At 45.0% G+C, this 460283-nt stretch overlaps 4 protein-coding genes across 21 annotated transcripts; all 4 read right to left on the bottom strand.

Moving 5' to 3' along the window:
* Window positions 1-10565: 10565 nt before the first annotated feature.
* ARTN (artemin) lies at window positions 10566-14347 on the bottom strand. 4 transcript variants are annotated; one of them, XM_049875955.1, is made up of 3 exons: window positions 12166-14347; window positions 11688-11850; window positions 10566-11617 (listed from the first exon to the last, which is right to left on the bottom strand). In XM_049875955.1, the coding sequence occupies exons 1-3, from the start codon at window positions 12235-12237 to the stop codon at window positions 11166-11168; spliced, it is 687 nt and encodes a 228-aa protein (XP_049731912.1). In that variant the 5' UTR covers window positions 12238-14347; the 3' UTR covers window positions 10566-11165. The 4 variants fall into 4 exon arrangements, 1 of the variants encoding a protein (XP_049731912.1); XR_007516373.1 differs by having other exon boundaries at window positions 11564-11826; window positions 12166-12227; window positions 12557-14347; XR_007516372.1 differs by having other exon boundaries at window positions 11564-11826; window positions 12166-13671; window positions 13902-14347.
* A 1778-nt stretch (window positions 14348-16125) lies between these two features.
* On the bottom strand, window positions 16126-299223 carry ST3GAL3 (ST3 beta-galactoside alpha-2,3-sialyltransferase 3). 9 transcript variants are annotated; one of them, XM_049879044.1, is made up of 13 exons: window positions 274406-274424; window positions 206477-206524; window positions 202055-202104; window positions 185766-185902; window positions 177064-177106; window positions 135139-135231; window positions 60708-60802; window positions 56288-56351; window positions 55320-55415; window positions 54827-55013; window positions 28094-28240; window positions 27708-27854; window positions 16135-17754 (listed from the first exon to the last, which is right to left on the bottom strand). In XM_049879044.1, the coding sequence occupies exons 4-13, from the start codon at window positions 185884-185886 to the stop codon at window positions 17665-17667; spliced, it is 1083 nt and encodes a 360-aa protein (XP_049735001.1). In that variant the 5' UTR covers window positions 185887-185902; window positions 202055-202104; window positions 206477-206524; window positions 274406-274424; the 3' UTR covers window positions 16135-17664. The 9 variants fall into 9 exon arrangements, with proteins under 9 accessions (XP_049735008.1, XP_049735004.1, XP_049735007.1 ...); XM_049879042.1 differs by lacking the exons at window positions 185766-185902; window positions 202055-202104 and adding exons at window positions 298048-298152; window positions 299134-299223 and having other exon boundaries at window positions 16141-17754; window positions 274406-274550; XM_049879047.1 differs by lacking the exon at window positions 135139-135231 and having other exon boundaries at window positions 16130-17754; window positions 274406-274430.
* A 2318-nt stretch (window positions 299224-301541) lies between these two features.
* Window positions 301542-346976, bottom strand: KDM4A (lysine demethylase 4A). Of its 3 annotated transcripts, none has more exons than XM_049879040.1 (22): window positions 346797-346973; window positions 344328-344503; window positions 342516-342691; window positions 339889-340003; window positions 338478-338671; window positions 335625-335674; window positions 334097-334200; window positions 333518-333655; window positions 331779-332026; window positions 330816-331015; window positions 329256-329626; window positions 320747-320867; window positions 316076-316257; window positions 314306-314510; window positions 313756-313832; window positions 313035-313090; window positions 311238-311346; window positions 310708-310893; window positions 305779-305949; window positions 303052-303171; window positions 302689-302781; window positions 301542-302563 (listed from the first exon to the last, which is right to left on the bottom strand). In XM_049879040.1, exons 2-22 carry the CDS (start codon window positions 344463-344465, stop codon window positions 302423-302425), a joined length of 3195 nt encoding a protein of 1064 aa, XP_049734997.1. In that variant the 5' UTR covers window positions 344466-344503; window positions 346797-346973; the 3' UTR covers window positions 301542-302422. The 3 variants fall into 3 exon arrangements, 2 of the variants coding, with proteins under 2 accessions (XP_049734997.1, XP_049734998.1); XM_049879041.1 differs by lacking the exon at window positions 346797-346973 and adding an exon at window positions 346506-346602; XR_007516639.1 differs by lacking the exons at window positions 301542-302563; window positions 302689-302781; window positions 303052-303171; ... (8 more) ...; window positions 329256-329626; window positions 330816-331015 and adding an exon at window positions 333970-334003 and having other exon boundaries at window positions 331938-332026; window positions 346797-346976.
* Window positions 346977-364940: 17964 nt separating this feature from the next.
* Window positions 364941-459681, bottom strand: PTPRF (protein tyrosine phosphatase receptor type F). Of its 5 annotated transcripts, none has more exons than XM_049879034.1 (34): window positions 459481-459681; window positions 451342-451421; window positions 443181-443316; window positions 432993-433138; window positions 432685-432826; window positions 419238-419426; window positions 410071-410181; window positions 400119-400388; window positions 397428-398009; window positions 397042-397178; window positions 396413-396557; window positions 391998-392303; window positions 391161-391354; window positions 387967-387993; window positions 386478-386595; window positions 385820-386398; window positions 385032-385129; window positions 384598-384851; window positions 384429-384522; window positions 383251-383466; window positions 382700-382854; window positions 379955-380070; window positions 375182-375279; window positions 371897-372020; window positions 371568-371743; window positions 370197-370316; window positions 369749-369903; window positions 369387-369672; window positions 369106-369284; window positions 368783-368909; window positions 368422-368547; window positions 368004-368158; window positions 367764-367899; window positions 364942-367317 (listed from the first exon to the last, which is right to left on the bottom strand). In XM_049879034.1, the coding sequence occupies exons 3-34, from the start codon at window positions 443269-443271 to the stop codon at window positions 367249-367251; spliced, it is 5721 nt and encodes a 1906-aa protein (XP_049734991.1). In that variant the 5' UTR covers window positions 443272-443316; window positions 451342-451421; window positions 459481-459681; the 3' UTR covers window positions 364942-367248. The 5 variants fall into 5 exon arrangements, with proteins under 5 accessions (XP_049734994.1, XP_049734991.1, XP_049734992.1 ...); XM_049879035.1 differs by lacking the exon at window positions 459481-459681 and adding an exon at window positions 458882-458961; XM_049879037.1 differs by lacking the exon at window positions 385820-386398 and having other exon boundaries at window positions 364941-367317.
* Window positions 459682-460283: the final 602 nt, after the last annotated feature.

The raw sequence follows: 460283 nt of genomic DNA, 5'->3' as shown, positions 1-460283 counted from the left end.
TTTTTGACCACTCTTTTGTGGTTTCCTTCAGGGACTTGTCCCCCTTTCTCTTCCTAGCCCTTAAATGTTGATTCTTCAGGGCCTTAGCCTGTGGTTCTCTTCCTATTCCTCCATATCTCACCACTCCTGGGCTTCGAGCTGTGCCTTTCAGATCTCTCTAAACCAGACTGTCCTGAGTTCCAGACTCTTACATCCAGCTGCCTCCTTGCCTCCCTGCCTTCTTGAACATGTATAAAACTGAACTCAGGACCTTCTTACACGTTATCTCAATCACATGCTAAAGATACTACTTCCCCTGTGTTCTTCGCCAGTCACCAAGCCAGACACCTGGAAACCCTCCCTTTCCTCAAGCCCCTACCACCAGCTGGTCACAGGTCCTGCTTACTGTGCCTCACCTCTTGCCTGTCCTTCCATACTGCTCTATCCTAGATCAAGACACCAGCATGTCTTGCCTGAATTATTGCAAAAGCTCTAACTGGCCTCTCTTGCCGCCTGTCTTGGCCCTTCCACTCCATACTAGGCACAACAGCCAGAGTGATCCATCTAAAACACATTTCTAATCAATCATATTACTCCCACCACTTAAAATCTTTCAACGGCTCCCCTCAGGACAAAGTCCAAGCTCCTTGGTATGGCATTCAAGGCCCTTTAGGATCTCTCCAACCTTCTCCCAATTCTACATGGAATTGTGACAATCCTGGAAACACACCAAGCTGTTTCACACCTCCCTGGCCTTGTTCATGCTACTGCCTCTGCCTAGAAGGCTCTGTGTCAGTCTGGATCCAATTAGGAGAGAAAATCACATAGTGAGCACACAAGGCAAGTTTAATATAAGAATTATTACCTGTAACAGAGGATTGAAATAATGAGGGATTCGCTAGTTAGAAGTAAAGAGAACTCTAACATATATAGGAATAGCAGATTCCTAGGGTTGAGACACTATATCAGACAATGTTCTGTGCTATTCATAAGGTTTTCACTGGCTAATGCTTTTCAGAAGTAGACTGCCGAGTCCTTCTTCCTAGTCTGTCTTAGCCTGGAAGCTTAGCTGAAACCTGTCCTCCATGGGTGACCCTGCTAGTATCTGAATACCAGTGGCATAGCTTCCAGCATCACAGCAACATGCAAGCCTCCACAGTACGACAAACTGACAGACATGTGACAGAACATTGTCTGATATAGTGCTGGAAGATGAGCCCCCCCAGGTTGGAAGGCACTCAAAAGATGACTGGGAAAGAGCTGCCTCCTCAAAGTCGAGGGGACCTTACTGACGTGGATGGAGTAAAGCTTTTAGGACCTTCATTCGCTGATGTGGCATGACTCAAAATGAGAAACAGCTGCAAATATCCATTAATAATCAGAACCTGGAATGTACGAAGTATGAATCTAGGAAAATTGGAAATAGTCAAAGATGAAATGGAACGCATAAACATTGATATCCTAGGCATTAGTGAGTTGAAATGGACTGGTACTGGCCATTCTGAATAGAACAATCATGTAGTCTACTATGCTGGGAATGACAACTTGAAGAGGAATGGTGTTGCATTCATCGTCAAAAAGAACATTTCAAGATCTATCCTGAAGTACAATGCTGTCAGTGATAGGATAATATCCATAACACCTACAAGGAAGACCGGTTAATACAACTATTACTCAAATTTATGCACCAACCACTAGGGCCAGAGATGAAGAAATAGAAGATTTTTATCATCTGCTGCAGTCTGAAATTGATCGAGCGTGCAATCAAGATGCATTGATAATTACTGGCGATTAGAATGTGAAGGTTGGAAACAAAGAAGGATCAGTAGTTGGAAATATAGCCTTGATAGAAACAATGCCCGAGATCGAATGATAGAATTTTGCAAGACCAAGGACTTCTTCATTGCAAATACCTTCTTTCACCGACATAAGGGCGACTATACACATGGACCTCGCTAGATGGAACGCACAGAAGTCAAATTGACTACATCTGTGGAAAGAGATGATGGAAAAGCTCAATATCATCAGTCAGAACAAGGCCAGGGGCCGACTATGGAACAGACCATCAATTGCTAATATGCAAGTTCAAGCTGGAACTGAAGAAAATCAGAGCAAGTCCACAAGAGCCAAAATATGACCTTGAGTACATTCCACCTGAATTTAGAGACCATCTGAAGAATAGATTTGATGCACTGAACACTAGTGACCGAAGACCAGATGAGTTGTGGAATGATATCAAGGACATCATACATGAAGAAAGCAAGAGGTCATTGAAAAGACAAGAAAGAAAGAAAAGACCAAGATGGATGTCAGAGGAGACTCTGAAACTTGCTTTCAAACATCAAGCAGCTAAAGCAAAAGGAAGAATCGATGAAGTAAAAGAACTGAACAGAATATTTCAAAGGGCGTCTCGAGAAGACAAAGTAAAGTATTATAATGACATGTGCAAAGAGCTGGAGATGGAAAACCAAAAGGGAAGAACACGCTTGGTGTTTTTCCAGCTGAAAGAACTGAAAAAAAAAATCCAAGCCTTGAGTTGCAATAGTGAAGGATTCCATGGGGAAAATATTAAATGATGCAGGAAACATCAAAAGAAGATGGAAGGAATACACAGAGTCGTTATACCAAAAAGAATTAGTCAATGTTCAGCCATTTCAAGAGGTGGTACATGATCAGGAACCGATGGAACTGAAGGAAGAAGTCCAAGCTGCTCTGAAGGCATTGGTGAAAAACAAGGCTCCAGGAATTGATGGGATATCAACTGAGATGTTTCAACAAACAGATGCAGCACTGGAGGTGCTCACTCATCTATTCCAAGAAATGTGGAAGGCAGCTTCCTGGAAGAGATCCATATTTATGCCTATTCCCAAGAAAGGTGATCCAACTGAATGTGGAAATTATAGAACAATATCATTAACATCACACGCAAGCAAAATTTTGCTGAAGATCATTCAAAAACGGCTGCACCAGTGCATCGACAGGGAACTGCCAGAAATTCAGGCCAGTTTTAGAAGAGGACATGGAACCAGGGATATCATTGCTGATGTCAGATGGATCCTGGCTGAAAGCAGAGAATACCAGAAGGATATTTACCTGTGTTTTATTGACTATGCAAAGGCATTCGACTGTGTGGATCATAACAAATTATGGATAACATTGCAAAGAATGGGAATTCCAGAACACTTAATCGTGCTCACGAGGAACCTTTACATAGATCACGAAGCAGTTGTTCGGACAGAACAGGGGATACTGATTGGTTTAAAGTCAGGAAAGGTGTACATCAAGGTTGTATTCTTTCACCATACCTATTCAATCTGTATGCTGAGCAAATAATACGAGAAGCTGGACTATGTGAAGAAGAACGGGGCATGAGGATTGGAGGAAGACTCATTAACAACCTGCGTTATGCAGATGACACAACCTTGCTTGCTGAAAGTGAAGAGGACTTGAAGCACTTACTAATGAAGATCAAAGACCACAGCCTTCAGTATGGATTGCACCTCAACATAAAAAAACAAAAATCCTCACAACTGGACCAATGAGCAAAATCATGATAAACGGAGAAAAGACTGACGTTTCAAGGATTTCATTTTACTTGGATCCACAATCAATAGCCATGGAAGCAGCAGTCAAGAAACCAAAAGACACATTGCATTGGGTAAATCTGCTGCAAAGAACCTCTTGAAAGTGTTGAAGAGCAAAGATGTCACCTTGAAGACTAAGGTGCGCCTGACCCAAGCCATGGTATTTTCAATCCCTTCATATGCATGTGAAAGCTATATAATGAATAAGGAAGACCGAAGAAGAATTGACACCTTTGAATTGTGGTGTTGGCAAAGAATATTGAATATACTGTGGACTGCCAAAAGAACGAACAAATCTGTCCTGGAAGAAGTACAACCAGAATGCTCCTTAGAAGCAAGGATGGAGAGACTGTGTCTTATATACTTCGGACATGTTGTCAGGAGGGATCAGTCCCTGGAGAGGGACATCATGCTTTGCAAAGTACAGGGTCAGCAGAAAAGAAGAAGACCCTCAACGAGGCGGACTGTCACAGTGGCTGCAAGAATGAGCTCAAGCATAACAACGATTGTGGGGATGGCTCAGGACCCGTCATTGTTTCATTCTGTTGTGCATAGGGTCATTATGAGTTGGAACCGACTCAACGGCACCTAACAACAACAACAGCAACAACAAAGGGTTGAGGCAGAGGGCCCAAGAAAAAGCCCCTTTTCCCCACCCCTCCCCCAAGGCTAAGATCCCGACCTTGTTAGAGAGGGCATGACCATGGCGAAAAGGGTGAATTTAGAGCTGAGAGGCAATAAAGGCTATAAATTGATAACCTGTACAGACCCAATGCCCATTGTGTAAACTTATTTATCTTTCAAGACTTAGTTCAAGTGTCACCACCTCTGTGAAGACTTTCCTAACCCCTCTTCTTCTTCCTGCCGGGTAGAAATGATTCCTCTTCCTTTGTGATTGTAGGATCTTCCTCAGCCCCCACAACATATACGCCTATACCCCAATCATCAGGGGGCTTCTTTCAGGGGACTTGTGATGGTTGATTGCATTCTTTTGCTTAGTTGTTTACTGCCACCTAGAGTTGGCAGCTTTACAAATAAAATTTCAGAATACCCAGTTAAATTTGAATATCACATAAAGGACAAATATGTTTAGTGTAAATATATCCCAAGTATTGCATAAGATATACTTACCCTAGGAGCCCTTGTGGTGTAGTGTTTAAGAGCTACAACTGCTAACCAAAAAGGTTGGCAGTTGGAATACACCAGCTGCGTCTTGGAAACCCAATGGGGCAGTTTTACCCTGTCCTATAGGGTCGCTATGAGCCGTAATTGACTTGATGGCAACGGGTTTGTTTTTATACTTATACTAAAAAATTATTTATTGTTGACCTGAAATTCAAACTTAACTGTCTTGTATTTTTATTGCTAAATCTGGCAACCCTACACCCACATCCTTCTCCATTCTCCAACTGGTCTTCATGAAGGCAGAACGTGTTTCTAATTGATCTCTGAATCCCCAGTAACTAGCCCAATGTAAGGTACTTAGTGTTCAATTAATGTTAAGAGAATGATGACTTCACTGGCTGCAGGGCTGAGAATGATTGGAGGGCGTTGAGACTGGAGACAGAGACCTCTTAGGAGGATGAGCAATAAACCATTCAAAAAATTATGAAGGCTTCAACAGAACAGCATTAGGAATACAGAAAAGGGGATGGACTCACGAGATCTAAGGATCTGATGATCAGTGGATAATGGAAGTGAAGGAGCTGAAGAGTCTAGGATGTTGCCTGAGTCTTTGGCTTGTGTCGCTGGATAGATTTTGGTGCCATTCATTGAGGAGGGAAAACTGGAGGAGGATGAGGAAACGGGGAGGAAGTTTGGAAGCTGGAGAGCAGGGAGCTTGTTGATGTGAGGTACAGAGCAGGGTAGAGAAGGATGGAGAGTGGATCTGAAGGGGCAAACAGAAGATATCCAGGACAGAATATGTTAAGTTTGAGGTCTCTGAGAATATGCAAGTGGAAGTATTGAAAATACAGACTTGGAACTCAGGAGAAAGGTCTAGGCTAGAGATAAAATGTGAGCATTCTCAGCACGGGGGTGGTAACTGAGACCATGAGAGTAGGTAATGTTCAGGGAGAGAGTAGAATGAGCAGAGAAGAGGATCCATGTCAGAGCTCTCAGGAACACATAAGAGGCAAAGAGAGGAAGAGGAGGCGCAAAGTAGTCTGTGAATGAGCAGCTGGAAGGATGGAAGGAAAACCAGAAGAGTATGGATCAAGAGTCAAAGGAAGAAGGTCTTCAAGGAGAGTTGACAAAGTTGAATGCTTTTGAGAGTTCAAAGGACTAAAGGCTCAGAAGTTATCTTTGGGTTTAGTAATGTCAAAGTCACTGGTGACCTCAGCAAGAGCACTTTTAGTGAAGGAGAGGTAGAAGGGGATTAATTTATTTTTTTCCCAAAGATGGGATATATTTGAACAAGTTTAAATGCAAACGGAAAGGAGCTATTAGAAAAAGGTTGAAGAATGGGGAGGGTTATTAATAACTGAGGATCCCCGATATGGGATCCTGAGTTCAAATGGAGGAGTTTATCTAGGAGGACATTAATAATATTATCTAGAACAGATCATCAAACCTTGGATGCCATGGGCTCCTCAGGCATCTCCAAAAGAGTTTTAGAAGGTCTGTACCACCACCAGTTACTGTCCGTCCAGTTCATTCTGATTCATGGAGACCCCTTGTGTGTCAGAGTAGAACTGTGCTCCACAGGGTTTTCAATGGCTGATATTTTGAAAGCAGATCACCAGGCCTTTCTTCCAAGGTACCTCTAGGTGGACTTGAACACCACCAACCTTTCAGTTAGCAGCCCAGCATGTTAATCACTGCAGGAAGTGCATGGACCCCCTAAGGTTGCTTACCAAATCTACGTATCAGTGAAGTTTTCAGCATTTTTTTGCTCTGGAGAGGGTCCATGGCTTTGTAGAGTTTCAAAGAGCTCTGCTGTTAGTTGCTGTTGAGTCAGTTCTGACTCATGGCATCCACATGTGTGCAGAGTAGAACTGCTCCATAGGGTTTGTGTGTGTGTGTGTGTGTGTGTGTGTGTGTGTGTGTGTGTGTGCATGCTAGATGAAGGTTTACAAAGCAAATTCGTTTCTCATTAAACAATACACATTGTTTTGTAACATTGGTTGCCAGCCCCACAATGTGTCAACATTCTCCCCTCCTCGACCTTGGGTACCCCATTTCTATTCATCCAGCGTTCCTGTCTCTTCCTACCTTCTTGTCCTTGCCCCTGGGCTAGTGTGCCCATTTAGTCATATATATACATGGCTGAGCTATTATTGTTTGTTTTATGGGCCTATCTAACCTCTGCCTGAAGGGTGAACCTGAGGAGTGACTTCAGTATTGACTTAAAAGGGTGTCCAAGGGCCATACCCTCGGGGTTTCTCTGGTCTCTGTCAGACTAGTAAGTCTGGTCTTTTTTGTGTGTGTGAGTTTGAATTTTGTTCTACATTTTTCTCCAGCTCTGTCCTGGAGCTTCTATCGTGATCCCTGTCAGAGCAGTCAGTGATGGTAGCTGGGCACCATCTAGTTATACTGGACTGAGTCTGGTGGAGGCTGTGGTAGTTGTGGTCTATTAGTCCTTTGTACTAATCTTTCCCTTGTGTCTTTGGTTTTCTTTATTATCCCTTGCTCCAGATTGAGTGGAATTGGTGGAGTATCTTAGTTGGCCTCGCACAAGCTTTTAAGTCCCTAGACACTACTCACTAAAGTAGGATGTAAACATTTTCTTTATAAACTATGTTATGCCAATAGAGCTAGATGTCCCATGGGACCATGGCCCCCAGCTCTCAGACCAGTAATTCGGTCTGTCTTCTGAGGTACCTCTGGGTGAGTTTGAACCTCCCACCTTCCAGCTAGTAGTTGAGCACTTAACTGTTGCACCAGCCAGGGACTCCTCAAAGGACTCTGTAACTCCACAACAGATTAAGAAACACTCCTCTTGAACAAGAAGGGTGATACCAAGTGCCACAAATTCTCCTAGATCTTTTCTCTGATCTCTTGGCTTTCTACCTACCCAAGCTGTCCTTTTCAAGATGAGGCCTCAGTCAGCCAGTCCATTGTGTTGCATGGATCTCTCGCCAGGGAAAAGATGGTGATCCCTGGACAAGAAAAGGGGAAGCTGTTGGCAAGGCCATCTGTTGGCCCAGGCTGCTGTGGGCAAGGGGAGCACATGGGACCTGGAACCATGGTTCCTGGCTGAAATGAATCTAGAGAGAAGTCTTTGGGCACTCCCTGAAGCTGGAAAAACTGTCATTTTAAAGTTGCCTGTAGCTTTCTGTCTTGTAAGAGGTGGCGATGTGATATCCCTTGGAGGAGACCACATCTTAGTTCTGGAAGATCACTCAGATGGGCAGTGTAGTTTTGCAAACGTGAAAACAGAGACCACAGTCAGAAATGGAGATGCCAGAGCCACCTGTGGTTCCCAGGAACTAAACTGCTCTGCCTGGTGTGATCATGTGACAGGCTGCCTCTGCTGTATTGTAGGCCGAGGTGCGGCTCTGTAGCCTACTTCCTGGAGGGGTGGGGCGGGGGGGGGACTGTTATTTTTTTTAAAGAGGGATTTGGGTTGTTCTGAGCTACAAATGTGTTGCTTGTGGGAATGTGTTCTCCAAAAACTTGCTATTTCGTATGGAACTTTTTTGAGATGTTGGGCACAAACTCTTGAGGTCTGGGGTCAGAATGCACCTCAAGTTTGGGGCAGATCTACTCCCCCAGGGACTAGCAACTTGGGGAGTGTTGAGAGCTGGGGGTACCCGGACTCTGACCTCGTGTTCTCACTGTGAGCATTATCAAAGATGGCTGGTGGTTCAGTGGTCTCCCTGAAGTAGCTTTGAGAGCAACAAAGTCCACTGCTTTGCAGGGCCTGGAGGGTTTGGGGAGTAGGCCAGGCTTCCAAGTCTCTCCAGCGTGGGGTCCCTGTCACCAATAACCCTGGAATTGATAGCATGACATCTTGCACCCCTAACCAGGCCAGGGCCCCCTTTGTGAACCCTCTGCAAGCTGAATGGCATGAGTCGTGGGGGTGGCAGGGGTGGAAACTGAGGATCTTGAATCAGTTTGCCGGTTCAATCAGTTCGAAGGCAGAAAGAGGGGACCAAGGGGCGCTTGAGGACAGCATGAAGGCACCACAGTTTTTTGGAGCACCCAGAACACAGGAGAGTGGGAGCACAGACACGTGTCTCCTCCTTGACCCAGAGTGGCCCTTGGAGCTCCTGCCAGCTCCTCACTCTAGCCTGCATGAAGGGAGCACCTGTGCCAAAGCAAGCAGGCACTTAGCAGTTTGGAAGGAATTTCTGTTAACATTGTCCAGTGCCCAAGGGGCTGTACCTGCAACCCTGTTCTCACTCAACATCTCTCCCTGGATGCTCTCATCCATCCCTGGGTGCAGCTACTGCCCCTGTGCTAACAGCTCCCAAATCTACCTCCAGACCAGCATGTCCCACTACCTGCTGACAGCCCCCTGGATGTCCACAGTTCTTCCAAAAACCTGTGCCCATTTTATTCCCAAAGGAGAAAATCACATAGGCCTGCCCAGTACAAATCCATAGGACCCAGGAGATAAGTTTTCACAGGCCATGCAGAAAAGCTCAGGGGACTGCAGTGACCTTTTTTTTTTTTTTGCATTGACTTTTTGGAGATGGTTCAGGGACAGCATGAGAGGCCAGGGTCAGCACTGACCTTTCCTTTCTACCAGACACAGTTGTTTCCTCTCATCTTCCCATCCTGTTTCATACCACTTGTCAAATTGAATTTAAATAATTATTTATGTAATTGCTTATTTATTGTCTGTCTCTCCTACTATGCTTTAAGCTTCTTAAGGGCAGGGGTCATGTTTCTTCTGTATCTCTACTGTCTATCCATTATCTGTTACATCTGACATATCCAAACCAAAAAAACCAAACCCGTTGCTGCCGAGTCAATTCCAGCTCATGGCGACCCCCTGTGTTACAGAGTACAACTGCTCTATAGGGTTTTCTTGGCTGTTATCTTTATGGAAGCAGATCGCCAGGCCTTTCTTCTATGGCACCACTGGGTGGGTTTGAACTGTCAATGTTTCAGTGAGTAGTCCAGCACAGACTGTGACACCCAGGGACCTATTTGACATGTAGAAAACGAAAAAAACAAACCCATTGCCTTTAAGTTGATTCCGACTTAGCGGCCCTACAGGGCAGAGTAGAACTGCCCATAGAGTTTGAACTGCTGATCTTTTGGTTAGCAGCCAAGGTCTTAACTCCTGTGCCACAAGGGCTCCTCTGACACGTAATAGGTGCTTAGTAAATATCTATTGAATGTATACATGAATATCCTTGGTCATCTCCCAAGATTCAGGTCTTTCTGAAGGCCCTCAGTCCTTTCCTGTGCATCATCACCCTAAACCAGCCTCTCACTGCACTCTCCTTCCATGCCCTCAGCCTTTTCACAGGCACTTTCTTACCCTGGGCTGCCTCATGGGATATGGGTAGTGAACTCCCTATACTGACCCATCTGCAAGCAGAGGCAGCATGTGCACCTATCAGGATGCTTTCAAGACAGTTTCCTCAATGGTAGGACACTGCTCAATGACAGTGGGGTGTGGCAATGTGAGGTCCTCTGGGTCTTCACCCACAGAGCAGGAACTCAGGGATACCTGAGGTCACAGGGGTATAACTGTCACCACAGACGTCTCTTTCTCCGTTGTTAACCCAAGTGCTGGGGACTCTGCAGGGGCTGTGAGCTGGCTTGTATGCACTCTGCCACCAGACTCTGCCAGTGTTCTATGCCCCTCATCCCAGAGCTGCTGGGAGGGACAAGCAGTGGGAGGGCCAGGCCTGGAATGCAGGCCTGTGATTGCTGAGTGGGGCTGAAATGCAGGGGCGGAGTAACCAGTAAGCAAGGGACGCACGGGATTAACTGTTTATTTACTAATCTGTAGTGCACAATTTCACATGGGTTACTGTTTCACATCTTTGATGTGGTGAAAAACAGGTGAAATTGTGCACTACAGATTAGTAAGAAAGCACAAGTAAGCCCCTATGTCCCTTTCTCACTGGTGAATCCACCACTGCTGAAAGGTGTGAGTGGGACCGCCAGGGCATGATCTCCATCCAGCCTTCTGCCCATCCAGCCCCCACTGCCCAGGAAAGGATTTGACAGACCACAGAAGTAAATAAATAACTTAGAAATAATAAATAGGGGTCCAGCTCCCACAAATGAGTACAAGGCCAGCTCCACCATCGGCACTTTCAGCCATGCAGCTGCAACGTCTCCTTCAAACTCCGCCCCACCAGTCAGGCTGAGGCCTCAGACGCTGCTGGCTTCTCCGGAGTAGAGGTCCTAGGTCCGTGGCCTGATTAGTGCCAAAGTCTGAGTGGGTCCTAACGGGTCTCTGTAGCTGAGGCCTCTGGTGTCTGTGGTGCTAGGACCTGCAGGGAGAGGACCCTGGGGCCGCTGGTCCTGTCTTAGGTCCATCTCTCCATGGCTGCTGTCCATCACCTGGCTGGAGCCTCACCTCTGAGGCCTCCATCTCTGGTTGAGGCCCCTGGCTAGTGGGTCCCTACGGGAGTACTCCAAGCAGGAAGAGCCCTGGGTACCGGTTCAGTCCGAAAACCCTTTGGCGAGTCCTCAACCCAGGCAGCCGCAGGCAGTAGCTGAAAGGCTGTCCACGGTCCTCCAGGTACTGTTGACGTCCATGAAGGAGACTGCCTCGTAGCTCGTGGGTCGGCAGCAGGGCTGGCTGACCGGCCGGGAGCCCGGGGGCAGCCGCAGGACCCCGGCGCGCAGCAGGCTGGCCAAGCTGAGGTCGTGAGGGGAGCGCGCGCGGCGGCAGGAGCCGCTGCAGAAGCGGAAACGCACCAGCTCGTCGGAGCTGTAGCCCAGGCCAAGCGCGCGCACCGGCACTAGCTGCGCGCGCAGACGGCAGCCCCGCGCCCCCGCGGCCCGCGCGCGGCTCCTCCGGCCCCCGGTACGCGCCGCGCGGCTTCCGCGGGCGGGCGCGGGAAGGGAGGGCGCGGGCCGGGGAGGTGGGGGCGGCGGCCGCCGGGGTCTTCCGCCGCACAAACGGGCCGTGCGTCCCCCTGGAATGAGACGGAGTCATGCGCGGTTTCCCAGGCAGCCCCGCCCCCGCCCCCTCGTCCTCTCACATACCCTGCAGGTGGCCGGCGGGGGAAGCCAGGACGGGCGCGGGTCCTTCGCGGGTGGCGGGGCTGCGGGACGCGGGGTCTAGGGAGGTCTCGGCGACGCTGCTCAACAGGGCCAGGGCGGCCAGGGTCGGCCAGACCGGGGACTGCGCAGAGGGCCAAAGCAGAGCCTCAGTGAGGAAGAGATTTGGGGCGGGGGAGCTCAGGGAAGGGCTGGAGCAGCAGAAATCAGAGAGGGAATGGGCTTCCAGTTGGGGATTTAAGTTCAAGGATAAGGTGTCAACCGACTGGGGAGCCCAAAGGAGGGATCACCTGAGGGCGTTGACATCCAGAGAATTCAGGCTACTTCTCCCACACTGTCAGTTCCTCCCTGGCCATTTCCCCTCCCACCTCTGACCCCTGCCCAGACCAAGCCCTGCTCTTCCTCCCAAGGTAAGCCCACCTCTCCCCAATACCAGTTGGGAGTCCCTGGGAAAACTACTCACCTGCTGCCTAGTCTTGGGGCAATGGGGTAGCACAGTAGGGGCTCCAAGTCCAGGCTCCATATCTATCAACATCAGGGGCTCTTGTCAGCCCTTGTTGACCTGTTCTCCCACCCTCCTCCTGAGGCAGCTTGGACCGTTGAGAGATGAGTTATCTCTTGAACAGGACATCCCTCCATCTCAGTTTCTACCTGAACTCCACCCAGGAGAAGGATAAGTTGCGGCACTGAGAACTTTACTGTGTGTGAAGTACTTTGTAGCTGTTCCCTCTTTCACAAACCATGATGGTATAATCCCCATTTCCCAAAAGAGCAAACAAGGCTCAGAGAAGCTCAGTAATTTCTAAGGTCGCAAGGCTGGAACTGCACAACTGGGAGGTTTCTTTTCCCAGCACCTTTCTGCTCTGTGCTGCAGGGCTGGAGCTGCCAGGGCTGTCTGGAGAAGGGAGTAGCTGGACACCCGTGGTCTCTATAGAGAGCCTTCACCCCATGCCACAGAGGAGGAAGCTGAGACCTGGAGAAAAATGATAGTGCTTGCTGGTCACCATGAGAGTTATTCGCTGACAGTGAGGCCCAGGCCTCAGCCTATGCTGCTGCACCTTACTTATCTGTGACCTCTGTTCTGGACCCAAAGCCCCAAGTTCACTCTTCTGAGCACAGATGTCCGCCCACGAACCAGCAGATGGCGGGATTGATGGGCCCTCGAACACCATGGCCACCAGGGGGCAGCATATGCCAAGCCTGCAGACTCAAAGGGGGGTGGGCTTTTCCATAACCTCAGCTCCACTCAGGCTTGAGCCACTCCCAGGAAGGCCAGAGAGGCCGCTTAGCCTGGTCATCAGAACTGAGCCACCCTGAGAACTGGTTCAGGTCACTCCCTCTTCCAACCTCCCGTGTATCTGGCAGCCTAGCCCTGCTCTAGAAGTTTCCCCCATGAGCCAGCCTTCCTGAGCCCCACTAGCCTTCATGAACTTCCACTGGCAGACACTCCCAAACACCCCTCTAGAGCCCTCACTGGCTGGCCTGCTCTTGAGTCCCAGCTACTCCCCAACCCCCTACACCAGCACACAAAATGCCTGCACACCTGTGGGCCAGGCCTCCCTCATCTGGTCCTTCATGGCACCTCTCAGTTAACTGGATGGAGAGTCCCGTGAGTCAGGCCAGTCAGTGACCCTTCTCACTGATGGAGAGAAGACCAGGTGAAAGGTCCGATCAAGGAAGACTTTAGAGCCCTCTGCACAAGGGGGAGCCCTGGAGCTGGTCCCTGGAGGGCAGGCAGCTCAGGCCCTCTCTCTCCCTCCTGGCCCTCTGGAACCCCTTGGTCCTCCAGCCCTTGCCTTCCCCGCCCACCAGCCCACTACTCACCATGGGACCCTGCTTGTGTTCTAGGCAATTTCCTCAGAGCCAGTGCTGGGCTTTCCCCCGCAGCTCAGATGGCTCATGCCCAGGGCTGTGCACCTGGCAGGGCCTCTTTTAGCCAAAAGCGCTGCATTTGCAGCCAGTCTGCGCCCTGTAGCGGCAGCGGGAGCCTCACATTACAGAGGGGACAAGGCTAGGGGGTCTGACAAGCGATAAGCGGGGGGACTGAAGGGGTTGGGAGGGGCGGAGAGTAATGCGGCGGGCCCAGGAAAGGGAGGATGCGAGAAAGGGAATGGAGGGGGTCCATCCTGCCCGCTCCCCCGAGCCGCAGACGCATCCAACCAGCCTGGGACGAGGGGATGGGCAAGCGGGCCGGCTTACCGTGGATGCGGGACTCTGGGCCTGGGTCGCAGCAAGGGCTGGGACCCGAAGGACCTGTTGCTGGCGGAGCCCGTGGGCCGAGTCTGGGGGCCGGGCCCAACTCCATCCCTCAGCAGCCTTCTGCCCGCCGCCGTCCGGTGTCAAATTCCAGCCCCGGCGTCACCGGATCCCGGGGAGGGGCCCCGAGCGCCCCCGCCCCGCCCCACCTTTCAGGGCTCACCTGGCCACTCCGCCCGCCGGATCCCGTCCCCTTCTGGCCCGGTTAGGACACCGAGGGGGGGTACGCTGGGAGGGTACCTGGGACACAGAGTGAAGAACACGGGCGGCGAAGAGGCGCGGAAACTGGGAGTACAGAGTTTGTAGACGGGCAAAGTTGGGAGTTGGGCCGGGCCGAGGGCGGGGAGGGAGAACGAGGGCGGGGAGAAAGGCGGACAAGCTGGTCCCCGCCTTGGGCTGCCGCCCCTGTGTGCGTCGCCAGGGGGTCCGGCCCGGCCGCCCCGCAGCTACTGAGCCGCGCTCTCTGATGACCGCTAGTTTATTCTCTCAGCAGAAGCCTCTTCGGGTCGACGATGCCCCAGGCTGGGCCCATCCAAGGTCTGACCCTGCTGCAGTCGCCCCACCGCCCATCTCGGGCGCTGCCTGGGGCTTGCGGGTAGAGAAGGGCGTGCAAACCCTGCCGCCCACAGTGGGTGTCCAGGACTGAAAGGGGGGGGGCACAGAGGAAGAGCATTTGAGCTGGGGTTTGAAGTAGGAGCTGCAGGGTAGCATTTCAGAAGCCCAGAAGTAGCAATTTGGCAGGTGGGGGTAACATGTAAAAGCAGCAGGGAAAGGCCACATCCCGAGTGTCTGGACTTTCTCCTGAGGACACTGGTGACCACTGTAGGGTTTTAAGTAGAAGGGAGTGATCAGACATGGATTTTAGCGGGGTGACAGCTGTAGTGGGAGGATGGTTTGGAGACAGGCAAGACAGATGAGAGGTGGAGAGACAGAATGCTACTGCTGGAGAGCATGGGGTCAGAAGCAGGTTGTGGGAGAATGTGGGGCTGCATGGGCCCTCTCAGGAGTTCACCCTTTTGAAAAAATCAATTGGTGCATGATTAGGTGGGGAAGGGAGGCTGGAAGGACTACTCAAGCCTTTGGCTGGGGTGACCAGGTGGACAGGGATGCACTCCAAGAGCTGGGACTCCCTGGAGGAGGGGCAGGCAGGGGGCAGGAGCTTATGAGTGCAGGGTTGGACATGTTGAATTGGGCCTGTGGATTATTCTAGCGGAAATGTTCAGGAAGAGGCTGGATTTGCAGGCCTGGGGTAAAGTGGAGAGAGCTGGGCTGGAGATGGCAATTTGGGAATTGTGGACTGACACTTGGAAGCCGTGGGTGGGGATGAGTGCTCAGAGAATGTGTGTGGACCAGCTGTACCCTGGCTATGCATCAGAACCACCTGTGGACCTTTTAAAACTACCCACATCTGGGCCCCACTCCAGACCTGAATGAATCAGAATGTTGGGGGAGAATATGCAGTTTTCCAAATCTGCAAAGGTGATTCTGGTGAACAGTAAAGCCAAGAACCACAGCTTCTGTGAAAGTACTGTTTGTGCAGCGGTGGGGGCTAGAGCCACGCTGCAGAGGACTGACTGCAGAGATCTGGTGATGGTGGTGTTGGCTGTCCCCAGGCCTGACAGAACCCCTGCAGGACAGGAGGTCAGGGGGTGAGCAGCTCCACTATCTGCTGCCTCCCACAACTGGCTGCTCAGTTGAGGGAACTTCCCTGAGACTTTTTCAGCCAGAGCTGCTGCTTACAGGCATGCAGCCTGTGCCCCGTACAACTCCAGGGGGTGCTGTTCACATAGAATATGATATGTATTGGAGCTGGAAACAGCAGGGAGTTTCTGGGTTTCCCTGTCCCTTAGTCAAGGCCTAGAGGAGGTAGGGCCTTGCTTTTCCCCTGAGCTGAGGAGGTTCCTGCCTGAGGGAAGGCTGCAGCAGTAAGAGGTGGCAGGGCTCCTTCAGATGGCCGGGACTCTCTGACCTTGGGGCCCACCCATGGAAGGGCCTGGGGTTGCATGACCTCTTGGATTGGGCAGGGCAGGAAAGAGGTGAAGGGCTTACCCACCCAGCCCCACTTACTGCCACATTAGTCATGTCTGACATGAAGCTCTCTCTATGGCCTAGAGTTCAGGCATGTGTTTGCCCCATTCTCAGGTCTGCCTGGGGGTGCTGGGGAAGGAAGGGATCATATTCTGCAGCTCTAAGGGAGTGAGGTGTGGGTGGGGGTGTGCAATTCCTAAAGCTCACCAGAGGATGCCTGGAGCTGGGCTATGTGCCTTCCTATTCGGTGCTGGGAGGGGCGCTGCGGGGAGAGGACACAGGGCATGTCTTTCCCAAAGCTGAGCCAGAGGTGCTGGTGGGGAAGGTCTGTGGGCTTCTCCTGTGCTATGTCGAGTTGTGGCTACGGTGACCCAGAGCACTGTCCTAGAGCTGTAAGCTCCAATCCTTGTCTTTTGGTTCTTCTACGAGGCACGTGAGTGGGCTCTGGGGCATGCTCTGATACCTCTGGCTTGTCTGTCTTAAAGAGAAGAGGATAAAGGATTGCCTGGGACAAGAGATGCTCCAGAGACTCCTAGGTGGATACCCAGGTCCTACAGTTGATATGAGAAGTAAAAGGGACCCAGAAATCTGTGAGCGGGAGAGATGGCCCTTGGGTTCAGCACAGGTGCTGAGGCCTCGGGTTCCTATTTCTTCTAGGAAAGCCAGAGAAAGCAAGAGGCAACCAGGATCAGGGAAGAGCTTTATTGCTTCCATGATGGCTGCCTAGAATGGCTGTCACAGCCTGGGTAAGGTTTGTGGGCCTCACTTCCTTCTGGTCCAGTCTAAAGGCAGGGCCCAAGGACCTAGCAGTCTCATTGCTGAAACCCAGAGCAGCTGACAAGTTGGTCAGTCCAGACCTGGGCACCATCCCATACATCAGCTGCAGCTAAGGAGAAGGCCTTTCCCACTGGGCTGGGCCAGGCCTCCCCTCCTGAGCTCTAAAGTTCTCTCTGCTCTAGCCCAGCTCTAGCCCAGGCGCTGTCTTGTTGGCTCAGAAGGGATGACTCCAGGGTTTCCCTGTGGAGCATACAGGGGCTGGTGAATGGGAATACCCCATTTTCTCCCCAAGGCCAAATAGTGTCATAAGCTGGAGGGGGCTGGCATGAGATCCTGCCCACCTCCCTGGAGTGCTGAAGAAGGGTACAGGCCAGTCACGGCACTCCCACCCTACAGGGAGCCCACTGTTGAGTACCACTGCCTGATGGGCCCTCTAGTGGTCCTCTTCCCGCAAGGCAAGTGGACCAAATTAGACATCTCCAACCTTATTTAAAAATAAATTATCCCTGCCCTCCCCCTACCCAAATTCACAAAATGATAATACACCAAACACTGATTGGAGAAATGATTCCGGCGGCAGTCTTGCTGCCTCGTGTCCCACCTCCTGCATGCTGGGTCTGCTGGGCACAGCCAGCTACTTCCTGGCCCTCTGGCTTCAAGAAGCCAGGCTGAGAGTGACGTTGAGTGCTGGTCTCTGAGGCTGGCCTTGAGCAGGTACTCTGGCTGCCCTGCCAAGGCCATGCCGCCCCTGGGGCCACTTGGCACTGTCCTTCTCTGGATCTGAAGGCTATTGCGCCTCTCTGGCAGAGCCAGACCAAGGCCAATGAAGTGGGCAGGTGGCGGTGGCTGCTGCTTGTTCCTGGTGGTGCCTGGGCCTCTGTGGCCATGTCCTGGGCCCACCTCAGATGCCACTAGTTAGGTCCGTGATGACATGTGCTTTCACCAGCTTCCGCAGAAACTCTTTCTCTCGCTGAATGTTGTGTGTCCAGGACTGCAAGGAAAGACATGGAGATGTGACTGGTTGGGCAGCCCAGGTGGTTGCTGTGGCTGCTAGGACAGGGCCCTGTTCAAACATTTACTGCACCCTCTTCCAATCACTGCGCTCTGAAGCTCTGCGACTGGAAGGTCTGAGGACGTACACTTGTAATCAGATGTGCAACAAGATAATGATGACCCTGCCCTAGAAACACCGCAGCTCATCCTCCTGTCTTACCAAGACCTGGAGAAAATAACCTTCCAATGCTTTTCCTCATCCCAGAAGAACTGTACCTCTAGACTTCTTGTAAGTCTTAGGGGATGTAAGTTTACCAACCCCCCTCCCCTAGTGCTGAGGAAAGAACCTTGTTCCCACAGCCATCGATCCCCTCCTAGTCCCACAACACATAGGTCCTAGGCACCCTGAGGGCAGGCAATATGCATCACCTAAATCAGGCCCAGGCCTGGGGGTGGGCCCAACATTGGAAAGAGAATAACTAGGGATGGCTTAGTCATTCTTTGGCCTGATGCAATCCACTTTCACGGCCTGGGGACAGCTGATGAAATCCTGCTGCTAAAATCAGAGGAGCCTGAGGAGAAGAGGCTAATCTCATTGTTAACGCTAGGAAGATACTGCCTTCCAGGACTTTCCTGGGGAAAACCTCACCCAGGATCAGGTTCTTTCCTATCCCCATTACTCTTCCCCGGAAGCTTTGACGACTAAGTCTCTGAATGAATGAGAAAAGGATTGAGTGAATGAAAGCCAATATGCTCATCATAGCTCATACCCAACTGATCTCTGGCATTTGTCAGCATTGAGTCTCACCATAATGCTCTTAACAGCCACTATTTACTGATGTCAAACATTTACACTTGAAGATCGAAATCCTAGGCACTGTAGAGCTGAAATGGACTGGTATTACCATTTTGAATCAGACAATCATACAGTCTACTATGCTGGGAATGACAAATTGTAGAAGAAATGTGTCACATTCATTGTCAAAAAGAACATTTCAAGCCCTATCCTGAAATCCAACCCTGTCAGTGACAGGATAATATCCATATGCCTACAAGGAAGACCAGTTAATACAACTATTATTCAAATTTATGCACCAACCACTAATGCTAAAGATGAGGAAATTGAAGATTTTTACCAACTTCTGCAGCTGAAATTGATCAAACATGCCATTAAGATGCATTGATAATTACTGGCTATTGGAATGCAAAAGTTAGAAACAAAGAAGGATCAGTAGATGGAAAATATGGCCTTGGTGATAGAAATGATGCGGGAGATCACATGATGAAATTTTGAAAGACCAACGAATTATTCATTGGAAATACCTTTTTTCAACAACATAAACGGCTGCTGACCTCGCCGGATGGAATATACAGGAATCAAATTGACTACATCTGTGGAAAGAGATGATGGAGAAGCTCAGTATCATTAGAACAAGGCCAAGGGTCACCTGTGGAACAGACCATCAATTGCTCATACGCAAGTTCAAGTTGAAGCTGAAGAAATTTAGAACAAGTGCACAAGAGCCAAAGGTAGACCTTGAGTATATCTTACCTGAATTTAGAGACCATCTCAAGAACAGACTTGATGCACTGTACGCTAATGACTAAAGACCAGATAGATGTCAAGGATATATATATGAATAAAACAAAAGGCCATTAAAAAGACAGAAAAAAAAAAAAAAGACCAAAATGGATGTCATAAGAGACTCTAAAACTTGCTCTTGAATGTCGAATAGCTAAAGCAAACAGAAGAAATGATGAAGTAAAAAAGCTGAAGAGGAGATTTCAAAGGGCAGCTCAAGAAGACAAAGTAAAGTATTATAATGACATGTGCAAAGACCTGGAGTTAGAAAACAAAAAAGGAAGAACATGCTCAGCATTTCTCAAGCTGAAAGAACTGGAGAAAAAATTCAGTCTTCGAGTTGCAATGGTGAAGGATTCTATGGGCAAAAAATTGAAATGACACAGGAAGCATCAGAAGAAGATGGAAGGAATACACAGAGTCACTGTACCAAAAAGAATGGGTCAACATTCAGTCATTTCAGGAGGCAGCATATGATCAAGAATCAATGGTACTGAAGAAAGAAGTCCAAGCTGCACTGAAGGCATTGGCGAAAAACAAGGCCCCAGGAATTGTCAGAATGCCAATTGAGATGTTTCAACAAAAAGGATGCAACACTGGAAGTGCTCACTCATCCATGCCAAGAAATTTGGAGGACAGCTACTTCGTCAACCAAGTGGAAGAGATCCATATTCATGCCCGTTCCAAAGAAAGGTGATCCAATGGAATGTGGAAATTTTTGAACAACATTATTAATATCACATGCAAGTAAAATTATGCTGCAGCAGTACATTGACAGGAAACTGTCAGAAGTTCAAGCTGGATTCTGAAGAGGACATGGAACAAGGGATATCATTGCTGATGTCAGATGGATCCTGGCTGAAAGCAGAGAATATCAGAAAGATGATTTACCTGTGTTTTATTGACTATGCAAAGGCATTTGACAGTGTGGATCATAACAAATTATGGATAACACTGCAAAGAATGGAAATTCCAGAACACTCAGTTGTGCTCGTAGGAACTTGTACATAGACCAAGAGGTAGTTGTTTGAACAAAACAAGGGATACTGCGTGGTTTAAAATCAGGAGAGGTGTGCATCAGGGTGATATCCTTTCACCGAACTTATTCAATCTGTATGCTGACCAAATAATTCAAGAAGCTGGAGTATGTGAAGAAGAACACAGCATCAGGATTGAAGGAAGACTCATTAACAACCTGCCATATGCAGATGATACAACCTTGCTTGCTGAAAGTGAAGAGGACTTGAAGCACTTACTGATGAAGATCAAAGACCACAGCCTTTAGTATGGATCACACCTTAACATAAAGAAAACAAAAATCCTCACAACTGGACCAATAAGCAACATCATGATAAATGGAGAAAAGACTGAAGTTGTCAAGGATTTCATTTTACTTGAATCCACAATCAATATCCACGGAAGCAGCAGTCAAGAAATCAAATGACGTATTGCACTGGGCAAATATATTGCAAAAGACTTCTTTAAAGTGTTAAAAAGCAAAGATGTCACCTTGAGGACTAAGGTGCGCACCTGACCCAAGCCATGGTATTTTCAATTGCCTAATATGAATGGGAAAGCTAGACAATGACTTTATGCATTTGAATTATGGTCTTGGTGAAGAATATTGAATATACTGTGGACTGCCAGAAAAACAAACAAATCTATCTTGGAAGCACGGCCAGAATGCTCCTTAGAAGTGGGAATGGTGAGACTTTGGACATGTTATCAAGAGGGACCAATCCCTGGAGAAGGACATCATGCTTGGTAGAGGATCAGCAAAAAAGAGGAAGACCCTCAATGAGATAGACTGACACAGTGGCAGAAACAACGTACTCAAACATAGCAATGATTGTGAGGATGGCACAGGGCCAGGCAGTGTTTATTCTTTTTTTTTTTTTTTGTAGGGTCACTATGAGTAGAAACCAACTGGACATCACCTAACAACAACAAAGACTTATGTAATCCCTATATAGCTCTGTCGCGCCCTTATTCTAATCCAGTCAGCCCTCTATAAACTTCCAGATCTTTTCAAGCTGAAATTTAGGTAGTTATCATCAAAATTCCTTATATTCCTTCTTCTCTGGACATTTCCCTTCAACTTTTTGTGCTAATCACAAACCTGGCTGTCCGCTAAGGACAAGGACCAAGCACACTCAAGTGGGGACCGTTTTCTCCCTCATTCTCCACATTGCAGAGACTGAAGGTGGAGAGGGTCTTCCTCATTCTTTATTGCCACTTCTTCAAGGCTGTCCCTCCAAACTCCCTAAAACCCCCTGGCTCCTTTGAAGCTCACGTCTATATTCTGCCACCCGCAAATCACCTCTCCTGGTTGCAGATCCCTGGCAACTTGCCCTCAGTCCTTGGATTCTAGCATCTGCCTGACAGTCTCTTTGAGGGCAGGGACTTTCTTTTGTTTACTGCTGTATCTTCAATACCTAAAACAGTGTCTGGCATAGAGTAGGCACTCAATAAATATTTGTTGAATAAAATTGGATTTTATAAATAAGAAAACTGGCGCTCAGAGGGTAGGGTCAGGATTCAAGCAAATGCAAAAACTCGTAAAATGATTTACTTAAAGTCTCCTAGGGAGAAGTAACCAATCTGATGGGCCAGTTTCAAGAATACTAACTGGGAGTCACTGAGGGTTAAAAGGATAACACAGGACTGTCTATGTGATATCAGGGAATTATTAAAATTTTTTAGGTGTGATAATATTAAAAATAAAAAGTCCTTATCTTTTGGAGAAACTTACTGAAGTATTTATTGGATGGGCTGATATGATCTCTGAGACGTGCTTCCAAATAATCAGTGGAGCAGTGAGAAGTGAGAGGCAGCATTAATGAAACATTGGTCTTGATAGTTGGGAAAGGTGGGTGATAGGTATGTGGGGTTCATTATACCATTCTCTATACAGGTAGTCCCCGACTTATGACGTATTCGAGGTACAATGAATTGCACTTACAACTGTGTTTTTTTGTACATCATATTGTTAGTAATATGTACTACATACAATGTTGCAGTGTGTAAAAGGACCATACGAACAACTTTCACTAATTTTCTGACTAGAAATGACATCCCCATTCCCAGGGATAATCCAGATGATCTAGAACCTTGCTGAAGTGGAGTTATTACTGAACTGACAAAATGCCAATATCATCCATTTTTTTATGGACATTGTATTTTTATGTATGTATGTGTTATGGAATGAATTATGTCTCCCCAAAATATGTGTTGTAAATCCTAACCTCTGTGCCTGTGATTATAATCCCATTTGGGAATGGGTTGTTTTGTTACGTTAATGAGGCAGGATTAGTGTAGGATATCTTGAGTCAGTCTCTTTTGAGATATAAAAGAAATTAAACAAGGGAACAGAGCAGATATGGGGGGAGACTGATGCCAACCCACATGGAGATCTCCAAGGAACCAGGAAACAGAAACTGAAGAGACAAGGACCTTCCCCCAAGGCTGTCAGAGAGAGGAAGACTTCCTCTAGAGTTGGTGTCCTGAACTTGGACTGCTAGCCTCCTAAACTGTGAAAAAAGAAATTTCTGTTTGTAAAGCAATCCAGTTGTGGTATTTCTGTTACAGCAGCTCTAGATAACTAAGTCAGTATGTATACATTAAAATATATCTGTAAGTTTACATGTAATGTTTCCAACCCCAAAAAAGAAATGCAGATTGGATTTATAAAGATACTGATAAAAGACAATAACAATGAAAACTAAAAAAAAAAAGAAAAAACATGAGGCATTTGACATATGTCAGAAACAACCCACAACGGAGTCGTTGGAATGGAACCCCATTGTAAGTTAGGGACTACATGTACTTGTAAATATGTTTTACAGCTTTTATAATAAAAAACTAAACGAAAAAGTATGCCCTGGGGTGTAGCTCTCTGTATCAGACGATTCTCTCTGTTATTCTCTTTCCTAATTTCTCTTTCCGTGCAGACAAAAAGCTTACCTAAGGTCCCTGTATTGGGGGTTGATGCCTAAGCCTGCCTCACAGCAAAGTCGTACTTGCCTTTCATTCTCCTTGTTCACATGAGTGAGTTGTCTCTTGCCCGAACTGCTGCAATGACCTTCCAACAACTTTCTACTCCTGTCTTGTCCCCTCTATTTCATACTGCAGTTATAGTGACCTTACTACCCGCTAATCTGCAGCCTCAAACTCTTCCACGGTTCCCTACTGCCTTCGATTAAAGTTCTAACTCCTTTCTACGGTATACAAAGCCCTTCATGATCTGCTGCTGCCTATGTCTATGGTCCCTCCCCCATTGCCTGAAACTTTTACATAAAGTTTATGTAAAAGGAATATGTCACTGTTGTTAGGTGCCGTCGAGTTGGTTCCAACTGATAGTGACCCTATGTACAACACAAAGAAACACTGCCCGGACCTGTGCCATCCTCATGATCATTGTTATGCTTGAGCTCATTATTGCAGCCACTGTGTCAACCCATCTCGTTGAGGGTCTTCCTCTTTTTTGCTGGTTCACTACCAAGCATGATGTCCTTCTCCAGGGACTGGTCCCTCTTGATAACATGTCCAAAGTATGCGAGACGAAGTCTCATCATCCTCACTTCTAATGAGAATTCTGGCTGTACTTCTTCCAAGGCAGATTTGTTCGTTCTTTTGACAGTCAGTGGTATATTCAATTTTCTTCGCCGATACCGTAATTCAAAGCCGTCAGCTCTTCTTTGGTCTTCCTTATTCATTGTCCAGCTTTCACATGCCTACGAGGCGATTGAAAAACACCACGGCTTGGGTCAGGCGCACCTTAGTCTTCAAGGTGACATCTTTGCTTTTTAACACTTTAAAGAGGTCTTTTGCAGCAGATTTGCCAATGTAATGTGTTGCTTGATTTTTTGACTGCTGCTTCCATGGGTGTTGATTGTGGATCCAAGTAAAATAAAATCTTTGACAACCTCAGTCTTTTCTGTTTATCATGATGTTGCTTACTGGTCTAGTTGTGAGGATTTTTGTTTTCTTTATGTTGAGGTGTAATCTATACCTACTTGATCCTCATCAGTAAGTGCTTCAAGTCCTCTTCACTTTCAGCAAGCAAGGCTGTATCATCTGCATATGGCAGGTTGTTAATGATTCTTCCTCTAATCCTGATGCCATGTTCTTCTTCACATAGTCCAGCTTCTTAGGTTACTTACTGAGCTTACAGATTGAGTAAGTATGGTGAAAGGATGCAACCCTGACACACAATTTTCCTGACTTTAAACCCCTCAATATCCCTTTGTTCTGTTGGAAGGACTCTCTCTTGATCTATGTAAAGGTTCCTCATGAGCACAATTAAGTGTTCTGGAGTTTCCATTCTTCGCAGTGTTATCTATAATTTGTTATGACTCACAGTCAAATGCCTTTGCATAGCCAATAAAACACAGGTAAACACTTTTCTGGTATTCTCCGCTTTTAGCCAGGATCCATCTGACATCAGCAGTGATATCCCTGGTTCCACATCCTCTTCTGAATCTGGCCTGATTTTCTGGCAGTTCCCTGTGATGTACTGCTGCAGCTGCTTTTGAATGATCTTCAGCAAAATTTTACTTGTGTGTGATATTAATGATATTGTTCAATAATTTCCATATTCTGTTGGATCACTTTCTTTGGAATGGGCATAAATATGGATCTCTTCAAGTTGGTTGGCCAGGTAGCTGTCTTCCAAATTTTTTGGCAGAGAGAAGTGAGTACTTCCAGCGCTGCATCTGTTTGTTGAAACATCTCAATTGATATTCCGTCAATTCCTGGAGCCTTGTTTTTTTGCCAATGCCTTCAGTTTAGCTTGGACTTCTTCCTTCAGTACCATCGGTTCTTGATCATATGCTTCCTCCTGAAATGACTGAACGTTGACCCATTCTTTTTGGTACAGTGACTATGTATTCCTTCCATCTTCTTTTGATGCTTCCCGCATTGTTCAGTATTTTGCCCATAGCATCCTTCACCATTACAACTTGAGGCTTGAATTTTTTCTCCAGTTCTTTCAGCTTGAGAAATGCTGAGTGTGTCCTTCCCTTTTGGTTCTCTAACTCCAGATTTTTGCACATGTCCTTACAATACTTTACTTTGTCTTCTGGAGCTGCCCTTTGAAATCTTTTTACTTTGTCATTTTTTCTGTTTGCTTTAGCTATTAGATGATCAAGAGCAAGTTTCAGAGTCTCTTACGACATCCATTTTGGTCTTTTCTTTCTTGTCTTTTTAATGACCTCTTGCTTTCTTCATGTATCTTGCCCTTAATGTCATTCTACAACTTATCTGGTCTTCAGTCATTAGTGTTCAGTGTGTCAAATCTATTCTTAAGATGGTCTTTAAATTCAGGTGGGATATGCTTTAGGTGGTACTTTGGCTCTTGTGGACTTGTTCTAATTTTCTTCAGCTTTAACTTGAACTTGCATATGAGCAATTGGTCATCTGCTCCGCAGTCGGCCCCGGCCTTGTTCTGACTGATATTGCGTTTTTCCATTGTCTTTTTCCACAGATGTAGTCAATTTGATTCCTGTGTATTCTATCTGGCAAGGTCCATGTGTATTGTTACCATTCATATTGCTGAAAGGAATATGCAATGGACCAAAGATAAATGTGAACGGAAGCCATCAGGCAGATAAAAGCTGTGAGAACAGTTTGGGATGAGCAGCTGGTAGGGGACAAAGAGGCAAGAAGAGAAATGAAGAGAGGCAGAGATGGAAAGACCAATAGAGTCATGGTAACAATGAGGCTGGAGCCACTGCTGAAGGGGACAAGACAGTCCTAGAGCTGTCCTGGACACAGAGTGAGCTTCCAACTCCAGAATCCAATTCTAAGCAATAGCATGCCCAGCTGTCAGGCTGTTTCTGGTTTCCTATGAGATTTTCAACTCCTTTATCTATTCTTAAAATAACTCCCAATTACTTGAGGCAGCCTGAATGAACCAAATAGCCTAATACAATACAGATGGTAATTGAGACCATGGATCTGGATGGAAATCTCGTGGAGAACATGTGAGTGAGAACAGGAGATTGTCTAGGATGCTGATTTTTAAGGTGTGGATGGAAAAAGAGAACACTGAAAAAGAGATTGAAAGAGAATGGCAAGTGAAGTAGGAGGAAAACTAGAAATCGGTGACTCAAAGTCTAACCAGGGAAGAGTTTCAAAGAGGAAGAGTGGTCAGCATAAAAAGTTTCTGAGAGATCAAGAAAGATGAGACTGAATGTGTCCACTGGATTTGGCAGCCATGAGCTAAGTCACTGATGACCTTGGTGGGAGTTGTATCAGGAGAGTGGAGATGGGGGGAGCCAGGCAGCAAGAGGCACAGGGCTAAGTGGGAGTGAAGAGTGTCAAGAGGATAATCCAGCAGGAGGTGGACAGTTCCCACCGATGGTATCAGTCTTCTCACTGGAGAGGTGGAAGACAGGTTGGGAGCTTGAGCAGAGTGTAAAGCTCTGGAACAATGGTACTGGGGGGAGAGGAGAAGGGCATGGAAAAAGATGGATGAGCAGGAAGGAGGACTCAGCTGAGTAAGAACTCCTGAATTTTTAGAAATATGAACCTGCACAGATGTGAGATTTCCTATAACAACCCTCAGCCACCCAGATGCAGGAGTAGAGAAGCCACTCAAAGTACTGGTCCAAAGTTTCCAGTTTTCAGGCTGGGCTCCATGGAAGGAGAGTAGTAGAAGCTAAGGTATGGCAAGAGAGGTTCAGATTTTCAATGTGGGATCTTGGAAAAATGCCAGGAGAGGCTGACAGACAGGCTGGGAGAACTCTAATGCTTCTCACATTTTAATGTACCTATACATCTGAAATAACCGGGAAGCAATGCTGAGTGATAAAGAGCTTCAGTGCATGGCCCTGGGGAAAGGTGCTAGAGGTACAGGGAGGGGGGCTGTTCTAGGACCGAGAGGCAAGGAAGGAGTAAGGAAGGGACAAAGGGGGCAAGGAAGTCCTCTGGGGGAAGGCAGGGATTGCAGGGGAGAGGATGACTTTGAGCTGGTGCCAAAGATCAGAGTATGGTGTCTAGGGAATGCAGCATGAAGGAGGGGGGGTGCAGGAACACGGGCAGGCAGGGTCCCATGAAGGGAGAGTTCAGAGAGAAGGCCGAGGATGAGGGCATTAAGTTCAATGGGAGGCTGGGGATAGAGAGGCACTGAGGATGGATGTCTTTGCCTCTGCTTGGTGGTCAGAGGCTTAAATGGACGTCCAGTGTCTCAACTGAGTCGTGGGGTGGGGGTGGGTGAGGCAGGGCCTTCCTGGGCACTCTGGGCAGCCACAACAGCCCTGGGTCATCCCTTTATCATTCATTTGTGCACATGCAGTCAGGGCCCGTCCTCTGTGTGGGAAGTGCCACCCCTAGACCCAGCCCAGAGAGTGACCCCGCCGGCCCGGTACCTCTTTGATGGCTGCCATGCGCACGGTCTCATAGTAGTGTAGGGGTGCATTGGGCGTGCTCATGTCGTAGCCAAAGCCCGCAACTGCCACTTCATCACAGCCGTGTAGTGCCATGGTCACTGCCACACTGCCAAGTGTTGGGATGTTCTGGAGGAGGGCAGCAGGGGTGGGGGCGTAGGGTTCAGCTGAAGGGTTGGGTCAGGCCAAGACCCTCAGCTAAGGTCTCCAGAGCTGAGCTCTGTTCCTATCCTAAGGACTGAACTCCATTCCTCAAAAACCACCTCCCTGAAGCACTGTCACTGCTCCCCCACCACCCTCCCTTTCTTCCCAAGGCACCTCTGCTCCAGTTTCCCTCCTTTTCTCTCCCAGGGGCCCAACTATCTCACCCCCCGGCCCATGAGGCCGTTGTTGAAGGGCAGTCCGATGAGGGTGAAGGCTGCCTCTTGGATGAAATAGGGGTTGAGGATGCGAATCTCAGGGGGTTCCTTGGGCACTCGAGTGGCCACAGATTTCCAGAAGCCATCTGATGCACTCTGTGGACATAGCATAAGTAGGCATGAGCTGGGCACACAGCTTGTCAAGTGACTGGATGAGTGGTAGGGACTCAGAGCATGTACAGGTATATGGGAAATGGGGGGTATGAGGTATAAACATAATCACTGTAGGGAGGACTTGGGTGTGTGGTGGGGACATGGCATGTGTGACAGAGACAAGGACATGTGATGGGGAATAGTGAGCATGTGGTGGGGCCACTGTGCATACTGGGGAATACAAAGTGAACTGCAGGGCCTGGGCACAGGGTATGGAATATTGTGGGTGTGCTGCTCTGGCCTGAGAGGGTTCGTGGCCAACAGGAAGACCCAATGCTCAATGTCCCACCTCCCCATTCCCAGCAGCTAAGGCGCCCACGAGGAGCCTGCCCTCTCTCTCCTATCTGCTCTGCTGTGTTCTTCTTTCCTTTATACTGTCTTTCCTGGCTCTCTCAGTCTACTGTTTTAAAGTCAACCTGAAAAATAAAGACAGAATATAAGCTAGGATAGTACAGCAGGACAATACTCAAATCCCAGTTCTGCCATGAACTGGAGTTGGGTGACTCTGGTAAGTGACAAGCTGTCTGAGACTCAGGTTCTCTAATTTTAAAATAAAATCATTCTTCCCTTACTGATCTCAGCCAGTGTGCTGGGAAGGCATCACCTCTGAAACCTGACATCTCAGGGGTCACAGCTTCCTCTCCTTCCACCTCTCTCTCTCTTGCGCAACCACACAGAGACCTCTAGTCCCCCAGCCCTGCCTCTCCATTCAGTATATGATCCCTTCCTAGTCTAGCCCCTGTGGTACATCACGTCAGTCAACTACTCTCTTGTGAGCTTCCTCAACATTCTGCTCCTGACCTTCTATTGCCCTAGCCCAGAAAAACTTTAAAAATTCCCCCCTCTCTTTTTTTTTTAAAGAAAAAGTGCACTTTAGATGAAGGTTTACAGAACAAACTAGTTTCTCATTAAACAGTTAGTACACATACTGTTTTATGACATTGGTTTATAACCCCATGACATGTCAACACTCTCCCTTCTCGACCTCGGGTTCCCTATTACCAGCTTTCCTATCCCCTCCTGCCTTCTAGTCCTTGTCCTAGGGCTGGTGTGCCCCGTAAGTCTTGTTTTCTTTTATGAACCTGTCTAATCTTTGGATGAAGGGTGAACCTCGGAAGTGACTTCATTACTGAGTTAAAAGGGCGTCCAGAGGCCATACGCTCGGGGTTTCTCCAGGTTCTGTCAGGCCAGTAAGTCTGGTATTTTTATGGTGAGTTAGAATTTTGTTCTACATTTTTCTCCAGAAACCCTAAACTTTAGATGAACCCATCTATCCACATTTTTCACCCTTAAAACTGGGTTCTGGGCACTGCTGAAGAAAGTCACAAACTAATTCTGCAGACTGGAAGCATCACCGAACCATGGGTGCCAACCTAATTATTATTTTCAGTGAGTTTGTTATTTGTCTAGAAAACCTAAAAGAATCGAAACTTAGAGTAGGTAAAATAGTTTAGTAACAGCACCTGTACACCAAAAGGAAACAATCACCAGATATAATACAAAAGAAACCCCATCTGTAATCCTAACAAAAAACATCAAACACTGAGCAATAAACTTAAATATGTGAAACCTATAGGAAGAAAAGGAGCCCTGGTGGTGCTGTGGTTAAGTGCTTGGCTGCTAACTGGAAGGTAGGCGATTTGAACCCGCTAGCAGCTCCGTGGGAGAAAAATGTGGCAATCTGCTTCCACAAAGATTTACAGCCTAGGAAACCCTGTGGGCAGTTCTACTCTATCCTTTAGGGTTGGATTCGACTTGATGGCAATGGGTTTGGTTTTTTGGTTTTTGATAGTAAGAAAATGACAATCTTTTATTGAGAGGTAAAAAGACAACTTCAAAATAAAATGGAGAGACAAAAAATTCCTGGATGGGAAGTCTGAATATTAAAACAATGCCAATTCCTTTCAGATTAATTTATAAGATTAACATAATTCTTTAGAAAAATCCCAGTAGAATTTTTAAAACTTATCAGAAGGATTCTCAAAACTCATCCAAAAGACTTTACAGGTAAAAATAGTCCCCCAAATTTAAAAGTTAGTTATTAAAATATACTTTGAAGGTACAGTTATTAAAAGAGCAATACATGTATATGAATAAACATAAAGATCAATGACACAGGATAGCCCAGAAGCAGGTTATGATAAAGAAAGTCTCATGAAACAGTGGGAACAAGATACATTCCTCAGTAAGTGATATCTGAAAACTTGCCACTTGGAAAAAAGATTCATTATTTCCTCTATGCTGTTGAATACACCACGGTATCTCATTGTAGTTTTTGATTTGCATTTCCCTAATGACAAGTGTTAAAAAGCAAAGATGTCGCTTTGAGGACTTTGGTGTGCCTGACCCAAGCCATGGTATTTTCAATTGCCACATATGCATGCGAGCTGGATAATGAATATTGAATATACCACGGATTGCCAAAAGAACAAACAAATCTGTCTTGAAAGAAGTACAGCTAGAATGCTCCTCAGAGGTGAGGATGGCAAGACTTTGTCTCATGTACTTTGGACATGTTATCAGGAGGGACCAGTCCCTGGAGAAGGACATCATGCCTGGTAAAGTAGTTGTTTGTTGTTGTTAGGTGCCATCAAGTCAGTTCTGACTCATAGCGACCCTATGTACCACAGAATCAAACACTACCTGGTCCTGCACCATGCTCACAATCATTGTTATGCTTGAGCCCATTGTTGGAGCCACTGTGTCAATCCATCTCATTGAGAGTTTTTCTGTTTTCCGCTGACCCTGTACTTTACCAAGCATGATGTCCTTCTCCAGGGGCTGATTCCTCCTGACAACATGTCCAAAGTATGTAAGATGCAGTCTCGCCATCCTTGCTTCTAAGGAGCATTCTGGTTGTACTTCTTCCAAGACAGATTTGTTCATTCTTTTGGCAGTCCATGATATATTCAGTATTCTTCACCAATACCACAATTCAAAGGCATCAATTCTTCTTTGGTCTTCCTAATTCACTGTCCAGCTTTCACGTGCATATGATGAGACTGAAAATACTACAGCTTGGGTCAGGCGCACCTTAGTCTTCAAGGTGACATCTTTGCTTTTCAACACTTTAAAGACGTCCTTTGCAGCAGATTTGCCCAATGCAGTGCATCTTTTGATTTCTTGCCTGCTACTTCCATGGGTGTTGATTGCGGATCCAAGCAAAATGAAATCCTTGACAACTTCAGTCTTTTCTCCATTTATCATGATGTTGCTTATTGGTCCAGTCATAAGGATTTTTGTTTTCTTTATGTTGAAGTGTAATCCATACTGAAGGCTATGCTCTTTGATCTTCATCAGTAAGTGCTTCAAGTCCTCCTCACTTTCAGCAAGCAAGGTTGTCAATCCTGATGCCACATTCTTCTTCATATAGTCCAGCTTCTCAGATTATTTGCTCAGCATACAGATTGAATAGGTATGGTAAAAGGATACAACCCTGACGCACACCTTTCCTGACTTTAAACCAATCAGTATCCCCTTGTTCTGTCCAAACAACTGCCTCTTGATCTATGTACAGGTTCCTCATGAGCACAATTAAGTGTTCTGGAATTCCCATTCTTTGCAATATTATCCATAATTTGTTATGATCCACACAGTCAAATGCCTTTGCATAGTCAATAAAACACAGGTAAACATCCAGCTGGTATTCTCTGATTTCAGCCAGGATCCATCTGACATCAGCAATGATATCCCTGGTTACACGTCCTCTTCTGAATCTGGCCTGAATTTCTGGCAGTCCCTTGTTGATATACTGCTGCAGCTGCTTTTGAATGATCTTCAGCAAAACTTTACTTGCATGTGATATTCATGGTATTGTTCTATAATTTCTGCATTTGGTTGGATCACCTTTCTTGGAAATAGGCATAAATATGGATCTCTTCCAGTTGGTTGGCCAGGTAGCTGTCTTCCAAATTTCTTGGCATAGACGAGTGAGCACTTGCAACACTGCATCCGTTTGTTGAAACATCTCAGTTGATATTCTGTTAATTCCTGGAGCCTGGCTTTTTGCCAATGACCTCAGCACAAATTGGACTTCTTCCTTCAGTACCATCAGTTCCTGATCATATGCTACCTCTTGAAATAGTTGAACGTCGACTAATTTTTTTTGGTATAATGACTCTGTGTATTCCCTCCATCTTCTTTTGATGGTTCCTGCGTCATTTAATATTTTCCTCATAGAATCCTTCACTATTGCAACTCAAGATTTGTTCTTCCCTTTTGGTTTTCTATCTCTAGCTATCTGCGCATGTCATTATAATACTTTGTCTTCTCAAGCCTCCCTTTGAAATCTTCTGTTCAGTTCTTTCACTTCATCGTTTCTTCCTTTTGCTTTAGCTGCTCGACGTTTGAGAGCAACTTTCAGAGTCTCCTCCGACATCCATCTTGGCCTTTTCTTTCTTTCCTGTCTTTTCAATGACCTCTTGCTTTCTTCATGGATGATGTCCTTGATGTCATTCCACAACTTGTCTGGTCTTCAGTCATTAGTTTTCAGCTGGTCGAATCTATTCTTGAGATGGTCTCCAAATTCAGGTGGGATATACTCAAGGTCATATTTTGGCTCTCATGGACTTGCTCTGATTTTCTTCAGTTTCAGCTTGAACTTGCATATGAGCAATTGATGATCTGTTTCACAGCTGGCCCCTGGCCTTGTTCTGACTGATGATATTGAGCTTTTCCATTGTCCCTTTCCACAGATGTAGTCGATTTGATTCCTGTGTATTCTATCTGGCGAGGTCCATGTGTATAAAAAAAAAGTGTATAGTCACCATTTATGTTGGTGAAAAAATGTTTTTGCAATGAAGAAGTTGTTGGTCTTACTAAATTCTATCAGTCGATCTCTGGCATTGTTTCTATCACCAAGGCCATATTTTCCAACTACCGATCCTTCTCCTTTGTTTCCAACTTTTGCATTCCAATTGCCAGTAATTATCAATGCATCCTGATTGCATGTTCGATCAATTTCAGGCTGCAGAAGCTGATAAAAATCTTCAATTTCTTCATCTTTGGCCCCAGTGGCTGGTGCGTAAATTTGAATAACAGTCGTATTAACTGGTCTTCCTTGTAGGCATATGAATATTATCCTATCACTGATAGCATTGTACTTCAAGATAGATCTTGAAATGTTCTTTTTGATGATGAATGCAACACCATTCCTCTTCAAGTTGTCATTGCCAACATTGTAGTCTATACGATTATCTCATTCAAAATGGCCAATACCAGTCCATTTCAGCTCACTAATCCCTAGGATATCAATGTTTATGCGTTCCATTTCACTTTCGACAATTCCCAATTTTCCTAGATTCATACTTTGTATATTCCAGGTTCCAATTATCAATGGATGTTTTCAGCTGTTTCTTCTCATTTTGAGTCATGCCACATCAGCAAATGAAGGTCCTGAAGGATTGACTCCATCCACGTCATTAAGGTTGACTCTACTTTGAGGAGGCAGCTCTTCCCCAGTTGTCTTTTGAGGGCCTTCCAACCTGGGGGGCTCATCTTCTGGTACTATATCAGACAATGTTCCATAGCTATTGATAACATGTTCACTGGCTGATTCCTTTCAGAAGTAGACTGCAGGGTCCATCTTCCTAGTCTGTCTTAGTCTGGAAGCTCAGCTGAAACCTGTCTTTCATGGATGACCCTGCTGGTATCTGAATACTGGTGGTATAGCTTCCAGCATCACAGCAACATGCAAGCCCCCACAGTACGACAAGCTAACAGACACATGGGGGTGGTAAAGTAGAGGGTCAGAGAAAAAGCGGAAGACCCTCAATGAGATGGATTGACACAATGGCTGGAACAATGGGCTCAAACATAGCAAGGATTGTGAGGATGGCACAGGACTGGGCAGGGTTTAGTTCTGTTGTATATAGGGTTGCTATGAGTTGGACCTGACTCAACGGCACCTAACAATGACATTTCCTCTCCTCACACCATACCCCAAATAACTAAGTGTTAAAAAAAGAAAAAAAGATATATATTTATTATTGAATGTTCTAAACATTAATGCAGTGGAAGAAATAAAAAGATAAGTAGATTTTGAGTTAGTAAGATATTTTAAATTGCTTTGGGACATCAAAAATATAATAAGCAAAATTAAGAGCAAAACAAAAAATGTGGAAAATTTTGTCACAAATAATAAGAAATGTATATTTATAAAAACTCAAGAAAAATCAGCATAAAACTGCATAAAATGGGTAAAAACATAAAAAAGCTTATTAAGCATGAAAAATGTCCAGTCCCAATAGTGACAAAGAAATGCAAATTAAAACAACAATGAAATAATATTTTTATCTACTAAAACATACATGTGTATATGTGCATGTGTGTGTATCTCAATGTGGTAGTATGCTGGTGGTATGTTGTTATGGGAGTAAAAGACAATTTACATTGGGAAAACATTTTTAGGAACCATCTATCTGATACAGTCTAATATCCAAAATATATTAAAAAAAACTTATACAACTTAACAACAAAAAGAAAGTCCAACCAAAAAATGGGCAAAGGACTTGAACAGGCATTTCCACCAAAGAGAATCTTCAAAATGGCCAACAAGCATATGAAAAGATGCTCAATGTCATTAGTCATTGGAAAGGTGCAAATCAAAACCACAATAAGGTACCACCTTACCCGTATTAGAATAGCAATGATCAAAAAACAAAACAAAAAAACGGAATACAACAGGTGTTGTGCAGGTTGTGGAGAAACTACTGGGACCCTCAAAAAGTTGAATGTGTAATTACTATATGACCCAGCAATTCCAATCCTAAAATAAATACCCAGAAGAAGTGAAGGTAGGAATGCAAACAAAAGCCTGTACATCAATGTTCACTGCAGTACTTTTAACAATAGCCAAAAGGTGGTAACGAACCAAATACCCATCAACAGATGGATAAACAAAATGTGGTATATACATACAAAGGAATATTACTCAGTCATAAAGAGAAATGAAGTCCTGATAGATGCTACAACATGAATGAACCTTGAAAACATTATGCTGAGTGAAATAAGTCAGTCACAAAATGCCAAATACTGTATGATCTCACATATATGAAAGAAGCAAATATATAGAAACCAAAGACTATTAGTAGTTACCATGGGTGGGAGTGAGGGGAAAAGAGAGAGTTTTTGCTTAGGGGGCACTGAGTTTTATGTTAATGGTGGTAGAATTATTTGGAAAAGGATAGCAGTAATCGTTGTACAACATGAAGAATATAGCTAATATCATGAATTACACATGTAGAAATTGTTGAATTGGTGAATGTTTTGTTGTGTATGCTTTCACCAAACACACACACACAAAGCCTCAAAGCCGTTTATACCTTATGACCCCAAAATTTCTCTTCTAAAAGTAATCAGAATGGTGAAGACCTTTGTAAAAAGCTGTTTATTGCAGCGTTATTTAAAAGAATGAAAAACCAGGGGAAAAAATACAAGTTTACAATAGAGGTTTGGTTAAATGATACATGCATATAACAGAATGTCATGAAGACCTCAAAATTATGTTTTTGAAGCCTTTTGTCACATGGATGTACCATAACTTAACCAATCCCTGTGTTGCTGGACATCTACGTTGTTTCTAGTTTCCCCAGTCCTACTGCTCCTCCAGTGTCCCCTTGTCCGTCACTGTCCATCCAACACTCCAAACCGGAAACTTGGGACTTGACTTTGTATTCGTCTCCATCTCTTCAGCCCTTCCCGTCCTACTGGTCATCTAGTTCTTCTGGTTCCATCTTCTTAGTATCCCACAGATCCATCTCTTCCTCCCAAACTCACTGCTACCACCTCAAGCTCAGGTCTCACCTTTCATAGGGGTATCATAATGACTGGCCATCTGCGCCATCTGTCTTATTGATGGCTAAACCCTCTGAAGTCCCGTTCAGTGACTATAACATGATACACGGTACCTGTTGAATTCCATTTATCCAACAAACATGTAATGAATGCCTAGAATGGGCTGCCTCTCCTCCCAAACCATTTTCCTCCCAATGCCAGAATGATCTTTCTATAAACAAATCAGATCACGTTACCACAGACTACAGAATATCCAAGCTTTTTAGCCAGTATGTAAGGCTTGTCTGCCTTTCCAGTTTCAATTTCAGCTCCATCTGAAGATCCCCACTTGCTCATTCCTCGGTGCTTTTGCTAATGCTGCTCCTTCTGTCTTAAACATCTTTCCCACCTCTATCCACCTGATAAACACCTATTCATTTTTTAAGACTCAACATCTCCTCCTCCCTCGTGACTTCCCTGGCCTCCTTCATCCCAAGGTAGAACTGACCTCTAGCTTTTGGAAGGTGATAAAATATAGAGTTAGGATCCTGGGCCTGGGATTCAACCTCAGCTTTGGTCACTTGCTGTGGTATCCCTGGGCAAGTAACTTAGTTTCCTTACAGGTAAAACAGGGATAGTAATAGTATTTATCTTATGGGCTGTTGTGAGAACTAAATGAGAACTTGTTGACCATTCTTAGTATTCCATAAATGTCAGCCATTATTATTATGACATTAGCAGTGTGTTGTGATGCTTCGTCCCATAGTGCAGGGGTTCATATCTGATTCATCTCTGTAGCCCAGGGCCCAGCACAACACTGGGCAGCGAGTGGGCACCAGTGAGTGTTGACCACAGGAGACATGAAACCTGCCCAAGCCTCCTGCATTGCCCTCAGCAGCAGCAGACAGCTCCCCACGGCCAGCCAGTACCTTCAGCTCCCCCTTCAATGGACTGTCTCTGCTTCAGCCACTTCCTCCCTGTGTCTACCCACCTCTTTGGTAACATCTTTTCCTCTTGCAAATTCTATCTGTCCTTCAAGGCTCAGCTCAAAGGCTAGCCCTTGGGGTCAACTTCTCTGAGTCTTAGCCTCGGATAGGCTAAAGAGCAGAGCCTAGTTTTTCTTCTTCCTGCTGAATCTCTCTCTCTAGGAGAGGGAAGTATATGCATGTAAGGCAGGTAAGTGTAGGGATAGTAGGACTCAGCAGGACAGGTAAGGGTGGAGAAATGGCCAAGACCTTACACAGAACTGGGGTGGGCAGATGTAGCCTGAAAGGAGTGGTGGGTGTCAACTTGTGCCAAGCACAGCATACCCCCTGTCCCTTCTCCAGAGCCCAGCAGGCCCCAACCGCTCCTGCCCATGCCTGCCCCACGCACACCTAAAAAGGAGGGAGAAGGCACAGCAGCTGATCAGGAGGGGCTGGGAGAACCAGGAATGGGCATAGCTGGGGGTGTGTGCTAGGCTCCAGGCTAGTTTTCATGAAATTACTTTATTTACATCTCTTCAATTCTCGCCCACTTCACAGGTACGGGATCCAAGATGAAGTAACACGCTCTAGGTCATATAGCCTGCAGTGGCTGTGCCAAGATTCAAACTCAAGTGTTCTGATTCCAAGACGGGTGTTCTTTCTGCCACACTGGTTATCACCATCACTGCTATTCCCACTTCAGGAAGCCCGTGGGGCTTGGATAGGCAAATCAGCAATAACAGAGATTCCAGTGCCCTGACTGGCTGGTAGCCTGGGGTCAAAGATGAATGAGACCTCTCTTCTGCCCTTTAGAGCTCTAAGCTGACTTAGGGCTACTTTGGTACCTTGCCTCCCATTTCTCAGAGGGACCTGAGGCTTAGAGAGGTGAGGGACTGCACATGCAGCTGGGGAGTATCTGAGCTAGGATTCAACTTCAGAGCCTGGTTCTTGCCATGACATGAGCCACTCTCCCTGAAACATTAGCTCTTGGTCTTTTCCAAGTTCTAAAAGTCCTATATTTAACCACTGCGTTAAACTGTCGGAAACTAGCTTATTATCTCAAACCCTTTTGAAAGTCTGATAAAAGCTTCAGGTGAGGGAAGGGGAAGCTTCTGCCTCTTTCCACATTTACTCCTTCCCAGGAGGTGAAACTACTAATCTGATTGCTTAGATTTGAGGACATTTAGTGTGTCATGCTTCTGGTATGAGGTGAAAAGTCTGTCTCTCTCACACACACATGCACACGCAGCTCTTTCTCTTTGACTTTCTGCTTCTATGCAGCTGTGGGTAAGTTGAGGCAGGGTCTGCCTCCTTAGAGCAGGCTTAGCATCCATCTCTCTCAGCCTCTGCTGTGTGTGCTGAGGGCACTGAAGTCCTTATTGCCTTGTGCCTGCAGCATAATGAGAGTAGTAATGTTGGACATCTGGGGGAAAGGAGTCCTGTGCTTGGGTCTCAGGCCCTAGAGATCCCTTAGAGAGAACAGGGAGCCCGCAGGGCTGCATTTATTTCCCATCTGCCCTTGTCTTGACGTAGAGCTTCCTCAGGGGCTTCAGAGGAAGGAGGAACTTAAGACCAAGAAATAATTTGGACATTTATGAGTTCCCCAACCATAAAAATATCAAGTACCAACAAAACCTCAGCCTGCATAAAAAATCTATGGCTCCTCTTCTCAGAAAAAAAGTACACAGGTACATAAACACACCACATTTTTCGTATCATTTCAGAGGGTCACAGAATCCCTGAAGTCAAGAGATTGGGCAACTTCAGATTAAGCACCTCTTGTATAGGGTGAGAAGAGATGAGAACCCCGAACAGAATCTTGAAAACACCACCACGTAAGGGGTAGATGGCACCAGAGGAGCCCATGGAGGAGACTGAGAACAAACAGTAAACAAGATAAGAGCTCCGAAAATGTGATGCAGTGAAAGATCGTAGGCTTTGGAGTCTGGAAAACCGAGGTTCGCATGCTGATGCCACCACACCTGTGTGCCCTGGGGCGTGCCACTTAATCTCTTTAAGCCTCAAATTCCTCATGCATAAAACAGCGATGACAAGACCTACCTCCCAGAGAGTTGTGAGGATGAAATGAGACGCTGTGCGTTTTATAGCATCTAGCTCAGTGTTTGGCATATAGCAAGAGCTCAATAAATCTTACCTATTATTATTATTAGTGGTGTCACAGAGGCCAAGAAAGTGAAGTGGAGGGTGTGGTCAGCAGTGTCAGATGGCACAGATAGGCCAGTACAAATAGAGAATACATCCAAAGAAAGACATTGAAATGGGGGAGCCAGCTTTCCCTCTGGTTCCATGCAGGGAGGCAGTGGGTACTGGAGGCCCTCCTGCTGCTGGGTGACACTGCTAGGCCTGGCACCAGAACCCAGCCCTATCACAGAAGGCCTCTATCTGGCATCTGGGAAGAAAGTGCCTTCCCAGCCACGCCCCCGCAATAATGTGTCCCTGCACTCTTGCAGGATTCTTTTCTGGCAGGCTCTTCCTCTGCTCTGTTGGAGAGAAGCAGTCTGCACACCAGGATGAGGGGTCTGGAGTAATTACCCATAGATCACTTTCTGCAGCTAAAAGTGAGGCAGATGTGTCCACTCCTTATGATCCGTGCTCCCAGTGTCTTAGGACAGGCCATCAATGCTCACCCGGGTCATTTTACCAGCTACCAGGTCTCCCTGCCTCCATCTTACCTTCCTTCAATTCATACACTTCCCTGAACAAACCAGATCTGGGAACTCTCAGGTTTAAAATCTGCAGAGGCTTTCCACTGTTCACTGAGACAGCCTGTCATGATAGTCAAGAGTGTAGGTCTACTGTTGAATCGTGACACCCCAACTACTAACTCTGTGCTTCCAGGCAAGTTACCCTTTTTAAATTCTCATTATCCTCATCTACACAATGGAGATAATAATACTAGTACCTACTGCATACTCTTTTGCATTACAATTAAAAGTCGGGTATATAACACATTTGGCATAAGGTCAGGTCTTATTAGTTTCTGTTATTAGTCCTCAGGATAAAGTCCAAGCTCCTTGACTTGACTTTGGCTTACAAGACCCCTCGCCATCTGTCCCCTGCCTACCTAGCTTCATTTCCAGCCCATTCCCACCACATCAATGCAGGCCCACCCCTAACATTTGTGGGCCCAAGTACAAATTTAGATTCTAAATATTTAAAGTTATAAATCAAACTATCAAACTGTTAATTAAAATGTGCTCTACTGTCCTTCCTTGTAAAATAACCTGGAAGGCCAGGCTTGAAGTCAGAATTCTCAGACTTCTGGAGATCTGTGCTGGACTGTGGTGGTGTATGGAGAGCTAGCCCCAGCCTGCCTCTCTCCTCTTCCCACCCTGGCTTCACCCTTACGGCACAAGTGTGTGGATTCCCAGCCTCACCTCCAAGCTCTGCTCAGGGTTTAGGGGTGTGCACATGGCAGATGCATTCTGCCCTCAGAAGGACAGATGTGGACTTGGAGCTGCTATGACAGGAAATTCTAGGGTCCCCAGTGCCTGGTAATGGTCTAGCAAGGAGTATGGGCCCAGGGTGGGGATATTCCCCTTGGCCCTGCAGATGGCCCATCATTCCATGTTCCCCATGGGTCTGGCTGGAAGAGGACCTGAGTGGGGCTCAGATCTAAGGACAGTACTGTACCCATGCCATGCTCCAGTTACATGGAATTTTATTTAATTATTTACTAAGTATACCTTGCTCTTTGCCAGTGCTGTGCTCTGTGCTTGAAACACTTGTCTTCCTTCTCTTCATGTGGCCAACTTCTACAAGAAGAGGCTGGAGCAGGCAGCTTGGTTAGGGTCCAGGGCTTATACAAGTGTCCTGGAGGCCCAGAAATGGGGTGGCTGGGTCTTCACGACCAGGGCAGCAAGTGTTCCCTTGTGCTCAGGCCCTGTTGCCCTCCCTAGCATATTTATTCCTGGGTCCTATGGCCGGGCATTCTGCTCTTGGCCAGCCCATGCACAGTGCGCAGGCAACGGTGGCCTTGCTGTAGCTCAGTTCTACAGGTGACCGTGATCCTCAGTGAGCACATTGTGCCAAGTGTCATCATGCACACTGCCTTGTAACAGCGTAATAGGTAGCCATGCGGGTAAGTCTTTGTTATCCCCATTTCACAGAAGAGGAAAGTGAAACTCAAAGATGTGGGCCGTGGCAGAGGAAGGGGCTGATTTCAGTTCCTGATACTGAATCTAGTGCTATTTCCATGGGACCTTACCCACACCAAAGGAACAAGGGAGAGAGCAGTTGTGGTGGCTGATCCACATGCCCGTAACCTCTGCAGGACCATCGTACTGTGGCTTCACAGTCTGTCAAGCAGGTGAACCATAACTGACATACTAAACATCTTAGATCATATTTGGGTTCGGCCATTATAAGTGACACTATAATGAAAATCCTTATGTGTGCAGAATTATGGCTTTCCCTACTTTGGGTGATGGCTCTTGGTAACAAGTGCCATTTCCTTTTCAAAAAGCTTGTCTCCATTTACACTCCGACCAGTAGCCTGCGAGAGCACCTATGTCCCTACACTCCCGCCAGCATCGTGCATAATACTGTAAACACATTCTTTGAAAATCTGAGAGGTGAGAAATGGTACCTTTCCCTTCACATGAACTTCTCTGATGCTAGGAAGCATCATATTTCTGTTGCTTATTAGTTACATTTCTTTCTGTGTAAACTATCTGTTCCGTCTATGCACATTATCTGCTGGGTCCTAATGGTTTTCTTCTCAGCTTTCATGAAGGTAACCCTTGGTGTGACATAAAAAAAAAAAAAAAATTTTTTTTTTTTTTTATACTTGCTAAATATAACTTTCAAAGTTTTGTGGAATCCAGTTTTTTTTTTTTTTGTCCCAAATTGGTTTAAAATTTCTTATATTATCAAATCTGATTTCTCCTAGTAGCTCTGTGTCTTGAAAGTTTTTTTCCTTTCAGGGATTTGATTTCTACTCTACTGTCTGCAAATTTTCCTTTGGTTGTATTTTTACATTTCATTTTATAGTGCATTTGGAACTTATTTTGCTATATGCTACAAGGAGGAGGTCAAAAACCTTTTTGAAGGGTATATTTGGAAAAAGTAATGAACAAAAAGAGGAGTTGGCTTGGGGCCAACCGTGTTATGCTGACACATGACTGAAAAGAGGCAGGCCCACCTGAGACGGCTTGGTTTTCATTTCTTTATCAAGGAGAATGATTTTGGAGCTGTGGAGGGAAGATCAAACATGGTTAAGAGGAGAGAGATGCCCTGAAGAGGCAAGAAGAGAGTGAAGGATGCAAGGGTCTGGATCTAAACGAATGATCTCCCAGGGTGGTGAAAGAGGGAGGCAGCCTCCTTGAGTGGAAAAACTCCGAATGAGAGTTAGAAGATCTGGGCTGGAATCCTGACTCTGCCAGAAGTTACTGTCTTACCAGGGCCTCAGTTTCCACATTTATTTATTTGTTTATATATGCCAGTTACGTTTCAAACACTGCTGGTGGTGATGGATTCATAGAAATAAACAAGACAGATTCTGCCCTCCAGGAGCTTATAGCAGTTGACAGATAAGCAAACCCTCAGTATGACAGACTGATGACTATTACGGAGGGACTCAGATGAGGAGTGTCTCAGGCAGCCTTGGGCAGGGAAGCCAGGTGAGATCTGGAATTGTGAAATAGGACACATATTACAGCACAGCCAGAACACCTTCGGGGTGAGAAAGACTGGCAAGGACAAGGGAGGGTACCCGAAGGCCACAGCATGGAACACTATGCTTGGGAGTTTGAATTTTATCCTGCAGGCCAGTGGTTCTCAGCGAAAAGAAAAATGCTTCACTGCCCAGTGGAACTGGGCTTTTCTAACAGCAACACCACCATCAATAATAATAATACAATACTAAATAACATTAATAATTGCCACACAGTAAGAACTTACTAAGTGCCAAGCACTGTACTAGATACATCCATATTTTACCTTGTTTAATTTTTAAAAACAACTTTGATAGGTGATAGTACTCCTGTTTTTTTTTTTTTTGTGCTTTAAGTGAAAGTTTACAAAACGAGTCAGTCTCTCATACAAGAATTTATACACACCTTGCTACATACTCCTAATTGCCCTAATTGCTCTCCCTCTAATAAGACAGCACACTCCTTCCCTCCACTGTCTATTTTTGTATCCATTCGGCCAGCTTCTAACCCCCTCTGCCCTCTCATCTCCCCTCCAGACAGGAGCTGCTCACATAGTCTCATGTGTCTACTTGACCCAAGAAGCTCACTCTTCACCAGTACCATTTTCTATCCCATAGTCCAGTCCAATACCTGTCTGAAGAGTTGGCTTCGAGAATGTTTCCTGTCTTGGGCTAGTCTCAGTCAGACCATTAAGTCTGGTCTTTTTTTGAAAATTTGCTGTCTGCATCCCACTGCTCTCCTGCCCCCTCAAGGGTTCTCTGTTGTGTTCCCTGTAAAGGCAGTCATTGGTTGTAGCCAGGCACCATCTAGTTCTTCCGGTCTCAGGCGAATGTAGTCTCTGATTTATATGGTCCTTTCTGTCTCCTGGGCTCATAACTACCTTGTGTCTTTGGTGTTCTTCATTCTCCTTTGCTCCAGGGGGGTTGAGACCCATTGATACATCTTAGATGACCGCTTGCTAGCGTTTAAGACCTCAGAAGCCAGTCTCCAAAGTGGGATGCAGCATGTTTTATGAATAGATTTTATTATGCCAATTCACTTAGATGTCCCCTGAAACCATGGTCCCCAAACCCCTGTTCCTGCTACGCTGGCCTTCAAAGTGTTCAGTTTATTCAGGAAACTTCTTTGCTTTTAGTTTAGTCCAGTTGTGCTGACCTTGCCTGTACTGTGTTGTCTTTCCCTTCACCTAAGATAATTCTTATCTACTATCTAATTAGTGAAAAGCCCTCTCCCTCCCTCCCTCCCTCCCCCCTCTTGTAACCATCAAATATTTTCTTCTCCAGTTATTGTAATAGTGGTCTTATACAATATTCATCCTTTTGCAACTAATTTCACTCAGCATAATGCCTTCCAGATTCCTCCATGGTATGAAATGTTTCACGTATTCATCATTGCTCTTTATCGATGTGTAGTATTCCACTGTGTGAATAAACCATCATTCATTTCTCCATTCTTCCGTTGATGGGCACCTTGGTTGCGTCCATCTCTTTGCTATTGTAAACAGTGCTGCAATGAACATGGGTGTGCATCTATCTGTTTGTGTAAAGGCTCTTATTTCTCTAGGATATATTCCAAGGGTGGGTATTCCAAGGACCGGGATTGCTGGATTGTACGGTAATTCTATTTCTAGTTTTTTAAGGAAGTGCCAAATCAATTTCCAAAGTGATTGTACCATTTTACATTTCCACCAGCAGTGTATAAGTCTCTCTACAACCTCTCCAACATTTATCACTTTGTGTTTTTTTGATTAACGGCAGCCTTGTTGGAGTAAGATGGAATCTCATTGTAGTTTTGATTTGCATTTCTCTAATGGCTAATGATTGTGAGCCTTTCCTCATGTATCTGTTAGCCACCTGAATGTCTTTTTTAGTGAAGCATCTGTCATATCTTTTGCCCATTTTTAAATTGGGTTGTCTTTTTGTAGTTGAGTTTTTGCAGTATCATGTAGGTTTTAGAGATTAGGCGCTGATCAGAAATGTCATAGCTAAAAACTTTTCCCAGTCTGTAGGTAATCTTTTGACTCTTTCGGCAAAGTCTTTGGATGAGCATAGGTGTTTGATTTTTAGGAGCTCCCAGTTATCTAGTTATTCTTCTGCATTGTTGGTAATCTTTTGTATACTGTGTATGCCATGCAGTAGGGCTCCTAACGTTGTCCCTAGTTTTTCTTCCATAATCTTTATTGTTTTAGATTTTTATATTTAGGTCTTTGATCCATTTTGAGCTCGTTTTTGTGCATGGAGTGAGGTATGGGTCTTGTTTCATTTTTTTGCAGATGGATATCCAGTTATGCCCACATCATTTGTTAAAAAGACCGTCTTTTCCCCATTTAACTATTTTGGGGTGTTTGTCAAATATCAGCTGCTCATATGTGGATGGATTTATGTCTGGACTCTCAATTCTCTTCCACTGGTCTATGTATCTGTTGTTGTACCAGTACCAGGCTGTTTTGACTACTGTGGTGGTATAATAGGTTCTGAAATCAGGTAGAGTAAGGCCTCCCACTTTGTTCTTCTTTTTCAGTAATGCTTTACTTAGCCGGGGTGTCTTGCCTTTCCATATGAAGTTGGTGATTTGTTTCTCCATCTCATTAAAGAATGTCGTTGGAATTTGGATTGGAATTGCATTAAATCTATAGATCATTTTTGGTAGAATAGACATTTTTATAATGTTAAGTCTTCCCATCCATGAGCAAGATATGTTTTTCCATTTAGGTAGGTCTCTTTTGGTTTCTTGCAGAAGTGTTTTGTAGTTTTCTTTGTCTAAGTCTTTTATATCTCTGGTAAGATTTATTCCTAAGTATTTCATCTTCTTGGGGGCTACGGTAAATGGTATTGATTTAGTGATTTCCTCTTCGATGTTCTTTTTGTTGTAGAGGAATCCAACTGATTTTTGTATGTTTATCTTGTATCCCGGTACTCTGCTGAACTCTTGTATTAGTTTCAGTAGTTTTCTGGAGGATTCCTTAGGGTTTTCTGTGTATAAGATCATGTCATCTGCAAATAGAGATACTTTTACTTCTTCCTTGCCAATCTGGATGCCCTTTTTTTCTTTATCTAGCCTAATTGCTCTGGCTAGGACCTCCAGCACAATGTTGAATAAGAGTGGTGATAAAGGACATCCTTAGCTGGTTCCCGATCTCAAGGGGAATGCTTTCAGACTCTCTCCATTTAGGATGATGTTGGCTATTGGCTTTGTATAAATGCCCTTTATTATGTCGAGGAATTTTCCTTCTATTCCTATTTTGCTGAGAGTTTTTATCATGAATGGGTGTTGAACTTTGTCAAATGCCCTTTCTGCATCAATGATAAAATCATGTGATTCTTGTCTTCTGTTTTATTTATATGATGGATTACATTAATTGTTTTTCTAATGTTAAACCATTTCCGCATACCTGGTATGAACCCCAATTGGTCATGGTGAATTATTTTTTTGGTATGTTGTTGAATTCTGTTGGTTAGAATTTTGTTGAGGATTTTTGCAACTAAGCTCATGAGGGATATAGGTCTGTAATTTTCTTTTTTTTTGGTGTCTTTACTTGGTTTTGATATCAAGGTTATGCTGGCTTCATAGAATGAGTTTGGGAGTATTCCGTCCTTTTCTATGCTCTGAAATACCTTTAATAGTAGTGGTGTTAACTCTCCTCTGAAAGTTTGGTAGAACTCTGCAGTGAAGCCGTCCGGGCCAGGGCTTTTTTTTTGTTGGGAGTTTTTTGGTTACCTTTTCAAACTCTTCTTTTGTTATGGGTCTATTTCTTCTGTTTGTGTTAGTTTAGGTAGGTAGTGTGTTTCTAGGAATTCATCCATTTCTTCTAGGTTTTCAAATTTATTAGAGTACTATTTTTCATAGTAATCTGACATGACTTTCCTAGTTTCAGTTGGGTCTGTTGTAATATTGCCCATCTCATTTCTCATTCAGGTTATTTGCTTCCTCTGTTTTTCTTTTGTCAGTTTGGCCAATGGTTTATCAATTTTGTTAATTTTTTCAAACGATCAACTTTTGGTCTTGTTAACTCTTCAATTATTTTTCTGTTTTCTATTTAATTCTGCTCTAATTTTTATTTTTTGCTTTCTTGTGGTGCCAGGGTTTTATTTTTTGCTCTCTTTCTATTTGTTCAAGTTGTAGGGATAATTCTTTGATTTTGGCCCTTTCTTCTTTTTGTAAGTGTGCATTTATTGATGTAAATTGACCTCTGAGCACTGCTTTCTCTGTGTCCCAAACGTTCTGATAGGAAGTGTTTTAATTCTCATTGGATTCTCTGAATTTTTTCATTCCATCCTTGAGGTCTTCTATACCCCAGTCGTTTCTGAGCAGGGTAGTGTTCAGTTTCCAAGTGCTTGATTTCTTTTCACTGCTTTTTCTGTTATTGATTTCTACTTTTATGTCCAGAGAAGATGCTTTGGATTCTGCTAAGGCTTCCTTTATGACCTAATATGTGGCCTATTCTAGACAATGTTCCATGTGCACTAGAAAGTATACTCGGCTGCTTTTGGGTGGAGTGTTCTGTATATGTCTATGAGGTCATGTTGGTTGACTGTGGCACTTAGATCTTCCGTGTCTTTATTGAGCTTTTTCTGGATGTCCTGTCCTTCACCAAAAGTGGTGCGTTAAAGTCTCCTACTAAAATTGGGGAGCTGTCTATCTCACTTTTCAATGCTGTTAGAGTTTGTTTTATGTATCTTGCAGCCATGTCACTGGGTTCACAAATATTTAATATGGTTATATCCTCCTGGTATAAAAAAAAAAAACTGTCCCTTTAATCATTATATAGTGTCCTTCCCTATCCTTTCTGACGGATTTAACTTTAAAGTCTATTTTGTCAGAAATTAATATTGCCACTCCTGCTCTTTTTTTTATTGTTGTTTGCTTTGAGTTTTAGTTTGTGTTTCCAAGTCTAAGGTGTGTCTCTTGTAGGCAGCATATAGACGGATGATGTTTTTCATACTTTCTGCCACCCTCTTTCTCTTTATTGGTGCATTTAGTGTATTTGCATTCAGTGTAATTATAGACAGGTATGAGTTTAGTGCTGTCGTTTTGATGTCTTTTTTTGTGTGCTGTTGAGTTTCTTTTTCCCACTTAATTTTTTGTGCTGAGTACTTTATATATTGTCATTTCCTCCTATTCGTTGTTGATTTTGTTTCTGCTGAGTCTCAATTTTTTTACTGTATTTTATTTTGATGAGTAGGATAGTTTGTCTCCTTTGTGGTTACCTTAATATTTACCCCATTTTTCTATGTTTAAACCTAACTTTCATTTCTTTATATCACCTTGTCTTCCTCTCCATATGAAAGATCTGTGACTACATTTCTTAGCCCCTCTTTATTGCTTTAATGTCTTCTTTTACATAATAACATCGCTGTTTCCGTGTTGTGAGTGTTTTTTTACCTTGATTTATTTTTGTGATTTCCCTCTCTGGGTTGACATCTGATTGTTCTGTCCAGTGTTCTAGTCTTGGGCTGATACCTGATATTATTGATCTTCTAACCAAAGAACTCCCTAGTATTTCTTGTGGTTTTGGTTTGGTTTTTACGAATTCCCCAAACTTCTGTTTATCTGGAAATGTCTTAATTTCATCTTCATATTCCAGAGACAGTTTTTCTGGATATACGATTCTTGGCTGGCAATTTTTTTCCTTCAACGCTTTATATAAGTCATCCCATTGCCTTTTTGCCTGTGTGGTTTCTGCCGAGTAGACTGAGCTAATTCTTATTGACTCTCCTTTGTAGGTGACTTTTCATTTAACCCTAGCTGCTCTTAAAATTCTCTGTCTTTGGTTTGGCAAATTTGGTTATGTCTTGGTGACTTTCTTTTAGAATCTACATTATGTGGAGTTCGATGAGCATCTTGGATAGATATCTTCTCATCTTTCATGTTATCAGGAAAGTTTTCTGCCAACAAATCTTCAACAATTCTCTCTGTATTTTCTGTTGTCCCTCCCTTTTCTGGTACTCCAATCACTTGTAGGTTATTTCTCTTGCTGGAGTCCCACATGATTCTTATGGTTTCTTCATTTTTTAAAATTCTTTTATCTGATTTTTCTTCAAATATATTGGTGCCAAGTGCTTTACCTTCAAGCTCACCAAGTCTGCCTTGCACTTGCTCAATTCTGCTCCTCTTTCTATTGAGTTGTCTAATTCTGTAATTTTATTGTTAATCTTCTGAATTTCTGATTGCTGTCTCTCTATGGATTCTTGCATCTTATTAAATTTTTCATTATGTTCTTGAATAACCTTTTTAATGTCTTCAAATACTTTTTAATGTCTTCAAATACTTCATCTGTGTGTTCCTTGGCTTGTTCTGCGAATTGCCTGATCTCCTTCCTAATTTCCTTCCAGCTGTCTTCAAGAGTTCTGTTATTAATCTTTTGAATTCTGCATCTGGTAATTCCAGGAAGGCACCTTCATCCAGAAGATCCATTGATTCTTTGTTTTGAGAGCTTGTTGAGATGATTGTGGTCTGTTTCTTTATGTGATTTGATATTGACTGTTGTCTCCAAGCCATCTATAAGTTATTGCATTAGTTTATTTTGTTTTACTGTATCCTAGCTTCTTGCTTTGTTTTGTTTCGACATGCCCAAATGGGTTGCTTGAGTGAGCTAGCTTATTTTCGCCTTTGAAGCTCTGACGTCCTGTCACCAGGTGGCTAGAGCTGTTATCAGGTATATCAATCTAGGAGTCCATTCACTTTTCTTGTATGAATTCAGCTCAGGTGTCCAGGTAGCTGTTCATCAAGTGTGTGGTACAGGCTCTGTCCTAAGTCTTAGAGGGGCTGGGGTGATTGGTATAGGTACCAGTATCTGGTTGCAGCAGGGGGTTATGCTCTGAACAAGGCAGGGGGCTGAGAACCATCCCCTGAATGTCTGTGAGGAAAGCACGTCCCTGTTCCCTAGAGCGTACAGGTGGGTGGGTTCTGCAGACTGACCATGGGTACCCAATGCTTCTGTTTTAAGTACTGGGAGGTACCAGTTATCTTGGACCCCTGTCATGGGTGGCTAGGTGATCTGAGTGGAGCCACCAGTCCTTATGCCCCTGATGTGGGTAGGTGAGGATCCTATTTAATAGGCAAAGTGGTGTCAAACATCCACCTCTTCACTGCACAGCTGAAATGGCTGCAATCTGCCAAAAAGGGTCTATTCTTATCAAATAGGCCCACACAGGTCCATGCAGAGGGGAAAGATATTCAAAGTCCATGGACCGTTTATGCCTGGAGAGCAGCTGCTTCTGTCCTGAGCTCCCCCAGTTAGTGGAGGTGGCAAATTATCTTTTCCCCCAGTTGTGAGTTTATTCCTACACCAAGGCCAGAGGGATGGCTCTGGACAGTCAACACAGCCTATCTCAGACCAAAGGAAAATCAACAGCCCCTGAAGCCGGCTTGGGGGCCGGGGCACAGTAAAATATACGCAAGTACTTAGCTTTTGCCGAGAGCACCATTCTTCTCTGGTTCTGGAGGTGTGAGCAGGCTATGCGGCTGGCTGCTTCTCTCTGAGTAAGCTGCAGCCGAATGCTACCACCAGCCTGCTGCAGCTGCTCCGGGGAATGGTGTCTGAGGGATTCTGGCAATTCAGGTCTGCTAACTCCTCTCTGCTTCTGAACCATCCCTCCCTTCTTCTACCACTCAGTCCATTTTCTAACTTTGCCTTTGATGTTCCAGGCTCCTAGCTTGTCATAAATATAATCGTTTAACTTGTTTTTTTGGGTCTTCGTTGTAAGAGGGATCGCAGGAAGCGTCTGGCTATTCCACCATCTTGGCCCTGTCTCACTACTCCTGTTTTATATTGTTGTTAGCTGCTGTACAATCAGCTACATACTCATGGTGACCTCATGCATAATGGAACAAATGCTGCCCAGTCCTGCACCATCCCCATGATCAGTTGCAGATCAGACCATTGCGGCTATACAGTTTTCATCAACTGATTTTTTGGAAGTAGATCACCAGTCTGTCTTAGTTTGCAAGCTTCACTGAAACCTATTCAGCATCATAGCAACATGCAAGCCTCCACTGACAGATAGGTGCTGGCTATGCATGTATGAGGTGAATTAGCTGAGAATTGAACCTGGGTCTCCTGCATGGAAGGCAAGAATTTTACCACTAGGTAGTTTCCCTTAAATAAGCCAGCTATTAAAGAACAGTCTAAATTTAAATGCATGTCTGTATGACTCCAAGGCCTAAGCTGCTTTTCCCTCTTTAACCATGTTGTCTCTCCCATGTGTTGAGATTGTCCAGGGGTCATGCCCAGCCCTTGCCTGCTTCCCCTCCCAGTGCTGGGCTGGGGCCACACCCACGCCAACAGAGCCCAAGCCTCAAGGCCTCACTGAATTGATGACCAGAGTTAGAGGCTGCTTAGCAGTGAGCCCAGCTGTCCAGTTTCAGGAGTAAGGATGAGGGAGGAGGAGAGAGAAGAGGGAATAGAGGGGACTGGGAAGACAGCTCCCTGAGATTCTGCAGCCCTGACTTAACCAGACACCCTGGGGCTTGGTGGAGTGCTGGCAGAGGCAGGAGGAATGGGACCTGAGTGACTGGATGGGAAGCTCTGCCCTTCACTTGTCTCACCCTCTCCAGGCCCCAGGGATCCTTCCTTAGGACAGTGGTCAGGGTGTCTCTAGCCTTCATTGACCACCAGGAGGACGACACACAGGGCCCTGCATCTGGGACATCAGCAGGCTTCTGACACACCATACCACCTGCACTGTACTGTGTTCTATCCACATGGTGTTATTCACACTTTACTGAACAGAGCACAGTCGCTCCAGGCCTCTGCACATGCTGTCCCTTTGCTTGTAACACCTTCCACCCTTCTGACTCCTAACTCCTCCTGCAGAGGCCAGCTCAGGAATGACTTCTTCCAGGAGGTAGGTTTAGGTGTCTCCCCATCACCGCATTATAACTCTAGTTTCAGGAAATCTCTCCCACCAGACTGTGAGTGACTTCTAGTTGGCAAGAGTGCTTAGTTCATCTTTGTATTCCCAGGGACCAGCACACTGCCTGGATGGAGAACACCTCAACAGATGTCTGCTGAATGAGTAAGTGCACAGAGGGACTGATGCCAGATGTGCCTCTGCAGAGAACTGCTTCCTCTCACCAGGGCTTTCTATGCAGCTGCACCCCCATGTCCTGGTTCCACTTTCTCTCCTAATCTCCACTCCCCTACTCACCCAGTCCACTGGTGCTCTTCTGAGCCACCTCAAGCATACTTAGCCTGCTGAGAACTCCCTACCCCTACTTTCTGGCTTGTTCAGAGCTCCTGGGACCAGGAAACATTCACCTGGGAGACAAAGGCCTTTCTGTAACTTGTCTGGAGTTATCTGGGCTACTACCCAGTGGCCATGTATAGTGAAGAGGAGTGCTCCCAGATGGATGAAGAAAGCAGGGCCACTCTTGGCACAGGTTGTTTTCTGGGTTGTTCAGTCTTTCTTGCCCACATCTTTCCCCTTCCCATATCTGCAGGACTCCTGGGTACCAGAAAGTTACATGCAATTAGTGGCTACTCACAAAGCCAGCAGTAGGCAGCAGCCATGACTGAGGTCTAATGCCTATTCCAGCCCTGCCCAGCCAGGCCTTGGCTCCAGAATACAGAGCTACCTCCTGCCAGAGTTCTGCAGGCGAGGCTCCAGACTGGCGCAGGGAGCTTTTCAGCAGCCCAGAGGCTGCACGGTTAGAATCATCACTGCAGGCGCAGGACAAGCCCATGGCTGGGTCTGCGCATTAGGGCAGTAGACAGGAGGGGGCCTGGAGAAGCAACCTCTCCACATTTACCTGGCTCTCAGATGCCACAGGAGGGAAGGAGAGCATGGAAGGGGTCCCAGGAATGCACTAGCCCTGTGCTGGCAGTGGAGAAGAGCCCGAGGTAGCTGAAAGAGCCTGGGCAGACCCACTCTGGGTGCTTTGAGAGGGGAGGCCATGGGCATCACTGGCATCCCTCTGGCAGCTCACTCTAAAGGCCCAAATTGTCGTTGACTATGGAGCCAGGCAATTTCAGAGGATTCCTCCCCGACTCCCTTCTCCCCTCCTGACTCACTCCCAACCAGCCCCTGGGAAGGAGTTCTCACCAACACAAGGCTGGTCCAAGGTCCCTGTGCCTGGCCAAGATAGGACACAAACGTCAGCAAAGGTGAGCTCATGCCTGAGCATACCCCACTTTTCCTCCTCCCAAGTGCTCTAGTACCTTGGATCTGTCTGCCACCCAGGCCAGACCAGGCGGAGAGCTCCTCAGAGTCTTTGGGGAAAAGCTGAGGCCCTGTGTCTGTTCCTGAGTGGCCTGAATATATTGAATTTTCTGACTCTAGTTGGCTTCCTTTCTTCTTTCTTTCCTTATTCCTTTGGATTAATTGTAAGAGCCCTAAATTAACGTGGAAGGTGGGCCCTGACCCACCCCTTTGGCCTGGCCTTCTTACTTGGGCTGTCTGTTCTAGGCCAATCTGCCTAGCAGGAAGCAGAATCTGATATTTGAGTCAATTCCAGACCATTCCCAAACCTTTATGGTGACTGGGCACTGAGGGGTAAAAGAAAGGGAATGGGATCAGGGCCTTGCCCTCCAGAAGCACCTGTCCTAAAGGGAGGCTTTGACAGATGTCCATGGGCAGAGAAAAGGATGTGCCAGGAGGGGGTGGGCAGATGGGTAGAAGGCCAGCGGGAGAAAGCAGCCCCCAGGCTCCATGGAGTTCACCAGGGCAGACCCCATTTCCTACCATTTCTCTCTTACAGTGGCCTACCTGCAATCACAATTCTATTGTCCTCAAGACAAAGAGGAAGGCTCTGAGGATGCTACTGTCTCAGGCCATAGAGTTCAGAAAACATTGGGTTACCCGTCCACCCCCATTCTCTGCTGGTTTGTATGGGCCTGCTTGCAGCTAGGGCTGGCCAAAGCCAGATCACTCTGTTGCCCGGCCCTTTTGTTTCTTCAGGGAACTGGCCTGGACCCAGTGGAGCCTGGCTGCTTCATTCAGCCTGGTTCTGAGGTGGGCTCCCCTTGCCCACTGTCCCACCTACCTGAATTTCTCGACCTGACTTCTGTCTTCTCTCTTGCTTGCTACCTACTTGTCACTGCCTGCACTTCGCCTTGCTTGGTAAAGGCTGTGGAGTTAAACCAAATTATACTGAGACCCCCGCATGCAGGTTAAGCTGTTCCCACCCCCAACTCTCCTCTAAACCTCCAGAAAAAACAACCAGCTTCTTGCTGTAGGCAGAGGGCCATCTGTCATCATCCTCCTCTGTTAAGAGGCTTGGGTATTGGAAGATGAATGACCTGAACTTTGCAGTACCCCTACCCGGGACGGGGGCAGCTGCTGACAGCTGGTTGTGGGGGTGCAACCGGACAAGTTGGCAGGTGTCCCTGTAGGCCTGGAGCTGAGAAATAGAGGTCTCAAGAGGAAGCTCAGTGGGTGGTCTACTAAGGAGCAGTCTGACCCTACTCTGTCATACAAGTTCCCAAAAGAAATGGGCCTAGACCTTTGCCTGCCTGGAACAATGAGTACAGAATCTGATCATCCCTGAAGGGTAGACTCAGGCTGAGTGGCAGGTAGGGGACCCTGCTACAGGGCAGTAGTAAAAGTACAAAGTGGAGAGAGGCCAGAACTTAAAGAGTTTGGGAGTTGGCACCCTCTGATTGAAGGGTCTGCTATCCCTGTAGAATGGCCCCAGGGCCCAAGTAGGCCTTCCTTCCCTGGCTGAGAATGAGGGTAAGAGCTATAAGACTGGAGTCAGAGAGGCCTCACAGAGGGTAAGAGGGTGCTAGGGAGGCAACTACAAGGTCAAGGCAGGAGAGTGTGAAGATTTAGAGTACTGCTGGGCTGAGCCAGGTAAAAGCTTTTCTCACCCTGGGGATCTAAGGCCAGGGAAGGGCCCCCAGGATCAGGGTCTAGCTAGAGAAGGCCAGCCAAGAAAGGACCTGGAGCCTGGGTATCTGGGGGTAGGTAGCAGATATCAGGCATAGCAAGTCCAGGGCCTCTGTCCCTTGGTTGTGTTTGGATATCTTTCAGCTTTGGGTTATTAATGCTTCTTTGAAAGGTTCCTTCTTGTCCTTTGCTGGGTTCCAGGGAAAGGGGCTGACTTGGAAGCTGGGGAAAGCCAGAGAAAGGCCCAGGTCAAGAAGGGGAAGTAGGTGGTGCACACAGGGAGCTCACCACTCTCTCCTTGTAGACGATGTACTTCAACCACTTGAAGTCCTGCCACTTGAAGCCAGCGAGGACAAAGAGAGAATCACGTTCATATTGCTCAGGCCGCTGCATGGCGCCCTCAGGGTAGGTGATGCGCAGGGTTGTTTTGCTGCCCACATCCTTCTCAAAGCCTTTCACTGGTGCTGAGTTCAGTCTACAGAGAGCAGGCCCAATGAGAGCCTACCTTGAGCTCCATGCATGTGGCAGGGGGGCACCAAGGAGCTCTAAGACTTCCATTAACATGGGCTTGTGTTTGAGGAGGCATCATGACCCCAGAATGCCCCAGTGCTCCAGGTACAGAGAACGAAGAGCACAGGTTGCCTGGTTTTTCTTAAGCCTTCTGTTGACCCCAGCCCAACTGGCCAGATGGACAGACAGATGGACAATTTTCAATGGGCTCAGGGCTTAGGGTTTGGGCCAGGACACTCAGGTGCCCAAGGCACTGATTTGGGGAGCTTACCTGACCACGATGTCATAGTCATCAATTCGTGATCCCAGAGACTTGTTGGCAAGGACACCTCCATTGCCCACGATGATGCAGCGGCGGCAGCTGAGGCTGAGGGGGAGGCAGAGGCTTCTGTGGAGAGCTGTCCACCAGGTCTCTCTTCCCCCTGCCCCTTTGGCTCTTGACCTTATGTCCCTAGACAGGACCAGGCTAGGACAGAGGAAGAAGACCACTGGGCTTCTGGTAGCATTTCTGAGAGGGAGCCAGGAACCAAACTGTGGTCGCCAGGCTGCTTGGGGCGCTCTAGTCCTCCCTAGTTCCTGACACTCCCCAAGAAAAACAAGGGCATGGGAAGGGCTTGTGTATTAGCCTTGGCTATGGTGAGGAAGGCGGTTCTGGTGAGATGACATTCTGGGGTGAAGGTTCCCCAAGGGTCAGTGAGGTTTAGGAAGCTTTCAGGAGAGAAGGGAAAGTAGGCTGAGCTGAGGGCTAGGCCAGACAAGCAAGGAGAACGGGATGGGACTGGACGTTCCAGAACTTAAGATTGCTTCTTTTCAACTCAAAAGTCCCTAGACTCCCAGCAGCCACACAGGGAGGCCTACTAATTTTGCTTCTCCTACTACTGACCTTGGGGCTTTGCCCATCCAGGATCTGTCAGCTTCAGAGCTGACTTAAGCCCTGTCCCGTTCAGCTGTCACCACCCAGGTTCTCAGTCCAAATGCTGGGCTGAGTGTCTTCAGTTCTTACCCTCAAACCTCTGAAGTCTGAGGACTGGATACCCTTGCTAAGTGCTTACAGACTCAGGGTGCAAGCCCAGTGGACTAGTCCACCTTGTCTGCTCCACCTGTGCCAGTGTGCGTACTGTATGTGCATGTGTAGATATGCTGGAGAACCTGACCATGTCCAGGAAAGGCCTCTGGGCCTGAACTTCTCTGCACATACCAGGCAGATCGAGGCAGGAGGGTGGTTTGCGAGTGGCTCACCTGTCCAAGGCAGGGGTCAGGCGGTACTCTTTGGTGACTGACAAGATGGCTTTGATCAGATTATCTGTGGAGAGGAGAAGGAGGTTACTGATAGAGAGTCACTTAAACTCCCATATGTTTGCTGATAATCCAATTTCAATGCAAACCCAGTCTCAGCACAGGTTCCTGAAGCTAGGGAGGAGGTGGCAGAGGGGAGAAGGAGATCTGGAAACAAGGCTGGACTGGGCTACTGCACTGTCTTTCTCTCTGAGAAGGGGGCTGAGAGGCAGGAGAACAGGCAGGCATGCAAATCTCTGCCAGCTTCCAAGCCCTGGTGTGCAGTTTCTCTCCCTGCTTCCCCATCCTCTCCTTGGAAATCTCACCTGGTTTTCTGGAGGCTCTGGAGTCCCCAGGACATGCATTCCCAGGCCCCAGGATCTTGCCTGGAAGCTGGGACATCTCGGTCTCCCCCAGAATGGGAGTCCCTACTCAGAGATAAAGATCATGTTCTGCTTACCTATGTGCCTCCAGGGCTACACATCCAGCAAACACCAAGAAACAAATGAGGAGACAACCAATGACTGAAGAGCTAGAGTGATGCCAGCCAGCTCACCCAGTCAGACCACTTTGACTTATCTTCTGATACCACCGTCCCCTCACTTCCCCATCTAACACTGCCAATCTCTTACCCCTGTTCTTTGCCAGGCTGTCTACCTCTTCAACTCTTCAACCCCCTGCAGCCTGGTGTCTGCCCATCTGCACTCAGCAAGGACACCTATGAGCTCTGTGCTCTTAAATCTAGTAACTGCTATTCAGACCTCATCCTTCTTGGCCTCTCTCTGGCTTTAGCATTATGAATGATGACTGCTCCCCTTATAAACTCTGGTGTAAGGAGAGGAGAGAACATTGGGTTTGGAGTCCAATCCTGGCTTTGCTACTTAGGAGCTCTGTGACCTTAGATAAATGACCTACTGTACTTTCTCTGAGCTTTAATTTTTCTCATCTTTAAAATGAAGATGGTAATTTCTATTTTGCAGGGTTTTAATGAAGATAAAAGATAATGTACATAAAGACCTACAATTAAAGTAAGTATATTGGAACAACCACAATGGAGAGTAACTTAATAATATTAAATAAAGATGGAGATATACATATGCTAAGATCCTGCAGCTCTACTCCTAGGTATACAGAATTGAAAAACTCACACAAGTGCTCAAGGAGACTTGTAGAACAATGTTCATTGCAGAACTGTTGTAATAGCAAAACACTGGGAGCAGCCAAAGGAAATTAGATCAAATGTGGTACATGGAATACTATACAGCAGTTAAAAATCAATGACCTAAAGCTACGGGTATCAATATAGGAATATCTAAAAAACGTAAGGTTTAGCAAAAAGTCAACTTGCAGAAGATTTAATATATGTGTGTATATACATATACACATACACATATATGTGACCAAAGAAGAATTGACACCTTTGCATTATAGTGTTGGCAAAGAATATTGAATATACCATGGACTGCCAAAAGAACAAACAAACCTGTCTTGGAAGAAGTACAGCTAGAAAGCTCCATAGGAGCAAGGATGGCAAGACTGCCTCTCACATACTTTGGACATGTTATCAGGAGGGACCAGTCTCTGGAGAAGGGCACCATGCTTGGTAAAGTAGAGGGTCAGCAAAAAAGAGGAAGACACTCAACGATATGGACTGACACAGCGGCTGCAACAATGGGCTCAAGCAAAACAATGACTGTGAGGATGGCACAGGACCAGGCAGTATTTTGTTCTGCTGTACAAAGGGTTGTTATGAGTCGGAACCAACTTGATGGCACCTAACAACAACTATATACATATATAAACCAAACTCGTTGCCATCAAGTCAATTCTGACTTACAGCAACCCTGTAGGACAGAGTAGAACTGCTCCATAGAGTTTCAAAGGAGTGCCTGGTGGATTTGAGCTGCTGGCCTTTTGTTTAGCAGCTGTAGCTCTTAACCACTATGCCACCAGGGTTTTATATATATATAGAGAGAGAGAGTTTGGTTTTATATTTATGTAGATATATATGTGTGCATGTATATACACAAACAGCACACGTCTTCTATGTTTGTTTGCCAGCTGTGCCCTCCCCTTGTGCTGCTACACACATATATCAATATACATAAAACCAAACTACTTGCCATGGAGTCAGTTCCAACTCATGTGTATCAGATCAGAGCAGAACTGTGCTCCATAGGGTTTTCAATGGCTGTGATATTTTGGAAGTAGCTTGCCAGGCCTTTCTTTTGAGGTTCTGCTGTGTGGATTTGAATAGCCAACCTTTTGGTTAGCAGCCAAACACTTAACCATTTGTGCCACCCAGGATTCATATATATATAAGGTCAGTACAAGGTGGGATTGAGTTGAAGGCAATTTTTTTTTTTGGAGGGATATTGTTGATTCCAACTCATAGCGACCCTATAAGACAGAGTAGAACTGCCCCATAGGGTTTCCAAGGAGTGGCTGTGGATTTGAACTACTGACCTTTTGGTTAGCAGCTTAATGTTTAACGCATCTCCAGGGCTCCTATATGTCTGTGTGTGCGTGTGTATATATACGTATATATAACATGCAAAAACAATACCATGTTTTTTAATGGATATGTAAATATGCAGTAAAAATACATGAAGGCATAGGAATAATAATACCAAAACCAGGATAATGGCCACCTGGAGGGGACGGAGGGGAATGAGTTGGGAAGCACTACACAGAAGTTTTAATTGTATCTCATGTTTTATTTCTTAAGCTGGGTAGGCATACATGGGTGTTCACTATATTACTCTCTATACTTTTTTGGTATGCCTGAACTATTTCATGTAAAGAAAAGATGCCACCAGAATTAAAAAAAACTTTAAATTATAAAGTTCTAAAAGGGGGTGGGAGATACTGCCACATGTAGCAGAAAGGTCAAGTTAAGGACTGAGAATATCCTTTGGGTTTCACAGGGCAGTAAGCAGTTTCACTGGAACAGCAGGGAGAAGATATTCTTCAGAAGTAAATGGTAAGAAAGAGGAGGCAGTAGGCACAGCTAATCCTTCTAGGAGTTGAATGAGAACAAGGTAAGGAAACAAACTTTAATGAATGTTCTACACTAAGGTGCCTTCAGATATACCTAATGGTGGGCTTCAGAGAAAGTCAGAGATCCCCCTTCTTTTCCCACCTCCAATTTCACCTCTGAGGTGAGTATACTGCAACTAGTTGGACAAGGTCAAGGACATGGATTGAGTTTTACTTTCTAGGAAGAGAATCTTAGCAGAAAGGGTATAAACTAGCAGGTGCTCCCTTCATGCTGGCCGATGGGCTCTGTATTGGCGTTTCCTGGACTTCGCAGTTATAGATAGGATCAGAGCCAGGAGCATGGATTTAGGAGGAAAGACTAGGCTGCTTGGTAACCTACACCCACAATAAAGGAGTTCTTCCTATGTTCCAGCCCAATCCATTAGGATGTATCCCTGGAGGTTTGAGGTCAAAGCCCCAGTTCAAGAGTGTCCTTTTGCTATCCATTGTTTTCTTTTTATGGAGGGGTAGGCCAGCAGAGTAGAAGTTTCAGGGATTCTTGAGTCCTCTGGCCAAATAACATCACCCTTTTAACAGTTACTAATTGTGATCACAACCTTATACGATGGTATTATTCCTTCCAGCTAACTGATGAAGAAACTAAAGCACAGAGAGGCTAAGTAACTTGTCCAAGGTCACAGACAGTAAAAAGGCAGTACAGGAATCTGATCCCTCTATGTCTGACCCTAAAGCCCAAACTCTTTTCCACCATGCCACAAAACAGTGCAGAAACTTGACAAGAAGATGGAACTGTTAAATTGTTAGCTATCGGAAAGTCTTGAGTTAGGAGAGAACTCTATGGGTGAGGTCCTTAAGGCAATGGAAGCGGACAATTTTTGAGAGCACAGGTGGAAAGATGAGCCTTGGATAGGATGAGAAAAGACTGGAAGAGCAATTAGATTAAGATGATAAGCAGCAGGAGGGATGATGGAGGAGTTTCACGGCATTCCTGTGGCTGTTTCTTGGGAACTTTCCCCCTCAGGCCCAGTGTTCTAGTCCTAATGTCTCTGGTACACCTTTCCTGGGGTCTCAGAGCACCTGTACTTCTCTCATCAGAGTTCTCCTTGTTGTCCTGAGTATCCTCCACTAAACTGGAGTTTTTTGAGGAGAGGGACCATATCTGTCTACCTCACTGTTGTATATACCTAGCCTCTGGCAAAACAGTGGGATCTGATCAACAATTCTGTTAAAGAAATACAAAAGGAAGGAAGGGAAAGAGGGAGAGAAGGTAAAGGCACTGTTGAGAGTGGGGAGTTGGGGATGGGTACAGCCTTGTCCCAAAGTATAGGGAGATAATTTGGGGAATGAGATGTTAATATAGAGTGGGACAGCATCCCCAACATACCTTGACCTTTGATACCAAAAGGTGGCACAAATTCCCGGATCCTAGCCCACTTGCGGAAGGAGTCATCCAGGAACATGGGTGCTGGCTTGGAGAACCTGGAATACAACAGGGCTGTTAAGAATACTAAAAATGCAATAGGCTAGAGTACTGGTTGGGTCTTCTGTGCATCTATCTTGGCTGTGGATCTGCTGGAAGCCAGCCCTTACATCCTTACATTCTGGCACACGCTCCCTCCCCAGCCTGGTCACTGGGTAGCTGCTGTGGGGGTCTGACAGATCTTGCTCAGAGGAGCCTGAGCTGAGGAGGCAAGCCTGGCTAGCCCTTGTGTGGTCAGCTGTAGGAGCAGACAGACAAGATTTGTTCAACAAGAATCCACATCTCAGACCGGGAAGCTCTCCAGAAGGTTATCCATGTATTCATCAAAGTCACTGCTGCCTAAACTGTTTCTGCAATCTGGGAGCATGGAGATGAGGCACTGTGCAGTTAAGGGGAAAATATCCAAAAATACAGTTAGTGTAGGCAGACACAATTTTGGGGGAGAATTCTGGGAGGTAGACCACCCAGGATGAGGAGGAAGGAGGATTCATCATGAGAAGGAAAGCAGGTTAAAAGCCATGGGAGACAGTAGTTTGATAGAGAGGAGAAAGAAAAAGCAGTGTGTCGTATGCCTGGGAGGCAGAGTTGAGAGGAGAGGTTTAAGACAAGTAGGAACTTGAGCACATTTGTTGGTGGAGAGAAGGAAAGAGGGAAGATAAGTTCCTCAGGAGGTGGGGGAGGGATCCAGAGCTTAAGGGGAGAAGTTAACTTTGGCCAGGTGGGAAAAGGGGAGGAAAGAAAGGGTGAAGCTATGCTGAGCTGGGGAGAAAAGAAAAGGCAAGGTTTACTCTTCTTGGGAAAGTAGAGCAGTGGGTAGGGCAGGGTGTAGGTTTGGGGAGGACAGAGGAAAGGCAGAGGCTTGCGGAGGGGAGTCAAGTGGAGAGAGTGAAAAAGTACAGGAAGAATCAAGCTCTTCAGTGATGTTTGGAGAACACGACTTCACGTGGTGCCTGACACTCCGGTTTGAGGCTGTTTCAGGGCACCTCTCAGCCCAGAAGATGGCCAGCACCTAGCTGGTTACTGTGTGCTGAGAATCTTGCAGTAGCCCTCGTGGCAGTGGTTAAAAGTTTGGCTGCTAACCAAACGGTCAGCAGTTCCAATCCACCAGCTACTTCTTGGAAACCCTATTGGGCAGTTCTGCTGTGAGGCCTGTTTAGGGCCTTCCCAGCCCAGACTGAGTGTGTGGAAGCCCATGCTTGGGCTAAGAGAAATTATTTGCCTCAGTGGTTCTGTCTCTTTATTCCAAACTCAACCCGAATCACTCCACTGCCTAACTGAAGGCTGGAGGAGAGAGCCTTCCTAGCACAAAAGCTAGGAATTACCCCTCGGAATAGACTCAACAGCAATCAACAACAAAATGTACTATTATCACAGGCATCCATTTTTCATCACCAACACCATTAAAATCAATCACCATTACCCAGAAGAAATGGTATCTGTAATCACTTGGAGGTCTAATATTATTAGAGATTTTGAAGTGAACTTGAAAGAGGCAAAACACTTTTAATCCTGCTCCCTCTCCCGTCATTCATTGCTAAAAAAAAAAAAAAAGATGCCAACACTTGATAGGGTTGAAAGTCATTTCTGCATAATGGCTTTCCCTTGGACTTCTTAATCCCAATCAGTTAGCTAGCACACTTCCTCCTGCGTATAAAGGTAATGCTATTTCTTGTACTTAGTATATAAAACTCAAACAAATGAATATATTTGATGTTTCACCAGGGGCCCTGATGATCCTAGTTATGGCTTTTGTGTAATATCAAAGGAAACAAAGCCCCTGGATAAGCCTGCATCAAGAATCTCTCTTTCTGGGTCAGAACTGAGCTTACAAAATTTTTTTCAAATTTCTCAGATCAGGCTGGATGTCATATGTTAATAAAATCTCGTAAGAACTGGACAAATGATCTCAACATATTTTTTTCCTTTTCCTCTTCCTCTTTTTTTCAGCTGATTAGAAAGTTCATTTTATTAATTTTTACTTGAAAAAACTTTATTTTTTGTGACAACTATGTTGTTGTTAGATGCTATTGAGTTGGTTCCAACTTACAGCGACCCTGTGTACCACAGATCGAAACAGTGCCTGGTCCTGTGCCAACCTCACAATTGTTGTCATGCTTGAAGCCATTACTGTGGCCACTGTGTCAACCCATCTTGTTAAGAGTCTTCCCCTTTTTCGCTGACCCTCTACTTTACCAAGCATGACATCCTTCTCCAGGGACTGATCCCTCCTGATAACATGTCCAAAGTATGTGAGACAAACTCTTGTCATCTTTGCTTCTAAGGAGCATTTTGGCTGTACTTCTCCCAAGACAGATTTGTTTGTTCTTTTGGCAGTCCATACCCATTAAACCCATTGCCATTGAGTCAATTCTGACTCATAGACAGAGTAGAACTGCTCCATAGAGTTTCCAAGGAGTGCCTGGTGGATTCGAACTGCTGGCCTTTTGGTTAGCAGGCGCAGCTCTTAACCACTACATCACCAGGGTTTCCTGGCAGTCCATGGCATATTAAATATTTTTTGCCAATACCACAATTCAAAGGCATCAATTCTTCAGTCTTCCTTATTCATCGTCCAGCTTTCGCATACATATGAGGCAACTGAAAACGCCATGGCTTGGGTCAGGTGCACCTTAATGACAAGGTGACAACTATAATACATGTTAATTTAGGAAAAAATACAGATAAGCAAAAATAAAATAAAATATACCCACAACAACATAATTAACCTTTTACTATATATCTGTACTGATGTTCTTTTTCCTATATTATTTTTTAGGCTTCTTTATAGATGATTTTTTTACTTTATAATATGAAAACTTTTTTATGCAAATGAACATAATTTTCTCCTCTAACACAGAGACCGAGTCAAAAAACAAAAATCATAAGCTGCTGGTTACATAATACAAATTGACCCAAAAAAGTGAAATGTAATAAGATAAGCAAATGAAACTATGACCAAAAAAGGAACTGCCATATTAGTAATAGAAAGTAAGAGTTCCCGGGAAAAGCATTAAATGAAAAGGGGTTCTTTTTTTTTTTTTTAAAAAAAAAACCTTTCCCTCTAGTGTATAAGCTATTTATTTCTTGTTCTTATTTTCTATTTTCAAAAAGTTCTACTTCATCTCCTTCTTTCATCATCCCTTTATGTTTTAAATGCTTATTTTGTATATTCTGTTTATATTCTTTGAAAGATTGAGCCATCTCACCTCTAACATTTTTTTCTGCTAGTTGGGGTGCACTTTGTTGCAAAGGGCACTCTTTTTTCCTCCTCTGTATACATATATTTTAAAACTTTTTTTATTACAGAAAATTTCAAACATATACAAAAGTGGAGAAAACAGTACAGGTAGTCCCGATTTATGACACACTCAAGTTATGATGAACCGGTCCCGAACTTAGGACCGTCAGTGTATCTGGAACATTGCATCTTCTTGGGAGAAAGCTACTGGAAAATGCATGCAGGGGATATGGAAAAAATTGCTGAGTTATGTGAACACGCTCCAAGGATTTGATCAGGATAACAGGATGGAAGAGATCAGTAGAAAAATCATCCATATGGCAACAATGCTGAATTTAGAAGTTGGTATCACCAGTGTGGAACAGCTCATAGATCATGAAGAAGGGTAATTGACAGATCAGGACTGAAGGGATTTTGAAATGTAAAGAAATGCTGAACAAGAAAGAAATAATGAGGAAGAGGATGAGAGAAGTTGCTAAAATATTTTTTTACAGTGAAAGGAATGGCTGGAGTTTTCTCTAAACTAAATCAAGGACTTCAGTTGCCTGAAAACACTGACCCAAACACTCTGCTTTGCTAAAGTCAATAGGCAGATTCAGGAAGCAGTGAGATGTTGCCATGAAACTTAGGAAGGAAAAAAAGAAAGGGAACACACAGAAACTCTCATTAATTTTCTGACTAGAAACACCATTCCCATTCCCAGGGATAATCCAGATGATCTAGAACCATCCACAAGCGGAGTTATTACTGCAACTGACAAAATGCCAATGTTGTCCAGCTCTTCTTCATTGTTAGGGTAAATTTTTTATGATTTGTGTATTTTTTATGTATGTATGTATTAAAATATCTCTTCAAGTTTATATGTAATGTTTATAACTTCCTAAGACAAAGATTGGATTTATGAATGTACTGATAATAAAAGGCAATAATAACGAAAACTTAAAAACAAAATTAGGTATTTGACTTAAGCCAGAACTGATTTACCACGGAATCATCAGAATGGAACCCCGTTGTAAGTCGAGGACTACGTGTATAGTGAGCCCCTGTGGACCCACCACCCAGATTAAACAATGACCAATCACAGGTCATTTTGTTTCTTTTATGCCCCATACACTTTCTTTCTGGATTATTTCAAAAAATCTCAGAAATCATTTCATCCATAGAGTATTTCAGTGTTTATCTCTAAAAAGTAAGGACACTTAGAAACACACAACACACACCCCCCTAAAAAACTCTTCTTAAAAACAGTATCAAAGGCTGCGGAGAGATTGGAACTCTCATACACTGCTGGTGGGAATGTAAAATACACTTTGGAAATCTATCTGGTGTTATCTTAAACAGTTAGAAATAGAACTACCATACAACCCAGAAATCCCACTCCTCGGAATATACCCTAGAGATACAAGAGCCTTCATACAAACAGATATATGCACACCCATGTTTATTGCAGCTCTGTTTACAATAGCAAAAAGTTGGAAGCAACCAAGGTGTCCATCAACGGATGAATGGGTAAATAAATTGTGGTATATTCACACAATGGAATACTACGCATCGATAAAGAACAGTGACGAATCTCTGAAACATTTCACAACATGGAGAAACCTGGAAGGCATTATGCTGAGCGAAATGAGTCAGAGGCAAAAGGACAAATATTGTATAAGACCACTATTATAAGATCTTGAGAAATAGTAAACCTGAGAACACATACTTTTGTGGTTACGAGGGGGGGAGGGAGGGAGGGTGGGAGAGGGTTTTTTATTGATCAGTAGATAAGAACTGCTTTAGGTGAAGGGAAAGACAACACTCAATACATGGAAGGTCAGCTCAATTGGATTGGACCAAAAGCAAAGAAGTTTCCGGGATAAAATGAATGCTTCAAAGCTCAGCGGAGCAAGCGCGGGGGTCTGGGGAACATGGTTTGCAGGGACTTCTAAGTCAATTGGCAAAATAATTCTACTATGAAATCATTCTGCATCCCACTTTGAAATGTGGCGTCTGGGGTCTTAAATGCTAACAAGCAGCCATCTAAGATGCAGCAATTGGTCTCAACCCACCTGGAGCAAAGGAAAATGAAGAACACCAAGCCCACATGACAACTAAGAGCCCAAGAGACAGAAAGGGCCACATGAACCAGAGACCTACATCATCCTGAGACCAGAAGAACTAGTTGGTGCCCGGCCACAATCGATGACTGCCCTGACAGGGAGCTCAGCAGAGGACCCCTGAGGGAGCAGGAGAGCAGTGGGATGCAGACCCCAAATTCTCATAAAAAGACCAAACTTAATGGTCTGACTGAGACTGGAGGAATCCCGGCGGTCATGCTCTCCAGACCTTCTGTTGACACAGGACAGGAACCATCCCTGAAGACAACTCATCAGACATGAAAGGGACTGGTCAGCGGGTTGGAGAGAGACGCTGATGAAGAGTGAGCTAATTATATCAGGTGTACACTTGAGACTGTGTTGGCAACTCTTGTCTGGAGGGGGGTGGGAGGATAGAGAGAGAGGGAAGCCGGCAAAATTGTCAAGAAAGGAGAGACTGAAAGGGCTGACTCAAGACGGGGAGAGTAAGTGGGAGTAGAGAGTGAGATGTATGTAAACTTATATGTGACAGACTGATTGGATTTGTAAACGTTCACTTGAAGCTTAATAAAAATTATTATAAAAAAAAAAAAAACAGTATCAAACCTAAAAAAATTAACTATAATTTCTTAATAGCAAAAATAACCAGTTTTCAAATTTCTCCTATTGTCTCACTAATATTTTTTTGTTTGTTTTTATCCAGTAGTTGGTTTATTTAGCTCAGAATTGAAGCATGATCCACACATTGTATTTGGCTGCTCTCTTATACCTCTTTTTCCTTTAAAATTTCTTTGCTGAAGAAAATGGGTTGTTTGACCCATAGAGGTTCTCACATTCCATATTTTTCTGCTTGCATTCAGAGATTGTTTTAACATGTTCCTCTGTTTCACTCTGCATCATCTGCAAACTGATGGTTAGATGTGGAGGTTTGATCAAATTCAGGTACAATTTTTTGGCATGAATACTTAACATACTTCCATCAGGAGGCACATATGAGATATGGTTGTCTCTCTGTGATGTTAAGATTGACTGGTGGGTTCAAGTGTCCAGGCTGGAACTTACAGTGTTTCTAGCAGCTTCTCACTTAATGGCTATAGCAGCCATTGATAATGCCCAGACCCATTATTTCTTTAGGAGATGCTGGAATACTATAAATTCTCATCAAACATTTGGTTACCCTAAAGTACTGGTCAGACAGGAAAGAGGAGATAAATGTTTGATTCTCTCTCTTTATTTACCAACTTTCAGGATAAGGAGTTGATTGATTTCTTAGCATTTTTCAAAGGTGATTAATGAGGCTTTAAAAAAAATCATGATAAACACATACATTTCACCATATTTGACATATGTCAATCCGTTGCAACTATTACTCATTTGGTACTCAGATTATCCCATCTTTGGCCAGTGGAGCTTTTTCAGCTCAGATCCGGAATCCTTTTGGCACACCCCAGTAATCTTTGATAACATCCTTGCTTTCTAGTATGAAAAGATGTTTCAGGTTCATCTTGTACATTTCTTGCCCCACCTGGATCAGCCATTTTCCCAAGGAACCCCCATTCCTCTTAAATGGAAGTGGTATTTAGAGACCACCATCTGGGTGGCTGCGGAGCCTTGGTGGTGCAAATGGTTAAGTGCTCGACTGCTAACTAGTAGGTGGGCAGTTAGAACCCAACCAGCTGCTCCACTTCCATAAAGATTACAGCCAAGAAAAGTCTATGGGGCAGTTCTACTCTACACCTGGTCACTATGGGTTGGATCTGACTCAACGACAAAAACAACATCTGAATGGCTAGGGGTGTTCACGTTGCCATGGGTTAGTTATTGTTTCCAGGCCTTCTCAGTGACAAAGGTAGAAAATGTTTTTTAAAGAAAAAATACATCACGCATTCATATTGACATTCCCAATTCCAATTTAGGATTATAAAATTTGTACTTACCTTCTTTTTAACAGTTTGAGATATAATTCACATACCATAAAATTCACCCATTTACTAACCTTCTTTGATTTTAAATTAGCATCTTCTCTTAAACTGACATACTTGTTCCTAGTGATATCAACATAATTCCTTATTTGCTTTATCCTAATATACACATGTTGTTGTTGTGTGCCATTGAGTCAATTCCAGCCAATAGCTACCCTATATGGTTCCTTGGCTGAAATCTTCCTGGGAGCAGATCTCCAGGTCTTTCCTCCCAAGGAGCGGCTGGTGGGGTTGAATTATTGACCTTTCCGTTAGCAGCTGAGCACTTAACCATTGTGATACCAGGGCTCCTAAATATATATATATATACATGTTTAAAACACATTTTAATAGTTTCAGAATAACAATACCAATATGATTAGAAACAATGTAATTACTAAAAACAATTTATAGGTTTCTTTGCAGTTCTTTTTGCCTTAGAGTATATCCTACCAGAGAAATACAAAATATTTTGCTTTTGCCACTTGAAATAATTATGCTGAGTTTAATTCATCAGCGAAACACAGTTAGGTTCATTTTGTTTTTGATTTTTTAGGGATTGCTTTTTGCCCCATTTTAATTTAATTTTGTTTTATAATGACATAAAACTTTACATAGCTCCATGATTAAATTAATAAAAAAAGATATATTCAGAGAAGTCTAGCTTCCATCCCTGTATCGGCCTCTTGTTACTTCTATTGCCACATAGTATTTGTTTTTATTAGTTTCTATATTTCCTTTTTTTTGATATAAGTAAATACATACATACATACATATATGTATGTGTGTAATACTCCTATTTGATAAAAAAAGTAATATGCTATTATATACACCATTTGCCCCTTGATTTTCTTCACTAAACAACATAAAAAACCAAACACATTGCCGTCAAGTCGATTCTGACTCACAGCAACCCTAAAGGTCAGAGTAGAACTGCCCCATAGGGTTTCCAAGGAGCAGCTCGTGGGTTTGACCTGACAAGCTTTTGGTTAGCAGCCGAGGTCTCAACCACTGTGCCACCTGAGTTCTTCACTAAACCATAGTGACACTAAAGAATAGTTTATTAAACACTACTGACTATCACTCCATAGGTGTATACAGAGTTATATACTACATAATTCTCCATTAAAGTTATGAACCATATTTTTTTATTCAATCAGTCCCCAGGGCTGTTTGAATGGCCGTCTTTTGTAAAGTAGGTCCCAGCACTAGTGGTTACAATGAATAACCTCACGCATTTGTCTTTTCTATTTGCTGATGTGTCTTTAGAATAGATTCCTAGAAGTGGGTTTGCTGGATCAAAGGGAAAACGCATATATGTAATTTTCCTTGGTATTGCCAAATTCCTTTCCATAGGGATTATACCATTTTGCAACACCCACCGGCAATGTATTAAAAGGCCTTTTCTCCCACAGCCTCACCAATGGAGTACATTGTCAAACATTTCAATTTTGCCAGTCTGATAGGAAAGGAAAAGTATCTCAGTATTGTTTTAATTTGCATTAAAAAAAATAATATTTTATTACATTTTTGATGAAAGCATACACAGCAAAACAGGTTCCCAATCAAAAATTTCTGCACATATTGTTCAGTGACATTGGTTACATTCCTTTTTTTTTTTTTGCACAGGGTTTGTTTTTACAAAAATAGAATAACTATAACAACAACAATAACATGGCTAATGTAGTCAGTCCCTGTTCATATTTCCTAGTATCTTGGAATCTCTTTTTTTTTTTTGGTGGTTGTTGTTGAGAATATATATAACAAAACAGACCAATTCAACCTTTTCTACATGTACAATTCAGTGACACTGATGACCTTCTTTGAGTTGTGTAACCATTCTCACCCTCTGTTTCTGAGCTCTTCTTCTTCCGTTAACATAAACTGACTCCCCCCTAAAGTTCCCATCTAATCATTTGAGTTGCTGTTGTCACTTTGATCTATACAGATAGTTCTTAAAAGAGCACAATGCTCAAGGCAGACATTTTTTATTAGTTAAGCTGAACTACTGTTCAGTTCAAAAAAAACTTCAGGGGATATTTTTGGTTTAAGTTTTAAAGATTATCTCAGGGCAATAGTTTCAAGGCTTCGTCTAGCCCCCATGGCTCCAGAAAGTCTGGAGTCCATAAGAATTTTAAATGCTGTTCTGCATTTTCCCCCCATTGACCAGGATTCTCCTATAAAATCTTCGATCAAAAAATTCAATAGTGGTAACTGGGCACCATTCAGTTCTTCTGGTCTCATGGCAAAGGAGGCCAATTACTCATGGAAGCAATTAGCCACACATTTCATATCCTCTTCCTATTTCTGACTCTCCTTCCTTTGTTGCTCCAGGCGAATACAGACCAATTGTTTGCCTCGGATGGCCGTTTGCAAGTTTTTAAGACTCCAGACACTATGCAATAAACCAGTAGGTAGAAGAGAAGCACTAAACACGTTATTAGGCCAATTAACTGGCATGTCCCAATGAAACCATGACCCTAAACCTCCAAACCATGCAACCAAATTCCATGAAGTTTTCGGTTGCAGCCTCAGCAACTACTCTTTTTTTGGTTGTTCCTGTTGTTTTAAATGTATCTATCACACAACCTATACCAATTCAACTTTCTACAGGTATACAACTTATTGACAGCAATTACAATAATTGGTTGTGTAACCCTACCCTTAATCAATGTGATTTTTCTATCACTGTTAACTTCCCTTTCCCCCTCCCTCTCACCCCTGGTAAAAAAAAAAAAAAAAAATTTTTATTTTACACCCCTGGTAACTTCAGTCTCTATACACTTGCCTTTTCTTGCCTTTTTGTGTGAGTGAAGTCATATAATATTTGTCCTCTTGTGAATGATTTATTTTACTCAGCATAATGTCTTCAATCTCCATCCATATTGTAGCATGTATCAAGACTTTGTTTCTTCTACTGGTTGAGTGGTATTCCATTGTATTTATGTACCACTTTCGTTTATCCACTCATCTGCTGATGGGCATTTAGGTGCTGCAATGAACATCGGTGTACAAGTCTCTTTTTGTGTGTCTCTGCTTTCAAGTCTTTTGGGTATATACCTAGGAGTGGAATTGCTGGGTTATACGGAAGTTCTACTTTTAGTTTTTCGAGCAACTGTCACACTGTTTTCCACAACAGCTGTACCATTTTGCATTCCCACCAGCAATGGGTAAAGGTTCCAATTTCCCCACATTCTCATCAACATTTGCTACTTTCACTTTTTTTTTTTAAATTTTTATCTTACCCATCCTAGTGGGAGTGAAATGGTATCTGATTGTGGTTTGGATTTGCATCTCTCTGATGGCTAATGACGTTAAATATCTTTTCACGTGTTTGGTGGCCATCTGAATGCCCTCTTTGGTGAAATATCTATTCAAGTCCTTTGCCCATCTTATGGGTTATTTGCCTTTTTGTTAAATTGTTGAAGTTTTATATATATTTTGGTTATTAGATTCTTGTCAGATATATGGTTTCCAAAGATATTATCCAAGTCGGTAGCTTGTCTTTTCACTTTTTTGGGATAGTCTTTTAATGAACAAAAGTTTTTAATTTTTATGAGGTCCCATTTATTTATTTTGTCTTTTGCTGTTTATGCTTTTTTTTTTTATTATATTAGAGGACCCATTGTTAAAAGCTAAGCCCAACGGCATTCCCCTGTATTTCCTTCTAAGAATTTTATGGGCTTAGTTTGCACATTTAGGTCCTCAATCCATTCTGAATTTGTTTTTTATGTATGGCGTGAGGCATGGATCCTGTTCCATTTTTCTGCATGTGGAAATCCAGTTTTCCCAATACCATTTATTGAAAAGACTCTTCTTTCCCCCTTGAGTGGACTCAGCACTCCTGTCAAAAATCAGATGACTATAGATTTGTAGGTTAATTTTTGGACTCTCAATTCCATACCGTTGGTCTATGTGTTTGTTGTTATATCAATATCAGGCTGTTTTGATCCCTTAGCTGTATAACATGTTTTAAAATCAGGAAGTATGAGTCTTCCTACTTTGTCCTTTAGCTATTTGGGGCCCCTTGCCGTTCCACATAAAATTGGGGGTTGGTTTTTCCATTTCTGTAAAGAAAGCTGTTGCAATTTTGATGGAAACTGGGTTGTCTTCCAACCCTAGAACATGGAACATCTTTTGATTTATTTAAGTCTTCTTTAAAGTCTTTCAGCAGTGTTTTATAATTTCCATTGTGTAAGTCTTTCATGTCCCTGGTTAGGTATATTCCAGGGTATTTTATTCTCTTAAACAAAACCCAGTGCGTCGAGTCGATTCCGACTCATAGCGACCCTACAGGACAGAGTGGAACTGCCCCGCAGAGTTATTCTCTTAGATGCTATTATAAACTGAATTGTTTCCCTAATTTCCCTTTCAGATTTCTCATTGCTGGTGTATAGAAATCCAACTGATTTTTGTTTGTTGATCTTGTACCTTGCAATTGTGCTAAATTCCTCTATTAGCTCTAGAAGTTTTCTTGTGGACTCTGGGATTTTCCAAATATAGCATCATATCATCCACGAATAGAGATAATTTTACTTCTTCTTTTCCAATCTGGATATCTTTTATTTCTTTTTATTATTACTGCTCTGGCTAGGACTTCTAATACAATATTGAATAGTATTAGTGGGAGTGGGCACCCTTGTCTTGTTTCTGATTTCATGGGGAAAGCTCTCAGTCTTTCTCCGTTAAGTATAATGGTGGCTGTTGGCATTTCATATATCCCATGAGTCATATTGAGGGATTTCCCCTGTATTCCAATCTTCTTTAGGGTTTTCATCAAGAAAGGGTGTTGGATTTTATCAAATGTTTTTTCTGCATCTATAGAGATGATCATGTGGCTCTCTTCCTTTGTTCTATTGATGTGGTATATATCATTGATTGATTTGCTAATGTTGAGCCACTTCTGCATTCCTGGAATAAATCCCACGTGGTCATAATGTATAATTCTTCTAATATGCTGTTGGATTCTGTTTGCTAGTATTTTGTTGAGGATTTTTGCATCTATATTCATAAGAGATATTAGCTTGTAGTTTTCTCTTCTTGTGGTGTCTTTGCCTGGTTTTGGTATCAGAGTTATGCTTGCTTTATAGAATGAATTAGGGAGTAGTCTTTCCTTCTCTATATTTTGGAAGAGTTTAAACAGTATTGGTGTCAATGCTTCTCTGTATGTCTGCTGGAGTTCTCTAGCGAAGCCATCTGGTCCAGGATGTCTTTTTTGCTGGGAGGTTTTTGATCACTGATTCAATTTCTTTACTTTTTTTTAATATATATATATTTTATTGTGTTTTAAGTGAAAGTTTACAGAACAAATCAGTTTTCCACTCAACAAACTGTACACAAAGTGTTCCATGACATTGGTTGCAATCCCCACACTGTGTCAACACTCTTCCCATTTCTGCCGAGTTCCCTGTTTCTTTTCATCTGGTTTTCCTATCATTTCCTGCTTTCTCATCTTTACTTTTCAGCAAATGTGGCACTTTTCATCTCGTATAATTGTTTGTTCTATGGAGCACATTCTTTTCGGGTGTTTATTATTTTATAGGCCTGTCTATTGCTTGGTTGGAAGGTTGTTTCTGGGAATGGCTGCAGTTCCAAGTCAGAGGGGTGTTTCAGGGCCACAGTCTCAGGGATTCCTCCAGTCTCTATAAGGCTACTGAGTGTGGTCTTTTTTTATGATATGAATTTGATTTTTTGTTCTACATTTCTCTCCTGCTCTGTCTGGGACCCTTTATTGTGATTTCGGTCAGAGTGGCTGTTAGTGGTAACTGGGCACCATCTAGTGCTTCTAGTCTCGGGATTGTGTAGGCTGGGGTGCCTATGGTCCGTTAGTCCTTTGGACTAATTGCTCCCTTGAGTCTTTGGTTTTCTTAACTCTCCTTTACTCCAGATGGGAAGAGACCACTAGCTGTGTCTTAGATGGCTGCTCACAAGCTTTTAAGACCCCAGATGCTACTCACTGAAGTAGGATGTAGAACATTGTTTTTATGCACTATATTATGCCAACTGATGCAGATGTCTCCCAAGTCTATGGTCTTTAACCTTTAAGCCTAGTACCTTCATCCCAGGAAGTGTTTGGTTGTGCATAAGAAGTTTCCATGCTGTGCCCCTTGTGTGTTCTATTGTCTATATTGGTATACATGCAACATCTACAAATACGTATTTAGAGATATCCACAGTCTAACCTATACCTGCAGGTGGGTATGCTCTCTTACACTCTTCCATGCCTCTTTTTCATACCTATCTACCTGTGTATCTCTTTGTAAATTAATGTTTGTTAATACTGTTGTTGAAGGATTACCTGTATTATAGTAATTGCTGTAATTGTCCTTTGTTCTTGTGTTCTTTTCAGTGTCTTCCTTTGCTTTTGTCATGTTGTGCTGACTTCTCCCATATAGTGTATTGCCTTTCCCTTCACCAATATTACCAACTATCTTCTATTAAGTAATTTACCTTCCCTGGTAACCATCAAAGATTTTTTTTTCCTATGTGTAAACCTTTTCTCTTTCTTTTTTATTATAATGGTCTCATACAGTATTTGTCCTTTTATAATTGGATTATTTCACTTGGTATAATGTCCACCAAATTTATCCATGTTGTGAGATGTTTCATGGACTCATTGTTATTCTTTATCGTTGCATAGCATTCCATTGTGTGTATATCCCACAGTGCGTTTATCCATTCTTGTATTGATGGGCACTCTGATTGTTTCCATTTTTTGCTATTGTGAATAACGGTACAGTGAACATGGGTGTGCATATGTCTATTAATTTCATGGCTCTTATTTCTCTAGGATACCTATGAGTGGGATTGCTTGATCATATGGTGTCATGGATTGAATTGTGTCTCCCCATAATATCTGTCAACTTGGCTAGGTCATGATTCCCAGTATTGTATGATTGTCTACCATTTTGTCATCTGATGTGATTTCCACATGTGTTATAAATTCTATCACTATGATGTTAACGATCTGGATTAGAGGCAATTATATTGATGAGATCTATTAGAAGTGTCTTAGGCCAATCTCTTTAGAGATACAAAAGAGAGGGGTGAGCAGAGAGACAGGGGGGCCTCATATCATCAAGAAAGCAGCACTGGGAGCAGACTGAGTCCTTTGAACCTGAAGTTCCTGTGCAGAGAAGCTCCTAGACCACAGGAAGATTGATGACAAGGATCTTCCTCCAGAGTCGACAGAAAGAAGAAAGCCTTCTCCTGGAGCTGGCACCCTGAATTCAGACTTTTAGCCTACTGGACTGTGAGGGAATAAATGTCTGTTTGTTAAGGCCATTCACTTGTGGTCCTTCTGTTATAGCAGCACTAGATAAGTAACACATAATGGTATTTCTATTTCTAGCTTTTTAATGACACACCATTATTTTTTTTTCCATAGTGGTTATATGTAGTGTGTAGAGTTCTCGTCTCCCTACAACCTTGCTAGCATTTGTTTTCTGTTTTTATTGACTTGTGCCACTGATGTCAAGGTGAGATGGTATCTCACTGCAGTTTCAATTCGTACCTCTCTAATCGTTAATGATCGCAAGCATTTCTTCATTTGTTTTGCTAGCTGCCTGTATGTCTTCTTTGGAGAGGTGTCTGTTCATGTACTTTGCTTACTTTTCAATTGGACTGTTTGTCTTTTTGTTGCTGAGGTGTTAAAGTTTCCTATATAGCTTAGAGACTAACCCCTTGTTGGATATATCGTAGCTGAAAATTTTTTCCTAGCCTACAGATTCTCTTTCTACTTTTTTGGAGAAACTCTTTTGATGAGCCTAAATGTTTAATTTTCAAGAGGTCCCATTCATCTAGTTTATCTTCTGCTGTTTCTGCATTTTTAGTTATAGCTGGTATACTATTTCTGTCTATTCCTCCTGAGTCAGTTTGGGTAGGTTGTATGCTTCTAAGAATTTGTACATTTCATTTAGGTTATTCAGCTTGTTGCTGTACAGTTGTTCATAACATTCTGTCATAACTCTCTTTATTTCCACTGGGTCAGTTGTAACGCTCCCTCTTTCATTTCTTATTTTGGTTATCTGCATCTTCTCTGTTCTCTTCTTTGTCGGTATAGCGAAAGGTTTGTCAATTTTATCGACCTATTTAAAGAACCACCTTCTGGTTTTATTGATGCTTCTGTTTGCCTGTTTTCAATTTTATTCATTTATGCTCTGATCTTTGTTATTTCCTTCCTTCTAGTAAGTTTTAGTGAGTTTAGGCTTAGTTCACTCTTCTCTTTCTAGTTCCTGGAATTGTCAAGTTAGACTTTTGATATCTTCCTTCTTTTTTCATGCAGGCATTTATTTCTTAAAGTTATCCTCTGAGTACTGTCTTCATTGCATCCCATAAATTTTGGTATGCTGTGTTATCATTTTCATTTGATTTTAGGAGATTCATGATTTTTCTTTTGATTTCTTCCTTGATCCATTGCTAGTTTAATAGTATGTTGTTTAATTTCCTTAAGTTTGTATATTTTCCATTTTTTTTTCCCTGTTATTGCTTTCTAGCTTCACTCCATTGTAGACAGAGAAAATACTGTCTATGATTTTAATCTTTTTAAATTTATCAAGGCTTGCTTTGTAACCTAACATGTATGTGATCAATCCTGGAGAATAATCCATGTGCACTAATTTGCATTTCTTTATTATGAGAGGAATTCAGCATTGTTTCATATGTTTAAGGGCCATTTGCTGTTCTTGTTCATATCTCCCACCCATTTTTCTGTAATGTTATTGGTCTTTTTCTTCTCTGTTTTTTGAAGCTCTTTAGATATGAAATATACAAACCCTCTAACATACAAATTGCAAATTTTCTCCAGGTTATTTATTTGGCTTACTATATTTTCTTTTTTAAATTATTTTAATATAGTCAAATTTCCCTTATTGCTTCTGGATTTTGAGTCTTAAGACCCATGCTTTTTTTCTAGTCCTTTAAAAAATCGTAGTAAAATATATATAACAAAAAATCCCTTCCCTTGTAACCATCAAAGATTGTTTCTATTTGTATGTGAAACTTTTCATGAGTTTTTACAGTAGAGGTCTCATACAATATTTGTCCTTTCAATTGACTTATTTCACTCAGCATAATGCCCTCCAGATTTATCCATGTTATGAGATGCTTCACAGATTCATTTTTGTTCTTTATCATTGCATAATACTCCATTGTATGTACCACGGTTTGTTTATCCATTCATCTGTTGATAAGCACCTGGTTCATGTCTATCTTTTTGCTATTGTGAACGATGCTCCAATGAACATGGGTGTGCATACGCCTATTTCTGTGATGACTCTTATTCCTAGGAGTGGGATTGCTGGATCATATGGTATTCCTATTTCAAGCTTTCTAAGGAGGCGCCATATTGTTTTCCAAAATGGTTGTATCATTTTGCATTCTGACCAGCAGTGCATAAGAGTACGATCTCCCTGCAGCCTCTCCAACATTTGTTATTTCCTATTTTTTTGATCTGTGCCAGTAATGCCGGGGTGAGATGGTATCTCATCATAGTTTTGATTTGCATTTCTCTAATGGCTAGTGATCACGAGCATTTCCTCATGAGTCTGTTGGCCGCTTGAATGTCTTCTTTGGTGAAGTGTCTGCTCATTTCCTTGGCCTATTTGTTGATTGGATTATTTGTCTTTTTGTTGTAGAGGTGTTGGATGTTCTTGTAGATTTTAGAGATCAGACCTTGTCTGATTTGTAATACCAAATTTTTTTTTCCCAGTCTGTAGGTTCTCTTTTTATTCTTTTGTTAAAGTCGTTTGATGAGCATAAAGTGTTTAATTTTTAGAAGATCCCAGTTTTCTAGCTTATCTTCTGGGGTTGTTGGTTGTGGTTTGTATCCTGTTAATGCTGTGTATTAGGGCCTCTAGCGTTGACCGTATTTTCTTCTTCTATGAACTTCATAGTTTTTGGCTTTATATTTAGGTCTTTGATATATTTTGAATTAGTTTCTGTATATGGTGGGAGGTATGGGTCCTGTTTCATTTTTTTTTTTTTTTTGCAGATGGACATCCAGTTCTGCCAGCAATGTTTGTTAAAAAGACTGCTGTTACCCCATTTGATGGACTTTGGGCCCTTGTCAAAGATCAGGTGACCGCAGGTGGATGGATTTACATCTGGGTTCTCAATTCTGTTCCACTGGTCAATCTACCTATCCTTGTACCAGTACCAGGCTGTTTTAACTACTGTAGCTGTAAAGAAGGTTCTGAGGTCAGGTAGTGTGAGTCCTTGTACTGTATTCTTTTTCTTCAATAGTGCTTTACTTATCTGGGGCTTCTTCCCTTTCCATACAAAGTTAGTGATAATTTTTTCCATCTCTTTAAAGAAGAATATTGCTGTTAGTATTTCGATTGGGACTGCACTGTATTTGTAAATTGCTTTGGGTAGAACTGTCATTTTCACAATGTTGAGTCTACCTATCCATGAGTATGGTATGTTTTTCCATTTATGTAAATCTCTTTTGGTTTCTTGCAGCAGTGTTTCGTAGTTTTCTTCGTATAGGTCCTTTACATTCCTGATCAGATTTGTTCCCAAGTATTTTATTTTTTTAGGGGCTATTATAAATGGTATTGTTTTCTTGATTTCCTTTTGTCTTTCTCTTTACTGGTGTATATGAATCCAACTGATTTCTTATAAATAGCAGTGGAACATTTTCTGATATAGTGTCAGAAGATGAGCCCCCCAGGTTGGAAGGCACTCAAAAGACGACTGCAGAAGAGCTGCCTCCTCAAGCTAGAGTCCAACTTAATGACGTGGATGGAGTCAAGCTTTCGGGATCTTCACTTGCTGATGTGGCACGACTTGAAATGAGGAGAAACAGCTGAAAACATCCATTAATAATTGGAACCTGTTATGTATGAAGTATGAATCTAGGAAAATTGGAAATTGTCAAAAATGAAATGGAACGCATAAACATTGATATCCTAGGCATTAGTAAGCTGAAACGGACTGGTATTGGCCATTTTGAATCGGACAATCATATAGCTACTACGTCAGCAATGACAACTTGAAGAGGAATGGAGTTGCATTCATCGTCAAAAAGAACATTCCAAGATCTATTCTGAAGTACAACGCTGTCAGTGACAGGATAATATCCATACGCCTACAAGGAAGACCGGTTAATGTGAATATTATTCAAATTTACGCACCAACCACTAGGGCCAAGATGAAGAAATTGAAGATTTTTATCAGCTCCTGCAGCCTGAAATTGATCAAACATGCAATCAGGATGTATTGAAAATTACTGGCAATTGAAATGTGAAAGTTGGAAACAAAGAAGAAGGATCGGTAGTTGGAAAATATGGCCTTGGTGACAGAAACAATGCCGGAGATCGAATGATAGAATTTTGCAAGACCAATGACTTCTTCATTGTAAATACATTTTTTCAGCAACATAAACGGCCACTATACACATGGACCTCACCAGAGAGAATACACGGGAATCAAATCGACTACATTTGTGGAAGAGAAGATGGAAAAGCTCAATATCATCAGTCAGAACAAGGCCAGGGGCTGACTGTGGAACAGACCATCAATTGTTCATATGCAAGTTCAAGCTGAAACTGAATCAGAGCAAGTCCGCGGGAGCCAAAATATGACCTTGAGTATATCTCACCTGAATTTAGAGACCATCTGAAGAACAGATTTGACACGTTGGACACTAATGACTGATGACCAGATAAGTTGTAGAATGACATCAAGGACATACATGAAGAAAGCAAGAGATCACTGAAAAGACAGGAAAAAAAGAAAAGACCAAGATGGATGTCAGAGGAGACTGAAACTTGCTCTCGCATGCTGAGCAGCTAAGGCAAAAGGAAGAAATGATGAAGTAAAAGAAATGAACAGAAGATTTCAAAGGGTGGATCGAGAAGACAAAGTATTATAATGACATGTGCAAAGAGCTGGAGACAGAAAACCAAAAGGGAAGAACATGCTCGGTGTTTCTCAAGCTGAAAGAACTGAAGAAAAAATTCAAACCTTGAGTTGCAATAGTGGAAGATTCTACGGGGAAAATATTAAAATGATGCAAGAAGCATCAAAAGAAGATGGAAGGAATACACAGTCATTATACCAAAAATAATTAGTCGACATTCAACCATTTCAAGAGGTAGCGTATGTTCAGGAACCAATGGTACTGAAGGAGGAAGTCCAAGCTGCACTGAGGTCATTGGTGAAAAACAAGGTTCCAGGAATTAACGCAATATCAATTGAGATATTTCAACAAACAGATGCAGTGCTGGAAGTGCTCACTTGTCTATGCCAAGAAATATAGAAGACAGCTTCCTGACCAACTGACTGGAAGAGATCCATATTTATGTCTATTCCCAAGAAAGGTGATCCAACCGAGTGTGGAAATTATAGAACAATATCATTAATATCACAAGCAAACAAAATTTTGCTGAAAATCATTCAAAAATGGCTGCAGCAGTATATCAACAGTGAACTGACAGAAATTCAGGCTGGATCCAGAAGAAGATGTGGAACCAGGGACATAATTGCTGACGTCATATGGATCCTGGCTGAAGACGGAGAATACCAGAAGGATGTTTTTACCTGTGTTTTATTGACTATGCAAAGGCATTCGACTGTGTGGATCATAACAAATTATGGACAACACTGCAAGGAATGGGAATTCCAGAACACTTAATTGTGCTCATGAGGAACCTGTACATAGATCAAGAGGCAGTTGTTCGGGCAGAACAAGGGGATACCGAGTGGTTTAAAGTCAGGAAAGGTGTGTGTCAGCATTGTATGCTTTCACCATACCCATTCAATCTGTATGCTGAGCAAATAACACAAGAAGCTGGACTACATGAAGAAGAACGAGACATCAGGATTGGAGGAAGACTCATTAACAACCTGTGTTATGCAGATGACACAACCTTGCTTGCTGAAAGTGAAGAGGACTTGAAGCACTAATGAAGATCAATGACCACAGCCTTCAGTATGTATTACACCTCAACATAAAGAAAACAAAAATCCTCACAACTGGACCAATAAGCAACATCATGATAAATGGAGGAAAGACTGAAGTTGTCAAGGATTTCATTTTACTTGGATTCGAAATTGACACTCATGGAAGCAGCAGTCAAGAAATCAAAAGATGCACTGCATTGGGCAAATCTGCTGCAAAGGACGTCTTTAAAGTGTTGAAAAGCAAAGATCACCTTGAAGACTAAGGTGTGCCTGACCCAAGCCATGGTATTTTCAGTCACATCATATGCATCTGAAAGCTGGAGAATGAATAAAGAAGACCGAGGAAGAACTGATGTCTTTGAATTGTGGTACTGGCGAAGAATATTGAATATACCATGGACTGCCAAAGGAACGAACAAATCTGTCTTGAAAGAAGTACAACCAGAATGCTCCTTAGAAGCAAGGATGGTGAGACTGTGTCTTACATACTTCGAACATGTTGTTCGAATTGATGCCTTTGAATTGTGGTATTGGCGAAGAATACTGAATATATCATAGACTGTCAAGAGAACAACCAAATCCATCCTGGAGGAAATACAGGAAGAAGTACAGCCAGAATGCTCCTTAGCAAGGATGGCACAACTTTGTCTCACATACTTTGGAGACATATGTTATCAGGAGGGATCAGTCCGTGGAGAAGGACATTATGCTTGGTAAAGTACAGGGTCAGTGAAAGAGGAAGACCCTCAAAGAGGTGGACTGACACGGTGGCTGCAACAATGGGCTCAAGCATAACGATTGTAAGGATGGCACAGGACCGGGCAGTGCTTTGTTCTGTTGTGTATAGGGACGGCACCTAAAGACAACAACAACGATGTATCATATCATCTGCAAATAGGGACAGTTTTACTTCTTCATTACCAATTTGGATGCCCTTTATTTCTTTTTCTTGCCTTTTTGCTGTAGCTAGGACTTCCAGCACAATGTTAAATAGGAGTGGTGATAAAAGGTATCCTTGCTTTGTTCCTGTTCTCAAGGGGAATGTTTTCAGCCTCTCTCCATTAAGAATGATGTTGTCTGTTGGTTCTGCATAGATGTCCTTTATTATGTTGAGAAATTTCCATTCTATACCTATTTTATTGAGAATTTTTATCAGGAATGGGAGTTGGACTTTGTCAAATGCCTTTTTTTCATCGAATGAGATGATCATGTGATTCTTCTATTTATGTGGTGGATTACATTGATTGATTTTCTACGTTGAACCATCTTTACATATCTGGTATGAATCCTACGTGGTCACAGTGTATTATTTTTTTGACATGATGCTGAATTCTATTGGCCAGAATTTTTTGAGAATTTTTGCATCTAAATCCATGAGGGAAACCCTGGTAGCATAGTGGTTAAGAGCTACGGCTGCTAACCAAAAGGTCAGCACTTCGAATCCACCAGGCGCTCCTTGGAAACCATATGGAGCATTTCTACTCTGTCCTGTAGGGTCGCTATGAGTTGGAATCGACTCGACGGCAATGGGTTTGGTTTTTGGTTTTATATTCATGGAGATACTGGTCTGTAATTTTCTTTTTTTTGGTGTCTTTGCCTGGTTTTGGTATCAGGGTTATCCTGGCTTCAGAGAATGAATTCACAAGTATCGCTTCTTTTTCTATGTTCTGAAATAGTTTGAGTATTACTGGTGTAAGCTCTTCTCTGAATGTTTAGTAAAATTTTCCAGTGAAGCCGTTTGGGCCAGGGCTTTTTTTGTTGTTGAGAGTTTTCTTATTACCTTTTCAATCTCTTCTCTTGTTATGGGTCTGTTCAGGTTTTCAACAACATTTTGTGTTAATCTGGGTAGGTAATGTGTTTCTAGAAATCTGTCCATTTCCTCCAGGTTTTCAAATTTGTTGGAGTACAGTTTTTCGTAATACTCTGTCATGATCCTTTTTATTTCAGTTGAGTCTGTTGTAATGTCTCCCATTTCATTTCTTATTTGGGTTATTTGCGTTCTCTCATGTTTTTTTTTTTTGTCAATTTGGTGTTTGGTTTGTTGATTTTGTTGATCATTTCAAAGAACCAACGTTTGGTTTTGTTGATTCTATTGTCTTTCTATTCTCTGTTTCATTTATTTCTGCTCTCATCTTTATTATTTTCTTTTTTCTGGTGGCTGTGGGCTTCTTTTGCTGTTCTTTCCCTATTTGTTCAAGTTGTGTAGCTAATGTCTTGATTTTGTCCCTTTCTTCTTCTTTGATGTGTCTATCTATTGCTATAAATTGACCTCTGAGGACTGCCTTTGCTGTGTCCCAAAGTTTTGGTATGATGTGTTTTCATTCTCGTTTGATTCTAGGATTTTTTTTTTATTGCATCTCTGATTTCTTCTATTACCACGTGGTTTTCAGCAGGGTGTTATTCAGTTTCCATGTAACTGATTTTTTTCTTGCTCTTCCTGTTGTTAATTTCTACTTTCACGGTGTTGTGGTCAGAGAAGATACTTTGTATTATCTCATTGTTTTGGATTTTGTTGAGGGTTGCTCTGTGGCCTAAGATGTGGTCTATTCTGGAAAACATTCCATGTGCATTGGAAAAGAATGTGTACTTTGCCACTGTTGGGCAAAGTGTTCTATATATGTCTATGAGGTCCAGTTGTCTGACTGTGCCCTTTAGCTCTTCTGTACCTTTGTTGAGTTTCTTTCTAAATGTCCTGCATTTTACTGAGAGTGGTGAAAACACAATTGATTTTTGTGTGTTGATCCCATACTCTGCCACTTTGCCCGATAACATAAACAACATCAATTAATATTCTATGCATTTGTCTTTTAAATCATATGGCACATAAAAATTAGAATAACAACAAAAAATACTATAAAACTGAATTTTATATTTACTCACAAAATTACCTCTTACTGGAGATATTTTCTTCATATGACTTTGAATTACAGTCTAGTGTCTTTTCTTTTAAACCTGAAGGTCTCCCTTTAGCATTTTTTGTAAGGCAGGTCTTGTGTTAACAAACTCCCTCAGCTTTTTTTTTTTTTTAATCTGGGAGTGTCTTAATTTCACCCCTATTTTTTAAGGACAGTTTTGGTCAGATATAGAACTCTTGGCTGACAATATTTTTCTTTCAGCACTTTAAATATGTCACCCCACTCCTTTCTAGCCTCCATGGTTTCTGGGGAGAAATTGACAATCGCACTGAGGATCCCCTTGTAAGTGATAATTCTCTCTTGCTTTCAAGATTCTCTCTTTATCTTTTGTTTTTGAGAGTTTGATTATTATGTTTTCCATGTGGATATCTTTGGGTTTATCCTACTTAGAGTCTGTTGATTTATTGGATATGTAGATTAATGTCTTTCATCAAATTTGGGACGATTCTTGTCATTATTTCTTCAAATATTCTTTCTGGCCCTTTCTCTTCTTCTGTGACTCCCATAATGCATATGTTGGTTCACTTGATGGTGTTCCACTAAGTTCTTTAGGGTCTGTCTGCTTTCCTTTACTCTTTTATCTTTTTCTCCTCAAACTCAGTAATTTCAATTGTCCTATTTCAAGTTCACTGATTCTTTTGTCAGTCAAATCTGCTGTTGAAACTCTTCAGTGAATTCTTCATTTCAGCTATTGTACTTTTCAACTCTAGCATTTCTGTTTGGTTCTTTTTAAACATTTCTATCTATTTATATTCTCACTTTATTTCTGTATTATTTTCCTTTAGTTCTTTGTGTTTTCCTTTAGCTCTTGGAGCATATTTAATACTGTTGTTTTAAAGTCTTTATCTAGTAAGTCTATTATCTGTGTTTCCTCAGGGATGTTTTCTATCACCTTGTTTTGTCCTTTTGAATGAACCAGACTTTCTCATTTCTTCATATACCTTGTTATTTTTTGCTGAAACAGGACATTTGACTGCTAAAATATGGTGGCTCTGGAAATCAGATTCTTCCCCTTCCCTAGGATTTTCTTTTCTTGTTTGAAAAATTGTTGAAGGCTGTAGTTGTCCACTTGCTAGTGACTTCTAACTATTTTTGTAAATGCTGACTTCCTGGGTGTGCGTAGACACTGAAGACTTTGTTTCATAGCTTGTATTCAGCTAGTGTTTTGACAGAGATTTCCTTGAACACCAGAGGGTGGAAAAACAAAACAAACTTCTTCTCCTTGTCTTTGCAAACTGGCTCTGTGCTGGGGTGCTCCTTCAGCACATACCCAGGCTTGCACTGAACCTAGGGTCAGTCTGAGGTGAAAGTGTATTTTCTCAGGTATTTTCTGAGCATGTATCTTGACCTGAGCATTTGTATATCTTTCTCAATTCCCCTGGGTACTCAGCACTTTGAAAACCTTACTTTCCAAAAGAACCTTTCTCCCGACCTCTCCTTCCAGTCTATTGTATTCCTCAGTGGCACTCTTTAGCCCCAGATGGCTACAGGTAGTCACAGCTCTAGATTGTTGCCCACTGTCCCTCATCCCTGAGGGAGCTCCAAGATAGTCCAAACCAAGACAAGCACCTTGTTTCAGTCCTTCAGGTAGCCCCTAGACAGGTCAGAAGAGACAACAGGCAGTAATTTGCTTATATAGTCTGCTCTGCTCTGTTTAGAGCCAGAGACCATGGCCTCTCTGAATGCAGGCCTCAGTTGCTGCTTTAAGATGGTAAGGCTGAGGTGGGGATGGGGTAACATGCAGGGGGATAGAAAACCAAAGCTTTCCTACAGTTTCTATGTTGCCTTTTTCTTGATTCAGCATTTGTTTAGCTGCTGTAACCCTTGACTGGTTTCCAGAGTTGTGATATCATTTATTCTGCCAATTTCTGCTTGTTATTCATTTATTTATTCTTGTGGAGGAATGGCAGTGTGTATTTGTTTACTCTGCCATCTTGCTCCAGTCTCTTTTTTTTCAAGTACTTTTATGTCTTCATTTTCTTTTTTATTGTGCTTTAGATGAAGGTTTATAGAGCAAATTAGTTTCTCATTAAACAGTTAATACACATATTTTGTGATACTGATTGCCAACCTCATAATGTGTCAACATTCTTCCGTTCTTGACCTTGGGTTCCTTATTTCCATTTGTCCAGGTTTTCTGTCTCCTCCTGTCTTCTCATCCTTGCCCCTGGGCTGATGTTTTAGTCATCTAGTGCTGCTATAACAGAAATACCACAAGTGGATGGCTTTAACAAAGAGAAGTTTATTTTCTCACAGTAAAGTAGGCTGAAAGTCCAAATTCAGAGTGTCAGCTCCAGGGGAAGGTTTTCTCTCTCTGTCGGCCTTCTCAACAATCTTCCCCCAGACTAGGAGTTTCTTTGCGCAGGGACCCCGGGTCCAAAGGATGGGCTCTGCTCCTGGCACTGCTTTCTTGGTGATATGAGGTCCCTAACTCCCTGCAGGCCATTCCCCAGGGAAACTCCCTTTACACTGGATCAGGGAGGGGACCTGAGTAAGGGTGGCGTTACAATACCACCCTAATCCTCTTAACATTAATTTACAATCACAAAATGGAGGACAACCACACAATACTGGGAATCATGGCCTAACCAAGTGGATACACACATTTTTGGGGGGACATAATTCAATCCATGACAGCTGGTGTGCCCCTTTAGTCTTGTATACATGGTTGAGCTATGTGTATTATTATTATTTGTTTTATTGGCTTGTCTAACCTTTGACTGAATGGTGAACCTCAGGAGTGACTTCAGTATGAGTTAAAAGTGTCCAGGGGCCATACTCTGTCAGACCAGTATGTCTGGTTTTTTGTGAGTTAGAATTTTGTTTTACATTTTTCTCCAGCTCTGTCCAGGACTCTCTCTTGGATTCCTGTCAGAACAGTTGGTGGTGGTAGCTGGGCACCATCTAGTTGTGCTGGACTCAGTCTGGTGGAGGCTGTGGTAGTTGCAGTCCATTAATCCAAGGGACTAGTAACAGTGGTCTCATAAAGTATTTGTCCTTTTGTGATTGACTTATTTTACTGAACATAATATCCCTCCAGATTCATCCATGTTGTGAGATGTTTCACAGATTTATCATTGTTCTTTATTGTTGTATAGTATTTCACTGGGCGTACGTACCATAGTTTATCCATTCATCTGTTGATGGATACTTAGCTTGTTTCCACCTTTTTGCTATTGTGGATAATGTTGCAATGAACATGTATGTGCATATATGTCTTCATTTTTAATGTTTAAATCTGTGGTCCATTTTGGTTGGTATGAAGATTGGATCTAATTTTATTTTTTTTCCATATGACTATCAAAGAACTCTTTCTGTCCATCTTAGGTATATTCTGTGGTTTTTCTTCATCCTTTCTTAGTTATACATTTTTATTTTTATCCTGGCTTTTTGCCTTTTATCATTAATTGTAATTGCACAAATCCAAATAAGTTTACTTACCATTCTCTCACTTCAAATTGTGTTGTGCTCTATAATCCTAAGAACCTACAAGAATCAGGGGTAGTTTCCTCCTCTTCTTTTTCTTGACTACATGCACAGGTTTGTGGCAATGGAAATCAGTTTACAGAAGGAAACAAGACCCAGGGTACCCCCTATTGCTACCCTAGGGCACGAGAAAAGGGCAGTGGTAGATCTTAGAAATTATAATAATCACAGCCAGTACCAAAGCTTTCCCCAACATCGTCGTCACCTCTATCACCACCATTACTTTTATTAGTTACCTTCACCAAGTTTTCAACAAGGTATCTACCAACTTCTGTCACATTCACTGAAGATTTCTGCATCTCTCTTTTCTTCCATTCAAACTCAATTCTTTCTCATTAAAAAAAAAAACTTCAATGTCCTAAAACTCTGGCCTCACATATGACTTCCTTTACCCCAGTGATCCTCACCTCCTCTCCACTTCAGCAACTTGCTTCAACAGCCACATTTTGGAACTTTTTACTTTAAAAATATTAATCTCCAATTCTCTCTGAATACAACTTCCTAACATTGCATGTTTTCTTTCCTTACTACCTTTACTCTTTGACTTCATACACATTTCTAGTCTCTTTCCTGACCAGGTCACATCCATGGTATATCACTTCAATCTCTCTTTTGCCAGGATCCTCTACCCCCTTGTTCCACTGTCTTTTTGTTCCACCCATTAAGCAAAGCCAAACCAGAGGTTAATCTAATTCCATACTTTTGTACCTTTTATAATCTAGAACACATACACACATCAGTCACTCCATCCCCCTGCACCCACTCATGTGGACTGATACAACTACAAATTCATGGACTTGAACCTTAGTTAGGTTCCCAACTTTGCTCAGCAGCTACTCCAAACCTTCTTTACCCCCCATAAACTCTCTCCTCTTTTCCTCCTTTCTGTAAGCAGGATGATCTCATCTCTCACTTCACAAAGAAAACCAAGACCATCAGATAGGATTTTCCTCAGCTTCTTGCCTCCTTACCCACAAATCTATCAGCTCCTTTACCTATCCTTAAGTTTGCCTTCCTCACACCATTCTTAACCCCTAAGGCTAATCTCTACATCATGCTGTGGACCCCAATGTGTTTCTCTGGGGGCCATAATCCATCAGTTACAGCTCTCCTATATCTTCATCCTCTCTGTTGGGTTTTTCCCCTAAGCATACAATCAAGCTCAAGTCTCTGCCATGTGAAAACAAACTTAACAAATTATTGATCATGTTCTCCCTCTAGCTACTAACCTCTCTCTCTACCTAACCCTTCTGGGCGAAACTTCTAGAAAGCAGTTGATATTGTCTCCACTTCATCTGCCATTCACTCCTTAATCTAATGCAATCTAGGTTTTACTCCTGATACTGTTATGTTGTACCAATTGTACGCTATTCATAGCTCCCTGAATGTGCCAGTCTTTATGCCTTTACACATGCAAGCTCTCTGCCTGAAATGTACACCTCTGCTCTGTTCTCCAACTCACTCTCCCCTATTTGCCTATAAGATCTCTTCTTATTCTTCAAGTTCAAATGCTACTTCCTCTGGACTCCCCCCCCCAGCCCCCCCCCCCCGGTAGATTCAGTGTTAGATCTTGTGTTCCCACTGTACTGTGTTCAGCCCCGGTGAGGTGGTTCAATGCCTGCAGAGGCCTTTGAAGCTGAGCCGGGGGCCAAAAACAACAGGAAATGTGGGGGTGGGGTGACAGTAAAGGTGCTATGTATGTATGTGCTAATTTTGCAGGTGGCCTGGGCAGAGTCTTACATCACAGCTGGAATAGGATCCAGGGTCTTCTGTCCAGAGACTAGTGTGCCAGTTTGAGGCCTGGCCAGGGTGGAGGTGGCTTGTGGGGTATGGAATGACTGGTCAGACTAGCTGGGGTGTGGGACATCTGACCTGCATGCTCTGGCCTAGGGGACAGCAGGCAGGGTGGAGCAGACTACAGCAGACAGGCCCCAGCCTGCCAGCCCTGCCAGCACGCGAGGCAGCCTCAGGATCCGGTTTCAGTAGGGTGTGTGTGAGTGCGTGAGAAGGAACAGGAGAAGGAGGAGATGAAAGTTGCACTGAGACCTGCCCATCTTTTCTCTTTAGATTCTGAAACCTAGTAATTTGAGGACTTGGGACCCTAGAAGAGCACATGCTCAGGGTGATCCAACCCCTGAGCCTTTCATAGCAAGGCTGGGGTCCCAGAAAACACAGAGATGCCCTGCCGATAGACCGAAAGATTGAGAGAAGACTATAATTAGGCATGATGGTCAGTCTGATCAGCTAGGACGGACAACCTAGGCCCCTCCTAAAGAATCCTCTAGCTCATCTAATGCTCAACAGTGTGATTAAGGTGCAGTGTAGAAGGTGAATGTCCCCAGTCCTGGCTCACTGACCTAATTCCTAAGGCCCAGAACAAGCTTCTGTCCAGAGACTGGCAGGAAAGTTGACTGGGTCTTACTAGGACATGGGGAGTGGTTGTATGTGGGTTTCAGCAGGTGCAGAGTAGGGTCCTCCTCCTAGTTCTCACTGACCCAATGAAAAAGGCACCTCTAGATGTGGGTTTGCTGGATTAGGGTGACAGACAGCTTCGGTTTACATCTGTGCCTGTTTGGTTGGATGACCAGCCTTCTAACCACTTTTCCCAATAAGTGTGAGAAGCCCAAGTAGCCCAAGAGATAAAGGAAAAGCAGAGCCCAGCAGTGGATTCTTAGACCAGGGACCACAGCACACTAGTCACAGGCCTTGGCCTCTCCAAAATGAGACTGTTATCCAATGGGGTGAAAACCAAACCCCATAGGCACACCTTCCTAGAACTCACCCTTGGAAGCGGCAGGGTAGGTAAAGCATACAGGGATATAGGTTTTCTAGAATCTACCTGGTCTTGCTTGGGATCTAGCTGCTGAAGCCCCAGCACAACCTGGGTATATGTCAAGCAAGCAAGATGAACACTTTTGAAATTCCTTGTCTAGCTTATGTCTTACTGCCATTTCCCTGGTGGACCACCTGAACAAATCCTATGGAAGAGCAATAGTATGGGCAGAAAGGATGGCAATTCTAACGGGCACGAGGGTACATATTCTGCGAAGAGCAGCCCAGAGACAGAGATGACAAACAGCAGGTGTTAACCAAGCATGTGCATGAAGCTCCTGCCTCTACAACTTACTTGGTGTAAATGGAGCTAGAAAATCCACCTCTGTTACACAAATATTTGCCTACTCAATGCCGGGTCATATGCCAAATGCTAGCTAGGGATCTAAAGGTAAATCAGCTCTGGCCCTTCCCTCAAGGAGCTAGCTTGAAGGCTAATGATATAGACAAGTCAATAAATAATCATAAAAAGACACGTCTGCACATTCTGTATTTTGGACTAGGGAGGGGTGCAAAGGTTTTAGGCCAACCTCGGGGTACAAGAAAAACTACCTGGAGGAGATGACAACAAACTGAGCTGAGCTTTGAAATACAAACAAATGTTAGCATGGCGAAGAATGCTGGGAAGGGTATTCAAAGGAGAAGGCTATTATAAGCAAAGGCAGAGAAGAAGAGAACCATAAGCAACTTCCTTTCAAGATGAGCAGAGATACTGCTAAGGCTGCACAGAATGAAGCAGAGCCCACCAAGGATAGAGGAGCTTCACCCTGGCACCCCTACCCAGTGGCTTTGCCTTGTAGCGCCACCCAGGCAGGTGGAGCCACACATAAGGGAAGACTGCGTGGGCGCTCAGTGAATTCTGACTGAGTCTTAATGAAGCAGCGGTGGTGCAAACACAGTGCATAGGAAAGGCCAGGGCAGGGCAGGCGTCAGCACTACCAGGGTTGGCCTATGCCCTGCGGCTGTGTCAGGACCAGTTTCAGGCTGGATCATCACTAGTAACTTCAGGTGCTCAGATCATGCTCTTTCTTGTTGGCATTTTGCAGTGGATGTCTGCATCCCTTCCCACTTCATCCGGTAACAGCATCCCATTTTCCATCCCATATGTCCTAGTTAAGCGGACCCCTACCATTGCCACTGGGATGAGCATGTGTCACGGGCTGGCTAATCAACACACTGAACCCCTCAGGACCACAGTAATTGGCTCAGGAATGGACACCTGAACTATGTGAATCAAAATCTTCTCTGAGATTTAGTATTTAGACACCAGAAAATGTGGCAGTCACTCTTTTTCTCATACATAGTAAGCTGTTAAGACTACGTAAGCCTAGAATTGTTGTTGGTAGGTGCCATCGAATTAATTCTGACTCATAGCAACCCTATGTATGACAGAATGAAACACTGCCCAGCCCTGTGCCACTCTCACAATCGTTGTTATGGTTAAGCCCACTGTGTCAATCCATCTTTTTGAGGGTCTTCCTCTTTTTTGCTGACCCTCTACTTTACCAAGAATGATGTCCTTCTCCAGGTATTGATCTCTCCTGACAACATGTCCAAGGTACGTGAGCTTCTTGGTTCCAAGGAGCATTCTGATCACACATCTTCCAAGACAGATTTGTTTGTTCTTTCGGCAGTCCATGATCAGTAAACTACAGCCCATAGGCTGGCTGCCTATTTCTATAAATAAAATTTTATTGGAACACAGCCATGTCCACTCATTTACATAAAGTCTATGGCTGCTTTCATGCTACAACAGCAGAGTTGGGTAGTTGTAACAGAGACCATATGGCCCACAAAGTCAAAAATATTTACTGCCTGACTGTTCAAGAAACAATTTGCTGACCCCTGACCAAGAATTGCTGGAGCCACCTTCTGTGGTTACATGGAAGAAACTGCAGAATAGAGTCACAGCAAGAGGAAAGCAGAACCAAGAGATGGGGAGAAAGATACTGAGTCCTGGATTCAGGTGGACCTGAGACAGTTCATCCCTGAAATTAATAATTATGTAAACCAATAAATTTCCTTTTTGCCTGTATTAGTTTGATATGGGTTTCTACCAACTGAAACTACTGCCTAGAGGATCAAGTTTAAACTCTTTAGTCTGGTTTACAAGGCCTGTTGTGATCTAGCTCCTCTCTACCTCTTCCAACTCAGAGACTTCCTCTCTTTTCCTTCATTTTGCTACTCATATGCAACTACTTATAGTTTCTGAAATCTGCCAGACCCTTTAACACCTCCATGCCTTTACACCTTCTGTTTCCTTTGCCTGGGATTCTCTTCCTGTTCTTGTTAACATGCTGAACTTCTGCTCATTCTTCAAGACCTGACTCCAGCAACTCTACCTCTATGAAGTCTTCTCTGAGCCACACAGATTTGACTAAGCCCTAGTCTGGGTCTCCACTGTTCTTTGTATACATCTTTCTCATAGCACTCACCACATGCTAATGTAACTGCCTGTTTCCCCATTAGACAATGCGGCACCCCTAGCACACAGCCAAGCACACAGTAGGTGCTTAACCAGTAAATGCTTGCTGGCTGGAGGAGGGAGAAGCAGCTTGGGCTGACACCTTCCATAGTGTGGATCTTCCAGGGCCAACCCAGGCAAAATTCTTGTTCACTTGCAGAGGTTTGGGAGCTGCCTTTGCATGACTTCCTCGAGGACATGCTGGCCTCCCCCCGTCCAAAGGGCCAGACTTCCAGTAATAAAAAAGTATGTCTCCCTGGCTTCACAGCAAAATTCTCCTGGGTCTGAAATACTGCCAGCTACTGCCTCTCCGCCTGCTTAAGGGTTGTGGCCACATCTGTGTCCAGACAGGCTGGAGCCACATACATGACATGCATGACAGTCTGGGAGGCCTGTGCTGAAGGAAGAGAGGAGAGGCTGAGCTGAAGGCCTTCAAGGGGGCAGTGCCTGGGCTCCTGCTGACAGGGCTCCATTGACTCTGCTGACAGCCTGTACCTAGTACGGAGGAGGGAGGGAGGGACCCAACTTCCTAGTAAGGGGAGGGAAGTGTAGAGAGGTGGAGGAGAGAACTGTGAGCTAGGAAGCTATGAGAGGTGGCTGACCCCCCTCCCCGCCACCCAGGGAGAGCCTGGGTAATGGCCAGACTGTCTACAGAGGCTACATAACCCAAGGACATGGTCCCATCTGTCCCCAGTGCCCACCATCCTCCTCTCCAATGTGTGCTAAGCCCCAGCTTATCCCAGGCACTGTGCTAGGCAATGGGAATATAATAAACACTCTGAGTTCCCACCCTCCTAGGTAATAGGTGGGGCAGCCATGTAGAGGGGCAGTTGTGAAATATATGATAAAAAAAAAAAAAACAAAACTTGTTGCCGTAGAGTCGACTCTGAATCATAGCAGCCCTACAGGACAGAGTAGAACTGCCCCACAGGGTTTCCAAGAAGTGGCTGTTGGATTCAAACTGCAGACCTTTTGGTTAGCAGGTGAGCTCTTAACGACTGCACCACCAGGACTCCACATATATATGATAAACCAAACCAAACCTGTAGCCATCAAGTCCATTCTGACTTATAGCAATACTATAGGACGGAGTAGAGCTGCCCCATAGGGTTCCAAGGAGCAGCTGGTGGATTCGAGCCGCTGACCTTTTTTTTTTTTTATTGAGCTTTACGCTAAAGTTTACAAACCAAGTCAGTCTCTCATACAAAAAGTTATACACACCTTGTAATGAGATAGCACATTCCTCCTCTCTACCCCGTAGTCCCTGTGTCCATTCAACCAGCTCCTGTCCCCCTCTTCCTTCTCATCTCGCCTCCAGACGGGAGTTGCCCACATGCCCACTTGAGCCAAGACACTCACTCCTCATCAGTATCATTGTCTATCTTATAGTCCAGGACAAGCCCTGTCTGTAGAGTTGGCTTCGGGAATGGTTCCAGTCTTGGGGGCTAACAAAGAATCCAGGGACTATGACCATCAGGGTCCCTCTGGTCTCAGTCAGACCATTAAGTCTGGTCTTTTAATGAGAATTTGAGATCTGCATTCCACTGTTCTTCTGTTCTATCAGGGATTCTGTTGTGTTCCCTGTCAGGGTAGCGATCGGTGGTCAAACTGCTGACCTTTTGGTTAACAGCTGTAGCACTTAATCACCGTGCCCCCAGGGCTCATACATATATATATGATAGACACCACAATGATAACCACAGTCGTAGTAACAACGAACAACGATTGGACTCTTCCAGTGTTTCACTGCTTACTATGCTCTAAGTGGTTTATGTGCATTATCTTATTTAATTCTCACAATGACCTCATGGATCAATACTAGTGATATGCCCATTTTTATTTATCATATTGCCTTTTAAAATACATGGTCACTGGCCCCTTAGGGAAGCTCACTGGCAGGGATGTGGAGAGGACAGAACCCAGACTGCAGCAGGTTGAGGAGGTAGATAAGTGAGAAAGTGTTAAAGAGGGATCAATTTCTAAGAAACCTGGTTGTGAAAGAGAGGACAGAAATGGAATGGTAGCTGGGATGTGAAGTGGGTTTGTATTCAGATGGGATGGAGACAAACAGAGAAAAGCGAGGGGTGTATGAGACACAAGGAGTGACAGTGGAATAAGGACCCTGAGGAGGGGCAGGAAGGGGATGGGATCAAGAATACAAGGGGAGGAACACAGATGGCAGGACACCTTTTCCCTGGAAAAGGAAAGGATGTGAAGATGGCTACTTTAATTGGTGAGTTTTGAGGTAGAGGAACCTGAGAGAGTATTCACAAGATAGGCTTTTTCTCTAGGAAATCTCTGGCGTTGGGAATTTGGTGGTGGGGTTGTGGGTATGGGGTACACAGTGTAGTAATTGTGAAGATGGTAAAGGTCTGGAATTGTTACTACAGCCAGTCAGCTAGGGACATGAATGCTGAGCAGTGGGGGCACTCAGCAGAGTTTGAAGACCATAGTCACAGGGGTGCTGGTGTGTCTCTGTTAACAGTGCAACTGCCCAGAAGCAGAAGCGATTGGATGGATTCAACTGAGTTTAGGAATTGCTGTGGCTGGCTGGTTGAGAAGACAGGAGTGTGATGGAACCCAAAGAAACGGTGAGAGTAACAATGGTGGGTAGGACTGTTATGGGAGGGGTGGAGATTCTGGCTTTGAAGGTAAGGACATTAAGGCCAGGCTAATGCAGTTGATCAAGCCAAAACCTAGGAGTCATCCTTTTTTCTTTTTCAGTCTCGTTTGCCCTGGATCCTTACATTCTACAAAGAAGGACATCTATTTTACAAACAAACCTCTCTCCTGCCAACTGGATGGTACCCCTAGGAGTCACTCTTGACTCATCTCTTTTTCTTGGCTGCCTCTCATCCAATTCATCAGCAAGTTCTGCTAATACAACTTCTAAGCATATTCTAAATCTATCCATTTATCTCCATCTCCACTGATACTACCCAGGTCCAAATTATCACCTCTTGACTGGACTAGTGCAATGGTTGCTTGGCCAGCTTCCACTCTTGCCCCCTCAGTCCATTCTCTCAGAGAGGCCAGAATGATCCTCCATAGCACCCTGTCAGGGATTGAACTGTGTCCCCCCAAAATATGTGTATCATTTGACTAGACCATGATTCTCAGTACAGTGTGATTGTCTACCATTTTGTCATCTGATATGATTTTCCTATGTGCTGTAAATCCTACCTCTATGATGGTAATGAGGTAGGATAGATGGCAGTTACATTAATGAGGCAGGACTAAATACTGGTTTTAGCTGGTTTCTTTTGGAATATAAAAGAGAGACGCGAGCATACAGACAGAGGGACCTCATACCACCAAGAGAGCAGCTCCGGGAGCAGAGCACGTCCTTTGGACCCAAGGCTCCTGCGTGGAGAAGCTCCTAGTTCAGGGGAAGATTGATGACAAGGACCTTCCTCCAGAGCTGACAGAGAAAGCCTTCCCCTGGAGCTGACGCCCTGAATTTGGACTTCTTGCCTACTAGACTGTGAGAGAATAAACTTCTGTTTGTTAAAGCCATTCACTTTTGATTATTTTTGTTACAGCAGCACTAGGTGACTAAGACACATGCCATTCCTCTGCTTAAAATCTTCCCACTGCCCTCTGAATAAAACCAAACCATGAGCCACAAGGCCTAATTCTCATCTACCTCTCACTTCATCTCATACCCTCTTCCTTACTCATCCTGCTACAGATACACTGACCATCTGTCTAATCCTTGAATACAACAAACTTTTTTCTGCATCTGGACCTTTCCAGAACACCTCGGATCTTCCCAAGGCTGGCTCTTCACCTTCATTTAGTTCTCCGTTCAAATGTCACATCCTCAGAGAGATCTTCTCTGACTACTCGGATTAAAGTTAGTTCCCTCCTCCGGTCACTCTCTATCACATTATCTACTTTTATTTTCTTTATAAGCATTTTATCACCATTTAAACTTACCTTGTTCATTTGCTCATTTTCTCTCAGTATACTAGCTTATTATACATGAAGAATGTAAGCTCTATTAGAGTAAGGATCTCCCTATTTTGTTCACTGCTGTATCTCCCAGTACCTAGAATTGTGCTTGGCATAGTAGGTGCTGAATAAATATTTGCTAAGTGAGATGAAACTAGAGGGTCAGCGAAAAAGAGGAAGACCCTCAATGAGATGGATTGACACAGTGGCTGCAACAATGGGCTCAAGCATAACAGCAATCACGAGAATGGCACAGGATCAGGCAGTGTTTCGTTGTGTTGTGCATCGGGTCACTATGAGTCGGAACTGACTCAACGGCACCTAACAACACAACAAAGTGAGATGAGAGTTCTGCCTCCCATCAAAGCTACAAAACTACCTGCATCTGCTCTAAGTCCTCTTCCTTCCCTCTTGATATAAAAGAGGAAGTGTTCTTCCTTCTATTAAAGATCAATCTCTCCATATGTGCAATGCCTTTCCATCTCACTCAGAGTAAAGGTGGAAGTCCTTACCATGGCCTACAAGGACTACCATGATCTCCAATTACTTCTATTTCCTCTCTGATCTCATTTCCTACTACTCTCCCCAGGCTCCCTGTACTACTGCTGTACTCCTTGCTGCCTTAGGGCCTTTACTTGAGCTGTTTCTTCTGCCTGTAGTTTTGCTCACTCCCTTACCTCTTTCTGGTCTGTTTTAAAATCTCACCCTTCCAATGAGGCCAACCCCGACTACCCTACTTAATACTGCAACCTGCTCCTGTCACCTTGCCACTCCAGATCCCCTTGCCATGCTCCTTTTTTTTCCCTGTGATATCTTGTTCTAACATACTAGATAATTTACGTATTAATTGTCTACTGTTTGTGTTTCCCTGCTAGAATATCAGCTTCTTAGAGGTAGGAATCCTTGCTTTGTTCAGATATATACCTGAAGTGTCTGAATCAGTGCCTGGTACCTAGTAGGTAGGTGCCTAATAGACCCTTGTTAAATGAATAAATGAATGTGCTCCGGATCCCTTCCCTTCTCGTTTTCTCAAGGACTACCACCTTTCTCCCCTGCATCTTCAGCCTGCCTCTCTTTAATGCATTATTTCTAACAGTTTTGTAAGTGTGCTCTAGTATTTTCCATCTTAAAAAGAACACAGCTCCATGATTCCTCATTCCCGTTCCATCTATTACCCAATTTTGCTCCTCCCCAATCACAGTCAAAATCCTTAAATATTAGTTACTTCTTTACTGTGTGTCCCCTGCCACACCCACTAGACTGTGAATTACATGAGGACACCAATCATGCCTATGCTTTTCAATACTTAAATCAAGTGCCTGGCACAGAGGGACACTCAATAACTATATATTTTTTTATTGTGGTAAAATGCATATCACAAAAAATTTGCTGTTTCAATTAGTCTTAAGTGTACAATTCAGTGACATTAATCACCTTCACCATGCTGTACAATTGTCACCACCATCCTTTTCCAAAAAAAATTTTATCACCCCAAAGGAAATCCAGTACCCCTTAAGCAATAACTTCCCATTCAAGGTTCATCCATATCATAGCATATATTGGAACTTTATTTCTCTTTATGTCTGAACAACATTCCATTGTATGTATATATCACATGTTGTTTATCCATCCATCTGTTGATGGGCACTTAGCAGTGTAACCTAGTGACACCAGAAGTCCTCTAACTTCAGGAGAGGGGAAGTGAATTAGCATAATCACAAAGCTGTTCTTATGAGGTGGAGGTCAGACATACCTCCACTCTCCAACCTTTTTACCAATTATGATACCAGCCATCCTCCCCACAGCAACCTCTACTTCCCTGATGGGTTTGATAATTCATTGCAACAGCCACAGAGAACTCACAGACCATACTCACGATTACATGGTTTATTAGGGATGTAACAGGCTGCAACTCAGGATCGGGAACAACTTGGAAGTAATAGGATACAACTCAGGATAGGATCAACTTCATCAATTGGGTCAGCATCAAACCAGGACAGCTCTCAGCTCCTTCTTGGCTGTGTTAGCCAGTGGCTCTTTTCTTGGTTTTTCTCTTGGCTGTGGCCACAGGCTGGGCCCTGCTTGAGCCTCTGCCTCCAGACCCTGGTCAGCCTGGCCTTTGCCCTGCTTGGGCAAGTGTTACAGCTCTTTTGGTTCCTCTGACAAGTGCCCGGAGGCATGCCACTCTGTCAGCAAGCCTCCTGCTCAAAGGTGCTCAGCTCTCTCTTGCTCCGTGGGTGGGTTGGCAAGCCCTGTTGCAAGCCTACCACAGTTGCCTTGGGCCAGTCTCTTGGTTCCCGCTCGTCCCCTGGTTCCCACTGTTCACACTACTGCCACTCAGTGCCACTGTGCCATCTTGTGCCATCTTCAATGTTACAGCTCCTTCTTTCTCTCTCTGTGTCTCATGTGGGTGTGGCTGCTTATATAAGCAAGCCACTCAACCTCTACAGGGTGGTTTATGCATCCTATTTGCATACTAGGCTGACCAATCCCCTCAGTGGGCCACAGTCACTTTATTTACATAATATACTGACCAATCCCTGAAAGGGTCTTACATCTTATCTGCACAGTAAACTGTCCAACTCCTTTGCAAGACTGTGGCCTAGCAAATTACCTTGGCAGAACTACGAACCCAGGGCCAGACAGGTTATATGTATGAGAAACCCACTGTACGGCAGGTTGTTTCCACTTTTTGGCTATTGTGAATAATGCTGCAATGAACACTGGTGTACAAGTACCTGTTTGAGTCCTTGCTTTTGATTCTTTTGGATATATACCTAGGAGTGGAATTACTGGTTCATATGGTAATTCTAAGGGGTCCTAGTGGTACAGTGGCAAAGTACTCGGCTGCTAACCAAAAGGTTGATGGTTTAAACTCACCAGCTGCTCTGCGGGAGAAAAATGTGGCAGTCTGCTTCCGTAAAGATTACAGTCTTAGAAACCCTATGGGGCAGTTCTACTCTGTACTATAGGGTTGCTATGAGTCAGAATCGACTCAGTGGCAATGGGTATGCTAATTTTATGTTTAATTTTTTGAAGCATCATCAAAGTGTTTTCCACAGTGGCTGCACTGTTTTATATTACCACCAGCAATGGATGAGGGCTTCAATTTCCCCACATCCTTGTCAACATTTGTTTGCCATTTTTCTGATACTAGCCATCCTGGTGGATGTAAAGTGGTATCTCATTGTGGTTTTGACTCGCATTTCCCTAAGGACTAATGATGTTGAGTTTTTTTTTTTTTTAACTTTTAATGACTTTATTGAAGATTCAACAATAACACAAAGAAAAATTTAAATTGCTCTATGTGTCTAGACCCACCCTCACCTCTGCTATATGGCCAGCATCTGCCTGGTACTTGGAGAGTCTCCAATGAACAAGGGCAGGCTGCCCAGTACCACTATAGGCCCAGGTCTACCACGTCTATGTTGAGCATCTTTTCGTGTGTTTGTTGGCCATTCATATATCTTCATTAGAGAAATATCTACTCAAATCATTTGCCCATTTTTTAATTGGGTTATTTGTCTTTTTGTTGTTAAGTTGTAAGAGTTCTTCATATATTCTGGGTATTAAACCCTTATCTGATATATAAAAAAATATATAGTCCCCCCCAAATTTTCTCTCAATCTGTAGCTTTACTTTCTTGGTAAAGTCCTTTGATGCACAAAAGTTCTTAATTTTGAAGTCTGTTTTATCTATTTTTTCTCTTGATGCTTGTGCTTTTGGTGTCATATCTAAGAATCCATTGCCAAGAACTAGGTCCCAAAGCATTACCCCTATGTTTTTTCCAAAAGCTTTATGATTTTAGTTCTTAAATTTAGGTCATGTGAGGTATGGGTCTAACTTTCTTCTTTTGCATGTAGAGATCCAATCGTCCCAGCACTATTTATTGAAAAGACTTTTTTTCCCCATTGAAAGGACCTGGTACCCTTGGGGAAAATCAGTTGACCACAGATGTATAGGTTTCTTTATGGACTCTCAATTCTATTCCATTGGTCTATGTTTCTCTTCTTGTTCCATTACCACATTGTTTTGATTACTATAGCTTTACAGAATGTTTTGAAACCAGGAAGTGTGAGTCCTCCTATTTTGTTCTTATTTTTCAAGACTGTGATATCTTTTGGCAATTTGGGGTCCCCTGCAATTTCCTATGAATTTGAAGATTGGCTTTTCCATTTCTGCAAAAAAGGCAGTTGGAATTTTGACAGGGGTTGTGTTGACTCTGTAGATTGATTTGGGTGGTATTGAACAATAGACATTTTTGAATAAATGAAAATATACTCTCAAAGTATATTACCTACTACCCTTTTATCATTAATAATGAGAAAATGAATATTTACACAGTACTTTGTGGTTTATAAAATATTTTACTTCCATAATCTCATCCATGCCACACAGTAACCTAAGCCTTCCTTTCAGCATCCTGGTTTCCTGGGAATCAAGCAGCACCAAGGTTGTTCAGTGAGTCCCTAGACCTCATCTGTGGGCCCAGAGCCAGAGAGTAGAGATGGCAAGGGGGCTTCTCAGAATACTGGACTCTAGTCCTCAACAGGAAGGAAGCAGGCAGGAACAAGTCCCTGTGCTCTGTGAGACTGTTTTTGCTTTAAATAGTAACAGAATATGCAAAAGGACTCAGAATAAGTACGAAATGACACAAAATCACACCTGGAAAGCTGCTCCTCTCCAGCCCTACTGGTACTGCTCTTGCCTGGCTATTCCAACACTGATCTGCCACCAATCCATTTTCCAAACTATAGAAAGAGCTTTCCACAAATCTTAAACCCTCCAAGTGCTCCCCATTGTCCTCAAGATAAAGCCTAAACTCCTGATTATGGCACATACGGTCCTATGGGGTCTGGCTCCTACTTCCACCGTTTATCCCCATGCCCCTTCTCTGGCCACCAGGAAGACTTTCCTCACCAACTTCTTTGTAAAGCGAGCTAAGTGCTCAAGCCTGGGGTTCCCTCAGGCTTGATGCTTCCTATACTATCACTCTCACTATACTGTGACCGCTTGTTGGCTTATCTTCCTCACTAAAGTGTGAGCTGGGAAAGAAGGTATTTGTATCCATCATCCACTCCTCTAGTGATCTTATTCTCTGTACTAGCCCAGCTATTTACGCCTAAATTATACCCCATATTGGATCATTATTAATAACTAAAACCTCAATGGCATTGGGTTTTGGTTTTAAAACTCTCTCTAGTCTCAAGTTCAGGCATCTCACTCTCAGCTCACTTGCTAAACTCCACTGGGATCTTTAAGCCATTGATTCTAATAGTTTTTCACTGTCCTTCACCTCCTTATGTTCTTACTGAAATTCTCACCCAGCTTAAATTCCATATTAATCATTCTAATCACTCCTTTGCCTTCATCCTCAGCGTCCTTGGTCCTGTTTCCTTTGGCTAATACAAAACTTCAGTTGAATTCAACTTTTTACTTACTCTGGGCATGTACCTGCACAGCTGAATGTGGCTGGAGACAAACACAATCATGTTGACTGGTCTCACTTTCAATTCATGATCATTAATTTCAAGCGAGGCCCTGATGCTGCCAGGCAATCGTACTACATGTTATTAGCCTAGTCACTCTCCCATTCTTCTAGACAGCTATTCATGCTTTCTCCTTTCTCTTCACACTTCCAATACCCCTTCCTTCATTCTCATTCTAAACAGATGACCTTGCTTCCAACTGCACTGAGAAATCTGAAACAACCAGAAAAGAACTTTTACAAGCTCTGTACCACCACTTTTACCACTGGCCTGCATTTGTGCCTACATTCTCTAATTTCTTTCCTCTTTGAACACTTCATACTCCTGACTAAGAGCAACTTGTGCCCTAGGTCTATCCCTTCCCATTTACTAAAAGACATTGCTTCAACAAGTCTTCATTCTTGCATCATCTCCTTTCTGGATTGTTCCTATCAGCATACAAATACATTATGTCTCCCGTATTTGCCCCCCTCTTCTTTTTTAAAGCTTTAAGACTTTTATTTTTCTAATTTTATATTATGAAAAAATTCAAACATATGGAAAAGCTGAAAGAATAGTACAATGATCATCCATATACCTAGATTCAGCTACTACCCATTTATCTCCTTCCCTTTATAGAAACACTCCTTCAGTTAACTATACTTGCCACCTCTAATCTCTCTCCTCCCATTTCTGATTAGCACTCATTCTAATCACTCCTTTAAACTGATCCTTCAAGGCCACCAATAATTTTCATGTGGCTAAATCCAATGATCAATTCTTGACCTATCAGTAGGGTGATCATACATCCTGATTTGCCTGGGACAATCTTGAAAATATCATAGTTTGTACAATAACTTAAGGGGTCACCTTACCTACCAGCAACATTTTACACACTTAATCACTCCTCTTAAAATGCTTTCTTTACTTGGTTTCTATAATACCACATTCTGGTTTTAACTCTTCATTCTAAAGAGACTGGAGCCCTCCATCCACCAGAGATTGCTGTTGCCCCCACATGTAGGGAGGGTCCTGATTGTACTTCCTAAGGATTTCATGTGTAGGAAGCAGCCTCTCATTCTCTTTTGCTGTTTCCTCTTCACCTTCTGGATCACTAAAAGTTGGTATGGCCTAGGGCTGTCCTTGCTTCTCTTCTCCATCTATAGTCACTTATTTGGTGATCTCATGTATTTCATAACTGTAAATTTTCATCTCCAGCCTGGATCTCTCTCCTGAACTTCAGACTTGTATATTCCCCTGCATTCTTGATATTTCCACTTTGATGTCTAACTTTATATGTTCAAAACAGAATTCATGATACTCCCTCCTAAAACTCGCTCTTCTTGCAGTCATTTCTCCATATTGATAAATGGCACCTTTATTCTTTTAGTTGCTCAGGCTAAACACTAAGTAATCCTAGACTCCTTTCTCTTCTATTCACATCTGAGCTATTAGCGAGCCTGTCAGTTCTACCTTCAGAATATATCCAGAATGAAATGATTTCTTACCACCTCTACTGCTTCTATCCTGGTCCCAGTCACCAGCATCTCTCCAGTGAATTATTACAACAGCTTCCTAATTGGATTCCGTCGCTCTCAACAAACTATTCTCATCTACGCAGCCAGAGTGATCCTTTAAAACATTAAGTTATTCCTCTGTTCAAAATCCTCCATCCTTATAGTAACCTACAATGTCCCCATAACTCAGATTTCTCTTACCTCTCTGCTTTCATCTCTTATTATCTCCCACTCTAGCAACATGGGGCCTCTTTCCTGGTTTTGGATCCCATCTCAGAACGTTGCACTGGCTATTTCCTTTGCCTGGAAGGCTCATGCTCCCTAACTTCCTTCAAGTTTTTGCTTAAATGTCACCTTCTTAGGGAAGCCTTTTCAAGTCACCTAGGCAACCCATCTCCCGCTTCCTATTCCCCATTCCTCCTTTAGTTTTCTCTAGCACTTCCCACTACCTAATATGCTACAGGCTTTATTTTTATATCTTGTATCTCCGCTACAACATGAACTTCATGAAGGCAGGAATGTTTGTCTGTTTTTGCTCACTGCTGTATCTCCAGCACCTAGACACATAGCAGGCACTCAACAAGCATTTGTTGAATGAACGAATGTAAAATTGGGCCAATAATACCTACTACCTCATGGATTATTGTGAAGATGAAATGAGATAAGGCATGCAAAGTTTGTGGCACACCATATTGCTCAATAACTATCAGTTTCCTTCACCTCTCTCCCTCTCTTCCCAATTTCGGTATCAGTCATGCCTTGCTTCTCCTTCAGGGAGTGCCAGGTCAGAAGCAAAGCTGATGATAGTAACTGCCTTACTAGTCACCACCAGCAGCCCCAACAGGGTCCCTCAACCATGAGCCAGGTTCTGTTCTGCTCCTAGATATAGATCCTCTGGCTAGACGTGAGTCACTCTGCTCTAACTTGGGAATCTGAAGAAGTCAGAATGACTGAGTGAAGCTTTCAGAAGTTCTGTCCTCAGACCAGAACTCCCTGTTAAGGGCCTAGGAACTGTTGTGCCTTGAACACCAGCCTCTCCCACACATCCCATCAACACAGCTCCAGCAGCTATCCCCGATGGGCTAAAGTCTCAGTCTCAAGGGTCTACATAGTAACATTACCTAGCTGTCTCCACAGCCTCTGTGATGGTTAAAGTTGTCTGTCAACTTGGCTGGGCCATGATTCTCAGTGGTTTGGCAGTTATGATGTAGTTTGGCAGTTGTATGATATGCCGTGATCACTTCCATGATGAGACTTGGTATAATATGATCACCTCCATGATGGGATCTGTTGTAAGTAGCCAATCTGCTGAAAGGGAGTTTCCTTGGGCGTGTGGCCTACATTGAATATAAGTGGACATTCTGGCAAGGCTCAGGGCTTTTGCTTGCTCTGGGTCCTGCAGCTGGCTCCTGTTTGTCTGACTTCCAATTCTTGGGACTTGAGCTAGCAGCTTACCTGTGATCTTGTCTGCCAATCTTGGGATTCGTTGATCTTTGCAGCCTGTGAGAAAGAGCCCTGCTCTCCAACCTGCTGATCTTGGGTTTGCCAGCTCCTGCACCTATGTGAATCAGAAGAAGCCTCTATTCTGACCCACGGACTTGGGACCTTTCAGTCTCTACAACAATGTGAGCCATTTCCTTGATATAAATATCTCTCTATATATATTTATAGGTTTTACTGGTTTTGCTTCTCTAGAAAGCCCAGCCAAAGACAGCCCCCTTCTCCAGAATTCCCTACAGAGTTTCTTTTAGGCCTCAGTACTTTGACCTCCTCATTCTAAAAATGCTGGAGTTACTCCATCCACCAGAGACTACTCCTGTCCCCACATGTAAGGAGGGTCCTGGGAACTCAGGATCATCAGCTAGCTTCTCATCTGGCTGTTCCCTCTGAAGTGGCCTGAGTTCTACCCTTACCCCTAGTACATTTCTCCTCACTTTAGGAACAGGGGCTGTTTTCTACACATGAATTCCCTAGGAAGTGCAATCAGGAATTCCCAAGATCCCTGGTCTGGGATTACTTCTTCTAGAATCCTGAGCTCTACACTTAGACTACTAAGCCGGATGGAGAAAAACCACATAGCCACATAGATGGTGCCACTGCCAATTCTCTTGTTTGGCCTGCTTTGCTGCTTGACAGACTTTAATTGCCTTCATAAGTAGTCTCTTCCATTCTCCACAGAGGCTCTGTGGTGCAACAGATCACTTTTATATGGCCTTTCTCACCATGGTCTTGTAACTCCCACCCAAATGATTGGGTGGGACTACGCAAACAAGGTTATTGTGGACTACCAAGGGGATCTTTCAGTTTTGCCATTCTGCTAGGCTCAAAACCAGCCATCCCACAGGTGGAAAGAGAGAATCTCACCACCACCAAGAAAGAAGAGCCAGGAGTGGTGTGCATCCTTTGGACCTGGGATCCCTGTGCTGAGAAGCTCCTAGAACCAGGAGACTGAGAAAGAGGGAGAGTTGTAACACTGAAGACAGTGAGAAGTGGTGGCAGAGAAATGGCAGCAGCAGAGGAAGGGGACAAGCAGGAGATGGCAGGAGATGGTGTGAGATGGCACAGTGGGCTTCCTGGCTCATGGATTGAGAAAGCTGAGCTCTTTCAGGTAGAAGGATTTCTGGCAGAGGAGGGTGCCTCTGGGCACTTGGTGGATCTAGGTTTGCTGACCCACAAAGCTAGAACTGAGCACCCTCGGCCAAGGCTTACTGGCAGAGTGCAGTGCCTTGGGGCACTGATCAGCAGAGCTAAAAGAGCTTCATAACACTTCCCTGAGCAGGGCGGGGGCCAAGGGGCCAGAAAGAGGCATACCTGTGGGCATGGCGGAGAAGCTGTCCTGATCAAGGAACTAGATCTTGAGCATCTGAATCTGAATTGTAACCTTTTACGTCCCTAATAAACCCCATAACCACTGAGTATTGTCTTTGAGTTCTGTGTGGCTACTGCAGTGAATAATCCAACTCAGCAGAGAAGTAGACAGTGCCACGGAGGGACAAATGGTATCAGAATTAGTAAAGATGGTGAAGACAGAAGGAGGTATGTCTCTCTTCTGACTCAAAGCAATCAGTCTTGGGCTGATGACCTTGATTCTCCTTCCTCCTTGTGAAGTAAGAAGAGGTCAGACATCCCATCATGCCATTTTTTCAGTTGATGTCAAAAGTAGGATTTGTTGCAATGGCTCCGGACTCATGGAAGCATGGGACTTTTTAAGAGAAAGAACAAAGGGGTGTGGAAAGTGAAACTTTTGGTTTTTATATGGTAACTTTGGTTGTTGTTACCTACAATGGCTGAAAGGAAAGTAAGAGATGATATGCTGCAGCTGAGGGGAGAAAAACTCCATCTGGAGTGGCCTGGGGCAAGGATCAGGCCAGTTAAATGGGATGATTGATCGGGGGCCAGGGTATTCTGGTTCCACCCAGCCAGAGGCCCAATTCCACATGCATATGAATGGGAAAACCGTCAAGGGGTGGAGAAGATGAAACTGGAACATTCTAAAAAGGGTTAACATGTGTTTCTCTGAATGTACAATGGATATTGAATGTTTCTCCTACCTAGTGCTGTAAAGCAGACCTAAATGAATGATAGAAATGAATATTGGGTATCATAGATTACAGTGTGTAACTCCACCTTCAACCAATACTTGATTGGATATGCTAAAAGGGGAACTAGATTTTTCCTGAAAAAAACACAGGATTTTGGTTTGAATGCGGTAGCCCTGTGCATAGAGTACTGGGACCTTAACTTGAAAACCTGAGCCCCATCCAGGAACTTTGCATTTGAAAAGACATGTGGATCTACCCAGAACTGGTGAGAAAACAGAAGATTTGCATTTGAAGGAAGTACCTGCAGGGAAAGGCTGTTTTGCTTTCTGAATTTTGAACAAGCAAGCAGTTTGCCTTTGGGTGCACTGAGGCAGGAAGTCAGTACTCATCAGAAGGAACCCCCTTCCAGGACTGGAAGTTAAAGGGAGCCGGTGAGTAGACAGCCTGGTATACCTGCCTGTGGTGACCACCTGGGTCCACTCAGTGAGTACAAGTGGGAGAAATGCAGCAATGAAGAGACAGGCTGAGTTTGAACATGTTGCATTGGCACCCACTGACCCAGCCCATGTGGGCTAGGGATGAGAGAGAGAGAGAGAGAGAGAAATGGCTGGCTGGTCAGAAGTGCAGGCAAGTGTGTAGGAACTCCTAAGCCTACAGGGCTGGTTTCCATTGTGCCCTGATCTGGATGGCTAGGGATCCAGAACCTGACCAAATGAAGAGAAAGAAAGATGTCTGACACTGTGAGCTGGTGTAGATTGCTGCAATTTGATGGCTTGCTCTGCAATGGACTTTGCTTATGGATGCAGATGCTCAAAGTTCGAACTGAAACAGAAGATTCTTCAGATAAAGAAACATGCTTGTCTCTTCAGAGTACTGGTTTGATAGGGATGGCTGGCTTACACAATTTCATGAGAATGCTTACAAAATGAGGGGACAAGGGAGGATCCCCACTGAAACAGTTTCCTCTTTTCCTGATGGGTTTGGGGAAGAGAGGGTAGGGGAAGATGCTGATAGGATTGTATCATTCAGTTGTGAGCGTTGATTGTTAATAGGGTTAACTGTGATTGTAAAAGCTGTAAGTGTAAGAGAGTAGACTAAGGCGGAGGCACTGCTGGACTGGAGTACAGTGGCCAAAACTAAACCCTTAAAGGTTTTGCTATGCGGTTACCTCGTAAGGCTCAGAGTAAGGGAATAATCTTTTCTCAGTTAAATTTTATCAGACACCAGAAAGGGTGAAGCTGAGATGACTTTTGGAGAATCTGACCAGATCAGATGGATACCTGCAGCAGACCTGAATGGCAAGTACCTGCGTAACCTCACCCTGAGGACTCTGCCCTATTGAAGAACTAATTGTTTTGGACTGGCAAAATGATTAGGAGGGGGAGTTATCTTCCAAGTACGAAAGAACCACGGCTAGAAAAAGCAAGGGGGTAGCCTGTGGTGCGGTGGATCGCTTTTATATGGCCTTTCTTGCCATGGTCTTGTAACTCCCACTCAAGTGATTAGGTGGTACTATGCAAATAAGGTTATTGTGGACTACCAAGGGAATTGGTCAGTTTTGCCATTCTGCTAGACTTAAGATGAGCCATCCCAGAGGCGGAAAGAAATCTCACTACCACCAAGAAAGAAGAGCTGGGAGTGGAGTACATCTTTTGGGCCTGGGATCCCCATGCAAAAAGCTTTTGGAACCAGGAGACGGAGAGAGAGAGAGAGCTATAACACTGAACATGAAGAGAAATGGCGACAGAGGAATGGCAGTAGCAGAGACAGGATGCCAGCAGGAGGTGGTACAAGATGGCACAGTGGAGTTCCTGGCCCATGGAGTAAGAAAGCTGAGAATCTCAGGAGGCTTGCTGGCAGACTAGGGTGTCTCCAGGCACTTGGTAGAACTAGGTTTGCAGACCCACGGAGCTGGAGCTGAGTGTCTTTGGGCTGAGGCATACTGGCAGAGTGGGGTGCCTTGGGGCACTGATCGGCAGAGCTAAAAGAGCTTTATAACACTTTCCTGAGCAATGCAGAGGCCAAGGGGCCAGAGAGAGGCATGCCTGTGGGCATGGAGGAGAAGCTATATCCTAAGCATTCCTGAACCTGAATTATAACCTGTTACTTCCCTATTAAACCCCATAATGGTCCTTGAGTTCCATGTGGCCACTGCAGCGAATTATCGAACACAGCACAGAAGGAGAGAGTGCCATGGGTGGGACACATAGTGGCAGAATTGATAACGATGGTAGAGAGAGGAAGTATGTCTGACCTCTGCCTCAAAGAAATCAGCCTTGGGCTGTGGATCTTGATTCTCCTTCCTCGTGAAGTTAGAGGAGGCCAGACATCTCCATCATGCCATTTTTACAGGCCCTCACATGCTCTATTCTTCTCACACTTCTAATCCTATCACCCTGTCCTTTGTATTCAACACTTTGTCCTACCTCCTGCTTCCCAAGAAAGTAAAAGCCATCAGAAGGGAATCCCTTTACCTTCTTTATTCTGCCCTTATAAACTTACCTGTACTTCCATCACCCTCTCAGCCTGTGAAATACAAGAAGCATCCCTCTTGAGGTCAAAGGCCAATTCTTTCCCTCATTGTCCTTAGGAATCTTATTCTATCAATTATTTTGTCATTCTCTTCTGTACTTTCAACCCTCTCTGTTACAGGGTTCTTTCCACTGGTAGCCAAAATATTTCTCTTTACCCTTACATCCCCACCCTCCCAGCTTCAACCCCACCTTTCTCCTCCCTTCAGAGGCAAGCTCTCTCAGGAATAGTCCACAGGCACTAACTACATGCCCTCACCTCACAATTCAGCTTGCTGCCAACTAGCTTCTATTCCTACCACTCTGGAGACACTAGTGCTTTCGAACCGATTTGAACCAGTTCAGTCACGGCTGATGAAACGAAGCAGGAATGGACCTGAGTTTTTAAAATTTGGGTGATCTGGAACCATGAGCCCTGGTGGCGCGGTGGTTAACAGCTCGGCTGCTAACCAAAAGGCTGGCAGTTTGAACCCACCAACTGCTCCTTGGAAACCCTGGGGCAGTTCTACTCTGTTCTACAGGGTCTCTAAGAGTTGCAATCAGCTTGACGGCAACAGGTTTGGGCTTTTTTGGAACTGAATCAGAATGGGAAATTACAGGTCGAAGCCGTGGAATGCATTGCTCAGAAGAGGTGTAGTGAGTCCTTTGAAGAGCCTGACACATGAGAATGGATTACTGCCAGGACTGAGGGGAGTGACACACACTCAAGATGGCACAGTTGACCACCATCGCTGAGCGGGGCACCACTGTTTCCAACTCTGTGCAAAATCCGATGGGCAAGATATTTGGTTGCTATGCAATGCATGTGCTGCCCTTGTTTTTTAAGAGGGAGAATAAGTTTCTAGCAGGGCTTTGACCCATAATTTTTCCTGTTCTGGTTATGGTTCCGGTTCACCCAAATTTTAAAACTTTGAGTCTGTTCTGGTATTGCTTCTTCAGCCATGATTGAACAAGGAAGAGCTAGTTCAAATCCCTGAGGAGACACATTTCTCACTGAGGACTCCACTGTCACTAGTTCCGGTCTCTGAGGTCCCATTTCTGCCTTGCTTCCCTAAGGTCTTGTTCTCAACTGTGGAGTTCCTGGGTGGTGCAAACAGGAAGGTTTGTGGTTTGGCTACAAACAGAAAAGTTGGCAGTTCAAATCCATCCAGAGGTACCTCAGAAGAAAGGCTTGGTGATCTATTTCTGAAATGTCATGGCCATTGAAAATCCTATGGGATGCAGTTCTAGTCTAACACATGTGGGGTCGCCATGAGTTGGAATCTACTCAACAGAAACTGGTTTGATATTTTTATTTTTGTTGTTCCCAACCAGACCAGCTAAGGCAGACTGTTCTCAGCCCTCATTCTGCTTTTCCCCCAGCCCCTGAAAACTAATTTCTCGTCCTTCTAGGTGCGGGCTCCCTTGTCCCCTGCACAGGCTGACTGCTGTGGTCTGGCGGCACATCCAAGCCTCCTGTTGAATCAAAATGCAACATGGCTCTTGTGATTCTTCTCTGTATCGCTCACTATGCTTACATATTGGCAGGTTTTCAATAAATGTGTATGAAATAATCATCATCACTTATATTTATCTGCTGTTTTTCATTACACCACCTCGTTTTTTCTTAAAAAAAACCTTTTAAAGTAAGCAGAGTAGGTATTTTCTCTAATTTACAAATAAAGAAACTGGGTTTCAAAGCGTTTATGTGATTTGTCCAGGGTGAGAAGGTGCTGAGCCAGGTCTGAAACACAGGATTTCTCATTCCAAAGTCAGTGCTGCTTATAAAACTCTGCAGTGCTTATTTAATGGCTGGCTCCTGTGCATGGGGCTCTCAAATACCACATGTGGATTGTGACAAGGTCCCAGAAGATCATGTGGAAAACGCCCTTCAAGTAGATTCAGCAATGTGTAAGAGATGGATAGCCACGTGGGCTAGACGGCAGAATAATTTCAGAGTTTGGTTACTGGCAGAGTCCTGCTCAATGCCTGCTGGGTCAGTTGATTCTGTTCTAGGCTTATCTTGGTCACTGTTTTTATGTATACTATGTTTTATATGGACAAGGATACAATGGCTTAATCATCAAATTTATGGAAGACAAAGAGAAAGGACAAGAGCAGCTTATGTTAGAGGCCTAAGACAGGATCCAAAAAGCTCCAGACAGGCAGCTACATGGCCTGGTTTGAGCCCACAAATCCCATCTTACATGCTGCGAAGGAAAAAGATCATGACTTGGCAGCAGTATGCCAAGAACTGGCTTGGGGTCAGGGTGGCATGACCACTGAAAGAGTCATATCTCTTGGGTGTCAGTCACTCACTACAAGGAACATCAAACATAGGGAGATGCTTACCCTGCTATACTCTGCTTGGCAGGCCATCTCTGTAGCAAGCACCAGCTCCATACTGGGTGCCTTCTAAAGGGAACAGTAATAAAGCAGAACTGACCCAGAAAACAGAACTGGTATGATAGGGAGAGAGCCCTGGTTGGTGGTACAATAGTTAAGTGTCTGGCTGCTAACCAATAGGTCCACAGTTCGAATCTACCAGCTGCTCCTTGGAAACCCTATGGGGCAGTTCTACTCTGTCCTATAGGGTCACTGTGAGTCAGAATCAACTGGACAGCAATGGGTTTGGGTTTTTTGTTTTGTTTTATGATAGCGAGGGACCCTATATGATACTTCATAAGAGCAGAGCTGTCTGGCTTGGGAAGACTTGAGGGCATATGATCACCAGCTTCAAATCTCTGTATAACTGACAGAAGAGGGATTAGAATTGTTCTGTGTGGCTCTAACAGAAAGAACTAAGAATCACAGGTGGAAGTTACAGAAAGACAGATTTTGGCTCTTCTTACTTAAAACTCTCCAGTTTTTGAGTATCTTAAAATGGATGGGCTGCTTCTATAGGTCAAGAGCCTTTGGCTATTGGGAATGGAGGAGGGACTAGGTAATCTCCAGGATTCTGAGACACAGGGGTTCTAGACTCACCAAGACTAGAGGAGTGGCAGGATCATCCTCCCCCTGGACTAAAGATAAGCCTGAAGCAGCAGCAGGTCTAGCCACCAGTCCAACCTCCATGGCTGAGGCTGTGAGTTCAGTCACTCAGTGGTAGTGGCTGGGAACTTTCTCGGTAGGGCTGTCTACAGTTTGGATAACTTGTTTTCTCTCTTTAAAAGGAAAAGCTTTGGAAAAGGGGGAGGTTGTGGGAGACTATTTCCACCACGGGTGTCTATTCCAAAGTTCTGGTGTTTTGCCAGGATTTAAGCATGGTATACACGATACTGTTAAAAATAACCCCTTGACTGAACAGAAGGCGTGGGAGAGAGGGGATAGCCAGGCAACTTGGATACATGGTGGGGGAGGTGGGTAAGGAGAAGAAACTTATGTTCAGAGACCCTGAGAAGGGCCTTATTCCAGAAGAGTTGTGTAGACTCAAAGGCACTGAGGGCCAGGGAAATATTGTCTTTAACTGCACCCTTCCAGGAAGAATTTCCCAGTAAGTGCCCTGCTCTGACTGTGCCTGGGATGTAAACAAGCTGCCAGCTTTGAAAGGTTCTCCCAGGACTGAGTCTACCATTTTTCAGTCCTGATTGCCAGCCTATGGGACAAAGGTCAGGGAAAGAAGACAAGGAGCAGAAAGCCAAGAAAGGTTAATAATGTCAAAAGCCATGAGAGGTCAAAGACACAGAGGCCAGAGAGTGGTCTACTAGAATTAGCTATTGGGAGGTTCTTATGATTTGTGTGTGAAGGCTTCCAGACTTTTCCATCCATAAATAGATATTTAACATAAATGGAATTACCTTATATGTATTGTTCCATAACCTGCCTTTAAAAATTTAACAATAAATTCTGTGATGATATCAATAAATATAGTTTGACATCTTTATTTTTCATAACTGTATACTATTTCATCATAGGGATGTACTATATTTATTTAATCATTCTCAACTAAGAGATATTTAGGTTGTTCCCCCTCCCATTTTTTTTCCTTGCTATTATAAACATGCTGCCACAAGTATCTTATTCAATAACTTGTATACAAAGATATGATTATTTCCTTATGTTAAACATTTAGAAATGGAATTGCTGGGTCAAATGAAATACGCATTTTATATTTTACTGTACATTACCTCACTTATAATTCTGGAGGAAACAAAATACTGTTCTCTCATGATTTCCTCCAATCTCTCTGGCTATTCGTTCTCATTGTCCTTCATTATTTCTTCCTCCTATTCATTTATGTGTTGGTATTCCCCAAAGTTCTGTCCTGTTTTCTTCTTCTTCCTCCAAAAATTACAGGCTCAGTTGCCTACAAAAGTCAAGGAGGTACTGTGAATATGTGAATTGGGCCAGATGTAACATATGAAGTTGACAGGATGACAGCAAGTTAGGGTGTATACACTACCAAAAGGTATTCACATTATTTTAAAAAATTGTGCCAGCCACAAGAAGGATGCCTAAAGGCAGATTTTATTTGTAAACTGCCAGTTTTGGACCCAATCTATATACTTGCTCTGTACTACCTCACCCACTGCCACAGCTTCATGTATACACTGGTGACTCCCATTTCATCATCTCTAGCTCTGACCTCTTGCCCTAATTCCAGACCCACATGTGCAAATGACTGCTCTGCATTTCCCTTTAAGTGCTCAGAGGCATCTCATACTCATTATGTCTATAACCAAATTCACAATCTCTGCCCTTTCCTCCTGCCAAAAACCAGCAACAACAACCCTTCTTCTTGGGTTCCCTGTCCTAATAATAGGCATTACAATTTTCCCTACTTTTGAAGCCAGAAACCTGGGAGTCATTCCAGATTCTTCCCTCTCCCTAGCTTGCCGTATTCACTTAGTGATCATCAAGTCAGTTCAGTAGGCGCATAAGCACTTCTCGTTGGTGTTATTGTTAGTTGCTGTCGAGTTGATTCATACTCATGGCGACCCCACCTGTGCAGAGTAGAACTAATCCACAGAGTTTTCAAAGCTGTGACCTTTCAGAAGCAGGCTGGCAGGCCTGTTTTCTAAGGCACCTTTGGGTGAGTTCAAACCACTAACCTTTGAGCTAGTAGTCAAGTACTTAACTGTGCCACCCATGGATTCCTGAGCACTTACTGAGTATCTAATCAGTGCCAGGTACTGTTAGGTGCTAGGATTGGCCATAAACAGGAATAATGCGCAGTCTTTGTCATAGAGGGCGAGACAGATATAAATGCCATGATGACATGTGGTGGCAGTGTAGGTATGGGGAAAGAAGGCTGCACAATATGTTATGGGAGGGGTGGAGTAATGCTTTGATTCTATTCCCTAAGTGTTCCTCAGTCTCTGATTCTCCATCCCCAAGTGACTGCATTCACCTGTTACTGCAACAGTCTCCTAACCAGTCTTTATGCTTCCAATTATCCTCTTCCCATTCACTTTCCATACTGGATCAGAGCTATCTTTCTAAAATAGCAAACCTGATCATATCATTTTCTTGTTTAAAATCTGTCAGTAATTCCTCATGTCCTCCAGAAAAGAGTCTAAAATCCTTTTAGAGTGACGCATGAGGTCTCCCAAGATCTGGCCCTGGATGGCTTCTTCAGCCTTGTCTTCCAGCACTCTAGGATGTATACACTATGCTCCAAACATGCCAGACCACTTGCAGTTCTATGAATGTCCCTGTGTGCCTCACGTTCTTGGCTCATGCATTCCCTGTGCCTAGAACACCTGCCCTATCCTTTTTCAACTGCCTAATTCATATCCGATTTTTAAGACTTAGATAAAATATCAACACCTTCAAAAATCCTTCTCTGAAAGATGAATTTTTCCAGGTCCTTTCTGGTCCACACCCTCCCAGTGCTGCAGGCTTATAGAGGAGGAGGAAAAGAAACCTTCCAAAGCAATTTACCCAGGATGTTAAAGGGGGCCATGACATGTCCTTACCTGGATGTCTTTAGGAACAGGCAGTGTCAAGAAAATATGGGGGTGGGAGAAAGACAGTAATTCCAGAGGCAGGCAGGAGACTAGAAATGGATACAGCTCATTGGCTCCGGCCAGGTGCGGGCTTGAGAGGCCTGTGAGCATTTTAGGTTCACAGACCACATATTTTGAGGAGCTACTGACATGATCTATCCTACCCACTGACATTTGTAGCACCCAGCCTCTGCCAATAAAATACACAAAAAGAAAAGTTTTTAACTGAATGATGGTGAGATACTACTGACCAATGAGCTAATGAGTCTTCTCTGGTTTTTAAATGCTAGAAGCAACTTATCAGAACAAAGGTCAAGAGGTACTGTAAATGGTAGAAGAGGAGTGAGCCTAGAAATCACCTTAGAGAAAAAAGCCTTCTCTGGCCCCCTTAATTTAATTAGGTGGCTCTTTCCTGTGCATTCTATACTTTCGTCTACCATAGTGCCAACACTCTGCATTGCCTTTTTGTTTTCATGTCTGATGCCCCCTTAGACTGAACTTCTGGAGGGTAGGGATTATGTAGTACTCTGCATCCTTAGTACCCAGGAGGTGCCCAACATATGGAAATGCTTGTAAGATAGATAACGGGAGACTGGGTGGAAAGGAAGTATAGTAAACAGTTTCAAGTTGAGAAATTTGGTGATTAAAAAAAAGAGATAAAGGCAACAAATCAGTGCAATGTCAAAAAAAAAGGATTCTTTCACATACTATGTGGGAGATACAAGGAAATACATGAAAACCTATTTATAAGGGTATTGCTCATAGCAATGATGTTTATAATAGGAAGAAATTGGAAAAAATCTAAAAGCACAGCGGTGCGCCACATCTCCACCTGGAGGCTCCACAGGCACTTCAAGCTCAGCATCTCCCCAAATGAACTCAGCTACTGCCCCTAAAATCTGCTCTTCCCCGTGTTCTCTATGCAAACAAACGGCACTGCCATCTTGCCAGCTGCCCACGACAGAAAGTGTGGATCAAGTTTTACTCCTCTCAGTCATCCCTACACCAGCCACCTAGTGTTGTCATTTCTCCTCCCTGACATCTCACTGCCTCCCAGGATCTCCCTCCTCAGTCTCACCTCCTCTAATCCTTTCTCCCTGTTTCTGGCAATGACCTTCCTAAAGCACAAACTTGATGCTGTCATTCCCTCCCTGCCTTGAAACCTTTGCTGACCTTATAATAAGGTGTAACTCCTCAGCCTGGCATTCAAGGCTTCCGGCTCTCCAGAGCTTGTGCTCCAGACAGGCCAGGTTACCAGCAGGTGTGTCTCCTCCCTTCAGTGCATGCCTTTTAAAAATTCTTTGCCTTACCAGTTTCTAATGGTCCTTCAACATTCAGCACAGGTGTCCTTCCAAAAGGGAGCCTTTTCTGACCCCACAGGTCAATGAGGTATCACCTGTACATGCTTGCAAGGTTCTTTGTGCTTGCTCTATCCCTGCACTCACCACAAACAACCACACTGTTCTGTGTGTCTTTCTCCCATTCACTGTCAGCTCCTTGGAGGCAGCAACTGCTTCTCGTTTGTCACTGTACCCCAGAGCTCTGCACAAGGCTTGGTAGACAGTGGGTGCTTTGGGGCTGGGAAAGGGGCAAAATCTACTGGGGGGGTCTCTGGGGCTCAGGAGTGGGCAAGTGGCCACCTCAGACAGCGTCCAGATGGGGATCTGCAAGGTGCCAACCTGGCTGAAGGCCTGGTCCCAGCCCCTACAGATGTGGAGAGGACTTTCTCCTGCCTAAGGGTATTCTCTGCCAGACTGGAGCCTCTGTAGGGGGCTCCTGGGATTAATACCACATGCTGTGCAGACATGCCCAGTCCTAGAGGGTGGAACCTGGCTTGGTGATGGAGCCATGCTTTCCCCAAGCCATTCTTCATTCTTTATGGTCTCTGAATCGCAGAAGCAGAAATTGCTCAGAGTGAGTCTGAGGCTTTCCGTGACTTATGCAGAAGAAATGTCATCAACAGCCTTTTGTTTGGGCTTGACTTGGGTGAGCAGGCCAAGAAGACTTGCTCAGAAGAGTCTTTTCATTTTGTCTGTTTGTAACCCTGGTTCATGCAAAGCCATCCCAAACCAGTTTTTCTGAGGTTCGAAAGCCGTCATCCTCTCAGTTCTGCCATAGCCTGCAGAGCTACTGTGTGACAACCTCCAGACTGGGGCAGGCTGCTCCCTCAAATCCTCTGGCCAGAGCTGGAGGCTGCAGGCTCCCATAGCCCCACACCCACATCAGTGGCACCAGGTGAGGTGCTGGGGATGCAGTGACAAGGGAGGTCTCAGCCCACTCTCCCACTTTTCAACCTGGCCTGAGTGTCACTACAACTCTTGAGGGCCAGCTTCAGCATACGTCCCCCAACAGTAAGCTGGATTGTGACTATATTTTTAAATCCCTTTCCCCAGTGTCCAACACAGTACCCAGCACAGAGAAGGTACTCAATAAAAATGCATTAAATGAGAGGACAAGCAGATATGTAATTCCCAGTTATTTGAACTGAGAAGGAAGAATTATCTAGCATTTAACATATTCTTAGAATGACTTTAGACTCTTCCCACTGTTGATACTGCTGGGATGGAAGTCCTACATGCCAGGTCCCGCAGCACAGGTAAGGTCGCAGCAGGATTCCCCTCCCCCACCCCTTACATCTCCCGCCCTAAGTCAAAACCAGCAGTGACAATTGCGATGATAGGACAGATAAAGGGGAGGGAAGTGGGAGCTGTTCCCAATTCAGTCAGTCAGTAAGTGGTGACACAGGGTAAATTAAAGGTGGAATCAGACAACGACTGGTGGAGGACCACAGGGCAGGGAAGGAGGGCGGGGAGGGGACTACAACACAGTGTGTGTTACAGATGGGGGCGCACAAATTGCTGTGGGAGCCAAAAGCCTGACTCTGCCTGGGGACCCAGGGAAAAACTTCCCGGAAGAGGGAACATCTGAGTTGGAGTCCTGAAGGTGGATAATATGAGGAGGGACACTCCAGACCGACGTGCAGCATCTGTGTGTGGACAGCCCACCAAGCTGCGTGCTTGCCTTGTTCACGGTCCCTTCTGAGGGAGAAGCCTGCCACAAGCGGTTCTTTCAGCGGAGATTGCTGTGCTTTGTGCCAGGTGACACTTGAGCTGCTTCTTTAAGTGAAAGCAGTGGTTCTAAAGGCAGAGAATTCAGGGCAGATCATTCCAGGTTAGGGGAGGAGCATGTGCACCGTATAAAGCTGTAAAGACTATGGTTCTATAGGGAAATGCCATCTGGGGGTTATCGCACCAGAAGGCATCATCTCCTTGGTGTTCGGACAGATCTGACAGGTGATCAGAAGTCTTTTTAATAAATTACAAGTTATCAGTTCCATCCTGTGTGGCTGGAGTTGCCAAAAGCCACACTTCCTGATATGTGGAGGCATTCCTGTATCAACGAACGACAATCACCTGGGTTTGTATGCATGGCCTACACAGGTCCTGACAGCTCCCAGGCATGAGACATTACGGGAAGTTCTCTATGAGAGCTGAGGCAGTAAGGGCATGAAGACAGAACAGCAATGACAATAACCATGACTGACAAAGGGCTTCTGCAGGCCAGGCACCCAGCCAGGGCCTTGTGCACGTTATCTCACATAGCCCTCATAACTTCCCTTGTTCCCATCTTCCAGATGAGCACGCTGAAGCTCAAAATGACTAAGGAACTTGTCAAATCCAAGCTCTTTTCACTTGTCCAGACCAAGGAAGGGGAGCTTCCAGCAGCATTCATCTTTGCTAAGACAGCAGGAATTCGAGGCTGTGACCCTGGCATGGGCACAGGCAAGGCCCCAACCACAAGGGATCACTAACCCAATGGTGAAATTAGGTGACAAAGATGTCCTCTCCCCACTTCCCCAGCCAGTCTTACTCCAAAGGCATGAGATGACAATCTGACTGTGGCCAGACCACTTCTGCCCCAGCTACAAAAAAAAATTCTCTACTTCCTGAAATCTAGGCCAACCCTCAGAAAAGGTCTGAAATGTAGTCAGGGAACTACAGTGCAATTAGGCCCACTCATGGTCTGAGAAGGAAGTGAGCAACCCCCAGCTGGAGGGAACATGGGGGCTGTAGAACATGTCTTTACCCTGTTCTCTCTCTGAGTCCAGCTATTGAACCTTGCCCTGAAAGGGGCTCATGGCTGGACAAGGAAGAGCCCTGCTGCTCACAGGGGTTGGCTCGGGAGACCTGGAAGTGGGGCAGAGAATGGCTGGTCCTTCCTCTCTCCCTTTAGCAAATATTCCTCTGTGGAGTCCCTGAGTGGGTACTGGACACAAAGGGGGTGGGCCCAGTCTTGCCCCTTCCTCCTGAACTTGAACTGGTGCTCATCTTGCTTAACAGATCATCTGTAGTGAACAGTTTCACATTTTTTCACCACATCAAAGACTTTGCTTCTAGGTATGGCTAGCATCTGTGTCTCTCCCAACCTCAGCGCCTTCCTACGGAATCAAAGCCTCTATTCAAATATACAATCCCTGACAAAGGCAGATGACCCAGTAAGCAAGGTAAGCACGGGCTTACTTGTGCTTACTTACTAGTCTCTAGTGAACAATTTCACATGGGTTTCACCATATCGAAGATGTTCACTGCAGATGATCTGGTAAGCAAGGTACTTACCTTGCCTATTGGACAACTGGCCCCTATCTAAACCCTTTGTTTCCTCTCAGTAAATCTGAGTGGCAGCAAAGGGAACATGTCTGTATGAGGGCAGGAGACTTTGTTGGACCGTGCCAGAGACAGGGCTGGGTCCAGAGGCCACATCTCCTGGATGTGCACTCTTCCTTCACAGTCTTGAGTGCTGGGCCTGGTTGGCTGGGCTGCCCTGATGCCTCTTGCACTGTTCTTCAATCTACCCCAGGAAGACAAAGCTCCAAGGAGAGCTGGCTACATCAGCAGCAGCTGTTGCCCATGCTAAAATAATAATAAAAAAAAAAAGATTGTTGCTTTAGGAAGAATTCTTTCCATCAGGGGAACTACAGGGGCTCATGGAACCTAATCAAACCACTGGTCATCCTCATTGCACCCTCCCTAAGGGTAGGTGAAGAGTGGAGACAAGTCTGTTGTGGGGGAGGGGGCCTGGATATCAGGGGCAGCTGCACATGCAGCAACCTCTGGGCAGGAAGAGAAAAGCACAGGAGTAGAGCCAAAGGGTTAGAGGGCAAATAGGAAGCTGAGAGAAGTCCTGCCCTTAATCCCTTTTGCTGGACCTAGGGGTATGCATGATGGTGGAGATAGGGAATGAAGAGGAGACAGCCCATTACTCTGATCACAGTCACCCTTGGATGCATGGGAGCAGGGCCAATGCTGCCGGCAGGCACGGAACCATCCCTAATCAGGCCCAGAGTTCATTTCTGAATCTGGACCCCCGGTACATCCTTTGCCCCATTTGGGGGTCCTGCTCCTTTTGGAGGTATGCTTCCTGGGGCAAGCTGGCACCTGGCCTCTGACCCAGACACTTGAGGAGCTAAGCAGCAGAGTGAAAGGTCTCCTCTTATTTTTACCAACCGTCTGTTTTCAAACTCTTCTCTGGTTGTCCTGCTGTAGGAAACTTCCCCATACCAAGCATGTGGTACACAGGGAGGGAAGGCTGTGTGTGTCTCAACACAGAGGCACAAAGATGTCCCAGGGCCAACTGTCACCAGAACCTGCTTTTGTGATGCTGTCACCAGTCACATTTGGATTTCCCCCATAACGGGCTCCCAAGAGCAGAGGCCACGTTGCCCAAACCTCTCCACATCATCCCCAGACAATCCTGTCCACCTTCTGGGTTTTACATATTGGTTATTTCCAATTTACTTTCCTGCAGCCCAGATCTTCTTGAATTTTAATGAATCAGACCTCAGGCTCTCTCGGCAGGGCTTCCCTTGGGCTACTTCATTGGCCTGGGCCTGGACTCTGCATGGCGTACAGGCAGAGACTAGAAAGCTCTTGTGACTGGAGGCAGGCATGGACCGGTGCCTTACCTCCATGAAGGTGAGGTGAGGCTTCAGCCTGCTTCCCCCTCTAAAAAAAAATAGCTCTGGTTATTTATTTGGGGGTGGGGAGGGGCACACAGTGATCTCTGGGGTGTAGACAAAGTGAAGAGAGCAAGATAATGTCCTGACAATGCCAGCATCTTCCTCTCTGCAGACTTTCTGCCTCAGCCCCTGGGTCTTGTGTGGGTGGAGCCGAGACCTGGGCCCTCCCTTCCAGCCAGGAGCCAGCTCGGGGCTGTTCCTGGCCTGGAGCCTTGCTCGGTTTAGGAGAAGAGCCAGGATCACGTTCTGTGCTCTCACCAGCTTTTGCTCTTCACAGGAAGCAGAGCTCCCCACGTGGGGATCCTGTATCTGAACCAAGAAAAGCAAAGCTGGCTAATCCGACAAGATCAATCCTCAAATACCACAGGAATGCAGCCTACCTGTCTGCTCTCAGCAGGGACTGTGCTTCTAAGCACCTCTAGGGTTCCTACTCTGGGCCTGAGCCTGGGCTGCTCCCCACCCATGTGTCTGACCTTGCTACCGCAGCCCCATCCTCCCAGGCACAGCTCAGGCATCACCTGCACCAGAAGTCACCCCCATCAATCTCTCATCACTTCTCCTGGCTTAAGGGCCTTCTCTGTGCCCCCACAATCCTTTGTCCTCACCTCTCCTGAAAACTTATTACACTCTGGATATTTTGCTATCTCCCTTAACCCTCAGGTAAGAAGGTCCAGATGAGGAAAGGAAGGTTCAGAGAGTTTACGCCCAACCCAGTCCTATTCATTCCCAAAGCCTATGATCTTACCACTCCAAATCCGCACTTCTCAAACCATCTGTGGAGAAGGACCAGTTTGTTTTGCATTTTAAATTTCAATTCTGTCACAGAGTGATAGCTTCATAAAATGTAATTAAAATGAATCACTAGAAAAATTGAATAAAACATATATACAAAAGATAAATCTCATCTTTTAAAATTAGATTTAACAGACATAAACTTACCATACTCTCTCAAACTGCTATAAATGTTTCCAAAGCCTTACTCTAGATTTCTATACTTATCTTGCAGCAAACTGGTTCACGTTGTCGGTTTTGAGTCCCTAGCACATATGTACTCCAAACTGACTGGTGCCCTTGTCTGGGCATTCTACCAAGGATTCTGCCTGGCACCCACCTTCAGGGAGAAGGATGAGACATAGCTCTGCTGGTCCTGACCCAGGGCAGGAGAAAATATATACTCTGATACTATCAAGAGCAGTTAGCAGGCTGAAACTTAGCCCTTTACCTGCAGCAATGAATTTATAACCAGGGAAAGTTCAACAGGTGGGTCTGCAACATTCGCCTTTGCAAAGAAGTGTGGGTCTCTGGCCATCTGGGCAAGGAGACTTTTCCAAAGAAAACACAACCTCCGGCCATCAACTGCAGACCCACCCATGGGGGCTGGAAGACAAGAGCAAAGAAGGAGAGGTGGGATGTGTAGCTATAGGGTACTGGGGGGAGGGGGTTTCTTGAATGGTGGAGGAGAGAGAAGGGGCAACCTAAGACAAGAAGTGGAGCTAATTTAAAAGCAGAACATGGATTATTTCCCAGAGGAGGCTGGGACAGCTGACACTGAGGGGAATAAATGATGACAGAGAAACCAAGAGGACACAGATGGCAATTCCTCCAGCTTCCAGCTGAAGTCTAGGTCGAGGGCAGGCATTTAGTCTGCCTAAGCCCATGCAGGCTATCAATCTGTGTGCACTCTGGAGGCAAGTTTTAGTTTGGACATTTGGGTGAGAGAGGAAAAGAAGAATGACTCCCAGATTTCTGGCTTGAATGATGGAGTGGTAATGGTGTCATTCACTGAGATAGGCTGTGGAGGCTGACCAGATTTAGGGGAAATTCAGTGAGTTGAATATGTTAAAGTTTGCGAATACGCTGAGTTTGAGGAGCTTGAGAGTTATTCAAGTGGAGCTGTCCAGCAGGAAGGTAGGCACTTGGGTCTAGAGATCAGGAGGGATTTGGGATACAAAGAGATAATGGGAGTCATCAGCATATTTGAATTAGCTGAAGCAGTGGAGTGAAAAGAGAAGAGGCCACAAGTGAAGCCTGGGAGCATCAACATTTAAGGATGGGCATAGGAAAAGGAGATTGGTTGCAAAAGGGACTGAGAAGGAAAAGTCAGAGAGGTAGGAGATGAACTAGGAGGGAGTTGGGATACAAAATTAATAAGAGAGAGTTTCAAAACGGAGGAAGCGGTCAATACTGCTAAACTCTTCAGAGAGGTCGAAGGAGAGAAGGTGTATCTATCAGTTAGCACTTCTGTGATCTGGATAACAGCATTTCAGGGAGGCGGAGAGTCGAAGTGGAAGGCAGACTAAGAAGACTGAGTTAGAAAGACATGAGGAAGCAGAGAAGGCAACTGCAGCAAGTCTACTGTACATTCCTGGGATAGGACCCAACTTGCTCCCAGTCTGAAAGGACAATGATATTGTGGAAGCAGACTTTTGTAATTTGTGGTATGAGACAAAATTTAGCAAGGATGCCTTTCAATCTTACCACTTGCCCTGGTGTTAATGATAAAAGTTCCAGGATCCTTCTCTGGAAGGACAGAGAGGGAGGAGCCACAGCCACCCAGCTAGCCTGACCAGGAGCCCACAAGCTTTCAAAGCCCCCAGGGCAGTGCACTAGGACTCCTGTGCCTTCTCATGCAACGGACCTAAACAGGCAACAGGGACTCTGTGCCAATGCTACAGACTTCCTGCCTCAGTGAGCTCAGCAAGGGTTCAAAGGCCAGCCTTGAACTCTGGGCAACTCAGCTTGGACCACAGCAATGATTCCTTAGCAGTGTGGAAATCACAGACACACACAGTCACAGGTACACGCCATGCATCCTGGCCCTCACAAAGCAAAGTGCTTCTCAAGTGAAGTGTGGTTTTCCTCTGTAGACAAAGAGATAATTTCTACACCAGGGTCTCAAAAGCCACCACCAGGCATCTAGGAAGCCTCTGTACTTTGGCCACCAGCCAGCCTGTCTATGAAACACTAGTTGTGAAAGGAAGTAGAATACAATAGTTAGGCATGTGGGCTTTGTGGTCAGAGTGCTCAGGTTCAAAACCCAGCTTCAACACTTCTTATTTGTGCAATCTCAGGCAAATTGCTTGACTTCTCCACACCTCCATTTCCTCACATTTAAAAGTGAGGTAATAATAATACCTACCTCATAGGATTGGTGGGAGGATTAAAATACAAAAAAAGACAGCAAACAGTCTTAGCAAAGTGCCTGATACACAGTAAATGCTCTACAAATGCTCACTATTGTTGCTGCTGTTATTACCCTGCACCATGGCCACAGCCTGAATCAGGGCTCTGCTTCCTCTCTGGGGAAACTGTATACCACAGGCTCAGCCTGTGTATGCCAAACTCACCCCCACGGCTGAGCGGCTCCGCTGGCTCCATTTGAGACATGATACTCAATCTTTTCATCAAAAGAACAAAACCCATTCAAACATAATAGCAAAGTATTGCCAGGAAAATGGGGTATGTCGAGTAAGGTTTTATGAATTATGTTTTTCTTTAAACTTACATTTTGAATGTTTACTGTAACCTATTCTGGGATCTTTATTTCTCCCTGAAAAAACTCATCTGATTATAAGAAAAGTCATTGAGAAAACAGAATTCACTTAATAATTATCTAACATTAAATTTTGCCAACAATTACAGTTTCAAGACACAACATCTCATTTGATTCGTTTGACTGATGAGTTAAGTAATGCTCAGACTTTTCCAAGCTCACATAGGCTGTTAACTGAGAAAGCTATGAGAGCTTTCTGTCTCCAAATCTCATACTCTTTCCAAACTATCATGTATTGGTATATGTCATAATAATTACTTTTCTTCAGTAACTCTCTCTATTGAAAGAGTGTTGTAGCACCATTTCTCATAAGGATAGACATTAATACCCATATATAAAATATTCATTCAATATTAAGTGTCTACTATGTGCAAAAGGAAACCCTGGTGGCATAGTGTTTAGGAGCTAGGGCTGCTAACCAAAAGGTCGGCAGTTTGAATCCTGCTGCTAATCAGGCGCTCCTTGGAAACTGTATGGGTCAGTTCTACTCTGTCCTATAGGGTCGCTATGGGTCAGAATTGACTCCCCGGCAATGGGTTTGGTTTCTGGTTTTTATGTGCAAGAGGCTCTGCTAGGTGTTGCCAACCATGAACAAGACCATGTCTCTACGTTAAGAGGTTCACAGTACACTGAGAAAAAAAAAATTAGTAAATAATTATAAGTACAGTAACAGAGCTATGTGTGAGGCAACGTGATGCACAGGTTGAGAAAAGAGTAACTGGGTGTATGGAGGAGTGGCAGTCAGGGAACACTTTCCTTTCACGAGACCAAATACACAAAAGGCCTTGATCCAATGTTTAGAGCAGGGCAGGTGCTCAATACATTTGAGTTGTTTTGAATCTGATGCCACCCTTTCCCCATTTCACTCATTAGACAAAGATGTATCCAGGAAGACAAGGCTTGAGAAAGAAAAGAAGGATCTTCCAGCAGACAGCACAAAGGTGTGAGAGGGAGGACTGAGGCAGATTGGGAAGCAGGACTCTGCAGCCTGGACAGGCTAACATATTGGCACCCCTTCCTCTACCACTGCCTGTTTCCCAATCTGCATCCCAGGGGTGGGAGTGAATGACTAGAAGGGCTCAGGGAGGAGTGGGGTTTAGGAATAGAGTGAGAATGTATGCTTCACATAGCACTTGGTAGTAAAAAAATAAAGATAAAGATTTAATGGTTTGCGTTTTTTAGACTGTGTTAAAACCAGCACATCGAAAGAGTTGCATCAGGACTTTTGGTATCAGGATATTAATGCTATAAAAATCAACATCCTGGAATTACACAGTATTTTTTTGGTCAAGATGTCAAGAAAAATGAGGAAAATATTTCATGAGGAAACAAATCTGTATCCCAACCTCACAACACACACACACACACACACACACACACACATACAGATAGAGTAATAATAAAATGTAAATAATATAATGTAACAGTACTAGAAGAAAACTGAGAAAGATATGTTCATAAACTATGTATATATAAAAATTTAAAAATTGCTATGGAGGGGAATTTTCCACTATTGAAATTACACACACCTATAACTTTTTTTTTTTTTTAATTTTTATTGAGCTTCAAGTGAACATTTACAAATCAAGTCAGTCTGTCACATATAAGTTTATATACACCTTACTCCATACTCCCACTTGCTCTCCCCCTAATGAATCAGCCCTTCCAGTCTCTCCTTTCGTGACAATTTTGCCAGCTTCCAACTCTCTCTACCCTCCCATCCCCCCTCCAGACAGGAGATGCCAACACAGTCTCAAGTGTCCACCTGATACAAATACCTCACTCTTCATCAGCATGTCTCTCCTACCCACTGTCCAGCCCCTTCCATGTCTGATGAGTTGTCTTCAGGGATGGTTCCTGTCCTGAGCCAACAGAAGGTTTGGGGACCATGACAGCCGGGATTCCTCTAGTCTCAGTCAGACCATCAAGTATGGTCTTTTTGTGAGAATTTGGGGTCTGCATCCCATTGATCTCCTGCACCCTCAGGGGTTCTCTGTTGTGCTCCCTGTCAAGGCAGTCATCGGTTGTGGCCAGGCACCAACTAGTTCTTCTGGTCTCAGGATGATGTAAGTCTCTGGTTCATGTGGCCCTTTCTGTCTCTTGGGCTCATAGGTCTCGTGTGACTTTGGTGTTCTTCATTCTCCTTTGATCCAGGTGGGTTGAGACCAATTGATGCATCTTAGATGGCCGCTTGTTAGCATTTAAGACCCCAGATGCCACATTTCAAAGTGGGATGCAGAATGTTTTCATAATAGAATTATTTTGCCAATTGACTTAGAAGTCCCCTTAAGTCATGGTTCCCAAACCCCCGCCCTTGCTCCGCTGACCTTTGAAGCATTCAGTTTATCCCGGAAACTTCTTTGCTTTTGGTCCAGTCCAGTTGAGCTGGCCTTCCGTGTACTGAGTATTGTCCTTCCCTTCACCTAAAGCAATTCTTGTCTACTAATTAATCAGTAAAAAACCCTCTCCCACCCTCCCTCCCTCCCTCCCCACCTCGTAACCACAAAAGTATGTGTTCTTCTCAGTTTATACTATTTCTCAAGATCTTATAATAGTGGTCTTATACAATATTTGTCCTTTTGCCTCTGACTAATTTCACTCAGCATAATGCCTTCCAGGTTCCTCCATGTTATGAAATGTTTCACAGATGCGTCACTGTTCTTTATCGATGCGTAGTATTCCATTGTACACACCTATAACTTTTGATCCAGAAATATATATTTTAGGTAAATTCACATATGTGGGAAATTATGTACAAAAAAGGTTATTCACTGAAGTAATATTTGTAATAGGAAAGATTAGAAATTGCCTAAATGTCCATCAACAGGGAACTGATTACTAAACTTTTGTACATCTATACAATGGACTGCTATGTAAAAATGAATGAGGGGACTTCCGCTTCCAGCCATGAGGAATAATAGGGGTGGGATTTAACTTCCATCTTAAACAATTAGAAAACCAGTCAAAATTCATGAAACAATGGTTGTCAGACTTTGGCCTGATCCTACAAAAAGGAAACAAATGAGGTGAGCCCGATAACAGTTTCCAGGTCACAATACAGGGATGGGGAATCCAAACAGAGCCCAGTGGTCTTCTGAAATGAAGAGAGAGATTAAAGTTCAGGGAGACCAAAAAGGCTGGACTCTATGGGGAAGACTACTGTAGAGGAGGGAGCTACACAGTGAACTCTGGAGATGTGCAAAGGGGACCCTTCAAATCATTGGCTAAGTACTAATCTATACATGCATGAAAAGAAACTGATGCTGAGGAAAGAACCATCACACAGGACTAGAAATTGCTTGTGTTCAAACAAACCAGACTGGAAATGCGCCAGCCAGAGTGTAAAGGCCTTATAATACATGGGGTACTGGGCAGAGTCCTCAGAAGGATGTCATTTACAGTGGGGATAAATTAGCCCTAGACAAAAGGTTAAGACCTGGTCTAACAAGGTTAAAAACAAGCCTCAAAGGGATACAACTGATTCCAAGTAGTTTAACTACATGTCAGAACAAAATCTAGCACTATTTAAAGGAATACAACAAAATCTATCAACAGAACAACATAAAATTCACATTGTCTGGAATCCAATAAAAAATTACATGGAATGCAAAGAATCAGGAAAATATGAACCAAAACTAGGAAAAAAACAAAACGAATCAAAAGGAACAGCATCAGAAATGATGACAAAATTAGCAGGCAAGGATGTTAAAACAGCTATTATAAAATGTTCTATATGTTGAAGAAGGTAGAAGAAAACGTGAACATAATTAGGAATGAAATGGAAGATAACAAAAGACCCAAATGGAACTTATAGAGTTAAAAACACAATATCTCATATGGAAATACACTAGATGGGATTAACAGCTGATTAGATACCACAAAAGATCAGTGAACATGAAGACACAACAATATCAACTACCCAAAATGAGGCACAGAGAGAAATAAGATTGAAAAAAGAAAACAAAACTCCCCAGAGCATCAGTGAACTGTAGGGCAAGTGGCATGACATACAGGTAATTGGAATTTTGGGAGGGGGTTGGATAGAAAAAGATTTGAAGAAATAAGGACAAAAAAGTTGAAAATTTGATAAAAACTATGAACCCATAGGTGGCCCAATGAGCACAATTAACCCCAAGCTAAATAAATATAAAGAAAACTGCAATAAGGTGCATCATGACCAAATTGCTCAAAATCTGTGATAAAGAGAAAACCTCAAAAAGCAGTCAGAGGAAAATAGAAACATTACATACAAAGGAACAAAGAATGACAGAAAACTTTTCATCAGAAACTATGCGAGCTGTCATGGATTGAATTGTATCCCCAAAAATATACGTCAATTTGGCTAGGGCATGGTTCTTGGTCTTGTGTGACTGTCTACCATTTTGTCATCTGATGTAATTTTCCTGTGTTATAAATCTCTATGATGTTAATACGATAGGATTAGTGGCAGTTATGTTAATGAGGTGGACTCCATCTATAAGATCAGATTGTGTCTTAAGCCAATCTCTTTTGAGACATAAAAGAGAGAAGCAAGCAGAGAGACATGGGGACCTCATACCACCAAGACAGCAGCATCAGGAGCAGAGTGTGTCCTCTGGACCCAGGGTCCCTGCATCTGAGAAGCTCCTAGACCAGGGGAAGCTTGATGAGAAAGACATTCCTCCAGAGCCAACACAGAGAAAAAGCCTTCTCCTGGAGCTAGCACCCTGAATTCAGACTTCTAGCCAACTAGACTGTGAGACAATAAACTTGTGTTTGTTAGAGCCATCCATATGTGGTATTTCTGTTATAGCAGCATTAGATAACTAAGACACAAGCCAAAAAACAAAAAAAAGGAGCTACATCTTTAAAGCCCTGAGGGAGAGGTGACCTGTCAATCTAGAATTGCATACTCACAAAAAAAACATACAAAACTGAAGGAAAAATAAAGATTTTTTTTCTGATAAACCAAAGCTGAGGAACTTCATTGCCAGCATAAGTAATGTTAAAATAAATTTCTTCTGACAAAAACAAAACAAACAAAAACAGACCAAAATTTATTTATCTACACAAAAAAGAGGAACCATAAAGATAAATTTGTGGATACATATAAAAGACCTTTCCCCTCCCTTTTAACTCATTTTAAATAATACTTCACTGTTTAAAAACAAATAAGATCAATGTTGTGTGTGTTTATAAAACATGTAGATGTAAAATGTATGTCAACAATAGTACAAAGAATGGAAGAGGGAAATGGAAGTATACTGTAGTAAAGTTCTTATACTCCAGATGACATGGTATGATATTATTTGGAAAAGACAGTCAAAAGTTAAAGATGTATATTGTAAACCTGGGAACGATTACAGTAAATATAAAACAAAGAGTTACAGTTATTAACCCAATACCCAACCCAAAAAACCAAATCCATTGCTGTCAAGTCAATTCCCACTCATAATGGCCCTATGGGACAGAGTAGAACTGCCCCATAGGGTTTCCAAGGCTGCAAGTCTTTACAGAAGCAGACTGCCACATCTTTCTCACTCAGAGTGGCTGCTGTCTTCAAACCACCGATCTTCTGGTTAGCAGCTGAATATTTTAACCACTGTGCCAGCAGGGCTTCTATATTATGTCAACAGTGGAGGTAAAATGAAATCATAAAACATACTCAGTCCAAAAGGAGTCAGGAAAAGGGAGGGGGGGAACAAATAGAAAACTAATAGCAATGTAGTAGATTTAAACGCAACCAAGTGATGATCATATTAATGGCATAAACATTCCAACTAAAAGGCACTCATTGTCAGACTGGATAAACAGGAAAGATTCAACTATGTGCTGTCTATAAGAAACCCACTTAAAAGATGTAAATAGGTTAAAGTTAAAAGGATAGAAAAACATGTATCATGATGAAGCTAATCAAAAGAAAGTTGGAGTGGTTATATGAATGGCAGACAAGAACAAATTCACAACAAGGATTACTATCGGGGGAAGAAGGACATTTCACAAAAATGAATGAATCTAATCAGCAAGGGAATATAACAATTCTAAATATACATGCACCAAATAACAGCTTCAAAATACATAAAACAAAAACTGATAAATGGAGATTTCAAAACCCCTCTCTCAGTAATTGATAGAACAAGTGGACACAAATCAGTAAGGGTAGAGAAGACTTCACAAACACTATCAGCCAACCTAATGTCCATTAGGATATTTATAGAATACCTAGTAATAGCAGAAATACTATCTTTTAAAGTGCACTCAGACCATTCACCAAGATAGACCATATTCTGTTCCACAATATGTCAGACACTATTGAAATGAATATGATAACAACAAAAAAAGCAAGGTACAGACAATAAATACAGTATGTTCCCACTTAACGGTAAATTGGCTATCTCTAGAGAAGGGGTCTGGAGTGGGAATATATGCCCTTTGTATTGTTTGGGAAACTCTGGTGGCATAGCAGTTAAGTGCTACTGCCTGCTAACCAAAAGGCTGGCAGTTTGAATCCACCAGGCACTCCTTGGAAACCCTATGGGGCAGTTCTACTCTGCTATGAGTCAGAATCGACTCGACGGTAGTGGGTTTTGGTACTGTTGGAGTTTTCTTTTCTTTTCTTTTTTTAAACCACATGCTTATATTACTTTGAATTAGAAAAAATAAAAGAAACCTATATACAGGAAAATTCACAGGTGTCTGATGCACGGAACTGAGTTGTATTTTTCTTGTTAGGTGCAGTCGAGTCAGTTTCGACTCATAGTGATCCTATGTACGACAGAAGGAAACACTGCATGGCCCTGTGCCATCCTTCGCTGTGTTTGAGCCCACTGTTGAAGCCACTGTGTCAATCCGCCTTGTTGAGGGTCTTCCTCTTTTTTGTTGACCCTCTACTTTACCAAGCATGATGTCATTCTTCAGGGACCGATCCCTCCTGACATGAGACGTAGTCTTGCCATGCTTGCTTCTAAGAAGCATTCTGGCTGTACTTCTTCCAAGACATTTGTTTGTTCTTCTGGCAGTCCACAAAATATTTAGAGGACTTCGCCAACACCATAATTCAAAGGTGTCAATTCCTCTTCAGTCTTCCTTATTCATTGTCCAGCTTTCACATGCATGTGAGGCGATTGGAAATACCATGGCTTGGGTTAGGCACACATTAATCTTCAAGGTGACATCTTTGTTTTTTCATACTTTAAAGAGGTTTTTTGCAGCAGATTTGCCCAATGTAAGATGTTGTTTGATTTCCTGACTGCGCTTCCATGGGAATTGATTGTAAGGAAAATGAAATCTTTGACAACTTCAATATTTTCTTTGTTTATCATGATGTTGCTTATGGGTCCAGTTGTGAGAATTTTTGTTTTATGCTGAGGTGATATCCATACTGAAGGCTGTGGTCATTGATCTTCATCAGTAAGCATGTCAAGACCTCTTCACTTTCATCAAGCAAGGCTGTGTCACCTGCATATCGCAGGTTGTTAATGAGTCTTCCTCCAATCCTGATCCTGCATTCTTCTTCATACAGTCCAGCTCCTTGGATTATTTGCTCAGCATACAGTCTGAATAAGTATGGTGAAGGGATACAACCCTGACACACACTCTTCCTGGTTTTAAACCACGCAGTATCCTTGTGTTCTGTTCCAACAGCTGCCTCTTGGTCTATGTACAGGTTTCTCATGAGCACAACTGTGTTCTGGAATTACCATTCTTCACAATGTTACCCATAATTTCTTTTGATCCACACAGTCAAATGCCTTTGCATAGTCAATAAAACACAGGTAAACTTCTTCCTGGTACTCCCTGCTTTCAGCCATGATCCATCTGCCTACAGCAACGATATTTCTAGTTCCATGTCCTCTTCTGAATGCAGCTTGAATTTCTGGCAGTTCCCTGTCAATGTACTGCTGCAACTGTTTTTGAATTATCTTCAGCAAAATTTTACTTGCATGTGATATTAATGATATTGTTTGATAACATCTGCATTTTGTTGGATGAACTTTCTTTGGAATGGGCACAAATATGGATCTCTTCCAGTCAGTTGATCTGGTAGCTGTCTTCCAAATTTCTCAGTATAAACGAGCAAGCACCTCCAGCACTGCATCTGTTCGGTGAAACATCTCAATTGGTATTCCGTCAATTCCTGAAGGCTCGTTTTTCGCCAATGTCTTCAGTGCAGCTTGGAGTTCTTCCTTCAATACCATTGGTTCTGGATCATATGCTACCTCCTGAAATGGCTGAATGTCAATCAAGTCTTTTTGATACAGTGATTCTGTGTATTCCTTCCATCTTTTATGATGATTTTGATGTCATTCAATATTTTACCCACAGAATCCTTCAATATTGCAACTCGATGCTTCAATTTTTTTTTTTTTTTTTTTCGGTTCTTTCAGCTTGAGAAATGCTGACTGTATTCCTCCCTTTTGGTTTTTTAACTCCAGGTCTTTGCATATTTCATTATAATACTTTGTCTTTTTGAGCCACCTTTTGAAATTTTCTGTTCAGCTCTTTTACTTCATCATTTCTTTCTTTCGCTTTAGCTACTCTACATTCAAGAGCAAGTTTGAGAGTCTCTTCTGACACCCTCTTTGGTATTTACTTTCTTTGCTTTTTTTTTTAATGGCTTTTTGCTTTCTTCATGCATGATGCCCTTGATGTCATTCCACAGCTTGTCTGGTCTTCAGTCATTAGCGTTCAATGTGTCAAATCTATTCTTGAGATGGTCTCTAAATTCGAGTGGGATATACTCAAGGTCATACTTTGGTTCTCATGTACTTGTTTTAATTTTCTTCAGAAAATACTTATTACAATATAGAACACGGTGCAAGACACTTTAGAGGCGCTCAATAAATAGCCAGAGGAAGCAAAATATTTGGAGTCAATTCAGAAGGCAGACCCTACACAAAAAGGTCACTGTTTGAACATCAGATACTCAACTAACATAGTCCCTGCTTTTACATGAGGAGCTAAGTTTGGATTGATCAAGTGAGAAAAAGAAAAGGAGTGTAAAAATCAAATACCCTGGATTTACTTTCAGGCAAGCTGTTTCTCAGCATTCCCTTGCAAGTACATTTTGTGCCCTTCATGTAAGCCTTCCATCCAGTGAGCAGAGCTCAACCCTAGAGGCCACCCATGGGAGTTCATGGCTTATCTGGTGGTCCAAGTGCTACATCCCAACGCACAGAGGGTCCTGTGCAGCCTTTCCTCCAGCCATTCCACATCAGAAGTTCCTGCAACTTTCTAAAGGAACAAAATGACACTGACAGTCTTATTGCACTCCAGACTGCAGACAAGACAATCTCAGCGCATCAGGCCCTTTTTCATACCGAGACTTCAGGAAAATAAAACCCTAAAGGAAAAGGTAGATAAAGGGCCTCCGAGGCCCTTCAGCAGAATTTGGTAAAAGGAACTCCCTGGGTTTGGCATAGATCCTCTGCAGTAAGCCTGATATCAAAAAAATCGGGAACTCCAGGATGCCAAATGGGTAAGAGGAAAGGTGCTAAAACTCAGACAGCCTCGGAATGTCCTCTTTGTCCCTTGCTTTATTTGGATATGCCTCCCTGAAGTCTGCTAGTCGGTCCTCAGCTTCCAAAAAAAGTTTGTTTGTCCACTGATACTATGACTTGGAACTTCTGTACTGGACAGCCTTATCTGGCTGCCTCTAGATACCTGGCTTCCATGTGGCAACCACCTAGGTTCTACCTCCTCCCTCTCCTCCACAGAAGCAAGGTGTGTTGGCAGGTTCAAGCTCCAAGAGGCAGGACCTAGGGGTAGGTGTGGCAGAGGCAGAGACTGGAATTGGGATAGGAACCTATAGGTGTTTCCAGGCACCCACAGGCTCTAGGACACAGGAAGGAAGTCACACAGAATCTGTTTTCTCAGGAGACTATTGCTTGCAATGGGGAGCAGATGACCCTCATTTGGCCGTGGGCCAGGATGTCTAGGCAGTAGAAGGCAACAGTAGCACTTACCGGGGGAAGATGGCGGTCATCAAGGCTGAAGCATAGCCAGGCTTACAAGCTCCCTCTGAAAAGTTTGCATACTTGGTGGCTAACTCAGCAGGCCTATGGGAAGAGAAGGAAAGTCACACCTTGCAAGGCACTGAACATTCAGTGGGTTATTAATTCATGAAGAGTTGTAGTTGTTTAAACCTTAAATAAAGCTTCATTCCCTATTATCAGCACTTTAGGCCTTTTTCCACACTAAGGTTTGAAAAAGAAAACCCTGAAACAATAGGTAGATAAATAAGCAAAGCTCCTCAGCAGAACATGGTAAAAGGAACTCACTAGGTTTCAAATAGACTATTTGCAGCAAGCCTGATACCAAGGAAATCAGTAACTCTACCCAGGCTCGTAGATGTGGAGGTAGAGTTTGGAGACCTACAGAAAAGAGCTACTTAGGCTTTGGTAAAGTCCTGGGTACTGTCCTTTCACCCTTTCTAGTACTGTCCTACACGTCCAGCCTCATCAGCTTCTATTCTCTCCCGGCACACTATGATCCAACCAGTTGGACCCATTCACAGTGCCCTGAATATAGGTACAAGGTACACGTATTACTAGGGCTGTTAATGCAACTATTAGACATTTAACTGAGGATGTTCTCCTGCTCTACTGTTTCTCTGTCTGAATGTTCTTCCTTGTCCTCCACCTGGCTAATGCCTACTGGTCCTTCACAACTAAGCTCAGATGTGAACTTCACTGGCATTTCTTCCCTGACCCTCAGACTGGGCGAAGTACCTCCTCTCTGCTTCCACAGTCCCTCCCCACCCCCACCCCCATTGGCACTCACCATACTGTACTGTAATTGCTGGTAGTATGTCTACTATTATACTGTCAGTTTCTGAGGTCAAAGTCAGTCTGATTTAACTGTACACCCCAGTACCTTGTCAGAGGTGGGCACTCAGAAGACCCTTACCATTTTCTGAAGGAACTATGCGGCCCTGACAGTCTCACTACACTCTGACCTGCAAACAGGACAATCTCAGGAACCTACAGGCCAGAAGCTGCTGAATATTGTTCAAGAGACTTATGTTCTAGCCCCTGCTTTGCTGCTGTGTGACTAGTCACGTCATCTCACATCTCGGGGTTTCAATGTCTTGTGTGTTCAATGTGAGGCTGAGGTCACTGCCCTTCTACCAAAGTCTCCGCCCTATGTAGCCTACAGAAAACCACAAGTGAAGCTCAGGATACAGTCAGTGACTGGGCTCAGTGACTGCCAGGCTGGGGGCCCTGCATTCTGGGGCACCTGAGTGAGCCATGGCTGGCTGCCAGTTCTGAGCCCCAACTTCCCCACCTCCACCCTTGGGCCTGCTGCCAATGCTTGGATACCCAGCTGCTCCACTGTGCTGGGGCCCTCTGGCAAGTCTTCTCTCAGGGTTGCCTTCTGCAAGCGCTGGGTGGGGGGGGTGTGACGCCTATACCAGACAGCCAGAAACGACAATGCCACTGTCACTGCCTATTCACTGTCTAATTCACCATGTGCCCCTGTGGGTCTAGCCCAGGGCCTTGTACAGAGTAATGGCTCATTGAATTCAGACAAACTCATTTTTTTTTTTTACTTATGTGCAATTCTTCCAGAAATCTGCATTTTAAGGTTTGCTACCAATAAAATTAAAAGCCTGAAATGCAAATACAAATGCAAATGCTGAGTGACAAGTCAGGTTGCTGGGACTTCATTTGGTAGGCAAAAGAAAGTCAAAGGTTTTAACAAGAGAGTAACAAGTATTTTCTTAGGTAAACAATTGTATTTAGAAATGAAATATAAACTTCAGTGCAATTACTAGCTGCTTTTGGACTAGGTACAGAGATGAAAAGATTATAGATCTTTCAGTTACTCCTTAAGAGCACTGCAAGTACTATTGTTAATTTACACATGAGGCTCAGAACAATGCAGAGACTTATCCAGGGTTACACAGCTAATAAGTGGTAGATACTGTATTTGAACACATTTCTCTCTACACCAGAGAGTTAAGATGACACTACCACCAGCGTGGTTCACAGTAAGTGCTATCACCAAACTACGCAGAGTCCAAGTGATAGCATAAGAGCGGTCAATGCGTTCACAGATGGTCCAGAGAGGTCAAGATGGCTTCACCAAGCTTTTTGGAAGTATATACACAAATAGTGAGGCACTGTGAGTCTCCTCATATGTTTGTAAGGGGCCCCGATAGCACAGTAGTTAAGAGCTAGGCTGCTAACTGAAAGGTTGGTGATTCCAACCCACCAGCAACTCCTCGAGAGAAAAGACCTGGCTATCTGCTCCAGTAAAGATTACAGCTTAGGAAACCCTATGGGGCAGTTCCACTCTGTTCTATACAGTCACTATGTGTCGGAATCGACTCAACGGCACACAACAACAGAAACGTATCTTTGTCTCCCAGTCCCCCACCATTTACTTGCCCACCTTGTCCTATGAGTTCCTGTGGTCTTTCTGGATTCCAGGAAGTTTCACAAAAAAGTTGAAGAACAGATGACAGCCATCTTTCTTAACACAGTGAATTACAGAAAGTAAATGTACAACAGCAGGCAAACCTGTGGCCACATCTTTCCTTTCTTTAGTTTGCACCATCAACTTTTGGCAAGATGCTTCGAGAACAAGGGCAGCGGGACAGTCCAGGGTCCAAGGGGAAAGCTGGGGAACAGGGAAGCCAGAACCCAGCAGGAAACGCAAAGGCAAGAGAAGTCATTACCAAATTAAAATGCCTTAGAAATGGCCTCTTGACTATCCCAAGTGAGAGATGAATAGGGGGAGTGTTAGGGATTCTGAGTCATACAGCAGCCTGGGACCTCTGGGGCAGTTAGTGGTCAAAACCACTAGGATTAACAGCAGCCAATTCCCTCAGGCCAGAATAGTTAGTTTCTCTAAGGCACTCACACTCTAAATGCCAGGAGGCCTCCACAGATGTCTGATCAAATCATTCAGCCCTTGTTCTTCTCCCACACTGCAGCTGGTCTTTCATTTTGGGAGATTTAGCTTTTGAACCAGTAAGAGCGCCTATTGTCCTGCAAACGTGACTACCAAGGCTCTGGGGTGAAGAGTGTAAACCATTGCACTCTCAAGAGGAAATCCAGATGGACAGACAGATGGACAGACTGGACAAAAGAAGGAACCAGACATTCATCCCCTGCTTCACTCAGGGGCACTGAGTTTAAGGAGCCAGGTCAGGCAATGGATTGGAAATTGAAAGAGCAGAGGCTCTGGAATCAGAAACAATCACGGAGGACACTGACAAGCTATGTAACCTCAGGCAAGTAATAGAAAATCTGATTCTCAGCTTCCTCATCTGTAAATGGAAACCACTTAATTCCTAGAGATCCTGTGAGGATTTGATGCGAAAACACCGTTGGAGGGGCTGCTGTCCTCTAAAGCACCATACACATTATGTACAAGATCAGGTGGCAGAGGCAGGCAGGCAGCCAGATCCTGGAGGCTATGGTCTCTTGGTGAAAGTTGGAACTCTGTCATAAAGGAGAGCTACCAAAGACTTTCAGTGGGAAAGGTCCCAATGTGTGCTTTAGGAGGATCAGCACCTGGCACAAGAGGAGCAGCACTGCAGGAGGCTGAAAGGAGCAGTCAGTGAGACAGAAAAATAATCAGGAGAGAGTGTGATGTCCCAGCTGCCAAGGGAAGAAAGTGTCTCAAGAAAGCTGCAGTGACCATCTTCAACAAACATGGCAGGCAGCTCCGGTACGGTGTGCTGCGACTGGAGAACTGACAGCTGGATTGGGCAATGTGGAGATCACTGCTGCCCTTGATGCCAGCGGCTTCACTGGACTATGGGGTGAAACCCTAAGAGAAAATAGGAGGAGAGGGGTTGGAATTACGGCATTATACTATTTTTTTTGAGGAGTTTTACTATAAAGGGAGACAGAAATGGGGGAATATCTGGAGGGGGGAAGGAGGAAAAAGGTAGTGTTTTTTTTTAACTGGCTTCAGGTGAAAGTTTACAGCTCAAATTAATTTCTCATACAAAAATTTATACACATACTGTTATGTAACCCTAGCTGCAATCCCTACAATGTGACAGCACACTCCCCCATTCAAATAGCTCCTGTCCCCTTCTGCCTTCTCACCCCACCTCCTGACAGGAGCTGCCCATTTAATCTCCTGTATCAAAAAAAAATTTTTTTTTCTATCTATTTGAACTAAGAAGCACATTCTTCACAAGTATTATTTTATGTTTTACAGTCCAGTCTAATCTTTGTCTGAAGAGTTGGCTTCGGGAATGGTTTTAGTTCTGGGTTAACAGAGAGTCCAGGGGCCATATCTTCTGGGGTTCCTCTAGTCTCAGTCAAACCATTAAGTCTGACCTTTTTACTAGAATTTGAGTTCTGCACCAAACTTTCCTCCTGCTTCATCAGAGACTCTGTTGTGTTTCCTGTCAGGCCAGTCATTGGTGGTAGCCGGGCACCATCTACTTCTTCTGGTCTCAGGCTGATGGAGTTTCTGGTTTATGTTTTTTTGGTCTCTTGGGCTAATACTTTTCTTCTGTTGTTGGGGTTCTTCATTCTTCTTTGCTCCAGGTGAGTTGGGACCAACTGATGCATTTTAGATGGCCGCTCGGCAGCTTTTAAGACCCCAGATGCCACTCACCAAAGTGGGATGCAGAACATTTTCCTAATAAATTTTGTTATGCCAACTGACCTAGATTTCCCCAAAAACCAGGGTCCCCAGACCCCCGCCCCTGCTACCCTGACCCTAGAAGTGTTTGGTTGTGTTCAGGAAACTTCTTAGCTTTTGGTTTAGTCCAGTTGTGCTGACTTCCCTGAATTGTGTGTTGTCCCTCCCTTACCTAAGACAATTCTTGTCTACTATCTAGTCAGTGAATTCCCCTCTCCCTCCCTCCATACCCTCATACCATCAAAGAATGTTTTCTTTTGTGATTTAACCTTTTCTTGAGTAATTACAATAGTGGTCTCATGCAATACTCGTCCTTTTGCAACTAACTAATTTCATTCAGCATAATGTCTTCCAGATTCATCCATGTTGTGAGATGTTTCACAGATTCATCATTGTTCTTTATCGTTGCATAGTGTTCCTTTGCATGAATATATCATAATTTGTTTATCCATTCATCTGTTGATGGGCACCTTGGTTGTTTCCATTTTTTTGCTATTGTGAACAGTGCTGGAATGAACATGGGTGTGCAAGTATCTACACATGTGATGGCTATTTTTCTCTAGGATATATTTCAAGAAATGGGATTGCTGCATCATAAGTTTTTTCTATTTCTAGCTTTTTAAGGAAGTGATAAATCGATTTCTGAAGTGGCTGTACCATTTTACACTGCCACCAGCAGTGTATAAATGTTCCAGTCTCTCCACAACCTCTTCAACATTTATTACCTTGTGTTTTTTGGATTAATGCTACCCTTGTTGGGGTTTTTTTTGTTGTTGTTGTTGGGGTTGGATGGTATCTCATTGTAGTTTTGATTTGCATTTCTCTAATGGCTAATCATCATGAGTATTTACACATGTATTTGTTAGCCACCTGAATGTCTTCTTTGGTGAAGTGCCTGTTCATATCCTTTGCCCATTTTATAACTGGGTTATTTAATCTTTTTGTTGTTAAGGTTCCACAGTATCTTGTAGATTTTAGAGATTAGACCCTGATTGGATGTGTCATAGCCAAAAATTTTCTTCTCAGTGTATAGGTTATCTTTTTACTCTTTTAGTGAAGTCTTTTGATGAGTATAAGTGTTTGATTTTTAGGAGCTCCCAGTTACCTAGTGTCTCTTCTTGTGTTTGTGCATTGTTAGTTATGTTTTGTATTCTGTTTATGCCATGGCGTTGTCTCTCTTTTTAATTCCATAATCTTTATTGTTTTATGCTTTATATTTAGGCCTTTGATCCATTTTGAGTTAGTTCTTGTACATGGTGTGAGGTATCAGTCTTGTTTCATTTTTCTTGCAGATGGATATCCAGTTATGCCAGCACCAGTTGTTAAAGAGACTGTCTTTTTCCTATTTAATGGACTTTGGGTCTTTGTCAAATATTAGCTGTTCATAGGTGGATGAATTTACATCTGGATACTCAATTCTGTTCCAATGGTCTATGCATCTGTTGTTGTACCAGTACCAGGCTGTTTTGACTACCATGGTGGTATAACAGGTTCTAAAATCAGGTAGTGTGAGGCCTCCTACTTTGTTCTTCTTCTTTGGTAATGCTTTATTTATCTGGGGCCTCTTCCTTTTCCATATGACATTGATGATTTGTTTCTCTATCTCATTAAAAACTGTCATTGGAATTCGGATCTGTAGATTGCTTTGGGTAGAACTGACATTTTCACAATGCTGAGTCTATCCATGAGCAAAGAATGTTTTTCCAAGTATCTAGGTCTCTTTTGGTTTCTTGCAGTAGTATCTGGTAGTTTTCTTTGTATAGGTCTTTTACATCTCTGGTTCGATTTATGCCTAAGTATTTATCTTCTTGGGAGCTAATGTAAATGCTATTGATCTGGTGATTTCCTCTTCGACCTTCTCTTTGTTGGTGTAGAGGAATCCAACTGATTTTTGTATTTTTATCTTGTATCCTGATACTTTGCCGAACTCTTCTATTAATTCCAGTAGTTTTCTTATGGATTCTTTGGGGTTTTCTGTGTATAAGATCATATCATCTGCAAATCGGGATATTTATACTTCTTCCTTACCAATTTGGATGACCTTTATTTCTTTTTCTTGCCTTACTGCTCTGGCTAGGACCTCCAGAACAATGTTGAATAAGAGTAGTGATAAAGGGCATCATTGTCTGGTTCCCGTTCTCAAGAGGGGTGCTTTCAGACTTTCCATTTAGGATGATGTTGGCTGTTGGCTTTGTATAAATACCCTTTATTATGTTGAGGAATTTCCCTTCTATTACTATTTTGCTGAGAGTTTTTACCACGAATGGGTGTGGGCCTTGTTAAATGCCTTTTCTGCATCAATTGATAAGGTCATGTCATTCTTGTCTTTTATTTATGTGGTGGATTATATTGATTGTTTTTCTAATGTTGAACCATCCCTGCACACCTGGTATGAATCTCACCTGGTCACGGTGAATTATTTTTTTGATATGTTGTTGAATTCTATTGGGTAGAATTTTGTTGAGGATTTTTTAATCTAAATTCATTAGGGATATTGGTCTGTAATTGTCTTTTTTTGTGGTGTCTTTACTTGGTTTTGGTATCAGGGTTATGCTGGCTTCATAGAATGAGTTTGGAGTATTCCATTCTTTTCTATGCTCTGAAATACCTTTAGTAGTGGTGGTGTTAACTCTTCTCTGAAAGTGGGATAGAATTCTCCAGTGAAGATGTCAGGGCCAGGGCTTTTTTTTGTTGGCAGTTTTTTAATTAACCCTTTATCTCTTCTTTTGTTATACGTTTATTTAGTTGTTCTACCTCTGTGTTAGTTTAGGTAGGTAATATGTTTCTAGAAATGTATCCATTTCCTCTAGGTTATTAAATTTGTTGGAGTACAATTTTTCATAGTAAGCTGATATGATTCTTTTAATTTCAGTTGGGTCTGTTGTGATATCATCCACCTCATTTCTCATTCAGCTTATCTGCTTCCTCTCTTGTTTTTCTTTTTTGTCAGCTTGGCCAATGGTTTATGAATTTTGTTGATCTTTTCAAAGAACCAGCTCTTGGTCTCGTTAACTCTTTCAATTGTTTTTCTATTCTCTATTTCATTTAAATTTTGCTCTAACTTTTATTATTTCCTTTCTTCTGGTGCCCAAGGGCTTCTTTCTACTTGTTTGAATTGTAGGATTAATGTTTTGATTTCAGTCCTTTCTTCTTTTTGGATGTGTGCATTTTTTGCTATAATTTGACCTTTGAGCCCTACTTTTTGCTGTGTCCCAAAGGTTCTGGTAGGATGTGTTTTCATTCTTATATATTCTGTGAATTTCTTTATTCTGTCCTCGATTTCTTCTATAACCCAGTAGTTTTTGAGCAAGGTGTTGTTCAGTTTCCACATATTTCATTTTTTTTTTCCTTGCTTTTTCTGTTATTGGTTTCTATTTTTATGGCTTTATGGTCAGAAAAGATGCTTTGTAATATTTTGTTGTTTTGGATTCTGTTACAGCTTGCTTTGTGGCCTAATGTGTGGTCTATTTTGGCGAATGTTCCATGTGCATTGGAAAAGAAAGTATACTTGGCTACTGATGGGTGATGTCTATGAGATCAAGTTGGTTGATTGTGGCATTTAGATCTTCTGTGTCTGGGTGGAAGGCATGTCCCTGTTCCCTAGAGCATGCAGGTAGGTGGGTTTTGCAGCTAGACTTTGGGCACCCAATGCTGTTGGCTGTAAGAACTCAGAGGCACCAGTTATTCTCAGACCCCTGTTGTGAGCAGCAAGGTGGAATGGGTGGGGCCACCAGTCCTCAGGCCACTGATGTGGGTAGGTGAGGACCCTGCTTAATGGACAGGGAGATGTCAAATATCACAAATCTGCCACTCTCCCTTATAGCTGATACAGACGAAAATAAGTTTCAGGTAAATACCCTGTTGTACAGTGCTAATGAGGGTCTACGCTGTTGAAATGGGCCCACACAGTTCTACGCAGGGGTGAAAAGCATTCAAAGTCTGTGGATCCCTTATGCCTACGCCTAGGCAAAGGGCTGGGCCTGCCCTGAGTTCCTGGCTTAGGGAAGCTGGCAGATTATTTTTTCCTGTTTGTTAATTTGTTTCCTCTCCAAAGCCTGGAGAATGGCTCAGGGCAGGTCCCACTTCCGGCCCAGGGGGCCTTGGCAATTGCTGAAGCAGAATGGGAAGGGGGCAGGTAAATGGGAGAGGGGTAATTCCCAGAGAAGGGAAGGGTTTTTTTGATCCTGCACAGCAGGTTAGATATATGTATTTGACTTTTGCAGATTCAGCGTGGCTTTCCCCTGGTTCACACTCTCTGCTGCTCGGTTCCTCCCATTGTGGAAAATGGGTCCCAAGCACTACTGTTTGCCTCAGCCTGTGTGTGCTGGCCAATCTAGCCTACAGGGTGCCAGCCAGGTCAGGTCTGGCAAATCCTCACTTCTTCTGAACTGTCTCTCCCTTCCCCTACTGTTCAGTCCAACTCCTCAACTTTATCTTTGATGTTCAGGGCTCTTAGATTGTCATATATAATCGATTCACTTGTTTTTTCAGGTCTTTGCTGTAAGAGAGACCACAGAAAGCATCTGACTACTCCACCATCTTGGCCCCACCTCCTTCGGTAGTGTTTTTAAGCTTAGGAAATACTTCAGCATGTTTATAAGCTGGTTATTGGGGCAGTGGTGGTTCAGAGGTAGAATTCTTCTCTTTCATGCGGGAGACCAGGGTTCGATTCCCAGCCAATGTACCTCATGTGCAGCTATAGCCATCCTCCTTTGATCAGTGGAGGCTTGCATGTTGCTATGTGCTGAATAAGTTTCAGTGAAGCTTCCAGACTAAGACGGACTAGAAAAAAAGGTCTGGTGATCTACTTCTGGAAATCAGCCAATGAAAACCCTATAGATCCAATGGTCTAATCTACAGCTGATCACGGGCAAGGTGCAGGACTGGGCAGCATTTCGTTGTGCATGGGGTAGTCATGAGTCAGGGGCCGACTTGATGGCGGCTAACAACATAAGCTGGTTAGAATAAGAGAAAAACTTACAATGCAGCAGAGAAATGGGACAGTTGCAGAAAGAATGTTCTTGAGTAGGTGAGAGGAGGAAAGGGTCTAGTACAAAAATTGAAGGATTGGCCTTAGCTCTTCTTCACGGCTTCTATTCCCTTACTCTGTCCTGGTCAGTGAACATCTACCCATTTTTCAACATTCAGTTGAAGCACCACTTTCTTTATGAAGGTTTTTCTAATTGCTTCTCCTCCCAAGTAAAGCCAACCTATCCCTCCTATGGACCACTTTACCTACAGAAGACTTTTAGTTTGCTCACTTATTCACATACTCTCTTTCTCGCCCACCTTTTTTCCTTCCTTCCTTTCATTCATTCAACAATATTTAGTGGTGATGGAGTCACCACTTGGATTTATATCCTGGCTCTATCTCTTATTAGCTATGTGGCTTTGGACACATTACCTAATTGCTTTGTGCCTCACTTCCCGTGCTTTTAAAATATGGATTATACTAGTACTTCAGGAAATTGTTGTGAGGATTATGTTGAGAATAAAGTACTTAGCACAATGCCTGGCACACAGTTATCACTCAATTCATACTAACAGCAACACTCATGTCGTTAAGTTCCAGGTACTGGCCAAGGACTAGGGATACAACGATGATTAGGACATAGTTATGGTCTAACACTCCTTAAACTGAAGAGTGGCTGTCCATTTAAATAGCTCTCTCTCTAGTGCTGCACTGGAAACACTGGTGGCATAGTGGTTATATGCTATGGCTGCCTAACCAAAGGGTCAGCAGTTCGAATCCACCAGGTGCTCCTTGGAAACTCTATGGGGCAGTTCTACTCTGTCCTATAGGGTTGCTATGTATTGGAATCGACTCAATGGCAGTGTTTTTTTTTTTTTCTTTTTGGTTCTCACTGGGACCATAAAAATTTGGCATAATGAAAGGCACAGAGTAAGGTAAATACCCCCCCAAAAAAGTCTGTCATACTGAACTCAAGATTGGTTACCTTGACTTGAAAGGTTACTTGACAGGAAGTGTGTGGAGAGAGGTGGTGATGGTTAGGGAATATGGAGAAGGGGTTTTGAGGGTTTTTCCTGAGGACTCTGTAGATCAGTGATGGGTGTTTTGTGACCAGTGTTCTAATTTCTAGAACCCTCTCAGAATTCAGCTCAGCTCCCTACCACTCCCTCTTCCTCATCCCATGTGCTAATTGAGTAATGTGGCGTTCAAGGAGCTTGTTGTGAGAATAAAACAAAACCATGTACATAAACACCTAGTACATTGTCTGACAAATAATAGTTAATAAACATTAGTTTCCATTCAAGCAAACATAGCAATTTAACCAAAGCTAGCAAATACCATGGTGCTGAGAAGACTTGCGTAGACATGGATAAGAACTGGGGCACAGAGCTCACCCTCACACTGCTTCTTTAATTCTATCCTCTCTAACCTTTCTGATGAAGATGCATTTCTCAAATTACTAGAGATTCATTTCTGGAACAATGACATGACTTGGCAGAAGCAGCTTAGCTTAGCTCTAATAACACTATTCTGTCATTAAATATTTTCATTTTAGTTTTTTTGTGAAATGGCTTTCATGTAAGCAAGGTTATTTAATGCAGCCATACAGCCTCTCAGGCTCCAAGATGGAAGCTTTTCTCCCTTAAGGATAATTTCTATTTCCTCTGACTGCCCCCCTTTACATCCCTATTAGTACAAACCTGCTGGCTCTTCTTGCATTATCATTAGTTGGTCTCTTCATTCACATTTGGCGTGTACTTAACCATTCCATCTGAGCATCACTGACCCTTTGCTCTTCATGGCCTCCATTGTAGACTTCGCCTTCCCTACAGCTTTTGCCCCATGTACAACCATCTATGATAAACTCTGCAACACTGTATTCTAATATTTTCTTCCATTATTTTAAGGAGACGAGGGACTGCTTGACCTGACCCATCTAGAAATGTGTGCTATATTCATATCTGCCTTGCGGCAATACGTTTTCATCAAACCAGGCCACTTTCCTGTTTGATGAGTGATTCTGGAGCTGACATTACTGCAGTTTATCTTTGTCTCCAGGGCCTGGTAATTTTTTTTGTCATTTTGGCTGGGAGGGTGCTGTTCACTAAGTTCCTGCAAACACTTCAGCCTACTCTGTATAGGCAATCCTCACAGAGGCACTCTACCAGGGATCATTTGCAACTGCTCCAATTCAATTTTGTTTCTACATTTCATTTCTTTAAGAACACATTCCCTTTCTGGATAGTAGTGAAAAGAACAAGGGAACTAACATTTATTGAGCATAAACTATGTGCCAAGTAGTTAGCCTAATCATCTAATTTAGCCTTTGATTGGGGTATATGGGGCTGAAAGAGTCCAAGAGACGACATGGTTGGAAGACGTGCTGCTTTACATTTAACTACAAAATTTCAAACAATAAATTTAACATGACCAGAAAACCAATTACAATTTACATCTTCCTGCACACTTGGATAAGAATTGATTTGTAGTCATCATCAATGAACCTCAGTCACAACTTTGAGAGTAACTTGAAAGCTTGTATTCATGGACAACAGGAAGGATAATGCAGTGTCGTGAGTAATGACGTAACCAGCATAAATAAATGGTATTGGAGAACTGAAGAAATAAGAAGATCTATATTGTTCCTATACAAAAAAGTTCCTAAGAAACATTACATTGTGAATAATAACAGTGTTGCTACCTATTTCTTGTGGTGAGGGCTTTTAAATTAGCCAGGAGTCATGCAGTTGACAATAAAAGACACAAAGAGATGGGTCCTGGGCCTGAACAGAAAGAGATGGTACCTGGATACCAGGAAGAATCTTCACATGCACAAACTGGATGATAAACAAATACGTAAGTATTTCTTCTGTACCTACGGCTATAAATCCTCATCAATAAATCACTATGTCTCATATGTTGTTGTTGTTGTTAAGTGCTGTAGAATCAGCTCCAACTCATAATGACCCCATGTACAACAGAACAAAACATTGCCTGGTCCTGCACCATCCTATGATCATTACTGTTCTGAGCCCACTGTTGTAGCCACTGTGTCAATCAATCCATCTCATTGAGGGTCTGCCTCTTTCAAGGATCCTCTACCAAGCATGATGCCTTTCTCCAGGGACTGATCCCTCCTGATAACACATCCAAAATACAGGTAAGGGGAACAAAGTCTCCCATCCTCGCTTCTAAGGAACATTCTGGCTGTACTTCTTCCAAGACAGATCTGTTCATTCTTTTGGCAGTCCATGGTATATTCAATATTCTTCCCCAGCACCACAATTCAAAGGCATCAATTCTTCTTCAGTCTTCCTTATTCGCTGCCCAGCTTTCGCATGCATATGAGGTGACTGAAAACACCTTGGCTTGGGTCAGGCACTCCTTAGTCTTCAAGGTGAAATCTTTGCTTTTTTTTTTTTTTTTTTAATACTTTAAAGAGGTCCTTTGCAGCAGATTTGCCTAATACAGTGCATCATTTGATTTCCTGACTGCTGCTTCCATGGGTGTTAATTGTGGATCCAAGTAAAACGAAATCCTTGATAACTTCAATCTTTTCTCTGTTTATTATGATGTTGTTTATTGGTCCAGTTGTAAGGATTTTTGTTTTCTTTATGTTGAGGTGTAATCCATACTGAAGGCTGTAGTCTTTGATCTTCATCAGTAAGTGCTTCGATTTCTCTTCACTTTCAGCAAGCAAGGTTGTGTCATCTGCATATCACAGGATGTTAATGAGTCTTCCTCCAATACGGCTTCTCGGATTCTTTGCTCAGTATACAAATTAAGTATGGTTAAAGGATGCAACCCTGATACACACCTTTCTCAACTTCAAACCATGCAATATCTCCTTGTTCTGTTTGAATGACTGCCTCTTGATCTATGTACAGGTTCCTCATGAACATAGTTAAGTTCTAGAATTCCCATTCCTCCCAATGTTATCTATAATTTGTGTTTCATGATCCACACAGTTGAATGCCTTTGTATAGTCAATAAAACACAGGTAAATATCTTTCTGCTATCCTCTGCTTTCAGCCACGGTCCATCTGACATCAGCAATGATATCCCTCATTCCATGTCCTCGTCTGAATTCGGCTTGAATTTCTGGCAGTTCCCTGTTGATATATTGCTGCAGCCGCTTTTGAATGATTTCCAGAAAAATTTCATTTGTGGGTGATATTAATGACGTTGTTTGATAATTTCCGCATTCTGTTGGATCACCTTTCTTTGGAACGGGCATAAATATGGATCTCTTTCAGTCAGTTGGCCAGGTAGCTATCTGCCAAATTTCTTGGCACAGAAGAGTGAGCACTTCCAGTGCTGCATCTGATTAGTGAAACATCTCAATCGGTATTCTTTCAATTCCTGGAGCCTTGTTTTTCATCAACGCCTTCAGTGTAGCTTGGACTTCTTCCTTCAGTACCATCAGTTCTTGATCATACGCTACCTCCTGAAATGGCTGAAAGTCAATCAAGTCTTTTTGGTACAGTGATTCTGTGTATTCCTTCCATCTTCTTTTGATGTCGTTCATTATTTTACTCATAAAATCCTTCGAAACTGCAATGCGAAGCTTCAATTTTTTCTTCAGTTCCTTAGGCTTGAGAAATGCTGAGCATGTTCTTGCCTTTTGGTTTTCAATCTCCAGGTCTTTGCACATGTCATTATAATACTTTGTCTTCTCTAGCCACCCTTTGAAATCTTTTGTTCAGCTCTTTTACTTCATTTCTTCCTTTCACTTTAGCTATTCGATGTTCAAGAGTAAATTTCAGAATCTCTTCTAACATCCATTTTGGCCTTTTCTTTCTTTCCTGTCTTTTTAATGACCTTTTGCTTTCTTTATGTATGATGTCCTTGATGCCATTCCACAACTTGTCTGGTCTTCAGTCATTAGTGTCCACTGTGTCAAATCTATTCTTGAGATGGTCTCTAAATTCAAGTGAGATATACACAAGGTCATACTTTGGCTCTTGTAGACTTGTTCTAATTTTCTTCAGTTTCAACTATGGGGCAGTTCTACTCTGCCCTATACGGTTGCTCTGAGTTGCAATCAACTCAACGGCAACGGGTTTTGGTTTTTGGCCTGGAGTGCAAAAGTTGGAAACGACCTTGCATATGAGCAACTGATGGTCTATTCCACAGTCAGCCCCTGGCCTCGTTCTCACTGATAATATTGAGCTTTTCCATCACCTTTTTCCATAGATGTAGCTGATTTGATTCCTGTGTTTTCCGTTCGGTGAGGCCCACGTGTATAGTCACCTTCTTGTTGTTGAAAAGAGGTATTTGCAATGAAGAAGCAATTGGTCTCGCAAAATTCTATCATGTTATCTACACCATGGAAACCCTGGTGGCATAGTGGTTAAGTGCTACGGCTGCTAACCAAAGGGTGGGCAGTTCAAATCCGCCAGGCGCTCCTTGGAAACTCTATGGGGCAGTTCTACTCTGTGCTATAGGGTCGCTATGAGTCGGAATCGACTTGACGGCACTGGGTTTTGTTTTTCGGTTTTTATCTCCAGCATTGTTTCTATCACCGAAGTCATATTTTCCAACTACTGATCCTTCTTCGTTTCCAACTTTTGCACTCCAAACCAAAAACCAAAACCTGTTGCAGTTGAGTCAGTTCCGAGTCATAGTAACCCTATAGGACAGAGTAGAACTGCCCCATAGGGTTTCCAAGGAGCACCTGGTGGATCTGAACCACTGACCTTTTGGTTAGCAGCCATAGCTCTTAACCACTACGCCACCAGGATTTTCTTTGCACTCCAATCACCAGTAATTATCAATGCATCCTGATTGCATTTTCGATCAATTTCAGACTGCAGAGGTTAGTAAAAATCTTCAGTTTCTTAATCTTGGCCTCAGTGGTTGGTGTGTAAATTTGAATAATAGTCATATTAACTGGTCTTCCTTGTAGGAGTATGGATATTATCCTACCACTGACAGCACTGTACTTCAGGATAGATCTTGAAATGTTCTTTTTGACAATGAACGTGATGCCATTCCTCTTCAGTTTGCCATTCTTGGCATAGTAGACCATAGGATTATCTGATTCAAAATGGCCAATACCCACCCACTTTAGCTCACTAATGGCTGTGATATTGATGTTTATGTACGTGTTCCATTTCATTTTTATGACTTCTAATTTTCCTAGATTCATACTTCATACATTCCACGTTCCAATTATTAATGGAGGTTTTGGGGTGTTTTTTCTCATTTTGAGTCATACCACATTATCAAATGAAGGTCCCAAAAGCTTAACTCCATCCGCATCATTAAGGTCAACTCTACTTTGAGGAGGCAGCCCTTCCTCAGTTGTTTTTTGAGTACCCTCCAACCTGAGGCACTCATCTTCTGGTACTATATCAGACAATGTTCTGCTGCTATTCATAAGGTTTTCACTGGCTAATTTTTTCAGAAGAAGATCACTAGGTCCTTCTTCCTAGTCTGTCTAAGTCTGGAAGCTCAGCTGAAACCTGCCTGCCATGGGTGACCCTGCTGGTATTTGAATACCAGTGGCATGGCTTCCAGCATTACAGCAACACATAAGCCCCCACAATATGACAAACTGATGGGGGGGTGGTGAGGGGTGGTAGCATATAGTAGATGTCCAATAAATGCTTTCCCTTAAGCCCCAGGGCATTTGCCAGGCTGTTTTGGAATTAGTAAACACCACCTCTGGGTATATTTTAGACTGCTCCATGTTTATAAGCCTTTCACAGTTGGCTTGGTTTTCACAAGGCTCTAGGGGCTTTCACCATCTTTGTGTCTTCACATTAATTCCTTATGAAATCAGACCCAACATTAAAGTCCCCATATTCTCGCCCACATGGCAACTATAAAACACCACATCGCAGCAACACACAGGGCCTTCGGGAAGCACTGAGCACCTACCCACACCCAGCTGAAACAAAGGAAACCTCCATTTAATTAAATCAGCTCCTAGAAGGCTGACTGACATGAGCTCAGGAAACATGCACCTGGACACCAGGGTCTGGTTTCTTCTAGCCATCCAGATGGTTCTTTTCTCCCCTCGACTAATGGGCACATTCCTGGTCGATGGTGTCATATTCCTCAAACAGAGGTTGAGATTTCCTTAGTGTTCTGTCTTGAATGTTCTGTATCCAGATATTGGCAGGGCTAACTCGCTCTCTTCCTTTGAGTTTTTGCTCAGACATCACTTTCTCAATGAGGCCTACTCTGTCAATCCCATTTAATCTTGCAGTTTTTCTCCAGCATTCTCTTGTTCTGATCTACTTTTTCCACAGCACTTACCATCACCTAAGGTACTAAAAGATTTACTTATTATATTTTTTATTGATTGATTTTCTTGTTCACTGGTTAATAAAAGATCCTAGAAAACTGCCTGGCACATGGTAGTTGCTCAGTACATTTTTTTAACGAATGAGGAAGTGCTGACCTCAATGTTGGGGCAGCAGCCTTAAACCCTGAGCCTTTCCCCAGGATCCTCAACTTTGAAGCAGACCACAGAAGACTCCTTTGAGAGCTCAGAGCCTTCCTGGGACCAGACTTGAACCATCTTGGAAGTATCATCCAGTCAGGCTGAGTACCCCCACCCCCAGGGAAAGACAGGATTAACTCCTGGGCAACCTTGAGGCCAGCAAAACTCACCAACTCATCAGAGTCACATCCTGGTTATTCTTGTTCATGCCCCCACATATACCCTCACCAATTTTCTCATGCACAAGTCACTGCTCTGGGCTTCTTCTCCTTGGCCCAATCTCCCACTTTTCTCCCCCTGCTGCATACTCTAACTTTCCATTGCATTTGGTGAAGCCTTGTTTCTTTACATCCTCAGCCTCTTAAGTGAATGTTCCTTTCATCTTCTGCTTTCATAGAAACCTGGATCTTCCCTGAAAATATCACTTCCTCTACAGCTCTCTGCAGTGGAGTCTGCTCTTTCTTTTCTACCCCCATGTACCTCAGGATCTCTAGTATCCTCTGCACTCCACTGATGCTTCCAAACCAGATATGCCGTCTTTATGTCACCAAAAAAAAAAAGAAAAAACCAAACAAAAAAACCCTGTTTGTCTCATAGCACTGGAGGCAGTTGTTCATGGAGGCAACCAGACAAGTATTCCCCTTCCTCCTTGATTCCTGACTCCCCTTCTTCCTCTGCTACTCCACATGAATACGGTAAAGTATGTCCGCCATGACCATTGTGCTATTTCAAAGAATTATCTACATGGGATCAAACTGACAATAGCATCTTGAAAGGTAAGATGAGAAGCTTGGGGAAAAGTATGTTTATGTTAATAGCATTGGAATAATTTTAAAAGAATAGGGAGAATGGTCACACGGCTTGAAAAATGTAAAAAATGTCACTGAATTGTACATGTAGAATTTGTTGAAATGGTGTATCTTTTGCTGTGTATTTTTCACCTAAATAAATACTCCCCCCACCAAAAAAGAAAAAAGCCTATTTGTTGTTCATGATATCCAGCAACACTACCCCCTACCGTCTTGCTGTTCGCTTCTACCCAGTACCACTACCTCTGCATTCAATGAAGACTTTGGCTCACAAAGCACCTTTTCCAATCAAGGCCTGACTTCATCCTGTGTGTCTTCAATGTCCACATGGATGACTGTCTTAGTCATCTAGTGCTGCTATAATAGAAATACCACAACTGCATGGCTTTAACAAAGAGAAGTTTATTTCTTCACAGTAATGTAGGCTAAAAGTCCAAATTCAGGGCATCAGCTCCAAGGGAAGGCTTTCTCTGTCAGCCTTCTCATCAATCTTCTCCCAGACTAGGAGCTTCTCCACACAGGGACCCCGGGTCCAAAGGACACGCGCTGTTCCTGGAACTGCTTTCTTGGTGGTATGGAGCCCCCCATTCTCAGCTTGCTTCTGTTTCCTTTTATCTCTTATAAGAGAAAAGGTGGTGCAGGCCACACCCCAGGAAAACTACTTTCATATTGGATCAGGGATGGGACTTTAGTAAGGGTGTTACAATCCCACCGTAATCCTCTTTACCATAAAATTACAATCACAAGATGGAGGACAACCATACAATACTGGGAATCATGGCCCAGCCAAATCGATATACACATTTTGGGGGGGGGGGGCATAATTCAATCCATGACAGTGACCCACACTCAAAGCACTAGCCTCTCAATTTCTAACTTTTATCACGACTGAAAACTTAAATCCAGATATCCTACTTTCTCACAACGTACTATACTTCTAGCTTGCTCATTTACTTACTTCTATTTCACTTGTCTTCAACCTTATCAGTCCTTCCAGACCACAGGCTCCTCTCCTATCTTCACTTCTTTTCCTTCCCAACAGATTCTTTCCAGTATCTTCAACTCGTTGGCCCACTTTGTCCTTGCATCGCACAAGAGCTAGTGAAAATCACTGGCTTTTGAAAAAATCCAAGTCATTTTGCACCTGCAGCCAGGCTGTTGAGAACTTGGAGAAAAAAAAAAATCACACAATTCTGCAGATAGTTATCATGAAGAATTTGTGGCCACTTGTCACCACTCTTAATACTATCTATCTACCAATACAACTGTCAATATTTCCCTGATTGACGCTCTCTCTCTCCAGATCTCTACAAGGTATTTCAAACATTCTCCACCATTCTGAATCCCTCAAGTGCTGCTCCACCTCTCGCTCTTGCCTCCAATTTCGAATAGAAAATAGTAGCCACCCAATGAGAAATATCCACAACTGGCTTGCTACCAAATCTAACATACCTACAATTTCACCAATCTTCCCCACCTTTTACAAAGGATGGTGGCCCTCCTCCTACTGAGGTCTGTTCTGTCTGCGGAGGGACCCTAGTGGTGAGAAGCCTGGGCTCTGGAGTCAGATAGACCTGGATTTGTACTTACTATGTGACCATGGACATGTCACTTAATCTCTCTAGGTCTTAGTTTCCTATATACAGGCATACTTTGTTTTATTGTACATTGCTTTATTAAGCTTTGCAGATACTCTATTTTTTATAAATTGAAGGTCTGTGGCAACCCTGCATTGAGCAAATCTATTGGCACCATTTTTTCCAACAGTATGTCACTTCATGTCTCTGTGTCACATTTTGGTAATTCTCATCAATATTTCAAACCATTTCATTATTATTGTATCTGTCATGGTCATCTGTGATCAATAATCCTTGATGTTACTATTGTAATTGTTTTGGGGCACCACAAACCGCCCCCATATAAGATGGTGAACTTAATTGATAAATGTTGTGTGTGTTCTGACTGCTCCACTGACCAGCCGTCCCCTTGTCTCTCTCCCTCTCCTCAAGCCTCCCTATTCCTCGAGACATGACAATATTGAAATTAGGCCAATTAATAACTCTACAATGGCCATTAAGGGCTCAAGTGAAAGGAAGAGTCGCACGTCTCTCACTTTAAATCAAAAGCTAGAAATGATGAAGCTTAGTGAGGAAGGTGTATTGAAAGCCAAGATAGGCCCAAGGCTAAGCTTCTTCCACCAAACAGTTGGTCAGATTGTGATTGCAAAGGAAAAGTTCTTGAAGGAAATTGAAAGTGTTACTCCAGTGAATGCAAAAATGATAAGAAAGCAAAACAGCCTTATTGCTGTTATGGAAAAAGTTTTAGTGGTCTGGATGGAAGATCAAATTAGCCACAACATTCCCTTAAACCAAAGCCTAATCCAGAGCAAGGTCCCAATTCTCTTCAATTCTATGAACGCTTAGAGAGGTGAGGGAGCTGCAGAAGAAAAGCCCGAAAATAGCAGAAGCTGGTTCATGAGGTTTAAGGAAAGAAGCCATCTCCACAACATAAACGTTCAAGATGAAGCAGCAATTGCCGATGCAGAAGCTGCGGCAAGTTATCAAGACTATCCAGCTGAAATAACTGATGAAGGTGGCTACACCAAACAACAGATTTTCAACGTAGATGAAACGGCCTGATGTTGGAAGAAGATGCCATCTAGGACTTTCACAGCGAGAGAGGAGAAGTCAAAGCTTCAAAGGACAGACTGACTCTCTGGTTAGGGCTGATGCTGCTGGTGACTTTAAGTTAAGCCAGTGTTCATTTACCATTCTGAAAATCCCAGGGCCCTTAAGAATTACGCTAAATCTACTCTGCCTGTGATCTGTAAATGGAACAACAAAGCCCGGATGACAGCACATGTGTTTGCAACATGGTTTGCTGAATATTTTAAGCCCACTGTCGAGACAGACTGCTCAGAAAAAAAGATTCCTCTCAAAACATTACTGCTTATTGACAATGCACCTGATCACACAAAAGCTCTGATGGAGATGTACAAGGAGATTAATGTTGTTTTCATGCCTGCTAACACAGCATCCATTCTGTAGCCCAGGGATCAAGGAGTAATTTTGACTTTCAAGTCTTATTACTTAAGAAATACATTTCATAAGGATATAGCTGCCATAGACAGTGATTCTTCTGATGGATCTGGGCTAAGTAAATTGAAAACCTTCTGGAAAGGATTCACCATTCTAGATGCCATTAAGAACATCGTGATTCATGGCAGGAGGTCAAAATGTCAACATTAACAGGAGTTTGGCAGCAGTTAACTCCAACCTTCATGTATGACTTTGAGGGGTTCAAGACTTCAGTGGAGGAAGTAGCTGTAGACGTGGTGGTGTAACCTGGTCCCACGAACCTCCCCACCTGTTTTTTGTCCTGGAGCTTTCCCTAGAAAGTCCCCTGGTGTGCCTGCATGGGAAACCCCCTCCACCCTGTGAGCCTGCCCAGGGGAAACACCCCCCCAGTGCACCCACCATCTTGCTATCTATCACATAAAAGCCTTGCCTCCCTGCCATTGGAGGGGTCAGATCTGAGGAGTTTCCTCCCAGCTCCTTGCTCTGCACACTGCAAATGAAGTTACTCTTTTTTTTCCTTGAAACTTTTTTTTTAAATTGTACTTTAGATGAAGGTTTACAGAACAAACCAGCTTCTCATCAAACAGTACACACATTGCTTTATGACGTTGGTTAATAACCCCATGACAAGTTAACAATCTCCCTTTTCAACCTTGGGTTCCCTATTACCAGCTTTCCTGTCCCCTCCTGCCTTCTAGTCCTTGCCCCAGGGCTGGTGTGCCCCTTTAGTCTCATTTTGTTTTATAGGCCTGTTCAATCTTTGGCTGAAGGGTGACCCTGAGAAGTGACTTCATTGCTGAGCTGAAAGGATCTCCCGAGGCCATACTCTCAGAGTTTCTCCAGTCTCTATCAGGCCAGCAAGTCTGGTCTTCCTCTCTGAGTTAGAATTTTGTTCTACATTTTTCTCCAGCTCTGTCTGGGACCCTCTATTGTGATCCCTGTAAGAGCAGTCAGTGGTGGTAGCCAGGCACCATCTAGTTGTGCTGGACTCAGTCTGGTGGAGGCCATGGTAGATGTGGTCCATTAGTCCTTTGGACTAATCTTTCCCTTGTGTCTTTAGTTTTCTTCATTCTTCCTTGCTCCTGAAGGGGTAAGACCAGTGGAGTATCCTAGATGGCCGCTCACAGGCTTTTAAGACCCCAGATGCTACTGACCAAAGTGGAATGTACAGCATTTTCTTTATAAACTATGTTATGCCAATTGAGCTAGATAGGAAACCCTGGTGGCATAGTGGTTAAGTGCTATGGCTGCTAACCAAAAGGTCAGCAATTCAAATCCGCCAGGCACTCCTTGGAAACTCTATGGGGCAGTTCTACTCTGTCCTATAGGGTTGCTATGAGTCGGAACTGATTCGATGGCAGTGGGTTTGATTTGGTTTTTTGGTTCCCCGATGAAGTTACTTTCTTTCTCTCAAAAGCCGGTGTCCAGATTATTGGTAGGTCTGAGCACATCCGGCAAGGCCCTACCTTCCTGGGTTTGATAACAGTGGAAATAGGAAGAGAACTAGAATTAGAAGTAGAGCCTGAAGATGTGACTGAATTGATGCAATCTCATGATAAAGCTTTAATGGATGAGTAGTTGCTTCTTATGGATGAGCAAAGAAAGTGGTTTCTTGAGATGGAAGCTACTCCTGGTAAGGATGCCGTGAACATTGTTAAAATGACAACAAAGGATTTAGAATATTACAGAAACTTAGCTGAAAAACTAAAGATGAAAAGACAAGGAGGGACAGGGAAACAGGACTAGTGGAAACGGGAAACCCAGGAGGAAATGGGGAGAGTGCTGACACATTGCAAGGATTGTAACCAAGATCATGAAACAATTTGTGTAAGAATCATTCATAGGAAAATTAATTTGCTATGTAAACTTTCTTCTAAAGCACAATAAAATGTTAAAAAATTCAAATAACAATTAAAAAAAAAAAACCTTAGTTGATAAAGCAGCAGCAGGATTTGGAAGGATTGACTCCAATTGTGAAAGAAGTTCTGCTGTGGGTAAAATGCTATCAAACAGCATTGCATGCTACAGAGAAATCTCTCATGAAAGGAAGAGTCAATCAATGTGGCAAACTTCATTGCTGTATTATTTTAAGAACTACCACATCTACCCCAACCTTCAGCAACCACCACCCTGATCAGACAGCAGCCATCAAATCAAGGCAAGACCCTCCACCAGCAAACAGAATATAACTAGCTGAAGGCTCAGTTGATGGTGTCTTAGGCCGGGTTCTCAGAGAAGCAAAACCAGTAAAGCATATAAAAGATTTAGATCAAGGAAATGGCACACACAGTGGTAGAGGCATGAATGTCCCAGGTCCGTGGGTCAGGATAGAGACTTCTCCTGATTCACATAGCCACAGCAGCTGGAGAACCCAAGACTGGCAGGTCAGAGAGCATGGCTCTTGCTCACAGGCTGTGAAGACTAACAAATCTCAAGACTGGCAGGCAAGACCACAGGTAAACCACTAGCTCAAGTCCCAAGAACCAGAGGTCAGATAAACAGGAAATCAGTTGCAGGATTCAGAGCAAGCAAAAGGCCCCAGTCCTTACCTGAATGTCCACTTATATTCAATGCAAGCCACATACCCAAGGAAACTCCGTTTCAACTGATTAACTACTCGATGCAGATCCCATCAGGGAGGTGATCACATAGGATCTCCTCATGGAGGTTATCAACATCATATGACTGCTAAACCACTGAGAATCATGGCCCAGCCAAGCTGACACACAACTTTAACCATCACAGATGGTTAGCATTTTTTAGCAATAAAGTATTCTTTAACTAAGGTTATGTACATAGTTTTTTTTTTAAACATAGTGCTATTGCACACTTAATAGACTACAGCATAGTATAGGCATAACTTTTATATGCACTGGGAAACCAAAAAGTTTGTGTGACTCACTTTATCGCAATATTCACTTTATTGCAATGGTCTGGAACTGAACCTGCAATATCTTTGAGGTATGCCTGTATAAAATGGGGATAATAGTAGGACCTACCTAAAAGTTTTTGTAAGGATTAAGTGAGGATTAACGAAATAATGCAGTAATGTTCTTGGCTCAAAATATAAGTCAATTAACTTGCATCTACAATCAACACCCATGGAAGCAGCAGTCAAAAAACCAAAAGACACACTGCATTAGGAAAATCTGCTGCAAAAGACCTCTTTAAAGTATTGAAGAGCAAAGATGTCTCCTTGAAGACTAAGGTATGCCTGGCCCAAGCCATGGTGTTTGCAATTGCCTCATATGTACGTAAAAGGTGGACCTGAATAAGGAAGACCCAAGAATTGACAACTTTTAATTGTGGTGTTGGTGAGGAAAACTGAATATACCATGGACTTCCAAAAGAATGAACAAATCTGTCTTGGAAAAAGTACAGCCGGAATACTCCTTAGAAGCAAGAATGGCGAGACTACGTCTCACATACTTTGGGCATGTTATTGGGAGAGACCAGTCCCTAGAGAAGGACATCATGCTTGGTGAAGTACAGGGTCAGCGAAAAAAAAGGAAGACCATCAAGGAGACGGACGGACACAGTGGCTGCAACAATGGGCTCAAGCATAACAACAATTGTGAGGATGGTGCAGGACTGGGCAGTATTTCGTTCCATTGTACATGGGGTCACTATGGGTGGGAATGGACTTGACAGTACCTAACAACAACAATGACAACATTGTTATTAACTTTTCCCCTGTGCCCAGAATCAAACTTCTCTCATTTTCTCAGGAATTTTGTATTTCCATTATCCCCTAATTATATCTCTGTCTCTACTAGTCCATTCACTTCAGCTCTTAAGCACGATCACATCTTTTTCATCTTACTACACACACACACACTTTTCCCTGGACCTCACACTCCTCAGTTACCAGCTTCTCTTCTTCCCTTCACGAAAATAGCAAAAGGGACATGTTTCCATTTCCTGGCCTTTCATTTATTTCTGAAATCAGTGCTATCTGGCTCCTGATTACACTGAAACTCAACTCACCAAGATCCCCAATATCTCAGACTCTGAAAACAACAGAAACCTTTCCGTTCTCACCATAATTGACTTCTCAACACATCGGGGACATTCCTTAGACTTATATATTTTTTTTTTTTTCCAATACTCTTACCTTAGCTTCCAGGACAATACTCCTGGGTTTCCTCTGATCTGCCTGGCTACAGTTTCTCAATTTTTTTTTTTTGGTAAGTTTCTCTTCTTTTGACCCTTAAGACTTGGTGCTCTTCCGAGTTCATTCCTAACCCTCTTCTTTTATTCTATATCCTCTTGCTGGACATGCTTATGGCTTTTGTAACAATTTATACACAGAGGACTCCCTAAATCTCTATAATGAGCCCAGATCTTTCTGCTAGATCCAGATGTCTACTAGATATTTTATGGTCTTATCTGCAACCAATTACAGGGATGGCACAGGACAGAGCAGTGTTTCACTGTGTTGTGCAAGGGGTCACTGTGAGTTGGGGACCAACTTGACGGCAGCTAACAACAACTACCCGTACTCACTGCTGTCGAGTCGACTTCAACTCATAGAGACCCTATAGAACAGAGTAGAACTGCCCCCCATAGGGTTTCCAAGCAGTGGCTGGTGAATTTGAACTGCTGATCTTTTGGTTAGCAGTCTTAACTCTTAACCACTGAGCCACTAGGGCTCCACAACAACTAGATGTTTTAATCTTCAAGACTGATTGATTTTACCACTTTACCTCCACTAGGATGGCTGAAAATAAAAAGACAGGCAATATTAAGTGTTGGAGTGAGTGCAAAGAAATCAGAACCCTCATATATTCCTGGTGGGAATATAAAACTATGCAGCTACTTTGGAGTGTAAAGAAATTAGAACCCTCATATATTGCTGGTGGGAATGTAAAATTGTGCAGCTACTTTGGAAAACAGTTTGGCAGTTCCTTGAAATGCTAAATAAACATAGAGTTACCAAATAACCCAGCAATTCCACTCCTAAGAATAATATCCAAAATAATTGAAAACAGAGGTCCACACAAAACCTTGTAGATGAATGTTCATAGTAGCATTATTCATAACTGCCAAAACCTGGAAACAACTTAAATATCTATCAATTGATACGGGGATAAACAAGATGTCGTATATCTATGCAATGGAATATTATTGAGCCATAAAAATGAAGAAGTGATACATGATATGACATGGATGAACTTGAAAACATTATACATTCCATTTATATGAAATGTCCAGAATAGACAAATTTATAGAGACAGTAGATTGGTGGTTGTCAGGTGCTGGGGGGGACAAGGGAGAAGGGACTGAATGCCAGTGGGTACAGGGTTCCTTTTTGGGGTCATGAAAATGTTCTGGAAGTAGACAGTGGTTATGGTTATACAAACTTGTGACTATACTAAAAATCGCTGAACTGTATATTTTAAAAGGGTGAATATTATGGTATGTGAATTATATCTCAAAGCTTTTATACGAAAAGACTGATTGATTAAATTATCTTATTTTAAATCCATCAGGTTTTTTCAAAATTCCCATCAAAGGCAATGAAGGAGGCCATCATCATCTCTAGCTTAAATAATCCCAAGTCTCATAATGGGCTCCTTAGAGCTAGTCTTATTCCTTCTATTTTCTAATTTATTGTCTGTCTCTCCTTAAGAAGACTGTAAGCTCCATGAGGACAGGGACTTTATTTTTTTCCTGCTGCATCGCTAACACCTAGAAATTGCCAAATATGCACTTGTATTAGTTTTCTGTTGTTGCTATAACAAATACCACAAACTTAGTGTACAAATGGTTAATGCACTTGGTTGCTAACCTAAAGGCTGGAGGTTAGAGTACACTCAGAAGTGCCTCAGAAGAAAGGCCTGACAATTTACTTCAAAATACCCGCCACTAAAGACCCCATGGAGTGCAGTTCTACTCTGGTATACGTAGGGTTGCCATCAGTCTGAATTGACTCAATAGGAACTGGTGGCATTTTTTAGTGGCTTAAAATAACAAATTTACTATCTTACAGCTCTGGAGGTCAGAATTCCAAAATGGATCATACCGGGCTAAAGGTGTTGGCAGGGCTGTGTTCATTCTGGAAGCTCCAGGAAAAACTATTTCCTTTCCTTTTCCAACTGCCTGCATTCCTCGGCTTGTGGCCACCTTCCAGTAATTGTATTACTCCGACTTCTGCTTCTGTTGTCATATCTCCTCTTTGACTCTGATCCTACTGCCTATACTTTTTCTTAGAAGAACCCTTATAATTACCCTAAACCTACCTAGATAATCCAGGATAACCTCCCCACCTCAAGAGCTTTAACTTAATCACATCTGCAAAGCCCTTTCTGCCATGTAAGGTAACAACTTCACAGGTTCCAGGGATTAGGATATAGACATCTTGAATAAATGGGGCACGCAAAAGTATTTATAAAATGAATGAATGGAAGAAAATATGGCAGGGACAAAGAACTACTTTAAACTGCAGCAGTTTCTTCCTGTTGGAAGTGGAGTCTGGATCTTGAAATTGTTGAAGCTGAGAGATTATCATTTTGGGAGCTTCTGCAAGGCAGCAGTAAACTGAAATATGTCTTTCAGCAGAACCTCCCTTGTTCCTGTCTGGTGTGCCTGTTTTAGGCATGTAGATGTCCACAAGCACCTACTCACCATTCTTGGGGTGATAGGGTTGGTGCTGTTTTTTTAGTAATGGGAATCTAAGGACTGCGCCCTTGTTGCGAGACTTCTTTTCTTTACAGGAATTTAGACTAGATAATCCCTGAAAAATTACTATCTGTTCTTGGGTGATGTATATTTATTTTTTTGTTGATGTCTTGTTGTTGTTAGGCACCGTCGAGTCGATTCTGACTCATAGTGACCCTATGTACAATAGAACGAAACAATGCCTGGTCCTGAGCCATCCTTACCATTGTTGCTATGTTTAAGCCCATTGTTGAAACCACTGTGTCAACCCATCTCGTTAAGGGTCTTCCTTTTATTCACTGACCCTCTACATTACCAAGCATAATTTCCTTCTCTAGGGACTGGTTCCTCCTGATAACATGTCCAAAGTACGTGAGACAAAGTCTTGCCATCCTTGCTTCTAAGGAGCATTCTGGCTGTACTTCTTCCAAGACAGATTTGTTCATTCTTCTGGCAGTCCATGGTATATTGAATATTCTTCACCAACACCATAATTCAAAGGCATCAATTCAAATTGTTCAAGTATTAAAAAAAAAATAAATTTTTTTTTTTTTTTTCAAGTATTAGGTCACATGAAATCATAAGACCAGACGCCACTGGACTGTACTTAAAGGCCTGTTCTCATCTTCACCTGATTCTGAAGGAAGACTGTAAAAAAAAGACCCAGAATTTTCCTGGGTTTACAGTACACCCTGGAATGTCCATGTTACAGACTCTGACAGATGTGCTGGCAACCACTCTGATTGCTTGTGATTTGCCTAATGACAGGGTAAAGTCTCTATCTTCTGGGTGAAGGTTGGGCCCTCCTTTGAAGGCGCCATATTCCTATGGTCTGTATGCAAGCAATGTTAATAAGGGAAAGACCTCCTCTCTCTAGGACTGGAAAAGTATGGAATTAGACTCCAGGGAAAAAGGTCATGACCGGAGGCAGAAACTGGGCTCCTTTAGCATAAAGTAGGATAGCTAGTCAGACACCACTGCTCCAGGACTCGGCAGCTGAAGTCTAGGGGAACCAAGAGCTGAGATCTAGTTTTTTTTTTTTTTGGCTCTTGCTTTATTTTGGATAACTTTTAGATTTATACAAATTCTAAACAGATAGTATAGAGTTCCCATACATCTCTCACCCATTTTCCCGTATTGTAAGCAATTTACATCACCAAGGTATATTTTTCAAAACAAGTAACCAACATTGGTACATTACTATGAACTAAACACTAGACTTGGTTTGGAGTTCACCGGCTTTTCTATACACGTTGTCTTTCTGTTCCAGGATCCAGTCAGGATTCCACATTGCATGTAGGCACCTTTCTTCCTAGTGTCAGCTGGTCTGTGATAGTTTTTCAGTCTTTGTTTCAAATGACCTTGACAGTTCTGAGGAGTACTGGTCAGGTATTTTGTACAATGTTTCTCAGTTGGGGTTTATCTGCTGTTTTTCTGATAATTAGACTGGGGTTATGGGTTTTTGGCAAGAGTACAACAGAGGTAATGTGCCCTTCTTGACATAAGATCACATATGACTGGTGATATAAACCTCCATCACCTGCTCCAGGTTTCTCCACTAAAAAGTTACTATTTTTCCTTTTCTACACTTTATTCCTTAGAAGTGAGTCACTGAGCTGATATAGTTTTACAGTTTCCTTTTCTGTTTTGTAATTCCCTCTTTTATCACCAAGCCCTCAGTAAAGTGTTGCCAAAACTATAGGCTGATGTCAGTTTTGCTTTAGGAGATGATGGTTATGATGGTTAGGCCTGTTTTGGTGCTGAGGGCAAAGCTGTGCAAAGATTCAGCTGGAAATGGGATAGTAATCCAGAGTGAGAGGTAACATGTGAACATGATGAGTATGTGCAACAGTTTAAGCCATCCCAGGAAGTCTCAAAAATTCTTGGGAAGGGAAACCTGATAAAAAGACATGAACTCTTATACTCAGGCAGAGGTAGGTTCAGACACACTATAGTAGCTCAGTATCGAAAAGGAAGGCAGAGGGGGCGGGGACAAGATGGTGGAATAGCCAGATGCTTCTGGCAATCCCTCTTATAACAAAGACCCGAAAAAACAAGTGAAATAACTATATTTATGACAAGCCAGCAGCCCTGAATATCAAAGGCAAAGTTAGAAAATGGACAGAGCAGCTGGGGGTGGGAGAGTTGGTTCAGAAGTGGAGAGGAGTTGCCGGACCTGAATTGACGGGATCCCTCAGGCACCATTCCCAGCAGCGGCTGAGGCAGGCTGGTGGTAGCGCTCGGCCACAGCTTCCTCAGGGAGAAGCTGCCAGCTGCACAACCTACTTACACATCCAGAACCAGAGAAGAAGGGCACTCTTTGCAAAAGCTAAGTACTTGTGTATATTTTACTGTACCCCCTGTTCCCAAGCCAGCTTCAGAGGCTGTTGATTTCCCTGGGCCTGAGACAGGCCCTGTTGAGCACCTGGAGCCATTCTCCAGGCCTTGGAGAAGGAATAGATTTGCAATTGAGGGAGAAGATAATTTGCCAGCTCCACTAACCTGGGGAGCTCCAAACAGAAGCGACTCCTGTCAAGGTATAAACTGTCCGTGGACTTTGAATACCATTCCCCCTTGCGTGGACCTATGTGGGCCTATTTCAGGAGAATAGGCCCTTGTTGGTGGACTGCAGCTGTTTAGCCGTGTGGTGGAGAGGTGGGTGTTTGATGACTGACACCACTTTGCCTATTAAACAGGGTCCTCGCCTACCCACAACAGGGGCCTAAGGACTGGTAGCTCCACTCAGGTCAACTAGCCACCTGTGACAGGGGTCCGAGGATAACTGGTACCACCCAGCCCTTACAACCAAAAACACTGGGTGCCCATGGTCCATCTGCAGAACCCACCCGCCTGTATGCTCTAGGGATCAGGGACACACTTTCCTCAGAGACACGTGGGGGACGATTCTCAGCCCCTGCCTTGTTCAGAGTGTGACTCCCCGCTGGAACCAGATACCGGTACCTACACCAATCACCCCTGCTCTCTAAGACTGTAGGACAGAGCCTGTACCACACACTTGATGATCAGCTGCCTGGACACCTGAGCTGAGTTCATACAAGAAAAGTGAATGGACTCCTGGGCTGATATACCTGATAACGGATCTAGCCATCTGGAGATAGGACATCAGAGCTCCAAAGGCAAAAATAATCAAGCTAGCTCACTCAAGGAACCCATTTGGGCATATCAAAACAAAACAAAGCAAGAAGCTATGACACAGTAAGCAAACATAAAATGAACTAATACAATAGCTTATACATGGATCGGAGACAACAGTCAATATCAAGTCACATAAAGAAACAGACCATGATCGCCTCCAAACAAAGAATCCAGGGATCTTCTAGATGAAAGTGCATTCCTGGAATTACCAGATGCAGAATACAAAAGATTAATATACAGAGCCCTTCAAGACATCAGGAAGGAAATGAGACAATACACAGAACAAGCCAAGGAACACAATAAAGCAATTGAACAAATTAAAAAGACTATTCAGAAACATAATGAAAAATTTAATAAGCTGGAAAAATCCATGGACAGCAATCAGAAATTCAGAAGATTAACAATAAAATTACAGAATTAGACAACTCAACAGAAAGTCAGAGGAGGAGAGCTGAGCAAGTGGAAGGCAGAACTGATGAGCCTGAAGATAAAGCACTTGGCACCAATATACCTGAATAAAAAGAATTAAAAAAAAAATGAAGAAACCGTAAGAATTATGTGGGACTCTATCAAGAGAAATAACTTACGAGTGACTGGAGTACCAGAATAGGGAGGGATAACAGAAAATACAGAAAGAATTGTTGAAGATTTGTTGGCAGAAAACTTTCCTGATATTGTGAAAAATGAGAAGATATCTACCCAAGATGCTTATTGGACTCCACATAAGGCAGATTTTAAAAGGAAGTCACCAAGACATATTATAATCAAACTTGCCAAAACCAAAGATAGAGAATTTTAAGAGCAGCTATGGATAAATGAAAAGTCACCTACAAAGGACAGCCAATAAGGATAAGCTCAGGCTGCTCGGCAGAAATCATGCAGGCAGGAAGGCAATGGGATGACTTACATAAAGCACTGAAGGAAAAAAATTGTTAGCCAAGAATCATATATCCAGCAAAACTGTCTCTCAAATGTGAAGGTGAATTGAGGCCATTTCCAGATAAAGAGAAGCTTAGAGAATTCATAAAAGCCAATCCAAAACTACCAGAAATACTAAAGGGAGTATCTTTGGTCAGAAAATCAATTTTTTTTTTTTTTTTTTTTTTTTATCAACCCAAGACTAGAACACTGGGCAGAGCAAACAGAGGTCAACCCAGACAGAGAAAACACAAAGATTAAAAAACGGGAAAACAGCGATGTTAGTATATAAAAGAAGACAACATTAAAACAATAAAGAGAGACTAAGAAATGTCATCATAGATTTTTCAAATGGAGAGGAAGACAAGGCGATATAAAGAAATAAAAGTTAGGTTTAAACTTAGAAAAACAGGGGTAAGTATTAAGGTAACCACAAAGGTGACTACCTATCCTACCCAACAAAATAAAATAACAGAAAAAAAATAGAGACTCAGCAGAAACAAAATCAACAAAAACAAGCAAGAGGAAAAGACAATATATAAAGATAAACTACTCAGCACAAAAAATCAAGTGGGAAAAAGAAACTGTCAACAACACACACAGATATCAAAATGATGGCACTAAATTCATACCTATCCATAATTACACTAAATGTAAATGGGCTAAAAGCACCAATAAAGAGAGTGGCAGAATGGATAACAACAACAACAACAAAAAAAAACGATCCCTCTATATGCTGCCCACAAGAGACACACCTTAGACTTAGAGACACAAACTAAAACTCAAAGGATGGAAAAAAATATATCCAGCAAACGTCAATCAAAAAAGAGCAGAAGTGGCAATATTAATTTATGGCAAAATGGACTTTAAAAGTTAAATCAACCACAAAGGATAAGGAAGGACACTTCAACACTCCACTTTTGGTGAAGGACAGGACATCCAGAAAGAAGCTGGATAAAAACACAGAAGATCTAAATGCCACCATCAACCAACTTGACCTCATAGGCATATACAGAACACTCCACCCAACAGAAACCAAGTACACTTTCTTTACTAGCACACATGGAACATTCTCTAGAATAGACCACATTATTAGGTCATAAAGCAAGCCTTAGCAGAATCCAAAACATCGAAATATTACAAAGCATATTCTCTGACCATAAGGTAATAAAGGTAGAAATCAATAACAGAAAAAGCAGTCTAAAGAAATCAAACACTTGGAAACTGAACAAAACCCTGCTCAAAAAAGACTGGGTTATAAAAGACACTAAGGATGGAAAAAAGAAATTCATAGAATCCAATAAGAATAAAAACACTTCCTATCAGAACTTTTGGGACACAGCTAAAGCAGTGCTCAGAGGTCAACTTATATCAGTTAATGCACACATCCAAAAAGAAGAAAGGGCCAAAATCAAAGAATTATCCCTACAACTTGAGCAAATAGAAAGAGCAACAAAAGAAAGCCTCAGGCACAAGAAGAAAGCAAATAATAAAAATTAGAGCAGAATTAATTGAAATAGAAAACAAAAACAACTGAAAGAATTAACAATACCAAAACCCGGTTCTTTGAAAAAATTAACAAAATTGATAAACCACTGGCCAAAGTGACAAAAGAAAAACAGGAAAGGAAGCAAATAACCCGAATAAGAAATGAGATGGGCGATATTACAGCAGACCCAACTGAAATTAAAAGAATCATATCAGAGTACTATGAAAAATTGTACTCTAACAAATTTGAAAACCTAGAAGAAATGGATGAATTCCTAAAAACACACTACCTACCAAACTAACACAAACGGAAGTAGAGCAACAAAATAGACCCATAACAAAAGAAGAGATTGAAAAGGTAATCAGAAAACACTCAACAAAAAAAAGCTCTAGCCCTGATGGCTTCACTGCAGAGTTCTACCAAACTTTCAGAGGAGAGTTAACACCACTACTATTAAAGGTATTTCAGAGCATAGAAAAGGACAGAATACTCCCAAACTCATTCTATGAAGCCAGCATAACCCTGATATCAAAACCAAGTAAAGATACAACAAAAAAAGAAAATTACAGACCTATTCCCTCATGAACTTAGATGCAAAAATCCTCAACAAAATTCTAGCCAACAGAATTCAACAACATATCAAAAAAATAATTAATCATGACCCAGTGAGATTCGTACCAGGTATGCGGGAATGGTTCAACATTAGAAAAACAATTAATGTAATCCATCACATAAATAAAACAAAACCACATGATCTTATCAATTGATGCAGAAAAGGCATTTGACAAAGTTTAAGAACCATTCATGATAAAAACTCTCAGCAAAACAGGAATAGAAGGAAAATTACTCAGCATAATAAAGGGCATTTATACAAAGCCAATAGCCAACATCATCCTAAATGGAGAGAATCTGAAAGCATTCCCCTTGAGATCAGGAACCAGACAAGGATGCCCTTTATCACTACTCTTATTCAACATTGTGCTGGAGGTCCTAGCCAGAGCAATTAGGCTAGATAAAGAAATGAAGGTCATCCAGATTGGTAAGGAAGAAGTAAAAGTATCTCTATTTGCATGTGACATGATCTTATACACAGAAAACCCTAAGGAATCCTCAAGAAAACTACTGAAACTAATAGCAGAGTTCAGCAGAGAATCAGGATACAAGATAAACATACAAAAATCAGTTGGATTACTCTACACCAACAAAAAGAACATCGGAGAGGAAATCACCAAATCAATATTATTTACAGTAGCCCCCAAGAAGGTAAAATACTTAGGAATAAATCTTACCAGAGATGTAAAAGATCTATACAAAGAAAACTACAAGATACTACTGCAAGAAACCAAAAAAGACCTACTCAGAACCAAATGCCATCGAGTCGATTCCAACTCATAGCGACCCTGTAGGACAGAGTAGAACTGCCCCATAAAGTTTCCAAGGAGCGCCTGGCGGATTCGAACTGCCGACTCTTTGGTTAGCAGCAGTAGCACTTAACCACTACACCACCAGCATTTCCTACATAAGTGGAAAAACATACCTTGCTCATAGACAGGAAGACTTAACATTATAAAAATGTCTATTCTACCAAAAGCCATATACAGATACAATGCAATTCCGATCCAAATTCCAATGACATTTTTTAATAAGATGGAGAAACAAATCACCTACTTCATATGGAAGGGAAAGAGGCCCCGAATAAGTAAAGCATTACTGAAAAAGAGGGACAATGTGGGAGGCCTCATACTACCTGATTTCAGAACCTATTATACCCCCACAGTAGTCAAAGCAGCCTGGTACTGGTACAACAACAGATACATAGGCCAATGGAACAGAATTGAGAACCCAGACATAAATCCATCCACATATAAGCAGCTGATATCTGACAAAGGCCCCAAAAGAGTTAAATGGGGAAAACACAGTGTCTTTAACAAATAACTGGATATCCATCTGCAAAAAAATGAAACAAGACCCATACCTCACACCATGCACAAAAACTAATTCAAAATGGATCAAAGACCTAAATATAAAATCTAAAACGATAAAGATCATGGAAGAAAAAATAGGGACAACGTTAGGAGCCCTAATACATGGCATAAACAATGTACAAAACATTATTCAGAATACAGAAGAAAAACTAGATAGCTGGGAGCTCCTAAAAATCAAACACCTACACTCATCCAAAGACTTCACCAAAAGAGTAAAAAGACTACCTACAGACTTTTTTTTTTTTGACTGGGAAAAAGTTTTTAGCTATGACATTTCTGATCAGCGCCTGATCTCTAAAATCTACATGACAGTGCAAAAACTCAACTACAAAAAGACAAATAATCCTATTAAAACATGGGCAAAAGATATGAATAGACACTTCACTAAAGAAGACATTCAGGTAGCTAACAGATACATGAGGAAATGTTCACGATCATTAGCCGGTAGAGAAATACACATCAAAACTACAATGAGATTTCATCTCACTCCAACAAGGCTGGCATTAATCCAAAATACACAAAATAATAAATGTTGGAGAGGTTGTAGCGAGACTGGAACACTTATACACTCCTGGTGGGAATGTAAAATGGTACAACCACTTTGGAAATCGATTTGGCACTTCCTTAAAAAACTAGAAATAAAACTACCATACGATCCAGCAATCCCACTCCTTGGGATTCCCAGAGAATTAGGAGCCTTTATACGAACAGATATATGCTCACCCATGTTCACTGCAGCACCGTTTACAACAGCAAAAAGATGGAAGCAACCAAGTGCCCATCAACGGATGAACGGATAAATAAATTACGGTATATTTACACAATGGAATACTATGCATCGATAAAGAGCAGTGATCAATCTGTGAAACATTTCATAACATGGAGGAATCGAGAAAGCATTATGCTGAGTGAAATTAGTTAGTTGCAAAAGGACAAATATTATATAAGACCACTATTATAATAACTGGAGAAATAGTTTAAACAGAGAAGAAAATATTCTTTGATGGTTATCGGGGGGAAGGAGGGAGGGAGGTTTTCACTAATTAGATAGTAGATAAAAACTATTTTAGGTGAAGGGAAAGACAACACACAATACAGGAGAGGTCAGCGCAACTGCACTAAACCAAAAGCAAAGAAGTCTCCTGAATAAACTGAACACTTCGAAGGCCAGTGTAGCAGAGGTGGGGTCTGGGGGATCATGGGTTCAGGAGACATCTAAGTCAACTGGCATAATAAAATCTATTAAGGTAACATTCTGCATCCCACTTTGGAGAGTGGCATCTGGGGTCTTAAACTCTAGTAAACGGTCATCTGAGATGCATCAACTGGTCTCAGCAGAGAAGAAGGAAGAACACCAAAGACACAAGGTATTTATGAACCCTAGAGACAGAAAGGGCCACATAAACCAGAGACTGCATCAGCCTGAGACCAGAGGAAGTAGATGGTGCTCTGACAGGGAACACAAAAGAGAACCCCTGAGGGAGCAGAAGGGCAGTGGGATGCAGATCACAAATTCTCGTAAAAAGACCAGACTTAATGGTCTGACTGAGACTAGAAGGACCTCGATGGTCATGATCCCTAGACCTTTTGTTAGCCCGAGGCAGGAACCATTCCCAAAACTACCTCTTCAGACAGGGATTGGACTGGACAATGGGATAGAAATGATACTGGTGAAGAGTGAGCTTCGTGGATCAAGTAGACACATGAGACTATGTTGGCATCTCCTGTCTGGAGGGGAGATGGGAGGGTGGAGGGTGTCAGAAGCTGGCTGAATGGACATGAAAAGAGAGGGTGGAGGGAAGGAGTGTTGTCTCATTACGGGGAGAGAAATTAGGAATACATAGCAAGGTGTGTGGAAACCCGGGTGGTGTAGTGGTTAAGTGCTACAGCTGCTAACCAAAAGGTCAGCAGTTTGAATCCACCAGGCGCTCCTTGGAAACTCTATGGGGCAGTTCTACTCTAGCCTATAGGGTAGCTATCAGTTGGAATCGACTCGACAGCAGTGGGTTCTGGAGCAAGGTGTGTATAAATTCTTGTATGAGAGAGTGACTTCATCTGTAAACTTTCACTTAAGGCAAAATAAAAATTGAAAAAAAAAAACAAAAAGGAAGTCCAGAGAACCAGGAAATATTTGGGTTGTAATAGTTAACATTAATTAAGTTCTTCCTGTTTGGCAGGTGCTGTGCCTACAGCTTTACAGCCATTATCTCACTGAATCCTCACAAAGACCTATAGGGTACTTTTATTATATTCCCCATTTTATAGTAAGAAACTGAAGCTTAGAGGTTAAATAACTCAGTGAAGATTATAGCTAGTAATCATGGAACTGGGCCTCAAAAATCCAGGTGTGATGCCACAGCCCATGCTTTTAATCACCAAAAAAATACTGCCCTCCTGAACAACAAAGCAAGGTTTTGTACAGATTACTACACATAAGTACTGGGAATAATTTTTATGGAACTGACAAGTGGTTTTTATCATGTAGACATAAGCAACAGGGCATTCTTAAAGAAAATATAAAACTATTTATTTATTCCCAAAGATAAAATTAAAAGAATACAGTGAAGACAAAAAATTCCAAAACATTTATTTCCAGACTTTTGGAATATCACTAGACGTAAGAGATATTTTAAGAGTATGTCTATATAATAGGGTTTCATGGGGTGGGAAGACAAATCTCATGCAGACATATCTCCATGCTGCATTCTTGATCAGGGGTCGGCCATGTACAACCCGTGGGCCAAATCTGATCTACCCCTGTTTGGTTATGGGTCGTGAGTTAAACGTGGTCTTAATATTTTTTAATGGTTGGGTGAAAAAAACAAAACAAGAATATTTCATGACAAATAAAAACTATATGAAATTTAAATTTCAGTATCCACAAATAAGGTTTGGAATATAGCCATACTCATTCATTTATATGTAAAGGGCCAGAGAGTAAATATTTTAAGCTTTTTAACCTTATATGTAAAGCTTAAAATATTTACTCTCTGGCCCTTTAAAGATAATGTTTGCTGTCCTCTCTTATAGATAATTTCTTCTGACTTATCTTCAAGCTCACCAACTATGTTTTCCGTTTTATCTGATCTGCTGCTAAACCCTTCTATTGAATTTTCAATTTTGGCTACTATAGTTTTCAATTCTAAAGTTCCTTTTTTGTTTCAAATTTAGTATTTTACTTTTTGTAGTTTTCTATTCTATCCATATATTGCAATCTTCTCTTTTATTTCCTTAAATACAGCATACTTAATTGTTTTTATAAACTGTGCCTAACCTGTTGCTGTTGAGTTGATTCCAACTCATAGCGACCCTACAGGATGGAAGGGAACTGCCCCAGAGGGTTTCCAAAGAGCAGCTGGTGGATTCGAACTGCTGACCTTTTTGATTAGCAGCCAAGCTCTTAGCTACTGCACCACCAGGGCTCCAAGCTATGTCTAGTAATTTCAATTTCAGATGTCTTTGTGGGACCCTTTCTATCATCTATCGTTTTTCATGGTTCTCACTAACAGAACCTTGTTTCCTTGTGTGCTTAGTAAATTTTTGCTCTGAGGTACTTATTTCCCTGAGAAGCTGTTTGTGGAAATTTACATTTTTTTTTCCAGAGAGGGTTTGCATTTGCTTCTGCCAGGTGCTTGGAGGCACTGCCAGTTTGGAATACCTTAAGCTGAGTTCATGGCTTGAGGTTCCCTGGATTACCTGAATGATGAGAATTCTGGCTGTAACTATTAAGGGTTTTAGTTCTGTTAACGTTTTGATCTAATCCACTCAGAGCTATGGAAACCTTTCCTGCAGTCCTGGCTTAAGGGTGCAATTGTAGTTCCAGTTTATCCTTACCCTGAGCCTTTGGGGTTCCATTTTAGTGTGGAAAGGATCAAAAGAAGGAAAATACGGAAAAGAAATTAATAGACATGAAAGCTAGAATGATAAAGTCTAAAATACATTTAATTAGAGTTTCAGAAGAATAGAGTCAGTGGGACAGAGGCAACATATAAAGAGATAATGACGGAAGTTTCCTAGAACATATGAATTCTCATACCCTTATCCTTATAAAAGAAAATTGAGAGTGATACAGATGAAATAATCTAAGGTCATAAGGAATTCAAACCCACCTCTTCTAATTCAAGTTCAGGTCCTTTCCTATACTTCAGAAAAAGAACACGACACAACCAGAGAAAGATTCTATGAAGGGTGAACTGAACTTTGCTGAGGAATGATCCCCAAAAAGCAGAATCCTTAACTTGGGAACTTCTCCCTGAAAGCAGGTGAAAGTCCTTTCCCACATAGCTGTGCTTTCTTCTGAAGATAGTATTAGATTAGAGAAGTCTTTGCAGGAAGAGGCAGGAAAGTTCTAGTTTATACGTTAAGTTGTGAGTTAAATCAAATGAAATCAAGCCAATCCAAGGACAAAAGACCAAGTTGGCTCAAACGGTTCATGGACTCAGCCTGATACACAACAGAAAGGTACACAACAGCCTACTCTTTACCACCCAATTGTCAGAAGGGCAAGGCAGGAGTGTCCTCCTAACTCTCCTCCTTACACTGTTGAAGACACTTTAAATACTATAATTAACATGTCCTAGATAACATGTCTTTTGTCCATCAATGTGATTCAACTGGTAATTACTGTATATTTTCTATTCTGGTGGCATTTCACTTGCTATGGCTTGCACTTGATTTGTTTTTTTACCCAGAGAAATAAATTAAACATTTTCTACGAGTGAAGCCTGTGGCTTTCTAGCACAATCAAGCTCCATTTCCCAGGTGTTAATATGTGGCTAATATTTCTCTACTAGCTTGGTATAAAGAACAGATCACTCTTCCCTTGTAGCTGTCTCATAGATGTACAAAAGTTGGAAGAGTTACAATGCTAGAACTCACAGTTTAAAGCACTAGAGATAAGATGCCAGATTCTAAAAAAAGTGGCCATATACCAGGTACTAAGGAGCCCGGGTAGAGCAGTGGTTAGTTAAGTAGTCAGCTGTTAACCTTGGCAGTTTGAAACCACTAGCCGCTCTATGGGAGAAAGATATGGCAGTCTGCGTCTGTAAAGATTTATAGCACTTATAGGAAAGACTCTACTCTTTCCCACAGGGTCACTATGAGTTGAATTCAACTTGATGGCACACAACAACAACATGCCAGACAATTCAGTGGGAAAGCCCAACAACCCCTGGTTTGATGTCTTGTATATATGTGAGACCATCACCATTAGAAGCTGTGATCAAGGCCTATGGAAAGCTGGTTTTAACATAAAGGAAGGAGACACAATTCTGATCTTCCATGATGTCTGTCTGGTACAGGACAGAGGACATAGCTGTACAAAGATGACTAACAACATGAAGGAGTGCATAGTAAGTAGTAATTTAGCAAGCATTTATTGAGCATCTGCCATGTGAGAGGTCCTGCACAGGGCATGAACACACAGAGTGGACAGAGCCCATTTCAAGGATCTAAGTCAAGTGGGGGAAACCGCGGTGGCGTTGTGGTTAAGTGCTACGGCTGCTAACCAAAAGGTCAGCAGTTCGAATCCGCCAGGCACTCCTTGGAAACTCTATGGGGCAGTTCTACTCGCTATGAGTCGGAATCAACTTGACAGCACTGGGTTAAGTCAAGTGGGGGAAGTGCATAGTCATCCATTCACCCATTCAGTGTTTACTGAGCACCAAACAAACACATGCCAGTACTGTCTAGGTGTCAGAGAGACTAACAAGGGCAGAACAGGGCAAAGATCTTGGAAGGATTAGATACCTTTGAAAGTCTCCTGTGAATTAATCACTTCAGTTAAATCCTACCACTATCCAGTGAGGTAAATGTATTGTTATCCTCCTCCTACAAATGAAACTGTAATTCAGAGTGGTTAAGTAGCTTGTTCAAAATCACAAAGAGAATAAAAGGCAATCTGAGATTTGGAACAAGCTCTACCTCGCTCCAAGCCTTTGCTCTTAATAAATTAATACTTATTACACAGCTAATTGGGGCCTGGCGGTGCAAGTGATTAAGTATTTGGCTGCCAACCAAAAGGTTGGCACATTGAATCCACCAGCCGTTGTTCCTTGGAAACCCTGCGGGGCAGTTCTACTCTGCCCTACAGAGTTGCTACGAGTCAAAATCGACTGGACGGCAACAAGTACACAGCTAATTACACTATAACGAGATAACTGATGACAGGAGAAAATTTAAAGAAGCTTAGAAGAAGAGATTATTAACTTTGTGTGAGGAGGAAGTAGTCTGTGAGTTTGGCCTTAAAACTCCACATGTGAGTTTTCTAATCGGACCAGCAAGGAAAGGGAATTTCAGGCACAGATAACAGCACATGCAAAGGTATAAGGAAAAGGAGGGTTTAACTGTGGATGACAGGAGTTGAGGTTAGAGAGGATGGCAGAGGCCAGATCACTGAACAGTTTGCCTGCCAGGCTGCACAGCATCGTTGAGAGACCACGCTGCCTCCGCTTGTGACAGCCAGAAGTCTTTCCAGGGGCCTCCCTGTCCCTCAAACTCCTGGCAGTAGCCATCTTCTGTAATGAGCTGCCTGTGCCAGCCAAATCTATGGCCTTATGTTTGTATGCACATCCCATTCTCTTCAGGCCCTGCACACTGTAACACGCTTAAAGATTCTGCTAACGGACTGGGGAGAGAGGCCCCAGGGCTCCCCCACCAACCACAGAGGCCATGAAAGCTGACCCTTCAGAGCTGAACCTCAACTCTTACAGACCAGACTGCTCTACCATAGAGTCAAGACACTTTCTTAGTCTACTCACAGTTTGGAGTCCAGCTTCAGGAGGAAGCCCAGCCGGTCATACTCTGAAAAAGAAAAGAAAAACAGAAAATGTTACTGAAGTCAAGCCACTGCTGACCCTAGCAGACTGCACTACCCAGACCTAGACCACAGAGACAGCAAGCCCTTGGAAGAGAACACAACCCCACCACTTCAAAGAGCAGAATCAAATACATAACCCACAACTAAATTTGTCACGAAACACCTGTTGAACACCTACTATGTGAAGGACCAGGTTCAACATCAGGTGTTTCCTAGGCCTCTTCCAGGCCAGCCAGTCCTAGGCTGGTATATAATTGCTTTCCTGCATAAACAGGATACTTAAAACTGAATCTTAGTTAAAAAGCAAAACACCGGACGCCTGGAGAAGTAAAAGGGTCAGAGCAATCTCTGCTTCTAAGCTCTTAGCACAATTTTCAGTCGTTAACCGATGGGGTGGAAATGTGGCAGCCAGAGGGTCTCAAACACATCAACAATTCTGTTCCTGAAAATCACAAAGAACTGACAGATCTGGTTACAGAAAGAACAAGAAAAGTAAAATAAAACTGAAAAACAAATTGGTAAGATTTTTGCAGCAAATGATAAATCATTAATATTTTAATTGTATAAGTTCTTTATATCTTGCTTCATTTTCAAATGAAGTTGAAGCAATTTTACAAAACTGTATGAAGTATAAGATTTTAAAAAGAAGCAGTCTGAGGGACAAAGGAGAAAAAAGCATAGGAAAAATAATAAAATGCAGCTGGAGTAAGGAGAACACCAAAAATGGATGTCCTAAGGTCCTGTGTGCTTGCTGAAGGAGTGCAGATCTCTCCCCAAGATTTCTCAAGGTTAAAACTAAGTGCAAAGCACTTCTTTCATGGTTCACAGTGTCCCTAAGATAAACCAGGAGAATCACAGCTATTTCCGGTACTAAGACTTAAAGGAAATTTCCTCTGTGTCTTAAAAAATATTTACATAAAGAAAATGATAGGAAATTTCATAGGATTGTTTCTTATAGCTTTGTTCTGTATTGCAAAGTGTGTGTGTGTGTGTGTGTGTGTGTGTGTGTGTGGTGTGCAGAGTGGATGTGCCAAAACAAGGTGGTCTATGACCGTAGCTTGCAACTGGCCTGTCTTAATCTGAGGATAAAACAGAATGATGAGGCCAGAAAGCTGGATGGAAAAAGGCCAGGCAGCAAAGCTTTCAAGGAACTCAGCCTTTAATAAGCAATAAATGACCAAGACACAAGCTAAACAAGCTGACAATGCCTCAGGGGAGCCACTCTGCAAGGCCAATTAAGGCCAGACTCCTGCGCTTTCACAATCAGCAGAGCTGCGGTGAGAGTTTCAATCCCCTGCTTCAAACCGAAGATAATGACTAGGACACACAACTCAACAGAAGGCTGGCCTCCCTTACCCTTGGGCAATTGAAAGCTTTTCCTGAGAATAATTCTAGTTTTGCTCCAACTCAGACATGCACGTGCAGACTTTCCTTAATATATCAAGAACTTAGAAAAATCAAGAAGGAAAACAAAACAAAAAGGCTTAAAAAATAAGCTAAGAACACAATTTGCAAAAATAGCTAGTTTCAAAGTTTAATACTCTTCCAACAATCCTATTTTATCACTCCGTGAAAAAGAAAACCTCATATACTAGCTGAGGAGCCACTACTCTTCCCCAGGTGGCCACAGCCTGGGGGCAACTATCCTGCTACTTACTTGCTCCTCAGACCTGGGGCTCCCTTGGAAGAACAACAGATCCCTTCCAGAGAGGACACAGAAGGTTTTTTCCCCTCATTGCAAACTCACATGCCAGAGGCCAGGCAAGAATATAACATCAACGAGGGAAGTGGGCAAGTATAAAGCTCTTTCACAGCAGCTCACACCACTTGGTTCCATTTAAAACAATCTTCTGAAATGTCTGTTTTCCCAATTCATGGCTTTTTCCCCACACATCTTTTCTGTATAGTAACCATAATTATATCTATGGTTTATTATGGCACCTTAAGTTTATTTTATACACACATACATACGCTGCATATTAAACATGTAAGGACACTTTGTATTTCTAAAGAAATTACGTCCTTGCCATGGCATCTTGGTCTATCTTTAGTTTTCTCTCATTTGTTCTCAGACATGAGCACCAGAAATGTTTCAGTTTATTGTTTACTATAAGTAAAAGCAACTGTGTGTGCCCAATGATGATAAATGACAACTAACACTTGGCTTCAGTGTCACAGAAGTATCTTGAGGCCGCACGCCCTGTCTAAGGGGCAGCCCTACCAGCTCCAGCTAACTGCCAGGCAGAAATGCTGGCCCAACGTTGCCAGATCTTCTAATTTTTCTCAAGCCAGGCATCTGGCTTTCTCAATTTGTAAATATTGGCAATGGTTTGAGAAAAATGTAAAGACTATGTGGGTAAACCAAAAGGTGTGTATGGGTAGGATTCAGCAAATGGGCTAATCATTTGCAAACTCTGCCCCAGACTGAGAGCATGTGAGGGCTAGGACCATTTCTCTTTTGTGACTGCACACAGTAGATACTCAAATAAACATTTGTTGACTGTTATTATCAACAAGATTCTTTGGTCACAATAATCAGAATTCAAATCAAATTAGTGTAACAGGATGCTAAAACAGAATGTTTCAGCTAAGCCTCTAAAATGATAAACTTCAGACACCAAAGTGAGGTGCTTAAACTGAGATGCAAATTTGCAATGGAAATATCTAAAAACTCGTTACATAATTCTTAAGGCCCTCCCTACATCAAATATAAATTGTTAGAGATTACGGGGGGAGAGAACTTGCAGAATTTCTCTGGAGAACTGTGTTATGAACCCCACCTCCTCAAGGGGCAGAACGGGTAGTACTTGTCTCTACGGGACCCTCAAAGTTTGAGAAATAAATGGACTAACTGATGCCCAACTCAATCTGACACATCTAAAGGACAAAAGAGGGCTGGCTGGCTGCAGGAGAGCTGCTTGGGACTGGCCTGCACTCCAGAATTTCTTGCAGAAAAGGATGCATGAATGAGCTAGGGTGGGGCAGTGCTGGGTACTTCACAGACAGAGGCGGGGGGCAGACATCCAGATTCCTAGGAGCTCTCAGAAGGAATGTGTGAGGAGGCTAAGGTGAGCGCATTACTTGCATTAGGGGAATTGCAGATGAAAGGTCCCAAGATGGAGGGGGAGCTCCAAAAAATGTACAAAAGCACCCCCACAAAGTCAGCTTTAAACACCTGCCAGGTCCAGAGAGGGCAACACCATCTTATGCCTTTTCTGCCCACATTCTCTCTCTCCTTTCTTCACCCCAGAAACCCTGGTGGCATAGTGGTTAGGTGCTACAGCTGCTAACCAAAAAAAGGTCAGCAGTTCGAATCCACCAAGTGCTCCTTGGAAACTCTATGGGACAGTTCTACTCTGTCCTGTAGTGTTGCTATGAGTTGGAATCAACTCTATGGCAACGGGCTTGGCTTGCTTGGGCTTCCTTACCCCAGCAAGGTCAGAAACAGCAGCCAGCTGGGGGAGGAGGTGAAGGAGAAAAAAGCAGGGCCCATTTTCTTCTCTTGGTAGGCCCCAGCTGGAATTAAGCCCTACTGGAGGGGAGGGGAAGTACTGCAGCTTTGAATGAATTGGAATCTATGACAATTACATAAAAAAAAAAAAATTACATAGGACATTTTAATTTCTGAATTGGCGGCTCAATGTGAGCAGAGGATTTTTGTACTGCAGGGGCATCAGAACATACACTGGACTTTCCTCATTGGAACATTTTAATGTGACAGTGAGAGACAAAATAAGACACATGTCTGTAATTATCCTGCAATTGTTCCTAAATGTTCAATATACTGGTTGTACTAACTTAGGCAGACTGCCATATCTTTCTCCCTCAGAGCAGCTGGTGGGTTTCAGCTGCAGACTTTTTGGTTAGCAGCTGAGTGCTTAAACATTGTGCCACCAAGGTTCCCCATAATAGGTATAAACTCCTGTTAAAATGGGCCACTAACCAAGATACAATTAAGCCCTTAGATCATTTATCATCCCCATTTCTCTCATCCTCATTCTGCTGTGGGTTTTTTACTTCTCTGGCTCTACCTCCTATTTAAAACCTTCTCACAATGCCTTTTGAACTCCCTATTCCAATCACTTGGCTTACCTCCTTCTACCTTCTGCCCCAACTGGCTCTACCATGTGAGACCCTGCTTTTCTTGCAGTTCTCAAGGGGAGGCTGCTCTTTCTCTTACATACCAAGTACCTCTGGGTAGTGAAAAGGGATTCCTGATGATGTACTGAGTATAATTTTCTCTATTTTTCCTGTGCTTGGGGTTTGTTGAGCTTCTTGGGTCTGTGGGTTTATTGTTTTAATGAAATTTGAAAAAATTTCAGCCATTATTTCTTCAAATAATGAAAAGACTCCAATTACAATGTATCAGGCTGCTTGAAGTCTCACAGCTCACTGATGCTCTGTTCTTTTTTTATTTTCAGCCGTTTTTTCCCCTGTGTCTCATTTTGGATACTTTCTATTGCTGTCTTCCAGTTTACTACTCTTCTGCAGTGTCTAATTTGCTGTTTATCCATCCAATGAATTTTTTTTTCTCATCTTGACATTGTATTTTTCATCTCTGAAAGTTATTTTTTATGTCTTCCATGTCTCTCCTTAATATGTTCATGCTTTCCTCCATCTTTTTGAACATATGAAACATGGTTTAATGTCCTTGTCCAGGCATGGCTGAGAAGAGGCTGTCCTGATTGAAGAACTGTATCCTGAACCTGAATTGGAACCTGTTACCTCCCTAATAAACCCCATAATCACGAGTACTCTCTGTGAGTTGTGTGGCCATTGCAATGAATTATGGAACCCAGCAAAGAAGCAGAGTGTGCCATGGGAGGGACAACCGGTATAGGAACTGGTAAAGATGGTGAGCGAGGAGGCATGCCTGACTTCCACCTCATAGGAATCAGTCTTGGGGTGTTGATCTTGATTCTCCTTCCCCGTTATGAAGTTAGAGGAGGTCAGACACCTCCACCACGCCATATTTACACCTTGTCTACTAATTCTTTCGTTTGCATCATTTTAAACCTGTTTCTACTGATTGGTTTTTTCCCTCATTATGGGTCGTATTTTCATGCTTCTCTGAATTGCCTGGTAAGTTTTTATTACATGCCAGTCATTGTGAATTTTACCTTGTTGGGTGCAGGGTATTTGTGTCCTTTAAATATTTTCAAGATGCAGTTAAATTACTTAGAAACAGTTTGATCCTTTTAAGGACTGCTTTTAAGCTTCGTAGGCAGGGCAAGAGTGGCCTTTAGTCTATGGTTGATTTTGCACCATTACTAATTTTGCTCTACTGCTGAAGCAATACCCTTCTGAGTATGCTAGGTGATACCCCTTGTTCTATGAAGTTTTCCCACTAGTAGCAGCCCTGCATGAGCTCTAGGGATTATTCTGCCTGCTCCTTTCTAATGCTTCTTTCCCCAGTCTCAGGTAGTTTCCTCATACACATGTGATGATCAGCTGCTGAGGAATCCAAGGGAACCCTCAACAGATCTCCAGAGCTTTCTCTCTTTATGCAGCTCTCTCCTCTCTAGTACTCTGTCCTGTGACTTCTAGCTGCCCTGACCTTCTCAAATCCTCAGCTCTGTTTCCTCAATTTAGAAAGACTTTTGGGTTCTATGTGGGTTCTCCCTCCCTGTGCTGTGGCCTGAAAACTCTCTCCAGGCAGGTAGCTTCACCAATTACAATCTAATCTCATTTGTTTCCCTTCTTTCAGAGATTAGTATTGTGCATTGTCTATTGTACAATGTTTTAAAAAACTTTTTTTCATTTATTTTGTTTGGTTTTTATAGTCATTTCCTCCTCTTTCTTCACTTTTGCCTTATCCAGTACGGACTTCAACTTGCTCAACACTCAGTTTAGCTTGCCCAACTATCTTTCCACTGCACTCAAATCTCTTACTCCTACCCATCTGTCTCTCCTGAGCGCCAGGCTTTATATCCACTAGACATTTTCCCTTTGGGGTCTACAGACACCTAAAACTGACGATGCCCTAACTGGAGTTTGTCTTTCCATCCTCACACACACCTAGAACTTGCTCCTCCTCCTAGATTCCCTATCTTAATGAATGGCACCACAGTTCACTCAGCTGCCCAAGCTTGAAATCTGAGCGAATTCCTTGATTCCTCCTTCTCTCCTATTTCATTTAATTAATTACCATGTCCTTTTAATTCTACCTCCTAAATAGATCTCAAATTCACTTATTTTTCTCCATTTCCACTACTCTCGACTAAGCCAGCTTCACCTCTCACCTGGATTACTGCAGCAGCCCCCTACCAGGCTTCCCTGTCTCCTGTCTATTCTTCTCTAATAGACTCTCCATGCTGTAACCAGAGCTATCTTTCTGTAAGATAAAAATGGTTATGTCACAACCCTGCTTAAAACCTTTTAGTGGTCCCTACTGTTCTCAGAATAAATTCCAATCTCTTGGTTTATAAACTTTAGCGATTATTCAAACTTCATTCCCACTCCCCCATATTCTATGATCCAGCTATAGTGAACTATTTTCTCTCCCTCCAAAAGATCTTTACCATTTCAGGTCTTTGTACCTTTCTCCTTTTTTCCTCAATGCCTTTTCACATTGGTTATCTCCTACACATTGTTTCTAAATTACCCATAGTCACCTCACATTCCAAATGCTGCAAATCAGACTCATTTTCACTCTGTACCCTCACTCCTGTCTTTTTTCCTTTTTTTGTAATGGAATTCTCATCTAGTCCTCTGGTGGTGTCAGCTACCTCCCTCATTTCTAAATACAGACTCTCCTCCCTATACCATTGTCTCTGCTTTTCCTTGAATCTTCACTATTGCTTAGGCTATGCAACAACCTCTTAATCTGTCCGTCTTCCAGCCTTATCTTCTGCCACCCCTCTCTGGTATCCTTTATGCCTGTGAGCAACTGCAGATACTATTTTCTCTGTCTGCAATGCTCTCACTCACCTTGCTCACTTGGTAAACATCTACTCATCCTTCAAAACATGGCTGTCACCAAAGCTAAACCCGAAAGATTTTTTTTATTACCACAAGGAACTTCATGATTTTCCCTCCGCCTACCTTTCCAGCCCCATCTTACACTATTTTTTGTGCTCTGTGCTCTGGTCATCCTGGCCTTTTTTCAGTTCCTTGAATAAGTCATGAGTGTTTTCAACATAGGACTTTTTCTTACAAGCAGTTTCTTCTACCTAAAATGTGCCCTCACCTCTTTATTTGGTTGATCCCTGGTCATTCTTTAGACCCTAGTTCAAATGTCCCTTATTTAAGAAAAGCATTCCTTCACCTCCCTGTCTAGTTTGGCTGCCTTCTTACATGTTCTTTTAACATAGTGTACTTATTCCAATTTGTAATTACACATTTATCAGATTATTTGACTGTCTGGCTTTTAAGTTGATTTTGTGGATACGCATGTCCTTCCTATAAGCTTCTTTTTCTTTTAAGTTAGCCAGGGTCAGTTTTCGTTGTTTATAATCAAGCAATTCTAACTTACACATATGTGAGTCCTCCTAAAGGGCAAGGACTCACCTCTGTATTTCTAGCACCTGAACTAGGGTCTGTCACAGAGTTGGTGTTCCATAAACGTGCTGAACAAGTGGAAGGAATAACTGAGTGACCACCTGACTAAGACAGCCTAATAAGCAGCCCTAAACCATTTCCTTAGCCTCTACCAAAAAGAGACACAAGATAAGAAAAACATGGATTCTTCATCTTCCTCCAGCCCTTCCTGCTAGGGAACAATGTTTGCAGTGGCAGCAATGGCAGCAGCAGTGGTTGCCTCTCCCAGTCACTGACATGGCCAACTTTTACAGTAGTGCTTCCCTTACACTGGCCACTCTTGGCTCCCAGCATATCCAGCTGATTACACAGATCATCTGCCTATCGAGAGCCTTCCCAGGCTCTTCTTAGGAACAACTGCTTGCTGCCCTGTTTATTTAGTACCTCTCTCCATATATTTTTCAATTTCTGGCTTTTACTTGCAGATTCCCTTCTGACAGCCCCCAATTCACCAAGGTAATTCCTTCCCACTACTTATAAATGTTTAACCTTCTCTACAAGGACTTCCTAAGCCTCCTGAGTGACCAGTGACTACCCCATGTCCATCCCAAACAGGGATCTTACCTGACAAGTCTTCTACTGTCAACCTCAGGCACGTATTCATGGAACTGTTACTGATGGTCTAATTTGTTGCCTGACTTACAGGGAAGCATAAGCATAATTTTTAAGTGATCAGGAAGGCACAGGCATAGTGCTTTGGGAATACAGGAGGAGAGCTTTGTTACCAGTGGGACTGGGCAAGGCTACAGATCCCAGAGCATCTCACTTTATACAACTGTGTGAGTGCACTGCCTGTGAATTTAGCTTCTACAAAGGAAGTGCTATTTTGAGCACACCAACACTTCAGGGCCAATTCATCTCTGGGGGAGCTGGCAGGAAAGCCCAAGTCTCACCAGAAGTCCACTGATCACAAATCCGTAATACGAACAGAAGACTCTGGGCTTTCAAGTCAACCAAGCATAATATGTGCTGATATTCACATATAGCTCTTCTAGCACCTGGAGATACTCTCCTCCCAGGTATCAAAGAAGCAAGTCAGCGGCTGGGCAGTGAAGGAGAAATGTTTAGTCTGCTGGCTTAGGCTTGCTGCCTCAAGTCACTGACCAAGGAGCATATGTGTGTTGTGTCCTTTGCCTGGCTCCAGATGGGAAGTGACACAGGTGATGCAAATCTCTGCTCTTCTCTTCCTGCACCTGGTTACCACAATGCAGGGCTGTGAATGCATAGTTTTTTCCAGATGCCTGAAAAAAAAAAGTCTTTGACAATTAACCATTAACCCTTCCATTGCTACTTCAAAGGGGTAAGTCAGAGACTTTAGCTGCAGTAAAAGGCATACATGAATTTACGGAAGAAAACTGGGGAACAGACTTAAACTAGAAGGGTCAGAAATTGGACATCACAAAAGGAAGCCATGCACCAAAGTGTGTATGCACCTAATAATGAAACTTCTCTCTGTATAAATCAAAATTAACAGAATTACAAGAAGAAACACATAACACGTCACCCATCATCACAATCAGAAACACATATACTACTGAAAAATGAAAAATCAGGCTCACAAAATCAGTAAGAATAAAGAAGATTTGAACAGAACAATTAATAAATCTGAACTGACACTCAGAGAACCTCATATTCCGAAAATGGAGAACATATATTCTTTTCAAGCATGTTTGGAATGTTTATGAAAACTGACCACCTGCAAAGCCATCAAGTAGGGTCAGTCCCTATCACTTGTTTACTTAATTTAAGTATGGGGAGGTTATCAAGCAGAAACAAATTTTCCAAATTTCTGATTTTCATTTATAGGTTCAAATTTTATCACTGGCAACAAAATACCATCGGTATGAAGTGACAGGTTCACTTCCTTCATTTTCAAGGAAATGTCTGCCAAATTCCAAAGTCTCAAAAATCATAGTTTATCTGACAGCTGTTATTTCAGGTAAAAATGGTGTTCCAAGAAACGTGGTTAATTCCGTTCACAACACAATCACACAAGTACATTCTCCTCTCCACAACCATTGCACTTCAGTATGCAGCAGACATGTTCTATGCATATTCTCATGTCACCACAGAGAATACTACAAAGATGTGTACTCAAGGGTTAAGATTTAATAAGATTAATAATTTTTGCTGCTTCATCAAGTACATTTTTAAATAAAAATTTTGTTTGTTTTTTTGTTTTACTGTGTGCGTGAAGGAAACCCCAGTCGTGTAGTGGTTAAGTGCTATGGCTGCTAACCAAGAGGTCGGCAGTTCGAATCCACCAGGCGCTCCCTGGAAACTCTATGGGGCAGTTCTACTCTGTCCTATAGGGTCGCCACGAGTCGGAATCGACTCGACGGCAGTGGGTTTGGTTTTGGTTTGGTTTGTGTGTGTGAAAAAGACAACAACAACTACTGGTACAGTTCAGTGTCACTTCTTTGATTCATGCTAAAGCTTCAGAAGTTCTATCCACCCTTACTTTTGAATCATCAGTGAAAAAGGCAAGGGAGTCTCGGTATTATTATGAAAATAGTTTTAACCTCACTGACCACCTGAAAGGGTCCTGGGGACCCCCAAGTCCATAGACCACACTTTGATAGCAACCATTACAAAGCCTGAGTATCTGTTTTTACAAGAGTTAGCCGACTTCTACTGCTGACCCTATCCCAGGAAGAGGCCTGGTTCTCACCACCTTTAGAGCAATGTCTCCAGCATATAATAACTACAGCATCCTCCTTACAGTAGGAGTGAAACCCTGGCAGAAACAAGGGTGTACTGATCTCTTCAGCCCTTAAGATGGCTAGACCCCACCTCAACACTTGGGAGCCAACACCTCTGGCTGCAAACAGCCTTGTCTGGGGCTCCTCTGAGGACAGTCTTGGCAAAGCAGGATCTGATAATGGCCTCTGGTCCCCACAAGCAGTGAGCACTTGGGAGCCACTGAAGAATCACAGCCCAGCTGTGACATCCTGACTGCAACTAAGGGAGTGGTACTACACCTGGATATCCATCGTGGGCACAGCAGCCTGTGGAGCTGCAGAAAGAGCATGTCCTCCAGGTGCTCAGGGAGCAGAGTGTTGTCCAAGTAGTGCTGATCAGCGACAGGCAGACCAGGGGAAGGCTCCTAGTGGGGCACAGCTGCAGGTGGAGACCAAAATACCTGTCCTTACATACACCCAATATCTCAGTATACTTGCAGCTAATGTAGTTTTTCACAGTCTCCAAGCTGGCTGGGGTGACTGCTCTAAGAATGCATGCGCAGACCGAGGGAGACACACTGGTGAGGATGCCATGTGACAAAAGCGTCAGAAATTGGACTGATGCATCTACAAGCTAAGGAACGGCAAGGACTGCTGACCCGATGACCCCAGAACCAAGGAGAGAGGCATGGAACGGACTCTCCCTCAGTCTTCCAGGAGGAAAGAGGCTTGCCAACACCTTGATTTTGGATTCATAGCCTCCAAAACTGTGTTTTAAGTAAAAAGAAGAAGAAAAATGCATGTGCATTATGGAATAGAGCTTCATACTATTTTGAAATACTTAATATTTCAAAGTATATTCATTACTATAAAAAGATGAGATTAGATTTGCACTATCACAAAAAAATTCGATTTTACAATTTTGATGAAGAAAAAGAAGAGCTGGTGGATTTTTAAAGTATAATTTCAACTGCTGTAAACTTTTGAATGAGTGTAAAAATGGTTTTACATTTTTTTTTACCAGTTGTGTGGGCAAAATTTCTCCTTGATGATGACAATTGAGTATTTTTGAAGGCAGCATCATTAAAAAGCCTTGACAGGAGTTATGTGAAATGTTTTCAGGCATAAAAAAAAATTATGAACACTGAAACGAGCTCAAGTTTTTAAGTTAAAAACTTGAAAGATTTATTTTTATGTTTTATAGCAACCCAACATATAATATCTTCCTTAATACTTGTATTTTATTTTGCTCATAATCTATAATACTTAAAAATGATAAATGTTTCCATGATGCCTTAGATTGCCCCCAACCCCCCTCCCGTTGATCTCAGTATGGCAGACACATGTTACTACTTTCTTCCTGTGCTCTGATGTGGAACAGCTGGGAGCACAGCGCTGCGTAGTGAGATCCTGCTCTAGGATGAAAGAATCCTTCCTGAAAGTTTCATAAGCGAACTGTCCTATCACAGCCCCACCTTCAGGCCGCTGACCCCCCCCCCAGAATGAAATTTCAGTGAATACAGGTGCACATCATGAGCCTAACGTGCTACTGGAATTTTCGGTTTCCAGTGATTCACTTCCTATTCATTCTAAAGAACCACCACTAATTTCCATGAGCTGTCACTCTGCTTTGCATAAAGCAGATGCTTATTAAATAACTGCTGATGATGACAGCCATGAATATCTCCCGTGAAGACCGGTTTGAAGAGTATTATTGAGAAATAGAAAGTTTAATATTCTATGGGACAAAATTACGGACTTGGTTCTATAAGATTACAGTGCTTCATATGATAATGCACATGCAGTGTGATTAATTACTTTTGTGTGTGGCCTTTCTGGCCATTGGCTTGTAACTCCTACCCAGTGACTATGTGATGGGGTGACTGTGGCCTACCAAAGGGATTGGTCAGTTTCTCCTTAAAGAGAGCCAATTCCAGAGCAGAGGAGAGGAACCCACCACTGAAGAAGGACAGACCTGGCAGCAAGATGGTGCAGCGGACTTCCCAGCCCAAAGACAGAGAAAGCTGAGCGCCTTTGGGCAGAAACTGGGGGCCAGGGAAAGGCGTGCCTGCGAGCACAGCTGGGGAGAGGCTATCCTGATGGAAGAGCTATATCCTGAGTACTCTTGAGCCTGAACTGTAACTGTTACTTCCCTAATAAACCCCATAATTGTGAGTCTGGCCTGTGAGTTCTGTGCAGCCATTGAAATGAATGATCGAACCCAGTAGACAGTGCTGTGGGAGGGACAGCTGGTGTCAGCATTGGTAGAAATAGCGAAGAGAGGAGACATGTCTGACATCAGAGGAATCAGCCTGGGACTGTTGATCTTGGTTCTCCTTTCCCCTTGTGAGGTTAGAGGAGGTCAGATACCACCTCCAAGCCGTTTTTACAGCACAAAAGCCATACAGGCAGGTTAGGCCATTAGGTAAAAAAAACTCCAACCAGACAAGAGAAGAAGCCGCCACAAGATCTTTTTTTAAAAGAGGTCTTTAGCTCCAATCTCTGCGCTATGATGACTTGCTAAATGCAAGAGTATAGGAGTAAATGGAACAAGGACCTACACTGATCAAAATACACCCCTAATTTTTTTTAATTAATTTACTTTATTGTGCTTAGGTGAAAGTTAACAAAGCAAATTAGTTTCTCATTAAACATTTAATAGACATATTGTTTTGTGACATTGGTTGCCAATCCCGCAACGTGTTAACATTCTCCCCCTTCTCGACCTTGGGTTCCCCATTTTGATTTGTTCAGCTTTCCTATCCCCTCCTGCCTTCTCCTCCTTGACCCTGGGCTAGTGTGCCCATTTAGTCTTGTATATATGGTTGAACTACATGTGTTATTGTATGTTTTATAGACCTGTCTAACTTTTGGTCAAAGGGTGAGCCTCAGATACGCCTTGAATACTGAGTTAAAAGGGTGTCCGGAGGCCATACCTTCAGTGTGTCTCCGGTCTCTGTCAGACCAGTAAGTCTGGTCTTTTTTTTTTTTTTTGAGTTTGAATTTTGTTCTATATTTTTCTCCAGCTCTGTCCAGGACCCTCTATTGTGATCCCTGTCAGAGCAGTTGGTGGTTGTAGCTGGACACCATCTAGTTGTGCTGGACTCAGTCTGGTGGAGGCCGCGGTAGTTGTGGTCCCTTAGTCCTTTGGACTAATCTTTCCCTTGTATCTTTGTTTTTTTTTATTCTCCCTTGCTCCAGAAAGGGTGGGGCCAATAGACTTAGATGGTTGCTCACAAGCATTTAAGACCCCAGATGCTACTCACCAAAGTATGATATAGAACGTTTTCTTTAATAAACCATGTTATGCCAATAGAGCTAGATGTCCCCCAAGACCCTGGTCCCTAGCCCTCATCCCAGTAACTCAGTCCCTCAGGGAGTTTGGATGGGTCTATGAATCTTCTTTGACTTTGCCTCGGTCAAGTTGTGCTGACTGCCCCAGTACTGTGTACTGTCTTACCCTTTACCAAAGTTACCACTTATCTATTGTCTAGTTAGTGTTTTTCCTTCCCCCTGCCCCACAGCCATCAAAGATTGTTTCTTTCTGTGTGTAAACCTTTTCATGAGTATTTATAATAGTGGTCTCATACAATATTTGTGCTTTTGTGACTGACTTATTTCACTCAGCATAATGCCCTCCAGATCCATCCATGTTGTGAAATGTTTCACAGATTCATCATTGTTCTTTATCATTGTGTTGTATTCCATTGTGTTTATATACCATAGTTTGTTTATCCATTCATCATGTTAATGGGCATTTAGGTTGTTTCCATCTTTTTGCTATTGTGAATAATGAACATGGGTGGGCATATGTCTATTCGTGTGACGGCTCTTATTTCTCTGGGATATATTCCTAGGAGTGGGATTGCTGGATCCACATGGTATTTCTATTTCTAGCTTTTTAAGGAAGCGCCACATCATTTTCTAAAATGGTTATACCGTTTTCATTCCCACCAGCAGTGCACAGGAGTTCTAATCTCCCTGCAGCCTCTCCAACATTTGTTATTATCTGACTAGTGCCAATAATGCTGGGGTGAGATGGTATCTCATTGTAGTTTTGATTTGCACTTTTTTTTTTTTAATGCCTAGTGATCATGAGCATTTCCTCATGTGTCTGTTAGCTGCCTAAATGTCTTCTTTGGTAAAGTGTCTGTTCATCTTCTTTGCCCATTTTTTAACTGGATTATTTGTTTTTTTGTTGTAGAGGTGTTGGATTTTCCTATAGACTGTAGAGAGCAGACCTTTGTTGGATATGCCATAGTCAAAATTTTTTTTCCCAGTCTGTAGGTTCTCTTTTTACTCTTAAGGCAAAGTCTTTTGATGAGCATAAGTGTTTAATTTTTAGAAGATCCCAGTTATCTAGCTTATCTTCCAGTGTTTGTGTATTGTTGGTTATGGTTTGTACTCTATTTATGCCTTATTTCTGAAGAAATGGTACTGTGTAGTCTCCAATCAAAGTCAAAGGTGCTATTAAACGGAAGTAATACAAGCAAAGGCTTCGGTGGAGAAGGAAGGAGGCAACACTCCCAAATGAATTGTCCAACATGTCTGATGAAGGGAAAGACTAAGAGCAACTATCATTTATTGCACATCTACTATGTATTCATGTAGCTCTCAGGACTCTCATCTACATTCTCAACCTAATCCTTACAACAACCCTTCGAGGCAGCTATTATCTCTATTCTATGGATGAGGAAACGGAGGCTTAGAGGGGGGAATAACATATTCAAGATTCCCATCCAGTAAGTGGACTAGCTGGGATGTTGTTAAACCAACCTAGTTCTTAATCTGAAGCTTCTTTTCTTTATATTATGCTGCACTGACTCTCAGAGGAAACAAGAAAAGTGGACCCTAATACCAGAAGAGCAGCTACCACAAAGGCAATTATCTACTATTCCCACCCCACCCCCCATCCCAAGGGTGTTGTCAAATGGCCCTAGCCATGCCCAACAAAGGCTGGCCAAAGTGCAAACAGCTCCCACATCTCAAGTCAGGGAAATAAATCAGAAAATGAGATCAATTAATCAAAGACAAACTAAAATAGGAAAAGCAGTTTCATAAAATAAACAGAAAAATTCACTGACCCAGACTAAATTAACTGACCCAGTAAAATAGCTGAGAGGTTCACAAGCTAAAAACCAATCTCAAATGAGTGTATGCTGCGGGCGGGGGAGGCCAGTGAGAAGCTTATGAAAAGACGGAGTCCCTGTGATTTGAGTCTTTTATCAGAGCACAGCAGAGCTCTGCTCCCATGTGGCACTACTGGGGGCCCATGGAGAATGGAACCTCCCTGGCCCTAATTAAGAGGATCACAGGCTATTGAAAGAGCCCTGGAAGCTTCTCATCATAGGAAGAAGCCCCACCCCAGTACAGCCAAAGAAGTCACTGTACCTCTTCTCCCCACTTTGTCCTGGGAAAACAGCAGATGTCTAGGGCTGGGTACTGAAGTGAATCCAATTCTATTCATGATATCAAGTGTGTATAGGACATACTAGGCATCTTGACCTAAGTGGCAGAAGATTATGTCAAAAGAGTAGATGGTACAGGGGGAAAAAAACAGGTTCATTCTGCAGTTTCTATCTAAAACTTTATGGTGCTTACCATCTAGTAGGGTAGATAAGTTATAAATACTCACCAAGCAATTATTAAACAAAATAATGATTCCTTCTCCCCCAAAATATTTTTTCCCGTTTGTAAAAATGACACATGCTTACTGTAAAAATCCAAACACAAAACAACTTAGGAAGAATGAAGTAAAACCATTTACAATAGCCACCCCCACCAAAGAAGATAAAATACTTAGGAATAAATCTAACCAGATATATAAAAGACTTATACAAAGAAAACTACAAGACACTACTGCAAGAAACCAAGAGACCTACATAAGTAGAAAAACATACGTTGCTCATGGATTGGAAGACTCAACATTGTGAAAATGTCTATTCTACCCAAAGTTATCTATAGATACAATGCAATCCCGATCCAAATTCCAATGGCATTTTTTAATGAGATGGAAAAACAAATCACCAACTTCATATGGAAAGGGAAGAGGCCCCTGATAAGTAAAGCACTACTGAAGAAGAAGAACAAAGTGGGAGGCCTCACGCTACCTGATTTTAGAACCTATTACACTGCCACAGTAGTCAAAACAGACTAGTACCGGTACAACAACAGATACGTAGACCAGTGGAACAGAATTGAGAATCCAGATGTAAATCTCTAAAATCTATAAGATAATGTAAAACCTCAACAACAAAAAGACAAATCACCCAATTAAAAAATGGGCAAAGGATATGAACAGGCACTTCACCAAAGAAGACATTCAGGAGAACAGATACATGAGGAAATGCTCATAATCATTAGCCATCAGAGAAATGCAAATCAAAACTACAATGAGATACCATCTCACCCCACCAAGGCTAGCATTAATCCAAAACACACAAAATAATACATGTTGGAGAGGTTGTGGAGAGACTGGAACACTTATACACTGCTGGTGGGAATATAAAATGGCACAACCACTTTGGAAATAGATTTGGCACTTCCTTAAAAAGCTAGAAATAGAACTGCCATACGATCCAGAAATCTCATTCCTTGGAATATATCCTAGAGAAATAAGAGCCATCACATGAATAGATAAATGCACACCCGTGTTCATTGCAGCACTGTTTACAATAGCAAAAATATGGAAAACAACCAAGGTGCCCATCAATGGATGAATGGATAAACAAATTATGGTATATTCACACAATAGAATACTAGGCAAAAATAAAGAGCAATGATGAATCCGTGAAACATCTCATAACATGGAGGAATCTGGAAGGCATCATGATAAGTGAAATTAGTTGCAAAAAGACAAATATTCTATGAGACCACTATTGTTAGAACTCAAGAAAAGGTTTAAACGCAGAAGAAAACATTTTTGATGGTTACGAGGGTGGGGAGGAAGGGAAAGGGGTATTCACTAATTAGATAGCAGACAAGAATTATTTTAGGTGAAGGGAAGGTCAACACACAATACGGGGAAGTCAGCACAACTGGACTAAACCAAAAGCTAAGAAGTTTCCTGAATATAATCAAACACTTCGAGGAACAGAGTAACAGGGGTGGGAGTCCAGGGACCATGATTTCAGGGGGCATCTAGGTCAATTGGCATAACAAAGTTTATTAAGAAAACGTTCTGCATCCCACTTTGGTAAGTGGCGCCTGGGGACTTAAAAGCCACCAAGCAGCCATCTAAGATGCAGCAATTGGTCTCAAACTACCTGGAGCAAAGGAGAATGAAGAACACCAAAGACACAAGGAAAGTAAGAACCCAAGAGACAGAAAGGGCCACATAGACCACAGACTCTATCAGCCTGAAACCTGAAGAACTAGATGGTGCCCAGCTACTACCAATGACTGCCCTGACAGGGAACACAAGACAGAATCCCTGATGGAGCAGAAGAAAAGTAGCATACAGAACTCAAATTCTAGTTAAAAAACCAGACTTAATTGTCTGAGGCTGGAGGGACCTCAGAGGACATGGCCCCCAGACTCTGTTAGCCCAAAACTAAAACCATTCCTGAAGCCAACTCTTCAGACAAAGATTAGACTGGACTATAAGGTATAAATGATACTGATGAGGAGTGTGCTCAAGTAGACACATGAGACTATGTGGGCAGCTCCCGTCCAGAGGCAAGATGAAAAGGCAGGGGGACAGGATCTGGTTGAATGAACAGGGGAAATACAGGGTGGAGAGGAGGAGTATGCTAGCACATAATAGGGAGAGCAACTAGGGTCACGTAACAATGTGTGTCTAAGTTTTTATATAAGAAAGTGACTTCAATTGTAAACTTTCACTTAAAGCACAATAAAGAGAAAAAAAAAAAAAGAGAGAATGAAGTAAGAACCATTTGAAATCCCACTACCTAAAGCTAATTACTGCAAACATTTTGGTAAATATTTTTCCAGAAATCTCTCTATGCATCTAATATATTTGTGAATTTGTACATGTAATTTTACTGTGGCCTCAATATATACTCAACAATATCCTCAACATCGTCTGTCAATAAAATAGAACTGCATCATTTTTAATGACTGTACAATATTCCATTGTATGGATGCATCATTATTTAATCCTTAACTATCCATTAAGTGACAGACATTACTGTTTCTAATTTTCCATACTTCATTCAACAAGTATTTACTGAGCACCTATTATGTACCAAATATTGTTCTAAGTTCCAGGACACAGCGATGAACAAAACAGGCAAGGTCCCCAGTCAAATGAAGGATACATTCTAGTGGCGGAGAATAACAATGTGCAAATAAACAAACAGATAATTTGAAAGAGCGACGAAGAGTAAGAAAGAATTAAGACACGCTGGTATAACAGAGAAGGGCTAGGGGTGAGGGAAGTGAACTACTTCAGATAAAGCGGTATTGGAAGGCCTCTCTGAGGAAGTGATATTTGAATAGAGACCTGAAGACCACTAAGCAAAACAGGAGATAAGGGCATTATAGTCAGAAGAAGCAGCGAGTACAAAAGCCCTGAGGTAGGAAGGGGCCTGGCATATTCAAGGAATGTCTTGAAGGCAGTGAGTGAGGGACAAACGGACTATTGTGGAACTGGAGTGGTAAGCAGGAGATGGCCCGGAGGGCCGTGTAGGTCAGGGTACAGAATCTGCACTTTATTCTAAGTGCATTGTGAAGCCACTTGAGAGCTTTCAAGGGAACAAGACATGATGCGATTTACATTTTTGAAGAATCACTTTGGCTACAATTGGAGAATAGACTGTTGGGAGACAAAAAAATAGGCAGAGGGAGACCAGTTAGGAGATGTTTACTTGTCTAGGGGAGACAGGATGGTACCCTGGACAATGGTGCTAGAGAGAAGTGGCTGGATAAGAACACATCTTGAGGATAGAAAAAGGGGGAGAGGGTGAGGAAGAGGATCAAGATGATTCCTTGGTTTGTGGTTTGAACAGCTAGGTAGCCAGGGAAGAAGGAATGGGAGATGGGAGAAGAACAAGTGCTTTTTTTGTTTGTTTGTTTTTTGGAGGGGTGGATGAGGAGATTAAAGATTTTATTTTTAGGTATCTTAGGCCTGACATACCTAGGTAGTTGGCCTTTTTCATAAAATGGATATAATGGTGATAAATGGGCCTAACAGACTTACAAGATACTCAACAGTCCTCAAGGAGGGAAAACTCATTCCACCCTGCCTCATGTTGCAAAGGGCGGGGAGCACCGGTGTCTTAGTCATCTGGTGCTGTCATAACAGAAATACCACAGGTGGATGGCTTTAACAAAAAGAAAATTTATTTCCTCACGGTAAAGTAGGCTAAAAGTCCAAATTCAAGGCGTCAGCTCCAGGGGGAAGGCTTTCTCTCTCTGCTGGCTGTGGAAGAAGGTCCTTGTCCTCAATCTTCCCATGGTTGAGGAGCTTCTCAGGCACTGGGACCCCGGGTCAAAAGGACACACTCTGCTCCTGGTGCTGCTTTCTTGGTGGTATGAGGTCCCCAACTCTCTGCTTGCTTCCTTTTATCTCTTGAGTGATAAAAGGTGGTACAGGCCACACCCCAGAGAAGCTCCCTTTACCTTGGATCAGGGAGGTGACCTGAGTGAGGGTGTTGTTATAATCCCAACCTAATCCTCTCAACATAAAACTACAATCACAAAATGGACGACAACCACAGAACACTGGGAATCATGGCCTAACTGAGTTGATATACACATTTCTGGGGGGGAGGAGGGCATAATTCAATCCATGACAACTGGCATTTTGTCAGCCCTCCATTGTTCTTCCAGGTCATCTCTCTTCCTCTGAGGTAGACCACAGTCAATAACAATGTTTTGCTCTGACCCATTTCAGGTCTTTCATAAAAAACAACTGAACAGTCTGCCTTGCTAGTCCTAGAGGATATAAAGGAACTGTGGTAGAAACCGCACAGTGGTAGGAGCTCAACCTCCCTGATAATGCTTCTGATTTCTTTGGAGGATGGAGGGTGGGAGAAGGGAACAACAACTCTAATGGACCACAAAGTGAAGGCTGGTATGTAGGTATTTTACCTCTCTCTTCATCAGGCCCTCCTCTTCTACTCCTTCCAAAGGAAACCCATTGCCTTCAAGTCAATTCTGAAAGGAGCTATTAAATCCAAGCTATCATATGGTAAGAAGAGTCACTCTGCCTTAGAAACCTCACATGCCTATCCATGTTCTCCTCTGACTTCCATATCCTCTGGTCCTTTCTAGGACCTCTAATCTCCTCAGTCTATACTAATCCTAGGCAATCTGTACCACTATATCGAGTTTCCGAAATCTCTCCCTCCAAATCAGACTCCACCCAGAGACCCCGGCCTGTATTTCCAACTACTTTCTAGCCACTCATTCTCAAACATGGCTGTGTATTGGAATCACCTGGGACAGCTTTTAAAAATACCAGCTTCCAAATACCATCCCTAGATATTTTGCCTGCAGTTGGGTCTTGTGTCGTGAAAAAGTTTTTTACATGACTCTGGCGCACAGCCAGGTTTGAGAGTCAGTGGCCTAGAGCAGGGATTAGCAAAGTACGGTCCATGGGCAAAATTCACCCTGCCTGTTTTTGTACAGTTTTATTGGAACACAGTCTCATCCATTCATTCATTCATGTATAGCTGCTTTTGCACTCTACAGCTGAGTTGAGTAGTCACAACAGATCGTATGGCCCCAAAAGCCAATTCATAATTCAATCCGTAACACGTACAAAAGTGAATATGAAAAATGTATTACAATTTGAAGAAACAAAAACTAAGCGAGCAGGGTGGGTTCATGTTCAACTTTACTAAATAATGCCAAACTACGTTTCAAAGTGGAAAATACTTTCATGACCTTAGTGGTTGTAGCAACTTACATACTCCCATCCACAGAGGAAGAGAGCTCCTTGTTCCAGCTCACAAAATAATCACTTTCCTGGCTTTGACAGCAATACCTAGCACTTATATGTTCACCCCTAAGCTATACAGTTTATTTTTGCCTGTTTTAAAACTTTATATAAATGGAATCATATCGCTTATATTATTTTCTGTCTTTCCTGATTCATTCAACATTATGTTTGTATGCTACTTCCATGTTATTTGTTCATTTTTGTTGCTATATTAAGTAAATACACAACAAATTATTTATTCTGTCTAGTATTTAAAAATTTTTATTTATCTTGTTCCTGCTGAGAATATATACAGCAAAACATACACTAATTCAATGGTTTCTACATGTATTATTTAGTGACATTGATTATATTCTATAAATTGTACACTCATTCTCACCCTCCTTTTCTGAATTGTTCCTCCACCATTAACATAAATTTACTGGCCCCTAAGGTTCCTACCTAATCTTTTAACTTGCTGTTATCAATTTGATAACATATAGACAGTTCCTAAAAGAGAACACTGCTTAAGGCAGACCTTTTTTACTGGTTAAGCTAAACTATTATTTGGTTTTAAGAAGACTTTAGGGGATATTTTTGGTTTAAGATTTAGATTATTTCAGGGAAATAGTTTCAGGGGTTCATCCAACCTTCATGGCTCCAGGAAGTCTGGAGTCCATGAGAATTTGCAATGCTGTTCTACATTTTCCCCCTTTTGATCAGGATTCTGCTATAGAATCTTTGATCAAAATGTTCAGTAATGGCAGCCAGGCACCATCTAGTTCTTCTGATCCCATGGCAAAGGAGGCAGTTATTCGTGGATGCAGTTAATCACACATTCCACATCCTCCTCCTATTCCTGACTCTCCTCCTTCCTCTGTTGCTCCAGGTGAATAGAGACCAACTGTTGTGCCTTAGATGGCCGCCTGCAAGCGTTTAAGACCCCAGGCACTATGCAATGAACCAGGGGGTAGAACAGAAGCACTAAACATGCTATTAGGCCAATTAACTGAGATGTCCCAATGAAACCATGACCGAAAACCTCCAAACCAAGGAACCAAATCCCATGAGGTTTTTGGCTGTATATAAGCAGCCTCGGCACCTACTCTTTTTCTGGTAGTTGTTGTAAATATATCTATCACACAACTTTTGCCAATTCAACTTTTTACAAGTGTACAACTTAGTGATAGCAATTACAATAATTGGTTGTGCAACTCTATGCTTAATCAATGTGATATTTCTATCACCATTAACACCCCCTTCCATTCTACCCCAAACCAAAAATAACCAAACCCAGTGCCATCAAGTCAATTCCGACTCATAGCAACCCTATAGGACAGAGTAGAACTGCCCCATAGAGTTTCCAAGGAGCGCCTGGCGGATTCGAACTGCCAACCCTTTGGTTAGCAGCCGTAGCACTTAACCACTAAGCCACCAGGGTTTCCCCTTCCACCCCGGTAACCACAAATAAACTTTGTTCTCTGTACATTTGCCCTTTCTTATCTTTTTATATAAGTTAGGTTACACAATATTTGTCCTTTTGTAATTGACTTTTTTAACTCAGTATAATGGCTCCCAGCATGTATCAAGGCTTCATTTCTCCTACTGGCTGAGTAGTATTCCATTGTATGTATTTAACATGTTTTTGTTTATCCATTCATCTGTTGATGGGCATTTAGGTTGTTCCCACCTGTCTTAGTCATCTAGTGCTGCTATAACAGAAATATCACAAGTGGATGGCTTTAAAAAAGAGAAATTCATTTTCTCACAGTCTAGTAGGCTAGAAGTCCAAATTCAGGGTGGCTAGAAGTCCAATTTCAGGGCGTGAGCTCCAGGGGAAGGCTTTCTTTCTCTGTCGGCTCTGGAGGAAGGTCCTTGTCATCAATCTTCTTCTGGACTAGGAGCTTCTCCATGCAGGAACCCTGGGTCCAAAGGACACGCTCTGCTCCCAGCACTGCTGTCTTGGTGGCATGAAGTACACCCTCTCTGCTTCCTTCCCTTTCCTTTTATCTCTTGTAAGATAAAAGGTAGTGCGGGCCACCCTTCAGGGAAACTTCTTTTACCCTGGATCAGGGATATGACCTTAGTAAGGGTGTTACAATCCCACCTGAACGCTCTTTAACATAAAATTATAATCAGAAAATAGAGGACAACCCCACAATACTGGGAATCATGGCCTAACCAAGTTGACACATATTTTGGGGGACACAATTCAATCCATGACACCATCTATTCTTTTTACTTTTGTTGAACACTTGAGTTGTTTCCAATTTTGGGCAATTACAAGCAATCTGCTATCAGTACTTTTATAAGTTAATATGCAAGAGAGTCTAGACTAATATTCAATTATTTCAAATAAATAGAGTAATTTTGAAAAAGAAAACTAATTTAGATCTTCTTTAAGTAGTTTTATAATTTTCTCTATAAAGGTCTTATACATCTTCAGTAGACATATTCCTAGGTACTTTTTTTTAATGCTACTTAAAATTTTTTTTTATGTATTTTACTACTATTTGTTGCTCTCGTGCAGAATTGCAATTGCTATTTATCCACTGGTTTCTATATCCAACATTCTGGCTAAGCTCTCTTATTTTAATAATTATTCAACAGGTTCTTGTTGGCTTTCTATGTACACCATCTTATCATCTGCAGATAATAGCAGTTTCCTTTTTTCTGCTCCAATCCTTATAACTTTTACTTTCCTTACAGATCTAGCCAAGACCTGTAGCAAATGTTAAATAGAAGTACTAACAGCAGACACTCTAGTCTTATTCTAGATTTTAAAGGGAATGCTTTAACATTTCACCGTTAAATATGGCAATTATTATAGCCGAGACTTTCTATCTCTCCATTTGTTTCAAGAAAATTCATTCTTATTTGTCGGAGCATTTTTAAAATCACTGCTTTAAAAAAGTCTGTCAAATTATCCCAACATCTGTGCCATCTCAGCGTTAGCATCTGTTGACTGTCTTTCCCTATGTGAGTTGAGATTGTTCTGGTTCCTTTCTTGGGGGGTTAGGGGTGGAGGTTGGTTTTTAATAAACTTTTTATTTTAGAATAGTTTCAGATTTATAGAAAATTCGTGAATATAACACAGAAAGTTACCGTATAACCCACACCCAGTTTCCCATTGAAAACCTCTTGCATTAGTATGGTACATTTGTTACAACTAACAAACCAATACTGAAATATTATTATTCACTAAAGTCCATATTCAGGTTTCCTTCATTTTTACCTAATGTCCTTTTTCTGTTCCAAGATCCCATCCAGAATACCCCACTACGTTTAGTAGTCAAGTTTCCTTAGGCTCGGTTCACTTGTCATAGTTTCTCAGACTTTCTTTGTTCTTTGTTGAGCTTGACAGCTTTGAGAAATACTGGTCAGGTATTTACACGATGTTCATCAATTAGGGTTTGTCTGAATTTTTTCCTATGATTAGACTCAGTTTATGGGTTTTGGGGAGGAAGACCACAGAGGTAAAGTGTCATTCTCATCATGTGACATCAAGAGTACATACTATCAACCTGACTAATCAGTGTTGATGTTCACCTTGATCTGCTGGATGAGGTAGTGTTTGTCAGGTTTGGGGTAATTTGTTACATAGAAACAGATAACTAAAACACTCACTCACCTTCCGTTATAATCTAAAATCGGCCCTTTACAAACATCACTGATTTAAAGGCAAGCAGCTAAGTGCAAGTGGAGGAAGTTGAGTCAATAACAAATCAGTTGGGGCAGCCGAATAGCCTAGTAAAAATACACTTAAAGCAAGACTTCCCAGGAAATGGTGGATAACAATCACCTGCCTGGAGAATCATAAAACATACCTGTATAAATGAGGAACCAGAGTTTCCAAGCTCTGTCTTCCAGGACAAAACTGTCAAGTGGAAGGTACCAGGTGGTTAAATGTAAACAAATGGATACCTGTCATGTTCTCAAGCTCTAAAGTACTTTAAGAAAGCAATAAATTTTTGAGAATGGGATCTTCATCACTGTCAGAGCAAGAATAGAATTCAGTTCAATCCAAAAATATTTAGTGGTCACTGTTTCTGCTGCAGACGGACTGACTGATGTTCTAAAACCAACTGGACCACCAGTGCTATTGCTATACAGAATTTAATAACCCCACTAGGCTCCCCCTCATGTTCATTAAAAAAAGAGTTAGTGCCTGGACACATCTGCTGTCCTGGTTCTTTATACGTGATGATTAATTTTGAATTGTATACTGGACATTTTGAATATTACACTATGAGACTACAGATCTTGTTTAAATCCTATGCAGACTGCTAATATTTTTGTTTTAGCAGGCAATCAACCAGGTTTGGTTCAGGCAGCAAGTTCTGACCAGCCTTCTACAGATTGTTTTCAATGTCAATTCCATTTTCAAAGGCTTTGCAGAGCCATCCCGATATGTCCTGTGTGTGCGCCACCCAGTGACCAATCTGGGACCTGGGTGGTGGTCTACCCCTTAGTTCAGTTCTCAAAATCTTTAGCATGTCATTTAGAATCAGATATAAACATGCACAGCTTAAGGGTTAGCTCAGAAGTTCATGAACAACTTTATGGGGTCACTTTTCCTAAGCAACCCTCTCTCTCGGTTTTCTCTCCTGTACTTTCTGTCACCTTGGGCCTTCCCTTCTTGATCCTCTGGTCAAAAAGTTAGGGATTTAGTTAGCACATTCTGCCAGGATTTCACAGACTCTGCCCACATCTTGTGCCAAGCAGTGCAAAGGCAGAGAGGAAAACAGGCAACTAGATTTCACCCTATCCTGTTGGGACTACACGTTCTCCAACCAGAGAGGAAGGTTTCCCTACCTCAGAGTGTTAGGTGCCTGCAAGTCTCACTGCTGCCACTGTCACTACTACTACCAGAAGCCCCCACTTGCTCATTTCAGTCATACCCCTTCCTCATGCTCATTGAACTTAACCATTCTATCATGGAATTCACTTCCTTGCTTTTCTTTATAATTTCAATGCCTAATTAAGCATCTAAACAAATACAATTTAATTTCCCTTGTTTTTGAACTTTAATTGAATGGAATACACAGTATATATTGTTTCATCTGACTTTTTTCACTCAACAATATGTCTTTAAGATTCACCTATATTGTCGTATCAACTTGTAGTTTGCTCAATTTTACTGATGTTTCAAATTAATTATTTAACACAGTTTGCATATCCATTATACTGTTGTTAGGTATTCGGATTATTTTTGGATTATGAACGATGCTTTTATGAACATTCTTATACATGTATCTTATACATATAAACCCCAAAACCAAACCCACTGCCATCGAGTCGATTCCGACTCCTAGCAACCCAGCAGGACAGAGCAGAACTGCCCCAACAGGGTTTCCAAGGCTGTAAATCTTTACAAAAGCAGACTGTCATATCTTTCTCCAAGGAGTGGCTTTTAGGTTTGAACTGCTGACGTTTTGGTTAGCAGCCAAGCACCATAATCACTGCGCCACCAGGGATCCTTTCTTATACATATAGCCTAGTATATGTATAAGCATCTATTTCTGTAGGATATACTCCTAGAATAGGAAGCACTGGGTCATGGGATATGTGTATATTTGAATTTAGCTAGAAACTTCCATGGAATTGTCAAGCATTTAAAGTTTTGCTCTTCTGGTAGATAAATATTAGTATCCCATTATAATTCTAATTTGCACTTCCCTAGGTACTAATGCAATCAAACATTTTTTTTTTTTTTACAGGTTTCCTGGCCATTTAGATTTCCTCTTTGGTGCCTGTGCAGGTCTTTTGTTCATTTCTGTACCAAATTGTTTCTTTTATTCTTATTGATTTTTGTGATTCTGTATATATTCTGGAAACAAGTTCTTTGTTGACTATGTGTGTCATAAATATCTCTTCTCATTCTGGATTGCCTTTTCACTCTCTTAATGGTATCTTTTGATTAATAGAAATTCTTAACTCTAAGATATTAAAATGGACCAGTCTTTTCCTTTATGAACAGACACAATCTTCGTGTCTATTTAAGACCTCTTTCTATCTGTCCACTCTATGTTAAGGCGAATTCTCCTGCCTCAGCATGTCAGCAGGGGATGCCTCAAGGACACAAGGTATGAAACAGAAAGATGGCAATGGAGAACGTATAGGATCTAGAATCAGAGATGAGTGACCCTGGACAAGTTACTTCCTCTTTGAGCATTAGTTTCGCATGTATAATTAAAAATATACTATCTACCTTGCAAAGCTATTTGAAGGAATAACCAAGATATGTGTAAAGCACTAGCATAGTGTTGGCACACATTATTAGGCAAGCAGTACAAAGTGGTAGCTGTGTGCAATGTGATGGATTGCTTTTATATGCCCTTTCTTGCCATGGTCTTGTAACTCCCACCAAATGATTGGGTGAGACTATGCAAATGAGGTGCTTGTGGCCCACCAAGGGGATTGGATAGCTTGCTAATAATGCAAACAAGATGCATTGCAGACAAGATGTATAGAGCCCTAACGAGGGGATTGGTCGGTTTTGCCATCCTGCCAGGCTTAAAATGAGCATCCCAGAGGCAGACATCCTCACTACCACCAACAAGAAGAGATGGGAACAAGCACACTAAGAACCTCCTAGACCCAGGAGACAAGACACAAAGCTGTACTAGAGATGGTGCAAGATGGCAAGAAGCAGTGGCAGAGAAGCGACAGCAGCAGAAAGAGGAGGCTTATGCAAGATGGTGCAGTGGGCTTTCCAACCCACAAAGCAAGGCAGTTACAGTGGGTATGGCAACTCGCGGAGCAAGAGAGCTGAGTGCCTTCAGGCAGGAGGCTTGTTGGTGGAGTGGGGTGCCTCTAGGCACGTATTGGCAGAGCTGAAGAGCTTTACAACACTTGCCCAAACAGGGTAAAGGCCAGGCTGATGGGCCAAGAGCCAGAGAGAGGCCTATCTGCAGGCACTGACGAAAAGGGGCTGTCCTGATTGAAAAACTATATCCTGAATTGTAACCTCTTACTTCCCTAATAAACCCCATAACTAAGTATGGTTTGTGGTGTGTTGCCATTGCAACGAAATATCAAACCTAGCAGAGAAGTAGACAGTGCTGTGGGAGGAACGGCTGGTGTCAGCACTGGTTAAACGTTTGGAGGCTGAAGGTATGTCTGACCTCCACCTCACAGCCATCAGCCGTGGGCTGTTAATACTGATAATGATTCCCTTACCCTTGGGAAGTTAGACAAGGAGGTAAGATGGCGCCACCGCCATGCCATTTTTACACTGTGATTATATTCTCTGAGCATCTTTCCCCTTATCCACACTGCCACAACTGCCTCAGCCTCATAGCTACTTTGTGAAATACCAATCTTTTGCTTTTAAGGACAGCAAAATGGATTAACTGCCCTCAACAGGCCTGCAGACTTTCCCTGGTATTCATAGGCCACATCCACAGTACAAGCCCCATCATCTTCGTCTAAAATCATAGGTTTGATGCACAGAGATGCTCTTCTCACAAAGTCAAGTCATTCTGGGGCTCCCACAGGGACCCAATGGCAGCAAATAGAAGAATCAAAGCAAGCACTCTTCCTGCTCAACGCCAATAAGCACACTGGTGTGCAGCAGGTAGACTGCCTCAGACCTGGGAAAGTCAAGCTCCTTTGGGTGCAGACACCCAAAAAAAGACACAGGGAATAGCATACATGGGTTTGATTGCATGAATTTCGGCATGTATGTAAAGTGTGCTACTTCTCACCTGGAGGAAGTGTGTATCCCCCACCTCCAGGTGAGAAGTATGTGGGATATACATGCAGATGTGGGTTGTACATGCATCCCATGGTATGTGGGATGTACAACAGACGTGTAATGTTGAGTGTACGTCCTCAGGGAACTGTGATGCTCTCACCAGCCTGGTATTCTGCTGGAAAGTCCTGATGGTTATCTACTCCAGCATAACCAGAGTATGGGGTCTCTCAGTGGCCTATACCTCACTCTCTGAGACAGGTATATGCAAAGAAAACAAATATCCTTTCATATGAGCCTGGGCCACTCTGAATGAGGTGCATCTATTGCAAACTCTTCAGCCTACTTTTAAAACAACCTCAAAAGTCTTCAGGATGTTGTATCCCACTGCTGCTGCCTAGACCATGAGTCACTGGAAAGGCTTCTTGAGACTTCTCCCACAATTCTGAAATATTCCATTGCCTTCCCCAGACACCCCCCACACCATCAGGTTCCACTTCAAAATGACCCGCGTTGAGAGCTGAAACGACGATAGAAGTGGAAGGATTGGTACCTGAGCCTAGTGTTTGTCCAGCGGAGTCAAAGGAAAGAGCCACTGAATCTGCAACACAAGAGGACAAGTTCATTTCTTTCTCCTTCTTACAGTTAAAAAAAAAAAAAAAATACCCACTATCTCTGCCCAATCCCAGAACAGAACTCAGCTGCACCAACAGCCTTCACAGGTCTTCACGCACCCATCCACTGTGCCAGGAGGCCCTGCTGAACCCAGAAACCCTTGCCTCCTGACATTGGAAGGAACGTTTCAGGCAGGGACAGGCCCCACATTCTCCAGAGGCATTTCCTGCCAAATTAGGGTACAAATTTTTTTTCCCCCTTTTCGTAGTAAAAATAAAACTAAAACAAAGTAAAAGAAAACTTTCCCTCCTGTATCTGATTAAAAGCAATAACATTTCCCCTTTGGCCTTTTCCTTTCTTCTCCTACCCACATATCCAATTGTTTATTATTTCTTCCAAAACAGACCTAAAGTGGCCTATGAGAATTTACAGTATACAGTGGAATAAAAATAAACAAAGAAGTCAGAGGAAGGGAAAATTTTACATAGTCAGGGGAATGTTAGTGCACAAAATACATGCCATGAGGAGCTATACAGATGATATAGGTAGAAGGTAAGGAGGGCCTACGCTTCCAGACAGCGGGGGAAAAAAAAGGAGAAAGCGGATAGTTGTAACATTCAGTGTCCAAAATTCATTCACTCTTTCAAGCACTCAGTAAATATTTATTGGGCATCTATGATGTGGAAGATACTGTACTATGGCTTTGAGATACAGTAGCAAACAAGTAAAGCATGGCCCCTACCCATATGAATCTCCCTGTCATCAGTCTAGGAGGAAAAAAGTTATCAATTAATTACTGAACTAAACACTGATTACACACAAAAGAAAGGAAGATAGTGCTATGCAAGTCTATATGAGGAATTAGACCTAGTTTGGAAGGGGAACCAACCTACTAGGTGTTGGCTAGGGAAGGGTTCCCTGAAGAAGTGACACTTGAACTAATAGTGAAAGGGGAAGTAAGGGTTAAACCTGACATGAATGGAATGGGGTATTCCAGGCTAAGGGAATACCTTGTGTGGAGGCTCTGAAGCAAGATGGAGCAGGGTGCTTCAAGGCAAAGGAAAGACGGAAACATCAAAGCAAACCTTGAGTCATCAGGCAGAAATTTCTCTTGTGGATCTTAACTAAAGCAGATGCTGTACAATGTTGTAGACCGTATCTTCCACAACATTTCTGTAATAATTAGTGTGAATCTTAAATAGCCGCTTCTTACAACATGTGCCAATGCAAAATAATGGCATAAAGCCAATGTACACAAGAGTTATCAAAAATGCTAGTAACATCTGTCTCCACTGCTAGGCTATGAGCTCCACAAAGGCAGACACTATATCTGCTTTAATCACTGCTGCGTTACCAACACAGCACCTGACACTCAATAACTGTGTTTACAGAAATGAATGGGTGGCCTGCTCTTCAGGCAATCCTTCATAAATATCTTTTCCCCCAACCAAGCATTTACTAAGGGCTGGGTGGCAGAGAGCTGGAGAATAAAAGATGTGGTTTCTGGTAAAGACCCAGAGGGCAAACATTCTGTAATGCCAGTTTAGTGCAGATCCATATACTTTGCAATCTACCGAGTAAAAGGTAGGGTTGCCATCTTTCTACAAAATGTGGATGCAGAACTTGGATTCTCAGCTGAACAGACTGGTGACCATCCTAGCTTTAATCATTTGGCTAAAACTCCTTATCAATTTTACCTCTTTAGCAACATTTCTCGTATCTATGTCTTCCCAATGCCACTGTCCCTTCAGAAGAGAAGTCTCTATTCTCATCCAAAAAAAAAAAAAAAAAAAGCTGCTTTACTGAGGTATAATCTACATACCATAAAACTTACTGATTTTAAGCGTACAATTCAATAATTTTTAGAAAATTTCAAGAGTTGCACAATCATCACCACAATGCAATTTTAGAGCATTTCATCACCCCAAAGAGATCCACTGTCCCCACCCCCTGTCCCCACCTCCAACCCAGGCAACCACTAATTCACTTCTGTCACTATAGACTTGCCTTTTCTGGACATTTCTCTATCCTCTTTTGTTGGGATTGTTTTGACAGTCTCCCAACCACACCCCTGCTTCCAACTTATTCACTTCTATCCATCCTTTACAGTGCTATACGCTTTTTCTCAAAGTACACCCAACTGAATCTCCGCTCTTGATTAAAACTTATCAGTGGCTCCCCGTGTGGCCTAGAAGATAAAAGTCCAAGCTCTGACATTCAAGGTCTTCATCATTTTATCTCATTTGCCACTTCAAATATACTTCCTGTTCCAGATATGCCAAACTACTTACATTTCCTCAAAGATGCTGGACACGCTGTTCCTCCTACCTGTTTGCCTAACGAACTCCTAGTTTTCCGTTAAGACCCAACTCAATCACCCCCTCTCCATGAAACCTTCTCGGCTCAGCTCTGCTTGCTCTCTTCCGTAGGCCATCACTGTACTTCTATTATGGCCGTTAACATACTGCATTACAATCCTTGCTCGCTTCTCTTTTTCTCTCACAACCTCCAAGCTCCCTGAGGACAAGGATTGTCTTATTTACCTTTCAGTCTGCCTGATACACTGAAAGTAGTCAATATGTTTATTAAACAAAGCGATAAACTAGTAAATATCCTTCCTTTCATTCAAAGGTGAACTCATCTGACTTAAAATTCATAAGCTGGGGTGTGGGGGTGTGGATCTGTTCTGTGTGTAGATTCTTATTCAGTTCAAGTCAACCTTGACCTGTCCTTGTACTGTGAAGCTTCAGGGGTACAAGCCTGGTCTCACCCTAGGAAGATAAAAGCACTCACACAGAGCCTTCCTGCACGGGGAGGGGGTGGGGGGTGGGGGGTGGGAAGTAAGTGTCCTGTGAGCTTTTTAGGTGAGAGATCACATTCACCTGGAGAAGATCAGGAATGGCCCTCTGAGGAGGTGACTGTCTCACTTACAACAGCATCTCGCATTTTTATTGCAGTTGCTAAGAGTTTTTATAACTGTAATTATTCCTCTTTGTATTCAGATAGTCCTTGAATAATCTCTTTTAAACTTTACAATCTAAATGCAAGAATAAGACTAAAAGGCTACATTCTAAATGTTACCGGTGGTTGTCTCTGGGTGGTAAGATTACAGGTGATGTTTATTCTCTGTATTTTTGCAAACTTTCTACAGTGAACATTTATTACTCATATGATCAGGGGAAAAAATGTTAAAAAAAAGAACTTCTAATTCAGTTCTACGATTTAAGCTCTAAATCACTGGTACCAGGGCAGAAGGACACAAGGTTTTGGTTGCCTATTTCATTCGCTGTATACGTGGACACACTCTTCAGGTTTTCCCTTAGCTACTGAGGTCATCCTCATACCTCATGTCACTCAAATATACCCCGGCCACACTGGACTTTTTATTTTTTTTCTTTTCTTCTTCCCTCCCTCCCACAAATACTATCAAGTGCCTATTACACACCAGGCTCTGTGCCAGATATCAGAGACATGGAGGCAAATAAGACATCGTCTTTGCCTTGCTGCCAAGGAAGACAGACAAGTTACTAGGCATTTAAGATAAAGTGTGGTAAGAGCAGGCAGGGGGCAAGCACCAAACAGGACTCACTGGAAAGAAAAAGTCAAAGTCTTTGCAAATATTATTTCCAGTGTTAACAGAATGCTCCTAAGAGCATGGGTCTTTAAAAACTGCAAAAGATGCAAGTAGAGAGGGTAGAAATTTCAGGAGGAAGTTAGTGACATATTCATGTTTTGTGTAAGTTTTGATGAATTTTGCTTTGAGTATTCAAGGCACAGGCTTGAAGATCGCTGTGGCCCTTCATTATTTGTGTTTATTCTACAGGGTGTAAGATTGTCTTAGTTATAAACCACTTTGACAGCTAAAGGGAAAATTCAGTATTCAATACATTGAGAAGTTTGTTTTGCAAGATACAGAGCAAGGATGTTAGACTTCTCCCTCTCAGGCTAACAAATACGTCATTTTTATTTCAAGCAGCCCAGGCTCCAGTTTTTCCAGGCTTTCAGGCCAGAGGCAGCCATGTGGTGCGCTATATAAGTGAAAAGAATTCAAGACCCAAATACAACAGAGCCTTGCTGCACGTGACTTTGTTCAATGAGGAAACCTAGAATTTACTGGAAAACTTTTATTATGGTCAGATGTTTCCTGTGTCTGGTTTCTGAACTGGAATAAAAGAAACACAAAGAGAGTATGAGAAGAATGAGGCCCAGTCTTTCCAGCTATCGGGGAAGCTTCCAGAGCTCAAATTATGCAGTGAAGGAGCTACATTTTGGGGTACTGCTTGTCATGATACTTACTCATCTTCTTCTTACGTATCTTCTGCTATCGGCCATGTGTAAGTCTTAGATACAGAATGAATTTAAAAAAAAAATAAAATTGTTTCCTCAAGTAGCTTGCAACCTAACAGGTAAAATAAAAACACATATAAAGCTAAGCAAAATACGCAGGAATGGAAATAGGAGTAACGAGGGAGATTCCACTGTTCATTCATTTAACAGGTATTTACTCGAGCAACTACTCTTCACCAGGCTAAGGGATGCAACAGTGAGCAAGAACAATGTTTCTATCCTCAAGGAATTTATACTTTAGTCAAGGAGATAAAAAACAAGTAAACAAATAAATGAACAAAATTATTTCTGACAGTGATGACGTGGTATGAAGAGTATTTGACCGTGTAATAGTGACCAAGGTTACAGGTAGCAGACAATATTAGATAGCGTGGTTGGGGAGGGCTTCTTGGAGAAGGTGACAGATGGGCTGAGACCTGAAAACAAAAGCCAGCTAGGGAAAGCCTGGGGTAAGAGAGTTCAAGGCAGGAGGAAAAGAAGTGCAGCAACCTTGGTACATTTAAGGAGCAAAGAGAAGTCCAGTGTTTCTGGGTACGGAACATAGAAAGCACAAGAAGTTGGGAAAATGAGGTCAGAGAGGAATATAAGAGCCAGATCTGTAGGGGGCCTTATAGGCCATAGTAAAATGTCTGGATTTCCCTGCTTAACCCCAGGGAAATAACATGATCTGATTTACGTTTTTAAATACAGACTTTTTCTGCTATATGGCAACTGAATTGACTATTTTGGCAACAGAATAAAAAAAGCAGATTAGGGGAGAGAGACTGAAAGCAGGGAGATCAATAAGGCAGAGAGCTCAACATTCCAGATGACAGGTGAGAGTGGCCTGAAAGGCAGAGGCAACAGGAATGGAGAAAAAAGGACGGGAAACAAAAAAATGTTTTAGAAGTAAAACTTCCAGGACTTAGCGACTGACTGGACATAAGTGAGAGACAAGAAAGGAGGAAGATTATATCCAAATTTTGGGCTTGGACAAATAGGTGTTATGGATTGAATTATGTCCCCCCAAAATATGTGTTGTAAATCCTAACCTCTATGCCTAATTCCATTTGGGAATGGGTTGCCTCTGTTATGTTAATAAGGCAGAACTAGTGTAGGGTATATCTTGAGTCAATCTCTTTTGAGATAGAAAAAGATTAAATGCAAGATAGCAAGCAGAGATGGGATAAGACAGATGCTGAGACATAAAGAGATCTCCAAAGAACCAGGAAGCAGAAGCTGAAGAGACAAGGACCTTCCTCTAGAGCTGACAGTGAAAGAAGGCCTTCCCTTAGAGCCGGCACCCTGAATTCAGACTTCTAGCCTCCTAAACTGTGAGAAAATAGCCATCTACTTGTGGTGTTTCTGTTACAGCAGCACGAGATAACTAAGACAGATGTGGACTCTTGCTTGATCTGAATTGGTCTTGATCTAAGCCACATGTCCCTGCCCCTCCTCTGGTCACTGAAGACTGAACCATGGGTGGGTGCCTGACCCAAAGGAAGACAATTCACAGACTAATCATCCATCTAGGAGATTTGAACTGGGAAATACAGAGATGTGGGGGCAGCTGCTAGGGGACACAAGCAGACAAAAAAGAGCAACGACTGCTGGGCTCTAAGCCGAGCTCAATACTAAGCCCTGAGGTCCACATTAATGGTAGAACATTAGAGTGAAAAATCACAACTCTGCTATTGAGGGCAGCAAGACACCTTAGAGAGCTGCCTTAGATCCAGAATGTTCTCCCAGTTCTAGTCTCTGTGGCAGCCAGCTACACCATGAATCCTCTTTTTCTCACAAGGCCTTGGTGTTTGGCTTTTTCTGAGCTCCCATAAGCCTGGGCAAATAGTCAAGATTCTTCTTTGAATGTCTCTTACTTACTACCTCGAAACTGTTTTCATGCTTTAATACCATGGAATATGTCTGCTAATAATGGGGTATAAGAGGTGGACCTGACACCAAGCTAGGTCTGGTCTGGAAGCACAACTTGCCCTACAGGGTCTGACACTCAGAAGCAGAAGGCCCCAGTTGGACCTTGGGTCAAAGCGGTGCTCTCCAATCCAGCTTTATGGAAGAGCCCTGACTTTGGGGGATGCTGGCCCGTGAACGGAACAGATCCTTTAATGGCCACGTGGCTACCTGTTTCTTGTTCTAATTTTTCCATTGTTTACATCCTGTAACGATCTAATTCTTAGTCCCTCAATTTTGTCCCCACCAACACAAAACCAGAGTAGATGAAATTCCTAAAAATACACTGAGGGGGAAAAAAAAAGTCTGAGGACAGAAAATAAAATACAACTGTTAATTTATGGGGGTGTAGAAACAGGGAAGAGAAATCAGGAAAATAATCAGTTAAATACGAGTAGCAGGACAGAGGAAGTCAGAGGAGGTGGAAATTGATTACAAGGAGTATTAAAATGTGGTAAAAAGGTGAAAAAAGCTGGTGGCTGAAAAGACACCACAGGATTATTCATTGGGAGGGGATCTGGGAGGTCAATGGAAACAATTTCTGTACGATGATCAGACTGCAAGGGCTGTTGATACAGAAGACTTATTTCAAGGAGTTTTTCCTCAGATTTATACCATTAATTAATTTACCAAATATATACAGGGTTCTTACCAAGCTCAAGAGAACGGTACAAAAGATCAGACATGGTCTCTGACATCAAACAGTTTATGACTGATCAGGAGATAATACAGAGATACAAGTAACTAACCATATTACAAGCCTCTAGAGAAGTTGCTATAGGAGTTCAGACGCAAGAGAGAATTTTTTTTTTTTTTTTTGCTGGGAGACCCTGGAAGACACTGTGAAGCTAGTATTTGAGCTGCTATGAGATGACCTTAGAGGAGAGGCAGTGCTTACAGGGTGGGAACAGCTAAGGACAGGCCCTCAAGCATCGAACGTGGGGAGTACGTGGTTTCAGGAAGGTAAAATCATACCTAATTAGTATATCAGGGCTTCTTCTTTCAGAAGGTAAAAATGCATGTGACTAAAATGGAACCAGTCAATACAACCTGTTTAAACTTTCAAAAAGGCTTTCACACATCAAAGACTATTTTTAAAAAGTGAGTCACCTTGAAATAGAGGAAGAAACTGCTATGTCATGCCAGGAGACAAAAGGTACTTGGCTAAGGATCAGGGGCAGGACACTCCCTGGGGAATCAGCACCCACAGGAAGACAAGGAAGTCTGGGAGTAGCTGGAATTCTACTAGGTTTACTGCCCTCTAAGAAGGTGGGGGAGGGGAGGAAGGGTGGCACTGCTTACAAACACCTGTGTGTACAATGGAAGCAGCTGCAAAAAAAATGGAACTAGGCATGTGCTGAATCAGAGTGAGATGGAACTCAGGAGCATGGGAAAGTTATAGCACCGGTGCCCTAGAAACAGGAGAGGATGTGGATGAATGTTAAGTAAAAAGCAGTATCGCCAAACACCAATTAGGGTTCTCTGAAACTGGTAGATCAGTGAGATTAGCCTATTTCCTCTTAAATGAGGGACAGCACAAGAGCAGAACCCAACAGACAGATGGGCAGACATGGGTATCAATGGGACATTTTCAGGAAGACAGGAAGGTAAAGGAACTGAGGCTGCTATTGAAAGGATTCAGCCTGGATAAGTAGGGATGGAAGGAAGTCAGCAAGGGCCTAAGAAATTGAGAGAACAGGGTAGGTAAAAAGCCAGCAGTCCAAAAGAGGTCAAGGGCAAGGACCTACAGTGATCGATAGCATAGCATGACACAGCAGACAAGAGCATGAGCTTTGAGCCAGACTGCCAAGGTCTGAATCCTGGCTCTGTCATTTTTTTTTTTTTTTTTTTTTTTTGATGTGTGACTTTGGGCAAGTTAATTAATCTTGTTGCTGTTAGCTGCTGCAGCATTGGCTCCCAACTTATGGCACCCGACCCAATGCATGACAGAGTGAAATGTTGCCCGGTCCTGTGCCATCGCCATGGCAGGTTGTGGATCAAACCACTGTGATCCGTAGGTACTTAATCTTAAACCAAAAACCAAACCCGTTGCCGCTGAGTCAATTCCAACTCATAGTGACCCTATCGGACAGAGCAGAACTGCCCTATAGGATTTCCAAGGCTGTAATCTTTACAGAAGCAGATTGCCACATCTTTCTCCCGCAGAGTGTGCTGACCTTACAATTAGCCGCGCAACACTTTAACCACTGTGCCAACAAGGCTCCTTACTTAATCTTACTGAGCCTTAATTTTCTCATCTGTAAAAAGGGTAATATAAGTCTAAAATCTCTTCTCTGAAACCCTTCAAACTAGATAATATTATAATTCAAAAATGTTCACATTTTAGAAAATATGCTGCACAAACCATATATTACATAATTCTCCTGTAATATTAATATTTCTGTTATGAAATGAATACATTTTTACACTAAGTGGGGCTATAAATAAACTCACATCATTTCAGGTCAGATTTTGCTGCCAAATGAGTTTTGGCACCAGTTTTATGGAAAAAATACTAAGATTTTTGGAGTTCATGTTTGCAGATAATGGATGGTAGAGCTCTAACTGAACCTACCTCATAAGACTACTGTGAGGATCAAATGAGTTAATTCACGTAAGGCACTTAGCACAATGCCTGGTACCTAGTAAGTCCTCAATATATGCTACTGTTAATTTTTTTTTTTATTGGTGGTGGTGGTTTGTTTGAAGTGAAAGGAGGAGTGATGAGTGGGAAGAAAAAGAGGGAGGGATAAAAAGCATGAAAATAAGGCTGAGAAAGTAGATCAGATCACATGTGGCTTTGAATACCAAAAGAGGAGTTTGGATTGTATCCACTGGGGAGCAGTACTTGAGAAAACCATTAAAAAAATTTAACATAGTGAAAGAAACATATTTATGTTTCAAGAAAACCACTCTTGTTGTGGCAGTATGAAAGATGGAACTGAAGGAGGCTAAGACCTCATATGAAACTTCTGTAGTAAACCAGGCGAATTTTCCCCAATCTGAGTCCTATCAGGTGGAGGTCAGATGTACCTCCACTCTCCAACCTTTTTACCAACTCTGACACCAGCCGTCCTCCCTACAGCTTTCTCTACTTCTCTGCTGGGTTTGATAACTTGTTGCAATGGCCACACAAAACTTAGACCATACTTAGAGTTAAGTGGTTTTGTAAGGAAGTAACAGGGTACAACTCAGGATCAGGATCAACAGGCTATAACTCGGGATCAAGATCAGGAAACATGTAGACAAAGTCTGGAAAGCCCCTGTGAAGTGCAAAGCACATCCCTCCCTTCTTCAGTGCAGGACAGCTCTCTCAGCCATGCGAGCAAGCAGGCCCTTCTCTCTGCTGTGCATGTCGCCTCTCAGCTGTGCAGTTCTCCTCTTGGCCTCCTCAGGACAGGCTTCTTGCCCTGTATTGTCCCCTCTCAGCCACATAGGCCTCCTCTCATCCCCTCAGGACAGGCTTCTTCCCGGCCCCTTCGGGATAGGCCTCCTCTTGACTGTGCAGGCCCACTCTCAGCAGTGCAGGCCTCCTCTCAGCCCCCTCAGAACAGGCCTCCTCTTGGCTCCCTCAGGAAAGGCCTCCTTTTGGCCATGCATGTCCCCTCTCAGCCATGCAGGCCTCTCTGCCGTCAGCCTCCCCACTGCTAACTGACCCAGCTCTTCACCAGCATAGCAGCTTTGTTCAGCTCTTTTAGCTGCATTCCTAGCAGCAGGTTTCTGCCCTCACCACCAACTCTGCCACAGGGCCCCTTCCGAGCCTCTCACTGTCTTCAATGTTACAGCTCTTGTAAGAGGTTCCTCACCTCTTCTTTCTGTTTCTTTTCCCTTCGTCTTAACCCCTCTTGACTTTTCTCCTTTCCTGAAACCTCTGTGGAGTTGGCTGTTTATATAAGAAAACTCCTTGTCAATTTTGAGACAGCAGGGCCACACTTCATTTCCATAGTCTATGGTCACTTCAAGGAGCCCTGGTGGCACAAAGGTTAAACACTCTTCCGCTAACAGAAAAGTTGGTCATTCAAGCCTACTAGATGCTCTATGGAAGAAAGATGTGGCAGTCTGCTTCTGTAAAGATTTACAGCCTTGAAAACCCTATGGGGATTTCCTTTGCCCTGTAGAGTCGCTATGAGTTGGAATCAGCTTGACGGCAACAGGTCTATAGTCTCTTCATTTGCATAGTCTATAATTACTTCATTTGGATAGTATACTGACCAGTCCCTGCAAGGTGCATACCAATCACAGGGCAGACGGAAGCCCAGGGCCAGACAAAAAGTATCAAACCACCAAGTTGTTTACATGTTACCCAGTAAATGTCAATCAATCTGGACAAAAGTAACAAACCCTCTGAGGTAGAAAACTAGGATAAAGGTAACTCCTCAGGGCTTAGGGGGGAAAAAATCTCAAAATGTTTTTCCAAAGAACCAAGGCAAAAGGCTACATAAAGGAACTCATTTCACCACACCAGGTAAGAGATGATGAAGGTCTGCCATGAGGCTGTGGTGCAGGGGATGGAAAGAAGGGGATGAAATGTCAGTGGCAGAATGGACAGGATTTGGAAACTGACTTGAAGTGGGATGATGACAACCAAAATAAAATGGTGTCACCCAACCCAAGAGAGTAGAGATATTCCAGAAAGAGATGGACAGCAATAATGTTAAATGTAACAAAAGAAAGGTCAAGATAAGTCTTGAAAAGTATCCTGTAGATTTGGCAATTAGGAAGTTACGGGTGATTTCAGGAAGAGCAGGTTCAAGTATGTTTGTGAGAATAGAAACCAGACCATACCATATACCATGGAGGACTTGGGTAAAATGCAGAGTGAAAAAATGTCTACTGAATTTAATAATACGGAGGTCTTCAATGGCGTTTGCCATTGCAGTTTTAAGTATTTCGGGTAAACTGTGAATTGCAGTGGGTTAGGAATAGGACTGGAGATAAGGATTAAACTTATTGATAGATTTATTTTCTCCATGAAGTGGAAGGAAAATCATCAGCTATGGAAACTGGGAGGGAAGGAATTAGTCTACCAGTTGAAAACAATAGATTTAAATCAGAAGTCAGTAAACTTTTTCTATATGTGGCCAATAATTTTAGGCCACATATAGTCTCTGTCATATATTCTTCTGGGTTTTATGTTTGTTTGTTTTGTTTAACAACCCTTTAAAATATTAAAAAAATTCTTAACTCAGGTCATACAAAAACAGGCTGCGGGCTGAATTTGGCCTATGAACTGTAGTTTGCCAACCCCTGACTTAGATTACACACATACTTCTGCTCCCTCCCACTGCTCGGCCCCCAATGACTATGAAGATTGTTTGTTGTAAAGCAGAAGTACACAAGGACAAAGAGAACAGGAGAGGAGACACCAGCAAAAAAAAAATTTGGAAGCTAAGTAAATAAACGAGTGGAACTGACTCAGCAGACTTAAGAAAAGAGAATCCTAAATTGGCAGTTGGATAAACTGAAATGTAACCTGAAATACACCATAGAATGCCCCCAAAGACTCAATCACTGTAGCACCAGGTTTCATCGGAACTGGAAATGAAGATGATACTAAAAACAAAACACCCTACTCTTAAATATGAGCTAATAGCCAAGATCACAAGGCACTGGAGTAAAGAATCTAATATAAAGACAATGACCAAAATTAATGAAAAATAAATGCAAAGTGGAAGAACAGAAAAAGAGACAGATGAAAATGTAAAGAAAAATACTTAAAGTTCTCACAGACAAGAAAGTTGTATTCAAGAAATAGGTATAGGATGTCATTAAAAAAGAACATTTAATGAATAAAAAGAAAAAAATAACACATGAAAGCTAAACATATGATAGAAATAAAAATAAATTGGAAAATAAGTTGAGGAACTCTCAGAATAAAAGCAAAAGACAGATGGAACATGAAAAATATCAAAAAATATTAGAGGACCAGTCCAGGAAACATGACATCTGATCACAGGAGTTCCAGGAAGCCAGAATAATAAGAAAATAGAAGGGAGAAAATATTCAAAGGAATAATTCAATAACATTTCCCCAGAACTAAAGGACTTCAGTTTTTTTAGCTTGTCCAGCACAATATGAAAACACCCTATGTGTATACCATAATGAAATTTCAAAATATATTTCCAGGAAGAACAAGCAGTTTTTATACAAATAATAAAAAATGAGAATGGCATACATAAGACTCCTTAAGAGGAACACTTAGAACCTAGAATACGATGATGGCAATACCTTTAAAATAATGAGGGAAAATTATTTCCAACCTAGAATTCTATACCCAAGCAAACTATCACTTAAGTGTGAGATTAGAATAAAGGCATTTTCACACAAGCAAGGTCTCAAAAATATAGTTTTCATGCATCCTTTCTCAGGAAATTAGTAGAAGATGTATTCCACCAAATGAAAAAATAAATGAATAAACATGGTTCCAGAAATGGTATACATCACAAAAGGATGATGGTGAAAGGAGACCTTAAGACCACAACTGTGCAGTGTGTCAGAAGGCTCCTGGAGAGATTTCTACAAATGAGAAAGAGTTCAGGGTTAAATTAGTGATAAATACATAGAAAAATAAGCAAAGCAAAAAGCAAAATTGTTATTAACTCCAAGAAAAACAAAATGTGCAGTGGAAAAACAGTAATCATGGTATCCGTGAATACTATTTCCACGGTCACAATATATAGACTGAATATTGCTCTTAATACAGTGGGAGAAGGTGGGGGATGGGCTACACGTCTGTGGTAGGAAAAGGGAGTGTGAGAGAGTAGTACTAAATCTTCATCTTTTATTGCAGAAAGCCAACAGACAATTCTCAAAATAGAAAAGTCAAGAAGTAGCAATATAAGCAAGTTATGTATCAAACAAATTAGCTAAAAGAATTGAAAATGGATGTCTCTTGGGGGTAGGGAATCAAATGGTAGTGGTAATGGGGGAGTGCTGTTATTGATTGTTGGTAACAAGCCTTGCCAGAATAAAAGATGATTAAAAGACAAAACAACCAATTACTTGGATCCAGATTGAAACAAACTAACCGTCAAAAGGCATTTTTAAGATAACTGGCAAAATTTGAATATGGATTAGGCACTAGAGGATAGTACAGAAGTTAATGTGAGATAATGACATGATAGTTACATACAAAAAAAAAAGCTCTTATCTGTTAGAGATGCATTCTGAAGTATTTATTGGTAAAATGACATGATGTCTGAGATTCGCTTTCAAGATATTCCACATAATAAAGGACATGAATCTGTGAGAGCAGGGCCTGCATTATACACATGCGCCAAAGACCCTTGGACAGGATAAGAGTTTTAAGTCATTTGCCATATGGCACTCCATCCTGTATCTGGGAAAAAGATGTACTTGATAGGCTGTCATTAAAAGAGCATGGCACCATTCCATTCTCAAGTGATAACTTAGGAAGTTAAGAAATGGAGAGGGAACAAAAATGAAAGATGTTCAACAAAGTTTTTGTATTTTGTCATGAGAAATTTCGTCTGTGGACTAGTTTATTTCTATTAAAACAGTGAGGACACATACTTCTTAGTGCCCCAACTGAGACATAAAAAGTTGTAACTGGGAGGCAGGGCTAAGATGGCGGAATAGACAGACGCTTTCAGGGAGCCCTCTTGACAACAAAGACCCAAAAAAACAAGTGAAATGAGTATATTTGTGACAAGCTGGGAGCCCTGGGCTTCAAAGGAAAGCTTAGAAAACAAACTGAGGGGCAGGGGAAAGAAGAGACTGTTCAGAAGCAGAGACGAGTTACCAGACCTGAATCGTGGGGAGCCCTCAGGCACCATTCCCGGAGCAGCAGACACAGGCTGGTACTAGCGTTTGGTCGCAGTTTCCTCAGGGAGAAGCAGCCAGCCACACAGCCTACTCACACCACCGGAACCTGAGAAGAACGGTGCTCTCAGCAAAAGCTAAGTACTTCCGTTTTTTTTCCTGTGCCCCACCCCCACCCCCAAGCTGGCTTCAGTGGCTGAATTCCCTGGGCCTGAGATAGGCCCTGTTGAGCACCTAGAGCCATCCTCCCGGCCTTGGGGAAGGGAAAAATTTGCAATTTGGGGAAAAGATAATTTGGTAGCTCCACCAACTGGGGGAGCTCAGGACAGAAGCGGCTCCTGTCCAGGCATAAGCCGTCATAGACTTTGAACACCTTTTCCCTCTGCATGGACCTGTGGGGGCCTATTTCAGGATAATAGGCCCTTGTTGCAAGACTCCAGCTGTTTCAGCACTGTGGTGGAAAGGTGGGTGTTTGGTATTCGACGTTGCTTTGCCTATTAAACAAGGTCCTCACCTACCCACATCAGGGATCTAAGGGCTGCTAGCTCCACTCAGGTCACCTAGCCACCCGCAACAGGGGTCCACAGATAACTGGTACCTCCCAGTCCTTACAACCAAAAACTTTAGGTGCCCATGGTCTGTCTGCAGAACACACCCACCTGCATGCTCTAGGGAACAGGGATGCGCTTTCCTCAGAGACACTCGGGGGTCGGTTCTCAGCCCCCTACTTTGTTCAGAGCGTGACCCTCTGCTGCAATGAAATACCGACTGGTATATACGCCAATCACACCTACCTCTCTAAGACTGTAGGACAGAGCCTGTAACACACACTTAATGATCAGCTACCTGGAAACCTGAGCTGAATTCATACAAGAAAAGTGAATGGACTCCTAGATTGATACACCTGGTAACAGCTCTAGCCAGCTGGGGACAGGACACCAGAGCTCCAAAGGCGAAAATAATCAAGCTAGCTCACTCAAGCAACCCATAGGGGTATACCAAAACAAAACAAAGCAAGCAGCTATGACACAGTAAGCAAGCATAAACTAATACAATAACTTATAGATGGCTAGGAGACAACAGTCAATATCAAGTCACATAAAGAAACAGACCATGATCACCTCAACAGGCTCTCAAAACAAAGACTCCAGGGATCTTCAAGATGAAAGTGCATTCTTGGAATTCCCAGAGACAGAATACAAAAAGTTTAATATACAGAACCCTTCAAGACATCAGGAAGGAAATGAGGCAATATGCAGAACAACCCAAGGAACACACTGATAAAGCAACTGAAGAAATTAGAAAGATTATTCAGGAACATAATGAAAAGTTTAATAAGCTGGAAAAATCCATAGACAGACAGCAATCAGAAATTCAAAAGATTAACAATAGAAAGTCATAGGAGCAGAATTGAGCAAGTAGAAGCCAGAATTTCTGAACTTGAAGATAAACCACTCGGCACTAATATATTTGAAGAAAAATCAGATAAAAGAATTTTTAAAAATGAAGACACCTTAACAATCATGTGGGACTCTATCAAGAGAAATAACCTACGAGTAATTGGAGTACCAGAACAGGGAGGGATAACAGAAAATACAGAGAAAATTGTTGAAGATTTGTTTGCAGAAAACTTCCCTGATATCATGAAAGATGAGAAGATATCTATCCAAGATGCTCATTGAACTCCACATAAGGTAGATCCTAAAAGAAAGTCACCAAGATACATTATAATCAAACTTGCTAAAACCAAAGATAAAGAGACAATTATAAGAGCAGCGAGGGATAAACGAAGTCACCTACAAAAGACAGCCACTAAGAATAAGCTTGGTCTACTCGGCAGAAACCACACAGGCAAGAAGGCAATGGGATGACTTATTTAAAAAGTTGAAGGAAAGAAATTGCCTGCCAAGAATCATATATCCAGCAAAACTGTCTCTTAAATATGAAGGTGAAATTAAGACATATCCAGATAAACACAAGTTTAGGGAATTCGTAAAAACCAAACTAAAACTACAGGAAATACTAAAGGGAGTCCTTTGGTTAGAAAATCAATAATATCAGGTATCAATCCAAGACTAGAATACGGGGCAAAGCAACCAGAAGTCAAACCAGACAAGGAAATCCAAAAAAAATAAAGCAAGAATATTAAAAAAAAGAAGAAAAAAAAAGCTTAATACACGGTAACAGTAATGCTATTATATGAAAAATCACAACATTAAAATAATAAAAGGGAACTAAGAAATGTAATCATACGCCTTCCATATGGACAGGAAGATATGGCAATACAAAGAAATAAAAGTTAGGATGAAATTTAGAAAAATAGGGGTAAATAATAAGCTAGCCACAAAGAAGACAAACTATCCTACTCATCAAAATAAAATACAAGAAAAAAATTAAGACTGAGCAGAAACAAAATCAACAATAAATATGAGGAAAGGACGATATATAAGGAAAATCTACTCAGCACATAAAATTAAGTGGGAAAAAGAAACTATCAACAACACACAAAAAGAGACATCAAAATGATATCACTAAATTCATACCTATCCATAATTACGCTGAATGTAAATAGACTAAATGCACCAATAAAGAGACGGAGAGTGGCAGAATGGATTAAAAAACAAGATCCATCTATATGCTGCCTACAAGAGACACACCTTAGACTTAGAGACACAAACAAACTAAAACTCAAAGGATGGAAAAAAATATATCAACCAAACAACAAACAAAAAAGAGCAGGATTGGCAATATTAATTTCTGACAAAATAGACTTTAAAGTTAAATCCATCATAAGGGATAAGGAAGGACACTGTATAATGATTAAACAGACAAGACACCAAGAAGATATAACCATATTAAATATTTATGCACCCAATGACAGGGCTGCAAGATACATAAAACAAACTCTATCAGCATTGAAAAGTGAGATAGACAGCTCCACAATAATAGTAGGAGACTTCAACCCACCACTTTTGGTGAAGGATAGGACATCCAGAAAGAAGCTCAATAAAGGCATGGAAGATCTACAAAGGAGAATGAAGAACACCAAGGTCACACGATAACTATGAGCCAAAGAGACAGAAAGGGCACAGGAACCAGAGACTTACATCATGCTGAGACCAGAAGAACTAGATGGTGCCCGGCTACAACCGATGACTGCCCTGACAGGGAGCACAACAGAGAACCCCTGAGGGAGCAGGAGATCAGTGGGATGCAGACCCCAAATTCTCATAAAAAGAACAGACTTAATGGTCTGACTGAGACTAGAAGAATCCCGGCAGTCATGGTCCCCAAACCATCTCTTGGCTCAGGACAGGAACCATTCCCGAAGACAACTCATCAGACATGGAAGGGACTGGTCAATGGGCTGGAGAGAGATGTTGATGAAGAGTGAGCTACTTGTAACAGGTGGACACTTGAGACTGTGTTGGCATCTCCTGTCTGGAGGGGAGATGGGAGGGTAGAGAGGGTTAGAAACTGGCAAAACAGTCATGAAAGGAGAGACTGGAAGGAGGGAGTGGGCTGACTCATTAGGGGGAGAGTAGATGGGAGTATTTAGTAGGGTGTATATAAGCTCATATGTGACAGACTGACTTGATTTGTAAACTTTCACTTAAAGCACAATAAAAATTATTTAAAGAAAAAAAAAAGACACGGAAGATCTAAATGCCACAATCAACCAACTTGACGTCATAGACATATACAGAACACTCCACCCAACAGCAACCAACTATACTTTCTTTTCTAGTACACAGGGAACATTCTCTAGAATAGATCACATATTAGGTCATAAAGCAAGCCTTAGCAGAATCCAAAACATTGAAATATTACAAAACATCTTTTCTGACCATAAGGACATAAAAGTGGAAATCAAGAACAGGAAAAGCAGGGAAAAGAAATCAAACACTTGGAAACTGAACAATATCCTGCTCAGAAAAGGCTGGATTATAGAAGACATTAAGGATGGAATAAAGAAATTCATAGAATCCAATGAGAATGAAAACACTTCCTATCAGAACCTTTGGGACACAGCAAAAGCGGTGCTCAGAGGCCAATTTATATCAATAAATGCACACATACAAAAAGAAGAAAACGAGAAAATCAAAGAATTATCCCTACAACTTGAACAAATAGAAAGAGAGCAACAAAAGAAACCCACAGGCACCAGAAGAAAACAAATAATAAAAATTAGAGCTGAACTAAATGAAATAGAAAACAGAAAAACAACTGAAAGAAGTAACAAGACCAAAAGCTGGTTTTTTGAAAAAAAATCAACCAAATTGATAAACCACTGGCCAAACTGACAAAAGAAAAGCAGGAGAGGAAGCAAATAACCCAAATAAGAAATAAGACAGGTAATATTACAACAGACCCAACTGAAATTAAAAGAATCATATCAGATTACTATGAAAAAATATACTCTAACAAATTTGAAAACCTAGAAGAAATGGATGAATTCCTAGACACACACTACCTACCTAAACTAACACAAACAGAGGTAGAACAACTAAATAGACCCATAACAAAAGAAGAGATTGAAAAGGTAATCAAAATACTCCCAACAAAAAAAAGCCCTGGTCCGAGCAGCTTCACTGCAGAGTTCTACCAAATTTTCAGAGAAGAGTTAACATCATTACTAATAAAGGTATTTCAGAGCATAGAAAAGGACGAAATACTGCCAAACTCATTCTATGAAGCCACCATATCCCTGATACCAAAACCAGGTAAAGACACCACAAGAAAAGAAAATTATAGACCTATTTATCCCTCATGAACATAGATGCAAAAATCCTCAACAAAATTCTAGCCAATAGAGTTCAACAACTTATCAAAAAAAATAATTCACCATGACCAAGTGGGATTCATACCCGGTATACAGGGATGGTTCAACATTAGAAAAACAACCAATGTAATCCACTACATAAATAAAACAAAAGACAAGAATCACATGATTTTATCAATTGATGCAGAAAAGGCATTTCACAAAGTTCAACACCTGTTCATGATAAAAACTCTCAGCAAAATAGGAGTAGAAGAAAAATTCCTCAACGTAATAAAGGGCATTTATACAAAGCCAACAGCCAACATCACCCTAAATGGAGACAGCCTGAAAGCTTTCCCCTTGAGATCGGGAACCAAACAAAGATGCCCTTTATCACCGCTCTTATTCAACATTGTGTTGGAGGTCCTAGCCAGAGCAATTAGGCTAGATAAAGAAATAAAGGGCATCCAGATTGGCAAGGAAGAAGTGAAAGTACCTCTATTTGCAGATGACTTCATCTTATACACAGAAAACCCTAAGGAATCCTCTAGAAAACTACTGAAACTAATAGTTCAGCAGAGTATCGGGATATAAGATAAACATAAAAAATCAGTTGGATTTCTCTACATCAAAAAAAAAGAACATCAAAGAGAAAATCACCAAATCGATGCCATTTGCAGTAGCCCCCAAGAAGATAAAATACTTAGGAATAAATCTTACCAGAGATGTCAAAGACTTATACAAAGAAAACTACAGTACACTTCTGCAAGAAACCAAAAGAGATCTACGTAAGTGGAAAAACATACCTTGCTCACGGATAGGAAGACTTAACATTATAAAAATGTCTATTCTACCAAAAGTGACCTATACATTTAATGCAATTCCGATCCAAATCCCAACGACATTCTTTAATGAGATGGAGAAACAAATCACCAACTTCATATGGAAGGGAAAGAGGCCCTGGATAAATGAGGCATTACTGAAAAAGAAGAACAAAGCGGGAGGCCTTACTTTACCTGACTTTAGAACCTATTATACCGCCACAGTAGTCAGAACAGCCTGGTACTGGTACAATAACAGATACATAGACCAGTGGAAGAGAATTGAGAATCCAGACATAAATCCATCCACACATGAGCAGCTGATATTTGACAAAGGCCCCAAAACAGTTAAATGGGGAAAAGACAGTCTTTTTAACAAATGGTGCTGGCATAACTGGATATCCATCTGCAAAAAAATGAAACAAGACCCATACCTCACTACAGGTACAAAAACGAGCTCAAAGTGGATCAAAGACCTAAATATAAAATCTAAAATGATAAAGATCATGGAAGAAAAAATAGGGACAACATTAGGAGCCCTAATACATGGCATAAACAGTATACAAAACAGTATTAAGAATGCAGAAGAAAAACTAGATAACTGGAAGCTCCTAAAAATCAAACACCTATGCTCATCCAAAAACTTCACCAAAAGAGTAAAAAGACTACCTACAGAGTGGGAAAAAGTTTTCAGCTATGACATTTCCGATCAGTGCCTGATCTCTAAAATCTATATGATACTACAAAAACAACTACAAAAAGACAAATAACCCAATTAAAAATTAGGCAAAAGATATAAATAAGATACTTCACTAAAGAAGACATTCAGGTGGCTAACAGATACATGAGGAAATATTCACGATCATTAGCCATCAGAGAAATGCAGATCAAAACTACAATAAGATTTCATCTCACTCCAACAAGGCTGGCATTAATCCAAAATACACAAAAGAATAAATGTTGGAGAAGCCATGGAGAGATTGGAACACTTATACACTGCTGGTGGGAATGTAAAATGGTACGACCACTTTGGAAATCGATTTGGCACTTCCTAAAAAAGCTAGAAATAGAGCTAGCATAGGATCCAGCAATCCCACTCCTCAGAATATATCCTAGAGAAATGAGAGTCTTTACATGAAAAGATATATGCACACCCATGTTTATTGCAGCACTGTTTACAACGGCAAAAAGATGAGAGCAACCAAGGTGCCCATCAACAGATGAATGGATAAATTATGGTATATTCACACAATGGAATACTACACATCGATAAAGAACAGTGAGGAATCTGTGAAACATTTCATAACATGGAGGAACCTGGAAGGCATTATGCTGAGTGAAATTAGTCAGTTGCAAAAGGACAAATATTGTATAAGACCACTATTATAAGAACTTGAGAAATAGTTTAAACTGATAAGAAAACATCCTGTTGTGCTTACGAGAGCGGGGAGGGAAGAGGGTGGCAGAGGAGTATTCACTAATTAGATAGTAGACAAGAACTACTTTAGGCGAAGGGAAAAGACAGCACACAATACAGGGGAGGTCAGCACAACTGGACTAAACCAAAAGCAAAGAAGTTTCCTGAATAAACTGAATGCTTCAAAGGCCAGTGTGGCAGGGGCAGGGGTCTGGGGACCATGGTTTCACGGGACATCTAAGTCAACTGGCATAATAAAATCCATTAAGAAAACATTCTGCATCCCCCTTTGAAGAGTGGCATCTGGGGTCTTAAACACTAGCTAGCAGCCATCTAAGATGCATCATCAACCCACCTGGATCAAGGGAGAATGAAGAACACCAAAGACACAAGGCAATTAGGAACCCAAGAGACAGAAAGGGCTTCACGAAACAGAGACTACATCATCCTGAGACTAGAAGAACTAGATGGTACCCGGCTACAACCAATGACTACCCTGACAGGGAACACAACAAAGAACCCCTGAGGGAGCAGGACAGCAGTGGGATGCAGACCCCAAATTCTCAGAAAAAGACCAGACTTAATGGTCTGACTGAGACTAGAAGGACCTGGGTGGTCATGGCCCCCACCCTCTGTTGGCCCAGGACAGGAACCATTCCCAAAGCCAACTCTTCAGACATGGATTGGACTGGACAATGGGTTGGAGAGGGATGCTGGTGAGGAGTGAGCTTCTTGGATCAGGTGGACACTTGAGACTATGTTGGCATCTGCTGCCTGGAGGGGAGAGAGAAAGCGGGCTGTCTCATTAGGGGGAGAGTAATTGTGAGTATGTAGCAAGGTGTACATAAGTTTTTGTGTGAGAGAATGACTTGATTTGCAAACTTTCACTTAAAGCACAATAAAAATGATTTTTAAAAAGTTGTAATTGGTTGTTATCACTGTCAATCACATTAAGTATTAAGAGTGAAAGGCATGGGGGGAAATTGGAATCCTCATACACTGCTGGTGGGAATGTAAAATGATATAGCTGCCTTGGAAAACAGTCATGCAGTTCCTTTAAAGATTAAAAGGTAAGAGTTACCACAATGACCCAGTAATTCTAAGTATGTACTCAAGAGAAATGAAAACATATGTTCACACAAAAACTTGAACATAAGTGTTCAAAACAGCATAATTCATGATAGCTAAAAAGTAGAAAGAATCAAAATGTCTACAACTGATGAGTGGATACATGAAATATATCCACACAACGGAGGTTCTGGCAATTGCCTTAGTCATCTAGTGCTGTTATAATAGAAATACCACAAGTGGATGGCTTCAACAAAGAGAAATTTATTTTCTCACAGTGTAGTAACAGGCTACGAGTCCAAATTTAGGGCATCAGCTCCAAGGGAAGTCTTTCTTCTGTCAGCTCTGGAGGAAGGTCCTTGTCATCAATCTTCACCTGGTAGAGAAGTTTCTCAGGCACAGGGACCCCAGGTCCAAAGGACGCACTCTGTTACCAGTGCTGCTTTCTTGGTAGTATGAGGTCCTCCTGTCTCTCTGCTCACTTCTCTCTTTTATATCAAGAGATTGGCTCAAGACACAATCCAATCTTGTAGATTGAGTCCTGCTCATTAACATAACTGCCGCCTATCCCACCTCATGTAACATCATAGAGGTAGGTTTTACAACACATAGGAAAATCACATCAGATGACGAAATGGTGGACAATCACACACTACTGGGAATCATAGCCTAGCCAAATTGATACACATATTTTTGGGGGACACAATTCAATCCATGACAGCAATAAAAAGGAATGAGGTGCTGAAAAACACTACAATATGGATTAACCTTGAAAATATTATGTTAAGTGAAAGAAGTCAGTCACAAAAGACCACGTTATATGATCTATTTATATGAAATATCCAGAACAGGCAAATCTACAGAGTGAGAAGGAAACCCTGGTGGCGTAGTGGTTAAGTGCTACAGCTGCTAAACAAAGGGTCGGCAGTTCAAATCCACCAAGTGCTCCATGGAAACTCTATGGGGCAGTTCTCCTCTGTCCTATAGGGTCACTATGAGTCGGAATTGACTCAACAGCACTGGTTTTTTTTTATAGAGTGAGAAAGCAGATTAGTGGTTGTCCAGGGCCGCAGGTAGATAGGGGGACACAGAGAGTGACTAATGGAGCCCTGGTGGTGCAGTAGTTAAGAGCTCAGCTGCTAACCAAAGGATGGGCAGTGTGAACCCACCAGCCGCTCCTTGAAAACCCTATGGGGCAGTTCTACTCTGTCCTATAGGGTCACTATGAGTCAGAATTGATTCAACAGCAACAGGTTTGGTTTTTTTTTTGTTTGTTTGTTTTAATGTTCTAAAATCTATTGTGGATCAAACTCTGTAAATATACTAAAAAACCACTGAATTTTAAGAGGGTAAATGCTATGGATTGTGAATTATATTTCAATAAAGCTGTTACCAAAAAAAAAGGGGGGTGGGCAGGCAGGTCACCTCCCCTCCAAGGAAGTATTACCCAGGTTATGGTGGTAAGAGGCAGAGGGGACAAACCTCCTTTGTCAGCCCCTCCCTAACACATGAGATCTTTACTGCTTGGATTAAAAAAAAATAAAAAAAGGAAAGAAACTTCACCAGCAGAGGACTAAGAATCAGTGAGGGTAATACTTAATATTATATTAAGGAGAAAATAAAAGGGGCTTTGTTAAAAAAAAAGAAAAAAAAGAAGTCCTCTTCTGGCTTCTTCCCTTGGTGTTCTGAATCTTTTATTAACTTCTTTAGATAGATTAGATACACACACACACGTTGTTGTTGTTAGGTGCTGCTGAGTTGGTTCCAACTCATGGCAACCCTATGAACAACAGAATGAAACACTTCCCCGTCCTGAGCCATTCTCAGAATCGTTGCTATGCTTGAGCCTGTTGTTGCAGCCACTGTGTCAATCCATCTCATTGAGGGTCTTCCTCTTTTTCGCTGACCTTCTACTTACCAAGGATGAGGTCCTTCTCCAGGGACTGATCCCTCCTGATAACATGTCCAAAGAATGTGAGACATAGTTTCACCATCCTTGATTCTAAGGGGCATGCTGGCTGTACTTCTTCCAAGACAGATTTGTTCATTCTTTTAGCAGTCCATGGTATGTTTAATATTCTCCACCATCACAAGTAATTCAAGTGCATCAATTCTTCTTCAGTCTTCCTTATTCGTTGCTAAGCTTTCACATGCGTATTGAGGTGACTGAAAACACCATGGCTTGGGTTAGGTGCACCTTAGTCTTCAAAGTGACATCTTTGTCTTTTAACACGTTAAAGAGATCTTTTGCAGCAGAGTTGCCTGATGTAATACAGCTGCTGCTTCTGTGGGTGTTGACTGTGGATACAAGTAAAATGAAATCCTGGACAACTTCAATATTTTCTCCATTTATCCTGATGTTGCTTATTGGTCCAGTCGTGAGGATTCTTGTTTTATGTTGAGGGGTAATCCATACTGAAGGCTGTAGTCTTTGATCTTTATTTGTTAGTAAATGCTTCAAGTTCTCTTCACTTTCAGCAAGTAAGGTTGTGTCATCAGCATAAAGCAGGTTGTTAATGAGTCTTCCACCAATCTTGATGCCCCATTCTTCTTCATATAGTCAAACTTCTCGGTTTATTTGCTCAGCGTACAGACTAAATAGGTATGGTGAAATGATACAGCCCTAACGCACACCTTTGCTGACTTTAAACCATGCAGTATCCCCTTGTTCTTTTCCAAAAACTGCCTCTTGGGATCTATGTACTGGTTCCTCATCAGCACAATCAAGGGTATTGGAATTCTCATTCTTTGCAATATTATCCAGACTTTGTTATGATCCACACAGTCGAAAGCTTTTGCGTAGTCAATAAAACACAAACATCTTTCCAGTATTCTCTTTCAGCCAAGATCCAACTGACATCAGCAATGAGATCCCTTGTTCCATATCCTCTTCTGAATCTGGCTTGATTTCTGGCAATTCCCTGTTGATATTTTTTATACTGGTGCAGCTGCTTTTGAGTGATCTTCAGCAAAATTTTACTTGTGTATGATATTAATGACATTGTTCAATCATTTCTGCATTCAGTTGGATCACCTTTCTTGGGAATAGGCATAAATATGGATCTCTTCCAGTCAGCTGGCCAGGTAGCTGTCTTCCATATTTCTTGGCATAGACAAGTGAGCACTTCCAACCCTGCATCCATTTGTTGAAACATCTCAACTGATATTCCGTCAATTCCTGAAGCCTTGTTTTTCACCAATGCCTTTAGTGCAGCTTGGACTTCTTCCTTCAGTACCATCGGTTCCTGATCACATGCTACCTCCTGAAAGGGCTGAACATTGACCACTTCTTTTTGGTACAGTAACTTCTTCCATCTTCTTTTGATCCTTCCTGCATGGTTTAATATTTTCCCCATAGAATCCTTTACTATTGCAACTCAAGGCCTGAAGTTTTTCTTTCAGCTTGAGAAATGCTGAGCGTGTTCTTCCTTTTTGTTTATATATATGTATGTGTGTATATATATTTATATGTAGGAGGGTATGTGTACATATATAGACATATAAGAAGGGAACTTTGCCTAATCTTTGACTTAGAATTCTCCCATAAGGCACTTTTGTGTCCCCTCAAACAGAAGTTGTAAACTGGAGGCCCACAGATGTGTTATGTTTAGCTTACCAAGTGTTTGAAAAACTTGAATTTCTTATTAATATTTACAAGACAGATTTCACATAAAAATCAAGATTCCAGTTTCTCTTGAAAAATAGAAAGATTCTGGCAATAGAGAAGAGTGCTTTTTTCATTCAGCAAGGATAACAAATTGCCTCTATAAACTGATATCCAAGGTGCTCAAGGAGTAAGTTAGCTGGTTCTCAATCTAAAACTAGGGGAGAGCCCTGTGGTTAAAAGGAAGGACCACGCAAGAATCAAGAAGACAGGGACTGGCTCTAATCAGAGGCAGAGGATGGAGGTGTGGGTCTAACCTTTTTAGAGCTATACTTTCAGGTGACATCTCAGGTTGGGATAGTCTTCCTATTATTCCCTCATAGCACCTCTCTTTAGTTTGAAGTACTTATCACAAATATAACAGAATATTAAGTTACATTTAATGTCAGTCTCCTCCTCTAGATTAAAAACTCTAGTTGACATGGATTGCCTTCTTCACAGTCCTCCTAGCAGAGGACCTGACATGTAGAAGGCCCTCAATTACTATTTGTTACATGAATAAATTAATGAATGTATGAACAAATTATGAAAAGGGATCCAGAAACAGGTAATCTCGAAAATCCTACCACTTGCTATTTCTCTCCTAAAGAAAGATTTTTAAAAATAATTGGGTTTTTTTTTTTTTTTTTTTTAACCTTACTGTGGTCCCTTTGGAGACCCTGATGGAATAGTGGTTAAGAGCTATGGCTGCTAACCCAAAGGTTCGCACTTCGAATCCACCAGGTGCTCCTTGGAAACTCTATGAGGGCAGTTCTACTCCGTCCTATAGGGCAGCTGTAACTCGGAATCAATTCAACGGCCATGGGTCTCGTTTGGTTTTGGTGGTCCCTACAAACATTTTTCACATAGCCTGCATTTTAGAATATCCACATCCCAGGGCATGCTTGGCTCCACCCTTCTCAAAGAGATGAGTACAGAGAGTCCCTGGATTACGAACAAGTTCCATTCCTAATTCTGTCTTTAAGTCGAATTTGTACATAAAACAGAACAGTTTGGTATGGTTCATATCTAATATCCTTTAGTCAAACGTTTGTCTTAGTATATATTATATATTATATAGTGTAACTTTCTATGCATAAAAAACATTAAAGAAATACTTCCAGGTATACTAAAACATCTTTAACATAATAGTGTTGTTGTCGTTAGGTGCCGTCGAGTCAGCTTCGACTCACAGCGACCCTATGCATAACAGAACGAAACGCTGCCCGGTCCTGTGCCACCCTTAAAATCGTTGTTATGCTTGAGCCCATTGTTGCAGCCACTGTGTCAATCCACCTCATTGAGGGTCTTCCTGCTTTCCGCTGACCCTGTACTTTGCCAAGCATGATGCCCTTCTCCAGGGACTGATCCCTCCTGACAACATGTCCAAAGTATGTAAGACGCAGTCTCGCCATCCTTGCTTCCAAGGAGCATTCTGGTTGTACTTCTTCCAAGACAGATTTATTCGTTCTTCTGGCGATCCATGGTATATTCAGTATTCTTCGCCAACACCACAATTTAAAGGCATCAATTCTTCTTCGGTCTTCCTTATTCATTGTCCAGCTTTCACAAGCATTTGATGGGACTGAAAATACCATGGCTTAGGTCAGGTGCAACTTAGTCTTCAAGGTGACATCTTTGCTCTTCAACACTTTAAAGAGGTCCTTTGCAGCAGATTTACCCAACACAATGCATCTTTTGATTTCTTGACTGCTGCTTCCAGGGCTGTTGATTGTGGATCCAAGTAAAATGAAATCCTTGACAACTTCGATCTTTTCTCTGTTTATCACGATGTTGCTCATTGGTCCAGTTGTGAGGATTTTTGTTTTCTTTATGTTGAGGTGTAATCCATACTGAAGGCTGTGGTCTTTGATCTTCATTAGTAAGTGCTTCAAGTCCTCGTCAATTCCAGCAAGCAAAGTTGTGTCATCTGAATAACTCAGGTTGTTAATGAGTCTTCCTCCAATCCTGATGCCCCGTTCTTCTGCATATAGTCCAGCTTCTTGAATTATTTGCTCAGCATACAGATTGAATAGGTATGGTGAAAGAATACAACCCTGACGCACACCTTTCCTGACTTTAAACCAATCAGTATCCCCTTGTTCTGTCCCCAAAACTGCCTCTTGATCTATGTAAAGGTTCCTCATGAGCACTACTAAGCATTCTGGAATTCCCATTCTTCGCAATGTTATCCATAATTTGTTATGATCCACACAGTCGAATGCCTTTGCATAGTCAATAAAACACAGGTAAATATCCTTCTGGTATTCTCTGCTTTCAGCCAGGATCCATCTGACATCAGCAGTGATATCCCTGGTTCCACGTCCTCTTCTGAAACTGGCCTGAATTTCTGGCAGTTCCCTGTCGATATACTGCTGCAGCCATTTTTGAATGATCTTCAGCAAAATTTTGCTTGTGTGTGATATTAATGATACTGTTCTATAATTTCCACATTCGGTTGGATCACCTTTCTTGGGAATAGGCATAAATATGGATCTCTTCCAGTCAGTTGGACAGGAAACTGTCTTCCCTATTTCTTGGCATAGACAAGTGAGCACCTCCAGTGATGCATTTGTTTGTTGAAACATCTCAATTGATATTCCATCAATTCCTGGAGCCTTGTTTTTCGCCAATGCCTTCAGAGCAGCTTGGACTTCTTCTTTCAGTACCATCGGCTCCTGATCATATTCCACCTCTTGAAATAGCTGAACACTGACTAATTCTTTTTGGTATAATGACTCTGTGTATTCCTTCCATCTTCTTTTGATGCTTCCTGCGTCATTTAATATTTTCCCCATAGAATCCTTCACTATTGCAACTCGAGGCTTGAATTTTTTCTTCAGTTCTTTCAGCTTGAGAAACACTGAGCGTGTTCTTCCCTTTTGGTTTTCCATCTCCAGCTCTTTGCACATGTCATTATAATACTTTGTCTTCTCGAGCCACCCTTTGAAATCTTCTGTTCAGTTCCTTTACTTCATCAATTCTTCCTTTTCCTGTAGCTGCTCGATGCTCAAGATCCAGTTCCAGAGTCTCCTCCGACATCCGTCTTGGTCTTTTCTTTCTTTCCTGTCTTTTCAATGACCTCTTGCTTTCTTCATGGATGATGTCCTTGGTGTCCTTCCACAACTCATCTGGTCTTCGGTCACCAGTGTTCAATGCGTCAAATCTATTCTTCAGATGGTCTCTAATTTCAGGTCAGATACACTCAAGATCATATTTCAGCTCTCGTGGACTTGCTCGGATTTTTTTCAGTTTCAGCTTGAACGTGCATATGAGTAACGGATGGTCTGTTCCACAGTCGGCCCCTGGCCTTGTTCTGACTGATGATACTGAGCTTTTCCATCGTCTCTTTCCACAGATGTAGTCAATTTGATTTCTGTGTGCTCCATCTGGCAAGGTCCACGTGTATAGTCGCTATTTATGTTGGTGAAAGAAGGTATTTGCAATGAAGAAGTCGTTGGTCTTGCAAAATCCTATCATTCGATCTCCACCATTGTTTCTATCTCCAAGGCCATATTTTCCAACTACTGATCCTTCTTCTTTGTTTCCACCTTTCACATTAAAATCACCAGTAATTATCAATGCATCTTGATTGCATGGTTTGATCAATTTCAGACTGCAGCAGCTGATAAAAATCTTCTGTTTCTTCATCTTTCGCCCTAGTGGTTGGTGTGTAAATTTGAATAATAGTCGTAGTAACTGGTCTTCCTTGTAGGTGTGTGGATATTATCCTATCACTGACAGCATTGTACTTCAGGATAGATCTTGAAATGTTCTTTTTGACAATGAATTCAACACCATTCCTCTTGAAACTGTCATTCCCAGCATAGTAGACCATATGATCGTCCGATTCAAAATGGCCAGTACCAGTCCATTTCAGTTCACTAATGCCTAGGATATCGATGTTTATGCATTCCATTTCATTTTTGACGATTTCTAATTTTCCTAGACTCATACTTCGTACATGCCTGGTTCTGATTATTAATGGATGTTTGCAGCTGTTTCTTCTCATTTTGAGTCATGCCACGTCAGCAAATGAAGGTTCCAAAAGCTTTACTCCATCCACATCATGAAGGTCGACTCTACTTTGAGGAGACAGCTCTTCCCCAGTTATCTTTTGAGTGCCTTCCAACCTGGGGTGCTCATCTTCTAGCACTATATCAGACAATGTTCCCCTGCTATTCAGAAGGTTTTCACTGGCTAATACTTTTCAGAAGTAGATTGCGGGGTCCTTCTTCCTAGTCTGTCTTAGTCTGGAAGCTCAGCTGAAACCTGTCCTCCAAGGGTGACCCTGCTGGTATCTGAATACCAGTGGCAAAGCTTCCAGCATCACAGCAACACACAAGTCCCCACCGTACGACAAACTGACAAACGCGTTAGGGGAAACATAATAATAATGTTTTGATGTGTGGCACAAAGTAGTGTCCACTTGTTATTACGAACAACTGTACATACTTGGATTTTTTAATAGGCTTACCTTGGGTTGGTTCGTAACTACTGGGTTGTATATTAAGTTGGAGGTTCGTAACCTGGGAACTGCCTGTAATTCATTCCTTCACGTAGAGCTTTCCCACTCTTAGCCTTTACTAGTCTAGCCTTTTCTCTGGCTCCCTCTCCTAAAAACTCCAGTTCATGATCAGGAATGCAAAGGTACTAAGTATTCCAGGGAAGAAGCCCACTTGGGGATCCAACACCTGCACATATAACAAAGCACAGTGTGGCCTTCCACAAACATTCACTGCAATACTTTCCACGAGGGACTGGGACAGATAATAGTTTTTTCTTTTTTTTAATTAGAGTACAAGGTATACAGTTCCATATGTCAGTGAAACAAGGATAAAAATATGTTAAAAAAAAAAAAAAGCAAAAACAACCAAGTTAAACCCGAAATCACAAAACAACTACTTATATTGATTTAAGTAAGAAGAACAAGGATTCAATAATATCACTGTACACAGCTCATGTTAAAATTTACCCAATTGTCCCTCGAATGTCTTTTATATTTTTTCCCACATCTGGGTTCTAATCAAGGTTCACTCATTGCACTCAGCTATTTTGTCTCCTGAGCCTCTTTTAATTGAGCGCAGAGCCCAATCGCCATTTTTGTTTTTTCATGTCACTGACTTTTTTTTTAAGTCCTGGCCAGCTGACGTGTAGAATGTCCTACATATTGGATTTGTCTGATTATATCCTCGTGATTAGATTCAGGTTAAACATTATTGGCACAAACACTGTGTATTCCTTACTGCATCATATCAGATGGCACATGCTGTCAGACTATCCCATTATTGGCAATGTTAAATTTGATCCTTTGGCTAAGGTGTTAACCTCTAGAACATTTTTTCCTTTGTGGTTACTAAGTTAGTTATTAAATAGTTTATATAAATGTAAATAAGTCAATATTCTTAGTATCATAATGGTACTACGGTTATGAGGAGAATATCCTTGTTTTTAGGAGATGTAAGCTATTTAGGGGAAGGAGTTAAAAGCTGTGCAACTTACTTTCAAATAGTATAGAAAAATGTGTATATTTCTATTTAGAAAGAGTCAGCAAATGTGGCAAAATGGTAACTGAGGATTCTGACTGAAGGAATACTGGTGCTCATCATACTGTTCTTTCAACTTTTCCACTGGTTTGAAATTTTTTCAAAGTAAAATTTGAGGGCAAACAAAAAACAATTAACAACACATCAAGGGAGTCTGGGTGGCACAAGTGGTTTGCAGGCTGCTGCTAACTGAAAGACTGGCAACTCTAACCTACCCCGTGACTCTGAAAAAGAAAGGCCTGGCAATCTGCTTCCATAAAGATTGCAGCCAAGAAAACGCTACAAAGCAGTTCTGCTCTGCAAAACATGGAGTCACCATGAGTCGGGGGCCAACTCAACAGCAGCTCACAACAACAACAGTGGATCACAATGGGAACCCTGGGACCAGAGCATGTACTCATGTCAGTAAGATAACACTAACAGATGCCAAAGACGGCTTAAACTGGTATCTCTCCATTCTTTGGAGGGGAAAAAAATCACAGGTAGGATGTCAATTACAGCCCCCCAAAAATCCCAAGCCATTGAGTCGATCCTATCTCACAGTGACCCTACAGGACAAGGTAGAGCTGCCACATAGGGTTTCCAAGGCTGTCACCTTTACAAAAGCAGACTGCCACATCTTTCCCAGATGAATGGCTGGTGGATTTGAACCACCAACCTTTTCATTAGTAGCTGAACACTTTAACCACTGCACCACCAGGGCTCCTGAATATCAACCAGGAGCCAAAAACACCCACTGGAGTTAGGGTAGAGGTGGGTCTACAGACCGAGGTAACATTTCACCTACAGTTAAAACACTCAAAACCCTTCACACCTTCTTTCTCTCTCACTTTCATTTTCCCTCTTATCAGAGCATTCGGACTCTAATTAGGAAATTCATTGTTGTTGTTGTCGTTGTTAGGTGCCGTCGAGTTGGTTCCGACTCATAGCGACCCTATGCACAACAGAACGAAACACTGCCTGGTCCTGCACCATCCTTACAATCGTTATTATGCTTGAGCTCACTGTTGCAGCCACTGTATCAATCCACCTCATGGAGGGTCTTTCTCTTTTCCGCTGACCCTGTACTTCGCCAAGCATGATGCCCTTCTACAGGGACTGATCCCTCCTGACAACATGTCCAAAGTATGTAAGACGCAGTCTCGTCATCCTTGCCTCTAAGGAGAATTCTGGCTGCACTTTTTCCAAGACAGATTTGTTCGTTCTTCTGGCAGTCCATGGTATCTTCAATATTCTTCACCAACACCACAATTCAAAAGAGTCAACTCTTCTTCGGTCTTCCTTATTCATTGTCCAGCTTTCAAATGCACATGATATGATTGAAAATACCATGGCTTAGGTCAGGCGCACCTTAGACTTCAGGGTGACATCTTTGCCCTTCAACACTTTGAAGAGGTCCTTTGCAGCAGATTTACCCAATGCAACGTGTCTTTTGATTTCTTGACTGCTGCTTCCATGGCTGTTGATTGTGAATCCAAGTAAAATGAAATCCTTGACAACTTCAATCTTTTCTCCATTTACCATGATGTTGCTCAATGGTCCAGTTGTGAGGATTTTTGTTTTCTTTATGTTGAGGTGTAATCCATACTGAAGGCTGTGGTCTCTGATATTCATTAGTAAGTGCTTCAGGTCCTCTCCACTTTAAGCAAGCAAGGTTGTGTCATCTGCATTACGCAGGTTGTTAATGAGTCTTCCTCCAATCCTGATGCCCGGTTCTTCTTCATATAGTCCAGCTTCTGGTATTATTTGCTCAGCATACAGATTAAAGAAGTATGGTGAAAGAATACAACGTGACCCACACCTTTCCTGACTCTAAACCAATCAGTATCCCCTTGTTCTGTCTGAACAACTGCCTCTTGATCTATGTAAAGGTTCCTCATGAGCACAATTAAGTGTTCTGGGATTTCCATTCTTCACAGTGTTATCTGTAGTTTGTTATGATCCACACAGTCGAATGCCTTTGCATAGTCAATAAAATACAGGTAAACATCCTTCTGGTATTCTCTGCTTTCAGCCAGGATCCATCTGACATCAGCAGTGATATCCCTGGTTCCACGTCCTCTTCTGAAACCGGCCTGAATTTCTGGCAGTTCCCTGTTGATATACTGCTGCAGCCGTTTTTGAATGATCTTAAGCAAAACTTTGCTTGTCTGTGATATTAATGATGAAACCCCCCCCCCCAAAAAAACCCCAGTGCCATGGATATTAATGATATTGTTCCGTAATTTCGACATTCAGTTGGATCACCTTTCTTGGGAATAGGCATAAATATGGATCTCTTCCAGTCAGTTGACCAGGAAGCTGTCTTCCATATTTCTTGGCATAGATGAGTGAGCACCTCCAGTGATGCATCTGTTTGTTGAAACATCTCAATTGATATTCCATCAATTCCTGCAGCCTTGTTTTTCACCAATGCCTTCAGAGCAGCTTGGACTTCTTCCTGCAACACCATCGGTTCCTGATCATATGCCACCTCTTGAAATGGTTGAATATCGACTAATTCTTTTTTGGTATAATGACTCTGTGTATTCCTTCCATCTTCTTTTGATGCTTCCTGCGTCATTTAATATTTTCCCCCATAGAATCCTTCACTACTGCAACTCGAGGCTTGAATTTTTTCTTCAGTTCTTTCACTTTGAAAAACACCGAGTGTATTCTTCCCTTTTGGTTTTCCATCTCCAGCTCTTTGCACATGTCATTATAATACTATGTCTTCTCGAGAAGCCCTTTGAAATCTTCTGTTCAGTTCTTTTACTTCATCAATTCTTCCTTTTGCTTTAGCTGCTCGATGCTCGAGAGCAAGTTTCAGAGTGTCCTCTGACATCCATCTCGGTCTTTTCTTTCTTTCCTGTCTTTTCAGTGACCTCTTGCTTTCTTCATGGATGATGCCCTTGATGTCATTCCACAATTTGTCTAATCTTCAGTCACTAGTGTTCAATGTGTCAAATCTGCTCTTCAGATGGTCTCTAAATTCAGGTGGGATATACTCAAGGTCATATTCTGGCTCTCGTGGACTTCCTCTGATTTTCTTCAGTTTCAGCTTGAACTTGCATATGAGCAATTGATGGTCTGTTCCACAGTCGGCCCCTGGCCTTGTTCTGACTGATGATATTGAGCTTTTCCATCATCTCTGTCCACAGATGTAGTCAATTTGATTTCTGTGTGTCCCATCTGGCGAGGTCCATGTGTATAGTCGCTGTTTATGTTGGTGAAAGAAGGTATTTGCAATGAAATTCATTAGCACGGTTATTTTTCAAAAAAGGATTTAAAAACAAAGGAAGTATTATCCAAAAGAAGAAAATCACTTTCCCATTTTATTCAATTTACTAAAAGATGAAAATAAAAACCTTTCAAAAAAATCACACGGGAAAGGAAAAGGCACAGGAATATAGACAAAAAGATTAAAACTTAAGCACTGAGCGCTCAAAGGAAGGTCAGGTCTGTCACAGGAGCCCTGGATGTCAGGAAATCTGCACATCATAAGAAAAAGCACATATGTATGTAGAATGACAAAAAAGGAAAGCTCTATTAGATATGTTCAGTTTCAACTTAGCAGACTTCTCAAATTGCCCCATTCTTATTTTTTGTATTAACTTCCATGCTCCTGGGAGAGAGAAATGGTGTCCCAAAATTCAGAAGCACACACCTTTAAAAGAAACAACCGTCTGTAAGATAAGCAGAGGTGTCCATTCATCTAAGAAACTTATTCTCCTGAAATTAACAGCCCAATCATCATAACTATAACAACCATAACCTGAACAATACGGGTAACACACACACACACGTCCACACACACGCACAACACAAAATACACAACAATGAAAAATGGGCCGGCCAAGGTCATGGTAGCTCCATAGACACATCCAAACTCCCTGAGGGACCAAATTGCTGGGCTGAGGACTGTGGGGATCATGGTCTTGGGGAACATCTAGCTCAACTGGCATAATATAGTTTATAAAGAAAACGTTCTACAGTCTACTTCGGTGAGTAGCATCTGCGGTCTGAAAAGCCTGTGAGCGGCCATCTAGTCTCACCCCTTCAGGAGCAAGGAAGAATGAAGAAAACTAAAGACACAAGGGAAAGATTAGTCCAAAGGACCAACGGACCACATCTACCATGGCTTCCACCAGACTGAGCCCAGTACACCTAGATGGTGCCTGGCTACCACCACTGACTGCTCTGACAGGGATCACAATAGAGGGTCCCAGATAGAGCTGGAGAAAAATGTAGAACACAATTCTAACTCAAAAAGAAAGACCAGATTTGCTGGCCTGACAGAGCCTTGAAAAACACTGAGAGTATGGCCCCTGGACACCATTTCAGCTCAGTAATGAGGCCACTCCTGAAGTTCACCCTTCAGCCTAAGATTGAATAGGCCCATGGAACAAAATAAGACTAATGGGGCAGACCAGCCCTGGGGCAGGGACTGGAAGGTAGGAGGGAACAGGAAAGCTGGTAATAGGGAACCCAGGGTTGAGAAGGGAGAGCATTGACATGTCATAGGGTTATTAACCTATGTTACACAACAATGTGTGTGCTAACTGTTTGATAAGAAAGTAGTTTGTTCTGTAAACCTTCACCTAAAGTTCAATAAATAAAATATATAGGGAAAAAAAGAAAAATAGCCTGGAAAAATACACATCAAACCTTTAAGAACCAGGTTGCACAATAGCTACCTTTTATGTTTTACTCTATATACTTGTTTACTGCAATTATTTTAAAAAAGTATGTATTCACATGTTTACCAAACTTATTTAAGTGAGCATGTATTCATGTTCAGCATGTATGTCTAATTTAATTACATAATGTCCTGTGATCTTATAAATTGCAGATTATTAAGACTCACAGGTTACACAATTTAAAATGTTTAAATGTATATGATATATACGTATCAATGTCATTAATTATATTCGACAAGCAAAAAAAGAAAAAGTTCAGAAAAAAATGAAACAAAACATTACCTCAGATTGCCTCTAGATGATGGAAAACTAGATTTTTATTCTAAAATGAGTCTTATTTTATAATAGCTCAAATTTCACATACATACAAACTTTAATTTAAAAAATTACAATTTCTGAGTTTTGGTTTAATTTTTAGATAACTGGCTTAAAAGTAGTTTTCAAAAAGATGTCACCCAACAGTCTCACTTTATAAAATGTAAATAATGATTTCCGAGAATCAGTTTTATAGTACATGGAAAAGAAGTCTTTAATTCATGTTATCAAATCCAGTCAGTCTATTTATAGCAGTATTCAAATACTCATTTTGAATACAGAATATATTCACAATTTTAATTTACATGTAAGTAGGCAAGCAAGTTTACTAACTGACTATAGGAAAATACCAGAAGACAAGTGGAAGATGGAAATGTCAGAGAGAGGAGGATAAACTGATACTGGGAGGAATGATGAGGGACTGAAGAATTCCACTGGATTTGGCAACTGGAAATACTAGAAGAGTAAAGAACCAGTAAAGGCAGAAAATTCATGTAACAGCACTTATAGATGGTAACTATCTCTGTTATTTTAGAAGATAAAATGGCAAAGGCAGTCAGAGATCAAAATATGAAGGGCTTTGTATGCCATGATAGGAACTTTTAAACACTTCCTGCTAGAAATCAGAGCTCCCAGCTGTCTTTAGACATAGAGATGGAACATTCGATTTCAAATCCCAGGAACGTGGCAAAGTATCTACATGTAGCAAAAGTCAGAAATGTTTGCAATACCAAATAAATTTCTTCTTCCTTCTAAGCAAGAGTATGAATCTAGGAAAACTGGAAGTCATCAAAAATGAAATAAAACACATAAACATCGATATCCTAGGCGTTAGCGAGTAGAAATAAACTGGTAATGGCCATTTTGAATCAGACAATCATATGGTTACTATGCCAGGAATGCCAAATTGAAGAGTAATGGCATTGCATTCATCGTCAAAAAGAACATTTCAAGATCTATCCTGAAGTACAATGCTGTCAGCTGATAGGATAATATCCATATGCCTACAAGAAGACCAGTTAATACAACTATTATTCAAATTTACGCACCAACCACTAACGCCAAAGATGAGGACACTGAAGATTTTTACCACCTTCTGCAGTCTGAAATTGATCAAACACATAATCAAGATGCATGGATAATTACTGGCGATTAGAATGCAAGAGTTGGAAACAGAGAAGGATCAGAAGTTGGAAAATACGGTCTTGGTAATAGAAACAATGCCGGAGATTACCGCATGACAGAATTTTGCAAGGCCAATGACTTCTTCGTTGCAAATACCTTTTTTCAACAACATAAACGGCAACTATACACATGGATCTCACCGGATGGAAAACACAGGAATTAAATCCACTACGTCTGTGGAAATAGACAATGGAAAAGCTCAGTATCATCTCTCAGAACAAGGTCAGGGGCCGACTGCAGAACAGACATCAATTGCTCATATTCAAGTTGAAGCTGAAGAAAATTAAAACAAGTCCATGAGGGCCAAAATATGACCTTGAGTATATCCCCCCTGAATTTGGTGACCATCTCAAGAACAGACTTGATGCACTGAATGCTAATGCCCGAAGACCAGACGAGTTGTGAGATGACATCAAGGGCATCCCACGTGAAGAAAGCAAAAGGTCAAAGACAGGAAAGTACGAAAAGACCAAAATGGACATCAGAAGAGACTCTGAAACTTGCTCTTGAACACAGAGTAGCTAAAGAGATTGGATGAAATGATGAAGTAAAAGACCTAAATAGAAGATTTCAAAGGGCTACTCGAGAAGACAAAGTAAAATAATGAACTGTGAAAAGATCTGAAGTTAGAAAACCAAAAGGGAAAAACACATTCAGCATTTCTCAAGCTGAAGAAAAAATTCAAGCCACACGTTGCAATTCTGAAGGATTCTATGGGCAAAACATTGAACAACAGAGGAAGCATCAAAAGTAAACAGAAGGAATACACAGTCACTGTACCAAAAGGAACTGGTCTCACAGATTCATCCTGTTCTTATCATCGTGTAGTATTCCACTGTGTGTATATGTACCATGGTTTGTTTATCTATTCATCTGTTGATGGGCACTTAGGTTGTTTCTGTCTTTTTGCTATTATGAATAATGCCGCAATGACCATGGGTGTGCATATTCTATTCGTGTAAGTGTTCTTATTTCTCTAGGATATGTTCCTAGGAGTGGGATTGCTGGATCATACGGTATTTCTATTTTTAGCTTTTTAAGGAAGTGCCATATCATTTTCCTAAAAGGTTGCAAACCTTCATCTAAAGAACAATAAAAAAAAAAAATCTCTGAACATTCAACCATTTCAGGAGGTAGTATCTGATCAAGAACCGATGGTACTGAAGGAAGACGTTCAAGCTGCACTGAACGCACTGGCGAAAAAAAAAGACTCCAAGAATTGACTGAATACCAAGTGAGATGTTTCAACAAATGGATACAGCGCTAAAGGTGCTTGTCTATGCCAAGAAATTTGGAAGACAGCTGCCTGGCTGACCGACTGGAAGAGATCCATATTCATGCCCGTTCCAAAGAAATGCAACAGAACACAGATATTATTGAATAATATCGTTAATATCACACACAAGTAAGATTTTGCTGAAGATCATTCAAAAACAGCTTCAGCAGTACACTGACAAGGAACTGCCAGATTCAGAAGAGGACGTGGAATGAGGGATCTCAATGCTGATGTGAGATGGATCCTGGCTGAAAGCAGAGAATGCCAGAAAGCTGTTTACTTGTGTTTTACTGACTATGCAAAGGCATTTGACTGTGTGGATCATAACAAATTATGGATAACATTGTGAAGAATGGGAACACCAGAACACTAAATTGTGCTCATGCGGAACCTATACACAGACCAGGAGGCAGTTGTTCCAACAGAGCAAGGGGATACTGCATGGTTTAAAACCAAGAAAGGTGTGTGTCAGGGCTGTATCCTCTCACCATACTTATTCAATCTGTATGCAGAGCAAATAATCTGAGAAAAAAGAACTATATGAAGAAGAATGTGGCATCAGGATTGGTAGAAGACTCATTAACAACCTGTGTTATCCAGATGATACAACCGCACGTGCTGAAAGCAAAGAGGACTTGAAGCACTTACTGATGACAATTAAAGACCACAGCCTTCAGTATGGATTATACTTCAATATAAAGAAACAAAAATCCTTACAACTAGACCAATAAGAAACATCACGACAGAACGGAAAAAAGACTGACGTTGTCAAGGATTTCATTTTACTTGGATCCGCAACCAACGCCCATGGAAGCAGCAGTTAGGAAATCAAACAACGTATTGCATTGGGCAAATCTGCCGCAAAGGCCCCTTTCAAGTGTTAAAAAGCAAAGATGTCACTTTGAGGACTAACATGCACCTGACCCAAGCCATGATATTTCAATCACCTCATATGCATGTGAAAGCTGGAAAATGAATAAGGAAAAACTGATGCCTTTGAATCGTGGTATTGGTGAAGAATAATGACTATACCATGGACTGCCACAAGAATGAACAAGTCTGTCTGTCTTGGAAGAAATACAGCCAGAGTGCTTCTTGGATGCAAAGGATAATAAGACTTCGTCTCATGTACTTTGGACATGTTATCAAGAGGGACCAGTCCCTGGAAAAGGACATCATGCTTGGTAAAGTAGAGGGTAAGCAAAAAAAAAGGAAGACCCTCAACGAGATGGACTAACACAGTGGCTGCAACAACGGGCTCAAGCATAACGACGACCGTGAAGACGGCGCAGGACCAAGCAGTGTTTTGTTGTACATAGGGTCGCTATGAGTAGGAGCCAACTCGATGGCCCCTAACAAAAACTCTAAGCAATGAGAAGGAGGGCAAGATTTTATCAGAAGCTTTGTTTTTAGCCTTAGTGGTGCAGTGGTTAAGTGCTACAGCTGCTAACCAAAGGGTCAGCAGTTAAAATCCGCCAGGCACTCCTTTGGAAACTCTACGGGGCAGTTCTACTCTGTCCTATAGGGTCGCTATAAGTCGGAATCAACTCGACGGCACTGGGTGCGGGGGTGGGCCAGTCAACAAATGTCCAAGTAATTTTCATCTCTATTCTCACCTGGGCAATGAATAAGGAAGACCGAAGAAGAATTGACACTTTTGAATTGTGGTGTTGGCAAAGAATACTAAATGTACCATGGACTGCCAGAAGAATGAACAAATTTGTCTTGGAAGAAATACACCCAGAATGCTCCTCAGAAGCAAGGATGGCAAGACCTGCATAGGCTCACTGTGAGTTGGAACTGACTCGAAGGCATCCAGTAATAACATTCTCACCTGCAGGATAGTTTGTTTTTTTTCTCCATAAAATGTGGTCTTTGAGCAAGACACGCCCTTTCATTATCATGTTTTGTCACCAGTGTCTGTCTCTGTGTCTTTTCCACATATTCAAATTAGAGAGTATACTGTGTGATCCTCCAAACCGTGCTTCCAGAACCCCAACATATTTCCATCTAAAAAAAATCTTTTAATTATGTGCTTTCTTACAGTTTATTTACTCTCCTGGAATAAAAGATTAAAGTCTCAGTCCCGTATTTATGCTGGGCTAATCAATGTAAGGAGTCCTGGTGGTGCTGTGGTTAAACGCTTGGCTGCTAGCCAAAAGGTCAGCGGTTCGAACCCACCAGCCACTCCATGGGAAAAAGATGTGGTAGTCTGCTTCCATGAAGATTATAGCCTTGTAAACTCTAGGGAGCAATTCTACTCTGAGTTGGAATTGACTCTACAGCAACAGGTTTGCTCTGGAATCAGCGTAGTTCTATATTCACTTCTTCATCTATAAAATTAGAAGGAGACCATTTGGCAGCCTTCATTTACCTCAAAGACCTAGTATATGCATAAAAATGGGAGAGAGAGAAAAAACAGAAGTGCTACATAAAACACAAGACACTCTTAATTCCTAAATATGAGCCTGATTTCACATTTAAGAAAATACAGTATATTATCCTTTTCTCATATCATTTCCCTAATGACCAATTGCATGATCTTCTAAGATAGCAAAGAGAACAGTGTGAATTAAATATGGTAAATACGTGAAAGTGTCTAGTCCAGAGCCTCCACATGGCAGGAAATGAATAAATGTTAGGCTGCTTTCCTTAGCTTCAACTGTTAGCCACCTTCTCCAGTACTAGCCAATATATTTAATCAACGTGTTGAACAAAAGAAATGAAAAATACACAAACCTAAATCAGGCAAGGCTTCTTCCTAAATTTCTCTCAAACACATGCCTTCCTCTCCATTCTATTACTTCTTTACTTTAGATTTTCATCATTTTTCTTTTTCTTGCTTCACTGCACTAGGCTAGGCATCTAGTATAATACTGAAAAGAAGTGGTGTTTGGGAACATCCTTGTCTTGTTTCTGATCTTGAAAGGAAAACTTCACAATATCCCTTTTTTATCTTTGTATTATCTGTAGCGTCCGTTGTGCTGTCTCCGTTTTTATTCCTGACATTGTTCATTTGGCACGTGTGCAAGCATACTTTCTTTCTTCTCACCCCCTCCATGATCAGTCTTGCCAAGTTTCTCAATTTTATTAGTCTTTTGAAGGAACAAACAGTTGGCTCTGTTGGTCCTCTATGTTGTACATCTGTTATCTTTTTCATCAAATTCTGGCCTTATCTTTATTTTCTGTTTTCCTTCTTTGCGTTTAATTTGCTGTGCATTTTCTGACTTCTTGAGATGGATTTTGAGATCACTGGTTTTCAGCCCACCCTCTCACCCAGCCGTTATATGCATTTAAGGCTATAAATTTCCCTGTAACCTTGGCTTTAGTAGTATTATACAAGTTTTGACATTGCAGTATTTTTATTATTATTCACTTGAAAATATTTTCTAACTTCCATTATGATTTTTTCATTGACCCAATGACTATTTACAAGTTTATTTTTTAATCTCTAAACATACAGGGATTTTCTAGTTATCTTTCTGTTACTGATTTCTAGCTTAATTCTATTACGGTCAGAGAATTTATTCTGTATGTTATCAGCTCTTTAAGTTTGTTGAGACTTGCTTTTCGTATGGATTCGTAGCTTCCCTTTCATTTACCTGATAAAGTCTGAACTCTTTACTGTGATCTAGATCATTACCCACCTGCCTACTGAGTACCATCCCCTCACTTGTACCCTATACGCCAGCCATATAAACTTCCTGTGGTTTTCCAAGTATGCTGTACTCTTTCATGCCTTAGTGTCTTTGCCCATAATCTTCCCTCTGCCAGAAATGACCCTGCTGCTATTCTCTGCGCCTCCTCATCCTTCTACATTCAGCTCAGGTATCACCTCCACTGTGAAGACTTTTCTGGCATTTTCCCTTTCCCTGAGGTTCCCCAATCAGTGAAGCCTGGGGCAGTTGGTATCCTTGCCTCCTCTTTTTCCCTCAAATCTCTCATCTACGTTGCTGCCAGAGTCATCCTTTTAAAAGGCAAATCTGATCATATTTTTTTGTTATTGTGCTTTAAGTGAAAGTTTACAAATCAAGTCAGTCTCTCATATAAAAATTTACATACAGCATGCTGTGTACTCCTAGTTGCTCTCACCCTAATGAGACAGCACACTCCTCCTCTCCACCTTGTATTTCCCATGTCCATTCAACCAGCTTCTATCCCCCTCTGTCTTCTCATCTCGCCTCCAGACAGGAGCTGCCCAAATAGTCTCATGTGTCTACTTGAGCCAAGAAACTCACCCTTTACCAGTAAAACGTGATCATATTTCTCTCCTGCTCAAAATCGTTTGATCGGTAGCTTCTCACTAACAGAGTCCAAACTCAGCATTCCATATAAGATTCTCTCTGACCCTTTTTCTGGGCTTCTATACCTTTATTCGGATGCCTGGTGGCACAGTGGTTAAGAGCACCACTGAATCTACCAGCTGCTCCTTGGAAACACTATGGGGCAGCTCTACTCTGTCCTATAGGGACCCTATGAATTTGAATCGACTCGACGGCGATATGTTTGTTTTGTTTTTTTATACGTTTATGCAGAGCCCTGGTGGCGCAGTGGTTAAGAACTCGGCTGCTAATCAAAAGATCGGCAGTTCGAATCCACCAGCCACTCCTTGTAAACCCTATCGGGCAGTTCTACTCTGTCCTAAAGGGTTGCTATGAGTTGGAATCGACTCGACGGCAACAGGTTTGATTTTTGTTTTGTTTTTTTTAAATACCATTATTCACGCCACTCTCTGCCTAAAATGCACTTCCCACTTTACTCATTCATCTTTCAACTCTATGCCTGAGAGTCAGCTCCTCTATGAAGTCTTTCCTATACTCATTCCAGCACTGAACCACTAGACTGAATTAACCACTACATTTTTTTTTTTTTTTTTAGTATGTATAACAGCGGAAACCCTGGTGGCAGAGTGATTAAGTGCTACAGCTGCTAATCAAAAGGCTGACAGTTCGGATCCCCCAGGTGCTCCTTGGAAACTCTACGGGGCAGTTCTACTCTGTCCTATAGGGTTGCTATGAGTCGGAATCGACTGGACGGCAACGGGTTTGGTTTGGTTTTTTGTATAACACCAATAAGGGACATGGTAGGGATAGAATTTCCCTTCATTAATTTTTTAATTATGGTATTTATTTTATTTTAAAATATCAGATAACATTAAGGGAAACTGTGAGAGTGTGGGCTTTTTAAAAGGTTAACAAATACTGCTATACGTCCTTACCTTAGCACATGTAATATCTTTGTTCCCTGGGTGGTGCACATAGTTAATGGTTAATGCATTCAGCTGCTAACTGAAAGGTTCAAGGTTCAAGTCTACACAAAGGTGCCTTCAGAAAAAGACCTGGCGATCTACTTACAAAAAATCAGCCATTAAAAACCCTATGGAGGGGCACTGTGTACATTAATGGTGATGAAATGATTTGGAAAAGGATAGTGAGAATGAACAATTTGAAGAATGTAATCAATATTACTGAACTGTACATGCAGAAATTGAGATAACATGTTTTTTTTATGTATATTTTCACCACAATAAAAAAAAAGAAAAGAAAGAAAGAAAAGCTTATGGAACACAGCTCTACTCTGACACACATGGGGTTGCCAAGAGTTGGAATTGACTGAGTGGCAAGTGGTATAATCTGACTCTGCCTTCCTTCTCCAGTGGTATGTCTCACTACCTCCCTCCTCCCCGCTGCACCAGTCCTCACACGTCCCCACTGTTGCTTCAGAAATACCGCTACTGCTCTACTTTCTTAGGCCCCCAAGTGTCCTACTCCACCTGACAAGATCCCTGCTTCAGAGCCCAACTCTCTCCCAAAGCCTTCCTTCTCTTCTTCTGAAGCACTTAATCTGACCCTGCTCCTTCCTGTGAGTCTCAGCTCTTATTCTGTAAACATCTCAAGCCCAGGTGCTTCTTCCTACAGTCTGGTGCTGGCTAGCACAAAGCTGGGTAAGTAACAAACTGTCACTCAGCAGTAATCCTTTCTGACTGACAGGAAAAGTAATTAATATCTCTACCTTGGCTTCTCTTCCTCCTACTCAGGGGCTACTTGGGTGGTATTCCATCAGTGCTATTTGCATGCATAGTTCCTTGTTTGTAACCCTAGGTCTCACAACTATCTCCATGTTACTATGCTGGAGACATTCCTTCTTCAGCAAGGGTGAGGGAAAAGCTTGTTTTCACAGCCATGTGACAGGATCAGAGGCTTCTCTGTTTTCTTTTTTACCACTAAAAATAAACACAGCCACGAACACATACACCTGAAGTTATGTTGTCTCTTTGCCTTTCCAAAAGAAAGAATCCTTAAATCCTTAGCTCTGTATTATTCTACTCTGTCCCTTCTCTTGGGTAAATTTTAGATTTCCTGAGCCTTTTAAAATACTATAGATAAATAAAACTATGATATTATGATGGTTAAAAACACAACTCTAGGAAATTTAAAACACAGTTTTTGTATCTTTGATTCACCAGTAGTGACAAGATCAAGCCAACACAAAGGTATAAGCAATCTAACACCTGCAGGAGGGCTCTATGTCCAGCGTTTCCTTTCCGGCACACGACTTAGTTTCCAGCTCCCCTCACAGTTCTGAAAGGCCCGACTGAGTTCTGGCCAGTTGAGTGTGGGCTGAAGTGAAGCACAGGCCTGGCCCATTAAAACCTTCTGCGCAATTCTCCGTGTTCGGGAAGATCCAGTAGAGGACTCCAAGGCCCTGGGGCTGGCAGAATCACTAGACGAAAGGAGCCTGTGTCCCTGTGTAAGTGAACTAGGTAGAGCAGAATTCTCCCCATCAGCCCCACAGACCTGCACTAGATTGTGACACAAGAGAAATAACTGTGTTAAGCTACTGAAATTTTGGGGTAGTTTGTTACAGTAGTTTACCCTAACTAAAAAGATATTATCCTGAATTCTTAAAGTTGAAAATATCAATTATACTAAGTATTATTTATACACAGGTTGCCACGAGTAGGCACTGACTCAACGTGGCAACTGGTTTGGTTTATTATTTACAAGCAACTGCAGTGAAATCTGAAAGAGCCGGAACGCCACGGGATTGCCTTGTTTTTCCCCGTTTCACAGGTTTTCCGCCTTTCACGGGGTGCAGTCTTACTGCTTTTCTATGGCTCTCAATTAGTGGAAGATATTTGAGTTTTCCTTCTCTGACAGGTTCCCATCTTAAACAGGGTCTGGCTTTTGCAGGTTTTACTGTGTATCTAAAGCAATCTTTTGTCATACTACACCGGTGGCATCACTAGAGGGATGTGAGGGGTGCAGACCACACCAGGTGACAACGTCAGAGGGGGTGACGCCGAAATGACTGTCTATAAAATTTTTGTGCGGTGTTTCTGCAGAAATTATTTTTTATAAAAATATTCCTGCAGTTAGTTATAACAACAAAAACGTTTTTTGTAAGGCTAGCTTACGTGTATCAGTATACCTACAAGGCTAAAACTCTATGCTAATTTACTTTTTGAACCTTCTGATGCGTTCTGGTCCGAGCGGTCATTATTACCCAGTTACAATGAAGCCTCAAATCACGTGGTTTCTTATGTACATGCTACAAACATCCTGTTGTTTTTGTTGCTGCCAGTGTTTTTTATAGTCGCTGATTTTGTCAAAATTTCTGGTGTCTTAGCTACAGTATCATGGTAATTAGTATTTGTGAACCTATAGCGATAAATTTTCAGAATGAAAGGAAAAGGAGAAAAATCAAAAAAGGCTTCCGCTCAGTTACTAATAACGTAACTAATGATGTTGTAATTCAATGTAGATTTTACAATTTTGTCGTCAGTGTTCATATAATCTAAGAAATACCATATTTAAGCAATTTACAACTATATTTATCACATATTAGTCTATCACTAAAGTTGATAAAAAACATACATGTATTACAATTATTGACTTTATAACTCTTGAAAAACCAAATAGAAAAACTGACAATTTAAAACATAAAGAAAGGGAAATGCTATGTTTCTTGATGCATGTTTAAAAATATAAACTTACCTCTTAAATTGTTTTTTTATTTTAGACTTTTTAAAATTTTCTTTTAAAACCACTATCTTGCAAATAATATATACCTGACCTTAATGAAATTTTCAGCGTTTACGTCTGAATTATGGTTTAATAAAATAGTAACACATTAATAAGTGAGTTGGCAAAAGACATTGATTTCGATGAAGTCATTCACAAGTTGGCAGCTTTGAAGGCCAGGAAAGGAAAGTTCTAATTTAGTCAAGATGTTCACTAAGTGCTGAAATGCTTGTGTATTTGTTCCAGTTTATTTTTATGGTATTATTTCATTCATAAATATATTTCCACATGCATTTTCTACAACTTCTACATTATTTGGGCTGTTATTGATTATGCAAGCCTAATCCAATAATGTATCTCATGTAACAGTAAACACTAAAATAAACATAATTTTGATGTATTTCTTAAATTTTTTACTTTGATTTCTTTTGTTTTCCTACCAAATTGTCAATTTAACCACATGAAACTATGTAAATGTAAATACTTTTAGGCTGTGCATATGACACAGTAATTTAAAGGTGTAATTTTAATTTTGCTAGTTCACTAGTATTGCCATTACATTCAGTGATATACAGAAATTATGATTTACAAGTAACATTACTACAAAAAACATTACTAAGCCTACCTAGAACAAAGGAGAATGAAGAACACCAAAGACACAAAGTAATTATGAGCCCAAGAGACAGAAAAGGGTCACATAAACCAGAGGCTACATTAGCCTGAGACCAGAAGAACTAGATGGTGCCCGGCTACAACCAATGACTGCCCTGACAGGGAACCAAAAGAGAAGCCCTGAGGGAGCAGGAGAGCAGTGGGATGCAGACCCCAAATTCTCGTAAAAAGACCAGACTTAATGGTCTGACTGAGACTAGAGGGGCCCTGGACCTTCTGATAGCCCAAGACAGGAACCAGTCCCCAAGCCAACTCTTCAGACAGGGATTGGACTGGACAATGGGATAGATGCTGATACTGATACTGGTGAAGAGTGAGCTTCTTGGATCAAGTAGACACATGAGACTATGTGGGCAGCTCCTGTCTAGAGGGGAGATGAGAGGGCAGAGGGGGTCAGAACCTGGCCAAATGGACACAAAAAATAAAGAGTAGAGGGAAGCTGTCTCATTAGGCGGAGAGCAACTAGGAGTATATAGCAAGGGGTGTATATAAATTTTTATATGAGAGACTGACTTGATTTGTAAACTTTCACTTAAAGTACAATAAAAAAAATTTAAAAAAAGAAAAAAAATTACTAAGGATTCTGTATGGTCTGGTATGGGAGGAGGTCCATGGCGGGGGGGAGGTCCATAAGTTGCTGCACTGGGTGACACCAACCCTCGTGACGCCACTGCACTACACTAGCCATATTACTATTTCCCTTTTGGGTTGCTTGGGGACTGTGATAGAAGATGTAGTGTGCCACCCAGATTTCCCTTTAAGGAATGAAGAACTTACTTCTCTGCTGCTGGGACTGCAGTAGGCAGAAAGCCCTCAGCTGTCTACCCTCTTCAGGAAATCCCTTGGCTGAAGAGAGCTGTCTTGCCCAGTTATCACCCCCCTTCCCAGGGGAGCCAACGTTCAATTACTAGTGGCATCCACTGGCTAGTCACGGAGGAAAAACAAAGGCACAGCCCTCTCACCCCATGTCAGAGGAACTCTTCATGGGGTCAGCTGAGGCCTTTACCAAGACAATCACAGCCCAACTTCTCCCTCTGTACAATCCTGCTTCTTTTTCCCTTCCCGTCCCTTCCCCTCCCCTCCCCCCTCCCCTCCTCCCTCCCCCCTCCCCTCCCCTCTCCCCCCTCCCCTCCCCTCCCCTTCATCTCAGAGTCTGCTTTCCAGGGATTCCAACCTGAGATGGACAGACACCATAACCTTGACGCAGTATCCTGCTGCCCAACTCTGCCTCAGCATATGGCACAGATACCACATTTTTCCCATCAAAAATCAAAATGCACATAATCACAGTGGGATGGAAGTTTCAAACTGAGACTCTTCACAATAATTCAGATTGTGCTGTAATATCAAAAGACTATTTGCAACAGAAGAGAGACCACAAATATCTTATGAGCCTCTCTGAGAGAAGGAGCGCTGAAATTATCCTAAAGAAAATATTATCACCTTGTTTGTAATCAAATAAAGAAATTATTAAATGCATAACAAAGAGCCACATAACACAACTGAGGACCTATTCTCCATCTGAGCCAGTACCTGGTATTATTTTAGCTATAGCAGTTACTTCTTGGGAGCTGACTACATACAGCACAGTGCTAGGAGCCCCACACGCATAATCTCATTCTGCAGATATTAAAACTCAGATTCAGAAAGGTTAGATAAATTGCGCAAAGTCACAGAGTCAGGGCTCAATGTCAGGTCTGGCTGACTCCAGAGCCTCAACTCTCTACTATTTTGCTATAACGCCTCTGTATTTTGTATATGAAGCTCTGAGAGGGTTAAGTAACTATAACGAGTTCATTAAGTAATTTGCAGGGGGAGCAAAAGGCAGGAATGTGATCCCAAAAATCCCTGGTCTCTCCTCTCACCCCTCCATTGCCTCCACGGAGGACTTAGACCCAGGTCCCGCCTACTAGGTGCACACAGCCCAGTGCAGGAGTTAGTCGGAGAGCCATTCCATGTAGGAATTTATCAGAAGAAATCCAACACAAGTCTGTCCTGTGGCAATCAAAAGGTTCTTCTGCCCTCTCGTGGCTCAAGGTGATGGCTACATATCAAAGCTCCATTAAAAAGCTAAAATACCATATAAAGGCACTTGGCAGTCAGACACAAAACAGCAGGAGGCACCTCTGATTGGTTTAAAATGGAGATTTAATAACTTAAAGATATGACTTTGCCACCCTTCCACGCCAGCTATTGCTTATAATAAAAGAGCCAGCCAAGCCAGCCCAGTCCAGCCCAGTGTCGTCGAAGGAGCAAGGCATAGGAATTAACAGAATACTGGAGCTCAAAAAAGACCAAAAAAAAAAAAATAATAATTAAATAAGTATGTTGCAATGATAAGGGATACCACAATCAGCCACATCTGCTTAGAACAATGATAGAAATTCAAAACATTCTAAGCCCCCCAAAAAAGTCCTGATCCTTGCTTTTCACACTTAATAAAATATTTTAGAAAATTTCTCATATCAGCATACACAGAGCCTCCTCATTCTCCAGGCGCAGAGCACACCATTGGATGAGCCATAATTTATTGTCCTTGACTGGTGAAAACTTGTTTTTAAACTCTTGCTATTAAAAACAACGCCACAGTGGATACAGATCATTTCGCAAGTGTGCAAGAATATCATGCATGGAGTCCTAGAAGTGGAAATGCTGGTCAAAGGGCACATGCCTTTGCGCTACTTCCTTTTTGAATCTCTTTCCTCCCTCTGACTTTCCCTCCTGTATCTCTGACTGCTCCTTCTCAGGCTTCTTCCTGCCCACCCCTTAATTATTAGCTCCCCCAGGATCTGGTCCTTGGTCCTCTTTCATCCTATATTCTCTCCCAATGTTATCTCTTCCTCTTCTCTCCCAGCTACCAGTTTTCTTCCCAGATATGCGCAGATTATCCAATAAGCAAGGTAAGCACGGGTTTACTTGTGCTTACTTAACTAATCTGTAGTGAACAATTTCACACTTTTTTATCGCATCAAAGATTCTGCTTCTAGGTATGGCTGGCATCTGTCTCCCAACCCCACAGTACCTTTCTACAGAATCAAAGCCTCTTTTCAAATTTATAAACCCTGACAGGAGTGGATGACTCAACACGCAAGGTAAGCACAGACTTACTTGTGCTTACTTATTAGTCTGTAGTAAACAACTTCACATGGGTTTCACACTTGACATGTATGGTGAAACCCATGCGAAATTGTTCACTACAGACTAGTAAGTAAACAAAAGTAAGCCCCTGCTTACCTTGTTTATTGGATAATCCACCTCTTCAACATATTTTCTATTATTGACTTTCCTGACTTCTTTTTCTCTTCATTCCATTTTTCCTTGTATTAGTTTTTAAGTTATGCATATATGCACTTGTTCTATTTTGTAGTGGTTAGCCTAGAAACTCTACCTGAGTATTTTAAAAAGTCTATCAATAGATTTAACCCACTTACCAAACAATACAAAAAAAAAAACTTCAACTTTAAGACACCCTCTCTCAATTTATATGTTATTGCTGACTAGTAGTACGGTTCCATCGCTTTGTTTTTATAATCTAAATGTTGGAGAATGCTGTTTTTGTTCTATACAGCCAATGTCTGGAGATTTACCCACATGTTTATCATTTTCTTTGCTCACCATTCCTTCCTGTATTTTCCTTCTGCGATCATTTTCTTCTTTCTGAAGCTTATACTCTGTAAGTTCCTTTAGTAAGTGTCCATTGGTAGTAAATTTTGTCAGTGTTTTTCTGAAAATGTCTCATTCTTGAAAGATATTTCACTACACATACAGGTTCTAGGTTGACAGTAGTTTTCTTTAAATACAATAAAATAGCCCACTGTCTTCTGGGTTTTATTGCTGCTCTTGAGAAGTCAACTACCAATTTAGTTGTTCCTTTGGAGATAATCAGATTTTTCTCATTTTTTTAAGCAGCATTAATGAAGTACAACTGATATAAATGAAATGCACAAATATATACAATTTGATGAATTCTGACATATATATACATCTGTGAAAGCTTTACCACAATTAAGATAATGAACATACTCACAACCCCAAACATTTCCTCATGCCCTTTAAACCCACCCCTCCCTCTGCATGCCTCACCCCAGTCTACCACTGACCTTCTATTTTTCATTATCAATATGTATTTTCTAGAATTTTATACAAATGGAATCATGTATTATGTATTGTGTTGTCTTTGGCTGCTTTCACTCAGCATAATCTGCAATTCATCATGTTGTGTGTATCAGTAGTTCATTGCATTTGTTGCTTAGTAGCATTCTATCATATGGATATACCACAATTCATTTATCCATTTACCTGCTGATGGATATTCGAGTTGTTTCCAGTTTGGGGCTATTAAAAATAAAGCCGCTATGAACATTCACCTACAAGTACTCCTACACACATATGCTTTCATTTCTCTTGGAGTGGAATGGCTGGAGGAATGTCAGGTGAACGTTTAACTTTTTAAACAAACTTCAAACTATTTCCAAAGTGGCTGTACCACTTTATAGTCCCCCCAGCATTACTGCCAACACCTGATATAGTCGAGCTTTTAAATTTTAGTCATTTTAAATGGTGTTGAGTTTATGGTTTTAATTTGTATTTTCCTGATGACTAATAATGTTGAACATCTTTTCATGTGCATACTTGCCATCTGTACCTCTACTTTGATGAAGTGCTTATTCACATTTTTGCCTGTTTTTAACTGGGCTATTTTTTTATTACTGAGTTCTATAAGTTCTTTATATATTCTAGGTTGTCGTTGTTGCATGCTGGTTAGTCGATTTCGACTCACAGCAACACTTTATGACAGAGTATATCTGCCCCATAGGGTGGGCTGTAATCTTTATGGGAGCAGATTGCCAGGTCTTTTTTCCCACAGAGCAGCTGGTGGGTTCAAACCACCAGCCTTTCGCTTAGCAGCCAAGCACAGAATCATTGTATCACCAGGGCTCCTGTATCTAGGTACAAGTCCTTTATTGTGTATATATTTTTTGCAAATATTTTTCTCTCGGTCTGTGGCTTGCCTTTAAATTTTAGAAGAGTGTCTTTTGAAGAGCAAGTTTTTTACTTTTTAAAATTTTATTGTGCTTTAGATGCAAGTTACAGTGCAAATTAGTTTCTCATTCAAAAATTTATACACAAATTGTTTTGTGAAATTGGTTGCAAATTTTGTTACTTTCGATGAAATTCCATTTCATATTCTTTGTGCCCTATTTAAGAAATCTTTACCAAACTCAAGGTCACCAAAATTCTCTACATATTTGTTCTACCAGTTTTATAGTTTCAATCTTTTCCGTTTAGGTATATGATCCATTTCAAGTTAATTTTGTATATGGTAAGAGATAGGAACAAAGGTTCTTTTTTAATTTATTATTATTATTTTTTTTTTGCAACCATTTATTGAAAAGATTATCCTTCTCCATTGAAATCAGTTGTCAAAAATCAGCTGGTAGAAGGGCAAGAGACCTTGAATAGCTAAAGCAATCTCGAAGAAGAAGAATAAAGTAGGAGGGCTCACATTTCCTGATTTCAAAACATACTATAAAGCTACGGTAATTAAACAGCCTGGTTGTTGCTGTGTGCCCTCGAGTGGATTCTGACTCATAGCGACCCTATAGGACGGAGTAGAACTGCCCATAGGGTTTCCTACGCTGTAATCTTTACAGGAGGAGATCACCAGACCTTTTCTCCCACAGAGCTGCTAGTAGGTTCGAACTGTCAACCTTTCAGTTAGTAGCCCAGTGCTTAACCACTGCGCTACCAACCTATTGCCATTGAATCGATTCTGACTCATAGCGATCCTACAGGACAGAGTAGAACTACTCCATAGTTTTCACAGAGCACCTGGTGGGTTTGAACTGTCGACCTTTTGGTTAGTAGCCGTAGCTCTTAACCACTATTCCACCAAGGTTTCCACTGCGCTACCAAAGCTCCTTAAAAAACTTGGTACTAGTATAAGAAGAAGACAAACAGACCAATGAAATAGAGTAGACAATCCAGAAATAAAGCAAATCCTCTATGACCAGCTGATTTATGACTAGGATGCTAAGTCCATTCAACGGGGAAGGAAGAGCCTCTTCAAAAAATGGTGCTGGGAAAATTGGATTTCCCCAGGCAAAAGAATTAATTAGGATCCATGCCTCACAAAAACCAATTCAAAATGGATCAAGTACCTAAATATGAAAACCAAAACCATAAAATTCTTAGAAAAAAATGTAGGGGGCAAGGTTGTGGAACCTAGTTTTTAAAGATGGACTATCAGATATGCCAACAAAGTGAAAGCAGCAAAACACAAAATAGATAAAGGGGACCTCATAAAAATTAAATACTTCTACTCATCAAAACAATGAAAAAACAACCTACAGATTAGGAGAAAATCTTGGGGAACCATATATTCAGTAAGGGTCTAATATCCAAAGTACACAAAATATTTCTACAACTTAACAACAAAAAGACCAACAACTCAATCAAAAAATGGACAAAGGACTTTAACAGACATTTTATAACAAAGTATATTCAAATGGCCAATAAGCACATGAAAAATACTCAAAGTCATTAGACATTCTGTTGCCATCTAGTCAATTCTGACTCATAGTGACCCTATAGGAACAGTAGAACTGCCCCATAGGGTTTCCAAGGCTGTAATCTTTATGGGAGCATATTACCAGGTCTTTTCTCCTATGAAGCGGCTCATGGGTTCTGACTGCTGACCTTTTGGTTAGCGGCCATTAACGACGGCACTCCCAGGGCTCGTTAAATTCCTCTATATCCATGCGTTTTATCTCTGAGCTCTGTATTTTTTTTCACTGATCAATTTTCTGTTCTAGCATCAACACTACTATTTTTGATAGTATGGCTCTGGGAATCTCTTACTGTCTGGGAGGGCAAGTCCCTCTCCATTTTACAGGAAAAAATAAAGCTAATCCATAATTTAGGTGAATACAAGTCTAAACTTCTATAATAAACTATGGTTACCTGAAGGCGGCGAGACTGGAGAAAGAGACTGACAATAAGATACCTAAGAGTGGACCGTACCACGAGCAGGGTCTGGCTGTGAGGGTGCAATGCTCCCAGGTACACTGTGAGGCCATGACTGAGCAGCTTCCAACCCAGCTGCTGCCCTCCTAACCTGGGGCTACTTCGTGAATTCTGAGATGGTGACAGAAGGGAAAGAACTGTGTTACTAGAAGCCCAACTGGGGGAAGCCCTTCAGAAAAGGCCACTCATGAAAAGGCGGAAGAGTGTTCTTCAAGCCAAAGAGGGAGAAAGGCACTGATGAGGGTCAGTAGTCTTGAAAAGATTGGCTGAAACATGAAGTTTAGAACATTAGCTCATAAGGTGGCATAAGCAGCAGATAATTAAATTGAGGGAAGAGGGAGTTATTTGCATCCCTCCCACCATCACATACACTCTTAGAGCAAGAGGTAATTCTCAAAGTGTGGTCCATGGCCTACTAACGGGTTCTTCTGATGGTCTACAAACTGATTAAAAAATGCAAACCCTTTGTGACATATGGAATTCTATAACCTTTCATTTTTATTTACAATTAAGACCTAGTTACTAGAAATCCACAAAGTACATTACTGAGTTATAAAAATTTGGTATGAGTAAAACTAAAGTTAGCGTTTTACCATTTACTGTAAACATAAACAAGTATTCTATTAAGAAATCTATATATTACTATACTGTATAGCTGCAATATATTACCATACCGCATAGCTATTACCACTCATGCCCGCATGTAGACAAAATTCCTGTAATTTTCTGAAATGCAATCTGTTATTAGTGCATCACCAATGCTGTCTTGATATCATATGGCATGCAATTACTATTGTTCTTGCTTTTAAATTATAAAATTCTATTAGCTAAGCCATTAGTTCAAATTGTTGAGTTGTTCAGTTATTATCTCTATAATGAATGCTGATGCGTACTTTCATCAATTAGACTTCTGACACAATTTTCTAATAACAAGACCTCAAGTTATGTGACTTACTGTTCAAATATGAGTAACTTCTTAAAGCAGATTTACAAATAATTCCTTCGAATTTGCTTGTAGAGAGATACTCCACTCATATCTCCCAATTACAGATGAAATAAGTGAAAACAGATGAAATAAGTGAACCAAGTACATCTTTTGCCCTAAATTTGCTGTGATCAAAAAAGTATGTGAGGGAATAACTGAGGAAGAAGATTCCAGGAAAAAAGACTAAGTTTACCAGGCAGCTGCAGAATTAGAGCACTCAGATATTAAGTATTGTGTTAAGAGTACAAATTTTAAAGTCAGGAAACCTTTTGTTCAAGTCCTGTCTCCATAGTGACCTCTCACTTAAAATATCTGGGCCTCTGTTTTCCCACCTGTAAAATGGACCAAAAAGTAGTCCAGACTCTACCATTCCATCTGTGTGATCCCAAACAAACCATTAACTGAATGACCCTTATAGTCTCACCTGCAAAATGTGAAAACACTACTGAATATACCTAGTAGGACTGTTGTGTTGTAGGGACTAAATAAGATGATTCATATGAAGCTCTTCAAACAGTGTGAGCTCCAAGCACATAGGTTAAGTACTACTACTTTGAAGGATTGCTAGATTATAGCACCATGAGGGCGGGATAGTATCATGTTCACCTTTCTATCCCAAAAGCTTGCCACAGTGCCCGGTGTATTGCAACTGCCCATAACTATTTACTGCTGTTGATTGAGCACTTCCTGCAAATGAAGCGTGCGACTGAGCTGTATGTGTCCATGTGTATATTTCAGCGTGCGTCTGAACATGTGTGCATCTTCGTTATCTAGTGCTGCTGTAACAGAAATACCACAAGTGGCTGGCATTAATAAACAAAACTTTATTTTCTCATAGTTTGGGAGGCTAGAAGTCCTAATTCAGGGCGCCAGCTCTAAGGAAAGGCTTTCTCTGTCGGCTCTGGGGGAAAGTCCTTGTCTCTTCAACTTGTTTCCTGATTTCTTCGAGATCTGCTCTGGTTTGGCACCTATCTCCCCTACCCCCCCCCCTTTTCCACTTGCTTATTTAATCTCTATATCTCAAAAGTGACTGACTCAAAACACACCCTACACTAATCCTGTCTCATTAACATAACAAAGACAACCCATCCCGAAATGGGATTATAACCACAGGCATAAAGGTTAGGATTTACAATGCCTAATTTTGGGGGACAATTTAATCCATAACAGTGTGTCAGTGAAAAAGATCATCTTTACGTACTTTCCATGTCAGGACAGAAAGACCTACCCTAGCCATTTCAGTGGCTGTAGAGCACCCGTTGCATGTTTTATTTAAGCGCCTACCATAATTTATTTATTCAGTCCTCTATAAGCTATTTATTTTATGGTTTCTGACTCCTATATAAATACATTTATGTCCCTGCACTCTAGATAACAAATCTTTTGATTTCTTCCTGTGCTAGTACAGCTTTAATAACTGTAGTTTTATAATACATTTTGGTATCTGTAAGGCAAGTCCTTTATTTCTTAATTTCTTTTTCCTTATCAACTTTAATGGGGTATAATTTAGATAAAAATGAAATTCACATTTAACTGTACCAGGCTTTCGATTTTTGACAAATGTACACACCTGTGTAATCACAGCCCTCATCAAGATACATAGCGTTTCCATCATCCTGGAAAGCTCCCTCAAGCTAACATCTCCTATATCAGGTGACCATTGATCTGATTTCTATAATTATAGATTAGTTTGGCCTGTTTTAGAATTTCACATAAATGGAATCATACGATTGTACTCTTTTGTGTCTGGCTTCTTCTACACAGCATAAAGTCTGCGGGATTAATCCACATTGTCAAACGAACCAGCAGAGTCTGTTCCCTTTTTATTGCTAAGTAATGTTCCACTACATAACTGGTCCTTGAGCATAGAGAGTGTGACCTAGCTGGAGCTGGGCTCACAAGGGCTCACAAAGACTTTCCACTCTTATCCTTTTCTGTTAACATATAGTGAATGGAAATTTGTTAGACCAATGAAGACCCCCCTGGGGGGGGGGTCTGTACCAATGATGATTAAGAAAAACAATTCAAAATGTAAGACCACAGTTTCTAGCCAATCTGTAAAAAGGTGAAGCTTTCAACGGTTTTGCCCATTTGTAACGTTAATATACACTGATGACTGTAACCGGCAGCCATGGCTGTGGCAGCATGCTTGTCCATCTTCCTATTCTAGTTTATTCTGTAATATTTCCTTGGCTCAGGCTGACATTATCTCTGGCAGTATGCTTGTCCGCTTCCCAATTTTGCTTTTTTGAATATATGCCAAATAAAACATTCTTTTTTCTTTTACTAAACTTTGTGATCTTTTCCCCCTAGAACACTAGACAACAATTTGTTTACTTAGTCTCCTACTGATTTGCATTTGCATTTTTCAGGTACTGGAAACATTTTGCTTACAAGTCTTTTTGTAGGCAAAGTTTGTCACTTCTCTTGGGTAAATTTCTATGAATGGAGTCGCTGAGTCATGCGTGTTTAACTTCATAAGAAATTGCCAAACTATTTCTGCAGCTGTGATAGCCAACACAGCCAGGAGCTGCTTACCTGCTCCTCCTGTCCACTAGCAAACAAAACCTTAGGTAATGGTGATGGGTGTGGCTCAATTGGGAGCTGCTCAGACCAAGTGGAACCTGCCCCTTCCTGTCCATTGTCCTCAAAGTGCCAGATGTGGCTCAAGCCAGTCAAACTCAGTTTACTAGCCTACATGTCAAAGAAAAAAATGCACTTTGTCTTACGGAGCCTGTGTGCCATGATAACCTATGTAGTCCATGTTTGTACGTAGCTCCTTGTGAGAGACAGTATAAAAGGTCCTGCCTCCTTTTGTTCAGGGAGCTTGATTTGAGGTATACGCGTCCTTGCTCCTTGCCTATGTGAGCTTGCAGTAAATGCTCTTCCAACCTCCTCACCTCAGTGAGTCTTTATTGACAAGAAGCTGCACTGAGCAGAATCTTTGGGTAACAGTTGTACTCTTTTTACATTCCATACAACAACATAAAGAGAGTCAAGTTGCTCCGCATCTTTGTCAACACTAGGTATAGCCAATCTTTTTAATTTTAGCCATTCTAATGGGTGTGAATGGGTCCCTAGGTGGCACAAATGGTTTGCGCTCAACTGCTCAACTGCTAACCGAGAGTTGGTGGTTTAAACTCACCCACAGGTACCACAGAAGATAGGCCCGGTGATTTGCTTCCTTTAAGATTATAACCAAGAAAGTCCCTATGGGACAGGTCTACTCTGTAACACACGGAGTTGCCGCCGTCTAAGTTGACCCAGTGGCAACTAAGAACAACAATGGTTGTGAAGTAGAAGTTCATGAAGGTTTTCATTGGCATCTCCCTGAGGCCTAAAGATACTATCTTTTAAAGTCCTTATTGGCCATTTCTACATTTTCTTTTGTGAAATGTCTGTTCAAGTCTTTAGCCAATTTCTTAACTAGATTGTTTTTCTTATTAAGTTGTGTTCTTTATATATTCTGGATCCAAGTCCTTTGTCACATATATGTATTATGAACACTTTTCCCAGTCTGTGGATTGCCTTTTCATTTTCTTGATGGAATCATTTGAAGAACAGAAGGTTTTAATTTTCATGAAGTCAAATTAATTAATCAATTTTTTCTTTTATGGGTAGTGTTTTCTACGTCCTGTCTAAAAAATTTTTTTTTTGCCTAACTCAGTGGCATGACGATTTTCTCTACATTTACTTCTAGAAGTTTTGCAATTTTCGCTTTTACGCTTAAGTCTACAAAAGCAGCGACACACAATACGTAAATGAACTAGCATGGTTGTATTCTAACAAAATTTTATTTACAAAAACAGGTAACTGGCTGGATTTGGCACACAGGCCACAGTTTGTCAAGTTCTGTTCTAGATGCCTAATCATTATTGATTTCTAATTTAATTCCATCATGGTAATAGAACATACTCTATAAGATTTCAATCTTCTTAGTCTTTTCAATTTTATAGCCTAGCATCAATCTTGGTGAATATTCTATTAGGACTTGAAAAGAATGTGTACTCTGTCTTTGTTGGGTGTAGTGTTCTATAAATGCCAATTAAAGTAGTTGACAATGTTGCTTAGATCTTCTATATCCTTATAGATTTTTTATGTTTTGTCAATTACTAAGAAAGGGGTATTATATTTGAGTATGATTGTGGATTTGTTTCTTTCTTCCTTTAGTTCTGTCAGTTTTTGCCTAACGAAGTTTGATGCTGTTACTAGGTACACACATAGTTATATATGTCTTCCTGGTAAACTGCTCCTTTTATCATTATGTAATGACCTTCTTTAATGTCTCTGTAATACTCTTCATTTTGAAATATACTTTGCTAAAGTTAATAAAGCTGTGCCAGCTTTCTTATGCTTATTGCTTACATTAAGATATCTTTTTCCATCCTTGTACTTTCAAACTGTGTCTTTATATTTAAAATGTCTCTTGTATCAGTAATTAGATCTTTTTTTTTTTTTTTTTTAACTATTGTGACAATTTCTCCGTTTTAACTGGGGTTTTAATCCATTCACACTGAAATGTAATTACTGATATGGTTAACTTTAAGTCTACTGCCTTATCGTTTGTCTTTAATTTCTCCCTTCTGTTTTTTGCTCTTATATTGCTGTTTTCCTGCCTTCTCCGAGGTTAACTGAATTTTTTTTTAATGCTCCATTTTATTTCTTCTGCTGGCTTTTTAGATACACATTTTTTTGTTCTTTTTTTTAAAACTGCTCAAGGGGTAAAGATATTCATCCATAATAAAACATAACATAGCATAATATAATGTAATATATATATAACCTCTTTACTCTTCACATCTGACATTTCACACTTCTTATTTTAACCTTCCCTTGTCTAACTTTATACCCAGCACTTCCTGTTTCCCACTTCTTTACTTTTCACAAAAGTAATTAACTTTACAACAGGAAAATTCCACTTACCCACACCTCCCAGCCCTTGTGCGAGTGTTGTCATAGCTTTACTTCTACATCTGTTCTAAACTTCATTTTACAGGGTTAGTATTTTTTTATTTAAATAATAAATTGCCTTTTAAGCAAGTTAGGAGAAAAACGGAAGCAGAGTCTTTTATATTTTCCAACTATTTTCCATTTCCAGTGCTCTTCATTTTTTCCTGTAGGTCCAAGTTTCCATCCAGTATCATTTCCCTTCAGGATATCCTTTAGCATTTTTTATATTGCAACTCTGCTAGCAACAAATTCTCCTAACTTTTATTTGAAAATGCCTTTGTTTTAGCTTATTTTTTTCTTTATTTTTATTGTCCTTTAAGTGAAAGTTTACAAATCAAGTCAGTCTCTCATACAAAAATTTATATACACCTTGCTATACACTCCTAGCTGCTCTCCCCACAACGAGACAGCACACTCCCTTCTCTCCACTCTCTACTCTACTTCCGTGTCCATTCAGCCAGCTTCTGACCCCCTCTGCCTTCTCATCTCCCCTCCAGACAGGAGCTGCACACATAGTCTCATGTGTCTACTTGATCCAAGAAGATCACTCCTCACCAGTATCATTTTCTATCCTATAGTCCAGTCCAATCCCTGTCTGAAGAGTTGGCTTTGGGAATGATTCCTGTCTGGGGCTAACAGAAGGTCTGGGGACCATGACCTCCGGGGTCCTTCTAGTCTCAGTCAGACCATTAAGTCTGGTTTTTTTTAATGAGAATTTGAGGTCTGCATCCCACGGCTCTCCTGCTCCTTCAGGCGTTCTCTGTTGTGTTCCCTGTCAGAGCAGTCATTGGTTGTAGCCAGGCACCATCTAGTTCTTCTGGTCTCAGGCTGATGTAGTCTCTGATTTATGTGTATTTTAGCTTCATTTTTAAAGTATATTTTCATTAGATAAAGAATTTGGGGATGAGAATGTTTTGTTTGTTTTTTATGTCAGCACTTTAAAAGTTTTTCATTGTCTTCTGACCTCTACTGTTTATGGTGAGACGTCAGCAGTCATTTTTACCACTGTATATAATGTCTCCTTTTATCTTTCTCTTTGATTTTGGTTTTCTGAAGTTTGACTATGATATACTTAGATCCTCTTTCTCAGTATTTATCCTGTCAGGGGTTCAGTAAGCTTCTTGGGTCCGTAAACCAGTGTTTTTCATCAAATTAGGACATTTTCAGTCATTATTTTCAAATATTCTTTCTGCCCACTGCTCATATAAGTTAAAGGCTATGTGATAACTGTCCCACAGTCCCTGATGCTCTGTTCGTTTTTCTTCTATTTTTTTCTTTTTGTGGTTCAGACTGGGTAATAATAGTTTGCTGTAGGGCAGTTCTACTCTGTTCTATAGAGTCACTATGACTCAGAATCTACTCCACGGCACAGGTTTGGTTTTTTTTGAAAGTTCAACATCTGGGCCATCTCATCTATATACTTGTTTTTTTCCTAACTACAGATCACATTTTCCTGTTTCTTTGTACGTCCAGTAACTTTTTATTGAATAGTGGACCTATGAATAGTACACTGTAGAGACTTTGGATAGTATTATCCTCCTCTAAAGAGTGTGCTTTTTATTTCAGCAGACAGTTCAATTACTGGCTGATCACCCTGGACACATGTAGTCTTAGTTTTACAATTTGTTAGCATGAATTTGAGAAAAGTTTGTGGTGTTTTCTGACCCCAATAACTTGGTGCGGCCCAGCCTTCAAAATGTCTTGCCAGAGATTGGTTTTAGGTCTTGTTAGGGCAGGTCCAGAGAAGGTCTTATACTAGGGTGAGATCTTTATTCCGCAGGTGTTCCTATTGTCTTAGCTGGATGCCCGGGATGTTAACAAAGAAAGTGTTAATGAGATTTCTCCATTCTGACAGGGCAAGAACTTTCATGTCCCTGGCACCGCTCCCAATATTGCTTGACTCTAATACCTCTCTTCTACTTTCATCCTGTAGCAGCCTCTCTCTCTCTATATATATAGGTATATAGTAAGCCTCAATTGGTTTTTGCATATATAACCCAGTCCTTAGCTAAAGACTCACAAGAATTCTCATACAGATGTCTAGAACCCTCTCTGTGAATAATTTCCTCCTCTGTGATGGACCACCCCACAGATTCCAACTGGTTCAGCTGCCCTGAACTGTGATCTCTGCCTCCTCAGTTTAATGGACTTGCCAGTCTGCTAAGACTCCAGCTCTCTGAACAGGGTTGGGATAGTGTCCCCAGGCAGATAGCTGGGCAACTATGGGGCTTACTTCATAAGTTTTCCTTCTTTTAAAGACTGAAGTTCCGTGCTGCCTACTGTCCACTGCTTAACAACGGTTGCTTCATTTATTTTGTCCAGTTTTACAGTTATTTATGGAGGGAAGGCTAGTCTGTTAACAGTTACTCCATCATCACCAGAAGTAGAAGTGTCTCTCTAAGCCACACACCAGAAAAGCCAACCTCTATTTCATTTTTTAGATGGAAAAATTAAGAGTTAATGTAATGTGCTATATTTATTAAGCTCAGTTCAACCTGTCCTCCCAGTATCAGATCCAATCTCCAACTTATTTGTCAGGCAGTGTTCTCAGTAGCAATCAGATCAATAATGCATATTTTAAAATCTCTCTGGTGATGATCTTTTGTAAATCAAGGTAAGAACACAAAGGGAGTTGCCACAATTGATAAAGGCAGTAGCCTGAATTTTTAAAGGTCCCACAAAAAAGGAAATTAATTTTTTTCACTACTATGAAGGCTCCACTTTATTAATTAGAAATAAAATTTTAAATGAATAAATTAAAATATGTAAAGCATCCATGGCATGAGTCATGGGAATTGGCTCTATTGATAACGAGTAACTACCCAACTTTTATCCAAGGTACTGACCTGAATAAAGTATCAGAGCCAAGAGAAATATAAGTATTTTTATGCCCACTTTGGAGATGAAGAAACTTAAGCATGTCCAACTCTTTCTAACCCAAAAACTGTGTTAATTTATTCATTAATTCAAATACATATATATATGTGTACACACACACACACACATAGAGAGAGAATGGAATCCCTGGGTGGTACAGTTAATGCACTTGGCTGCTAATCAAAAAGTTAGAGGTCCAAGTCTACCCAGAGATGCCTTGAAACAAAGGCCTGGAGATCTGCTTCTGAAAATTTAGCCACTGAAAACCCTGTGGAGCACAGTTCTACTCTGACACACAAAGGGCTGCCATAAGTTGGACTTGACTCAATGGCAACTGGTTTTTACATTAAAAAAAAAAAAAAAACCTGTTGCCTTCAAGTCAATTCTGACTCATAGCTGACCTTTAGGTTAGCAGCCATAGCTCTTAACAACTATACCACCAGGGTTCCAACTCTATGACACTTTTTTAAACAGTTTGATAACTAGAACAATATCATATCTGAAGCCTTTAGTGATCTAGTGTTCTGTCTCTGCCACACATAGCTCTAAGCTGCCCAAAACAAAGTAGTTTGTATCCTTCTACAATATGCCTCAAAATTAATGAAAACATAAAATTTTCCATCTGGAAGAGATTTTATGCTCCAACATAGGATTTCATACAGGCCTCTCTTTTAGAACTTAACACATTATAAAAGTTAGTTGTTTTCTTTCTTTCTCATATTATAGCCTGAGAGCTTGAAGGTCTATGTTCATCTTATACCTAGCTTACCCAGAACACTGCATAGACCATAATATGAACATACTGCTTATTGAGTAAATGCTTCAATATTAAAAAAAACTCTAGCTCATCCCTCCCACCATTAAGGAATTCCCATAGGTAATCTTAGTAAGTTATTAATAGTACAAAATTTAAGGAGAAGTAATGCTCAATACATTAATTTTCAAACTTGGGAATACCCTTTAAGCTCCTCAGATGAAAGGCATTCAAACTTTTTGATTACTGAGCCTCTCTATATCTATCTATATCTCTATTATTGCTCAATATTTTAAAATCGAGGATAACAATAACCGATAAAAACTATTAAGACCAAATTAGATTATGACTATTTGCTAAACAGACAATAGATACGTGGTAACTTTGGTGAAGGGTAAGACAGTACACAATACTGGGGAAGCCAGCAAGGCAAGGTCATGGAAGCTCCATAGACACATCCAAACTCCCTCAGGGGCTGAATTGCTGGGCTGAGGGCTGTGGGGACCATGATCTCAGGAAACATTTAGCTCAGCTGCCATAATACAGTTTATAAAGTAAATGTTCTACATTTTTCTTCGGTGAGTAGCCTCTGGGGTCTCAGAAGACCTGTGAGTGGCTATCTAAGATACTCTACTGGTCTCACCCCTTCTGGAGCAAGGGACAATGAAGAAATCTAAAGACACAAGGAAAAGATTAGTCCAAAGGGCTAATGGACCACAACTACCACAGCCTCTACCAGACTGAATCCAGTACATCTAATTGGTGGCCGGCTACCATCACTGACTGCTCTGACAGGATCACAATAGAGGGTCCTGGAAAGAGCTAGAGAAAAATGTAGAACAAAATCCTAACTCCCAAAAAAGACCAGACTTACTGGCCTGACAGAGACTGGAGAAACCCCCAACACCCTTTCGGCTCAGTATTGAAGTCACTCCTGAGGGTTACCCTTCAGCCAAAGATTGAATAGGCCCATAAAACAAGAAGAGGAAGTGTTGACATGTCATGGGGTTACTAACCAATGTCATAAAACAATATATGTACTAATTGTTTATGAGAAGCTAGTTCATTCTGTAAACCTTAATCTAAAGTACAATTTTTAAAAAATGAGATTATGAATATAAAGTTCCTATTACAGCACAGACATACAGTAAACACTCAATAAACTATTGTTTTCATTTCATTATTATTATCATCAATATTATTAAACACAATAACCTAAATTTCACTACGCAGCAGTTATCTGGGTTTGGAAATTCCTTCAGCTTGTGTTTGTTTATTGAGTAAACAATCTCTTTTTGACTTAGCAAGTCATCCAGCATTAGTTATATTACTCTGTTCTCTGATACTACAGCACTGAAAATGACATGCTACAGTGGGATGGTCTAAACAAGCTATTCAAAGTCAATTATATAAAAGACTTGAGAGTCAGAATTGTGGAAAAGGTGTGAATAGTAGTTAATTAACAATTAATCCAAAAACAGCAGATAACTAGTAAATTACTGAAGCCCAAAGCACAGTGAACTGCACACTGCTACCTCCAAACCGTACAAACCCCAGGGTCCCCTTCTCTTCCCCTGCCCTTATTTTCCTCCTTTCTCTTCCTTTTTCCACTTCCCTCCTGGCACTATCTACTACTTCTCTGAGCCCCTTTCCTCGACCTTTTTTATCAATCAGAATATAGCATTAAATCATTTCTTTAGTATTTACTATACTTTTCAACAAAGTAATGAATACAGGTTTTAAAGACAGAAAATTGGGATTAAAACTCTAGTTCTAATAATTAGCTGTACAATCTCGGGTAAATTAATTAAACTAAGTCCTTCAGTTTGTTCAACTGGAAAATGGGGATAATAATCACTTCTTCACAGGGTTACTGCTGTTGGAGCCCTGGTGGTGCAGGGCTTAAGAGCTATGGGTTAGTTGCCCTCAAACTGATTCCAACTCATGGCTACCCCATGTGTTACAGAAAAGAACCACTCCAAAGGGTGTTCTTGGCTGTAATCTTAACAAAGCAGATTGCCAGGCCTTTTCTTCTGTGGTACCACTGGATGGGCTCAAACTGCCAACCTTTGGGTCAGCAGTCAAGTGCAAACCGTTTGCACCACCTAGGGACTTTCACAGGGTTGTACAAACTTGTGAAAGCTGGAACTTGTGTATGGCAGAAATCTGTCAAAGAATGAAAACTCAAGTATGTTCCGCTAAAATGAGCAATAAGAAAGTGGTAAGACTGCACCCTGTCAAAGGCAGAAAACTTGTGAGACCCAGAAAAACAAGGCAGTCCCATGAGTTCTGGCTCTCACAGGCTTCACTGTAGTAAAAATTAAGTTAAATATGTCAAATATCTAGCACAATGCCTGGCACACAACAGGTCTTCAATATTTCCCCACTTTTCTGGGGAAATATTATCTGATCCTTGATCATTTCTGTAAGTCAGTAGCTCTTAACAGAAAATGAGACCCCTGCCCCGGCACATATTCCCATGTAGATTAGATACAGCTGGATCCATCCTTCATAGACTCAGACAACTAACTGCTCTCCCCCTCTAACTGCATTGCACTCACACAAACGATCCTTATCCTGGCTAGTCTCCTTGATTTTAAAAATAAGTCTGCACAAAATAAGCTCTGGAAACACAAAGTAATTAGTGGTAATTATAAGCTAAGCATTTAACAGGCACTTACATGTTCCAAAGAAGACAATAAATTAAAACTATAACACTGTATTTTAAAAACTGGCTCAAAACTGCTTCAGCAGTTAGGGCCATGTGAAAAATAAATGAACTACCTCATATGAATCGTTCCCAGGTTAGTGTCTCAATACAACAGTAATCCAATCGGCCAGGTGCCTTTCCAACTCATCTTGAGAATTGACTCTTCTATCAAGTAAGCTCTACAGCAGTCTCCAGTAGATGTTTATAAAAATAAAATTACTTCAGAGAAGACACACTCACTGAGAATCAGAGCAGGTGACCAAATATTTCCTGCACCAAGCTCAGATAGCCGTAAGACAAAGGACCCAAGAGGAAAACCACTTAGGGTCACTGTATGATACTTTGAGCTACAGCCAAGAAGAAAATGCGGAAGGGTTAGTGCTGATCGATGTAAGCCCTTTAACAGCAAGTCAACAACCAAAACACAGGGATAGCATCAGGAGAATGCAAACCATGTCAGAAGGGTTCAGACAGCTACATGGAAAGCACTATGCAACACATGGGACTAAATGCACAAATGATAAAAGGGAGGTAAGAGTTACTGGTTAAGGAAAAGAAATCATCGTTCCAATCAGGTGCAGATTCAATTAACAGCGAAGGCTAAAAAGATTAAGTAAACAGGGTTCTTTAAGGAAAACAAAGCAAAGATGATGTTAAATTGAAAACTAAGGGAAAAGGCAAAGATGAACGGTTTAAGGGCAGAAGAAAAATCAACTTTAATACCAAACCCCAAGGCAATAAATGGCAAATGGGAGTGGCAATACCCTGTAGTAATTAAATAGATGAACAAAACATGCAAGAGCTAGTATAGTTTGAGTTTTCATCGAAGAATAACTCAATTCTCACTGGCTTCATAAAAGGAATTGAGATTTGCCATGGCATGCCATTTTCAAAAAGCATCACAATTCTTAGCCTACAGCAACTAAAGCGGTAGGCAATCTCTAAGCCTAAATCCTTGAAACATTCAGTTTACTCTCACTGTCCATCTCTGAAGAATATGAAAGCATTACAGCACATGAAAAGCCAGATAACTGATGTGCAACAGGCTTTTCCTTGGGTGGGCTAGAGTGACTATACTTACTGGAGTCCTCCCACTGGAGCAAGTGTAGCTTCCACGCAGAATAATACAGAAATCCCAGTACCAGAAAGAGGCAGAGGGCTAGCAGCAGATTACGCACAAATACCAAGAGTCCCATCTTCACATGATTTGTGATTTCCTACATGACCTAAGGGGAAAAAGAAATCAGGTCATAAAATATCTATAGAATTTCCAAATGAAGGACAACCTAGAATTATCAGAGTTCATGACACAACATTTTCCAACTGTTCATCACCATCTCAAGGAGCAGTTCCACCAGTCACCCAGCACTCAGGCCGGAAATCAGCTGTCATCCTTGCATCTTCCCTCTCCCTCATCCCTGACATCCAATCAGTGACTGAGTTCTTACAATTCTAACCTCCAAAGTAAATCTCAAATCATATCACCTTCCCACCACCAAGTACCCTAATCCAAGCTGTCGTTGTATTCCCACAAATGAGTTTCCTTGCCTCCAAATTTGCACTCCTCTGAAATTCATTTTCCACACAGCACAAGGAGTGATCTTTTAATAACCCAGAATCTGATCTGACTTCCCTGCTTAAACCCCTGTGTATTCGTTTTCTACTGCTGCTGTAACAAATGACCACAAACTTGGCAGCTTAAAACAACACAAATTTATTATCTCACAGTTCTGAAGGTCAAAAGTCTGGGAACAGGGTGGCTCAGCTGAGTCCTCTGCTTAGAGTCTCACAAGGCTAAAACCAAGGAGTTGGCAGACTGAGTTTCTTTCTGGAGGCTCTGGGAATGAATTCACTTTCAAGCTCCTTCAGGCTGTTGGCTGAATTCAGTTCCTTGCAGCTGTCAGACTAAGGTCCCACTTCCTAGCTGGCTGTCAGATGGGGGCCGGTCTTTGCTCCTAGAAGTGCCCACATTCCTTCTTGTGCTTTCCCTGTGGTCCTCCTTCAGCTTCAGCAAGTCAAATCCCTCTTCATCTTTGAATTTCTCCAAGTTTCCCTTCTGCCACGTCTCTCTTCTGCTTCTGACCATAGAAAGTTCTCTGCTTTTAATGGTTCATGTGGTTATAGAGCCCACCTAGATAATCCAGGATAATTTCCCTATTTTAACTGAGTTCCTGGGTGATACAGATGGTTAAGCACTCAGCTGCTAACTGAAAGGCTGTAGTTCAACTCCACCCAGAGGCACCTCAGGAGAAAGTCCTAGCAACCTACTTCCAAAAGGCCATAGCCACTGAAAACCCTAAGGAGCACAGTTCTACTCTGAAACACATGGGGTCTCCATGAGTCAGAATGAACTAGATGGCGACGGTTTGGAGTCCCTGGGTGGCACAAATTATTAAGCACTTGGCTACTAACCGAAAGGCTGGCAGTTCAAATCCACTCGGGGGTGCCTCGAAAGAAAGGCCTGGTGTTCTCCTTCTAAAAGAGTACAGCTATTGAAAACCCTATAGAGTGCATTTCTACTCTGAAACATATGGGGTCACCATGAGTCAGAATCAACTTGATGGCGACTGGTTTGTGTTTTGTTTTTTTTTAATCATATTTTATTGTGTGCTTGGTGAAAGCTTACACAGCAAATTAGGTTCCCACTGAACAGTTTCTACACAACACGTGCAGGAACCTTGGTGGCACTGTGGTTAAGCACTCAGCTGCTAACAGAAAGGTCAGAAGTTTGGACCCACCAGGTACTCCACAGGAGAAAGATGTGGCAGTCTGCTTCCGTAAACATTACAGCCTTAGAACCCCCGTGTGGCAATTCAACTCTGTCCTGCAGGGTGGCTATGAGTTGGAATCAACTCAACGGCAATGGGTTTGGTTTTGGTATTATACAAATCGTTCAGTGACACTGGTTACATTTTTCACTATGTATCAATATTCTCATTATTTCCATTCCAATTGTTCTATTTCCTGTAATCTAATTTCCCTGCCCCCTCCCTTACCTTCTTTGCTTTAGAGTGTTGACCACTTGATCTCATACAGATGATTTTTTTTAAAGTGCACAGTACTCATGGATGATATTCTTCATCTTCAGAGTCAGTCTGTTATTTAACTGAAAGATGACCTCCAGGAGAAGTTTCGGTTCGAAGTTTAAAGTATATCTCAGAGCGATAGTCTCAGGAGGTCCTCCAGTCTCAACTGGCCCAATGAATCTGGACTTTGTAAGAATTTGAATTCTGTTTTACATTTTTCTCCCATTCTATTAGGATCTAGTATTGTGGCCCTGAGCAGAATGATTGGTAGTGGTAGCCAGGCACTGTCTAGTTCTTCTGGTCTCAAGGTAGATGAGACCATGGTTCATGTAGGCTATTAGTCCTCTAGACTAGTTTCTTATCTAAGCCTTTGGTTTCCTTTCTCTTTTGCTCCAGACAAGCAGGAACCAATAGGTGCATCTTAGATGGCTGCTTGCAAGATTTAAAGACCCCAGACACAATAGCAAAAAGACTGAAACAACCAAGGTGCCCATCAACCAATGAATGGATAAACAAATTATGTATACTCACACAATGGAATACTACACAATGATAAAGAATGATGAATCTGTGAAACATCTCATAACGTGGATGAAATTGGAGGGCATTACGTTGAGTGAAATTAGTCGCAAAAGGACAAATATTGTGTAAGATCACTATCATAAGAAATCAAGAAAAGGTTTTAACAGAGAAGAAAACATTCTTTGATGGTTACGAGAGGGGAGGGAATGAGAAGGATATTCACTAACTAGATACTAGACATGAATTATTTTAGGTGAAGGGAAGGACAACACACAATACAGGAAAAGTCAGTACAACTGGACTAATCCAAAAGCTAAGAAGTTTCCTGAATACAACCAAACACTTCATGGGACAGAGTAGCAGGGGCGGGGGTTTGGGGACCATGGTTTAAGGGAACGTCTAGGTCAACTGCCATAAAAAAGTGTATCAAGAAAACGTTCTGCATCCCACTTTAGTGAGTGGTGTCTGGGGTCTTAAAAGCTAGCAAGTGGCCATCTAAGATGCATCAATTGGCCTCAACCCACTTGGAGCAAAGGAGAATGAAGAACACCAAAGACATGAGGAAAATATGAGGCCAAGAGACAGAAAGGGCCACATATACCAGAGACTCCATCAGGCTCAGATTGCAAGAACTAGATGATGCCCAGCTACCACAAATGACTGCCCTGACGGCAAACACAAGACAGAATCCCTGATGCTACAAGAGAAAAGTGGGATGCAGGCCTCAAATTCCAGTAAAAAGACCAGACTTAATGGTCTGGCTGAGACTGGAGGGACCTCAGAGGTCATGGCCCCGGGACCCTCTGTTAGACCAAAACTAAAACCATTCCTGAAGCCAACTCTTCAGACAAAGATTAGACTGGACTGTAAGACATAAAATGATACTGGTAAGGAGTATGCTTCTTAGTTCAAGTAGACACATGAGACTATGTCAGCAGCACCTGTCTGGAGGTGAGATGAGAAGGAAGAGGGGGATAGGAGTAGGTTGAATGGACACAGGAAATGCCGGGTAGAGAGGAATGTATTGTCACATTGTAGGGAAGGCAACTAGGGTCATATAACAACGTGTGTATAGGCTATTGTATGAGAAACTAACCTAAACTGTAAACTTTCACTTAAAGCACAATAAAAAAAAAAGACCCCAGACACTACTCACCAAATTAGGATGTGTCATAGACTTTATGAACTATATTACGCCAACTGACTTAGCTGTCCCATGAGACCATGGTCCTAAGCCTTCACACCCAGTAAACCACTCCACTGGTTATATCTAAGAAGTATCTATAGCTGTGCCCCCTATGTGCTTTATTATGTATATGAATATATATGCATGTTGACACATATACATACATACATATACCTACAGACATACCTATACACACACACATACACACATATACTACCTATACACATATATGCATACACCTACATATGTAACCATACATATATTTTTTGGTTCTTGTAACTGGTTTGGGTTTTATCAACCTTAATTATATCTGCAAACTTCCTTTTCCCATGTAACATAACATAGTCATAGGTTCTAGTATCAGGGAGTGGATATCTTCAGGGAGCCAGTCTACCTACCACACCCTTCATTAAATTCTCAATTGCTTTAGAATAAAGTAATTGCTCCTTAAAGCCCAGGAGCCTCTTGTGATCAAATCCTATTTACTCTCCAAATCCATCTCTTGCATCTCCAAATGTCATTAGTGTTCCCTATGCATTAGCTATTCTTCTTTCTCTTCACTGAATGCTGCCTTCTTTTTCTCCTCAAGGCCTCTGTCTGGAATATATCCTCTACCTATCCTGCTATTTCACCTGCTGTACATCCTTTGATACTCAGCTTAAACCTAACATTTGCCAGGAGGACTTCCCTGGATCACTACCCCTCACCCCCATTCAGAGGTCCTCACAACACAAATGTTGTTGTTGTTAGGTGCCATCAAGTTGGTTCCAACTCACAGCGATCCTACACACAACAGAACCAAACACTGCCCAGTCCTGCACCATCCTCACCATCGTTGTTATGCTTGAGCCCATTGTTGCAGCCACTGTGTCAATACTTCTCATTAAGAGTCTTTCTCTTTTTTCGCTGACCCTCTATTTTACCAAGTATGATGTCCTTCTCCAGGGACTGGTCCCTCCTGATAACACGTCCAAAGTACATGAGATGTAGTCTCGCCATCCTTGCTTCTAAGAAGCATTCTGATTGTACTTCTTCCAAGACTGATTAGTTCGTTCTTTTGGCAGTCCATTGTGTATTCAATAGTCCTCGCCAACACCATAATTCAAAGGTGTCAATTTTTCTTCAGTCTTCCTTATTCATTATCCAGTTTTTGCATGCATATGAGACAACTGAAAACACCACGGCTTGGATCAGGTGCACCACAGTCTTCAAGGTGATCTCTTTGCATTTTAACTCCTTAAAGAGGTCTTTTGCAGTAGGTGTGCCCAACACAACGCGTCGTTTGATGGATTCTAACTGCCGACCTTTCAGTTAGCAGCCAGTAGCCCTTAATGACTGCACTGTTATAGGGGTTTCACATCACAATAGCATAAGAAAAAGAAATTATATATAAATATTACAAATAAAAGGATAAAATGTTATCATTTGAAGATCATACAATTGTCCAGTTAGAAAAGCCAAGAGAATTAACTGAAAAAAACAATTAGAATAGCAAGTTCAATAACGTAGGTGATTATGAGATTCGTTTATAAAAATCAATACCTTGTTATAAACTTTATCAGCAATAATCAATTAGAAAACTGTAAAGAGAGACAGACAGAGCCAAGATGGCAGAGTAGTCAGATGCTTCCTATGGTCCTTCTTACAACAAAGACCCCAAAAACCAAGGGAATCAATTATATATGACAATCTAGGAGCCCTGAACATCAAAGGCAAAGTCGAGGAATCAGACTGAGCGGCAGGGGGAGGGAAGGATGCTTGAGAAGCAGCAAGGAGTTGCCAGACCTGATCTGGCGGAAGCCAGCACCCCACAGGCCAGATACACTGGCGCAAGCGAGGTGAAACAAGCAGTTGCGTCCAGGACGCATTTTCCACCTCAGGAGAGGATGAGCAGCAGAGAGTCTAGTCACGCCTCCAGAATAAGTGAAAAGTGGTATTCAACTGGCAAAAGATAAGTACTTGTGTTTAACCTACCACACAGATCAAAAAACACCCCTTTGGGAAAAACCTCTCTCCCACTTACCTGCTCCCTTCCCGGTCTGCAGTGGCTCCCAGCCAGCTGCGCTGTGTCCCCTGCCCTGGGCCAGAAGCAGGACCTGCCACACACCCTGAGCCATTCTCCTGGCCTTGGAGAGGGAACAAATTAACAAACTGGGAAAAAATAATCTGCTGGCTCCACTAAACTGGGAACTCAGGGCAGAAACAGCTCCTTTGCCTAGATACAGACATGAGGGGTCCATGGACTCTGGATGCCTTTCACCCGTCCGTAAACCTGTGTGGGACCATTTCAGCAGTGTAGGTCCTCATTAGCCCAGTTCAACAGGGTATATACCTGAAGTCTAACTTCAACTGTCTCAGCTATATGATGGAGAGGCAGGTTTGTGATATTTGACACAGCTCTGCCTATAAAGCAGAGTCCTCTCCTACCCGTATCAGGGGCCTGAGGACTGATGGCTCCACCTACACCACCTAGCCAACCACAACAGAGGTCCAAGAATAAGTAGAGCCTACCAGTCCTTACACCCAACAGCATTGGGGGCCCACAGTCCAGATGCAAAAGCTCCAGGGAACAGGGACACACTTTCCACACAGACACTCAAGGGCAGTTGTCATCCCACTGCCTTGCTCAGCACATGAATCCCTACTGCAGCCAGATACCTGTGCCTACACCAATCACCCCTGGTTATCTAAGACTGTAGGTGAGAGCGTGCATTACACACTTGGTGACCGACAACCTGGAAACCTGAGCTGAATCCATATAAGAAAAGTGAACAGACTCCTGGGCTCACATACCTAGTAACAGCTCTAACCACCTGGTAACAGGACGTTAGAGCTTCAAAGGCGCCAATAATCAGGTTAGCTCACACGAGCAGTCTATTTGGGCATATCAAAACAAAACAAGAAGCTAGGACAAAGTAAGCAAACATAAATAAATACAATAACTTAGTGATGGCTCAGAGACAACAGTCAATAACAAATCCCATAAAGAGGCAGACCATGATGACTTCAGCAAACTCCCAAAACAAAGAATCAAGAAATCTTCCAGACAAAGACAACTTCCTGGAATTACTGGAAGTAGAATACAAAAGATTAATATACAGAACTCTTCAAGATATCAGGAAGGAGATCAGGCAAAACGCAGAACAAACCAAGCAGCACAGAGTCAAAGCAATAGAGGAACTTAAGAAGATTAGAAAAGAGCATAATGACAACCTTTAGTAGGTTTCAAGAACCCACAGGAAGAGAGCTAACAGAAAACCAGAAGAGTAACTATAAAATTTCAGAATAAGACAACTCAGTAGAAAGTTATAGAACAAAGGCAATGGAAGTCAGAACTACTGAGAATAAAGATAAAGCACTTAGAACCACTTTGGAAATCGATGTGCCGCTTCCTTAAAAAGCTAGAAATAGAACTACCATTAAGATCCAGCAATCCCACTCCTCACAATATATCCCAGAGAAATAAGAGCCTTTACACAAACAGATATATGCACACCCATGTTTACTGCAGCACTGTTTACAATAGCAAAAAGATAGAAGCAACCAAGGTGCCCATCAACGGCTGAATGGATAAATAAATTATCGTATATTCACGCAATAGAACACTACGCATCAATAAAGAACACTGAGGAATCTGTGAAACATTTCATAACATGGAGGAATCTGGAAGGCATTACGCTGACTGAAATTAGTCAGATGCAAAAGGACAAATATTGTATAAGACCACTATTATAAGATCTTGAGAAATAGTATAAACTGAGAAGAACACATACTTTTGTGGTTACGAGGGGGGGAGGGAGGAAGGGTGGGAGAGGGTTATTTACTGATTAGTTAGTAGATAAGAACTACTTTAGGTGAAGGGAAGGACAATACTCAATACACGGAAGGTCAGCTCAACTGGACTGGACCAAAAGCAATGAAGTTTCCAGGATAAACTGAATGCTTCAAAGGTCAGCAGAGAAAGGGCAGGGGTTTGGGGACTATGGCTTAAGGGGACTTCTAAGTCCATTGGCAAAATAATTCTATTATGAAAACATTCTACATCCCACTTTGAAGTGTGGCATCTGGGGTCTTAAATGCTAACAAGCGGCCATCTAAGATGCATCAATTGGTCTCAACCCACCTGGATCAAAGGAGAATGAAGATCACCAAGGTCACACGATAACTATGAGCCCAAAAGACAGAAAGGGCCACATGAACTAGAGACTTGCATCATCCTGAGACCAGAAGAACTAGATGGTGACCGGCCATGCCTGATGACTAACCTGACAGGGAGCACAACAGAGAATCCCTGAGGGAGCAGGAGAACAATGGGATGCAGACCCCAAATTCTCATAAAAAGACCAGACTTGATGGTCTGACTGAGACTAGAAGAATCCCAGAGGTCATGGTCCCCAAACCTTCTGTTGGCTCAGGACAGGAACCATTCCCAAAGACAACTCATCAGACATGGAAGGGACTGGTCAATGGGTAGGAGAGAGATGCTGATGAAGAGTGAGCTACTTGTATCAGGTGGACACTTGAGACTGTGTTGGCATCTCCTGTCTGGAGGGGAGAGGAGGGTAGAGAGGGTTAGAAACTGGCAAAACCATCACGAAAGGAGAGACTGGAAGGAAGGAGCGGGCTGACTCATTAGAAGGAGAGTACGTGGGAGTATGGAGTAAGGCGTATGTAAGCTTATATGTGACAGACTGACTTGATTTGTAAACTTTCACTTAAAGCACAATAAAAATTATTTTAAAAAAAAGACAAATATTGTATAAGACCACTATTATAAGAACTTGAGAAATAGTTTAGACAGAGAAGAAAATATTCTTTGATGGTTACAAGAGGGGGGAGGGAGGGAGAGTAGGAGAGGGGTATTTACTAATTAGATAGTAGATAAGAACTACTTTAGGCGAACGGAAAGACAACACATGATACAGGCAAGGTCAGCACAACTGGACTAAACCAAAAGCAAAGAAGTTTCCTTAATAAACTGAATGCTTCGAAGGCCAGCATAGCAGGGGCTGGGGTTTGGGGACCATGGTTTCAGGGGACATCTAAGTCAACTGGCATAATAAAATCTGTTAAGAAAACATTCTGCATTCCACGTTGGAGAGTGGCATCTGGAGTCTTAAACGCTAGCAAGCGGCCATCTAAGATGCATCAATTGGTCTCAACCCACCTGGACCAAAGGACAATGAACACCAAGGACACACAAGGTAATTACGAGCCCAAGAGACAGAAAGGGCCACATAAACCAGAGACTACACCAGCCTGAGACCAGAAGAATTAGATGGTACCTGGCTACAACCGATGACTGCCCTGACAGGGAACACAACAGAGAACCCCTGAGGGAGCAGGAGAGCAGTGGGATACAGACCCCAAATTCTCATAAAAAGACCAGACTTAATGGTCTGACTGAGACTAGAAGGACCCTGGTGGTCATGGCCCCCAGACCTTCTGTTGGCCCAGGACAGGAACCATTCCCAAAGCCAACTCTTCAGACAGGGATTGGACTGGACAATGCAATGGAGAGGGATGCTGGCTAGGAGTGAGCTTCTAGGATCAGGTGGATACTTGAGACTATGTTGGCATCACCTCCCTGGAGGGGAGATGAGAGGGTAGAGGGGGTTAGAAGCTGGCAAAATGGACACGAAAAGAGAGAGTGGAGGGAGAGAGCAGGCTGTCTCATTAGGGGGAGAGCAATTGGGAGTATGTAACAAGGTGTATATAAGTTTTTGTGTGAGAGACTGACTTGTAAACTTTCACTTAAGGCACAATAAAAATTAAAAAAAAAAGCACTTGACAACAACATATCTGAGGAAAAATTAGATAAAAGAATTTTAAAAAATGAAGAAATCCTCAGAATTATGTGGGACTCTATCAAGAGGAATAACATATGAATGATTGGCATACTGGAATGGGAGGGAAAACAGAAAATACAGAGTGAATTTTTGAAGATTTCTTGGCAGAAAACTTCCCTGATATCGTGAAAAATAAGAAGATATCTATCCAAGATACTCATCGAAACTCACACAATGTAGGTCCCAAAAGAAAGTCACCAAGACATATTACAATCAAACTTGCCAAAACCAAAGATAGAGAATTTGAAGAGTGGCTACAGATGAACAAAAAGGCACCTATCAAGGAGAGTCAATAAGACTAAACTCGGACTACTCAGCAGAAACTATGCAGGCAAGAAGGCAATGAGATGACATGCATAAAGCCTTGAAGGAAAAAAATTACCAGCCAAGAGTTACATATCCGGCAAAACTGTCTCTCAAATGTGATGGTGAAATTAGGACATTTCCAGAAACACAGAAGCTTAGGGAATTTACAAAAACCAAACCAAAATTACAAGAAATACTAAAGAGAGTACTCCAGTTAGAACAGCAATAACATTAGATGATAACTCAAGATTAGAACACAGGACAGAGCAACCAGGTATCAACCCAGATAGGGAAATCACAAAAATAAATCAAGGCTAAAATGCACAAAACAGGGAAACAGAGACATCATTATGTAAAAGATGACGACATTCAAACAAAAAAGAGAGACTAAAAAATGTGGTCACAGATCTTTCATACGGAGAGAAAGTCAAGGTGATACAAAGAAATAAAAGATTGGTTTAAACTTAGAAAAATAGAAGTAAATATTAAGGTAACCATAAAGGAAACTAACAATCCTACACACCAAACTAAAAAACAAGAAAAGTATAAAGACTCAGCAGATACAGAATCATCAACAATGAAAAAGAGGAATAGGAAAAATATAAAGAAAAATGAGCCAGCACAGAAATTAAGTGGAACAAAGAAACTGTCAACAACATAAAAAAAAAAGACATCAAAACAACAGCACTAAACTCATACCTATCAATAATTACGTTGAATGTAAATGGACTAAATGCACCAATAAAGAGACAAAGAGTGGCAGAATAGATTAAAAAAAAAAAAAAAGATCCATCTATATGCTGCCCACAAAAGACACACCTTAGACTTACAGACACAAACAAACAAAAACTAAAAGGATTGGGAAAATATATCAAGCAAAAACAATCTAAAGAGAACAGGAGTGGCAATATTAATTTCTGACAAAATGGACTTTAAAATGCACCACAAAGGATAAGGAAGGACACTATATAAATACACCAGGAGGACACAACCATAATATTTACGCACCCAATGACAGGGCTCCAAAATACATAAAACAAACTCTAACAGCATTGAAAAGAAGGATAGACAGCTCAACAATAATAGTAGGAGACTTCAACATACCACTTTCAGTGAAGGACAGAACATCCAGAAAGAAGCTTAGTAAAAGCACGGAAGACCTAAATGCCACAATCAAACAATTTGATCTCATAGACATATACAGGACACTCCACCCAACAGCAGCCAAGTATACTTTCTTTTTCCAGTGCACATGGAACATTCTCCAGGACAGACCACATATTAGGCCATAAAACAAGCCTTAACAGAATCCAAAACATCGCAATACGACAAAGCATCTTTTCTGACCATAAAGGCATAAAACCAGCAATCAATAACAGAAAAAGTGAGGAAAAAAAAAGAAACACATGGAAACTGAACATCATTTTGCTCAATAACTATGGGGTTATAGGAGAAATTAAGGACAGAATAAAGAAACTCAAAGAATCAAATAAGGAAAAAAAACACTTCCTACCAGAACCTTTGGGACACAGCAAATGCAGTGCTCAGAGGTCAATTTATAGCAATAAATGCACACATCCAAAAAAAAAAAAAAAGGATCAATATCAAAGAATTAACCCTACAACTTGAACAAACAGAGAAAAGCAAAAGAAGCCCAGAAGAAAGGAAACAAAAATTAGAGCAGACTGAAATGAAACAGACTAGAAAAACAATTAAAAGAGTTAACAACACCAAAAGCTGGCTCTCTTAAAAGATCAACAAAATAGATAAACCACTGGCCAAACAGACAAAAGAAAAACGGGAGAGGAAGCAAATAACCTGAATAAGAAATGAGATAGGCGATATCCCAACAAACCCAACTGAAATTAAAAGAATCATAACAGAATACTACGAAAAACTGTACTCCAACAAATTTGAAAACCTAGAGGAAATGGACAAATTTCTAGAAACACACTACCTACCTAAACTAACACAAACAGAGGAAGAACAACTAAATAAACCTATAACAAAAAAAGACTGGAAGGGTAATTTAAAAACTCCCAACCAAAAAAAAAAAAGCCCTGGCCCTGATGGCTTTACTGGAGAATTCTACCAAACTTTCAGAGAAGAGTTAACACCACTACTACTACAGGTGTTTCAGAGCATAGAAAAGGATGGAATACTCCCAAACTCATCCTATGAAGCCAGCATAACCCTAATACCGAAACCAGGTAAAGACACCACAAAAAAAGAAAATCACAGACCATGGAAACCCTGGTGGTGTAGTGGTTAAGTGCTACGGCTGCTAACCAAGAGGTCAGTAGTTCAAATCCGGCAGGCGCTCCTTGGAAACTCTATGGGGCAGTTCTACTCTGTCCTATAGGGTCGCTATGAGTCGGAATCAAATTGATGGCAGTGGGTTTGGTTTGGTTTTGGTTTTATACCCCTCATGAACTTAGATGCAAAAATCCTCAACAAAATTCTAGCCAACAGAATTCAACAACATATCAGAAAAATAATTCACCATGACCACATGGGATTCAGACCAGGTATGCAAGGTTGGTTTAACATTAGAAAAACAATCAGTGTAATCCATCACATAAATAAAAGATAAGAACCACATGATCTTATCAACTGATGAAGAAAAGGCATTGCACAAAGTCCAACACCCATTCATGATAAAAACTCTCAACAAAATAGGAATAGAAAGAAAATTCCTCAACATAATAAAGGGCATTTATACAAAGCCAACAGCCAACATCACCCTAAATGGAGAGAGTCCGAAAACATTCCCCTTGAGAACAGGAACCAGACAAGGATGCCCTTTATCACCACTCTTATTCAACATTGTGCTGGAGGTCCTAGCCAGAGCAATTAGGCTAAAAAAAGAAAGGGGATCCAAATTGGTAAGGAAGAAGTAAAAGTACCTCTATTTGCAGATGATATGATGTTATATACAGAAAACCGTAAAGAAGCCACAAGAAAACTACTGGAACTAATAGAAGAGTTCAGCAGAAAAATCAGGATACAAGATAAACATACAAAAATCAGTTGGATTCCTCTACACCAACAGAGAACTTTGAAGAGGAAATCACCAATCAATACCATTTACAATAGCCCCCAAGAAGATAAAATATTTAGGAATAAATCTAACCAGAGACACAAAAGACCTATACAAATAAAACTACAAGACACTACTGCAAAAAACCAAGGACCTACATAAGTGGAAAAACATACCATGCTCATGGATTGGAAGACTCAACATTGTGAAAATGTCTATTCTACCCAAAGTGCGCGATAGACACGATGCAATCCTGATCCAAATTCCAATGGCATTTTTTAATGAGATGGAGAAACAAATTACCAACTTCATATGGAAAGGGAAGAGGGCCCAGAATAGTAAAGCATTACTGAAAGAGGAGAACAAAGTGGGGGGCCTCACGCTACCTGATTTTAGAACCTCTCATACTGCCGTGGTAGTCAAAACACTCTGGTACTGGTACAACAACAGATGCATAGACCAATGGAACAGAATTTAGAATCCAGGTATAAATTCATCCACCTATGAGCAGTTGATATTTGACAAAGGCCCAAAGTCTGTTAACTGGGGGAAAAGACAGGCTCTTTAACAAATGGTGCTGGCATAACTGGATATTCATCTGCAAAAAAATGAAACAAGACCCATACCTCACATCATGCACAAAAACTGACTCAAAATGGATCAAAGACGTAAATATAAAATCTAGAATGGTAAAGACCATAGCAGAAAAAATAGGGAAAATGCTAGGAGCCCTAATACATGGCATAAACAGTATACAAAACACTACTAACAATGCACAAACACCAGAAGAGAAACTAATAACTGGAAGCTCCTAAAAATCAAACACTTATGCTCATCCAAAGACTTCACCAAAAGAGGAAAACAACAAATCTGATCAGCGACTAATCTCTAAAGTCTGCAAGAAACTGCAAAACCTCGACAACAAAAAGACAAATAACCCAATCTAAAAATGGGCGAAGGATATAAACAGGCACTTCACCAAAGAAGACATTCAGGCAGCTAACAGATACATGAGGAAATGCTCACAATCATTAGCCATTAAAAAAATGCAAATCAAAACTACCATGAGATTCCATCTTGCCCCAACAAGACTAGCATTAATCTAAAAAATACAAAATAAAAAATGTTGAAGAGGTTGTAGAGAGACTGGAACACTTATACACTGCTATTGGGAATGTAAATGGTACAACCACTTTGGAAATCGATTTGCCACTTCCTTAAAAAGCTAGAAATAGAACTACCATTAAGATCCAACAATCCTACTCCTTGGAATATATCCTAGAGAAATAAAAGCCATTACATGAATAGATACATGTACATCCATGTTCACTGCAGCACTGTTTACAATTGCAAAAAGATGGAAACAACCGAGGTGCCCATCAACAGATGAACGGATAAACAAATTATGGTATATCCACACAATGGAATACTATGCAACAATGAAGTACAACGATGAATCCGTGAAACATCTCATAACACGGACGAATCTGGAAGGTGTTATGCTGAGTGAAATTAGTCTGTCGCAAAAGGACAAATATTGTAGGAGAGAGACCACAATTACAAGAACTCAAGAAAAGCTTTAAACACAGAAGAAAACATTCTTTGATGGTTACAAGCGTGGGGTGGGAGGTAGGGGGGTATTCACTGACTAGATAGTAGACAAGAATTATTTTAGGTGAAGGGAAGGACAACATACAATACAGGAGAAGTCAGCACAACTGGACTAATCCAAAAGCTAAGAAGTTTCCTGAATACATTCATGGGACAGAGTAGCAGGGGCAAGGGTCTGGGGACCATGATTTCAGGGGACATCTGGGTCAACTGGCATAACAAAGTTTATTAAGAAAACATTCTGCATCCCACTTTGGTGAGTGGTGTCTGGGGTCTTAAAAGCTAGCAAGTGGTCATCTAAGATGCATCAATTGGTCTCAACCTGCTTGGAGCAAAAGAGAATGAAGAACACCAAAGACACGAGGAAAATATGAGGCCAAGAGACAGAAAGGGCCACATATACCAGAGAATCCATCAGCTTGAGACCAGAAGAACTAGAGGGTGCTGAGCTACCACCAATGGCTACCTTGACAGGAAACACAAGAGAGAGTCTCTGATGGAGCAGGAGAAAAGCAGGGTGCAGGATTCCAATTCTAGTAAAAAGACCAAACTTAAAGGTCTGACTCAGACTGGAGGGACCCCAGAGGACATGGTCCCTTGACTCTCTGTTAGCCCAAAACTACAACCATTCCCAAAGCCAACTCTTCAGACAAAGATTAGACTGGATTATAAGACACAAAATGATGCTGGTGAGGAGTGTTATTCTTGACTCAAGTAGACACATGAGACTAGGCAGGCAACTCCTGTCCGGAGGTGAGATGAGAAGGCAGAGGGTGATCAGAGCTGGTTGAATGGACAGGGGAAATACAGCATAGAGAGGAGGAGTATGTTGTCACATTATGGGGAGAGTAACTAGGGTCACATAACAATGCGTGTATAAGCTTTTTTATAAGAAACTAACTTTCACTTAAAGCACAATAAAAAATTAAAGATTAGACAGAAAACTTATGGAGCAGTGAGTTTAAGTCAATAGGGAAAACAACTTGCACAAGGAGGGTGAGAATGACTGCACAACTCAAAGAATGTAATCATTGTCACTGAATTGTACATGTAGAAACTGTTGAACTGGTGCATGTTCTGCTGTGCATATTCTCAACAACAAAATTTAGAAAAAAACTGTAAAAAGAAAAAATTACATTTATGATAATAAAATCTATAAAACACCTAAAAAATTAAATTCAGGAGAGGTGGGCAAGACTTTCACTAAACGATATAAAAGATCCAAATAAATAAAGAGATATAACGTGTTCCTAAATGGAAAGTGGGTTTTTAAATGGAAAGATATCAGTTCTCTATTAATTCAGCATAATTCCAATCAAGATCCATGATTTTTTCAAACTTGGATCTAAAGTTAGTCTGAAGAGTTTGTGCCAAACAAAAGCCAAGAACTTTTTAAAATGAAAATAATTAGACAAGGGTTTGCCTTACCAGATATCAAAATCTGCTCAACAAAGGAGAATGAAGAACAGCAAAGACACAAGGAAAATATTAGCCCAAGAGACAAAAGGGCCACATAAACCAGAGACTCCATCTGCTTGAGACCAGAAGAACTAGATGGTGCCTGGCTACCACCAATGACCACCCTGACAGGGAACACAACAGAGCTCCTGATGGAGCAGAACTCAAATTCACATAACAAGACCAGACTTAATGGTCTGACTGAGACTGGAGCAACCCTCAAAGTCATGGCCCCCAGATGCTCTGTTAACCCAGAACTAAAACCATTCCCGAAGCCCACTCTTAAGACAAACATTAACCAAAACCAAACCCAGTGTTGTCGAGTCGAACTGCCCCATAGAGTTTCCAAGGAGCACCTCGCGGATTCCAACTGCCGACCTTTTGGTTAGCAGCCGTAGCACTTAACCACTACGCCACCAGGGTTTCCAGACAAACATTAGACTGGACTATAAAACATAAAATAATACTCGTGAAGAGTGTGCATCTTAAGCTTAAGCAGCTACACAAGACCAAATGGGCGGCTCCTATCTGGAGGCAGGATGAGAAGGCAGGAAGGGACAGGAGCTGGTTAGATGTACACAGGAAACCCGGGGTGGAAAGGGGGAGTGTGCTGTCACATTATAGGGATTCCAACTACTGTGACATAATAATATGTGTACAAATTTTTGTATGAGAAATTAATTTGAGCTGTAAACTTTCACCTGAAGCACACACACACAAAAAAAGTGCTCAAAACTATTAAGATAGATGGGTACTAGCACAGAAAAAGAAAAACAGATCAACAGAATAAAATAGTCTAGAAATGAGCACTTTCTCTCCATACACACACACAGCACACACAAACGAATTTACTTTCTCTATAAATACATATATACATGCATGTGTGTGCGTGAGTGTGTGTTTACTCTATGGTAAGTGTATAAATACAAAAAGAAAAGAAAAAGGCCTGATAAGACATACAGCAACTGTTAGCCGTACTAGGGAATAGAAATGGGTAAAATAAGAAGTGGATCTACTGGGAAGACTTTTACTCTTCCATTTATTCTCTTGCTGTGTGCTTTACAGTCGACCGATTCTGACTCATACCGACCCTGTAGGACAGAAAAGAACTACCCCATAGGGTTTCCCAGGCTGTGATCTTTACGGGAGCAGATCTCCAGGTCTTTTCTCCTTCGGAACGGCTGGTGGTTTTGAACTGCAGACCTTTTGCTTATCAGCCAAGCACTTAACCACTGCACCACCAGACTCTGTCTATGCACTTCTGAATTATTTTTATTTGTTATAAATCATAAATATTGCCTCTGTAAATTTTTAAGATTAAATAAATCAAATAACACTTTCTAGGAACATAAACTGGCATACTCTTTCAGGGACAATTTGGAAGCATCTATTAAAATTTACAATGTTTATCGACCTTAACCTAGCGTTTCTATTTCCATGACTTCTTCCTAGAGAAATACTCTGACAAATATTAAAAAAGATATGTATGAATGATTACTGACAACAATGACTGTAAGAGCAGGATGTTAGAAACAATTCAAACGTCCATCAACAGGGAACCAGAAAAATAAATTTTGGTGTATCCGCACAGTGAAATGTCTATCAGCTGGGATCTTGGCAGGAAACAGATGGCACACTCAAAGGAGTTAACTGGAGAAAGTTTAATGACAGGATTTATCATAGCTGTGTGAGTAGGGCTAAAAGAACCAACAAGGATAACAACACCAGGAAGCTATTACCACCCTTCAGCCTGAAAGGGAAAGGGGAGAAGAGTGTTACTGGAGCCCAGCAAGAGCAGGAGCTGAAGAAGAGAGACCACCCAACAGGAGCGATGGCCACAGAGGAACACAGTTGCTTCCTGAACCATGACAAGGGGCAGTGGGGGGTAATAAATACTCTGGCCTCTCTCACCTCTGGCCCTCTGATCTCCTGTTGGTGCCTTTTAATCAGCTGACTCCAACTGGACACCAGAGAGCAAGGAAGCCCAGATGATGCAGTTTATAGAGGTCAGCCACCAGTGCACAGAGAGATGGACAATGGGTCTGCGAGGGCAAATGGAGAATGGCGAGTATAGAATGAGATATACCAGTGACAAAGAATGATCACGCCTACAGATACTAATATGGAAAAATGTCTAGAATATACTGCTAAGTAAAAAAATCTAGTTGTAGATAATGTATATGTTTGGCATACTGGTAACAACAAACAAGGAGAACAGTAATATTTGAAATTAAGTTTAAGCTCAATGCTTCGAAGGTCAACAAAGCAGGGGCAAGGGCCTGGGGACCATGGTTTCAGGGGACATCTAAGTCAATTGGCAAAATAAAATCTATTAAGAAAACATTCTGCATCCCACTTTGAAGGTGGGCATCTGGGGTCTTAAACGCTAGCAAGCGGCCATCTAAGATGCATCAATGAGTCTCGACCCACCTGGATCAAAGGGAAATGAAGAACACCAAGGACACAAGGTAATTACGAGCCCAAGAGACAGAAAGGGCTACATGAACTAGAGACTACATCATCCTGAGACCAGAACTAGGTGGTTCCTGGCCACAACTGATGTCTGCCCTGACAGGGAACACAACAGAGAACCCCTGAGGGAGCAGAACAACAGTGGGATGCAGACCCCAAATTCTCAGGAAAAGACCATACTTAATGGTCTGACTGAGACTAGAAGGACCCCGGCGGTCATGGTCCCCAAACCTTCTGTAGGCCCAGGACAGGAACCATTCCCGAAGCCAACTCTTCAGACATGGATTGGACTGGACAATGGATTGGAGAGAGATGCTGATGAGGAGTGAGCTACTTGCATCAGGTGGACACTTGAGACTATGTTGACATCTCCTGTCTGGAGGGGAGATGGGAGGGTAGAGCAGGTTAGAAGGTGGCAAAATGATCACGAAAAAGACAGACTGGAAGGAGGGACCAGGCTGTCTCATTAGGGGGAGAGTAATTGGGAGTTATGTAGTAAGGTGTATATAAGTTTATAAGTGAGAGACTGACTTGATTTGTAAACTTTCACTTAAAGTACAATAAAAATTATTTTTTAAAATTAAGTTTAAGTACTAAATACATATATGAAAGACTATGCATCAAATCATTGACAATGATTATCTCTGAAAAATGGGTTTGGAGGGGTGTCTTTTACAGTCTATTCATATATTTAGTTTTAAGTAATAAACATACAAAGTGTTCAAAGTGAAAGAGATTTCGAAGGCTTGCATTTCCAGCAGTACAAAGGACTATGTACCCTGACTAACCCTCCCACTGAAAACAACTAAAAATTTAAGTTATAACAGGAACAAGACAAGGATGCCCTTTATCACCACTCTTATTCAATATTGTACTAGAAGTCCCAACTAGAGCATCAAGGCAAGAAAGGGAAATAAAAGGTAACCAAATTGGAAAGGAAGAAGTAAAACCATCCTTATTCCCAGATGATATGATCCTATAAACAGAAAATCCCAGAGATTCCACAAGAAAGTTACTGGAACTAACGGAAGGATTCAGCAAAGTGGAAGCGTACAAGATCAACACACAAAAATCAGTTGGGTTTCTCTACACTAACACGAAGGACTCTAAAAAGGAAATCAAGAAAACAATACCATTTACAATAGCCCCCAAAAGGATAAAATACCTAGGAATAAACCTAACCAGGGACATAAAAGACTTATACAAGGAAAATTATAAAACACTACTGCAAGAAACTGAAAGAGAACTACATTCCATGCTCATGGATTGGAAGACCTAACATTGTGAAAATATCAACACTGCCAAAAGCAATCTATAGATATAATGGAATCCCACTCCAAATCCCAAAAACATTCTTCACTGAAATGGAAAAACTAATCTGCAACTTTATATAGAAAGGAAGGAGGCCCTGAATAGATAAAGCAATATTGAAGATCAAAGTAAGAGGCCTCACACTTTCTGATCTTAAAATGTATTATACAGGCATGGTAATCAAAACAGCCTGTTCCTGGTTCAATGACAGACATATAGACCAATGCAATAGAATTAAGAACCCAGAAGTAAATTCATCCTTCTGTGGGCAGCTGATCTTCAACAAAGGGTCAAAGTCCATTCAACGGTAAAGAAACAGTCTCTTTAACAAATGGTGCTGGCAAAACTGGATATCCATACACAGAAAAATGAATCAGGATCCATACACCACATCATGCACAAAAACTAACTCGGAAAATGGATCAAAGACCTAAATGTTAAAGCTAAAACTATAAAGTTCCTGGAAGACAACATAGGGTCAAAACTAGGGGATCTAATTTTCAGCATAAACAGCCTATCAGAGAAAACTAAAAAGGCACAAACAACAAAAGATAAATTAGGTAACTGGGACCTTGTCAAAAGACCTTAAGAATAAACAGAGAACATACAGACTGGGAAAAAATCTCAGGCAACAACATATCTGATACGGGTCTAATCTCTAAAATATATGGAAAACTTCAACAACTCAACAACAAAAAGACAAATCAAAAAAGGGGCAAAGACCCTAGAGATACAAGAGCCTTCATACAAACAGATACATGCACACCCATGTTTATTGCAGCTCTGTTTACAATAGCAAAAAGTTGGAAGCAACCAAGGTGTCCATCAACGGATGAATGGGTAAATAAATTGTGGTATATTCACACAATGGAATACTACGCATCGATAAAGAACAGTGACGAATCTCTGAAACATTTCATAACATGGAGGAACCTGGAAGGCATTATGCTGAGCGAAATTAGTCAGAGGCAAAAGGACAAATATTGTATAAGACCACTATTATAAGATCTTGAGAAATAGTAAACCTGAGAAAAACACATACTTTTGTGGTTACGAGGGGGGGAGGGAGGGAGGGTGGGAGAGGGTTTTTTATTGATTAATCAGTAGATAAGAACTGCTTTAGGTGAAGGCAAAGACAACACTCAATACATGGAAGGTCAGCTCAATTGGACTGGACCAAAAGCAAGGAAGTTTCCGGGATAAAATGAATGCTTCAAAGGTCAGCGGAGAAAGGGCGGGGGTCTGGGGAACATGGTTTGCGGGGACTTCTAAGTCAATTGGCAAAATAATTCTATTATGAAATCATTCTGCATCCCACTTTGAAATGTGGCGTCTGGGGTCTTAAATGCTAACAAGCGGCCATCTAAGATGCAGCAATTGGTCTCAACCCACCTGGAGCAAAGGAAAATGAAGAACACCAAGGCCACACGACAACTAAGAGCCCAAGAGACAGAAAGGGCCACATGAACCAGAGACCTACATCATCCTGAGACCAGAAGAACTAGTTGGTGCCCGGCCACAATCGATGACTGCCCTGACAGGGAGCACAGCAGAGGACCCCTGAGGGAGCAGGAGATCAGTGGGATGCAGACCCCAAATTCTCATAAAAAGACCAAACTTAATGGTCTGACTGAGACTGGAGGAACCCCGGCGGCCATGCTCCCCAGACTTTCAGTTGACACAGGACAGGAACCATCCCCGAAGACAACTCATCAGACATGAAAGGGACTGGTCAGCGGGTGGGAGAGAGACGCTGATGAAGAGTGAGCTAATTATATCAGGTGGACACTTGAGATTGTGTTGGCAACTCTTGTCTGGAGGGGGGATGGGAGGATAGAGAGAGAGGGAAGCCGGCAAAAGTGTCAAGAAAGGAGAGACTGAAAGGGCTGACTCAAGAGGGGGAGAGCAAGTGGGAGTAGGGAGTGAGATGTATGTAAACTTATATGTGACAGACTGATTGGATTTGTAAACGTTCACTTGAAGCTTAATAAAAGTTATTAAAAAAAAAAAAAAAAGGGGCAAAGGACATGAACAGACACTTCCCCAATGAGAACATTCAGGCAGCCAACAAATATATTAAAAAGATGTTTAGAGAGATGCAAATCAAAGGAGATACCATCTCACTCCTGCAAAAATGGCAATGATCAAAAAAAAACAAAAATAACAAATGCTGGCAAGATTGTGGGGGAATTGGAACTCTTATACATTGCTGGTGGTGGTGTAAAAAAGAAAGGGTACAACCATTATGGAGAACAGTATGGTGCTTCCTCAAAAAGCTAGAAATAGAAATACCTTATGATCTAGCAATCCTATTCCTAGGTACATATTCTAGAGCTATAAGAGCAATGACATGAATGGACATATGCACACCTATGTTCACTGCAGCTTATTCACAATAGCAAAAAAGATGGGAACAACCTAAGTGCCCATGAATGGATGAAAGGATAAACAAATTGTGGTACATACATACAGTTGAACACTACACAACTATAAAGAATAATGAGGAGTCCTCAAAACAACTTATAACATGGATGAATCTGGAGGACATTAGGTTGAATGAAAAAAGTCAATCACAAAAAGACTAATATTATATGGTCCCACTATTATAAAAAGAACAGATATATACACAAATATCAAAGTTCTTTGATGATTATCAAGGATAGGAGGGAAAAGGAGGGGGAGTCACTTTCTAGATGGTAGATACTGTTACTTTTGGTGATGGGAAAGGGAATCCCAAATATGTATGAAGTCAGCACAACCTGACCAAAGTAAATAAAGACACCAAGAAGTACACAAGAAAAAGGGACAATTTCAGTAAATGCTCTAATATATGCAATTTTGCAACAACAGTAAAAACAACCAAAAAATACGTGTGTGGTTACATAGGTAGATTTGGATGCATGTATGTGTATAAGAAGGTATACGTGAATATGTATAGGTGTATCTGTAAGCATATGTATATACACGTTTGTATGTGCTGCATCTACATTTATGTATATAACAAACCACTTAAGGGGCACAGTTATGGAGGCTTCTTAGATTATCCAAACAACCTGCAGGATTGGTTTACTGGGTCAAAATGCTTGGGACCATAGTCTCGGGGGACAACTTAGTCAATTGGCATAAAATAGTTCACAAAGATAATGTTCTACATCCTAGTTTGCTGAGTAGCCTCTGGGATCTTAAAAGCTTGCAAACAGCCATCTAAGACAGAACTACTAAGATACAACTACTGGTCCCTTCTCATATGGAGCAAAAGAAAATGAAGGACATCAAAGGCTCAAAGAAGAAATCAGTCCACGGGCCTAACAGCCCATAGGAACTACAGCCCTTACTAATCTGGAGATTCTAACCTGGAATCTTCTAACCAGGAGAACGAGATGGTGCCTGGCTATCATTACTGACTGTTCTGACCAGAGACATAACAGAAGGTCCCAGACAGAGTGGTAGAAAATTGCAGAACAAAACTCAAAACTCCTAAAAAAAAGGCCAGACCTACTGGGCCAATAGAGACTAGAGGAATGCCTGAGACTATCACCATAAGACACCCTTTGAAATTGGAATTGAAGCTATTTCTGCAGGTCACCTTTCAGCCAAATAATAAATTGGCTTATAAAATAAACATCACTCTTGAGTAATGTGCTCCCTTAAATGATTAAATACGTGAGACCGAACAGTCAACATTTACCCAAAAACAAAGATGAGGAGGTAAGGAGGAGAAGGGAAGTAGATCAATGGAAACAGAATGGAAATAATGAGAATACTGACACATTGTAAAAATTGTAACCAATGGTACAGAACAATTTGTATATAATTGTTAAAGAGGAATCTAATTTGCTGTGTAAACTTTCATCTAAAACACAATAAAATATTACTAAAAAGAAAAAAAAGAATCTTTAATCTTATGAGCTGCTATTGCCTTAAAAGATTATTTGAAAATACCTTTTTTTTTTATGATCATAAAGTTTTGTGCCAGCTTCCTTTTAATCCTCTGACTTGAAGGTATACAGAACAGTTCACTGATTATGACTCAAAGGTGATTCCGACCTAGAAATAACATAACTTCCCATTAGGAATATTTTACTTTCAGTAACCTAGTAAGGAGTCCTGGTGGCACAGTGGTTAAGCGCTCAGCTGTTCACGGAGAGTCAGCGGTTGGAATTCATCAGCCACTCCACCGGGAGAAAGATGTGGCAGTCGGCTTCCTTAAAGATTAAAGATTACAGCCTTGGAAATCCTATGGGGGCCCTTTTACTCTGTCCTGTAGGGTCCCTATGAGTCGGAATCGACTCGACGGCACCTAACAACCACCACCACCTAAATGTCTCACTCTTCCGTCATATGTGAAGGAAACACAAACAAAAATGAGGTTTATTGAGGAATCATGAAAATGGGCACTGTTGTTAATAGGAATCCGACTCTCCTCTAACCAAATCTGCTTTCTTCACTAAGATATTTCCTCTTACAAGCAAGATCACCTAGGAAAATGCCAGAACAAAAGGGAGCAAGAGAGATGTACTTTGCCAATCAGCTGACCCCACTCCCTCTGAGAATCTCACTCCCGATAGAGCAGCGAGCAATGACAATCGCTACCCATACGCTGCTGCTTCCCGCTCTGGCTTTCCCGGACTTTTCCTTCGTCTTCCCACAGCGGAGGCCCGCGTGACCGTGCCCTTCCTCTGCGCCAAGATGCGCAGCGCTGCGGGGTCTCGCACGAAAGTGACCTCAGACTGCTGGGCCCCGGTGCGGCGGGGCCTGCCTCCCTTTCCCCCCAGGCCCGGCAGCTGCCGCCCCGGCGACCACGTCCAGGGGCCGAGCTCTGAGCCCGCGCCCGAGCCGATCTTTATCACTCCGAGACCGGTGGGCCGTGCCCCGAGCCCTCCTTCCCAGCACGCGCCTGCGGGCTCCGCTCCCCGCCGCCGCCCGGCACGGACCCCACGGCCGCGGCAGCGGGCCCCCGGGAGGGGCGGAGCGGCGACCGTCAGCCGCGTCGGCTGCGGCTCCCTGGCGCGCAGGACAGGCCCTTACCGCAGCGGAGAAGGGAGCAGAGGGGAGGCGGCGCCCGGCCCGACGCGGGGCGCGGAGGCAACGGCGCAGACGGCGGCGACAGCCGCGGGGGACCCCGGCGGGCGCCCGCGACGCGGTGGCCTGCATGGGCGCCGCCATAGTCTGGACGCAGCGGCGGGCGGAGCGCGCGGCCGCGACCCGGGAACGGCGGGACCACCAATCCCGCCCTCCGTTTCAGCGCCCTCGCCGGGGGTCGGGCATTTGCTGCCAATGGGCGCGCGGGAGCCAGGCGGGGCGCCGGCCTGACCAATGCAGAGCTGCACTGGGGCGCGGGGCGGGCACGGGCCCAGAGGGGCCCAATTAGCGCAGGAGCCGACTTTGCGGAGCCACCCGCTCCGAGGACTGGGGCTGCGGGCGGTCACGATGACTCCGGGCTGCCCGCGGATCGGACGGGCCTGTCCTGCCTCTTCCTGAGCTTGCGAGTCCAGGCCGACACCCTTGCCTCGGTTGCCTCCAGGGCACGACCCGGCCCCTTGAGGAATCCTCCTCCCCCGGCTTCACGTTTCAGAAAGAGCGTTTTCGGGATCCGGACATCTAAGCTCCGCGGCGCTCGGAGCCCACCCGGAGGACCCTGCCCCTCGAGAGCCTGTTTCCTTGCTTGTGCGCGGGGTTGGAGGACTTCCTGGCGTGTCAGCGCTGGGTGCAAGGCGCACAGTGGCCACGGTCACCCCACGCCAAGGCACGCAGGCATCCACCTGGAGCCAAACAACACATCTCCGCTCCCCGGGCGGTGAGCGTCACCAGCCTGCTCGCTCCCCGGGGCCCAAGGTTTTGGATCCCCGCAGGTTGACCGACCCTGCCCAATCCTATGGGGTAATGGGAAACGGTGGGGGGCGGGGGGCGCTGCTCTTCTGTATTCCCGAGTTGAGAGCCTCGGATAAATTTTTAGTGTGGGCATACGGCCCCTTCGCCCCGCCACGCTCGGTGTTTGCCGCTCCGGTGGACCTAAGTCTCTCCCACCCGAGCCCTCATTCTCGCAATTGAGCCCCGGGATTATCCGCCTCCGGCACAATTTAAAGCTTAACTCCGCCGATGGGATTAACGGAAAGGAGGGGGCACTGTTGAGATTTTTGGATGCCCACCCAATGCCCAGGCAAAAAAAGGCTTGTGGGAGGAGTCTGCCTAAAGCAGAGGTGACTAGTGTGGGGACGAGGCGCTGCCCAAGGCCGGCAGCCAGAGGACGCACCGGCAGTGGGGAGAAGACAGGCCGCGGTATAGTTTAGGTAAGTCCCATCACCGCTTTGACCTTTGCTTTCCTCGGCGGCGTCATTATGTTTGCCAAAATAAAAAAAAAACGTAAATTTCTAGAAGAAAGATCCGCTATTAAGAACTCAGCTGTGGTTACATCAGGCGCCCTGCCCAGCAGTTCCCTCAGGGAGGTGTGGGAACCTGCAGTGAAAGGTTAGGGAAGTGATCCTCTGCTCCAAAGACGGGGGCTACCAAGGCTCACTCACCAATCCAGTAAGCCTCTCCAGCTGGATCCCTTGGGAATCCCAGGTGCTGGGCAAAGAAAAACCGGCCTCCCCTTCAGGGTCCCAGGAAGGAAGTGGCATTGAAAAGCACCTTTGAATTCTGCCACTGCTCCCTTCCCCCACAATCAGACACCAAGTAGCAGCCACCTCCCAAGCACAGGACACAAAGCAGCACCGAGTAGCTGAATTGACCCAAGCCTCTCCCATACCTGGTCAGTGCCAAGCTATGGGGACTGCCGGGCTGTAGGGCTGTCCAAGGACTTAAGACCTGCCCCTATTCATTGCACCCTCCCTGTCATGCTGCTCCCCTATCCTTGTCTTCCAGGCAAAGAGAACAGGACTCCCTCCGGGGAAACTTTTCACCAACCACAGGTAGCTCAGAGATCTCCAAGGCAGGGAAACAAAAAGGTGCTCATGGCCAGAAGTGCCCCTGCTCCCCATGTCCCAGCTGCTTGGCTAATATAGAGCCAGAGGACCAGAACTTGACAGGGGACCCAGCTCTTCGGGACAGCTTCCTAGAGTCTGCTTTACCAATTCTTCTTAAGATATGTGGCCCTGTCCCTGGAGCTCATGGCTCTCTATACCCCCAGCCTGACCCTGGGCCACTTGGCTCCTGGGGGCAGACACAGCAAATGCTCTGCTCAACACATTTTATTGCTAAGGACAAGGTGATGCACCAATTTTCAAAATAATTTGGTTTATAGCGTTCATACGTAACAAAAAAAGGGGGAATTATTATAAATCTGGTTCTTGTATACAGGGTATAGGTGTGAAGCCCTCCGATCCTGGGACCAGGCAAACAAATTCATGAGGAGTAAAAACCTGTTTAACCCCTTCAGTGTTGCCCTTCAGCCCCATCCTCCCCCCCCAAATCAGCTCCCTCCCACCCTCAGACCAGGGGGCATATCTAAGCCTGTCCCTGGCCTCCAGTGGACCCAGTTCATCCTAACCCCCCAGCCCTCACGTGATTACAAGTTTCTGCTGACAAAATCACCCATCAGGCTCTGCCTGCTTCCATCATTAAAATCCCCCCTTTGGGATCGTCCCCACCCACACCCTCTAATACTGTGCCACAGGGGCTCTGTGCCTAGAGTGATGTGGGACACATCCGTGTTGCCCCTGTCGCTCTTTCAAGGGAGGACAAAGAGGTGGCATTAACTCCTTAGCACCTCAATACTGCAACTCTGTCAGCACTCCCTTGAGGCAGTTTCAGGGCTGGACAGATGCCACGCCCATCTCCAGCCAGCCCCAGGGGCCCTTACTCAGCTCAGCTGAGGGCAGAGTTCTACATTTTGTTTGCCCTGCACAGGCAACGAAGGAAGTAAGGGCCAGGGGCTGGCAAAAGCTGGTCCAGACCAAACATACACTCACGCACGCATACACACACACACATAAATACAAAAGGAGGGATGGAGGCAAGCACCAGCACCTCTGCCTAGTCGGTGCAGGTGATCGTTAGGAAGCTGGGTCCTAGGCCAGGCACAGGGCAACCAGGCCAGCCAGCACAGTCGACCCCATTATGAACTGGGGCCGGTGCAGCTACAGCACTCCGGTGCTCAGCCCCTCAGCGGAGGTCAGCCGGCTGCTGCCACATGTCCAAGAACAGCTTGTCCTTTCACTACAGCGGAATGCGATGAGGGTGGGGTGAGAAGATGATGGGGTGGTTATTTCATTCCTTTTCTTTTTACAACTTCAGAGCTCCAAGTGTCTGCTGTGCTGTGGGAACCCCAGAGTGCTCTTGCCTTGATGGCTTTGTATCTCTTGGCTCCTGGAAGCACCTACTCCATTATGGCCCGGTATAGTGCAGGTTCAATATAATCTTCCCGGTATCTTGAGTTGATAACTCGTTGCCGTTTCTTTTCCTGCTTAACCTCTTTCTCCGTGAAAATCTCATTGAAGCGCATATCTGAGGCTACTGACTACAGAAGAATAGGCAAATGAGTACTTGATAGCCAATCACCCCAAGAAAAAAACAAAGGGACACATCCTTGCCTTCTTTCCCTCCCTCCCAGGCTAACAAAGGGCACAGAGAAAACACACTCACCAGTCTAGACTTGACTCTCTTGGGAAGCTCTTCATCCAGCGTGTATACGTCATCTCTCTTAACCACAAGCTGTGAGCCATCCTCAAACTCCACCTACCAAGGAAAGAAAGACATTTTTCTAGGACATCCCTGACTCTCTCCCTGGTCCACCACTGATTTCCTGCAGCCCAGGAAGGATTTAGAACACTGAAATAAGGACTGCCGTATATGTCTTAAGCTACCCCTGACAGGCTGGTCATAGGGCAGATCCCTAACTGAAGCACTGCTACCTACCAGTTAGCTCTCTCAAGAGAAAAGCCTCACCTCTGGCTCAAAAGGAAACAATCAAGTACCCCCAACTCCTCAGCAAGAACCCCTGGCTACCTGGTACATCTGGATGGGGTGGGAGGCCACAAACTTGGCTCCGTAGACTTGGCCGTCTGTCCATCTCACTTGGACTACCTCCCCTTCAGCAGGAGGACCCAACTGGAGACAGTCCTGGCTCTGAGGGAAAAGGAATGAGAGTGAAAGGAAGGTCTACATGAGTACAGTGGTAACTGCCATCTCCCCCCGGGACAGGTGAACCAGGCCAAACTCCAACTCAGACATGCCAAGCAAGCAGGCCTCTCTGAGCTGAAAGATGAAGTAGTTCAGCTTGCCCCATATCTCTGTCCCCTGCTGCTTCTAGGTGATAGAAGCAAGAGCTATAATAAACTAGAAGCACAGAAGAAAAATGCTAGAATCACAAATCCCTCTCACTTTCCCCTATTGTCTCTCCTAAGGGATCTCCAGGGCTCTGCCATGAAGAAATACTGTACTCAACTATATTCTAAATGTGCTGTTAACAGGAAAGGTAAGAAAGCGTCGCCTACTATAGGACTTGACAAAGTACTTTAGAACTTTTACTCATACCCAAATACCCTCTAAGGATGGACAGGGTCACTGCTGCATTTTCAGGACAGGACTTGGTATGTAGTGAGAACCCAATGTACGAGCACATTGGCTGAATGAAGGTCTGACGGACAGGTCTGGGCAGGGGTCTGCCCAGAAGTCTGGCGGGTGTCTTGAGGAAAAGCATCTGCGTAGTTGTTTGAGTTGTGAGTTGAACTAGCTGCTTTTTTCCATGGAATACCAATTTTACTTGAAAAAATGACGGACAAACCATGCTTATTCAGAGTTGGGTACAGGGAGTCTCCAACTTATGATGTCGTCGAGTTATGACAACCTTTTTTTTTTTTTTTTTTGGTATATCTTATCGTTAGTAATATGTTGCAGCACGTAATGGCTGATGTTATCTTTTCATGTTCAATCACAGATGTTCAATTTTATGACTTACTGTTCAAAACACTGCCAGATTTATAGAGATAATGACAATAAAAGGCAATAATAATGAAAACTAAAAAAAAAGAGGTATTCAACTTATATCAGGACGGACTTCCATGGAGTCGTCAGAACAGAACCCCATCCTAAATTGGGGACTAACTGTATTTCACAGACATCTTGAAAATGAATAAACTAAGCCTGTCACTTCAAGGAAAACAAGTGACAGTATCTATTGCCAGTAATAAAATTCAAGCTTTCAAGTAAAAATTAGAATTTCAGAGAGTTGTATCACCTTTATTTTTAAAACTTAAAAGTTTTCTGATGAGATTGGCGATATTACTAAACGTGACTTTTTTATATTCTGTAGTACTAACATTTGGGGGATCTGCATAACCTAGTGCACCAGTATTTCCTAAATAAACCATGTATAATGTTATGTTTCTGGAATGTTACAAAATTATGCATGGGTAGGAGATCCATTCTCTGTGCAAGACGGGCCGATGGATTTTAACATAACAGAGTATGAAAAGTTGCGCAACTAACCTTTAAGAAACTATCACTCACTGAGTTTTAGTATATATCAAAGAATAACCACAATTTTCTGAAAAGGGTAGTAAAATACTCCTCCCTTTCCAACTACGTATCTGTCTGAGTCTGAATTTTCTTCATATACTTTAACCAAGACAACATATTGCAACAGAATGAAGCAGTATGAGAATCAGACATTAAACAAATTTGCAAAATTGTAGAAAAATGGCATTCTTCCCACTAAATTTTTGTTTTAGGAGAAATTTTTCACAAAAAAGGATTATTTTAAATCAATCTGTTTTAATTTCTAATCAACAGTGATAGACATAACCCACAAAAAAAACAAGCTCTTTAGTAACAAGGTTCTCAATAACTTTTAGGACAACAAGATGGTCCTGAGGTGACTGTTCTATAAATTAGAGATAATATCACCTACTTCACAGGATTGACAGAAGTGAAAGAGATACTGAAATCAAGCACTTAGTACAGTGCTGTAAGAACTTAATAAATCATAGCTCTACTACTGCTACAAATACTACTAGTATCATCTTTACTACAACTTAAATCTACCTTGTAAAAATTAATGTGCTTTTAGCAACTAAGGTACTAAAGTGGTAATGAACATGGGAAATACTTGATTTTTTTAATAGAAGGAATGGCTTCACTCCTCTACCTTGGTGACCTGTCTAACAAATGAAAAGGTGGGGGGTAGGAGAAACCTGAACTAAGCCCCGCACGCTGAGCCAGGAAACCCAGGATTGGGTGCAGGCAGGGCCTCCAGTATCTCACACTACAACTAACGTAAGCAGGCCAGGGGTGTCTCCAAGTAGTTCCTACTCAGCCCCGAAGCCTTCAACTGTGAAGAACCAAAAGCAGATTTCATACATCAACCAAGAGGGCATGATAAAAAGAGTGTTGGATATTTCTCCAAAAATCACACAGCTAATAAGCTATGGAGCTACTATTAGCACACTGGCGCAATTTCAGGTTGAAAGACAAGCATGTTTCAAAGAACTGCAGAAACTCCTGATTCCTATAAGCTTCTAGAGGAAGTTGGGTACAATAGCAGCACATAACTTTTTTGCAAGGACAAACTAGTACAAATACTTCTTCCTGTTCAGGAATTGACTAACTCCTGGGAGGATAGGACCATGGACCTGGATTGAAAAAGGTAGGGAAGGCCTCAGCCAATCTGCCAGCCAGCCCTAGAGATATTTTACTCTACCCCAAACTGCCCCAGAAGCTCCCTGCAGACATTACCACTATGTCCTCAGGATAGAGATTGTCGCTGAAGGAGCCATCATCAAAGTTGACTTCATAGAAGGTCTCGGTGGTGAGCCTAACCACCTCACACTGGTAGAAGCGCCCGTTCTTGTGCTTGCTAATGACCTTCTGGCCCGCAGTAATGCTCTGCAAGGCCCCCTTGGCACGCTGGAAGAAACAGAGGCTTGGGTTACTCACAGAGGGACAGGCCTGTCAACTGGGGACCAAGATCGATTGGTTGGTTCCTCTTTACCAGAGAAAGGTAAACATGAGAAAGGAAAAGTAAAAAGCAGAGAGACGGGAGCTGAAACAGGCCATTCCAGATATCCACAATCTAGCCAGATTGCTGCAAGAAACCCGTGTCACATTTTCCTCCATAAATTTGGTTCCTCCCTAGCTCCTAGTTCATAATTGGTCCTTATACCATACTGTCTCACCCCAAACTCCCAGACTTCTCTGACTTCCCTACTGACACCAGGAACAGAACAATAGCACCTACTAACGCACACAGCACAGGCGCACATCCAAGTATAGAGAATCCGTAAGTGATCTACGGCTGGAGGCCCTGAACAATTCTCCACGTAGGCCTTAGCACTAGCTCCACCCTCAGGGCCAGGGCACAAAGACTGAGGTTTCCTGGATGCCCCTAGCTACATATGACAAGCTGCCTTCCCTGGCCCCCTTACAGAAGCCCTTGCCATCTCTGATGGCCTTACATCACCCTTCTCCTTCTGAACTTGCCCCTTGACACAAATGGGATTACAGAGCATCTGGCAGCTTCCTAACTGGTTTTCCTGCTTCTACCTTTGCCCACCTTCCTTCTGGAAGCCCAGAGTGGTTTTTTTTAAACGTAAGTCAAGTAATGTCACTGTTCTTACTTAAAATCTGCCAGTAGCTTCCCACCTCAGGCAGATTAAAAGCTACTCCCATTACCTTTTTAGCCTCACGTCCCATCTCTCCACCCCAAGGTGCCCAAGCACTCTGCTCCAGCCATGCTGACCTCCTTGCTGTTCTCTGAAGATGTGTGCCAAGTGTGTTCTCACCTCAGGTTCTCTGCACTGCGTTTTGCTCTGCCTGAAATGCTGTTCTCCCAGCTGCTGGCTCCCACACTTCTAAACAGCAGCTCAATGACCCTGCTCCTTCCCACCTCCCCTCCCATCCCCCTTATCTGGCTTTATTTTTATCTACTTCACTTCTCATCATATGATATTCTATATATTTACTTGTTTCCTATATATTTTCCAACTATACTATATGCCCTAAAAGGTCAAGGACTTCTTTATCTCGTCCACCAGTATTATTCCTAATTCCTAGAACTGTGCCCGGCACATGCAGATGCTCAATAATATTTGAAGAATGAATGAGTGAAAGAAACACTCACTCGATAGTGCCCCCTATTTCCACATAGCATCAGCAATCTACTGATTTAAGGATATGGCATACTGACAATCACGAAATCGCTCCTCTGTTCATGACAAACTCCATAGCTGGGACTTAACGTTACCTCTATTTTACTCCTCTAGAGTCTCATTTTCACATTATTTTCCCATCTTCCCAAGCTCCCACCCATACCCCTGACCACTTCTCAATCTCAGTAAACCACCTTCTTCATGAAAAGGAGGATTCAGCCAGCCAACAAGGATTTTTCCCTGATTCCAATGGCAGAGTGAAAAGCTTGCTCCTCTGGACTGACACTAGGCTATATTCTTCCCTTTATTATTATATTTCCCACTCGGCTGAAGAGTCTTCATGACTGTATCTTCTATCACACTGTGAGCTCACTGATGGCAGAGTCTGTACTCTTTTAAGTACTCACTATGAGACACTGGTCTTACATAAAAATGTTCTCAATCCCTTATTCAACAAAGAGTTGTTGAGAACCTATGATATGCCAATATCAGGGATAACATTAGTCTAATCTTCACTATCCAAAATGAATTCAGTAGGAACTGGGAGAGAACCCTGGAATCCCTTCTCTGTAACTTTGCTAGTGAATACATCTTTCCCATGAGCTACTGGACTCGTATATTTCTTCATCTATTAACTCAAGCCACTCATGGTACCTGCACACCTTACACAGCTGTACATTTTCCTTCCACCTTTCCCCCGGCTGAGATGAAAGAACTCTATAAACTTCAGTCCAGGCCAATACAGATGGTGGAAGGTGCAGCGGACATGTATGATGCCAAAATATCCAGGAGGGCTGGGCCTTTCATTATGTGTGGGCATAATGTCACACACAAGAAGTCAAGGGTATCAATCAGGCGTGTCGCTCCCCTGGGACAAACAATTGGTTTCTCTGATATCTCCTCTCCAATCTTTTACAGGAGGGGTTTTGTGTTAAGACAAACTACGAAGGGATTGTGAGACGTGATACAGCACATCTTTTCTCTCTTATCTAAATCTTGCTCAAAAATGTCCACTTTTGAGCTAGTCTGGAGATGTCCCCTGCATAAGCTCCTACAGAATCCTGCTGAAAAACAATGAAATAAAATGCTCCTCAGATTTTGCCAGCCAGAGCAGTGTTTCTCAAACTACCCTAGGCTGCAGGGCCCCAGAAGGTGGTACAGATGAGGAGGCTGAACCTAAGGAAGGGTCTCTGATGCTCTGGCTCCCTCTACATAAATGTTGTGTCCCCTACCTCTATACCTGTACTCACTTTTTCTTCTTTTCGCACCTTTTCAGACAGAGGAAGATATCTAACTACTCATCATCCCTCAGTTTCCTGGCATCATTCATCCAACTAGCAGTTATAAAGCACATACTAAAGCCAGGCACTGTGTTGGATGCTTTCACATACATTTTCATTTAATTTTTATAACTTGTGAAATTACTTGTCACCATCACACTCATGTTACTTAAAAGACTCAGACTACATGGCTTGCTCAAGATCATACAACTAACACACAGCAGAGCCAGGATTCAAATCAGGTCTTCTGAGTCCTGTGCTCATTTTTCCTCCTCCAGACAGAACCACCAACCACCCTACTTTCTTATCTTCGATCCTCTGGCAGTTCAGGTGGCCTAAGGGGATCCTCTCAACACCCTCTTGAGCTACTATCCCATCTCATCCCTATCCTCCTCCCATTTTCTTGCTTCTCCCAACTACAGTCTGGCTTCTGGCTCAACTACCCCATGGAAACTCCCCAGTTGGGGCAATCCAATGATGCTCACACTAGACCTTTCTTCTCTCTAGTACGTGTCCTTCTGACGCCCTCCACTGGCTTGCTGGACTAGTGTCCTACTTCTCATCCCTTTCTCAGTTTCTCTGCCATCTGCTCTTTATACTGAGACTCTCCAGAGCAGTTTCTCATGGGAATTAGATTCAATCATCCTGTTAAATGTTGATAATATCCAAATCTTCACCCTCACATTTAACCCAGCTGCCTCCTGGTAACTCAACTAAAATGCTCCAGAGACCTTCAAATCCACGTTCTTTCTTCCCCCTTTCCCCTACAAAAGAGCCCTGCTCCATCTCAGTTCCTGATTACAGTTAATAACATCGTCATATTAGCATCCTTTCCATCTTTCAAGGGAGTAACATGAGTCATCATCTTCAATGCATATTCTTTCTCCATCCCTTCTCCCCATACCAGTCACCACACCTGGTCAATTCTACCCACTGTAGGATCTCAGGGTTAGATGTACCCCAAAGCTCTGCCTAATATGCCCCCGCTTCAGACCTCATTTCTCTCCTAAGCTAACTGGTCTCCCTGCCTCAAATTTGTGTTCCTTGAATCCTCTCTTTAAACAACAACCAGAGTGAATGCCCAAAAACAGAGTTCAAAATCATAATATCTGAAGAGTTCTCCAGCTCTCACTTCTGTAGAAGAGAGGTCAAACTCCTAATATGGCAGGTAGGGCCCTTATCCTCTGGTGCTGACTTGCCTTCCAGCTTCATCCCCTACAATGTTCTCAGAACCAGTCTTGTGTTTTTATTCTTCTGGGCCCTATTCATTCAATTTCTGTAGCCTTGACAATTTCTACTCATCATTTAAGATCCACTTTACGACCAGACTTAATGGTCTGACTGAGATTAGAGGGACCCCGGAGGTCATGGTCCGTGGACCCTCTGTTAGCCCAAGACTGGAACCATTCCCAAAGCCAACTCTTCAAACAGGGATTGGACTGGACTACAAGACAGTAAATGAGACTGGTGAGAAATGAGCTTCTTGGCTCTAGTAGACACAGGAAACTATGTGGGCAGCTCCTGTCTGGAGGTGAGATGAGAAGGCAGAGCAGGACAGGAGTTGGTTGAATGGTCATGGGGAATACACGGTGGAGAGGAGGAGTGTGCTGTCTCATTAGGGGGAGAGCAGCCACAAGTACAGAGCAAGGTGTGTGTAAGTTTTTATATGAGAGACTGACTTGATTTGTAAACTTTCACTTAAAGCACAATAAATTAAAAAAAAACAAGATCCACTTTACGTCCCATCTTCTCACCAAACCCTTTCATAATTCCTCTAATGAAACAGCTGAAATTAACTGCTGCTTTCTCTGAGTTTCACTGTTCAGAGAACTTCAACAGTCTCTACTGCATGCTAGTTAATGGTTAACTGTTGGGTGCTCACACCACTAGTTTACAACACTTACAGAGCTTCTGCTACGTCCCCAACACTGTGTTAAGTAATAAGGACACTGGGCTTAGTAAGCTATGGACCCCTTCAAGGAGTTTATCCTGGTAAAGACACAAACAAGCCAACAGACAATCACAAGAAATCAACCACAGGCAGTCTGGTGCCACTGAATCATGAAGACAAGGCAAGGAGCAGAGAGGACAGGGTCCATCTCTTAATCCCTTATTCATTCACTCTCTCCATAAAGTATGATGCTTGAGAAAATACTGTTGACACAATAGATGGGTAGCATCCAACAAAATGATCCTGAACTCTGTGCAGAGGATTCCAGAACAGCACCCTCCCTTACCTCCAAATTAGGAATCTTGTGCCGAAAGCAGGTAATGAAGACAACAAAAGGCCAGTCATCTGGCTGCATCATCACTCCAGCAGCCTGGGCACAGGTCACGTGGAAGGCAGTTGGACAACGACCATGAGAACACTGCACACAGCAGCCGGCAGCTCTTTTCCTCCGCTTCTTACAGAAGACACATTTCTGCAACACGGAGCAAGGATAATTATTCCAGGAGCTAACAAGTACAGCCTCCTCTACTGTTTCCCTACCCACTTACACAAAACAAAACGAGCAAGAACCATCCTCCCTCCCAAAACACGAAGGCACAGACCCCTCTTTTAATCTCATGTCCGATTATGGGCACCTTCATTAAGCAGTTTAACCACAGGGTGATAATCACAAACCCCGAATGAAACCAAGGAGTAAAGAATGGCCCCTGGGCCAAGCAAAAGATGCCCTCAGAAATGCTACGTGCTCCTCTACCCAAAGACTTGTAAGTAAGGTAGTTATGTAGAAAGTCTGCAAGCCCATCTCTTCTTACTCACCAGTTTGAAGCGGGGCAGGGGAATTTTGCTCACATCCACTGGACTTCTTTCTGCAATGTTGACAAATCTTGCTTCCAGAATTGCCACAGCACAGGAAACATGGACCCACCTGTCAAAAGCAAAGACTACCTCAGCCATCTGTGGGTCCATGGCCCTGTGGCCTTCCCTTCTAACGTGGGCCTGCCAATAGTGCTTCCTCCCTAACCCAAAGCAACCACTGACTTCCTCCAGTAAGTTCCTAGGGCCCGGCAAGGTAAGAATCAATACTGTCTCAGCACTGGGTATGATGAAGCCACTGGATATGGGCAGGTCCCCTGCCCACTGCCTGGAGTTAGTACAGGGTTATGCTTCTGACACCACTCACTCATTCAAAATCTGTTGCAAAATGATCAGAGCCACAGCTAGTTAACTGTGGTAGCTTTCAGGGGGTGAAAATAAATCAGAGCACTCTACACAGATCTTTTACCTCAGGACCTGGGTGTTTTCTGAAAGTAAATGTGCTCCCATCTGGCTATAACCACAGCTCTCCTCCCCAGGCCTTTGCCCAAACCTTTTCCCACAGGCTGAAATGACCACTCTCTTCTGCTCCCTTTATCCACATCAGTATGTGAAAGAGTATCCACATACTCTTTCAGGTCTGGCCCAAGCCCCATTTCCTCTGTGAGGTCTATTCAGTGGACATCCTTAGAGAATTATAGTAAGGTCTGGGCATTTTTGGAAAATGACATGTGCCAAGATGAGAACAATTAAGATGGTGATAGCTCTTAAATTCAGGCCCGGTGAAAACCTACAATAGAAAGTTCTGTGGCTACCCTGGCAGAGCTGTTACGTAGGAGTGGGAACAGATTTGTCGTGTGTGGATCTGGAGGGCAGAGCAAGGATTAAAAGGCAAAGGTGGGAGGCTCAAACAGAGCCTTTTCCACTCCAATTAGGGAAGAGCTTTAATTGAGCTATCCTGCAATGGGACACAATGACCTCAAGTTATGGCAGCAAGAATCTTGAAAGGAGTGGGAACATCACACAGAAAGGGCTATCTATCTGGAACAAACTGAGACAGGAGGCTGGGCAATATGTTTGCTATGAGTTCTCACAGGAGTTTAGCTGGGATCGGGATATTCACCACTGGCTGCCCACCAATCTGTCTGCTATCGCCTAGACAGTCAGCTCTTCCAGGGCAAAAACCTGATCTTATGTCTCTAGCTTAGAACAATTAAGCACAACACTGGCACGAAGACGCAGCTCAGTAAAAATGAGCTGCCCTACAGCCAAGAAGCCCAGCTCAGGGCTCCAATGCCCAAAACTTCCATAGATCTGATTAAACAGTGGGTGGGCTTGGCTGAGTGTCCCTTGTCTTCCTTGAGAACACTCACCCTCATTTCAAATAGCATGTCTAAGCCAGGGAGAGTGTACCGTGTGGAAAAGGCTCACTGGCCCATGACCACGTCTGCATACCAGTCCCAGGTGCGACAAGGTAACAGTCCTCATTTCTAGCTCACCAAGTGCCTGCATCATATGACCATCACAAGTCTTCATACTCTCTAGAGTCCATTCTTAGCTCTTCCAAGAGGAGAATGTTACTTATATCTTCGCCTCAGAGGGGAAGTTGGAATTGGTTAGGTCTGGGACTGCCTGGCTTCCCTTGGCATCCCATTTTTTTTAATTAGTCTCAGAAATACTATCACAGCTTCCCAAAACCTCATCAGTCATTCAGATGAACGGCATTTCCCTCACAGTCCCTCTGCATGGTGCTTCAGAATTAAGCTCATGCATTCTGAGACCCTCCTCATGAAACCTCACCTGTCATCATTTGCTCTCTGCAGGGCTCCTCCTCGTAATGAGCATAAACAGCAGTCCTGCCAAAAGAAGGGAGAAGAGTGGTTACTACCAAGTCATTAACATCCAATCTGCTCTCTCCTTGACTTCCTTTGGGCAACTGTAGCCTCAACATAAGAAAGCAGCCTAATGGCACGTGGAGCTTAGCCTACACAGCGCCTGTAACCAGGACACCCCTGTAGGAAGACGGAGAGGCCACTCAGGGCTGATGTGCACCAAGTATTTGCTTAACTAACGTAATCCTCTTCATTGTTACTGTTAATAATAACTGTAAGCAAAATCACAATGACACTCTGCTCAAGCTGGAGGCTCCACAGAGCTCCGACTGCTCCTATGGTGGGTGCTGCTTGGCTCCAGAGGGCATGATGAAGAGAAGGCTGCAAAATGAACCACCTGAGAGCCCCGTTCGGGGGCCCCAACCCATTTTGTAAAGGGGGTGAGGGTTTCGCCTCAGAACCTCTACTTGGTCCTACGACACAATGTAGCAAACACAGCTTCCAGACTCTACTCATGCCCTGCCACAGGTGGGCAGCTGCACCTTCACTGTCATGGGAATTTACTCTGACATCACTGTGTACCAGACCCTACGCAGACTGGTGGGGATATAAAATCCAGTATGAAAAAGTCTGGCGTTGAGAGAACTTGAAGTCTCACAGAGACAACAGTTACGTGTAGGAGTACTCACCTCCTCCAGGGCATTGGCTGAACACCGAGAACACATCCAGTCTTCAGAAGCTTTTGCAGGGGGAACCCCATAGCAACCTAACAGGGACACAGAGATGAGCACACTAAACCCAGAGCCAGAGTCAGAAAGTAGGTTTGCAACTCTGTTCTGTATACCACTTCACAAAGCCGCAACCGAATTGTACAAAAATCCCTGAATTCTAGAGTCAGAGCTCAGCTACAGCGACAGCATGGCCAACGTCTCAAAAGGTCAGATACTGTAGAGTCACTAAGTGTACAAACGGTGAGTAGGGCGGACCAATCTTCCCGATATCTGCAACCAAGAGGACAGCCTCTTGGTTGTGGCTATCACTGGAAGTAGGAACTCCTGGAGTCCTTAAAGACCATGAACCCCGGGATCAATCACCAACTAACTGCCCAACAACTTGTACATGATCTTTGCATTCCGGGGTGAGGGAGGATGGGAAGAGACCAAGAGGTGGCAAGGACTTGCAGTGAAAAGAACCACCCTCCCTGGGGAAGGACAAAGAAAAATGGTGAGAGGCACTCACTAGCATGGACCCGGACACTGCACTTCTTGCAGGAGACCAGAATGCTGGTGCCATCCTCCTCAAGGTAAGGGGTGGAAAGGTTGATGTCGGTGCTGCAGCCAGTTGAGGTGAAGCACATTTCTGGAATCAATGGCTTGGTCCTCTGCTTCTGCGGGGCTAAATCTGGCTCATTTCCACAGGTCTGACTAAGGCCTCCAAACTCAACCTAAGAGGAGAAGCAAGCACACACCTCAGTGAACACAGGCCTATGCACTTAGCTTTCCACCTGCTCCATAAGCAGAAAGCGGGCTCTCTTACCATCTGACTATGGCTGTGGCTCCAGGGTGCACAGCCATTATTCTGGAGCTGCTAATTGAAGTTACCTCTCATGACTCAAATTCAATTTCTCACAGCAGCACCAAACAAAGGCCCCTTGGGGACAACTGAGGAAAGGGAGCGAGGTAAGAGGCATCTGGGATTTCAATCTTCTCAAACCAAGAGGTAATAAAATGCACTGAGATGCTAGCAGCTAAGCTATGCTGTGGGCTCCCCTATGTGCTTCACCCCATGGTGGCCCCATCGAAGGAGAACACCGACAGCATGAGGTCCTAATGGGCCAGCGCTCATTTCCTCTCATGGTACATGTCAGCAGGCCACCTGAGCTGCAGCACAGTCACACAGGCAGAGCCCTAACTGCTGACTCCCAGCTCAGGGCCCCTCCAGGAAGAGCACTGTGTCCACCTATTTACCTTGGCAAATAAGCTAACTGCTAATATCTACTGGCTGTGCTACTAGATGCCCACTGTCACTCCCACCATCCCAAGGAAGGAGCCCAGCAACATCTCAACCCCTAAGCCTATGCCATTCATAAAGATGACGGTGACAGCCGGGCCATTCACTTCTCTCACAGGCATGGCACTTGCAGTTCTTTAGTTTTGGTTTTTGCCCAGTGGAAAGAAGTAGCAAGTTACTAAGCCAAAATACGCTGGTCTGAGGTTCTATTCTTTGTCAAAGTATAAACCTGGGGCCCTGCCATGCTCAGCAGCATGTCACTTTAACCACCATGGGGGGAATGGGTATCTACCTGCCACCCTGGGCAGGTCTCAGCTGAGACTGAGCTGGCCACCTGGCACATGTTGCTGTGATGCCTTCCTGGCCTTCTAGAGCTGGATCAGAAGAGCTCCACAGTGGTGAAGCCAACACAAAGTCCCAGGGGTCAGGGGTAGGGGGCAATAGCTGAGCTCAGCCGCAGAGCTTCCCAGCCCCCTCCCTCTCGTCAAGCCTTCTACTTCCATCCTCTCCCCTTGGCTATTGGCAATACCCATTGTGGCAATGGGGGAGGAAGGAAGGAGACAACATTAGGGGACCAGGCTTTTCATTTGAAGATCAGGATGTATAAAGGCATCAGTGGTCCCTCAAACTGGCTGGTCTGAACTACAAAGCACGTGGCAAGAATAATCACTGACTAGAATGACAACAGAGAAAGCAGATTCCTCTGCAAACAGTGAAGTCTGAGCGTATTCCAAGGCTTGCTGAGTGAATGTGCAAAGGGGAGCAGGGAATCCCCCAAAACCTAAGCGACATCCTCAGCTCTTCTCCAAAGCACTCGCAAGTGAAAACCCACAGCTGGGTTATCTCCCTGGTGTGCCCCAACCAATACACGAATGGAGCAGAGAACGCCAGACAAGGAAACAAAAAGCCTTCCCCAAAACAACCTGTGACAAACTATGTACCCACAGCTTCCTTCCAAATGCTGGTCCTGGGTAAGTAAAGGGGATGGGGTGGGCTTACCTGATTGTAAGTCAGAAAAATCATACAGACAGCACAGTGAGGGGCCTGCTGGGCCATGGTCTCATTGAATTCTTTTTCGGCCTCAAAGTTTGGGGGACGGTTCTGCCACAGCTGGCTCAGGGGCTTGGCCCAGGCCTCTGTCTCCTCAGCCTCCTCCTCGGGTGTCAACTGTTCAGACGACTCTAGAGGAGGAAGCAGAAATGTGAGTCAGCACCAGTCCTGCACACCTGGGGCTCTGCCTGGAGAGCAGACCGACTCAGCCAGGTCTCCTGACCCTAAGTTTGGACCAAATTCAAAATTCCTAGGGCAAAAAACGGACTCTAATACTTAGATGGTGTTGTGGAGAGTCCTGTATGTACCACTTTCTTAGGCCAGACTGACTCATGGTCTCTATTCTTCCTCCTTGCCCCAGGAGTTCAGCCTGCTCTCTGCTCCTCTAGTAGCGGCCAGCACTCAACCCTTCTGCCAAACGGCAGCAGAGTAAAACATCTTGCTAGAAACCCTATTCCTTGCTGTCTCCAAAATGTCGGTATGTTAAGTCCTTTGCCTTTAAGAATTTTCCATTTAGTTGCGCTGAAGGGAAACAGGAACAAAAATAACGGGAAATTGTGAAGTTAAGAGTTTTTATATCATGGTCTTTGGTCAGCACTTCCTAACTCCCTCTGGAAAGGTCAGTGGGATTTCTGCCTTCTCTGGCCGGGATTCACCAAGCCCTCCTGGCTCTGCCTCAGAGGAAGGCCAGAACCTCATGTCCAGGATGAACCCTCTTCCCAGCCACCAAGATGTAATACCCTGAATCTAGACCTGGGGCAGGTAAACTACCACCCACAGGCCAAATCCAGCTAGGCGAGAGAGCTAGGAATTGTTTCTACCTTTTCAAAGGCTTGGAGAAAAAAAAAGAATATGTAACAGACCATATGTGGCCTCTAAAGACTAAAGTATTATCCTCATAGACTCCTGGCCTGGATAACAAATTTGTATCTCTCAGGTAGTCTAGACAGCAGAATATACAGTTCACTAGGCCTGGGTACAGCTTAGGAAAGAAAAGTTCCCTCTGGGTAAGCCTTCTTCCTGGAACAATGAAACACAACGCTGAACGGAAAACAAAAAACCTCCACTCACACAAGATGCAAGTGGTAAAGGTGCACACTTCCCGGCCCCCAATCAGTAAGAGAGGGGCACAGCCCACCAGCACCCAACAGAAACAAGGTCACAAAGGGAAGGGAAATCCCGTAATTCTGAGGGTGATGGGTGAACAATGACAACATTCACTTAAGCCTGAATTCATTACATTCAAAACTCTTAAATATGGTGGTTTGGTATAAGCAGAAGCAAATATCAAAATAAACTGTCCAAAGTGTTTCTTCACATACCCCCACGTGAGGGAGGTACGCGAAGCTACAATTGCTATGTCCTTCTTTACCAAGTGTGACCAAAGAAAGAGAGCCCCAAGTCCAGAACACCTGACAGAAGACTGGCTCTGTGTCAGCCCCATGAGGCACCTCATGTGATCATCGCATCTAGCTGTGTGTGGGCAACAGCAACCCCCTGCTATAACCCCTCTGAGGACATTCTCGCTTCTTCCCAGACAACTGCACTTTCCAAGAGGCCGCTTAGATCTATACGAAGAAGCCCAAGGAAAGCTCTGGTACATACTTGAGCTAGGTCCACATTTGTTCACTTCTGGCAACCTCAGCTTGGTGAAGACAAACAGTTATCTACTCTGCCTTCAGTCACGTTTAATCTAAAGGGATATGGCAGCTGCCAGTATGTGTGACCTCAGTGAAAGCAAATGAAGAGTTGTGAGGCTAGTGCAGACAACTTGACCAACCCCTACAAGACGGGAGCCAATCAGGGCCAGTCAGTCAGGAGCCAAAAACCAAGCAGAAGTTCTGCATCTTGGCCAGAACAAGAGTGACCAAGATAAGATAGAAGAAAGAGAAACAGGCTCAGAACTAAAAATTTAACACACTGACATCTGTTCCATTCATAAAACCAAAAGCGGCCAAAAAGCATTCCTTTTGTGAATACTAAATGATGAGGAAACAGCTCACTATGTTAAGTGAAAATTGCAGGAATCAAATTTTCATTTACATATGTAAAGATTCACCGAACTGTATAGTTAAAACGCGCACATTTCACTGTGTATGTTATGCCTCAATTTAAAATGACTATTTTTGTTTTTATGGGGGGAGGGAAGTACTAGACTAAAAGAGACTAGAGAGACATCCAAATGCAATGTGTGACCCCACTTCGGTTAGTGGTTTAAAGGAAAAAAGCTATAAAACACATTCTTGGGGACAAATAGGGGAAGATAATTATTGGCTGAAGATGAGAGGATATTATGGGATTATTGCTTATTTTCTTAGGTGTAATTACTGAGTGAATGTGCAAAGGGTGTTTACACAGCAGATCACCTTTCTTCTGAGGAGATGCATGTTGCTGTAGTACACGAGGTGACTTGATGACTACGACTTACATTCAAGAGGTGCAGCAAGTATGTATGTGTATAAATAAAACATGGAGACGCAATAACAGCAAAATGGTAACAACTGTTGAGTTTAGGTGGAGAGCACATGGGGTTTTTATTATTTCAACTTTTCCTCATCTGAAAATATTTCATCCTAAGTTGGGAAAGTTGTATATTATGATCTCAATTACATTTTTTTTTTTAAAGACATATGTGGACATAATTCAGTGTATGACTAGAAAAGCCAGGAAGATACTACATCAAGATGTTCTCAGTGGTTGTCTTTGAAGGGTAGGTTTACGGATAATTTTATTTTCCTCTTTGTAACTTCTTCTGCTTTTCCAATTTTCTACAAGCTAGATTGCTTTTAAAGCATCGAAGGAGGAAACTACAAACCTCAGCTGATTCTACCCAGAGGACCTGAAGGTCCCATCTGGGCTGGAGGAAGAACATAAGGACCCTGACTCAGGCTCTGGGCAGACTTCTGACTATGGGATCTCAAGGGATTTTCCCCAACCAGCTGAATCATGATCTTTCTACCCAGGGAAACAGTAGAGCTGAGGTACTGACACCAGATCTGAAAGGGAATGTGGGGCCTGTAGAGCAAAGAAAGGCTGGAGACTCTGGGCCTTCCCACCCAGCTGCTGGAGCCAGGAGGAAGAGATAGGCAGGGTAGGAAAGGGCTTGGCATCTAGCCAAGAGTGCCAAGGGTAACCGACACTGCTCTCCCTGAGGGCTCTGCATCCTGGTCACTGACAGAGCCAGTACTAACACTCATCAGTGCTAATCTTATTGCCTATCTGGGCTCCAAGCAGCATGGGAGACTGCTCTCTGCTGATGCCAATCACTCCCCGAGCTTCAGTGACACATTTCCAGGTTCTCCTTACCCGTCTCTGACTAATCCCCTTCTGTCTCCTCACAGGTTCTTCTTCTTCCTCTGCCCACCTAACTCCAGCCCCTGCTCACCAATGGACCTGTGCCTTCTAAGTGACTTCATTTACTCTAAGAATGATGTCAGATACCACCTCTGTATCCATCCCTCAGTCTACATCCTCCATAGGCACTGAGCTCAGGTTTCCAAAACCCAGCCAAACTAGAAACCAGGGAGGCATTCAACTCATCTTTCTCCCTTACCTACCATCCTCACAGCTCCACAGCTAAGTGCCAAGTCTAGCTGATTTTGTCTCCCAATACCTTAACTACATCCCTCCCACCCTACAACCACCATCCTCGTTCAGACCCTCAGACCTCACCAAGACTATTACAAAAGCCCAGCTGGTCCTCTCGAAACCATTCTCAAGGCAGAGTGTCAGCAGGAGTGAATGTTCTCATGTAAATCTGACCATGACATTTCCCTGCTTAAAATATTTCAATGGCTTCTAAATGGCTATGAGAAAAATCCTCACTCTGTTCTCACATATAACGCCTTCCATGATCTGGCCTCACTACTGCCTCACTCCACCTACCCGGCCTATCACTCCCTAGCCTTGTCCTTTACACTCCACACACACCAACCATTACAGCTCCTCTGCATACATCTTCCTGTTTCTCTTCTCCACGGTTACTCATGCCGTCCTCTCTGCCTAATAATATAAATGTCTTCTCTCTCCTTTCTGCCTGAATTAACAGCTCTTCTTTCTCTAGATGTGTTTGCCTGTCAATTTGCCTCTCTATTCTGTGAACTTCTAGAGAGCAGGGACATATTTTAGTTATATTTGTATCCACACATCCAGAACAAAGCTTGGCATCGTTGACAGAATTTGCTATCCTAAAAAATCAGCCTTGTACTTTTCCTAGGATGAGAAATGAAAGAACTTGCATGCAGTTATACCCTAGTATATACATTCCGGAAACCCTGGTGGCATAGCGGTTAAGTGCTACGGCTGCTAACCAAAGGGCTGGCAGTTTGAATCTGCCAGGCGCTCCTTAGAAACTCTACAGGGCAGTTCTACTCTGTCCTATAGGGTCACTATGAGTCGGAATCGACTCGACGACACTGGGTTTTTGTGATGTACATTCCAAGATACTCAAACACATAATGAATTCTGATTAGCAAAATGGATATAAAAGGAAATCCTGTCCTCTTTTTGTAATATCTAGGAAAACGGCTAAACCACAGGCCCACCCTGACCCCTCAGCTTGGCCTTCCGCTATCCTGTCAGAGCAAGTCCTAACACAGTGAAGACAAAAACATCACTCACCGTCATCACTGACGCACTCCTGCAACACAAGTGGGTGATGGCGGGGGAGCTTGCTTAAGGGCTGACGACGACCCTTAGACTTCTTGTTCTCTTCCAGGGAAAACATGTATTCATTAGCAACCTGTGCAAAACAGAAGGTGAAATCAAATCAGTCTTGACTCAATGAGGAAACAGACGTTAGTCTTACAATGAAAACCAAAGAAAGAGGCACAGAGAGCCACAAAGAAATGTAAAACCAAACAGAAAATATCTGCCCATTTTTTAAAAAAAGCCAAAATAACGGTGCCATACAAACTGTCTAAAATGGGATTATGTAAAAATCTCAGGGGAAAACGTGTCTTTAAGTGGGGTCCCTGACATTCTCAGAAGCAGTATTAAAAAAAAAAAAAAAAGTACCTAAATAAGCCTACTCCAAGACTGAATAAAAGAGAGGGAGGCACACTCCCTTCCTTAAGCTCACAGCCATGACACTGCATCTGAGAACCCCCAAGGAGCCCAGGTGTCCCTTTCCTTGGCCCAGCAACAGGCGAACAGCACCTCAGTCACAAAGTGCCAGAGCAGCTGGGCCACCCAGGTGTGAGAGGAGAGAGGACATCTAACAGGGCGAGGAGCAGCTGACCAGTTAAGAGTAAAACAGGGCAGCTTCTCCTTATGCACTGCCAGGGCCTCATAGCTAATACTGCTCATTTCTTCTCCAGGAGAAAACATCAGCCAGGACAGAGAGCATGTCTAAAACTCTGGCCTTAGTTGCAAACGGGAAGGTTGACTTAACACTGCATTTACATAATGTCAAAGCAAATGCAATTAGGTTTAAGATGTACAGGATTTATTTCACGGTACTACATAAGAGTTTCTTTCTAATCAACATATTAAAATTTGGTTATGCTGACACTAGGAGACATGGGGTTAGCAAAGTCCATTAAATGAAGAAATGAGGCCTGGAAGAGGGCCACTTTGCAGCTGTGACAAAAACCAATGCCTTAGAGTGCTGCAGAGAAGTGGCAGCACTGTAGTTCTTACTTCAGGCTACACATGGAGCTACACCGAATCCCAGAGCTTAAGACCACACTTGGAATGTCAAGAAAACCATATTCTGAGCAGGCCTATCCCAAAGCCTGGGGCACATCCTGCTCTTCCAAATACAAATCTTCGCAGAAAGTTTCAGCACTATTTGCATATTCATTCAATCACTCAGCAAATATGTACTAACCATCTACTGTGTGCAAAGGCCTGACCAGGAAAGGAAGACGGTGTACAGAAATAGACAAACAGGTGACCTATATCTCCCACAGAGTGACACTGACAGTGGGCTGGAGAAGTGAGGATGTTAGGGAACTCTGACTACTGATGGCCAGGAAGACTTGCATGGCCACAGACTCAATCGGATCTGACTGACTTCAACAGTCTAAATCAGTGGTTTTAAAAATGTGTACCAAGAAGCCCTCTTAAGAGGCTCCATTAGAGTGAGCAGGTGGGGTCTAGGCCCCACCTCCATCCCAACCAGAACAGCTCAACTTTTGATAACATATTTTAAATCAAGTAGATTTCAGAATATCACTCATTCTGGGTTCTTTGGCTCAAACAGATGAGAAAATCCATACTCACCAAACTTTTTTGATAGTGTACCATGTAAATGAAGTTTCATTTATGGAAGTTGCCACGATTTCATTGTACTTGGATCAACAATCAATGCACATGAGAGCAGCAGTCAAGAAACCAAACAACACATTGCATTGGGCAAATCTGCTGCAAAAGACCTCTTTAAAATATTAAAAAGCAAAGATGTAAAGTTGTTACTTTGAGAACTAAGGTGTGCCTGACCCAAGCCACAGTATTTTCAATTGTCTCATATGCATGCAATAGCTGGACAATGAATACAGAAGACCAAAGAACTGATGCCTTTGAATTATGGTGTTGGTGAAGAATACTGACTATACCATGGACTGCCCGAAGAATGAAAAAATGTGTCTTGGAAGAAGCATAGCCAGAGTGCTCCTTAGAAGCGAGGTTGGTGAGGCTTTGTCTCGCTTACTTTGGACACGTTATCAGGAGGGGCCAATCCCTGGGAAAAGAGAAGATGCTTGGTAAAGTAAGGGCATCGATAAATAGGCAGACCCTCGACAAGATGGACTGACACAGTGGCCGCAACAATGAGCTCGAACATAGCAATGACCGTGAGGATGATGCAGGATCAGGCACTGATTCATTCTGTTATACATAAGATGGCTGTTGTTGTTGTTAGGTGCCGCCAAGTCAATTCCAACTCATAGCGACCCTATGTACACAGAGGAAACAATGCCCAGTCCTGCACCACCCTCACAACCGTTAGCTATGTTTGAGCCCATTGTTGAAGTCACCGTGTCAATCCATCTTGTTGAGCGTTGTCTTCTTTTTCGCTGGCCCTCTACTTTACCAAGCATGATGTCCTTCTCCAAGGACTGGTCCCTCCTGCTAAGATGTCCAAAGTGAGAAAAAAAAAGTGGTTATTAGTCAGAACCAAATCAACGACATCTAACAACTACCATGTAAATAAATAATTTAGGAGCATGCACCCCACCATCTATATACTTACCAATAAGTTACACAAATATACTACTGTACTTGTGTACACTTTATAACAAAAAATAGGATAAGATAAAAATTAACTGAAGTTCTATTATTTTATTCCTGTGCCCCAACAAATCTTGCATTCCCCGCTTTGAAGATGACACAGACAATAGGCCTAAACCTGGGATGTGGCAGAGACTAGAAGAAATGGGTGGGAATTACAGAGCCAGAAATGAGGAGGATTCCTAGCCTGGATCACCAAGGTGAGAGGGACTTCAAAGCACCTGTGTGGATGAAGAGGGGATAACAACGAGCTGGATTAGATATGCTGCACATGGTGCCCGTAACATGTGTCTGTGGGTCCTTCATTTGGAAATACCCAGGGGCCAATAAGAAATCAAGCTATGGGGTTCTAAAAAGAGGTCAGAGCAAGAGCTATAGACTTGGGAAATCTCAGTATCAGGTTCCGACTGAAAATCATGAGAGTGGATGAGATTACTGGTGGAAGATCAGTGGACTAAAGACCAAACCACCCAGGGACAGGAGGAAGAGAAGCAGAAGAAAGAAAAGGAGATTCAGAAGCAGAAAGTAAAAATGAAGGGAGAAGAGAACTTTAAAGAGTGGAAAACCCACAGCGCCAAAGCATGTACAAGAGTCAAGCAAGGAAGTGGACGATGGACTTAGCAATTGGGAGGTGTCAGGACTTTTTAGAGGTAAGTCCAGTAGACAGTAAAGAACTAAGGAATGTATACATAAAGAGGTCACAGAAACTCTGCCTTTGAGAATATCGACGAGAGAAGGAACGAGATCATAGCTCAGGAAAAAAATTTCTTCCAGAACTGTATTTAGGATAGGGGCTATATGTGAGTACGGTTTTAAAGGCAGAGCGGAAAGAAGCTCCTGAAAGAGGAGACATTAGGGTATGTGGTAGGCAGAATAATGGTCCCCTTTTTTTAAAGATACCCCCATCCTAATCCCCAGAAACTATAAATACGTTAATGTGGCAAATACGTTAACAAGGCCGCTCATCAGTTTACCTTAAAATAGGAAGATTACCCTGGATTATCCAGGTAAGCCCAATGTAATCGCAAGCATCCTCAACAGTATAAGTAGGAGGCAGAAAACTGTGTCAGAGTGAGGACTGAGAAAGACCCGGCCTGACATCGCTGCCTTTGAAGATGCGGGAAGAGGGCCACAAGCCAATGAATATGGGCAGCCGATAGAAGCTAAAAAGGGCACGGAAACAATTCTCCCCCGAGATCTCCACAAAAGTACACAGTCCTGCTGACAGCTTGATTTTAGCGCCACGAGACCAACTTCAGATTTCTGAACTACAGAACTATAATAAATGTGTTATTTTAAGCCACTAGTTTGTAGTAATTTGTTAGAGTAGCAACAGAAAATTAATACAGGACAGTAGGTGGGGACAGATCACTTTATAGGTCCAAATACTGAAAAAGATGGAAGGGGTTAAGATGAAGAACACCAGAGAGCAGCTTTGAGAAAGGAAGAGAACACCTGTTATGGATTGAATTGTGTCCCCCAAAAATATGTGTTGTAAATTCTAGCCTCTATGCCTGTGGTTATAATCCCATTCGGGAATGGGTTGTCTTTGTTTTGTTAATGAGACAGTATTAGTGTAGGGCTTATCTTGAATCAATCCCTTTTGAGATAAAAAAGAAATTAAACAAGCAACCAAGGGAAGCAGAGATAGGGCAAGAGAGATGCCAAGCCACATGAAGACCGTCCCAGGAGCAGAAGCTCAGGAGAGACAAGGACCTTTCCCAGAGCTAAGAGACAGAGAAAGCCTTCCCCTAGAGCTGGCAGTCTGAATTCAGATTTCTAGTCTCTTAAACTGTGAGAAAATAAATTTCTGTTTGTTAAAGCCACCCACTTGTGGTATTTCTGTTATAGCAGCATTATATAGCTAAGACAAAGCCTTTATCTGTTATCTGTCTACTCAGAGTATCTCCCACGTAGATGCCATGTCTGTTACTTTGGCAGTGCAGAGATGAATGAGGCATGATCTCTATCCTCAAGTAGGCTATAGCCCACCAGAGGGAGACGTGGTGTCCAAGCCTGAAGTCTGTACTCCTTTCACTATGATCGTGCTGCATCTGACCAGAGTAGTCAGATCTACAAATATATTTGAATCTTTCCACATTTTCTCTCCTCCTGGCTCATGGCGTCCACACCCTTTCTCATAGCACTGCTGATCCTTGGGGTATGCTTCTATTTCTAAATTCCCTCAATGTATAACAGAAAGGGCTGGGGTCAAATCCTGTTCAACCAACTAGCTGGGCAAGCAGTAACCCGACTGGTAAAATGGGGGTCATGAACCCTACCCCACAGGGCTCTTTAAGGATGGGATGGGATTGGATAGCATGTAGGGTGTCCCAGTCTCTGCCCATAACAGAGCTGGAGCTCAAGGGTCCCAAGTTCTCTGCTCCCCCTTCTAACATCTGGTGCCCAGGGTCAAAGTCAATGTTCCCAGTGAGGACTGTTCTATGCCTTGTTTGGGGAGCTCATTTTTTCAAAGCAGCTTAAACTGAGAAGCACTTCTGCAGCAGTCATATTACAGTGACTTAGTTTATAGTTAAATAAAAACTCTAAAGCTTCAGTGCTTCAGCAGTCAACCGGGTCTCTTACCAAAGAAAAACTGCAGTTTACCAGGTTGTCCTATAAAAGGCCCTTGACATAGATGGTAGCCCATTAAGGAACAGTAAATGGCCCAAATTATCACCGCGTGGCATCTGCTTGAGAAATGCAGAAAGGGAGTGGGGTGGGCCGCAAGGAGATCCCTCAGGAACCCAGCCATTTCTGAATACAGACACAATGCTATTAGAACGTTAGACTTCTCCAGGGATGGGCAAAGTTCTTCTGCTTTTGCCCCCAAGCCTTCATTATCAGTCCCCCAATTCCACCCAATCAATTATCCTGATGTCAGCTTCTTACTAAAACTAATATGGCCTTCCATTCCTTCAGACCACATTTAAGGAGAGTTTGTGGGCCAAACCCTGGGAACCATGCTAATGACTCAAGAAGTAAGGCCGAATGTGGCACAGAGTCTGGTTTAACTTTCTCACCAGCCTAGAACAACTACACTGAGAACCAAGATACTGTGTCAGAAGAAAGGAGAAAGATACTGTAGGGATTCGAAGGAAAAAGAGGGAACTGAGTAGGAAGCAAGGAGCCCTGGTGGTGCAGCAGTTAAGCACCTGGCTGCTAACCAAAAGACTGGCGGTCTGAACCCGCCAGCTGCTCCGCAGGAGAAAGATGCTGCAGTCTGCTTCCTGCTTCCATAAAGATTACAGCCTTAGAAACCCTATGAGGCCATTCTACTCCGTCCTATAGGGTCGTTATGAGTCAGAATCGACTCAGTGGCAACAAGTTTAGACGGGAAGCAATGGAAAAGTTCTCGGAGTAACAGCTTTTGGAAAGCGCTGGATTATACTAAGCAGATGTAGGTATCTGACTGTTCCCAGAGGAGAGATCTGTGGAGACAACTTCCTGTCTCCTCTCACTTCAAAGCCATCTGTAACCATTCCCTCCTGTCCTGTCCCTCTACCTGTGCTAAAGATCCCATTCTGTCCTACCTCCTCAGACCTTCAGGATCCAATCACACCTTTCTTCCTCATTATCTTCTTCAATTTCCCCCATTTCACAGGCCCCTGCCCTTTAACGCAAGGTCCACTCACCCATATCCCCCAACTTATTGACTCTTTCTCCTGCCCTGGCTCTAGACATGCTATTCTCTCTCAGTTCCCCAACCCGTCTGGCTCCGTCTCCCTCTCCTTCCTAGGTCCTCTACCTCCACCCACCCTGTGAAAATTGTTCTTCACGCCACACATGCTCCACAGGTGAGCTTTTCCACTCCTACCCCTTCCACCTATACCCTCTCAGTGAATCCTTACCCAACAGACCCCCTCCTGACCTTCAATCTGTATACATACATTACTATAGCCTACCTCACAAGCACATCACCCCCGACATGCCCAAAACTACACTTATTTCCTGACCTACACTCAAAACCATCTTCACTTTTCTTATAACCTCTATCCTACACTGATGGTACCACTATCCGTCCACGTAATAAGACAAAAACCAAGGAGGAAACCCACACATTGCCCTCTAATTCATCCCTCATCCAGTCACTTAATACTATGCTCCACTTGCTAAGTAGCTCTCAAATCCATCCCTTGCTCCCATGTGTCACCACCAGCCAGCTCAGCTCCTCGCTACCTCTCATTCAGGCTAAAGAAATGGTTCCTAATTGGTTTCCTTGTTTCAAACCTTTTTTCTCCTTTCCTAAAGTGGAAATAATTTATATTAAAAAAAAATCATACATTCTATTCTTTTAAGAACCATCTATATGGGATCAAACTAACAACAGCAACTCGAAAGATTAGATAGGAAACATAGGAGGTAGTGAGTTTATGTTAACAGGGAGGGCCAATTTGAAAAAGGGGGATGAGAATAGTTGCACAACTTGAAGAATATAATCAATATCACTTAATTGTACATGCAGAAATTGCTGAACTGGTCTATGTTCTGCTGTGTGTATTCACAACAAAAAAATAAATTTTTAAAAGATCACTAAAAAATTCAAAGTCTATAAATGTAGAAAGCAAAAATTATCCGTAATTCCACCTTCAACAAACAACCTCTCCTAACCATTTCTAATTTTGTCTCCTTCTCTTCCCCTCCCCAAAAACCGTTACAGTGCTTTCAAAATTATCTTTTCAAAATATCGGGACATCGTTTTCAGAAACCCTTGACTGGACAATCCAAAGGATAACTGACTTGGTTTCTTGAGTAAGTCAATGACAGGGGACAAAACGGAGGGGGGCACTGTCCTCAATTAAGGAAGACAACACACACAACACACCACAATAAAAAAAAATATTAGAGATACACACTAAAATAGGAAATGACATGATATCTAGGATCTGCTTTAAAATACTTCAGCAAATAAAATAGGAGAGATGAAGCAAACGTGGCAAGATCCTGATAATTGTCAAATCTATGTGATGAGTATTTGTGGGTTCACTGTCTATTATTCACTCTGCTCCCTTGAATGCTTGCATTTTTAAAAACATGTACGTTTTTAATCTCGAGATGTTTATGGGGGAAGCCTACTGCTCCCCACCCCGTGACTCTAAAGTCAAATCCCTTCACAGGGCACAGAAGGCAGACACTCCATGATCTAATTCCAGACATCCTCCCAAGGCCCTTCCAGCCCTCCATGCCTGAGACAAACTAAACCACTGCAGACCTTGGCATGTGCTTCCTTCACATTTAGAGGACCCTCCTTTCCCAGTTTCTCTCTCCCATTTCATTCTATCCACCTGGCATACTCCTGCTAACCTCCAGACCTAACTAAAATGTTTCCCTCTCTGTAGCCTTCCTTGACGCCTCAGCCCAAATGCAAACATCTAGGCTACAGACACCAGGAGTAGACTTGCTCGTGTGGTCCTGGCTTGGACAGACATCAAAATGAAGATGGATGTTGACCATTCCAAGACCTAAGTGCAGCACTTCACCTCTGATGGCTCATCACGCTCCGTCAGTTCCCAGCTGGACCTGCCCCAGTGCCATGCGTGCTCCGCCCCCTTGTGCCTCTAAAGCAAGAAGGGGCAAAGGACTCACACCCACACCAACTGTAAAGTGAGTGGGCACTCAACTCAGCAGAAGATCCACCACTCTCACCAAGGCTGCAATGTAATTCTCTGGACCAAAGGCCCCACAGAAATCAGAGAAAAAGAGCCTCTGGCAAAGAGCAAGCTAAAGAGAGCAGGATGGCACCCAGCTTTCTGTTCTGCACAACAATCCCAAGGTGCAGGCCCAGACTGAAGGTCTCTCCTGCCCTCCTGGACACCTGCAGCGCCTCCACCCCACCTCCCCTCCAGAGGATCCCTTCTCGGGCAGCTCCCTTGCCCATACCACTGCCCAGGGCCCGTACCTCTGCCAACTCCTGCTCGCTGATACTTGTAGTGGCACTCCCTTTCTTCCTTGCACACGGCTCTCCCACAGTGACCCTGCCATCCCCTTTGGCATAGCTGTGCACAGTGAGAACTCCCATCTGCCCCTGGGCTCGGCAGGACAGGGGCTCATTGGTTTCTGAATCAGAAGAGACAGAATCCCGTGAAGAACTAGAGCCCAGGCTGGAAGACGCTTTCTTTTTGGAACCTGAGAAGACAAGGCATCCCCCTGTAGAAGCAGGATTCACAGAAAGATCCAAGGCAGCTGCTTCTTGTTCCTCTTCATCTTCCTCCTCCTCTAGTTTGACATTTTTGAGCTCTTCGAATTTGACCTCAGTGGAGTCTGAATAATCTGAAACACACACACACATGAGACAGAGCCAACTTCCTCCTGAACATACAAACTTGATAAAACAGAGTGGCAAAGCACAAAGAAGATGAACTGGGAGTGAGACTAGCTTTGAATCCCAGCTCTATCACTTACAGAATCACTGTGTGGCCTCCCTGGGCCTCCAGCTTCCTCCTTTGTAATGTAAGGATACTACCACCTATCTCCAGGGTTGCTCAAGATAAGATGGGAGCATAGGCTGACACATAGCAGACACTCAGTAAGTGGCAGCCGCCATTTCCTCAAAAGTCCCCTGCAGACATTCAGGTTCAGCAGAGACCTCGCTAACTCAAGCTAGACTACGTGCTGAACAGAAGCCAACCCAGCCACAGGGATGCGAGTCCTTAGTGCTGCCAGGCTGTCAGCAGAGATATCACAGTACTGTCAACACAGAGGCTTCTTCAAATCTGACCTGAGATCAATAGGAGGCCCTCTCGAACAAATCTATCCTCAACACAACCATCTGAGTGACTGTTCTAAAACACTGTATTTGACCACACCACTCCCATTCTTTAAATACAAATGGGTCCTCAAGCCTCCAAGGGTGCAAGCTCTTTAAACAGTAGGCAGTCCCTACATTAACTCATCCCGATTTCTCTAGCCTCATCTCCTGGTAATGTAACTCTCTTCCACCCTCTCACCTCTATATTCATATTACAGAAAATCACTACCAGTTCCCCAAGTAGATGATGCAGTTTCACGTCTCCATGCCTTTCCCCTGCTATTTCTCTCTGCGATGTCCTTTCTATATCCTCTCACTCTCTCTGCCTGCCTGGAAAATTCCTACTTATCCTTAAGAGTCAGTTCATTCGTCGTCTTCACCAAAACCTTCAGTGTTTCCCTAACTGTCAACAGGCAGAGGGACAAAGAGGGCCCTTCAACTGCAGGTCCCCAGTATTCCCCTGTATATCCCCAGTATTCCCCTGCATATCCCCAGTATTCCCCTGCATATCCCCAGTATTCCCCTGCATATCCCCAGTATTCCCCTGTATATCCCCAACTAAAGCGCTCTTCACACTGTACTACAACTATGCTGTCTGCTTATGGACCTGTCTCTCCCCTTCTTCATGTCTGTGACCCTACACTCAATATGGTATCTAACTCAGAACAAATATATGTTAGGGTTGTGGGGAAAATACCATAATCAACTAACCTGGGAAGGTGAGACCATCCTCGACTTGCCGCACAGAGCTATGGGTGGGCCTCATGGGAGCGAGGGCAGCCTGGCACTCCGTCATCTCATACTGTCCAGAACTCAGCTCCTCCTTGGGGAAGAGCTCACTCTGACTCACCTCCTGTGGTATTTCAAGACAAACTCGGTGCCTCTTTGTCCCTATACGGTGCTTGGCTAGGCTGCAAGAAGGAGGGCAAACCTTTTAGAAGCCCACGTATACATATATCCAATTATACAAACACAATCACACACAACCCAAAAGGGATGGCCAGAGCCCGTCAGGCCTAGTTCAAACCCCAGCCCTTCCTCAGTTTGTGTAATGTGAGACAAAGGACTTCGCTTCTTTGAGGCTGTCCCATCATCTGGAAAAAAATGGATGTCACCATCTACCTCACAGATCTGTTCTGAGGATTAAGAAAACAGTGTGCTAAGTATATGGCCAAGTGCCTGGCATACTGTAGGTACCCATAAATGTTCTTCTTTTCTCCCCCACATGGCCCAGAATAAATTCTCCTCAGAGGATAAAAATCCTCTTGTTCAATCACAAACAACACAGGCAGATGTTATGTCACACCATTTCCGCACCCTTGTGAGCCTCATCCCCACTCCATGCACTCTCCTTTGAAAACAACAACAAACCTGAAGTGATGATGAAATAATGTGACTTTTTTTGGCTCAGAGGGAGTCATGCCCTCATATGTATGTGACCTTTTGCTCCAGGAGACAACAGGTCTACACCTACAGGTGCTATCATTCCTGGAAAAGTTACAATGAAGTGCCTGAATCCACTGACTCCAAGGATTCTGGAGCCTTAACAAAAAGAGACCTTTCTTAGCTCCTCAGTTCAAACATCCCACTTAGAAACAGTTTCTCTGCAGGTTCTGGAAGCTGCCCAGACATCCCTCACTCAAATAGCCAGGACTAGAAGAGCTGCTGGGTTACCTTCTCTTCAGTTCTCCCTCCATTCCATCTTCAACCCCTTCCATGTCCTCCTCTGGACACTCCTCCTCGCTCCCGGCTCTTGGGGACAGTTCACTCTCTTTAAGAAACTCAGCTGCTTCTGGCGTGGGCAGAGTATGGTCAATAACTGTGCTGTCCTTCCCAGCTTTCCAAAGTTTGTATCTTTCTGGCTGGAACTTCCTCACAAACACATCCATGGATATCTTCACCATATCTTTTCTGCAGGAACACTGCACAAATAACCAGAGGAGCTACAGGTGAGCAAACCTTACTGTTTCCACCTGACTCTTGATCCCACCACCTCTTGCCAAATGAGAAAAACCAGACATGCCCATGAAGAAGGTGATCTAGAGCCTAATGATTCTGGTTCATAGGCAGAGGGCACAGTGTCCTTGCAGAGCCTTCCAACAAGGCAGAAAGCAGAGAAAAGTGGCCAGAATGTGCATGGTGATGGGAAGAGTCCAACTGGGCACTGATGGAGCATGGCCAACCATCAAGGTGAAGCTCTGCGTTTAGGTCTCAGGATGGTCAATACCTACCTTCACTTTGGTGTCCATCCAAGCCAGGACCAGGCTAGCTAGTCTATTCCTAGTCAAAGGTCCAGCTCTGCTACTTACCTAAATAAAAGTATATCCCTGAATATTTCTCAACAAAGAAATCTCAGAGTAGCTGAAGCAAGAACCCTGATATGTGTGGATGTAATTTTGATACCTAATGGTCTTAAACACAGGAACTTCACTTATAAAGTCCAATTTATCTGTTTTGTCTTTTGCTGCTCGTGTTTTTGGTGTCATATTTATGGGGAAAAAAAAAAACTCATTGCTTTTGAATCAATTCCAATTCACAGTAACCCTATAAAATAGAACAGAGCTGCCCCATAGGGTTTCCAAGGCCGTAATCTTTACGGAAGCAGACTGCCACATCTTTTCTCCCGTGGAGTGGCTGGTGTGTTTGAACAGCTGACCTTTCGGTTAGCAGCCAAGCACTTAACCACTGAGCCACCAGGGCTCCCTATTATATCTAAGGATCCATTGTTAAAAACGAGGTCCCAAAGTATTACTCCTATGGTTTCTTCTGAGAGTTTTATGGGTTTAGTTCTCACATTAGGTCTTTAATCCATTTTTAGTTTTTGTATACGGTGTGAGGTACTGGTCCAGCTTCATTATGTGGAAATCCAGTTAGTTGTTTCAGCACTACATATTAAAGAGACTATTCTTTCCCCGCTGAATGAACTTGGCACCCTTGTCAAAAACCAACTGATCACAGATGTATGGGTTTATTTCTGAACTCTCAATTATATTCCATTGGTCTATAGATCTATCATTATACCAGTGCCAAGCTGTTTTGATTGCTGACCTTCTATATGTTCTGAAATCAGGAAGTGTGAGTCTCCGTACTTTGCTGTTCTTTTTCAGGATTACTTTGGCTATTCAAGGCCCCTTGCCATTGCATATAAATTTGAGTATTGGCTTTTCCATTTCTGCAAAGAAGGCTGTTTGCATTTTCATGGGAGGAATTTCACTCTATATGTCCCAAATCTGAACAATTTTTTTTAATTCTAACACAAAATTTTGGCACTTTAGTACATTTCTGACAATTTTGTTTCTGAATTCCAAAAGTTCAAAGAACTGTTCTGATAACCAACCAGTATGACTAACAAGAATTTGTGCAACCAGAAATTTTTAGTCACAGTGTAAAAGAAACAAATCAAGAGGACTTACCAGCACAGCTTGTTTGCCATATTCGATCCACCTCCGGGTAGCAAAATTGGTAGATTCCGCACAGTTGAAGCCATGGTTAAAGCCGGCATGGTAACCATAGGGAAAAGTGATCATAAATTCTCCAGCTTCTTGAGTCACCTGAACAAGAGCAGACTTGAAGCAACTGCATCAAATAGCAAAAAGACTACAAAGACGGAATCCCGACCCCCAGCTCTGCCACAACTTAGCTGAGTAACCAAGGATAAGTCATAAAGTCAACAGGGTCTCAGCGTCATCTTCTGTAAAATGTAAAGCTCTAACACATCAGATACCATGATTCTAATTAACTATTGCTCCAAATTAACACTGTTCAAGGGAATCTGACTCTCCTGTGTGCACTGGAAAGGTACAGTATGCCACCTTTAATACTCTTAAATCAAAGTGGTGTTATATAGCTTAGCTTTGGCCCATACCTGATACAGAGTGATTAACAGGAATAAAGATCTTCTGCAAAAGAAACCAGAAAGGGTGGTTTCTGTGTAAGCCTGAAGAATTTTTATGTAAAAATTTTATATACTTGGGTATGTAAAATCAGCTCACCTTGTCAAAGGGAATTCCATATTTCTTCAGCATTAAAGGAGAAATCAGGGTCATCTTATGCCTGAGAAAAGCCTCACAGCTTTGAGCACTTCCTGGGAAAAAGCCTGTTTAATTTAAAATGGGCGTGGGTTAATACGATACTCCACAATGGAGTAACCTGGAGTCACTTAACACCTGGGGGCTGAGCCTATCTGGAAAACAAGGAAGATGGACCACCAATGGGATCTCCAAGAACCCTTCTAGCCTCGAGTCAATTCTAAGATTTTACAATGAGCCTCTGGGCTCTCTCCCACATAGGATGTTGCAAGGGAAATCAAAAAGTTATCTTCTGTCCTTATAAAGAGCTTTAAAACTACTTGGGGCTTTTCTCCACTTCCCTGTACGCTCAATCTTTTGTTAGTAACACATCTACAGCCTAGACTACCCAGACTCCCTTGAAATGGGCTCTCGAAGGTACAAACCTATCAAAGTTCACTTAAAAGAACCACAGTGTAAAATAATTCAATTCCGACTTTAACATTTGTGCTTTTTGGTAGAATAAACAGACTCGATAAACTGTGCCTGATAAAAATGAGTCCAAGACAGCCAAAGGGGGAATTACTGAGTCCCTTCTCAGTATACAGCACAGGAAAGGCTCTGGTTTTAGTTGTTCTGCTAGGGTTAACCAATCCAGCAGTCTAGCACATCCTGCACCAACATGCCTGGTATCTTAGTTATCTCACACTGCTATAACAGAAATACCATGAGTGGGTGGCTTTAACAAACAGAAATTTATTTTCTCACAGTTTAGGAGGCTAGAAGTCTAAATTCAGGGTGCCAGCTCTAGAGGAAGGCTTTCTCCACCTGCTCTGGAGGAAGGTTCTTGTCTCTTTGAGCTTCTGCTCCTGGGCGATCTTCATGTGCCTAGTATCTCTCTTCCCCCATATCTGCCTCTCTCGCTTGCTTGTTTTACCATATTTTACGCAAATGACACGCGTGCTATATACATTTCTGTGCAAACCACGCAACCCCTAGCCCATTATTTTTCTAGGCACATTATGCATGTTATATGTGTGGGTACATTATTTACATGAGTACGCTATATGCAAGGAAACCCTGGTGGCATAGTGGTTAACCAAAAGGCTGGCAGTTCGAATTTACCAGTTGCTCCTTGGAAACTCTATGCGGCAGCTCTACTCTGTCCTATAGGGTCGCTATGAGTCGGACTTGACTCAACAGCAACAGGTTTGGGTTTTTTGTTTGTTTGTTTGTTTTGGTTATTTGTGAAAAATACGGTAATCTCTTCTACACCTCAAGAGAGTGACTCAAAACGCACCAACACACCCTAACACTAATCTTGCCTCATTAACAATAACAAAGACAACCCATTCCCAAAGGAGATCATAATCACAGGCACAGAGGTTAGGATTTACAACACATATTTTTGGGGGACACAATTCAATCCATGACACCTGGGAAAGAGACATTTTAGAGCTATCAGTGCAGCTCACAGGAGAATCCAACCCAGCGTATGGAGAAGACACAGTACCTTTGGCGAGACGCTCCAGCCGTTTCCCGTGCTCTGGGGGAACAGAGTACCTGCAATCAAAGAGGATCCCTGGAGCCTGAGCAGGGGACAGGCACAAGAGCTTGTTCCCACTCTCAAGACAGCTTGAAATATCAGATTTTTTATCTTCCCAACCGCAAAAGCTAGACCTGGAGAACTGATATATTAGACCGTTGGGGCACAGAAGTGGGAGCCCACATAGAAGTATGAGTGAATTTATGTATTTTATATTCGTTTATTTAATAAGACATTTATTGTATATTTACCACAAGCCAGGACTTATGGTAATTTATGGCACACACTGAATGTTTCTCTCCTTTATGATGTTGTTCATGCTATAAAATTTTTTTAAAAAGAAGGACAGCATTACATAATCTTAGTATTTTTAAAAGCACTCCTGGCACAGCCTTAAAGTCCTAACTGTGATAGGATGGAGAACAAGGTGAAGATGGATTAGATACTTAAGAAACCTCACCTCGAATGTGCTGATGAGCTCATTTTCCCTTCTCCATAACAGCTATACTGATTACCCAATAATTAATTACTCCTCTAGCCAGTACCACCATTCATCTGTCAGTCTGTGGTACTGTGGTGGACAGATAAGCAACATTATGACTAGCACAGAAAATACTGAAGCTGTCAAGGATTTCATTTTATTTAGATCCACAGTCAATGCCCATGGAAGCAGCAGTCGAAAAAAATCAAACAACATACTGCATCAGGCAAATCTGCTGTGGAAAAACCTCTTTATTAAAAGTATTAAAAAGAAAAGACGTCAGTGTGAGGACTAAGGTGTGCCTGACCCAAGCCATGGTATTTTCAATCGCCTCATATGCCTGCAAAAGCTGAACAATGAATAAGGAAGATCACAGAAGAATTGATGCCTTTGAATAATGCTGTTGGCGAAGAATACTGAATATACCACAGACTGCCAGAAGAACGAACAAATCTGTCTTGGAAGAAGTACAGCCAGAATGCTCCTCAGTAGAAGCAAGAAGAATGACAAGACTTCGTCTCACATACTTTGGACATGCTATCTGGAGGGGCCAGTCTCTGGAGAAGGGCATCATGCTTGGTAAACTAGAGGGTCAGCAAAAAAGGGGAAGACCTTCAACAAGATGGACTGACAGAGTGGCTGCCAACAATGGGCTCAAACATAGCAACGATTGTGAAGATGGCGCAGTGTTTCATTCAGTTGTACAAAACGTCACTGTGAGTCAGAGCCAACTAAATGGCACCTGACAACAACTAGTCAGCAGGATGTCTATACCCCCCAGTTTAGCTCTCCATGAAAAAGGAGAAAAAAAGAGACCCTCAGCTTATTTTAAACTTTGGTAAAACTATTAAACTTTATACTTTGAAACACACAATAACTCTATCTTGACCTTTATTCTAAAAATTACTCCACAATAACAGGAAAAACTTCCCAACCCGAATAGCTTCATTATGGGGGTGGAGGGGAACAAAAGAGGAGAGTTGAGGAAAATGTTTGTCATCTAATGGAATCTGGGATCCATCAGGCAACCCTGCACACAAGTTCCTGGAAATCCCATTACAGATTACCTAAAGAGTGCATGTAATAACTAGAAAGCCTTCTTGAGATGAGAATGGAAATCCAATTTCAGGGAATTTCGGGAGTAAACAATGGTGAAGAAACAAAAGCTACACTTACGGATCCTAGAGATCCAGCCATCTAAGGAAGGAAATGGAAGAGCAGTGATGGGGTGGTCACAGAGACAAAAGGCATTCTCCTCAAGACTAGCATTTGAAGGAGGAAAGGAAAACCCTTGGAAAGGGCAAATGAAGATGGAATAGTTTCCAAGACTCCCCATGACCTGGCCAGTGGCGTCCCTCTGGCCTCATTTCTCACTCCCATACATACAGCTCAACCCGCAGTGGACCCCTCCAGTTCCCTAAACAGATCATGCTCTCTCAGCTTTGGGTCTCTGCACATGTTGCTGCATCTGCCTTCCCTGTGCACCACAGAGGTAGTCTCCCCTCCTTAAGCCCACTCTACCCAGCTAACTCCTCCTCATTTTTTGGGTCTCAGCTTAGTTGTCACCTCTTCCAAAGAAGTCTTCTCTAACCCCCACGCCACCCCTTCCTATGTGGACATATAGTACCCCCTTCCCCGTTACAGCTTTTCTCACACCACGTGATCACTTTCTCACTTTTTACTTCCTATCTCCTGACCAGTCTTCTAGCTGTGTGTGGGCAGGTATCTCATCTGTCTTATTCACCACTGTTATCTGCAACACCTGCATGAAAGTGCTGAGACTGACAGGGGGATCAACCAATGGAGAGAAGAAAAAACAAATCTTTTGTCTCCCCAAGTAGACTGGTAACATCCTGGAGAGCAAGAAAGCATATGCTGAATAGCTACATTCCCCCTGTGTTAAGCATACACTGCTGCTCTTCAAATATATTTTTCTATGAGGAAAGGAAAGCCTTCTACCATCTGAAAGAGTGACTCCAGTCTTGGAAGTCTGCCTCTAAGAAATGCCTCTGGCCTTTTCAGAAAAAGAAATTAAAAAGCAGTGGGACAGCCTGGAATAGCCCCTGTGGCTCTCGGTAACTCAGCCAACTTATGCTTTCATACAATGGTATTAAGTGTCCTGCTCCCTGAGGCCTCAAAAGATGGACTGAGCACCAGAGGTCCAACAGCATCGCCTCGCTTGAAAGCCTGTTTAAAATGTAGAATGCCAGGCCCACCCCAGGCGTGCTGAACCAGAGTCTGCATTTAACAGATGCCCTGGTGATTCCTATGCACGTTAAGAGTTGAGAAGCCCCGCTCTATAACCAGAAAGCCCCAGTGCCAATGCTGGCAGACTTTACCAGGACTTTGGTTCTCCGAAGTGCAGGTAATTGATACTGTACAGGTCCATGTCTTCAGTATGCCAAGCAAAGGATGTCTTCCACATTCCAAAATACAGGTATGGGGTGTTCACACCCTCAATGGTGATCCCACTCTCCTTTTCCACCAAGTCCAGGATTGTTCTCAGCCGGCCAATATTCCACTCATCGATGTGCTGCAAAGGAAATGACAGTTCATAGCAAGTTACATGTGAATATAAACTGAGGCGCTGAACCTACAAATCAGGGTAGGTCACAGATCAGTTGATACCTCTAAGAAAGATGTGGAACAATGTCAAACAGCATGGACACGAAGACCACAGCACCTCTCACTCACTTTTCACAGCCACCACTGAAACTGAGGCCATTTTATCTCCAAAGGGCAAGCGTCACTTTGTGAACACTTTGGAAGATGCTAAGAGATGGCAGCACCTGTTCTAATCCCTAGGAGGAAGTGCTTAAATTGAAGCCAAAGATACTTAAATCAAAGTAGGAAAAAACTCTTAGACAATAAAAATGCAAAACATAGGAATTAACTATAGCAATTTCGTGGCTTTTCTAGTCCCAATTTCCACTGGTCCGTGTCTTCAGTTAAAGTCTATAATGCCACCCAAATCCTTTTCCTGTGTTAAGTACACTCTCAATAATTTTACCCTGCTTTCGTACCTCCCCACCCCAGATTTTTATAGCGCCTTCCTGCCATTCATCCCTCTAAACCTGACTTCCTATCACCTAGAAAGCTCATCAACAAACTTGGAATGCACTTTTTAAACTCCTTCCTTCCAATTATTCACAGAAACATTAAAATCAATCTGAGCAATAATTCCTGAAATGTCCTACAAATTTTTAATCATCCAAAGACAATACCAAATAATTCCCTCTTTTGCCATTTCTAAGGTAGTTCCTTATGTCAAACAGCACTATATCCGAAGGCAATGCAATTTCTAAAAATAGCTTTTGCTACAAAATCTTGAGGGATTCTGAAAATCTAAATACATCTCTCTTCTTAAACATATACCCCTTTCAGTAGATGAGTCAGTGATCTTTTTTTCTGCAGAAACCACACTGCCTCTCCCCCAACATTTCATTTTCTCTGATCCCACCCTCTCAAGAACTCATCAGTTACCACCCACAGGTTATGCTAAGGGCCCTTGAAAAGAACACCACATCATTCAATTCACATGTAGAGTAGGAGAAATAAAATTCAGTCTCATGTAAAAATACCCACAATTAAGTGAACACAGCATGTCAGCTGCTAGTAGATCATTCATTTGTTTGTCCACCCATTCAGCCAACAGCTTTCAGGTGCCTACTATGTGCTGGGCTTCATAACAATAGTTTTACACAGCAAAATTACAAAAATGCTGCAAACAGGCTTTCCAGTGAGTCTCACCTTTTCATAGAGAGTGCCATTCACATCTGCACCATAGATTGGGGGATTAAATGTGAGATTTTTCCAGTATTTCCGCTCAAGCTCTTCAAACTCACTATAGCGCGGGGTACAGTACCTTTCAAAAAACAAAAGTAAAAGTATTAACCATTAAAAACCTGTTGCAGTCAAGTCGATTCCTACTCATAGTGACTGTTTAGGACAGAGTAAAACTGCCCCATAGAGTTTCTTTCCAAGGAGCACCTGGTGGATTTGAACTGCTGACCTTTTGGTTAGGAGACACAGCACTTAACCACTACGCCACCAGGGTTTCCATTAAGGGGACTAAATTCATTATGCACAAACAGTGTAAGACATAATCCCCTTTTCTAGGGATAGCAAGACATTTCAAATGAACAGGACATAATTTTGGCCTTCAAGGCTCTAAGCAACTCCCTCAATATCCCTTCCATGTGCTCTGGGCCTGAGGAAAATGATGGATGCTCAGATGTAAACTCGTTTTCCTTAAGAAGCACAATATCCTCAACTCTCTAAAGAGACTCTATTTAAACTACACTTGGGCTGGTGCAGGAGTAGCTTGGCCACCTGGGAGACAGAAGCTTGCAAACCTGTACGAACCAAAAGCCAGAAACCCCAATATAACCACACACACACACACACACAAAAAAAAAAAAAAAAAACCAAACCCAGTGCCATCAAGGCAATTCCAACTCATAGCGACCCTACAGGTCAGAGTAGAACTGCCCCATAGAGTTTCCAAGGAGCGCCTGGCAGATTCGAACTGCCGACCCTTTGGTTAAGCAGCCGTAGCACTTAACCACTACGCCACCAGGGTTTCCAACATACCCACGGACATGTAAAATCAGCCAGTATGTGAAAAGCTGAGGCCTCTGGCAGCACTCATTTCCCTGCACCAACATTAAGGAAGATGCTCCGAGAGGGTTCATTTCACTGCTCCAGGCCAGGCACCTTTGGTAATGTCTAACACTCAATAGAGAATCCTACCTAAAATACATTCAATATTCCTAAAAATACAAACATAGATTTGTGCATACCAAATGTTACATTTAGGGAACCTTAAATTATATATATTATATATAGTCATATATAATATATATAAATTATATATATATAAATTATATGTATAATATAATCATATATAAATTATATATAATGATATATCTGTAAAATACATATATAAAATATACAATATAAATTATATAAATGTAGATAGAGATACATAGATATCTCCCACCTCCAAGTGATCTGTTTTATTAATGTGGATTTGTTACTACTGGGTCTTATTAAAGCTGGCTGGACATGTAGAGAGAAATCAAGGGTAAGAACTTGTTATATTTCAGGGTGAAGGCAATAGACACAAGACTGGCAAATTTAAAAGGAAACGAGGTATCCTGAAAGAAGCAACAGTCTAGCATCTGCTGACAAGAAGAGAAGACAGACAGTGGGCTAAGGCCCCCAGCAGAGTCCCTGGTGAGAAATAGAAATAGAATGCATACACATGACACAGATCAAAGGATGACAGGGCCTTTCATCTACAGAGCATGTCACACCTCTTCAGCATGCTTTTACATACATTCTTACACTGGATAACAGGAAAGCCAGAAATACAGATATTTTAAGGGTTCAGTTATCAGTAAAACTAGAAGATCTCAATTAGAATTGTGATAAAGTCAAACAGAAAGAAAAGTAAAGAGCAGAAACAGAAAAAGCAAGACCTGATGAGAGAGATGACAAAGCACATGAAGTCCTGCCCCCAGAGTGTGAAAACTGGCAAGCTAAAGATTTAGCTTTGGGCTCGTTCACAGCGAGGGCGTAATTTGTCTGCCTGGCTGAAATCAAGACATACACAGACAAAAAGTCTCAGGAAAAGAAGCAAAGGAGAATGGAAAAATCCTTGTGTAAACTCAAAACTGAGAAGTAACATGAGAAAGAAGATTCAAGAAAGAAGATAAAGGAGGAGCAAACAGAGCTGAATGAGGGAAACACAAAATTCATTCTCTGCAAATCTGAGGTAAAATGAGAGTTAAATATTAAACGCAGCAGAGAAAAACAACTGACCTAAACAAGAAAAGTTTCTAAAAGATAAGAATGTAGTGATGGTAAAAAAACAAGGTGATAGAAAATAACAACCAACTTGGTAGTTTATTCACATCTTGTTCATGTCAAAACAAAAAAACGGGGTGGCAGCTAAGTGGATACTGAGGAGTCGGCATGATTAGGTAAAGACAGAAGGATCCAGAGTAAAGAGACGAACTAACGCCACTTTTTGATAAGCAGGTTACCGATACATACGGCAAAAGCTCCTTTTAAATCATGTTCAACTTTCTCCTTTGCAACTTAGCAATTTACCAGAACAAGAAAATGATTCCCCTTTTGATGGAGAAACAATGGGATAACTTTACGTAAGAACGTGTACAAGTTTAGACTGTGACACGATACTGAGAGGAGGAAGTAATCCCATAAAAAGAGCAGAAAGGAAGACAGAAGCTAGAGCTGAGGGAACTGCTGCTCTTCAGGAGGATGGTCATTGCCTTGGAGACAGCTATGAGGATGAGATGCTAGGTCCTGGATGGTACGACAGGTAAAGAAAGAAGCGTGTTTTCACTCACTTATCACTGTTGGCTATCTTGCGGAACTCTCGAACAGTCATGGCCTTCTTCTGTATGTTGTACTGAGTAAAGAGGCCAGACTGCCCAGTCACCAGCTGTTGGATGGGGGCAGGAATGACCAGATCATCAATATCATCATAGGAAGCTCGTGGCTTCCACTCCTTTGGAGGAACAACCTGTAGGGAATACAAGAAACAAAGGGATAGATCAGAAACCTGCAAAGCCAGTCAGAATCCAGGAAGTCTGCAGGCTGCTCTCCAATCTAACAGTCAAGTTTTCTAGAAAGTTACCTTGATTTAACCACACTCGCCCAAACACAGCAAGTCACACTGCCATGCTAACCCTGATCCAGTTCTGCCATTAACAGCTGCCTAACTGCAGTGACCTAAGGAAATACTTGTTCCCAGCCTCAGTACCTTATCTGGGCATCAAGAAAGGAGGGTGAAGAGCTGATTCTCTCCCAATCTAACTGCAGGGCTCTCTTTAAAAAAAAACGAAAAGTACAATTTTACTTGATTTGGTAAACTCTACACTCTTAAAAGTTGAGAGTAAGATATTGCAACAGCTACCTTCTAATAACATTTTGTTTCTCACCCATATAAGTATACTACCTATTCAAATACTACTAATAAATTAACCAGATAATTAACATGGGAAAAAAAGAATGAGTTGGATCCATAACTGACCTAGAGGGAGAAAGATATGTAATTAAAAACAAAAAAGGAAAAAGACCAAACTGACACAAATACACACGGCATGGTCCCATTTTGTTTAAAATAAAACAAAAAATAATGTCTTACGTGTATGTTCATTTGTGTGAGCAGAGAAAAACATACGGAAAGAGATATGCCAATCAATTAACAGTGATTACATTAAGGATGTGGCACAAGAGCAGATGGGTGAAGATTAGCCATTTCTTATTTCTCAATCATTTAACTTGTAATAACCAGAATGCTTTTGTAATTTTTTTAAACTAATAAAGTTGAACCCCCCAAAAAACCATACCATGAAAAAGCTACACTGAGGTCTTGCTGCTTCTACCTGCTATTAACCCTGCAGTAGCAATATCTGCATATAAGAGTAAAGATGGAAATATCTGAGGCCTCAGTGGGGGTACCAACATCCAAGGACTGGTCCTCAGCTTGGTAATCACTGTCCTTACTTTCTTTTTTCAAATTAAAAAATATATACACATGATAGGAAATTGCAACAGTTTAAAACAATAAAAGTTTCCTCCTGGTTCAGAGTCCCCTGCCTCTGACCTTCTTGAGGATCCTTCCAGAAATGCACTCATTTTATTTACTTGATTCTGACAGAATATATTATGGGTTGATTTGACTCAAAAGAAAAAACTAACCTGACTCACAGGAGAAAAAAGTATAAACCAGAAACCAATTTCAAGTTACAAGAACCAGAATACTCATGCTGGCAGGCATTTTCCCCTTGAAGAAAGACCACATGGAAAGTCAAGTTGAGGATGCTCAACGAGAATGAAATCAGAGCCAGAGGCTTTGGATGGCCTCAGCGCTCCACACAGAGATAAAAACCCTAAAGCACCCATCTTCACCGTGAGGACCGAGGTACCACACCATCCAGTCCTGGGAACACTGGCTCTTTCCAAGCTGCTCTCCTCCCACCTAAAAGCAGTGATTCTTCAGATGCTAACAAAAGGAATTAACTTACGAACAGGAGAGCACACACTCATCGGTCTACCTGCCTGTTGGTAAAACCCAGCACTTCTGGTCTTCATTAGGAAAAATCTTACTGCTGCCCTCTGTAACAAAAGCCAGAATGAACAACCCCACCCCTTACCTTGGCCAGCCCAGCCCGATGAGCTCCTTGGGATTCAATGTAGGCAATGTATCGACTGAAGTTACGGAACTCCTCTATGGTCGGATAGAAGGTCATTATTCGAGCACTGGGATTCAGGGTTTCTGATTCAGAAGCCATTTTCCCTACTCTCTGAGGTCACTTTGGTCAGATGAAATCTAAAGAAATGTTATTAACAGCTTAAAATTACATAAAACTTAATCAAAATTAAATGCTGTGGATGTCAGTGCTGAAAATAGTAAAAGAGGATGTAGAATTCTGAAGAAGCAGTGAGACCTCACAGCTGGAATCTGCCTCTGGAAGAGTCATTTAAAGGAATTTGAAATACAGATAGAAAGGGTTTTCTCTAAAAGAACCTGACGAATGGAAATTGCAAGTATTCAAATCTCATTTAGATGGATACATTGTTTCGGCTATAAAAGGAGCAACTGTAATCATTCAGTGGTTGGTCCTATCTAACAATACAGCTGCCCTGCCTGTATTTTACCCTTTTATCTTTTCAATTTAGTCTCTATTCACACCTTGCTAAGCCCTTCTCAGAACATTAAAAATAACTTAAAACCAGATTTAAAAAGCTACCTATCTATGGACCCCCTTCTAGGGCACAGCTTTAAAACAGGATTCCAAATCCTTTAAGAAAAGTTACTTGGTTACAAGATTACAAAGTTTAAGGTTAAAAAAATACTTTGACATTAGTAGCAAGAGCTGTAGCTTTTAAAGCCCTAAAGTGAAGCTGTTCTCACATCTAAGCCAAAATGCAGTTCCAGCAGTACTTAATGAAGTCAAGCCAGAGACTCGTTTAATTGCACTGTACCCAGAATTCAAAGGACAAAATTTAAACAGGCAGTAAACTGGCAATACAGGGCGAACTTCGTAAGTGACTGCAGAAAATAAAAGAAATACTTTGCTATGCTTTTAGATGAGGCCTTCAGCTAAGTGCGTACACTAGCCATTCTCTGGTAACACAACAGGCCATCTCAACTGAGAAAAGGACAAAGCATACCAGCTAAAAGGAGTAAGTTTAAAAGCAAAAACAGCATGCCCTCTACTGAACCTCCTCACCAAGGGTTTAGCCATCCTGCTCCCCCAATCTGGGCCCCAAAGCCATGGCAGCCCAGTTCCAAGAGTCCCCTTGAAAGCTGGAGAGAGAGCCCAGAGGGGAGGAAACTGCTTCCAATGTACCAGTAATCTTGTTAACAGACTGGGGAGACAGAATAGAGAGCTGTCTGAGAGAGGAGAAAAGTCAAGCTCCACTACCTGCATCCACCAAAAATAACCGGTGTTTCTGGCCAGGTTCTTTCCATGCGCCTTGTAGAAACTTTGCATGGGAAGTGTACTATTATCGCTGTTTTGCATACCAGGAAATCTCACAGTCCTGAAATGCACTCCTTTTGCTCCTCCCATTACTAAATGCTGCCTACTCTCCACCTAGACTAAGTCCTTTGCAAGGGCAGGCTCAAGTGTGAGGGAACCTGAAGTTTATTCCATTTTGAGGATCCTCTTTTAAAAAAAAAAAAAAGACATCCTGCTTTTACAAAACGGTATCATGTGATCACAATGTGAGGGCTTCCCCCCACACCTTGGAAGGGGCCCATCAGCTTCACGTACCTTTGACCCTAATCATCTTAGTAATGGCTAAAACCTAGAACAATGCATGGCACGGAGCAGGCACCCGGTAACTGCTGAATAATGATTTCCTTACCCTCACCATAGTAGCTCATCTCCTTTCTTCAACTCTAGGGTTCCCTTCCCCCAATCTATTCCCTGGGGAGAGTTCCCATTCCCTGACACCTTTCCTTCCGCATCCAGTAACAAAGCTTAGTGGTTCAAGAGCACCGGCTCGAGTCAAAACAACTCTGACTACAGGTCTGGTCTCTACCGTTCATCACTTGTGTGACCTTGGCAGCGGAAGTTGTTTGAGTCTCAGTTTCCCCACCTGTAAAATGGGGATCCCAACCCCACGCGCTGCAGGGTTGCTGTGATTAAGTCAGATGATGCAAGCGAAACGCTAAGCACTAGGCCCAGTACTCAACTACTCAATAAAGGCAGCTGTTGCTAACATCAGTTCGCACCCTCGCCCCCTTCCCTCGCAGCCGCTCCCGCCGGCATCGCTCCACAGGTAACTCCCCCTGCCCCGCTCCCAGGGTCCGCGAAGCTCACCGTAGAAAGTCCGGCCCCTCCCGGCCCCGCCGCCCAGGCGAGTGAGGCTGGGCCGCAGGAAGAAGAAAATAAGGCTCGGTGGACCCGCCCACCTTCCCGATCTCCATTGGCCACAGGAAATTGGAAAAGGCCAATCTCAGAACCCACTTTGGAAACTCCTTCTCCCATTGGCCAAAAACTATGCCTATCACTCACCTCCTAAACGAACCCTCGCCCCTCCCCCACCGAGGTTCACGGTCACGACTACAGCAGCAACAAGCCTAAAGGATTACAAAATCCTACGGTTCTCACCTAAAGCCCACCGTCCCGGCAGGGCTTGGGTCCAACTTTTACTGTCGCCACTAACCGACTCTACCGCTTTTCCAGCCGGCCAAGGGCGAAGCCCCGCCTCCTCTAGGGTCGGCCTCTGCGCAGCCTCGCAGCGCCCCACGGAGTCGGCCAATGCGGGAACTGCTGTAAGATCTCAAACAGCAAATGGGCACGTGATTCAGCCGCCTCAAAGTCCCGGAATTTCAATCCGCTCAGCCTATGAGCGCCGGCTCGGGCTGTTGCCAGGAGAAAACGCTGTACCACTCGGGAGCACGGCCACTGAGCATCTGGGCTGAACCTTGGAGCTGGCCAATCACAGACGAGCTTCAGTAACTAATCAGGGTTGAAAGAAATGAGCACCTGGAAACGGGATGGTCGGGAAGGTGGGTAGAGGGCGAGGAGGTTATTGTGGGGTGTTTTTAACGAAAGAGCGGGGCAAAGTCTTTTGGGGGTGATTTCGACCCTTGCCTTGTGTGAAAGTGTGATGGAGACTATTAAGGGCAGGTTCCGAAGTCGTAGAGTTCCTGATAAAGTGATCAACGTGTCTCAGTTTGCCCGGGTCTGTCTAGGTTTGAAAACAAGTCCCGTGTCCTGGGAACCCCTTAACTCTCCGGAAGACCAGGATGGTTGGTCACCTTACTTCCTGAGGACTATTAGGAACAGTTCTTGAAGGGGAGAGAGCCCTGAGGATCATTAGGACAGGTCCTGGGAGGAAGTGGAGTCCTTAGAGTCATTAGAAGCAGTTCCTCAGTGAGTGGGGATTGGGGGTCATTAGGAGCAGCTCTTGGGAGGGGGGATCCTGGGAGTCCTAATAACTCTAAAAGGCACTTCTGGAGGGCGAGGGGGTTCCTAGAAGTCATTAGGAGCGGTTCCTGAGGGGTCGTGAGCCCCTTAAGGAGCTACTTGATTGTCAAGAGTGGTTGGGGAGGAGGCGTACAGGACACCCTTATAGGTCAAATAGGAAAATAGAACACCCACAACTAGAGTCATTAAGAAAAAAAAAAAAAAGTACAAAATTCCCCGTAGATGAGTAATGGGGTAGTGTAGTGGAAATAGTTACAGAGTCTGACTTGTGTTCAAAACCAGGTCACTCCTCTAAGCTTGGATTTTCCCATCAATAAAATGGAAAAGGTAATACCTGCCTTGCAGAATTGTTGTGAAGATGAGAGCTAATGTACATTGACAAGAAGGATGGTATTACATAGAATGGTACCGACTTAGACCATTTGTGATTTATCTCCTGGGGCTGGGCACACTGCTTCCTGGAGAAAGAAAAAAAAAATAGAGTTTTGTTTTTTTTAAAAAAAAAGGTGGGGGGGAATGGCTGTTGTCTTTCAGAACGGTTATAAGGTCGTTCTCTCTTGACCTATTAAGGTAATATAATAGATTATATTGGGTAGCTCACAGAATTGTTACTAGTCTAAAGAATCCAGCTTGGAGGATACATAACAAGGAAGACCACACCAAATCATGCAGCAGAATTGATCCACTACCTTCCTTGCTGCTGGACATGCCCTAGATGTGGATACAGTTGCCAGCACTGTCACTACCAACTGCTCTGTGAACTTGATCTTGGTACATTTCCCACTGTGGCCAAAGAGTGTTTTCCAAAGTCTCTGCTACTTTGTATCACTAATTTCCATCCGGTGTGTATACATGACGGGTAGGGCCTAGATCAAGTTCTCTGGACCTCCTACTATTTCTCTGACCAGTTTATCTGTTTCTACTTTAGGCTCATCTTTCTCTTCCTGCCCCTTAAATGTTGATAGTCTAAGCAAAACTAACCTATGGTAATAGAAGTCAAAGTCGTGGTTACCTTTGGGTGAGGGGCAGGGAATGATGGCGGGACACAAGGAATGGCTTCTATGGTGTTGGTAATGTTCCATGTCTTGATCTGGATGGTGGTTACACTGGTGAGTTCACATTGTAAATATTCAATTGAGCTGCACACTTATAAATTGTATATAACATTTAATGTACATGTTTCAATTTAAAAAGAAGAAAAACATGTTCTCTTCTCTCTTATTCTACAGACTCTCCTTGGGTACTTCTGGTTCCACAACTCACTAGCTGTATGACTGAAGGCAAATTACTTAATTTCTGTTTTCCTCAGTTTTCTCCTAACTAAAATTGGAATGAAAATGGTTCTTCCCTTTCTTGGTTCTGAGAATTAAATGAGATAGTACAGCTAAAGCACTTAGAAGTCTAGCTGCCATGTTGCTACATTTCCCACAGCTGCCAAAGAGGGTTTTCCAAGGTCTCTGCTACTTTATATCACTAAAAAGTACTCAGTAAGTATTAACTGTGATAATAGATTAATGATGATCGTGGTAATGATACAAAGCACTCAGCATAGAGCCTGAAACAAGAGCTCAATACACTTCCACTCTTAGGCTTCACTCATTTGTGTACCCTGATGACACCCATTCTATGCCCCAGCACAGTCTTCTCCCCTGAACTGAGATCCATAATCCTGCTATCTCTGAGCCCCTCCCCCTACATGTCCTACAGTTACCTTAAACCCACAGGCCCAGAAAAGAACTAATCTTACCCCACAAATGAGCTCCCTCCTAGGTTTCCTATCTCAGCTAGTGGAGCAACCATCCACCCAATCACCTAAACCAAAACCCAGCATACAACTCCTTGATTCAGTCCATTACCTCACAAAGCAAGTGTTTTACAAGAGCATGAATTTGTTTCCATGTCTGTCTCCTCCACTAGACAAAAGTATCTCTCAAGAATATCACCTCTGTCCTTGGATCAGGTGGACACTTGAGACTATGTTGGCATCTCCTCACTGGAGGGGAGATGAGAGGGTAGAGGGGGTTGGAAGCTAGCAAAATGGACACAAAAAGAGAGTGGAGGGAGGGAGCGGGCTGTCTCACTAGGGGGAGAGCAATTGTGAGTATGTTAGCAAGGTGTAAGTAAGTTTTTGTGTGAGAGACTGACTTGATTTATGAACTTTCACCTAAAGCACAATAAAAATTAAAAAAAAAAAGTCACCTCTGTCTTATTGGTAGTATTATTTAGCAATGTCTTCCATGCCAAAAATAGAAAACGCTACCAACAGTGGCTTGAACATATAAGAATTCTGGAGATGGACATTTGCTGGCATTGGTTCAGTGCTCAACAAAGTTGTCAAAAATAGACTCTCCATCTTTCTCCATCATCCTTCACACCTTGGCTTTGGCTTTTGTGTGTCATCTCATGGTTGTAGGACCACTGTTGCAGCTCCAGACATCCTGTCCACACTCATGGGGGAAGGGAGGAGACAAAAGAGGAAAGGGACAGTACTGCTAGCACCTGTTCCTTTATCAGGAAAGCAAAAAGACTTCCAGAATCTGCCTGCTTGCCAGTAAAGAGTAAAACAGACCATTCCCTTCCCTCATGGTGCTTACAATCCAGTGATGAAGACAGACATGAAACAAGTACTCACACAAATAAAATTACAAATGCCGTGCTTGCTATGAAGGAAAAGAACAGAGGAGAAAACTTTTACAGTGACTTGCCAGCAATGGCAGGAAGATTTGGACCTAAAGCCCTGTCACTATGGCATAAAGTTTATGTTATATTCCCAGTCCAGGGATTCTTTCTTGGGACTTTATGCAGCACCTAACACAATGTCTAGCACATCACATAAATAATGATGGCGATAACATTAGCTTAAAAAGTTATTACATTTATTGAGCCCTTATTATGTTCCAAACACTGTGCTAAATGCTTTATATACAAAAAGATTGTTTACATTTAGATATATCTGTATCATTAACATTTTTTTCTTTTTAAAAAAATATTTTATTGAGGTATAATTTACATAGCATAAAGTTTGCCCATTTTAAATGAACAATTTAATGATTTTTAATAAATTTACCAAGTTACGCAGCCATCACTCAATTCAGTTTTGAACATTTCTACCACCTCAATAAGACCCCTTGTGCCTGGTTACAACGAATCTCCATTCCCACCCTCAGACTCGTGAACCATTAATCCCCTTTCTGCCTATGTTGTGTTATTGGGAGCTGCCATGTCAGTTCTAACCATAGCGCCCCTTTCTGCAGAACAGAACTACCCCATAGGGTTTTCTTGGCTATAATCTTTACAGAAGCAGATTGCCAGGTGTTTCTCCCGTGGAGCCACTGGATGGCTTCAAAGTGTCAATCTTTTTGGATAGCAGCCAAGTATTTAATCATTGCACCACCAGGGCTCCTTATAATTTCTGTCTATAGATTTATCTTTTCTGGAAATTTCATTTTTGAATGGCATCATATGATATGTGGTCTTTTGTGTTTGCCTTCTTTCACTGAGCATAATGTTTTTGAGATTCATCCATGTTGTAGGGTGCATCTGTATTTCATTCCTTATTGACAAATAGTATTCCATTGTAGAACTCTGTATTTTGAGTGATATTGGGGTTGTTTCCACTTCTTGGCTATTATGAATAGTTCTATTATGAATAGTGCTGCTATGAACATTTACATGCAATTCTTTGTGTGAGCATATGTTTTCATTTCTCTTGTGTAGGTAACTAGGTGGTGCAGTGGTTAAACTCTGGGTTGCTAACCTAAAAAAGGTTGGTGGTTTGAATCCGCCAGCTGCTCTGTAGGAGAAAGATATAGCAGTCCGCTTCCATAAAGATTTACAGCGTTGGCTCAATACAGGGGAAGTCAGAACAACTGGACCAAAGCAAAACCTAAAAAGTTTCCTGGGCACATCCAAACACTTGGAAGGACAGAGTAGCTGGGGCTGGGGCCTGGGAACCATAGTTCTGGGGTACACGAAGATCAATTGGTATAAAGAAAATATTCTACACCTACTTTGGTCAGTGTCATCTGGGGTCTTAAAAGCTTGTGAGCAGCCATCTAAGATACATCATTTAGCCCCATCCCACTCAGAGCAAAGGAGAATGAAGAAAAACAAAGACACAAGGAAAATACTAGCCTAAAGGTCTAAAGGACCAAATGAACCAGAGACTCCACCACCCTGAGATCAGAAGAACTAGACAGTGCTTGGCTACCACCAATGACTGCCCTGACGGGGAACACAACAGAGAGTCCTGGGTAGGGCAGGAGAGAAATGCAGAACAGAGCTCAAATTCACGTAAAAGGACTAGACTGGAGGAACCCCCAAAACTATCACCCCCAGACACACTGTTAACCCAGAACTGAAACCACTCTTGAAACCTATTCTTCAGGCAAAGATTAGATAAAACCCAGTGCCGTCAAGTCGATTCCAACTCATAGCGACCCTATAGGACAGATTAGATAGGACTATAAAAACAAAATAACATGTGGGGAATGTGCTTCTTAGTTTAATCAGATGTATGAGACCAAATGGGCAGCTTCTGTCCAAAAGCAGGGTGAGAAGGCAGGAAGGGACAGGAACTGGTTGAATGGGCACAGGGAATACAGGGTGGAAAGATGGAGTGTGCTATCACACTGTGGGGATTGCAACTAATGTCACAAAACAATATGTGCATGAATTTTTGAATAAGGAATTAAGCTGTAAACTTTCATCTAAAGCACAATTAAAAAAAAAAAGATAACCCCCCAAAAAAGATTTACAGCCTTGGAAATCCTATGGGGCAGCTCTACGCTGTCCTATAGGCTTGCTGTGAGTTGGAATCAACTTGACAGAAACAGGTTTGGTTTTGGTTCTAGGTAACTAGGAGTGAAATTGCTGGGTTGTATGCTAAATTTTTTTTTATCTTTTTAAGAAACCGCCAAACTGTTCTCCAAAGTATATTCCCATCAGCAATACACAAGGGTTCCTATTTCTCTACATCCTTGCCAACATTTGTTATTGTCTATCTTTCTGATTACAGCCATTCTAGTGAACATGCAATGGTGTGTCATTGTGGTTTTAATTTGCATTTCCCTAATGACTAATGATGTTGAGCATCTTTTCATGGGCTTATTAGCCATTCACATATCTGCTTTGGTGAAATGACTATTAAAATCTTTTGTCCATTTTTTAATTGGGTTGTTTTCTTATTATTGAGATGTAAGAGTTCTTTATATATTCTGGGTACAAGTCTTTTATCAGATACAGGCATTGTAAATATTTTCTCTCAGCCTGTGGCTTGTCTTTTTATTTTCTCAACAGTCTTTTGAAGCGCAAAAGTTCTTAATTTTGGTGAAGTCTAATTTATTGATTATTTCTTCTTTTATGACTTGAGCTTTTAGTTCATTGATATTAACATTTACATAGCTCTGCTCTGCCTCTAAAATAGATCCAGGACAGCACTTCCCTTCACTGCCTCCACCCCAGTCCAAGCCACTGTCATCTTTAGCCTGGACAGGATAATTGCCACAGCCTCCTAATTGTCTCTCTGCTTCCGCCTTTGCCCCTGCAGTCTTCTCAACCCAGCAGAGTGATACTTTAATACTAGAAGCCGGATCGTGTTACTCCTCTTAAAACCGTCAAATGACTTCCCATCTCATTCAAGGCAGAAACCCTTTAAGAGTCCTTAAAATGGGCTACAGTCAATCCTTCCCCTTTCCCATCCCTGGATAAAGGAGCCCTGGTGGCGCAGTGATTAAGTGCTTGGTTGCTAACTGAAAGGTTCGTGGTTTGAACCTACCAGCTTCTCTGCAGAGATGTGGCAGTCCATTTCTGTAAAGATTTACAGCCTTGGAAACTTTATGGGCAGTCCTACTCTGTCATATAGGGGTGCTATGTATTGGAATCAACTCCAAGGCAACAGGATCTTGGTATAACTCCTCCCCCAGCTCACTTCTCCAGTTCCCTGTTCCACCCATGTCTGAATGGCTCAATTCCTTACCTCCTTCAGAGCCTTGCGGAAATGACACCTCTTTAGTGACGCCTTCCCTGACCACCACTCTCTATTTGTTGACTGTCTAGTTCTTGTCATTAGAATGTCAGCTCTCTGGGTAGTCAATTGCTAGCCGAAAGTTTGGTAGTTCGAAACCATCCGGTGGCAAATAAGATGATCCTGGTGATCTGCTTCTAAAAAGTCGCAGCCCTAAAAACCCTATGGAGCAATTCTGCTCTGCACATGTGGGGTTGCCATGAGTTGGAATGGACTTGAGGGCAACCAATAACAACAGCAGCCACATACCTCAGCACTTAGAACAGTGTAGTCCTGGCATTTGTATGTGCTCCCTAAATATTTGTTGAATAAATGATATTCCTTAATTTCATCTTCACAATAGCCTTTTGAGGAAGGCATTATTACTATACCCATTTTGCAGCCCGGGAAACTGGGGCTCAGGGAGGTTAAGTAATTTGAAATGAGCGATGGACCCAAGGCTATTTGCTGGATAAGCAAATGAATGATGAACTGAATCAACAAACTAACAGAAGACTGTATTTACATACTTATAATGCCTTTGGCCTTGACCTCACAGTCACATCCCAAGTCCTGCCTGTGGACATTAGCTGCTGAATGTAAGCACTCCTCTCTGGTGCTTCTAGAGGCTCTGAGCAAAGAGGCTGACCATAGAGGCTCAAAAAAGAAGCCATGACCCAGTAAGCACCGGAACACTTTGATGAAGCCTGACCTGACCTGCTCAGCCTGGTTCACTGGGTTGGTCCTGGTCCACTGGGGGTAATTCAGCCTTGCAGACAGGGTCATCTGGAAAGACCAGGGCCTTCATAGTCTATGAAATAGAAAAGTAAAAATGCAAGAATGCTTAAAAGCAGACAGACACACACACACTGAGTTCTTATGTTAAAAAAAAAAAAAAACTTGCTAGGTCTGATTTATTCTCCCTGCTCTGTTTTTTTTTTTTTTTTTTTCTCTGCAGAGGAGACTCAATGTTACTGGCAAAGGTACAAAAAAGTCTTGGTGAGGCAGCAGCAACAGGCCTCCCATGGGCCACGTCTACATCACATTTATTCCTTTATCCTGTGGCTCAACCAACTGTTCTATTTGCTTTTTATTTCAGGCATCAAAAGTATCTTCCTCTCAAGGCCAAATCCCATCCATTCTTCAAGACTTGGTTCCAATTCTGCCCATTTGTGCATTCTTTTATTTTATTATTATTATTATTTTTAATAAGCACCTGTTTTGTGCCAACTCTGGGAATACAGATGACCTCAGGCACCTCAAACTGGACAAAAGAAAACTCTTGGTTCTCCCCCAAATCTGCTGCTCCTTCAGGGTTCCCATCTCAGTAAAATTGCCAGTATTCATCCAGGTGCCCAAAGCCAAAATCTTAGCATCATTCTTGTTCTTCTTTCTCATAGCCCACATGGAACCAATCAGCAGATCTTGTTGGCCTTCCTTTCCAGACCACATCCTGAATCCTACTCTTCTCACTTCCTCCATCACTACCACCCTGCGCAGGCCACTATCATCTCTCACCTGGGCCACTGCAACAGCCTTCTAACTGGTCCCTGCCTACACTCTCGTCACCTCCAATCCATTCTCCGAACAGCAGCCAGAATGACATTTCTGAAAAGCAAGTCTGATGAATTCCCTGTCCTATTTAAAACTCTTGAAAAGTTTCCTTTACCCTCACCATAAACCCCCAGTGTCTGGCCCCTTCCAAGGCCCCAAGTGACTTGGCGCTGCCCACTTTCTTCCCCAACCTGCCCACCTTACTGTGCTCCCTCAGCTGCTCACTGGGCTCCAGCCACATTGGCCTTTGCTCTGTTTTTCAAAAATGCTGTTTGAAGGAACTATGCTTCCTCCTGCTGCAAGGCGGGCACTGTTATGTGTTCTCAGTGCTCTCCACGCTTCCTTCTCAGAGCCTCTACGAGAGTTTGTAATTACATTTGTTTGTGAGATTTCCTTGACCGTGTCTGTCTTCCCACTAGACTAAGTTCTCTAAGGGTGGTAGTGGTGGTTGTGTTAGTTGCCGTCGAGTTGGCCCCAGTCCTGGTGATCTCACGTACAACGGAATGAAACGCTGCTTGCGGGGATGATTGGTTGCGTTGGCTGTGTACTGGTTTTCATTGGATGATTTTTGGAAATACATCACCAGGCCTTTCTTCCTAGTCCATCTTAGTCTGGAAGATCTGCTGAAACCTGTTCAGCATCGTAGCAGCACACAAGCCTCCACTGACAGGTGGGTGGTGGCTGTGCATAGAGGTAAACCAGTTGCCATGGAGTCAGACTCTGCCTCATGGCGACCCCATGTGTGTCACAGTAGGACTGTGCTCCATAGAGTTTTCAATGGCTGATTTTTTTGAAAGTAGATTGCCAGGCCTTTCTTCCTAGTAGCCTCTGAATGGACTCAAGCCACCATCCTTTTGGCTAGCAGCCGAATGTGTTAACAGTTTGCACCACTTAGGGACCTTGTGCAGGTATGTGGTTTCATCAACTTCGAATTCCCTCACCTTATACAATGCCTGGCTCATTGTGAGTGCTCAATAAACATTCCTGGAATATTGCTTGTGAAAAGAATGGATAAATTAAGCCAGATGAGTTGTAGTTTGTATAGTAAAGCATTCAGGCTCTGGAGTCAGACAGACCCACGTTCAAATTCAGGTTCTGCTCACTTCCTAGCTGTATGACTTGGAGTGAGTTAGTTAACTTCTCTGAACTGTAGAGTCTTTTACTGCAGAAGGACATAATAATATAAGCTACTATACAGGACTATTGGGTGATTTAAATTTTAACAATGCAGGTAAAGTGATTGTCATATTTAAGTGCTTAGTAATGCTAACAGGTGTTATTACAGCACATAGTAAGTATATACCATATGTTTGTTGAATTTCAATTTTTAGGAACATACAGGAGCTCAGACAGGGGTAGCTGCAGAGCAGAATTTCCTAAAAACATGGAGCCAGAGAGAGAGGGCTCTGGCTACCCCTGGAGAAGACTCTGGGACACAAAGTCTTTGGGGGAGACCGAGGAGAACCCCAGTTCTTCGGGCCAAAAACCTCCCCCCAGGCTCAAAGTCCAGCCTAAGTCCCGGGTGACCATTTTTATTGTTGTTGTTGGTCCTTGGTAAATCTCCACGTGAGCCATTCCTGGGGTTGGTGTGGGCGATGGAGAGGAGAGCAACTCATTAGAGAGAGGGTGGAGTTTGGCTGTGGTCCTTGCAAATCCCTTCTTACTTGAGGATGGAGGATGGGAAGTCCCTCTTGGACCTGCCTAGGCTGTGTGCTCTGGGTGGGAGCAAAAGGAAGGGCTTGTGAGGACTGGGAGTGGAGGTCTCAGCTCTAATTTCTCTGACAACCACATTTATTTCTCACCTCAGTGCCATGTAAAATACCTCCCCTTTCATCCATTTAGCAAACATTTATTGAGTCAGACTCAAACACTTGGGGTCAGACTCTAAGCTGGGAGGCAAGAATGTTATGGTCCTTTGCCCTCAAGAAGTTCACAGTCCAGTAGAGGAGACAGATGAATAAAAGCATAATTATAATGCCAATTTGCATTTCATTTCTGCACTGGAGCTTGGCTAATTTTCTTGGTATTTTTTACCCTGATCTTAGTATTTGAACAGATGAAGAACAAGACTAATAATTTCAGCACAGTGCTATGGTTACTAAGCCAACAACACAAGTGGACTTAAGACTGGCTGGCAGAGGGTGGGGGAAGAGGGTGCTGACGACTTGACCTTGGATGAGAAGGTGTTGGTCAGGTGTGCCAGGAAGAAGGAATGACATATACAACCATAGCATGGTGTGTTTCTCTACCATTGACATGTGATTATGAAAAAAATGCAGGCCAGTGGTAGAAAAACTAGAAGATGTGTTTACAATAGAAACAAAGCATCACTATCCAGGAGAAATCACTGCTACCATTCTGATGTAGATCCTTGCCAGTGCTTCTCAAATTTTAAAATGCTCACACAAATACCCTAAGGAACTGTCAAAATACAGATTCTAATTCAGTAGGTCTGAGGTGGGGCCTAAGGGGCCCCGGTGGGACAGTGGTTAAGCACCAAGCTACTAGCAGAAAGGTCAGCTGTTTGAACCCACCGGCCACTCTGTGGGAGAAAGATGGGGCAATCTGCTTCCGTAAAGATTACAGCCTTGGAAACCCTATGGGGCAGTTCTGCTCTGTCTTGCATGGTCACTATGAGTCGGCACCGGCTTTGGTTTTGGGGTGGGGCCTGAGGTTCTGTGTTTCTAAAAGGCTCCCAGGTGATGGAGAGACTGATGGTCTCTGGATTCACTTCAAGGTTGCAGATTACATATGTATCATGTGAGGGCGTTCGTATCATTTCCAATTTTCCAGTATTATAAATAATGCTGCAGTGAATATCTTTGGCCACACATTTTTAAGTTATCTAATTGTTTCCTTTGTATAAATGCCTAAAAGTATATTGCTGGGTCAAAATAAGGCTTTTGATAGATGTCAAAAATTTTCCTCAAAAAGGTAGAACCCGTTCACATCCCCACCAGCACAAATGAGTGCCCAATTCCCCATCTCAGTTCGGACATATTATCAGGAGGGATCAGTCCCTGGAGGACATCATGCTTGGTAAAATAGAGGGTCAGCAAAAAAGAGGAAGACCCTCAACAAAACGGATTGACACAGTGGCTGCAACAATGGGCTCAAACAGCAATGATTGTGAGGATGGTTCAGGACCAGGCAGTGTTTCATTCTGTTCTGCATAGGGTTGCTATGAGTTGGAGCCAACCTGATGGCACCTAACAACAGCTTTTGCCAATTTGGTAGTCAAAACAATGGTATCTCATTGCTGTTTCAATTTGCACTTCTTTGGTTCTGAATGTCAAAGAATACGAATATTGTTTGTATTTTCATCAGAATTTGTATTTCTTCTTTTGTAAATTGCCTGTTTTTGTCCATGTCCATTTTTCTATTAGGTGTTTCTTTTGTTCTGACTAATTTAAAAGAAATCATATACTGGGAATTTAACCCTTTGATTGTTACAAATATTTAGCATGGTGTGTTTAAGGAACCACACGTTCCTGAGTGGTCCAAATGGTTAACACACTAGGCTGCTAACCAAAAGGTTGGAGGTTAGAGCTCAACCAGAGGCAACTCAGAAGAAAGGCCTGGCAATCTACTTCTGAAAAATCAGCCAATGAAAACCCTGCGGAGCACAGTTCTACTCTGACACACATGGGGTCGTTATGAGTAAGAATCTACTTGATGGCAACTGTTTTTTTGTTTGTGTTTGTTTTTGTCTTTAATTGGGGTAAAGGGCTCAAGGAGAGATGGGACAAGTGCCTAAGGCTGGAAAGACCAGCATGAAGTACTAGCCTTTCACTATTGGGGAACCACAGAGGGTCAGAACCAAACCAAAACAAACCCATTGCCGTTGAGTGGATTCTGACTCATAGCAACCCTATAGGACAGAGTAGAACTGCCCCATAGGGTTTCCAAGGAGTGGCTGATGGATTTGAATAGCAGACCTTTTGGTTAGCAGCCAAACTACTTGCACCACCAAGAAGCATTCTTGAATTACAATGCAGCTCGCTCTCTGGAAACTAGTACGGTTGCGCAGAACAAAGAGCATTTCCTCTTTCAGCAGGGCTGGGTGAACACAGGTTACTTTTGATAAGTGAAGCCAAATTTTAAGCTTCCTTTAGACTCCAGTCAGCTTTTCTTTACGTTAACAGGCACTCTTCAGATACGTTATCGCCAATTTATTTGAGTTACAACAAAAATCTGCAGTCAAACTTGAGGGGAGGAGAATTCTCCAGAAATAATCTGATGTCCGTTTGGAAGAAAAACTGAGAAATAGTACTAATTAACTTTGAAAAAGTAAAAAGATAATGATGGGGACTAGGTAATAAAACAAAGCAACGAAAGTTAAATTACTAGTTCTGGCCCAGACTAGACGGATAGATGGATGAAACAGACTCGACGATCCAGAAGTATACTCTACATATAATAACTTTGTATGCGGTCAAAAGGAGGGATTACAAACCAGTGGAGGGAGAAAGGTGACTTAACGAAGGGTTATTTAGAAAAAAAATCAATGTAGACACTCACATCACCATATACCAAAATATTTTTGAAAATAAGAATTCCAAAAGATAGTAATGACTGATGGAGAAATCAGAGCTGAGAAAACCACAGCCCAAGATACCAAAGGCAAGGATTGTTCTTCCTGAGAGAGGCCTAAGCAGGTTTTAAGGCCAGCATCTACAAATAAAGATATTACAGTGAGCCATGGGAAAATATCAGGGAAATTTGACAAAGACACACATTAGAAAAGCCTCAACAGTTGTCATACAACCCTTCTCTTTCAACACAACTGGTTAATACAGAACTAGAAACTGTCTTTAAAGAGTTCTTGGAAAAATTGTTTTTGGATAAGGAAGCCCACACCACGTAAACTTAAAATTGAGTGTGAGTGTAAAAGAAAGATACTTTCAGACGTGCAAGAATTAAAAAATTTATAATCCTATGTGAAAAAAACTACTTGAGGGAGTACTCCATCAAAATGAAAAAGAACCCAAGAAAGAAACGTGCTATATCAGAAACGGTGGCAGTAGAGTATGATCCAGAAAAAAAAAAAAAAAAAGTGAAGGAAATTAAGAAACAATTAGAATAGGACTTGTTTGAAATTGATGCTTTAAAGATTTTTCATAAACATAAAATGCTGTTTATTGGTTTTCCATTTTTAGAATAAAAAACTGAATCATTTATAGAACAATGAAATTGCAGAAAATGATAGGTAGAGATGGGAGGAGAGGGAATGAGGTAAGTGAGCTAATTTCCTCATTCTTCATAAAGAGGAGTCAATAGATCACCTAAAGGTGATAAATCAAGAAACAGGCATTTAAATATACTGTTCAAAGTCATGAGGGCAAGCTCCAGAAGAATTAAAAGTAATAACGCATCTAACAAAATCAGGAAATAGAGAAGGGAGGTCATGTAAATTGACTAAACTCCCACACATCTTATACCCAGGAGTCAACAGATGCTGTCTGCTAAGGGGTGACTTACTGTTTAAAGATAGGATACCTACCAACCACCCAAAGAAAACTAAAACCAGAAAACTAATTCCAGGGAATAAAACTGGAGTTGAAGAGAGAAGGGAGAAAAGTTTACCTTTTATTTTGTACCCTTCAAGACTGTTTGAATTATTTTATCTACTTAATCATGTGCACCCATTCTTCTTAATAAAAAAGCTGTATTAATAATCACTTTAAAAATTATGGTACATTCATAACAGAATAGTATGCAGCACTCTCATGGAAAGAAGTCCTCAAGATACTTAAATAAAAAGGGCAATTTGCAAAAAGTTATGAATAATATGATTCTGGTGTATAAAATTTTATATACATGTTTTCATATTAATTGAAACTGTCTGAAAGGATATCCACTAAACTGTTAAGAGTGACTCCCTCCAGGGATTTGGGGACAGGGGAAAATGGGGGACTTTACCATTTTATCCTATTTGGAAGGTTTTGCTTATTTTTAATAATAATGAAGTATTATACAATTAAAATATTTGCCTTTTGTGCAACTGAAATGATATTAACTCTTAACATAAAATTTGAAAAATTATGGAAAAAACTACCCATCCTTCACAAACCCTTTGATGTATTTCTTTCCAAATATTTTTCCTATGCATCTGACTCTACTTCTAGCTATAGGCAAGAAGCTGATCTTGAGGAGGTCACCTGACTTCTTACCAGTTGCTGTTGAGTTGATTCCAACTCATGGCGACCCCACGTGTGTCAGAGTAGAACTGTGCTCCATAGGGTTTTCAATGGCTGATTTTTCTGAAGGAGCTTGCCAGGCTTTTCTTCTGAGGAGCCTCTGGGGGGACTTGAACTTCCAGCCTTTTGGTTAGCAGCTAAGCATGTTTGCACCACCCAGAGACTCCATTCCATGTTTCAATTAATGGCAACTTTATCCTTCCAATCGCTCAGGCCAAAAACTGTAGGGACAACTGTGGGTTCTTCCTATCATCCAATCCATCAGCAAATCCCATCAGCTCTGCCTTCGTGGTATGATTGGAATCTGGCCACTTCTCATCACACCTGATTTCTGCCACAGTTCTTCCAGTGGCCTGGCCACTGGCCCCCACTGCCTCGGATTTCATTCTCGACTCTCACCCCCTTGCTCAGTGTCACAGCTTCACCATCTCAGCTCCAACACAGCAGGCCCAGTCCCACCTCAGGCCTTTGCTACAGCTGCTGTCTCTGCCTGTAATGCTCCTCTCAAAGATGTTTAGGGGAAACCCATCACCAGCTTCAAGTCTTCCCTCAAATCCCATCTTTTCAATGAGGCTTCCCCTGACTTCCCTAAAAAATATCAAACCTTCCCCACATGCCTGATCCCTCTTATTGCACTTTTTTCCCCTAAAAACACTTATCGCCTTTCAGCAAACTGTATATGCACTTGTTTATTTTTCTTATGTGTCATCTGTTTCTTCCTGCTCGAGTATTAATGCCACAAGGACAGAAATCCTTGTTCAGTGACTGATGTATTCCAAGCACCCAGCATGGTGACTGGCACACAGCAAACGCTCACTAAGCATTTGTTGGATGAATGGATGAGTCCTCATTTTCTCATCCATAGAATAGGACCCACCTCACATGTTGTTGTGAGGACTACATGAAATAACGTATTTCTAATAACTAACATAGCAGGGTCACCTGACTTCACTTAGGGTGGCAAAGGATGGCTTCTGAAGGAAATATTTCAGCTGAGGCCTGAAAAAAAAAGCAGGGGTTAGAAGCTAGAGTTGCTAAGATGCTGAACAGGTTTCAATAGAGCTTCTAGACTAAGATGGACCAGGAAGAAAGGCCTGGCAATCTACTTCCAAAAATCAGCCAATGAAAAAGGATCACAATGTTTCACCCTGCAATCACGGAGATGGCATGGGACAGGGCGGGGCAGTGTTTCATTACGTTATGAATGGGGTTGCCCAAAGTCAGAGGGCTGACTTGATGGCAGCTGATAACAGGAAAAAAAAAAAAAAAAAAAAGCTAGAGAGGTGGGGGAGAATATTCCAGAATGTGGGAAGGCCTGGAGCTGAGACAGGATGGTAAGGCAGGTACAAAACTGAAAGAATTGATTTTGTCATGGCTGGAGGTCAGGGCTGAGGGATGAAGAGGAGAGATGAGGCTGCAGAAGTCTGGCGAGGCCAGGTCCTCAGAATCCTAGAAACCCATGAAGGTGCTCAGGCTGACTGCAAGGGCTTGGCAGGGGTCTCATCTGGGCAGTGACATGGTCACCTCTGCCCTGTTAGGAAGCATCACTCTGGCTGCTGTGTTGAGAATGGGTGGGAGGGGGCAAGACTGGGGTCAAGGAACAGTTACAAGGCTTGGCCGTAGCCCAAGCAACAGAGAGGGTGGCCTGGGTTAGAGCATCAGAAAAGTAGAGAATGGGAAGAGGCACGTGAGAGGGGAGGCAGAAAGAGCAGGTTTGGAGATTAGTTCAACGTGGAGGTGAGGTAGGAAAAGACGACCCACAGGAAACCAGGATGGATGGGATGCCAGGCATTGTGATATATTCAAGGGGGCCCTGGAAGAGTGGGTTTGGGGGCAGGGAGTGCGGTGGGGGTGAGAGGAAAGGGGCGGCTGGGCTGACTAGAGTAGTGGAAAGGGGAGGGACACTGGAGCAGACGAGTGGGTGTGGGCCTCAGCTCTGCCCTTACCTGCCCCTGTAGTCTTTGACAAGTTAACACCTAAAAGCCTGTTTCCCTATTTGGGAGGTAGGAAAGCATCCTCTCTGCTGGGTTGTGAGGATTACTGAGAATGTCCATAAAGCACTTAGCAATTCCTAATGGTGTTTTTAAACTGAAAATCGGATATTTATCCCTCACTGGAAAATGTTTAATGGCTCTTTTTCATTTGCAACCAATTATTCAAAATTAATACTATCAAGAATAATGCAATGATGGTGTTTTCAAAACAAATAGAAATATACCAGACACTGAACTAGGTGCTGGGATGCAAAGTGGGAGGAGACCCAGTGCCAGGCCTGATCGCTCACAGCCCCCCACGGAGACAGTTGCTAATACAACTGGAGATGGTGGGGGCCGAGACAGAGGCAGGCAGAGAATGCTGCAGAGAGGCACCATGCCAGCCAGGGACACTTGCATCCCTTTCACAATCACTTAAACTCCTTAGCTGCTTGACCTGGCTCCTCCAAGCCACCTTTATAGCCCCCTGTCTCACCACTCCGGTCTTCCTGTGCTGCTTATAGTTTTTTTTTTTTTTTTTTTAAACTGTTCCATACTTCTAAGTCTTTGTTCACGCTGTTTTCTCCATAGGATATGCCTTTCCCCCTTTGATAACCAGCCACTACTCAATCCATGAAACACTCATTCTCAGTTTATCACCACCTCTGGGAAGCGCTCCCTGGTCTGAGGGCCAAGTGTGCCTCAGTGCACCCACTGCACCTGTCAGACTGTCATGATACTCCAGTGTGGTGACTGCTGATTTATGTAGTATTTCTCTTCCCTACTTGTTCTGGGTCCTTGGGTGTAAAGACCTGGGTCTCGTTTACCTATTTCCTGAAGTTCCATATTTTGACAACCTGTTTTTTTTTTTTTTTTTGGTAGGACTTGTCTGTGGAGAGGCCACAGGGCTCAGTTAGCTGATATTGCTGTGTCCAGGAGTCAGATGGCCACAGTTTTTGGTGTCTAGTATCCACACTGCAAACGTTATGAGTCCTTTCCTGCCACATAAACCAGACTCCATCAGCCTGAGACTGGAAGAACTAGATGGTGCCTGGCTACCACCAATGACTGCCCTGACAGGGAACACAACAGACAGTCCCTGATGGAGGGGGAGAAAAGTGGGGTACAGAACTCAAATTCTAGTAAAAAGACCAGACTTGATGGTCTGAGACTGGAGGGACCCCAGAGGACATGGTCCTCTGACTCTGTTTGCCCAGAACTAAAACCATTCCTGAAGCTAACTCTTCAGACAATGATTAGACTAGACTGTAAGACACAAAATGATACTGGTAAAGAGTGTGCTTCCTGGCTTAAGTAGATACATGAGACTAAATGGGCAGCTCCTGTCTGGAGGCGAGATGAGAAGGCAGAAAGGTACAGGAACTGGTTGAATGGACATCAGAAATACAGGGTGGAGAGGAGTGTGCTGTCCCATTGTAGGGAGAGCAATTAGGGTCACATAACAAATGTGTAAGTTTTTGTATGAGAAACCGGCTTGAATTGTAAGCTTTCACTTAAATCACGATAACAACTAACCAACGTCCACCGTCACAGCATCCATTACTGCAGCAGAGGGGTGCAGGGCGAGATAACAGCCATCCCTTCTTTAGAGCAGGGGCAGGGAGGAGGTGACAGGAAAGGGAGAATGAAGCTGGGGGAGGGGCACTGCCCAGACATGGCTCCATTCTGACAGTAAGTAGCCATGCCAGGAGCCTGCCCTGTCACAAACAGGACCCAAGGGCCCAAGGCAGGGAGGGGAGAGGGTCCTATAGCTTCACAGCCTCTCTCTCCTTAAAAAACCCAGTGCCAACGAGTCAATTCCAACTCATGTCGGCCCCATATGTTTGAGTAGAACTGTGCTCCATAGTGTTTTCAATGGCTGATTTTTTGGAAGTAGATCACTAGGTCTTTCTTCCAAGGTGCCTTTCAGTTAGCAGCCAAGTGCTTAACTGCCTGCACCACCAGGGACTCTCACTCTTATTTTGTTGGGTGTCATTTAGTTGATTCCGACTCATAAAGACCCCATGTGACAGAGTAGAACTGCTTCACAGGGTTTTCTTGGTTGTAATCTTTAAAGAAGCAAATTGCCAGGTCTTTCTCCCTTGGAACTGCTGGGTTCAAACCGCCAGCCTTTGGGTTAGCAGCTGAGCACTTAACTGTTGCACTACCAGGGCTCCTTACTCTCTCTTTAAGGAGCAGGAAATCCTTAGAACCAACCCATCCCTAGCTACTGACTTCTAGAGCCCAGACTGATTCAGAAAGAGCTGAGACAGAGGCCCAGTTTGTAAGAAATCTGATTATTCAAATTTATTACCATCAAGAATTATGCAATGATGCTGTAGTTTTTCTTAACAAATAGAAAACAGACTGTGTACAACAGTGAACTCTACAGCACTAGCATCCACAAGGTAAAAATGAGTGTTTCATCCAACATTACCAACCCTGGATTGTTGATCTTGACTCACCCCAGCTAGATTCGGGGATGTCTGCATCACACCCCTTGGCTACAACAGCTATGCATCCTTCCCCGCCCCCACTTACCTACCTAGATAGTGCTGCCCAGAGGAAGAGGCCCTCTCCCTGCCCCTCAGCAAGCCAAGATAATAGGGATTGATTATAGTACCATTAAGAGAAGTCCAGTAGTCTTGCCACATTGGTTTACGAGGGCATCTCAAAGGAGTGGAAAAGAGTGATTCTCAGGGGCTTTGGAAACAGCTACAAACCAGGGAGGGAAGTCATCTGGCCCCAGCTCTGAGGACAGACATGTGCTACCAGGCCCACTGGCCTGGACCGGAAGGGCTAGCCATGCCCCTGCTGGGCCCTGAGGTGCACAGGGTGTGGCACACCCCAATCTGTGCCAATTGCCTGGGCCGTGCCGCCAGGCCCTCAGCCTCCAAACACCACACCATAGTACTGCAATACTGGGGAGAAAAGCAAGGCTGTGCAGCCCTGAGGGCAGAACCCCAGCAGCTGGGGCCTCCCCAGACCCCCGTCTCAGGGGTTTGAAGCAGAGGCCAGGGGATGACTCTTTTTTTTTTTTGTATGCTTTTTGTTTTTTTTGTTGTTGTTGTTTTTGCTTTTTTTAACCTTTGCAAGCATGATGGTGATGAGGCCCACCTTGACGGGCTCCCCCAGACACCTCTCTGGTTCTGGGCTGTGAATGTCGTACACACACGAGAATAGACAACTGGGAGTGAGTGTTTCCTATGTCTTCCCCACCCACCACTGTCTGTGGGGCCTAAAAAAGGCTCTGAAAGAAAAACAAAACAAAATTAGAAAAAAAAAAAAAGTGTGTTTCCCTGCATTTGGATGAAATGGGATCTTCTCAGAAAGGCTGGAAGAGCAGTGGAACAGCGTGGCCTCCTGGGCCCACAGCAGTAGCCTCTGCTCAGGCCGCGGCCCACACCAACAGCGTCTTCTGTCCTTTACCAGTAAGGGCCGTACAAAAAGAGGATCCACAGTGAACTCAAAAAAGAAAACAAACAACAAACAAAAGCCCCAACCCCTACAGTGGCCCATTCTGCAGTTAAGGATTTGCAAAAGGAAAAATCAGAGGGAAGAGGTTGGAATTCCTCAGTCTGCCCCATCCCCACCCCATGAGAAGAAGCATGAGAAACGTGGCAGCGGAACAGAGAGCTTGAAGCAGGCTCCGGGCGGTCCGGTGGATTGTGGCGGACACAGCGCTGCCTGCTGCCTGCCGCCTGCCGCCCACTGCCCCGGGGGTTCTAGGCTCTCCATTTGGTGTGGCAATGGTCCTGAAATGCTGTGATCCCAGTGGACTGTGCTTTGCCAGCGACAGCATCCGTGCAGGAGGGCTGGACGATGGTCGGTATGGCTCAGAGGAGCTGGTCCCCTCCAGAGCCCCCAGGTGGGGGTGGCGGAGGAGAGGGGAGCAGTAGTTACGTTGCATAGTGGTCAAAGCTGCCGAGGTACTCCAGGGCCGCACGGTAGCACAGCTGGTACTGGTCCTGCCGGGATGCGGGGGTGGGGGCTGGTCAGTGTGGGCAGCACCAGTAGGCACACCCGCCCCACTCTGCGGAGGGCATCCAGAATGCAGCCAAGAGCAGGTGCTGGATCCAGACAACTACCCTGAGGGAGGCTGAAGGAACCTCAGAAGGCTCATCTCTCTTCCTTACCTTCCTAGGCCCCTGTAGCTACCTACCTTCCCTTGCCACCCCAATCACATCCATCTGTGTAATATTTTATTGTCATCTCTCCTTCCTAGCCTAGTGCCAGGCACGCCAGTCAGAACTGGTGCTCAACCCAGAGCTGCTGAATGAATGGATGCCTCTTGCTCATCTCTGCCCTGAGCACCTGTGAAATGTCAGCAGCCTGAGTGAACGCATGTCCCTACGTTTGTCTAACTGCAGCAGGCAGCCTGGGGTAGCAGAGGGCTCCAGCAAGGCCTGTGTACCTCTGTCTGCACCATGGCAGGCCGCTGTGTGCGCAGGGTCTTCACGGTCTGGAACATGTCGACCACGCCCTCGTAACGCATCCGCTCCAGGACGATGCTCAGAGTGACGAACACCCCGGTGCGGCCCACGCCAGCACTGCTCAAGGACAGGGCTGGGTCAGGAGTCCTGCCCACCTCGGGAAGTGTGTCTGCTAGCCCCTCAGGCCCAACCACTCCAGCCCGGCTTGGGGACAGCCCCACCTGCAGTGCACTGTGATGGGCCCATCCTGCCCGAACTGCTCCTTGGTTTTGTGCACCTGTCCGATGAAGTCGATGAAGCCCTCGCCTGTCTTGGGCACACCCTGCTCTGGCCAGTCTGTGAACTGGAACTGCCGGATAGTCCTTGACTGTCCATCCTGGGAGAGGTAGGTGGGAGAAAGGGTTAGGGGTAGTGCCTGAGGCTGCGCCTCACCAGGCCAGTCTGGAGTCATACAATGACTGCCACACACCCGTTGAGTTGTACACTCCAGGGCACCCGGAAAATGTGCTCATACCCCGCACCCGACTCAGGTTCCTGTGGCCTGAGCTAAGGTACCATGCAGGCAGCCCCAGGCCCAATGTGTGCTCAAGCCATTTCACACTTGGGTGTGCAAACATACACTGTCCTGCCAACACTCACCCGGGCGTCCGTGACCTTGAACTCACGCAGGATATACTGTGGCATGTTGTACTCAGCCATTGGGTCAACCACAAAGTACTGGTAGCGAGCAGAGCGCTCTGCTGGCCAGTACTGGTGGCACTTCTCCTGTGGACAGAAGGCCCGGCCACCATGTTCAGGTGTGGAGGTGGGGTGGGCTCCAGGTTTCAGAGAATTCTAGAATAGGGTGTCTCAGGTGGTGACAGTGGGGTCTGTGGCTATGCTGCTGGGAGGCTGGGAGACTAATGAAAAGGGATCTCTACCAAGGGTGGCTGGTGTTCCTCTAGGGTGGGGGCTTTCCTGGCTAATGACAGGGCCCCTCCTGGGGAGGGCGTGGGCTTACCCTGCCCATCTCCCGCAACTTGGTCAGCATGACGATGATGGTGGAATTGTGCTCCCACAGCATACGCCAGAAGTCTTCAGTGCTCTCTGCCAGAGGCCCCTGTGTGGCTATGTAGGCCTTCTGCTGTCTGGGGGTTGACACAAGACTGGACATGCTGGGGCTGCTGCTGCCCACAGTCTCTCCCCTAAGACTGCCCGATCGCCCCTCCTCCAGGAAGCCCAACTCTGGTCTTCCGAACTAGCCCGATTCCACTGACCCCCCAGCCAGCCAGGCATAGGCCTGGGTACCTATGGGGTGTGGCAGGCAGTCACAAGCATGCTGACCTGTAGCCATCCAAGAAGCTGGCATTGATGTAGTCAGAGCCCTCCACACCACGGATGGGCTGCAGACACACTCGGGTCAGCTCATATGGCATAATGTTCACTAGGCGGTTCTTGAACTTGTTGCAGGGCAGGTTGGCACTGATGAAGCGGGACGTGTGGGCCTTGGAGCTGGCCAACAGCTGGTGAGAGGGAGGGGCTGGTCAGGCCTAGCTGCCTGGGGGATCATTCCATGACCCAGTCCAGGCCCCTGGAGCCCAGCCAGGCCCTTCCCAGATCCCCACCTTGAACTCGAGCTCCATAGCAGTAACACTCTCCCCGGGAGGCACTTGGCCCAGCTTCTGGATGTGGGCATAGAGGTTGCGAGCAGGCACCTCCGTGTGCCCACACGTGGCGGCCTCCAGCAGCGCCTCGTGGATGAACACGTACTGGTCCTCTGTCTGCACCATGTAGTTCCGCTGCGATCGCATGCACGTCACATGGCCGTAGATGTCCACTGTCTTCTCATGTTTCATCCGCTCCAACATGGCGTCAATAACGATGAAGCAGCCTGTGCGGCCCACGCCCGCGCTGCAGGACACGGGCTCGGCTTGTGCACAGGTCCACCCAACCCACCCACCCCCTCTGGGAGCACTGTACCCCTCACCTGCAGTGCACCACCATGGGCCCTGCGTCTAGTGGGTTGCAGGCCTTGACCCGCCGCAGGAAGGCCAGAATGGGGGTTGGGTACTCGGGGACCCCATGGTCTGGCCAGGCCATGAACTGGAACTGGCGCAGCTCCCGCTTCTCACTGGAGCCACTCTGGGGGGAAAAGTGGAGAGAGACGGTGTAACTAGGAGCCTGTCTGCTACAGGCTAAGGCCACAATGACATGACCTCTGAGGCCAGACTCACTGCCCTCTGATGGACTCAGAAACGACATGAGGCAGCTTGAAGGAGCTTGTACCATACTTTCCACCCAAGCCAGAGGCCACCCACACTGACTCACACACCTCCAAGCCACTGATACTCCAACACACGGGGTTCCCACTTTCCACATTCAGGCCCCTGCCCTTACATGCCCAGGGTGTGAGCACTGTGCGGGGAATGGTGTACCTTGTGGAGTGCGAAAGTGCGCACGGTGTAGGTGGCTAGCTCCACTGTGTCCAGCAGGGTCACCTGAATGAGACCATAGGTCTCAGCGCCACGAACTGGCCAGTACTGATCACACTTCACCTGCAGATGGACAAGCAGGGCAGGGTTGGGGGTGATGACATTTAGAGGGTATGAAACGGCTCGGTTGGAAAGTGACCCAGGGGCAGAAGCAGGTGGGGAGGTGTAGTCTGCCTCGCTGCAAGGCCCCAGCCCTGAACTCCCAGATTCACTGTTTCCCCTCCCCTGCAACAGGCCACATCAGGTCCTTGTGCTATGTCCCCACCCCTCACCCTAGCTGGTGGAATGAGGGCCGTAATTGAAAATTATTTATTCATGACCGGATCACACCAGGCACATTTTCTGCCAAATTTACCCATAATGTTTACGCGCCATTTTCAAGCTCTGTAAATTTTACGTTCCAGTCAATGCTTTGCAGTGCAAAAACAGATAACAGCAGCTCTTTCCACTAATTAACTTAGGAGACGTGTTAGTGTCCCAGGAACACAGCAGCATCTGGGGAACATGTGAACATCCCAGGTACATGCCAGCAACTGGGGAACATATTAACATTCCTGGAAAATGACAGCATCTGGCAAATCATATTACCACCCTAGGAGTCCACTAGCATCAGGGGAACACGCTAACATCCCAGCAATACCCCAGTATCTGGGGAACATACTAATAGCGCAGAAATATTAAAGTATCTGGGGAACATGCTAAAAGCCCAGAAACATTAAAATATCTGGGGAACATGCTAGTACCCCAGGAACATTCCAGTATTTGAGGAACATGCTAACATCCCAGCAATACCTAAGTATCCAGGGAACATGCTAATAGCCCAGAAACATTAAAATTTCTGGGGAACATGCTAATACCCCAGGAACATTCCAGTATCTGAGGAATATGCTAACATCCTAGCAATACCTCAGTATCTGGGGATCATGCTAATAGCCCAGAAACATTACAATATCTGGGGAACATACTAGTACCCCAGGAACACTCCAATATCTGAGGAACACGCTAATACCCCAGGAACACGCCAGTATCTGAGAAACATGCTAATATCCCAGGAATATTCCAGTGTCTGGGGAATATGCTAATACTGCAGCAACACTCCAGCATCTGGGGAACATGCTAATACTCCAGAAATACTCCAGTATCTGAGGAACGTGGAAATAACCTAATATCTAGGGAACATACTAATACCCCTGGAAAACGGATTTGGGGGATACCCTAAGGAATCTCTTTCCCCGGGGACAGAAGAGGTGCTCAAAGTCAGCTGGAGGATGAGTATCTCCCAGCCTGCCTCCTAGCAGGGCCCTTCAGGCTTACCCGGGACTTCTCCTCCAGCCGTGTCATCATGACCACAGTGGCCGTGCGCTGTTCCCACACCATCCGCCAGAAGTCACCCATGGTCTCGGGCAGTGGCCCCTGTGTGGCAATGTAGGCATTCTGCTTGCGGTAGCCATCGATGTAGTTTGCATTGATGTAGTCACTCCCGGGGACACCTGTGGGTGAGAAGGGACATGGGAATGCATTATCCCAAGGCTCCCAGCTCAGCTAATCACCCCTCAGTACTGCCCTGGGACTTGCAGGTCTTCCCTGCAGGACAAAATGCTGCCTCAGCCAGCAAGGGGGACGAGAGCAAGGAGATGGCTCACCATCGATGGAGGTGAGGATGACTCGAGAGTGGTCGTAGGCAATGACATTTGCGTAGCGGTTTTTGGGCTTGTTCACCTCCAGGTTGGAATTCTCCCACGTGAACTGTTGTCCAGGGTCAATGGACTGCAGCGGATGAGAGGGGCAGGTGACGTGGGGTCAGAGTCACGGTCTACATACTTCCCCTGGGGGGACCCAGCCTTCCAGGCGGTGCTCACACCCTACCTTGGCCCCTCAGGCTACAGCCAGCCTGTCCCTGGTGCTGGTCAGGAGCGACCACCACCTCCCTGGCCAGTCGTGGGGCTCAGAGGCTGCCACACCTCGGACCACTGCCTATCCAGAAGGTGATGGACCATAGACTCCTTGACCATAGTACCAAATCCCCTTCCCAGTAAAGTGGTCTGGGGTGAGGCGGAGGCAGGAAAAGGTCCCTCAAGCCTTATACCCATCTAATGAAACAAAAGCATGAAACAAGGTGGAAGCAATGGCAGGCAGCTCTGCAGCCCCAGACACTGAGAAGGCTCTAGACATCATTGTTCCACCTTGCCCAGCATGCCTCTAACCTCCTTCCTGGCTGTCCCTTCTCTGTCTCCTCCCCTTTCACCCGCCCCTCCCACGCAGGACACAGAGCTCCCCCAGGGCTCATTCCAGGGCCCTCTTCTCTCCTCACTCCACAGCCTTCCCGGGGTGAGGGCGCTTGTTCTCAGGACTCTTAAATCCATATGCTGGAGCTGCCCAGAACCCAGCTGCACCCCAGAGTTCTCCGAGCTCCAGATCTGAATACCCGACAGCCACTTGGACACCTCCACCTGGAGGTCCACAGATCCTCCAATCTCAACCCTTTCAAAGATGAGTTCATCAGCTCCCCCCTCCTCTCCTGCTGGGACTCCATCTCAGTGAACCGCACCACTGTCCGTCCACCCAGAAGGCCAAGGCAGAACCTACAAGTTCTTAATAACCCCTCTGTGCCCCAGAATGTCCACAGGCCATGCACCCAGCGAGAGGGGCTTTGTCAGAGACACAAGTGAAAAAGTAGAGACCCCATCATCTCAGAACATGTGCAATGTCTGCCTCATTCACCGCTGTTTCTCAGCTCCTTGCACAGGCCCCCCCCTCAGTAGGTGACTGATGGACAGATAACTGGACACCACTCAGCTTCCCCTACCTGCTATCACTGCCTGGTCCAGGCCACCCCAACTCAGAGCTTCCATCTCCCTGCCTCTTTCCTCTTGCCCCACTTTGATCCATTCTTTGTCCGACAGCAAGAACAACCCTTCTAAAATGGAGACCTGAATATCAATTTCCTGCTTAAATGTCTTCTGTGACTCTTCATCGCCTCAGTTAAGAATAATGACAATAGCTAAGTCTTAGCAAGAACTTACTGTGTACCTGGCTCTGCTCTAAGCTTTTTGCATGTATTTCCTCATTTAATCCTCATATGAGATAGGTGCTATTGTCATCCTCATTTTACAGATGGATACAACCTAAAGTTTGCAGCATAGCACAGTGTCCTTGTATCTGGGTTCCAGTCTCATTACTTTCCAGAGGACCAGTGTCACTGACTCCATGAGACCCACCAGCACACCCCACCTCTCCTCCTGCTTCAGTGCCACCAGCCTTCTTCTTTCACGTATCGTCATAGCAGCATATTCCATGTCTACCTGTGTGTCTCCTCACCAACACGCCAGGGGTGGAGGTGACATTTGGCTCCATAACCCCAGCACCCAGCCAGCACTGGATATAACACATGGTCAATTGTGTGTGGATGACAACAGTAAAGATGATACAGCAACAGGATCTTGGCATGGGAAAGGCCACGGGAGGCCTAGGTGGTTTCTTGGAGGAAGAGGGTGCCATACGGGTAGCTCAGAGCGAAGAACTGGGTAGAATATGGAAGGGGGAATGCTGGGAATGAAGGTTGCCAGGAGCCTAGACGATGAAGCACGGTGCAGAGGCCTGCAGGCTACAGCAGTTTGTCTGAAGGATGGGCAGGCATGGTAGATAGGACTGAGTGAGTCCGGGCGGAAGATCGTGGAAGGCCTTCCCTGCCAGATGAAGAGCTGAAGGAAGGGAGCCCAACTTGCAAGCCTCATTACCCCTGTAGCACGGCCTTCTGCAAAGCAAGGCCCCGGGGGGGCTCTACAGCTGGAGGCAGCATGGTCTCCTCGTGGCAGACATGGTCATCAATTTGCCTGCCAAGCTCAATTTCCTTTTGGGCTGGAACTTACCTGGCTCATAGCCCTTCCTTGGAAGGGGAATTCTGGCTCCCAGTGATGCGTCCCCCAAACACAGCTGAGGGTGGACATTTGACTAGAAGAGGAGCAACCAACCCATCAGTCGTCCATGCACGGATTACCCACGGAGGGGAAGCCTGTGCTTCCACGGCGGTGGACAAGGCAGAGATTATCCCACATGCCCTTCTGAGAGGACGGGGTCTCTGCTTTATCACCTCCTTCTCTAACAAAGCTCTTCCTTAGCCTGGTGGGTGGCCTGGGGTTATCTGAGTCATGCTATGGGTAGGATGGAAGCCCTCAGAGCCCAGGCCGAAGAAGCACAGCTCTGAAGTTGAGCCCAGACTGGCAACAGTCAAGGCCAGAGAGGTGAGCATGTGGCAGGGCCTGAGCCTGGCCCTCCACTCATGGGGTCCCATGACTCCGCATCTCTATAATGCCTGAACTACAATCTGAGTACACAGATGAACATATGAATGTACAGGCCATAAAGCATTAGGCAGACCTGGGTTTGAGTCCTGGCTCCACCAGTCATTATCCATTTGACTTTGGGCAAATCACTTCCCTTCTCTGAGCGTCAGCCTTCTCATCTGTAAGATGGGATCATAACAGTGCCCACTTCACAGGGCTATAGGGGAGCCAGATGATGCATGCCAAGCACCTTGCTCAGTGCTGGCTGAGTCAGCTCCTGATAAATGCCAGGTATTACAGCTATTATTATTGATCTGTGTCTGTGTGTCTGTCACTCTGTGTCTGTGCCTCTGTTAACTTCTAGGCATGTGTCTGAGTGTCCAGAACCAGGGCACTGAGCCTCTCAAAACACCTCCTGAGGCGGCCACCAGAGGGTGCCCAGAGGGGCCCCACCTAGGCCCAGCACCTGAGGAGTTCAGTTCCCAGCTGGATCTGGCCACTGCTAACCCCTCCTCTTTGTGTTCTGCGGAAGCCCAGACACCCCATCAACAGCTGGGACCTGATGAGTTCCTAGACCTGAGACAAGGCAGAAGCTGGCATGGGGCTAGACCAGGCCAGGCCATTGCAGGGATGGGGACATCTCACCTCATACTCCTGGGAGAACTTGAGGCCATCGTTGGCTTTGAGGCGCTCGATGTTGTCTGCCAGGTCAGTGATGGGGATAGGTGGGTGGTCTCGCATACCTGGGGAGGGTAGGGCACACATGGACAGAGTCAGTGGGCACGGTTAGTGTGAAGCTGAAGGGGGGGTAGCAGAGCCAGCCCCAATGGATGTATGTGCACATGTGAACACGTGTGACCATGGAGCACTGGTGGCATGGAGACAGCAGCACATGCGGCAATGGGTGGCGGAGCACACAGTGGCTGGCAGGTGGGGAGCAGACAGAGGGAAGTGTGTGTGTTGTGAGCATGTGACAAGGACTAGGTCCAGGACACAGTGCTGAGTGGGGGCACCAGGGTCCGCCTGGCAGGCGTAGCTCAACAAGGGTGAGAGGCTTTTTCCCTCCCAGACCAAGGCCAGATGGGATCTGACCTCCTGTCACTCTGGGTTGGGGGGTGGTGGGCCTTTTCAGCCTGCACCCACCCACTGGCCTGGCCTGTGCGTAGCCCTCCTGCTCCTCACTGGCGCCAGTGGTCATGCTAGAGACTTGATAAAATCATGGTCCCAGGCCCTGCAGGTGTGGATGGAGTCTTCATGACAGTAGATGCCATGGCAGAGAAACAGAGAGAACAGACAGCAGAAGGGAAGTGAGAGACAGACAAGAGGACAGGAGGCACAAAGAAAGATATGTCAGGTTGAGACCGGAGGTGACAGAGGCAAAGAGACTAAGATAGGGGCCAGCAGGAGAGAAAACCGACAGGAGTGGAGGAAGCAAGATGGGGAGAAAGGAGGTCAGAGAAAGAAAACATAAGGAGACAGTGAGAAGAGGGGAGAAGACGTCAAGGACGCAGGGAGGCCGGGGGTAAAAGAAGTAGAGAAGTGGAAACAGACACAGAGGCCAAAGTATTCCCCAAACACGGGAACTTTGAAAACTAACTTGAGATATTCGGGCAACTGGGGGCACTGGAACCTGCAGAGAAAAAACAAAAACAAAACAAAATACGACGGGGCAAGAGAAGAGAGCTTGTTAACCTTTTTTGGTTATGTCACCATCAGACACAGTGTGTGTGGGGGGCGGGGGAGTTAAGCAGGGAAGAGGGCTGAGAAGGCTCAGGAGGCGCTGGCAGGAGGAAGGGGAATTATAAGGGGCCGGGGGCTACAGGGCAAGTCCTTATCCACCAGCCCTGTCTGCCTCCCAAATAACACGGCTGGACTGCTCCCCCCTCCCGCCCGGAGGGAGTGCTCCCATCCCCACCGGGCCTGTGTATGGCAGAAAATGAAGTCCAAACCAAGCCTTGTGGCCTCTGGTATCAAATCTGGCCTTGGCCATTTTAGAATGATTTGGTAAAGAGAAAGTAATTTCTTCCAAGTGGTAATTTCTTCCAAATTAATCACCATAAGGGATATACATGTGCTAACTGTACTATTCTTTTAGCTTTTCGTGGGTTTGAAAAGTTTAAGAATAAAATTTACATTATAAAAGAAAAAAATGTTTGCTCAACTTAAAAATAAGAAAGAAGCCCTCTGACTGGGAGAGCCCTGCCATGCCGACTGCCCCTCCCTCTGACCCCTCTGTCCCTGGTTCACTAAATACTCTGGTGATAGCTGGCAGGTGTGTCCTCTGCCAAGTGCTGCCGTCACCTGGGCTGTCCATGGCCACCGTGATGCCTCTCCCTGCCAGCGGCCTCTGAGTTCTTTCATCTCTGACCCTGGGCCACAGCATCCTGTCTGCCTTCCCCATTCCTCCCTTGTTCCACACGTGGCCTTTACCAGCACTGAAGGCCTGCTATCCACCATCCCTTGTTTTCCTGCCCAATCACTGCTGTCCTTCCTCCCATGTCTTCACCTCTTTCCCATCCATCCTGAACACTAGGATTTACCACCAATCCATCCAACTCTGTCTCCCCCTGCCCCCAAGCACAGAGATTCAAGGTCTTTTCCCTGGGCCCTAACGCTGCTCGGCACCCACACTCAGGCCACTGCTTTTCTCAGCTGCTTTAACCACATCTTTCTCAGCCCAGGAAAACCTGGGGCCAACAACCCCATCCACCTCCCATCCCACCCTGGCCTAGAATGCAGAGGAGAGACATCCCTACTTGTCCCCCAGCCGAGGTTCAATCACACCCTACACCCAGTTCTCTGGATCCCAGCTTCTCAGGTCATTGCTCCACCAGCCAGTATCCCCATCCCTGCACCTTGGATGCCCCCTGACCACTGTCCATAAACAATTTCCACCTTGGAAAAAAGAAAGCACCTTTCTTGATCCCTTGCTCCTCTCCCCTCTTGCTGTGCACCTGCCCGTCATGTCCGTCAGGCTCTGGCCCCTGAAAGAGGCATCACGCCTCCACCTGCCAGACGCTCTGCCCCAGACTCACCACCACTCCCTCTCCAAGGTCCTCAGCAGCCTACCACCCGCCAATGCCAATGTCCTTCTGCGGTCTCCCCGCCGTCTAAACCGCTGGCTCATGTGGCTGTCCCCTGACCTCTGCATCAGGGACTCCACCGCACTCCTCTTCTCTCTCTCCAGCTGCTCCTTCTTAATCTTCCTGACTATTCTTCATTCATTCCTCTTTAAAGTACCACCTCCTTCCCTGGCATTCCCCAGCCTCTTCTCCTCTCACCCTTGCCCCCTCCCTGGGAAAGCCCGTCTACTTTTGGGCTTTGACCACCACCTCACCACGGCGCCTCCCACACTGTGGTTTTGGCCAGGTTGTCGGTACAGACCTCCCGACCCACGGACCCCCATCTTTGCACCTCAGGACCCATGTCAGGTCCTCCCACCCCGTCACTGGGCCAGCGACCACATGGCATCCTTGTGTCCCCCTACTTCCTCACGTCCCCCTGCTGACCAAGCCTCTTTAATGTTTTGAGTCTGACCTTCCCTCCATCCCCACACTACCATCCCTGTCCAGGTTCTCGGTGGCCTTCTAAATAGTTCTCTGCCCCAATTCTTCACACAGAAACCACAGTGGTATTTCTCAAATTCTGCCCGTGTCATTCTCTTGCCAAAAACTCTTCAGTGCCTCCCTGTTACTCTCAGGATAGAGCCCAAACCCTCAGCCTGGCACACAAGGCCCTCTGTAGCTGGACCTTTGCCTAACCCTCCAGTCTCATCTCCTGCCTCTCAATATCCTTCCAGCCCCCAACTCCGATGCTACAGAAACACCAAAGTACTTGTAATCTGATGCACACGTAATGCCTCTGAGCTTCTGTACATGCTCTTTCCACCAAAGGAAGCTCCCTTTCGCCTCCTCTTTGCCTGGCCAGTGCCCACAAGGCTCAGCATCCCCTCCAGAAGAAGGCTTCTCTGCCCCCAAGTCCCCACCATCCCAGCGCTTTCACTTCTCACAGATCTGATCATGCTGGGTTGTGACTGCCGGCTAGGTCTGCCTGGCTCTTGCTCTCTTGCTCACTCTTTCTCTTAGGACGCTTGCCCTTGGAACTCAGTCACCATGTTGTGAGGAAGCTCAAACCACATGAAGAAGCTCCCAGCTGATTCTAGCATCAGCCACCAGACACGTGAATAAACAAGCCTTTAGAATTCAGGAGTTGGCAAACTTTTCCCATAAAGGACTAGACAGTCAATATTTCAGGCTTTGCAGACATAGTCTCTGTTGCATCTACGTCACCTTGCCTTCATAGCACAAAAGTAGTTATGGGGCATCATAAAAATGAATGAGCATGGCTCTGTTCCAATAAAACTTTATTTAGAAAAACAGGTGGTAGGCTATTATTTGACTCACAGGCTAGTTTGCCAACCACTGTTTTAAATGATTCTAGCCCCAAGCCTTCAAGTCTTCCAGCTGAGGGCCCAGGCATTCTAGAACAGGCACAAGCTGTTTCTGTTGTGCTCCTGTCTAAATTCCTGACACACAAAAACTGTGAGAGATCATAAATAATTATTGTTTTAAGCCACTAAGTTCTGGTGTAATTTAACATGCAGCAATAGCTACATCCACAAACTCTCTGTGTGCATGCGTTAGCTCAAGCATTCATTCAGTTGTCTGGGCATTCACTTCACGGGCATTCAGCAAGAACCTACCATGTGCAGAACACAAGGAACAGAGACATGAACAAGACACAGTTCCTGGTGCCACAGAGCTCCAAGACTACAATCGAGGACTCCCAGCCCAGTGTGAGAGGGGCCATGGTGGGAGAAGCAGAGAGGATCTGGGTGCTGAGAGGGCACCCAACCTGCCTGGGGGCTGGGGCTGTCTGGAAGCTTCTCCCAGGAGGAAAGGCCTGTGCTGTCTGCTGGGGGCAGGGGAAGCAATGACCTTTTGTGCCATGTGAGAGTGGGGCTGGGGAAGTAGGGCAGGCAACAAGCCCTGTGCTGGGGTTAGCCTCCAGGAAGGGTCAGATGTAGTAGGCATCCCACCCCACATGTGTCTGCTGGGGCAGTTCCCACTGTAAACTGCCCAAACATCATTCTTTTTCGTGTAGAGGGACCAGGTGCAGGCACAGCCAGTGCCCCCCCCCTCAACCCCCAGTCATGGAGATGTGGGCTCTGTAGGGGTCCTTGGCCTGTACTCAGAGGCCTTGAGCAAACACAAGGTGGGGCTAAGCAGCTACACCTTCCCCAGAGGCTCCAGGGCCCTGGGACACCTGTCCAACTGATATCAGTCCAAAGTGGGTAAATAAATAGAGAAGGGCCAAAAGGAGGAAAAAGAGCAAGAAATGGGGGCTTAAAACCCAGGCCCTCAGTAGAGACTCCAGTGGCCTGGACTGGGAGCCAGCAAGCTGTGGGAGCTGCCCTACCTGGAGTCTGGTAGTTGAGCCTCCGCATCTCCACGGGGTCAGAGGAGTGGGCCAACAAGGAGTCCTTCAGCCCAATGGACTGCTCGTCCTTTGAGGATGGGGAGTGGGTCCTTTTCCTACAGAGACAGAAGGGAGGTTGGTGAGAACCTAAGGTTCAGGCGGAGAAGAGTGATGCATGGAATATCTATCACAGACCGCCCTGTCCATGGCTCTACCCCCCACCCCACCTCACCCTGGGGTCTCGGAGCACGGGGGAGCCAGGGGCAGAGCAGCCTCAACGTGAAAGAACACAGGGGAGGGGTAGGGTGGAGAGACAGCAGGGGTGTGGTGTGGACAAGGGATGGTGTAGCGAGGGAGGAAGGGGATGCAGAGGCTGGGCTCCTTCAGAGAGAAGGCAGATCACTGCTGGGCAGTGGCTGCTGTCCTGGAGGCCACCACAGCAGAGGCGGCAGGAGCCACCAGGAGTAAACATGCAAATGACACATAAAATACACAAACACCACAGGGGTCTGGGCCCCAGCTGTCTGGCCACCAGGGTTTCAGGGTAAATGCCCAGAGCAGCAGGGGAGGGACAGGGAAGGCATCACCCTAGCCGGCAGAGTCCTCCTTCACTGGCCTCAGCTCCTCTGTCTAGAGCAGAGCATCAGAGACAGACCATGAGGCCCAGCTGCTGACAGAAACCGTGGCCCCTTCTGGTCTGCACACGTGTTTGGGGAGAGTGAGCTTGTGCGAATGTGCGTGAGTGTGTACATTAGGCATGCTTCCCCACTGCTCTGCAGTGAGGCTCTTTGCAAATACACACGACAATGTCTCTGCAGCACTGAGGTTAAGTTCTGAGAGAACATGGAGCTGATGAGGGTCCTGGGGAGCCCAGTTAGCCTGTGTCCTATGGGAAGCATCTGAAGTCTGCATTATGCCTGTGCAACCGAGAAGGAACATCGCCTATGGGGAGCACAGAGTCAAACTGGAGAGACCAGTGAGGACTTGGTCCCAACCTGGGATCCAGCTGCACTGTCTGGACCATTTGCTGCTTAAAACCATAGGCCAGGCTTCCGATAAAAGCGCCATCCCTCCCCGCAGAGTGCCCAAAATGTGCAGAGGGAGAAGTGAAGCGGGGGGACGTGTGATGAGAGAAGGAATGACTCCTACCTTTCTTGTTTACTAGGTCCCGAAAGACAAGCAAGGACAGAAGAAAGGAACGGTCATTGTTTCCGCCAAACGCTCAGGCCCTCTCATGACATGGGGACATTGAGGACCCATATATGGCACCAAATGACATTCACAGGGAGAGGGGGTTCACCTCCCCTAGACACCAAGATCCAGAGGGAACTGGGAAGGAAGATTGAGTGTGTGGGACATTCCTCAGGGCCCCACTCACAGGCCTTCATGCCTGGGCCCAGGGAGAACCCTTCCCTAGGAGGAGGGAGCTAACTTTTCAGAAAAGAGGCACTAGGTTCAGGGCAGGGACTGGAGAGTGCTGGGGCACAGGATACAGGAATTCATACGTGGAGATGCACTCAGACAAACAAACCAACACACATCCATCTTACAAGCGTCCACTAGCATGTCTGGGAGCTCAGCCTCATGCTGGGGGCTGGAGACAGCAGACTCCTACGCAGAACCCGAGATGTTTCTGTGAAGCATCCCAGGGGCAGACGGAGGACAGGATGGGGAGGGTGTGGGCTGCTGAAAGCCTCGTGGGGCATCAGAAACTGGAGCTTAGTCTTGAAGGATGAGATGGCAGATACCAGGTGGGCAGGGACAGGGTGAGCTACAGAGCTGGAGGGTATAGCCTGAACTCCCGGAAACTACATGTAGTGCAGTGTGGTGACGCTGGGTGGTGGCAGGGCCACACTGCCCAGGCCCTTGATGGCTGAAGAGATCAAGCTGTATCTTGGGAGCCACCAAAAGGTTTAGCTGAGAGTGCCAAGGTTAAATCTTCTGAAAATACCTTTCAGGCTGGGAGGTGGATGGATAGACTCCAAGGGCAGGTCGCTTCAGCTACCCGAGAGAGAAGATAGACTTAATGCAGCCAGGTCCCCAGCTATGCCCTGCATAGGCATGACCTTGTGGGGAGCGTATTTCAGTAACAGTTAGCCTGGGACTCACAGAAGACTGGATGTAGAGGGAGAGGGAGGGGGAAGGGAAGGGTGACACTGAGATTTCTGGTTGGTTACTTGGCAGATGGGGTCCCATCCACTGTGAGGACGAGTGGGGAGAGCAGGGTTGCGGGGAGGGTGATGGTTCAGCGTTAAAGACACATGGAGTCTGAGGCAACTGTTGTCACAGCAGGTGCTCAGTGAACATCAGCTAAGTGAGTGTCTGTGGGCAGGTGGGTAGGGCTGCATCTGGACCTCCGTGGGAGTCATCTAGGAATGGCGGCAGAGTAAGGTGCTTAAGGTAGGAGACCAGGGGATGGTGTCTTAGAGCTGAAGAGGAAGACAGACACACTCACATCCACTGAAACACAGACAGACACGCCCAGGACATGCATGGAACAGCCCTCCGTGAAGCTCCTCCACACATCCAGGTGAGCACACACAGAGGGTGTCCCACCCAAACAGACGCGTGTGTGCGGGCACAGGTACACAAACACACGTGCATGTGCATACACTGCTTCTGCTCCTCCTGGCTTCCCACTGCACCTGGGGCCGGGCCAGGCCAGTGTGGCCGCCTCTTCTCTGCATGCACTGTGCCCAGGGAGGGGCAGGTGGCGTTCCAGGGAGCCCTGGGCACATGACTCACCTCTTGAACAGGAGAATGGCGATGACGATGAGGATGATGAGGATGACCGCCAGGACTGGGCCTGTCACCCACAGCATCTCGGGCTCCTCCTGCTGCTGGGCTGGTGTCACCTGGACCACGATCTCATCCGAGTAGGGGCTGGAGGCATAGCGCTTCTGTGGCCCAGCGGAGGAACAGTGTGGGCTGCGAGCTCAGTGTGAGAACTCCCCTTCCCCCTGCCTTCCAACCTGGGAAATACCTCTGCGACAGGGTGATGCCTAGTCTCCTGGATCCTAAGAAACTAACCTGCACCTGGTCAGTTGGTCTGGGTCCCAGGAGCTAGATTAGGACTGGCCTCCTGGGTCCTGGGGTTTTGGGATCCTTAGTGCAAGTCTGGGATCTCTGGGGCTGACCCGGGCCTGGGGTCTCAGAATGTTTGAGACTGGCCTAGGTGTGGGGTCAGGCCTGGAACCTTGAAGTTGCTGGACTAACTGGACCTAGAGCATCAGGTCCCTGTGCTGATCTGGGCCTGGGGTCTTAGGGTGCTGACCACCAAGCCAGCTCAGGCAGACCTGGTCCACGGGCTCCTTCAGGGAGGCGAGCACAAAGCACTGATAGCTCAGATCTGGAGACAGGGGCCGGTTGTAGAAGCCTCGGTAGCTTTTCTTGTCCCCCAGGGTGAAGGTCTCAGGGAGCACGTCAACCTGAGCGGCCACATATGGCTTCAGTTGCTCTGCCTGCCTCCGCCGCCGCCGCTCCCCACCGCCCTGCTCAATGGCCTCCAGAAGCTGCAGAGCAGAGCACAGGAGTCAGTGCTGGCCTCCAGGGCCCGTGGTCTGGGACATCAGCTTTCTGAGCCAAGATGCACGGAAGCTCACCTTCCATGTAAGGGGCCAAGCCTAGCCCAGCCCACTGCCCTTGCAGAATAACGCTGAACACCGGAAATACAATGCACAACTTCCTGCCAGCCCAGTAAGAAGCCCTGTGGGTAATCTGGGCTCACCCTAACTAGAGAGAGCTTGTCCACACTGGTTGTGAGAAAAGAACAGAAGGATTTCAAATGTTTAGGAGACAAACAAATCTGTCTTGGAAGAAGTACAGCCAGAATGCTCCTTAGAAGCAAGGTTTGCGAGACTTTGTCGCACATGCTTTGGATATGTTATCAGGAGAAATCAGTCCCTGCAGAAGGACATCATGCTTGGTAAAAAGGGGAAGGCCCTTAACAAAATGGACTGACACAGTGGCTGCAACAATGGACTCAAGCATAACAATGATCACGAGGATGGTGCAGGACCGGGCAGTGTTTTGTTCTCCCGTACAAAGGGTTGCTCTGAGTTGGAACTGACTCCATGGTACCTAACAACAACTACAACAACAAGGGACTTCAAGGCTGTCGGGCTTCCTCACTGGAGCCCCTTCATGGCCTTTAGATCAAGGACTCTCTAAAGTCTGTGGGGCTAGGAATTCTCTAGGCCTGCAGACTCCTCCGCTACTTCCCACCCAGGGGAATCTCGGCAGGCACCTCCAGGGGATTCTCCCTAAGTCTTCAAGGAATTCTCTGAAAATTCCCAGGGGGTTCTCTGCCAATCCTCTCATTGGGGCTACCTTGGAATCCCTCTCCCCAGAGAGGGGGCAGGCTGCCAGCCAGAGCAGCCAAGAGAGTAACTTCAAGTATGAGCATGTATTTTGGGGTAGTCACAAGGGCCAGTCACTGCAACGAGGCTGAGTGCCCTGTCCCCTCCCTGGGCACCTCGTCCAGCTCCAGCTCCTCAGGTGTATTCCACCGCGGCGCCAGCATGCTCCCGCCCACACGGTCGATGGGCACCACCACGATGTAGAACCACCTGGGCGAGGTAGAGGAGGAATTAGGACCACCACCACCCAGCCCTGCCCCCTGCCCGGTGGCCAAATCTACACACCTGACTAGTGAGGGCTCCTGCACGAGGGGCATGGAGAGGGTGAAGCAGCCGTCCTCTACGTAGGCAGAAGCAGGCAGTGGCTTGTGCGGCAGGAGGTCGGGGGCCGTGCGGATGGACACGAGGTGCTGCAGGCCCCCCGCACTGCTGCCACGGTTCATCAGCACAAACGAGTACTCTGTGTTCGGCTGCAGGTCTGCGATCAGCTTCCGCATCAAGTGCCCATCCACCTCCACACTCTGCCCGTTGTAAAGAATCTACAGATGGCAGGGTGGGGGAGACAGGGCAGTAAGGCTCCCCACCACATACACACATACACAAACACCCCCTAACTAGGATCCTGCCTCAAACACTCACTCACACGGGTTGCGGGTGGAATGACAGCACACAGTAGGCCATGTGTGTGCTGGGCTCTGCTGGCAGTGGCCCTTACCCACCTTGAAGGGTACAGCAGACTTGTAAGAGTCAGGGATCTCCCAGCTGAGCAGTACAGATGTCTTCATTGCAGCTGCCACTCGGAAGTTCTTGGCAAACACTGTGGAGGCATAAGGAGGGAGTCAGCTCTGGCTGCGTAGCTGAACAGGCCGGAAGGGTTCCCTGCCAGGATGAGACACTGGTTGGTGGGCGGGGGGTTTGGAATGGCTGCAGAGTACCAAGTACCCCCACTCCCAGCCAGTTTCAAATCTCAGTTCAACTCCCAGCCCAAGCTCTTCCACATAGTGAGCAGTGGACAGAGACGGTGATGCTGCTGCAGGATCCACAGTTGGACCTCCTGCAGTGCTCGGGCACAGCTCCAGTGCACGGACACCAGGTCAGAGTCACCAGAGGAGAATGGACTACGGTCGTGAGAAGATGTGGACCCCACACCAGAGGATGGTAGAGCTCATTCACCAGAGGTCAGTGGGTCATGGCCCCAAGAGGCCAGTAGGTTACACACCAACGATGGTGATGCAGTCAAAAGAGATCAGTGGGTCACGGTCACGAGAGACTGGAGGGTCACATAGCACAGGTCAGTAGGTCAAGGACAGCAGAAATCAGGGATCACAAACCCGAGAACATGGTGCTCGCTTACTAGAGGTTAGTGGGTCATGGTCATGAGAGATTGGAGGGTCACACACCAGAGGCTGGTGGATCATAGTCGCCAGAGGTCAGTGGGTCAAGGACAGCAGAGGTCCCCAGGTGCAGCCACGCATGGGCTGGCACTGACATGCCCCGCAGCACACACCTTGCTCCACAGGCATGGTCCGGGACTGGATGCTGGGGCTGAGTGGGCCAGCGCCTTTGCTGGTACGTGCGCGGACCTTGATGTCATAAGTGGTGTCCGGCTTGAGGCCGGAGAGTGTAAGGCGGGTGTCAGAGGTGATATTCTGCAGCTCCTGCTGGCTGTTGATGTCACGGTACACCACAGTGTAGTTGACGATGCGCCCATTCCTCTCTGCCAGCACTGGCGGGTCCCAGGCCAGGTCCGTGGTTGATGTGGTTAGCCCGATCACGTGCAGGTTTTGGGGAAAGCCACTGGGCACATCCTCAGGGGTCATGATCTCCTTCTCGAACTCCTCGCCTGGGCCAGCCCGGTTCTTTGCAGCCAGCCGGAAGATGTAGGTGGCACCCTTGTGCAGGCCAGTGACCGTAAAGTGCTGGTCATCCTTGCCGAAGTCTATGGTGGTGGGTCGGGCTTCATCCGCCCGGCGGTACTGCAGCCGGTAGCCCAGCAGCTCGCCAGGCAGTTCTTTGGGTGGGTGCCACTGAAGCAGTGCGGTGTTCATGGCCGTGGTGCTGACCATCATGGTGGGCCGGCCTGGGACTAAACAACCACGCACGGGGCTCTGGCGCTGCCCTCCTCACAGCCCCCCACCCTGCTCTATCCCTGACCCCTCACTCACCTGCCCCTGTTGTCGTAACGATTTTGGGCTTGCTGCGGGCACCATCCCCCTTGGTGGTGTAGGCGGCTACAGTAATGGAATAGGTGGTCTCTGGGGTCAGGCTGCTGATGGTGGTTTCCTGTGAGGGAGGAGGAAGGGCCTGTTCCCATCACAGGAGAGCATGTGGAGACCATGTCTGCCACCTTGGACCCTAGCCTCAGGGAGCCCCCAGGGCACGTGTGGCAAGAGGTCCTGGGGGCGGGGGGGCTGTGCCACACTGGATTCTGTTAGAGGCAGGGCAGGTGGGTGGGATGTATACCCAGGAGGACTCGCCTGTCCCAGGAGCCCTGTGCCTGGGGCAGGCAGTTCATTCTTCCTTTCAGGCAAGAACAAAGGGCTACAGTTTCTTTCACTCCATTGTGTTGCGAATGCTACCTCCTGAGGATGCACACAGCCCCTTGTGTGGCCCTTGGCACACACATGCAGACATGGGCCACAGGTCCTCCGGTGTAAGCAGGTGTCAGGCCACTGGCGCGTGCGCGCACACACACACACACAGACACAGACACAGACACACACACGGAGAAAGGTGGAGGGAGCCAAGGTACCACCCTGGAGGACCAGGCCTGCCCCTACCTGACCCCACCCAGGACGCCGACTCAAGAGAACACCTTAGTCCCTGAAATATCAGTTTTCTCATTTGAACACAGGCTTGAGTTTACCTACTGAGTAGGGAAGAGAGACAGGGAGGAGAGACAAGGAGAACAAGGAGCCCCCCACACCTGGAAATGGACTGGCCCATCGGTTCCTAGTGATGCTAGGTAGACAGTCAGGGCAGTGTCCTCCTGCCTTGGCAGGACCTGCCCATAAACCTACCTATAGCAAAGGCATCACTTCCGGACATGCGGAAAAACACCACAGCAGGCCAAGCCACGCCCGCCACACAGAGGGAAAAGTAGGAAGCAGGGAGGGAGACCACCGTGCAGTGGGACCAGAGCTGTCACCACCAACCCTGTTGTCCCTCCAGCTCTGAGCCTTAGGTGGGGTCCCTGCTGCCACCACCAGCCCCTCGTAGGCCCCTGCCTGCCCCAGCTGGAGGGTCTCCCAGGGCTGGGGCTCCAGAACACACCAACGCCGGAACCCAGCTCCCTAAACTCCCCTCCCAGCCTGGGCCCAGACGCAGGTTATTTTTCACTCCAGGGATCAATAAGTCTTAACGATCAGGATCGGATTTAACTCCATCCCTGTCTGGCCCGAGCAGAGGCCGAGCCCTGGTCGATCATGAACATTGGCCTCAAATTGTTGCTCGACAGGCGAGAAGGAAGGATTAGAGGCAATGCCAATCATTGCTCAGCTCGGTGCTTGCGTCTAAATGCCAATTTTCTCCAGATGTGGCTGGTGCCCTGCAGACCTTGGCAGCTTGGGCTGGGAGGAAAGGCAGGAGAGGGGGAGTGTCCCAAGAGCCCAGCCTGACCCAAGTCTTGCCCGCGCTCGCACACCTGCTACTTACATAGTCCTCGGACTCCTCTGGCCGCCACTGACCGCGGAGAAGGAGAGAAAGGGAGACAGGATGAAGGACTCGGTCTGGCCCGGAGGGGGCTTGGCCCGGGGAGGACAGATGGAGGGCTTGGCCTCTGAAGTGCCCATGGGCATAGCACCCAGCCCATTCCCCATCCTCAGATCCCAGCCCCTGCCTCACTGAGCACCAACTATATGTGCCACGGCCAAGGGGAGGGGGAAATCTGAGGGCAGGCACTCATGCCAACGGTCAGAGGGGAGAAGGTTCGCTGAAACTAGGGGATCAGAGAGCGCCACGTGGAGGTGCCTCAAGGGAGAGGAGGACAGACCTGGGGATGGGTTTGACAGCTCAGGTAGGGGGAAGGGAAGACCCACCAGGGATGATGAAGTGATCACAAGTCTTGTTTACCTGGGACAGTCCTGGCCTACACCTGTTATCATGGTATGATTATTCACTTTCAAAAGGATCCCAGTTGGGACAATAATTTATATAGTCACCCTAAGCATAAGAACATCCCAGAAACAGTAAAAACTGTATCGTGGCTGGGGTGGCCCAAGGGGCCACCTGGCCAGGAAGAGTATAAAGGCCTCGAATGCCAAGCTCAGAGCCGGGGCCTTGTCACAAAGACACAGGGATCCACTTAGACCTCTGTCCCCTCCTTGGGATGCCTGAGAATCAAGACAGGAGAGCAGCTTTCAGGGTTGTTTCTTATAAGTTCTCCTTTGGGCCATTGGTTCATGCAGGGATATTAGTCAGACAGGTGGAGGGAATGAGGTCTCCACACAGGGCCCTGTGGCACTGGGTGGCTGGGAACTGGTCAGTGTCAAGCACAGCACAGGGAAGTGGTCCAAGACATCTTTAGGCTAGAGGTACCATGAATTCCTGTGGAAAGACCACCCTGACAGTGCTGTCCACTGGTCTAGCCTCTGTCCACACAGCCTCAGTCCCTCCCATTTGGGAAGCTCTGTTCAAAGACCTTGGAAGGAGCATGGAACAGAATGTGGGGAGGCCATCAACAGGCCCCCTGTGGCTGCAGCCACTTTCTAGGGTGTGCGTGGGCCCATCTCTGCTCCAGCTTCCTTGCCTGAGGGGTGACAGAGGATGCCCAAGCCAGGCTGGGCATGGAGGCTTTCTCATGTGGTACCTCTCCTAGGCCGAGGCAGAGCCAGGGAGAAGAAGGGGCAGACAGTAAAACCAAATGGAGGGGGAGAAACAAGGAAGGGGCCAGAGGGGTGGCAAGGGAAGGCAGAAAGGACAGAAAAGAGAATGAGAGATGAAAACACAGCCATTGAGAGGAAAAGACAGAAACAGAGAAAGAAAAACCAGAGACACAGGAAAGGGATAAAAGGAGTCAGACAGGGATACTGGCGTCAGAGACCATGAAAAACAGACACGAACCTAAGAGGGACACAAAGGAAAGAGAGAGGTCTGGCTCTACCCTGGCCCCTGGCGAGGGGTAGGAGATGGAACGACAGGCCACATGGCTCTTTCAGAACTGATGGAGCCCTGGGCTGAGCAGATGGTGCTGCTGGGTGAAGGAACAGACTGTAGGTGTCCTTGACAGGGCAACTCAGGGGACAGCTGGGCCTACTGGGTTAGAGCAGAATGACCCAGTTCCAAGGGACCACAAGGGCAGGCTTACCATCTTCAGTTAGCTTCCCTGGAGCTTAAGCACATGGGATGTCCGAGGCTGAGGGCAGAGTCCTTGAGCCTGTGGCCTAGCACCTTCTAAACCACATGGGACCAGAAGGGGGCACCCAAAATGGCTTTTCTGGAACCCTACTGGCCACTAGCCACCTAGGATGGGAGGGGCTGGAGGAAGCCCATTCCCGGGATGCTTCTGGGTAGGTGTGTCTGCTGAGGCTCCAGGAGGAGCCCTTAACCTACCCCAGGAATGCAGGCGGGTCTGCACACCCACCTCCTCCACCCCCTTGTCCTCTCAGCACTGAGCAGACCAAGAAGAGGAAGAGGGCACCCTCTGGGCAGAAAGGAATTTTGCTTTTGAAGGCTGAGGCCAGCCAAGGGCATGAAGGCCTGTCTGCCTATCTGTGTGGGTGTGTCCACTCCTAAGCACAACATGCAGAACACCAGGTATGTGTTTGTACCTCTACCCAGCCCAGGAAGGGGTGAAAGGCTGGAAAGGGAGGGTACGGGGGTTCTGGAAGGAGTCTGGGCCCACCCCCCCAGGGTGGTTCAGTGCTGGGCCCTGTGTTCTGCAAGGCCATGATTCTGGATGGGGGAACCCTGAGCCAGGTTTTATGATTTTCAGCAGAGTGTTTTGGGAGAGAACTCATGACAGTAATTACAGCCCTCTCCCAGGAGTCCAGGGACTTCTCATCCAAGCTCTGCCACTCACTCACTTGTGGGTAATTCTGAACAACTTATATAACCTCTCAACGTCCCAGGTTCTTCATCTGAATGGCAAACCAGTGCACAGAATAGCCTAACCTCCTGGGCAATATTACCATCCCCAGGAGGACAGAAGCACAGAGGGAAGTATGAGGCTGGCTGGCAGACTCAGCCCTTGACAGTAAACATCAGGGCTGAGCCATCCTTTCAGGGCCAGGACAGAGCAGCATCCCAAATTGGCCATTTGCTGAGCTCAGCAAGGGCCAACAGCCATGCAGGGTGAGCAGACAGACCAGGAGTGCTCTCCTGCTCTCTGGATGTGGGGGTTGGGATACCCTGCCCTTAACTGTTTAGGAAGAGACCACATCTCAAAAGCCCACCTTCCCGTGACAGTGAACATGCTTCCTGCAAGCCACAAGGGGGGACATGGGGCGGGGGCCTGAAGTCTGCGCAGAGGGTGGCGATGGAGGCCTGGGTCTGAGGGAACAGGTCTCATTGATGTGCTGGTGGCTGAGCCACAGAGATGACACAGGCTGGGACTGTCACCAGGGCAGATGCGGCTGCGAGGGCCTAGGCTGGCACAGCTCAAACACGCCCAAAGCAGAAAGGGGCGTCTCCTGAAACCTGGTCCTAACCTCCTGACCTCGGTGCCTCCCAGCCCTGACACAGTGAGGCCTCTCTGGTGTCATGATGAAGGAAAGGCAGCCATAAGTGCCTCTGAGGGCAGGCAGGGTGGGAAGAGCCATCTGGGCATTAAAGAGGAGGTGGTGCGTGCTGGTCTCCACCCACCCTTCCCCACGGCCTCCTTTCTGCCCCACCACTCCCCAGTGACACACCTGGGCCTCAGCCAGCATGACGTCCTGGATGACGGGTGGGCCGCGGGGCTCGCCATTCTCTAGCCGCACATAGGTGACCTGGTAGCCGCGGATCTGGCCATGCTGCTTGCTAGGGACAGGTAGCTTCCAGGAGACGCGTACAGCAGTGGAGTTCAGTGGCTCCACCTCCACCTTCCGTGGTGGCCCACTGGGCACTAGGGGCCAGAGAGAGAATGAAGTCAGGACTGGTGGTATTGATCCTGGCTCGGGCGGGCACAGCAAACTCCAGGGCCTTGCCTCTGTTCCCCTCCCCCCAGGAAAGCAATGGACGTAGTTTCTTAGACTATCCCTGGTGAGGAACTGGCAGGCTACCTCTGCCTGCCAGGAGGAAGAGCCCGGCACTGGCCCCGCTAAGCCCCTGGCCCAGGCTACCTCACTGGTGGGAGGGCAGAGGTGGGGAAACAGGTGGAGATGGAGCACCAGGCCTCTGACCACCCCGAAGTCAGCACAACCGCTCCTGTTTCCTCCTGGGCCCCTGTATCACGCCAACGCCTAGCTAAGGTGCTCTTTTTAGAGTCTGTTGCACCAATCTTCTAGCCTTGACCCTCAAATCTTAGCTGGGCTGCTTCTCTCCTTAGCTTCTGAAGGCTCCAGCTCTCTTGGAGACAGCCCAAGAGGGGGAATTTAAGCATAAGTCGTCCCATAAGCCACATCTCCCCAGTTTGGGCAGTTAAGCCCGCACCGGAAAGATCAGCCTGCCTGGGTATGTAGAGAGGCAAAGGCCCCGGGGTGGGAGATGGGTGGTGGCTGAGGCTGGGTGCCGCCCTCCCCTGCCCCTCCTCTGGTGCCACTGCCTACCGTCCTCATCGGTGCGCACCAGCACCGGGGTGCTCTCGGGGCCGGGGCCCACGTCTGTGTGTGCCCGCACCCACACCCGGTACTCCGTCCACTTCTCCAGGCCCACCAGGTCCCAGCTGGAGTGCTCGCGGCTGATGCCATCCACCACATGCCGCCCGCGGTCCTCGCCGTCCACTGCCTCGTAGGCCACGGAGTACTGGGTGATAACGCCGTTGCGACTGTCGGCTGGCGGCGGGACCCAACTTACCCGGACGGTGGTGGAGCCCGCACTCACACAGGTCACCTTCTGGGGAGGGGCGGAGGGGGCTGGGGAAGACAAATGGGAGGAAGCAGGCAGATGGAGGGTGGGGATCACTGACATGGCGACTGAGTCACAGTGGGCTGGAGACTCATTCAGGCAGGCTACTCCCTGAGTGCTGCAATGGCCATCCCAGGGCCCCTCTGGGCAGGCTGCCTCCACTGACACGGTGACAGCCTGGCTCCCTCTGAACCACAAGCTCTCCACACACACACACACAGACACACACACACAACCACACATGGGGTCTCCCATATGCACATATGGCGTCTGTCACACGGTGCTCTAACACGCAGTGTTCTCTCTCACACACACAAGGCTTCTCCCACAAAAACCATACACAGTACTGGATACACACAAGCATGTGACCGTTCCATCCCACCCCCCTTATCACATACAAAGAAGCTCTCTGCACCTGCTGTGCCCACAGCTCCTCTCTTCTGAGGAAAAGTGGCCCCAACAGCTCTTCTGGTGTGAGGCTGCCTTGGCCTGTGCCTGCCTGGACAGGGTGTCTATGCGTGGGCCACAGGTAACGCATAGACACCAATGGCCAATGGCTCCTGGGGCCCCCAAGCTTAGACTCAAATTTATACATCCAAACTCATCAAGCTGCCTAGCAGAAAAAATCTCCAAGGTCTGGAGAAAAAGTGCCCAACAGAGGTAGTCACTCCATGGGTACACTGGGGGTTAAGAGGCAAGCCCTGTGCCCTCTCCATTCCCCAGTGACAGTTCCAGACCCTGTTCCCAATGAGGACTCTGCTTCCAATGTGTGGGCTTCCTCTCCATAGCAAGTTCTGCCACCGCCCCTGCCCAGGTGGCTTGGGTAACCCCCTTGACTCATCTCCATGGCTTCATCCTCCACTGCACAGGCTGTGTCATACCCTGGACACTGCCACTGCTGGGAACGGCCCTGCCTCCAACACCGCAGCCTCCAACATTCCCTCACAGACCCTCATCTAGCCGCAGCTCAGCTGCTCAAGGCACCGCACCCACTCTCACCCATCAGAACCTCCGTCCTCCAACCCCGCTGTCCTTACCACCCTCGATACTCAGCTCAGGCTCCAAGGTCCCTCGCTGCACCGTTTTAGCAATATCCCAAGCCCCCGCCCCCTTTATCTTTCCATGCTCCTGCCTGGCATAAACCAAGCCCTGAATGAATCTGAGTCTCCACCCTCTTCAAGGCAGCCCGGGGCGGCTGGAAGAAAGCCGCCTGCCAAGTAGGCGGGGTGTCCTAAGGACACATCACCAAGAGCCTCAGCCTGGCCCTCCGTGCTGCCTGTCTCTGTTCTCTGCCCAGCTCACTCTCCCACTCTGCACAGTATACTTGAAACCTCCTCCATGCTCTTCAAACCTCCAGCTCCCTTCGCCTTTCTTCCTCTCAGCACATGACCCTGTCTCCTATTTTGCAGAGAAAAATCAAGAGCAACTTTCGTCATCTCTCACAACCAAACCCACCAACCTACCTTGCTTTGCACCGATTCTCTCCCTTCCTCCCAGGAGAATGGAGAGGCACGCCCCTCTGCTGAGGCTCCAACAATTATACTTCTCTTTTCCATGCCTTCAACTTCTTTGTGTTTACTAACCCTTTCCCAACAGCACCTAAACATACTCAAGATTTTCTCATTTTAAAAGAAAAATCCTACCCTCAGACTTACAGCCACCCTCCCCCACAACTAAACTTTTTGAAAATGTCTGCTTTTTCCACCTCTACTTCCTCACCTCCTAAACTTGCCTCGTGAAACACCAATCTGGCTTCAGTCCCTATCATACCACCAAATCGCTTGTCCAGGTCACGCCTCCACACCCCTAAAGCCAATGGATGCTCCTGTGTTCCTCTGCTCCGAGACCACTCGGCCAGCAGCATCTGAATTCTACTTCCAATCTCCAAGACGCTCCCCTCTCCTGAATTTCCTCCATCTCCAGTCCTCCTTCTCAGGGTCTCCCACTCCCTCTGCCTCCAGCCCAGGCCCTGGTACTCAGCAGTGTCCCAGGCAACATCATGTGGATGGGATCTTGAACTTATGTGTTCAAACCCATGTGTGTCCTTCACACCTGCTTCTGTCCCATTTTCTACACTGGGAAGGGCACCACTCTCCTCCCAGATCTACACACAAAAACACGGGATTCATTCTGGTGTGTCCCTTTCCTTCTGCCCCCATATCTGAGCCATCATCAAGTCCTGTCCAGCTAACGTCTGAAACAGCTCTCAAACCCACTACCACCATGCTCATCTGAGCACCATCTTCTGCACAGACTGATGTAAGGCCTCCTAACTGGTCTCCCAGCTTCCTCTCAGGCTGCTCCACACATTGTCTACTGAGCAGCTGGAGACATCCCTTCTGCCTGGCCTCTGCCCGGAAGGCCCTGACTGACACAGCTCTGGTGGCTGCTCTGGCCACGCTGAGCCCCCATGTGAAGGTTCTGTGCTCCCCACTCCCGTTTGTTTGCCCAGCTAGCGCCACTCTTCCTTCAGACCTCGGTGTAAGCATCGCATTCCCCAGGAAGCCCTTCTTGACCCCTCAGGTCAGATGAAGTCCCCTGTTTGTCTCACCAACCTACCAGTCTCTGTCACAGCTCTTTAAAAACCAAACGTGTTGCTGTCGACTCCAACTCATGGTGACCCCACGTATGTCAGAGTAGAGCTGTGCTCCATAGGGTTTTCAAGGCTGTGACCTTTCAGAAACAGATCCCTAGGCCTTTCTTCTGAGGTACTTCTGGATGGGTTCAAACTGCCAATCTCTTGGCTAACAGTCAAGTTAGATAGCTTAATCAATTGCACCACCTAGGGACTGCCTTCCTAGCACTTTACATGCGTGTGATTAAAAGCTCATTTGGGTAATTGCACATTTAAGGTCTGTCTCTCCCACTAGACTGTAGGATCCCCGTGGGCAGCAGCCGTATCGTCTGTTCATGCTGCCGACCCTACACTGTGCAAGGGGCTGGTGCCCAGCAAGAGTGCAGTGAGTACTTGTAGAATGAACATGGGTGCACAGTCTTGTGATGTCATAGCATATTCACATGCAGTCCAGTGTCGTACAGAGAACTTCAGACATTGCCGTGTTTATGGTCATGACACGTATGCATTGCCTCAGTCATGTGATCACACACTGTCACACACAGCTACAGCCACAGCCACACCCACCTTATCACACAGGCCTTGCGGACAGTGGCCCACTGTGGTTGTGTGGTCACCAGCAGGTCACCCAGATACCACCTGTAATCTCAGTCTCACCCACAGTCGCAGAGTGACACCCACACACTCACAGCCACTCATCTGGACAGCTATAGAGACCCTGACACCGTTGTGTGGTCAGGTCACAGAGTCACTTGCAGACACATTAAGCATGTCACTGTTCTGGGGACAGTCTTACAGACATCATCACCTGTGGTCACCAGACTCACTGTCTCATGCATACAGGTGCTGCTGCCAGGCAGGTGGTCAGATATGGCGATAACTGGCTGCACAGGCAGTCCACACACACAGTCACAGCACCAGGGTCTCACGTAGGCGGGAAGACAGTAACACACTCCATAGAGTTGTCACCCAAACAGCTTCGCAGACAGTCACATGTGTGGTATCATGGCCACACACAGGCCTATGAGCACACATTCTCAGACTCAGGCCCGTGTGTACTCTGCTCAGTATGGTTACTCATAATTCTCATGGTGGGGGTATGAAGTAGGGAACACGGGTGATGGGGAGGGAAGACAGCTGCCAAAGCAGGTCTGGGACATGGGGAGTGATGTGGTCCCACTGCTGAGGATGGCCCGGCCCAGCCAGAGGGAGATGGAGGAAGGGGAGTGAGTCACAGACACATAACTTACCTGAACAGGTGTGGGGGCTATGGGTGGGAGGGAGGGGCAGGAGGCCAGGTAGAGAGTAGGGAGGAGTGAGGGCAGCAGCCGCCTGGACAGACTGGAGGGCACTTACCTGTCACCTGTCCCTCTCTCAGGGTCCAGACCTAGGGCCCAGACCAGAGTCCAGTCTAGGGCTCAGCAGACCTGACCACCCATCTGGTCAAGTGGGGAAAGGGTGTGTGTGTGTGTGTGTTTTGTGCGCGCACATGCGCGGGCCCCATCTCAGCTGAAATAGGCAGTGGCTTCAGGAGACACTTACTGGACTGTGCAGTGCGGGCCTCAATGGTGGGGGTGAAGACACCCACCCCCATATCCGAGCGAGCAGCCAGTTGGAAGCGGTATAGTGTGTCAGGCTTCAGGTCCTCTAGAGTGTAGGAGGAGGTGGGGTCGAAGGTCACCTTGTGCTGGAAGAGCAGAGAGCACTCAATGACTACTCTGACTTCAAAAGTCACCTAGAGGTCATTCCCCAACATGGATTGTACCCTGACCCCTCTGGACCCTCTGGACCCACCGTGGTCCCAGGACTGGCTTCAGGGCTCTGACCGCACCACATGGTTACCATGGGGACCACATGGGCCATGGGGACCACATGGGCTGTATGGGCCCAAAGACAAACTTTAGGGTTCTCCTGGTGTCGTTAAGCCAAAGAGCCTATGAGACCCAAGGATAGACCCTAAGAACTCTGTCACCAGCACAGTGTGACAAAGACTATAAAAACACACAGGCCACCCAAGCCACATGACACTCATGAGCCGCATGGCACTCATGAGCCACAAAGCCCCAAGGAGAAGCACTAGGGACTTTGCCTGCCTGGGTGAGTCCATCACAGACCCTCAGGGATCAAGAGGATCTGTCCTTCCCCTCCTTTCTCCCTGCCTTGGCACTCACCTGCTGGTCTTCATTCTCTGCTGCCCAGTACACCAGCTCGTATTTGATGATCCGCTCCTGGGGGGGCAGCAGCCACGAGAGCTGGATCCTGGTGTCCGACTCCGCCTCAGCCTGGAAGTCCGCGGGCTGGGCAGGTACTGCAACACCCCCACCGTAGGCATCATCAGTCTCACCAATCCCCCTCAAGTACAGGGGGCACCGGGGAAAAGGAGCAGGGGAAGGCAGATCCTTACCCACACACCCTTGCCCTGCATCCCAGTGACAATGTACCTACTGACTCAGGGCCCTCATCTTCCCAGGGCCCCAAACCTCAAAGGCTGGGGCAGGAGGACAGCCCTGGCTCCGTCCCTGGCTGTGCAGCCACACTCACGCTCATCTGCACTCACCTCCCTGCTGTGTCTTGACTTGGATAGTGGGGCTGGGTGGGCCGTCACCCACGGCGGTAAAGGCAAGCACACGCAGGCTGTAGGTGATGCCAGGCAGCAGGCTGCCCACCGTGGTGAGGAGCCCTGCGTCTGTGTTGTGCTTGTGCCAGGCGCTCAGTGGGCGGCGGGAGTCCGGGGTATAGTAGACGCGGTATCCCCGCACCAGGCCATTGGGCTCCTCGGGTGGCTCCCATTGTACCAGCATGGTGCTGGCGCTCAGCATGCGTGCCTGCACACGGCGTGGTGGGCTGGAGGGCGCCTGCTCACCCGTGCGGGCTCGCACGGCCTCACTGGGCGGTCCTCGCCCGATGCTGTTCACCGCCAGCACGTGGAAGGCATATTCCGAGAAAGGGCTAAGGCCGCCAATGCTGTAGCGAGTGGTGGCCACACCGTCCACCTCCTGGAAGGGGCCCTCCGTGCCCGCTGCACGATACTGGATGCCGTAGTAGGACACAGGCTCCGAGTTCCCAGAGTCCCAGGTCAGGGTGACACTGGTGGCAGTTGTCTCTGTCACCACAAGGTCAATCGGAGGCTTAGGCAGAGCTGGGGGTGAAAGAGAAGGCTCAGGGCTGCCTGGGGTCATGACCCCAAGAACCAACCCCACCCTTGGTGTGGTTCACTGGTTGACCAAGGCAGTGTGGCCACCGAGTGTGGTGGGCACCAATAGCCCACCTTGAAGACGGCCTGAAAAGCATGCAGTGACCTCTGAGGGCACCTGGTAGGTCACCTAGTCTCTACTCATGCCACTTCTGGGACTCCACTAGGTCCTCACATCAGCCTATGTGAAAAGCAGGGGCTCACTGAACAGAACTGGGCTGACGTGACGTGCCCAGGGTCCCATGCAGATGGAAAGCACACAGGGCTGGGTGGTTGGCAGCTGCCTGCAAAGCCCATGTGTGCTCACTTGTTGGCAAGTTTGTGTAATGGGGTGTTGAGGGGGAAGGGGCAGATGAAGAAATTTAAGGGACTGGCCTGGTTTTTTTTATTTTGATGAAAATATACACAACATAACACACACCCATTCAGCAATTTCTACATGGCCTAGCTTTTAAAAGAAGTGATGGTGCTGCTGGCCCCACAGACCCTGAATCTTGGCTCAAAGGGAAGGTGGAGAAGTCCAGGTCCACAACCAGTCAGCCATTCCACAAGTGATTACTAAGTGCCTACTGGGTTCCAGGAAGTCCCTGGTTGGTGCAAACTGTTAAAGCCCTCGGCTACTAGCAGAAAGGTTGGCAGTTTGAACCCACCCAGAGGCATATCAGAAGGTGGGCCTGGCAATCTGCTTCCAGAAGGTCACACAGCCTTGAAAACCTCATGGAGCAGTTCTACTCTTCCGCACACATGGGGTGGCCATAAATAAGAATCGACTTGATGGCAACTAACAACACCTGGGTGCCAGACACCATGCTAGGGGTCCGGAGACACAATGTTATACAGTGTGGGTCCCTGCTCTCAAGGAGTTTTTATTTCAGGAGGAGAGAGATTGATTAAACAAGCCCATAATAACCATATGCAAGGGCAGAAGGAAGCAGGGGCTGAGATGCGGAAAAACTCTGGCATCTCCCTTGATGGGGTGATCAGGGCAGGTCCCACAGAGCTGAGAACTGGGGGGTGAGATGGCTCGCGCAATGGGCAGGGCAGGTGAGAACTAAGACAAAACCCAGACCATTAGAGTCAGTGTGGCTGGTACACACGGAGGAAGAGGCCATGTTGCCTATGTGGAGCAGGCAGCTGGCTGCCTGCTCTTTCTTCTACAGACAACGGGGAGCCACTGAAAGGTGTTAAGAAAAGGAGCGACATGATTCTGGGTCACATTTTTAAAGGATCACATGAGTTGCAGAATGCCGGTGGGTCAGAACGAGGCAGAGTTGGAGGTAGGGGGACCAGAGAGGGCTCTATTACACACGCGTGCCTGTCCCCAGGGCTCCAGGCTTTCCCATAACGATGAGTCAGAGAGAACCCATTTCCCCTCTTGGTTACTATTTTACCACATCCTTCTTGCTGAGAGGCCATTAAACCCAAAGGGTCTGGTACTGCATAGTGGTTGGGGGGTGAGCTGGGAATCAGATCACTCTGGGTTCAAATCCCTGCTCCATCATTTACTTCTGTGTGATCCCGGGCAAGTGACGTAGCCTCTCTATGCCTCAGTTTCCTCATTTGTAAAATGAGGATAATAAGAGCACCTCTGTACCAGCGTTACATGGCAACCCCATATGTTACATGAAGACTAACAAAACGAGCTGTGCATAACATCTGCCACCTAGGAACTCAATGCATTTTAGCTATTCTTGGTGACGCAAACAGTTACAGTAATGCACTCAGCTGCTAACTGAAAGGTTGCTGAAAGGTTGGGGGTTCGAGTCCACCCAAAGGTGCCTCAGAAGAAATGTCTGGCAATCTGCTTTGGAAAACCCAGCCATTACAAACCCACAAGGTTATGGAGCACAGTTCTACCCTAACACACACAGGGTTACCATGAGTCAACAATTACCAGTTTTGTGGTATTCTTACTAAAGCTATTAATAACTGAAACCCCTCCCTCACTACTAAGGGCCAGAGGGGCCCCAAAGCTACAGCACCAAGGAGAGAGTGCTGACTCCTCAGCCTTGCCGGTCCACACAGGAGCTCTGTTGGTCTGCCACAAGCACTGACCTTTCACTGTGACCTGGGCCATGGCTTCGATCATGCCCAGTGAGGAGATGGCCACACAGGTGTAGTTGGCAGAGCGTATGACGTTGCTGAGCTCCAGCACGTTTCGGCCAACAGGCATCTCATCCTCCTTGGTGAGCTCCTCGGCACCCATCATCCACTTCACGTAGGGCATGGGTGCACCCACGGCGACACATGTCAGGTTCACGCTGCCACCTGGCATCACCTCCTGGCTGCTGGGAGGGATGGAGAAACGAGGAGCCACGCGGCGCACTGCGGGAGGAGGGAGAGAGGCACTCACAGGCCAGGCAGGACACGCGGGGAGGTGGGGTGGAAGGGCGGAGGCCCCTCATCCAGGAGCCCCTCTTGTCAGAGCTCAGAGATAGGAGGAGTGGAGTCCCAGGGTCCCGGTTTACCCTCCCCCACCCCACTTCTGGGCCAGAAGTAGCCCTGTACTCAAGGACTGTCTGGAACACAGTGTCTTACTTTATGAGAGATCTCACAACCAAGCTCCCACTCGACAGTCCAGGAAACAGAGGCCCAGAAAGGTCCTGTGTGCCCAGGGTTACCCAGGTACTCTGTGCAAGGTCCAGGCCTCATGTCTACACTCCGGGTCTGATCAGGGCCACAACCCAGGTTGCGTTCCAGTGCCCACCTTTACCTGCCCCTATCCCCTTTCCCATGGGTCTTCAGATGGATTAGCAGGGGCACCAGTGAGAGAAACCCAGGCACCCTACGGTGAAGGGTCCTCAGAGCATGGCTGCGGCAGGGCAGAGGGTCACTCTAGGCATGGCATGGCCCCTTCCTCTAAGGTCACCGCCTCCCCCTCTAGCCCATGGCCTGAGGGGAAGAGAGGAGGGGAAGTGGCATGACCACCTGCCTGGGCCTCAGCCATGCTCAAGGCTCAGCCTGGGAACCCAAGAGGAGGCGGCTGACCCTGAGGAGAGTGGCTGGATGGGGGCAATGGGACAGGATGGGCCAGGGACATGGTCCGCGGGCAGGATGGGCATGACGATGGCAGTAACATGATGAGGGTGCTGAGCAGACAGCTCTCCGCACCAATGCACAGGGGTCTCAAGGGGAAAGGTGGCTGTGCCTGGCCATGACCTCCGGCCTTGGGCTCCCCTGGTCAGAAGCTGTTCTGGCTTTTCAGTCCAGGGGTGCGGCCTGGAGCTACCTCTTCAAAGCTGCAAGCTTGGCACAGACATTTGGAGCATGCAGAGGGACGGAGGGCAGGCGAGACCTAGTCACGGGCATGCAGACGGGGCATGCAGACGGGGCATGCAGCTGGTGGGCAGAGGCCAGGGTTATACCCACAAGGGCACCCTTACAGACAGGGTCAGAGAAGGCAGGCAGCGTGGCTTAGTGACCAGGGGACACTACTGGGAGCACTGCTCACCCAGGACCGTTACTGGGGAGCCTGAGCATGCAAAGGACCCATGACCCCATGTCAGGAGCACCTCCACTGTCAACATCAGACTCTGTTGTTTGCACACCCCCACATCACAGAATCAGAGCTGGAAGCAACTGCAGAGACCACCTGGTCCAATCTCTGACCTCAATGCACAGGTGACAAGGCTGAGGCCTGGAGACCAGACATCTGGGAAGTCACCTGATCCTGTCGATGTCACTGCCTAAAGTATCTTCCAAGCCCATTCATTTTGCTCTAAACCCCATGGGCAGCTGCCACCACCAAAGTCCAAGCCATCATCACCTTTCCCTGGATCACTGCAGTGGGTTCTTCACTGGTCTTCCTGCCTTGTCATCCTCCATGCCCCCCATTCCTGTTAACTGGCCCTCCACAAAGTCGGCACAAATCTGACCACGTCGCTCCCATTTAAAACTCTTGCTTTGTTCCCAATGCCTTAGCAAAAAGTCCAAGCTGCTCAGCCCAGCCTCTAAGACCCCACCTACCTAGGCCCTGCCTCACTCCAAGTCCCCCAGACAGAACCAAAGTGTTGGCAGTCCCCTTAGTGTGCCGGGTATGACCAGTGTCATGGGCTGGGTCTACTTCCTGTGTCCCCAGGCTTACCAGGGGTGGCAGGGTGTCTCATGGACATTTAGTGTTTTGCCTTCTCCTAGAACCAGCACCCCCATTTTCTTGAGGGGAACCACCTCTCCCCCCATTCTTGGTCTGTGAGGCATGTGACCCAGATCTGGCTAACAGGAAACAACCTTGAGACTTTTGCAAAAACTATTAGAAAAGAAACTTCCTCTACTCAGGTAGCTAAGTTGGGAAATGTAAGCTTGGAGCGGCTGGGGACCCCCTTTACCAACATGCAGGAGAACTTGCTTGAGAACGTAGAAATCAGTGCTGGGGAGGGCAGAGCTAGAGGACAGAGACAGACAGGTGCCCAACCAGGCTGTTTAAACATCTGCACCCAGCCCTGCCCGACGCCAAGCCCACTTCTACATTTTTTAGTTTTGTAAAACAAGAGTTTCCTTGTTTGCCTGAAGCTGGTATAAGTTGGGCTTCTGTGTCTGTCCTAATGCTGGGAGTCTACACCAATGATGACAGCACATTACAGGCAGAGGGTTCAGTGTGGCAGAGACCAGGCGGGCCCTGGGGGCATGGCTGGCAAAAGGAAGCTACGACAAAGAGTCCCCTTTGAGCGCTCCCCTCCAAAATGGCACAAGGAAGAGGCTGTGGGCGGGGGGGGGGGCACAGACAGAAATGTCACCCAGCTTGGTGGTGTGGGTGTTCCCTGGGCTCCGGGGCTGGGTCCTAGGGGAAGTGATGGGAGGAGAAGCACAGGCAGGTAGGTCTGTTTGCAGATCAGGCCCAGGCCTGTCCTAAAAGGAGTGTCTGGCACAGCCCTGGCTCGAAAAGAGAGGCCGAGGGGGGCAGCCTTAACTGACCAAGTTCTTCCTGCCATCTGAGCCAGGGGCTGCCTCCACTCCTCATTTGTGAGCATCAAAATGGGTTTGAGGAAAGGAAACCACTCTTGAGCACCTACTATGTGCCAAGGGATTTGTGGCTGTAGGTGCTATCTCCCAATTACAGATAAGGTAACTGACTCCATACTGATCTTTAAATGACATGCCCACGTTCATATTTGTGGAAGGAGTACATCTGTGGGATGGAAAACCTTTCCTTTTGAGAGCCCTGGCTGACAGCTCCGGGAGAAGCTTCTAGTTTAGCCAAGGCTGGCAGGAGAGGAGGCTGCTCCAGTTGGCACAAGGATGGTACTTCGAGAGGCTTGACCGGGGGGAAGTCATGGCTACAAGTTTGACTCTGGTAGGTGGTGGAATCTGTGGACCTGACTGGGTACCTGGAAGCCAGAACTAAGAGCCCCAGCAGAAGGAAGTGGGTCTTTGGCCAGTAAACCTTGGACCTTGACCTTAACCTAAACAGCCCAGAACTTGACTAGACTTTACTCCCAAATAGTTCCTGGAGGACAGGATCTTCATGCCAAGATGCAGTCCTTACAGATCAGCCCTGGAGGTCACTGGGTCACCATTTCCAAAAGCCTCAAACTTCAGCCAGCATAAAAAAATGGATGTCATTCAGAAAACTTACTCCTTCAGAGTTTGGGAGGTCAGATGTGACCCAAAGGGCATCTCTCGCACGAGGCCACCCCTCCACTTGAGGCTACCGGGCACCGTACCCTTCACTCATTCACAAGGACACTGAGCTTTCTCCATTCGCAAGGAGTCCTGGAGCCAAGCAGGGTTTCCTGCATCTCAGACCACATCTTCCCCGCAGTGTGAGGGGGTTATCATATGTCTATGCCCTTCAGGTGGGAGTGGGGGAGGTGAGAGACAACCTCCTGGTGTCTCAAGCACCACTGAGGCCCTGGCGCCTTGACTGCCCACCCAGCCACCCCTGCAGCAGCCTTGCCGTACTCCCACAGTCACAGACACAGAGCCTCCAAAAGGAGCGGGACTCGCCCTGGACTCTGCCTATTGACAGAAGGAGCGGCGGGGAAGGAAAAACTGGAACTGGGAAGGGTGCACTTAGGGTCTAATCTTGGGCTCCAACAATGCCGATCTATTACCATTTCCCGTGCATCCTTAGTGCTGACATTTTATAGACAATTTCCAAAACAGGGCCCTGCCATTTCTGGATTATATTTCAGCTGCAACTTTTAAGTCTAATTATTTACGCTGACAACCACCTATAAAGGGGCGGCGTGGCGCCCAGAGGCATCGGCATTCAGCAGAGTGACAGCTTAATCGCAGGGGGAGGCAGCCCCGCAATCTGCATTCACTCGCAGAAATTTCTCTGATGAAAATAACACAACATTAAGGAGGGGAGAAGGGGCAGGATCCACTGTATCAAGATAAAATAACTCTTTAATAAATAACCCTGTGGCTGCCGCAGAGCAGTAATTAAATGCCGGCGCACCCGGCACACAGTTTTAAGTAAAGCTGGAAAAATGTAAGATGTAATTATCAGCGCCAAACAAATTACCAGCCTGGCAAATCCCCCCAGAATATTTAGAAACTCATTTCTGCCTTCCCATTAAATATTTGTATATGTGCTTATTTTTGGTGGGACCACAGTGGGGAAGAAGGGACAAGGGACCAGGAGGGTAGTGGAAGGAGCATGGGGGAGGTGGCTGCGGGCTGGGCTCAGTCTCTGCTGACGGCTGTTTTCTGAACCCCCAACAGATCCGCCGGGTCAGCGAAATGATGAAACTGAAATGTCCCAGAGCTCCGGAGTGCATATAGAAGGATGCTCAGGGCTGATATCTGAGCTGCGGCCGCAGCTCTCCTCTCAACGGGCTCTGCTCCCTCTCAGAGGAAAACTCAAGCCAGTGACAATGATGCACAGGGGGCCAGGCCAGCTCCCTGGGGCTTGGCCTGTTCCATGCTTTTGCTCAGTGGACAGTGAGCCTCCTCTGACCACACAGACCACATGACACAAGAATGACAGCAAGACCTGGCTCGTGGACACAGCACTGAGGGTAGGGGTTGGCCCCAAGGGTGGGCTGAGAATTGAGCCCCATATGGGAAGACTCTGCAATTGGCTTGAGGGGAGTCAAAGCCTTCCTAACCTGGGCCCCTTTCCAGCTCCCACAGCCTCTGTGTTTCTTCCCTAGAGCACAAGCCTCGCTAAGTCCCAGTTGACCATCTATCACCCTAGATGTGAGCTCCCTGGGTTTGAAGGCCCAGCAACCAGCACAGGGCTGAGGAAATGTTAGCTGGCCAGCTGGCCAAATAAATGCCATCCTCAGACAGATATGGGGGGTTCAGGCGGAGGGGCTGGGGTGGGGGGAAGATGCTTAATTTGGATCTGGCTGGACAGGAAAAAACACGGTAGGAAACCTCCTCCATGAGCCATGATGACCCCACCCAACTGGGCCACGAATGCCAAGCTTCCCTAAGACAGACCAGGGCTGACTGCCCCATCTAGCCTTGGCGGACCCCTGGGGCCTCAAAGACCAGATGAACACTGCAGGACTTTCGTCCTATGCTGCAGGATCTGCAGGGACTGCCATCTAGCCTTTACCCTTCATCTTCCCATTGGTTTCAGCTGAGCTTGGGACAAACGTGCATTTTAGGCAAGGAGAGGGCAGAGCAAGGCCCCACAGGTAAACATAAGGCATTACAGCTCTTCCATCCCACTCTGACTACAACCACTCCTGAGTTCCACCTGGAACAGACAGCCGGCCTGGCCTGGGCACACAGGTGGGGTACCGTTTCGTGCCATGCACCATGCCCACCCACCCACCTGCCCCAGTAAGGGAGCCCCTACAGGGACATGCAGACATGTGGTGCATCAGGGACTCAAGCAGCAGAAACATGCAGGGCGAGGGCCTGCCCACCCACTCCTGGTCCTGCCCGCCTGCTGCCCTGCCAGTGGACGATGGAGCCTGGCTGGCGGGCAGGCATGGCTGGAGCGAGCCTGAGGGAGCTGCCTGAGCCTGCTGGTCCCTGCTGACAGGAGCATCCCATCGATGGGCGGGCTGTAGATGGATAAGAAGTGAAAAGGACCAACCTTCTCGCTGATCTGAGAGATGAGAGTTTGGGTTGATGGCAGAGTGCGATGAGGATGAGGAGGGAATAAAAAAAGACAAGGAGAAACACAGAGAGAGTAAAAACAGGCCAACCTTCATCTGCCCACACAGCACGGAAACAAGACAGGACTCCTGTGCCCCCACGCACATGTGCACACAAGTGCGCACGGACCACGCCACTCACGAAAGACTCAGGACTCATGGAGGACATGGTGGACAGTGGGTCCCGCTAGCAGGTGCCAAGGACACCAAGAGTGGGACAGGGAGGGGCAGAAGTGGGGCAAGGCAGGCCCCATGCCTCATATGCACCCCACAGCTCGGGCAGGCCCAGGGAACTGGGCTCTGGGGTCAGGACCCACCCAGCCCACAAACCCACCATGCCACATGAGCCACTAGAACCCCGCCACCTCGAAGACGCCCCAGGTTGCACAACACCACACCATGAGGATATGCCTGGGACCTGTGGGGGGAAGGCTAGAGAGACATCACTCTCATTTAAGAGACCGCTGTAGCCCAGCAGCCAGGTCCCTGCAGAGAAGGGGGAAGGCTGGTGGCCCTGGTGCAGGTAGGCCACGCTCTGTGAACGGTGGGGCACTGCCCTGGCCCCTGGCAGCTGTGCACCCTGAGAGCTGGAGGAGAGAGACGCTGTGGATGGAAGGAGAGAATGAGTCACTTGGGGAAAGTCAGATGGTGACGGAGAAAGAGGCCGGTCCACCCAGCATGCCTGGGCCTGCTAGACTGTGGGTGGAGCTGAGGGCAACAGTGAGCAAAGTTAGAAGTAACTGGATGATCCATCCCCTGGATAACGCTATCATGACAACAGCAGTGACGACTGACTACATGGGCCTCCCTTGTGCCTGCAGGCTGGGGCTTTATACCTTGTTCCATGAAATGCAACAATCACAGGGCCTCAGAGAGGGAGCAGAAGCCCTGAGAGTTTGGGGGACAGGGGAGAAGTGTGGGGTAGGCACTGAAGCTGAGTCTGAAGAGGAAACAGGCATCAGGCCAACGGACACAGAGGGAGGAGAGTCAGAGATGAAGATCAATGCTGTGGGAATCTGTCGGTTTAGAGCAGTGTTCTCACAGGGACATGGGACAATGTCTGCGGACACTTTTGGTTGTCACAACTGGAGGCATCACTGGCATTTAGTAGGTTAGGGACGCTGCTAAACACCCTAAAATGCACAGGACACTCCCCACAACAAAGACCTATCCGGTCCAAGTTGTCCTAGTGCTGAGGTTGAGAAACCCTGGCCTAGAGTCCATCCCAATCTGGATGCTGGGGCCCAGGCCCTGACAGAGCTGGAGTCCAGCAGTCTCCGCCACGCAGAGTCAGAGTTGGAGGGTAACAGGGGCCTGCAGAAACGAAGCCTTGAAGCTGCTGGGGGATGAGTGGGGCCCAGGCCCGCAGGTGGGCCTGGCACCTGGGTATCTCCATGGGCTCTTGGTCCACAGTAGGTTCGTGATACAGAGCCAGTAGCCAGTACGGCAGAGGCTGCCCCAGAGGAGCCCGGGCTTCAAAGGTCCAGTCAGAGCTGGGGCGGACAGGCCCTCAGTCTGATGGGGGCAGAAGACAGGGGTTTTGCCAGGTCTAAGAGGAGGGTGGGGACACCAGAGGCAAGGGTTCCAGGTAGCAGAGCTTTTCTGGTGTCCAAAAGTCCTGTCAGTACGGCCTGTCCTGGGGCCAAATGGCAGGTTGCTCTCAGTAAATTGGGGCAGGCCTAGGTTCAAACAGGGCCTGGAGATGGAGGCTTGGGGCTAGTCTGTAAACATCAGGGTCTGCAGGAGTATGTGTGTGTGCGTCTGTGTGTGCGCGTGTGTGTGTAGGTGCGCGTACACATTTGTTTATCAACAGAAGCCAGGCTGGAACAGCCTGTTTTAGAGTCCCTGGTAAGTGGGACTGGAACAGAAAGAACCCCCACATTCCCTGCCAAAATGGCTTGTGGGAATGGAGCTCGAAAAGTGGTTTAGGAAGACCTGGTGGAGTTGGGGGTGGACCACGGCAGGAGCCAGTTGAGTCCTGCCTGAGCACACCCATGTGTGTGGACAGTGGGGGCCCATAAACAGGGGTGCTCGCCGGGGCTGGAGGAAAGATAGCCCTGGTCAGGCCTCTGGCTATAGCAGCTGGCTCAGCTCATCTCTGGAGTCCCACTGCTCCCCCATTCCCAGGCTAAGGCTAGTCTGACGGTAACTTTGAAGAAAGCTGTCCAGCCAAGACGACAATACAGGGGTCCATCCAACTTGGGCCTGGGCCTTCTCCAGCCTCAGCATCACCTTCTCAGCTCTTCTCCAGGAATCATGCCCACACCACTGTGCTCATGTAACTGGCCTGTCCTCTCTCCAGCACAGCCATGCAGAGCAACAGGCTTCCTTACTCCAGCAGTCTCAGCCTGTTGGAAGGAGGGTTCAGTTGAGAGAACACAGCGTTTGAATGGTCTGGGTGAGGGGAGAGAGGCCTTTGTGAGAAGGGTCACTCCAGCTGCTCCCCTCAAAGGGACCCATCATTCCCTGGCGACCCCACCAGAAGTCTGCCTGGAACAGGGTGGGGATGAAAACAGCGCTATTGACAACTCCATTTATCTTGGTCATTTGGGTGGCTCTCAGGCTCCTGGTGGTCCTGCTCCAGTGCTGTTCCTTAAGACAGGCTCTGGTCAGCTCAGCTAAGCCTCAATGAGAAGACCAAATGGCATTGGGGATGGTGGGGGTGGCTAGGCCATGCCCCCAACTCCAGTGAAGCATTGTCCACTGTCTCTGAAGCACAACTTGCCTATCACAAACAGCTCCCTGCAGCTGGACTGGTCACCAAATGAGCTGGAAGACTCTTAAGGCCTCTCTGCAACTGACAGAGTAGCCCCTCAATAAACGTATGGTAACTGACTGCCTAACTCTCTGCCTTGTCTGATGGACTAAGTCTGATCACACAGCTCTGAAGTGTGGAATAGACCACTACTACCCCGCAGACCCCCGCCCTGTGCTTAGCCCTGGGCAGACAGGCAGACAACACCCCTTACAAAGGCTGCACCAAGCACTTAGCATGATGAAATCATAGCTACAAGGAAGCCACATCCACTTTCCTTTACCCATCCCCTGAGTGCAGACGGTTTAACTTTTAATGACGCCATCTGTGCAGGAGACCTAGGTGATGGGGGCAGGGGGCTGAGCCCTCTGCGCCTCTCAGGGCATCTCCTGGGCCTCATGTACACCAGACCCGGTGTGTTCTTGGGAAAGAGCAAGGAGACCAACTTCAGATGCCCTTGGGCTATGAGCACAGCAGAGACAGGACCTCCCAAAACAGTCTCCAGGCTCTCTCTGCTGGGTACCTGGACTTGTAGGTACCTAGAACATAGTAGGTGCTCACCCAAAGCAATGTACACTGCAGGGGATCACAGCTGCCTCAGCCCAACCCCCTTACACAAGGGTCCTGGCTGGTGACAGAGCACATTTGAAGCCTCCAGGAAGGCCCCAGGCAGGCCTGGCCTGAAGACAGGCTCGCCTCACCAGGTCCATTCCTGAGGCCTGAACCAAAGCCCAGAGCCAGAGCAATCCTAGAGGCCACACTCCTGGGGAAGGCAGGACAGAGTTTAAGAAGTCTAGGCCGGCAGTGCACGTTTACACACAAGCATGTGTGTCTGTACACACATGTGTGCACGAACACACACAAATTCACTGTATAAGTCTGCTCAGAAGGCTCCAGACTCTCATGGGGCTGTGGGCCCACATGGCAGGACCTACAAGAGATGCAAATGTTCCCAAGAGTGACTGCTTCCCAAGGGGCCTGCAGGGAAGGAAGGCAAAGTAGTGGCGGATGCTAAGAGCCTGTCCAGTGGGAGCTGTTGCCGCTGTTATCGCTGCTGCAGAAAGAGGAGGGAAAAAAGAGAGACTGGACCCATGGTGGCCTCCCGCATGTCCGCACCAAGGCCTCCAGGCAGCATGCCCAGAAGGTGCAGCTCAGATCCATGGTGGCAGAGGCCGGGCACTGCCCAAGTCCTTACCTCGCACATACAGGTTCGCGGGGGCCGAGTAGCGTGTGCCTGCAGAGTTGGTCGCCACACACTCGTACTTGCCTTGGTCCGACTCCTCACTGCTCTCAATTTGTAAGGCACCTGTGGGGACACAGAGGCAGAGGTCAGGAATGGCCTATGTTTTGTGCGTCCTGGGACATTGGTGGGGGGTGTGTCCTGGCAGCATCTGTGGCTTTGGTTGACCAGATGTTGCAGCACATCCAAGCCACACCTCAGCTCCAGCGCTGCTGCCGAGAAGCTCTACCTGATGAGCCCAGCGGCCCTCTGGCTGGAACCAAGGGTTGAGCTCTGGAGCCCAATCTCCCTGCCCCCTCAGTCCAGTTGGGCTTGCCTTTGCTCCGCCAGGGGCTGTACCCCACCCGCAACCCCAGTGAGCATCCACCACACTCCAGCCAGCACTGGAGCCTGTTTGCCAACGAACACCCCCATCAGTGCTCCATCAGCTGGCCAGGCACCGTGCAGCCAGGCGTGGGAGTGGCCTGTAGATCTGCTGGCCTGCGGTTGACAAGCATACAACGTCTTCATCAGGCCAGAGCCTGAGAATTAGCCGCCCACCCGGATTCCACATGAAGGAAAGGGCTTGCCCTGGGGCCCAGCAGCCTCTGCTCACAGCACCCATCCTCCCTTCCACTCCACCCCTACCCCTACTCCACCAGGCCCCACCCATTCCGGCTCCTCTCCTCTGCCTGGCCCTGCTAAAGTGCTTCGACCCACCACGGCTCCTGCATAATTCAGGAGGCTAATGCAGGCTGGAGCTCGCACTCGGGCCAGCGCCCTGTAGGGCTGCTCTGGCCGCAGACCGACAGACAGGAGCCAGGACTGGGGTGGCGGCGGGCAGCTGAAGAGGACCCCCACAAAGAGTAGAAGAAATGGGCACAGAGCCATTGTTGGCAAGTCCAGGTGTGGGAGCCTAGGGAGGTGTGTGTAGGGGGTGAGCAGAGCTGTTAAGACTTGGCTACTCCCCACCCCCACAATAAACACTTGAATAAACTGCTTGCAAGAGCACACTGGGCAAAGCTGTCTCTGACAGTAACACCCCCAGGCACAAGCAACGCTCCTATCCCTGGAACAACTCGACAGACAATTACACCCACACAGGACAGTCCAACTGACAGTTAATAACCCCACAGGACATAGTCTGACAGAAAACTAACTTCTGCACAGAACGGCCCAGTGACCCTAGCAGCCCCCGCCCCGCCCAGGGCACAGACTGACTGATGTTACACCCACATAGGACACAGACAGAACCTGAAGGATCCCACCAGAATGGACTGGACAGGGAGAGTTCCGAGCCATGCTCACAAGGCGCAGGCCCAGCGGGGGCCCACTAGGGGTCTGAGTTTCAGCCTCTGCCCCACCTGACATCCCTTGTCTACCATCCGGACACAGGGCAGCAGAAGGGGCTATGAACACCAAGGGCTGGGACCTCGCAGTGGGAGAGAAGGGAATTCCAGGCTCGGGCTCCAAGGCAGAGGATGAGAGACTGGCTGCCTCTGTGGTCCTGGGCCTGCCACCCAGGTCCTGGCCTCAGCCTTCCCCACTGAGACTGTTGAGGGAATCAGATCCCACTGCACATGCCAAACACCCATCTCCTGAGAGAACAGCCCTGATGGGCAAACAACAGGACATGTTTATGGGATGGATGGACGCTGTTACAGAAAATGTTCATACAAAATGGGGAAGGGTCAGGCCCCTGGCTGGTGGGGTCAGCACTAAGGCCAGTGTAGCTGGGAGGTGAGGGGAGACCTGGTAGCTTGTGCCACAGGGTGGGACCCTGCCTGTGGGAGGAGGATGCTCCCTGGTGCTGAAAGCCTAGGACAGGTTGGGGGACCCAGTGCAGACCCTGTGCCTATTTGCATACAGAAACCCCCAAACCTGGAACCAAAACCAAGACCCAGCAGCAAGGGTAACAAAGAGAATAGGCTAAGCAGGTGGGTGGGGGATCCCGAGGGCCAAAAGGAGAAGGGAGACTGTCCATAGGGGGTGATGGGCAAGACACACCCAGGGAGGCACCTAGACCTCCCAGCCCCAATTTCTGTCCCAAGACTGCCCTGACCCTGACCTCTGAAAGCCTAGATCTGCCCAAGGACTCTGAGAAAGGTGGGGAGAAAATGATGTGAATAAAGCAACCAATTTACGCGGTGTCTGCTCTGCGCCAGATATTGTACAGGTCTTCAGGCTTTCCCTAATTCTCCCAGCCCTATGAGGTGGGTGCCCCAGCGCCAATTTAAAGAGAAGGAAACACTTCAGAGAGATGAACAGATTTTTTTTGAAAGTCACACAGGTATTAAGTCAAACTTGAACTCAGATCTTTATGAGTCCAGAGCGATCTTTTAAGCTTTAGGTTGCAGGGCCCCCTAGAGCAGCTGGGGGCAGACACAGCCTGGCAGGAACTCCAAGCTTACAGGCCGGGCGATCTAGTTATTCATGGCCCTGTTTATACCCCTGTTGTCAACCCAGCATCTACACTGAAGTCTTAGCTGAACATTCCTCGACTCTCTAATGGGCTGCAGGGATTTAAGGGATGATCCCGATTCTACTGTGTTGTTTCTGCTGTCAGCTGAGTCGGCCCCCGACTCATGGTGACCCCACACACAATGGGATTGGACTGTTGTGATCCATAGGGTTTTCACTGGTTGATTTTCAGACTTAGATCACCAGGCCTTTCTTTCTAGTCCATCTTAGCCTGGAAGCACCGACGAAACCTGTTCAGCATCATAAAAACACTCAAGCCTCCACTGACAGATGAGTGGCAGTGGCTGTGCTTGAGGTGTGTTAGCCAGGAACTGAACCCAGGTCTCCTGCATGGAAGGTGAAGATTCTACCACTGAAACAGCGCTGCCCTCTGAGTCTACTAGAGGACCAGGATATTAAAGGAAAGGCAAGTAATACTGAGATTCCCAAGAAAAAGGAGGCCCTCAAGAGGAAAGACATGGCTCGATCATGTTCACCCACCTCAGAGGTAGACTCTCCACCTATGGCCAGCCTTGGGGACCCAGGCTTGGTTTCATGTTGGAGCCATTAAGTTCCCCGCCGAGGGGTTGGCCTAAAGGCCTGGGCAGTAGGGCTTGCCATCCCAAAGGTAGGGCTCAGCTGAGTATCTCCACAAGTCAGACTTGCAATGGATGAGTCCACAGGAGGGAATGACTGAGTGGATGTGTGTGGTGGCCGGTGGTGTTGGGTGGGGCCGGAGCTGGAGATGAGGAGGCTGGAGAGGTCAGGATGGGGATGGGGGAGGTGACGGACTGGACTGGATGGAGTGGTGGTGAAGGCAGTGGCGTGGCGAGATGCACGGACAGCATTCTTACCTCTGATTGGTGAACCACCTGGCGAGGTAATTTGAATGCAAATAAGATCAGAGAAAAGCATTAGTACAAAAGGAAGGAAAGCCACACAAAGCCAAATCAGATAAAATAAAACACGAGAAATGGCCTTAAATACACGGAGAAACTGAGGCCTGGCTCAGGTCCTAAGCAAGTGATGTGTGAGCATGCACCAGGCTGTGTGTGGGTGAAGCTGTGTTCCCCAGGTCACTGGCACTGCTCTGAGGAGGGAGAAAGTGAAGGGGAACCAGCAGGGCTGGGGGTGACAGGAATCAGGAAAGTGAGGCGAGGCTCTGGCAGGGCCCCGTGGCTGGGGCCAATGGCGGGGCGGGGAGGAAGATGAGGTAGCCACACCATCCTGCAGGGCTGCCCAAATTCCACAGCTGGGTAAGAGTTCGAAACAAAGCAGGGTATTTAAGCAGACAGAAGGGTTAAAAGGAGGCCTTGTCAAAGGCTCCCACCAGACCAGGTCTTCCACAACAGACCAACCCTGGCAGGACTCATGGTCAACTCACAACCCAGTGGCAGACTCCCTGCGAAGCCCACTAGGCTCTGCTAGAAAATGTCTGACTATCAAGCTCCTCCGCACCCCGACTGTGGAGAGCCAGAGGTCAGAGCCCACCTCTTGCTGGTTCAGTGCCTTGTAATCCCAGAAACCAGCAGCCAAGAGGGCTGGACCCTCACCGTCCAAATCCCCGGTCCAGAGCTGTTAGGAAGTCTGAACAGGCCCCGTTCCCCACAGGTGCCTCCCCTGAGGCTACCCTCAGGGCCCCCTATTCAACCCTGCCTCATCCAGAGGGGGAGAAGCCTGGGGGCCCAGGTCCAGCTTTATCTACCTGTCCCTTTTTGCCCACCTGGGGGGGGGGTGGGAACTCTGTGAAGACACAAACACTGATCACTATCTTATGGAACCTGACAACACCTGCCTGTGGGGACCTGTCCATGCCTACATACAAATGAGGAAACAGAGGCTGAGAAACATTAAGTGACTTGCCCAAAGCCCAACGTCACACAGCTCGTTAAGTGACAAGGCAGGATTTGACCACGTCTGCCTGGCTCTAAGGTGCACAGCTTTCCCACTGAACAAGGCTGCCGTGCAGAAGCAGAGGATGGGGAGAAGGTGAGGGGTAGCTGTTGGGCCTGGTGTGTGTGTATAAGGGGTTGCAAGGAGATTACCTGGGAAGAATCATCACTGGGATGCTCAAAGCGTGGTCCAGGGGCCCTCGGGAGTCCCAAAGGCCCTTTCAGGGGGTTTACAATGTCAAAACTATTTTCATAATAATACTCAGACATTATTTGCCTTTTTGGCTGTCATTCTCTGAGTGTACAGTAGAGTTTTCCAGAGGCTATGTGACATGTAATATCGCGAAAGCCTGAATGCAGAAGCAAATACGAGAGAATCCAGTTGTCTTCCATTAAGTCCGAAATTAGAGATTTGCAAACGTGGAAAATAATACTGCTCTTCTAACTGTTTTGTTTTAGAAAATATGATTATTTTTCATTAAAAAATGTTATTCACATTGACATGTAAAGGGTTTAAAAGTTATTTTAAAATGAATTAACAAGTATTTAAAACATTCTCAGTCTTGATATCTCATAAGGTAAATACTGATAGATCTATAACCCATACAAACAAAAGCACTTGGAGGTCCTCTAGTGTCTACGATTCGAGGCTCTGAGACCAAAAACGGTGAGTAGCATTCATCTACTCCTGGGGCCTAGGCCAGGGCCTGGGGAAGGGGTGACAGTGTAAACTGTCCAGGGTCGGGACGCTGGCTCCTGGCCTCAGCTCCTCCAAAACCTAACCTGCTGCACGACAAGTCTCTGGACCTTTTGCAATAGTAATTTTCCCACCGAACTGAGACTAATTTTCCTTTTCTGTTTTATAAGATGGGTGTGGGGGACTGAAGGGGCCTTGAGGCTGTGCTCAGGTCCCTGAGAGACACCAGCATGCTCAGGGCTAAAGAGGAGCAGAGTAGGGTGGGGTAAGGGCAGCGCTCCGGCCCTCAGGCCAGCTCCTGGAGAATCTCTGGGTCCCGCCCTCTGGGGGCAGTGGCTTCCTGTTGTAGCCAGACACTGGGATCTCTTCTTAAAGACCCTCTGTCTTAGCTCCGGTGTTTTGGGGGATGTGGAAGGAGGCTGCTGAGTGAGCACATGCACCCCAGTGAGTTAGGATGTCCTCTGTGGTATGAGGCAAGTGGCTTACTTGCTCAGGGGCTGCATGTTCAGCCACTGTGATGAGGGGACCACAGGAGCACAGGCAGTCTCCTCAGGGTCCTGTTCAGGCCAACACCTCCCCTCAGGACACAGCGGGGGCTCCGAGCCCTCCTTGGAGGTCAGCCTGTGCTCACTGCCCCGGGACGCTGCCTCCTCCTTGTGACTTAATTTCCACTTTCTTCAAGTCTGTCCCCATTCCTCTTGGTTCCGCCCTGGGACTTGTGTTCAAATTCTCCAAGAGGCATTTGTGGTGGCAGCATGTCACTTTCAGTGAGGAAGTGTCTGTTGAGGAGACCTCACATTTGGGCCACGCATGCTGCCAGCTGCCCTCCTCCCTGGCGCCTGCTCCGGGGGCCAAGCCCTGGTTAGATGTGCTGTGGCTCAGGTCACAGAATGCCTGAGGGGTTCTGGGTACTGGCTGGCAAGGGCCTGAGGTCTGGCGAGGACAGGACTGTGGAACTGCAGGGCCTTAGTGGGGTCCAGCTGCTTCTCAGGCCCCCAGTTTTCACGTGTGATGCTAGAAGCCTCTGGGTGGCCTCAGAGAAGCGACCCCAGGTGACTCTCTTAACTCAGCTGCAAAGTGGGCATGATAATCACAGCCTGTCATACTTTACAGGGTTGCAGGAGAAGCAACTGCAACAAAAGGCGGGAAAGCACTTTGTAAACTGTCGGTGATGTGGAAACGGAGAGTCTCTGTATTTACAGCCAAGTGCCCGGGGCCTGATTCTACTCCATGAAGGATGTCCCTGTAAAATGTGCACAGAATAGCCCCAGTCCCCTTCTCAACGGTCATGGGATGGGAACAAGGGTCAGTGGCCACAGGCAGGCAGTGAAGGGGCAGAGTCCTATCTGTTACTGAAGAGGTGGGATAACTAAGGCCCCTCAGGTGCCATGTGGTACCATCCCAGGAGCTGGACCCTGGGCCCAGGACCCTTAGATTACAGCTTCCATGGCAGGAAAGGTCAAACAAGGAGGTAGGTCTTCTTTGCATGCAAAAAGCAGGAGCGGATTTGTCTGCAGGGACAAGGTCCAAAGCTTGGAATGGTCACGTTCACAGAATCATTCATTCAACAAGGGCTCAGAGACACCTGTCCCTATAGCTGGGCTTGTGCTGGGCCCTGCGGGGAGACTGCACAGAGGGGAGTCAGACTCAGCAGAATGTGAGTGGAGGGCCAGATGGTGGGTAAGGCTGAGGTCAGTGTGGCCAGAGCAGGGGAGAGGTGGTGGGGGGAGATAAGAATAGCTCAGCCTACTACAGGCATTAAACTACAGCTTTTACTGCCATTGTCTTATTTAATTCTCACTATTAGCTCCTTTTTATAGATGAGAAAACTGAAGCTCAGCTAACTTAAATAACTTAGCCGAGGCTACAGAGCCTAGGAAGTGGTACAGCTTGGACCCAATGAGAGAAAGCCAGAGACATGAGCAGGGGAAGATCAAGAAGGATTCTGGCTGCCTTGCTTAGGAGTATGTACTTGATTGTGTGGGCAACGAGACCCCACTGAGATACAGCAGGTGACTCCAACAGCTGCTGGAGAATGGATTCAGGGGAGAGACTGCAGTTAGGGTTTGGGGACTTGGGATACGGCCAAGGCAGTGGAAGGAGACAGGTGGACCAATGTGAAAGATGTGGGTAATAATCAAGAGGATTTGGTTCCTTAATGGAGAAGGGTCAGGGTGTCTCCCAGGTTTTATGCTGGGGAAACTGAGGGACAGTGCTGCCATTCAGTGAGAGAGGGTCAGCAAGAGAAGGGCACAGGTGTTTGTCAAGGAGATCATCTACCCCCTCATCATGGCTAAGGGGGCGTCCAGACACAGATCTTTGGGTCTAGAGCTTAGGCAATATGTTTGGGCTGGAGACAGAATTGGGAGTTGCTGGCGTGGAGATAAGAGAAGCTACAGGAGTGGGTGAGCTCACCCAGGAAAGTGAGTGGAGAGTGGAGTAAAGAGTATCAGTGGAGGCAGGTTAGGGTTCACTGGCTCTCCGACTGAAGGAACCCACAGAGGAAGACAGAGAAGAGGCAATCAGAGAAGCAGAAGGGCAGTTAGGAGAGGGCCAGCCCTGGAAGCCCAGGAAAAGGGGAGGCAGTAGTCAAGGAGGGAGGAATGCTGAATGCTGCCAAGCGGTCAAGGAGGATAAGGCCTAAGTAGCATCAGAGGAGCAATGGGCAGGAAGTGGCCTATAGGGCAGTGAACGGGTGGCATAGGGCCTGGCTCAGAGCAAGCACTACATAAATACTTGATGAACGAACACACGTGGTGATACGCCTTCCCAGAACTGCTGCCACTGATGGTCAACGGCATTCTGGGGAGGAGTCCAGGCCTGCAGGGAGGACTGCCTACCTGCTTGAGGAGCTGCCTGAGAGACCTGCAAGAAAATGCAGAGGAGCTGAACCACGCTGGCTGCTGTGTGGGGCTGGGCAGTGGCTGTGAATGCTGCCGGACCGTTTCCTGCCTTGATTATGGCTGTTTTAATTAACTGTGCTACAGCTGCCTCCATCTTGTTGAGTTTTAATTAAATTAAATGAGCTAACACTTAGTGGGCTGTCTCAGGCGACTATGGCTGGGGCCAGAATCCTGCCCCTGCTGGGCGGCTCATCTTTCCCTCCTCCCCCTGGGTACCCTGGAGGTGTCTGCCCAGCAGGAGTTGGTGGGGAGGGGCTGGCACCCCAGGGAGTGGCGGGGGCATCTCTGGAGACTACAGGGGCTGAGTCATCTCCTCCCTCCTCCCTCGCAGTGCTGACATCACAGCTGATGACAGCAAGGGCTCGGGCCAGCGCTGGCCATCCTGCCTGAGGCCCACCATTCCACGGCTGGCAGGAGGCTTCTGGAACAAGATCTGCTGGTCCAGCCCATGCAGACACAGAGTGCAGCCTAGCTGATTCCGAGCCTCCTTTCCCGCCTGCTCTGTTCTCACAAAAACTGAATCAATTATCCTGGCGGGAGCCTCGCAGGCAAATCGATCAATGGGGCGACACCTCCCGCCTGGTCATGACGGCAGTCTTGCTCCCGGGACTCCGAGCTGGCTCGACTGAGACATCCAGAGGAGACAGGTGGGTCTGGTGGCCAAGGGATGGGGTCGCAGTCACCCTGCTTGGCAGTGAGTACCCCTGGCTCCAGGCCCCCGAGGTCCAGCCTCTTGAAGAGTGACAAATCAGGCATCTTTGGCCTCTTTTCCTGGCTAAGCCCTGCTGTCTGCAGAAGCGAAGACACCACCCAGGCCCCCTCTCAGGGCAAGGTGGAGGATGAACATCCACAGCACACGTCCGCAGAACCTAAGGCCATGCTGGGCATACCACAGGTGCTGCAAGGAGCAGGACTGGCCCAAAGGCTGGAGCCTGACAATCTGGGGAGGAGGTTAAAGGCACAGTCAATGATCAGCCCTCGCTGCCACGCTCTCTTCTCTGAACCAGGAGGCCTACAGCAAGATCCAGCCCACCCCACTGGCTGCCTTCTGCTCAACCCTGAGGGCTCAGCCCAGGCTGAGGCTGCCCACGGCTCCCGGGCACCCAAGCCTAAGAGAGAAGGCTGTGCTGAGTTCTGGCCAGACAACTTTCCTGACATCTCTGCGGCCCCTGACCCCCACCCTCTCCTCACCTGAACGCAGCTGCTTGATGCGGCCGTTGCTAGTGGCAGGGTCCACCGGGAGGAAGTCCTTGAACCAAGAGATCTCAGGGTCTGGGTTCCCGCCTGCTGCGCACAGCATGGTGGCCGTGCGTGCCTTCTCCACCACCTTCAGCTGAGGCCCCATGTCAATGGAGGGGAACCCTTGGGGCAGCTGCTCCCCTGCAGACAAAGAACAGACAAGTGTGTTAGGGCTGGCCCTGACTGCCTGTTAGGATTCCCAGGCTGGCTGGGACCCTCATGACTCTTCCCTCCCTCATCCTGACTTCTAAGCATGAAGCTTGTGCAGATGTGGCGAACCAAAGTCCTGCATCCCAGTGCCCAGGCCTGCCCTTTTGCAGGGCCTGGGGCTGCAGGGGGCCCAGGGAGTTTCCAGGTCTGTGAAGCAATGCCTCAGACTGAAGGTGTCAGCACTTATCACTGGGCTCTGAGGAGGAAGAGGATCAGTACTCTGCTGGCCACAGCAGAAAGTGCTGCAGGGATGCTGGGGTGCAGGGATCCCACAGCTCACATGGCATCAACAGCCACAACTCAGCCACAAAGCCTAATGTTTTCTGGTCCTCACCCCCTTGTTCGCACACACAGTGTTCCCTCTACCCCTGCATCTAGCCTTTAGCTTTACCTCATAACAGAGCCCAAGTCACAGCCCAGGATCTGGCCCTGACCCTGGGCACCCCCTGCCCTGCCAATGATCACCCCCCAACCCCTGGTTCTGACCCTGACCTGTTCTCTACCGCAGCACTGACCTTGACTCGCTCAGTCCTGGCTGGTGCCACATGTGGAGGCTAGCAGATAAAGAAGTTCTCAGAAAACACCAGAAATTGATGCAGGGAGCCAGAACTCCTCCACGGTTGCCTTCTCCTAGCTTGGGGCTCATGGAGGATTTACTTCCATGAGAGCAACAGCAGGAGACATTAGTGGCACAGCCCCCTGCCACTGCACCTTGATTCCACACCAGCCTGAGAGGGTGGGGAGGCCATGCTGCCTACTCCCCAGCTCCTGGAAGCATGAGGTTGAGCGGCTGGGAGGACAGGCTCCAGCCCACTGCAGACCAAAATGGGATAAGGATACCCATCTCCACCACTAACTAGCTATGTGACCTGAGAGAATCACTTACCCTCTTTGTGTCTCCATTTTTATCTGTACAAAAGGGTTCGAGTACCTACTTTGCAAAGCCAGCTGTTGTGAAGACTACATCTGATAATGCACGTAAAACGCATTGGAGAGAGTCTGACACAGAATCCTGCACTCAGTAAGTATTAAAAAGTATTAGCTGATGTTATTACTATAACTAGTAAGGGCTGAGCCACTGGGGTAGACAGGTAGGAGATTAGGGTCCAGGGCCACCCTTTCCCATTCTGGGCTACTGAGAGGTCCTCCCCTACACCCCACTCCCAGGTGGCCACCTCCCCACCAAGAGCAAACCACAAACGGAATGCTAGGCACACCCAATGGGGGAAAAGAGAACGTTTTGTCCTTGGTCAATCTCTTGGAGAGGGAGCTGGACTCCACGCTGGGGGAGGTCAGGAGGCTAGCACCACTCCACACTTCACTCCTGCATGCCCAACACAAGATGGGTGTGTGGGAACATTTGCTGAGGTCAGGTTCCTATGTCAGGGAAAAGGCACTTGGCATCCTCGGAAGGGAAAAAAGGAAAGGCTTGCAGAGAGTCAGCCCTCTCTGGAGACTCTCAGAGACCCAGGGGGACTGGCTAGAGGGAAGGTAAATGAAGAAGCTAGAGGAGCCTCAACAGGCAAGGGCAAGATGTCCCTCTGTTTGCTGCCAGACCCCAAGGGGAGATCAGCCAAGGCTCCAGCAGCCATGGGGCATGACAAAGGGACTGTGGCCCCATGGTGGGGGGGTTTCAGGGCCAGGGAGCAGTAGGACTTCCAGCCTGGCCTTGCCTCCCCATCCTCTCCCAGTAGCTGGCGGCACTTTTCCCCAGCTGCAGCCCTATACATTCTGGATGTAAACCCAGAGTCTCCTTGGCTGTAAATATGATCCCACAGCACCCTGACTTTTAGCTCTGATTTTTAAAAGGAAAATATTAAACAGTGGCAAGAAAAAGGAGGATGGAAATGAAGCTGATTTGGGGATATAACGAGCAGAGGAATAGTTTCCTTTGGCCCCACTGCTACTTACTTTCACAGGAAGACTGCCCTCCCTGCCTCCCCAACAGCTTGGGGACACTCGGGGCTGCTAGAGCCATCCTAGCCTACGGGAGTACCAGCCGAGCTCTTTCCATATCTCAGTCCTATCTGCTCAGCCCTCCTGAGCAATGGTGAGGGACACTCAGGGCCTGCCAGGTAGGGGCGATGTCTGCTAGGCCTTTGCCATATGCACTCCGGTGGGGCCCAGGAGTCTACAGGCCCCCATCCCACCCACAAGGTACAGATCAAGGAGAATGAAAGAAGTACAAATGTCTGCAGCCTTGTGTCCCAAGAATCTACTCTGAATTCCTGACACGGGGAAGGTCTTTGGGATTTACGCCAAATTAAGGACAATTAATTTTCCTCCCTCAATTATCGCGCCCTCAATGGCTCCGTCCTTGGCTCAAATCATCCCTCAGGCACCATCCCCAGAGCCCAAACCGGCATGTGTGAAGTGCTGTCCATAAAACAGCGGGACCCAAAAGCCAGTCCCTTGTGCCAACTAGGCTTCTAGGCAGAACTCAGAAAGCTGCCATTCTGCCACCTCGGGGAGGGGAAGTGTGTCTCGCAGGAGGACTCCAGCCCCTCAGGAATGAACTGCTGTGGTTTCTTCCTTCTATTCCCCGAAGGAGGCCACCAGCACATTCAGACACAGCCAAAGGACAGCAGCCATGTACTGACGCCTGCTGTGTGTCTGGCCGATCTAAGCACCAGGCATGTTGGTATAAACTGGATCCCTCTACCAGACTGGCACGCTTAACCCTTTCATGATCCTCTCAAAGTACCCACGGTAGCCTGAACCACTCAGGCAAAGAGCCCAGGGCAAATCCCCCAGGCTGATGTCACATGATCACTCCAAACCCATCACAATAGAGAAAGGCCCAGATACGAGAAATAATAGGTTACGTTTATGGAGCATTTACTACATTCTAGGCACTGTGCAAACGATTAAGTGCTTGACTACTAGCCAAAAGGTTGGCAGTTTGAACCAATCCAGAGGTGGCTCCGAAAGAAAGCCTGGTGACCTGCTTCCGAAAGATCGGAGCCCTGAAAGCTCTATGGAGCAGTTCTACTCTGCATAGGTGGGTCACCACGGATCAGAATGAACTGGAGCACAACTAACAACAGACACTGCCTTAAGGTGTTTTACAGAATGATTTAATCTTTCCAAAACCCTATGAGGTACTGAGGCTTAAGTGATGAAGAAATGTGCCCAAGGTCACAGCTAAACCACAGCTAGGGCTGGGATGAGACCAGCTGGTGTGTCCCCACTCCCGGTGCTCTGGATCCGTGTGAAACACCAGCGCCTGGCTGGGGCCCTGGAAGCTGTGGGAATGAGTTGGGTAGGGTGGGCGGAGATGAGGGATATCCCTTGGAGAGCTGAGCAACCATCCAGGGCATCCCTTCACACAGCCCCTTCCCCAGCACCACGGCCCTGGCCAGCTTCCTGGCTCAGGGCTCCACCTCTACCGCAGACCCCCTGCACATGCCGCTGCCTTTTTATTTACTGCAAAATGAGCCCAAGTGTCCCCAACACGTGTACACCCGCAGACTTGCACCCACGTTCCAACACTGGAATATACCGGTCACGCCAAGGCCCCTCACTACAGGTCCTGAGGATGGAGGGGCTGCCGGAGCAGGAGGGGAAGAAGGGCCCCTCCCCCTGCAGGCCACCCGGTAACCATGGCAACGACAGAAAGGCAGGCGCCGCGGCGGAAGAGCTGCGCGTGCACGTGTCCATGCGGGCGCGCACAATCGTGGTCCGTGCCGGTGCCGCCCCTCCCAAGTCCCTGCTCCCCAACTCCAGAGGACATCCCCCCTCAGGCTTCTTCCCGGCTCAACGGACACACAGCTGGGGCCCCCCGGGATGCCCAGCACAGTGTGGAGAGATCTCCACATCTGCCTGCGCAGCCTCAGCGCCGGGCATCCGCAGTGTCTGCATGGGACCGGGCCCCACCAACCCCTGAAAAGAGAGTCTACAAGACGGAAAGAGAAGCCCATGGGGGACTTGAGGGACACTGGGATCCCGAGTCTCTACGCCTGTTTGTGGATTCTGCTGGCTTGCATGCATACTTGTGTGCACACACTCCTGAGGGTCTGCCGGCACAGATCTGTGTGTACCTGTGGTGGGTGTGTACATGTGCATGAATAGCTCCCAAGCAGAACTGCGCAGGTCTTTAGACACTGCAGCAGGAACCCTCATCCCCATCTCTGGAGAGGTCCTGCTGCCCTCACTGGGCAGAGAAAGATGATAGGGTATGTGCCACAGATGGATGGGGGCCTAGGGTTCAGAAAGGGGGGCAGGTGTTTGGCTGAGGTCCCATGGCTGCATGGAACTGGATCGGTCTGCCTACACAGCTCACCTGCCATGTTGGTGGCTTCCTGGAGGAGTAAAGAGACTCCAGAGTAGGAAGGACTTAAGCATGGTAGGCACCGAGAGCTTTCTGGGAGGTGGGGTTACTGTTTGGCTACGGAGAAAGTGGGGGACAGTGGGGAGGCTGGAGCTCTAACGTGTGCCGGGTCCTGATGTAGACTAGGCTAGGGGTGAACAGGAGGTCGCTCAGACCAAGCATTCGGCTGCAGTGCCTGGGGAGGGAGGCTGCTGAGGCCCCCTACAAAGCAAACATAGGTCCCTTTGTCCAGCTTAGCCTGGGATGCCCCAGGCGCCTGGGCTAGTGGGAGGGGGCTGCACCAAGGAAGCTGACAGATGGAGTCGCCTTGCAGGGTCCCTGGGCAGACAGCGCTGTCTGTCAGCACGACCTCCTCACCCGTGTTTACCCAGCTTCATGGCGTCTCTGTGCATATGCAGACATACACCTGCAGACACGCACATACACAGGCTCCCTGGGGTGGCACCATCTGTATGCTTGGCCCCCTCCCCCATATGTGTGTGTAGGGCCTGGCCTCATCCTCTCTGAACACACAGACACCTAGACACATGCACAGCCAGGGACACACAGAGACATACGTACAGAAAGCGACAGGTGCAAAATTAGAAACCTACATGGGCATGTGGTGGGGCACCTGCAGTGACAAGCACCTGTGGAAACTGACGCTGGCAAGCAGATCCAGAGGCATGTGCACGCAGAGCCAGGGATACATACATGTGGAGACATGCAGTCACACGTACACATATGCTGAGACTTGTACGTGCACCTGGAAACGCACACAGACAGACATGGAGACCAAGGACGTGCAGAGGCACATGAAGGGACCTTGTGGGTGGCGGGCTGCCTACTTCCCCAGCCCTGGTGCACGCTGACAAAGCCAAAGCCAGCTCATCCCCGTCCCTGAGGCAGCTCCATCCTCAGCAGGGTTGGGGCCAAGACACCCCCGAGCAGGGCCGCTCCCATACGCTGGCCCAGCCCAGCCCCCAGGCTTTGGAGGCAGGAAGGGGGGCCTAGGGAGCCTTGGGCCCATCTCCCTTCGCAGCTTTCAGTCTCGATTTTCAGCTGTTTTTCCAAGAGAAAACTCCCACTTCTTCCAGCACTCAGATTTCATCAAACTTGGCATCTTAAAAGACTGTTTTGTTTTTGAATCTGAGCTGTTTGGGGCCTGTCGGCAGCAGCAAGCAGAGAGCAGCCACAGCCTCCCTCTCCCTGTATGGCCCCCCCAGGGCTTCCCTGGGCCCCACACCACCCTACTCAACTCGGTTGTTAAGGCCTCCCCGCCACACACACCCAGATGAACTGGGGGCCATCCTCTGGGCATACACCCTACCCACACTCTGGCTTCTCTGGCCCATGCAGGGCCCTCTTCCTGGGGTTCTCCCACCTCAGTCCTACTCCAGAGAGATTCTTTTGATTCATTTACCTCCCCCCTAGGTTCAGGCCCTGCTTCCAGTCACTCCAGACCACTGACAGCCTCCCACTCACTCCTCACCGCCCCCACCCCAAGTCCAACTGCCTCCCCCACTGCTTCCCAACAGCCCACCACCAAGACCAACGATGTCTCCATGGTGCTAACTCCAGAGGATGCTTGTTAGTGCTCATGGTGCCTGACCTCTCAGCAGCATCCCACTCTGCTGACCACTCCCTCCTCCCTCACACTCTCTCTTCTCTTGCCTTCCACGGCCTCACACCCTCCTGTCTCTCAGGCACCTCATAGCCCATCTCCCATGGCCACTCTTCCTCCCAACATCAAGAGTTAGTTCCTGGGGTTCCAACAGGGCCCTCTTTCTCCCATCTTGGTTCTGGTTCCCTGAAATCTGCCAGTTCTTGGCCTTCACAACTCCACCGCCAGGTGTCCATCTGGAATGCCAAGCAAATCTGTACAAGATTTCTTGACACATCCCTGGATGCCTGTGCACACCTGACTCAACAGATTTCTAACCCAACTCATCACCTTATCCCCTCAAGCCTGGTCTTCCTCCTGGGTCTGAATCTTAGAAAAGGGTGCCAGCATCTACCTGGCTCCAGAACCAATAACCCAGAGTTCCCTCCTCCCTTACCCCACAGGTAGCCGAGTAGTCACTGCTCGTTCTAAACAGCTCCTGATCCATTCCCCCCTTCCTCCCCTACCCACCATCTGCATCTGGACCTCCTCACTGGTCTCGAATGGCAGTACCCCTCCTCCCCGGCCAACCTGCACCCACAGGGACCTTTCTGATCATGTCACTCCCCCAGGTAAAATCCTCCCACTGCTCCCAAATGTCCACAGGATCAATTCCACGGTCCTCAACTTGGCAACCGGGAAGGGGGAAGGGGTACACCTTACCAAGGACAGGGAATGTATACATTCAGGGGCATTTAAAACCTCTAAGTTGGCCAGCAGTTGAGGGTTCCAGTTCCACAGCCACTGTGGGCATGAGGCTGGGTGAGAAAGGAGTGAGCAAAGAGGGCATGCACACTACAGGGCCTTGTAGGTATCTGTAATACAGGGGTGGAGGGCCAGCCTGGGCACATGGGAGGCGTCCAGTGTCCACGGCTAACAGAAGAGGCAGGAGGACTGCTGCTCCACAGAAGGACCCATTTAGAAGGGAGTCCACTTGGGCCCCCGAAGGAAGATCAGAACCAGAAACAATGAGGACATGCCAGGTACTAAGAACCTTCAAGGCCCTCCCTGAAGTGCCCACCCACCTGACCCCTTCCATCCCCAGGCCCAAGGCCCTGCACCCTCCAGCAACTGGCTGCAAAGCCTCATGTCTGCATGATCCTGAATGCTACTGTGGTCACAGAGATCACAGTGTCTAGACTAGATGTATGCAGGTCACACCTCAGCTGCCCAGGGAGGGGCAGAGGCTGGCCTGAGTTCCAGGTTTGGGGAGCTCACATTATGTGGCTGCAAATTCGGGAGGTGACAGGCCCAGCTCCTGCAGACATGGCCTGCTATCCAGACACGTACATGGACACTAGGAAGGGATGCATCTTGCCACTTGAGAAGCCATCTTCTATCTGAGGTAGCCCTTTACCTAAACTCCCTATACCCCAAAATCAGGCCTGGGCCCAGGCAGGGTCGGGTCATTCCACCACAGGGTGGAGGGGACAGACAGGCCTGGGGCAGGGAGGAGGGCTGGAAAAGGGAGAGATGACTCCTGGAAAACACTCACATGCCCTGCAAATAAAAGCTCCCTTATGGGCTCTGCTCCAGGTCCAGCCTGGCCCAGAACACCTCATGACAGGGACAAATCCTGCTTATCAGGTCTTGTGCCCCTGAGGCTGTTTCCAAAGGGACTGCGTGGCAGATGGTCTCAAGAGGTCCTTCATCACGCCACAAGTCCCAAAACTAGTCAGGTGTAGAGCCACTGCAGGACCCCGGAGGTCCAGGCCCAGCACTGACTGCTCCCCTAGCCTCCACCCACATGCCTGACAGTAGCCCCTCCCCAGAGCCTGCCCTGAGGATGCAGAGCCAGGCACTCCACTCGGGCATCTGGATTCCTGAGTCCAGGTGGCATGGAGGGCTGGGGGTGGTTCTGGTCAGTTAGCAGACACCAATGCCAGGCGGACCCAGGTAAAAGGGAGTCTGGGTTTGGTAGAGGGAGGGAAAGGAGAAGAGAGGATTTCAAGTCTGGGCAGCAGCCCTTACTTGGTACAACCTAACCTCCTGGCCTGGCTGCAGAGGTACTACGGAGAGGCTACCACAGGCACTGTCTGAGAACACCTCAGCAGACCACTCTGCCCCACTTCCACCTCTGTCCAGCTGTCCCTGTTGACCAGCAGCTCTGAGCAGGGATCCTGTAGGGTCCCAGAGACAATGGGCCCAGACAGGCATCTCTGACCTCCCACCAGTGCCAGGCTGACACCAAACATTCAACTAAGGCTGCTGGCTATACACCCCCTTGCTGTAGACAAAACCCATAAGGTACACACCACCTGCTGTACACACTACACCACACATACACACACAGAGCAGCTGCACACTCTGCTATACATACAACCTATAAGGCACACACCACCTGCCGAACATACTACCTGCTGTATACACACCACCACACATACACACTGCCTGTTGTCCACACAGCACCGCACACTTGACACACATGCTTGCCTTACACACCGCACATGGCACCAGACCACACATGGGTACACATGATCCACTCTATCCACTAAACACAAGGCAAGCACTGCCTCCTGACCCAGGCATCCTAGAACACAGTCAGAAACAGTTCATTCCTGCTCAGTGGCCCTCTTCTCCTCCTCCTCCTTGTCCCTTCCAGAATCTACTGGTCACCAGAGCCCCACCCACATCTCTGGCTGTCCGGTCTCTTCCTGGGGCTTTCCTGATCCCAGTCCCGTCTGGTCTGGAACCCACCTCCCCAGGGGACTCTACAACCTCCAGATGGAGCTCCAAGACCCCCACTCCCCACCTCCCAAAAAGAAAATGCCAAGAATCAAGGCCTGCCTCCCCTCCCCCACCGCTCCCCCTCCCTCACGAGGGAAAATGTCAGATTCCCTGTCTCAGTGGCGGAGGGTGGGTTGGAGGGGGAGTGATTCAGCCGCTGCCTCAAGAGTGTGGAAGGAGAAGAGCTTTTCCTGCCATTACCCGGCAAGGGAGAGGCTGGCGCGCTAATGGCTTCAATTACCACTCAGACAGGAACGCTGGGCGGTGGGGCCCTGTGCTCCGTCACAGCTCAGGACGCAATCACCCCCAGCCAGCTTGTGCTGGGCACCCCACCATGTACCCAGCTGGGGGCAGGGGTGACGAGGCAGAGGGTGGGCATTACAGGGCAGGCAGGGGCTTGCAGGACCACACTGAGAATGGTAGTCCTGCACGGGGCAGGGTGCAAAGGCCGAGAAGCAGGAGTGGGTGGGTGCGCTCATAGAGGTTGCAGTGGAGTGGGGCCTGACACAGGGACCTAAGCGTGAAGGAAGCTGGGCCTGGCGTGGGACAAGGCAAAGGTGGAGGGCATACAAACGGATTTGGATGCCCAGGTTCCCTTTTGCGGGTGTGCTGATCCCTCACCTGTGCCTGGGCTCCCCAGACGCCCCTCCCAAAGAGCCCCGTGTGTGGTGAGCATGTGTGCACACACAAAGGTGCTTTGGGGGTGCCTGCAATGTGTGTGGCAAGTGTAAGGGATTACCTCTGATTTCCCAGCCGTAAACCAGCTTCATCTCCTCCTCAACCTGCTTACACCCCATGGTGGTCTCTCAGGAATGGCCTGGCTCTCTCTGGCCCCACCCCAGCCAAACCATCCTTTCAGCCTATTCTTACACACACCCCTGCTTTCCTAGCCTTCTGAGGGGGTGGGGTGGGGCAGGAGTGGTTAGTCTGGGCTGCCTCCCTCTGGCTCCGCCCCCTGGCATCTATGAGGCCTCCAGCTCCACTCCCTTCTGCCCAGCCCAGAGCTGGTCAAGGTTACACAGACCAACAGGGTAAGTCAGCATTTAGTCTTCCGGGTGCTATGTTTCAGGAGTAGGAGGGGCTCCTTCAGGCCCATGGCTTCACCTCCATCCTGGGAGCATAGGAAGGGCAGGGATCTGCCCCACACTCTCCCCAGCCTTGTCAGAAGCCCCCCACACCCCAGAAGCACAAACATACCCCAGGACCCTGCCAAAGAAACCTTCATCCAACAAGGCTGCTCCAAATGAAGAGACCCCCAGCAAGTCTGAATCCCCCATACCTCAGGGCCTAAAAGACCATTCTCACCCCCTTCAATCCTTCAAAAGATAAAGCTGCCAAGGCCAATGGTGGGGGAAGGAAAGTGCTCAGGGACCAAAGAAGACTGGAAAGTGTCAGGGCCAGAGCTGGGGGTGAGGGGTTTTTGGGGTGGTGCAAACAGTTTGTGCTTGGCTACTAACTCAAAGGTTGATGGCTCCAAACCACCCAGTGGCACCGTCACAGAAAGGCCTGGCAATCTGCATCCATAAAATTACAGTCAAGAAAACACTATGGAGCAATTCTACTCTGTAATACATGGGGTTGCCATGAGTCTGAATCGGAATCAACTTAATGGCAGTGGGTTTGGAGTTTTGGGTTATTTTCCCACCTAACAAGAAGGCCCTTTTCCCCCAGCCAGAGAGTCTGAGGATTCCCTCCAGCGCAGGAGCCATAGCTCTGGTCCTTCAGCCACCTCTCAAATGCCAAGGTGGGACAGACAGCTCCCCGTTGGGGCAGATGCAGGGCTGAAATACTTGTCCCCAGGTAAGGAGTGGGGAAACAGGTCAGTGTGGCAGGGAGTAGCCTGAGAGCACTAAGCAATCAGTGATTCTGGCCCAGGGCCTGTTCTCTGGGCTTCGGCCCCACGGGTAAGCCCCTGTGTGGCAGCGGATGGTGAGGGGGGTAGGCCACCCAAAATGATGCCAGGCAGCATGGAGGCCAAGTATTGCCAGCTCACACATCTGGTCTTCAGGATGTGCAGCTTCCAGCACCCCAGCAGCTATCATTTACGGTAGAATCCCATGAAGTGCAGAAGTACATCCCAGCCTGGGTTTAGGTGTCATGTTCCTGTTTACAGATGGGGCAAATGAGGCTCAGAGGAGTAGTCACTCCACCGAGGCCACACGGTGAGTGAGTAAGGGGGTCCAGCATTTACGCCCTAGACCACTGCCCTCCACTGCCCCCCTGTGCTGAAGGGCCCAGCGGAGCTCTGTACAGCCCACTAGCTCAGATGGGAGACACACAGACACAAAGCAGTTACTGAATGGGTACGCATGTGAACACACAAAATCAAAGTGTAAAAATGGCCAATGTGAAAAGATGTTCAACTGCTCTTGTAATCAAAAAATGCAAATTAAATTACGATGCCATTTTTTGCCCATTAACTTGGCAAAAATATTTTTTTAATGATAATTCCCACTGCTGGTGAGGATGTAGAGCCAAGAGGCCATCTTATGCCCTGCTGGCAGGAGTGTGAAGTGACACAATCTTCTGGAAATACCAAAAGCCTTAAAAATGCATGTGCCCTTTGACCCAGCAATTCCACTTTCATGAAATATGAAATAAAGACATAATCAAGAAGGTGGACACATTTATCGACAAGGATATGTATAGCACCTTATTTATAAAAGCAAAAAACTGGGAACAATATATATACCAACAATAAGAACAAAACCAAAACCAAACCCGCTGCCTTCGAGTCAATTCCGACTCATAGCAACCATATATGACAGAGTAGAACTGCCCCATGGGGTTTCCAAGGAGCGGCTGGTAGACTCGACCTGCCGACCGTTTGGTCAGCAGCAGTAGCTCTTAACCACTGCACTATCAGGGCAGGCCCCCTACATATTTAAAAAAAAGAAAAGCAGGCTACGAATCATTGGGCAGAACGTGATCCCGTTTTTACTATACATACATAGATGATGATGTTAAGTGCCGTCAAGTCGATTTTGACTCACGGTGACCCCATATGACAGAGTAGGTCTGCCCCATAGGGTTTTCCTGGTTGTAATCTTTACGGGAGCAGATCTGCCAAGTCGTTCTCCCACAGAGCCGCTGGGTGGGTTAGAACTGCCAACTTTTTGGTTAGCAGCTGCCAGAACTTCTTATACAGATAACAACCAAAAAAATCCTAAGCCAGTTGTCGTCAAGTCAGTTTCAACTCATGGCAACCCCACATGTGTCACAGTAGAACTGTGATCCATAGGGTTTTCAATGGCTGATCTTTTGGAAGTAGACTGCCAGGCCTTTCTTCTGAGGTGTCTCTGGGTGAACTCAAACCTCCAACTTTTCAGTTAGCAGCCAAGCACATTAACCATTTGCATCACCCAAGGACTCCAGATACAGATACGTACAGAAAATGGACTATAAGTTATTAACTAAATGTTAAAAAAAAAAAATTTTTTTTTTTTTTTTTTTTAACAACAGAGGTAGGATCAGGGTGACTTTTATTTTCTTCTCGGTGTTATTCTATACTTCCCAAATTTTTGACAGTGAACAGGTATTAGTACTCTAATAAAAAATAACGATCAGTGCTTTTTTTTTAAATCACACATAAACATTTGTGGACGAATGACTCCATCATGGCTAGGTCTCATCATGCTACTTCCCCCCACCACCAAGCCCATTCGTGGTTCCCATGGCCCCAGCAAGTGTTCATTCCTCAGCCTGGTCCTGTGTGATCTGCCATCCACCCTCTTCAGGGTCACGGTGAATAGCTCTCCCTACTTCTCTCTGCGTTCTCACCCTTGCTCCTCGAGTCAAATTGAACCACTCAGGGTGCCTTAAAAGCTCCATCTCCTCTTGCCTCTGGGCCTTGGCACATGCTGTTCCTTCTGCCTAGTCCTCCGCTTTCTCACCAACTCCCACTTGTCCTTAGGCTTCAGTAGTCCTTGGTGCTGCCCCTCTGCAGAGCTTACTGAAAACCATGAGTGCTTCGAGTGTGGGGCCCCAGTCAGATGGCTCTCTGGACTTTAAGGCATCAAGAAGTACTTGGGAATGAACGGAGGAGCCACCAAGTGAGGGGAGACACTAAAATCCAGAGACAGAGCCCAGGTCCCCGCCTAGGGCCCTCACTCACAGGGGCAACAGGGAACAAAGCTGTCTGCAGCAGAGCCTACAGCCAGGCTCCCGCAGGCACATCAGATCCACTATCACCAGCCATGGAACCCAAAGAACACCGAGCTACAGCATCACGTCCCAAGTCAGACCCAGACCCCACCAGAGCATTGGCCTGGCTCAGCAGGACAATGTAGACACCTGGCACATAGCTGGCCTTGGCACAAGCCAAGGAATCCAGGCCAGATCCATGGTCCCCACTGTTCACTGCTGACCACTGCCAACCCCTGGAGGGCCAGTCCTCTTTTCTGCCAAATGTACAGACCCAGAGCAGGAACAGAGCTGGCTGGCTCTCCCAACATATCCTCTACCTGTCCGCTTCCCACCCCGGAATGTACCTTCGAGCACAGAGAGTTTGGCACTAGTGTTGATCTCTCCCACGCTGTTGGTGGCCGTGCACTCATAGATGGCTTCATCTCGCTGCACCCGCAACGGCTGGATCCGCAGCACTGACCCTGCCCCGTCGTCAAACTCAATTACCTGCCGGAGGACAGACATGTCGTCACAGCCTGCTCAGGACCCAGGGGCCTGCTCAGGATCAGCAGTCCTCCCACGGGGAGGCAGACCAAGGGGTGGGGATGCAGGACCAGACCCCAGGGCAGGCAAACCCTGAGCCCTGTCTGCCCGTTTCCACCTAAGCACGCACCTCGAAGCGCTGGGAGCTGACTTTCTTTCCCTTCTTCATCCACGTGATGCGTGGCTTGGGCTCCCCTGTGGCCTGGCACACGAAGGAAGCCACACCTCCCGACAGCCCAGTCTGGTCCTCGGGGACCTTAACGAAGACAGGTTTGCCTAGAAAAGATGAAGACAGGAGGTCACCGGGCCTAGTCACTACAGCATGATCACTACAGACATGGCCAACACTACAGGTGGTAGTCATGGGGCAGGGGGGCAAGAAAGGCTTAGAGAATAAATAATAATAATGCACCTAACCCTTATGGAATGTTCGCTCTGTGCCAGGCACTATTTGGATATTTGTTAACGCCTTCGAGAATACATATATAAATATGCATATTTATGTATACAGAACAGTTGCCATTGAGTTAGTTCTGACTTGTGGCAACCTCATGTGTGATGTGCGTCACAGCAAACTATGCTCCATAGGCTTTTCAACGCTGATTTTTTTTTTTAAGTAGGTCACCAGGCCTTTCTTCCAAGGCACTTCTGGCTGGACAGGAGCTTCCAACTTCTTGGTTAGCAGTGGAGCTTGTCAACCATTTCCACCATCCAGGGACCCCTTAAGGATATGCCATGGTTGTTCGCTGCCATCGAGTTGGTCCCCCAACTCATGACGCCCCACGCACAATGGGATTGAACCACTGTGATCCACAGGGTTTTCACTTGCTGATTTTTCAGAAGTAGATCACTAGGCCTTTCTTCCTAGTTCATCTCAGCCTGAAGCTCTGCTGAAACCTGCTCAGTGTCATAGTAAAACACAAACCTCCACTGACAGAGAGGTGGCCCCTGTGCTCAAGGTGCATTAGCCGGGAATCGAATATTGAAGGCAAGAATTCTAAAAATGAACTACCACTGCCCCTCCTTAAGCATATATGAAAAAAACCAAATCTGCTGCTGTCAAGTTGATTCTGACTCACACTGACCCTATAGTACAGAGCAGAACTGCCCCATAGGGTTTCCTAGGAGTTCTTGGTGGATTCAAACTGCTAACCTTTTGGTTAGCAGCTGAACTCTTAACCACTATGCCACCAGGGTTACCCCTTAAGCATATAAGTGAGCGCTATTACTGCCTCTGTTTATAGAGAAGAAAATCAAGGCACAGAGAGTGGCAGGGCCAAGGTTTGAACCCAGAGGCTCTGAGTCTGAAACCCATACCGTACTAACTGCTATACTTGTCTCCCATCCCCATCAGTTCCAAGCTTTAGGACAAAAGCGTAGTAGAGAGCTCCCGGGAAGAGCTCCAGCACCACCTCCAGGCTCATCCCGCCCCCATGGCTCTCCATCTTGGTGATGGCACCTCCATCCATCCCACAGCTCAAGGCTTAAGCCAGGAACTGTGACTCCTCCTCTCCTTCAGCCCCCACATACCAGCAGTCCCGGAGGCCTAGACATTCCAGCTCCTAAGTATCTCTGGACATCTTCCCAGGTGAATGCTTTCCTGTAAATCTGCCCATCCCCACCCCTGCCCCCACTGACTTGGTTATTGCCTTCCGACAGCCTGGCCATCTCCCCACAGTATCCATAGGGAGGTGGGGGAAGGGGGTTGAGGAGGGGGCTCAGACACTGTACCTGCCACATCCACTTCACCCTGGTACATATACCAGGGCCAAGCCAGAGCACCCTGTGAATCCCACTACCCAGGGTCACAAGACAGAGAAACCTGGCTTCATTAAGATGTAGCAACACCTTGTTAATCCTGACAGTGGATCCACTTCTGATTAGTCAGACCAAAGAACAACTCCAGGAAGGCTGATGCCGTGAGAAATGACCTTTCAGACCACCTGCTTGGTGCTGATGATCCCAGACTGGCCTGGTTCCTGGCACAGAAACACACGTGTGCATCGACGACAATCTTTTGCCAAGTACCCGCTCTGTGCCAGGTACTTCATGTCTGTTATCTCATATAGTCCTACATCATTATTACCTCCAGTTTATAGGCTCAGAGAGGTCAAGTCACTTGCCCAAGGTCACAAAGCCAGTCAGTGGCACAACTCGGAACCATCTGACTCTAAAACACATAGGACAAAGCAGTTCACGTGGAACCGTTGGGGACCTTGTCCAGAGCAGGGTCAGTGGTTGGTGGGGAATGAGTGGGATGAGGAAACAGAGCAAGACCGCAGGTGGCTATTTAGTCACTGTAACTGGGGAAATAAAGAAAAGGTGGCAGCTGGAAGGGATGAAGGTTGGAGGGAGGTTTTACATTTTGTTTCTCTTTTTTTTAAGATGCAGTGTTTAAATGCTGATGGGAAGAAACCAACAGGAAAGGAGAGGGTGCTGACCCAGTGGAGAGAAGAGGGATAGCAGATGGGGCTGAGTCCCTGAGGACAGGACGCCAGGGGGCCAGCAACGCAGGGTATATTAGCTAAATGTACAGAGTAGGGAGGGTTATCTATACAGGGAGGGAGCTCACTTTACCGAGCACCCCCAGGGCCCAGTGGGCTCCGGAGGCTTATGCCATTATTAAGCAAGTCACTCGCCATCTCTGAGCCTCCATTTTCTCATTTGCAAAATGGTCCTGGTGACAGTCCCACGTGACACATCTGTGTGCATGAAATGAAATGGTATCTGTGAACTACTTGCACAGGCTTGATACACAGTAGGCCTTCAGTGAGGGCAGCCATCACTGGCAATTAGCATTATTAATCTCCAAACAATTCCATGAGGTAGGCAGCATTATCACCCCCATTTTTGTTGTTCTTAAGTGCCTCGAGTTGGTTCCGACTCATAGTGACCCTATGCGCAACAGAATGAAACGATGCCTAGTCTTGCGCCTCCTCGCAATCGTTATGCTTGAGCCCATTTTTGCAGCCACTGTGTCAATACATCTCCTTGAGGGTCTTCCTCTTTTTCGCTGACCTTCTACTTTACCAAGCGTGATGTCCTTCTCCAGGGACTGGTCCCTCCTGATAACATGTCCAAAGTATGTGAGATGAAGTCTTGCCATTTTCACTTCTAAGGAGCATTCTGGGTGTACTTCTTCCAAGATAGATTTGTTCGCTCTTCTGGCAGTCCACGGTATATTCAATATTCTTCACCAACCACAATTCAAAGGTGTCATTTCTTCTTCAATCTTCCTTATTCATCGTCCAGCTTTTGCATGCATATGAGGAGACTGAAAACACCAAGACTTGGGTCAGGTGCACCTTAGTCCTCAAAGTGGCATCTTTGCATTTTGGAGATGGAGAAAGGGAGGCTCCGAAGGTTAAAGGACCAAAAAGTCACAGAGTGATCTGGGGATGAAGCCAGGGAGGTTCCAAAGCCTCAGCTCACTGCACCTAACACATGATCCCTCCTGACTCTCTCTGAGTACCAAAGCCAAAGAGGGGCAGCTGGCCCAGAGGAGCCAGGCAGGTGTGGGTGTAGAGGCAGTCTTAGAGGAGAAACACACAAGTCTGGCAGGGTCCACAGAGCAACATGGGATGACACAAAGATTCCGGAACCCCTCAGTTTGCCTTGCCCTTTCCTCAGTTGCCCTTTGAAGGAGGTTCCAGACTCTCTCAGTCTGCAGAGACTGTCACTGTTTGCTGGTCCATTTAGACAGGTCCTCTCAGACAGGACTCCACCCACTCTGGCTCCAGTAGGGTCAGGAGATACCCCCGCCGAGCACCCCCCCCCACACCTGAGGACCTCCAGACAGCACATCCCCACTGTTCATCTGCACTGCTACCACCATAATCCATCTTCTCCTGACTGGATACCCCACTGGCCTAACAAGCAGGTGTCCCTGCCTCCAGTCAATTCTTTATTCAGCAGCCAAAGTGAATGGACAGCTTCTCCCCCTGATCAAAACCCTCCAAAGGCCTCCCACTGCTCTCAGAACAAAATTTTAACTCCTATTACCACAGACAAGGTCTGCCAGGTCTGACCTGGGCTCTGTCCCCCAAGCCCTGGTTTTCATTCAGAAAAAGCAATGTTCCTTGTGGCCTCAGGGCCTTTGCACAAGCCCTCCCTTCTGTCAAGAACCTTTTAGCCTACCTCTTCACCTGCTATCTCCTGTGTACCCTCTGATCTCAATTTAAACATCATTTCCTCAGAAAACATTCCTGAACCCTCCTCCTATTAGTTCAGTTCCTGGTCTTATGCTTTCCCTAACTCCCGGGTGACCCCTTGGCCTCTCTCATAGCACTGCCCACAGATTGTTATGTATGTGTGTGAGGTTATGACTTTTTCCACTCTTTTGGTGATTATTTGATTAATAGCTGCTTACTACTTGGCAAATAACCCCGGGCAGGGCAGACCTATCTGCTGTGTTTCCTGCCCTACCCCAGTGCCTGCACATAAGAGTCCCCCAACGACATGTGCTGAATGAATGAAGCAATGAACTAACGTAGGAACGCCTGAGAAGTGTAGAGACTGCAGCCCCTCACACACCAGGGGACACCCCACCAACAGGGAGAGAAACCTCGGTAGAAAGTTCCTCTCCAGCTCCTGCCTCAGCTCATGCCTCAACGTGTCTGCAGCAGAAACCAGAGTCTGGAACCAGCTGAACCGGAATGGCCAGCGAGTCAGCCTGGGGGCTGGGTAGGGCGGGGCCTCTGTGCCAAACAAAGAACTGGAGAAGCTGGGGAGGAGAGCCAGGTATGGTCCTGAGCCAGGCCAAGGAGGGGAAAGGCCTGAGAACAGTGTGGAGGCTGGACTGTGCCCAAGACCTGGGGCCAGTGAGGAGGCAGAACTACCTCACCCCCTCAATGCTTGGAGGCTGGAGAGGAGCCAGTGCCCCACCCAGCCCACCCACCCACCCAACTGACTCAGGCAAGACCGGCAGTGCTGCCCAAGTTTGGTGCAGCCCAGAGGGAGACTGGTTGGTCCCTTCCCTCCTCAGTGAGGCTTTGTCCTCTGCTCTCCTCCAGCCCAGCCTCTACCCTATCCTGAGGGCACCTCACACACAGCCCCAACCCAAAGCCCTGTCAAGTCCTTGCCTCACGTATTGTTCACCAGAAGAATCTTTGAAAAGCACACAGCTGACCTCCTCTCTCCCCTGCTGCAAACCCTGTCCAGCCATTTGCTTCCTCATTCCCCTCCCCAAACTTGATCCTGCTAGCCTCTCCTGGCTCATCTTGTTTACTTGCTCAGCAAGTATTTTTTGGCACTTCTTCGACTCTAACACATATGGGTTCGCCATGAGTCGGAACTGACTTGATGGCACTTGGGTTGTTTGTCTGTTTGTTTACTATGAGTCAAGCACTGTGCCAGGAACACAGCCAGGAATGAAATGGACCCAACTTGGGCCCCTGTGGATTTACCACTCACCACCCAGGCCTGGCCCTTCCATACCTCCTTGCCTTTGCCGGTGCCCTGCTAACATCTCGACTGGGAAACACTCTCATGTGTCCTGATTCCCAAGCTACTTTAGGAGCCTGCTGTAGCCCCACAGACTTGAGTCTCCCATCTCTGCAAAGATCATAACCTACAGTGATCGGAGAGGCCCCTGGGCAGACCTGCAGAAACTGGCTATTGTTCACCTCTGTGCCCAGTGCCTGGCCCACAGGTGCTCAGTGAGGGTCTGAACAGAACTTCTGGATCTAGGCCAACAGGGAGCTGTCTGAACACACCAGGAGGGGCTTCCTGCCACACTCTTTTCCCAACAGAAAACCACCTGGCAACTCTGCAGCTCCCTACCCTGCTCAGTCTGACACCCCACCAGAGCGTGGCTCCACCTCCCCTCCCTGCCACGCAGACGCCATGGGTGGCACAGCCCTTTGGGCAGCAGGACCCAGTGGTACGCTCTGGGACTCTGTCCTGCTCAGTATTCTCAGGAGGGCACAGACAGCAGAGCCTATGCGAGGTGGGAGGAAGTGGCCTAAGAAAGGAAACCGGTGGAACTGGCCTAGGGGCCCACACCTCCTGGGGAGGTTGCAGGGTTCCAGCCTGGGGGACAGCCAAACTGGGCCACCTCCAAGGCTCCTCCATGGGGAGACTGACTGCTATTTTGTGCTTCCTCTGTGGAGTACACACCCACCCACACATAAACAGCACACAGAAGCAGGGAGCAGACACGGAAGCAACACGCAGTGAGGGACAGGGAGGGACCACAAGGGCAGGGAGGGAGCTCCTGGAAAGAGGATTTCCCAGGCTCTGCACTGCCTAATGAGCTGGAGACTCATTAACACTGGGTCCTGTGACTGCTCTGGGTGGCCCCAGAGGGGGGCCCGCTCAGAGACAACCTTGGGTTCCCGGGGGATACACAGTGAGCCCCAGGTCATGGCCTCCACGGGGGAGCACATACTAGGTGCCAGATACCCTGTCCTTATGACCTCAGTTAACCTTCCCAGGTAGGTGTGATTATCCCCATTGTGCAATAGAAAAACAGGGCTGGAGAGAGAAAGCAACCTGCTGGAGCCGGAAGTCCCACAGCGAGGGCAGAGTCTAGACAGGCTACCAGGTCCTTCCTGCTCATGAGAAGGAGGGGGAGAGCACTGCAGAGCCCGTGTACAGCGCCCTGCCACAGGGCCAGCTTCACAGGCTCTGGGTGGTGGCAGAGGACACAACAGACACACCATCTGCTGCTAAGGCCCTTACCTACCCAACTCTGCGGCCCCCACCACCGGCCCCTCCAACCTTATGATTTCAAGTAACTGGGCCACATCCATGTTCCCGCTCACAACGTCCTACATCCCTGACCCTGTACCTGCCCCATGCTGTCTGGGAACTGGAAGAGGATGGTTCTCACTGTGGCTTTCCCATGAGCTCCATGGAGAAGCCTAGGCCCATTTTTCCCCTCGACCTTGCCTCATTACATGTCCCCCCCGACCCCGCCCCAACATTAGCAAATGCCTGCTCACCCTCTTCCGGGAAATCTCTTAACCCTTCTCCAAGATGCTTAGGTCACGGCCTCTGTGCCAATGTCCCCCCCACCTCCCCACCCCGTCCCCACACACATACTTTGTGGTATAGTCTGTGTATCAGCCTGAGTCTCCACACTGCGGGCTCTGAAGGCTGATGGTGCAGATTCTTCCCAGCCGAGCACCTGACACACACATCAGATCAGCAGAAGCCTCTTCCCTGCTCAGGACCACTGCTGGCCCGCAAGCCTCCCCTTGTGAGAAGCCAGAGCCCTTGGTTGGGGGAGCTGTGCTGAGAAGGGTCCAGCCCGGTGTGCCCAGGGTTGGCACTGGAGCTGACTCAGCATTGATGCCAGGGCCTCCTGGCTGACTCTTGGCAGCTGCTTCCCCACTCCCCTTCCCTTCGCTCCCTCAGAGGCCAGGGCCCCCATTCATTTGTCTCGTTAAGAGGCCTACAGAAACACATTTGTCCGCTCTGCGCCTCACTGCTCCGGTCATCAATTCTCTGGGGCACCTGCCCTACCTTCTACAGCAGCTCTAGCCCCGTTTGGGTGCTTGCCCCTGGCTAGAAGCCTCCCAAGCTCAGCCCAGGTCTGGCCATGGTGCAGGGACAGATCCAGAAGTGTGTACAGCTAAGGCAGGCCTGCAGCACAGACCCTGCCACCTCCCAGGACCAGGTCACCATGGCCCCAGTCCAGGCCCCTGCCCCCTGGTTCACTGCTGGAGAGGAAAGCCCAGCTCACCTGAACCCCTACCCCTCCACCTTGGCTGAGACAGGATTTCAGCTTCTTCAGCTAGTTCCTGCCTCCAAGATCCTGGTCACTGTTGGGCTCTGGTCCCCAAAGGACCAGCATGGAGGTTCCTGTACTCAGCTCCAGAAACTGTTCCCCCTGCCCCTCAATCCTTGCTGTAGGTCCAGGCCTGGCCCCACCACTTCACTCGCCCAATCTACTCATTGATGGTTTTGAGCACCTACCACATGCCAGGCCCTGAGCTTGACAATGGCTTGACCCCCCAGGACTCACAGTCCAATGGGGGGTCAAGCCTGAGGCAGACAGTCACAATCGTTCCATATAAGGGGGGTGCAGTGGAGTAGCATGTGACCCAGGCTGGGGACCATACAGGCTCCTGGAGGAAGTGATGGCTCCAGGTGAGCAGGAACTAGTCAGGTAAAGGAAACAGGGAAGAGTGCTCCAGGCAGAAGAAACAGAAGAAAAACGTCCAGACACCAGAGAATATATGAGCAACTGAGAGAGGTCAATACAATGGAGGTGGGGGGTGGGGGTAGGGGAATAGCAAAGGAGGAGGTTGGCAGGGGCTGGAGGAAGGCTAAGACCCCTAGAGTTGATCCCAAAGACAACGGAGGGAGGCGGGTAAAGGGTTTTCAACCGAGGAATGACAACATCAGGCTTTCATTTTGAAACATGACTCTCACTTGGAAACGGAGAATGGACCACCGTCAAGGAAGAGACTGGAGGCAGGGAAACCATCAGGAGGCTGTGCATGCAAAAGCCCAAGCAAGAGCTGAGGGTGGCTTGAATGAAGGTGGTGAAGAGAGAAACATGGATACATTCCAAAAATATTTAGAAGGTAGAAACAACAAAACTTGGTGATGGATTAGATGCAGGGTATGAGAGAGGGAGGAGGCTGGGAGGAGGCCCAGGTCTCTGACTTGGGTGACCGAATGGATGGTAATGCCATTCACTAAGAGAGAGAAGATGGGAAGAGGAGGAGGTTTGGGGGGTAGGGGGTGGGGGTGCAGGTTGGGGCATGCTGAGTCCGAGACAGGAGGGAAAATGCAGTTGTTCTCTGGATGTGCTGTCTCTTAAAGCCAAGCTGGGCAGTCCTCCCTTTGCCCTCGAGCTCCTGTCTGAAGGCCCTGAGAGTGTCTGGGGTGGGGGGCAAGGACAGTGCTTCAATGTCAGAGGGCTGCTGACCACACCTGACCCTCAGCTCTGAACAAACCTCGCCCTTCCCTCCCACACCCAAATCACACCTGCTGAGGACTTCTATCCTCACCTCTCTCTACAGGCTCAAGCACTCTCCCCCTAACCTCAGCCAGGCTTGGAGATCACTCGCCCTACCGCTGCAACTGAATTCCCCATCTAGACCCCCAGCCCTGCTCTGCTTGCCCAGCTTTCTCATTTTGGTAAATCAATGCTCCCAATACCTCCCACCCCTACCCCTTAAGAGGACTGCCCTCCCCTTCCCCTTCCCTTCTACCCCCACCCAGGGCCCAGCCTCTGAGGACAAAGGGCGGCGCTGCTGCAGTCCCACCCGCCTCCAGGATCTGGTCCTGAATAATTAATTAGGAGCCATTAGGAGCAAAAGCCTGATTGGGGCAAGGGGAGAGATCTGTGCCCAGACTCCAAGCGGTGGGTGAAGGAAGCCCTTTGGCCTGCTGACTCCCAAGCTGACTCCTGGGTTGGCCCTTGGCCACCTCTGGGCTTTGGACAGGCTGGGAACAGCCCCATCCCCCAGGGACCTTGGCTCCGACCTCGCCCCTCCCCCTCAGTCTGCAGATTGGCTAAATCTGCCCTTGCCCCGCCTCCCACCAGTAACCAAGCAGTGGTAACCATGACGACAGGGCAGACTGCGGCCAGTCTTGTAGCGCCAGGCAGGGGGAAGGGCGACAAGAAAGAGACCAAAGTTCAGAGTTGGACCTGGGGTAGGGGACAATGTCCCCTACACACACACTCACACAAGAGGGTCACTGGAGATGCTCAGCTTCCTGCTGGCCAAGTGCAATCTTCCCCCAATTTCCAGGGCTGAGAGGTTGGGGGAGGAGGGGGTGCCCCTTTGCCTTGCAGGTCCCTCATGAAAAGGAAAGGAAGGGCTCAGTGTTCCCACACTTGGATCCTGAGTGTCTAGCTGGGGAAGAGCTATGGATGGCTCTCACGTCTGAGCCCACCCTGGACCTGTGGACACATTGGGCATCTTGTTCCCAAGTCTACATACATCCTAGTGATGCCCTCCTATTCCCATGCCAACCCCTGGACATGGCTCACACCGTGCCGTCACACACACCTGCAATGGTAGACGCAGCACACGCCTGGGCACATCATACACTGACCACATGAATTCAGGCACGTCTCACCCCAGCCACATAAAACAGAGTCATGCTTAGACACATCCCACCCTGTGCTACAGTAACACACACATTTCACAAGATGCTCCTAGAAACAGCAGGGCTGGGGTACTTCTTGGGGGGGCGGGGGCCTCCAAGTGAAGCTGTCTCTAAGACAGAAGGCCTCAGGGGTGTATTTGGATACTGTTTCTCCTCATTCAGGTCCTGCCCCTCATCCCAGAGTTCTGCTGGGAGGAATACCACCTCTTGCCCTGGGAGATCATGCACCTCGAGGGGTCAGACTTACTGTCGCCATGGGCGCCTGCCACCAAACCAAGCATCACGAGTGCAGGCACCAGGGGCACCATCGTCCTCCCTGGGGCTGGCTCAGGGGCCATCCAGGCTCCAGCACCACGGCCAGCCACAGCCCAGGACAATCAGACCTGTGATGGAGAGAAGGGCAGAGCCAGTTAGCTGGTATCCACCAATACCTCTCCTGCCCACCCATGCCGCCTCCTGGCTCTCACTGACCCACCCAGACCACCACTTGCTCCAAAGTCTAGTTCAACAGACCACCCCCCCAACCCAGCCAGCCTGTGCAATGATTGCCAGACCTTTCGACCCCTGTGACCACCCAGGCTCCTCAATGATCGTCCAGTGAGCGCAAGGTCAACCTAGCAGTTCCACTGCAGGAAAACAGTGCAGGAGGCCTCCAGGTCGTTCTCTGAACCCTGCAGTGGGGTGAGAGGCTACTGACACCGGAGATGTACAGGGATTCCATCCCAGACCCTGACCCAAAAGAGGAGGTGGCAGGAGAAGGGGGGTACAGCCAGACACACAGAGATACACAGGTGAGATCAAACAGAGACAAGACAGTCAGAGGCAGGGTGCAGTGAGGAGTAGTACCCACAGGCCAGCCAAGAACTCCACAGACCCCTGGGGCATCCTTCTGTCCCTCCCCTGCTCAGGAGGGAGGGAGGAGGAGGCAGCAGGAGGGCAGACCCTGCAGGCTGAGCACAGACCCCAGAGCACAGACTTGTTAGCAGCAGACAGGATCCAGGTACCAGAGGCTAGAAGCCAAAGCCACAATTCGCCCAGACTCGCCACAGCGTGCTCTCAACAAGCTGCAGCTGCCCGGCCTGGCCACCCTCTTCCTACCCAATTCCCATGGTACCTTCCCACTCCAAAGGGAAGCCACAGGGAGGCCCTAGTGGCCATGAGCAGGGGTGTTAGGCCCTAAGATTCAACCCTCACAGCCGTTGGCCCTCGCCACAGAAGCCTGGAGCAGGTCAACGGTGGGAAGGGCAGGGCACAAACTGCAGAAGCCGCTCGCTCACTTGGCATCTGGGCTGAGGCAAACATCCCAGGATGTCCGTGATTGGGATGGGCTGACCACCTCCAGGCTTTTGTTCCTGAGGCTCCTCTGCCTGGTGTGTTCACCCCACCCTGCAAACGCCTATGTGAAGCCTCCCCTGGTGGCAGCATGGCCATACCATCTAGTATGATATGCTGCTGTCATTCCCACCCCGGTGGTGAGCTCTGGAGGGTCTTGCTGCAGGTCCCCCAGCCAGGGGGCTTCACGGGACATGTACTAATGCCTAGCAGCTCTGCTCACACCTTACTACAGGAGGGGTGGTACATAAGTTCCTCACTAATGCTCTGAATACACGGCATTGGGGGTGTGAAAGTGACAGTGGCCATGCCTCAGGGCCTCACGATGATGAGAGAATCTGCAAGGTGACAGGGCAGGTGAACATGAAAGGACAGCGCTTACAGTTAGCTCTGGTCCTTCCTGGAATTTGGACCCCTGTCTCAAGCGGGGCAGTCAGAGGTCATGCGGTCAGAGGCAGGGGAAGAACGGTGCTGGACAAACAGGTAGGACTGTAAAGTGAGGCAGGGGCTGAACACAAAGAGAAACGGGTAGGAGATGTCCCCTGTCCTGGGCCTTCCCAAGAGTCTGAGATAAGAAGTGAGCAGCAAAAGCAAGAAAGGTCAAGGGATATGATGGGCATCCAGCCCTATTTACACCATACCTACGGTTCTACTCAGTGATCACAGAGCTCAGGTGGCTGAGACCAGGAGACAGCCAGCTACCTGAATGCCCTGCACAGCTACACAGAGATGGAGGCCTCACATCCTACGGCCCTGCCTGGGCTTGGTCATCCTAGCACTGTGGTGCTGCACCCAACAACAGAATTCAGCCTCCTAGCCGGCATCAGGTAGTGAGGTGCCTGGCCCAGGTTTCTACAGTTTATAGTCCCCTGACACAACCATTCTGTAGCCTCTGGTACCGATGTCACAGGTTTATAACTCAGTGGTGGGCTGCACCAAAAGGCAAGGGGTAGAGTGGCCTAGTATAGGCATCACAGGGTGTAACTCCCTACGATGTAGAACATGCACAGAGGTTTAACCCCCAGGTGCAAACATTACAGGTGTCTGACTCCCCAGTAGGAGTCCCTGGGTGGTACAAACGGTTAACACGCTCCGCTGCTAACTGCAAGGTGGAGGTTTGAGTCTACCCAGAGGCACTTAGGATGAAAGGCCTAGTGATCAATTCCAAAAAATCAGCCACTGAAAACCCTTTGGAGCGCAATTCTACTCTGACACACATGGGGTTGCTTTGAGTCAGAACCAGCTTGAGAGCAACTGGTCTTTTTAACTCCCCAGTGCAGACATGACAGGGGCATCGCCCCAGCACAAGCATCATGGGGGTTGCGGATGGAGGTACACGGGCACAGCACGGTCATCATGGGGTTGTAACTCCCCAGTATGATTACCAGAGAGGCTTAACCTCCTGTAGCTGCCTTGTTATAGTAATTATAGCTGTGTGCCTCCCTTGGACAAACACCACAGGGTGCAGACAGTGAGTACAGACACCATGGGCATATAGGTGCCTGATATGGACATTACAGGGGTGTAACTCCCTCTTCTAGGCATTATGGGGCAGTCAGTCTCTGGTACCAGGATTAAAAGGGTGTGATTCCCCAGGATAGCCACTAAGGGGGTAAAACTCCCAGAACACATGTCTACATGGTGCGATACTGGATGAGACTCCAGCCACGAGCATCAGATAAGCCTGATTGGAGTCCCCCCTCTGTAGACGTCCTTTCCCCTCTCAGCCCCAATGTGACACAGACAAGTGGCCCTTACTTGGGGACTCCAGGGTCTGCCCTGTGATCTGGCTCTGGGATGCTCAGGAAACCTTGTTCAGATCCAGAAAGGAGGGCAGACAAAGGTGGAGAAGCTGAAAACAAACGCATCCTTCCCAGAGTTTTCCCAGTGGCCCATGGACACAGGGACATGGGCACAGAGACAGATGGGGAGAAACAAGGGACACAAACATGGACACATTCTCAGGGAACTATTCTGACAACCACACAGCAGCCTGAGCCGGGGCCTCTCCTTCACCAGCTCCTGGTGTGAGCAGGCTGCCTCCTGCCCGAAGACTCCTGGGCACAGAGCCTGTCACGATTGTCAGGTAGGTCAGGCCACTCCCAGCTTGAGGGCCTCCCTGGCCAGCACAGAGCAGCCCTGGATCCTCAGGCCTGGCCTCAGGTCTACCGCAGCCCTGCCCCCTGCCTGAGTGTTTAGGGTCACCTGTGGGGAGAAGGTGGGAGAAGAGCAGGGAGGTGGAGCCATGGCTAGCCTTGCTGGGGTTGCCAGAACCTTCTGAATTGAGTGCAACAGTGTTAAGAGCAGAGCGTCCCCACCGCCAGCATAGCCGAGTGAGCCTGGGCTTTCAACGACTGAAATAAAAACAAGGCCTGGAACAGTTCGACACTCCAGCTCGCCCCGGAATTGCACTGTGGATCATGGACTCTACCAAACTGACATACTTGGACAGGAAAACAATTACATACTGTATGATACTGTAGAGTATAATTGAGTGCAATTTTTCTACATTCAAAATCGTTTTAATATATCCTTTTTCTTTGCTATGTCGGGATAAAGCTGCCAACTGTCCTTTCTTGGGAAGAACTGTCCTTTATTCTCAAATTTTGTCCTTGGTGTTAAAATGTCCTTTCTTGTATAAAATAACGGTGATAGCAGATAGCAGTTATTTTTTATAACGTCCTTACTTGGCAAAATAAAAAACTGCCAACCCCATGTCTGGCCCCCAAGCACTTCTGGAAATTGTACCGACCTGTGAAATCTAAGAGTCTGGGGATTACTGCTTTGAGGGAAAACGAAGGAGCAGGCATTACATTACACCAAGCCTTGGGATTCACATACAATCATCATGGAAAATGCATGCTACCCAGAAACCTTGTCACCTCCATGCGGCCCACCCTAACCACCACTGCCAGCACCAATGGGGGGCCTCTGAGGGACTGTGTGATGCCAAAGATGTGGGGGTTCCCCAGCTGGAGAACAGCTGGGATCATTCCCAAGTCCTCTTCATGAATATGCAAACACAGATTGATTTATTTCCCTTGGGCACACATTATTATTCACAAATATTAATTAGTCTCCAAATACCACCTGTTCATACAGCCTTCTCCTGGCCCCCCGTCCCCAGGCCAGGACCCTGATTCCCAGGAGGCTGGGGCCCAGAAATGGACATCAGCATGAGGTGGTATCCAGGGCCCCACAGAGCGGGGGGCCAAGGAGAGGCCAGTGCATGGGCACTGAAGGCCATGAGGGCAGGGCAAGCTAGGAGCTGTTCATCTTCAGGCCGGCAGGCAGCTAACCAAGCCCTTTTGTCATGTCCTGGACAGTTCACCACGTGGCACTGCAGCAGCGGCCGCGGAGGCGGAAGCAGGCCTTGTTATACTTGGGAAGGGAAAACCAACATGTTTCCAACTCTCACCAAACCAACCACCGGATTATGATGGGAATAAATCACAGTCTCTACCACGACCCCTGCCCCAGGGAAGGAGGCAGCCAGCAGGAGGGGGCCGGGGCTGCCTTCCCTACTCCAGCCAGTTTGTCAGAATCTGAGAGCACAACTACAAACGGCCCTCCCTCCTGCGTCTGGCATTGGGTCTCCCTCCAGCCAGACTGCACCCCCACCCCTTGCAGCTCTCATCTTCTGTCTCCCCTGGAAGTGGAAGGGGAGATTAGGAGGACAATCCCAGCAGAAGAAGGATCCTGCAACCTCTGGGGGTGGTGGCAAAGGGCCCAGCAGAAGCCCAGCTCCTGGGGCAAAAGACCAAAGAAGACCAGCAGAAGGACCTTCCTACAGCAGCAACCCCTAAACCACCAGCTCTACTTCCTACGGTGGAGTGCAGCCTCCCCTGGGTTAATGCTCACCAACTCTGCTGCCTCCAGGCCTCTGTACTTGCTGTTCTCTCTACTGGAGAGGATGCCCTTCTCCTGCCCCAGCCACCCACTCACTCTGCAGAACTCAGCTCTAGTGGCCCATCACTCTGAAATCCTTTCTGATCGTCCCTCTCCATTTCTCCAGATTTGTACAGATAATGAAGGCAGCAAGAGGTGGTGCAGACCGGTGGTCCTCAGCCCGCGGTAATTTTACCCCCATGGGACTTTAGGCAATATCTGGAGACATTTTGATCGTCACAACTCAGGGGTAGGATGCTACTGGTATCTGCTGTTGTGTGCCATCAAGTAGATTCTGACTCATAGTGACCCCATGTGACAGAGTAGAACTGCCCCATAGGGTTTCCTAGGCTATGATCTTTACAGGAGAAAATCACCAGGTCTTTTCTCCTGTGGAACAGCTGGTGGGTTCAAACCACCGACCTTTGGGTTAGCAGCCGAGCACTTAACCATTGTGCCACCAGAGCTCCTTACTGGTATTTAGTGGGAAGAAACCAGAGATGTTGCTAGATATCCTACAATACACAGGCCAAACCCCACAACAAAGAATTACCCAGTCCAAAATGTCAATAGTGCTGATGTCAAGAAACTCTGGTGGAGGCAAAGAGATCCTTCACCAATTCAGTCTAGGGCCTGACCTGGCCCCTGTTCCGGAACCCAGTCTCCTATGAATACCTTAGGCCCTGTGATCAAGGGGATCCCAACCTGGCTTGACTTTTTTTTTTTTTTTTAATTTTATTTATTTTGTTGTTGTTGAGAATACACAGAACAATAACTTGAACCAATTCAACAATTTCTACATGTAAAATTCAGTGACATTGATCGTATTCTTCAAGTTGTACAACCATTCTCACCCTCCTTTTGAGTTGTTCCTCTGCCATTAAGATAAACTCACTGCCCCCTAAGATTCCTATCTAATCTTTTGAGTTGCCGTTATCAATTTGTTCCCACATAGATAGCTCTTTAAAAAAACATTATGCTCAAGGTAAACATTTTTTACTAATTAAGCTAAACTATTTTTTTTTTTTTATTGTTTTTTTTTTTTTTGGTTTTAAGAAGACATCAAGGAATATTTTTGGTTTAAGGTTTAAAGATGACCTCAGGGCAATCGTTTCAGGGGTTCATTCAGCCTCCATGGCTCCAGAAAGTCTGTATTCCAAGAGAATTTGAAATTCTGTTCTCCATTTTCCTTCTTTTGATCAGGATTTTTTTCTATAGAATCAAAATGTTCAGGAATAGTACTGGCTTGATTCTTATATTAGCTGGTTCCGGGGCCTCTGGATCTCAGAGCACTCCTCTCCCACCATCAGCCCTGCCTCCAGGAGTTGGGACCTATAGCACACCCCACCCCCCTCCCTCTAGACATGTCATCAGCACGCGGCCTCCCCAGGGGACAGAGGGTTCAGGTCCCTTTTCTGGTGAGACTGGGTCCTGCGTAGGTCAGACCCATCATCTGAGGATGGACAGGTTAAGGGACACACAGTATCCCCATGTGGACATGACTGTGACACTTGCCCTCCCCATCCAACCTTTCCAGTCTATGACATGGCCCTTCCTTCTGCACCCTCTGAGTAAATAACCCCAAAGCCTGTATCACCAAGCAGAGGGCCTGGCATCCAGCAGGTGCCCAGTACACACTCACTTTCTTCCCCTGCCTAGGCCAGACCTATCTCTTCCACAGCCTCATCCATTTAGTCATCCACCCAAATCTGTTCAGTGGTACCTACTACCTGCTGGGCTCTGTGCCAGGAGAAAGGGTGACAAAAAAGACAGACATGGGCTCTGCCTTCGAGGAGCTTACAGAGGGTTAACAGGCTCACTGAATCTTCCACTCAGGACAGCCAAGCCAGAGCTCAGCCTCCCCGAATCCCACTCCTCCTACAGAGTCCCTACCTCAGTAACAGCACACCATCTACCTAGTTGCCCACGCCAGACAGTCCTCCTTGAATTCTCCCTTTTCCTCATCCCTCATATCCAACTAGTTAATAATTTTGAACCTGCCCCTGCCTCCATCCCAACTACCACCATCTTACAGTTAGACCTCATCACCTCCTGCCCCTTCCATGGTCTTCCTACCTCTGGTCACTTCCCTTCCAACCCATGCCCTACACAAACCAATGCCACCTTTTAGCTTACAAAAACGCACATTTGATCACATCGCTCCAGTAAGCTTTGTTTGCTGCTTTACCCCATAGTAGGCACTCGGGTAATGTTTCATGAATGGATGGTCAAATGGATAGACGAATACATGGATGTTGCTTCTCTGCTTAAGAATCTTCAATGGCTCCGTATCATCTTTCGGAAAATGTCTAGAGTCCTTGGCCTGACATCTAAGGCCTATCATGATCTGACTCCAACTTAACTCTCCAACCTATTCCCTGCAACCCTAGTCCACCCACTCTGAGCTTCTAGCAGGAAAAAATGTAGGGAAAATGGATCTCAAAGAGACAAGGAAGAATATACCCTCATCTCCCGTAAGCACTCTGCTCCTTCTACCACCACCCAGTCAGTAAGAACAGCTTTTTATACAAAAACACGGCGAATGGAAAAGCACACAGATCCTGGGAGTCCCAGGATGCAGGGCTTTGAACCGGTTTGTTCTGGCTGGAACCCCAGATGTACTGAATCAGAATCTACAGTTTAACAAGATCCCCAGGTGATTCTTATGTATAAATTTTAGGAACCACTGCTCCACTAGTGGTTCTCAGAATTGGTTCCTAACCAGCAGCACAAGCATCACCTGGGAGATTGTTAGAAATGCAAATTCTCAGCAAGCGATCCAACTGGAAGGAACTGGCTTGAAGCCCTGCCAGGATATCACCTGGGAGCCTATTTCACACCTACAGCAGCTGAAATATCACCCACCCCCATCAACCACTGCAGGCACCATCCTGACACCTTCCCTCTCCCATGCCGCACATTGAATCCTTTACCATGTCCTTTCTACTCCACTTCCTAAATAGCTCTCAGGTCCTTCTACTACCTCTCTCTTCCTCCACTTCCACACCACCATCCTGGTCCAGACCTCCATCATCTCTCAATCACAGGCACTTGGGATCATGTCACAGCCTTACTGACAACACTTCCACAGCTCTACACCAGCTCTGGGTCAAAATCCAAGCTGCTGAGCCTGGCCCACAAGACCCCTCCGCGCCCCCACCCCCAGTTACACTTTGGGGCACGCTCACCAGGTCTTTGCTTGCTCACACCAGTCACTCTTGGTGCACAATCAGCACCCAGGGCAGGGCACCGGGGCCTCCGCAGCTTCCTGGAGAAGGAGGAAAGAATGAGAAAATATCAAGAACTTCATTTTTTTTTTTTTTCATCACAGAATCCACAAAACATCTCACAACATGAATGAATCTGGAGGGGATTATGCTGAGTGAAATAAATCAATCCCAACAGGACAAATATTATATGTGACCACCATTACAAAAACTCAGGAAAAAGTTTATACACAGAAAAAATAACAATCTTTGATGGCTACGAGGGAGGGGAGGAGTGGGGAGGAGAAATCACTAGTTAGTAGAAAAGTGTTAACTTTGGTGAAGGAAGACAAAACACAACAGGGGAAGTCAGCACAACTTGACCAAGACAAAGTCATAGGAGCTTCCTATACACATCCAACACCTTGAAGAACGGAGTTACTGGGGCTGAGAGCTGGGGACCATGGTCTCGGGGGACATCTAGGTCAACTGGCATAACATAGTTCATAAAGAAAATGTTCTATATTCTCCTTTGGTGAGTAGCATCTGGGGTTTCAGAAGCTTGCGAGCAACCATCTAAGATACATCTAACGGTCCCACCCCATCTGGAGCAAAAGAGAATGAAGAAAACCGTAGACATAAGGAAAATATTACTCCAAAGGACTAACAGACCACATGAACTACAGCCTCCACCAGCTTGAACCCAAAAGAACTAGATGGTGCCTGGCTACCACCACCCACCACTCCAACAGGCATCACAATAGAGGGTCCCAGACAGAGTGGGAGAAAAACATAGAACAAAATTCAAATTCACAAAAAAAAACACCAGACTCACTGGTCTGACAATGTCTAGAGGAACCCCTGAGACTATGGCCCCTGGACACCCTGCTACCTCAGAACTGAAGCACTCCCAAAGTCCACCTTTCAGCCAAAAATTACACAGGCCTCTAAAACAAACAGTAACACACATGAAGAACTTGGTTCTTAGTTCAATCAAACAATAGCAGATGAGAAGGCAGGAAGAGACAGTAAAACTGAATGAATGGACACGGGGAATCCAGGGTGGAAAAGGGGAGAACGCTGACACATTGCAGGGATTGCAACCAATGTCACGAAACAATCTGTGTATAAATTTTTGAATGAGAAACTAATTTGTGCTATAAACGTTCACCTAAAGCATAATAAAATTAAAAAAGAAACTTAATCACAGTAGAGTATGTATCAACACAGAAAGACAGTCAAAATGTGCTGTTTTATGCAGGAAAAAAAGCAGATTACAGAACTGTTCATGCAGGATGATCCTCATTGAGTAAAAATGCCCACCTCTCCAATTCATTTATTTGACACTCCTTGAGCACCTACTATGTGCCAGACGTTCTTCCAGGCATCACATATAGCCACGAACAACACAGACCAAATCCCTGACCCGACAGCAGAACCTGCGTCCAAACTCCTCAGCATAACCCTTGAGGTCCAGCAGATTTGGCCCCGCCCAACTCTTCTGCCACACTTGCCATCAGGTGGCTCCTCTCACCAGTCACAAGAGCTTCCTTCTCTGATTCTCAAATGTGCCAAGTGTCTTCCTGCCTCCCAGCCTTTGCCCATGCTGTAGCCACTGCCTGGATAGCCACTGCCTGGAACAGGCTACTCATATTCCTCTCCCCAACTTACCCCTCGGTCTTGCACACAATGGCACTTTCTTAGGGAAGCCTTCCATGACGCCCCAGGCCACTTGATAGCAATGAGTACTTTTCCTTGGAGCTGCAGTGACCATAAGTGTGATTGTTTATTTATTTATACAGTTATGAGTCACGTGTGCTCATCCTGATTGTAAGCTTGGTAGAGTCACCTGGTTCAGTTCCGCATCCTTAGGGCCCAGCAGAGACCCTGGCACATAGTAGGTGCTCAGTCCACATATGATGAATGAGTGGATGAATGAATGAATGAATCAGCTCACAGAAAACCACCTGGCCTGGAAGAACATACATGTGCATACACGCCAGCCTTCAAAGAAGTTTCAGAAGCAATATTTATTTTTGACACTCTGCTTCTCTATAATTTGTAAAATGAAGGTGTGCCCCTGGATGCCTCCTCCACTGGCACATACACAGCAACACAGACCAGCCCCTTCCTTCTAGAACCATTACCAAGCCCCCACCATTATGGGCACCGTCCTGGGTGGGGGCAGGGGTTGGACACACCCACACCATCTCATCACCATCTCACCACAGCTCAGCTACCTGGCACTGTTGGTGCCCACTTAACTCAGTCTGTACCTCACAGCGGGTTTCTCCTCAGCCTGATGTCCCTACACACACATCAGTCCCTGCCCCGCACAGCTCTGCCAACCTTGACTCCCACAGACACCGACACACAGAAATAAGGCTGAGGGAAACACAGTGGTCATGGGGGTCAAGGAGTGTCCTCACCCACTTGAGACCAACCCTCTTTACCAACATGAAGACCAGCCTCCCTGACCTAGGAATCACCCTCACGTGAGACTGAGCCCTTTGCCAACATGGAGGAAGTCCTCACTGACCAAAGGCCCACCCCAGCTGACCCAAAATGGGCCTCACCAAACCAGGACCATCCTTACTGATCCTGTAGCTCATACCCTCTCCTGCCTCCACTATGCTCCCCGCTCCGCCCCCCGCCCCCAGAATCAACAGCCTTGGGTCTTGGGATGGGCACAGCTTCCCTCTCCCAGAGTACTAAGTTCCTCCACAAAGTTCCCCGCGAGTAGCACACAGGCTGCTGGGCGGATCCCAAACTCAAAGGCCCATTTGCCTGGAGATAACCCGCTGAGGGCCTCACAGCGCCAGATGTGAGGTAGTTGGTTCCACCGCTGCATAGGGACCCTGGGCAGAGGGGCAGAGTCCAAGGTGGAGAACAGTGAGGGTCCCCCAAGCTAGCCTGGCATAGCCACACCCAAGGCCATATTGGGAACACTGGGCCTTGTGCCTGGGCAGTGACACAGGCCCTAAATTGAGCAGGAGCCACATCTGAAAAGAGGTGCACGCTCAAAATGGCCCTCAGGTGGGGTCTGAGAACAGACAAAATAGGCACAGGATCTAGCACTTGGAAAAACCCTGAGGCACGGAGACCAGCCCCAGGACAGGATTCTAGAATGGCCTGAAATAGCACCTGGAACTGCACACTAGTCCAGGGTCAAACTGGCATGAAAACGACCTAGATAGGCAGTTGGAATTACCCCTCGGATACGCCAATCACGGTCCCCAGAACTGCTGTAGACTTGCACTGGGACTGAACAATCAGGACTGCCGAGTATGCCCCCTGAGGTGCCAGCACTGCCTCAAAAACCAACTAGAAAGCTGCTCAGAAAGGAACCTCACCAGTAGCAGATGCCAGTTAGGAATCACACATTGGTTAGTACCCAGAAAGCCTCAAAAGGGGGGAGGTTGGCAGCCACAACCCAGGTCAGATAAGAAGACCCTCAGCAGGCTGTCATCTGCCCAGTCAGAAACCTCTCTGCAGGGGGACCGGAGCAACTTGAAATCTAGAGAGGCAAAGACAGCCCTAGGCAGCCCCTATTTCTGCACCAGGGGCAGCTCCAGAAGCTGAACACCCTGAAGCTGCCCCATCTCAGAATCCCCGTCTATCCACACCCAACGTGGGGTCTCTTCCCCAGGCTTCATCTTATAGTCTCCTCATGCCAGCCTACCTGAAGGCCAAAAATACACCTGGGCAACAATACAACCCCATCGAGGAGGGCTGGGGACTGGTAAGTTCCCCCAACCTGCTAACCTCAGTTCAGAATTAAAACTACTTTAGGTGAGCAGATCCCCTATCCTTAGCAGTCTGTAGATTTTAAAAGCAACCCCAGGTTATGGTTTGTCCCACTCTCGTTGAGGATGGTTACAATAACAAATGCTAACATTTATGTAGATAATAGTACTTACTAGATGCCAGAAGAGCTCTGGTAGTACAGTGGTTAAGCACTAACAGAAAGGTCAGTGGTTTGAACCCACCAGCCACTCAGTGGGAGAAAGATGTGGCAGTTGGCTTCCGTAAAGATTTACAGCCTTGGAAACCCTATGGGGCAGTTCTACTGTGTCCTACAAGGTCGCTATGAATTGGAATTGACTGGGCGTCAACGGGTTTTTGGTTTTTACTAGATGTCAAGTCCAGTTCTATATGCTTTAATCCTTAAAACAACCTTATAAAAGAAGCATGGACATCTATTATACCCATTTAACAAACGAGCAAACCGTTTCAGACATGTTCAACAACTTTCTCAAGGTCACACTCGTGGTCAGTGGCACAGCCAGGGGTCAAACCCTAGCAATTTGGAACCAGAGCCTAAGCTCTTCACCATGGTTTGCTGCTGTCTTCTCTTGGGAAGCACAGCCCTACACGCTCTCCTACAATTCCTGGCTCTTTCTCCAGCCCACTCTTCTATCCCAAGCTCTGGACTCTCACATCCAACCCCTTCCTACAGATTCCTCCCCTACCGAATCTCAGATGTCCCAAGGACCTCAAAGGCAACATGTCTAACCATGAGCTCACTATCTGCCCCCCAAATCTGCCTCTACTTTCCCAAGCCCCTAGCTCAGTGAAGGCCCTACCCAGTTGCTCCCAGGAACCCAGATTCCTTCTTCTCCCTCACCCCCACCTCCAGTAAACCATCCTGTCCTGACAAATGTGCACCCTAACCAAGCCACCATCATCTCTCACCTGAATCACCTGACCTCCTCACTAAGCTTCCTATAGCCACAGAGTCGCCTTCTGGAAACATAAATCGGACCACAGCACACTACGCCCTCCACCCGAGCTTTGAACACCTTCCGTTTCTCCCCCCTCTGTTCGCAGAGTAAAGTCACAGTATTTAACATTAAAGGCCCTTTGTGGATTTCTGAGTCTTTACTCATACCGTTTTCTCTGCCTGGAGTGTTCTTTCTTCTTCAACTGACAAAATCCTACTCATACCTCAAAACCCAGATCAGACATGAAAATAGAGAGTGGAGGGAAGGAGTGTGCTGTCTCATTAGGGGGAGAGCAACCAGGAGTATATAGCAAGATGTGTATAAATTTTTGTATGAGAGACTGACTTGATTGGTAAACTCACTTAAAGCACAATAAAAATAAAAATAAAAAAAAAAAACAGTTCAAAGAGCCCCTCCTTGGACTCATCTCACCCTGAACTACCCCTGCCTCATGCTGACCTTCCCCAACCTGCTCAGTTCAGAACTGCAGCTGTTTTAACTGATGCCTCAACCTCAGCAGCTCCTAAGTGGTAGGGCTGCCTCTTCTACATGGCAGTTAGTCCCACAGGAAGCAAGGCAGCCTGTCTGGAAGTGCCTAGCCTGCTCAGTGTCAGAGCTCACAGTCAGCAATCAATCTGAGGTCACTGAATTGCTCTGCGTCCCCATGATGTGATCTGCTCTGCCTGGGACTTCGAGCTTCTTGAGGGCAAGGCCCTAGGTGCACGCTTGGGCCAGGCACGCATCAGAGTCAGTCACATGGAAAGCCTGTCACTGCTGATGAAGCAATGCCACACGGTTCCCTCTGTATTCTCACAACGGTTGGATTAGCTGCCCCATTTTATAGGGGGTGAAACTGAAACTCAGGAATGAAGGTACTTCCTTGAGATCTCAAGCTAGCAAGTGGAGGAACTCGAGTGTGTTACAGCCTCTATGTCAACAAGTCTAGGTCCTACTTCCACCTGACCGTTGGTCCACAACCTGGCACAAATTGCCAGGGCCAGTATTTTCTTGCATATTAATACAAATCCCAAGAAAAAAATTTCATCTGCCCTTGCTGCAGGCCCTCCTACACTGCTTCACCCACATCCCTTGGAACTCTACACACCGTGCCCACCCTCACAGCGTGCACAATGCTGGACAGAGGGGCGGTCATTAGCTGCAGGAGGATGGGAGGAAACGTTAAAAGGATTTCCTTGTTAAAGGACAGGAAGAGCGAAAAGGAAGAGCAAGTGGAAAAAAAACCAAAATTGTACTTACTTCAAATGATAAGGGGGAAACTGATCAAGCAAGAAATGTGCAAGAAAGTACATACAAAAGAATGAGCAAGCCTGTGGGAGTATGCACACGCCCCTTCCCCAGGATGTGCACAGGTGTGCTGTGAACCCGCAAGCAAGCATGCAGAAGTGGTGAATGGGTGTGCAAGCCTAGATTTCTGCACACTGGCTGGCATGTGAGCCCAGTGTGCAAGAGCAGGACAAAAAGGCAAGTGGACGTGGGGTGTGTGAGTACGGCCTGGGCCCAAGGCTGAGGATGTGGGGGGCTCCACTTGGGGGGTTACACCTGCTTCTACTTCAGGCCCTAAAGCTTCTTCACATAATCAGAAAGAAACAGGGATTTTCTTGCTCCCTGAAGCAAGAGTGAATAAGAAGCCAAGCCCAGAATTCCCTGACTTCCCGTTAGAACCACCCTCTGGATCCCGCCCCTTCTCGGGGATCCCTCATCACTGAGGATCCCCCTAGAATCACCACCCAAGCTCCTTTTTCAGACCTCCCACACCAATGCCCGTCCCTGGATTCCCTGGCCAGACCCAACACACCAGGTCACTCTAGACCCCTGCCCTTGTTCTTCTGAAGCCAAAGTGGAACCTCCATCGCCAACACGGAGCAAGCAATCTGGCCTCCCAGAGGCTGCCCTGCTGCCCCCCCACCCCCACACCAGGGAATCCAGAGAATCCCCTCACTCACCCTCGCAAACTCCCTCCCATTTCCCCACAGGCAGGTACAGTGCTCCCCACCCCCCAACCTGCTCCAACTCAGGGGCCCTGGTTGGGGGTGCCGAGGACAGGGAGACAGGCAAGCCCCTCCCCCACACAGGGTGGAAGAACCAGAGGGGCAACATTCCTGAGAAATGGAGGAGGGGGCCTAGCAGAGGGTGGGGTGCAGAGACACGGATCAGTGGGAGACAGGAACACCAAGAAACCAAAGAGATACACAGGAGAGGCACGGGGAGGGGGGGAGGGAGAGAGAGAAATGGGGGAGAGAGCACACAGGAGGGATAAGAGGACACAGAGAGACCCAGGGAGAGAGAGCTCACAGACTCGGAGGAAGAGAGAGACCCAGGAAGGGAGCACACAGAGCCCCGGGGAGAGAGCACACAGAGCCCCGGGGAGAGAGCACAGAGACCCGGGGTGGAGAACCCAGACACCCAGGGAAAGAGAGCGCAGAGACCCGGGGAAGGAGAACCCAGGGACCCGGGGAGAAAGCACAGAGACAGCCGAGGAGACCCTAAGATTGAATGGGGCGGGGGGGGGCGGTGGTTAGACGAGAGGCAGTGACAGAGATACAGAAGGAAAGCGAGAGAGAATATAAAGTAGGGAAGGAGAGACTAGGGCACAGCGATAGGGACCGGGGCACACCCGGACGGGACGCGACGCGGGGCGGCGACTGAGTGAACTTTCCGGAGCGGGTCCGAGTGGACACGTCCTCCCAGGATACGCAGCTCCAGGGCCTTCAGGGCGTAGCACCCGGGGGAGGGGGTGGCTTACAGTCCGTCCCGGCCCCTCCCCAGCCCGCGCTCACGTTTGATGGGGGGGGGATTCCAAACTCGCGCCCGGCTCACCCCGGGACCGCACGTGCGTCGGGGCTGCACGCGAGACGGGAGCGCGTCGGCTGCGGATCCCCTGCCGGCTGGGAGGGGGCGCCTGTGCGGCGGGGGCGGGGGCGCGGCCTGGACCCGCCCGGAGCTGGGAGGCAGTGGGAGGTTGAGGGCCGCCCCCGGAGCGCGTCCGTGCTGGTGAGGGGTGTGGGAACGAAGCGGGACCGACGAGCGGGAGCAAAAATGCACAAGGAAACTTTGCACTGGGGGGGCGCGGACTGCGGCTCAGGTGCGGTGGGGTGGGGGGCGGCCAGGGACGGCGAAAAGCAAGCGAGCCGGCGGCGGTGGGAGGGCGCGTCTGCCGCGGGGTGAGCGCGGGGAGGAGCCGCCGGGCTGGGCTGGGGCGGAGGGGGGCTTAGCCGCGGCTGCGGGCGCGGCAGGTGGGGGCGCGGCCCGGCCTCAGCGGCACCCCCAGCCCCCCGGGACTGCCCCCAGCTCCGCTTGGTGGTCGCGGGGGGGGGCAGGGGCAGTGGGGAAGGAACAGACACGGAGGGGACTGGAACCGGGGCTGGGGGTCACTCACCGCCTATCCAGGGGCCGTCGGTCTGCATGTCCCCCCCAGGCCTCTGGGGCCGCTGCTCCTGCTCCTCTTCCGCCGCCGCCACCACCGAGTCCCGCTCCCGCCACCGCCACCCGAGCTAGAGCCGGATCCCCAGCCGGAGCCGGAGCTGGAGCCGCCGCCTCTGCCGCCGCCGCCGCTCTTGCCGCTCCCGCTCCAGCTCCAGCCGCGCGCCCCCGCTCGCGCCCGCGCCCGCGCCCCTGCCCCTGCCGTGCGCGCCCCCGGCGCCGCCCCTCCCCTTGTGCACTCTTGCTCGTAGAGCCGCGGAGCCATGTAGGCAGGCCCGGCGAGGCCACAACCCAATCCCGAGTCTGAATCGACTGGAACCCCAATATTGAGCTTGAACCCCATCAATAAGCATGGACCGACCCAAAGTCCAATAGTAAATCCAGATCCTTCTAGTAGCTCCCAACTCTAACATGAACCTGATACTACTCTCGCACCCTATTTCCTTCTCATGCGGATCAGAACTGGTTGCTGAGCTCACACTGACCCCCAAAGCCAATATTGAGTCCGAACCCATAAATCTTCCCTGAAATTGGCACAAGTAATAATTTTTATCTGTACTGCTACACTGATCCCAAATAACAGTTCTGACCCTAAACTTACCCTTTTATTATCTCTACCTACCTTTAAGCTTGATGTGAGCACCAACCCTGGCGCTTAAATGGACCCGAGTGCCAATACTGATCCCCCAGTTTCTATATGGACCCTAAAGTCCAATAGCTACCTTGAAGCGGACCCCAGTACTCAAACTTCTGAACCCC

The sequence above is a fragment of the Elephas maximus genome, chromosome 3, assembly GCF_024166365.1.
Source record: "Elephas maximus indicus isolate mEleMax1 chromosome 3, mEleMax1 primary haplotype, whole genome shotgun sequence".
Classification (NCBI taxonomy): domain Eukaryota; kingdom Metazoa; phylum Chordata; class Mammalia; order Proboscidea; family Elephantidae; genus Elephas; species Elephas maximus.
Note: the sequence above shows the minus strand (reverse complement) of the source record. Positions and strands in the feature narration are given on the sequence as shown.

Coding starts and splice junctions, on each gene's coding strand:
- KDM4A (XM_049879040.1), bottom strand. CDS start 344,465: ATGGCTTCTGAATCAGAAACCCTGAATCCCAGTGCTCGAATAATGACC. Junction 310,894..311,237: donor CCCTGCCCCGCTTCAAACTG/GTGAGTAAGAAG, acceptor TCCGTGTTGCAG/AAATGTGTCTTCTGTAAGAA. Junction 302,782..303,051: donor ACCCCATCCAGATGTACCAG/GTAGCCAGGGGT, acceptor TTTCCTTGGTAG/GTGGAGTTTGAGGATGGCTC.
- ARTN (XM_049875955.1), bottom strand. CDS start 12,237: ATGTTGATAGATATGGAGCCTGGACTTGGAGCCCCTACTGTGCTACCC. Junction 11,851..12,165: donor GCCCCAAGACTAGGCAGCAG/GTGAGTAGTTTT, acceptor TTCCTCACTGAG/GCTCTGCTTTGGCCCTCTGC. Junction 11,618..11,687: donor CCCCGCCGGCCACCTGCAGG/GTATGTGAGAGG, acceptor GTCTCATTCCAG/GGGGACGCACGGCCCGTTTG.
- ST3GAL3 (XM_049879042.1), bottom strand. CDS start 274,520: ATGGGACTCTTGGTATTTGTGCGTAATCTGCTGCTAGCCCTCTGCCTC. Junction 135,232..177,063: donor CTGAAGCTGGACTCCAAACT/GTGAGTAGACTA, acceptor CTCTTCCCATAG/GCCTGCTGAGTTAGCCACCA. Junction 55,416..56,287: donor CTGACCCCTGCCTTGGACAG/GTGAGCCACTCG, acceptor CCTCCCCCTCAG/CCTCAGCTGCCGCCGCTGCA.
- PTPRF (XM_049879034.1), bottom strand. CDS start 443,271: ATGGCCCCTGAGCCAGCCCCAGGGAGGACGATGGTGCCCCTGGTGCCT. Junction 433,139..443,180: donor GGCAGGCGCCCATGGCGACA/GTAAGTCTGACC, acceptor CATCTTTTCTAG/GCAAACCTGTCTTCGTTAAG. Junction 391,355..391,997: donor GGTGCGCACCGATGAGGACG/GTAGGCAGTGGC, acceptor TCTGGCCCCTAG/TGCCCAGTGGGCCACCACGG.